Source organism: Lissotriton vulgaris, chromosome 7 (assembly GCF_964263255.1).
Source record: "Lissotriton vulgaris chromosome 7, aLisVul1.2, whole genome shotgun sequence".
NCBI lineage: Eukaryota > Metazoa > Chordata > Amphibia > Caudata > Salamandridae > Lissotriton > Lissotriton vulgaris.
Genome location: NC_141695.1, coordinates 596727321 through 597304036, shown reverse-complemented (window position 1 = coordinate 597304036; position 576716 = coordinate 596727321). Strand labels below are relative to the sequence as shown.

Here is a 576716-nt window from a genome sequence, read left to right as displayed (position 1 = left end):
TCTTATCTGTATTACTCCATCTTATTTCAGGGGACACATATGGTTTAACACATTATTTCAAACTTGATATACAGAGACCATTATACATACAGTCGATCTCGTATGGTTTAACACATTATTTCAAACAAACAAGATATACAGAGACAATTATACATGTAATATGTAAAGAAACAACTATATGGTAACACATGAGTCATCAATGTCAATACAGTACAAGATACAAACATTAAATATCTGGCATGTCATGTGTGGTACTTGGGATATTTGGGGTTCTATTTCATATAAGGAAGATGCCAGATAAGCATTGTACAATTGACCAGAAGTGATTAAACAGAGAAGGCGTTTAGTAGCTGAGTATAGTGGTCAACCATTACGAATTGCCACCATTTGTCTCAGCACTTCCTAGCGATCGTTCAGGCCGCGATTGACAGTGTCCAATAAGTGCATCCAGCGGCATTCTCTAGTATTTAGAAGTTTAGCATAATTGCCACCCCGTGGGTTTTTTGCAACCTTCTCTATTATCCACCATTTGAGACTTTCGGGATGGTGATTGAATTTGAGAAAGTGATCTACCAGTGGGGCCCCTTGTACCTTACAGCGTATTTTGCTACAATGTTGTAAGATACGGGTCTTTGATTTCTGGGTGGTTTGACCGATGTATAAGAAACCACATGGGCACATTATAGCATAGATAGCTCCCATCGTATTGCAATTTGTATGTTGTTGTAACGTGTGGGTGTAATTGTTGTAGGTAAACGTTTTTGTCTCTGATACCATGGTACACGCTTTACAACTGCCACATTTGAAGTGACCCAACACAGGGGGGATGTTCCACAGTGCTGTTTGACTTTCTATATTGTGTTGACTAAGCATGGAATGCACCACAAAGTCCTTCACACTCCTGCCTTTACGGAAGGCGTGCATTGGGGGTTCTGCTATTCCTATTTCCTCTGCTATTAGATGCCAATGTGCATTGATGGTTTGTTTTATTTCCGTGCTACGTGTATTGAAGGTGGTCACACATATAAGTCTGTTTTCTGTGGAATCAGATTTTTGTTTAGGTTCTAGGAGGGACTCCCTATTGCTGAACCATGCCCTTTTGCGTGCTTTCCTAACTAGGCTTCTAGGGTATCCTCGCTCTATGAGTCTTTTAATCAGGATGTCAGATTCGTTAAAATAGCCAGTCTTCTTGGTACAATTGCGTCGCAACCTCAGGAACTGCCCATATGGTAGGTTGTCCCTGAGGTTGCGGGGGTGATGGTTGAATATCTAAGGAGTGTGTTTTTTTCGGTTGGTTTCCTGAAAAGTGTGGTGTATAAAACACCACTTTCTTCTTTGATGGTCAGGTCAAGAATTTATGGCCTTGTTGCTACTCTCAATGGAAAATTGTATATTATTGTCCTTCTCATTTAACCAGGTGTGGAAGGTCATCAATTCCTCATGTGTGCCCCTCCAAATGAGGAGCACGTCGTCGATGTATCGACGCCATTCTGCAATTTTTGTTCTGTGGGGATTGGTGTTGTGTAGGATCCATTTATGTTCAAAGTTATCCATGAAGATAATGGCAAGGTTTGGAGCAAAGCTCGCCCCCATTGCCACTCCGCTTGTTTGTTCATAGAATTGCCCATCAAAGATGAAATAATTTCTTTTCATCGCCAATTCCAAGAGTGATAGGATGAAACTGGTTGGAACCCTGTGTGGGCGTGTTCTATTGTCTAAAACTTTTTCGATCTCAACCATTGCTGTTTGTTGAGGGATACTGGTGTACAAGGACGTAATGTCCAAATCACCAATAGTTCCTTAGTGGGGTCGAATTTACTACCATCCATAAGTTGGATTACCTGCATGGTGTCTCGTAAATAGCAGGTGGTAGTTTCTGCAATAGGCTTTAGGAAGATGTCAATGAACTTGCACAACGGTTCTAAAATAGAACCGCATCCAGAGATGATCGGCCTCCCTGGAGGTGCCGCTAGGCCCCTATGAATTTTAGGTACTGTGTATATCGTTGGAATACGGGGATGGGCGTTGTTTAGATATTCGCTTTCCATCTTGGTGATTATGCCTTCCTGATATGCTGTATCTGTTAACCTTCTAATTTGGGTGGCTATGTCATTGGTGGGCTCTTTGGGTAATTTCCTATAGTTACCCTCTCTGGCTAACCGTGTAAGAATTTCTGCCTTGTATGCCTCTCTACTCTGAATGACTATTGCTCCCCCTTATCGGCAGGTTTGGTGATATTGCCCATTACCATTTGTTCATGGTAATGGGCGATATCACCAAACTACTAACAGATAGAAAGTATGTGAAATATAACATTTCCAAAACTGAACGACAGGCACTACACAATTTAAATACAAACCAAGAGATAGTGATAAAACCTGCCGATAGTGGCAATGGGGGCGAGCTTTGCTCCAAACCTTGCCATTATCTTCATGGATAACTTTGAACATAAATGGATCCTACACAACACCAATCCCCACAGAACAAAAATTGCAGAATGGCGTTGATACATCGACGACGTGCTCCTCATTTGGAGGGGCACACATGAGGAATTGATGACCTTCCACACCTGGTTAAATGAGAAGGACAATAATATACAATTTTCCATTGAGAGTAGCAACAAGGCCATACATTTTCTTGACCTGACCATCAAAGAAGAAAGTGGTGTTTTATACACCACACTTTTCAGGAAACCAACCAAAAAAAACACACTCCTTAGATATTCAAGCCATCACCCCGCAACCTCAGGGACAACCTACCATATGGGCAGTTCCTGAGGTTGCGACGCAATTGTACCAAGAAGACTGACTATTTTAACGAATCTGACATCCTGATTAAAAGACTCATAGAGCGAGGATACCCTAGAAGCCTAGTTAGGAAAGCACGCAAAAGGGCATGGTTCAGCAATAGGGAGTCCCTCCTAGAACCTAAACAAAAATCTGATTCCACAGAAAACAGACTTATATGTGTGACCACCTTCAATACACGTAGCACGGAAATAAAACAAACCATCAATGCACATTGGCATCTAATAGCAGAGGAAATAGGAATAGCAGAACCCCCAATGCACGCCTTCCGTAAAGGCAGGAGTGTGAAGGACTTTGTGTTGCATTCCATGCTTAGTCAACACAATATAGAAAGTCAAACAGCACTGTGGAACATCCCCCCTGTGTTGGGCCACTTCAAATGTGGCAGTTGTAAAGCGTGTACCGTGGTATCAGAGACAAAAACGTTTACCTACAACAATTACACCCACACGTTACAACAACATACAAATTGCAATACGATGGGAGCTATCTATGCTATAATGTGCCCATGTGGTTTCTTATACATCGGTCAAACCACCCAGAAATCAAAGACCCGTATCTTACAACATTGTAGCAAAATACGCTGTAAGGTACAAGGGGCCCCAATGGTAGATCACTTTCTCAAAATCAATCACATCCCGAAAGTCTCAAATGGTGGATAATAGAGAAGGTTGCAAAAAACCCACGGGGTGGCAATTATGCTAAACTTCTAAATACTAGAGAATGCCGCTGGATGCACTTATTGGACACTGTCAATCGCGGCCTGAACGATCGCTAGGAAGTGCTGAGACAAATGGTGGCAATTCGTAATGGTTGACCACTATACTCAGCTACTAAACGCCTTCTCTGTTTAATCACTTCTGGTCAATTGTACAATTCTTATCTGGCATCTTCCTTATATGAAATAGAACCCCAAATATACCAAGTACCACACATGACATGCCAGATATTTAATGTTTGTATCTTGTACTGTATTGACATTGATGACTCATGTGTTACCATATAGTTGTTTCTTTACATATTACATGTATAATTGTCTCTGTATATCTTGTTTGTTTGAAATAATGTGTTAAACCATACGAGATCGACTGTATGTATAATGGTCTCTGTATATCAAGTTTGAAATAATGTGTTAAACCATATGTGTCCCCTGAAATAAGATGGAGTAATACAGATAAGATTCTGCCACCTTTTCTAACTATATTCTCTAATTGAATGGTACAATTACGTATCAACTAACCCTAATTGATACAATCGAAACTAGTTCTCCTCGGTCTAAACAGACAAGTGATTGCCCGGTACTACTTTAAATTTTATGCGTGGTTCTTCTTATTCAATTCGAATGAACCCACTCAAACATGGGAGTATCAACCGATCCTGACTCGAACTCCTTGTAAATTAAAACAAACGAGTCCTTTCACACTGTTTAGCGTTCGACCCGATCATTCCTGATTGGCCGATACGTGGACACGTGACATTCACACACGGAAGTATCCGCACAGCCCGAGCGCGGTGCTCCTTTTCGAACAAACGCCGACAGAAGCTGCCCTGCGGTACAAGCCATCCTGCGGTACCCGGCCCGATCAAACAATTACTTGAGGTGAGAACAGAACATGATTTACCTTCACGGTAGAGGTTCTTAGAACATCATGCCTGTAACTTATCAAAACGGGTTAATGGAGCAATTCTTCACTCCTTCCAATTCTCTTTTCCCACATCAGGTAACTCGAGTACCTGCCAGAGATACTTTACACTCTAACGTCACTGGTATCTCAAGACACCAACAACACCGGAATGCCCGAGGGGGCACCGGTAGGATTGCGCCATAATGTCTTTTTAGCGGTAAGTCTGAAGCACACTTACTTAATAGACAAGGTTAACTCTATATAGAAATGGGATGCTGATTGCCTTTCCATCCTCCACAGGCCCCATTGAGAATGCCAGCCTGATAGAGAGTCAAACTAAATCATCTGACCACCACAAGACACTAGGTGAGTCCAGTCATATGCAGATTTAAGAACCACCTGGAGTCGATTACACTTGGTAGAGGGGTCCTGACCCAGCACTCTTTTTCTGCCTAATAGGTGACCTACCCATTAGAAGCGTGGACGGAGGTCCATACTTGAACAACATCAGTGGTAATGTACCCAATACCCACCATCAACCACACTTGTAAATATGTTGTACATAGTTTCTAATACCTACCTCATTCTTGTACATAGGTGTAAAATCCAGACGAATAGTTGGATAACGGCCAAAGCTACACCGCCCCCCCACCCGAGTCCTGAAGAAGACCCGCAGCCGAGGTCCCAAATATCCCAAGAGCACCAGGGTCGAAACGTCGACGCTTACCAATTGTCTTGCCTGTATCCCTCTCAGTTTAATTGAGGTTTTTCCCCCTAATTGACATTTACGGGGGACAGGCCCATATGATAGCGGAGGCTATCTCGTTTTGTATTGTGTAAATATTACAACAGTTTACCACTATTGTCTTTCCCTTTGTTTTCCTGATCACTTGAGCACCCCTTTCCTTCCTCACTGACTATACTCTTGATAGTCTGTTGCGCCGTTTAGACTACTGTTTTATCAAAATTGTAAATAAATAAGTGAATTTTTGATACAACAAACATCCACAGTGTGGTTAAACTTTGATTGCTTCTTTAACCTTCTTGTTTTTCTAATTTAATTGTGCCAAACTTTTTGGGTATTGTCCACTATTGGATACATCTCTCCCACTGCTTTGATTGAATCAATGTATGCGGATTTAATCGCAACAACCAAAAAACAATTGATATTCATTTGTGTCTATTTAAATCTAAGTCAAGGACCACCATTCTTTATACTATTCATACCCAGGTCCTTTGATTCTGTGGGTGAACCCCATTGATTTAACGTTTTTTTTAGTTTTCAGCAAAGCAGATGCCAAACATGTGAGTTTCCAAGCAGCAATATTTTTAGCAACTGTGCAAGCGCAAGAAATTTCCTCCAAGCGACACCACGTCAATCTACGTAGATACAGTAGACGCATGCGCACTAAAGTTTTTCAGTTAGCGGCCGTTTTAGAATCTCACTCGAATTACTTATTGGTAAAACACATAGACAAGCTTCTTTTTTCTTTAGTGATGGTTGTTGTGCATATTAATTTACACAGTACAAGGTTAATACAAGGATTACAAATTACGTGAGAGGGTTGCGTACAAGCAAGTCTGTTTTCTACGAGTCCTTGCTCCATCAGGTTAATGCAGATTTTCGTGTACTGAAACGCTTTGCGGACCATATCATCAAGTGAGCTGAGTTGAATATTTAAGTGGGAGAATTTCCTTTTCTGCTCAACAGTTAGGGTCCAAGCCATTATCACAGCAAAATGTGGGTCTATAATTACCTGCTGTGCAAAATAGGAAATATATTTTAAATCGCTAATGGTCACAACAAAAGATTCGTCGTGACAAAACAAGGGGCTAAATGTTGCATCGCCATCACATGCTTGAACATGCCCACTCACACAGGAACAATACAATCGCGCAAAGAAAAAATATCGCTCATAGCACACTCCCAAACAGACTGCACAACCACCTGAACCCAAAGTATAACAAAAGAATGTTTTGCCGACCCAGCCATCCAGAAACAAAAACACAGCAAAACAATGTGTGTGAACAAAAGAACAAATCAAGGGGAAGTGTTTATTATTACAAATAAAGGAGCAAAAACTGACAGGAACGTGTTTTTGAATTACACACTGCTGTTAATTAACAAACATTAGAACACTGCAACTTGCGCACTCCATTAAAGACAATGGAGCGGCAGCGGTCTATTTGAACTGGCAAAGGCCCCCTGCTCTCAACAATTCAATGTTCTAATAAACAACATCTGCCTTTCTCTTTCCACCGCCTCTTCAAAATATATGGATTGTGGGTAGAGGAAAACAAAAGGAAGAGGCTGGGCTACAGAACACACTGGATCCTTCTCCCTCCCTCTTGCATTAGCTCACAGATTTACAAGGGTCGAAAGGACGAAGGGGGAATGCTGCTCAGCTCCTGGGTCTCACTGGCTCGACAAGAGGGAATATTGCTCAGCTCCTGGGTCTCCCTGACTTGGTTGGGGGGAATACTGCCCAACTCCTGGGTCTCCCTGGCTTGGCAGGTGGGAATGCTGCTCAGATCCTGGGTCTCCCTGGCTCGGCAGGGGGGAATGCTGCTCCACTCCTGGGTCTCCCTGGCTCAGCAGGTGGGAATGCTGCTCAGCTCCTGGGTCTCCCTGGCTCAGCAGGTGGGAATGCTGCTCAGCTCCTGGGTCTCCCTGGCTCGGCAGGTGGGAATGCTGCTCAGCTCCTGGGTCTCCCTGGCTCAGCAGGGGGGAATACTGCCCAACTCCTGGGTCTCTCTGGCTCGGCAAGGGGGAATGCTGCTCCGCTCCTGGGTCTCCCTGGCTCAGCAGGTGGGAATGCTGCTCCGCTCCTGGGTCTCCCTGGCTCAGCAGGTGGGAATGCTGCTCAGCTCCTGGGTCTCCCTGGCTCAGCAGGGGGGAATGCTGGCCAGCTCCTGGGTCTCCCTGGCTCGGCAATGGGGAATGTTGCTCAGCTCCTGGGTCTCCCTGGCTCGGGAGGAGGGAATGCTGCCCAGCTCCTAGGTATCCCTGGTTCAACAGGGGGGAATGCTGCCCACATCCTGGGTCTTCCTGGGTCAGCAAGGGGGATGCTGGCCAACTCCTGTGTCTTTCTGGCTCGGCAGGGGGGATGCTGCCCACATCCTGGGTCTTCTTGGCTGGGAAGGGGGGGGGGGGGGGGTTGCTGCTCAGCTCCTGGGTCTCCCTGACTGAGCTAAATGAGAAGAAGCAGTTTAGCAGAGCTAAAGGAGAACAGAGGCCACCTTTCACAGTTATTGCTGTGAAGGTTCAGCAGCTTACAGTCTAACTGTCAATCTATTTGATTCTTTGTGCAATGTAAAGTATTATTCTACTAATATTGCATTTTTAGCGCAATTTTCATTACCCGCTGCACTCATTCACTCCTCATTTTATTTGTTTTTTTGCTATTGCCAATATCAATCCTCCTCCACCGTTTCTACAGTCAGAGAGCCACCCACACCCAAGAAGGAATGGTTCAGAGCCCTAATTGCATTTATTGATGGTCGAGAATTTAAAGGAGTCGATAAAATAAATGGCTTCTAGGATATTCACTGGGTCTTGAAGGTCATGAAATATTTGCGCACCTGCATTTATACCAGAGGAGGAAGTAGATGAGTACGGGGCAGCAGTGAAAAGATTGGAAAAGCATTACTGCAAACCTTCCAATCTAGTTGTAAGGCGGCACAAATTGTCCTCAAGAAAGGAATCTTCGAGGGGCGAGGCCAGACCGCTGAAGATGGCAGCTGCACTTCAGTGAAGCTCCGTTCAAAGCCCCTTCAATCCAATACAATCGACCAGCATTGATGATCCTGGTGCTATTGGGAGGACTGTGCACACTGTTACCATGGCAGAGGGAGCACTCTCATATAATGGAGGCTTCAGGGTAGAGTGGTGGCGCCTGTAATCATGGCCCTAGGCCCTCATGCAGTGGCATTAATGGGCACGGACACACAGAGTATCTGGAACTGGTCCGGGGGCACGGGCACCCAGCCTCTTTTATTAGCAGGGCCACCTGACCGGAGACACCTGTGATGGATTGGTGTGGTGTGAGTTTTGAAGCCAGCCTTTGAGGAGTGGCTGGTGGAAGCATATTATTTGGAAACACTAGAACGTGACCAGCCAGTCACTACAACCCTCCCGAATGTTATTAAAAATGGGACAACAAGTTCTACCTGTGTGAGAAAACAAAACGACAAAGCAAAACTACACTGAGTCTACTGAGGTTGCTTGCAGGACAGGATGAGTGGACAGGGTGCATCTGGGAGCACCAGGCTTCCCAGCACGCCTCCATACTTTAACCAGACTACTCTGGGTACGAAAGGCAGTGTGGATGAAGTCCGGATTATTCACTCACTAGTCCAAGTTGTCACAGTCCACCTGGGCACTCTGGGTCCTGTTCCACCTGGTCTCACTGCGTGGAAGTCTATTTACAAAGTTCACTGTGATGGTGTATCTGGAGCAGTGATGGAGTCTGCAGCTGATAGATCTTCAAAGGCGCCCTGGCTCCATGGATAGCATGCCTCCAAAGGCAGATGACGTAAATGCGACTGTTGAAGAGTCTACCTCAGATGCTGCAGTGCTTCCAGCTGCCTGATGGGGGAGCCACTTCAGGCTTCACTCTCTTACCAGGATTCCCCTCTCACAGGAATCCCCTGAGGCCCATTTCACCAGGCTTCCACAGGACTGTGTGGACTGTGCAGCATCCCTCCCATACTCTCCCTCAAGGGTGGTTGTTTCAGGGTCGGTGTACTGGTTCCATCCGCACAGGCATCTACAGGATAGTCTTAGGGGGGCCCAGTCTCCATTCATGTTTTCCGTGCTTCCTGATACCTGTCATGGAGAGGCCCCAGTCACATCTCTCTTGGTGGTTTCTGTGTGGCCAACCTCCCACTGTGCCAAAGATGCTTTGTTGACCTCTTGGTGTTTCATAGGCAAAGGGCTCCACTCTAGATGTCCGATGATCCTTGGATGGTCTTATTCATGCACTTCACAATGATGAAACTCACAGTTAACAGTCTGATCTGCGTTGTGACCGATTTCTACTGCACACCTTTCCCTTCTTCTTTTATCTTCTTCGCACTCTAGTGGTGTGACCTCATGCCACACTCTTCTTCTCCTTTTCCATCTTAACTTCTTCCTTTTGACCAGGCCTCTCCTTTTGACGTGCACTTCACGTGGACATTCATGGTCACGTCCTACCCCCTAGGACTGACTCTCTTCACCTCTGTCTCTTCTGACAGGGCTTTCTCTTTGATCTTCCTTTCACAGGGACTTCCTTGGTAGCAGCCTGTCTTCTCTGTGGGTCTCAAATCTTCTTCTCATGGTGGCCCTCTCACAGGTCTTCTCTTTGTGGACCTCTCACAGGTCTTCTGTCCCTCCTCTGAGGGGTCTTCTTGGTGCACCACTGCCTGGCTGGTGGGTCACCTTTCTTCCTTCGCCTCAACTTCACATGAAGTCGCACTGCTTGCTACTCACTACTGTTCCATCGTGGTACTCTCTCCTGCCTCCACTGAGGCATGCTTCACAGGGTCTGTCACTCCATGTGATGACATTGGTTCTTACCTTTGTAGGGCACTCTCACTCCCAGGCTCCTGCCCGTACTGTACGATCTCCAGACGTAGCCCTCTACACACCTCTGATCCTTCATGATCACAGTCTTCTTCAGGAGCACCCTCTGATGGTGCCCTGCATGCCCTCTTCACTTGGGGTGCGCAGCGCTATCTCCTCTCTTGCAATCGCCTCTGACAACCACTGGGGGGGGCGCATGCAACATGCATTCTTCTGTCCTTCAAGGAGTTGCTGCCTGGAGCTTTGCTGTTTGGCCGTTCTTGGCATCAGTGGATCTAGTTAGCATCCTTGGCTGGCAGCTTAACCCCTTCGCTGCTCATGACGAGCTCAGCTCGTCATGCAGTACACTGGTCGTGTGCTCATGACGAGCTCAGCTCGTCATGAACAATGGGATTTCAAAATGATGAGCACCGGGGGAAAATTCCCTTAGCATTGATGTGGTTAAAGCTTCTTGGGGTTCTCTGCTTTGGGAGTCATAGTCTCTCGCTCCTTCACAGTTCATGGTCCTGGGTGCTGCCATTTCTTCAATTCTGGGTCACAGACACCCTCTCAGGGCAGCAGGCAATCCTCAATAAAGTGCTCTCTTGGTTCAGGTGCAGTGACCAACTACGGACATTAGGGAGCAATGCAACACTATTTAGAGGCCCCAGCAGCTTTTCTCCCGACAGTTCATTCAACGCCCCGTCGCTGAAAGGGAGATGCTGCCCTCCTGTCCAACAGAGCGAAGTGAGAAGAACTTTGCCTGTCCCTTATTCTAGGCAGCTTTGCCATTCACCTTCATGTCCGTCTTGCCGCCTTATATGCCAAAGGTGGTGTCACCATACGGCCGCTAGATGGTGGCGCAGCGCTATTCCCTGCACGGGCCCCAGCAGCTTTCCTGACACTGCTGGTCGTGCGCTATAAGCACCAAGGTGCTTAACACGGTAGCATGGTCGATTAATTAAATCCAGACAAAGTAATGAAAGTGAAGATTAGATTTATTCCATGAACAGAACCCACAAACGCCAGCCACAGCAGCAGACCAATCAATGGATCAAAGTTCCATAACTAAAGAACACTTACACAGCTACATTCTAAATATGACATATACAGATTTAACGTTGGCAATTGCGTGGGAGCGTCCGCACCCCCCTATTCCTACTAGGCGCCTCCAACCAGACCTCCTATTAGACGCGAATTTCCGCGACTCCCTACTCGCACAAGTAGCTCAATACTTTGAGCTCAATGCTGATACGGCGTCCTCCCCCCAGATAGAATGGGATGCATTCAAGGTGGTAACACGGGGACACTGTTTGGGCACACAGGGATACATACGACGACAGTTAGAAGACGACCTGACGCGACTGGAGACCGAACTTCTGGGCGATGAACGGGAAGCAGTGGGGGGTGCGGATGCTCGCCTGGCGGAGACCAGAGCGGAACATGATCGCCTCCTGGAGCGCTTGCGCAACATTAATTTTGCGGCACACTCCGCTCGCACACATCGCCAGGGTGACAGGCCTGGCAAACTGTTGACCTGGCTGGTTGCACGAGAAGACCGCACGACTCCTATATCGGCAATACAGGCGGAGGGGGGCAGACTACTCTACACACAGCGCCAAATACATGAGGCGTTCATAGATCATTATTCGGGGTTATATTGCTTCCGGCTGAGTATCCCACTGCCTAACATTGCCGAGTATCTCTTACCCCTCCATCTGCCCGCCTTAACGACTACGCAGCAGGATGACCTCGGGGCACCACTAGGTCCCGAGGAACTCCGCGACACGATTTTCAACCTTTCGAATGGCAAATCGCCGGGCCCAGATGGCTTGCCAGCCGAATTCTACAAAGCCAGCTCGGACATCCTCATTCCCCAACTGTTAAAAATGTATACTGCAGCCACAGAAGACTTCTCCCTTCCCCCGACGCTTAATGACGCCACCCTCGTATCCTTACTCAAGCCCGACAGAGATGGCACACAACTAGGCTCCTACCGTCCCCTGGCCCTTCTCAATACTGACTATAAAATACTCGCTTCCACACTAGCCCGAAGACTGGCCCCCCTGGTGCCCACCTTAGTACACCATGACCAGAATTCAAATTGGGGGACGACTACGAGACCATGGTTGGATTATTGTACCGCAGGCCCACAGTTCGCGTCCGTACAGGTGCACTGCTCTCTGACCCCATTCGTGTGCGGAGGGGCACCAGGCAGGACTGCCCCCTATCGCCCTTGCTGTTCTCCTTGGCCGTGGAACCCTGGCCGCAATACTCAGGTCCCGAGGCACAGAGTGGGGTATACCGATGGCAGATGGCCTTCACATAGTATCACTGTATGCGGACGATCTCCTCCTCTATATTAAAGATCTGACTAATGTCCCAGCGTCCCTTGCTGACATTTTCCACACCTTTGAAGAGATGTCGGGCTTTAAGGTCAATTGGGCCAAATCAGGGGCCTATTCCTTTGACCCAGATGCGCCCAAGAGTGAGATATACCTGGGTGGTGAAAAACGACAGTGGTATCCCACGACATTCAGGTATCTACATCTACCGTAACCCATCGGATATATTAGAGGGGAATCTGATGCGGGCGATTGCATCCATCCGGTCGCAAATAGGGTTCTGGAAAACTCTGCCGCTAAACGTTCCCAGCCGGGTTGCCTTGGCAAAAATGATAGTCCTACCCAGGCTATTGTATTATTTCGCCAATATCCCATCCTACGTCCCCAACCGGGTGTTCCGGGACCTAGAAGCCTTGCTTCGCGACCTGATCTGGAATAAAGGCCGACCACGCATTGCGCTGACGAAGCTATATATGCCCACAGAGGCGGGAGGACTAGCAGTTCCCAACATGGAACTATATTACCTGGCGGCGCAGATGCAGTGGGTGTCGGGGTGGCTGGGTGGTAGAAACCTGGGAGATACGGCCACGGACGCTATTGTCTGGACTCCGCTGCAGATCCACGTGCTGTTTCACCCACTGACCCGGACTCCTCGTCCCTCGCAGCTGTATCTTGCAGTAGCGCGCAGATGTTTCCAACGCTGCCTGCGTCTCACTCGAACGACGGTACCATATGCTCCGATACTCCCACTATTGGGCACCCCGACAACAACCGGGGCGCTTACGACGGCGGTATTAGACAGCTGGAAACACTAGGGGACCTATACTCAGATGGCGCTCTCCTCCCTTTCGCGAACCTTGCAGAGGATACGTCTCTCCCGGCTGGACAGTTCCTATTGCACGCATCTCTCGTCCGCGCACTGACTGCCGCCTGAGGTGACCTGTCCGAAGAACTGCGCATGCACCACTTTATTCAATACCTACACGTTATGAGCAATGGCTCCCACATAATTCACTGGCTAGCGCAGGCTCTCCTCCTTCACACCCAACCTACCACCGTGCAGCTGAGAGACAAATGGGCGTCAGACCGAGGGAGGGATTGGACGGGCAAGGAGTGGGCGATGATACTAGTTGGACCGGTTAATATCCCACGTAATCCTCGTTTTAAAATTATACAGCTCTACATACTGCACCGCGCATACCTCACCCCGGACAAAATCAACAGATATTTCTCGGTAACGGACACTGCCTGCAAACGTTGCTCCTTGGTTGGGGCATACCTCCTCCATATGCTCTGGTTATGTCCTGACCTCCAGCAGTATTGGGATGGGGTGACTGCGATACTCACACAATGCACTGGTGAACGCGTGCCACGGTCTTGGGAGGCCTGCCTACTGCGCCTCTATAGACGTACGAAACTAAACAAGGTGCAGGCCCGGTACTGGGATCTCGGGCTGATCACGGCTAAGCGGCTGCTTACCAAGCGGTGGAAAGCCTACACACCCCCACATATTCGGCATTGGAGCCTATCTCTCACGAACTGGGCGCGAGCGGAGAGCACAGTCTTACGCCGGGAAGAGACGGCAGGGCTCAGGAAATTCCCGATTACAAAACAATGGGATGATATCCTTCAATCTTTCCAACAAAAATGCCTGGAACAGGGGATCACGTAAAAGAAGCTGTGTCCCGCCCCCGTGCCCCCCTCTACAGGAGACACTTTGGGGCACGCCTGAGCCTACCAGCCCCCCCCACACTCATATAGCTTATTTCCACCCCCTCCGCGCCACGCACCGTTATCGCATGCCACATACCACACTAACCACCACCTATGCTGAACCCATGCTCCGAAAAGCGTACGTTGCTTGTCTGATTGCTTAGCAATGTCGCCTTTGGTGCCCCCCTCCCCCCAGCCCGTGCCTTCGTATATCCAACCCTTAGTATGTACTCTGACCAAAGATCGCCTCACAAACCATATCCTAGGGTCGCATTCGACACGCCCTCATGGTGGAGACCACCCCCCTTATCATGTCGATACACACGGACCGCAGACTGCACCCTCCTACCCGCCCATTGGACTACTACTGACACAACGACACCACGTATCTTTCCTTAAGCACAAGGACACGTCAACCCAGGCTCCCCCTCCCTTTAAGGCATACTCCCCGAGTTATCGTTCTGTTGTTTTACTGTTACACTGGTCCAGTTTTCTTTTTTTTTTCTTGACCAAGCTCCTTGACGTTTGTTCCTCGACACATTACATCATGGGGTTTCTGAGCATGACAATCATGGTCGGGGTGATCCCAACTGGACACCACCACCAACATCCACTTCTCCTGCTAGGATTAATGCGCCAAATAAAACACTCACACATCGACCCACTCATGATGTCGCACAGCCATATCTTCTGACATTAATGCACTGTGCCCACTCATCAGGCGGACTTCGCCGACACATTTACCTATAACACCTATTAGTGAGAAAGGGCCACTATCCGTTTGGCGACATTGAGAAGTATCACCATAGTTTGGTAACCAAGGAAATACGTTAAACATCATAAAAAACAAGAAAATCTACAGGCCTATATATTTATTACACTAACTGATTTGCTTAATGAGAAGTGCTGACATGGAACGACTTGCGCCGCCGTACCTCAGGGTTGTCGGCCTTAAGGCTGTGTTCAACAGATAAAGTTTATACGTTTATTGACTACCGCGGCTGGCCCGGAGGGGTTGTAAGCTAAACGCTGTCTAATGTGCAACTTGAATAATAAAGGTCTTAAAAAAAATGACATATACAGATTTAAAGAAACAACACTTACATTTTAAGTTTAACCCCACATTACAGCCCCCCCTTTTCTAATAAACAGAAGAAAAATCAATAATACCCATGTTCTCTAGAGTGAACAGGAGCTGATCTTACCCTAGAACTACTCCTAAGCAAGTTGTCCTCCATCATCTCCAGAAACAGTATTATTTTTGCTCGATTTGAAGTGGTGGTGGAATTATCACCTCTGTCAAGGCTCGTGCAAGAAGAAGTTACACCACTCATTTGCAGAGTCTCATTACAAGCTGAATAAGTCAACCCATAAAGTTCAAACCAATCACTCATTTCCTTCTGTCTTGTACTGCCAAGTTTCTGTATAATTATTTTAACTTGTTCTTCAGTCACTTTGACCAAAGCATTTCTATTCCACCATCCTTTACTTTGTAATAAATCAGCCATCCTAGTTATTTTCAAACCTTTCACTGGTTCTGAAAATTTTGATTGACCTTTACTGACTTTTATATGTTTTTTGATTAAAACCCAATCACCAACAGTCAAAATACCTTCTTTCACATGCATTCGTTTATCATAATTACGTTTGTACAAGTCTTGTTTCTCTTTGACATGTTCCCGTAAACTCTGTAAGTCAAAATTGTGAAATAGCTCAACTTTATCTAATAACCACGTTGGGCTAAGTACAGAAGTAGGTTTTCTCACTCTCAACAAAACAAAAAGAGCAACATTAGTAGTACTTTGTAGAGTGATGTTATAATTCCACACTTTAAAATGTAAATATTCAGCTACATCTAACTCATTGGCCACAGTGGTTTGCACACCTTCTTTTATTAAACAATTGGCCCTTTCCACCAGACCATTGGAAGCTGGGCTATACAATGCTGAAAGAATATGTTTAACATCATATTTATCCAAACACTTAGCCATCTCTTCAGAAATAAAATGAGATCCATTGTCTAACAATTTCCTTCACCCTACCTTCAATGCAAAACAAATGCTCCAAAAAAGAAAGAACAGAAGCTGTATCAGCACTTTTGACAACTCTGTCGAAAGCAACTATACAAAATCTTTTATCGCCTTTAAAAACATTGAAAGGACCAGTAAAATCAAGACCTATTTTCTCCCATGAACCATTTAGCCACATCACAGGACACAAAGGTGCAGTAGCCGTCTTCCAATGTTTGTCAGAGCATAAACACTCAGCACATGTTTCTACAAATCTTTTAACTTGACCATCTATACCTGGCAACCAATATATTTGTTTGATTTTTTATAGTTGCAGTGGTACCCAAATGTCCCTCATGAGCCAAAGAGATGATTTTACTTCTAAGGCACAAAGGTGGAACAAACAAATCCTGCCTAACTACAATATCATTAACTACAGATAATTCCGAAGCCACCTGGGAAAAAATTCTTACATCAGTTGACATACTCCTGTCACACAGCCAACCTTCAATAAGAAATTTCTTTACCTGAATCAAACAATCATCTTCTGCACAACTTTCAAACCACTCTAAATTGTTTATTTATATCATCCCCTGTAAAAACATATTTGAAATCAGTTTTCTCACTGCTGCTTACGCAGTCACCTTCCACTGGTCACCGTGACAAGCAATCTGCTCTGACATTTTTACCTCCTGGTATGTACTTAATATCAAAATTGAATTCTTGGAGTCTTGCAAGTAATCTAATGAGTCTAGAAGAAGCCTTATTAGAACAACTATTTCCCAACATCTATATCAAAGGCTTATGATCAGTATACAGTGGAAATTTACTTCCCCAAATGTACATTTTAAATTTCTCAGAAGCCCACGAACATGCAAGTTCTTCACGCTCAATGGTACTATAATTCTTTTCCGCTTCATTGAGTGTACGTGAAGTAAATGCTACGGTGCACACTAGGCCATTCACCTTTTGACTTAACACAGCACCCAGACCTTTGGCACTTGCATCAACCGTGATAATGCATTCCTCCCCATGAGTAAAAGGTTTAATAGCAGAAGCAGTTATAATGAGCTTTTTAACTAAAACAAAAGCATTTTGACAATCCTCAGACCAAACATACTTGGTATTTTTCCTTTAAAAGATTTCTTAATGGTTCAACAATAATAGCATAGCCCTGAACAAATCTGTCACAATATTCCCTCAAAGCAGTACAAAAGGGGGTGGTGATGGACGGAGCATTTGAACCAATCAAACACTCACACCCAGTCAACAGATCTGGGTTTAACCCATCACCGTTCTTTAGCCCAGTCTGCCACCCCAGTTCAGACATGGCCATATGCAAATCAGTCTGACCCTGTGCCTCATTGGAACAGTCCAGCCCGAACTGCCAAGCCATGCCTTCCCTAGACTGCAAACAAGCTTCCGAGGACCGGTTTCTGGCATTTCAGCTGTCTTCAGCCCGGCTTGCTTGAATCCAGTGGCAAAGTGAGCAAGTGACTCACGTCTGAGCATACCCTGCCAACTTATGGTGAACAAAGCAGTACAAAAGGGGGTGGTGATGGACGGAGCATTTGAACCAATCAAACATCCACACCCAGTCAACAGATCTGGGTTTGATCCATCACCGTTCTTTAGCCCACTCTGCCACCCCAGTTCAGACATGGCCATATGCAAATCAGTCTGACCCTGTGCCTCATGGGAACAGTCCAGCCCGAACTGCCAAGCCATGCCTTCCCTGGACCGGAAACAAGCTTCCGAGGACCGGCTTCTGGCATTTCAGCCGTCTTCAGCCGGGCTTGCTTGAATCCAGTGGGAAGGGTAGGCCCAGACCTGGGTCCCGTGCTCACTAAGCAACTGGAGTCAAGCTATCCTGGCTGAAAACGGCTGATAGCCAGAAACCGGTTCTAGGATGCTTGATTCTGGTCCAGGGAAGACATGGCTTAGCAGTTCGGGCTGGACTGTTCCCATGAGGCACAGAGTCAAGACTGATTTGCATATGGCCATGTCTGAACTGGGGTGGCTTGGTGAGCAAAATAGCGATGGATTAAACCCAGATCTGTGACTGGGGGTGAATGTTTTGCCATTGTGCAACATTTCGTCCATCATCTTTTGTGTTTTGCTGTTCACCCTATGTGGGAAGGGTATGCCCAGACGTGGGTCCCGTGCTCACTAAGCCACTGGAGTCAAGCTATCCTGGCTGAAGACGGCTGATAGCCAGAAACCGGTCCTAGGATGCTTGATTCTGGTCCAGGGAAGACATGGCTTAGCAGTTCGGGCTGGACTGTTCCCATGAGGTACAGGGTCAAGACTGATTTGCATATGGCCATGTCTGAACTGGGGTGGCTTGGTGAGAAAAATAACGATGAATTAAACCCAGATCTGTGACGGGGGTGAATGTTTTGCCATTGTGCAACATTCACAGTGGTGTGGAGCACCTGGGACTCACGTCTGAGTATACCCAGCACACTCGGGGTGAAAATTGCAAAAAACACAGTTGATGAACAGAATGTAGAACAATGTCATACATTCAGACGTGAGTCCCAGGCTCTCCACACCACTGGAGTCAAGCTATCCAGGCTGATGAAGGCTGATAGCCAGAAACCGGTCCTTGGATGCTTGATTCCGGTCTGGGAAAGACATGGCTTGGTAGTTCGGACTGGACTGTTCCCATGAGGCACAGGGTCAGAGCTGATTTGCATACAGCCAGTGTCTAACCCAGGGTGGTGTGGAGTGCAAAAAAACGATGGATTTAGGCCCAGATCCTTGTACTGGGGTGAATGTATGACATTGTTCTACATTCTGTCCATCAACTGTGTTTTTTGCAATTTTCACCCTGAGTGTGCTGGGTATACTCAGACGTGAGTCCCAGGCTCTCCACACCACTGGAGTCAAGCTATCCAGGCTGATGAAGGCTGATAGCCAGAAACCGGTCCTTGGATGCTTGATTCCGGTCTGGGAAAGACATGGCTTGGTAGTTCGGCCTGGACTGTTCCCATGAGGCACAGGGTCAGAGCTGATTTGCATATAGCCAGTGTCTAACCCAGGGTGGTGTGGAGTGCAAAAAACCGATGGATTTAGGCCCAGATCCTTGTACTGGGGTGAATGTATGACATTGTTCTACATTCTGTCCATCAACTGTGTTTTTTACAAATAACTGCAAAGCATAATGTGAGTCAGTGCAAATGGTAACAGTTTTACCCTTGACTAGTATTCATGCTTTTGTTACAGCATACAGCTCATCTTATTCGGTAGATGCTCCAAGTGGCAGAGCTGCACTTCAGCTATTGCTATAGCATACCCTGCTCTGTAATCAGTGTCTATCAGTCTCCTGGAGGGACGATCAGTGTACCACTGATATAGTCTGCGTTTTCTAATGGTGTCTAATCTTGCCGTGGTGCCTATTTCTACAATCTCAACACCAACTTACTTAGGGGTCTTATCTGTTTCTAAGAGAATGGATCTCATCAGAATAACCGATTGCAGTTAATACTTTTGCCAAATTAACAGGTGGGCCTCTTATTATGACATTACAATTAGACAGCATGGCGCCATCACAACCTGTGTGCCTGCAAGCAGAAAAATGTTGTCAATCCAGACAACAACAACAACCATACCAAATGTGTCCCCTAGACAATACAGATATTTGTCCAACATAATGAGAGCCGTCCTCTCCACCATCACAGCTGCTGACCCCTAAACACTTCAGAAAGCAAAGTCACATAGTTGTGTCCCACAGGCCTTTCTTTTCCAGATGTATCAGCACACCATTGGCAGCATCACTTCATTTGCAATGTTCTTTTGCTCTGTAACAGAGATGGAAAGGCAGTTTGTAGTCAGGCAGTACCCATGATGGCGCAGTACACAAGGTCTCTTTCAATTTCTTGAAACAGTTTGCAAGTTTTGTAGTCATAGCATCTGCATTCATCGACCCATTGGTGGCAGCAGTTCATTATCCCCAGGAAGGACATCATTCCTTTCTTGGTAGGCAGGAGCTGAATGCCCTGAAACAATTTTATCCTGTCAGGTGACAGGCGGTGTGTACCTTGGAATATCACAAAACCCAGGTAAGTCACCTCTTTTTTTTGCAGCACTGGCATTTTGACAATGTGGCGTTGTGTCTTCTCTTCTGGAGGTAGTTTAGCAAAGCTACAGTGTCTTTTTCACAAGCTTACACAGGTCTCAAGTGATGGAGATGTGACAAGTAGGTCATCATCATATTGCAAGACGATGCTACCACCTTACAGGCATAGGTGGTCCAAGTCTCTCTTTACTGCATGCGCATTGACATTGGGACTCGCAGTGAACGAAGTGTACTGGGCATCCCAGCGCGACGGCAAAGAGGCTTTTACTCTGTAGAATGACTTTAATGCTAAAACCCACTGAGGAGAGAAAAATACTCTGCCTGTACAGGTATAAATAATAATATAGTACTGGTGTCAGGCACAACAGGCTCTATGGGAACCACAAGTTCACAAGGTAATCAATTTTTGGGGACAGGATGTTTTCACCACCCTCTCTTTTTTTAAATTGTATTTATTTTAAATATCACTTTATGGTAAGGGCATTTTTCCAAACCTCTCTGTTCCCTAGATCTATAACCTTATTGTTTGTTATGTGTACATCCATCCATTTCCTTTTCATATGTAACAAACTGCAGTCTAACAGCATCATTCATCATCTCTCAACACAACCACATGTGCTCTACAGGAGGTGCGTACAACAAAGAATCCTTACTGAAGCTGCAAGCCGTAAGTGCCCTGCTCTAACTTGTTCTTAGGTATTTGTGAGTAGATTCCATTTATTAATAATATATATATATATATATATATATATATATATATATATATATATATATATATATATATATATATATATATATATATATATATATATATATATATATATATATACTGCTGCAAAAATGATATTTATTTATATTAAAATTGTGAAATGTATCACTTTATCTCCCACGTTCGTGGAAGCATCTTCCACCTTAGTGGAAACATGAGATTCTCCTTGGGCATGTCTGATATCTTCATCCTGAAATACTGTGCAACAATAAAACTGATACCAATACTCTTATCTACTCTCTGGTATCTACGCTGCACCCCTTGAAAATGTTATTCAGTGGGATAAACCCCACCCTGCTTATCTCCTACAAAGGTATTATTTCTCAAGAAAACAGTGATATCCCCATCTGCTCCTAAAAGAATATGCAATATTTCCTTTAGCTAATGGTACCTAAACAGATCTGTTGTGTCCAATCTAGTTCCAGGAAGACTTAATCAAGGCCATAATTTCATTGTAACAACTAGGTGAATTCATTTATTAAATGTAGTTAAATTACTAATGACGATATCCTGAATATTAATAACATGAATTGAGCATTAATTTCACCCTAATTGTCCTAAGCACATGAAAGCCTCAGATGTCATCAGGGTCAAGTTTATTTTAACATTCTCATAAATTAGCAATTTTTTAAAATGGTATTACCTTATTTGTAAATTACCTGTAGTGTTTTATCCCACAATGTTCAGGAAATTTAATTATTACAAAGGAATTAAGTTGTTTAAACTACTCTTCAACATTACAAGCAGGTATTATATTTTTATGTTTTTTTCTATTTAGAACAAGTGGCACTGGAGTGTGCCTTTGCTTAGCACGTGTTATTTGCTGTAGACCAAAATAGAAGCAAATCTGCTGAAAAGAAAATGTTCCCTGTTCAATCAAATACAGCCCTGTTTATTTATTTGTGTTATTACTATAAGGGATATAGACTAAATGTACAACTTGGATTTACATAATTATAAATGTACATGTATACATCAGGAAATGCTGTGATGCTTTCATTGTCTAATGTAGAAATCACACAGTGTCACAGTGGCTAACCTCAGATAAAAAAAAATGCTCCAAAAACTTCATTTGTGGACATTTTCTTTCAGTAGTGGAGGTCAGTTCTAAATACAGAACTGACCCTTAAACCTGTTGTCCCTTGTCCGAGCAACGTTACCCCATCTGGCCATCACATTTGAAAGTATCTCTTGAAGCATGACTGAAAAGCATTCCTGCTCCGTGCCTGTGTGCTGATAATTGAAAGGTATGGTGCACTTTTATTCTTTATTCTTCATTTATTTCTTTTGCTCCGTGCGTTCTATTATGTAAAAAATTGGCTCAAAATTTCAGTTTTCAGAATGTCATAATTTGCTCAGAACTATTGTACATTGAGGCGCGCAGTGTAATTCTGATGTCTGTACAGCTACACTTTGCATAATTTTGTAGATGCATTTCAGACTGCAGCCATTAGGCCATATTAGGAATCATATTTTAAGGTTGTCCCTAAGATTCAGTAATATTGTCATTGTTAGAAAAACTTAATATTCACCCTTTTAATTTGGTGCAACAACATAATTTAACCACTTGGAAATAGAAATCTTAATGTGCACATTGAAATGTGAATATATACTTTGCACAGGGTAATTTTCAACAGTGCTAAATATAAAATTTTCACAATAGTGGTATTAGACATTATATGGATCACAATTATGCAAAAACGATTTTAGTGCAAAAAGTTTGATTTTTTTTTAACATCTAGTCAGTTTTTTGAATAATGATCACTAACCCTTTTTGTGGTTTCTACGTATGAAAATTAAGCCTTATTCCTTTTACTTTAAAATGCATTTATTTATAACACTAAGCACAGAAACTTTACTGAAGTGTGATTATTCTTTGCTTTCAAAATAAAACGTTCACAAAAAATGCATGCAGGAAAAAAAACAATTTGTTAAACTACTGTAATATTTTAGGTACCTTATCTTTGCAGCAGTATTTAGTAACATGTTGATGTATGCTAGTACTCCCCAAACATATTAATAATGGAGAATCGGTTTAACCAGTTTAAATACAATTATAGAAAACAAAATTAAACAAGCATTGGCAAAGCCAGTAGGTCTGAAATTGGAGGTCAGTCTTTTTTTTTTCAATGCCTGACAATTTTAGGAATTGTTTTTGTAAAACCTTATCAGTGTTGGAGCTGCTGGGCCCTCACCATTATAACAAGCATTGGCAAAAGCAAAAATTGTTTTTGTCTCAAAAAGTGCACATTGCCACAGGAGTTCTGGGCACTGTACAAAACTACTTTGTGGGTCAATATGCTCCTTGTTAAAGAGCAGAATACTGTTACTCACAGTGATGCCAGCTGATAGAGAGAGAGAGAGAGAGAGAGTGACAGGCAGAATTTTAATATACACAATAGGTCATGGCTAATGCCAGGCCTAATTAGAGGCCCAATTATTAAAGAAAGTCTCAAAAGTGCATGCATGGTATATATCCCATTTATACGGTTTCCTTGAATTCACAAGAATTTACAGAAGCAGGCCAAGAAATTCTACTACTAGAAAATATGTGTGAACTGCATTTTTCCATGAGCAAATGTGCATGTGTAGATTTGCTCATGTGAAAATCTGAATGTTTCCAGGTTCACTTTTCCTCCAACCACTTTTTTCCTAACCCTGGAAGAAGTTTTACGTCTGCCACTGTCAAGAGTAAATTTCCATCCCCTCTCATTATAAGAAAATATTAGAGAAGAATTGATGAAAACCCTTAAACATGCAAGTAGGTTTGTATAGACTCAAAAGGGCCTTCCAACCCTGGAACTATTGCTTACCACTAACTTCAGCCCCAGTATGTAGACCTGCAGAAACGTGGCAACAAAAGGGAATTGCTAGTATTCGAACCCTATTGTGGTACGAGCCCTGGCATAATCAGAGATGCTATATCAGAACTCTTATATAATGAGATTGCTGCCATAATTTTTCGCATTTCATGGCATAAAAGTGACAAGTGGATTTTGTTACTGGACAAGTAAATATATGAAGTAACCTGCCCCATGGACAAGTAGATATTTTATTAAATTTCACACCCTGTTCATACATCAATTATGTACAGAAACAAACACAAAATATCGTCAATGAAATACAGGACAATGTATGCAAAGTCCATTCTCTTTTATATGGAATGCTAGGCAATTCTGCCTCACGTTTTAATTCAATTCTTTTTAATCATTGTGGCAATGTAATACTTGAAGCTTCACACATCTATACTTTGTTACTGCTTCACTGTCCATAGTAGAGTGCAGCCACTTAACAAATTTTATATAATTCATATTCTTACCTTCATTTGAATTTTTCTCTCCTGACTGTTTTTTAAACAGCTTTCTAGTGAACTTACCATGATTTTCATCTGAGATCCAGTCTTGTGAAATTTGCTTTTTTCTCACAATGTGCGCTTACAGTCACATATCAATCAGTGCATTGATACAGAGAATATTTTTAAAACATTCTCTACAGTCCCCTGTCTATTTTAAATGCCAGTCAATGCCCCTTTTATTAATACTATGTCTTAAATACGCATTAGAAAGACTGAAAGGTCACTTGCAGCAAGGGAACTTAGTTATTTAGCTTATATCTCACTTACCGACTGGTGACATCACAGTCCTCCTATGTACCACTTTCTGACACCATTCTGATGGGGAAATACTGGCACCCTCCCAGGAGCAAATGAATGAAACTCCCCAGACATAGCAGGTTTGCTCAGAAACAGAGTGACATTTATTTATTGGTACCAAAAGCATGCATCATTGCTAATCAGCAAGGAAGAAGTCAGGTGTCCTGCCTTAGGGGCTCTCAGACCGCTTCTTCCCAGAGTGTCTAGTTTCTGGGTGCTATATAGTTTAGTAATGCCATGTCAGCGGAACTAGAATAAGGCATCAAGCCAAATATGGCTCATATGGATGTGCAATGTCTGCACCATGCAAATTATAAACAGCCAGATATGGGCTGACCAGAAAGGCTGGCTCAGCACTGTGTAAGCAACGTGCACAACTAGATTAAGAAATATCATGTAGTCAGGACAGGCAAAGTGACCTCTAAAGGGGTACAGAATAGCTTGTAGAAGCTTGTCCAGTCAAGATCAGATAAGAAGCCCTTTGGAGCTCCAGGCCTCATGTTAATGTGATGTATCTGAGCATGATATCTTTGGAAGTGCATACACATGAACTGATATGGATATTCATATATATTTTGTAACAGAGAGGTCCCCGGCAGCGGTCTTGTCACAAGTGTTCTGTGTGCCCGCACTACCCCCAACCGCGAGGAGAACTTTGACGCCCGAACATTTCCGACAACAATGTCTCTACAAACAGGAAGAACATGGCGGCGGCAAACTAGCTCGCCGCGGTGCTTCAGGTTGATCCCCCGCGGGATTGTCTCCCGCTGAGCTGAAGACTGCACGATTATGGGGGCCTGAGTGAGGCGTGTTTCTCGGTTATGAGCGGCGGCGATTTTTGAGCAAAATCTCTGCTTACTTTTTTTGAAACGGACCCAGTTCTTCCATCTCTTGCTCCGATGGTGGTTGCCTGGCGAAGCGGCTGGTGCAGTGCGGGAGTCCTCTCTCTGTCTCCATGCTCTCCTGCTCTCGATCTCGGTCGGAGTGAGTGCTGTGACGAGGACGGCTGCGGGCGCGGCTGCAGCGGTAGCGGGTGTTGTGGGGGGGACGGTGAGGTCTCATCAGCCACAAGTACGTTGTTTTTTGATGCTTGGAACTTCGAGGTCTGCTGCAGCCAGAGTGGCTTCGATTTTGTTAGAGGAAATTTCGAAGACATTTGCACTCCTCAACAGCCAGGTTTCAGCAACACCTTAATCCCTCCTTCACCTCCTGTTGAGAAGTGTTTAAGTACACCGGACACTTCATTTAGTACGAGGATCTGCGTAGCCGCCCTGGAGCTTAGAAAGGGCAAAAGATTGAGGAATCTTTTTTTTTCTCCCCACAAGGGTACAAAGTCAGTGTCGGAGCCTGATAGACTCACTGTCACAGATGCTGAAGTAAGTGTGGTTTCAGCCTTTAAGGGAGGTATTCACGAAGTGCCCCAATATCCACAAGTTTCCGCTTTTTTTTCAGCAGTGGAGGGGCCTCTTGGGCAGGAATTGGCTAATGTCAGCTCTATAGACCAGGCACTGTTAGATAACACTCCCACTTTGTCTGATTTTGACATTAATCCTGTCAGGGTAGGGGAACACTTACAGGCCCCCCTTGATAAGAATACTTCAGTCACTTTTGGTGCATTTAACGCATCCGACAGCTTACTTAATACTCCCAAAAGCGGGTCTAAATGTGGTCGAGGTCGCCGACAAAAAAAGAAGACAGATTTAAATAAGGTCGGAATCTTAGAAGGGGGGATAGAAACAGGAGAAGTGGCCAATATATCATCCAAGACGAAACCTTCTTCTTATTTAAATACTGAATTCAAGCCCAAAACCCCAAGCGTGAGGACCAAAAATAAAGCAAAGACCAAGACCAAGGACGCTAAAGTATCACTCCCTGCAGGCTCTAAATTAACACCCTCACTCCGCTCCTATTTTAAAGCCATTCCACAGATCCTACATCTTTCTGAAGGCTTAAACAGTCAAGGTATGGCGTCGACATCGGAGGGCAATACTATATCCGTTGGTAAACCAGTCATATCAATGGATACATTGCTATCCGAAGAGTCGGTTCAAGCTGGGAAACTCCCTGGTCAAACAATGGAAATGGTTGTAACTACTGATGTAACCTCTGTTGTAGAGGCCAGTTCGCGAAGATCGCTAGATCCAGGAAGAGAGCCAGGTCAACCACAATCACAGTCGTTATTGGAGCAGCAATTGAGCGAACTTCAAGCTCCCACTACAGTTTATTCTGAAGAGGCTGAAGAATCAGATTCTACCGACTTGGGAGGCGCATCTGGGGGTCCACTTGAGGATGATTCAGTAAATTCGGTTCAACCCGATATTAATTCCCTACAGGTCTCTCCTCTAACCTCTCAAGCCCCGATGACGGCAGCCTCTGTATTAGAGATGTTCTCAGCTCTCACTGTGGAGATAAGGAAAGGATTCGCTGAGTCTTCTGCCAATCAACAAGAGTTCAAAAATTATTGTGAATCCCTTGACAATAAAATCGAAGGTCTCACTATAAGAACAGGAGTATTAGAAGAAACAGTTGGCATTCACTCAGTTTATCTGGATCAGGCAAGGCAGGATATAATCAAACTTACAAAGGAAGATCTGGCTCTTAGTGAGAGGATGGAGACTCTTGAGAATAATGCGAGAAGAGGAAATATCCGCATTTTGAATGTCCCAGAAGGTTCCGAAGGGTCAGACATAAAGCAATACATCGTCTCACTACTGAAGGAAGCATTGTCATTAGAACACACTACCGCAGAGCTGTCAGTTGATATCCAGAGGGTACATAGAGACCCTTTCAAACTTAATCCACAGCGTTCTAAACCGCGAAAGATTTTGGTTAACTTTCACACTTACGTCTTGAAGGAACGTATTTTGAATATGGCCTTGAAACAAAAGTCTTTGTCTAGGAAAGGCTTTACTTTCTTGATAAGATCAGACTTGTCCCAAATAACACTCAAAAAACAATGGGAATTTGGCAAACGCCTGGATACTTTCAGAAGATTGGGGGCAACAGCTCAGCTGATGTTTCCGGCAGCTCTTAAAGTAATGCACAATAATAAGATGTATAACATCAGGTCGGTGCAAGCTGCAGATGAGTTGTTAATGGATCTGGGTAAAACAGCCTGTTAGGTTTAATGTATAATAATGATCCGAATAACCAGTAATGAGCCATAAATGGGTTTGGGTGAAAAGAACCTTAGGCTTTAATTTTAGATAACTTCCTCTTTCCTTTTCACTAAATTGCCTTAGTAAGTTCTGATGTTTATTCTGTCATAAACTTAATTTTGAATATAAATGAGCAGAGGTACATATTCCTAATTGCACTATATACACACTTAATATTCATTAGTCAAAAACCGTATAGCTTTGATTAAATTCTTTTTTTTTTCTCTGTTTGTTTAAAAGGAAGCGGAAAGGAAAAAGAAAAAAAAAAGGAAAAATAATCTCCTCATTCACTTAGGTCTACCTACCTGAATAGTTAGCGGTTAGACTTTTCTGTAGGGGATCAACTGGTGGGGCACTATCTACTGGGACTATGTTCCGGTTAGATAATGCAAGGGTTCTTCACGGGGGGGGGCTCTCACCTTGAGATGGTGAGTGCACAGGGGTGGCAAAAATATAAAATGTCCTCAATAACTAGTATGGAAGTTTTTGGAATGGTAATTCATGTTTTACATATCTCACATATCTTACATATAATTGTTGGATACAAGCATTTAACAGTATTACAAGTATCTCTTTCTGATGTAACACCAATCAAGTTGTCCTATCGATTAAGAGATGAGTAGTATAGGTCTCCTTTCCTGGAACGTCAATGGCCTGCGCACTAAGCCCCGAGCAAACAGAATTCTACAATATCTGAAAGACTCAGATGTGCAAGTCATGGTGTTGCAGGAAACCCATCTTACGCATACTGAAATGTCGGTAATAATTAAAAAGAATAGATGGATCGGTTTTATGGTCTCTACCACACAAACATCCCACACAAGAGGGGTTGCAATTATTTTTAAAAAAGGAGCCAAAGCTAAGCTAATCTCACAGGTCGTAGACTCTTCTGGTAGGTGGACTATAGCGTCAGTTCTTATTGCTGGGATTTCAATTACAATAGTCGGCTATTATGGTCCAAATCAGGACGACCCCGCGACATTAGAAACAATTTTTTTGCAGTTACTATCAATTTCAGGACCTATAATTTTAGCCGGCGACTTTAATATTGTCTTGGACCCCATCTTGGACAAGTCCCCTAATAATCGTTCCAGGGTTTTGTCTAAAACCAGATCCTTTCTATTAGATGCCATGAGACAGCAAGGGTTCGTTGACTTTTGGCGACAAAGGTCAGGAAACCAACAGGGGGTTTCTTACAGGAATTATAAATATCACCATAAGTCAAGGATCGACTATATTTTAATGACCCAAAGACTGGTCGATTCAGTTAAAACAATAGAATATCTCCTGTCACACCTCTCAGATCATTCTGCTGTTAAATTGGTGATGGGACTTGGTAGTAAAGAAACCTCGACTGTTTGGTCCTTTGATCGTTCCCTACTCACTAATGAGGAGGACATTTTGTTCCTAAAGACAGAGACACATAACTTCTTTCTATCTAACGATGGAACAGCCTCTGATAAAATTATCTGGGACTCATTTAAGGCAACATTGAGAGGGTTGATTGTTGCCAAAGTAGCCTTTCGGAGAAAGAGTTACAACAAAACGATTTCTTCTATAGAATCAGATATGGCTTGTGTTCAACATGAAATCAACCTAAATAATAGATCTTTGAGGTCGATATTAGATCCCCTACATAACAAATTGGCGACCTTGAAGGGTACTCTGGCATCGACTCTGAGTTTGAGGGTCCAACAGAGATGGGAAGCCAGCAAGTTGGCCCACTTCGAATATAGTGAAGGTGCAGGCAAACTGCTGGCTTGGAAGACCAAAGTAGATCAGGTCCGGAACAACATTGCATCTATAAAAACAGGTACCACTAATCTCTCTTCAGATGATGATATCAGGAAGGCATTTAGGGAATTCTTCCAGGTTATATATAAAGAAGACAAAGTGATATCGGTCGAGTCTGTCAAGAGCTGGTTGGATAATATTACTCTACCTTCCCTTTCTCTAGAACGATCCCAATACTTGGATAGCCCCATCACAGAGAGTGAGGTGATATCAGCTATTAAGAAATCTAAGAAGGGGAAAGCGTCGGGTCCCGATGGCCTTCCGGCTGAGTTATACCAGTTCTTAGACTCAGAGATTGCTCCTTTCCTTACAAAGTTGTTAACCGAATTCGACAGGGTTAATTGGGTATACCTGTCGGAGGCCCTGGCCAAGTTTGGTGTGGGGGATGGTTTTCGTAGGGCGATCAGTCTCCTGTATAGCAATCCCTCTGCATCTCTTCTCGTTAATGGAGACTTATCAAGCCCTTTTTCTATCACTAGGGGAACCCGACAGGGGTGCCCGCTCTCCCCCTTACTTTTCGATTTTTACATCAAGCCTTTTGCGCAATATCTAAGGGAGGAGGTCTCCATTAAACCTTTTCATTATCAAGGCTGGACGAGGAAGGTGGCCTTATATGCCGACGATGTACTTATCTTAACATCAGAGGCCGCTACGGCTCTCCCGGCCATATTGAAATTGGCTTTTGCTTTTGGACAGGTGTCGGGTATGAGATAAACGCAGCCCAAACCGAAATGCTTATTTGGAATGATGAGAATCCACCTATAGAACCCCATCCCGGCACCTCAATGCGTTATTTAGGTTTAACAATTGTAAAAGATATAAACAAAATAGTCCAAGCTAATTTATCCATAGTACTTAAAGACTGCCGTAAGCTTCTCCAATCCAGGTCACATCTCCCTCTCTCACTAATAGGTAGGGTCAATCTTATCAAAATGTCTATTCTGCCAAAGATTTCTTTTTTATTTAATACCATTCCCTTATATTTTGATCAAAATATCTTAGCTAAATTTCAATCAAACGTTTCATCTTTCATTTGGCACAACCATCTTCCACGTATCGCCTGGAAAAAACTAAGACGGCGACGTGAAAAAGGTGGGTTGGCGGCTCCAGATTTAAAAATCTATGCTTGGGCCTTTCAATTATCCCACTCAAGGATGTTGTTGAAGAATCCCGACGCCTCGGGCGTGGGTATGATGTATGCAGCAATGTTGGAGGGGGAAAATATCAATCATTCTAGTTTTCTTTTTAAGTTTGGAAATCCTAAGTTTAAAAAAAAAATTAAACTGAAGACTCTACAGGGTCTTGCTCGAACATGGGCTGAAATCATGAAAGCTATAAAAGTAAACTACTTTTGCGAAAAAAAAACGTTGTGGGACCTGCCTGAAAGTCCTGTCTGGCTTGATGACATCTTGGCAGTCCCTCTGAGGGAGGCGGGCATGGAGGTTTGGGGGGACCTTTTCTACGAGGGAGATTTATTTTCAGGGGAATATTTGCAAGCCAAGGTTGGCCTTAATTTTTCACGCTTCAAATATATCCAGATTTATAGTTGGACAGCAGCCTATAAAGCATCTCCTGCCAATAAAAATAAGTTCAAACTTGGTGGACATAGCCCTTTTATCTCCGACTTACTAAACAGAGGTCCAGAAAAGAAAGAAATATCTAGATGGTACAACTTTATTATGGAGGAGGCAGATGGAGACTTTGTCTTGCCAGAGTCATTTTGGGGTTCTGTTCTGGTGGATTTGAATTTACAAATGCTTTGGAAGTCTTCTTTCGAGCTCTTGTGGAGCATCGTCAAGCCATCATGGCTTCGCTGAAATCACATCTTTACCCTCTATAGGGCGTATTACTCCCCCTCAAGACTCTCTAAATTTGCAGGAGGTCAGACAGTGTCTTGCACAAAATGTGGTTTGATTGCTGCTTCGGATACTCATATGTTCTTGGAATGCCCGGTACTAACAGTATTTTGGCAGGATATTAGCAATTGCCTCACTGAGTCTCTAGGAAGACCTGTCACAATGGATTTGTCTCTGATTATTTTTGGAGTCCTGGAAGGAGTACAACATCTACCCAGATGTTTAGTTTTTTATTCCATCCTGCTCGCAAGAAGAGAGATCTGCAGGAAATGGAAGGACTCCTTACCTCCCACCTTTAGAGATTGGCAAGACTCTGTATTGCTGACCTCAGTCACAGACTTGGCCAGATCCGGTAATCGCAGAAAAAGGGCATTTTGGCACCTACTAACGTGGCCTCAGTGATGTATTCGGGGTTTTTTTTCCCCCCCCCCGAGTCCAATGATTGATCTCCTAAGGTGCTCTCTTATTCTGCACCATTGGAACAGCTGCTACCCGGTTCATGCCCGGCTCCCATTTGGCTGCTAAAACTACCCCAAGATTTGCTGCGGGTTGGCAAATTAAGGACCTAGTGCCTCTTTGGATTACGGTGGAAGACTGTGGGATAGTCGGCCTTCAAGATATGTGTCCCCTCCAGTTAAACTGAGTCAGTTATTCTCCGTTGAATCCTTTTGGCACTTGGTCTACATGGTGGTTATGAGGACAAAAAAAACAATGTCTCTACAAATGTTTCCATCTTTCCCGTATTCGTGGACTCCAGAATCCCTGTAATGCGCACATTGTTGCGGCATGAGCAGGCTTACAAGTCCTCGTTTTTAGCCTGTCATACAACACACACTTTTGCCATATTAAGGTATTTGGCACTCACGGTGCGGACTTCATCTTCCGCAGAGGAAGTATGTTTTTCGGCTTCATTGAGGCGTGTTGAATGCTTCTCTAGTTTTGTGGTAAGATAATCCCTCTGGCTATTTAAGGTGTCAATTTTCCCATCATTTGACTGCAGACTTTGCTGCATAGACTGTAGGGTTTCCTCCAGTGATGGTGTTTAAGCCAGTGGGGCAGGCACTCCCCTATCCTCCAACAGGGTCCACCTGTTCACCCCATATTTCTTCTCGAAAGTTAGCCTGGGCAGGGTTCTGTCTGCCTTCTCCAGTTTGTTGCTGGTGGCACCACTTATTTGGTATGTCACGTTTTATATCTTGAAGGCCGATCCAATCCACTCTCGAGGATCCCTGCGTGCAACCTTGATTCTCTGTCGCAGGCCGTGCAGGCTGTTCTCCTGCCTTTAGGCCCCTCTCGTCCGTCCGTTACAGCTTTCCCGGGCCTGGGTCATGCTCCAAAGGTAAAGGATCAGTGCAGCCGATCACCCCCTCGGCTGTCCTGCACTATTCTTGTTGCAGTGCACTCTGTGCCCTTGGGATTTCCTACCACATTTATCAACAAGCATTTACAATGCAATGGTTTCGCCTTTGGAAAAGTTAGAGCTATTGGCATTGTAAATGACAAAATTTGTATTTATGTGTTGGTTTTGAAAACAGATAAATAAATGGCATTGTCATTTACAATGCCATTAGCATAATCTCTGCAGTCACTATGCAGTCCCTAGCACTCCATAGCACTCCCTAGTCACTCTGCAGTCCCTAGCACTCCCTAGCCCTCCCTAGTCACTCTGCAGTTCCTAGAACTCCCTAGCCCTCCCTAGTCACTCTGCACTCCCTAGCACTCCCTAGCCCTCCCTAGTCACTCTGCACTCCCTGGCACTCCCTAGTCACTCTGCACTCCCTAGCACTCCCTAGCCCTCCCTAGTTACTCTGCACTCCCTAGCACTCCCTAGTCACTCTGCACTCCCTCGCACTCTGCACTCCCTCGCACTCTGCACTCCCTCGCACTCTGCACTCCCTAGCACTCTGCACTCCCTAGCAGTCCCTAGTCACTCTGCACTCCCTAGTCACTCTGCACTCCCTAGCACTCCTTAGTCACTCTGCACTCCCCAGAACTCTGCACTCCCTAGCCCTCCCTAGCAATCTGCAGTCACTCTGCACTCCCTAGCACGCCCTAGCAGTTGGGTACAGGTGCTTTCAGTTGGCTATGGTGAGGTGTCTGTCAGATTTCACTTGGGATTTTTGCATGCATACACAGACAAAAACACAAATTCTCATCTCAGTTTTGAAAGCCCTAAAATGATTTGGTTATTTTACAAAATAGTATTTCCCCTTACTTAGTCCCCCTACAGACCCGCATCCATCCCTCCTTCCACTGCCCCTAATGCCCCTCTTTGAGTCCTGCCATCATGTAGTATATTTTAACATTATATGCCAGCGTGATTATGGGGGAATCTGAAGCTCACCCACTCCCCCTAATCTTACGAATCAAGCAACGCCTCTGTCAATGAAGGCTAACACGTGGTTCACACAAAAATAACCAAGCGAGAATTACTACTCTGAGGCAGAGCTAAAGTGCGTTCTATATACTTTTGCAATTAACAAGTGTGCAAACTGGTAAAGAATTACCTTACATCCGCAATGATAGATGAGCGCTTAAATCATTTGCTTCACAGTGGATCATTTTAAAGGATAAACACGTTTCAGTTTAAGGTCCAACTTTATTTTGCTTTCTTTTTCGTAAAAGTCCACCTTTTATGATTTTGTTCCTCTGCTCTTTTGTAAATTGGGGTTTATCTGGCCTAAAGGTTTATCATGGTAAAGAGAAACTGATCCACTGAATAGTTCCAATGGACACAAGGTAATATAGAATGATAACAGACTAGTTGAATGCTTATAAACAGAGTACAAAGGTTTTGATAGTTGCAGACATGTGGAAAAGAATCAATAAAATAATTTTTCTGGTAAAAGCCGTTTGTTTCCAACTATAGGTGTTCTATTATAAGTGTTCTATTGTGCCCATATAAGCACATACTAAAACAAATGATTTATATTTTACTGCAGTTTGCAAACACATAGACATTTTGAGTTCTATGCTAATTGAGTTGTGGTTTAAGATTATATTATTGCTACCAAGAATGTCCTTGCTTTACTAAATATCTTAAAGCTACTGAGTAATGCCCCTGAGCTTGTCCATTATTGCCGTTCAGTGACCTCAGCCGGTAGCTACTCTTTTCAGTTGGATCCAGGATGTTGCTAATTGAGAAATCTCAGACTCGCACCCCCCTACACCTTTGACTAAGCTACGCCCCTGCCTCCATCCTACTCTCCCGGACACACATTGGCTTCACCAATGCAGGGCTGCCTACTCTGGACTGCGGCTACACCACTGTAGATTGTGGCAACCGCCGCCCCCCTCACATGGACTGAGGTCAGGGCCCCCTGAGAGCTGCAGTCAGTCCTGGGAGTGTGGCAAGCCTCTCTGTGTGCGGTGCAGTGCTAGTAGCCCCCCTCCCGGAGTTCAGTCAGCCCCCTTGGGGCGCAGTCGAGATTCCCATAATGTAGTCAGGACGACTCGTCTAGAGCAGTCGACCCCTCCCCCGTAGAGTACAGTTAATGCGAGCCCCCAGCAGACAGCAATCAGCACCCCATGAAAAGTGCAGTCAGGACCCCCCAAAAGACAGAAAGTAGACATGAATCCCCAGGCAGCCACTCAGTGCTATGCAGTCAGTCACATTACAGATTGCAAGTCGGGACATCCTGCTGTGAGCAGTCGTAACACCCTGAGGGGTGATGTCGGGACATTGTGGAGTAGTCAGGACATCAGGAACACCCTGCGGAGTACAGCCAGGGCCCCCCGCGGACTGAAGCTACTGCTAGCATCTATGGACTGCAGAGAAGACACACGTGCAGCGCAGCGCCCTCGTCCCAGCCGCCCCCCACGGCCCGGCTGCAGCTCGGATCCTTCCCCGGAGCGGGTCCCGGGTGACTGCGGACTGACGCTGGGTTCATCGGCTACGACCAAGGCGAGGAGGGACTGAGGTAAAGGCCCCCATGGGCCGCAGCAAGGACGACCTGGGAGCTAAAAAGGTCAACCCGTCGGCTCCCCAGGACCCCCCCTCCCCTTGTGCCTTTTGCGAACTGAACGCCCATGGGTGCCCGGGGCAGCTCACCTGGCCGGCGGCGCGAGGGTCGCGGTTCATGCTCCGAACAAACTTCGGTTGGGAGTCCCCTCCTCCCCCGGCTGGACTGGAAGTGTTTACTTCTGAAGGTGTTGTTGTAAATTTCCCTTTTTATGTCTCGAGAGAGATGGTGGATGAGATCTGTTTAGGAGCACAAAGGCAGAGTATGCCAATAATATGGACAAATACCAATTACTTATTTTTATAGTGCTGGATTCCATCCACCATGTTGCAGTTTCGTGTATCACAGGTACTATATTACCCACTTATCTACCTCTGAAGGATAACACGCTGAGTCAGCCCTGCCGTGAGCCAAACCTGCTACCTGGACGTCACAAAGGGTGTGAACCGTGAGCACTTAGCTCACTGAGCTATCTGGCTGAAAAGATAGGTTTGGCTGATGATGTCACATAAGATGGAGTCACTCGGCAGATACCGTCTAACCCCAAGTGAGCGCTGTTTGTGTGAGAGAGAGAGCTCCTGCTGCTTGCTCTTGTTTCCTGTGGGTCATGGTTGTCTGTTTTGCTTGAGCAGTCACAGTTATGGGAATACCTGGGGTTTCCTAGCCTGCTATTCAGAGCCGGCCATACAGAAAGACCTATGTCACTCTCGCAATATTCACAGGTTAGCTCCTAACTGATGGGATCACGGTGGTGTCTAGCCTCTAAACACAAACACCCCTGCACCTCTTCGAGTTCACACGAATCACCCAAAGCTCAGCTTTCTTCACACTGGTACCAAGCTGTTTGTTGGGGGTGGCGGCAAGATGTGAAACGGAGATGGAAGGACAGGGAAGGGGGGGGTCACCTGCTACAGGTTTAGCAAATGATTAAACGCACTTCAAACTGAATCACTGGAGCCTCAGCCAAGTCAGACAGATGCTGCTGATTTCATGGCCACAATTTCGTCCCTAAGTAAGGAGACTAATTTTGCTAAATCGCTGATCGTTTCAGGGCATTCTAAAGTGCTGGAAACGACATCGACGTCATCTATAACAATGCTTAGGGGATGGCCCGCCCTTTGCTCGTCCTGCTGCGGGAACCGGTAGGCGTTTTATGGGGCTGGTGGGCGTGTCGGGGGGGGCCTCAGCGCAGATGATACTTCGCACGGACTCCTGGACACTGGAGTCCCGTGCTTTGCGCTCTACTTGACCCCACAACAGCAGATAATGACACACCCTCGGCAAATGCCCTCTCCGGGATTGCGGGAGTTCTGGTGATGATGAACAATTGCCGCAGCAGCTGATCTGTAATTCGTGATTCCACTGTCTGTTGCTAGGTATGCTGGGACATGTAGTCCTACCCACACTGCGGCCGCTGCCAAATATCCAAAGGCTGCGGCCGCTGCCAAATATCCAAAGGCTGCGGCGGCGGGGGGGACTGCGAAGGAGCAGCGAGCGTAGAAGGCTGCAGAGAATATAATACGGCGGGCAGCGAAAGGGAAAAGGTGAGGAGAAACGGAGTAGCAGCGGTCGTAATTTAATCCCAAAGTCTGACAGATGAAATACCTCTGAGCTTTGTCCGTTGTTCAAACGTATTAACACAAACGGCAAAAGGATCCCGTAGCCGTGCTTACACTTCCTGCCTACAGCGCCGAATCTCAGAGTCTCGAAAGGAACTCAACACACCTTATCAAATGGGTTATTAGATTTTCTGTATTTAATGGCTTCTTTGTAGTTAATTTGCCGCATTTTGTCCACCTCTTAGATCCTTTTGTCAATTGAGTCAACTTGGTTGACCTGAGATTCCTGAGAGCGGGAGGGGGGCGGGCAGGCTCACGTACAGTGGGAGGGGGGCGGGCAGGAAACAAGACGGACAATGAACAAACATCGGTGGTAAAAAAAAAAACAAGCATTTACAAGGGGCCGGAGACACAGACCGCGGGAGGGGGGGCGGGAACGGGCACACCGAGAGGGGGGGGCGGGAACGGACAGCGGAAGAGGGGGCGGGAAAGGGCACACCAACAGCGGGAGAGGGGGGGCGGGAACGGACACACGGGGAGAGGGGGGCGGGAAAGGGTAATCAAAAGGCAGAGCACTCACCTGGACTTCTTGGAGCAACGAGAAGTCGACGGGCCCCGGCGCCATCTTCGGCGCAATTACAAAACTAGGCTTGAATTGTGCCCTCATTTTCTATTGTTGCCTGTTGCTACATGTGTGCTGTGTTTTTGGCCTTCTAAGGTTCCGGTTGCATTCTGGCACTTTCGGCCGGCTCGGGAGGCGGGGATCTGCTGTGGGAGGGGAGGGGGAGGCGGGGATCTGCTGTGGGAGGGGAGGGGGAGAGCGGAGGCCGTGTTACAACGGCATCGGGACCGGCTGCGGCTCGGGAGGCGGGGATCTGCTGTGGGAGGGGAGAGGGAGGCGGGGATCTGCTGTGGGAGGGGAGAGGGAGGCGGGAATCTGCTGTGGGAGGGGAGAGGGAGGCGGGGAGAGCGGGGATCAGCTGCGGCTCGGGAGGCGGGGATCTGCTGTGGGAGGGGAGGGAATGCTGCAAAGACAATGGGACACAAGGGTTGTTTTGCTTCTGTGGGAGGGGAAGGGGACACGGACGGCCGGCGGGAAACGTGCACAGGACAGCGAGGAGGGGGGAGGGGGGAGGGGGGACGGCGGGAGGAGGGACACAGAGTAAGGCAGGACAGCAGCAAGCACGGCCCGGCCGGACCAGATTCGGGGGCGTTCCCGGCTTTTGGCTGACGTATCATGACGTAGCCAAAAGCCAAAGATTCTCGGGAACGCCCCCGAATCTGGTCCAGCCATGACGGACGCCTCTTTGTTCCAATGGCTAGCCTCCATTTATGGAGCTAGCCAATGGGACAGGGGGGCGTATTCCAGAGTCACTACTGAAATCAAGAGATTTCTCTGGAGGCGGAGCTTACAGCTCCGTCCCCCAGCGAAACCTAAAAAAAGGAAGCCCCCCTGATTGCCCAGCCGACCTGCGCTCTGTCCAGCATAGTCCTTCCCTTCACTGTGTATCTGTAGGGAGTGCCCACCTCAGCCCACACCAGAGAAGAGGCATGTTCTATTGCAAGAGCACTATCTTCAGCTTATTATAGCACAACTATCTTCACGGCCCAGAGGCCCCACGCTGCCGCTCCAGCTGAGCTCCTGGCTTACAACTCGCCACTCCCACCTCAGGCCTCGGCTGTCTGTCAGTACCCTAGCAGCAGTGATTCTCTGCAGGCCCCGGCACGCCGCATGTGTATAAACTTCCAGGATTGTCTTCCCGTTGTTCCTTTTACCTTCTCCCCTCTCCAGCAGTTTTACGGCTGCCAGCAATGTCCTCAGGCAAGGCCGCGTCCACTGTGGCTCTGGACTCCGATCCCTTTATCCAGCACTGCGCATCACGCCAGGTGCTCGCAGTCTCCGATAGTCTCCAGCGCCTTCCCGCTCCAGTGAGGTCTGGCACAGCTCCGATATTATCGTCTTCCGCCTATATTTGTTACAGTTTATGTGGCTACAGGGCGAGTCGCTTACTTTCATTGCCCCACTCCACCGTTCGAGGGCCCTCTTCCAGCTCAAGACTGCGCACAGTTTCATCCCTCAGCAGCAGTCACAGCGATTTCCATCGCCTTAGGAGCAAAAAACTGCTTCCTACTTCTTCTGCATATGCCCCTTATCTCGCCACATTTAATTTGGGGCAGAATGAACATCGATAATAAGGATTAATGCTGGATATTTGAACTTGGCTGGTAGAGCAGCACTATAGTGCGGCCACCTTGCTGTGGGCTATTTAGCCCCCGCACTTTATAATTACTTCTTGTGTTTGCGTTTAGTGCCTGATGGGATGGCAGGACATTTTTGATGCGAGCACAGGGCACATTTCCAGTTTATCAGTTCGCATCTACTGCTAATGCCGTTGTAAATTCCTTTTCTCAGTGGATTTTACTTATCTGGTTGCTTCTATTTCACAGTATACTGGACTGTGTCCATTTGAAAGTCTCCTGGATGAAGTTATCCTCTTTTTAAAAATGTTCATTCTTTCGTGCTAAATTTCCTTCCTGCCTTTCTTCTGTCTGCTTTCTTTCTTTCGTTGCTGCTTTTTTGCTCTCTTTCTTGACATCTTTCTTTCTTAAAAAGTAGTTGGCTTTATCATGTCTGTGTTAGCCAAGATCTTTTGTTTTAACTGAAATTATGTGTTTAGCATAGTTACTTGTAGGGGTTTTCAGCCAAACTTCATCCATTAGTCTGTAGTTGTCACAATTTTCTTCCACCGACTCTCCAGCATGCATAAAAAAGAGCAATGGGTCATCCCACTTCAGCCTTTTGCTGACTTCACTACGAGTTCTAGCATGCTGTCCTTTCCCAAGGCACACATCCACCCACAAAGTAGTTCCCTTCTGTGCCAGGGAGTTCTAAGGTAATCTGTGCTTTCTCTGGGACCCAAAAACATGTTTGAATTTAGTGGATTATTTTTTAGGTAACAATGGCAACACTTCCTGGTGGTTAACGTCTCCACAGAGGGCATCAGCAAATGTTAATTGGTTGTCCTAAAATTATGGGCCATAATCAAAGGCAGGGGTGATTTTTTTTTAAAACCAACTTTATTAAAGTTTTACAGCAAGTACATCTGTTTTTAAAAACAGTTAAGGCAGTGCAGTAAAAAGAAATACATTACAGTGATAGTACATAAGAACTCCATTTTCCCCATAGCTTGTCATGTTTGTGGGGCAGCCTCGTGCAGCATAGATGGATTTCAAGTGTAGGACAATGGTTCTGTCTGTCTGGGATGCCTGGATGGTATATGGGTACTGCACTTTTTTTTGTTTGCACTTGAATTGATCACGCTACAAACAGGAGACTTATCTTGTGATTAGAACTGTGTGTGCTTGAGTGCATTTTTGTTTTGGACATTGGGTACACACTCTGGTTTCAAAGTGTGGCCAAAATTGCACCGATGGTGGCTTGGTGCTCAGCTAGATAGCACCACGAAGTGTACAAATCTCATAATTGATGGTTTGACTGTAGCCAATGACTACAGATAGATGTGCAGACATTGGGCCTAGTCGCCAGATGTTGTTCTCTGCTTAATCACATCATGTTCTTTTAACAATGCACTCAAGTCATTGGATTTGACTTCACCAACTTCATTAACACTTCCGTCAGTACATAGAAATTGCTCAGCACTTCCTCGTTTTAAAATAATCCCTAAACACCCTTAGTGGTGCCAGCTGAGAATGTCTGGTCCAGCTCAATAAGCTTAAACTTCATCCTGTCCCTGCCGCCCGTTTAACTATATAATTGTTTTAACAAAACCCTCATAGTAAATTTTTTGACATTGTAACCCTGAGGAGATATTTTTTTCTCTCAAACATGGCCTTTGAAATTATGGTAACTTTAGGCTCAGAATCAGTTAGTAAAGTATATACATTTCCCCAACAACAAAATCCTCAATGCGATCTCAAGGCTGAGGAAAATCATTTTCATGGGTCTTTTAGACCTTGCACCATTGGCGTGGGTCTCCCTTCGATTTTTTTGCTTTTGCCTCCTGTGTTTTTGTTATGTTTTTACTGGTGTAGATGCTTTGGGCACTTTGCAACTGCTAATCAGTGCCAAAGTGCAAGTGCTCCCTAGTGTAAAGTATTATAATGGATTAGTGACTCCATGATTGGCTTATTTGGTTTACTTGTTGGACCCTAGTACATTGCACTGCGTGTGCCCAGGGCCTGTAAATCAGATGCCTGCTGGTGGGCTTGCCGCACTGATTGTGCCACCCACCGAAGCAGCTTGTAAACTATAGCCCTGGCCTGCAATTGCAGAGCCTGTGTGCAGCCTAGGGCTGCCATGTAGACTTGGTAAGTCCCCAAACCTTCCCTTTTCTCCATGTGAGTCACCCCTAAGGTAGGCCCAAGGGCAGGGTGCATTGTATGTGAAAGGTAGGACATGCCTTATGTGTGTAGCATGTCCTGGTAGTGAATTACAGCCAATTTCGTTTCTCACTATTGCAAGGCTACCTGTTCCCATAGGCCAGAATGGGCAGTTTGATTATAATCCTTACTGACTCATGGAACTAGGTAGAAATTCGAGTTTAGTATGCCTGAACTCAGAATGATAAAATACATATTTTAGTAAAGTTGGGTTTAACATTCTGTATTTGAAAATACCACTTTCAGGGATGTGGAATTTAATAAAACATCTACTTGTCCATGTGGCAGGTGCTTCATAAATCTACTTGTCCTGTAACAAAATCCACTTGCCCCTTTGGTGCCATGTAGTGCAGTGGCAAATTATGGCAACAATCTCATTATATAAGAACTCTGATATAGCCTCTCTGATTATGCCAGGGCTCATACCATAGTCAGACCCCCATGATATAGTGGCATGGATTAGCAAATATAGCGGCACAAATATGGAAATTTAGCGGCACAAATATGGAAATTTAGCGGCATTTTTGCGGCACTTTATTTTACTCATAATCATTCATTTTCCGCCTTAAATCAACGGAATCTGTTTTGGCAGAGTATTCCGCTTTGAAATAGGCAACCTAGGATATGGAACAGAGGAAGCGGCCCACAGGTGAAGGCAGTTATCCCTTGGAAATGCAATCCTCCATTTGCTTCAGTAGAGGTTCTGAGAAGCCCATCAAAGATGGCCTGGTAGCATCCCATAGGAAATGGCATTCCAGAACCTACCTTAGTGAAATTAAATATTTGCCTAAGGTCACACAATGTCAGCATGGAAGCCACAATTTTATCCAAATTTTCTGGTTTCACTCTGTACAAATCAGCAAGTAAGTGGGTATCTATTTGTCTTTCCTTATGTTACGACTTTGTTTTTAGTTTTAACCTCCTAGTGCATTCTTCTGTAGTTTTTTAAATTATAGCTCCAACTTGACCTGAAGGTATTGAAGCGCTTCACATGCGCACCAGTCACACTACACAATTACAACACAAACACATCCATTGTTTATAGGCATAGGGAGCTTAAGTGACGTGCCCAGAATCGAAGGATGATGAGCCTCAATTTCCAAGTGTATTAAAGCAAATCTAACTCAGCAACTGTCTAAACTGGTTAACATCCTGAAAGATAAGCTCTCTGTCCTGTCTTCCACACAGGGAGGTCTAATACATCCTCTGACACAAATGCTTCCAGCACACCTGCCCCTATTCTTCCTTGTACCTACATTCCAACCTATGACCTCATTCCGCCACCTGACACCACTCAAAGCACTCAAACTGTCCCAAAGTCCACCCAATGTCTTCTGGTGATCCAATTCCTCCACCTCCTTCAACTATTCACTCCGGTGGTGTGGAGCGCCTGGGACTCACGTCACGTCTGAGTATACCCAGCACACTCGGGGTGAAAATTGCAAAAAAACACAGTTGATGGACAGAATGCAGAACAATGTCATACATTCAGACGTGAGTCCCAGGCGCTCCACACCACTGGAGTCAAGCTATCCAGGCTGATGAAGGCTGATAGCCAGAAACCGGTCATTGGATGCTTGATTCCGATCTGGGAAAGACATGGCTTGGTAGTTCGGACTGGACTGTTCCCATGAGGCACAGGGTCAGAGCTGATTTGCATATAGCCAGTGTCTAACCCAGGGTGGTGTGGAGTGCAAAAAAACGATGGATTTAGGCCCAGATCCTTGTACTGGGGTGAATGTATGACATTGTTCTACATTCTGTCCATCAACTGTGTTTTTTGCAATTTTCACCCCGAGTGTGCTGGGTATACTCAGACGTGAGTCCCAGGCGCTCCACACCACTGGAGTCAAGCTATCCAGGCTGATGAAGGCTGATAGCCAGAAACCGGTCCTTGGATGCTTGATTCCGGTCTGGGAAAGACATGGCTTGGTAGTTCGGACTGGACTGTTCCCATGAGGCACAGGGTCAGAGCTGATTTGCATATAGCCAGTGTCTAACCCAGGGTGGTGTGGAGTGCAAAAAAACGATGGATTTAGGCCCAGATCCTTGTACTGGGGTGAATGTATGACATTGTTCTACATTCTGTCCATCAGCTGTGTTTTTTGCAATTTGCAGGTATTTGTGGCGAGCTGTGGAAGTATCATGGATTCATAACAGAAGCAGGGCGCCTTTTTAAAAATGGTCCTTTAGTAAGGATCTTGTTAAAAGCAATACTATTATACACCACAATAGCGGTAATAAAATGTGAAGCCTATACAGGAGCTAATACTAAATTAGCCAACGGTGATACCATCGCGGACACAACATTAAATGAAAGCATGTTACAGCCAGAGCAGATGGGACCAAAGAACAAAGCATTTCCAAAAAATACAGCTCATTCAGAAAAAATTGTTGCAAGCTAATGTAAAGGAAGCACAATGGTCTGCAACACCAGATAAGCATAGAGGGTGGATTGATGATGGATGTGAGCTGAATATTGAAGAGAGTATGGGCCTACCAGGATGCGATGCCTGTGTTCCCACTCAGTATATTCCTTTCCCTTACAAGACTGGAGCAGGGACCATCGGATATTGTACAAGGGAGGATGAATGCGCAGATGCTTGTTGCTTCCCAGTGAATGGATTTAAATATTTGCTGGTGTGGGTGGATATGTTTTTAAAATTAATGGAGGTGTAACCAACAGGGAGGAATAATGCAGCAACTGGAGTGCAGTACTTCAGGAAAGCCATCTCTCCAAGCCTAGGGTCCACTTAGTGATTACATTTATGCTAAAGAGGTTGTTTTGGGGAATAAGTTATAACATGCATACCCCATACCACCCTCCAACTTGAGGCGAGGAGGAGTAAATGAGCGTCAAAATAAAAATAAAAAATAGATTATTAGTAAGAGCAACTGATGGAACAGGCCTGAAATGGCCTGATACTCTGACTTGAGTACTGCCTGCAATGTGGCAAAGACTACTAAAGCGATTACGGAGACATGGTCATGGTGAGAAAAATAAAAGCGGTTTCTTTCAGTTCTAGGTGGACTGGACCACAGACTGTGAACCAACGGCATGAATAGATTGAGGGGACAAGATGCAGAGCAGCACCCCAAAGCCTGAGAGCATGGTACAAGAAATGGATTACCATCTGTCACCAGAGGACCTGAGTCAAGAAGTGGACAGACCATTTCTACGAACCATGGGGGCCCATCATAAAGTGTCAGAGGGACGTGACATCTACTGAGGCTGTTGAGTGAAGTACACAACGCACTCTCAAAGAAAGGTGATGGTCTGCACCTCCAGAAAAATAGACTGAAGAGGACAACGCAGGGCAGGTCCGTGAAACCGCCCCTGAACAAGACAACTGCAGACCAGGAGGAGAAGCAGATGACTGCTCACTGTGTGCCTTTAAATTACTGACACTTGCAAAAAATGCCCGGGAACTGAGTGACTAAGTGACACTGGAGCCTTATGCATTACATTGAGCAAACAATATTTGTTGGACACCTAATTATAAGTATGCTGACGGTATCACAACAGCCTGCTGATATAAGGATCGCATCAGGATGTATCAATATGACAATATATGCATTTTATGCAAACACTGTGTAATGCCATCCAAAGATATGTAATTAATGTGTCCTTCATATGTACATATATATATTTTGGTTTTACACTAATGTTGGATAGGTCTATCCAAAAAAGAGGTTTGTTGCAAAATATATATGAATATCCATATAAATTCATGTGTATGCACTTCAAAAGATCATGCTTAGATATATCACATTAAATGAGGCCTGGAGCTCCAAAGGGCTTCCTATCTGACCTTGACTGGACAAGCTTCTACAATCTATTCTGTACCCCCTTAGAGGTGACTTTGCCTGTCCTGACTATATGATATTTCTTCATCTGGTTGTGCAAGTTGCTTATACACTGCCAAGCCAGCCTTTCTAGTCTCTCCATATCTGGCGGTTTATAATTTGCATGGTGCAGACATTGCAAATCTATGTTAGCCATATTTGGCTTGGTGCCTTATTCTAGTTCCGCTGACATGGCATTACTAAACTAAACAGCACCCAGAAACCAGACACTCTGGGAAGAAGCGGTCTGAGTGCCCCTATGGCAGGAGACCTGACTTTTTCCTTGCTCATTAGCAATTATGCATGCTTTTGGTACCAATAAATACATTTCCCTCTGTTTCATTTGCTCCTGGGAGGGTGCCAGTATTTCCCCTCACCCTCTTCATCCCACAGTGGCACAATTATTGAATTACAGCGACCGCAATGCAATCCTGAATATTGTCATTGGAAAAACAAAAGCAAATATCAGGGGAACGCCATATTCTTCTTCTCAGATTTTACTGCCAACTTCCAGGTGGAGAGGAACGAGTACCTACCAGTGAAGAAAAAGCTACAACAGGCAAAAACTCAATATGCCATGCTGTATCCGGTCCAGCTGCGCATAGAGCATCGCAGCGCATCTAGGATCTTCATGACTCCTAGGGCAGCAGCTGAATTTGTCAAGAATATAACATTTCGACTGCTGAACCAGATGCACCCGAAAAAGGAGTCCCCTGCAGAATGGAATGATGGCAGTCATTGTGTTTAGGGATAAGGGCTCTAGTTGGCCCTGTGCAACAGACGCAGGCTTGCCTGAACTGCTCACGGGAGCGGTACTTGGGAGCAAGCGGAGGGCCCAGTTGGAGGTTTAATGAGGCCTTCTGCAACAGAGAACACTACAATATTATGGTAAGATTAGCGGGTCTGTAAAAGACTGGGTGTGGCCGCAATCGAAATATAAGCGTGCACAGACTCACGAGCTGACGGAGCCGGGGGTGAGGCTCCTGACCCCCGCCTACAAATCTTTATGAGTCATAGACCATGATAAACATACAAACTCTCTCAGCCACCTTCCCCCCCACACCAACAGCGGGAGGTTTGAATGGGACTCTAGCTACTTCACAACCGGAAATCTTCACCGATTTGTTTGGTTTGGGTGATAACTGGGACCTGGGTCTCTTATAGATAATCATGTTCTTGTTACAGGGACTGTTGATAATGGGGTATGTCGTTAGCATGATTGGGATGCTGAAGTGGGTGGGGGAGGGGAATTGATGTTAATAGGTCTGAGTACTGCACATACAGCGGCACTATATTACACTAGCACCAAAATATTCATGGCACGTCTAAAGGTAACTACATATTTTCATCGAGCCAGCGCAGAGTAGCACATGTAACCAATTGCCGCTTATAACATGGAACGTGATAACCCTCGTGAGACTCACCAAGTGCGGGCCTTTTTAGACAGGTATGCTGTACAGGTAACGCTTTTACAAGAAACACATTTAACTACGCACACTGAGACTATGGTAGGCACGAGATGGGCATTGTTTAGGGTGGCCTATTTGTACTCATCCTACTCTCGAGGAGTGCTATTGTTGATAAAACGGGGTACCCCATTTGTGCTTACCAATTCTGAGGTAGACACGCAGGGTAGGAGCATTATTGTTCTAGACAGATTCAAAGACACTCCATTGACCATAGTCAACACATATGGCCCTAACACAGATGATACTGAATTTTTTACTCAGATGTGGGTCAAATTACATTTACTACCGCCATCGGCCATTATATGGGGAGGGGATTTGAACATCTGCCTAGACTGCACAATGGACACATTGGGAAATTCTAATAGACCCGCGAAACTGGCAGCTTGTAAGGTCCAAGATAGTATGGCTGAGAGCAGATTGCTGGACCTTTGGAGAGTGGGCAACCCTGGGGGAGGGGAAGGAACTTACGCTTCGTCAGTACACAGTATCTGGTCCGGGCTGGACTACAGGCTGGTCACCCCTGAAATCAATGAATAGACAGATGATGTGCACCACATGCTCAAAACACTCTGACTATGCTTCGGTGCAATCAACATTGGCAATCCATGCCTTTTTGCTCCAGAGCTAAGGCTGGAGATTTCCCACAGCCATGTTATTACACCAGGTGCTCAAAGTGGAACTACGCATGGCCATAACAATTCTTTGAATTTAACATGGGCAAGGTGTCAGAAGCAGAGGCCTAGTGGGAGACCTTCATGGTCACCATAAGAGGGATCTGTATTAGCAAGCGGGAGGGGTACTGAAAGATATTTTTACACAGTTAGAGAGGGTGGAGCGGGGTACCCGAAACTTAGAAAGACGCTATGAGGGGGAGCCTGCACAAGAGCTACTGGGTAAAATTGAGGGAAAATGTCAGAATACCAAGAAACAGCAGAGCAGAAAGTTAATTTTCTCATCAGACGTTAGGAGGAGCAAGCCTAGGCAAAGGGTGGCCGACCCAGCCGCAATCTCGCCAATAAACTTAAAATGCCCTGGGCTCATACATATATAGTACAGCTGAGGGATACTCAGGGGTGCCTATGCTTCAACACACCATCTATCATACAAAGTTTCCAGACTTTTTACAAAGACTTGAATGACTCGCGCTCGACAGCAACAGAAGTTGCAGAGTACCTCGATGATGTGGCGCTTGCATGGCTGTCTGAGGGCCAACGAGAATACCTAGTTCAAGTTCAAGTTCGAGCATTTATATAGCGCACTGCTCACCCGGAGGGTCTCAAGGCGCTAGAGGGAGGGGTTCATTATTTGTCGAATAGCCAGGTTTTCAGTTCTTTTCTGAAGGAGATGTGGTTATGAGTGAGGCGGAGGTGGGTGGGGAGTGAGTTCCAGGTCTTGGCAGCCAGGAAGGAGAAGGATCTGCCGCCCATGGTGGATTTTCGGATGCGCGGGACTGCGGCGAGGGCTTGATTGGATGATCTTAGTTGGCGTGTGGGTTTGTAGAAGGACAGTCGAGTGTTGAGGCATTCGGGTCCTAGATTATGAAGGGCCTTGTGTGCGTGGGTGAGAAGGCGGAAAGTAATTCTTTTGTTGACGGGAAGCCAGTGGAGGTCTTTTAGGTGTCCGGTGATGTGATCTTGGCGCGGGATGTCTAATATGAGTCTAGCTGACGCGTTTTGGATGCGCTGGAGTTTTATCTGTAATTTTGTTGTAATTCCGGCGTAAAGTGTGTTGCCGTAATCCAGACGACTAGTGACCAGTGCATGGGTGACAGTCTTTCTTGTCTCGAGGGGGATCCAGCGGAAGATCTTTTTGAGGATGCGAAGGATGTTGAAGCAGGAGGATGAGACGGCGTTGACTTGTCTGGACATTGAGAGGGAGGAGTCTAGAATGAAGCCAAGGTTACGTGCATGGTCTGTGGGTGTGGGTGCTGTGCCCAGAGCGGAAGGCCACCAGGAGTCGTCCCAAGCTGAGGGGGAGGGTCCTAGGATGAGCACCTCCGTTTTGTCTGAGTTGAGTTTTAGGCGGCTCTGTTTCATCCATTCGGCTACTTCTTTCATGCCTTCGTGAAGATTGGTTTTGGCGGTGTTGGGGTCTTTGGTGAGGGAAAGGATTAGCTGGGTGTCGTCGGTGTAAGAGATGATGTTGAGGTTGTGTTGACGCGCGATAGAGGCGAGAGGACTCATGTAGACGTTGAAGAGGGTGGGACTGAGTGAGGATCCTTGAGGTACGCCGCAGATGACTTCGGTGGCCTCTGATTAGAATGGGGGAAGTCGGACTCTCTGAGTTCTCCCAGCTAGGAACGAGATAATCCAGTCCAAGGCTTTTCCTTGTATGCCGATGTCGCTGAGGCGTTGTATAAGGGTGCTGTGGCAGACTGTGTCGAAAGCGGCGGAGAGGTCTAGTAGGATGAGGGCCACTGTTTCTCCGTTATCCAGGAGTGCTCGGATGTCGTCGGTTGCTGTAATGAGGGCGGTTTCGGTGCTGTGTTTGGCTCGAAATCCGGATTGAGAAGGATCAAGGGAGTTGTTGGATTCAAGGAAGGCGGCGAGCTGGCTGTTGACGGCTTTCTCGATGACTTTGGCCGGGAAAGGGAGGAGGGATATGGGTCGGTAGTTTTTTAGTTCTGAGGGGTCTGCTGTGGGTTTCTTCAGAAGGGCGCTGAGTTCGGCGTGTTTCCAGATTTCTGGGAAGGTGGCAGAGTTGAGAGAGCAGTTGATGACATAGCGAAGTTGGGGTGCGATGATGGAGTCATCTTTGTTGAAGATGTGGTGGGGACAGGGGTCGGAAGGCGAGCCAGAGTGGATTGAGTTCATGAGGCGAATGGTGTCTTCAGTGGTGATTGGGTTCCAGGCACTGAGGTTGTTAGTTGGAGGAGTGGGGTCTGAAGGGGGTGGGGCGGGTTGATCACAGGGAGTATTCTTGAAGCTGTTGTGGATGTCGGCAATTTTGTTGTAGAAGAAGGAGGATAGCGCATCGCAGAGGTCTTGGGAGGGAGTGATGTCGTTGGATGCTGCGGTGGGGTTAGTGAATTCTTTGACGATATTGAAGAGTTCTTTGCTGTTGTGAGAATTGTTGTCGAGACGGTCCTTGAATGCTGATTTCTTGGCGGATCGAATCAGTTGGTGGTGTTTGCGGGTGGCTGTCTTGAGGGAGGCCATGTTGTCTGAGGTTGGGTTTTTTCTCCAGTTTTTCTCCATGGTGCGGCATAGCTTCTTGGATTTTTTAAGTTCATCATTAAACCAGGGAGCCTTTTTGCTGGTTGATTTCAACTGGTGCTTTTTCAGGGGTGCTAATTCGTCCGCACTGTGGGTAATCCATTGCTTGAAGTTGGTGGCCGCTTGGTCTGGGTTCATTGAGAGGGTGGGAGGGTTTTGGTTGAGTGATGTGAGGAGTTGGTCGGTGGTGATTTTGTTCCAGTTTCTCCGGGGGATGGGTTGTGGACGGTTGTGAGTCAGGGTGGTTTTGTAGATGAAGTGAACACAGCTGTGATCCGTCCAGTGGAGAGCTGTAGTGCGATCGAAGGAGATGTGCTTGCTGGAGGTGAAGATAGGGTCGAGCGTGTGTCCGGCTGTGTGAGTGGGGGTGTTAACAAGTTGTTTGAGTCCGAGATTGGCCAGGTTGTCCAGAAGGGTGGTGGTGTTGTTGTCGAGTATGTTTTCAAGGTGGTAGTTGAAGTCTCCTAGAAGAATGTAGTTCTCGGAGGCGAGGGCAAGTGGGCTGGCGAAGTCTGTGATGTCGTCGCTGAATTGAGTGCGGGAGCCTGGAGGCCTGTAAATGAGGGTGCCTCTAAGGGTGGTCCTAGGGTCGGTGTGGATCTGGAAGTGGAGGTGTTCGGCGGATGCAAGATTGTCGTCGGAGCTGGTTGTGATTTTGATGGTGTTTCTGTGGACGATGGCGATGCCTCCTCCAGTTTGATTGGTGCGGTCTTTACGAATAATCTTGTAAGCGTCCGGTATGGCTATGGCGATGTCGGGAGCAGAAGATGTGTTCATCCATGTTTCAGTAAGGAAGGCGATGTCAGGTGATGCAGTGTCGATTAGGTCCCAGAGTTCTGTTGCATGTCTGTGGACCGAGCGGGTGTTCAGTAGGATGCATTTCAGGCGGTTGGGATCGGGGATGTCTGTGGAGGAAGTGGGTTTGGTGAGGGTCCTGATGCAGTTGAACTTGCAGGAGAGGCAGGCAAATGGGCCGTGGGTACGTCCTGGGGTAGCTTCGCAGCAATGAGGATTGCGTCCGGGGTTAAGGGCGAGGAGAGTGGCGGCATCATAAGTGGTTTTAGTGGGTTGGGAGTGGCGGTTAAAAATAAATGGCACTGATGTTAAGATTCTTGCAAGTATTCTCGCATCAAGTCTTAGAAGGGTTTTACCATCTTTAATCCACAATTCACAGGTAGGCTTTGTTCCTGGTCGTTCATCTCGCAATCATTTACGTACTCTTTCTCATGCTTTATGGTCAACTAAAAATCTGGATAACGATGCCCTACTCCTTTCTTTGGATGCCGAAAAAGCATTTGACCGTATTGAGTGGGAGTATCTTTTTACCATAATGCAAAGATTTGCTCTAGGCGACCAATTTATAACTAAAGTGCGTCTGTTATATGACAATCCTTCCGCTCAAGTTAACTGCGGCGGTTTCCTTTCTACTCCTTTTCCAATCAGACAGGGTACCCATCAAGGTTGTCCTCTTTCCCCTCTTCTTTTCCTTTTGGCAATGGAACCTCTGGCTGCTGCAATACGTCAATCACCTGCAGTGGTTGGAGTCCCTATTACACTAGGTCATTCAAAAATGTATTTATATGCGGACGATATTCTTCTCACACTCACTGATCTTCCCCGTTCTCTTCCCGCTCTCCTTCGTATCATAAATAATTTCTCTTCTTTTTCCGGCTATAAGATTAACTGGGATAAGAGAGAAGCATTGCCCATGTCCATTGGTACTACAAAAGCTGCAATTTCTGGTTTTCCATTTCACTGGCAACCTTCCCGCCTTAAATATTTAGGAGTATTGATTAACAGAGGATTGGATAGTATAGTTATGGACAATTTAACACCGTTGATTGCACAGATGCAGAGAGATTTCGATAAATGGAATATTCTTGGCTTATCTCTTTGGGGGCGGGTGCAGGCGGTCAAGATGGTCACTCTACCGCGATTTCTTTATATTCTAGGTATGCTCCCTTTAAACATTCCCTTACCTGTTCTTCGGTCCATTGACTCCAAAAAAAAATTTTTTATTTGGGGTACGGTTAAACCATGTCTCACCTTGGCCAAATTAAAATCTCACCAATTACACGGCGGCCTGGGTCTTCCCTCTATTGAACATTACTCACTTGCCCTTCTTCTTTCACAACTTTCCTTCTTTTTGCCTAAGTCTAAAGACATACCTCAATGGGTCCCACTTGAGCGTCACTTATTATCCTCTAGCCTTAGTTTATCCCTTTTATATGGTAAGGGTTCCAGTTCCTCTGATCCTAAAAATCCTATCTTATCTGCTATGTACAAATCCTGGCAAAGAGGTCACCGTTTACTTAAATCTAATTCGCGGCTTCATATCAAAGCTCCTTTATGGTCCAACTCGGCTATTCGTGTTCATGGTCGCATGTTGTCATGGTCTTTGTGGCAGGAAGCTGGTGTTCATTCTCTGGAACAATTGTTTCATGACAACAATTTTAAATCTTTTCTCAAATTAGTGAGGAATTCTGTCTACCATCCACACAATCCCGTCAATAAACTCAACTTCAACAAGCCATCACACAACATTTAGGTTCTCCATCTGAATTATTGACATGTTTCTCCTATTTGTCTTATTTACATTTGTGGGGCAATTTTAAAGGTGTGACTTCTGGTCTTTATAAAACTTTCCTGCATCCTCTTTTTTCACAACCCCTTTCGAACACTCTTCAATTAAAATGGCAGTCTCGCTTGTCAGTTACATATTCCACTACCCAATGGGATCAGATTCTGGAAGGTTTATATAAAGGTGTCCGAGAGGCTCGTCTCAAATTTTGCATTTTCAAAATCCTCCATGAATGGCACTGGTCTCCATCTAAATTGCATTATGCTAAAATGATAACACATTCTCTGTGTTGGAGATGTTCAGCTTCTGGCTGTGATATTACACACATCATTTGTGAATGCCCCTGTACTAGGTCATTTTGGCTTTTTATAAGAAAGACTCTGGCATCTACTATGTCATTACCATTACTCTTTACTTCTGCAAATATTATTTTACATGATTTTCGTGGTCTTCTGACATTGTCTAAACCACAGACTCGTCTTCTTCACACTGCTTTGGCTACGGCCAAAATTTGTATATTACGTCATTGGAAGTCCTCCTTATCTCCTTCTCAGGAAGAGTGGGTGGTGGCTATGGTACAAACAGCCTCTTACGAACGTGTAATTTATAACTTGCAAGATCAGGCATCTGTTTTTCTTCAAACATGGTCCCCATTCCTAGAAGCCACGGTGGATAGTGACTTTGTCTCCACCCCTTCCTCTTCGACATTTTTTATTCCTACCTAATCATTTTTATTTTGCGTTTGTGCACTTTTCCTGGTTTTTTGTCTGCTCCTTTATCCTTTTCATGTGTCTCGGTCTTATCTCTTTTCTCCTTTCTCTTGTTACTCTGGGAATCTTTCTTTGTTCTTTTTCCTTTCCTTTTCTTTGCTCTTTTCCTTTTATTCCTTCTCTTTCTTCTTTTGTGCTATTCTTTGCTTTATAGCTTATAGAATATTTGATATTTCTGCTTTTCCATATACAATATATCCTATATATAACTATATCACTTTCATATCTGTATCATGATTCATTTATCAATATCTTATTTTATTGCCTATGTGTATATGTATGTGTTTCTGTATTTTCATCTAAAATCTTTTCAATAAAAAATTTCAACACAAAAAAAATAAATGGCACAGTGACCACACCATTGTTCATCAGAAAGGGCATGCAGCAAGGCTGCCCTATTTGTTCTGACGATCGAGCTACTCAACGGTTCCCCATAGAGTTTCTCTTGGATTGGAGTATCAGACCGGTAAAATGCCAGAGTATCTTGGTGCATAGGCACCCAGACACAGTTATACGGGAAAACTTTGGAAGGGCAGTAACATGAATGGAGGAGCAGGTTGCCAGATTAATGAAGGTCTCTCTATCGCTGGCTGATAGGATTGCCCTTTTAAAAATTATCGTCCTCCCGAGGCTTTTTTACCTTGTGGTTAATATCCCGATTGTATTGCCATTGCATTTGCTAAATACCATACGCTTGTACATAATCACCCTAGTTTGGGCCAGTAAACAACCTCGGGTCGGGTGGAGGGAGCTAACCCTTTCCTATGCACTGTGAGGGTTTAACGCTCCGGATATTCATCTATACTATTTCTGCGCCCAAGCACATTAAGCACACCATTGGTATCAACCCCGTGAATATATACCACATTTGGAGATAGAGTCAGATGATGCGCCCTCCCCCCCCTTCCTCTAATGGTACTCTTGAACCGGGAGAGGGTGAGAACCCCCTGCTCTGAAATTACTACAGTAAAATGCACTGCAAGGGCCTGGCATACACTTGCCACATGGGCTAAGAAAACGCCACTATATGCACCAGCGCTTCCACTCGTTTATCACCCAGTGCTAACGGTCACGCATGAGGCTGGGCTGCTGGCTCCCATAAGAGGCGCTGGTTACACTACCATGGGGAATTTATTTCCTGATGGGTCCTTTCTCTCTTTACCAGACTTTGTTACACAGCAACCACAGACTTCACTCACGGTGTTTACATATGCTCACCTAGAGGGAGCAGCGAGGCAACTGTATGCATCCTTCCCCGGAGCCTCCCTTCAGGCTCTGCTCATTGCACCAACAAGTAGAAGCCTAAACACTACACTATATAGAGCTGTCCTGCTGGAGGGACGAGGAGTAGGGGAGACGGCATAAGTCAAGTGGAACAGGCGTTTGGATTCCCCATGAACGCCTATAGAATGAGGGTTCTGTTGCAAGTTTACTAGGATGTTTACCCCCAATTGTAACCTTTGCATCATACATTTAGATACCTCCAACAGACATATTACACCCCAGCTAAACTATCTAGATACGGCCTAAGGCCCAATGCAAATTGTGACAGATGTGGAATGGGGGAGGCAGACTTCTTACACCTGGCATGGATTTGTTCTTAAATTAACCAGTACTGTTTGAAGTCACAGGGCTGGAAGAGGTTCCACATAGCCCACGAATATGCCTTCTGGGATATGTTAAGCTGTTGCGGCCAGCTCATAAGTTTGTGGCAGTAGCGTTACTACTCGCCAAACGCAGAGTGTCTATTCACTGGGGAAGGGGCACCCGCCCAAACTGTCGCAATGGTTTAAAGGTATGGCATATTGTAAGGAGCGCCTGGAGTTATATGCCGAGGAATTGCCGGCGGCATCACATACTAGTGACATCTGGGGTCCATTAACAGCCTATTTAATGTCAACTTCTGCTGACACCTGCGTTGACGGTTGAAACTCTGATTACTATGTTGATCCTGGACTTACTGTTAACACGCTGATACCTGAAGGCCATAGAGATACACGGATTGAGTAACTGGTTTCTATGTAAACAATGTGCTGTTGAGAAGAACATAGCGTGCAACACTGCCTTACTTCTGATGCCACTGGATAGCAATGTACTTTGTTTCGATCACTGTTTGGAAGCATTTACTAAAAATGTTATTAACATTTGTTTTTTAAAAAGAAGTAATTATAATTTAAAAACGAAAAAAACTGCCACCGAAGGGAACTAGCTTATGTGAGGATGTGCTTATTGTGATAAACCTTAATGCAGTCACTCAAAGTGAACTAACCCAGTGGCTTAAGTAGGCTTACTCGTTGACCCATGCGGAGTGCTGCAGTGGGCTAAAGCAAAATGTGAATGACACATAACAGACCAATGGATGAAGAGGAAGTGACTGAAAGCTCCTTTAAAGTAAGAGTAGTATACAGACAGTGGTAGACGTGGGCAAGATCAGAAGAGCACGGCGTGCCCCTACTTTTAAAAATTATTTCAGTCCGTTCCCCTGCTTCTTTCTTTCAAAAATCGCCCCTGGACTGCAAGAATAGTCCCACTTTAAAACGATAACTTTTTAATTCAGCTTCCAGGGGCTACTCACACTTCTCTGTTGAACTCCAGAGCCTGCAGCAGCCCATCTCTGAGCTCTCACAGACTGAGAGCAGGCCCATTGTCATTCCGATTGAGGCTGATTATCCCCTTTCGAATGACAATGCGCCTCTGCCGTTAACATATCATGTGCCAGTGAGATTGAAGTTAGTGATTCCAGAGGACCTTTCCCAAACAGAGTACTGTGGGGAACTTGCCCCCTTGTGTAATTTGTCAATGTTGTACACAGAGTGAACTGGGCAGGAGCAGTGACGGGACAGAAGAGGCGACGGGACAGAAGAGGTGACAGGAAAGGAGAGGTAATGGGCAGGAGAGGTGACCGGGCAGAAGTAATGGGCAGGAGAAGTGACAGGGCAGGAGAAGTGACAGCGTAGCAGAAGTGACAGCATAGGAGAGGTGACAGGGCAGGAGAGGTGACGGGGCAGGAGCAGTGACGGGTCAGGAGAAGTGACGGGTCAGAAGAAGTGACGGCGCAGGAGAAGTGACGGCGCAGGAGAAGTGACGGCGCAGGAGAAGTGACGGCGCAGGAGAAGTGACGGCGCAGGAGAAGTGACGGCGCAGGAGAAGTGGCGGCGCAGGAGAAGTGACGGCGCAGGAGAGGTGATGGCGCAGGAGAGGTGACGGTGCACAAGAGGTGACTGGACAGGAGCGGTGACAGTACAGGAGAGGCGACAGGAAAGTAGAGGTGACGGGGCAGGAGGAGTGATGGGGCAGGAGGAGTGATGGGGCAGGAGGAGTGATGGGGCAGGAGCGGTGATTAGGCATGAGCAGGAGCGGTAACCGGGCAGGTGCAGTGAACGGATAGGGGCAGTGAACCGATAGGAGCAGTGAACGGGGCAGGAGAAGTGAACATGGCAGGAGAAGTGAACATGGCAGGAGAAGTGAACGGGGCAGGAGAAGTGAACGGGGCAGGAGAAGTGAATGGGAAAGGAAAAGTGAATGGGAAAGTAAAAGTGAATGGGAAAGTAAAAGTGAATGGGAAAGGAAAAGTGAATGGGAAAGGAAAAGTGAATGGGAAAGGAAAAGTGAACGGGCAGGAGAAGTGAATGGGAAAGGAAAAGTGAATGGGAAAGGAAAAGTGAATGGGAAAGGAAAAGTGAACGGGCAGGAGCAGTGAACGGGCAGGAGCAGGGAACGGGCAGGAGCAGGGAACGGGCAGGAGCAGTGAACGGGCAGGAAAAGTGAACGGGCAGGAAAAGTGACTGGGCAGGAGCAGTGACGGGGCAGAAGCAGTGACGGGGCAGGAGCAGTGACTGGGCAGGAGCAGTGACTGGGCAGGAGCAGTGACTGGGCAGGAGCAGTGACTGGGCAGGAGCAGTGACGGGGCAGGAGCAGTGACGGGGCAGGAGCAGTGACGGGGCAGGAGCGGTGATGGGACAGGAGCAGTGACGGGGCAGGAGTGGTGACCAGGTCGGGCAGGAGTGGTGACCGGGCAGGAGTGGTGACCGGGCAAGATGGTGACCAGGTGACTGGGCAGGAGTGGTGACCGGGCAGGAGTGGTGACGGGGCAGGAGTGGTGACGGGGCAGGAGAGGTGACGGGGCAGGAGAGGTGACGGGGCAGGAGAGGTGACGGGGCAGGAGAGGTGACGGGGCAGGAGAGGTGACGGGGCAAGAGAGGTGACGGGTCAATGTCAATGTCAAATGCTTTTATATAGCGCACTTATCACCAAAAGAGGTCTCAAGGCGCTTTGCAGAAGAAAGGCATCAACCTACCAGAGCAGAGAAACGTCGCAGGGAAGTCTTTATTTGGAAAAGAGCCACGTTTTCAAGCTCTTACGGAACTCCAGATGATTGGAGAGGGGCAGGAGATGTGTTGGCAACTTATTCCAAAGTAGAGGGGCCACATATGAAAAGGACCGACATCCATTCCTGGATGTCCGGACTCTAGGCTGGGACAGCAGGAACTTCGAGCTAGAGCGAAGAGCTCTAGACGGGGTATACCAGACTGGTTTCTTTAGCTAAATAGGAGAGGCCAGTGCCATGAAGGAGCTTATGGGTTAAACTCAAGATTTTAAAATGCCCTCTTTGGCGCACAGCCGTATTCTGGAGGGTTTGCAACTTGGTCAGCAGACTCATTTATGGAGGCAAACATCGCATTTTCATAATCAAGCCTGCTGACTATCAGTCCCTGAACCAAAGGCTTTCTGGTTTCGGGTGGAAGCCATTTAAAGATTTTTCACAATTGCCGTAATATTCCGAAACAAGTTCCGGATACTTGATTGACATGTGCTTTCATAGAGAGAGCACTGTCAAGCATGATGCCTAAATCTCGTACGACTTCTTTCGGTTCCGGGCAAGGCCCTAGATCATGAGGCCACCAATCCTGAGACCAGATGTTATGTTATTTTATGTAAAAGTATTTGTAAAGCGCGACTAACACCTGACGGTTTCTTGGCGCTGTGAACATGTGATGGCAGATCGGAGGGGGACTCAGTTGTGTGCTTGGCCTTACCAAATAACAGAATTTCGGTCTTACTGCAGTTGAGTTGAAGTCTGTTTTCACTCATCCAATTGTTGATATGAACCATGCATTGTTTAAATCTAGTGTAGGTTTCCAGGAATTTGTAACTGCAGGTGATAAGCACCTGCGTATCGTCTGCGTAAGACACCTTGGTAAAGCCGTAGGACTTTATAATGTGGGCCAGGGAGGACAGATAGAAATTAAATAATAAAGGGCTGAGAATCGACCCCTGTGGAACCCCCACAGAAAGAGGGATGTTTACGGATGCATGGGAGTTCATATTGACATAGGAATGACGGTCCTTGAGATAATCCACGAACCAGGCCAGGGCGTTGCCTCTGACACCAGGAGAGGTGACTGATCAGGAGAGGTGACGGGTCAGGAGAGGGGATTAGGCAGGAGCGGTAACCGGGCGGGAGCAGTGAAAAGGCAGGAGTGGTGAACGAGGCAGGAGCGGGACAGGAGCAGTGAACGAGGCAGGAGTGGGGCAGGAGCGGTGAACGGGGCAGGAGAGGCGACGGGGCAGGAGAGGCGAGAGGAGAGCCGACAGGGCAGGAGAGGCGACAGGGCAGGAGAGGCGACAGGGCAGAAGAGGCGACAGGAGAGGCGACAGGGCAGGAGAGGTGATGGACAGGTGACGTGACTGGCAGGAGAGGTGACGAGGCAGGAGAGGTGACGAGGCAGGAGAAAGGACTAAGCAGGAGACGTGATGGGGCAGGAGCGGCGATTAGGCATGAGCAGGAGCGGTAACCGATCAGGAGCGGTGAACAGACAGGAACAGTGAATGGGGCAGGAACAGTGAATGGGGCAGGAGCAGTGAAGGGGGCAGGAGCAGTGAAGGGGCAGGAGCAGTGAAGGGGGCAGGAGCAGTGAAGGGGGCAGGAGCAGTGAACGGGGCAGGAGCAGTGAACGGGGCAGGAGCAGTGAACGGGGCAGGAGCAGTGAACGGGGCAGGAGCAGTGAACGGGGCAGGAGCAGTGAACGGGGCAGGAGTAGTGAACTGGGCAGGAGTAGTGAACTGGGCAGGAGATGCAACTGGGCAGGAGAGGCGACCGGGCAGGAGCGCTGAACAGGGCAGACAAAGTGAACAGGGCAGACAAAGTGAACAGGGTAGACAAAGTGAACAGGGCAGACAAAGTGAACAGGGCAGACAAAGTGAACAGGGCAGGCAAAGTGAACAGGGCAGGCAAAGTGAACAGGGCAGGCAAAGTGAACAGGGCAGGCAAAGTGAACAGGGCAGGCAAAGTGAACAGGGCAGGCAAAGTGAACAGGGCAGGCAAAGTGAACAGAGCAGGCAAAGTGAACAGGGCAGGCAAAGTGAACAGGGCAGGCAAAGTGACCAGGGCAGGCAAAGTGACCAGCGCAGGCAAAGTGACCAGCGCAGGCAAAGTGACCAGGGCAGGCAAAGTGACCAGGACAGGCAAAGTGACCAGGACAGGCAAAGTGACCAGGACAGGCGAAGTGAACAGGGCAGGAGAAGTGAACAGGGCAGAAGCGGTGAACGGGGCAGGAGCGGTGAACGGGGCAGGAGCGGTGAACGGGGCAGGAGCGATGAACGGGGCAGGAGCGGTGAACGGGGCAGGAGCGGTGAACGGGGCAAAAGCGGTGAACCGGCAGGAGCAGTGAACGGGCAGGAGCAGTGAACGAGGCAGGAGCAGTGAACGAGGCAGGAGCAGTGAACGAGGCAGGAGCAGTGAACGAGGCAGGAGCAGTGAACGAGGCAGGAGCGGTCAACGAGGCAGGAGCGGTCAACGAGACAGGAGCGGTCAACGAGGCAGGAGCGGTCAACGAGGCAGGAGCGGTCAACGAAGTAGGAGCGGTGAACGAGGCAGGAGCGGTGAACGGGGCAGGAGCGGTGAACGAGGCAGGAGCGGTGAACGGGGCAGGAGCAGTGAACGGGGCAGGAGCAGTGAACGGGGCAGGAGCAGTGAACGGGGCAGGAGCAGTGAACGGGGCAGGAGCGGTGAACGGGGCAGGAGCCGTGAACGGGGCAGGAGCCGTGAACGGGGCAGGAGCAGTGAACGGGGCATGAGGAGCGACGGAGCAGGAGAACCGATGGGACAGGAGCAGTGACGGGGCAGGAGCAGTGACGGGGCAGGAGCAGTGACAGGGCAGGAGCAGTGACGGGGCAGGAGCAGTGACGGGGCAGGAGCAATTAAGGGGCAGGAGAGGCAGCAGGGCAGGAGAGGTAGCAGGGCAGGAGAGGCAGCAGGGCAGGAGAGGCAGCAGGGCAGGAGAGGCAGCAGGGCAGGAGAGGCAGCAGGGCAGGAGAGGCAGCAGGGCAGGAGAGGCAGCAGGGCAGGAGAGGCAGCAGGGCAGGAGAGGCAACAGGGAAGGAGAGGCGACAGGGAAGGAGAGGCGACAGGGCAGGAGAGACGACAGGGCAGGAGAAGCGTTGGACAGGTGACGTGACGGGCAGGAGAGGTGACGGGGCAGGAGAGGTGACGGGGCAGGAGAAGTGACTAAGCAGGAGAAGTGGCTAAGCAGGAGAAGTGATGAGGCAGGAGCGGCGATAGGCATGAGCAGAAGCGGTAACCGATCAGGAGCGGTGAACAGACAGGAGCAGTGAAGGGGGCAGGAGCAGTGAAGGGGGCAGGAGCAGAGAAGGGGGCAGGAGCAGAGAAGGGGGCAGGAGCAGAGCAGGGGGCAGGAGCAGAGAAGGGGGCAGGAGCAGTGAAGGGGGCAGGAGCAGTGACGGGGGCAGGAGCAGTGACGGGGGCAGGAGCAGTGACGGGGGCAGGAGCAGTGACGGGGGCAGGAGCAGTGAAGGGGGCAGGAGCAGTGAAGGGGAAGGAGCAGTGAAGGGGGCAGGAGCAGTGAAGGGGGCAGGAGCAGTGAAGGGGGCAGGAGCAGTAAAGGGGGCAGGAGCAGTGAATGGGGCAGGAGCAGTGAATGGGGCAGGAGCAGTGAAGGAGGCAGGAGCAGTGAAGGGGGCAGGAGCAGTGAAGGGGCAGGAGCAGTGAAGGGGGCAGGAGCAGTGAAGGGGCAGGAGAAGTGAACTGGGCAGGAGAAGTGAACTGGGCAGGAGAAGTGAACGGGGCAGGAGAAGTGAACGGGGCAGGAGAAGTGAACGGGGCAGGAGAAGTGAACGGGGCAGGAGAAGTGAACGGGGCAGGAAAAGTGAACGGGGCAGGAAAAGTGAACGGGGCAGGAAAAGTGAACGGGGCAGGAGAGGCGACCTGGCAGGAGAGGCGACCGAGGCAGGAGAGGCGACCGGACAGGAGAGGCGACCGGACAGGAGAGGCGACCGGGCAGGAGAGGCGACCGGGCAGGAGAGGCGACCGGGCAGGAGAGGCGACCGGGCAGGAGAGGCGACTGGGCAGAAGCAGTGATTAGGCATGAGCAGGAGCAGTGACCGGGCAAGAGTGGTGACCGGGCAGGAGCGGTGGCCAGGGCAGGAGCGCTGAACAGGGCAGGCAAAGTTAACAGGGCAGGCGAAGTGAACAGGGCAGGCGAAGTGAACAGGGCAGGCGAAGTGAACAGGGCAGGCGAAGTGAACAGGGCAGGCAAAGTGAACAGGGCAGGCAAAGTGAACAGGGCAGGCAAAGTGAACAGGGCAGGCAAAGTGAACAGGGCAGGCAAAGTGAACAGGGCAGGCAAAGTGAACAGGGCAGGCAAAGTGAACAGGGCAGGCAAAGTGAACAGGGCAGGCAAAGTGAACAGGGCAGGCAAAGTGAACAGGGCAGGCAAAGTGAACAGGGCAGGCAAAGTGAACAGGGCAGGCAAAATGAAGAGGGTAGGCATAGTGAACAGGGCAGGCAAAGTGAACAGGGCAGGCAAAGTGAACAGGGCAGGAGAAGTGAACAGGGCAGGAGAAGTGAACAGGGCAGGAGAAGTGAACAGGGCAGGAGAAGTGAACAGGGCAGGAGAAGTGAACAGGGCAGGAGAAGTGAACGGGGCAGGAAAAGTGAACGGGGCAGGAAAAGTGAACGGGGCAGGAGAGGCGACCTGGCAGGAGAGGGGACCGGGGCAGGAGAGGCGACCGGACAGGAGAGGCGACCGGGCAGGAGAGGCGACCGGGCAGGAGAGGCGACCGGGCAGGAGAGGCGACCGGGCAGGAGAGGCGACCGGGCAGGAGAGGCGACTGGGCAGAAGCAGTGATTAGGCATGAGCAGGAGCAGTGACCGGGCAAGAGTGGTGACCGGGCAGGAGCGGTGGCCAGGGCAGGAGCGCTGAACAGGGCAGGCGAAGTGAACAGGGCAGGCGAAGTGAACAGGGCAGGCGAAGTGAACAGGGCAGGCGAAGTGAACAGGGCAGGCGAAGTGAACAGGGCAGGCGAAGTGAACAGGGCAGGCGAAGTGAACAGGGCAGGCGAAGTGAACAGGGCAGGCGAAGTGAACAGGGCAGGCGAAGTGAACAGGGCAGGCGAAGTGAACAGGGCAGACGAAGTGAACAGGGCAGGCAAAGTGAACAGGGCAGGCAAAGTGAACAGGGCAGGCAAAGTGAACAGGGCAGGCAAAGTGAACAGGGCAGGCAAAGTGAACAGGGCAGGCAAAGTGAACAGGGCAGGCAAAGTGAACAGGGTAGGCATAGTGAACAGGGCAGGCAAAGTGAACAGGGCAGGGGAAGTGAACAGGGCAGGAGAAGTGAACAGGGCAGGAGAAGTGAACAGGGCAGGAGAAATGAACAGGGCAGGAGAAGTGAACGGGGCAGGAAAAGTGAACGGGGCAGGAAAAGTGAACGGGGCAGGAGAGGCGACCTGGCAGGAGAGGGGACCGGGGCAGGAGAGGCGACCGGACAGGAGAGGCGACCGGACAGGAGAGGCGACCGGACAGGAGAGGCGACCGGGCAGGAGAGGCGACCGGGCAGGAGAGGCGACCGGGCAGGAGAGGCGACTGGGCAGAAGCAGTGATTAGGCATGAGCAGGAGCAGTGACCGGGCAAGAGTGGTGACCGGGCAGGAGCGGTGGCCAGGGCAGGAGCGCTGAACAGGGCAGGCGAAGTGAACAGGGCAGGCGAAGTGAACAGGGCAGGCGAAGTGAACAGGGCAGGCGAAGTGAACAGGGCAGGCGAAGTGAACAGGGCAGGCGAAGTGAACAGGGCAGGCGAAGTGAACAGGGCAGGCGAAGTGAACAGGGCAGACGAAGTGAACAGGGCAGACGAAGTGAACAGGGCAGACGAAGTGAACAGGGCAGGCAAAGTGAACAGGGCAGGCAAAGTGAACAGGGCAGGCAAAGTGAACAGGGCAGGCAAAGTGAACAGGGCAGGCAAAGTGAACAGGGCAGGCAAAGTGAACAGGGCAGGCATAGTGAACAGGGCAGGCAAAGTGAACAGGGCAGGCAAAGTGAACAGGGCAGGCAAAGTGAACAGGGCAGGAGAAGTGAACAGGGCAGGAGAAGTGAACAGGGCAGGAGAAGTGAACAGGGCAGGAGAAGTGACGGGCTAGGAGAAGTGACGGGCTAGGAGAAGTGACGTGGCAGGAGAAGGGAGGGGCAGGGGAATTGACAAGGCAGGAACATTGATCGTGCATGAGCAGGAGTACTGACTGGACAAGAGCAGTGAAAGGGCAGGAGCAGTGAAAGGGCAGGAGCAGTGACGGGGCAGGAGAAGTGACTGGGCAGGAGAAGTGACTGGGCAGGAGAAGTGACTGGGCAGGAGAAGTGACTGGGCAGGAGAAGTGACTGGGCAGGAGAAGTGACTGGGCAGGAGAAGTGACAGGGCAGGAGAAGTGTCGGGCAGGAGCGGTGAATGGGTATTAGCAGATAACGGGCAGGAGCAGATAACGGGCAGGAGTAGTGAACGAGCAGGAGCAGTGACGGGGCAGGAGCAGTGAACGGGAAGGAGCAGTGACGGGGCAGGGGAAACGACAGGGAAAGAGCGGTGATTGGGTAGAAGTGACCAGGCAGGAGAAAGTGACAGGGCAGGAGAAGTGACTTGTACTTATGTTCCATGCCTATTTATTTATATACTACTGAATGACATCCACTGTTGTGTCTGCAAAGCATACCTGTTACCCTGAATTTTTGTCCTGAATTTTGACCTCCTATCCTGAATTTTTGTTGTGAATTTTGACCCCTTGCCCCGAACTTTTACATCACCATTCTGAATTTGCACCCATGCCAGTTGCCCACCCTACTCTGCAGTGCCCACAACCTCCTCCTCCTTCCCTTCTATCTAGGGGTTTGCAAAGCAACACTGAAAGGGCCATCAGACAACTGTGAATTAACTGGTGACACAACAGAGCAGAGCAGATTGTTGACAATGCAATATCGGCCCTTGATTAGTAGTTGATTCCAGAACAAGGAGTGTAAAATCCTCGGTGTAAAGGATGCTGTGGTGCAGGGAGGCACACAAAGTAGTTTTTTTTTTTTAAAAGAGACTTTATTTCGGTTTTGATTCAAACCATAAAAGTGCATACACAACAAAGCAGTTAAAAAATTCAGTATATAAAAATAGACTGTAAAGTGCAGGAAGTACAAGGGTCAGTTATTCACGTACAATAAATAAGTTCATGAGATATATAAATCATCAAAAGGGACCATCACTGATCCAAATAGTTTCTCAGTTTTATACATAGCTTTAAAGATTCAGTAACTTGAAGAATACTGTCCTTATGCAGAAGTTGTAAGTACATAAGGGCTGGTCTGATCTGATTAAAATTGAGTTTTTTTAAAAGAGCAACCAGATAGCGTTTGCGTGGGTATTCATAAAATCTACATAAAAATATAAAATGCAGCATATCCTGTGGAGACTTTCCGTCGCAGCCACAGAGCGCTGCAGATTTGTTAAAAATGTCACTTTTTGGTCTAATCAGCAGATGATGGTACAGATTTAACCTGAACCTAGTTAACAAGAATTTCTCGTGTGAGGACAGTGAGCCAGTCAAATATGGCTCCATTAATTCACATGCTTTCAGCATAACACATTTTCTTACAGTTGGTTTTTGAAGCTCCACACCTTCCCTTTGCAAACTCCTGTCCATAAGGAAAGCCCGTTTAATCACCTCCACATCCCCTTTAACAATCCTGCTCGGATGTTCAAACAAATCCAAACGTCCAAGCCTGGAGAAACTAGGTTTCAGGTATTTTAACCATGGGGTAACCAGTGCCTTATCCTGCGATAAAAATTCTTTCATGATCAAATGAGTCAGTGGAATGTCCTCATTTGGCCACAGATTTAGCCAACATGTCAGTGGGCGCAAGGAAAAGATGTCACTTAAATATTGTGCCCCCAGCTCTTCATGTACTGCAAAGTTAGAGGTTCCAACTGGGACACACAATAAACGCTTCATGAAGGAATTTTCAACAGTCTGTAACTGCTCCCCCCTGACGTATCCCCACAGTTCACTGCCATAGACAGCAGTAGGCACTGATTTCGCATTATAAAGTTTCATCATGGCACTGGTAGGTTTTTTCCCTAGTTTAGCCGCAAAGTTAAAAATGGAGGCGTTCACCCTAGCCAATTCACCTTTCTTCTTGACAAGATGTGGACCCCAGCAAAGTTTATTATCGAAAATAACCCCAAGATACGATAATGATTTTGATACAGGGATCACTACATCATCTAGCTTAAACAAGAAGTTTCTACTTGGCTGTTGGCCAACTTGCATTATGAATGGTTTAGAGTTGTTGACCAATAAGTATCTGTCTGACATAAACAATTTAAAAGCATTAAGTAAAGTTTGGAGTCCCCTCTCAGTTCTAGAGATTAAAACCGCGTCATCTGCGTATAGAAGAACAGGAATACCCCGCCTGCCAACTCTAGGACAGTCAGCATGAATATTCTGCAAGTCGCTATCTAGGTCATTAATATAAAAGTTAAAAAGAAAGGGGGCAAGGATGCAACCTTGACGCACACCCTTTCTGATATTAAAATTACTAGTTACGCCCAGATCCTGAGAATACCTTACATTGGCACTAGTATTACTGTGTAGATCAGCAAGAAAGTTAACAATCCCGTTATCAACAACCTTTTCCCTCATGGACTGCCAGAGCTTTCCCCTGTTGACACAGTCGAAAGCAGATGACAAGTCCATGAAGGCAAGGTGGATTATACCCCTCTTTGCTACAGTGTACTTACTTAGAATTAAGAAGAGATTAAGGCACTGTGTTATAGTCGAACGTCCACCGCAGAAGCCATACTGAGCGATAGACATGATGTTATTTGTCAGCGCCCAGTCCGACAATCTCTGCAGTAGTATTCTACCTACTATTTTGACCATAGAATCTATTAATGAAATTGGCCTATAGCACAGTGGACTACCCCTGTCCCCTTTCTTAAAGACCGGAACAATTGTGGAGACCCCCCATGATTGTGGACAACCAACTGTTGCAGCCGCATTAAAGACCGCCTCCAGAATGGGTGCCCAGAAGCTAGGATCAGATCTATACAAATCTGGGGGGATCCCATCAGGGCCCGGAGCTTTCCCTGCTGTCAATCCGACTATGCCCTCAAAAATCTCACCTCTTTCAAACCTGATAGTGCTATCACTATTACAAGGGGGAAAATTGGGGTTTTCCATCGATGTGCAACAATATAATCTTTTAAAATGGTTTACCCACTCATCCTTAGTTATGCAACATTCCAGACCATCCCCCGGATCCTGCACCAGGAAAGGTTTCTTTACCAGTGCCCAGAATCTATGTTATGTTATATGTTATGTTATATTTATTTTTGTATAGCGCACGGCTACTCAAAAAGAGTGTCCCGGCGCTTTAATAATAAGACCTGCAGCAGAATAACACAACACTGTGATAAAAGCAAAATAAAAACAGAATCAAAAAGAAAAGAGGAACAGCCTAGAGGGCAAACAGCCAAGTTTTGAGGCCTTTCCTGAATGCAAGTAAACTAGTGGCTCCACGGAGTGTAAGCGGTAAGGTGTTCCACAGCTGTGGCGCCAGCAGTCCAAAGGAGCGGCCTCCAATGCGAGCTCTCTTAACGCGTGGCACAACCGCCAAAAACAGAAATTCTGATCTGAGAGAGCGGGCCGGATGATAAAAGGCAAGTCTTCTTTGAAGATACTTGGCTCCCACCGCGTGGAAAGCCTTGTAGGCCAGGGTAAATGCCTTAAATGCGATCCGTTTGCGGATAGGGAGCCAATGTAAGGTCTGCAGAAGGCCAGCAGCACTGGCTCGCCTGTTAAGGCCATAAATGGCCCTTGCGGCAGCGTTCTGCACCACTTGGAGCCGCTGCAACAGGTACTCTGGCAGGCCCAGGTAGAGGACGTTGGAATAGTCCAACCTAGAACCGATCAGAGCTTGCACAGTCAGCTTCCTATGTTCCTCAGACAGGAGAGGTAAAAACCTCTGCAGCATCTTCAGGAGGCCAAAACATGTACCCGTCACCCCTAGGATCTGAGATCTCAACATCAGACCCTTGTCCATCCTGACCCCTAAGTTCTTAGCTACTTGAGATGAACAGGACGGGGGGGACATGTTAATGGGCCACCAAGCTTGCCAGTCAGGGTCCGACGCACACCCGAAGAAGAGTACCTCCGACTTATCCGGGTTGCACTTGAGGCTGTTCAGCTGGAACCATTTAAAAACAGCCCCAAGGCAATCCCGGATACTCTCTCCATCGAAGTCTCCTCCCTTCTTACAAGAAAAGAGGAGCTGGGTGTCGTCGGCATAAGATACGATCTGGGCCCCAAACGACTCCGCCAACGAAGCCAGAGGGGTCATAAAGATGTTGAAGAGGGTCGGGCTCAATATAGAGCCCTGCGGGACCCCGACTCCCAACGGCGGCATCACGGCAGAGTCTGGGGAGGCCCAGACCGTTTGTCGGCGACCAGCTAGAAAAGATGAAAACCAGCTGAACACCGTCCCCCTTAGGCCAATCTCATAGAGTCTTGCGAGAAGGCCCTCATGGGGGACGGTGTCGAAGGCCGCCGACAGATCCAACATGACCAGCATGGCTTTGCCCCCGGAGTCCAGAACCCCTTTAATGGCTTCTGACACTTCCAGGAGCGCGGTCTCTGTACTGAGGTTTGGACGGAAGCCGGATTGAGTGGCATGCAGAATCTCATGTGTTTCCAGAAAATTGGAGAGCACAGTGTGTACGTGTTTCTCAACAATTTGTGAGAGCCGGCAGAAGAGAAATCGGTCTATAATTGACCGGAGCCTCAGGATCAAGACCAGGCTTCTTCAGCAATGGGATGACCATTGCCTGCTTCCAGACCTGCGGAACCAGTCCCTGGCTCAGCGAAAGATTTAGGAGAGGATTCACCAGCGGATTTATGACTTCCGCCATTTTTGCCAAGAATTTGGCCGGGCAGGGGTCCAAGGGCGACTCAGATTTAAGATTGCCCATAAGCACTAAGGAGGCAGAGGCAGAGATAGATGGAAAAACGGCCAACGTCGGGCCTAGCGGAGCCACGAGGCCCAAATCGTCCTCGGGGTTGATTCGCCCCACGGGCACCCCCAGTGGAAAGGATTCCTGGATAAGCTTAATCTTGCTGGTAAAAAAAATTGCTAGATCAGAGGCCCAGGACTTAGAGGGCATACCTTGGGATGCATTGGAATGAGGGGCCATAAATTCTCTGACTATGGTAAAAATCTCCTTACAGGAGTTGGAGGCGGCTTCTATCCTTCCTGCAAGATAGGCTTTTTTTCCTAGACGAATATCCCGCTGGTAGGCCTTGACCGCTGTCTTGTAGGCTAGCCTTGCCACAGGGTCATATTGTGATCTCCAGGCTCTTTCAGCTGCCTTGCATTGCTGCCGAACGGTCAACAATGCCGCAGTGAACCAGGGAGCTGAGACACGTTTCGGTGTTAATCGGGGGCCATCACCGGGGCAAGATCGCTTAGCCTATCCAAAAGCCATGCCTGCAGAGACTCCAGGTCCTTCTCCAGATCTCCTGTGAGGGGGCATGGGTGGTCCAGAGCGGCCTGAGCCAGCATAGCTGGGGTCACGCGATGATATGCCCTGGGGGCTCGGCCCTGTTGCAGGGACACGGGATTAACAGATTTCACCGTGCCTTTAACCAAAAATTTGGCTAGCCTGTGGTCTGACCAAAGCACCGGGATAATCTCCTTCACCTCCAAAGGGGATGTCGAGAAGACCTGGTCAAGAGTATGTCCCTTGTCGTGCGTTGGCCCCCGAAGATAAGGGGTAAGGCCCAAGGGGGCCGTAGCCTCCAGAAGTTTGATAGTATCCGGGTCCAATGGGTCATCCATATGAAAATTCAAATCCCCGGCTACAATGCAGTGTTCTGCTTTCAAGGCCAGTCCCGATATAACCAACTCGAACTCTTCAAAGAAGGTTCCAGGTGGGCCCGGTGGCCTATAGACCAATAGGCCTTTAAAGGATTGGTGTGGTGCCAGCGTGATGGAGAAGGCAAGGGACTCAGAGCCACAGATATCATCTACTGGCAGAATGGAACATGCCACGCATTTCTTCACCACCAATGCCACTCCCCCACCTCTTCCCTTAAGTCTATCCTTCCTGAAAAGATTGTTCTCAGGGGGAATAGCTATGGCAACATCGGGATTTGAGAATTACCCCAGCCACGTCTCGGTCAAAATGAGACAAAGTGGCTTTTCCGTATCGAGGAGATCATAAATGTCTTGCGCATGTCTGCCCACAGACCTAGTGTTAAGCAGCATGCAAAGATACCCAACATTAGCGATCTTTTTATTGGGAGGGGAAGTCGAACCGCGACTGGGGCGCCATCCGCATCCAGGGCAGCATGACTTACCCCTGTAGCGACCGGGAAAAACTGTGCAGCAGCCACCCGAGAAATTTTGTAGGGAGCGCAGCTCACATGAGGTGTAACTGAGCACGGGGGGCCTGGGAGCGTATACTCCCAATAACAGAGCCATACCCGCCGCCCCGTCCGCCTCCGGGACGCCGACGGGCGCAGACGGGCAGGACTCTGGCACGACTCCGGCACAGCGAGGCACGCCCGCTGCGCAGGTCCGCTGCGCGGAGAAGCGAGCTTTAAGTAGCAGTCCCTCTGGACCTCCGGAGCGCTAGACCGCTCAGTGTAGATGTTCCTCGAGCTGGCACCACTCCAAGAGCACTCTAGAGCTGCACTTCAAGGTATCGGGATAAAGAATCTCAGTCCAAGCCTCTTGTCTTAAAAAGTCCTTGTGTTTGGTAATAACAGATATATAATCTTTCCTACACGCTTGTATTCGATTTAACTATGGGGTTAGTTGCCAGAGCCAGCCTTAAGATGCGCGCTGCTTTAGAGAAATCCTGGTTAAACCATCTTGGTCCCCTGACTTCTATGTTTTTTGCAGGGCCCGTCAACAACTGGGATACTTTATGAGATAAATTTTGGAAAGCACCCAGTACTCTAGTTTGTTCATTCCCACCTGTGGTACAACTCAGGATTTCATCTGTACAGGTATCTGTTATATTTTTGTACAGCAGATCAGCATCAATCATAGACCATCTAAGGCGGCGTCTTCCATCAGTTGTGCTGAGCCTACCAGGGACACAATTCCGGGTTTCCTTAGCTACCCACGGACCTTTCAACTGAACGGTAAGAGGGCTATGATCACTAAATTCATTATTGTCAATAGAGAAAGAGTCCACAAAGGACTGCATTGGCAATGTGAGTAACACATAGTCAATAAAGGTTCCCCGTCCATGCCCTTTAAAAGTAGGGATATCAAAACACTTGGTAGGGTCCCTCATTTCCATAGCTATTATTAGATTTAGATCATTCAATAAATCATTGAGTAGTTCCCCTTCAACTGTGTGTTCCATATGCATGCCCTGGGAACGTACACAATGCACATCCGAAATACATTTCAGCAAGAGATCGCCACATGGATGAACGTTAAAATCACCCAAAATCAAGAGGTTATGAATACATTCTTTCATACAGGAGCGAATAAAATCATTTAGTGCCACTACTTGGCTGAGAGCTGAACATAAATGTATACCATTATAAAAATTGACAAGGCCAGCCGAACATTTATCTCCAGTTAATATTAACCCAATAATACCTGGGTTGTCCGTTAGAACTCTACGTGTATGACAAGGTAAAGCAACAGAGATAAATGTAACTAATCCCCCCTTTGGCCTACCCCTGTTAGATGGAGACGCAGGAACATAGAATGACTTGTAGCCTTCAAGGAAGAAGTCACATTCAACTGACCAGGTCTCCTGAAGACAAATGATCTAATATTGCTTAATGAAGTTGATCCAGTAACAATCTCCCATCTTTGAACCCAAACCCGCAATGTTCCAACAGATTACATTGCTGCCATTCCTTACAGCCGCAAGAGTCCCTTCATGACCTTCTTCTACCACATGTTCCTTTCCTTGCCCCACACTCTCCTTGCGTCAATCACACGCCTCCAGGTCAGAGAGCAAATCATATCTGTTCCGAGTGTCCACATTAAAACCATTCCCACATTGGATACCAGCATTATGTCTATTCAGTGTTTCCACATTAGGGTCATTCCAACGGTGGTCATTAACATTATACAGATATGATGTCTTAAGTGCCGGTGTCAAGGACTGAATCTGTGGTCTGAATTTCCTAGGGTCAGAGGGGGCTACATTCAAATGGGCATAAAAATAGCCAAGTGGGCGGACACAAACACTGTTTGTATTATATACTAGAGAGGCCGCCCTTAGTAGTACTGTTGCCACATGTTGCGGGTGCCTAAAATTTGTGACAATACAATCCCCACTGGTGGTCTTACTAGACGGCCCAATCCAATTCACCCTACGCGTTGATAGGATTTGATCAGAGTATTTAGTAGGAAAACCACAATTTTTACTCAACCACGCAACTGTTTTGTTTTTTACAGAATCGCGAGACTCCCCATGAGACTGAGCGGAAAAGTCATCAATAGGCGGAACATTTGTTAAAACCACCACATAGGGAGCACAATCAGGTGGCAGGTTAATAAAGCGACTTTTCCTTATATGAATAGATTCAGGCCTACCTTCAGACATTACTATGGGTTGTCTATTCTGTTCAACTACTAATGGTTGAGCAGGCGGAGCAGATTCAGTGGCAGATACTTGGTGGCAAATCTGCTGCACATTCTCTCTCCTAGCACTCTGACCCTTATCTACTGCCTTGGTTGGAACCACTGGGGCGGTGGCCAGATATGCTGACACTAGTCCACCCAGTCTATCCACTTCTAGCGACACAATGTCCAACTTAGTGGTCAGGGGTCTCAACATCTCTTCCATTTTAGCCTCTATTTTTGCTACTATAGAGCTCACAAGTAGGGTAAGTTGATCCGAGTGTATGAACGTACCCCCCTCTTTATTTCCATCCACAGGACAGGGACCAGGGATAGGGCCATTACGAACTGATCTTGGAGGATCAACTCTTTTTTTACTTTGCTTCCCCCCACGTTTAGATTGCAGTTTTCTACAGGATCTCACAGGTCTGGTTTCTGGTAGTGCCTGCTCTGATTCCTCCATAGAAGTATCAGGCAGGACATCAGATGTCTCCCCGTGTACCTGTACTACTGTAGTTATAGTGGCCTGGTCACTTGTAACAGCACTATTTTCCAATGCAGTGTCCCCCAGTGGAGGCGAAGCCTCATCATGTAACAGAGGTAAACTTACTCGGCCCAAAGAGGCCCTTCTCTCATTGATTTGGTTCACCTTTTTAACCAAATAGTTATCCATAGTGCCCATACCAGAAGAAGACTTATCTATTTTAGATTTAGACATAACGCAGACTTAACCTTACACAGAGGGAGATATGAGCGATGGGAAGATAAACAGAAAATCCAAAGCACTTTACACAATTAAAAAAATATGTTAAACATAACACCGAAGTCTCACGTGAATCGGACAGATATTACTCAGTTCCAGACAGAATCAGGATCTGTGGCCCAGCCCAGTCTCCTCAGGCCTCTGAGGGCCACAGAGGGCCCGCCCTTTGCCCGGGCTTAGCCCGGCGCTGCCCACGCGCGTCCCGCAGGGCGGGAGGTGCTCCCTGCAGTTATGGCGCCTCCAGGTGCGTCGATGGCATCACTGCTGCTGCACTGCGCAAGACCCCCGGGGCAGCTGGGAGTTGAAGTGCCGTTGCTGCGTGGAGCCGTTTCCCTCACGGCGGAGCAGGCGGTGCGGGCTAGCGGATGAGTGCAGTGATGGCCGTTTCCCTCACGGCTTGATTAGCGGCCCCCAGGAGCGTTCGGCGCTCCCTGCAGTTATGGCACCTCCAGGCATGTCGATGACGTCACTGCCGCTGCGCTGCGCCAGACCACCGGGGCAGCTGGGAGTTGAAGTGCCGTTGCTGCGTGGAGCCGTTTCCCTCACGGCGGAGCAGGAGGTGCGGGCTAGCGGGTGAGTGCAGTGATGGCCGTTTCCCTCACGGCTTGATTACCGGCCCCCACAAACTAGTTTATTTTAACAAACTGACTACACTGAACGGGGTACCTGTGCGCCCTAAACTAGAAACAGTGATCCATGGCGTTTATATCTAATAAGCAAACATATCTGCAGTATTGCATTGAAAAAGGTAACTATGCCGGACTGGCCGTTGCAGGCATCAGGCGTTTCTCAGGGCGACTGAAAGGGTAGGGGCCAGTTTAGTTTGGGGGGCCGGTTTTGTACAAGTGCAGGAGTTTTAAAAACACTGCTAAGTTTTTTGTATATACAGCAGGTTTCGATCTGCCAAGATAACTTTGGTGATCAATGTACTTGCAGGAGAGAGATGGGAGCATGTTCTGTCTAGTGGCTGTTTTACTCACCTAAGGAGCACAGAGGGGTTATATGCCTGCTGTGAAGAACATGTACCATGCATATCAAAGAGCAATATTTTATGTGCATAGTTCAGTGGGTACTGCTTTGTGTTCACTTCCCGAATGAAAGGACACTTGAATACATATGGCATGGCAGTTCGGGCTGGACTGTTCCCATTGGGCGCAGGATCAAGACTGATTTGCATATGGCTGGGTCCAAACTGGAATGGCATGGTGAGCAAAAAAACGATGGATTTAGGCCCAGATCTCTGTATTGGGGTGAATGTATGACATTGTTCTGCATTCTGTCCACCAGTTGTTCTTTTTGCTATATTATGATTGAGCAGGTAGCTTGCGGACATGAATATGAAGGAGCACTTGTGGGTTTCCGATGAGTCTAGATTCTCCTGAAGAGTCCCTTTCTCTTCTGAGCCCTGCTTAACACATGTGTACAGGAGGAGCCCTATATTCATGACCTCAATGTTTGAGACAAAAAATAATCATGGATTTCTGAACAATTAATTGCAAGTTTATATAGCGCTAGGATCGACTCCCGGAGGAGTATCTCCGCGCTTCGACCGCTGCGAAACCCTTCCTGGCTTCCCTGAGAGATGGTCCCTTAATGGGTATCTCCAGGGTGAGACCAGGCATCCCCAGCGGTCTGGTGGGGCCGTTAGTGCAGATGAGGCAAGCTTATGCCCAGAGTTGCTGAGTGTGATCGCTGATCAGAGTGGGCACCAAGGCGAGAGAATTATCGAGTCCGCTGACCCTGGTCCAGAAACCTGCCGCGTCGGGAATCGAACCCTGGTCCCGGGCCGTCCTCTGCTCTCGGGTCTGCCGCCTCTAACCAGTGAGCCACACTACTGCACAATGAGAGTAAAAGCATTAAGGTAACATGTTGTTCCCGCTTATATTTCACACGCTTTACATAAACCTGTATTCCCTATGAGTGTTTGCTTTTTTACTGAATTACACCGCAAATAAACATGTTTATCCATTGTTTGAATTAAATAACGTTATAAGCTGTAACTGGTCAGTGAAATGCTAAAATTACAATAAATGGTATGTTTTGCTATTTCTAGCCACATCCCTGACCCCGCCCCCTGATTCTCCACCCACAGTTCCCCTACTTTTTTCCCATTTTAATAAAATCAAAAGGTTTCGGCTTGCGCTAGGCTTAAAAACTCTAGATTTTCTTGTGAGTTAATCGCGTGTTCTTAGAAAAGGCTGTGCCCTGTAGAAAACGAGTTTGAACACCAGCAAGGCCAGCTCTTCCGTCGGTGGTCGGTAAATTAAGTTCCATCTGATCTACCCGATTAGTAGTAATACCCATCATACCTAGCGCTCAGAGATGGCAGAGTGAACAGATCCAGCCCACCTCAACCATGGCTAATATCTTATTGCGCTTTCCAAGCCTCCGCAGCACCAAGGTCAGCGTCGCTTTTCCACGGCCCTGAACTAATACCCGCTGGTTCAAAGGAGCGTGAGTGGTAATATGCGGCCATTGCCTCGCCTCGCACATTTAGTGACGGCAGACACGGCTCCCGGCTAATGGCCCGCATTGCGGAAGACCAGGGGAGTGCCGGCGCGGCTTTCAGCTCTGAGCTCCAAGGCGAGAGTAATCAGTTTCAGAATCAAAGCAGCCAATAAAGCCAGAGTGGATGCCGGGGGCCACTTCCGTACAAAAGGCGCGTGCGAGGCTCCGTGGGTGTGTTGCCTTGGGCCTCATTAAGGCGGTTTAGGTCTCGCATCAAGCTGGCTGCGCCAGTGTCCGCCTCTGAGTGTTATGTCCATTAGAGCAGGGCGGGTGACCACTGCGCCCAAGTGAGAATATTCGTTCACACCAGTTCATTTTTTTCTCCTCAACCGACCGTTACTTTTTCCTTTTTATTGTCGAATACGATCACCAGCGTTTTCTTGCTGCCTGTTGTCAAACTGTTCTAAGCTTGACACATTGCCTCGCGTTGCCTCGGTAGACACCCCACCACCGTGAACTCAGGATGTATCGGTACTGGTTGGACGAGTCTTGCTAAAGTCATCCATTGTGTCCCACTCACTGTGTGTTCTGCTTTGCCCTTTATTCGTTTTTCCAGTGGCATTGCACATTGAGAGCATCGAAGACGCTCTTTCGTGCGTATTGGTTCCTCCCCAATAGGGTGCTCAACTATGCCGGGCCTGAGATACATCCAGAGGGCACTCTCCCGACTCAGTTCAGGAGACTACTTACTTTTCCAACTTAGAGTACCGAGCATGATAGCTTTCGTCTCATCTGGATATTAGGAGACTGATGGTTGGTTGATTTTGATCAGCATGCAGCGGAAGCAGTTTTTTAGGGTCAAGCCTGCCATAGCATGCGCTAGCTCATGCATATCGCTTGCGAGATGTTGTTAAAAAAAAAGGGCTTAGAGCCCCGCCCTATGCTTACAATTTGATGGCCTGCGTGGCACACTTCTTTACAGCCTAGTGATTGGTTTTGGTCACTGCATGTAGCATCCTGCTACAAATAACCACTGACACCATTACTTATGAATACTAGAGCTTTATTCTGTTGCATCCAGCCTGTCTCCTGTCCCTGCTCTAACTGCCCCTTCCTCTGTCCATCTCCTCCTCTTCCTGTTCCCCCTGGGCTCCACCCACAACCACTAGCCTGCTAACTTCATAACATCTCCCCCTTTTGTAACAAAACAAACAAACATACTGACTTCTCAGTCCATCTCTTCGATAAGTCTTTTGGGTGGACGTATGTCACGATGAGGTCGTGGCGACCTGGCTCTCAGACTAGTATTACTCAGTGTCTCATTGATCGGAGCAGTGCTCTCACGACCAACTGAATGTGGTTCTTCCGAACTGGGAGTGTCCATTTCACTCGTCATGGTTCTGGAGGTATCTCGTGACAATTTATTAAAGTGCGAGATGTTTCTCGTGACTCGCCGCTGCTCGGACTCCGCTGTCAGCATAGTTCCTTTCCTCTTTGTGATCAGCAATGGTTCATCCTTGAACAGACAGTCGGTCTTTCTCTGCTGCTCTTGCTTTTCGAGAACATGGTCCCCTTCATGTAATGATAGTGACCTCGCTCTTCTCCGGTGATCTGCATATGACTTCATTTTATCTTTATTGCGCTTGTTGGTTGCCATCATTTCTTGATGATCTCTTGCGGATGATGATGCTCTCAAGGCTCCATCCCACGTTGGAATGCGATTCCTCATGGGGCGTCCCAGCATGAGTGTCGCTGGGCACTGGCCAGTCGTTGCGTGAGGAGTTGTGCGGTAAGCTCGGAGGACTTCATTGAGTGCCACTTGCAGATCTCTTCTTTCCGCGGTAGCATGTTGAAAGGTCTTCTTGAGCGTGGCCATGAATCTTTCGATTGTCCCGTTTGCCTGTGGCCAGAGGGGTGTAATCCTACGATGATGAAAATCTAGGTGTTTCGCAAATGCTGCAAAGTCTTGCCCATTGAAAGGGGGCCCATTGTCTGTTTTCACTGTCTTGGGAACTCCCCATGTTGCAAAGACTTTGAGAGTACTAGAGGCATTTGTAGACGGTACGAAGCATGCAATGGGATATCGAGAATGCTCATCAATGATGGCCAGCACATATTTGCCCGATGACAGGGGTCCATAGAAATCAATGGCGATCTCTTGCCACACTCCAAGGGGCAGGGTGGTCATGTGCAATGGTGCTGGAGAATCACTTTTGCCGGTGAGCTGACAGAGGTGACAATCCTTCAAGGTGGCTTCCACCAATTGATCGAGATACGTAAACCATACTCGTTCCCTTAGCGCACGTTTGGTTGAGACAATCCCCCCGATGCCCTTCATGTGCAAGAGCAACCACTCCTTGTCTCAGTTGAGTGGGGATCACAATCCTCTGGTCTCGCAGTAGTATGCCGTCAGTGGTGGCTGACAGTTCGCCACATACATGCCGGAAGGCTTGCATTTCACGTTTAACAATGGGATCAGTATCTTCATCCTGAGGGTCGTGTCTCCATCGATTGTTTCGAACCCTGTGAAGGACTTTCTGCAGGATGACGTCTTGGGCCGTACTCTCTCGAATGGTATCCATGGGGATAGCTGGAGGTAGGGCTTGGTCAGTCACGAAGTGTATGTACTCTTCCGCAATGGATGGATTAGAGACTGACGATGGAAGTGGGTGCCGGGACATGTAGTCCGCTGGATTTTCAGACTTCCCCGGTTTGTGGATTATGGTGAATGTATATTCCTGTAACCGTAGGCCCCACCTTTCAATCCTCGGGGGCATCTTGGATCGTGGGTTTCCATAAATGGTGACGAGAGCTTGATGGTCTGTGATTAGGGTGAAGTGTTTGCCGTATATGAAAACATGAAAATGTTCACATGCCCAGACTACGGCTAGGCTCTCTTTTTCGGGCTGCGAGTAGGCCCGTTCCGGGTCAGTCAGACTACGACTCGCATATGCAATGATACGGCGTTGATCTGAGTCATTCTCATATTGTGCTAGGATGGCTCCAAGCCCAACGGGGCTGGCATCCACAGTTATCTCAGTCTTTCGCTTTGGGTTAAAATATGACAGGGGATCTGTAGATTCCACCGCTCTCTTGATCTCCTTGAATGATTGCTCGCATTGGGGAGTCCATTCGAATGGTTGACCTTGTTTGGTTAAGATGCGGAGGGGATGGCTGATTGTTGCGTAGTCCCTGATATAGCGAGCGCAGTAGCTGGCCATTCTGAGGAACGACCTGAGCTCACTGACGTCCTGGGGACTCTTGGTGTTGTTTAAAGTCACAATTTTATCAGGATCAGGGTTCATGCCAGCGCCAGAGAAGATATGGCCAAAGAACTTCAGTGTGGCCTGGTGGAATTCGCACTTCTCTTTGTTTAGAGTCAGGTTCGCCTCCAATAGGGCATGGCAGATGCGATTGAGTGCGATATCGTGCTCTCGTAGATCGGAACCATAGACAAGGATGTCATCGCTATAGTTGAGCGTGTTGGGAATGTTTTGAATGACTTGCTGAATTGCTTCCTGAAATATTTCGGCCGCTGAGGAAACTCCAAAGCTCAGTCTTTTGTATCTGAACAACCCCAGATGGGTTGCAAAGGTGGTGATATATCTTGACCCTACATCCAGTTCTAGCTGATGGTATCCTTTATTTAAGTCCAACTTGGAAAACACTGTGGCCCCATTGAGAGCTGCGATCATATCACTCAGATGTGGTCCCGGGTGTCGTTCTCTTTCGATTGCAGTGTTGGGCAGGCGCATGTCCACACAGAGTCTGACTTTGCTGGCCGTGCCCTTCTTCGGGACAAGAACTACTGGTGATACCCACTGTGTTGGGCCATCAGTGCGCTCGATGATATCTGCAGCTAACAGATCCTGGAGCTCCTCCTCAACAGCGGTCTGTAGATGGAATGGTACCCGTCGAGGGTGTTGAGCGACTGGTCTGACTTGTTCATTAATATGCAATCGCACTTGACAGTCTTTCAATTTGCCTAATCCTTGAAATAATCTGGGAAACTGGCGGGTCACATCTTGGTTGTCGCTGACCTTAAAAAGGATTTCCACTAGGTGAAGACGTTCAGCTGTCGGCAAGCTCAGTAGACAGTCTGCTTCTGGGCCCTTGATAACGTGGATGACTGCTGATATGGTTGTGTTGTCATGTTTAAGGGTCGTCGAGAACTTCCCCAGGCAGGGAAGTGGCTTCTTAGCCATCCACGTGAAGACTCTCACGGGTGCAAATGTCAGAGGAGGCCGTGGACTCATTCTTTCGTATTCGGTGACCGGAATGTAGTTTAGGGATGCGCCGGAGTCTAACACGAACTTTGTGTCATGATTGCCAACTTTGATATCCAGCCGAGGATATTTCTTAAGCTGGTCCGGATATGCCGCTAGGTTCAGGTACTCGATGGTGTTTGCTGAGTCTCGGGACGACGGTCTGGATTCCTTGGAGGGTGACCTACGTTCCCACCTGGACCGACGTGACTCTCTGCTAGAGTGTGACGACCCAGAGGACTGCTCCGTCTGGTCTTGGACAGCTCGCGCACGGGCTCCGGTTCTGGTGCACTTGGCCGCGCTTGACGGCAGCTTCTCGGGGCAGCGTCCTCTACACCAGGGCGCCTCTTCACTCACTGTGGGGCACTGGACAGGGTCGGAGTGGGCTCCCGACTCCTGTTTCTTCACGGCTGCTGGGCGACACACCCCCGGCGGGACTCGCGCTCAAGAGTTTCTTCGACCGAGCGTTTCAGCGCTCCCAGGTCGGGATTTCCTCGGGATTCCCCGGCGTCTTTAAGGCCGCGGTCGCTTGCTCTCGACCTTCCTCACCAGGCCTCAGCTTCATTCGGCAGCGGAGCTCTTCCCTCGACGCTGCAGGGGACAGGGTGTCTTTATCTGATCTTGTGGGCTGCAGTCAGTGATATCCCACCCTCGTCGCCAGTTGTAGCATCCTGCTACAAATAACCACAGACACCATTACTTATGAATACTGGAGATTTATTCTGTTGCATCCAGCCTGTCTCTTGTCCCTGCTCTAACTGCCCCTTCCTCTGTCCATCTCCTCCTCTTCCTGTTCCCCCTGGGCTCCACCCACAACCACTAGCCTGCTAACTTCATAACACTGCAGACCAAGCATCATTTCCCTTCCATTCTGTGGAGCAGGGCCCAAACACGGATACATTCAACTTAATTAGTACCCGTCCACTGCTCCCGACATTGAGGTACTTGTTTTGTTATTTTTAGCTATCAGTGTCAGTAAACAGATGCCGTGCGACTGGCGAAAGCGTGGCCAGCAGGACAAACAAAATTGCAAAGTTTTATTTTCTATTATTAACTTTCTATAATGATGCCAAGTCTTCTTTACTCACTTTACAATCACTCATGTTTAATTTTGTTGTTCCTCGTGGGCGCTGTTCTCAAAAGAGGACTATAATCTTATTCTACATACTCCAAAGTGACATTGTTTCTTTCATAATGATGCTGTACTGTATAATAGTTCAGTACACCTCCATCGGCCCCACGCCAATCCACCCCCACCTCAGACCAAACCACCCCACTCCAATCAAATCAGTTCAGTTCAGTTCATAAAACTTTTATTCGGTTATATCATAGCGAAACCATAAAAAGTACAGAGATAAAATATTACAATACATATAAAAAGTCTCGATGTCTTAATACATTTAAAAACTGCTATCATTTAAAATCATTGTTAAAAATAATTCATTGGGATGCTGAGCAAGAAATCGAGTAAACAGAAGCACAAGGTTTACAGCAAATTTTTAGGCATAATTTTAAAAAACAAGCTACGCACTTAGCAGCGTATTGGGAATCCAGAGACTGCAGGGCCAGATAAGCGGGCCGACATGTTCTCAGGCCCATTTTTCGGAGTAAGGGAGTGATCCAGCGCTTGCGGGGAAGCTCATAATATCTACAGAACAGAGTTACATGCATTGTAGACTGGGATGATGTACCATCACATGGGCATTTCATTAGATTATGTGACCAGTCCTGCTCTTTTGGAAAAGTAACTAAGTGAAAAAAAGAATTAAATCGGAACCTGGTCAAAACATATTTTTAATGATTAGTTAGGTGGAATGTTAGATATGGTTGGATACCCAAAACAGTCTGGACCGATAGGATCTGTACATTTGAGGGTTTGCTTACTTCTTGGGAAAGACGCAGATCTCTAAGATGGGTTAGACATAATTTTTTCAGGTCTTTCCTGGTGGTATCTATAATTGTAGTGGGTTCTAAGAAATAAGTTGTACAGTTCAAGTCCTTAAGGAAATTGGAGACATACAGAAGCCATGGGATTTTGCTCCAATTTGCCAGGGCTAAGCAGTCGTTTATCAATGAGCGGCTTAGATGGCATTGTGTTTTGGTCCAAATACGGTGCCACAAAAAGATCAGCTGGCATCTAATATTATCTGTCAGATAGTCAATACCCAGCTCGATGTGGCAACCGTATGTTGGGGCACTTTGGGGAAGTGCCAGTAAGTATTTTAAGAACCCGTTCTGAACCGTCTGTAGGGTATCTGTGGGAGCGTAACCCCAAATCCCTGCGCCGTAGGTTGCTACGCTATGGCATTTTGCGTGATAGATTTTTAGCAACTCTACTGGGGCAGGTTTACCCACTTTCCTCGAAAAGGAAACTAGAGCTGAGGTTGCTCTCTGAAAAAGTAGCTTTTTACTTATCATGGCTTGTTTCCAGGATAATCTGTCATCCATTAAATTGCTAAGTAGGGATATTCCCTGGTGCGTTCCAGCCTAACTTGATCAATAAAAACTGGTTTAGAATTCTTCGCCCTAGGGCCGATGTGCATAACAAAAGTTTTATTTTTATTCACTTTTAGGCCTAAAGAGAGTAGAAATTGACAGTATTTATCTAGTTGTCTTTGTAGCTGGTTTAAAGTTCTGGCTAAAATTACGGAATCGTCCGCGCATAACAGAGCGGGAATAGGGCGGTGATTAATGGATGGAAGACCCTGACTCCCTTCAAGCATGGCCGCTTCCAGCCCGTTAGTGTATAGATTGAATAAGAAGGGAGCCAGGACACAGCCCTGTCTAACACCTTTGTTGACGGGAAGTGATGGAGATAATTCACCGCCAATCCCGTATCTAACACATGCAACTAAACACCAACAAAACAGAAGTACTCATCATGGGCCCAAATCCCGACGCCTGGAGCGACACCTGGTGGCCCACCGCCCTCGGAAACCCGCCAACCCCGACAGACCACGCACGCAACCCGGTAATCATCCTGGACTCCGAACTCAAAATGGACCGCCAGATCAACTCTGTCTCATCTTCCTGCTTCCACACCCTCCGCCTCCTTCGTAAGACCTTCAAATGGATCCCCCTCGAACACCGAAAGACAGTCACCCACGCCCTGGTCACCAGCAGACTCGACTGCGGCAACGCACTCTACGCCGGAATAAACAAAAACCTCATCCGCAAGCTACAGAACATCCAGAACGCCGCCGCAAGACTGGTCCTCAAACTGCCAAAACACTGCCACATCTCCCAGCACCTGTGCACACTCCACTGGCTCCCCGTCGAGGCGAGAATCACCTTTAAGATGCTCACCCACGTACACAAGGCCCTCCGCGGCACCGGACCAGCATACCTGAACAGCCGACTCAAATTCCACGCACCCCAAAGGACCCTACGATCAGCCCAGCTTTCCTACGCCGTGGTCCCCTGCACCAGAAAGACCAGATCGGGATACCGCTCCATCTCCTTCCTCGCGGCCAAAGCATGGAACGCCCTTCCGCTCCACCTCAGACAGACAACATCGCTCCCCATCTTCGCAAGAAACCTCAAAACCTGGCTCTTCGACAGACCCCCTCCTTGATGGAATGGAACCTGCACACCCCCCGCCCCACCCCTAGCGCCTTGAGACCATTACGGGTGAGTAGTCGCGCTTTAACAAACTCCTGATTGATTGATTGATAGCGTCTGAGTAGAGTTCACAAAGAAATTGGATAAGAGGGGGATCTACCCCCAGTTCACCGAGAATGGACCACAGCCTTGAGTGAAGGACACAGTCAAATGCTGCGCTAAGATCGACATAGACTAGATACAGGTTACCACTTTTAGCCCCCACGTATTTACCAATCAGAAGGGCTAGGTTCAATGCTTGCTCAACAGTACCAAGTCCCTCCTGGAAGCCATACTGGAGATCTGTCAAGATGTTATTCATAGACGCCCAACCCTGGAGGCGTTCCAAGATCAGCCGGCCGGCGACTTTCCCCAAGGAGTCCAGGAGGGAGATGGGCCTGTAACATGCTGGATTGTTACGTTCGCCCTTCTTAAAAATTGGGAGCAAGATGGAAGTGGACCAAGAGTCTATTAGGCCTATTTTTGTGACTGCTGCCATGACCTGAGTGACGAGAGGTGACCAGAGTTCCAGACTATGCCCAAAGATATCTAGTGGAACCCCATCCGGGCCAGGGGCCCTACCGGTTTTAGAAGATGACAGCGCATTAATGACCTCCTTGTGATCACAGAGAAGGTCAATGGGAAATATCTGGTCCACGGGACGGTCACCTGCCGCGTGAACCTCATTTATGATATCCTCGGGGGGACCACCAAATATCTTTGAGAAGTGGGCTACCCACTCGTCAGCCGTCACTGCCACATGAAGATGTTGAGAAGATGCGACATCTGCCAGAAAGGGTGATTTTACCGTACGCCAGAACAGAGAACTGTCTTTGCGTAGGCAGCTCTCATGTAGTTGGGCCCATAAGTTCTTCTTAATTTAATTTCTGCGGTTGTGCTGTGCCAATTTATAAGCCTTTCTAAGTTTAACGATTTCAGCACGATCTCTGACTTGGTTATGAAGGGCTCTTTTTAAGTCAGTTAAGGCTTTACGGCAGGTTGAATTAAACCAGCCTTTGGAATCCGATTTTCTGGATTTTTGATTACGAAACAATTCTGCCCGCATAATTCTGATAATTTCCAGGAAGCTGGATATAATCAACTGAGGTGAGGAGTCTAATGCTAAGCAGTTATTCATCCATGGAAGGGCTCTGGATACCACTTTACCAGTAATTGCTACTGGGTCAATTTTAGACCATTTTACAGAAAAGCCATTTACTTTGTCCATGGACAATGTTTGTTGATTTAGTAAGCTGACCCTGGTTAATTGGGGTAGAGCATTTTTAATTGACAGGCTAACACTATTAGGAAAGTGGTCACTACTGATATCTGAGCCTGTTATAAAAGTTTTCAGTTGATCCTTTATTATCTGGGAACATAGAATGTAATCGATGACACTTGATAGACCCCTTCCATGAAATGTTGGCAGGAAATCAGCGGGTGGATCCACAAGGTCATTCGCATATTCCAACTCTAGTGAGAATAGACACTCATTTAGGCAGTTACCTAGCTTCGTGTGTGTGAAGTGTGTCAGGGAGCATGCGTTTTCATCCTGAAGACCACAGGTACCATTCTTGTAGTTATTACACAATGAAACATTAAAGTCCCCCCCAAAATCACATAGGAAGTAAAGGAAGTGTATTTGTTCCGCTGTTCAATTAGAAAAGATGTAATTTCAGTTAAAATTTTTGCACATTCAGTTAACTGAAGGTTATTATAAAAGTTAACCAGAAAGTACAACATACACTTATTAAATGAGACCTTTAAGATTTGAAAATTCTCACCGGACAGAAGAACAGTTAAATCCATAGATGGTAAGTTATTTGCTGTATATACTGCGAGACCTCCCTTAGGTCTACCAAAAGTTTTTGAGCTAGCTGGGACATGATATGTTTTATAGCCCAGAATGTGTATAGGCTCAATGGCCCAGGTTTCCTGCAGGCATACTATTTGGTGTACACTAACTGTGTCTAGCCATGGTTTGTGATTTATCTTGGAGCGGAGCCCGGCAACGTTCCAAAATAGAACAGAAAGGGTCAAAGTTAAGTTTGTCAGGTCGCTGATATCAGGGAGAACGTTGGAAGCTATTGTACCTGACAGTGGATACAGATCTGGCACCGGGACAATGGATTGTAATTTAGAGGATTCGTCAGGGATGATAGAGTTCTCTTGGAGTAAACCTGCTTCTGCTGATCTTGGGATAACTACCTTCCCCACATTACCAGATGGCTCATTAATTTCATTTATAGCGACTTGAGACTCTGGTAGATCAGAAGTTATTTCTGTGGGGGAAATAGGTATTATTAATTTTGATTCCATCATCATATCGGAGATTACGTTTATAGAGCAGGATCTAGGGGAGCTTAAAGATGTTTGTAAGGGTTTAGACCCCGAAAACAAAGGACCCGTGCTTCCCTGACCAGTACACGATGGTGGTCAATCTACCATTTCTAGACAATTAAATCTGTTTGCGACTGGTATGCCTCTCCAACCTACAGAAGGAGCGACATCTCTACCTCCATATCCTGACCAGTCGACTCAATCCCTTCTCCTGTCCCAGTTTCCTACTTGGGTCCAGTTCCATTCTGGGCCTTCATTATAGCGAGGTGTTGGCGGGTAGAAGTAGGAGAGTCTTTTTGTATCTATCCCATCATTTGTTACTGGCATACCCCAGGAGCAAATGTGCTCAACTGTGAGTGGGTCAACAAAGTTGACTATAACGCAGTCTCCCAGGATTCTTTTCGGCTCCTTACCTATCCATGGGACCCTGCGGACCATTGAGACTCTGCTAGCAGAGTACGGTGGTAAAGGTCTATTGGTAGACAACCAGTGCAGTACCTTATTTTTTAAAGACCAGCCTGGTTCCTCCACGTTAGTACTCAGCTCAGGAACCCCAGTCATAATCACCACATAGGGACTTGCTTCTGGTGGTAAATGTATTGGATGCCCACCCCTCCCCCTGGACCTGATGTTAGTATTTTGTGCCCCTGGGGGCTTAACTTGGTCAGACTTCAGGGTATTAGGGGGGGCTGGAGTTTTTGTTGTCTCAGGGATCTACTTCACCCCTACTGGAGGGGGCTTCGGTTTTACAGTTGTCGCTTCAGTAGCGGCTTTTGTGGCTTGCGCCCCTGCCTTAGGGGTTGTTGTTGTTCACTTTTTGCACCCCTGTTTGTACAGGTCACAACCCCTTTTGGATATTTGAAGTTGCATTCAGAGCAGCTATCTGTTTTTCAATCTTAAAGAGGGTCAGTTCAATGGGTTGCATATAGGTTTTAATTAATTCCCCTAATCTAATTAGCAGTTGGTTATTTATCCCGCAAACTTTGCACCCTCCACCCGTGTTACTGTTTACACTGAGGTTAGCTGTGTTCGGGGAGAGATTAATGGTTTCTGTTGGTGTAGTGGTTAACTCTCTCTGTGTTAGACTAACTTGTCCTGCTGCCTGAATAGTGGGTAAATCTTTGTGGTGAATATGTTTCTTGGGGTGATTCGCTTTAAGCGATTTCTTTAGTTTCTTTTGTTTAGGTATAGCGCCCTCCCTTAATCCCCTGTTTGGGGCTATGATGGGGTCCTCCCGGTTCGGGCTCGCAAAAAGAACAGGGTTATTTCTAGCATCATGGATGATTGCGAGTCCGAGAACTCTAGGGGTGATGACAGGTCGACCATACTTGGCACAGTGTGAGTTTCTACGTGTACTTCCAATAGTGGCCCGGTTTCCCGTAGGTGTGTGGATGTCTTGGCTGCGGCTAGGGAACCCAACGAAGACCATTTGGCCAGGGCCAAATCCTGCGATACCCTTTGTTCAAGTAGGATTATGCCCTGGTCAATTGCCTAGTTGTAAACTGGTCGATTGGGCCAGTTATCTATGTAGCACCATGTGCTGTTTTGCTCCTATTACCTATAGTAGTCATAGTGTAGTTTAACAGTTATCAAAGTTTTGACAATATAAGAGGAGATGGAGAATAGTATATGTCCAGTGAGGATCAATCAAATCAAATCTACCCCAGACCAATCCAACCCAATCTATCTCCAGTCCAATCCAATCCAAACCACTCCCCCAATCCAACTGGCCCCACCGTGCACCAATCCAATCTGCCCAACTCCAATCCACTCACCCCAATCCAATCCACTCAGACTAAAGCCATCAACCCCAGACCATCCCACTCCAATTCAGTTCAAACCACTCACCCCAGTTCGCTGTTCACTAATCCTCCCAATCCACCTCACACCAATCCACCCCAATCTAATTGCCCCAATCCATCCCACTCTGATCCAATCCATCCCACTCCGATCCAATCCATCCCACTCCGATCCAATCCACCCTACTCGAAATCTGACCCATAAAACTCAATCCAATTCACCCCACACCAATCCAATCCACTCCCCAATTAACCCCTATCCAATTTCCCCTTCCAATACACCTCACCTCAACCCAATAAACCCACTCGTCCCCAAAGCAATCAAATCCACCACATTCCACCCCAATTCACCCCACAGCAATACAATCCACCCCACTCTAGTCCAAACCACGATTCTCCAATCCACCCCACTCTAATCTTATCCACCAACTCAAATCCACCCAATCCAACCCACCCCACCCAACTCACCATATCTAATACAATCCCCTACAATCCAATCCATCCCTTTCCACTCCACTCCATTCTACTCCACCCCACTCTAGCCCAATCCAATCCACCAACATTCTCCCCAATTTACCCCACTCCGATCTACCCCACCCCAGTTAAATCACTCCAATCCATCCCACCCTATCACTCCAATCCAAACCCACCCACCTCTATGCAATCTAATCCATTCCATTCCAGTCCAATCCAATCCACCCAACTACAATTCAGTCCACCCACTCTAGTCCTCTCCACCCCACTCCAATCCACCACAATTAATTCCAATCCAATCAAAACCATCCCACCCTACTCCAACCCACACCACTCCAATCCAATCCTCCCCAATTCCCTCCAAAACAATCCACCTCACTCCAACCCGATACAATCCACTCCTCTTCAATCTAATCCACCGCAACCCAATCCACCCACTCTAATCCATCCCTTTTCAATCCATGCCAATTTAATCTACCCACCCACTCCAATCCACCCCAATCCAAACTATCCACCCCATGCCAATCCAACTCCCGACTCCAATCCATTTTAATCTACACACTCCAATCCACACCACTCGTCCACCCCAATCTAACACACTCCAATTCAGTCCAATCCACCCCACCCCAATCCACCAACCCTCTCCAATCCACCGTCTACAATCCAACCAACTCCACCCCACTCTATTTCAATCCACCAAAATCTACCCAGTTCCAACTCAATCCACCCCACCCCACTTCAATCCACCCAACCCCAATACACTCCACCCCAATTCACCAAATCAAACCCCCTCCAATCCAGTTCTCTTCCCTCTAATCCACTCCACTCCTTTCCAATCTACTCCACCCCACTGTAGTTCAATCCAGTCCACCACAATTCCCTTCACTCCACCCCAATCCAATTCATCCCTCTCCACTTCAAACCACCCCAATACAATCCACCCCACTCCAGTTCAATCACTCCATTCCATCCGAGTCCACCCTATCAATCCAACCCACCCACTCAATCCACCCCACCCCAGTTCAATCCACACCACTACAATCCAAACCACCCTGCTCTTCTCCAATCCACCCCGCTCTTCTCCAATCCACCCCGCTCTACTCCAATCCACCCCGCTCTACTCCAATCCACCCCGCTCTACTCCAATCCACCCATCTCTACTCCAATCCACCTATCTCTACTCCAATCCACCTATCTCTACTCCAATCCACCCATCTCTACTCCAATCCACCCATCTCTACTCCAATCCACCCATCTCCACTCCAATCCAGTTCACTCCACTACCTCAATGCACTCCAACCCACCCGACCATACTCCACTATACACCACTGAACTTTACAACACTCTGTCACTGAACTCTACTCCTCTCTACTCCACTCTGTGACACTATACACCCCCTACTCCACTAACCTTTAGCCATGCTTAACAGCAGCCACACTAGTGCACAACATGGCTAAAACACATTTGCAAAGCCAATAGCTCTTGCATAGGTGAGACCAATTGGCTTTGCCAATGTTTGTTTTTGTTGGAGACTGCAGCACCCTCATTTTTAATGCATCCAATATATATGGAAAGGTGTGAAAGGGGGTTTAACTTAAATGTTTTTGCGCAATAGATTATATAAAACACGAAGGGAAAAAGGTGTAGCAAATTGCGTGATTTAACTAGTACAGAGAAGATAAAAGGTCGGAAACAAAGAGAGAAATGCTTGCATGCAGCTTAGAGCAGAGGTAGAGTTTTAGGGTACTCTCTTTATGGAAGGACTGATTTTATAAACCTTTCCATTTGAGGCAACTCTATGCTAGTTCATCCTTTTCTTTTATAGCTTTCATTTCATTTGAACTTCATATTGATTGATGCATTCATGTATCAACCATTGCTCGACACTAACTTAATGATTGTGCCTTTTGTAAACACTTTAACCATTAATAAACCTTTATGATCTGAAAACGTGATCATTCTGGGTCTTCTGTGTGGAGTCTTCACAATATTTAGCTGTATTGAATTGTCGACCAGCCTCAGTTGGGAACTTCAATTAATCAGAGAGCAATTTATGGGCAATACAATTTGCCACAAAAAGCACTGACAGGTGTTCATTAAGATCCAACCAAAGGAATAGTTTGAAAAGTTTTTATTTCTAGGTTAAAGGGAGATTACCACAATCTCTTTCCAACACAGAAATAATAGCTTCATGATTTTCCTGAATAGGTGGATCACTACCCCAGAAGCATTTTATTTATTTGTTTATAAAGTTTTATATAGCGCAAACATGACCCCTGAAAGTATCAGAGCGCTTTAGAAGTGATGCGAAATAAGCCACAGTAAGAAACACTAGAATAGCCATATACATTCGAAAGCAATAACCTGTGTAAAGTATCAAATGGAGGAAGTAACCTCCATAGGACAATGCAATGGGTAACATTGATACCTGTTATGAATTATTCTGGTTATAAAACGATTGCAGAGCAGGTATCCCTCTAAATGCCACTTTAAGACCAATTCTTTACTTTTGCTTTTCATCTCTAGCCCTGAAATAGGAGTCTACATATTTTCTCGATTAAATCTGTGAGGCTCCCATAACTGGCATACTTCATCTTTCCTGTGCCTGTGTTGTGGGATTGTGTTTACTATTTTTAGTATTAACGGTGTCCTCAGCAGAAGCAGTTTCAGTGCACCACAAAAGGGTGGTTCCCTACGTGAGAGTGGAGCCCATTCTTGCTTCCAGGTCTGAAGAACAGTCACTGCTGCCAGAGACGATTTAAAGCTTGTGCAAAGTGGGCAATTGCCCAAGACCCTCACCTTCCAAGGAGCTCTTGGTAAATTCATGCCATAATAATGCTGAACTTCAAAACCAGTGCATAATTTGAGCCGGTGGTTTCCAGTGTTCGGCTCCATCACTTTATTGTTGGCATAGACACTTGTACGACAAATCTGATTAGTTCCAGATACTACCCCCTCCTACATTCAAGACGTATTCCAGTGTCGGTTCTACCTCCTAACTTTAAACAAGCATTTACAATACAATAGGTCTCGCAATGACATTGTTTTGAGCTATTGACATTGAAAATGTTATTGTATTTCATTTTTCCCTTCGTGAAGCATCAAATGGTGTAATAGAAAATGGCAATAGCTCACTTTGTTGTAATTGTGAAATCTATTGCATTGCATTTGTACTATAGTACATTCTAGTACATTCTCTCTCAAAACCCCATATTCTTTTACAACACATCAGCAAACATACCAATATACCTATACAGACATACTAAATCCTGCGTCCTGACAAAAACAATCAAATTCCCGACATCCCCTCACCACAATACACACAAAAAAAAGCAAGCATAATTCTGGGAGTGTGCGCATACACTAGTCTATGCGCTGTTCCAACACCTCATTGCCTGTTCTTGTGCCCCCCTCAAATACACCTGAATCCCCAACATGAAGTCCACCCAATAAAAAAAGCTTATGCATGGTGGGGGCGAGAGAGGGTGTGAAAACCTACCTAGCCCCGACCTAGCACCGAATCATCTCTGCCTGTGGGAAGGCAGGGGGACTTTTCCGTGCATTTCTAAGAGGATACCCAAAATTGAATGCTCAAGCAGTGCTCAGATGCCACCCGAACTTTCTACCCCGAAAAATTCACCCCTAACTTAACAAATTTCCAGAATATATGCTGTGAGCGCAGGTCACTTCCATGCACCCATGGAAAGGGCGCCCGGTGTCTCGCAGGCAAAAGGGCACGAGGCAATGGACTCCCTTTCCTTACCCGCCCCCTCTCCTAAGTGCGGGCACCCTTAAAAATGCACCCATAAACTCACTCGGAGAAAGCGGACTACCCACCCCCTCTCCTAAGTGCTGACACCCTGAAAAATGCACCCATAAACTCACTCAGTGAGAGCAGACTACCCGCCCCCTCTCGTAAGTGCTGGCACCCCGAAAAATGCACCCATAAACTCAGAGAAAGCAGACTACCCGCCCCCTCTCCTAAGTGCTGACACCCCAAAAAATACACCCATAAACTCACACAGTGAGAGCTGACTACCCGCCCTGTGGAACAGGAGCCCATATTACCATCGATGCCCAGGCTGCTGGTGCAAGACGCCTCTTAGTTCCCATTCTGAATAGTTACCAAACAAAGAGACGGGCGCTGGGAGCAGGAATCACAAGAACAGGATTTATTACTCATGAGGAGAGCCTGTCATTTCAGACACGAAACAAGGTGCCATCGGGAGGTGCTCTAACAAGTGAGCTGAGACTCCGTCTTTTATACTTTACAAAACACTTGGCATTACAATCACGATATTGTGAAACAAGGAAAAGACATCCCCATAATCCTCGTGTCAATCCTACCCCACATGTGTTCACAATAGGGACCCTTGACCTGCTGATAAGAGGGGAGGGCAATCACGCAGCTGAGTGTTCCGTCAACTGTTTAGGATGTGTGCGCCTGATCATAGCCCAGGGGGTGGGGTGGCCAGGATCAATAGTGGGTCCTTTGAAGAGGAGTGACTCCATACAATAAGCAGTAAACAGCATCTCCTGGCTTAGGCGATGACCTCAGACATGTGTGGACAGTCAATCGCGGAGGGAGGGTTTACTAACAGAGGGGTTATTCATGAAAGGAGAGGAGGTGTTGGTCAGGCGCGGCCGTGACTCCCAAGGACAGGGTCTTGCAGAAGAAGAAGGTTTATGACTTGCCCATGTGAGGAGAAGGGAGGGGGAGCCAGGGTGGACACAGGGACAGAGTCGCATAGAGAGAGAGAGATCTTATGACCCGTACATGAGAGAGCGGGGGCAGTCAGGTGCAGCTGGGGAGGGCTATGTCAGCTAAGGCGAAGGATGCCTCTTCAAGAGGGAATGGGGGGGTTTGCGTGGGTCAAGCAGAAGGGCTGCCTTTCAGGGCAGGGTCGCGCAGAGGGAGAGGGTTTCATGGTTTATGCATGTGAGAGAGAGGGGGGGGTTTCAAATACGCGCAGAAGGGAAGCCGGTGATTCTAATCTTAGGCGGGCAAAAGGCCAGGGTGCCTAAAATGGCTGTCATGTACACATGGGTACAGGCCTTTGCTGGCAGAGGGATGCAGTCAATGCTTTACGGTATTCATGGTGCGTGCAGGGAGAGGAGTGGGAAAAGGGAAATGAACGTTGCTTATGTACATCAATATTTCTAATTTTCTACAGTCGCCCCTTTTTACATAGCAAAGTTCATTTTCGTAATCGATGAGGGTACATATAAACAGGTGCGGTCGAAGAATTAGCATTTGTCAATACTAACATATGGCATATAATCATGGACAGTTGATGTGTTTTGCAGAATGCAGCACATAGGAGATTGCATTTGTCGAGTTCCTATCATTTCAAAGCACTACATAGCATAAATGTTTCTGACTTAAAAATGTTACCAATGAACATTTTGACCAAGTAGTTGAGGGCGGAATTCAGTTCAATACACAAGATCTCTTCGTCACAGTGTCTTTTTAGCAGTGAGCCATCACTGGTAGGCTCTAGTCCGTGTCCTTTCGTTGGCGCTGTTGAGCACCGGCGGTGGAGCTATAGGTCCAGCTCGGGTCTATCCTTACGCGTTGCAGGGTGCAGTCAGTCCTCTGCTGTTAGACCACAGTCCTGTTCCCTAAACAATCCGTTTAGCGGCACCTTATGCTCGGCACCTATATTTCCGTGGCAACACCCTATTCCCACTTGAATGCAGTTCTTCCTCTCGGCAATAAGTCACGTGGAAAAGAGGGTGTGTGGTTCAAATAGTCGATAGGAGAGAGGGCGGAGTTGGGTCAGAGTTCCTGGGACACACAAAAGGGACCAAGGGAGCAAAGGATAACAAGCAGGCAGGCCCATCAATCGGGCCCAAAGAAGGGGGACGGAGACTCCAGGCACACGTGGGTTAGCAGACGGAGGGCTTCAGGGCGGCCCGTCATTTCTCATTTTCCACGTTGAAATTGCTGTCTCGTCCCGTATCTTGTTGCTCTGCAGCTCCACCTTTGGTCGAGGTCACATGTGTCTCAAGATCTGCAGCCAGGCTGTACGTCACGTCCGACCTTTCTCCTCCGGTGATCGTGAATCTTTGAATAGGTACAAAACAATCTTTTAGAGAACTGGTAGACGAAGACATCTATGCATGTGAATTCCTCCCTTAATCCTACTCATTTGGGAGATACGCTCATCGGTCACAGTCAGAGGTCTATTACCAAGCAGTGCATATGTCGGCATTCCTACTGAGTTCATGCCAAGTTTATTCATCGTCCTATTTATAACTCAAGTGAGGATAAATAAGATTCCCATCAACTGTGCATTTCATCATATTCAACATTTCGGAACATTTCCCTTCAAGGCTGGCTAACCTTTTCAAACAGGGCGGGGGCGCTATCATCGAGAGTCAGGTAAAACAGGGTTTTCTCGAGGGACGACAGTTACTCATGGTCATCATGTTTATATCCGGGACAGCAGCTGGGGTCTATCAAATGGGGCGGGGATGCTTCGGGCGCTCGCGCTTGGGTGCAAAAGGGGGTGGGGCAATCTGGGCATTGGGGGTCAATCTAGACGTTGGCGTTCGTCTCTGATGAACAGAAATAAGGTGCCATTGACATACAGTTCCCCTATAAATGGCCAGATTGGGGGACCTTAGTCGTCTTACCTGTCCTTTCCTTCTCAGCCAATTCGAGTTCATTCATTTTGCAGAAAGGAGAGGTAGTAATATGGCGAGATACGATCATTTTAGTTTCGGTCAATTTCGCTGAACACCTTCGCGTTCAATAAGTATCCAATCAGACTGGTGCCGGTGGGGCACAATTTTACCACAAGGAGGGAGAGGAAATAGGGAGACTCTCATAGAGAGTGAGAGTCGTCCGCAATCTAAACGAGCCATTCGGTACACGTATGACATGTAGAGAGAGGGAGAGAGAGAGAGAGAGAGACAGATAAGGGGGTGGGGAGAGAGAGAGAGAGAGAGAGAGAGACGTGTACGAAAATAGGTCATTTAGTGCACTCACAACACAGAACAGCAGGGGGGGGGGTCAGGTAACGGAGAGACGCAAACAGAGGGAGGACATAAATCCCTACAGTACACACACACAAACTCAGACGAAGGAAGACAGTACATGTATTACATATATATAAGACATTCACGACAAAACAGAAAACAATAGTTGGCCAACAAAATCCATATTATTTTGTTTTTTTATATCCTTCCTATCTTTACTATCCTATTTATCTACGTGCTTAGTTCTTTTTACCTTTCCCTCCTTTTCCCTCTTGCTTGTTATCTCTTCGAGCGTTCTCAATTGCCAATACTTACACCTCGGTTAGTCGATCAGAAATTAACCTGGTCGTGCTTTTTACCCATGGTTCGATCTTAAACCATTTTTCAGTTTTCTTCCTTTGGTGGGAAGTTCTCCAGGCTGAGGCAACGGCAAGTATTGATCGGGAGAACAGTCGGACAGCTTGGCTAGATCTATAAGAGTGTGAGAAGGGGGCAGTACATTTTGAACATCAGCAACATTTCTAACTTCCCAGACGGGTGGTGCCTTGGTAACCCTTACCCGTGCACCTTTCTTTTGTCCTTTCCCTACCTAGTCAAACGTTTAGTTACATTCTCTAACGTGTTATTTCGAGTCAATTTTCGTCATACAGTACCCGTCAAGTCTCTATGTCAGTCCATCCTCCCAGTCGCTATGTTCTAAGGAGGAACAGTCATGTTTAAGTCTACGTCTCTTTTTTTAAAACTTATCGTCATAAGGACTATGCACATATTTCCTTTTTCCCTTTTCCGTCGGTGGTTCGATCATCGCTCTCCCATACTTCAGCCGACGTTCCGACGTGACCTGCAGAAGGGAGGAGAAAGAAGGGGTGGGGGGGGCAGCATTCAAACCACATCAGCATGCAGTAATCCGAAAATGTTTTTACCTACCACATACTCGACCTATCTCCATGTAGTGCATTTCTTTACCATCTCGGCGTTTAAGCCCAGAGGGACCAGTAATGTCAGATAGATAATCATTGACGATCTGCGTATCTACATGAGTTACTTGGTCGCGACCCCTTTTGTTGGGTGCAAGGGTGGCGGTCAGGTGGCATTTCTGTGGTGTCGTTTTAAGGGCGTCTAAAACACTTTTCCGGCTGCCTGTGACACATAATGTAGCTGCTAAATATCTGGTCCTTTTTAACCTTCAGCTTTCATCATACTTATTCTTCGCTCACAGTAGCAAAACATCCAAAACTCATTAATGCAACCGCTACAACTATGCTTTCTTTTTCAAAATACTTTTAATAAAAAGTGTTGGTGTATAAATACAGGCCTACAACCCAGTGGACCGGCCACGGAGCAGATTGAAACTGTACATAAGAAGAACGAAGTTGGTGGCAGTTCATTGCATAAAGTGCAGCAGTGCAATAAAATCGTATCAAACTTTCCTACAGAGCAAGCATGATGCATGTCAAGAATTCAGTTTTTCAATTAATTCATTAATTCATTATCCAAATGCTCATTCACTGTCTAAATTACACCAATTCATTTTCCAAATCATAATTAGTACCCACCCTAAGTCAGTTCATTGTCCAAACATATGATCAATATCTGTATTGCTTTCTTCTCTAAGCACATAATCACTATCCATCTTATCGACTTTCATTGTCAAAAATGCACACGTATCTCAGAGCATCAGGATTCGAGCAATCCGGGTGAACAGGGAGTTTGAAAGTTTTGTTTCGTGTATCGGCGCCATTTTGGGCGAGGTCAGGCAGGCTCCAGCATAGTCAGAATGTCCCCAATGACTCGTGGTTGGACCAGAACCTTCCGTTGGTAGTTCAAAAAGTTTTGCGCAATGTGGTAACAGTCTAACAATATGGACCATCAGTCAAAGAGTGGGGAGGGCTGCAACAATTTTCCTACCGGGTCACTCTGGTGTTCCACCGGAACTGAACAAGTCTGTACCTTGGCTGTGTTTTAGCCATTTCCAAACTGAGGCTGGCGCCGGCAGGAGTGCGTCGATGTCGCAGATCCCAGTGAGGGGGACGGGGGCGCCCATGCGGAGGGGTCGGGGGGCCCCCCGGCTCTCATAGAATCTTCAAAGTTGAGGAGAGAATGCATGGGACGTGTGCCCGTCCCGGGCAAAAGACCGCTTTTCGATGTGGACCCTCTTTAAGCAAGAGCGTTGGGGTGTCGCTGGAAGCCTCCACCTGGAGGGAGGTGGGGGAGGCTCGTTTGCGCCGCCTCCCCCTTCCAGCGACCCCGCGCCGTTCCTCGGCTCCACCGCTTCGGTATTGGCCGTGCCGGCTATTGAAGATGGGGGGGGGGGGGTCGGTGGCTGAGGCAAGACATCCCCCCCTTGACATGTGGCGGGACTACCTGCAACTGTCCAGGCGTTGCCGTGTGGCTGGACTACCTGTCACTCTCAGGCGCTGACATGTGGGGGGACTACCTGTAATTTTCAGGCGTGGTCATGTGGCGGGACCACCTGCAACTCTCAGGGTTGTCCGACCTTGTCTTGGCTCCGGTCCTCGTCGATGGCCAGATCAGGCAAGAGAGGGGGTGGGGGGTGGTCGGTGGCTGAGGCAAGACAGCTCCCCCCCCCCCCGTGGCCTGCAGGGCAGCAGAAGAGGGGAGAAGGAGAGGTCATTACGATTCTTTGGGCCGTCCGCCCAGCAGCCTCCCCTTCCGACTGCGGCCAGGCGAGCCCCGCACGCATCGAGGCCTCGCCTTCCGGATGGGCGTAACCGCGGACCTGTTGCACTTCGGGAGCTTCCGGAATGGGGGTAGGTACCTATTGATTTTGTATCTATTTCATGTGACCGTTATTTGGGCGTGGTGGGCAATGAGGCAGACATGTTTGGGGCAGGAATAGGCAACGGAACCTAGCTACCTCGTGGCTGCCTTGGTGTCAAGCTTGTCTTCCCTCGCCATTTTTATGTTTCTTATTGCAGGTTATTTCTAACGTTTCTTATTTTATTTTTAGCGAAGTTGATGACTCATCAGTGGCCTACTGATTTCGCTCAACTCTTTTTCTTGTATTTTTATGCCATAACCTATTATAAGCTATAGCGACTAGTCCACACTTAATGAACATGTACTTATTAGGTGTGCCCGCCAGTGGAGCTGGATGGTTCATCTCTAATAAGCGGTCCGGGCTAAACAGGCTACCAATCAGTGGGGAGAAGATAGGCATGACGGATTACAACGGGGACAAAAGTCTGCACTACCTATCTTATCACGGCGGGCAAAGACTAGACAGAATATTTCTATTCTCCGTTGTTTGCAGGCGGTGAATACCTCAAAAGAACCAATACCGAACAATCAATGTTCGGTCAATCAAACAATCAGTGGGGAGAATAAGTGGGTGCGAAAAGGTTTGCGTTACCCACTCTTTCTCTACCTGCAAAGAGAGACCTTGTTCTTCCCTGTTTGCAGACAAAGAATCTCCAGACAATAATCCACGAACGACAGTTCGGGAAAACAGTGGGGGAGGAAGATAGGCACGACGGATTACAACGGGGACAAAAGTCTGCGTTACCTATCCTTCACTGCTTGCAAAGGGAGAGCCTGTTGTTTCTCCGTTTGCAGACGGTGAATCTCCAGAGGTTTCAACAAAGCGTAATACTAGTATTATCCAAATCAAACAATTATTTCACAATTTGTCGCATTTACGCGACCTTACCCGGACAGGACCGTGTGGGCAGTTCTTCGCCTTCCTCCTTCCAGCGCCCGATCGTTCTCTTACTCCATGATTTTACTGCAGCAGTCCTGTGGGATTCCAGTCAGGACAGTAGGTCACTCGAGAGAGGTCCGTTCAGAATCGGTGAAGTTCATTCAATCGGCAGCCGGACGAGGGCCCTCTCAAGGCAGGTATACTCCGATCATTTAGATGTTCACCTCATCGTCTGGATCTCTCTTACTGGACCTTATGTCACTGATGGACCCCGCGTTGGGACGCCAATTGTGGAACAGGAGCCCATATTACCATCGATGCCCAGGCTGCTGGTGCAAGACGCCTCTTAGTTCCCATTCTGAATAGTTACCAAACAAAGAGACGGGCGCTGGAAGCAGGAATCACAAGAACAGGATTTATTACTCATGAGGAGAGCCTGTCATTTCAGACACGAAACAAGGTGCCATCGGGAGGTGCTCTAACAAGTGAGCTGAGACTCCGTCTTTTATACTTTACAAAACACTTGGCATTACAATCACGATATTGTGAAACAAGGAAAAGACATCCCCATAATCCTCGTGTCAATCCTACCCCACATGTGTTCACAATAGGGACCCTTGACCTGCTGATAAGAGGGGAGGGCAATCACGCAGCTGAGTGTTCCGTCAACTGTTTAGGATGTGTGCGCCTGATCATAGCCCAGGGGGTGGGGTGGCCAGGATCAATAGTGGGTCCTTTGAAGAGGAGTGACTCCATACAATAAGCAGTAAACAGCATCTCCTGGCTTAGGCGATGACCTCAGACATGTGTGGACAGTCAATCGCGGAGGGAGGGTTTACTAACAGAGGGGTTATTCATGAAAGGAGAGGAGGTGCTGGTCAGGCGCGGCCGTGACTCCCAAGGACAGGGTCTTGCAGAAGAAGAAGGTTTATGACTTGCCCATGTGAGGAGAAGGGAGGGGGAGCCAGGGTGGACACAGGGACAGAGTCGCATAGAGAGAGAGAGATCTTATGACCCGTACATGAGAGAGCGGGGGCAGTCAGGTGCAGCTGGGGAGGGCTATGTCAGCTAAGGCGAAGGATGCCTCTTCAAGAGGGAATGGGGGGGTTTGCGTGGGTCAAGCAGAAGGGCTGCCTTTCAGGGCAGGGTCGCGCAGAGGGAGAGGGTTTCATGGTTTATGCATGTGAGAGAGAGGGGGGGGGTTTCAAATACGCGCAGAAGGGAAGCCGGTGATTCTAATCTTAGGCGGGCAAAAGGCCAGGGTGCCTAAAATGGCTGTCATGTACACATGGGTACAGGCCTTTGCTGGCAGAGGGATGCAGTCAATGCTTTACGGTATTCATGGTGCGTGCAGGGAGAGGAGTGGGAAAAGGGAAATGAACGTTGCTTATGTACATCAATATTTCTAATTTTCTACAGCCCCCTCTCCTAAGTGCTGGCTGCAATTGAAGCTGTGCTTTGTTTCACATCTGATTAGGTAAAGCAACTAGCTCACCTATCCACAGGGAGATAGATAAACATGTGTCTTCCGGAAGCAGTTCTTGCGTGCCTTTCCTGCGCGTCACTCAGAACAAGGTTTTAAATTCCGGCTCGCGAGCTAAGCAACTTTCAGCGAAAGTGGTGGGGAAAACTGCACCATTTCAGTGATCTTTGGGGTACGCAAACAGCACCCCAAGAGAAGCAGCGAAATGATTGAGGCAAGTCCGAGAGAGGTCCTGGGGACTGTACAACGGGAAGGACAGTCGCTCCGAAGGGAGGTGGGTGGGACACAACTCACCATTCTGCTGCCTGTGTGAGATCAGAGTGAGTCGCTCCGGTCGCGCGCGCTGACAGTTAAAATCGTCCCTTGACTCGTGGCCCTCTCCCCTGCCCAGTGCCCGCGCTGAACACCCCTCCTCCTCCACCGGTGGGCGCTGAAGTTCAGAATGAAATGCGTCACATTAATAAAGACCCAATCTTGGTTGACAGGCCTTAACCGGGCAGTCCGGAGTCATCAGGCCCGGCTCCTGAACACTGCGTGTGAATCTATTGCCCGGTGCTCCCGCTCCCTGACTGACCCTGGAGGTGTCTCCGTTGCAGAGAGCCATGGCAGTGGCTGCTGGTGCTACCTGACTGAGTTCTGGTCCGCGAATATCTCACACAGTGGCAAGCGTGGGGATTTTGGCGCGGGAGATAAACTTGCGGTGTGTGTCTAACCTCTCTCTGGGCAGCACCTCCCTCTCCCCCCCCCCCCCCCCCCCCTGCCTCCTCCTCCCCCTTTCTGTCACGGGCCGCCGGGAGGGGGGCGCAGGAGAGCAACGGCCTTGTGAGAGGGCACGAGGCGGTGGTAGTGAACCAATTTGAAACATGAAGGGTTATTTTAGATGTTCTCCCGAAGGGCATAGTGGTTCATCAAGGGAGAGGGGGTGGGATGCGACTCACATTTGACCAGAGTGGATAGTTTCGCGGGGAGTGGTGGGCTATCCCCTGTGAAGGGCAAACTCTTTTATGCTCTTTAAATCTAACTCGGCAGCCTGCAGCGTTTTAAAATCTACATGGGGGGACGGGCAGTTGTTGCACACATGAACTCCTAGATACTAAAAGAGAAGACATGTTTATCGTTGGCACTAGACACATTCACAGAGGCTTTTGCCACCTTAGCTGTCCAGCCAGCAGTGAACAAAAACACGTGGTTTGAGATTGGCCCACTAGATGGAATAAAGCACGCATTTTAACTAGATTGAAGAGCTGAAATCCCCGGGAGGGTGTACGGGCATGGTGCGTCCTGGCACTAGAAATATATTGTTTATAGAGACGTGTAAAAAAAAAAAACAAGCGCTCGCCATTGCGGGAAGGCAGCCACTTGTTTATATTTGCATCGCGCTATGTAAAAAGAAACACGCGGCTGAGTGAAAACAGACGGCCCCCTAAAGATAATCAATTAATTGCTTTCTGCTTCACGACAGCCGTGAAGCAGACAATCCAGTCCGGATGGGCCGGACGAAAAGGGGAAAGGGCGGCAACAAAAAAGGCTCAGTTCAAATCCGAGGCCAGCGTTTTAAATAAAGGATGACGCCAGCCAATGAAATTGAGTGGCAGGGCTTTAAGCCCCCTTCTCAAATCTCTCAATATGTCTCGCCGAGCGAGCATGGCATGCGCTGCAACGCGAGACCTAAAATGGATATTTGATATATGACTCTCAGTGGTCAGTCCTAGTATTTCTACAACACAAATTCTCACCAGTACTATTATGCCTTTTAGCCTGGACTAGTCATAGTCTTTCTTAAATTTTAACTTCGCTGACATTCTCTCGAATCTCTTCAATCTACTTTTAAATCCTCTCTTCCTTCTTTTCCACCAGCATCCAGTTGGGTCTATTTCAGCCTGTGGTTTACTTCCTCTAGCTTCATTTTTATCTTCTGTCCATTTTCGCTTTCTTTCTGTTTCCTTTAATTGTATCCATGGTCTTGCACTTTCCTATTGTTTACGTCAAAGTCCCTAGCCACAATCATCCTTCTTCCTCATAGTTCTTGCTTGCCTCTCTAAGTCATCCATTTGCCCAACCATGTTTTCACTCCTTCAATCTTCTTGGCCTCCAAAAATTGGAACGCCTTGCGATTCCTCATTTATTGTGACACAAATCTGTGTTTATTCATCCTTTTCTCTTCTCCTTGTCTTTAGTCATTGACTCCACTTTGTTTTGCATTATTTTGTGCTATCTGTTTTTTCAACTTTGTTGAGCAATTTGGCTAAAATGCAAAAGACATTCAATAATTGCACCTCTCCAATATAATATTATAAATGGGATTAAAATGAATGTAGCAGACACAAGGAGATGATGGACGGAGCTCTGAAACTTTTCAAACACTCACCCCCAGTCACAGATCTGGGTTGAATCCATCATCGTTCTTTAGCTCACTTTGCCACCCCAGTTCAGACACATACATTAAAATGAATGTCACATTTCTTCATACTTAATTCTACTTTATCAATGATTTCCCAATTCCAATTATGTCACTCAATTTGCCCTCAAACACTACAGTAAGAGCTTTTTTGTTTCTGAAGTCAAAATTGGGAATACGCATAGCTCAAATACAATTTAGTAAACACTTTCCAGAGTTCATACTACAATACATGCTTTCCTAGGCTAGAGAGAAAACTGGCAGTGGGCTATGCTGCATACCACTATTCATCTTGCATACCAAACCCCCAAAATACGCAAACCGTGACCATCTTTCTTTTCTCTTCTCCACTTCTCACCAGTACCCATCGGAGAATAGTATGTAGATATACATAGTGGATTCATTTATCAACTTCCTAAAGCTTTCGTGCTCAAAAGAGCACAGCTCTAGCTCACTGTTCGCATATGTGTACCTCACTTGTAGCCACCGCTTTCACTGCAGATGGGCAATGCTGAAACAGTGCACAGCTGATGTTTAGGACCAGAGAGCCAACCAACAAAGCAGTAACTGACTATCTTACCTCCCTCAATCCATCTCCCCAAACCCAAACGTCAAAGCAGACCACACCAATCTCATCCTATGTGGTCGGGTTTGGCAGGTTACTGTCTTCCAGGTAATTCCCTTTAACAGACTTCCTTGTAACAGTATTTTAACATTATGACGATATAGGTAAAAAAACGCAAACAAACATTAATATTTGTTAAAAAACTTTATAATATTTTAATTCTTTGGCGGGGATTGAAGCCCACCTTTGTTACTCTATGCACAGTAGATGAGGGCTTAGGGGAGTTGGCCGCAGGGTGGCTAGGAAGTGCTGCTATCCATCCAGCAGTGAGCTCCAGTTCAGGCTGATGTGTCGAACAGCTTCTCGATCATCTCACCCACCTGCTCCACGCTGTATTTGATGTACTTCTCGTAGTTCTTGGTAAAGTGCACATTCTCGTATCTGTTATTTAAAGAAAGGACACCGAGTCTTAACTGACGCATGCAAAACCCAATTAAAACTCTTCATCACTTCCCCTAACTAGATCTTTAACGTTTCAAACGTGAAAAGGAGGGCATATACACCTCATAAGAATGCGAACTAAAAGCGGATTAGCCACAGGTAGAAGGCAAGAGAATGAGGCACTTGATAGCCTAGGAAAGATCAAGCCTGAGAGAATGGGATTAACAGCAGCAAATGAGGGTAGAGGGTGTGCAAAAGGACATGGAAGGTGGGAATAAAAGCTAGTAAAATGATGTGATGTTTGCTAAAGGGAATAGCATGCTGGATGGGAAAATAGTGCTTAAAAGCTAGCAGGAGGCTATATGATTGGAGGTAAAGGCAGCCATGTGGTTGTACGGGCATTAAGGGAAGAGATGTTGTGAAAATGAGAAATAAAGTCTTCCTGTAGACTGTGTTGAGATTTGCGAATGTATGGGCATAAAGTCAGAGATGCTGTGAAAATTGGAATTAAAGCCTCCGTGTAGACTGTGGAATGAGATTTAAAGGCTGCGGGGAGGCTAAAAACTGCAACAAAGGGCTTCACAATGGTTAAAAATGTGAGTTCAATGCTAGCTGCCAGGTGTTAATAAAATGGGTTGAAGGGTTCTAGAGAGCATGTAAACTTAAGAGTCTAAAGACCAGCAGTTTACAGACTGTTGAGACTTTGAAAATTAGAATTATAGAGGGTAAAATAGTGCAAATGAAAGAAGGCTGATGGAATAGAAAGTACAATTAGGAGGATGTAAGCAGGTTGGCTGAAGGGAGAGTGACAGAAACAATGAATATTGACTTTAGAGGGGACTGTGGAAATTCTAGTGCAGATTAGTATTGAAGGTTGTAAGAAATGTGATAACAGCCTAAAATAAAACTGAGAATGGTACAGGATGTCAGAAAGCTGCAATAATAAGGATCTCAGGATGGGCCATAGGTTTCACTAGGTGTTCAGCCTGTGAGACTGAAAATGAACACAGAACAGGAAGCAATCAGAGGGGCAGGTTGGAAGTGTGACTCAAGGGGAAGCGGTTGAGAGCTGTTTTAAAAGACAAGTTACAAATAGAAAATGCAGAGGCAGGTAAGAAGTGCATGCCAATGTGTAGTTGTGTGCCACACTGTAGTTTGAATGAGACCGGTTTTGGGAGGGATTCAGTTCTGTGACAGTCGTACCCTACAGAATATGGCCTCTCACAGATCTACTAGGGATTTAGGAAGGGGCTGCAGAGGTCTGTGTTAATCGTTTGGCATGGTTCTAGAGGAGAGGCAGTCGGGTCACCAATACGTAACCTTTCCTTCATCAGGAGATCTTCAATAAAACTTAAAACATTGAACAGAACAGTAAACTCATTCAGAAAGAAACAATGTCACAGAGAAATGCCTGACCCAAGCCTCTGTTCCAAAATCGGGGTGAAAACAGTAGTGTTATGGCGAAGGTATTGAGTGATGTCCATGTTACCATTTGGCAAATCTCTCAAATGGGATTACTTCCAGTCACAATCTTTCTGGTGGTTACTCTATCTACCAGTACATTCCTCACCTGTAGAACAATCCCCAGGAGTGAGCGTGACTAGATCTGGAAAACTGAAAAGTTGCGTTTCCACCAGTAGAGGGCACTGGACCCAGTCGATGCCAGAAGTGATGCCAGGCAACCTCCCAGAGTCCATAAAGTGCCTACCTCAGCGCATCAGTGTAATTTTTCCTCCAAGCAATCGAAGAGAGGGGGAGTGAAAATGTGTGAGTTTGCAGTAACAAAATATAGATATAGTATTGAATCTCATTACCTTTCCCTATGATTCATCCATCCAAACGGGTCAGTGAAGAATCTGCAGGTAGATCGAGTAGCCACTAGAAAAATTGTCACCACAGGTAGGCAACCGCGGACCGTGCAGATAAGAGCGGTGGGGCCGGGTGAGGGGGATTTCGACAGACGATGAGGGAAAATTAAATAAAAAAATAATTTTCCCTGGTCATCGTCTGCCGAAATCTTCCTCCCACCCAGCCCCATCACCCCACCACTCTTACCTGCACAGGCCACCGCTGCAGATAAGTAAACTTGTCTTTTGATGGATACTTCTACTTGCAAATTCTTCACCTGTAGAACAGATTTCACAGCAATAGCCTGACCACGAGGAGGGTTGATGGATGTTTCAGACCAGGAAATCCTGCAAGATGGATCTAGCAAATTGCAGGAGCGTCGCCCCACTGCCTTAAAGCATGCCAAAAAAGGAAAAATAAAATGATAATAACACCATGTTATTAACATTTTATTTTTCTGTGCTAGGGCAGTTTTGTGGGGCTGGGCTAGGCAGCGCAGGGGGAAGAAGCTGTGGCACCCTCCTAAGCGCGCATGAATGTTTGGCCGGCCCTCAGGGGCTGGCCAAACATTCATGTGCACTTCGCATGTTCTGAGAACATGCCCAGGCATCTATTCCCCATCTAGGCGCCGAACCACGGTGCTCAGACCAATCACAACGCTGCAGTGCAGCATTGTGATTGGCTTAGGGGAGCCTATCCTGATTCCTGCTCTACAGAAGCCTGGAAGAGAGGCGGTGTCCGGACAGCCTGCAGCTGGCATGTGAGTATTTTATTTTTGTTTGTATTTTATCCCCTCTTCCCCCCCATGCCCCTCCTCCCTGACTCACTACAAATTTGTGGTAACAGCAACTGGCCAGGTGCCCGTCCTATTGTTCTTACGTATCAAAAGGCAGTAAAGCTTAATATAACTCTGCAAGGAAGCCCATGTCGCTGCTTTACATATTTCCGCGACGGGACACCCTGAGCAAGTGCCGAAGTAGTGGACTTAGAGCTGGTGGAATGGACTCAGATTGCTTCAGGCTCCTTCTTGGTGAGGATCTTAATGCAGAGGATGATCTAATCGGATTGAGTCCTCTTCTGTATCTCCTTCCCATTCTTGGCTCAATAATAGTCCACAAAAAGCTAGCCATCTAAGCGATATTCTTTGATGCGCTGTAGGTAGTAATTAACCGCCCACCTAGGATCCAACCAATGCAACCTTTGCTCCTCCTTCGAATTATGAGGTGGAGGGTAGAAGGTTGGAAGGGTACTGGGATTGGGCCAGGTGAAAAGGAGTGATCACCTTGGGAAGGAAAGCAGCCCTGATTTGCAACACCAACTTGTCTGAGAAGAAGGTAGTGAACAAGGCACAGCTCAGGGTCTGCCCCTCACTGGCCTACCTAACACACGTGATGCCTCTCAAGACAATGTTTTAGTTGTCAACATGCGGAGGGTACAAATGTGTAGGGGTTGAAACAGAGTCCCCATCAAGAACATAAGAAACAAATTCAAGTCCCACTGAGGAACTACAAATGGAGTGGGATGGAAAAGGCTAGTCAGGCCTTTAAGAAAATGTAAGACAATAGGGGACTTAAACAGGGATGGCTGATCCTGCAGATGGAGGAAAGCAGACCAGGCAGATAAATAGCCCTTCATGTTGTCAATGCCACATCCCCTTTGAGCTAGAGAAGTTGCAAACTACAGTATTCCTAAAGATCGGCACAACGGACCGTCTGACACACGTTTCCACCACTGCCATCATCTTGGTGAAGACTCGAGGTGCCAATGTCAATCCAAAGGGTAGCACTGCAAACTGGTAGTGTGCAGAACACACAACAAATCGCGAGTACCTTCAATGGAATCGCAGGATAGGGTGTGGAAGTAAATATCCTGCAAATCAGGTCAGTATAACTTGAGCTACGGTCAGCATCATGAACATTTCCTTTTTGAATCAGTAGTTCAGGCTCCTGGGATATAAAATGCGACACAGGCCACGGTCTTTCTTGAGCACCAGGAAGTAAAGTGTGTAGCAACCATGGCCTATTTCCTGTCTGGCACTAACTCCATCGCTTCCTTCTGAAGGAGAGCTGCCACTTCTTGCTGCAAAATAGCCAAATGATCTGGCGAGGTGAAGAGGTGAGATGGAGGGCAAAACCTGAAGGAAGGTAAGGGCGTAGCCCTTTTCCATAATTTCAAGGACCCAGTGGTTCGAAGGAATGGCCTTCCAGACAGGAAGTAAATGGGACACTCAGCTTTCCACAGGCTCCCTTTGGGGCTGGAGCGACAAAAGGGACCTGCTTTCTTTGAGGAGCAGGGGAGGAAGAGGAGGACGTGGAGTATTGCAAGATGGATCCACAGTTCCATTCTCTGGAACGACATCTGAATTGGTGAACGAGGGGGTTTGGTTGCTGCTGGAGTGGCTTGAATTGTCTAGGCAGAAGGAGGAACCTCTCCCATAGCCACAAAAATCAAGAAAGGATCGAAAGTCCTTGTCTGATGTAGGAAGCTGAAGTTCCAGTGAATGCGTTATGGCAGTCAATGTCTTGAATCTGTCCAGGGCTGAATCCTCCTTATCACCGAAAGGGCCAGAGCAACAAACTGGACCTGCTTTCTTTGAGGCGCAGCGGAGGAAGAGAAGAGTTGCAAGGTGGATCCACAATTCCATGCTCTGGAACAACCCCTGAATTGGTGGAGTGGGTTTGGTTGCTGCTGGAGTGGCTGGTATAGTCTAGACCGAAGGAGGAACCTCTCCCCCATAGCCGCAAAAATCAAGAAAGGATTGAAAGTCCTTGTCAGATTCAGGAAGCTGAAGTCCCAGTGAATGTGCCATGGCCTTCAATATCTTGAATCTGTCCAGGGCCGAATCCGCCTTATCACCGAAAGGGCACAAAGGTAAAATCCATCAAGTTGGACTGGACATCCAAAGTAATGTTAGATGTCAGGAGCCAAGCGTGGCAATGGATTGAGACAGCGGTACAAATAGCCCAGACGAAGTCAGTCGTCTCTAGGCCCCGCTTAAGCATATAATGGGAAGCATTTTTTCCATCGGCGATGACCTTGTGAGAATATTACTTCATGTCTGCAGGAATATGTGGTAGCATCATCTGGGCCATATCCCACAAAGTACACCAGGCCAGAAGACATTTGACATTTAACGACTTCAAAGCCATGCTTCTGGCTGAAAAAGCTTTCTTGCCCAAAGCCTCTAGTCTTTTGTAGACTCTATCCAATGGCACCATGGCATGGAAAATGTGTTACCCAAATGTGTACTTTAGCAGGATGCCTGTATAACAAGGCTCTGAGGAGGAGGATGAGTGGAAAGGAATGGCGGGTCACCTGGCGTTGAATGGTATTGTCGGGCTACGAGCTTATCAACTGCTGGTGTAGAGGACGGCTTCCCAAGCCACCAGAACAGGGCCCAGCAAAGCCTTACTGAAAGGCAACAAGGGTTCCAACGTGGCTGAGGAAGGAACCAGGTCTTTAGTGAGGACATTGATTTTGTTTTCTGCTGATGGAAAGTGCAAATTCAAGGCCCCTGCAGGCTTGAACATGATTTTATAGAGCCATCATCTCAAGTGTGGGTGGTCCAGCAGGAAACTCCATGGTCAGTTCAGGTGAAGTATCCAGGCTACTAGCTTTTATAGGCCCTGAACATCTTGCAGGGGATCCTGCCCTTGGTCTTCATTAGGAAGATCTTCCACAAGGTCCGAGTCCATACCAAAGATTTCATGAGGATGTGCCCAGTAAGCCTCCTCTTCCAGTGGTCTCTGTGCCTCTCTACAGGAGTGAAGCAGGGATTTTACGTGGATCTGTGGGGCCAATGACGCCGGTGGTGGCAGTGGCGGTGCTAGCCATGAAGGTAGAAGGTAGTTGTGACGGCAAGAACATGAGTGCTGGGTCAAAGCAGGGCAGCAAAGGTGCCGGATCCGAAGGTGAGACGTCAAATGGCATCAGTTGACACAGCATGAACAGTGAGAGCCTTCCAGCCCTTAGGGGGCTCCGTAATGCGTTGACACCTTCGTGAATATGTTGTACACAGTGCTGAGGAACGCTGCTAGATCTGATCCTCGACCTATCAGCCCAATGTAGGCCTTACTGCCCATATAGCAGGGTGCGTGGTATTTAAAATTATAACATATATGAATTTATTGTTAAACATATCTTTACAGTGAAAATACCTCAAAACATGTTTTCACTGTAGCAGACGAAGTTGACTAGTGTATTCAACCCATACTCTATTGTGGTCGGCATCAAATTACACCTAGGTCTCAATGAACTGGAAATACTGATGATCATTGGCACTTTTTGCTTCTTAGCTCTAGCCCCACTTAAATGGATACCCCCGATTCACCTTATTGGATTTTTGTCGGACGCTCCCCACGACCCCTGGTCCCACCTGGGTATCGTATCTCACTGCACTCTGCTGCCGATTTACCCTGCTTATTACTATTTTCACTGGTGCCTGCGCTGCACGCTGCACTCTGCTGCCGATTTATTTATTCCTGTAACTTACTATAATTTCTCCTGGAGCCTGCGCTGCTCGCATTTCCTCCTCAGCTGCATCCGCCATAACTTAGTAAACTCTCAGCTGCTGTGGTGTGGTGCTCGCTTTGTGTGCCCTCATTGACTCGCATTGCCTCCGCATTAATTAATATCGTGTACAGCCTGTCCCGGTTTCGAATCGCCAGCCATTTTTGTTGTTGTTGTGAATAGGAGCCCGGCCCCTCCACCACGATCCCGCCTCCCAGCTGATCCCCCCTCGCCTCTCCCCCTCCACTATCCTCATATGACCGATGCATTGACGCGCAGCGGTCACGCCCCATGCGTGCCGAAGGTGTGCCAAAGGTAAGCCCGTCAACGCCCGTCCGCGCCTGGACCGCGCCCAGCGCCAGACCCCCTGGCCCCCGCAACCCGCACTCCACCCTCATAATGTATGACGCCGCCACTCTCCTAGCCCTTAACCCCGGACGCACACCACAATGCTTCGAAGCTGCCCCAGGACGTACCCACGGTCCCTTCGCCTGCCACTCCTGCAAGTTCGCCTGCATCAAGACCCACACCAAATCCACGACCTCCAAACACAGCTCCGACTCTAACCACCTGAAATGCATCCTGCTAAACACCCGCTCGATCCACAAACACGCCACAGAACTCTGGGACCTACTCGACACTGCGTCACCGGACATCGCCTTCCTTACAGAAACCTGGATGAACGCATCATCAGCACCCGACATCGCCATAGCCATCCCGGACGCGTACAAGATCATCCGAAAAGACCGCACCAACCAAACAGGAGGCGGCATCGCCATCGTTCATAAGAACACCACCAGAATAACAACCAGCTTCGACGACTACCTTGCAACCGCCGAACACCTCCACTTCCAGATCCACACCGACCCCAGGACCACACTTAGAGGTACCCTCATCTACAGACCACCAGGAACCCGTAAACAATTCTGCGAAGACATCACTGACTTCATCAGCCCGCATGCCCTCCACTCCGAGAACTACATTCTACTGGGAGACTTCAACTTCCACCTGGAAAAGAAAAACGACTGCAACACCACCACCCTTCTGGACAACCTGGCCAATCTCGGACTCAAACAACTTGTTGACACCCCCACCCACTTAGCCGGACACACGCTCGACCCTATCTTCACCTCCAGCAAACACATCTCCTTCAATCATACCACAGCTCTCCATTGGACGGACCACAGCTGTGTTCACTTCAGCTACAAAACTACCACGACTCACAACCCCCCACAACCTGCCACCAAACTCAAACAATGGATCACTCAAGGAGCTGACGAATTAGCACCTCTGAAAAACCACCAGATCAAACAAGGTAGCAAAAAGGCCCCCTGGTTCAACGATGACCTTAAGAATTCCAAGAAACTATGCCGTACTCTCGAAAAAACATGGAGAAAAAACCCAACCACTGACAACCTGACCACCTTCAAGGCAGCCACCCGCAAACACCACCAAGAAATCAGCATTCAAGGATCGACTAAACAACAACGCCCACAACAGCAAGGAACTATTCAACATCGTCAAAGAATTTACTAACCCCACCGCAGCCTCAAACGACATCACTCCATCCCAAGACCTCTGCGACTCATTATCCTCATTCTTCTACAAAAAATCGCCGACATACACAACAGCTTTAAGAACATTTCGAAAGAACAGCCCACCCCACCCACTTCCAAAACCAAACCGCTCTCTAACAACCTTAACGCCTGGAACCCAATCACCCCTGAAGACACCATCCGCCTAATGAACTCCATCCATTCAGGTCCGCCAACCGACCCCTGTCCCCACCACATCTTCAACAAAGCAGACTCCATCATCGCACCCCATCTCCCTGATGTCATCAACTGCTCCTTCAACTCCGCTACCTTCCCGGAAATCTGGAAACACGCCAAACTCACTGCCCTCCTGAAGAAGCCCACAGCTGACCCCTCTGAACTTAAGAACTACCGCCCCATTTCCCTCCTCCCTTTCCCAGCCAAAGTCATTAAGAAAGCCGTCAATAGCCAGCTCGCCGCCTTCCTTGAATCCAACAACTCCCTCGACCCCTCACAGTCCGGCTTTCGAGCCAAACACAGCACCGAAACCGCCCTCATTGCAGCAACAGATGACATCCGAATGCTACTGGACAATGGAGAAACAGCTGCCCTCATCCTACTCGACCTCTCCGCCGCCTTCGACACAGTCTGTCATAGCACCCTCATACAACGCCTCAGCAACGTCGGAATACAAGGAAAAGCATTAGATTGGATCATCTCGTTCCTTGCCGGGAGAACCCAGAGAGTCCGACTCCCCCCTTTCAAATCAGAGGCCTCCGAAGTCATCTGCGGAGTCCCACAAGGATCATCACTCAGTCCCACCCTCTTCAACGTGTACATGAGCCCCCTAGCATCCATCGCGCGACAACACAACCTCAACATCATCTCCTACTCTGACGACACCCAGCTGATCCTTTCCCTCACCAAAGACCCTAACACCGCCAAAACCAATCTTCATGAAGGCATGAAAGAAGTAGCCGAATGGATGAAAAACAGCCGCCTAAAACTCAACTCAGACAAAACGGAAGTCCTCATCTTAGGATCATCCCCCTCTGCCTGGGACGACTCTTGGTGGCCATCGGCCCTGGGCACAGCACCCATACCCACAGACCACGCACGCAACCTGGGCTTCATCCTAGACTCCTCCCTCTCGATGACCAGACAAGTTAACGCCGTCTCATCCTCTTGCTTCAACGTACTCCGTATGCTCAAAAAAATCTTCCGTTGGATCCCCACCGAAACAAGAAAGACGGTCACCCACGCACTGGTCACTAGCCGGCTGGACTATGGAAACAACCTCTACGCCGGAACCACAGCCAAATTACAGAAAAAACTCCAACGCATCCAAAATGCATCGGCCAGACTCATATTGGACCTCCACTGGCTTCCCGTCAACAAGAGAATAACGTTCTGTCTCCTCACCCACGATCACAAGGCCCTCTACAAACTAGGACCCGAATGCCTCAACACACGACTGTCCTTCTACACACCCACCCGCCAACTAAGATCCCCCAACCAAGCGCTTGCCGCAGTTCCGCGCATCCACAGATCCACCACGGGAGGCAGATCCTTCTCCTACCTGGCGGCCAAGACCTGGAACTCTCTCCCCACTCACCTCCGCCTCACACAGAACCACATTTCCTTCAGAAAGGAACTTAAAACCTGGCTATTCGATAAATAATGCTCCCCCTCCCACAAGCGCCTTGAGACCCTATGGGTGAGTAGTGCGCTATACAAATTTCTGAACTTGAACTATTTTATTACATTTCACTCTATTTATCTAATTTGGCCTCGAATTTTTAATGCTGAGCAGTTCAACTTTATTACTGTTTTGGTATGGCATACATACTTTACACATTGCCTGAAGTTAAGCCTGAAGTTAACCCTGTGTGCGATTTGTGCCATAGCTACCAGGGGTTTGAACTCTGATTAATATAGTGCCCTGGACGAGTCACCTTGACACTGGTTGTGATTATTCCTTGAGGTGGGTAGTCACTCCCCAGATAATAATCCAATTTCTTAGTATGCTGTTACATTTTATTAAACTATCGATATTTCAATTACATACCAGCTTAACAACTGAAGCCTTAGTATTTTTACATAGTTACACACATTTTACATTTACTAGATATCTTTATCTCCATTTTGTATGCTTCATCTTTTGGGTGAGCCTCATTCTGACCTTGGCACTGTGAATTGAGTTTTTTTTAGAAAGTAATAGTGTTAGATCCTGTTAATGTTAACCATATTTTTCTCCTAAGAACTTCTCACATTCTTTTCTACAAGAAGATCCTCACACCTGGGTATTAGCTGCCATCACGTATTCTACCTCCTGTAACATATTCTTGTTTCAATTAACTTATGTTGAGAAAAACTGTGCAGCAATGATGGACACATGTATGGATTTTGGCATTATATGCTCCAACTGATCAAGGGCGAAGCTCTGGTCCATTTCAGTGCAATTGCCTTGCTTTATTTTTGAATTCTCACTGGCTAGATTTTATTAAAATAAATGTTAGTATCTATGTGCTCTCGAAAGTGTTGTACTTCTACATAGGTAATGGTCATGACCCTTAGCAGTTTTATTTTATTAAAGTAAGAATGCTAAGCAGTATAAGGGAATTATTATGTATCCTATGTAAACTAAAATTGACTGCGCGACCACTGAGGGTTATATTAGAATGGGCCAGTACAGTTATATATTGTACTGTATTGCAATTGCAAGTATATAGTGCTTACTACCCTTGGATCATTGAAGCGCATTACATCAGGCAGCATACTACCTTGGAACCCAAGGGTACTGATTTTTTCAGTGGTTATTGTTGGTTATTGGGATTGGTTTTATGCTTTTACGAAAAACATTCCACGCATGTACTCCAGTTTCAATGTGGTCGATTAAAATAACAGGAGCTAGGTGTGATCTTTAGTGGGAGAGGGGTTTGTGAATTCATACAAATAGTAAGCAACAGGATCACCCACAGGAGGTTCGATATTATTAGGGTACAGGGGTATGATTTTCAAAGGAGAGGTGACGTATGAAATGAGGTGTCAGCAGTTTGCAGACATACAATAATAAGGGTTAAGGCAAACATGCACGTGACTTGAAATAGACTACGATTTTATAGAGGCATGCATGCCGATACTGGTCGCGGGGTGCTAAGGCCGAACACTTGCGGTTGAGCTACACACAGCCTAACAAGGCGCCATATGGAGTGATCGTCTTTCCATCAATAGTGGAATAGAGCCTTGTTCATCAACATACCATTAACTGAGGGAATTTCGAGCCAACTGTGGCTAGAAGCCTTTGTGGAATGCTGGTGCATTATTTGTGACGACATATCTACTTTTAACCCTGTGTCTGGCTAGACACATAGTTTTGCCCTGAAGAAGCCTATAACTGGGAGAAACATTTTATGACTATTCACTTTGAAGCCCAATATGTTTCTGAAGGAATGAAGCTAATTTATGAGGGACGGATTAGAGGATTGGGCTCGTGTCCGGCTGATCATGACATCGTTGGCATAGAGGGCTATTTTATGGCCCTAGCCACCGAAGGGGATATCTCTAATCTCTGCATCTATTCTGATCTTCTCTGCAAACGGTTCCATGTACCTTCGCAAAGAAGACGGGAGATAAGGGGTATCCTTGATGGGTGCCCCTTGTTATTGCGAATGGCTTGGATGTGAAGCCGTTAACTCACACTTCCGCTGCAGGGTTTGCATAGCCGCTCCATAACCATTTCAGGCCCTTCCATCACCCACCTAAGAAAAGGCCAGTGTGCACAGTCGAATGCATTCTTGGATTTTTAAGGAATCGCTATTTGAGAATTGCAAAATGGGATGAATGTAGAAATTTGCTATTTTTTAGTGATTTCTTAAAATTCCTTCATTGCGATTAGCAAATTGCTAATCGCAATTAAGGAATAATTCACCATTCATTTCTATGGGCCATGTGAAATTATTCTCAATTTGCGATTCGCAATTTGCTATTCGCAAATTGAGAATAATTTCAAGGGTGCAGGGGTGTCCAAAGGACACCCTGTTGCATCCCTGAAATAAGCATGGGTGCACATGTGGTGCACATACATGCCCTAAGGGCATGTATGTGCATCACATGGCACTTTGAAAAATGCAAAAATGGGCATTTTTCAAGAAATTCGCAAGTTACCACCAACTTGAAGTTGGTGGTAATTTGCGATTCCTTAAGGACAATTAGCAAATTTCTTTTGCTTCATACATTGCATTTAAGAAATCGCAAATTTTGAGATTCCTTAAATGCAATCGCAAAACAAGGAATCTCAAATTTGCGATTCCTTATTTTGCACTGAACTTTGCTACATACATACCATTTTGCTCAAATGAGTTCGCAAACGCCGAAATTTGGCGAATTTCGGCGTTTGCGAACCCATTTGAGCTTCATACATCTGGCCCTAATGAGCTGTGAGAGTCCTTTATGTCTATTAATAGGGGGTAAATTTTGATGTATATTTATGATTGCTTGGACTATATGTCTTCTATAGTAACAAAGGAACATCTTGATTTCGGACAATCGTGTATATAATTCCTACATTGTCAACAGCCCTCAAAGTCACTTACCCAATGTAAGCTATATTGTTGTTGCATAAGCGAGGTACCCAACTAATGTATAATGTAATGCTGTATGTTTTATGAATGCAGCAATATTAAGGATTGACGCAACATCATACTAGCTTGTTATGTTGTTGGAATGTTTTGTATCTTAACAAAATGCTAATAAAAAAATAAATAAATATGAGGTGGAGCAGGCGTTTTGTGTTATTTCTGCAACCACTTTTCAGGGATAAAACTGGCTTGATCAGGAGCTAACAACCATTGAATATGTGGGTTTGAGCGCGTTGCCAGAATGCTTGTGCAGATCTTGGTGTCAACATTTAGTAATGAGATGGGGTGGTAGGAGGGGGAATAATGTGGGGTCCTTTCCGGGCTTAGGATTGACAGTGATCACAGGTTTCCTCATTGTGGTGGGGCGTGCACCAATCTCACTGAACGAGTTATACAGGTGTGCAGAATGTTAGCGAGCTGGGGTCCGAATAATTTATAAAAACCTGGAATGATGCCGTCTGCTCCTGGGGCTTTGCCTAGCTGTATCTTTGATATGGCAGCCAAAGCCACCTTCATAAGGGTGCCCTTTCCAAAGGGAAAGAGTGTTTATCTCAGGAAGCTGTGTAAAGGGCGTTGTGGAGAGGAGCCCTTGAGTCTCCCCAGAGTCTCTTTCTTCCGCTGTGTACTGTGCAGCATAGAATTGTGCGAATGTCTGGGCAACTATATCATCGCCATGCAATTGATGGCTATCGGCATTTTGGATCTTAGAGACCTGCCTCTATGTGCTTAAGCTCGTAATCTGAGTGCGAGCATGCAACCTGCCTTTTTGCCACCAGCATAATATATTTGGTGGTTGCATATTCAGCCATGTCCCAATCTAGGGCTTTAAGCTGCTACCTTGCTAGTGTCAGTGGCCTATATACAGTGTGAGCATGTGCACATTGATGGAGCACCTCTGGAGCTTTTGCTTGCCACTCTTTGTTAGGTTGCACAGAGATTGCTAAGAACATCCAACCTAAGACTGCTTTCAACATCTCCCATATCAGAGCGATCAGGGTAGCTGGTGTCATTAATTTCCAGAAAGTGTTGAATGGCCTCCTGGATCTCTTTCTTGTAGTCATATGTGAGTCATTTATCATTAAGTTGCCAATGATGAAGGGAGGTGGCATGACTCGGTATGTGATAAGGGAGTGATCGGGCAGAGCTGCCACCTCTATATCCACCAAACCTTTAGTTAAGAGTATGGGGGGAGGCTATAGACAATCGGGCCATAAGTTTAGGGGGAGGGCGGGGAAAAAGGTGTAGGCCCTAGATGATGAGTATTTAAACCGCCAAGCATCAAGTAATCCTAAATCCATCAGCTATCGCTATCCTGAGTCTGAAAAGGCTCAGGACTGATTTAGCCCCTGGGTCGATATATCCTTGGAGTTATTCAGAAAAAGGCTGAAATCACTCCCTACCACTGAGTCGGTGTCTGGGGAAGCGGCTACCAGGCCCGGAGCATGAAGTAGAAAGCGTCCCTGGCAATCATCTTGAGCATACAATGTCGGAACGTTGAAGCTTTAAGTGTTCACTGCAACTCCCAAAAGAGAGCCTCCCATGGATTCCTGCCTGTGTTCGTACAATTTGGCCAAGGAATGTATTGGTTAACAATATCACTACTCCAGCTTTCTTGCTGGGCCCTGAGGAGAAGAACTTCCTCTTGAACCAGCAGCACCAGAGCCTTTTCCAGTCTTTTTTAAGATTTGTATCGTGTTGAAGAGCTATATCACAGTTGGGAGTCTCTCAAGAGGGATTGATTGATTTGATTTGATTTTGGGTTTTGTAGAGCGCACAGCTACCCTAGGGCATCCCGGCGCTAGTGACCGCAGTCCTGGAGGGTGGGAAGTCATGGGGGGAATGCTCAGGGGAAGAGAAGAGTCTTCAGTCTTTTCCTAAATCTGAGGTGGTTTTGTTCTTGCCTCAGAGAGAGTGGGAGGGCATTCCACAGTCTGGGGGCATTGTATGAAAACAGGCGACCGCCTGTTCTGGCCTTACTAATTCTGGGGACTTTTGCAAGGGAGAGGGAGTTGGATCTGAGTTGTCTGATTGATTGTTGATGGGACACAAGAGGCCTGAGGATGGGAGGGTCTTCATTGTGCAGAATTCTATGTGCAATGCACAGGGTCTTGAAGTTGATCCGTTCCTTAACTGGCAGCCAATGCAGACTTCTAAGGGCTGGCTTGGCCGAGTTCCTCGCTGCGGTTCCTGTGAGTATTCTTGCCGCCGCATTTTGTGCACATTGAAGTCTGTGTACTACAGAGACTGGGGCCCCCATTCCCATAGTCCAATCTGGAGTTCACCAGCCCCTGCATCAAGAGCTTCCTGGATTGAAGGGGGAGTAGATGGAGGATCTTTCGTGCCATCTTCATAAGGCCGAAGCACGTTCCCGCAGTTTTCCTCGCTTGTGTTTTAAAACTGAGATCCTGGTCCAACCATATCCCTAGGCTTTTTACCTCGGATTTTGGGGATGGTGGAGATCCCATGCATGGTGGCCAGGGAAGGGGTGTGGGGATTTTATTTGGGTTTCCCAGAAGGAGTATTTCTGATTTTTCCCCATTCAGTTTTAACCGGGACTCACACATCCATTGGTGCACTTTTTACAGACAGCTGAATAGATTGGAGAGGGCGTTGTCTGGTTGGTTGAGGGAAACGACAAGCTGAGTGTCATCGGCATACATTATTGATTTAATCCCAAAAGGTTTAACAATATCCTCGAGGGGTGCCATGTACACATTAAAAAGTGTGGGGCTCAGGGAGGATCCCCGAGGCACCCCACACTTGAGTGCCTGAGCCTTGGAGATGGAGTGTCCATCTGTCACTTGAAAAGACCTGTCTTCAAGGAAGGATGAGATCCAAGCTAAAGCGGAATCCGCCACTCCTATCAGTCCCAGACGGTGAACAAGGGTTGCGTGGTCCACCGTGTCGAAGGCGGCACTCAGGTCGAGGAGGATCACTGCCACTGATCCTCCTACGTCCAGTATGCCCCTAGCTTCTTCGACCACGGCTAACAGTGCGGTATCCGTCCCTTGTCCTGGTCTGAAACCTGTCTGGGTTTGGCGGAGGAGGTGATTGGTCTCTAGGAACTCAGAAAGGTATTGATTTGCTACTCTCTCGGCGATTTCGGGATAGAAGGGCTAACCGTTTTGCGGGGGCATTAAGGTCTCCAACACTGAAGCTCAGCACCTTAACCATCTGGGGAGATAGAAGCGGTTAACGCTTTGGACAGATGCAAGTGGTTGACGCTTTGGACAGATGCAGGAAATCAGGAGAGTGACGGGCAGGAGAAAAGTATGAATGCTCCTGGGTGTCGTAATTGGCTTGCACTGTGATCCTGAAGATGCTGAAGGAGCGCTGTACGTTCCCGGTGGCTTTCATCTTGTGTAGGCCTGAGTGTGCCCCTCCTAGGGATACGAAGACGGCCTTTGCTGGGTGTCTTACAAAGCATGGTGCCTCAAGGCAGGGTCCCACGGTCTAAAATGTGCGATTAGGGAGGCAGTCCCAAGCTGGAGCTAGCCACCTCCATGGTTCGTATGATGTGTTTCTTTTTCCCAAACTAATATCAGATGAAAGGGGTGAGCACATCTGTATTTAATCTGTTTCTCACACAGGAAGCTGGTTGCCACTTTGAGGGCACAGTGCAGTTAAGGGTATCTTGAGGCAGGCCTAGGTGCGGCAGAGGGGTGGCTGGCTCTGTGCAATCAGTCCAGAGTAATCTCTTTGTCGGCCAGGTCGGGAAGTATGTGGTGGAAGAGGAGAATGAAGTAGCTCTCCAAGGCTCCAGCATCCACCGGGAGAGGAACTCCTTTGGTCCGGATATTGGAGCAGTGGGATCGGTTTTCCAATTCTTCAAGGTGGATCGGTAATTCTTCATCCCATTCCTGCAGCTCTATCAGTTTGCGTTTAGGAGTCTCCAGTTCCTTCTCTCTGACATCCCTGTTAGTCTCTAGGGTTGCCATTCATTGTCCAAGATCCGCCACATCTTTTTGACTACCTTATGATCTGTGGCAACGTCTTCCCAGAGTGCAGCTATATCCCCTCTAAGTTTGACAAAGAGTGCCTTATGATGAGAGCCAGTGGCGTGTCTTGTTCAGGTATTCAGTCTAGAGCAGGTGAGGCTGAGAGCTCTGTGGTGGTTATATCTTTAAGGGAGGTTTTCCCCCAGTAGTTTGCTAAATTGGGCTCTCAGCGGAGGGATAGGCCAGCTACTGCTACCACTCCAGCCCCTGCCAGGGGAACTGCGGCAAAGTCAAGTCAGATGAATGACCAGGAGTCCCCAAGCTGTCCCGGGGCAGTGGAGACAAGCTCTTAAGATCCAATCTTAAGGCACACAGGCATGGCCCCTCCTCTAATGGGGATCCACCTTCCAGTCCACAGTTTGGGGTTCCCCATCCCCTAAGGGGGCTCTGCCTGGGTCTGCCAGGTATCAATGAGGACGCCAGGCCACTTTGGTCATCAAGTGGGGCGGGCGGGCGAGGGTGTCAGTGCCCTGGTCTTGATAACTATAATATAGGTGTAATCCTCCCCACGCTCACTGCTCTGCTGCTGGGAAAGAGGGCCCCCACTGGGGGGCTCCTCCTCCTGCAGTCATGGCCTTGGCCCCGTGCAGCTCCTCTGTCAGACGGCATGTAAGTCAGCCCCGGCTAGTTGCCTGCAGTAGACACCCCCGCTTGTCTGTCTGCAAGTTCATTGGATTAGCTTACGGTGACAGGACGCCTCCAGAACGAGGTTGGAGGAGTGGGTTACAGTGAAGCAGTTCGGCAGTCGATCCGCCCCCATTGGTCGGGTATTTCATCTATGCGATCTCTTCGTGGACCGCCACTGCAGACCACAGCTCCGTCTACCACGATTTGCTGCGCTGTGTGGCCTACAGAACTCAATGACCGGCCCCTCGGCTGTAGCTTTAACATGTGGGGGTTGTTTCCAAGACAGCGGTTTCGGCAGCTAATATCCTCGGTGGAGGAGCTCCTCTAAAACACTCCTCTTGAGCCGCCATCTTGGCCATGCCCCCAAATGGAATGCTTATGCTATGTAGTTTTGGCATTCGTGCCAGGAAACCCTTCCTTTAGGCAAAAGTGTCTATTGAGTAATGCTGGGATGATATTCTTTCCTTTTCACATTATAAAACGAATAGTTTCTTACCTGTCGGTGTAGTTTTGCAGCTTGAAGATCTTTCTGGATATACTATGCTGTGCATTATTCCGCGGTCTGGTGGTTGGGTCCGGAATCGTAGTCTTTTCTTTTTTTTTTTTTCGTAGCCCAGGTGGGCTTCAACGTCCCACCTTTTGGTGTATTTCCGGTGACGTCGGCACGCTTCCTGCGGAAGCTCCCACTCTTGGGCGCCATCTTCGGATACTTTTTTCTCAGGTTCGTTCGGTTTCCGAAGGTATGGCAATGTTCAACTAAGTCATTCACCTCTTTAGCCACTAAGGCTTCTTTTCCAAGTATTGTCTCTGTTTCAACCACCTTTTCCTCTCGTTCGTGGCTGAGCTTTGGTGTACCCTTAGACTTCGGATGTTTCCGGCTTGCGTTTGAACTGCCCTAAGGGGCCCCTGTCAAATACATACGATCGACTCGTTTTTCTGACGTTAGATCAACTCGTTTTTCTGATAATGCTGCAATATTGGCGTAGTATGTTATGAATCATCCTTGAAACTCCAGCGGTAGACGCTCTATCTATGCTCCATAAGTAGAGGCAATTACAACTGTTGCTTAAACTTGATAAAGGCCAGTGACAGATAGCGGAACACCCCTTAGAGTTGTGTATGAGATAGATCCACTCTGTTTGCCTAATAAATAAATATTAGTGACGTATCCCATTCATCCTTTATCCATTTTGAACTGGACAGCACCAGTTATCGGAGTAGGTGCATGAGTGTCGTACAGAAATGATCCATTCTGCCTATAACAGAATCCTAAATTAGTGGCGACGAAACATACCACCGCTAAGGATCTTGGTCTCCATTGACAAGAAGCTTTGAGGAACTTCAGAACCTTTAGGAGGTTGCCCACCCACAATTCTTTGTCCTGAAGAAGACCCGCCCTGTAAGGACTACTTTCCTACCTAGAATTCGTGTCGAAACGTTGACTACACAATTGCGACCAATCTCCTACCCCAAGCGAGACCTTAACGGCTAAAGCAGAGTTTGGTTTTGTGCATCAGTTATATGTTGGACTCTTTTAGGAGCCTTATGGTGTGGCCTTTTGCCAAAAGGACCACATGTACCTATACTATAAATTGTGATTAATACTTGCCACTGAATGAATCTGACTATTCCTTGACCCTACCCTGTCCTTGACACTTCCTTCACTCCCCCCTCCCCTTTGTGTATGTGGGCACGTACATTTAATACGAATTTGTCATGTATATAATCAAATGGATTATGAACTCTAACCAGTAAAAGGTAATCATGCAAATTTGAATAAAACTTCTTTGCATTCACTAGCGTTGCACCCTGAATTAATTATGCATTAATGATATAAGTTTGCAATATATTGTTTTTTTGTCTGGGACCCCTTCCCTTTGTACCATTAATTACCCAGGTCCCTTTGACTTTAGTGGGTTTAACCCTGTTTTCCATAACCTTTTCCTCTCCAGCCTCATTTTTCTGGCCGAGGTGGGTGGGTTCGCTAATGAATCCAGAAAGATCTTCAAGCTGCAAAACTACACCGACAGGTAAGAAACTATTCGTTTTGACGCGTGAATCTTTCTGGATTCACTATGCTGTGCATAGACTTTGTAACGGTTTCTCATGTTTGTGGCGGCTGTGTGGAAGATGAGTGTTGGTTATTGAATATGTGTTGAAGCACCTTTTGTCCGACTTGTGCTCCCTTGTTCATCTGTATATCCACACAGTAGTGCTTCGTGAACGTGTGTACCGAAACCCATGTTGACGCCAGGCATATGTCTTGAATGGGTGTGTTAGCTAGGAAAGCTATTGTCGCTCCCTTTTTCCTGGTAGTGTGGGCACACGACCCTCTGCTAGTTCCTGTCCTGCCCGTTCGTGGCAGAACTGTATTGTTTGGGCGATCCATCGCGCAATTGTTCCTTTAGTTACTGGTTTCCCCATGAAACTGTTAGCGAAGGACACAAAGTATTGCTTTGTTTTCCTGTGTTCCTTCGTTCTCTCAATGTAGTGCATGACTGCCCTTCTGGCGTCTAGGGTGTGCAGTGCCCTTTCAGCGCTTGTGGCTTCTGGCTGGTTTCTGGAAGAAACTTGGTATTTGTATAGTCTGGTTCATGTGGAACCTAGACACCACCTTTGGCATGAAGTGTGGGTCCGTCTTCATCACCAACCTATCATTGTGTATCTGGATGTAGGGTTCTTGTAGCGTTAGCGCCTGTAGTTCGCTCACTCTGCGCAGTGAGGTGATTGCTACTAGGAAAGCTGTTTTCATGGTCAGCATTTGTAGGGAGGCCTTGTGGATTGGCTCGAAAAACTCTTTCATGAGTTCCGTTAGGACTAGGTTAAGGTTCCATGCAGGTGGCAGCACCCTCTTTGGTGGTGCGATCCTCTTTGCTCCTTCAAGGAACCTCTTAAAGATCTGTGACGTGAAGAAACTCTTGCATGTTTCTCCTCTTGTGTAAGCAACTATCGCTGCCAAGTGAATGAGGATGAGCTCAGATTCTTGTCGAGCAGGTGCGTGAGGTACTTTAGCACCGTTGAGTCCTTCTGCATCTTATTGTGCAGCTTTTCCCTCCTGCCCCACAGTGTGAATCTCTTCCATTTTGATACTTAGTACTTCCGTGTGCTGGGCTTTCATGCCTCCCGAAGAACCCTCAGGGTGCTTTCTGGCAGTCTCAGATGTGCAAACTCTATGTCCTCAGGAGCCACGCTACTAGGCTCAGGCTCTCTGTCTCCGGGTGCAGCACCTCTCCGTTTTGCATTTTCCCGAATCTGTGGGGTGCACTCTGTGTCATCTCCATGATCTGTGAGTACCATGTCTGCCTGGCCCACTGCGGTGAGACCAGTATCAGCATCATGTTGCTCGTTCTGCACTTGCTGAGTACCCTGTGCATCAGCGGTATAGGGGGAGAAGCGTAAGCAAATGTCCTGGACCAGTCTATCCATAGGGCATTCCCCAGGGACCCCTCCCCGAGCTCCCTGGATGCGAAGTTTCGGCATTTTGCATTCTGGCGTGTTGCAAATAGGTCCACCGACGGTGTCCCCCACCTGTCGAACAGTCTCCTTGTCTCTTGTGCATTGAGCTCCCACTCGTGGGATGCCGATGTCTGCCTGCTGAGCCAATCTGCTTCTACATTGTCCTTCCCTGGTAGATGTATGGCTAGCAGGTCGATCTTTAGTGTGATGGCCCATCTCCATATTTCCTGCGCTATCTTCGAAAGCGGGGCGGATTGTGTCCCACCCTGCTTGTTGATGTAGAACATCGCTGTCGAGTTGTCTGTCTGGATCAACACTCTCTGGTTGTACAGTTTCGTCTGGAATCCCTTTATCGTGAGGAAAACTGTCTTCAACTCCAGGTAATTTATGTGTTTGACCGCACCTGCTGGTGCCCACAGACCACTCACTCTGAGTTTCTCCATGTGAGCGCCCCAACCCTTCTGGGATGCGTCTGTGGTGATGGTCACTGTTGGCGTTGGTGGCGTCAGAGGCTTCCCCCTTGTTATATTCCCCATGTTCCACAATGCCATCCCTTTCTGCACTGAGTGCGTTACAACCACTAGATCCTCCCAACGACCTGTAGCTTGTGACCATTGCTCTTGTAGCCATTCCTGTAAAGGTCTCATCTGTAGCCGTACATTTGGCACTAGGTGTATGCATGATGCCATCATGCCCATGATTTTGCTCGCCGTCCTCACTGTCCGAGCTCCTTCTGGTAGAGCTGCGTCTCCTTCACCAGCGCTATCGTTCTCTTCTAGCTGGGGAACACCTTGCTTTGTAAGGTGTCGATCTGTGCTCGCAGGAATTTTTTCATTTGTTCTGGTTCCATTGAGGATTTCCCCCAGTGGATGGAGAATCCCAGGTTCATCAGCGTGCTTGTCACTCTCTGTGCGTGCTGCTTGCATGGTCTGTATGAACTTGCTTTTATTTGCCAGTCGTCCAGGTAAGGGTATACGTGTATTCCTTCCCTTCGTAGGTGTGCTGCGACTGTAGCGAGGCACTTTGTGAAGACCCTTGGTGCCGATTTGAGGCCGAACGCCAGGGTTGTGACCTGGTAGTGGTCTTTGTCGATGACGAATCTGCTTGTGCCCTCTGTTCATTGGGATGTGCAGGTAGGCATCCTTGAGGTCAATGGTGACCATGAAGTCCTCACCTTGCAATTGGGGAAGTACCTCTTGCAGGGAGGTCACCTTGAACTTTTGCGTCCTTATGAATTTGTTTAAAGAACTTAGGTCCAGGATGGGTCTCATTGTTTCGTCTACCTTTGGTACCAGGAAGTATGTTGAGTACACGCCGCTGTTCCTTTCTCTGTAAGGTACTGGTTCTATGGCCTTCTTTTGCAGGAGCTCTCTTGCTTCCTCTTGGAGGAGCTCTAGCTCTTTCTGTGCTAGCGCCCTTCTTTTTGGCTTTCTGTTCGTTGGTTTCCCTTCCAACTCTATGCAGTACCCGAACTGTATGCTATTAAGTACCCATTTGTCTGAGGTTATTCTCTTCCACTCCTGGAAGAAGTGCTTTAGTCTTCCTACCACTAGTCTTACATGCTCGCAGGTGTTTACTTCGCGTAACTCCCGTCTGTTGTATTTGTGCTCCACCCTGGGAGTTTTTGCTTGGGTAGGCACATGGAGCTTGCTTGAGTCACTTAGAGGGGGGTTTTTGTCCTCCTCTCTTATTCGGACCACGTCCATTCCCTCTCCCGCGAAAGGACTGGCCTCTTGGCTGGTACTGCCAGGACTGCTTCTGTTGCCCCTGCTGTGTATGTGTGTCGGCCTGGTGGGCTTGTTGGAACGCCTGGTGCGAAGACCCTGGCTGGTTTCCTCCCCTTCCATTAGGCCTCCATGACGGGGTGCCTCTCTTAGAACCTCTGAACTGCAATGCCCCCATGGATCTTGCAGTCTCGTTATCCTTCTTCAGCTGGCTGAGCTTCTCATCCACTGGAGCCCCAAACAATGTCTCTCCGTTGAATGGGGTGTTCAGGATACTGTGTTGCACTTCCGGCTTGAAGCCTGAAACCCTGAGCCAGGCTTGCCTTCTTTCCGTGATGCCCATCATCATGATTCTGCTGGAGGTGTCTGCTCCGTCCAGGGCGGTTTTGAGGCAAGAATTTGCCACATTCTTACCCTCCTCGACAAGGTGTTCAGCTCTTTGCTTGAATTCCTGAGGCATGTTCTTTATTAACTGTCCCAGTTCTTCCAGGATCTGGTACTGGTGCCTGTTGAGCAGTGCGTTGGAATTTGCCATGCGCCAGTGCATTGCCGCATTCCGTTCAATTTTCCTCCCAACCAGGTCCACCCTTCTGCTTTCTTTGTCTGGGGTGGCCCAGAAGTAGTTGGCACATTGGCCCTCTTCCTTGCCGAGGCTGCGATGATGGAGTCTGCTGAGACCGAGCCCTGTATGTAGGGTGGGTCCTTGGAGGAGTGCTTATACTTTTTCCCCGTCCAAGGGTGTGACGGCTTTGCAGGTTGCAGGCTCCTTGAAAGCCCCTCTCCCCTGTGCCATGACGCTTTCTAGCATGGGCAGGTACTGGTTCCTGGTTTGTGTGGGGAGCAGTGTCTCTAGAAGGAAATCTGCATTCTGCTTCTCTTCGTCGAGTTTTACTTTGAAAACTGCAGCTGCATTCCTGATGACTTTGTTGTAAACCCCAATGTCTTCAGGTGGCGAAGGCCTCGAAGGATACGTGTCGACGCTCTCCTCCAGGCTCTCGGTGTCGACGTCTTGCCAATCTATATCTTGATTCTCCGAGGATGCAGACCCGAGGAGCGTCCTGCGGTCGTCGTCCCCTTCATATTCGTAGTAGGAGGCCTCTTCTCCTTCTGGTTCGTTGAACCCCTCGGCGCTCCCTGACTGTCCTTCGACGTCGTAGTCCTCCTCCTCCGTTATCGACAACCTGTGGCTTGGGTTTCGTCAGGATCATGAAGTCTTTCATCCTGGCGTCAAATTCTTTCTTCCGCTGCAGGTTGTTCTCCATCTCGGCCTCAAGCCGTCTCTTCTTTTTTTCCATTTCGGCAGCGTGGTCTGTATCGAATGGTTTGGCCGGCCTTCAGCGTCGAAGGTTTCGGTGCCGAGCTGGCTTTCGGGTCCTTTGTCGGCGCCGAAGTGATCTTTGGGTCTTTTTCCCTCTGAGTCGAACGTTCCTTTTCAGGGACGTTTTCTACGTCTTTTGCTGTTCTCCAGCTCTCGGTGCCGGGGAGTCCTTCTCAGAGGATCCGCTGCGCCTGAGTGTAGCTGCGGACGCCGAAGCTTTCGAGGATTTGCCCTCGTTTTTTTGATAGTCCGGGTCTCTCTAGGTTTTAGGGGCCGTAGAGTCTCCTACCTTCTTAGGAGTCTTCGTGTTATCTGTCTCTACGACCGTGTAGCCGTCGTCTTCACCGGCGACGTTGTCCTCTTCGTCTGATGAGAGCCCCAGGTCTCGAAGGGACGGTGGCTGGCCCTTGCCCTGCATGCTGGCGTTGGCTATCCTCTGCCTCGCTCGAACTCGAAGAGTCTTCGGCGTGAAGGCGGAGTAGGCGTTGCAGTCCTTGCTCTCGTGGTCGACCGGTAGGCAAAGGTTGCAAACCGGGTGCTGGTCCTTCTGCGCATACTTGTGGTGGCAGTTAAGGCAGAATTTGAAAGGAGTGTTGTCCATCTCTTGCGGTCAGGGGGCCCCCTGAGCGTGCATTCTCCGATGGACGTCGAAGTTCTTGAAGTTCTTCTTCTCCTTCGTCGTCCTTTTCGATGATGTAGTCTCCTGTAGTCTTTCCAATATCTTTTCGTCCAAAATGTGTATCTTTCTTCTTCTTTCTCCAAAAATGTCTGGAGCCCTTTCGGGAACGATCCAGACCCAACCTCGGAAAAAATTATCTGAAGATGGTGCCCAAGAGTGGGAGCTTCCTCAGGAAGCGTGCCGACGTCACCGGAAATACACCAAAAGGTGGGACGTTGACACCCACCTGGGCTACGAAAAAAAAAATTTATTACTACGATTCCGGACCCAACCACCAGACCGCGGAATAATGCACAGTATAGTGAATCCAGAAAGATTCACGCTGCAAAACTGGTTACTTACCTTCGGCAACAATGTATCTGGTGGAGACACAGTCTAGCCACAGATTCCTTAACTTGTGAATTCTTCCCAGGCATACGACTGGATCCGGAAACGTTTTCCTGCAGCACCTCTGTACGCTAAGGGGTGGCGCCGCATGACTCCGTAACGACGTCGGCTCTCAACATAACGTCAGAGGAGCCATAAAAGTCCCTCCTGGCACACTGACGTCGGTTTCTTCTGTGAAATTTCGGCGCTGAATGCGGAGTTGCCATACAAACTGGCTGTTGAAACAGTGTGCCAATAAAAATTAAAACATCTTTACAACAACAAGAAAATAGGAATAAAGGCATGATAGGACCAGATACAGTCTTTGGTAAAGGGTCAAGAAATCAAAGAAACACAAGCCATGTTGATCACTGCACAGAGATAATAATTCAGCGTGGAAGATTAGATCTCACACTCCACAGAACATATATCAATAGAAAATGGATGGCATAGCAACCCCAAAAAGACAAATGAGACAAGACTAGAGGTCTGGAGAGTCCCCTAATAATAGAAAGTAGAGATAGGAGGAGTAGAAAAAAACGTGTTGAAAGGGAGGACCATTCCCACATCGAAGGTCACTCAACAAGGGAAATAAGTGAATTGGTAACACCAAGACCAGACCTCAAAGAGCATTCGCAGAGTGAGGAGGATGGGCAGGACGTTAAGGACTCTCCTGCTGGCCTGTGTCTCTACCAGGTACATCGTTACCGAAGGTAAGTAATGATCGAGACATCTAACTGCAGAGGGCGTGGCCAGGCCGGCGACCAAGATGGCCATCTGACATGAAGCTCTGGAGCCACCATTATAAATAGACAGCCTCACAGCGCTCCACTGCCTTCCTGGAGGCACTCGTGGTAGGCATCGATCTCCTAGATGCAGGTGTGTGAACTGGGACCCTCTGGAGCAGACTTGACCTGACAGATCGGCCGCAACGATCCGTTCAGCTCCGGGCCTGACGCGGCCCTTGGAGGACCAAGACGATAGGGGTCTCCGGTGAGCCTGAGGGCAGTGTGCCGGACGTGCGAGCTACGGCGCGGGGCTACTCAAGCCCTGTGATGGTTAGAGGCTGAGGGGCCTAGACGGGGCCGGGTCGCCACCTCACATGTGACAAACATATGTGACCCACAGAACGCACAGGGGCCGAGAGTATGATGGGCTACGGCGGTGAATGCCTGCATAACGAAGGGCGCTGTGCCTCAGCTACGCATGAGATAAGATCGAGGGGATGATACAGAGCTGGCAGCATGTGCGTGACATCGCCGACATTAGATGCGCTGGTGGGCATCGGGGGAGGGGGGAAGAGACTTCCTTGCCCCACCTCTTTCCCCTTTTTTGGGATGAAGAGAACATGGGCCGCAGAGATGGACATCGGAAATAAAAACGAGATGGAAGCCTAACGAAGTGCATGTGAAAGAGGCCTTGTGCAGATGAATATAGGAAGGCCTGCCGCCTATGGGGCAAATACATTGGTGAATGTAGCGGTATTGAATGCTGCTGCCAAGTCAGTCGGACCTGCGATGCACCTTGGGTAAACCAGCTGGCAGGTAGGTATCGGTCTTCTGTCGGTTCTTCTGGTGAAATTTCTTTTAAGTGCCAACTTCTAGGGTTAGGCTGGAGCAGCACTTCTAACATCACTGCCAAAGGTAAAGGACCTGGGCACCTATTCGGGGTTAGAACTCACTCCAGCAGAGGCCAGGTGCAGGGTTCAAGGTCTCTGGAGCTTGTGATGTCTCTGTGGCTCACACAGGTCCAAGGAGATGGTCCAATTCTCCTTCAAACAGCAATGCAAGCCTTCAAGCAGCAGGGCAGTCCTCCGGTAGCAGCTGCACATCCTCTCAGGGCCCAGGCAGTCCTTCAGAAGTCTTCCACAGGTGCAGGAGCGTACTGAAATGGTATTCTGAGGGTCCAATATTTATACCCAGTACAAGTCTGAAGTGGGGGACATCCTGAGCAACTCCAACATCTGATTCTGGAAATTCCTTCCCTTCTCCTGAAAAGGTTCCAAGAAGTCTGGGGTGACTAAGGACTAATGTCAGGTTCGTCTGTGTATGCTGGAGACCCTTTGAAATGTAAGTGGTGCAGGAACATCTCCGCACACATCAATCCTGGAAGGATGGCCTATTCTGCCAACACTCAGTCCCCTTTGTCTCATTATCTGGCAGGAATACCCTAACAGCAGAGCCATTCAGTCATGTGACCCAGTGGCTATAGGCACCAAATGGTTTGGGCAAGAAAGTGTCAAACTTTCTAAAAGTGGCATTTGCAGAATTGTGACATAAAATCCGACTTTCCTATGAAAGAGGATTTTAAATTACAGGTTGTCCTTTCTGGTCCGGCGGACCGGCCATTGGTTAGAGGAAAAGTTAGACTTAAAGACGCACATAAAAAGACATTGGAGATTCAAATTGTTGATGCAGGCATTAGATTAGAAGATAACTAGTCTAAGTAGAACACAGGGTTTCCCCTCTGGCCCGGGGGACCTGTGATTGGCTGGAAGATGTGTTAGAGATCATGGGGCAGGATATCCTACGAAGGGCTCCGCCTTTAAGCGACTTAAAGACACACACAATAAAATACACTTGAGGTTCAAATTGTTTATGTCGGCATCGGATTGTAGGATAGCTAGTCCTATAGTATAATGCAGGGTTTCCTCTCTGGTGGCGTGGCAGTGATTGGCCAGAATGAAGATCTGAGCACAAATATGGGCGGTCAACACTCTTTAATTTATGCATGGATTTTGGCTTCAATGAAACAAGTGATGTGATTGGTACATTATTATAATGGATCAGAGAGGGAACAGGTTTCTCAGAAGGCTGTGATTTGATGAGAAATGGGTATAAATAAGGTGGCTTAGATAACCTGTAAGCTAGGCATGAATTCGTAAGACACTTGAATCAGGAAGCAGAAAGGATGAAGGTCAGTACTGGGAAGGATATCGGACTGGGTAGATTGCCTAGACTGTTGACTGGAGGATACTTTAGTGGTGTTCTTAAACCTATAGTTTAGTGAAAGTGAGGTCCAATAGTACTTGGGTGTCAATTGTAATGTGGCTATTTTTTTTTCTCCTGAAATCGAGGGTTGGTTAGAAAGGTATGGGGGTCTTTGAATCAATATATTTGTTTGATGAAGAGGATTTTGTTATTGAGGGTATTAAATAGGATACTGAACTAAATCCTTTTGCTAGAGATAACATGGAGGCGCAACACGCATAGTGGTACACAATTCGATCTATAAGGATTTATGAGATAACAGGAGCCAAGACTGGGTGGAAGACAACACTGGGCTATTTATTGATCATGTGAGTGATACAATTTTCGGGGCTGGGATTTTTACCTGTGAAGGAGGAGGACAATATACATTAGGTTTATCCTTAAAAAAATGTATTTAAACAGTGTGTTCTGGAATGGGGAGAGATGGGTTTGCAAGTATATCATGTTATTACCCAATCTCAATACACAGGCCAAATGTCTCCTAATAATGGGGACTTTATGGGATGTAAGGCCACTGTCACCTGATCTCCATACACAGGTCAAATGTCTCCTAATGATGGGAACTTTGTGGGATGTTAGGCCACTGATGGAATTATCTAAAAAATGTGTGAATTTAATTATTTCGAGATGGTTACCTGGTCTTTATACAGAAAGCAAATGTCTGGAATAATAGATCACTGGGGGAGGTTAGACCATTGTTACAACCTGGGTGATGAATTCAAGATCTGAATGGTTCTAAGAATGTATTAATTTTGATCGTATATGGACTATGACTCACAGTGGAATGGTGGAAACACCTAGTGAATGGATTAAATTAGTATGTATATAGGTAGGGTGTGTTTTAATGTTTTTGTGGGAAAATGTTTAACAGGTGAATAGGTAGTGGAGTACAATTTGTACGTATAAAACATCACTGGTGATATATGTTTTAAATTTACATATCACCAATCCGGAATGGATTGCTTCTCTCAAATTGGCATTTTTTAATAAAATTGGAATCAAAACAACTCGCAAGACTCCTGAATAACTTTTATTCATCACACCAAGACTACTTGAGCTATTGTGGAGAACAGTTTAACCATTTGTTGATTTTGTAATAGGTAATCCTGCAAAGAATTAAACACTCATTTTCATTTGTTATTTCTTAACCTTGTGTTTGGGTGGCCTCTTGGCAATGGGGTCACAAAAGGAGAGCGTTGGAGGAAAAAGAATTAGTATGAATTACACACCAGTGCGCCGTTTGGAGCCCAGAGTGACAGTGTGCTTTTTTTTAGTACAATTTATTTGAGTCCAAGCATATTTCTAACACCTCCCAATCAAAAGTCAGCATTTATTTAATGTAACAAGGTAACTCAAAGTTATTCAATGGGAGAGCTAGGCCTTGTAGTAGTGAAAAACGATTGTAGGAGTTTTTCACTTCTAGGACATGTAAAACTTTAACCAACATGTTCTACTTTTAAAATACATTGCATCCTGCCCTAGGGGCCTATAGAGCCTCCTTTATGGGTGACCTATAAGTATTAAAAAGGAAGGTTTAGGCCTGGCAGAAAATTGACTTCACCAGGACGAAATGGCAGTTAAAACATAGAACTACCAGCTGCAGTGGCAGGCCTGAGATGTTTTAAAGTGCTACTTCGTCGGGTGGCACAATGAGTGCTTCACGCCCACTAGTAGCATTTCATTTACTGACCATGGGCTCATGTTGTACCACTTTACTACGAACGTACAAGTAAATTAAATATGCCTATCAAGTTTAGGCCTATTTTACCACTTTAGCACAGGCCTATTTTACCACTTTAGCACAGGTTAGCAGTCGTAAAGTACTAATGTCAACAAAAATGAAATCAGCAAAGCGAAGTGGGGGATGTGTGAAGGAAAAAGTTTGGCGGTAACATTGCAGAGAGGGGGGGCAGAGCTTGCCAGTGTCGATGGTGGACGCTTGAGCGCCGAGCTCTGCAAAATCACCCATAATATCCGACAATTATCCTCCTACAACGGTGCCCGTGAACCCTAAACGACGACACACGACCCCTGCGAACTGCTGGCACCATCGGCGGTTGGTGCGGGAAAGTTCCGAACGCCTGAGCCTGAGCTGCGGGAAGTTAAACATTCTGCAGCATAGGCCGCAAAGCCCCGTACTGGAGTGGTGAGTTACCCGGCTTGCATCGCATGTTCGATTTGCTTGTAACTTGCTTCAAAAAGCTCTAAAACTAAAATAAAAAAACACTGCAGAGAGGGCCAAGCCCAACAACAACCTTTAAAAAAAATAAGTGAGATTTATATAGCGCGAACTCGACCTGAAAATATCAGGTATCAGAGCGCTTTACATAAGCACCATTTTCGTTACAGACGGACACATTCATTTTTGTTAGGCACAGGGAGATTAAGTGATTTGCCCAGAATCACAGGTTGCTGAACGTCATTGCAGAGACTTGAACCCGGTTCCCCAGCGTCAAGGGAGGACGACTGCTCTAGCCATTAGGCTACATCCTCTACCCTTCAAATACTGCAATGCTAACAAGCCCTCTGGGAGCTCGCAGCATCTTGAAACACAGCGTGCAACAGAGCACCAATTAACATCCTAGCACAAAGTTCTGGAGTTAGGGGTTGTGGTTCTGGTCCTAGACTAGCTCTCCTCAAACTTCTCTGAAAAACACCGGTATATTCATGTAAATTGCTCCACATTGTTCCCCTTCATGGTACCAGTGGAGTCTTCTAAAAAAACATACCTTTAGCCATATTCTTAACCTACTTATGGAGCCACTGGGTGTGCTACTAGGTAACAGATTAGTCTCCATATGTTGATGACATCCAATTATTCCTAACGTTCCATCCACCTCAAGTCATTCACTGGCTAAATCCTGTTCGCTTACCACCAGTCTTCTTCAAAGGTTTTGTAAATTACTTCCACACCTCCGCAGTAAAGAGATGGACATTTCTTTCCTACTGAAGTATCTTAAACCCTCACCTTTGCAGGAATGCGGCATAATCATTCTGTATGATTTTCTTCTGTGCTTGTCTAATTTTGTCCCTCTGCTCCTGGTCTGGGATCGCCCAGGCTTTCTGGATTTTACACAGCTCCTCCAGGCCATCATTAAAACCCTGGAGCCAAAAGAAGAGACAAAAAAGACAGTGATAAATGCACTAAGGTAACTTCAGAAACATGGATTGTTTACAAATCGTAAGTGAAGAACACTATTCTCCTAATGGAAATATAAAGAATGAGCCTAGGTAACCTACTTCTGAGAAATCACAGACAGACAACTTGGTTGCACAGTCTTATGTCACTATGTTTTTATTGTTGATATTCTAACAAATAAGCACAGAGTTTGGATTGCAGTGTTGAATGCATCTTTGCAAATGATAGTTCGCTATATATTTTTTAATAATCTTTTTATTAACCAGAAAAAAAACATTTGCCTCACAAATCAATACAGCTTACTTAGTGTAGAGTCCGGCATACACAATGCAGAGAGCGTAAAGCAATTCAAATCCCCCACTGTCTCACCCTCCCACCCGGCAAACAAAGATTAGTTATACTCCATGTATCTAAAAGTGTCAAAGATATTCTAATTATGGTGTAAACTGATCAGTTCCATAGGTTATCCAGGCTCCCCATATCTTCTCCCATTTACGCGGGGATCCCCTGCTTTGGTATACCATCGGCTCAGCCCGCTGGCACCAGTTTAAATCGTTCTCCCAGGCTTGCAATGTTGGGGCTACATTGGCGCACCACACTCGGGCAATAATTTGCTTCGCCACCGCCCCCGCAAGGGCTAGCCACGTGGTGCCCCATTTAGGCCACACTGTGTCTCCCGCCACACACATGATGTGCCATCTCGCCCCTACCGGGACCTGCTCCTCCACTACTTCTTCCATTACATGAGCCACCTGCCTCCAGATTGTCTGAATCTTGGGACAGTCCCACAATATATGAAAGAACGTTCTTATCTCCCTGCAACCCCGTACACACTGCGCTGACATACAATGACCCATGCGGTACCGCACTGATTGTGAGAATTTGGATCTGTGTAGAATATGGAGCTGGATCAGCCTGAACGTAGCCCGTAAAGCAATCTCTCTAGGGCTCTGCATGACCTCCCCAATCCTCATCTTCCATGAGACTCACGTCTGATTCCCATGCCACTCGCAGGAGTCCCATACAGTCAGGGGTATTATTTATGAGTTTTTGCATGTAAGGGATTTTGCATTGTCAATCATAGGATCAAGGAGGAGTGTGTCTTCAAGTAGTGTGTACTCCGGCAGCGAAACGCCTTCTTTTAAATGGCAATGGAGTGTGTGCCGCAACTGTAAGAACCAAAAACGCTCAATCGGTTTCATTTGGAATTCTACACTCAGACTATCAAACTAAATAATTTTCCCCTTCTTCCAGATTTCTCCCAGGAGATCAATGCCAATGCTGCTCCAGCCATGGAACATCCGCAGGCGGCTAACCTTGCGCAAAAAATCTCCCTCCCAGAGGGGGGTCTGCTCAGTCATTTTAGTCGCCTTCTGCCAGGCCATAATCACGGTCTGTGTGTGGGGCGGGAGGGAGGGAGATGACCTTTCTACCCCCATATAATATTGAAAGAAAGCTACCCCTGTCCATAGCATAACGGTCAACTCGATTTGCTGGTTGGTCAAGTGGTGAGAAAACCCATCTGTTGACGTTAACCAGCTGCAACGCCTAATAATACTTCCTTATATCTGGTACTACTAGTCCGCCTTCGCAAACCCCCCTCTGCAGTTTCTTCAGCGCGATCCTAGGGCAGCCGCCCCCCCATAGTAGTGTCCCCTGTTCAGACTCAACTACTTGGAAGAAAACTTCTGAAATTTGGAATGGGGTGATTAGTATAGCATACAAACGAAGCATCATTTTGAATAAAACCGTTCTCCCCATAAGGGAGACCGGTAAGCGCCGCCAGTGGACAACATCCGCTTTCAATTGTTGTAGCTGTGAGTATACATTCAGGCGAATAAACTCCTCTTTCGTGTTAGTAATCCATATGCCCAAGTATTTAAATAGGTCTCTATGCACCAGCTCCGTGCATGACGACGTCAGCACCGGTGGCTCCCACGCCAAGATGAATACCAAAGACTTAGCCCAGTTGATGCCGTAACCGGAATATTGCCCAAACAAACCTATATTATGGATAAGTCTATGGAAGGTCTGTCTAGGACTGTGAGCATACAATAGGACATCGCCCGCGAGCAGGGAGATATGCTCTTCCCCCCCCCGCATATCAATTTAATGCCACCGCTATCGGATCTGCTCGCACCCATCTATGAGGCATGAACCCGGGCGGTCCGGGTGAATCAATGACTGTATTATGGGATTCAATCTGTTTGCAATCGCTTTGGCGAGTACTTTGGCCTCGAAGTTCAGGAGCGTGATCGGTCGATATGAGCTACAGAGATCCTGCGGCTTACTCTGCTTAGGGATGACGACAATAGTAGCCGTTCTCAAGTCGGGAGGCAACTGTCCCTCAGTCAGTGCCTCGCAAAACATATTAAGCACATACGGCGCCAGGTAACTTACCACACATTTGTACAATGCCGCGGGGAACGCCACAGGACCAGCAGCTTTCCCTGACAGGAGATCTCGCATGGCGCCCTCAATTTCTTCTATTGTAAAGTCTGAGTCCGCCGCCTCCCGGTCCCCATCAGTCAGTCGGCAAGGCAATGTCCTTCAAGAATTCCACGCACTTGGTAGATCCCTTCGTCGTATGTGGCAAACACCTCAGCTTTAGCTGTACCCGTTCCCCGAACCACACCCTCCGAAGTCCGAAGCTCAGAGACCCATTTGCAACCTCTGTCCCTCCTTTCCAATCACGCAATGAGCTTATTTGCCTTATCGCCAAGGTCATAAATACATAGTTGCGTGGCTATTGCGTAGGTACAGGATGTATTCTCTTCTAAATCCCCAAGTTCTTTCTGTTGGAGTCTGAGTATATGCAGGCTTCAGTCCCGCCCTCCTGAGTCAATCCCATCGTTGAGTCAAGTAGTGTTCTCTCCTGTTCCAAACTATCGCAAGCCAACCGCCTGTACATGGTGTCCCTGGCCACCGTCTTGTATGCCTCTCATAATATGCACAGATACCTTGATTTCAATGAAATAAGTTCTGTATGTTCCTCAAACTGCTCCCTAAACTCCTGATCTTTAAATAAATAGGGGTCTAAACATGGGGATAGATTCCAGTCCCTCATCTGGCCCTGTTTAAGTACCCCCACTGGGGAATGGTCAAAGATTCCATGGGCCCTACGACAGCATGCCTGAAAGAGGCCAGTCGAAGCAGCCTGAGTGAAGAAAAAGTCCAGGCCTGACATGCTACTGTGCACCGCGGAGATATGAGTATATTGCCTGGCTGCGGAATTATGTAGTCTCCAGAGGTCCACCAGCCCCATTGCAGTCGTAAATCACTTTAACGGTTGTGGCCCCCCTGCCCTGTGGGAGCGTGTGTCACAGTCAAGAGCCACTTCAATAGTCTTGCTCATGTCCCCACCCAAGAGGAAAGTGCCCACTGGTAAATCCAGGAGGAGGTTGCTAAGATCTGGGAATGTTATCCCTTGCAATCTAGGGAGGATATACACTGAGCAAATATTAAGGGTGAGACCCTCCCATGTTCTTGACAGTGCAGCGTAGCGCCCCATTTGATCAGTCCATGAGCGAACAATCACCAAAGGCATCATGTTCATAAGCAAGATCGCAGTCCCTCTGGAACCCGTGGTAAACCCTGCATGGACTGCAAGCGTGTACCCAAACCTGTTAAGGGCAAAATAGTTACTCTGCTTCAGGAGAATGTCTGCGAAGGTACTGGCGCACCATGGTCCATTTAATTTTATCACCCAGGCCGTTCACATTCCATGATAGCACCTTCAGGTGTTTACTATGCTGCGAAGCCATCAGAGAGAAACAACTGTCGAATCACCTCCCCATGCCCACCTCGCATACAGCCACCCCCCACACCCATGTATCTATGTATTGTGGTTGCACAGTCTTAAACTTTAGTGCACTGCAGTAAAATAGAAGTCCCCACAATTAAATGAGATGCATAGCCTGAAAAGAGAGAAGTCTGAATTGGTTTACCTTATTTTGCAAAGAAAGGGTAAACATCTCCTTTTATGTAAATAAAGTGAATGTGGACTTTAGACAGCTCTATCAAACACCTCAACTGCCATTATGAAAACAAGTTACTTACTTGTAACTGTAGTTCTCCAGTATTGGAAGCTTTCATAGATTCACATACCTGAATCATTTCCCCGTCGTCGAGACGGGAGTCTCCGGTATGTAAAAAGCAATGGTTAGCGGTATATCAAATTGAAAAAAAGGCCTTAAGCCCATTCCTTTTTGTAACCCATAACCTTTGTTATGTAAAAAAGGACCAAACTTTTCCCTTAGCCAATCAGAGTCACTCACCCTCTAGAACCCTCCTGAGAGAACCTCAGGAGGGAACTTGTGCTATAATACCTTTCGTGCCAAATCCGAGTTGAGCCTCTCAGGGGAGGAGGGTGGGCGTAAGTGAATCTATGAAAGCTTCCAATACTGGAGAACTACAGTTACAGGTAAGTAACTTGTTTTCTTACTCAGTATTGGAGCTTTCATAATTCACATACCTGAATCAGAATAGCGAGCAGTAAATTATAGTACATTTTGTTTTTGTCACCTGCTTTTCACAGACATTTCGCCCATAAATGACATATCCAATATCATACAACAATAAAATGTGCTTTTCTTACCAACCAAAGGAAGGAGGGTTGAGAAAGGAGGCCCACCGTTATTGGAAAAGGTTCCTCAGCACAGCTTGTCCCACTGCTACATCGCTTCTTGCATGCGCATCCAGGAAGTAATGCCTGGTGAAGGTATGCATACTCCTCCAGGTAGCTGATCTGCAGATGTCCTGAATAGAGACGTCTGAAAATAGAGCAGTAGAGGTTGATACCTCTCTTGTGGAATGTGCACAAACACATGTTGGTAATGGCTTCCCCGCCGCCTGATGACCGAATTGAATGGCATTTGAGATCCATCGTGCAATTCCCCGTTTTGTTAACGGGAAACCTTTCCTGGGGGCAATAAAAGCCACAGACAATTGTGTAGAGTTTCTGAAAGGTCTTGTCCTTTGCAAAAAAAATTTCAGGCAATGCTGGACATCCAGAGTGTGGAGAGTCCTCTCCACTGCCGTAGATGGTTGAGGAAAGAATCTTTTCAGGATTAATGGCTCATTTAAGTGGAAATCCGTTGGTACTTTTGGAATAAACTTGGGATTCGTTCTGAGCACCAATCTGTCTTCCCTGAATTGCAGAAAAGGTTCTTGCGTCGTAAGGGCTTGTATTTCTCCCACCCTTCCGGCTGATGTTAGAGCTATTAATAGAGCCACCTTCCAGGATAGGAATTTTAGATCAGTTTTGTGAATTGGCTCAAATGGTGGTTTCATCAGTTGTGATAAGACAATGTTCAGTTGCAATAGAGGCGGTGGAGGCCTAATGGGTGGATAAACTCGAAACAACCCCTTCATGAATTGTATCACAATTCTTTCCAACCACAGAGATGGACCTACTGAGCTTCTCCTGTATCTAGAAATCGCCGCCAAATGCACTTTAATTGAGGCATGGGCTAATCCAGATTTTGCCAGCTTTAGTAAATATGGGATGATGTGATGCGCCTCTGCTCCCAGAGGATACAATGCATTCTCCTGACACCATAAGCAGAATCTTTTCCATTTCATCCTCTACGTCCTATTAGTGCCTTCAGCTTTTGCTTTTGCCAGGATTTCTCTGCATTCTGCCGGAATGTTTAAGCTATGAAATTCTCCGTAGTCAGGAGCCAGGCCGCTAATTGCAGTGATGTCGGGTCTGGATGCCGCACTTGACCCTTCTCCATGGTCAAAAGTGCTGGTATTGGCTGTAGACTTATTGGCTCGATCTCTGACAAAAGGAGCAGCTCTGTGAACCAATGCTGCCTGGCCCACCAAGGGGCTATTAGTAGTATCCTGCACGGTTCCTTTTCATCTTTATGAGCACTCGTGGCAGGAGGGGAATCAGCAGAAAGGCGTAGGCAAAGACGCCTGACCATGCCATGGAAAACGCATTCCCCCATGATCCCCTTTGGTGACACCAGCTTGCAAAAAACTGGCATTTCTTGTTCTGGGCTGTGGCAAACTGATCCACCGTTGGTATCCCCCACTTGGCAAAGATGGTCCTCAGCGTGTCCTGATCCAGCTCCCACTCGTGACAGGTCGTTTTTTGCCTGCTGAGGGTGTCCGCTGTCGTGTTTTGATCTCCTGGAAGATATTTGGCCGTCAGAGTCACTCGGTGATCTATTGACCATTTCCAAATTTTTTGAGCTTCCTTTGACAGAGAGAGAGAGATCTTGTGCGCCCCTGTTTGTTTATGTCGTGAATTGCCGTTGTGTTGTCCATTCGCACTAGCACTGATCTCCCTTCTATTCTTGGTAGGAAGGCCAACAATACCAATCCTATTGTCCTTAATTCCAATAGGTTTATGTGAAGGTGTTGTTCTTGTTTGTTCCATCGGCCGCTGACTTGTAACTCCTGTAGGACTGCTCCCCATCCTTCGAGAGAAGCATCCGTGGTAACTGCTAACGGAGCTGGTTCGGTCAGGAAGGACAGACCCACCGAGATATTGTTCCTGCGAGACCACCACTTTACCGCCCACAAAATTGGTTGCGCGACTTTGATTTTGTCCTCGAAGGATCCCTTTGCTTGGCACCACTGAAGGTCTAACTCTTCTTGTAACGGCCGCATTCTCAAACGACATAGGGGAATGACTGGAATGCATGAAGACATTGTCCCCAGAAGCGATTTGTATTTTTGGACTGAAAGAGACTTTCTTCTCCTGAATTCTTCGGCTAGAGATACTAGTCCCAATTGCCTCTCTATGGATGGGAATGCCTTGTTTTGAGATGTATCTAGGATCGCACCTAGAAACTTGATCGTTCTGGATGGTCTCAGAGATGATGTTTCCACATTTAAGGTCAGGCCCAGATTCGCAAACAACTCCATGCAAGCCGAAGTCGAAGCGTGAGCTGCCTCCTGCGATGGTGCCTTTACCAACCAGTCGTCCAGGTTTGGGAATTTTTGATGTTTCTGTCTTCTTAGGCTGCCACTGGCACCAGACATTTTGTAAATATTCTCAGTGCAGATTTGAGGCCGAATGGCAGCACTTTGAATTGGTTATGGTCTTTGGACACTGTAAAACTAAGGAACTTTCTGTGGGACGGATGGATGGGGATATGAAAATATGCATCCTGTAAATCTAGGGAGGTCATCTGATCTCCTGGGTTTAAGAGCAACAGAATATCTCTGAGGGTCACCATTCTGAATGACTGTTTCTTGAGATAGGCATGTAGGGACCATAGGTCCAAGATTGGACGCCACCTGAGAGCATCCTTTCTGATCAAGAAGAATCGGAAATAAGATCCTGGTCCTTTTTGGGAGTTCGGCACCGGTTCCATTGCTCCCTTTCGGAGCATTGCCCGAATCTCCCGACGCATCGGAGTCAGGTGTTTTACTTCCTGATATGTAGGTGGCGTGGGGGGAGGGAAGTGAAGGAATTCCAGAGTATGTCCGAATTTTATTATGTGGAGGACCCATTTGTCCGATGTTATTTTCTGCCACTGCTGTTAATAAGTTACTCTTCCACCCAGGGGAACATTTGACAGAGTAGGAGGATAAGCACCTGGAACTTGTAGGTTGTCAGTCTTTTATTGTTATCCTTCCCAGAACGAACTCCTCGTCCTCTGGGCGTGGACTTAAGAGTAGCCCCCAGAATGCTTCTGGCCATATTGCTGCTGGTAGGGCTGCGAAGAGGAAGAATAAGATGTGTATCTTCCTTGCTGGTAACCACCTCTATACGAAGGTTATCCTCTTACACGGGCGCCTTGAAAGGGCCCCTTTCTGTACTATACCGTACCCAAGGCTTTCGCCGTATCCGTTTCCTTCTTAATACTTTGAAGGGTCTCATCCACTAGACATCCAAACAGATCTTCCCCATCAAAAGGTAAGTCCAAACTCTTATTTTGGACCTCCGGTCTAAAGGCGGTGGCCCTCAGCCAACCCTGGCACCTTCAAACTGCTGCTCCTCCTAGGGAACGAAAGGCTGTGGTAGCTATGTCCATAGCACACTCAATAACTTCAGCTGAAGTTCTCGCCCCTTCCTGCAGAACTTTCTTCGCTTGCTGTCTTCCGGAAGGAAGTCGACATACGGAGCTATATCGCACCACTGCGGTCGGTCATATCTGCCCAGGATGGCAAGGGCATTAGCTACTCTGACCAGGAGAGCTGACATCGTGGAGAATAGTTTACCTGTGTTATCAAAACGCCGTCTCTTTCTATCCGGAGGTGCAGAAATAGGTGCTGATGGATTTTTTGACTTTTGTTGCGCTGCCTGCGAAATGATGGAGTCCGGTTTAGGATGGCCCCATTAAACACGCCGGAGCGTCCGCAGGCACCTTATATTTCTTGTCTAGCCTCGCTAGTATCGGTGTAACCATTCTGGAGTCGTCATTACTTGTAATCCTTCCTTCCATACGTGGTCAATGATTGGTATGGACTCGATTGACTTTTGATAGGGCTCTTCAAAGTCATAAAGAAAACATTCTGCTTGAGTTGTTTTCATTGGTAGCTGAAATCTCTTTGCAGCTCTCTCCATTAAGCTGTGGAATCCACCAATATCCACAGGTGGAGAATCTGCTGGTACTTGGGTGGGTGATGTGGAGAGGGAATTAGATAGTCATTCCATTCTCTGTGGGGCTCCGTTAGCTCCCCTTCTTCGTGGTCATCTTCGTCTGTTGTCACAGGATCCTGCTGCTGTTGGACCGGAGAGGTCTGCGGAGCAGTGTCTAGTAGGCTTTCCCTACTGCGGACTGGAGTGTCTGGAATAGAACGAGGACGTGAAGGTGGAACGTCCTGAGGGAGCCCTGATGGAGGAAACCTCTTCTTATAATCCGCCAACATGAATTGCAAATCCATCATCATTGAAGATGGCATCGCGACCATCTTTTCCTGAGGCTCTTGTAGGTAGCGATGGTGTGAGATGACGTGGTTTTCTTCATATCCCTCTTCATCGTCATCTTCTTGACATTTTAAGTGGAGTTCAGATGGGCTTGTGGCATACCCGAAGGGTCCATCATCCTCATCCGACTCTTCCTCCTCTAATAGGTGCGACGGGACCAGAGGAGTAATCTTGCTCGGGGAAGTCACTGCTGGCATGCTTTTCTTCTTCTGCTTTTCTGGAGTTTGTCTCGTCGACGAGCCCGTTGACGAGATCATCGTCGATACTACCGTCGACGAAGCTGTTGTCGTCGACAGTGCTGAAGAACCACTCCCCGCCGTCGACTTAGTAATCGTCGTCCACCCGTTATCATCGTCGACGAAGATCCCGTCGTCGACATTACCGTCGTCATCACCACCGTCTATGTTACCGGCGTCCCGTCGACGCTCTCGTAGACGCTGACTCTAATGCAATCAAAGGTAGCTTCTGTACCACCGTGGTCGTCGCTGTAGACGATGACTTCTTCAACGACGATCCCGATTTTTTCACTTTCTCCTTAGGATTACTAGAGGATGGCTTCTTGAAAGATCCTCGAGCCAAAGGTGGTGTCTTTGAAGGCTTAGAAGAGGCTCTTTTGGATTCTTTTTCTCTCAAAGTGTGTCCTTTGCTCTCCTTTGGTTTTGGTTGAGGTGATTTTGAAGGACTACGCCCTGAAGACCCTTGAGTGGTCTTTTTTAGGGCCTTCTCAGGATGGTCCCCTGAGGCATGAGCCTGAGGAGATCTTGATCTTTTCTGAGATCTCCTTGACGAAGAGGAGGATTCATGGTCACTATCACTAGAAACCACCTCCTTTCTGGCCTTGATCTTCTGAAGCCAAATCAAAAGGCGTCCCTCACGATCTCTAAAGGTCTTGCTAGAGAAAGTGCGACATACCTTGCAATCCTTTGCTTGGCGGTCCGGATAAAGATAGTAAATGCAGTCTTCATGTGGGTCATCAGTGAATAGTCTCTTTTTAGAGCAGGTGGCACAGGCTCTAAAAAGACCCTTTTTCTCCTTTCCAGACATTCTCAAGGATGTAGATGAGAAACAGATTATAAAATTCTCAAATCCACAAGAAATAGAATGAAAATTAAGCTTCTACAAAGTTGGAAATCCAGAGTTTGAGCAGAGCTCAAAGGAAACTCCCTAGCACAACGTGCCGGTAGACAATCCTAGGGGCAGAGGGTTCTAGAGGGTGAGTGACTCCGATTGGCTAAGGGAAAAGTTTGGTCCTTTTTTACATAACAAAGGTTATGGGTTGCAAAAGGGAATGGGCCTAAGGCCTTTTTTTCAGTTAGCTATACTGCTAACCATTGCTTTTTATATACCGGAGATTCCCGTCTCGATGACGGGGAAATGATTCAGGTATGTGAATCTATGAAAGCTCCAATACTGGAGTAAGTGGGACTGCCTTCATGAATTCGTGTTGGTCTACATTTTTGGATCCATATATAGTCTGAGGTAGGGGAAAATATTCACTAAGATGAAAGATGCTTTACTGTTACAGAATAAAATACCCTTTTCTCCACTAAATAGGGAAGACCCCAGTTAGGAGAGTAGCACTATGCAAAGGGCATGAAATAGCACTAGAGTAGAAACTGCCCGAAGATTGCATGGACATACTGAAGGAGTCTAAGAGACCTTCCACTCAGACTTCCTATGCTTACAAGTGGAAGAGGTTCTGTATCTGGTGCAAGTCCAAGAACTATGACCCGACGACGTGCAAGGAAGACGACATCCTTCCTTACCTTCTACATTTGGCGCAGTCTGGACTTAATGTTCATTCCATTAAGGTTCATCTCGCTGCATAGACTGCCTACAGGAAATGCCCTTCACAGACTTCCTTCTTCCAGATCCCTGTGATCAAAGATTTTTTGGAAGGCTTGAAGAAAGTGTTCCCTCCTGTCCGGCTTCCTTCGCGTTCATGGGAATTGAATGTGGTGCTGTCCAGATTGATGAAGGAGCCTTTTGAACCTATTCATAAGGCTTCGTTGCAGCACCTGTCGTGGAAGGCGGCGTTCCTTGTGGCCATTACATCGGCCCGCATGGTGAGTGAAATTCAGGCGTTGTGTTGCCAAGAACCTTATACTGTATTTCATGCTGCTAAGGTTGTTATGCGTACTCACCCTAAATTTCTTCCCAAGGTTATTTCTGATTTTCATGTCAACCAGACCTTAACTTTGCCTACGTTTTTTCATAATCCTTCATCTCCAGCAGAAAGGTCTCTACATTCCCTGGATGTTAGGAGGGTGCTGAAATTTTATCTGGATAAAACCAAAGATACTTAAACAACAAAAGAGAAAGGGTAAAAAGGGTTACTCTCATACCCCAAAGAATACAGCTACAAAACAACAAAAGAGTACCTTGCGACAACTCAAAATGGGCAAAATGGGAGATCTAAGTTATTAATAGACCACCACCACCACCCATGAGTATTAAATACAAAAGAGGAGGGGGAGGTGTGTATAACCTGCAGAGCACATGCAGTGAGGAAAAAAGAAGAACCTCAGGCACCCGCACTAGGCAGGCAGCCGGTCATCTTCATCGGGTTCCTTTTGTTAGTGCGTGACTAGTACTAAACAAATAGTGCTAATTAAAATGAGTCATGACTACTCACCTGAAAAAAGATTTTTTAATAAAGGGGCAGTACTGACCCAGTTAAAACCAAGTGAAAAGTCGGACATATAAAAGGTTGTGTAAATTTGAACCTAATGTCCTAGAAAGGTCGACATGTTTCAGCTAACGAACCAAAAGTTAGTTCAGCATTCCTTAGGACCAATAAACGTTCTTACCTGTGGTGAGGTGCACCCTAAGGCACCTACTGCCAACCAGGTAAATAGACTGATAAACATTTTTTTAATACAAACTTGTAAATGGAGGCCTGTAAATTCCCAGGTACAAACACTCCCATGTCAGGGTGTTCACAATTCTAAAAAGAGAGATAACGGGCTTCCTGGGCGCGTGGCAGGGGTGAACCTTCACGCCAGCGTTTCCATGCTGGCGACTCCCCACGTCCACACCTATTTCAGCCACATCCACGGCCCGTATACCAAAGATATTCGTTGGTCAGACCAATTATTTATCAATTATGGATCGGTCAGGACGGGTCTTGCTACCTCTAAGCAGTCCATCTCTAGGTGGATTGTGTCCTGCACACAGTTGTGTTACCAAAAAACTAATAAGACCATAGGGGGTAAACCCAAGGCTCATTCCACCAGGGGAAAAGCTGCCACGACAGCTTTGCTCTGTAATGTTCCGATTGCAGAAATCTGCAAGGAGCCACTTGGAAGTCGGTTCATACCTTTGCTAAGCTCAGGTTGGACAGGATTCGCTGCGAAATTTGTTCGTACAATAGTGGTGTTAATTATCTTCTCTCCACCGCCGCTTTGGTGTGGGGTTGGGCTTGCCATTCTATTCACTAGATTATGACTATACACAGAGATCCCCTACTACAGAAGGAGTAGTTTCTGTCCCGTAACTCCAGTTATGTGGTAGGGGTATCTCTGTTATAGTCCAAGCGCCCGCCCTCTTCCACGGTGGAGAAAGATATTCATGTAAGGAATGCTACAGGTCTGGCGTGCTACGCCTTCAAAAAGAACTGAAAGTAAAAGGGACCTGCTGTGCATTCTGGGATACTGGGAGAAGTTCTGGAAAGTTCTCTTAAAGGCACAGTATCCTATTTAAGCCACATAATGGCAGCCTATGGGGCTTGTCTGTCCATGCCTTCCTTTCTATCATTCAGAGTCTTTTACTGGTAGAGGCAAGTTTCTCTATGGAAGAAACTGGGCAGGCTGTGTAGTGTGTGGTTTTTTTGGTGGAATTTCTAGTTGAAGTACTGGACAGTGTAGCCTGTGGATATAGGCTGCATTATTTGTCTTTAAATTCTCTCTTAAGTGTCTTTGCAGTTCTGCATTTTTTGACAACTTAAGAGATTATTTTTGATTGCCGGGGTCCACGCACATGGGCGGGACTATTCACTAGATTATGACTATACACAGAGATCCCCTACTACAGAAATGTCTTACTTCGTTTATCTTTATCAAACTAATGGGATTAGAGTTTTCAGTATTACGGGACAATCACCCTAAAGCACAAGTTACTACTTGTGTAACGATATATCTGTAAGAGGCATTAGTTAGTGATAGATTCCTTACCTTAGAATATCCCCAGGCGTCAGACTGGATCCGGAAAAGTTTGCGTAGCAGTACCCCTGCGCGACGGTAGGCATCGTCTGCGGCTCCGCGTCTGTCGTCGGCGCCGTGATGACGTCGTCTGAGTATTTAGACGCCGCCTCCTCGTGCTAACGTCAGTTCTTAGACAGCTTTTCCGCGCCAGAAACGCAGAGCTATGCTAAAAACCAACACTGGTGCCATTGAAACTAGGGCCCTGAAAGGGGATGACCTTAACCCTAGATATCGGTTCGCAGAACGGGGAGGATGGGTGGGTCGGTAAGGAATCTATCACTAACTAATGTCTCTTACAGATATATCGTTACACAAGTATTAACTTGTGCATCTGAAAGAGACACGTTAGTGATAGATTCCTTACCTTAGAATAGATACCCCAGTAATACCAACCCCGGTGGCGGGTCTGCGAACCAATAATCACACCAGAAAGTCCTCGACGACAGAACGGCCAAAGAAGCCATCCCTCCGGACTTGGCTGTCCAGGCAATAGTGTCTTGCAAACGTGTGCAGCGAGGCCCATGTAGCTGCCTGGCAAATGTCCTGCAAGGGCACTCCTCGGCCCAGGGCAGTTGTAGTCGCCGTGACCCGAGTGGAATGAGCCCTTAGTCCCGCAGGGGGTTACTTCTTAGCCAAGGAGTAACACGCCTGGATACACAAGATGATCCACCGCGAGAACTTGCGTGTGCGATCCAGATAGTAAGAGAGCGCACGTTTTGGGTCCAGACGGTGGAGCCTCTCTTCCTCTTTCGAGGGGTGCGAAGGCGGAAAGAAGGTGGGCAAGGTGATGGACTGCCCGATGTGGAAGGCTGTGACTACCTTGGGCAGGAAAGAGGGCCTTGTCCGCAACACAACCTTGTCCGGATGGACCAAAAGGAAAGGAGGTTTAGAGGATAGAGCCTGGAGCTCACTCACTCTCCTGGCAGAGGTGATGGCACCCAGGAAGGCAGTATTCAAGGTAAGAAGGTGGATAGGACAGCTGTGAAGTGGCTCAAAGGGAGCGCAAATCAGAAAAGTAAGAACCAGGTTCAAGTCCCACTGAGGCATCATGAAGGGAACAGGTGGAAACGTATGTGTGATGCCTTACAGGAATCGATTAACAACAGGGGACTTGAACAAAGAAGGTTGATCAGGCAGCCTTGGAAAGGCTGAAATGGCAGAAAGGTAGCCCTTGATAGTGCCCAGAGCAGAGCCCTGCTGGGCAAGAGAAAGAAGGAAGATAAGAACCTCAGAAAGAGGGGCAGAGAGAGGATCCACAGCCTTTGCTGTGCACCATGCCACAAATCTGTTCCACCTGCAGGCGTATACCGACTTTGTGGAGGGACGCCTGGCTGCCAGAATGATGATACATACTTCAGGAGGCAAGTCAAATGGCCTCAACTATCGCCGCTCAAACTCCAAGCATGGAGGTGGAGACTGGACAGGTTCGGTGGAGGACCGTCCCCTGCTGCTGCGACAGAATGTCCTCCTGAAGAGGCAGACGAACCGGGGGATCGACTGACATACTGAGTAGCTCGGGATACCAGTACCTTCGTTCCCAGTCCGGAGCCACAAGGATGACTTGTGCCCGGTCGCGCTTGATCTTCTTCAGTACTCTGGGCAGAAGTTGTATAGGCGGAAAGGCGTGCAACAGACCGCAACTCCACTCGCGATGAAAAGCGCCTCAGAGCGAGTGCCGCCTTGGAAATTCCAACGCACAGAACTGATGACATTGCACGTTCTCTTCGGTGGCGAATAGATCTAACCAAGTTTCTCCCCACTGCTGAAAGAGGCCTTGCGCCACGTCAGAGTTCAGACGCCATTCGCGATCCATCATGCACCGGCGGCTGAGTTCGTCCGCCCTGGCGTTCAGAGAACCTGCCAGGTGTTGAACCACCAGGGTCACACCCGGATGTTTCAGCCACTGCCAAAGGCGCAGAGCCTCCTGGCAGAGGGTCCACGACCCCACCCCACCCTGTTTGGTGCAGTACCACATGGCGGTGGTGTGGTCCGTGAACACCTGAACTACACTCCCCCCGGACAGAGGGGAGGAATGCCTTCAGTGCTAGACGAATCGCCCGCAGCTCCAAAAGGTTGATATGGAGCCAGGACTCGGCCGGAGACCAGAGGCCTCTGATCTCCGCCTCTCAGATGTGGCCTCCCCAGCCCTGGAGGGACGCATCAGTCACAACTACGTGCTCCGGTTGGGGAAGCGAGAGGGATCTGCCGCTGACCCAATCGCAGTCTGTGAGCCACTACTGCAGCTGTCTCGCAGTGCCCTCCGAGATCAGGAAATGGTCGGACAGGTTGCCCTGATGCTGGGCCCATTAAAACTTTAGGTCCACTGCAGAGCCTGCATCCGCCAACGGGCGTAATGCACCATAAGGATGCAGGAAGCGATCAGCCACAGAAGCCGCAGCGTCAACCTGACTGAGACTCGGGATAAAGGCTGAAAGATTGGAATCAGAGCCTGTATATCCTGAACCCGCTGTTCAGGAGGATAAACTCGAATCTACGCAGAGTCGAGAACCGCTCCGATGAAGAGGAGCTTCTGAGAGGGACACAGGTGTGACTTCGGCACATTGATGGAAAACCCCAGCTGGTGCAGGAGGTCTGCCGTTGTCTGGAGGTGGCTGACGACTGTCTGGGGCGAGCCCGCCTTCAACAACCAGTCGTCGAGGTAGGGGAAGACTGAAACCCCTAACCTGCGCAGATGAGCTGCGACCACCGCCATCATCTTCATGAACACCCGTGGGGCGCTGGTAAGGCCGAAGGGGAGCACGGTAAACTGAAAGTGCTTGTGACCTACCGTGAACCGCAGGTAGCGCCGGTGGGCCGGCAGGACGGGGATGTGGAAATAAGCGTCCTGCAAGTCCCAACGCTACTATCCAGTCTCCTTGGTCCAGGGCAGCTAAGACCTGAGCCAGAGTCAGCATTTTGAACTTCTCCTTCCGGAGGAAGCCGTTGACGTTCCGTAGGTCCAAGATAGGGCGTAGGCCCCCTTTGCCCTTCTTGGGTACCAGAAAGTAGTGGGAGTAGCAACCACATCCTACTTCTGGCTCAGGAACGCGCTCGATGGCCCCCTTGGCCAAGAGGGCCATAACTTCCTCCTGCAGAAGCCGCAAATGATCCCCCGATATGCGGTGGTGTTGCGGTGGCATGGCTTGAGGGGTCGTCTCGAAGCGGAGGGAGTACTCCTTCGGACGATTTGCAGCACCCACCTGTCCGACATAACGGGGCGCCAGTGAGAGTGGTGATGGCAAACCCTGCCCCCCACTGGCGTCACATGGGCCGAAAAGCACAGACTAGGAGGGTTTTGAGGTGGATGCTGCGGGGGAGGGTGTGGACTGGCCTCGCCGTTGTCCCCGACCGCCTCCACAGCGATTTCCACGGCCGCCACCACGCTCGATGTTAGTCTGTGGTGCGTGGCTGGCAGCACATGTGGGGGCGCCCCGTCCTTGTCCACGAAAAGAGCGAAAGGCACCCGTTTGCTGGCGCGGGGCCGAGAGGCCCAAGGACTTGGCCGTAGCCCTGGAGTCCTTAAAGCGCTCAAGCGCATGGTCTGCCTTGTCGCCAAAAAGACGACGGCCATCAAACGGCATGTCCATCAGTGTATTCTGGACATCGGCCGAAAAGTTGGCGGACTCAACCAGGCGTGGAGACAAATGGCCACTGTCGTTGCATCGCTCTACCTAGTGAGTCGGTGGTATCCAGCCCACACCGGATAGAATATTTTGCTGCATCCTGGCCTTCCACAAGAACTTAGCCGAGTTTGGCCCGTACCTCCAACAGACACTCTGGCAGGAAGTCCGCGACCGTATCCCACAGAGAGTGGGTGTAGCGGCCCAAGAGGCATGCAGTGTTGGAAGACCGCAGTCCCAGACTAAGGGAGGAGAATACCTTTTTGCCGTACTGCTCATACCTCTTGGATTCCCTGTCCGGCGGAGCCGACGGGAATGCGGTCTGGGAATTTGATACCTGGATGACCAGGCTCTCGGGGGTGGGGTGGGTGGACAGGAAACATGGGTCGCCCGGGGCCGGGCGGTGGTGTCTGGACACGTTCCTATCTACGGGCGAACCCGTAGCGGGCCTGGACCAAGTGCCCAAAAGAACGTCAGTCAAGGCCTCATTAAACGGCAGCAGAGGCTCGGCCGAGCTTGACTGCGGTTTAAGGACCTCATTGAGGAGGTTAGTCCTCACGGCCGCGACGGGGAGCTTAAGGCCCAAGGCCTTGGCTGCCCTCATCAACACCACACTGTAGGTTGCCCCCTCCTCCGCAGCCACGGTAGGAGGTGAGACAAAACCAGTGTCTGGTAATGTGTCCAGACCACTGGCATCCCCAAGTCCACCTGTCCAGTCATCTTGAGACTGACACTCTCAGGTCAGAGGGTGCTCAGACCCCTCCCAATACTCCTCTTCACCCATCCCCTGATAGTCAGGGTTGTCAAACGATGAGGCCGGTTCATAGAAGCTAAACTCCCAAAGCGGCATCGAAAGCGGCGCCCAGCAGCGCTGTTCCGATGCCGGAACCGGAGCGAGGGAGGCATCGGGGACGGCGCCGCCCGAGGACGGCGCCAGAGGTGACACCTGAGGGACCGGTGCCGGTGAGGTCGTTAGGTCAACCGGCGACGACCCGGATCCCGAAGCAGATCCTGTGGGGCCCTGCGGTGCCGGGCTTGAAGGCACCGGCGGTGTCGGGACCGAAGCACCCGACGGCGTCGGGGCCGAAGCCCGCGACCCGCTAGGGGCCCCAGACGGGTCTGCTGGGCCTGAAGGCGCCACGGAACCCATCGGGTTCATGCAGGTTCTTCTTCTCCGAGGTGTTTTTCCTATTGTATCCTCGAGGGCTGTGCAGAAAGAAGCTACAATCTCTTATTGGTGCAGAGCGATCCCAAGTACAGTTAGCACTACTGGACCGCCAGTCCCTTTAAGCATGTTCTGTTGCACTTCAGTGACATTCACTGGAGACCAGGGATTCTCCTCCAGTAATAGTATTATTCATGTGCCATATCACTAAGATAACAAACATCACACCAGGGGTGGGCGGAACTGGCGGAGTTTCATTCCACAGAATTATATTATAATTCTGCTCAATTCCACAGAATTCTGTGAAGGCCCAGAGTGGGCACTGCAATGTGCAGTGCATACACCTGGGTGCTCTTACATAAGTATGTATGGGCACAAGGGGTATCCACTTCAGTGAATACTCCTCGTGGCCTTACATACTTGTGTAAGGGAACCGAGGGGTATGCAGTGTTCTTACTTAAGTATGTAAGGGCATCAAGAGGTATCCAATCAATGTGCATACTACTCACTGCCCTTACATACTTATGTACGGGTGCAGAGGGGCGTGTACCGCAGGTCAGTGGTGCTTTACAGGGCTGGAAGAGGGAGCAGTACCTCTATGTTTAAAAATCTTGGGAAATTAACGTTTAATCTGAGGTGGTGTTTTATTTTTATAAATAGAGGGACTGCTCCCTCTACCAGCCCTGTTTAAAACCATTACAGTGCTGACTGAATTCCACCGGCGGAACAGTGGAATTAATTAGTAATTCCAGGTTACAAGAGTAAAACAAAATTACTAAATTACTCCAATTTCAACCGGCAGAGCTGAAAGTTCCGCCCACCCCTACATCATACAGTGATGGATGATGGAATGTTTACATTAATCTGAAGCCCTGGTAATTACTCTGTGAAGTAATGCAGTTTTTTTTGTAATTACTGTTACACTCTCAATAGGGACCTATGTCAGGCAAAACTATTGTTAGCCCTGCTTCAAGGGGGAGGTCTAGCCTGAACTGGCACATCAGGCCCTGACTGAACACTGCAGGGCCTCAAGAGTGATATGCTGCTTGCTTGAGGCCAATGGTATAGTAGGCACCTAGACACATAACTGGGCACAATCATCCTACTTAGGGCAACTCCAAAAAACAAAACGTTATACCGTGGGCCTGTGATCAAGTAGTGTGGACTGCCCTGTCCTTTTTAGGATTTGCATATGGATGGTTGTTGTATGTAGTGACAAAGTGAGCAATAGAAAGATGGACCTGATTGTGGCAGAGAGTAATCACTAGTTGATCTTATTTAATTCAAGTGTCCCATCCATGTTATTTACTCTGCCACTTTGTGCTGGCAATCGAATCGAAGACCTTGAGTCTAGGAAAATGTGCTGAAGGCAAGAGTACCGTCCCTCTATTTTATTTCCAGGTTGTTTGATATCACAGCTTGAATATATTTTTCCTAACCATCTCTAAAAAAACAATTTTAGTGGCCACTCGAATCAAAGGACTTCCAATTATAAGCAACAGGGGCTATGCAATCCATAATTGGGCGGAGGGTAAAAAGTCCACCCTTACTTCAAGCAAAGACATGAATTGAAAAACAGAAAGGTTTGCTTAAATTGACACAAGAATGTCAAAGGAATTGAATCCTTTGGCATAAACGTCCAATAACCATTGGGTGATGTTTCTATACCCTGGTAGACTGTCCTCATTTCATTCCATGCTTGATCTACAGCTACACAAGAGCCAACATTTCCTCTGAAAGATGAACGAGTCTGTCAATATTCACATAGATAATGCTGGTGAATTCAAGTACATCAGGTTCCTCTTCTCTCTCTCTTACTTCCCTTGTGAATGCTTGCGTATGACAGATCTGTTTTAACAGTAACACCTTATCAATAACATATTTTTGCACACCAATTTGCCCAAAACTGTAGACTTTTCCTGAGACTGCATTATGTAAATCTCTCTGAAATGTATGCGCACCCAACCACAGTCCATGGCTAGCATCTACTAGTTTGAGTTGGCAGTCACACCTTCTCCCTTTACACATTTGGCCATGGCAAACAATAGTTTCGAGGAGAGTCTAATTACAAAAGTACAGGAGTAGTTACTTGTCTGCCTGGAGTGCCTTCTTCCCATTGGGTAGCTACAGCTTCCCAAAGTCCCTGTGACTGCGGGTACATGGGGGTCTGGTGCAACCATCACATGTGCTATAAATCTTAGACAATCCTACCTGTCTATATCAAGGCTTGTGCACCTCACTTATAAAGGAGACACACTCTTGCTGAAAAAAACACACAATTCTATAAGGGATAAAAAGCTCTTAGGGTCAATGCCTGAGGGACTCTGGTCTAGGGAAGTGCACGAATAGTTAAGAGGGAAACAGGAGAGAGGGAGAGAAGGCACATAAGTAAAGAGACGTAGAGGTGCATGAGGAAAGTGAGAGAAAGAGAGCAGTGGAACAGATAAAGTAATGGCAAGAAAGACAGGATGCTGCAGTGAATGTAGGAACAGAGGGCCTCATTATAGCTTGAGAAAAGTGTAGGAGATGCAGGTGAGAGAAAGAGACAAAGGAAAATAAGGGATAGGTGTGGACAAAATGGATGAAAGGCCAAAGGAAAAGTCACATATGACATAGCCTCTCAATACTGAAGTGGCTGGAAATAAAACAAGAGCATTTTCCAATGCAAGCTTCCTTCGTCCTCTTACTACACAAAGTATGTGTGTAAACATTAAGCCATGAAGAATGTTATCAGAGTTTGCTTAGCCTAGAGAAAACAAAGTTCATATCTACAAACGTTGAGTAAACTAGTATAAAACATAGAAAGAGGCCAGGTTTAAGAGAAAAGAGGATTGCTGTGGAAAGTAAGCACCATCAAAAGCAGCCCAAGGCAGGGATTCTCTCATGGTGAGTGCATAATATAATTAAGAATTTTGAACTGTTGCACGGCCTTGTGAGAGCTCACTGAACTGTAAGTTATGTTTATTAAGTTTACTTATTAATTTTGCATTCAGAACCGGTTTGATCTATGGGAATACACTAACAATATTTTAGAGAAAACAAAGAGAGAACGAGGGAGCTGCTAGGAACTTAGGGAGGGGCAGAATCAACAAGTTAAGGTCATGGCTCACCTACACAGCAGCAGCATCCTCTCACCCAATCGGGATATTTTACCATTTTGAACTTGAAGCTTACTCCCATTTAGAACAAGAACTTTCTTTAGTTTTATGTTCTTGTATAGTGAATTTTGTCCCCTAGTAGGGTTCAGATGTCATAACAAGAAGATAGTAAAACATATCAGAGGAAGTAAGAAGGAGGGGAAGAGTAACAAGCCAGAAAGGAAGGGAGAATAGAGAGAGTTACATTTGGAAAGAAAGGATCAAAGAGAGCTACGGAGGAGAAGAGAGGGTTAAGATTATAAAGGATGACAAAGGGATATAAAAGGAAAAGGGGAAAAGGAAAAAAAGGTGAGAGTGGCTCGAAAAGGTGGCGGAGAAAGGTTGGTTCATAAAACTCTCTCTTTGGAACAGATCGCTACTCTTTACAAAAGGGTTTTTATAAAATTCCATGTTATTTTCAGCTAAATCGTCTGTAGGGTATACGTTTTCACTACCCATTTCCTATTGTAATATAGCACCAGCCATTTCCTCTGCAGCAACTTTACAGAGTCCATCCAGAAAAGAAGGAGTAGTAGAGAAAGTAGAGAGGAGAAAGCAGTGTGGCAGAGTAAGATGAACACGAGAGAAAAGAGCACTGAAAAGACAGAGAGGTAAAAGTAGAGAAAAACAAACAGAAGAAAACAAGTATAATAGCATGAGAAAACTGCAGGAAAATAGCAGGTGAGGGACAAGAGATCATATCTGTCTTACCTTAAATCGTTCCTTTATCATCTGTCTCTCTTTATCTTTGAGCTGCACATAAAGGAGGGAGAGCAGAAAAGCATTAATGTTTTATGCTGTGAGGGAAATATGATTTTTATTTCAAAACAGAAATTTACCTTTAGAAAATTCTACATCTAGAAAATATTGCTACTCCACTCCACTTATGCCATCCCTCACCCACTGTCTCCACCAAAGCATGAGCAGTTATGCTTGGTAAGCCCTTAATTTAAACTTGATGTCCCTTTACACACAACAGCGATGAGTCCCCTTTGTCAAGTCTTTGGCAGGTGTGCTCTGGCATCCCATTTGTCATTTGGATACAACCAATCTACGGACAAAGATAGAACTGCCCCCACAAGTCTGATGTAGATTACCGGCTTATGCTCGCACTCCCAATAATAGTCTGTCATGGGAACTACTAGGATCTAGGATAGGGCTGGTGCTCAGCCACAAATGTGTGGTTGATGTAATTGCCTGATTCCTCTTAGTCTGTGACCTGGATGGCTGGATAGACACAGCATGTACCAGGTCTGAGAGTTACTCATGATGTTTGCCTGCAATCATACTGTCACTAAAAGTGAAACAACAAATGTTGCATTCTCTCCAATGCTCTGTCTCACTACAGCAGATTTGAACCGAAACAACGTGGAATACTTCTACAGGCAATACCCAATCCTTACAACTCCAATAAAACCTCCAGTTTAAATTTCAAGCACATACAATATTACAATACCCCGCCACACACACACACACACACATATACATCTGTATGCACAAATATGCATGGGACCTCACAAACATTAGGCATATTGCTACAAATCCACAGACGAGATCGAATATACTAGCCCAATATTGCAATATGTAGTCCTACAGTGAAAACCTTTATTTGTTTTGCCTTTCTGTTTGCCATTCATAGCCACTCTTTGGCTGATGCTGCTGGAACCAACCAATAGCAGAGTAACAAATAAACATGAGTAGCTTACTTTGATAAATCGAAAACAACTACTACTAAGTTCTTTGTGAAACTGTTTTGTGCACAGTCAATACCAAAGGAGTGTACCTTTTTTCCCATAGTGAACCCCTTCAGGCCAGGGTGTAGGGACATGTGGAAAACAGAATCTAATCTGGAGAGATAAAACCACCATGCACTACTGCATGCTTTCTGATCTAACCCTCGCTCTATTTTAAAGTACAAGAAATGTGTGGGGAACATTAAAACTGATGAAAAAGCAAGGCGATGGACAGGATTGTGCACTGCCTTTCAAGTTAAAGGGATGCCTTCCTCTATGAGGACAGAGTCAAAACAATCCTTTCCCATATGCTAGAGAGGAATCCCTAACGGTAGAGAGGGAAGGAAAAAAATTGAGCAGGATAAATCCATACTCTGGACACATTTCACATGACAGATGAATCACAAACTTGAAAAAAATCACATCTTATGTTCTTCTGTTGTTGCTGTTTACAGGTCAAGGGGTGTAGTCACAGTGTTTGCTTTACTGATATGTGAACCTTTGCAGTAGAAATAGTTTTGTAATGCTGGTGAATTTTGAACAATGAGACACTGCTGCAGCAATTAATACCCTTTTCTATCGCATCTTGCACTTTTTCTAAGAGTTTTTTTTATAGGTCTTTCAACCTGGATGCTTCCTTCAAAGAACAAATTTAGTACATTTGCAGAAACTTCGAGTCTGAAGTCTGGCATATGAACTAAAGAGCATCTTCCATGAATGAGTGTCAAGCGTCTATCAGCTATCAAAGAGGGCTTGCCATATTGCTTAATTTTAAAAGTGTTTGCCTTTCGCTTCAATGTCTTGAGCCACCTGCAATTCTTTAGCTCGAGTCAGATGGCAGATTCGGGTAGGTATAATGTCCCACATCCTTCAGTAATACCATGGCATGAGTATGTTGGCTTTTGCAATTCGAAAGGTAAGGCAGATCACAATTTGGGAATTAACGACTCTCAGCGCTATGCAATATTTACATAGTCTTACCTCAGGTAAGTTGCCACATGTGTTTGACAAACTGATGCTACTCAATATACACTCTATAGATTATGTTCAATAGGGACAAACTGCAACTGAAAAGAGACAAATATTCTTAGTCTGTTTACCAAAAACGACAAAGGTGTGCAATCCAGACAAATGCTATGTGTGGCATTAGGGCCTTGACAAGTTATCTCTTACTCATTTTTTTCTATTGCATATTACATTTCAAAAGAAAGAGAGAGTCTTAATAGGGAACATTCTTGAATGGCAACAGATTTCCATAGCCTCTACAGTCAAAACTGGGATCTACTCCTAAATCAAATACAAGGGAATTCCAGTTCAGGAAAAACCTGGCTTGGCAGTTCGGGCTGGACTGTTACCATGAATGAGGTAAACGAACATGGCTGATTTGCATATATCTGGTTCTGAACTGAGGTGGCGAATTGAGCTAAGGAATGATGATTGATTCAACCCAGATCTGTGACTGGGGGTGAGTGTCTGAAAAGTTTGAGTGCTCCGTCCATCATCCCTTGCTTTGTTCACCCTAAGCTGGCAGGGTATGCCCACACGTGGGTCCCTTGCTCACTTTGCCACTGGATTCAAGCTAGCCTGGCTGATGATGGGTGTTACCCAGAAACCGGTCCCAGGATGCTGGTTTCCGGTTCAGTAAAGACCTTGCTTGACAGTTCTGACTGGACTGTTCCCATGAGGCACAGGGTAAAGACTGATTTGCATATAGCTGGGTCTCAACTGAGGTGGCGAAGTGAGCTAAATAATGATGATGGATTCAACCCAGATCTGTAACTGGGGCGAGTGTCTGAAAAGTTTCAGTGCTCCGTCCATCATAACTAGTGTTTGCTTTGTTCGCCCTTAGTTGGCAGGGTATGTCCAGACATGGGTCCCTTGCTCACTTTGCCACTGGATTTAAGCTAGCCTGGCTGATGAAGGGTGTTACCCCAAAAACCAGTCCCAGGATGCTTGTTTCCGGTTCAGGAAAGACCTGGCTTGGTAGTTCGGGCTGGACTGTTCCCATGAGGCACAGGGTCAAGACTGGTTTGAATAAGGCTGGGTCTGGCTTGAGGTGGCGAAGTGAGCTAAAGAATGATGATGAATTCAACCCAGATCTGTGACAGAGGGTGAGTGTCTGAAAAGTTTCAGCGCTCCGTCTCCTTGTTTTTCCTTTGATCTATCTACTCCTTAATGCCATTCAAGACATGTCACAATCTCAGACAGCTGCAATTCAAAAATAGGAAGTTGTCTTAACGTCATGGAGCATACAGCCTTAAAACAGATCGTGACAACACAACTGCCCATGAAGCTTGCTTTTTCTCTAAATTATTTGACCCCGTCGCTTTTTTCATGGGAGGAGTCCCTTAAATGTCAACCTTTTTATGCTACTTTGTGTTAATTCTGACCATGTTGATTTCGAGGCACTGCTATTAATTCAAAGTTGACAAGCTAAAAGTCTGGCATGTGTTCTATAGTAAAAAGTCACCCAAGGTATAGTGTTCTTCACAGCTGTGATTTATGGTTCAGCATTATTTTCTTCTGAGGAGTCTGATATCAAGGACTGCATGATGAGGCCCAGCCTCTTGAGGGGATCATTTAAGAAGGGGAGAGTTAAGGTGAAAAAGTATTTCATTTTCACACTTCAAAGGCTTCTTAAGAGCGCTCTCTTTTCCTAAAGAGATCCTTCCCATAAATACTAGTATTGTGTGCAGTCCATCAGAAAAGCATACTTGAATCTTTTATAGTTTGGGCTCCATTTGATGATCTGGCACACAACTTTATTAAAAACATAAATGATATCTACATTTGATAATAGAAATTACAATATGTGATTAATGGTGAAAAAGAGCAAAGTTATAGGGAGTGGGGCTCTCTAAATGAGCATTTTCTATTTCAATTCTCAGAGAGAATTTCTGAGAAGCAAAAACATATAAACCATTCCATGAAAGGCATACTGTGGTGGTATTGCAGGCCATATAGTGCAGTTACTCCAGACAAGAGTATATGGCGCTAGAAATATAGCAATGTGCTGCACCCAGTACCCAGGTACTATTGTTACAGAAAACTGGGATACCTACATTCAAGTCCACTGGGTCCTTCTCTGAACTAAGAGTCTGGAGGGTATGTTCAAAGATCCTTACCTGTTGGTACTACTGCTGGGTGCAGGGAAAAGCCAAAAGCAGTCAGTGCTCCCATGACGTAGTGCAAGCCTTTCATTTCCCCTCAGTTCATCAAACAAATCGGCACATGCATTTGCATGCATTCGCACACACACAAACACATACTATGTCGTGAATTCAAGGACATGCCAAACGACACACATGGACCAGGCCTACACACATTTGAACATGAGCAAGTGAGTATGATCATCATTACTTCAGTTGTAAAATGCTTACTGCACTGAGACAACCAAATGCTCAGTCAACTAAAACACATAATGATCCACATAAATATAAACAACCTAAACCAAACAGTCATTCATGCCTGCAGACAGACTGCCACAACATTCATGCAAAATGTTAACATTAAAAAAAAAGACACCCCCCCACCCCCACACCTGTACCCATGGCATCCAATTCTACTAGGGAGAGGTGTGGCACAGCGGCCAGAGCGGCTGACTGGAGCGCAGGGGTCAATAGCTCACTTTATCTCCCCAACAGCCCCCAGCGCCTTGAAACCTTAACGGGGTGATATGTTTGCGCTTTACAAAAATATGGATGGATCTACTCTTATGGTTGCAGACCACCCCTCTCACACTATTCACCTTAGCACCTTGAAACACAAGGAGATTCTTCTCAGAGACGTAATCTGTGACCTTCAACCAGCTGCAGGGAAGACAGCAAAACAAGAACAAAACAACAACTGAGTAGCAATAATAACCATGGAAAAATTAAGAAGCAAAATAGGTCATTAATTATACAGGGTAAAGGAGATTTCATAAGGCCGCCAGTATCTCATGACTGCATGAACAGTAGGCATCCGACAGGGGAAACAAGATAGGAATATTAACATTAATGATCAGTGCAGCCATCAATGATGCCATTTAACATGTCATGAGTGATGCAATATGTAAGTTCATAAGCAGTGCATAACAGGGGCGGAAGTTGTAGTTAGTTCAGTACTTTATACATGGTGAATTATAGTTTTCGGGGGTTTCAAAATTAGTTTTTATTTTATTTCAACACCTAACTATATTGTCACTCTAACCTTTGGCAAATTGAAAAGCACGAAAAGTGCTATTGTTGACATAGAAATCACTGTAACCTATCACCAGTCAATTTACAAAATGGAATTTTTTTTCACACTGCATTGATTTACATTAGAAGAAGGAAATATTACTCCTAGAAAATAAGAGAAAAATTCTTTGCAAAAGAACTTTTAGGGCTGCCCTAACATATCGGAAAATAAGAAGAAATGTAATTAAGAGCAGCCAGATAAGCAGCGGTGAATACTTAAGGAATATGGAGACTGTCCCTTTAAGAATCCAGCAATCTTTCCTCTCCCATCATGCCTTGTACTGGCAGTTGCAGGAGAGAAACATTTATTTTTTTCGGTGTGTGCTGAGAGGATCTCAGAATGCTTCTGGGAGTTTCTAAACATTGTTTTTCTTTAGAAAATAAACTTTGTCTCTACCTTTAAGATTTCGCTCAACCGCTTTGGATTTTTTAAGTGTTTAACAGGTATTTTGTTTCTCTACTTTATTTGTTTGGCAGGTGCACAATGTACAGGAGAAAAAAAGGCTGTAAATGAACCACATGCTCTGTGTATCATTTATCTCTTGAACTCTCATGCTGGGGCAGAATACCCCTTCTGCCAAAAGATGCCTAGGAAGACCCTAAAAGATCATGAGGGCATCTGTCTCAGGGGCAGGCTGGAGGATGACATCAAGAGGCAGAAGATCAGCAAGGTGCAGGAGCGTGCAAAAAAGCACCCAACAAAGTGATACTTTCTACAGCACCTACATTCTCAGCCCCTAATGATTCTCGAATTGAGAGATCCAAGGAATGGAGTAGGCACAAGAAGGACTGCCCCTCCTAATAAGGGCATCGTGCTCATCTGACATTGAGGTTACCAGCATCAAAGTGTGAGTTTGTTCAATACTGTTAGCCATAAAAGACAGGCTTGATGCAGACACCATAGACTGCCGCATTATCACTGTCATGGACACTTGCAATGTTGACATGTGGATTTTCACTACTCAATACATCGATGACATCCACTGACGTAGAAGATCTCACCATCAAGGGACTCGCTGTCAAAGAATTCAGTGTCAACCCACACATACACATTGAAAGGGGGAGCTACCTGGAGAATTTATTCTACCTCAGAATATCCTGAGAGAAGAAGAATTCCGACATTTATTATTCCTCCAGAAGATCTTGTGAAGAATTTGCTGAAGCCTCTACCTCTACCACTGATGCCCAAGGTTTCTAATCCGGTACCTTCTCCAACAAAGATTCTAGTGACTCCGGATAAGGCTACCATAACATCTTTGTCTCTTTCAGATGTGCCAGTGTCGCCACAAAAAATTAAAAGACTTCTGTCCTACTTTTCATAATTTTATTCAAGGCGCTTTTTGGACACAGACTCTACAGTGTAACCTCAGACATCACCACCTGGCTTCCCACTTAAAGCCTTATCAATGGATGATATTTGCACCATTCAAGAGGTATTGCTCGGGGGAGTGGCAAAGTTGAATATTACTGTGGAAACATTTCAGTCTCAGTTATTGTTGACAGCCTGCGGTAAAGGGCTCAATAAAGCCCTTTACTCTCTTGGGTGCCTGGCTTTGGGTACATTGCTTATGAAAATGTCTTGTCTCCAGCAAATGCTATAGTGGCTCTAAGCATGCAAAAGAAATATAAGCTGTAGATTGCATTTCAGTCCTCAAACCAACTATGCCTCTGAGTAGGTAGAGCAAAACACAACACATTGGACAGAAAAATATACAGTGCAGCTGCATGGGCTTAAAATGTGGGTGCAAAGGGCTTGCTATTTTTTATTTTTTATTTTTATTTTTATTTTATTTGAAAAGTTTTATAGAGCGCGAACAAGATCCTAGCGGATATCAGAGCGCTATATAAACAGTAAAAAGTTACATATACAAACAATAAGATTAAATTAACACAGAGGTACAGAGAAAATATTAAAGGGAAAAAACAAAAACAAAAAAACAATATAGTTATATTTGGCATCGTTAACTGTCTTGTGGTTGAGAATATAGCTGCCTTTCGCCACATTGATTCAGCAGACCATAGTCATGTGTGTTTAGCCATGAGGATGGCTTTAACTTCCTTTTTAAAAGCAGTAGTGGAAGGGTTAAGTCTGATTTCAGGGGGTAAGGCATTCCAAATTCTAGGTGCCATCCCAGAGAAGCATCCGTTATAGGTTTTTTTCTTATGGAATTTTTGTGGTTTCAATAGTAATTTTTCTGCATTTCTTGAGGATCTAGTACCACCGGAGATCGTCAGTTTCTGTGCCAAGTAACTGGGGGTCTTTTGATGTAAGGTTCTGTGCGTCATGCATGCAATTTACAGTTGAATTCTCGCATCTTGGGGTAGCCAATTCAGGGATTGAAGATCCGGGGAGATGTGGGAGCTACGTTTAGATCCAGTTACGAGTCTTGCTGCAGCGTTGATTGAAGTTCTAAGGGGTGCAGTTGATGCTTTGGGCAGGCCACAAAGGGTGACGCAACTGTATTCCACTCTGGGTATAACCAGAGCTTGTACTGCCTGCTTAGTCATTGTGCGATAGGAAGGGTTTTAGTTTCCTCAATGTGTTTATCTGACGGTTGGCTCCCTTTGTAGCATTGCTAATATGTTTTTGCATGTTGAGGTTACTGTCTAAAGTTATTCCAAGTGACTTTGCTGAATCCACAATGGTCGGTTGCACGTTGAACGCCGTAATAGGGTTGATCCAATCTTGCAATTTCGGGATTTGAGCCGGTGGGGCTATTAGCAGGAATTCAGTCTTTAGGGAGTTCAATTTAAGATGATTTTCAGCTATCCAAGTTTGAGTGTTCCTAAGAGCTGTGTTGAGTAATTTGATATCATCTAAGGACTGTATCTTGAGGTATAGCTGTGTATCATCTGCATACATGTGGTATTGTACGTTAGAGGTTTGTAGAATTTCCGTTAGAGGTTCCAGGAAGAGATTAAACAGTGTTGGAGATAGTGCTGATCCTTGCGGTACCTCCAGGGTCACTGGGACGGGCTTGGACAGGGTGTTCTTGATTTTTAATTGTGGTGTCCAATTTTGGAGAAATGAGGTGAACCAGCTTAGGACTGCCCCAGATAAGCCCATTCTATGTTTCAGGAGGTCTAACGGGTTCTCATGTTTAACCGTATCAAAGGCTGAAGATAGGTCAAGTAGGATGAGTAAACAGGATCCATTATGGTCAAGTATTTGCAGCGCGTCATCAATGATGTGTGTCATGGCTGATTCTGTGCCGTGGCCAGCACGGAAACCTGATTGGTGTTGGTGGAGTAGGTCAAAGTGATCAATATGTTTTGTTAGCTGTAGATGTACACATTTTTCCAGTACCTTGGCTAGGGTGTGGATGTTGGAGATTGGGCGATAGTTGTTTAGGTCCGCGGGGTCTGCCGTGGACTTATTTAGGATGGGTGAAACCTGGCCTACCTTGAGGGTGTCTGGAATGCATCCTTGTTGGAGGGAACTGCTCATGATCTTGGACCAGAGAGGTAGATGCAGTGGAGTAAGGTATTTGACTGCGTTTGCCGGAAGTGGATCAGCGGAGTGGTTGGCTGGGTTCAATGCACTGAGAATTTTGCCTAGGGCGACTTCGGAATAGGAGGAAAATGATGACCAGCTTGCATTATTTTTAGGCATAGACTTTGATGGGGATTGGCATGGCGTGGAGCTGGGAATAGGAGAGGTTAGTGTATTCGGGCTCGCGTAGAAGTTTAGGTCCTTTAGGAGGTCTCTTTTGATGGAGTCGGTCTTCAGGGAGAAGAATGTGGAGAATTCTTCACAATTTGGCTGCGAGCATTCAGTATCTTGTGGGTGATGAGATGCCTCCATAGATTGAGTTTTTATCAGCTCAAAGAGTTTTTTGGGACGGTTTCTTGCTTGGTCAAGTTGGAGGCTGAAATAATCGGCTTTGGTGCGCTTGACCTTGCGAAAATATGCGTTTCTCTTTGACCTGAGGATCATAAGGTGGTTGGAAGATGGTGTTGACCTCCAGACCCGTTCTGCAGTTCTGAGGGAGCGCCTATCATCATTGAGTATACCGTTATACCAAGGTTTAGTGTCTTACAGCGAGACTCTTTTTAGTTGCAGAAGTGCTACCTCGTCTATTATTGATGTCATGGTCGAGAGGTAATGGTTGGTGAGCTCGTGTACTGTAGTAAATCCTGCAGGAGGCACCAATAAGTTAGTACAGGAGGACGGTAAGGTGTTGGGTGTCAGTTTTTTTAGGTCTCTTTTTCACACTTTTGGTCTTGTGGGTTGGGCTGAGCTCATTTTCACCGTTTCCTTAATGGTGAACGTGATGATGTGATGATCTGACCAGTCGCAGGGTAAGATCAACTCTAGCTGAATGTGGCCTGTTTTAGAGATTAGCAAGTCCAGGATCGATCCTTTGTCGTGTGTTGGGATGTTGCAGAACTGTGTTAGGTCTAGGTCAGCCAGGAAGTTCTTAAGACTGTTCACTGCTGAGTCATTAGGATCATTCCAATGGAGATTGAAATCTCTGAGGAATATTTGGGTATTTTGTCGACCCATCTATGAGGACACCATATCCATGAAGTGTTCGGTGAAGGTGAGGTTCTCGCCTGGTGGGTGATAGATGATATGCAGAGAACAGACCGGTGTACCCTTGCTAGAGATATTAAGGCACAGGTATTCACAAGACTGGAAAGAAGGGGAGATGGCTCTGCTTACCGAGATATTGCTGCGATGTTTGCAGGCTATGCCACCCCGGACTTGTCGGCACTAGCTCTGTCTAGTCTGATGATGTTGTAGTAGGGTGGAACTAGAATGTCAATGATGTGTATTGAAAAATATTGATCTGCTATGGGTGTTTCTGGATGTTGTTTTATAAGATTGTGTTTGAAGCGTTTGGCTGCGCTATTAGAGAGTGTGGGGGCAGGTGATGGTGTAAGTGTGTGTGCCTAGGAGCTCCAACATAATTGTGGGGGATTTAGTGAGATGTTGCACGTGTGACTTTCTGTAATCAGTCCGTGTAATATTGTCTGGGGATGGGTTAGGGAGGAGGAAAACTGCCGGGCGAAGACTAGTGTGGGCAGAAATAGGAGAACGATGACCAGAGAGATGTGACGATTATTTATTTATTGCAATGACTATTGAGATTTAATAAAAGATGAAAAGGTCTATTGGTGAAAAGTTATCAGACCGACTACTATTGTGAAGTGTATATTATACTATTATGTATCTACTGAGGTGACTATTGAGATACAATAATAGATGAAGATGGCTAATGGTGTGGAGTTAGCGGCATAGCATGCATATTCCGACCTGTTTTCACTGGATCTTGTGATCGGCTGGCGCAGGAAATAGGAAATTTTGTTGCATTATTGCTTGTCCAATATGGCTGCCTTATTTGTACCAGGCTTCCTATTCACAGTGTGGGCCTGTTTCTATTTCCTTGATCGAGGACTGCATGTTGTAGTCTTCTTTTTAGTTCTAGTAATAGCCTGTTTTAGTTTCAGTGGTTAGTGTTTGGCCAAGGAGGGATGTGGTCTGTGTTTATCCCAAAATGGGGTAAGCGCCTCTCATCCTCTTTGTTGTTGCTTTCAATTGCTTTACCGATATCATTTCCGCCAGTTTGATGCGACTCCCCAATGGGTTATTAGAAGAAAGTATGAAGGAATAAAATAAAAGTTGCACTATTCTCCGATGTCAGCGCTCCCCAGGGGGGGGTAGGTCCAATGGCCGTCTTCACCGATCCTGTTTCGAATTGCCACAATGCTCCCCTCTGCCACTACGCTCGCGGTCCCCCGCAATGCCTCAGCGCCACTCCACTTACATCGGCACAGGCGAGGGGGACCGGCGAGAGAGACGCAGCGAGAAAGGGGCAGACGCGAGCAATGTGATCTCCTCACAGCGGAGGTCGCTCCCAGCGTCTTTTTCTGCTGCCTGTCTCCTGTGCCTCTTCGACGTGCGGCTGGGGCTAGGCGTGCGGCTGCCAGGTCAGAGCGGGTTGGCGAGGCCTGCAACACTTGTTTCCTGCGGGATCCCCCGTGAGCCAATTGGAGCAAGCCTGCATCCCCCACCGATCCGCAATCCCTCTCGAGCTGGGAACGGGGGCCACGCTCCCATAGGCAACCGACTGTGCCAATACTCTCCGAATAACGCCCCGCTTCACCGACGCATCTCAACTGCTGGACGTGGAGGTAAGTTCTGTCTGTGGTGATCTGTAATCTCCTGGTGATCGACGTCTTCTGTGTTCAGATCCTCAAAGTCCGCTCATAATGATCCTGCCACACTTTTCTTAATATTCATCCAGTTACTCTTGATATTAGGTGCTGTTCTGTTCCTTATCCATAATGTTCGTGGCTAGCACTATGTGGGATATTCCTCACAAAGGATCCCAAGTGCGTGGAGCTCTTTCCCGAGCTCCTACCAGTCGGCCATCTTAGTCCGCAATGACAGAGCCTGGTCATAGTTGATAAAGATGTATGTAATCTGCCAAATGAAGAGAAAGACTTACTACAAACCCCTTATAAGTGTGTCTCCTGATGCACAAAAAACATCTTAAATGTTCCATTCTCTGTACCGGTCCTTCAGTCTGCACATAGCCTAAGGGCTATAGAGGATTAAGGCAGACACAGAGACCTTAAAGGCCTGTGGTGTGGAAGAATAGAATTGATTTTCAGATTTCAATACAGGCGATAGTATCCAAACCAGCTTCAGAGGGCTCAAATCACTTTCTAGCAGCTACAAGGCCAGCAGCAGCACCAAGAGCCCCAGCAGCAACAGCCCTACCACCAAAGAAAGTAATATGGTTTTGTGTTGATCACAGCATCAACCAGATACTGTTAACAAGTCCCAGAAAAACAGAAAATGACTTCATCTTCCCCCTACTCTGTACACCGTTCCAGTTTAGAGAGTATTATCACGTTTCCACTTTCACTTACATCTACCGAACAACAAAACACCAGTTCTACTACAAACAACAGCCACAGATCAAGTCCTTACACCCCCCAAATGGGAAAAGACATCTACTAGATGTATTTCCTCATTCAAAAGAAAGGTCCCAGAACACTGAACAAACCAAATTCGGATCTACAAAAGGCAAACAAGTGCATTAAGAAAAGAGAAGTTGCAGATGCTGGTTCATCATTAAATCAATCATAGTTATCCTTCAGGAAAGCCTACTTTCACAACCCGGTAGCACTGAAACACAGAACATTTCAGAGATTCCTGGTAGGAAAAGTTATTTACCTGCAATCCTAGTTTTCGGGCATGGTGGGAATTCTCCCTGAATCCAAAACCAGTAAAACGTTTTCACTCACATGCTGGATCCCTGCAAAACCATTTAAAAGAGGTTTTCCCCCCAAAGAAAACATGCATACAAGGGAAACAAGTGAAAATTTGTTGTTCCAGGCCAATAGTGATCTGGCCATATATTATAACTAAAAACGTTTCACTATCCAATTTGAACAGTAATTTCTTTAACATGTTTTGAAACTTGTAATTTGTACTTATTTATCAGTGATTGGAAAATAATGAGTATCAGGAAATGTTGAACTTGACTATTAGTAATTAATAGCCTATAGGTCCTGGTGTACTTAAGAGGTAAAGGTGTAAAAAACAATACTATGGATTTGTACTCAGAATTATTTATACACTGCAAGGTGGACCTATATGTATTTAAAGTGTTAAAAATGATAGCTCCCCTCTTTGTACGTATCCTATGAAAAGGGTAATGGGGATGATCTAGGCTCTGGAAACCTGAATGCGAAAATATGGCATTTCACAGTTTTGTCTTGTGGTGTGTAAATCGCTTTTAGGTGTGCCCCAGTCCTGAAATAAGTTTCTAAGTATGACATTGTCTTGCCCTTATGTGTGTTATTATAAAATAAACCTGCTAAGCTTGTTACCTCTCTCCTGCTTTGTAAGCCTGCAAAATGACAGAGATATGTCCTTCACTAATTCCCAGTGTCAGATCAGCCGTGCTTCCTTTGACCAGGATCTTGTATTTGGTCCCATGTGCTTGTTGATACAGTGCATGGTAGTTAACTTGTCTGTTTGATGAGTGCCATATTTGGCGATATGGACAAGAGGAAAAACTTCAGAGCTAAATTATATTGCACTGTAAATTTTGCGCTTACTAACGCCAAGTGGGGCACTGAAGTGTAAATGTTGTGGTTGGAAGAGTGTTGTTCTAGTTTTAATCCATATTGTGTGCAATGACCACCGAGCTGCAGTTATTATGTTAAAAGATGCAGAGCTTAGCAGTGTGATTGATTAACAGATGTGAGATATAGGCACTCAATTTATAGTTTGTAGCATGCTGACAGCCTTGATAGGATTTGCAGGTCTCTTTATGGTGTCCTTACATGTTACAAGCCACCTTGATGTTCCTGCCCATGGTAGGCCATTCAAGAGTTCTAATGGACCCACGCAGGCATGGGTGAGAGTGGGGAAGCTGAGAGATTTTCCAGGACAGACACTTATCCTTTCTGTAAATGTCATTGAATTATGTCAAGGAACTGTCATTTGGATATCTGGGATCTGCGGGGAAGGGGTATTTTAGTGTCCCCCTGTAGAAATCAGTGAGCAGCATGTTTCTTTAGAAAGGTACGCCAAGCCTATCTAGAAAGTGGATGAGTGGTTAGATTGCACAGACTGAAAAGGGTACTGCATCATAGGAGAGGCCTGAATATTTGGGGTAAGAGATCCATGTGGTAAAATGCATTTTTAAGCAGCCTGTATTGCTTTATAATTGACCGCAGCTCCTCTGAGTGTTGGATATTAGTCATGATAGAAGGGGGTAGTGAATCGGAAGGGTGACAGACATTTGTTGGGACACTGATCTATCTCGTCAGGCTGGTAGTGGGATGCTTTTGATACCATTCATATCTGAAGGCTTTGATGGAGTCACAATGTTGTCGTATTTGCAACTGGTGAGTGAGACCAAGTCTCAAGTTGTTGTCTTCACCCTGTGGACCTAAACTGGATAGAACCTTGAGGTGGCTTGGCTGTCACACCCTGTCAAGAGGCTGAAAGTTAAGCCCAGAGGTGACTATCCAAGCTTACTCAAGGGGGGATGAATATCCTGTACTACACTGTCTTGTGTGGTGGATGTAAGCTATGTGCAGAATTGACTTCCACATTTACTAGTGTGACTATCAGCTATATCTAGGGGCAATAGTCTTGTCTTATAGTGGTAATGCGTTATATTCAGGAGAAGTTATCTTCACCTTCTTCGGTAATTGTGGACTACATCTTACAATAATCACTACGTCTACCCTGTAGAAAGGCTGCAAACTGTACCAAAGAGCGACCATACACAGCTCCACAGTGGCCGTGGGCTATACCCAGTAGCAGATATATCCCCCTCCCTTTAGGGATGCTTGAAAGGTAAACTGAAAAATTAATATTCCCACCTTCTAGAGTTATAAGGTAGGCCCAGGAGTAACTCTCACCCAGGAAGCAATTACTCTTACCCTGTTTAGGCAGTGAGTTATACACAGGAGAGATTATTCCCACCCTGTACAGAGGTTGGGAGCTATAAGGTGGCAAGCTGCTATTTATAATCCAATTAGGTTATCCGCACCTAATAGAATGGTTGTGGGCTAAACCCCGTATTAACTAGTATCTCCATCACAAGAATGCCTATGGTTGGTATCATTTTCCTGTAATGTGCATCAAAACCTAAAAGGGCTCCTACGTTTGATCCAAGCATACATGTGCTGTTCAACTAAAATTAACTTGCATCTTAAGAACATGGCCGCCACACCTAAGTGGGATGTTCTTTTTATTGACCCCCCCCATACTCCATTTTTGTGGCATGTGTTTGCAACAGAAAACAAAGCAAATGTAACTATTGCACCTCCTGCTAAGGCCCGAATCCCAGTCTCAGCCAATGCGTGTTTTATATAGGTCTTTGATCCTTTTCAGACCACAACTGTGCAAATAACAGGTGTTTTCCTATCACTTGCTCTCTGTTGCTGATCCAATTAGGGAGCCTGAGATACCCATAGAGCTCATGCTGTTTAGGGGTGCTTCCTGCCCTAAGGGGAAGGGGGGGGGGGATTTGGGGGAGTCGCAACCAGGAGCGAAGGAAGATTTTGGGCTACCCTGGTATTTAAAAAAAAAAGTATTCATCTCAAGACCAACTGCCCGTCCATAAAGCCTTGCAGTGTCCCTCTTTAGTTTCCATATTTACCTTGGCAACACCAAGCTCCCAGTTTCTTTCTGTGACAGAGTCTTTTGAAAACGGGTTTCTCTACTGCACTGACTTATGAACATATAACATTTTCTCGACAAACTCCAATTTGAAATATTGCCCCCTTTTGAACGGGGAAGTCAAGTTATGGGCAGGTGACCTCTTTCGGTCTCTTACCTTATAGATCTCACTTGTGGGTACCCTAGCATTCTAGTGACGCATCCACGAGTACAGAGATGGAAGTAGGAGGTTTGTGGAATGGGACTCCCTTCAGCATGTTAATTATTTTGCACCATCACTCGAGAGACTAAAATACCTGAGATGTTCAAGGTTGTTGTCTCTTTCCAGCCTCCGCTCTCTGACACCAATGAAATTCTTGGCATTTCTATAAAAGCTGTGTATGTAGTCTGGTATTGATCACTAGATAGATGCTTGAGCCTGAGGTAGAGGATGGATAATAACTGTATGACTGCTGGAGCTGCTGTTGCTATCAGAGAAACAATCTTAATCAGCAAAGGTGACAGTTTCTTATGAAAGAGACACGTTTGCATTAAGTGTGCCTGTTGTGTCTCCCAGGTATAGGATTGTCTGCACTGGTTGAAGAAAGGATTCCGAAGCGATGATCTGAAGACCCAGGTCACAGAGGTGGGCTAGGAAAGCCTCCATGTCTTGTAGTTTTGGTGCTGAACTAGCTTTTAAGAGCTAGCCATCCAAAGTTGGCTTAGCAAATTATTCCCCTTTACCAGGCCTGCTGCTACTATTGTTATATATGTGGCTAAAACCCTCGGAGTGGACATGAGACCGAAAGGGAGGGAACAAAAACGATAGTGTGAGTGTCCTACTCAGTATCAAAGGTACAATGCATCATGCAGAATGGGATGTGCTTGCATCCTATAGGTCTCTTGATGCCACCCAATCTCCTCTGCTAAAACTGGGAAAAACTGATGGGGAGAAAACAGTTGAAATTACTCCTTTTTGACCCATTTGTTGGAATATTTGAGATGCAGGAAGAAATGAAACTCTACATTCTGACTTTTCTTTTGAATCAAGAAATAACAGCAGAAAATTCACTTGTTTTTTCCAAATTGTGGAGTGTCTCTATATTTCTATTCAAAGGAATCTTTATTTTAAGTCGTTTCAATTGTAGAGGTTTGGACACCTTCGGTGAAATAGAAGGTGGGAAAAAAAGAGAATCTAATTCATTAACCATTTTTCACAATATTTTGCACCCAGCAGTTTTATGTTTTCTTCTGTCAAAAGGGATACAAGTTGAAAACGCTCCCTCCCTCAAACAAGTTTGTGGCAGAGTGAGAGTCCCTGTTCTGCTCAAGGGGTCTTTACCCAGAGCCACAGGAGGTTGTTGAGAGCTCCGCTTTTGAGAGATGTTCGTCTCTGAAAAAAATCATTTTGCAACTGCTGCTCTTAAAGTTGCAGTTGTTGCTGCTATTTGGAAATGGGGGATATGGGTAAGTCTTAGCCTCTTAAACTGAACCGCCTTTCTCTTTTCAAAACTGACAGATTGTACGGTTTCAGAAGATTCTTTTACAGTGTGTTCGAGTTCGTCATCAATGTGAAAACCAAAAAGAGCAGACCCAGAAAGGCACATTATGAGTTTTTGTTGAGTACAAGGAATCAAAGATGTGATGCCATGATAGATGTTGACTTCAGCTAAATTCTTGGCTTCTATGATGGTCAGGTCAGAGGTAATCCTCAGGATCCTCTTCAGGAACAAGATCCATTAAATGGACAACAGAGTTCCGCAGCTCCCTGTTATAACGCCCTTCAGTGCAATGGAACTTGCATTCCTAGGACTATCTATGTTGTACAAAGTGTTTCCTACCCGAGTCCATTCTTTTACTTTCAGTTTTGTGTGAAGTCGAGGATGGTGGTCAGGAGGCATTGAAGTATCTGGCAGTGGACACCACAATTGAATCAGGTGGTGGTGGTTCTCTAGAAAATAGGATCTGTTTTTAACTTGACATTGGTAAATACATTTTGTAGATGCTGCATCGGAAAGGTATGTAAACGTGGGTCCTAGACTTCCTCTGGTTCTGGGTCTTCTGTGCAGCATGGCTAAAGAAGTTTAGTTTTCTAAACAAAAAAAACAACAACAAAAGGCTTTGGCCGTGACATTTTGTCAACGCACGCACCATCCATGCTTGCACATACAAAATGATGTAGGGCTTTTCAAAGCACTTTTTTAAGGTGGGGGTTCGTGGGAAAGCTATACGGTGGGCATGGGTGGGGAGGAAAGCAATGTGAGGGACTAAAAGGGGGTGTGAAATAAACACAAAGGGCACAGATGAGGCAAATAACACAACAGCAAGAGAAAGCAACATGGAGCACGGGGAGAAGAGAAACAAACAGCAAGCAAGAGAGCAACATGGAGCTGGGGGAAGAAGCACACAGGCTAGACAGCAAAGTAGAGGAGAAGCACACTGGGGAGAAGCATTTGGGGGACAGAAAGCAACACTCAGCGCTGCGCAGCAGAGGGGGCGGAAGACAAGTAAACTAGGGAGACTGCTGGAAAACACTCTTATGGGGTGCTTAATGAGGAGGAAAAAGTTGCACTTGAAAATTAGGCAGTGGAAGGACATACATAAAGTGTCCAGTAGAAGGAAAACACAAGAAGAGGAAAGAAATCCCACACAAGGTACCAAATAAAAAGCTAGCCAATAAGAGCGACAATAAAGCCAACCAACACTTAGCCTACTGTAAGCTGCCAATAGGTCTTTTCGCAAGCAGACAGCTTTCGGTGTCTGGAAGGCAAGCACTAAAAGGAACCCTTTTTCCTGAATACTTTGCATGGTCCTCTGAATCCTGCTTAACGTTTCTGCATCTGTTTCCAGTTTCTGACACAATGTTCCAACAGTAAAGATCTCAAAAGAAGCGCAGAGACATGAAAAAACACAAGAGGCTTTATAACCATCCCAACGATTACCATTATCTGTTGACACTCGTGTGTGATCGTGGTCTTTCACCAATGTTACCCAATAAACCCTTTTATGATGCTGGTAATTCTTTTCGCCATATCCTGGAAACTTTCATTTTTCTTTCTTCCTCTCATTTCTTCTAAGCTTCAGTTGTTCAGAATAGGCAAAGTTGTTGCCATCTTTCACCAAAACTAATCCGAAAAAAATGCACTTCTCAAACAAATCTGGATCAGAATGCTTAGGTGTTCTTGGTAAGTTAAATGCTTCTACATATTTCTCTTCCTCCTTATGCTCTTTTTTCTTTTTGTGCAATTTCTGCTTCTGTCTGTACTCATCTCTCCTGATAGTTACATCTTTTAGAGCTGTTTTTCCTCTGGCTTGTCTAGATGTTGACATCGGTATCTATATCACTTGTTACATTTATAGCATATATGTTCTCAATGTCCATCGAAAGAACAGCAAATTAGACTTTGGTGACAACATTGACGTTTTCAACAAGACAAGTGCCATCAATCTTGTGATCAGGAGTACTAGAGTCCTATATGGACAATGATGGTAATAGAGAAATGTGGCCTATACCACAAAACAAATTACCTTTCATGTAAATCCTTCCAGCATGTAGTTTGACATCTGAAGTCTGGTTGCGATTTCCCAAGAGGCCTTTCTCTATTTTAAGGGGAGGAGTGTGTGTACATTTGTGTCTGTCATCTAGACATGAAGGGCAAAAGAGGGGCATCTCTGGACATTAAGAGGTACAAAAGGGCATTTTATCAGAGCACAAAAGGGGTATCGCTTTAGGACAGGAGAAAAGAGTGGATGCACGTCTTACATTCTTCCATCTACAACCTATCAGGCCTCTGCCTGTCCCATCCGATTTACTTGCAGAAACAAGTGCTCACTAGGTCAAAGCACCAGTATAGCAAAACAGGTATGAGCCTATCTACAGCACGATTGCCATCAGCTATGGTTTTAAAAAGAGAAGCATGATTAGAAGCTATGGGTCTATAGCTGAGAGGGGCCAGAATTTGATTCTGGAAAAAGTGTAATGTATAGAACATTCAAATCACTCCGTATGAGAACCATACGATCTTGAATCCTAGGATGTTAATCATGTCCCGCCATCACTTGTCCAAGGACATCACAGGTTTATCTCTGTGTGATTTATAAATGGTGAATTATCAAAAGACTGATGCACATTTTCCTCTGCTCACAAACACCCGCGTCTAATTCTAAATCATGGAGCAATTACCAAAATAACAAGTTTGATTAAAGCTCGGAGATACACTGAGTGGCATGAATTACTTCAATACCACCGTCTGATGGATGATTTTTTCCAGCCTTCAACCCTTGATTGACGTAGACGAGGTTATGACCATTTGCTCACCTGTTCTGATACAACTTGATTTGCTCTTCAATGTGTCCCCTATAATGCTTCTCTGCATTCTTCAGTGTTATTGACACCAGTTGAATCAGCTCAGACCTGTGAGAAGAAAATTCAAACACTGTATTCATCGGTTTCAACCACATCCTACCACAACAAATATGTGGTTTCACCGGTACAGTACGGGAATATCGTCGCAAAAATATCGACTTACCTAAATATCGCAGCAAAAATATCTACAGGAAGAAATATCGATGACAAAAATATAGTCTGACCAGAATATCGACAGACAGGTAATTAATATCGTTAACATTAATATAGTTGTAATAAATATCGCTTACAAAAACATAGTTTACAATAATATCGTTTTTTAAATAATTATAAGTAATGTAGTGTTTTTAATGAGTATTTGTAGATAAAGTAGTATTTTTAGTACTATTTTATTAGTTAATAATGTATTTTATGTTGAATTTAGTATTAATAGTTCCGTAGCGGGTTGTGGGTTTATAGAGGAGTAGGGTGGGAAGTAATTTAAATATAATGAAATAATAGATTAATTAATGTTTTAAATGAATATAAATAGTGTAATAAATAATAGTCAATTAATTTCAATTAGTTAATTGATTATTAATTATGTAATTAATTATGTTAATTTATTAATTAATTTTAGGTGTGTGTACAGGAATTTTTTAGTGAAAATGTAGTAAATTAATTACAATGTAATTGATTAATTATTTAATTAATGATTAAAAAAAAATAATTGTTATTTTATAAATGATTAAATACATTTAGTAATTTTTACCCCTACGCTATCCAACGCTTTCCCTTCTGTTGCACCCTCTGGAGTGGGAATAGTAATTTTGCTTCTACGCTATCCAACGCTTTCCCTACTGTTGCACCCCCTGGAGTGGGAATAGTAATTTTTACCCCTACGCTATCCAACGCTTTCCCTACTGTTGCACCCCCTGGAGTGAGAATAGTAATTTTTACCCCTACGCTATCCAACGCTTTCCCTACTGTTGCACCCTCTGGAGTGGGAATAGTAATTTTTACTCCTACGCTATCAAATGTTTTAATTAGTAATATATTGTATATTTTAATTATATGTATGTATTATTTTTGTTATATGAAGTAATGTGTTAAATATATGTATATGTCCACATTTATTAAGTTTATAATTAAAAAGTGTAGTAAAATTGTTTTAAATAGTTTAAAAATAAAAGTAATGTAATGTATTTTGTTAATAGTACTTATATTTATTTATTATTTAATGTAATTTTAATTATTTTAAAAAGTCGATATTTTTTACATCTATATTAATTACAAAGATATTTTGGAGTCGATATTTATGTACTTACCTGTTTAAGTATAGGGAGTCGATATTTATGTAAACGATATTTATACAACTATATTTATGTCAGCTATATTTTTGTAATCGATATTTTAACACCCTACCGTTTCACCACAGGCACTGGAGGAAAATCAAGCCAAAATATAGTGCCTTCATTAATTCAGATGCTTTGAACAATATAGACAACACCTCTAACAGGAAAGAGAACAGATTAAAGTGCACTGGACAAAAGGCTATTTTGTAGCCTTTACGTAAGTAGGGGACAGATGTTCTAAGACAGGGTTCGCAAGACGTGATCGCAATATGAGCATCCAACATTTTGTGAATCCTGTGGTATTTTTCCAAACCAACCTTTGTACTAATAGGTCGATGCACGAAATATCGAATCACAGTGGGTTAGCCTCTATACTGTCAACTGATGTGGGGTATGACCACAGCCAAAACCCGGTTTACCATCTCCAACTTAGAATTGAGAATGGTCACAAACATTATATTTCAATGCCTGAGAATTTTTCTCATATTCTTCATGTTGAAGACCTTTGCTTAACTGTTTTGAAGGATGTGCTATGTATGTGTTAGAGAGACTAGTATGTATTTCTTCTTTTTGAGCAACTATATGATGATGATGCTATATTTGGTTAGCAATGGTATATCAGTGCCAATGTTTTGATATTATTTTTTATATACTTTCCAGATGTGTCTTATATTGTGGGAATTTTAAAATTTCATCCTGATGAAGGTGTTGGCTTGGAAATTTAATTTTCCAAAACCAAAACACGTCGATGCCCTTGTGTATTGGGATACACTAAATCATTAGATTGTACAACTTTTCCAATTGGATAGATATACATCACAAAATTGAATATGATTTACTGAAATTATATCATAGTATCCCTGTTTTATCTTTTAACTATTGTGTTGTTTTTGTTCCCACTGTGTGATCATTATCTGCATATACTGTATCAGGATATATGGTTTATCCTTTTTTAATGTAATTGTTTATTAAATTGTGTACTTTTTATGATTTCTGACACTTTTTTGCATCATCTTTTAGTATTGCTCAAATTTGGAAAAATGTACCAATTAGTAAGGCGCTATGTGTAAGTGTGTTTGACTGCTTATAATTGTTCCGAAGGGGACTATATTTTGTGACAGATTGTCTTTTGGTACCCTACCCCTTTGGTGTTTTGGGTCCCTCTCTTTAATTAGAGAGACAGATGTTCTAAGACAGGGTTCGCAAGACGTGGTCGCAATATGAGCATCCAACATTTTGTGAATCCTGTGGTATTTTCCAAACCAACCTTTGTACTAATAGGTCGATTCACGAAATATCGAATCACAGTGGGTTGCAATTAGACCTACACAATGAATATTAATGAGGTAGGTCGCAAACTGTGAACTACTAAGAATAACTGCCATAACAGGGATGGTGGCCTGCTAGGGTAAGCAAACACGGGGGTCTGTGATTGCTTATAAATAAAGCAATTTGTTTTCTTAAATGTAGCCCATGTTCGTTAAAGGAAAATGGGATGAGCTTAAAAACAGAATTTTTTTTTAAGCTATTTGTAAGAGTAGGCAGTGGTGCCATGGAACATTGCCGATTCAAAAAAAAAAAAGGTTTTTCTTTACCTTTACCTTTCACAAGCAACCATTCATTTGCAAGCAGTTTACTACTACCTTCCAGTAGTCTGTAAAATATTAATGGTTTGTGAACGGATGTCAGTAGCAAAACATTAATACATATCACAAGAAATCGCTACTAGAAAGGAATGCCCTTTCTTAACAGTGATTCCTAACGGTTTCCTAAAGCCATGTACCGATTTGATAATATGTTACCGAATCACTAAACGGGTTTAATGCTTTCGAAAAACACACTGTCGCAAAGCCTGCAATTTACCATTCTTGATGACCAGAAAATGTGTTAGTAGATCTGACCCTAAATGAAATTAAAAGGTGCAATGACGATAGCGCAAGATGAGGTTTATCTCCCTTTGGCAACAGACTGTGCTGTGCCACAGCTGAGCACACTTTCATTACACGCCCAGAGTGGGCACAAAAGTGGCAGCAGCAGAATTACAAGCGTCACTCACTCACATGGAGCAGGTACAGTGTTATATATATATATATATATATATATATATCCCACACACAAAAAACGCTCAACACTCCTCGCTCTCAACGGTGCAGGTGCAGCAGCTCGCGTAAGCGGTTCCGCGACAATACTTTACACCAGGATGTCTCCACACGAGAAACAAAAGGCTGCGCACTCAGACTCGATGTAATAAATTCAGTTTATTACAATTCTAGGAATCAGAAGGGTAACACACGTGTTCCGGCCACCTAGTCTTCGTCAGTGTTAGTGAACCCATAAAACAAAACCTTTAAATAACGGATTGTTTCATTCGTTAAAAGAAATTCATAAAGATAAATAAAGGACTTTCAGAAAATAGAGATCGCTTATATGTACTTCCATGGTGGCCATCTTAGCCAGGCTAGCGTAGTAATCTTATGTTATAATAAACAAAGATTTGCAGTTTTACAAATGTGTCTTAAACCTCATATTTGACACATTGATTTAGAATCTTAGTGTTAGAAATGGGATCCCTGGCTGGCCAGGGCTTGCGCCAAACTCAATCAGAGACCACCACTCCTAAGTCAGGGCAAGGGAGTTACACGCCATGATAACCCCTGCTCACCCTCTAGGTAACGTGGCGCGAGCAGCAAGGCTAAACTTGGAGGCTATGTGAGTTAAGAATTTGCGTACGCACCCCAACAACAACAACCAAGGCCAACCACAAAGGAAACTCCACACAAGGTTATATATAAAAATAGCCTTTGTATTATACCAAAATACATTAGATAAATACACACACTTTACAATGTGCCAACAGGCACGGGCAGAATTTACAGCACACGTACAGCCATGTCTAGAAGTGGCACTTCCCCACTAGACACATACACGCCGCACATACCATTGCGCAGCATTCACTCTCACGAGTTGGTACATACCAAACTTGAGCATGCACGCCTCACGCATCAGGAACTACCAGGGACACAGACATTCCCCATGCATTCCTATGGGAGGGCAGGCCAACCTCACTCCACGCACTCAGAGTGCGCACGCACTTTCCACTGGGACACAGTGAAAGTGCGCAGAAACCAAAAATCACAACCACTGGGTCACAAACACAAAGCAAAAAGTTTAGGGGTGAACCTGCCAGAAGGGCCAAGTCCAACACTTAGCATATTGCTTTTCACAATTAACAGCTAAACAGTCCTTCATCGGCCCATGTATTTTATATTTCATTACGGGGCGTTCATAGAGCAATTCGAGAACAGTAATCCAAACTCATCCAAAGCAAAATTATGTCATGCAGTTCAAAATTGAGCCCTTGATGGGCAAGTCCCCCAAGAGTGACATTTAAAATACTAAGACACTGTCCATGGCGCAATTCATTAATCACAATTTGTCTAATATCCAACTTTGGAGAATTTTTCGAATTAAACCCCTCCAACTGGACAAACTTAAGGATTTCAAAAAATCATAAGAGTACTATTATTATCACAGCCCAGAGTCAATAAGCCAACTCTATTTAAATCATAGCTTGCGATCAAACATTTCATTTTTCAACTTTCAAAACAAGTGGGTGGTACTTTCAAAATAAACAAAAAATTACATTTTCATTCTCACAAATCTGGCAATCCTACATTCCCTAATAATTCTCCCATGATTCTGATAGAGGAAAGTCAAGGGAGAAGAAAAGAGAATAGAGAAAAAGAGAGAAAGAGACAAGAAAGAGAACTTAAGGCGGCCATCTTAGGGTTGCTTTTTATCACCGTTACCCTTAATACATTGGTAATTGCCACTGCATCTTAACCTACAAATGATCAAAGTTCCTCTTCACTATTAAGTCCGCAGGGTGCGCGCGTTTGTAGTTCTATAATATACCTAGTTTCTAACTGGCGCAGCAACTTTACCCTGTCTCCTCCCCTTTCAGCTACCAGGACATGATTCAGGGAAAAATAACACAATTTATCACTGCGTGACTCATGGACTTCTGCAAAGTGCTGTAGTAAGACTTATAGGTCCATTGTTGACAATTGCTAAGTTAGCATGAGCTTTGCTGTCATGAGGCTGCTTTTGCGCACAACACTGCTTGTATATATTTCTCAAAACCCTGTTTGTGCTCCTTTCACATGAAAACTGTCTGCCTTGCAAGTTCTTTGCTGTGCTCTGAGGTTTAGTCTGCACAAGATGTTCAAGGTTAAACAACAATGGCCCTTGTTTTTCTGTTCTGATCAGTCCCTCGCACTTAGACATAACATGCTACACACAGCTGCACTTCTGGAAATTGCGTACTTTAATATTGCAGCCACAAACAAGTTTTTGCACATTGGGAGATGCACCATTCCAGAGAGAAGACCTATGTTTTTCCTGCGATGCGAACATTGCATCTAGGCCTTGAGGTATGGGGGTCTGCTGACAAAGCCCAGAGGTCGTCCGTTTTATAATAAACTATCTCTTGTCACAAGAGGGTGGTTTGGTCGTTTAGTCCTTTTCCACAGTTTATTATGACATGACATGCCCGTTTGTATTCCCTGGGTTTTGTAACAATGCTGACTATGTTGTGTTTATGCATTCTGCTGCTAGTATTGGCTTGTGTACTGCCCCATAGATTACGTTAGTTGAAATAAACATTTTAAACCATACTGCGTCTCTGATTTCTCACATTGTGGACACGTATGATTGGCTTAGCGAAAGAGTGTCTGGCTCCCGCGATTTCCCAAGATAGTGTGTGTGTTCTGGGTTTTAAAATCATTGGTAGCTTCGCTGTAGACGGAGAACGAATGCAACACTATAGCTAATCTGTTTGGGAGTTTGGGTACGGATGTGGTAGGTCGGTACACCACCTATTCACTGAGGTCCTGTTTTCCTGTGCATAGTTCTGTATATGTGCAGAATCCCCACAACAAGGCCTAGCCACAGGGTAAACACTATCATGATTGGTTATTGCCTGTGTGTGCTCCTGTATCCTCTTCTTGGCTGATGGATTGTACTTCCAATATACTGAAGACCACACAGGCACACCAAACAATTCAGCACAAAACTAGCGTTGCAATTCATTAATCTGTCAATTGAATGCTTTGCTTTCCTGCCAGGGATTGAATACTCCTTGACTTTTGCACTATTCCTGCATGCCTTGCAAGAAGTTTTTCTGAAAGTCCTTTATTTGTCTTTATGAATTACTTTTAACGAATGAAACAATCTGTTATTTAAAGGTATGTTTTATGGGTTCACTAACACGGACAAAGGCCAGGTGGCCAAAACGCGTGTGTTAGCCTTCTGATTCCTGAAATCGTAATAAACTGAATTTATTGCATGAAGCCTGAGCACGCAGCCTTTTGTTTCTCGTGTGGAGACATCGTGGTGTAAAGTACAGTCACGGAACCGCCTACGCGAGCTGCTGCACCCGCACCGTTGAGAGCGAGGAGTGTTGGGCGTTTTTCATGTGTGGACTATTATTAAATCGACTCGCTCCGCCGCCACCAGTAATTTGCAGTTCGACAAGGGACTGTGAGGAGATGCAGTAGGAGCGGAGGCAGATGTCTTGACATCATACCGGCTTGACAACTGCCCCGGTGAGTGCCTCTCATCGCGGCATCTTGAGTCAAAACTTTGGTATTCGGTGGCAAGTGCGTGGAGGCTCTAACAATCAAAACTTATATCAAGAATTTATTATTGACAATTACAATTTCCAGGATAAGAAATGTTCATTGATGCCAAGAGACAAGAAGCGGCAGATCTGGTGTTTAAAGGTGACCTGTTTGAACAGCAAACTGACGTAGGCGCAAGTATGAGCAAAGGACTGGATCATTTGAAAGGGTATTTACAAAATAGGAATGCACCTATGAAAAGGAAATCAGAAAGTGGTGGGAGATCACTTTCTTACAGAGGTACTTGGATGTTGGACGCATACCCAGGGGCTTAAAATCTATACTATTCCCTCATACGAGAACCCAGACCCTAATCTATTGAAAGACTGGGCAGACCATACAGTGGCATCATCCAAAGATATGGTGGAAATTTTGATTAGATATGATAAAAGCGATAGAGCTAAGCTGCTGAGTGAGATAAATGATATCAAAGGGCAGATTCCAACCTTAGACAATAAAACTCTGATGGAGAGTCTCAGGGCAAAAATGAAGACCAGACTCATCACATATGAAAACGATATTAAACGTCGCAAACAAAATAAGTTTGTGAGAGACCAACAGAAATATGAATCTGTCAGGGTGCTGACTTACGCGGAAAAATACGATGCACAGCGAAAAGCACTGCAAACAACAGCATCTAATGCAAAGGCACGTGACCCTAGACACACATCAGAATCGGAAGAGGAAACCGATCTGTCTGAGGCCGAGAATCTTGGAAGAGATGCAGATACCAGTGCAAGCTGTGAACCAAATTTTCCAAAGGAATATCCATTAATGAAAGAATCGTGGAGAAGGTATCCCCAGAGAACACGCCCACCAGAGAAAACACCAAAAAAACAGGCGAGGGGGGAAAAACAGGAAGAGGTGGCTTTACCCCCCGCGTGACAAGGAGCAAGAGGGGAGTCAACAAAAAGTAAACCAGCTGGCAGTAATCAATATGTCATCAAAAACGCTGTCTGACATAGAAATTCAAGTCCTTCAAATGGGACTCACATTCTGTCCAACTGCTGAATGGGACTATGTACAGACGCGCATTGATCTCTATCACTTCATACGTAAATTGAAATTAAAATTAAAAAAAACTTTTATCCTACATCCAAGGCAACCTGATCCTAGAGCCACAACATCGGGGGTCGCTACTGACATTCACATTCTTACAGGACATGATCTAGATGATCTAGAAGCACTTTAAACTCTACATGTGATGCACATGAATATTCATGAAGATGGACGAAATGAGGAGGGTGATGTGGCTAACAAAATTGAGAACCTAGGCATTGATCAGGGCAGTGTGAAAAGCAAGTTTAAGTCCAAGTTCATTCCAAAAAGGCCTTTCGATGCCATTGACTGTTTCCATGAAACTATGATTAAGGATCTCAATGCCTTGTGAACAGCTAGTCCACAATCAAATGGGAAACGGAAATTCAATCTTACAAAATCTTAGTGGCTAGCAGTGAAAGCTTTAAAGGATGATACTTCTATTACAATAAAACAGTCTGATAAAGGTGCCAATGGTGTAGTAATGTCGAAGTAAAATGTACAAGGAGGAAGCTTTGCACCTTTTGGGAGACAGGGCTACCTACATGAAAGTGAAGAGAGACACGTACAATGCGAGTGTTCTATCATTTTATGATTTCCTCGAAAAATGGAAAGTGAGTGGTATCCAGGAAGATGATGAGTTCCAGTTCATAAAAGTGGACTATCCAGTACTGCCCACATTTTACCACTTACCAGGACATCCAATTGTTTTGAGTAAGGAAAGCCTGCAGGAAAAAGTGTCTATCTATGTGGACCGTTTTCTTTTCCCGCTAGTGAAAGATCTAAGCTCATTTATACAGGATACGACCGATTTCAAATGACGGTTACAAGATATCCAATGAGAGCCAGGTTTTCTCCTCATTACTATGGACATCACCAGTTTGTACACGTGCATAGCACATGACCAGGGTTTAATGTCTCGGAGATATTTGTTTAGAACTAGGACCCTAAAATTTCAGACAGACAGCAATATGGTACTAGAGATTGCAGAATTCTGTTTGCACAATAATATATTTGTCTTTGGAGGCAGCTCTACCTACAGACACAGGGAACCGCGAATGGGCACGTGCTTCGCCCCCAGGTATGCAAATCTTTTCGTAGGCTGGTGGGAGAAGCACGTGGCCTGGGCGGAGGACAATGAGAGGTGGGTAGGTAAAAAATGGCCCTTTGGGCAAGATATATAGACGACCTCCTCATTGTCTGGAGGGGCACCAGTGAAGAAGCAGAGGAATATATCAGAATTCCTAAAAACAACACACTCAATCTCAGGTTTACTAGTTTCATCAGTAAAGTAGAAGTACCCTTTTTGGATCTCTCAGTGTTTGTTGCAGAAGGCAAGATATGCACGAAACTGTACAGAAAGCCTACAGCTGGCAATACTGTTCTGCACTTCAAAAGTCAGCACCCTCGAAGTCTAATTTGCCGTATTCCCTATGGGGAGTTGTTGCGTTTAAAAAGGAACTGCACACTCCCGGAAGGTTATACTAAAGCTGCAAGTGAATCTTTGAGCAGATTTAGACATAGGGGATATCAGAATCGCTTCTTACATGACACAGCGATGAGGGTGTAATCCACACCCACTTGTTTTGAAAGTTGAAAAATGAAATGTTTGATCGCAAGCTATGATTTAAATAGAGTTGGCTTATTGACTCTAGGCTGTGATAATAATAGTACTCTTATGATTTTTTGAAATACTTCGTTTGCCCAGTAGGAGGGGTTAAATTCAATAAATTGTCCAAAGTTGGATATTGTATTGTATTGTATTGTATTGTATTGCAAAGTTGGATATTAGACAAATTGTGATTAATGAATTGCGCCATGGACAGTGTCATGCAATTTTAAGTGTTAATGTTGGCGGGCTTGCCCATCAAGGCCTCAATGTTTAACTGCATGACACAATTTTGCTTTGGATGAATTTGGATTACTGTTCTTGAGTTGCTTTATGAATAATGTCCCGTAAGGAAATATAAAATACATGGGCTGACGATGTACTGTTTAGTTGTTAATTGTGGGAAGCAATATGCTAAGATTCTAAATCAATGTGTCAAATATGAGGTTTTAGACACATTTGTAAAGCTGCAAATAATTGTTTATTATAACATAAGATTACTACGCTAGCCTGTCTAAAATGGCTGCCATGGAAGTACATATAAGCAATCTCGATTTTCTTAAAGTCCTTTACTTTTCTTTATGAATTTCTTTTAACAAATTAACAATCTGTTATTTAAAGGTTTTGTTTTATGAGTTCACTAACACCGACGAAGGCCAGGTGGCAAGAACGCGGTTTAGCCTGAGTGCGCAGCCTTTTTCTTTCTCGTGTCGAGACATTGTGGTGTAAAAGATATATATATATATATTTTGAGTCAACAGTGCAAGATTGCTTCACCAACACAAACATAGTCATATACTTACTTCTCAAGAGACTTTAGGATATAATTGTAGTTGTTATGAAGGAAGATGGCACTCAGAGCCATATCTTCATATACCTTGGATTTACTCAGGAGGTTAAGCTGCAGGTTGCCAAGCACTTTGCCTACAATACACAAAGTAAACTTTTATCAGCGAGGATTTTTGCTACTGTACAGGCGCTGGAATGTCACACACCACCTACAGCAGTCTCTCTAAATATGTGATTTTCAAATAATCAGTGCCTGCCCCTACCAGCTATTTCCACCCACTTCTAAAGCCTATGAGCCACCTGATGTCTGTAGAACATGAGACCACAACAAAAGCGACTAGTTCACTGTCAGTAGAGTGAGGCTCAGTATGTTCCACAATACGTTGTGCCACGTCCTTAGACAGAGTAAGTGTGCCTACAAAAAGGGCTTGCTCTAAAAGAGAGCACAATACATTATGTTGTGTTAAAGATCACTTGTTTAGCACACGTTCTCCAAAAAGGGCTCTTGGCACTGGGGTAGAAAGAGGTTACTTCTGTCATAGATATTTATTCATAAGCTTGTCTGAACAGCCAAGTTTTCCGATTTTTTATGAATCCCACATACTTCACAGATCTTATTTCAAGGGGGAAAGTGCTCCAAGTGAGGGACAGGTGATTTTATAAAAAAAGAAGTTGTGCACTCCAGCACCTACTAATTTATTACCATCTCCATAAACTGGCACGAAGGGGGGGTTGGTTTCAAGCAGCAATATCTTTCTTCTTTTCAGGTTTCCAGGTAGATAATACAGTGTCCAGAATGTGATTGTTAGTAGTCACAGCTAGAGATCCCTGAAAGTGGTGGTGTGTAATACTTGCCACGGGTTCACCTCATTGTTTTCAAAATGTGCTTTGGGTTTCATCAAATGCACCAAATACACTCACAGTTTTTCGTGTACATGTTTTCTCTCTCTCTCTTTCTCTAAACTGCTGGTGTGTAGGGGATCGGTTTTGAACTCATGGGGGACAGGTGTTCTGCGTTAAGATTTTATCAGGTGCAGTTACACCATGGCCTCTGTGCCCTGGTGCAACTGCACTTGTTGCACTATGGATACAGACACCCCTGACTCACTCCAACTTCCTCTCACGAACTCCTCCTCATTCACTCTAAATTACACTGCTTTACTCATTCCCTTGCATCCACTTATTCATATTCACTCTCACTCACTGATTCTCATTCTTTCATTCTCATTGACACTCTCAAACACATTAAACTAGAACACACACTCACTCAATCTCTCTCTCAATCACTCACAAGCAAACTTTTACTCACATACGCACAGAGAAACCACACTTTTTTTTAAACTTACCTTTCTTCCTTTTATGGCACCTCAGAGGCTCCATGGCAACAGCAGAGCAGGAATCAGGTGCTGGACATAGGAACTAGCAAGCCATGATTCCTAACTAGGAGCCAGACAGAACAGAAAGGCCAGGTTTCGGAGGAGGACCCACCTCAAGCCTTCTTCTAGCTTCTTGTCAGTACTGGAAGCACAGTCCTATCAGAAGATGGGACAGTGCTGGGGGTCTTACCCCTGCTGCTTTGGGCAGCTTCTCGTTGGCCTCAGGGATACACTAATGTGCGCCTGAAAGACATATTTGAGCAGACATACTGTGCTGTCTGAGGCATGCACAGTATGTCTGCTAAATAAAATGGATTGTGCTGTGTGAGGTGATTGTAGTTGAACTACACCCCTCAGAGACATGCTCAATCCAGGCATCTACATGCAGTGTTGTGTTTTCAAACAACGCTCTGTAGCAGGATCGTCGCGCAGCCCCCTCCTCCCCTTCTTGTCACCAGGAACCGGGTTATAGGCTGAGAGGGTTGACATGCCCACTGCAGAGTTCATGTAACACAAATGTCTTGTCTGCATGAACACTGCTAAATGTAATTATTACAAGTGTAATATTTAATCTAGCAGTGTCTCTTTGGGCAGGTGGCAGAGCTACACCCTGGAGCTCCTGAAGAGGAACCGCCCCTAAATGATAGGCATCAAAGAAATATATATATATATATATTTAGTACTTACACATGTAGTTGCTTAGAAGCCGTCGGTTGAATTCAGAGCTATAACTCGTGGCTGATGAGCTCGTCTCTAGAAGTAAAGACACTTTATAAAAATTACGCAGAAAACAGGGTGTCAAGACTACTGTTTCGCACACTTAGCCTTACATAGGGCTTCACTAGCACACCTCAATCCTCCAGCCAGAAAGAACGTGTTGATATGGTTTTATAAGACCCCAGAATACACTAAGTGCTCCCCCCCCATACCCAATCTTGGACAGGCTTGTGAACTGTGACTACAAGAGGAATATTGAATCATGTTTAACAGACATTCTGGGCTACAATTTCCAATAGAACACCAAATATCACAGAACTGAGATTTAGCATAACAAAACATAACATGTGTATTTGTAAAGCGCACGTATCACCCAAAGGTCTCAAGGCGCTGAATAACAGATGTATATTGTTACCCAACACAATGGTACTCATTTTATCGACCTTAGATGGATGAAAGGCTGAGTGAACCCACCGGGATTAGAACCTGTGACCATGAGGTCGAACACAGGCCCCTACAGTGGATGCATTTAGTCCACTGCCCCACCAGACCCGGCTGGTGGCGGAAAGTCTATCTCAAATCAAATTGGGGTGGAAGCCACTTTTCTATGTCATATGATACTTGTGAATTTATCAGTTAGCAGTAGTGGGCATAGGCGAAGGGGCTACTGATAGCATAGCACTATTATGCACGCATAATTATGGTGGAGAACCACAAACATGTCCCAAGCTTTCAGGAACCTTACACCCCCACCTGAATATATCCACTTCACTCACACACAGTGGTGACAGCCTCCTGGACATGCATCACCCCCTTCTAGCTCCCTGGTAGGACTCGCACATCGCTGCACCTTACTATTTGATCGTCAAAAGAATCACCAGGAGAACCTGCCTTTTTCCCTATAATTGTTCACTCTGCAAACATTCTTCTAAAGAGGAGTCACTTGAGTGCTTTTCAAAATGATTTGCAGAACTTTATAGCTCAGCTGAGCTAGTGGAATATGATCCGATGTGTTTTATACTTTACTACAAAGAGTCACCAGAAACATACAAGTCTACTCCTCGCACTAAACATGTCAATGTGGCACATATCTTATTTGCTTCTAAACTGCTTTGACATATAGCATAACTGAGCAACACGGATCTCGATTTAAAAGCCTTTCAATACTTCTCATTTAATGTCTGTCCTCATAGCCTGTTTTCTACTAGAGCCTCCTCAGGGACCAATCGCATCTATTCTAACTGACTTCAAATAACACTGGTTTCTGAAAAGATAGGTAGGAGATTGTCTTTAATATAGGAGCTATATCTGGAAGAACTATTTAGGACCCCCAACCTGTACTAATAAAAACTATCACAGCTATAATTAAAACGGTTCCTACTCAAACACCCAAAGGTACTTTCCATGAGCCTCTCATGAGCCAACAAAGAAAGAAACAGTCCACACAGGTGCCCAGAGCATGCAAACGGCAGACACTCCACTGGGCCGCATCAGTTGGGTGAGACGCACTGGTTAATTATGCTTACCTCGAAAGTCTATAGGAATATTGTAAGTGTCGCCAAGAACTAAAGCATTCAATCAAAACAGAAAAAAGAGGCAAGGAGAGAGAAAAATAAGACGAGAGGGGAGATAAGAGAACACATTTTGGGTAAGGGGCAGATAGACAAAGGAAAACAATGGAGAAAAGAAGCATTATGGGATAGAGGCAGGGAACAGGAATTGATAAGAGGCATGAGAAGAGAGAAATTGGAAAAGAAAAGGGGGAAGAGAGAACAGAAGTAGAATAGAAAGGAGAAAAGAAGCCAGTGAAGAGGTGGAGTGAAAACGAGATAGGGCAAAGAAAGTATGGGTGGGAAACAATGGTAGATAATAATAAAAGAAAACGAAAGAGAGAGAAGATGGTGGAAAGTAAAGGAGAAAATAGGGGATAGAAAAGTCAGAGGCGAGAGGAGAATGAGAAGAGGAAAAGCAAATATAGATAAAGGCAGGGAGTGAAAGCAATGGAAGTTACGGATTAGAAGAGTGAGTATGAGAAAAAAATGAGACGTTTGAGAACAATGAACAAAAAAGGAAAAAACATAAGGTGAGTAATGGAGAAAAGTGGAAGGCAGGGAGAAATAGGTTTAGTGCAAAAAAGAGAAACAAACAGGTTAGAATATCCAATCTCTCTGAAAAACGAAAGTAGGTTAATACAGGACAAGTGAAAAGTTGAGAGTAAACAAGGTAAGGTAACCACTTCAATACCAGAGAGGGGACTTCAGCAAGAAAAATTGGGAAGAGAACAATATCATCATAAGACAGCAGCGTTTCGAGCAAAGTATTGGTCTGTCAGACAAGATCATGGACTCCTAGATTGACTAGCAATGTGGCAAATCACTTCTTGTATTTAGTTTATAGGGAATCAAATCGCTGGCATAGAGAGAAATGTAACTATTGTACAACTTAAGTGCATGAACTCCATTTACACCGGTCTGACATTTCCACAGTCTATCATGCACAGTATCACTTCTTATTAAAGGCAAACATTTTACACCAAAAAATGTGAATGTATTGTGGAACAGAAATTATTTTAAAGAATCACAAAGGGAGCAAGTCAATTTATTTTTTCCCAATACTGTGATAAGTATGCCATGCTGGTACAAATTTGCATGCTGTGTTAAATCTATCCCTGATGTACAGGTTTATTGAAGATCATTTATTGCCAATGTCCTCTCTTTGATCTTTAAAGGGTTACTAGAGCAGTCGTAGATTAGCAAATGAAGAAGAGATGGAAAGAAGATGGAAGAAAAGATACAGGCGGAATGCAGAACACAATAACTGTGAGGTTAGAATTCATGTGTATGAATCAACAGTACCTGAAAGCCTCTGTATACATATCAGAGGGAATAGATAACCAACAAGGGGTGAAGCAATGCCACTTTACTAGGTGATGTTACTGGTCACAAAGAGGCAGAAGGGTGGCACGTGTAGGATGAGGAGTGTCACTGGGTAGGAACATGAATTGATAGGGTGCCACAGTGTTTTAAGGATAAAAGGCACTGAACAGCCACCTAAGCACTGGACACTGTTGTCTCCAGTAGAGTATCAGAAGGTCTCTAACCAAAACGTGCTCTTCACTTTCCAATTCTTGGTCACTAAAAATATGGTTTTGTGATGCACGCAACCTTTGCACTGAGGCATTTAAGAGCAGTTTAGTTGGTTCAATTTAGTTACTGTTCTGTAACTATCTATCCTGACTCCCCAAATATAGGGGAGACAAACATGTTACTTACCTTTGGTAACGTCGTATCTAGTAGAGACTATCTAGCCACAGATTCCTTACCGTAGAATATTCCCCAGGCATCAGTCTGAATTCAGAAAATCTTGAGCAGTACCTCTGCACGCCGGTAGGTGGCAGCAATCGGGTCCACTTCGGCTGCGACAGAAGTGACATGCATGATGCCTATCTAGGCGCCACACCAACGCGCTGACATCAGTTTCTTTTGTAATTTCTGTGCTGGAAGAACAGAGCCATTGCTAAACGTTGATGGACCTGGGTGTAAGGACCTATGGGAACCTTTCTAGTCAGAAAAGCTGGTGGCAGAAGCGGGGAAGGTCAGTAAGCACTCTGCGGCTAGAGTCCCTACCAGATAAGGCTTTACCGAAGGCAAGTAACTTGTTCATCTGATAGAGACTTGTAACTACAGATTCCTTACCTAAGATTAGATACCCAAGCAATACCTCCCCCGGAGGAGGATCTGCAACCTGGCTTAGACCAAAATGTCCTGGAGGACCAAACAGCCAAAGTGCTTGTTGTCACAAATCTGACTGTACAGGCAGCAGTAGTTGGTAAACATGTGCAGAAATGCCCACATAGCAACCTGACAGATATCCAGGACAGGGAATCCACCCACTAACTCAGTGGTCTCAGTCTTGGCTCTGCTGGAGTGAACTTGCAAGTCTTCAGGGTGCTGCTTTTTGGCAAGTCCATTGCATACCTTAATACAAAGTACAACTTATCTGGAGATGGTCTGTTTCTTCACTGCTTTCACTTTCTTCGCCCAAGCGAACCCAATGAAGAGATGATCATACATCTGGTGTTCTCTAGTGCGACTGATGCAGAACAACAACACACTTTTTTAGCAGGCAATGGAGTCTCTCCTCTTCTTTAGAAGGTTGTGGTAGCGTGAAGGAAGTCAGTAGCATGATGCTTTGGCCGACGTGGAGAGGTGTTATCACTGTGGGAGAAAAGAGGCACGAGTGAGGAGACCTAGTTTGTCTGGGAAGAAGTTGGTGTATTGATGGTGTACAAAGAGTGCCTGTAGCTCGCTAAACCTCCTGGCTGATGTAGAACTGTTTTGATCGTTAGGAGACATAGAGGACAGCTATGGAAGGGCTCGAATGATAAACAGATCAAAAAGGTTAAGACCAAGTTCAGGTCCCATTGGAGCGTCATGAAAGGTTTAGGTGGGAACATGTATTAAAATCCTTTCAGGAAACACGTCACAACAGGTGACTTGAACAAAGAGGGCTCATGGGGCAACTATAAGACAGCCGAAAGGGCCAGAAGGTACCCGTTAACTGTGCCCAAAAGGAAGCCTTCGGGCCAAAGAAAGGTGTAGAAAGAAGATCAACATATTTTTCTGCACAAAAAGCCCCACACCTGTACCAAAAGCAGCTGCATGTGGTCTTTCTGAAGTTATATTGGCAGCCAGACTTCCAACAACAGTCTTCCACAGGCATGCATGTAAGTGGAGCATGCACAGGTTTAGGTGGAAAACTCTGCCCTGTTGTTGCAAATGAGATCTGCCTGTGGGGGCAGCCTGATCGGAGGACCAATGCTTATGCCCAGGACTATGGGATATCATACTCTCTGTGCCCAATCCAGAGCCACACAAATGTCTTGGGCCAAATCATTCCTGATCTTGAGAATTCTGGGCAGGAGTGGAAAAGCAGGCATATTAAGAGTCTTGAGCTCCACTCAAGATGACATGCATATCCGAGCTAAAGAAGCCTTGGAAACTCCGATGCGCAGAGGTGCTGAAGTGTGTCTTCTACGTGGCGAATAGATCTAACTAAGATTCTCCTCAACTGCAGAAGAGACCTTGCACCACCTCTGATCTTGATGCCATTTGGGATCTGTCAGACATTGATGGCAGAGTTTGCCCGCTTTGACCATCCTGCCAGGTGTTGCACAACCAGGAAAATGTGTTGCACTAACAGGAAAATGTCTTGACGTTCTAACCATGTCCAGAAATGCGGGGTCTCTTGGCAGAGGGCTCACAATTTCACCCAGCCCTGCTTCCACAAGGGGATGGTGTTGTCCATTGGCACCTGAACCAGCATCCCCTTGATGGAAGGAAGCATTTCAATGCCAAGTTAATCACTCTTAAATCCAATAGGTTTATGTGGAGTTGGGACTCTGGTGGAGACCATAGTTCTCTGATCAGCACCTCTCCCAAGGGGCAGCACCAACTCAGTAAGGATGCATCTGTCACCACTGTGAGGTCTGGGTGCGAAAGGAAGCAATCTGCTGCTGATGATCTAATTATGGTTCTTCAGCCACCACTTCAGATGTTTTGCTGCTCCCTGCAATACCTGGACACCAGGTCACAGATATTCCCCTGATGCTGCACCCACTGTGGTCTCAGGTTCCAATGTAGAGCCTGCATACGCTGTTGGGCATGTTTTACCAGTAGGATGCAGGAGGACACGAGACTCTGCAGTCTCTGAGCCGTCTCATTTAATTGCAAGGTAGGGGTTGAAACATCAGAAACCTGAATACCCTGGACTCGCCACTTCTGAGGGTAGGATCTGAACTGCACTGTGTCTAGAATGGTTCTGCTAAAAAGGGGTGTCTGGGAGGGAGTCAGGCATAAAGTCATGGTGGACGGGTGGAAAAGGATGCAGCTGGTAGCCCCTACCGCAGTCACAGATAGTGCAAAAAGCAGAGTGGGGCTGTCATGTGGTTGTGGGGAGTCCCAGGGAACGGGCGGTGGCTCTGCAGTACTTAAAGTGCACAAGTGCAAAATCTGCTTTATTGCAAAATAGGCGAGAGACAATTAAGGGCATGTCCATATGGCATGCCTGATCATTCCTGCGAAGCCAAGTGATCTTAGCCAAGCATACTGTGAACTTTGCTGCGTCCCTGCAATCAGCAATAGCCTGGGACAGGATGTTTCAGGCCTCTTCTGAGACCGTGGGCAGCACTTGCACAACCGAGTTCCAAACAGTGTGGAAATTCCGTCCCATGAGAAACAAGGTGATCACGAACCACACTGCAAGGTTGATGGAAGAGAAAAAAATAGAAAAGTTGTCCTGCCTCTTAGATTCCCCATCTGCTGGTGTAATAGGGATCGTGGCAGGGAGGTGGAGGCCTGGACGACCAGTCAGTACAGGGTAGGATGTTGAGCAAGGAAACCAGAGTCCCCCAGGAGCAGGTCGATGGAGGCAGGCAATGGTCCGGTGCACACAAGCATCTGTGCCAGGCCTGTCACAGTCCCAAAGAAGGAGATTTGTGAGGGCTTCATCAAAGGGGAGAAGCTGCATAGGGGCTACCCCAGGTTAAAACGCCTCTGTTAAGACGTTAGCCTTGACTGCCACCAAAGGCAGTGTAAGGTCCAGGACCTTAGAAGTTCTCCTCACTATCATGGCAAAGGATGTCCCTTCCTCCGTAGCCACAGTAAGAGGAGAGACTAGGCCAGTGTCAAGTGTCCACATCACTGTCATCTACTAGTTCCTCATGCCAGTTATCCACGGCCAAGGGTTCTTCAAGGGGGTTGGGATAACCATGAGGGTCCTTAGCTCCGCTCCAATCTTTTTCCCCACAGGGCCCATCAGTAAAAGGAGGCGCTATTTCTCTCCCGGATGGTCTTGGTCCGGGTGGCGCAGGAGTCGGCGTCGGTCGATGCCGGTCAAGCTCCGTATCAGAGTTGGGTATGACGGTGGGGTTGGTGGCACCGGGAACAACGAAAATGGAAGGGAGTCATGGGAAGGAGCCAGCTCATGACCGGCGCCTATCTGGATCCAGGAATGGATCTAAAGGATTTGAATGGCATTAAGGGTGAACACACTGGTGGGAATCAAATTGAGGCACCATCTGAACCTGTGGAGCCCAAAGGGCACCCGAGAGGGGTTGCCCGCCCAAAAAGGTACATGGGCTCATTAAATTCCATACGTTGGTTGGGGATCGCTCTGGGAATCTCTGGGCGGTGCAGAGCAGAGTGTACCGAGGCTCTGCAATGGACGTGTGGGAGCAGGGCCTAGATTTGTGGTATTTCCATGTCTCATCAGATAACTTGCAGCATGACTAAGAATGGCAGGAACGACTCCGACAGCGGGCCCAGGACCTTCGTCTCGGCTGAGACCTGGAGGGGTGCAGAGTTGTTCACTGTCACCCCAGACTGTTGAGTGATACATCTGAGGGTAGCCTGGGCCAGCCTTGGTGTTGTGGCCTGGCTCCAGGCACTACAAACCAGGTGGGGGTCTGTCACAGACATCTGCCAAGTGACAGGATCCACAAGGTTTAAACCCCACAGGCTTTATGGGGACATCCACAGTGCACAGTGAAGTTTAGCTCAAAAAGAATCTCAACAGAAAGTTGAAAAGGTAGTCTAGAAAAGAATTCTCTCCGGACTTACACAGATGGCGTGGAAAGAACTAATCCAAGAAGCGGCACTTCCCTCAGGAGTGACGTCCCTTTGAAGCACTCATGAATGATTGTTCATAGCATTTGTACAATAAAGGTCATTACAAATTGTCATTGATGCTTCAATTTTGTTTATTTCTTGCGTTCTTTTGATTCGTGTTATTCTTTCATAATACGTTTCAAAGATTTTCATTACGATTGTGCCCAATGCATTTCGGGCATGTGCCCTTCATCAGGGGACTTGAGAGTCCTGTGATATACGGGGTCTCCGTGCGCTGTGTAGAGCGTTAGTGCCGTGAAGGCTGGCGTGTATCCGGAACTTCGTAGAGGAACTTCCCACCTCGACGAAGTTCCGGCGACGAAGCTCTACCCCAGCTTAAGTGGGTTGCTCATCTTTGAGGAAATATCAGTAGTGGGCACAGCTAAACCTTAACTGATTAAAAGAATTGTTAAAATTTCAGCAGCAAAAATAGATCAACATGTGGATAACGCTCAATTAGAATTGTTAAAGATGGACATCATTTCCATTTTACTGGCCTTCAAAAAAAGCAGCAGTTGTCGGTTTTTTGAAACTGTCTTACTGCAATGTGGGCAATCACATTATTGCTGAACCAATAACTATCAATATAACAATAACACACATGATGGCTGAAACAAATGTCTAAGAACTGCAGAACACCATTGTTTCTGCCGCTGTCATCCACAATTTCACTTGGCAAACTTAAACCCATTGGAAAAGAGATTACTTTCACTCCATTCCAATGGCGAGTACAGTATCAAATTGAAACCTAACATTAAACACATTCAAATGATTGCCAGAATGAAAGGAGGATAAGCTGTACATGCCATGTGCATAAGACACAAACGTGTCAGAATTACTGTCCCTTTTACAGAAAAAAATGATGACTTTAGTGGAAGACAAAGTGAAACATATGACAAAGGTCACAGTCCGTTTTATTTTGGAGGCCTTGTTTCCCGAAGGATCCAGGATGTACAACTGGGCAGGACCAAGCCTTGAAAGTGGGTGATTAACAACACAATCACTTAAACCCCCTGAAAGAAAAAGCAACAAGCATTTACAATGCAATAGGTCTCGCCTTCGCAAAAGTTAGAGCTACTGGCATTGTAAATGACAAACTTTTTATTTATGTGTTGGTTTTACAAACAGATATATAAATGGCATTGTCATTTACAATGCCAATAGCTTAATCGCTAGCAAACGCAAGACCTATTGCATTTGCAATTCAATAGGTCTCGTATTTACGCGACTTTGAGCTATTGACATTGCAAATAACAATGTGTTTTATTTATGTTTCAAAAACCAAAACATAAATAAAAGGTCTCTCACACTGCTGTCTCTCACACACTGCTGTCTCTCTCACACTGCTGTCTCTCTCACACACCATGCTCTCCCTAGAACACACACTGATGTCTATCACACTGCTGTCTCTCTCACACACACTGCTGTCTCTTTCACGCACACTGCTGTCTCTCTCACAGACACTGCTGTCTCTCACACACACACTGCTGTTTCTCACACACTGCTGTCTTTCTTACACACAATGCTGTCTCTCACACTGCTGTCTCTCAGACACTGCAGGTTTGGGTTGTGGGTTTCCAGTTCATATCTGGAAGGTGGGCGCTGCTGCGTTTCATGGGTATTTTTTTTTTTTTACAAACAAAGCTTCTGGTAGCTTCAGAAGCTTTTGTTTTGGGCGGAGGGATGTTGGTGGTCAGATCTCAGCCCAAAGCCTCAACACCTCTTCATGACCTTGGCCCTCAAATCTCGCGAGCGAGACTGCGCATGTGTGCAGCCTACGCTAGCGAGACCTAAAAAATAACTGCCAGGGCCCTCTTCAGGGGCCACTGCAGCTTGCCCCACCCATTGCTCATGCCAGCGCTGCCAATGATGGTAGCAACATAATTAATAACCACCACACTCGTGTGACAATTCAGACTATTCCAAGCCCCTAAAGCTTTAAGAAAGGCTTGGGTGGCAGGTTATAGTAATTTGAAATGCATATTCAATAAATTAATAAATGTTTTGGTACTCATCTCTAAATTAAATTAAATGCGCCACCAGGTAGCAAACTGTAATAAGTGTCGGTGGTGACAAGTAAGTGCGGGTGCCGAACACCAGAAACCACCGGCACAAGTTAAGCCCTGGGCAACTTGATTGTTTATGCCCTGATGGTGGGGCAGCAGGAGGCACAGAAGGAAATTACAAAGCAAACTAAGTCTTGGAAGACCCGCAAAGCGGTTCTCACCCACCCACAGTCAGAAAGTGTTCAAAAGCTTTTGATTGTAAAACCACCCAGCGAGATGTGTTCCAGCTGGCAATCTGCAAAATGTAGAGTATTTATAGGCGACAATCTGCTTTTGCCAGGGGCTGGTAAGGAGGACTGATACGAGACAGGTAGGTCTTGGTTGTTCGGCACTGCTGCTCACCTGCACACTTGGGGCAGACCGGCCAACCCCGGAACAAGGATAGGCCCAGCCTCAACTTATCTAAAGCAGCTTTGTATGGGCTGGCTCCAAATCCCCAACGGGGGTGGTGGAAGCGGTAGCCGGAGAGAACGTTAGGAGGCCGCAGGTGAGAGGTTGTGTTTGAATTTAGGGCGTAGCTGCTGGTGCAGAGGAGGTTTCAGTTACAGTTGGATGGGGAGGGTGACAAACATCTAGCAATAGAAGACATGGAGCGCATCCACCCGGCAAGCAACGGGATGGAGCGAGGTTCCGTTAGATTCAGGGAAGAGAAGAGCGAACCGGGGCAGATGGATATACCGACCCATCAAAATATGTTACCAACGTTCTTTGTATTGATCACTATACCGCAAAAATTACTACCACATTTCCAAAAGAACAAACCCCTTGAACTCTTCACATCCTGTCACCCCCGAATAACTACTAGAAGGATGAATACCTTCATCGCCGCTTTACACCAGTATTACCTCTCCGGATGCTGTACCCTCTCCGCCACCAAAAGTACCATTTAAATTAATGCTTTAATACATTTTCCAACCCTGGAAGCTTTTCTCACCTTAGATATATTCCAGCTATGTCGCCTCCCTACCCCAGCCTTCCCTGGAGCTCTGAGCGCGCTCTCTGAGGGAGTCCACATGCCAACCTGCCGGCGCTACTGTACCCTCTGCAACCACAGGGCGTCCGGACAGGAGGGCCGGGTTAGAGTCTACCCGATGGAAAACTGTTGCGCGCAAAAGAAGCGGCCTCTGGGGAGAATAGACCTCCACGTCGCCTAATCCAGTCAGGGTGAGGGAGCCCGGGGGCACAGCGAGAACTAGCGGGTCTCCAGAGCAGGTCTGCCTGGCTCTCCGCGCCCCCCCAGGCCTTCCACCTGCAGCCTCCAGCCCTAGCGTGCACACACACCTTGTCCCTGTAGCACTTGTAGTACCTATGCAACTCCCCCGCTTTTTTTTTTTCATTTCAAAAGAATTTTATTGTTATAAAGAAGCAAATGAAGATACAGAATACAAATATAAGTGATACAATTGATAACAGAGAAGAGGTAATCAGAAGCTGAAATTCAAAAATGAGTCGTAGCAAATACATCCATAAACAAAAGAAGTCTGCCAAAAACAGAAAAATGAATTAATTAAGATAAAGTAAGTAGCTTAGGCAGAGTCTACAATCAAGAGTATCACTATCAGCTGGTATAATCAGGGGAAGAAAGGAAAAGAAAGAAGAAAGAAGAAAGAAAGAGAAAAAGAGGGAAAAGATGGAAAAAGGAGAGAAGACAGAGAAGGAGGAGAAGAAAGAAAGGAGAGAAGGATTTCCAACGAACTAACCCGACAAACAAGACGCCATTCAACCAGACAAATCGAAGGGATATTGGTCAACCAACCCCTTTGATGACAAATCCATATAGTTATCCAGAGCATTCCAAACTCCACTAGCAATAGATGGAGAAAGGTGAACATGATCGACCGAGGTAGGAGCACTTCGTAAAAAGGAAACCCAAGCCCACCAAGTAGGATAAGAAACAGAGGAAAAGGATTTCCATTCCATAAGAATTACTTTCACTGCAATAGTCAATAGGAGATCCAACAGCTGTAATTCCATGGGATCCAAGGGGAGAGGGACTGGGGCAGCTAATGGACCTAATAGAATTAATGGGAAAGAGAGTTGGAACTTAATACCAAAGATGAGCATAAGGTGTTTGGGAATGAGGTCCCAAAAGGGTTGGAGGAAGGAGCATTCAAAAAACATATGCGGAAAGTCACCTTTCAATAAGCCACAGCTCCAACATAGGCTATCTTCTTTGAGATTGAGCGAATGTAAACGAACAGGAGTCCAATGAAGAAGGTTGACGGAGAAAAATTTAGATTGCATTAACGATGGGGCGATTTTATTACGAAGAGAAAGTTTACCAATCATCTGCGAGGTGTCTGAAGAAATATGGTCAGTAACACCATGATCAAAATGGTGCAACCATTTTTGTTGAGCAACCGTATGAGTAGGTAATGAGACAGTTGATAAAAATTTATAGATTTTAGAGGCTACGTGACCAGATTTAGTCCATATTTGAAAGAGATTAATCCTAGGTGAAGTAGGTGAAGTAGGATGAAGACGCACCTTAGCAAGTGCTACTTTGATTTTGAGAAAAGTATAAAAATCCAAATTAGTTAAAGAATGTTGTTGAGCTAAGGAGGAAAAAGGTAGTGGCTCATTATTAGAACCATACAGATGTTTAACAAGCGAGATCCCCTTAGCAGCCCAATAAGATATCAGAGAAGGATCAATATTGAGTTTAATTTTAGAATTCCGCCAAATAGACGACCACCTAGATTTGTGAAGTGGAATCGCCACTTTCTTGTCTACCTTCCGGACTGCAGCAAGAGTATCTAGAATAATAGAGCGGGAGAACAGGATGGACAAGGTAGACGCAGTGCAAAAGGAGGCAGTCGGTAATGGAGAAGCCAATTCCTGCTCTATTAACAACCAGGAAGGAACATGAATTGGGGGATAAGAGAACCATAGAGCACCTTGAGACGCCAAAAAGGCAGTTTGGTATTTTTCCCAATCAGGAAGATTGCATCCGCCCATATCATAAGGCTTCCGCAAGAATTTATAGGCAATTCTAGCCCGTTTATCATTCCATAAAAATTTAGATGTCAGCACATCAATTTCATGAAAGAAGGAATCCGATAACTTTACCGGGAGCATAGAGGATACAAAATTAATAATAGGTGTAATCATCATTTTGAGGGTTTGAAGGCGACCCCACCAGGAAATGTGTTTCGGAGACCAAGTGTCCAAAAGGCGCCGTACTTTAAGAATAGTTTGGGTTTCATTATAGGCAATTGTAGCATATAAGGTAGAGCAAAAATAGATACCCAAGTATTTTAATTGCTTAGACTGCCATTTAAAACCAGCAGAGCCCATATGCGTAGAGAAACAGTAGGCATTCAAGGGGAACATCTCAGTCTTATCCTTATTTAAGGTGTACCCTGAAACCTTCGAAAAAAGGGAAATCGTATCCGAAATAGCAGGGATAGCCAAGGCAATATCATCTGAGAAAATAAGGACATCATCCGCGTACGCAGCAGTTTTTATACGATGAGGACCAAAAGAAAAACCTATAATGTCTGGGTGTAACTCAATCAATCTGACGAGAGGATCAATGGATAATAAAAACAAAAGTGGAGATAAAGGACAACCCTGTCTGGTACCCTGGCGAAGATTAAAAAAGGACGACGTAGCACCGTTGACTCTTATGTTAGCTCTAGGTTGAGAGTATAGGGACATGACCATATTAATAAAGGAGTCACCAAGATTATGTGCACACTAGACAGCACGAAGAAAAGGCCAAGAAACCTTGTCAAAGGCCTTTTCAGCATCAAGAGCCAAGGCCGCGGCTGGGAGATGAGAACGTTTAGCTGCTCCGAGAATATGGCAAAATGTACGTATATTATCACGCGCAAGACGGCCCTTTACAAAACCCGTTTGAGAGGGATGTACCAATTTAGGAATGAAGGATTCTAATCTCTTGGCTAAGATTTTAGCAAAAATTTTATTTAGCCTTCATGTTAAGAAGGGAAATAGGACGGAGGTTTTTGGGATCTGAATGATCTTTTACCTCTTTTGGAATCACTACAATGGTAGCATCAGCCGCCGTGCTAGAAACAGATCCATCCTTAATAAAAGCGTCAAAGACAGATAGCAGCTTGGGAACAATCACAGGAAGAAAAGTTTTATAAAACAGAATAGGGTAGCCATCAGGCCCTGGAGCTTTTCCAGAACGAGTGGCTTTAATTGCGGCAATAATTTCTTCCGGAGTAATCGGACCATTTAAAAAATTGATATCTTCCACAGATACCGACTTCACCGGGACAGATTTCAAGAAGTCCTGACACTGCTCAAAAGAGGCCTGATTAGAAGGGGTATATAAGTTATTGTAGAAATCACGAAAGACTTCGAGAATTTCCCCAGTCTGAAATTTTTTAGAACCAAGGTGATCATTAACAGAAGAGATTTGAGAAGACTTAAAGGAGGAATCCTGAAATTTTAATGTAGCCGCGAGAATCTTCCCAGCTCGATTTTTTAACAATAGCCTTTTGGATTTCTGAGCCTGAACCCCAATATGGGCTCTTTTGTTAACTATAGTATTATATGTGTACTTTAATTGCTTGATTAACTGTAGGCAAGATTTATCCTTAGAATGTCTAAAGGTAGATTCCAGATTTTTTATTTCAGTTGCTAGATCTGTAAGTTCTTTTTTAATAGCAGCATTCCTTTTTGACATACATTTAATAACCTGGCCACGGAAAGTACATTTAAATGAATCCCAGAGAACAATTGGGGAAGAAACTGAGCCTTCATTCTCAAGGAAAAAGGTTTCGATTGCACTAGAGAACCCACCAATCTGGGCATTATCATGCAAAATTTCTGTATTTAATCTCCTGGAGCGAGCTCTTGATTTAGGAGCAAAGGACAACAATGTAAAAATGACCGCGGCATGATCAGAAATCAGAATAGGATGAATAAGCGGAGAGGAGGAAGACGAAACAAGAGAGGAGTGAACCAATAAATAGTCAATACGAGAAAAGGTAGAATGAGGTGAAGAAAAGAAGGAAAAATCAAAGATGAGTTAGGGAACACATGTTAAGCATTTGTTTATGGGATTTTGGAGGGCGAAATTGAAAAGCTGAATTCCTATCTAGAATGGGATCCATTGGTAAATTAAAATCCCCACCAACGATAAGATTCCCAGAATGAGGTGTGTCATTCAATTTTTTGGTAACCGTTTTCCAAAAGGACGGATCATCCTTGTTAGGGGCGTAAATATTCATAACATAAAGATCAGCATTACCATCAGACAACTTAGTTAATAACCAACGACCCTCAGTATCGTGATCAGAAGAGAGTATGGATAAACCTGAATTTTTTTAAATTAAAGAAATGACCCCATTTTTTTTGCCACAAGCTTCAGAACAGACAACATCTGAAACCCATTCTTTCTTCAGGAATAACGCCTCTCTGGTAGAGACCTTTGTTTCCTGAAAAAGGACTAGATCTGAAGAGAGGGATTTGCAATAATCTAAGATTTTTGATCTTTTCACTGGATGATTTAAACCCTTAACATTAAGGGACAACACATTCAAACCCGGCATTGACATACATAGAAAAAGGTAACATAATCCATAGATGAAAAACAGAAAACAACCAACACGAATACAAGCATCCAAATATCAAACAGTAACGTCTAAGAGGGAGAATCCATGGGGAAAATCCGAAAAAAGAAAAGAGAGAAGAGAGGAGAAAAAAGAAGATCGAGAAGAACCAGCAGGGGAGGTCTGAAAAAGACCAAATTCATACTAGGGGGAACGTGGGAAGGCGAGCAAGGGGACCGTCACGAGGAGTAATTACAATCGATATCAACAGCCCCAATACAGTACATAACTGATTATACTTAATTAGGAGAAAGAAACATCTGAAATATGAACTAATACTATTAGAGTATTACAAAAACAATTCATTATGTAAGTCTATAAAGTCAACATGCATATACCAAGTTAATACACAGGTAGCATATAAAGTATACCATAAAAGAGTGGAATAGGTAGAAGAGAGAGAGACATCTAATAGAATAAATGCAATAGCAATTCTAAGTTATATATATCTTATTATAAACAAAGAAAACACCCAAAACATCATAAAAGTAGATGAAGATTAAATAGAACGAAGTCGAGGCAATCATCATCAATATCAGGAAAGAATAAGTAGAAGAAAATATACTTCTCAAGAAGACTGTAGGGTGCAGTATAAAGAAAATAAATGAGACATAATAGAGAAAGGCACCAAAAAGCTGGTCAATATAACAATCAATGAAGCACCATGCTAGATAAATACAAGAAACCACTATATCATGAAGATAAATATGCAAAAGCTAAAGATAAGCAATTAATTAACTGTCCTTAAATATGTAGAACTTGTTATATTTAATTTGATTTGAAAATGCAGGAACATGTCAAATATATATTAATAGAAAGTAAGATAACAGGAGACTATAAAGTGCAAAATAAATAGAATAGCTTAGACCTAGTAGAGAGAGGCAATTGATAATAATAATAGGTAAGCAACCAATCAATGAAAATATCATGAAATAGATATATAATTTAATTATACAATAATTAGAATTTAACACTAGATATATAGGTGTAATTAATAAGTACCCATGAACAATTTATATAACCAATCTATAAAATACAGTTAATAATCAATGGTGTAGACACTGAAGACCAAACAACATGAAAGAAGCGTCAGGCGAAAGGACCACATAAACAAACGACAATAGAAGTAACATTAATTGGGGTTAAAGGAAAAAGAAGATCAAAAGAGGGAAATAAGACCAAGTCTCACACACAAAAGAGAAGGCAATAGAAGAAGCCATAAAATGAGATAATAGAAGGACGGAAACCTGACACGGGCAAAAATCATACAAAGAGAAAAAAAACCAGGTAAACACTAAAAGAACAATAAGGATTAAGGGCAACATTGAAAAAAGCAATAACACAAAAAGGTTAGAAGAGACATAAAGAAGATATACCAAAGACAGTGGTAGACTACATCATAGAGATATAAAAAGAGAACAGATAAGGAAAAGAAGAAAACACACCGTATAACTTAGCTGATAACTCCACACACAAAATAGGAAAAGAACACCAACAACAGTGGACAATAAAACCACTACGCAGATCTAAAAAAGATAATCTTAATAGATCTGGAAAAGAGAAAACTCATTGCAGATATATGGGACCACCTCAGGTGCCAGAGGAGCCAGGATTAAGCGAAGCCTCCAATTGAAGTTCCATCTGCAGCTCCATCTGATTGTCTAAAAAAGAGGCCAAGTCAGCAGGTTCATCGAAGATTCTGGAACAACCTTTGAAGGTAATGCGGAATTTTGAAGGGCCAGAGAAGGAAAAGGGGATATTAATCTCAGAGAGACGTTTCCGGAGATTAAGAAAGCCTTTCCTCCTTATTACTGTGTCTCTGGCAAAGTCCTGAGAAATTGAAATGCGATGGCCTTTCCAGGAAACAGCTTTAACCTTCCGCATATGAACCAAAATGTGTTCCGTATGTTGGTGACGCAGTGGCTTAAAAACTATCGCTCTTGGTTGCGTGGCAGATTTAGAACGAAAGGTGGGGACACGATGTGCCTGTTCCAGCTCAAAGTCTTTTTGGAAAGAAATTTGCAGCGTAGAAGGAATCCATTGGTATAAAAAAATCAATCATAGAAAGTGCTTCTTTCTCAACTTCTTCAGGAAGGCCAAAAATGTGCAGGTTGGATCTGCGGTTACGATCCTCTTGCTCAGTGAGATCCCTCCGCAATGCCGCCATTGAGCGCTCTAATTGGCAAAGAGATCTAGATTGCTTTTGCATAGTATCTTCTGCATCACTAATACGTGTTTCCGTGGCTGAAACACAAAGGGAGAGAGCCTTAAGGTCATTTCTGATGGCTGGCACCTCCACTTGCAACAAATCTGTGTTAGTCTTGGTAGACTGCGCAATGTCATGAACCTCATTCAGACGTGTCAGAATAGTCTCCAGAGTGGAATTGGTGTCCTTTTGAGAAGACTCAGGTGTAGGAGATAATTGTTTGAACCTCTTAAGAGAGGTTTTGGAGTCCTTTGCGTCTTTTGCATTCGGTGACAAGCCTATATTCGCAGCCATAAAGCTCACAGTCACAGAAGAGAAAAAATAAAATCACATCAGGTAGGTGAGGCCAGCAAAAGACCAGAGGAATTAGGAGGTGCTCACACGAAATGTGAGTAAATAACTGGGCAAAAATAACAGAGCGCACTCTCATCAAGCAAAGCAGAGCAATATATAATGGCGGACTTACATGGGAAAAAAGAGGAAATTCAACACACCTATGATATGCTCCTGCATATAATGGTAGAACTCTTTCAGAAATCAGAAGCCGAGAGGTAATGTAGCACTGAGCAGCTGAAGCACATCGCAAAAGCAGTGAAAGCCCACAGTATCAGCTTACATGCATACCTGGCAAGTTTGTAGCAGTAGCGCTGCCGCCTGAGGAGAAATTCCGATCTCCGCCATCAAAGGAATTCAAAATGGCGGCCGCTCGTGAAAATACCGAGCGTCACATAAAAACGCTAAAATGCAGAGAGCAGCAGCTCGAAGAGGAAGGAAAATGCCCTCAAACAGCACACGGCGACTTCATAAACCTGGGAGCGTCTTTCCACGAAGATGGGGCACCTGGAAACCGCCGAAAACCTCTGACGGACCCTGTTCGCCTTAGAGCTCAAGCGCAACCCGCCATCTCAGAGCGGCGCGCAAGCCACGCCCCCGCACCTCCCCCGCTTTTATGTAAAAATTAAAAGTTTGAAACTGTGATTCAATCAAATCACAAGTGTGAAAGACATTCGATGTGTGTGTTACATTATATTGTTTTGAAGATACAATAAGGTCTTAGACCCCCAGAATTGGAATTGGATTTCATATTAAGTTTATCTTGCACATAGAAATAAATTAAACTCCATCCATCAAATAGCTTTGGTTTTCAAGTTGCCCACCCACAACAAAAACTCTTTAACCTGCATACTCGCTTGGTTTCAGATTTATTTTCACCAAAATGTTACCGTGAGAAGTTATTCTTAGACAAGGTGAGTTCCGTTTTCAAAACTTTTTTACTGGGTGTCATATTCCGTCTAACCACTTTGCTGCTCTCCCCTGCAGACTTCGCTCTGATGCCCCCAGTTAAACAGAGGCAGTGCCGGTTACTCACCAGGTACATAGTTGTCCCCCCGTTGTTTATCGGGCAGTTCGTGCCAGCTACGGCGGAGGGCTGCGAGCTACACCGCTTCACCATGAAGGTTCTGGGCATCACTGGGCCGCCAGGCTGGTAACGGGTAAGCGGACCAATAGTTCGCTTTCCACCTGGCGGCGCCTCACTTCCCCGCCTCACCGGTGAAAAGCAAATGACTATAACTTAATCCAAGGCGAGAATATTGCATTTTCAATGCTTGTTATTACTTTCAACCATGCTGCACAGTAGCAACGCCGTTGTAGTACATTCCAAAAAAAGACACATTGACAAAGCGGAATAGCTCTGGAATTTTGCATCGACAAAGGTTTTTTTGCCATGTTCTACAGCAGCCATTCTGCTATACAACATGCCTTAATTTATTTATTTATTTATTTATTTATTAGTCTTGTAGAGCGCAAACAGCTACCCGTGAGGGTTTCCCGGCGCTAATTGACATTATAGCATAAAATCCAGAGGGAACTAAAGCACAACAGACCAGATCTTAAAGGTTAACAGCTTTCTGAAGAATTATTGGGCAAAAAGCCAGGTCTTAACGGCTTAATGTCTAACCCTATAGTTCTTGCATAGGCAGGACCTACTCTCTTTGCCAATGCTTGTTTCAGTTTGTTCTGAAATTGCAGATTGTTCCCCTCAAGCACCTCACAGAACTATAGAGGGTGTTGATTCTATCTGCAGCTGAGCATTACACGTCTCACGCACTGATGTGAACATATGTGACTTTCTAACAGTACCCACATTTTTTTTTTTAAATACACGCACTTGCCTAAAAAATGGCTCTTTTTGTCGAGTCAGCTGAGCTGCCGCTATCATTATTAAAATAGCTTACCCAGACTCTCCTTAATTGTGCATTGTTTTGCAGAAGGGCTTTTTTTGTCAACCTGTGAAATAAGTGTGTGTATTCACCGAATACAAAGCTCTGATTTAGTGCCTCTGAGAATGAAAAATAAAGCATTAAGCTGTGATGTACAATGGGAGGAAGAAAGAGATAACCATATAGTGGCTAAACTGCACAATGTAAAACTTGGAAACCTTGCAACAGTCCCGATTGCCAGTTGACCACAATGTGTGATCGTAGGCAATGACTGTTTTCATAGTGCCTTCTTTTCCTTCATCACAAAAGAGCATTTTGAAATACCTCAGCTCACGGTGTAAGCATGTATAAGGAGGGGGCTTGCCTTTAGGTTCACAAACAGCATGTTCGTCACGGCAGAGGGTGCAGCATACACGGTTCTATGCGCGTGTTTGGAATCGGTCACTTGTAATATCCACCTCGGTACAATGATGTTATGTAATACACTAAAATTAAATGCCTCGCGTTGTAAAGGATTGCACACCAAATAACAAGAGCCAAGATGCAACTGGTGCAAGGTGCAACTGGACTCTCAGCTGTAGTTGCACAGTGACAGGCCTCTTATAACTAGTGTACAGGAAATTTCACCAACCTAAAGGCAAAGTTATTTGTGTGTGTGTGTGTGTGTGTGTGTGTGTGTGTGTGTGTGTGTGTGTGTGTGTGTGTGTGTGTGTGTACGAGTGTGTGTGTATGCTGTTTTATATAGTGCAAACTTAACCTGAAGGTATCTGAGAGCTTTACATGACCACCAGTTGCATTTCAGTCGGCCACATTCATTTACTAAATATTTTTTTTAGGCACAGAGAGATTTAGAGTGATTTCAACAGAATTATAAAATGCTTGAGCCTCCTATCAGACTCGAACCCGGTTCCCCTAATTCAAAATCGGCGACTCCGACTGTTAAGCCACACCCTCTCTAATGATGGATCACCTTGTGTAAACCTGGCGCACCCCTAATGGTGTCAAGCGAGCGATGAAGTACCACCCCCATGTCGTGTTCCCATGCTTGGGGTGTGGAGGTGGCCGGTGTTGTGGTGGAATGCCCCGTGCAGCAGCGCCCATGCTGCGAGCGCGCAGTCCAAACACCGCACCGTCCGCAAGAAGGATCTGGGCCCCCTGACTGATGTTTGAATTCTAAATGACAGCAACACCCAGAGTTCAGTGGACACCTCAAGTCTGTGGGCCCCGGTGCCACTGCGCCGGATGCACCAGTCGCCTCTGGAAACATCTGTATATTTGCGGCTCATTGAAGCTTTGCAGTGCTGACCCTGTGCAGTGCGACCACACAAGCTGCAGTGGGAGTGGACGCAGCGCTAACACTCACCTGGGCCCCGCGCACACCTCCCGTCCCAGGCATGTTTGCAGCACAGGTAGGCTGTAGGGGCAGACCCCACGCCACGGTCACCAATCCAGCCGTTATAAGTAACACTGGACGGTGGAGTCAAAGGTTGGGCTTAGTCTGCCAGCAGGCTATCATAGGTGGTGGTTCATTCATTACAGGGTCCCTGCCATCAGTAAGCCGGGGAAATTTGCCCAATTTTAGGTGGGTTTCCTGATGCAGACTCCTGTCATGATATACATCGGGCCCACTCATTGTTCACTTTTGACAAAAGTGCATTCACTGCTCCTTCTCGTTTTCGTTTTAAAACATTAGACAATGCAGTATTTCAAAAGCAGATGCAACTACAAAGAGCACATTTTGATAATACATTTTTATTAGTAGACAATAGCAATCATAAGAGGCATTGCACAGCTTCATACACACTGTGACCCCAATTCCATCACAGTCTCTCTCTCTCTCTCTGTCTCTCTCTCTCTCTCTCTCTCTCTCTCGTCAGTCTCTCTCTCTCTTAGTCAGTCAGTCTCTCTCTGTCATTCAGTTTCTCTCAGTCAATAAGTCTCTCTCAGTCAGTCAGTCGGTCTCTCTCTCAGTCAGTCTCTCTCTCAGTCAGTCTCTCTCTCTCTCCTAGTCAGTCTCTCGGTCAGTCAGTATTCAGTCTCTGAGTCAGTCAGTCTCTACTCTCTCTCCTCTCTCTCTCTCTCTCTCCATTCTCTCTCTCAACTCTGTCCACTCTCTCTCCACTGTCTCTCTCTCCACTGTCTCTCTCTCCATTCCCTCTCCACTGTCTCTCTCCACTGTCTCTCTCTCTACTCTCTCTCCACTCTCTCCCCACTCTCTCCCCACCCTCTCTCTCTACTCTCTCTTCTCTTCAATCTCGCCACTCTCACCACTCTCTCTCTCCACTGTCTATCCACGCTCTCTCCAATCTCTCTCTCTCTACTCTCTCTCCACTCTCTCGCTCCTCTCTCTCTCTCTCGACTCTCTCCACTGTCTCTCGCTCCACTGTCTCTCTCTCCACTGTCCCTCTCTCCACTGTCCCTCTCTCCACTGTCCCTCTCTCCACTGTCCCTCTCTCCACTGTCTCTCTCTCCACTGTCTCTCTCTCCACTGTCTCTCTCTCCATTCCCTCTCCACTGTCTCTCTCCAGTGTCTCTCTCTCTACTCTCTCCACTCTCTCTCTCCACTCTCTCCCTCCACTCTCTCTCCACTCTCTCTCCTCTCTCTCTCCTCTCTCTCTCCCTCCACTTGCTCTCTCTCCACTCTCTCTCTCTCTCTCCTCTATCTCTCCACTCTCTCTCTCTCTCTCTCTCTCTCTCTCTCTCTCTCCACTCTCTCTCTCTTTCCACTCTCTCTCTCTTTCCACTCTCTCTCTCTCTCGCTCTCTCTCTCTCTCTCTCCCCACCCACTCTCTCTCTCTCCACTCTCTCTCTCTCCACTCTCTCTCTCTCTCTCCACTGTCTCTACTTTTTTCTCCACTCTTTTTCTCCCCTCTCTCTCTCTCTCTCGCTCTCACTCCGCTCTCACTCCGCTCTCTAAAAAGTAGTGTGTGTTGCCATGGGCGTCCGCAGAAATGTTTTCAGGGGGGGGGGGGGGGGGGGGGGGGTGTTTTAATTTCATCAAAATTCCCCTAGCACCCTTCTCCCCTCTGCCTTTCGCCCTTCTCACCCTCCCCATTGCACCCTTCTCCCCCTCCGCCTTGCACCCTTTTCTACCATGCACCATTCTCCCCTCTGCCTTGCACCCTTCTCCCCTCTGCCTTGCACCCTTCTCCCCTCTGCCTTGCACCCTTTACCCCTCTGCCTTGCACCCTTCTCCCCTCTGCCTTGCACCCTTCTCCCCTCCACATTGCACCCTTCTTCTCTCTGCCTTGCACCCTTCTCCTCTCCACCTTGCACCCTTCTCCTCTCTACCTTACACCCTTCTCCCCTCTGCCTTGCACCCTTCTCCCCCTTGCACCCTTCTCCTCTCTGCCTCGCACCCTTCTCCCCTCTGCCTCGCACCCTTCTCCCCTCTGCCTCGCACCCTTCTCCTCTCTACCTTGCACCCTTCTCCCCTCTGCCTTGCACCCTTCTCCCCTCTGCCTTGCACCCTTCTCCCCTCTGCCTTGCACCCTTCTCCCCTCCGCCTTGTACCCTTCTCCCCTATCCCTTGCACTCTTCTACCCCACCCTGTTGCACCCTTCTTCCCTCTGCCTTGTTCCCTTCCCCCCTCCGCCTTGCGCCCTTCTCCTCTCTGCCTTGCACCCTTCTCCTCTCTGCCTTGCACCCTTCTCCTCTCTGCCTTGCACCCTTCTCCTCTCTGTCTTGCACCCTTCTGCTCTATGTCTTGCACCCTTCTCCCCTCTTCCTTGCAGCCTTCTCCCCTCTTCCTTGCAGCCTTCTCCCCTCTTCCTTGCAGCCTTCTCCCCTCTTCCTTGCAGCCTTCTCCCCTCCACCTTGCACCCTTCTCCCCTCCACCTTGCACCCTTCTCCCCTCCACCTTGCACCCTTCTCCCCTCCACCTTGCACCCTTCTCCCCTCCACCTTGCACCCTTCTCCCCTCCCCCTTGCACCCTTCTCCTCTCTGCCTTGCACCCTTCTCCTCTCTGCCTTGCACCCTTCTCCCCTCTGCCTTGCACCCTTCACCCCTCTGCCTTGTGCCCTTCTCCCCTCTGCCTTGCACCCTTCTCCCCTCTGCCTTGCACCCTTCTACCCTCTGCCTTGCACCTTTCTCCCCTCTGCCTTGCACCCTTCTCCCTCTCCCCGTTGTACCCTTCTCCCCTCTGCCTTGCACCCTTCTCCCCTCCGCCTTGCACCCATCTCTGCCTTGCACCCTTCTACCCTCCAATTTGCACCCCTCTCTACCTTGCACCCTTCTCCCCTCTGCCTTGCACCTTTCTCCTCTCTGCCTTGCACCCTTCTCCCCTCCAATTTGCACCCCTCTCTACCTTGCACCCTTCTCCCCTCTTCCTTCCACGCTTCTCCTCTCTGCCTTGCACCCTTCGCCCCTCTGCCTTGCACCCTTCTCCCCTCCAATTTGCACCCCTCTCTACCTTGCACCCTTCTCCCCTCTTCCTTATTTATTTTATTTATTTATTTGGCACATTTGTAGAGCGCTCTGTTACCCGGAGGTGTCCTGGCGCTGGTGTGATAGAGCTAGCGTGAGTGAGCAGGCTTACTGAGTGAAGAGCCAAGTCTTGAGTCCTTTTCTAAAGGCCATCAGATCCTGAGTTTGTCTGAGCACAAGTGGGAGTTTGTTCCAGGCCTCTGCCGCCCTAAGGGAGAAGCTCCTACCTCCCCAGCGAGCTCTTTCGATTCTGGGGACCGTGACCAGGGCCAATTCTCCTGACCTCAGGGTTCGTGCTGGTTTATGCCAGCGAAAAAGCAATTTCATGTGTCTGGGGCCCATATCATGAAGGGCTTTGAAGACCATGCATAGTGCCTTGAATGCAATTCTCTTACGAATTGGCAGCCAGTGTAGTGCCACCAGGTCCTGAGTTACCGAAGCAAATTTGGGAGTGTCGGTGATCAGGCGGGCGGCTGCATTTTGCAACAGTTGGAGTTTGTTGAGTACACTCTGCTGGGCGTTTACCATCAGGCTGTTACAGTAGTCCAGGCGTGAGAGCACTAGACCAGTAACAATCGTTTTCCTGTGTTTCTTCTCCAGATACAGGAGAATTTTTCTGATGGTTTTAAGGGTATAATGGAGGGAGGAAGAGAGTGCGTTAATTTGGGGTTTAAAGGACAGTGAGCTGTCCACTAGTATGCCCAGGTTTTTTACTTTGTCAACCGGCACGGGGAGTGGTCCCATTTCGCCTGGCCACCACCTCGGGGACCAAAAGTTCTCCCTAGCTCCAAAGAGCAGGACCTCTGTCTTCGGGGAGTTCAGTTTGCACCCTTCTCCCCTCAGCATTGCACCGTTCTCTACATTGTACCCTTCTCCTCTCTGTCTTGTGCCCTTCTCCTCTCTGCCTTGCACCCTTCTCCCCTCTGACTTGCACCCTTCTCCCCCTCCCCGTTGCACCCTTCTCCCCTCTGCCTTGCACCCTTCTCCCCTCTTCCCTTTGCACCCTTCTCCCTCTTCGCTTTGCACCCTTCTCCCTCTTCGCCTTGCACCCTTCTCTACCCTGCACCCTTCTCCCCTCTGCCTTGCACCCTTTTACCCTCTGCCTTGCACCCTTCTACCCTCCGCCATGCACCCTTCTCCCCTGCGCCATGCACCCTTCTCCCCTCCGCCATGCACCCTTCTCCCCTCCGCCTTGCACCCTTCTCCCCTCTGCCTTGCACCCTTCCCCCCTCCACCTTGCACCCTTCCCCCCCTCCCCCTTGCACCCTTCTCCTCTCCGCCTTGCACCCATCTCCTCCATGCCTTGCACCCATCTCCTCTCTCCCTTGCACCCTTTTTCTCTTTACCTTGCACCCTTTTCCTCTCTACCTTGCACCCTTCTCCCATCTGCCTTGCGCCCTGATGGAGACCTGAGAGTTGGAAAAGGGCAGAAAACTCCAGTTGTTAGAAAGGGGGTGAACAGTGGGGTCGCCACAGGCACGAGAAGAGAAGACAATGAATGGCCAAAGGAGAAAAGGGGTTTGAGGTGGGTGTGCCTTGCTTGGAAATAATATTGGCCTTTGTTCACTAAGGTTTGCGCCGTGGGTCACGCAGCGGTGCACACATTTGCTCTGCATTAACCTGCTTGTTCTTAATTGCGGCCATGAGAATTAATTTTTATTTTACTGAGTTTTATTTAGCGCCAACTTGACCCGAATCGGGTATCAGAGCGCTTTACATAGTACCAGGGTTGCATTCTCGGCCATGGATGAAGGGTTGAATACTCACCCCAGAATGAATGACTACGTGTTCATCCATGGTTGAAGGACTGAATGAATACTCCCCGCAGAAATAAATGAATGAGTGCTCGTTCATGGATGTAGGGTTGAATACTCACCCCAGAAGGAAGGACCGAGTTCTCGTTCATGGATGATGGGCTGATTACTGGTCCGTGGGTGAAGCTTGCACATTCACCCCAGGCCACTGACATTGCTTTGCCCTGTGCCCCCACCTTCCTGTGATCACTGTAAAGCCCCCTCTCGCCCCCCCCCCCCCCCAACTCCGCCTCTTCCCTAGATCCTGCTCAAAATGCTCCATCATTTCTTAAATGAAAAAACTGAAAATGTGTCTGGGAAGATTGGAGTCGGCGGCAGCTCCCGGGGGAGCCGCAGATGTAAGGTCTGCAGAAAAGAGGCTTCCATTGGGGGGGGGGGGGGGGGTCCGGACTGCATCAGATAACACGTGTCGTGCGGTGTGTGTTCAAGAGCCGACTTCTTAACGAGGTAGGCCTGGGGGGGAGGCTGCTGGTAGCATCAGTATGCAGTATTAGGCCTGTATCGTGAGCAACAGTCTGCAATGGCAAAGCATGCCATTGTGCTGCTGCTGCTTTTTATAGCGCTTTATTCCACTGGCGAGGCAGCGAGGCACGTTAGTGGACTGCGCTGTGTGCGCCACACCTGTATTGATTGCAACAATATACATACATGGCAAAGCGCTGCACTGCAATATAGCTGCATCTATATAGTGCTTCATATCAGTGTTTGATAGCCGAAGAGCTAGTCTAGAACGGCTTCTTCTGTCCGGCGGGAGTCTGTGCGATTTCACTCTCATGAAGCATTGGCCCTTGCCAGGAATAGTTCTGGGTGAAATGCCGAGTACCTTTAAGCCGCAGCGCCTGGTTATAGTGCGCAGCTTCAAGCGCTGGAATTTGTACAGGGGCGAAGAGTTTATATGGGCACTGTGTCTTCGATCATTTGCCCTTTTCGGGTTAGGGAGAGCACTTCTGAGGAGCACGGGGCAAAGGGTTACCTATATATTTCTGTTATTTTATGTAGCGCAAACATGTTCCAGAGGCATCGGGCGCTTCACAATAAAGCCAGAACACTCCAATAACAAATACACAATATAGTGTGTAAAGCATCTTTCTAGACTGCCCCAGCCCAATCCCTGCCCTCCCCTTTACAGTCTGTAGCTCTGACGCTCCACCCCTAAAGGTGGTGCGCCCTCACCCTGTGCTTTAGACCCTGATGTCTGGACTGAGGCCCCAGCCTGGGGAGTCTTTTTTTCAAGACAGCAGAAGGACAGCCGTTTTCAGAGACGAGTCTTTCGGAGAGCTGGGACAGCCTGTAGCTGCTAAGGCTTAAACTCCTGTGACTCGGAGGAGTGAAAAAGGGGCTGCGTGTTCTTTCATCCTGCCGGTGACGCGACGATACACGCAGTTCAACCAGCCAACTATATTAACCTGTGTTCGCAATCTCTCCGGCGAACCACTCATTAAAAAGCCTTTCATCCAAATGTTTTTATGTGCAAAAACGTTGGCGACACAGCGAACTGGCAGCTGTGTTAGAACGTTGTCGCCTGAGATGCGTAGCCGTAGTCAATTGGGAGCCTTAAACAGCGGAAAGTCAAAGGGAACGGGGGTGCCAAAGCGACAACAATTGGGTGGGGTAACTCTCTCTTCTTGGGGGAGGAGGGTACTCTTAGAGCAGCCCTGAGAACAGAAATATTTTGCACTCTAAAAGAACTATCAATGTTTTTTAGGTCTTTTTTATGAGCAAATGATACTTTCGGTCTTAGTTTAACTCCCGCTTCTTCTATGCCTAAATCTGGTTTGAAACAGTTCTTAAAGAAATTTAGCTCCCCTATCAGTTTGGCGAGAGACGCTGCTTTAAGCAAATCCAGGCCCAGTAACGTGGCTGTCAGTGGGAGCGCTTTGGGGAATAAACCACAGCCTTATTTAACTTAGAATATACCTCACGGGATTAGAAGGCTGATACTCCTACTGATAATCAATTTTCTGCCCTTAAGAGACGTTACTGGCATCTGAGATAAAACACCTTGAGAGAAGAGAATTTGTGAATTGTGCCAGTTGCAAATCCAAGATGTAAATCATGTCCTATTTGTATGTTCAAAGCTGCAAAGTGCTAGGCAAGTGTTTTTAAAACCAGTATTTATCAGATGTAATATTCACTCAGCTCAGGAAGCACGTTCTTTAGTCTTGCCCCTCCGAATGATATGGTTTGTTTTAAGACATACCAAACTTTTAGAACATTTTTGCCTATTTATTAGAACATTGTCCAACAGTAGTACTCTGGTTACAATTTAATACTAATTGGTTGGCTATCTAATTGTTTCATGTATTCATAGCACTATTTGCACATTTCTTAGTATGTTTGATATAAGAATTTATCGGTCGGTTATGTGATTGTTTTATGTATTATAGCATTAATTGCACATTTTTCAGTATGTCTGATATAATTTTATAGTAATGTATAAGAAAGGAATTTTGTATTGTATGTAATGTTTGTCCTTTTAAATGTTTTTGTGGACCTCCGTAGGAGTTTTAAAACAAAATAAATAAATAAAATTGTAAATTGACAACAATTGTCAATGTGAGCAGAGCCGCAGCAAAGTAGACTGCTAGTCACTCACTGCTCCCGGGGACAGCAAGTCAGGCTTCAAAGTTTTATTAAAAGCGCTATGATACAGCCTGACCAGGCCACATCTTAGCACTTTTCTTTTTGATAACTGTCGGGATACATAAACAAGCTTTGTGTTGCACCACTTCAATCCCTTCGACATGCCTCCTGCCTCACCACCCCACCTCACCCCACCCGCAATTAAGAGAATGCAGTATGACACGGCCCGCGCTGGCCACATTTTTATTCATACTGCACAACAACTCCATACTTTGCAACATAGCTAACAAGCTGTTGCGTCACTTTTAAAGCTAACTAGAATTTAGTGTGTGCGGACTAATGTTTAACTAGAATAAGCAAGCTTTGATTCTTACCGAGTTATAGTTACTGCATTTGTAAAGTCAACATATTTAAATAACCAGGGTCCGTAACTATATTATTAAAGTAGGAAAAAGAGGGAAAAAACACGGAACGAAAAATAAAGAAGAGATATATGGAGAACAAGCAACGGTTTATTGTTGCAACCTCTTCTTGTATCTGGTTTGCTTTTATTTCATGCACAATTGTCACTTTTGCCTCATGTAACGTAACGTTTGCTTTTGTAACATGCCCACTTGTAATTTTCTCCACATGTAATGTTACTATTGTGAAGCACTCTGGCACCTTCGGTTAAAGTCTGTGCTATATAAAAACACATAAACTAAATAAATAAAGATCCCTCCCTTTCATTTTACTGACAGTGCTGACTGACATGGGGGACTGCTCCCCAACTTGGCGCTGCCACTAGAGCGAATAAACAATTATTATAATTTTTTTACATTTTCCAAATACCTTTATTGAGAAAAATCAAGGCAGACACAGTACATCGTGCGGTATTGCAATGCATATATGCAAAAAAAAAACAGAAAGCAGGTCAATCCTCGTATTACAAATATATGTCAACTTTTGTCACTTGTAAGCATACATGAGAGTAGTATCACTGCTCCACTTCGCCGAGGAACCCTCCATCGTGGGGAAACAGCACGGGACAGTAACAGCAGGGAGGGGCAGAGGAAAGGAGGGTGGGAGCACACACGGCGGGGGGGGGGGGGGGGGGGGGGGGCAGTCACTGACCATCGCCGGCGTGGACCTAGGGCCGGTGGGGGAAGCAGCGCCACTAGAACGGGGACGGGAGAGAAGGTAGGTGACCAGAAGGCCCAAGATGTCAACAGGACATTAATCCCAGAACTCTGAGAGGGGAGTCTGGCACCGAGAGGTGTCCCCAGCCAATCCTCAACCTTGGGAGCAGGGCAGCGACCCTAGCACATTGCCACTCTACGCCTAGCAAGGATCAGCAGCATCAAGATCAGAAGGCGAGAGGCGTCAGGGTAGAATTTGACGAAACCCTGCAGGCACAGAGGAGGATCCGGGCTCACCGTTGCGCCAGTAATGTCAGAAATTGCAGAACATTCCGCCTGCCAGAACTCCGAAACCTGGGGACCAAGCCAAGCAAGATGAGCAAAATTTGCCGCTGGGGCAGCACAACGCACGCAATGGTCTCCAGGGGTAAGCCCAAGCCTATGGAGCTGCACCGGGGTGCGGTACAGCCTATGCAAATATTTCAAATGGATCAACCAGAGACGGTAGTTTGGCGACAGCCTCTTTGTCAGATTACAACAGTAAAGCCAGTCAGCCGGCGAAATTTCGATACCAAGATCGGTATCCCATGTCTCCCGAGCACGATCAGAGGAGATGAGGCCGGACACCAGAGTAGGAGCATATATTTTGGTAGCTAATTTGTGCGGGGTCGAGGAGGTGTATATGAAATCCAGAACCGGCATGGTGGGTGGGGACTCAGGGAAGGTGGGGTGCAGCTTCCGGTACGTGGCACGCAGCTGATAGAATAAAAGGGTATCCAGTGGCCCTGAGGCGTCAGGGAGCGTATAGAAGGCGTTCTCCGGGTTGAGATCCGCAACCGTCGCCAGGCCCAAACGCTCCGCACTCCTGGACATGCTAGAGGCCTGAAGTGAAGGAAAATCAGAGAGGTTCACTATGGGAATGGAGTTGGCAGAGAGCAGGGGAACGCCAGATAACAGGCACAGGCCTGACCAGGCCCATTGCAGCGTCTCAACTGTGTCGACCTCAGCCCGAGGGCGCACTGCGGGTGTGAACAAAGCTGTGGGCAGGGGTAAGGAGACGCCACATCAGCCTCTACTGGGACATGAGGCTGGTAAGGGGAGGGGTGGATCCAGAAGTGCAGGAAGCTGGCCTGAGCGCACAGGGCATAACGCCTGAAGACAGGCTCGCCCATCCCACCTGCAGACATGGGTAGGGTAAGGATGTCATAGGCCACTCTTGGGTGTTTACCAGCCCAGACTAGTGAAATGATTAGGGAGCGTAGTTAATGAAAGAAGTGGGAGGTAAGGGGGATAGGGATATTTAGAAACAAATAGAGAAATTTAGGAAGTATCACAATTTTAGCGATGCGGCCCGCCAAGGACAGTGGAAGCCGGCTCCACGATGGAATCCTGCATTCCAGCAAGTCCACTGCACACCCAAAGTTTGCTCTCCACAGTTCATTCAGATCCCTACTCAGCCAGATGCCCAAATAGCGCATGGGGCCAGAGGCCCACACAAAAGGAAAATCGGGTGGTAATGGCACTGTGGCGTCAGTCAAAGGGGAGAGGACCGACTTGTTCCAGTTCACCTGGATGCCCGACAGCCCACCAAAGCGAATGATCTCCCAGACCAGAGGGCTAAGGTTCTCTTGGGGATGGCGGACATACAGCGTGACTTTGTCCGCATACATTGAAACTAGCAGAAGCCGATACCCCTATGAGTGTTGTGCTGTCGCAATCTGGCGGCCAGGGGCTCCATCGCTATAGCAACAAGCATTTGCAATGCAATAGGTCTCCCATTATTAAAGTTAGAGCTATTGGCATTGTAAATGCCAATGCCTTTTATTTATGTTTTTGTTTTTAAAACATAAATAAAAGGCATTGTCATTTACAATGCTAATAGCTTAAACTCTCGCAAAAGTGAGACCTATTGCATTGCAAATAAACTCACAGAGGCACCCAATGCCGGTCAGGTGGCATGCTGCGTAAAGCACAAGATTTCAGTGTGCATGTTTAAGCCACGCTCTCAAATACAAAGCCCATACCTCTTTGAAGAAATTGCTAGTTACACTTCTTTTGCCATGCCCCTTTTAGAGTCCCTTTTTCATCCTATCTGAAGCCCTAGGTCTAACCTAAATCGAAATATATGAATTAATTAATCCAACAACGTACAGTTTCAGCCTTCATTGATAAATGCAGCAAGATAAACTCACTTACTGTGATGTCATCAGGTTTATTGTTGTGTGACAGGACCTTCTTGCAAAATTCTGGGTCATTGGTCATGTGATGTCACACCTGTGATGTCATTAAGGTCAAACGGCGTATGATGTCCCTTCTGCTACCCCTAGCATTTTGGTGAATCACATGCATGGAGCAAAGTAAAATGAACATGACCTCAAATTAAATGTAACCTCCGTGCATGTTAACAACCCCAACCTGAAATCCTGCACCTACTTAAATGACATTGATAAATCAACGTTTTCAAACAATCCTACACACCATTACAGATCGTGTATGTCTAGGTGAAAAAGACTTGCTCTCAGCTCTCAGACTAGCACCTTACATGTTGCATTTAAATTTTAGGTATGTTCTTAATAAACGTATCAGATTCGGACAGTGCTAGAAATAAAATATAAAAGAGCAGGTACTCACTATCCCTTAGCATCTGTTTTCTACTGAGAAGTGCCAGTATGCTGCCGTTAAAAAGTATTGCACCCCTGCTGAGAAGTGCCTTGCAAATTATATAGTGCAGGTACCCCGTGCCCGCCCACTATAAGCACTGGATTCCGGGAATTCTTTCACCAAGCTCCGCAATCCTCACACTCACTATATAGACAGTTACAGTTCTCCACACTTGGGCACACTGAAGAGCTGGGGGGATTACAACCCATTAAAAATACTAATGAGTTCCCTGCAAACTTATTCGCGACTCTGCAGAGTCGATCTACGAAACAGAGACACATGCATCGAGTGAGTGCTCCTGCCAGAGTCTTGGTGCAGGGCCATGCTGCCTGCACTCCCAGCAGCTGATCTGCCATGGAAATAGTTGCGGTTATTTATAGCACAACCAGCACTTTATTTCCCCAGCACTATATACATAAGGCGCCTTTATGGAGCAAGGCAGAGCAGAGCCTGCCTCAGGGGAATACACACAGGTAACTTCCCACCGCCCTCCTACCTGCAAGCGCAGCTGACAGGAGAGGAGAGGAGGCTGCTAGGCGCCAGAGAAACGGAGGCAAATCTTATGAAAGTCTACATAACTCCCGGCTTCCTTTGCTCGCCGAGGGTCCGAGAGATTGCCCCTTCCCTAGGGATCTGCTTCACCTTCCGGCTGCCATCCCTGTTCCCACCCTGACCCACAGCTGGTGCCCCACCCACTGCTGGGTGCCCCTCCACGCACGGAGCACCCTGCGTCAGAAACCCCCTCTCATGGGTAACAAAGTAACTTTAAAGAATGCCAACATCAACATGGCCGTCTCGGACATCCGCGCCTGGTGCCATGTTGGAGTTGGCAACTCGTGTGCATAGATTTATATGCCCTTTCATGTGCCGAAGTAATGATAAATACGTTGAATAGGGTTACTCCGTTTTACAGAGAGCAAACCAACTGTCCCTTGTTTGCGGGCGTTTCTCGCTTCTAGCATTACATACAAGCAAGATCATGTTTGTTCAGGCACTGGAGAAGAAATAATGTCCACGGTCATAGCTACTGATCACAAAAACGATTGCTCCTTGCTGGAAGAGAACACTCCTTTAAAGGACAATGCGTTGGCATCTTCGAGCATTTGCGTTAGTATAACTCTAAACAATGATCTGCCAACATGGTGGCCTCACCTAATGGGGTGGTCGATAAAAAAAAAGCAGCGCATCTCGAAGTGGGTGGGACACCTTCAGAAAACCATTAACTTTCCCCTAAAATGCCCTGAGGGTGCCAGACAAAACTAAGCATGTTTTTGGTCACAGATGATAGTTTGCTAAGTGTGTTCAGAACGTTGCTGCCCACTGCCAGTATGTTCTACATAAATTATCTCATACCGTTGTAATTAACGTTAATTACAGGGTGCTTTAAAAAATACTCATTTATCTGGGTAGACATGTGCTAGTCATTTGTTAAATGTATTGAATCTCTTGGATACCATTTAAAAACAAGTTGACAACAAGGCGTCACTGAAGATATGTGCTGGTTTTCATTGTACAATACTGCGCTGCGGACATTAGTTAATTCTTCAGTGCTTTAAAAACCAGCAGTGAATACCGCCGCACCGGAAGTCAGGCAAGGTCGCCTTGTGACGGGGGCGTGGCCGCGTTCGGACCAGAAGAGGAGGCAGGAGGCGTAAATCCGTCTTGCGGCCCGGGGCTCCTGTGAGCGGTGGAGAGCCCCGGGGCCGCCAGCAGGAGGTTGCGGAAGTGTTGCGGGGCTCCCTTGACCAAGTGGGAGCCCCGGGAAAGGAGCGTGCTGCGAGTGGAGTCCCCCGAGATTGGCCCGGTAAGTTCCAAAGGGCTGGGGGGGGCCTCAGTGCTCTTGTGTGTGTATGTGTGCGGGTGGTGTCTCTGCATGTATGTATGTGCGTGCGTGCATGGGCGCTCGTGTGTGTGTGTGTATGCATTGTGCCTGCGTGGGTGTATGTGTGTGTGCGCGCACGCGTGAGTGTGGCTGTGTGTGATTAAGAGTGAATGGCAGGCAGGGGATGTGCACGGGGACGTGCGCGCCCTCGAGGAGGAATCTGAGACAGCGAGGCGCGTGGGCGATCGCGGTCTCACATTCCCCCTAACCCGCCAACAAAAGATGTCGAGCAGACAAAGCATGCTTCGCATGCTTTTTAGGTCTGCTCGACCTAAAAAGCATAGGCGATAGCGGACAACCCTGTGCTGTGCCTCGGGCGATGGGGACGGGGTCCGACACCTGGCTGTTTATGCGGAGACGTGCCATGGGGCTGGGGTAGATGCGTCGGACCTTGCGCGGAAAGATGTCACTGAAGCCCATACGCGGTAAAATGTAAAATAAGAAAGGCCACTCCAGCGTATCGAACGCCTTTGTGGTGTCCAGCAAGGCAGCGACAGGCCGTAGTTTGGAATTCATTTGGTGTAGAACCAAAAATATCGTGTGGAGGTTGTGCGAGGTAGCCCTACCGGGAATAAAACCTGATTGATCATGAAGGGCAATGGTGGGCATGAGTAATAGGAGGCGGGAGCCAATCAATTTGGCAAAGATTTTGTTGTCTAAGGAGAGGGGGCGGTATGAATCACGACGGTCAGCGGGCTTATCGGGTTTAAGAAGCAGGGTAATCAGCACCTTGCGGAGAGAAGGTGGGAAGGAGCCATTGTCAAACGAGTCGTTATACATTGCAGCCAGATGTGGCTCCAAGATATCGGCGTATGTTTTGTAAAACGAGGCATGCAGGCCGTCAAGTCCAGGGGCCTTTTTGCCGGGTAGACTACTAATGGGAGCCAATATTTCCTCCCTAGAGAACGGTTCATCAAGGAGTTTACGGTGGTAGTCTTCCAACCAGACCAGCGCGATAGAGTCAAAATATTGATTAAAATCTTCCTGCGGCGGGGGAGTGCCAGCGGAGTAGAGCTGAGAGTAGAAGTCGAGAAAGTGAGATTGTATGTCCACCGGGGAGGTAGTCCTGTCAGGGCCACCATCACTCAATGCCTTGACATAGGAAGCAGCACGCGGGGGACGTAGAAGATTAGCGAGAGTGCAACCTGGGCGATCTCCCTCTCCAAAGCAACGCGCCCGACCCTCCCTGCCCAGGAAGGAGAGTTCGTATCCAGCCTCATCAGAAAATTCTGTGTGTTTTTGACAGAGAAGTGCCAGCGATTCAGGACTGGGGTGTGCCGCCTGGGCGGCATCGAGATCTTGGATTTACTCTTCAAGATTAGCCAAACTGGCACGAATAGATCGGAGGACGCCGGCCTGCTTAGAGATGCATTCGCCACGAATAACGGCCTTAAACCCCTCCTAAAGGGTAGAAGCAGAGTCAACGGAGCCCGCATTAAGATCGAAATAATTAGTGATCGCGGTCTGGATGTCCGCACAGAAAACAGAGTCCCGGAGGGCATTAGGGGGGAGGCGCCAAGTAAAGGCCCGGCGAGGGGAGTGAGGAGGGAGTAGACGAAGATGAACCGGCGCGTGGTCCGAAAAGGTTCGAGCCATGTGCGTCACGTTGGCGATCCAGGACAGGGCGTCAGGCGAGGTCAGCCAGAAGTCTATACACGACCAACAGTCCGTGAAGCAGGTGCCCTCCCGCACCTCGGGATGAGAGTGACGCCAGGCGTCGTAAAGAGCATTGTCAGTTAGGATAGATAAAAGAGCCGCAGCAGCTCGCAGGTGAGACGAGTAAGAGCCCGATCGATCCAAGGTCGAGGATAGAGCACCATTAAAGTCACCCCCCCAAAGGATAGCAGGAGGACCACAGGAGGAGATTAAATTCGGCGTCATCGCAGTTGGGGCCGTAAACCGCAACAATAGTAACAGGTTGTGCAAATAGTGAGCCATGAAAAATCACATACCTGCCTTCCGGATCTAAGATCACCCGGGCAGTCTGCCACGGGAGGCCCCGCCGTAACAGAATGGAAACACCCCGGGCGTACGATGAGTAATTGGCAGAGTGGGATTCCCCCCGATATCGAAAGTGATGTTTGGACATAGTCCCCGGCAGCAAATGTGTCTCCTGCAAGAGACATATATCCACTTTGTGCCGTTGTAAATGGGAATGAATCAGTCGGGCTTTACGGTGGTCTTTCATGCCCTGGATATTTCAGGACAAGCAAACTACATCAGCCATGGGGGAGCAATGTTAAGGACAGTATCAAGCGGCACTGGTGAGGGAGCTCGCAAAGGGGCGAGGCGCACATAGGGAGCAGAAAGGGGGAGGGTGGTGACCTGCCGTCAAGGCGGGTGGGGGAGCAGGCACCCCAGGTCGGACCACGGGGGAGGGCCACAGCCCGGGTAGTGAAAGAAAAGCTCGCAAGCGGCTTACGATCAGACAGGGCCCGGAGCGGGGGGTTCCACTATAGGCAATACAGGCGCGACATGGGATAAACCGCAAGAAATGCAGCATATTTGAGGGGGAAGGGAACAATGGAGCGACAAGTTGACCCACAAATCAATGACCCGCGGGCAGGAGCAGAGCAAGCCAAAAACACAGAGGAGCATATCTTGCATGATTGAACACAATTAACCAAAGCAAGAAGCACAGTACAGTGGAAAAACATGGAAGAGCAAAATAAACAACAAAAGGACGGCAAACTGAAGCCGCCACCTCAGTAGAGGAGCAGAGTACCCCACAATCCCCCCACCTCCCCCACCCCATCCCCGCACAGCAACCCCAAAACAAACAACTCCAACCACCCCACACCCACTCCAACCCCCCAAACAGGCTGAGTTATCCTCCCACACCATCCCAGGGACCCACAACTGGGAAAGGGAAGAACCTTGAGAGAAAAGGGAATCATCCCGTGGGGGCATGGCAGGGCTAGGCATACACCCCTGCAGAGAAGCAGGGTGGACAAGCAGTGGAGTAGTCGAACCTTATTCAGTTACCAAGGAAAGTCTCATAGTCCAAAAATGTTTGCACTTCTTAGTCATTGTCACTCGGGCGGCCGGACCAGTCAGGCTGAGCGGTGGAAGGAGAGGAGGGACACCTTTGTCCAACTTCTTAGTAAACGCCAGGGCCTCTCTGGGATCAGGGAAGACTAATGTTTTTGTGCCCTGGCGAACCCTCAGCTTCGCCGTGTGAGAAGTTGGCCTGGTATATGATGTTCAGTATTCTAGTGAACACCTTGCACCAGTCCAAACAACCCTTATGGTGATGGTTTAAAGCCAACCTCATAGACCAGCTATCCTAGAGGTAGAGTGGACAGAACAGTCTTAGGCCAAAAGACTCTTGAGGGCGTGTAAAGCCAGCTGTTTTACCATATGTAACCCCTTGAATATCAAATGAAAGGACACGACACAGGATATATATAAAATATATATGTATTTATTAAATAGCACAATTCACAGTTAGGTAAAACCATATACTAAGTAAGTGGTATAAGAACCGCGACTTGTGAAAGGAGAAGGCCTAGGGCCTAGGGAATCGCTAGGGCTACACTATCTGACCCTCAGGTTAGGAGTAGGAGGCCCACAGGCGGCGCGTGCAGAGTCAGCACTCTCACGCGAGAGTCAATAGGAAGTCAATAGGAACGTAAAAGGTAAGTAAATGAAGATTTAGGACACTTCCGGTTTAGCTAGAAGGTTACAACTAAAAACCTAGACACTTGGATAGTTAATACCCTTGAGAGGACCGGAGTACTCACGTTACCTCACCCACAGGAAGCGGGTGCATAGGTGTGAAGATGTGTCGGGTTTCGCCGTTAAAGTCTATGGAGCCTGTGAAGAAAGATGCTGCAGGCGACCAGGAGGAAGATGTCCGGGTGGATCCAAGGGTGGATCGAGGATGAAGAGGAGCTCAAAGCAGAGGGGACAGAGTCTAGGTCACTAGCCAGTGACCGGGTGGAACCAGGAAGGAACCAGACGTCGTCGAGGAGCAATCAGGTCTGGGGTGAAACTTGTAGTTGCAGCCACGCGGACCAGGAGGCGTCGAGGACGACCAGGTGCTGGAGAGGAGCTGTCCCACGAAGGTTCTCGCAGATGGAGGGGTCGGTTTCAAGATCGGAGCCAACAAGCCTAAGCGAAGGCAACCCACGCAGGATACACAAAGAGCTTCTGGTGCAGACCAGGAGGGTCTGAGGTACTTCACTTTTGCAGGGAAGCAAGGGTCAGTCTGGAGCAACCAGACCAGCGATGGAGGTTCAAAAAGGATCGTCGCCAGGGGCTACTAACCAACGGGCCAGCAACCGGACAACGCGTCGAGCAGAACACAAGCAGAAGGGCCCCACGCAGATCTCGTGGAGTGTGGACTGCTGGTCTTCGGTGCAGGTGGAGCTCGGTGTCAGGGTGTCTCTTTCCCCAGGGCACAGCTTCGAGGAGGCCTCAGGAGCTGCGCTGTTAGCAAGTTGCAGACTTTCCAAGTTACCTGCTTCCACGGGTCCAGACGCCTTCCACGGGGCTCAGCTGTGCCGGAGTCGTGCAGTGGGGTCAGAGGGATCCAGGAGGCGAGGTCTTGTCGGGCTCTGTGCTCGGGTTCCGGCGGGAACAGGGACAAAGCAAGCCGTCGAGTTGCTGGATGGTGCCTGGTTTCCCAGGGTGATCACTCCTTGGCCACAAGGGAGATTCTTCAGTCTTCAGCTTGGATGAATGTCGAAGGGTCCAGAGTTTCGTCTTCAGTTGATTCCAGGATTAATCTGCAGTCTCCTGGGCCAGCTCCTATCTTTATACAACTAAAGGGGGCTGGTTTGCTCACTAGGTCCCTCCTATGGGTGGGACCAGGAAGGGGGGTGGTTACACCCCCTTTCCTTTGTCCAGTTTCGCGCCAGAGCTGGGGCTGGAGGGCCCCAGCAACCAGTTTGAACTTGGCTATGCATGAAGCATCTAGTGTGCCTCAGGCAGTGTCTCAATCTATTCAGCCCTCCCTATCCCAATTCACATCCTCCCGTCTGGGGTGGTGCTCGCACCTCTCCAAGCAGGAAACCTATTGTCCAAACCTCTGTGACTGGAAGGACTCCCAGCAGCAGGAGGTCAGACTTGTGTCTGTGGCAGCAGCATCCATTTTGTGATGCTGGGGCTCTGGTTAACTTTAACCGGGATAGTCAGAACTAACATGTCTTCTCCTCTAGAAGGGTTGAATGCTACCCCCGTCGCCAGAATTGGCGAGGGGGTAGTATTCCAAAGTGTATGACACCTTACATGACATGTTTTGATAAAGCCAAACCAAAGTTAGCATTAACCGCGAGGATTATAATGCACTTAAGAGTATATGGTATGGCAATTTCATAGAACAGCTATAAGGACATGGTTCCGAAAGCCGCAGACAGGCTCAGCTCATGCTAGAGAACCATCTCACAAATAACCAAGCCTGCCATAGGAGTGACTTATATGTTACTATGTGTCTATATGTAAGTAGGTATAGGAATACTACACCTAAGCAAGGGGTGATTACACGACCTTGCCCCAGCAAAATGATCAGACAGTTTTGTCTATTTGAGTGGCCAGCCAGGGGTGGCACAATACATGCTACAGCCCCAGGTAGGCCTTGGTTACACCTATGCCCTGAGTACCTATGGTACACTTCTACAGGGGCTGACAAGGTGAACCAATTCCCAATTGTGGATGTACCTAGAGTACATGGTGAATTTAGAGAGAGTGCATCTGGGCTGTGGGTCTGATTAGTAGGCCCACAGCCACGTCTAAGTCGAAAACCAGTAAACCAAAAGCAAAAAGTGGGGGGTGACCATAGGAAGCAGACCCTACTCCCCTACACGCTGGATAGGCCAAAGAGTACGGCACTTCGTGATTTAGGAGCAGGAAGAAATTTTCTCCGTGCAGCTTGGACAGCAAGGGTGTAGTCTGGGTAAAAGCAGAGTGCATTACCCTGATGGCTGATGGAGCCCCTGTCGCGTGCAGCCCTGAGAATGGCGTCCCAGTCCCAGTAGTTCAAAATCTTAGCAATGATGGGACGTGGGGGCAGACCAGGGCCAGGACGTGGACCGAGAGAGCGATGGGCGCGCTCTACGATGAAAACCGGGGATAGGACGTCGCCGAATAGTTACCTAAGCAACTTTTCCAGAAAGTCATCTTAGTGATGTTTGTGGATTCCGGAAGGCCCGTGACGCAGAGGCTGCTCCGCCGGGAACGGGCCTCCAGGTCTTCGTTCTTATCCCGGATTACGGCCAGGATCTTGTCCATCTGCAGTAGTTTTTGTCGGTCCTGGGTGGCAGCATCCTCCGCGTCCGAGACCCTGGTTTCGGCGTGAAGGAGCCGGTTATCATGGGAGTCGACGCGGGTCTTCACTGTGTCCAATCAGGCTGAGAGCTCGTCCAACTGGGTGGCGATCTCCGTAACCGTAACATCCCTCAATGTCAGGCATTACAGGCATTGTTTCACATATCAGGGAAACAGTGTCAAACTAAAGGACCTGACGAACTGTCGTAGCTAGAATATTATTTATAGTTTGACCTGCCTGTGTAATCTGGTTTACATTGGCGAGACATCTCGTGAATTCGGGGTAAGATTTAGCGAGCATAAATCGGCGCTACGTGATGGCAGGATTAAAGACCCTCTTGTCCAACACTGTACCACTAAACAACATTCTGAAAAGGACATTATGTGGTGTACACTGGAAAAGGTGAAGGGACAGGTAGGGACGCCTATGGAAATAGTTCGAAAGAGAAGAGAATGTCGCTGGATTTTTACTATGGATAGTGTAAGAAATGGGCTTATTGAAGAAATCCAGTGGAATATTACAAAACCCTGGTAGTTGCATTTATTTCAATTGATGAGTGGTATACAACTTTGCAGTTAGGAGTAGACGGCTGCCGTCTCCTGAAGTTTTCGTGTCAAGTATGTGGATATATATCTGATATACATGGCTCTGTAGGTTGGATCTCCAGTTACTGCTACTTTTCTTTAATATTTTGTAACATACTGTTCTCTACTTGTCAGGAATGACACTGACTCTGTGATAGAATGGCGTCATAGTCCTGTCCCTATAGACCAATCTGGAGAATAATGGAATATTCAGGTTTAATGCAGTTTTGATTTGTACTGATCTGTCTGTCGGATTATTCTGTTACATTGGTGTTCATGTAGGATCTTTTACCGAACAGGTTAATTCGAAATTGTGAACTAAAAATCTTAACAGGGTTCACATTGTCTTTCATGTAGGAGTTTGTGTTGTATTAAGTAAATTCGTAATTGCACACAAAAATGTCTAAACATGGTGCACAGATGACAGTATTGTAACAAAAGCGTTATCCAATAAGAGCCCAAGGATGCTCCAATGTCAATCCTTTGTAAGTGGCAGATGTGATATGTTCCCCCAATACGAGAACCATGGCAGTTTTATTTTCAAGATACTCACAAGCAATGGATAGTATAAGGGCTAACTATAAAAAATCTAATATGTTGAAAGTACTCTGTTCCCCGTACTCTCTCAATATTGCGCAGCCATAGTTGATGAGAAAGGGAAACATCATTTTCAACGAAGGCTTTTCTACGCGTGACGTTTACTACGAGGCACTTACCTCGCAAACGTCTTTTCCACGCGTATGCCTTCAACGACAGTCTTTACCACGCATATACGTTCTGGCTAGGGGGAGGCGTGGAATTCCTTCCAGTCGTTCAGCGTGGGATTGGGGGGTTGGCGGGGTCGGCTGGGGGAGGGGCTGGGGGGGTCTCCCCCCCAAAAATAAACAAAGGAGCGGGTTAAAAAAAAAAACGCACTTCAGTACCACCGAGGTAAAAGGAAAGTGCCTCCCCCAAAGACGTGCCGTTACGTCAAAATAGCAGTCCTTTTTTAATTTTGGCAGACGTGTTTTGACGCTTGTTTCGATGGTGGATGGAAGTACGGGCTGCTGGTGAAAGACAGGAAGGTGTCAGGTAAGAAAATAATCTTTATTATTTGTTTTTAAAGGACGTTAAAATGCGTGGTATAATCCTTCGTTGCAAATTCCAGCGTGGTAAAGCCACTTGCGAACTAAAATTCGCGTGGTATTGCCATGCGTGGAACTTGTATTCGTGGTAAAATCATATATTCGATGAAAAATGGTCCCTTTTTTATTTCCTAGGACTAATGACGTGACGGAACAACAAGCGTAAACAGATAAAGGAAAACATGGATACGATCGAAATGTGAAGGTAGTCCTCTGTCTGTCTCTGACAAAATCCAGGTGTCAGAAATCACGGTGGTTACGTTGCAGGGAAATGGTTATTTGATCGCAATAAAAAGCGAACCTTTGAGAGCTGGCATTTATCCGAAGGAGACGTGTGCGGAATTTTGATGGACGGCCAAGCCAACCAATTTAGGTAAGCGACTTTATGGCACAGAAATAGGACATGGGAGGCTTAGATGCAGCGTAAGTTAGGTAGGGTACAGTAGGCACGCAAGGAAACTTGGTCAATCCTTACTACAGAGCCAGAGTGTTTGTAAGGGATGAAGGGAGAAGGAGTCCAGGGAGGTTATATCTCGTATCAGTCGCGTTATTGCTTCTTTATTTTTAAATGAGAAGTATGAAGAGTTAGTCTCTTGCATGTTGTTTCACATGCTTTTTGGGTGAGTCATTTCGAGATCGCTGCTGTGCTATCTTCATCTTCAGTGCACGTCGGGTTAGGGCAGCAGTCTGTCTCTAAAAGTTAGATCAGTATTTTAAATAGGGAATATTGTCATGAGGGGATCTGATATCTCTTGTATATTGAGATGCAAATTGGAGGTAGCAACATATTACTTCATGAATGACCGTGGCCCTTTTTTTATTTCGGCAGGATCTATTCTTTGAAGATAGCAATTCCTATGATCATTTTAATTATTCCGGGAAATCCAATGAGATTCATTCTGCAGATTGATTAACCACCACTGTCGATCCTTACTGATAACTCGCAGGTATGCGTGATAATAATGAAAGTTGAGTTTTTTCTCAATTATTTCAGTCGATCAATTTAGTGATACTGTGCCTTTTTACCATATAGGAGAGACTGCATTTTTGAAGTGAGAAAAAGCAATAGAAAAATAGACTCATACTCACGGAATCAAGATAACAAACGTTTCCCAGAGAATAAAACACCTAAGGTAATTAAGTTTAAGAACAGTTGGTCATGAATGCAAATATTGATGGAGAGAGAGAGACAATGTTTTTTCTCTCTTTTCCCAGTGGAAATGAAGTTTATGCTGCCCAAAATGGAATTATGAGAGATTTTACACTCAACCCACTTTAGGAATATCCAAGGTAAATTAGGTTGATAGATTTTAACTTGCAGATACCTTTCGTAATGAAGGGGCAATAGCAATACCTATACCTGATCGTTTTTTTTTTTTACTTAGCCAAAAGAGTACCCTGTGGGATAAGTAACCATCGTTCCAAAGAAGGCCGTCTATGTGAAAACTCCGATAGGCTACAGCATTGGTTCTACTTAAGTCAGTATCAACTAGGGCTTGGCCTTAACTAACATGGAAGGGAGATGTTAGGGATGTTCAGGTTTGTTTCCTATTAGCAGTGAATGCATATGCCAGGCATACCCGGTCTAAATAGAACTTATAAGTCACTGTGAAAGGCAGAACAGATTACATCATTGTCCCGAGTTAGTGAGGGCAACAATAGATTACATCATTGCCCCGAGTGAGTGGGGGCAATAAAGAGAGAAAAAGGATAAAAGGATAGGTGTATTAATATAATCTAAATGCACCCATCTCGGTCACAAGGTGGCACTGGTGGTTCTCTGTATGTATTATTAAAACAATTTTTTTTGTAAATAAACTCTGTCTGATCCAATTAATGTCCTAATAATGTACTGGTCATGGGCATAGAAACTCATTGTGGGTCTCTTTGTATATATCTTTACAGGAAGTACCAGGGTGTTGAGAACACTGATAATCTGGCGGGTCCGGAGGAAGGTGGCTCTTACTGCTATCTATTGCCACCGAAACGCGTCAACCAGGTCTATATAAAATCCTACATTTTGTAGTGACCCTGTCCTTGGGCGTTAGACTAGAACCAACGAAACGCAACAACTTGCACAGATAATTTGTGGTGTGAATGTGTGTGAAGTATGCATGTGTGGTTTGATTGTTGTTTGTTCTCTACCTGGTCATAATGTGTTCATTATATGAAATTGTGAATTATTTCTCATGTTGCCAAATTGTGTATACAAGAAAGGTCTTTTTGTACTTTTTAATGATAATAATGTTTAAACAAGCATTGGAAATGCAATAGGGCTCGCATTAGGAAAGTTTGAGCTATTGGTGTTATAAATGAATTTTTTTTAATTTATGTGGTTTTTTTTAATAGCTAAATTAATAGCTTTGTCACTTACAATGCCAATAGTTATAACTTTCGCAAATGTGACCTCTAAAGCATTTGTAATGCAACATGTTTTGTATTTACGTGACTTAGATGTATTGATATTACAAATAACAATGGCTTTTAATTTTTTTAAATAATTAATACTTAAATAATTTATTAAATTTGTAATGGCAATAGCTTAAACTTTTGTAAATAACTTTGTGAAGATTATGTTCAGTGTTTTTTATTGTGACGAAAATCCAAGAACAGAAGTGAAATATTAACATCTTTTTGTGATTTGTAATAAAGCGTGAAAGCTTGAAAGCTTGAAAACAGCTTGAAACATTGAAAGAACATATTTGAACCAGTGATGCTGTGGTTGCGCTGAGTGATGCTGTGGTGGTGCTGAGTGATGCTGTGGTTGCGCTGAGTGATGCTGTGGTTGCGCTGAGTGGTGTGTGCATCGGTGGAGCTGTTTGGTGGGTGCATTGGTGGAGCTTAGTTGGAGCATCGGTGGAGCTGTGTGGTGGGTGCATCGGTGGAGCTGTGTGGTGGGTGCCTCGTCGGAGCTGTGTGGTGGGTGCCTCGGCGGAGCTGTGTGGTGGGTGCCTCGGCGGAGCTGTGTGGTGGGTGCCTCGGTGGAGCTGTGTGGTGGGTGCCTCGGTGGAGCTGTGTGGTGGGTGCCTCGGTGGAGCTGGGTGGTGGGTGCATCAGTGGAGCTGGGTGGTGGGTGCATCAGTGGAGCTGGGTGGTGGGTGCATCAGTGGAGGTGTGTGGTGGGTGCATCGGTGGAGCTGTGTGGTGGGTGCATCGGTGGAGCTTAGTGGGTGCATTGGTGGAGCTGTGTGGTGGGTGCATCGGTGGAGCTTAGTTGGTGCATCGGTGGAGCTGTATGGTGGGTGCATCGGTGGAGCTGTGTGGTGGGTGCATCGGTGGAGCTGTGTAGTGGGTGCCTCGGCGGAGGTGTGTGGTGGGTGCCTTGGCGGAGGTGTGTGGTGGGTGCCTCGGCGGAGCTGTGTGGTGGGTGCATCCGCGGAGCTGTGTGGTGGGTGCATCTGTGGAGCTGTGTGGTGGGTGCATCTGTGGAGCTGTGTGGTGGGTGCATCTGTGGAGCTGTGTGGTGGGTGTATCTGTGGAGCTGTGTGGTGGGTGTATCGGTGGAGCTGTGTGGTGGGTGCATCGGTGGAGCTGTATGGTGGGTGCCTCGGTGGAGCTGTGTGGAGGGTGCCTCGGTGGAGCTGTGTGGTGGGTGCATCGGTGGAGCTGTGTGGTGGGTGCATCGGTGGAGCTGTGTGGTGGGTGCATCGGTGGAGCTGTGTGGTGGGTGCCTCGGTGGAGCTGTGTGGTGGGTGCCTCGGTGGAGCTGTGTGGTGGGTGCCTCGGTGGAGCTGTGTGGTGGGTGCATCTGTGGAGCTGTGTGGTGGGTGCATCGGTGAAGCTCTGTGGTGGGTGCATCGGTGGAGCTGTGTAGGTGGATCTGTGTGGTGGGTGCATCGATGGAGCTGTGTCGGTGGAGCTGTGTGGTGGGTGCATCAGTGGAGCTGGGTGCATCGGTGGAGCTGTGTGGTGGCTGCATCGGTGGAGCTGTGTGGTGGCTGCATCGGTGGAGCTGTGTGGTGGGTGCATCGGTGGAGCTGTGTGGTGGGTGCATTGGTGGAGCTGTGTCGGTGGAGCTGTGTGGTGGCTGCATCGCCTGAGCTGTGTGGTGGGTGCATCTATGGAGCTGTGTGGTGGGTGCATCTATGGAGCTGTGTGGTGGGTGCATCGGTGGAGCTGTGTGGTGGGTGCCTCTGTGGAGCTGTGTGGTGGGTGCATCGGTGGTGGTGGGTGCATCTGTGGAGCTGTGTGGTGGGTGCATCTGTGGAGCTGTGTGGTGGGTGCATCTGTGGAGCTGTGTGGTGGGTGCATCTGTGGAGCTGTGTGGTGGGTGCATCGGTGGAGCTGTTTAGTGGGTGCATCGGTGGAGCTGTGTGGTGGGTGCATCGGTGGAGCAGTGTGGTGGGTGCATCGGTGGAGCTGTGTGGTGGGTGCATCGGTGGAGCTGGGTGGTGGGTGCCTCGGTGGAGCTGGGTGGTGGGTGCCTCGGTGGAGCTGTGTAGGTGGAGTTGTGTGGTGGGTGCACCGGTGGAGCTGTGAGGTGGGTGCATCAGTGGAGCTGTGTGGTGGGTGCATCAGTGAAACTGTGTGGTGGGTGCATCAATGGAGCTGTGTGGTGAGTGCATCGATGGAGCTTAGTGGGTGCATTGGTGGAGCTGTGTGGTGGGTGCATCGGTGGAGCTTAGTTGGTGCATCGGTGGAGCTGTGTGGTGGGTGCATCGGTGTAGCTGTGTGGTGGGTGCCTCGGCGGTGCTGTGTGGTGGGTGTCTCGGCGGAGCTGTGTGGTGGGTGCCTCGGCGGATCTGTGTGGTGGGTGCATCGGCGGAGCTGTGTGGTGGGTGCATCTGTGGAGCTGTGTGGTGTGTGCATCTGTGGAGCTGTGTGGTGGGTGCATCTGTGTAACTGTGTGGTGGCTGTATCTGTGGAGCTGTGTGGTGGGTGCCTAGGTGGAGCTGTGTGGTGGGCGCATCGGTGGAGCTGCGTGGTGGGTGCCTCGGTGGAGCTGTATGGTGGGTGCATCGATGGAGCTGTGTGGTGAGTGCATCGATGGAGCTTAGTGGGTGCATTGGTGGAGCTGTGTGGTGGGTGCATCGGTGGAGCTTAGTTGGTGCATCGGTGGAGCTGTGTGGTGGGTGCATCAGTGGAGCTGTGTGGTGGGTGCATCGGTGGAGCTGTGTGGTGGGTGCATCGGTGGAGCTGTGTGGCGAGTGCCTCGGTGGAGCTGTGTGGCGGGTGCATCGGTGGAGCTGTGTGGTGGGTGCATCGGTGGAGCTGTGTGGTGGGTGCATCGGTGGAGCTGTGTAGGTGGAGCTGTGTGGTGGGTGCATCGGTGGAGATGTGTCGGTGGAGCTGTGTGGTGGGTGCATCGGTGGAGCTGGGTGGTGGGTGCATCGGTGGAGCTGTGTAGGTGGAGCTGTGTGGTGGGTGCATCGGTGGAGCTGTGTGGTGGGTGCATCGGTGGAGCTGTGTGGTGGGTGCCTCGGTGTAGCTGTATGGTGGCTGCATCGCTGGAGCTGTTTGGTGGGTGCATCGGTGGAGCTGTGTGGTGACTTCATCGCTGGAGCTGTGTGGTGGGTGCATCGGTGGAGCTGTGTGGTGGGTGCATTGGTGGAGCTGTGTGGTGGGTGCCTCGGTGGAGCTGTGTGGTGGGTGCATCGGTGGAGCTGTGTGGTGGGTGCTTCGGTGGAGCTGTGTGGTGGGTGCTTCTGTGGAGCTGTGTGGTGGGTGCCTCTGTGGAGCTGTGTGGTGGGTGCCTCTGTGGAGCTGTGTGGTGGGTGCCTCGGTGGAGCTGTAGGGTGGGTGCATCGGTGGAGCTGTGTGGTGGGTGCGTCGGTGGAGCTGTGCGGTGGGTGAATCGGTGGAGCTGTGCGGTGGGGGCATCTGTGGAGCTCTGTGGTGGGTGCATCGGTGGAGCTGTGTGGTGGTTGCATCTGTGGATCTGTGTGGTGGGTGCATCTTTGGAGCTGTGTGGTGGGTGCCTCGGTGGAGCTGTGTGGTGGGTGCATCGGTGGAGCTGTGTGGTGGGTGCATCGGTGGAGCTGTGTGATGGGTGCCTCGGTGGAGCTGTGTGATGGGTGCATTGGTGGAGCTGTGTGGTGGGTGCATTGGTGGAGCTGTGTCGGTGGAGCTGTGTGGTGGCTGCATCGCTTGAGCTGTGTGGTGGGTGCATCTGTGGAGCTGTGTGGTGGGTGCATCGGTGGAGCTGTGTGGTGGGTGCCTCTGTGGAGCTGTGTGGTGGGTGCATCGGTGGAGCTGTGTAGGTGGAGCTTTGTGGTGGTTGCATCAGTGGAGCTGTGTGGTGGGTGCATCTTTGGAGCTGTGTGGTGGGTGCCTCGGTGGAGCTGTGTGGTGGGTGCATCGGTGGAGCTGTGTGGTGGGTGCATCGGTGGAGCTGTGTGGTGGGTGCATCGGTGGAGCTGTGTGGTGGGTGCATCGGTGGAGCTGTGTGGTGGGTGCATCGGTGGAGCTGTATGGTGGGTGCCTCGGTGGAGCTGTGTGATGGGTGCATAGGTGGAGCTGTGTGGTGGGTGCATTGGTGGAGCTGTGTCGGTGGAGCTGTGTGGTGGCTGCATCGCTTGAGCTGTGTGGTGGGTGCATCTGTGGAGCTGTGTGGTGGGTGCATCTGTGGAGCTGTGTGGTGGGTGCATCGGTGCAGCTGTGTGGTGGGTGCCTCTGTGGAGCTGTGTGGTGGGTGCATCGGTGGAGCTGTGTAGGTGGAGCTATGTGGCACTTTTTATAAATCATTAGTAAAAGAGATCAATGAAATTCAACTAAAACCCATATATAGCAGAAGAGGAGAAAGCTCTAGTAACGGGTTGCAGGATGAATGTATTCCTTTGAAGCAAATCGCCAGCATGTGAAAGGTGTAAAATAGCAATCAGCATAAAACGAAAATGCCAGCAAAAGACTTTATAAAATTCTGTGTGGCCCTGATAAAATAATTAGAGCGTTTAATTATATCATGACCAACATTGTTTTTAAGAGCAGCGTGTGAGATGGTTAGGCTGCAATATAAACAATCCCTCGGCATTGCTGTGGTGGGAAGGGGGGGGGGGGCGGGGAGAGGCAAGAAGGGAAGAATAGGGGCCGGGAGCAGCAGCCTTTGATGTCCTGGCCGGCCGGCCGGCCTTGCAGTGAATAATTAAGGGAGGAGAAATGCCGATGGGGGAGGCTTGAGATGCCTGAGGAGGCTGGTGGCTTTGATGTGCACGCGCTTCGGGCACTGCAACAAATCGCCGAGTTAGGTAAACTCTCTTTAAGCTGCAATATAGCTCGCCAGCTATGCGCATCAGCAGACGAGCCCTAAAAATATAACAAAGAAAACAAGTATTCAAATGACAAATAGAAAAGTGAATGGAAATAAGTAACAGTAAAACTTGTGTTTTGTTATGCCTATGATAGAATTTAAGAGGCTAAAACCCTCAAATAAATAGAGAGGTCATGAGAGAGTTTGTGCTTTGAGTAGTTGCTACATTATAATCCTTTCCCCTCTTCTCCCTGACCTGTGAATTAGTACCTAAGAGGGGGTCCCATTACTTTCATAGCGTAACCGTGGATTTGACATCCATCATAATCGCCTTGAGGTCATCTCACGATTGGGGGGGCCTCCGTGGTGACGACAGAGTCGGCAACATCAGTGCCCACACCGTCCTGATGAGAAGACTTCCGAAGTTCGAATGCTATCTTGGACTGCTTGGGATCATTTTTCCCCATGGTGGGAGGCCCTAGCTGCTGGATCCCCCGCAGTCTGCGGGACCGATCAGAGCAGGTAGCCAACACTTGCCCACCAGCCCAGGGCAAGTGAGTCAAGTGGAGGCATCACCGAATCCAGGAATCACGGAGCCCCAAGGAGGAACAGAGACGGCGGCAGCCCGCTCCCCCAGCTACCCGGCAAGGCCTCCACACTACGAAAACGAAGATACCACCAGGGTGCGTCCAGTTAGGCGAGGTCGGGACAGCGCGGCACGACCAGGCAGGTAGCGGAGCGGAATAAAGGCAGCCCCAGTGAGCCCACCGAGGCAAAAACGGCAGGTAGCCGGGGCGCTGAAGGAGCAACCATGATGATGGTCCAGCAACGGCGGCAGGCAGAAGAGAGCAGACAGGGGGCCAGTAGGCCACAGCAGGCTTAAGATCCGATCCAGGCGTCGCAGTGCCCGGGCGGGGCGCAGATCCAATAGCGGAGGCAGACAGGGCACAAAGAGCAGAGGACAGCTCCCACGTGGCTCTGGAAGCGGATAATGTTCAAAAGGGGGGGGGCACAAATGTCTGCGGCAAGAGTGGATGGGGAGTCACAGGGGGGCCCGCCAGTCGCGGCCCGAGCCTGGGCACTCGCGCGGGCCGCACAGGACGGCCGGGAGACGGCTAAATGACTTATGTTTAGCCGGCAGAGCCCACTCAACGTGCGGCCATCTTGCAGCCAGCCAAGCCACGCCTCCGCACTAGAGCGAATAAACTATGCATTAATAGAGGGTGCATCTTTCCTGGACTCGGAAGGTGCAGACCTAAATACCCATCCGTCTTTCAGTGGTTGAGTACATCCCTTTCCTGTTTCTGAGAGGTTCTATAGTTAGCCTGTTAGCGCCAGGCACCACATACTCATGTAGTCAGGAATGACGGACCTAGCAATGGCCGCCATGCCAGGAAGGAAGAGGACGGGGTCTAGCGTTGTTTTGTCCTCGCCCATGCTGCCTGTGCAGCAATCAGTACTGAACCCGCCTGAAGGCAACCAAATTAAACAGAGAAGCCCTTAGATTCGGTGTGGACATAGAGAGCGTGTGTGGAAAATACCCCCATGCTTAAATACATGCGTTTTGTCCTCGGAATGGGGACTAACATGCGGACCGGATTTACCACCTCATAGACAGGTAGTAAAGAGAAAGGGTGGAGGCGGTGCAGAGCCGGTGTCTGCTTGCTTCCTGGTCCCCCATGTCAAACAAACGCTCGCAGCTATGTGCTCAGGGCAGTGCTGAAAATGGCAGCACGGCTGCTTGCACCGCGGTAAATGATGCCGCGCCCAGACCCGACTCCACTAGCGCTCTACACTTGTAGAGGGCCTTTTGCTTAGGCGTTTTCTTTCAGTTCACACTAGTAAAATGTTCATTTTGATGACAGATACAATGGCTTAATAGAACATTAGAACAGCTGATATCTCGAATTCACCATATAAGCGGTAATGCTAATTATTCAAGCAAGTTCTGCTGCAGTACCAATGAAAACATACAGAATCTGTGTCCCAGCAAGGACCCTGTTGGTGTGCAATGGGCACTGCAATTACTGAGCACACCAATTCAGGGAGAATATGCCACCTTTGATATCACATTTTTTGATGTTCAGTGATCTGCTGGAATACGAGTGAATTTTTGAAAATGTATCCTTATTTGTTACACACTGACATCAGCCAATGGAGAGGCCTCCTGGCTATATTATGTTTACATGAGCTCTTACCTTTAGCCGCAAGGCCAACTGAGACACTTCATTTTGAGCTCCAGGAAATGGACTAGGCCCCCTTTAGTGATGTGCTGCAGGAGCCAATTTCAATAATGCATTTAAAAATTCACCAAGGCCCCAATAACAGTGGGCCACAGATTTGTAGGTGTAAATATTTTTCATAAGGGCAAGAGATTAAGCAAGATTTTGTAATTTATTCAAAATCTTAAGTGTAAAAACAGGCTCCAGGTTCGTTATCTTATTTGTCTTCATTTATTTTATTATTTGTAAAGAGCACCGACATCAAATGGTTTCCTTGTGCTAAATTAGCAGCAAAGAAACACACAGGAGAGACAAAGTCAGCATGCTATAAAGGTTTTCAAAGCTTACAAAAAGGTCAAACTATTATCCAATATCCTGGGCTGCAATGGAAGGGTGTTTAAGAGTTAGGGCGTGAGGTGAACTTGTTCTAATGGTAGGGCTGGGACCATGGACGGCAGAGAAAGGCAAGGAGGACGAGCTCTGTCCTGTCCCCGTTTAGCTGTCACTCGCTCTCCTCCAGCCAGGATTTAATTACAAAGGCACCTACACAAATTACTAACATAAGGTTTGATTTTACCGATAATAATCAAGCGTCGCACGTCACCCGATGCTACAGGTGTAATTAAAAAATGGTCACAAGAGGTTACATAAAGATACAAAAAATACACGAGAATACAGCCAAAGCCTGGGGGAAGCCACGAGGTAGCCCTGGAACAGGTAAGAGGCGCGGCCTGGGTTCATCTGTTAGCTCAGAAAAACCACAGACCAGTTCTACCGGGAGCACTCTCTGTCTGCTTTCTTCAGTGTCAAGAAGACATGGTAGAGGTCTACGAAGGACACAAACGGCATGGCAAGCTGGTTTAAATTTTTTTTAAATGACAACACAATGAATACCATTTAAATACCCTTTCAAGCACTCCTCGGGGGTCCTGCATTTACGCCAACCCTACCTGCACCAGTCTCCTGCATTACTTTATTCATCATCTTCAGCATTATATACTAATCTTCCTGCTTGTCCTTATTATAACTTGAAGGTACCAAGAGGCTACTGTGCAAGAGGCGACAACAGAGCATCTTTACGAAGAAGCCTTTATTACATGACTGGTGTTTTCGTTTTGTGTACTGAGAGGAATACAATTAAAAACAATATGAACTAATAGATTAGAGTAAATAAAGTAGTGGATTGGTTGCTCGCCGAAGAGTTTTGGGGCAAATTACAAGTGTAAGGTATGAATTCTAGCAGGGCAGCCTCAGATTGTTATCCTTCAGTGCTGATAAACGATGTACGGTGGTAAAACGTATCTTATTTGCAGTTCAACATCGCTTTGACTCCCGGACAATTGCAGCCTGCAACTTTTTAATGCCAAGAGACTGCTTCGTGGTGTAGGTCGTGCTTTGGGAATCCTGCTACCGAATGTAACGTTATTGTGTGTAATTTAAAGGGCTGTGGAATGCATTAGTTCTGCAGCAAGCTTTGGTTTAAACGTATTTTCCAGGACTCATTTTTCTGCAGTAAAAGAGAATCACAAACTGACATTTTCCACAACACTGCACGGGACCCCCATCCTGTCCGCAGCTGCAGCTGTGACTCTCTGGTCCCAGCCCTGGACTTGCAGTGACTCAGCCGTGAACATCCGGTCCTCTGGCAGGCTCGGAGTGAAGTTTAGTTTTATCAGCATGTCTTCTGTAAGCTCCACATGACCCCTTGGGGAAGCCTGTCTAGCTGGATTGTGTTTTCCTTCAACTTTAAATGACTGAATGCTCTTTCATCGCACAAGTTTTCCATCCGCCTATCGTTTTCCTGTACACACCCAGCATATCACCAATTGCCCGGCCAAGAAGGAATGTAAAAATAAAACAAGTAACCTGAGACTGGAGCATTTTTTTTTTGCATCTCGCTTTCACTACAAAGTGAAAGCCAGATACAAAAATAAACATGCCACGGAGCATGTCTTTATGGGGCCCTCTGTTTGAAACACATAGCCCCATAAAGATAAGAATCCTTTTGCGATCAACATAAATCAGACGAGTCCAAGTGGGCCATCTGTAAAAGAGAAAAGTGTACATCAGGAACACCTGTTTCCCAATGGCTGGCCACCGTTTAGCCTAAATGGTGACTCCAGCCAATACGAAAGAGGGGCGGGGCTTAAAGCCAGCTAGTGAAAGCTACACAAAATCATAAAATCTCGCAAGCGAGACTGCGCATGCGCAGCCTACGCTAGCCGAGACCTAAAAGGGGGGCAGGAAAGATCACAAGATTAAAAAAAATGGCACTGCACATTTTACATAGTAAAACAAAGATGGAGGTAGAGGAATTTCTTCGGGAGAGGCAGACTGAACATCCTCTCCAAATTAAACTGTCTTAACAAAAGTATAGTTTTTCTTGAGTGTTATTTTAATGTTTTTTACTGCGGTCAGAGAATCACTTTATGAACAAGTCTGGGATAACGTTTCTTAGCATGATGCTAAACCCTCACCCATTTATTGTTTCATACTTTATCATTGGGTCGCCTAGCTTGGCCTAGGAGTTACAGAATCTTTGATTTCTCTGCCGCAACATCTTTTGGTGTGGGTTTGTTTCTTTGTCAACATGCCCTCATTTTGTGCAGTATAGGTCTGCAAGACTGCAATATTTCGGTTTGTGCATTTAGATTTTCCTGTCTCTCTGCATCAGTTTTTATTCCCTAAAGTTTCAGCGTTTCATTTACGGCAATTAATTCTCTATTCAGAATAGGGGCTAGTCTAGCCGCACTTGCATGCCTCAGTCCTGGGGGCGCTAGAGAGCCCACAGCAAGATCGCCGCACATTACAGCAGCTCCCCAGGCTGGCTTCTGAAAATCCGTAATTGATCCTACCATCTGTCTCGCTCTGAGCTGAAATATACTCCCCAAGCTGCCTAGTGCACTCTGCGTGGGGGTAAAATCGCAGGACAGTGCAACATAATACAGAGAGGTGGCAGGGAGAATAGGGCGGCCGGGCCATGGGTTTGGTGCTGTAGTAGGCTTCAGATCGCTGCATCAGTGCGGAGACCTTTGGTCAAAGAATTTATGCATCGGCTGCTGGGGACACAGGGGAGGCTGAGGCGACCCCGCGAGAAGCTGCGCAGAGGATCAAGTTTAAGCAGGCATAATCTTACCCGGCAACTCAGCACATGAAGGTGAGACCTTGTGGGCCGCGCTTGCAAGTCGAGACTGCGGCGCCAGCCTAATGATAGTGGATGCAGCAGCAGCAACTGCAGGCCGGAAAAGCGCTGGGAAGTACGACACATAGTGAATAGGCAAAAATGAGGCAAGACCGGGCTGGGAGCTGAAGGCTGGAGTATATGTCGCAGTTGCCTTTAGATTGCTGCACCAGGGCCGAGGATCCAGCCAAAGTAACAGAGTGTTGTCTGCCCGGGGCACAACTAGGTGGAGAAGGCAACACGACTGAGGAGAGTGACGGTGGGACCCTGCGGGATGTGCTTGAGGGTCGGGGCAGCAGCACTAGCCTGACTGGAGTAGACGCAGCCGTTAATGCAAGCACGAAAAAGAGGCACCGGTTAGTGGTACAATGAGTTGTGGAATCAGATTGCGTGAGGCAGTCGATAGTGACATTCATATAGTGGCAGCTATTGAGCAATATGCGACTAGCTGAACAAGCAAGTAATAAATTGTGATAACACCTGCTCTAGGTGTTAGGCCTACAGATTACATGTCCAAGCCCCCTTTTACGGATACAACACTGTGCTGCAGGACGTTATCCACTGTGTGGTACTGGGGTTCTGAGAACATTAGCATCAAAGACTGTTGCCATTGAGACTTGCAAGCACCATTATTACTGGTGGATTATACTTGCATAGTGGAGTGAGGGAGCCACAGTGTAGCAAAAAATACCACTGACTAGCATATCAGTGCCGGTTGACACTTACCCCGACAGCTAGTATTTTTACCTAGTCAGGATGAGAATGAAAAGTACCAGACAATAGACCTCACGTATACCCCACCGCTGCTGTGGATTGAGCGAGAATTGGGGGTAGCAATTGCAAAAAGATTAGATAGAGATGTATTGTGGCTCCACTGCTAAAGCTCATCATGGGGAAGGCGGATAAGACGCAAGCAAGGCTCACCTTTGAAATGAGAGGCTCAGCCAAACACCCCCAGACACTAGAGCGGAGGGGGAGAGCCCACTGGGACGATGGAGGTGAGTACCCTAGAAACAACACTCCTGGCCATGCAGAATAGCTTGCAATCTATAGACGGAAAGATTGATACACTAAATATACCTATTGATAACATGGCAGCAAAAATCAACAAGCAGTCTACACGGATTGTAGAGACTGAACAGAGTATTGAAGGCGGAGGACGAGATGCAACCTGTAAATTCAAAAAGCTTGAACATGGAGCGCATCCTGGCAGTCATTCAAGCAAAAAATGAAGATTTGGATGCTCGCTCTCGCCACAGTAACTTACGTATATTTGGGGTGCTGGACTCCACAAACACCGGTAAAATGGAAACCAATATTGAGAGCATGCTGGTGACAGTATTTGGAGCAGAGAACTTGCCCCAACTGCTGGTGGTGGAGCGTGCGCACCATGCACTCATGGGGAGACCCCAGCGTCCCATCAACATAAAACTCTTGAATTATAGGGATAGAGGTGCAGTGCGCCGGCTGGCCAGAGAAAAAGGAGAAGTCTAATATCAGGCAAACCAGATCACCTTCTACCTCGATTTCACAGCTGCAGTACAGTCGACTAAGAGAGAGTTCCTGCCGGTCAAGTGCCAGCTACAAAAAGCGAATATTCCATATGCCATGCTATACCCAGCATGCCTTTGTGTGGAACATCGAGGCCAACAGAAGATCTACACAACGCCTAAAGCGGCTAAAGAATACCTAAAAATACTATCGCCTGATAGTCAAGCTCAAAGCACAAAGATATAGACGATGAAGACGTTTAACCACTTAGACTGAACGCTGTGTCCCGTGTGCAGCTGTGTGGGTGCATTGGGAGGACATCTGAGAGCATGGCGGCGATCGTGCCGTCATGGAGGGCGGCAGATAACTCAGAGTCGGGTTGACTGGAGATGGTTAATTTTTGCGGCTGAGAATCCGGCCACCACCTTACACATGGTGGAAGACTGGGAACCTGGTGTACCCCCGTGAAGGAGCACCCCAGATGAGTCTAGCACATTGTGCTACAAATTCTTTTTTTGTGTGTATTGCTAAAGCTGCAATGAGTATGTTTATTATTAACCAGGGATATCTTTGGCCAGTTGGGGCTGCTGAAGTGGGGGGAGAATGTTGCGTTGTTTATATGTGGTATACTCACACAAAACATACCAAAACCCACACATTATATATATAGTTTCCCGGAAAATACACTCACAGCAACATAAAGTACATTCAGTATTCCCACGGGAACGAGATGACAAGCCAAGGAGATAGCAATAAATGAATCACATGGAATGTATGAGGTCTTAATAATCCTCGTAAAGTGAGGTTGGTGCTCAGATTTTTAGATAGACATACTATACACATGGCAATATACAAGAAATACACTGGGACAGACACTCTGATTGCACTGTGGGCTCACATTGGTCGCTGTGTCAGTTAGCCTCCTCCTACTCCACGTACTCGCAGGGGTACTATCATTACTCAAACAGGGGGTCCCTTTTGCGCTTGTGACTCACTTTGCAGATGATCAGGGCAGGCTTATATTTGTATGAAGAATGCTGTCGGGCACTGCTGTTACATTAGTTAATACTTATGCACCAAATACCGATGACCTTGCCTTGAGACAGATACTCTCCGCCTTGTCAACAAATGTCATTTGGTGAGGGGATCTCAATACATATTTCAACCCGGGGGAGGATCGCTCTGCCGATACAGAGTGGCATCGGAAGTAGGCAGCCAAGGTGATCCGGGATGGGATGGAGAAGTATGGCCTAGTCGATGCTTGGCGACAGACACCCTACGCAGAAGGAGGACACATTAGTGTCCTCTGTCCACGGCACGTGGTCCAGATTGGCATACTGGCTCACATCTATTGAAGTATGCCAATGGATAGAAGAGGTACGGCATCTGCACAAAACATTATCAGAACATATGCCGTTTCTTTTGCGGCTGAAGTTGCCGAATGTTGTCAGGGCTGGACTGGCCGTAGCTGGCATGGGGCGTTTCCCAGGGCAGGGGGCACGGTTTTGGACCCCTGGCGGCCAGTTTTGTTACAGGGGGACAGTTTTGCAGCACATAACGGCCCCCTGTAACAAAAGCAACTGCAGTGCTTTACACACGCACCCGCACATCTCACCCCCATATGCTCGCGACCGGCCCAACTCGATTGCCAGTATGCATTCCCAGTCCTGCCCTGAATGTAGCCCTGCATCATTCACTTGGCGTTTTCACCTGGCAGCACTCCTAGATGCAGCCTTCAAAGAGGACTTAAGGAGAGTGATGGTTGAATACTTATCATTAAATATAGGTTTTGTCGCTAGTAGAAGCTCTCTGCGGGAAGCTTTCAAAGTGACAATACGCAGTACATGCACTGGCACACAGGTAGGGGTACTAAAAACCATAAGGACACAGTTAAAAAATACTGAGGATAAACTTAATTCCCTGGAGATAGGATATGAACATCAACCGACAGAAGGGATATTGGCATCTATTAGGAAACATCTGACAAAATTTGAGATGCTGGCAGATCAAGAGACACAATACAAGGCTAAGCGACATATTGCAAGGGCATAAGGTGAGGGTGGGAGACCTGGAAACAGCCTCGCTCGAAAACTGAAATTACATAGGGGCGAGGACTCCGTGGTCCATTTAGTTGACGATGAAGGCACCTCCACTACTCTAACTCAGATATGCGAGATTATATAAGTCACGGCCCTCTACATCGCCGACCGAATTAGGTCAATACTTGGAGTAGGTGGCACTGGCGTGGTTTTCGCCAGGACAGAGAGAATACTTAGTTCAGGAAGTGGCAGTTGAAGAGGTTAAGGAGGCTATCCGCACCCTACCGAATGGTAAGGCACCCGCTATAGATGGAATTACTGGGAAATTCGATAAGGAGTATATTGAACTGCTAGCCCCACAGCTACATGTGGTGTATGAGGACGCCCACCTCAGCCACACACTACAGCCATCCCTGAGAGAGGCACTGATCATGGCAGTGCTGAAACCAGATAAGGCCCCGGTAAGGTGCGAGTCCTATAGGCCACTTTCTCTTATTAATATAGATGCCAAGATCCTAGCCAAAGTACTTAACAGTCCTGATATCCCACTTAGTGTTGCCGGACCAGTCAGGTTTATACCTACACATAACCTGCACACAATAATCGCGCTGTTACAACAGCCTGAGCCCACTTGTTCGATGTGGCTAAAATCTTTGACTATCGCGTGGACACACGTTTGTAGTGCTAGGGATGCCGGAGTCGTTTTTAAAATGGGTTTGTATCTTATACGAATGCCCTACAGCAAGAGTACGCGTCATGGGCACACATTAGGTGTTATCAAAATTGGTGTGGGGAGGCGGCATGGTTTCCCCCTGTCACCACTCCTATTTGCGCTAATACGTGAGCCACATGCCTGCATTAACCAACAGAAACATGCTGCTGCTACCCTTAGATTCCACCGTTGAGCATTTCACTATATGCAGACAACATGGAGTTATACATAAGAGAACCATCATCCTATCTGGACCGTTATTAGAGAATATGTAAGATTCGAGTACTACTCCGGTTGTGTATTAGTTGAATGAAATCCATCATTTTACAACCAACACCGAAAACACAGTGCTGCGAGATTGAATATCTACTGCAGTGGGCAACAGCTCCTGTTAAATACTTAGAGGCATGGGTGCATAGGGACCCTACCGTTGTGATACGTGAAAACTATGGCAAGGCGATGTCTAGACTGGAGGATCAAGTGGCACGATGGAGGACACTCCCACTCTCTTTGGCAGATAGACTATCATTAAAATGGTGGTACTACCACAATTCTTATATCTATTTATTAACATTCCAGTAGTACTCTCCGATTCTTGCTTCAAGCAACTGCGATCTCTGTTAATCACACTATTATGGGCAAGTAAGAGGCTGAGGGTCAGCTGTTAGGTTCTCTCTCTATGGTACAGAGACGGGGGGTTTGCGTCCCAGATTTTAAACAGTACTATCTGTGCGCGCAGGCACACTTTGCGCACTTCTGGTACACAATGCATGATTTCATGCTTAATGTTGCGGTCGAGCATGAGGACGCTGCCCCAGTCTCACTCAGAGCTATTCTACCGCACAAGCGTAGTGAGATTCCAGGCACCAAGATAAACAATTTGCACACCACATTGACTGTATGGCGTGTGCTGGTTAGGCGAGCAGGGAAGGCAATGCCTCTAGTACATAACCCAGACATAACGATGACACAGGAAAGTAGATTGCTCCAGCTGCTACGGGAGTTGAGGCTACATACTATGGGCGATTTATACAAGAATGGCAGCTATTTGATATTGTCGGATGCACCGGCGCTGCGAGATAACACCCCACTATTCACCTTTCTTTACTACCAACTACGAGCAGCAGTGCAGATGCACAACCCACAATTTCCCAGAGAACCATCTACCCTCATGGCACTACATGTGCTGCTCACCAGTACGACACGCCAACACCTTATCACCAAATTATATGCTGCAGCACAGAAGGATGGGGCACGGGGAGGTGGGAAGGCATTGGTGAAATGGGACGCAGAGTTGGTAAAGCCCATGGGGGGGGGGGGAGAAGATTTGAGATACCTTTGTGAACAAATAGCCACACTAACATCGAATCGTAACTTATGAATAACATTGTTTAAATTCCTCCACTAAATGTATTAAACCCCTATGCAATTATAGAAATATGGGTAAAGGGTGACTCCAACTGTGTCCGTTGTAGGGTCGAAGAGGCAGACTTTATACATCTGGCATGGTGCGGCCAGCGAGTAAGGCAATTTTGAGGGCACGCCAGACCTGAAATGGTAGGAAAGCGAGCGGTGTGTGAGCCAGCCGTTTCTCTTCCGGGATTACTAAAGGACTTAAGGTCACTAAATAAGAAACTACTGCCTGTAAGCTTACTGTTAGCAAAACGCAGAGTGGCACTGCATTTGGGGAGTAAATCTCATCCTACAAAGACGGTGTACAGAGTGGCTGGCTGACATGGCACATTGTAAGAAACAACTTGAACTATAAGCTGAGGCGCAACCAATTACATCCAGGCCAAAAGATTATTGGGGACACTGGAGGCTTATTTGCAATTAAACATTAAGAATGGTGCGTTAGGCGTTGAACAGAAAACACTAAAGTGCTATCATTCAAGATATATACAATATATGATATCCCTAAATTGCACTAAATATGAATGTGCTGACAATTGCAAGACCTGTATCTGTTGTAAAACAAAATAAAATGGGGAGTGAATGCAGACATGATTTGTAATAGTAATGGTAATGTGTGGGGTACTGTTGGTATATGACATATGTTGATTCTATTTTATGTGTATCATGATAAACTGAATATAAAATAAAAATAAAAAGAGTACTCCCTTCAAGGGAATCTGTCTCAATTCCAGTCTAACTTAATTCTCTGGTTGCGATTTATTGCATGTTGCTCGCCCAGCTGTCTTCGTGTATTAAATGAAGCAGATTCCACAGTTCATGCTCAATGCTTGTTTGTGCATCTTCTCCAGCACAGTGGGTGGTGGGCATTGTGGCTTTGTCGTGGACAGCTTCAACCTTTGAATGCACAGCATCACCTAGCACTTTCATTTGTTCACTGCTGTGTGCAGCACAGCTTCAAGGCATTTCTTCTGGTTGACAGTCATGTGTTTTGGAGCAATGCCTGGGCCCTTAGTGGCAACTCCAAGCTCTTCCCAAGTACCAGGAGGTGTTTTAGCTTCCCGGGGCTTACGAACAACTGTACAAAAAACCGGGAGAGGAAAACTCAAAGCAGGCATCTATTCCATTCTCGCCCCAGCCATCAAGAATGTACTTTGTGAAGTTCCTAAATGCAGAACCACCTCCACTCTAAAACAGTCTTTCACTAGGGCTTCCACTACTGGATGAAACCTTCTGTTTTTTGGAATTAAAAAACACAGATATTGCTGTCTATAATTGCTTAACTAGCTTGCATCAATTTACCTAGCAATAGCTCAGCACCCAACATGTTATGTATTTCCTATCTTCAATACTTCTTTTACACATATTAATCTCACCTCTCCTTGGGCAACCTACTGGTATTTTTTCGTTTGGGGGCACTGCATTATCTTTCAGTCCAGGTGCACAACTAAAGAATATCACATAAATAACAAGCATGGCAGCAGAGATAATGGCCTAGGAGCACAGTTTTGCAGCTAAAAAGGACCAAAAAAGGTGGATGAGGAAATGTTTTTTGTTGTCTTAGTTTATTGTAAAAAGATCAGAGATGCCAGCCTCATGATGGAGAATATTTACATGTAAAACAGGAAGAAAACTGCATGCCTGAAAAGCATGCATACACTAGCTATAAAGCTTTATTACAACTGAGGAGAGAAGTGCGCTTCTGCCTGACCTCACCTTTCAGCCCAAGAGCAGCGTCATACTTAGGATGGAAAGGACAGCGTCACACAAAGGATGGAAAGGGCAGCATACTAATATGTAAGATGGTGTATGCATGACTGAGATGGAATATGCAACAAGAGGTGGTGCTCAGAAAGGTGCAAGTACCTTGGGAGGCCAGCATGGCACCAGCTGTTTCTTGGAAATCCAGGAGCTGCTGGAGGAATAGGATTGCCTACAAACAAGACCAAAAACAAAGAAGACACGATATTTAAGTGTGCAATGCAATGCCTTGCTCTTGTGCAGAGGCAGAGACAAATGTACTACTGCATAATTACATTTCTTTTCTCCCCAGAAAAATGTAATCAAGAGGAAAAGAATATAAAAATCAAACCACACCACACCCAAACAAACCTATATTCTATGCCATGAAACACATGCACAACAATCCTTGATGGTAAGCTTTTTTCTGTGTATAATTGTTCTCTCAAACCCCTGCCCATTAAGAAAACTGCATACTTTGTATTTGATTAGAAGCAGGGATGCCAAAATTATCGGGTCAAGCAACACAATCCTGCTGGTAAGTACATCCCTGTACCACGCAAGTACAAGTTTTTGCCCCCAGAATAGGGGAATAACCATGCTGACCCAGAGTTACTGAATCCCAATCTGTATGGTTATCCCCAATTTCAGGGATAATTGCACTTCCATTAACCACCTGGCCTGAGCAGCTGGTGAATAGGAGCTGTGGGGGTGAAGGGAGTTGTGGTGTAGGGGTTGGAGTTATGTGGAGGGAGTATGTGGGCTTTCTGGGGCAGCATTGTATGCACCTCTTGTCTTGCGGTGGGGGGTCAGTGGCAACCTGAACTGTGCTTTTGCCAGCAGCCTCTGTCTGACCCACTTTTAATTTATCAGATGGTGTTTCCACCCGTCTAAGACTGGCCCAGTCTTCAAGCACCTGGTAATCTTAGGTCAGGAACAGTGAGGCAGATGTGATTAGGGAGACCAGTATCCCATGCAGAGGTATTGCTTTCTCCGACCTGCAATAAGGCCCCAAGTCTTTTCATTGGCTACTAAAACAGGAAGATGCATGTTTATCTGAAGACTTCTTTCCACAGGGGGAGACTCAGAGTGACATTTCCAATGTTACACTATTTGAAGGCCAGTTGAAAAACACTTTTATTTAGATGCCTTGTTTTTTTCATGTTAAACATGCACATGGGTATTTCAAGACTGCAGTTTGCTTAAAAGATAGTGCGGCTGAAAGAGGGGGTATAATTGAATTGCCCCCAAAAGGAAAGATAGACATTTTATCCTGCAGATTTAGGTCCAATAGAATAGAAGGCATTTCTAGAAAGCCATGTTTACAGCTGCAAAGTCTATGGGTTTAAGAAAACCAAGAATGACCAATAATGGCATTTGTGTGATGGTACATTACTGTATAACCATTTAAAGCAATGCAATGTCCATGCACTGTGAGAGGGGACCGAGGGAGGCAAACACAGAGGTATGATCCACACGGAGTACAGCAAAAAAGAGAGCTCAGAGACGGAAGAGAGCAGGGCCGAGACCCATACTAGGAGCTACAATGCTTCATGGGGTCTGGAAAGAGACCTTCAGACAGCTACTACAGCCTTTACATTGATCTTAGAAAGCCACATTTAAATGGCAATTTGGTAAGAGAGCAGATAGAGACCGCCTACAAGAGAGGTCCAGAGTATGTTACCAGGCTTTATGATGGCCATGCCAAGTACAGAAAATTAGATCCGACCCAGACAACCATACCACCTAAACCTTCCAGGGGTGAACTGAAGGATATAGATTTTAATGTGATTAGTGGCAATGTATGGGAGTAAAAATGTTTTCAAAAGCAGAGTTAAGAACTTCAGAGTCATAGAGATGAGAAACTGGAGTTGAACATCGCAGGCAGCAGAGTGGTATTAGGATAGAGACAAGTTTGTTAAAACAGGTTGACTACAAGCTACAAAAGCCACCAAAACCCTGTGCCAAGAACAGCCTTTCCAATGGGAAGAACTGAATACTTAGAGAACCATGAAAACTCCTATTACAGTGGTGTGAAAAGGAGGTTAGGAACCATCAGGGAGAGTATGTGGAATGCCAAAAAGCAATGCCTGGAGCTACAGAGCACAAGTGGTGAGTGGAGACCGATGGGGTGGAGAATGGCTACCTAGTTTAAAGCTGCCATACCAAGAAGGTGAGTAGGAAGAGAGCAGAGTAAGGAGTTGCAAAATTCAATGAATAACAGGAAGCTTAACAATTTACAAGAGTATTTTAATCACCCCAGTGCCTGGGAGAAAAGAAGATCCAAGGCAATGCAAAGAGATGTGATACCCCTGAAGTTATCAAGAGTTCTGAGTCATGACCAGAATTGATCTTTTATTGGGAATACTATTACTTACGTTACTCGTGAGTTCATGCACTGTGCCATCCTTAGGCATATTATACTCCTTGTCTGGATCATTCTGCAAAGAAAGCAAATATTTGGGAGGTGACTGCATGTACACAAAAGAATCATGCACATGCATAAGCTCAGTGAGATGAACGGGGGGGGGATTAGCCAAAAAATCATCTAACGCACAAAGATTCTCTGTAGAATACCCAAGGATAAAAGCATGGATAAACAGAAATGGTGCAAAGATAAAAAAAAATCAGGAAGGTAGACATGGAGAGACACACAAAGACCAAATGAATACCAGTAAACAAAAATATCAGTTTCAACTGGCAGATGAGGTGAGAGTTGGGAAGATGTAAATGTGTACAGACATGAAAGAGTAGATACAAAAGTTAGGGTACGGAGAGGAGACCAGGCAGGAAGAAAACACACAAAACGGCACACTGGTGAGGAAATGTGGATATATGGACAAATGTCTCAGAACTATTTTTAGGCAGTATTATTCAACAATGTGAAGAGTTACATTTCCTTCTTGAAAAAGAGAACAAGAGATTACTTGAGAAGTGAAATTCCCAGCATTTCGATGAACACATTTTTCATCTACATATAGGAGTGTAGGAGTGACTTTCAAATGTTGACATTATGCATATATATCAAAGTAGAAATAAAGTGAGAACTACTACAGAGGTTTTTTAGAAAGAGGTAAATACATCTTTGGAGCATTTTTCATCTTTCTAACACTTTCAATTTTAACAAACAGTCAGAGATGGTTAAAGACACACCAGAAGCACTGTGCATAGTACTCCCCATTTGCGCATGCTACACTGGTTGCCTGTGGCAAGTCGCATAAAATTCAAGGCGCTCACCTTGGCCTACAGAGCCCTTCATGGGACCTGCCCAAATTACTTAAAAAAACGACTGCCTAGATATTCTCAGGCCAGACTCCTAAGGTCTAGCTATAAGGTCCATCTCCACGTTCCTCGAGTGAAAAGAGCGCGCTTAGGTGGAAGAACTTTTTCCGTAAGTACGGCACGGCTTTGGAACACCTTGCCACGGGAAATCCAACAAGCACCCTCCGAACCCTGCTTCAGAAGCCTACTGAAAACATGGCTTTTCACGCAATAAATCTCTTCTCTCTTGCATTATGACTCTCACTGCCCATGCCAGCGCCGGGACACTTCCTACGGAGGTAGCTGCTGCGCTCTATAAAACTCAGTATTATTATTATTATTATTACTAAGTGGAAGTTAATGGAATGATTTGCTGTAGCTGAAAAAACGTCAGCAATGATCGCCTTGATCAAATGTTTCAATGTGTACATTTTATATGCATATTTTTCATCGGGAAGTAAGGTCAGGGCATTTCAGCACAGTACAGAAAACAATATTATATTGCATGAACACATTTGTTTACACACGCTATCAATAAAGATGGTATACACTAAAATCAGTTAAATATCAAAAAGCCAAAAAAATCTGTTCAATACTAGTTTAAAGGAAACAACTAAACATTCAATATCCTCCTATAGTTCAACTAACTGGACATAGTAGTGAGATTCATTGGTTGCTAATTTCAAATGATTGTGATCAACCAAAACACTTATTTCATCACATGTTCGAAGACAGAGAATAGATACAGTACAGATAGCCTCCACAGCCACAAACACACAGAACACCATAAACTCACAATCAAACTCTGGACAACTGCATCACAATAAATATAAAAAGCAAATAAGGGAGAAAAGGATGTCCTAATCAGGCATCCATTCCTGTGGTTTTAACCATGTCTTTATCCTTTAGCAGAAATCGTATGAACAATATCTAATGTCACATTGTTAAAGTGGTGAAATGAATTGATTACCAACAGCTTTTTCAGTAAATTTGACTTAATGAGGGAAAGCAATTAAGATATGATGACTTGGCGACTTACTTGGCATGTATTTTTTGTAAGGTGAAGAAAGTCAAACAGGAAGGTTCAGATCTAAGGGATCTCCGAAGATTGGTCCACAACAGGGGACCTTGTACTGAGAAGCACCTCTTTCCAAAGTAGAATTTATAATAGGCTTGGGACACTAAAATGCCTGATATGCCTGATAGCCTCACAGTCTGTCCGCTTCTCTAACTCTTCATAGCATGTAGAGAAACTTGCCCTCTAGGGGATTTCCATTACGAAACTGTTGGTGCGTGGAGAGCCTGGTCCTGCGCATCCCAGCACACCATGTCCATACTGGCCAATATGCCACTGCCTTTTTTCAGTACTGCAGGCTTTCACACCAGCTGATGTAAATGGATGTCATAACCTCAAAGAAAATGTCATGTATAGATATATTTGGTGACTTTAGCCAGACTGAAAATGGCAAAATTATCCAAAGTGACATGCATTTCAATGCTTTTGCGCTTTCATCATGGAGAAAAGACTCTTTTACTTTGGCAGTGCCGTCTGCTGAAATGCGGAATGGCTTCAGAGCCGAAGAGGAAGGCACGGAGTCATTAGATTCTGGCAAACCTCTGAAGGCTTTGATCACAAAATGCAACTATTAGTTATCTCCTAGATGAAAGTGGGTGTGCAACCATAAGAAGCACAATTCTTTCTCACTTGTGATGAAAATACACTCACACACCCCTGACACACTTTCTAGTGCTCTTTTTTTTTTTGCTTGTGCTGGCCCTGCAGTTATATGTACTTTAGTTCTACTAAAAATCTCCCCTAAGAACAAATGCTATTAATTCTCCATGTTTTGCTCTAAAAATAAGGAACCAATTCACAAACTAGATTCTGAAGTACATTTTGGCTATTCACCATTTACAAGAGTAGATTTACTACTAAGTGTAGACTTAAATATCTGAGTACATGGTATAGAGCCCAACTAATAAGGTAAAGTTACTTCTCACATGTAGGCTATTAACCCTTTGTGTGTGTCGGATGGCCAAGAGCCGTCGGACGCCACAGTGCTCATGTACATAGGACAGCCCCTGGTCGTACTTGCACATGGCCCAGGAAATTCCTCTGGTGAGGGAATGTATTACTTCGCACTCACAGACAATAGAGGATACCACCCTCACACACAGAGACTCAAACACAACGAAGCAATACAGACAACACCACCTGGAAAGGGATTTCGCTTTATAAAATAAAGTGCATCAAAGACTGTTCTCAGAATAAGGCTTGGGGTTTTATTTATGTAATGCTCTCTAACAGAAAGGCTTTCCCAGATGTCAAATGAACATAAAAAATAAAATAATTATATATATATATATATATATATATATATATATATATATATATATATATATATATATATATATACATACATACATATATATATATTTTTTTTTTTTGTTCATTTGACATCTGGGAAAGCCTTTCTGTTTGAGATCATTACATAAATAAAACCCCAAGCCTTATTCATTTCATATTTTTATCCAATCCATGCATTCAACAGTTGCATAGAGAGAGAGAGAGAGAGAGAGAGAGAGAGAGAGGGAGAGAGAGAGAATATATTATATATACATATACATATATATATATACACACACATACTTACAAGCAGTAATACAACACTTGGCTAATGCAACTGTTAAATGCATAGATATTAATATGAAATAAAACGCAAGCAGGTAATAATATGGAATGAAACGCAAGCAGATAACACTGGACTTCCTGCAAGAAATCAGAAAGCTATATACACTTAATAAATCGGATGATTAACTTGGATGTGCACACAAAGTCACTCACACATCACAAAGGCAATACTCAAGAACAAATCAAGTCACCGGCTGCAACACTGAATCTCAGCCCACCCTAGACTGGGGGATTCTCAGCAGGGGTTAAGAGCTTCAACAAACCGGGGTTCTGACGAAGTTGACAAATTCGTCCCCATTCGGATTCCAATCCCAGTGTCTAAGTCAACAAACCCCTCCTTTATAATCTCAAAACACAACAGAAGGTTCTGAGAGGCCTTCCTCCACGCCAAAGAAACTTACTGGAATTGGCCACCTTTCATGCAAGCATTCCAAAGGCAAAGGATTCCTCACATTCCTTCTGCATTCTCATGTATGTATGTATGTATAACACACTTGTAGAGTGCTTCTGTCACCCAACGGGCATCCTGGCGCTGTGATCTAACAGATCCTGAAACACAGTCAATGCGGTGTCAACAAACTACCCTGACCTAGGGAACAGGTGTGTTTTTAGTTCTTTTTAAAAGAAAGAAGGTCTCCTAAGCATCTGAGCGACAGTGGCAGATCATTCCACAACTTAGATGCCGTGAAGCCAAAAGAGCGGCCACCCATTCGCTTTCTCCGAATCTTGGGAACAACAGCCAAATAGGCAGAGGCAGATCGGAGAGATCTAGTGGGGATGTACCAGGAGAACATCTCCTGTATGGGCAGCGGTCCCGATCCATGCAAGGCCCGGAAAACCAGGCATAAAGCTTTAAACTCAATCCGCTGAGGGATGGGAAGCCAATGCAAGTCTCTAAGTGCTGCTGAAGACGAGTCAAGACGTCGACGGGAAAGTGCTAACTTGGGCGCGAAATTCTGCACTCGTTGTAGCTTGCCTATCGCTGTGACAGGTGCCCCCAGAAGCAGTGCATTGCAGTAATCGAGTCTGCTTAAAATGATACTGCGCACTACTTCTGGTCTAGCATGGGCGGGGAGCAGAGGAAGAATCTTCCCTAGGGAACGCAACAAACCCATACAGGTAGACACTGTTTTGTCAATGAAACCATCCAGTTGAACATTAGGTTCCATTGTCACTCCCAGGTTCCGAACCGAGGTAGCTGCTGCTGCCGTGCCCTGAAAGGAGGGGGGCCAGAAGTCCTGTGGTAGAGGTCGAGAGACACGGTCCGCTGAGCAATGCAGCACCTCCGTCTTGGAGCTGTTGAATTGCAGCGAGTTGTTACTCAGCCATGTTGCAGTGGTGACCATACAGTGGTGAAAGGTCTCCTGAGACACTGCATTCTCCCCTTCGAAGGAGAAAATGAGTTGGGTGTCATCAGCGTAGTTTGTGACTGAGATGCCAAAAGATTTAATTAGCTTGACCAGGGGGTGGAGGTAGAGATTAAAAAGAATGGGGCTAATGGCCGAGCCCTGGGGTACTCCCTGACCAACCCTTTTGATGGTAGACTTAAAGGGGGGCAGGGCAACCACCTGATGTCTATTGGCCAAGTATGAAACAAGCCAATCCCGGGCCAGGCCTATCACACCAGCCTCCTCTAATCTCCTGGTCAAGATAGGCATGACTGACCGTATCGAACGCTGCCGACATGTCGAGCAGCACTAGAAAGGCTGCTCGTCCATAGACGGCACGTGAACGAAGGTCACTCAGGACAGTCACCATAGCTGATTCGGTTCCATGCGCTGGTCTGAAACCAAACTGCGCCGCATCCAGACAGTCATTAACTTCCAAAAAACTGGACAGGTGTTTCGTGACCAGTTTTTCCAGAATCTTAATCGGGAAGGGAAGTAATGAAATGGGTCTGTAGTTAGCGGGGCATAAGGGGTCCAGTGATTCTTTCTTCAGCAGTGGAGAAACTACTGCTAGTTTCCAGCTATCTGGGACCTGGGCGGAGCCAAGAGTTTGGCAGCAAATTGCGTGGAGAGGAGGGAACAGCTCTTCCCTAAAAACTTTCCAGAGTTTGTGCGGAAGTACATCGAGGGGAGTACCAGAGGATACACTATCCGCTAGAACACCAAACTCTGCGAAGGAAGGAAGAGGAAAGCTGTCCAGCCTGGCTTTCCCAGCCTCCATCTCAGATGTAGATAAGTGAACAGCCCCTGGTGTCATGGGACTCAAGTTACTCAAGATGGTCGCGATCTTGTCTTCGAAGGCCTTGGCCAGCGAATCGCATAGTAATTGAGAGGCTGGGATAGCTGTAGTAGCACAGGCCGGTCGTGACAGCTCGTTGACAATTTTAAACAAAGCCTGTGCTTTGTTTGAGGCTGACAGTAAAGTCTCCTCCAAAAACCTCGCTTTTGCACACTTAATCTGTGTCTTATAGGCTGCCAACTCCTGTTTGAAGAGAACCTTATCCGATACCAGATAATGTCTCCTCCATCTTCGCTCTGCTCGTTTGTACTGATGTTTAAGTTGGAGGAGTTCCCTCGAGAACCATGGCATGGCAGTTTTTGTTCTATTTCGCGTTTTTCTTTGCGGAGCCAACATATCCAGAGAGGTTGTAATTTGCTGGATAAGGGCATTATAGCTTTCATCCACATTGTCTGCCAGCTGAAAGGATTCAGAGAGCAGATTTGGGAGAGTTGCGCCTCTCAAAAGCCTGGACGATTGTCTCCCAGTCCTAGCCGTTCCTGTGCTACTGGTCTTAGAGTAGCCCACCGGGAGAGCTACAGAGAAGAGGACTAGGGCGTGGTCCGTCCAGCATTGCGAAAGGATGTTTCTGACCCTTACCTGACTAGAGTCAGCAAAGATCAAATCCAAAACATGTCCCCTCTGGTGAGTCTTGGAGAGAACCAGCTGCTCCAGATTAATGCTGCAACAAGCCTGAGTGAGGTATGCAAAGGCTGAGTCTGTTGGCCCATCTGGCCACAGATTAAAATCCCCCAATACCATCAGTCTGGCGTGGGAGTTGGATAGATCAAAAATCAGGTCGGTGAGGTCGGACACAGCAGATGTGCTGCCAGCCGGGGGTCTATAACACAAAAGACCAGTGAATAGTACCCCCCCTGTCCCTTCAGAGATAAACCCATCAGTTTGTATACCATGATTCTCTTAATTTCTAGCTGGGAAAAATCCAGCGAGTCCCTGTAAATCAACCCTACACCTCCTCCTCTAGCCCCAACACGAGGATTATGTCTAATCCTGTATCCTGGGGGGCAAGCTTGTCCCAATTCTATACCGCTATCTGTCCTCGTCCATGTTTCTGTCATGAATAAGGCGTCTAACTCATGTTGTTCTATGAGTAGTGCTATCTCTGTGTGATGCCTGCACAAGGATCTCACATTTAGCAGACCACAAACCAGAGAATTATGGCTTTTAACAGTAGTAGAGGGCTGATGTTCTCCCGAGACAACAGGGATCAGGACTAGAAGTTCTTCTTTCGTATAAGTTAAGGGCGTAAGGGAGACAGGAGCGGCAGGTCCAGGCGCCAGCGTGTCCTGTGCGCGAACGGGCGCAAACGGGCTTACCTCTGGCGCACCTCCGGCACGCCTACGACGCGCCCGCTGCGCGCCAACGCTGCGCGCTGGGCCCTCCATAACTATTTATCACCGTAAAGCGCGGGAGATCGCCTATGCGATCGTCTAGCCCGCCAACCAAGATGGCGCCTAGTCACCGGCCCGCTTTCCCAACCACTCACCCAAGATGGCGGCTAGCGCTGCGATGTAAGCCTCCCAGGTAGCCCTACTCACTAAATCCCACAAATGCGGGTGAGTTTTCCAAAAATTAAACTGCAGGTAAGACTCGCTAATTCACCCCCCCAAATACAGGCGCGACTGCGCAAATTACAGCACGAGCGCGAACAGGAGCGAAAGCCAAGCTATGGCGATTTAAAATTAGAATTCGAATTAAAAGAGCTGGCAGAAGCAGTAACACGCGTGCAGGTTCGAAGAGATCTACCTGCTGATGTAAGGGATCGCCTTAAATGCAGGATGCGAGGGCAGAGCGCGGGAGACCGCCTATGCGATCGTCTAGCCCGCCAACCAAGATGGCGCCTAGTCACCGGCCCGCTTTCCCAAGCACTCACCCAAGATGGCGGCTAGCGCCGCGATGTAAGCCTCCCAGGTAGCCCTACTCACTAAATCCCACAAATGCGGGTGAGTTTTCAAAAATTAAAGTGCAGGTAAGACTCGCTAATTCACCCCCCCAAATACAGGCGCGACTGCGCAAATTACAGCACGAGTGCGAAACAGGAGCGAAAGCCAAGCTATGGCGATTTAAAATTAGGATTCGAATTAAAAGTGCTGGCAGAAGCAGTAACACGCGTGCAGGTTCTAAGAGATCTACCTGCTGATGTAAGGGATCGCCTTAAATGCAGGTGCGAGGGCAGAGCGCGGGAGACCGCCTATGCGATCGTCTAGCCCGCCAACCAAGATGGCGCCTAGTCACCGGCCCGCTTTCCCAAGCACTCACCCAAGATGGCGGCTAGCGCCGCGATGTAAGCCTCCCAGGTAGCCCTACTCACTAAATCCCACAAATGCGGGTGAGTTTTCCAAAAATTAAAGTGCAGGTAAGACTCGCTAATTCACCCCCCAAATACAGGCGCGACTGCTCAAATTACAGCACGAGCGCGAAACAGGAGCGAAAGCCAAGCTATGGCGATTTAAAATTAGGATTCGAATTAAAAGTGCTGGCAGAAGCAGTAACACGCGTGCAGGTTCTAAGAGATCCCGTCTTTATCTTAACGAAGCTCACAAAAGTCTCCGGCAGTACTCTCAACAATCTCCAAAAGCACAGAAAACAAAGCGACCTTGAATGTGAATAACCTAAATAACTTGAGTAATCTGGGGGCCTGCCTGTGCGTGCAAAAAGCACAAGCAAGACAGAGTCCGAATTTAAGATGATATGAGCCAACTTCATAATGCTTCCCAATGTACAACAAAATGCACAACATAATGCATATTTGAGTACCACTGCTTATAACACTGCACTTCGAGACCAAGAAGTACACTCCACACCTTTATCTCTCTCTCATGCTTTCAAAATGCACATACCACACATTCTGTTCCTCGGTGACAGCTTCCACTCTGCTAAAACTACAAAGAGATGCAAAAGAAATCTTCAAGGCAAGAAAGGCACATGCAGGGAATTATTATGTAAAACACCAAAAGTCAATTAAAATCATGGTAGTCAAAGGTCATCACATGGGTTCAAACCATAGGAGTGCCTCTAGCACTGCAGGGCACCCGAGGGATGTCCTTTCAATCAAAACAGCCTCTAGAGCTTCCCCAGGTCCTGAGGCTGTTCCGATTGTTTCTCTGAAACGACGACCAGCGCGCACGTCGCTTTGACGTCATTTCAGAGAAACCGAAACTTTAAATGAGCCAATCAGCACATTTCAGTTTCATTACCTCGGTGCTCAGGGTGCCATCTCAGCACCCTGAGCACCAAGGCAGACAGGAGAGGTATCACTAGAAGGGGAGAATCCCCTTAAAACCTCAAATGTGAGGAAAATGTGTTTTTATTTTACAAAGTTTGAGGTTTGCAAGGGATTCTTGGCAACATAACCTGGTGAGAGCCACACAAGTCACCCCATCCTGGATTCCCCTGGGTGTCTTGTTTTAAAAAATGTACACGCTTGCTAGGTGTTCCTTGGTGCCAGCTGAGCGAAGATCCAAAACCCACAGCTAGGCACATAGCGAAAAAAGGTCAGTCTTCACTGCAAAAATTAGATGTGCCCACGTGTTTTTGGCAGTTTCCCTTCACTGGCACTAGGCCTACCCACACAAGTGAGGTACAACTTTAATCGGACTTCTTGGGCGATGCTGGGTGGGTGGAAGTTTGGGCTCCTTGCAGATTCCAGAACTTTATATCACAGAAAAGTGAGGAAAATTTGTTTTTTTGACAGTTTGAGGTTTGCAAGGCATTCCGGGTGACAACCTGGTGAGAGCAACACAAGCTACCCCATCCTGGAATCCCCTGCGTGTGTTTTGTTTCAAAGAAATGTACAGGTTTGCTAGGTTTCCCTAGGTGCCGGCTAAGTAAGGGTCCAAAATCCATACCTAGGCACATTGTGAAAAAAGGGTCAGTTTTCACTGGAAAAATGTGATGTGCCCACGTTGCGCTTTGAGCCGTTTCCGGTCACAGGCACTAGGCCTACCCACACAAGTGCGGTACCATTTTTATTGTAAGACTTGGGGGAATGCTGGGTGGGTGGAAGTTTGTGGCTCGCCGCAGATTCCAGAACTTTCCATCTCAGAAATGTGAGGAAGATGTGCTTTTTGACATAGTTTAAGGTTTGCAAGGGATTCTTGGTATCAGAACCTGATGGAAGCCACACAAGTTACCCTATACTGGATTCCCCAGGATGTCCAGTTTTTACAAATGTACACGTTTGCTAGGTTTCTCCAGGTGCTGGCTGTGCTAGGGTCCAAAATCCACAGCTAAACCCATTGAGAAAAAGGTTCAGTTTCCATTGGAAAAATATGATGTATTCACTTTGCGTTTTTGGCAGTTTCCCGTCGCAGGCCTTAGGCCTTCCCACACAAGTGAGGTACCATTTTTATCTGGAGACTTAGAGGGAACACAGAATTGTAGAAGAAGTGTTATTACCGATTGACTTTCTATGCATTTCTGCCTTCCAAAAGTAAGACAATGTAAAAAAAGAAGTCACTTTGAAAAATGTCCTCTAATTAATATGCTAGTATGGGTACCCACAATTTGCCCTTGATACCTATTTTTCACTCTTTATACTTTACCAAATGAAATGCTATGTACTCGGTACACAATGAAAACCCATTGCAATGTGCACTCAGTTATTGGCTCTGGTTACCTTGGGTTCTAGGTTAACCTACAAGTCCTATATATCACCACAACCAGACTGGTCCAGTGGACATAATAGTATATTGCTTTCAAACATCTGCCATAATTAAAAAAAGTTACAGGCAAATACGTTGGCACAAACGGCTGATTTTTTCAACTCAATTTCAATATGTTGTTATTTCAACTGTTAGTTTCTATAGGAAAACCTTGAAGGACCTCTTGCTAAATTCAGAATGTTGTCTACTTTTCTGAAATGTATAGCTTTACTGCTTTCACACTCACTTCTACCACTAACTATAAGGAGGGTGAAAGCACCAAAAATAGTAACAAGCATTTGCAATGCAATAGGTCTCGCATTTGGAAGGTTTGAGCTATTGGTATTGTAAATGACACATTTTGTATTTATGTGTTGGTTTTGAAAATAGCAAAATTAATAGCTTTGTCATTTACAATTCCGATAGAGTGAGTGAGGGCGATAGAGTGAGTGAGGGCGATAGAGTGAGTGAGGGCGATAGAGTGAGTGAGGGCGATAGAGTGAGTGCAGTAGAGTGGTAGAGTGAGGGTGGTAGAGTGAGGGTGGTAGCGTGAGGGCGGTAGAGTGGAACATAGGGATAAAAAAGTTACTTATTATGTAAAAATGGCAAGCCTGGTGGAAAGATACAAAAACTTTTACAGAATTGAGAATTTGGCCTTAAAGTGATCATGGGATGGTACTTTACACCAGATAAGGTCCATTGAATATACTGACACACCACTAAGTTGTTGGAGCAGCTGCGGGGAGACGGGACACTAATACATACTTGGTGGGCATGTCCCAGAATTAAATATTTATTGAAGGAGGTTCTCGCAGTCTTCAAGGACTTGGTGTGGGTTTCTATACCAGACAGTCCTAGATATGTGACCTCCGGAGAGGGGGGGCAGATTGGGAGAGGAGCCTGCTGGAAAATTGGGTGGTTGGTGGGAAACTGGAAGCTAACATATCAACTATTAGCACGCATGATAATCTCCACAAAAATGGAAACAAACAGCAGCTTCGACCAAGCACATGTGAGCTAGAGATTCTTGGAAAGAATTGTAATGTATCAGCTGGTAGCCCATGTTGCCAAAGACAGGGACAGATTAAAGACATGACAGCCCATGTTGTCCTTCATAGAGGGAGTTCATTGAGAAGTAATGAGCTTCCCTTAAACAAGAGTCAAATAGGTTACTGCATTTCATCAAATGTATTCATCAACAACCACTGCTCAACGCAAACAAATTAACAAATGAAATCAACTTAGTACAATTTGTCAATGTCGAGTGAATCACACTTTTGTAATGACCCCATGACCACAGTGCATTTCGGATAAGACCATTCTTCGGGGGGAATAATACACTGAAAATCTAATCTTCGGTGGCCTCCTGCCAGAACAGAAAAAACAGACTAAATGTCTTAAATTACAATCCACGCTCCATTTTATACAAATGAAATGACATCACTTTTCGTAGGCATATTCAACTAGCCAAACACCGAGACGTGTGTGTCTAAGAAAAAAGTATATGAACAGAAGTGCCCTGCGCGTGGTGCCATGAGTTCAACACAGCTGCAGCCGTGACGCATGTAACACAGTCTAAAGTCTCGTAACCATGCTTGTTATGAAAGTGTTTTAACCCGTGCAGCGATGTGTGGGAAATGACATCTCTTTTCACAGGCATATTCAACTAGCCAAACACCGAGACGTGTGTGAAAGAAAAAAGTATATGAACAGAAGTGCCCTGCGCGTGGTGCCATGAGTTCAACACAGCTGCAGCCGTGACGCGTGTAACACAGTCGAAAGTCTCGTAACCATGCATGTTATGAAAGTGTATTAACTTGTGCGGCGCACAAATGCCCCACATGAAGTACGTGAAGACGAATCATGGTGCTTTTTGCCCGGCCATGCTGCCCACGCCACCCTTGCATGCACTAATTTACTAGTTGAGAAGTAAAAATACAAGACGTGCAGGGCGAGTGACGGTCCGGTGAGAAGGGGCGGGAATGCCAGAGCCGATTCCGATGTGCGCCTTCGGATTGGGCCGCGGGACGTCACGTGAGCTGTCTACGGTAGAAGCTCACGCGCGAGATCCGATCCGAAGGCGAGCGTTGGAATCTGCCGCCATAGGGAATGCTGGGCGCGCGGCCAGCTCGTCTCCCCTCGTCGTTTTTCTCGGCTGAGACGCCATCTATAGTTCTCGCTACGAGAACGCGCTTAGCACGTTCGTCCTAGCAAGACCTAAAAATAGGCTACTTCCCAGTAATATGCCAAAACTCTGAAGAAAATTTTGATTTTCTGAGAAAAGTCTGCCTGTCCGTAAAAGCTGGGAAGATGGGAATTTCAGCGCCACAAACCCTTTGTTGATAACATTTGCAGGGAAAAAACACAATTTCTTCTGCAGCACTTTTCCCCCATTTTTCCAAAAAAACAACAAAATGTTGCTGTATTTTGGCTAAATTCTAGGCCTCCTCCAGGGGAATCCACAAATGCTGGGAACCATTAAAATCCTCAGGATGTTGGAAATAAAGGATGCAATTTTTGTGTGAATACATTAAGTGGAAAAAAAGCTACATGGCCCTAAGCGTGAACTATCACAAATAGCAACAAAAAAGGCTTAGCATGGGCCCTAAATGCAGGTATCATCTGCACAAAAGAATATGAATTCTTGAATGTCATCAATTTGCAGATGACAAGTATCCATGGAGTCCCTAAGAGCCATAAAGACCAAAAAGATCCTCCATATAGACCCATAGTCACCACAATAGGGTCTATCACTGAGCCACTATCCAAGTATGTTGATTCTTTTTTGCGCCCAGTAGCTCCTCTCATTAAGTCATACATAAAAGATAGAGGCATATTATCACATCTACAGAAGAGGTGAACTTTAATGAACATACAGACATTTTGGTTACCCAAGATATAAAGGCATTATATAGCAACATCTCACAAGATGAAGCTATCAATGCAGTATATCTGTTTATGCAGGAGCACTTGAAAGATGCTCCAGGGGCTTTTAATACAGAACGCCTGAAAACTGTCCTCCAAGAAAACACATTCAAATTCGGGGGTACACTTTACCAATGGACAAAGGGAGTTAGTATGTGTGCTTCTTGTGTGCCCAGTATAGCAAACATCTTCATGAGCAATTTTGAAGGTAAAGATATTCACAATGAACTAGCTCCCTTTTTAGACTCGGTCAAAACGTGGTCCTGATACACAGATGATAATTTTTCCATCTGGGCAGGAGAACATAAGGATTTTAAAGAATTCATTGAATGGCTGTAATCAGAATTTGAGATTTAGAGCCAATATCAGTAAGCAACAGGTTGAATTCCTGACATGGATTTGCCAGAAATCAGGCAAACTGGAAGTGGACTAATTTGTCAAGACAAAGGCACGTAACACTTTCCTCTACTTCAACAGCTTCCATCCTAGGAACCAAAAACATAGAATTTCCTTTTGCCAGTTCCTAAAATTAAGGTACAATTGTATGAATCCTAGGGACAATTATAAACAAGCATTTACAATGCAATGGTTTCGCCTTTTGAAAAGTTTGAGCTATTGGCATTGTAAATGACAACATTTGTATTTATGTGTTGGTTTTGAAAACAGATAAATAAATGGCATTGTCATTTACAATGCTAATAGTTTAATCTTGGCAAATGCCACACAAAAACACACAGACCCACACACACACACACACCCACACACACCAACAGAGCCCCACACACACAGACCCACACACACACACAGAGCCACACACACACAGAGAGCCACACACAGAGCCACACCTAGAGCCACACACACACACCCAGAGCCACACCCACCCACCCAGAGCCACACACACCCACCCACCCTGAGCCACACACACACACCCAGAGCCACACACACCCACCCAGAGCCACACACACCCACCCAGAGCCACACACACCCACCCAGAGCCACACACACACTCAGGAGAGCAAGCACAGCGAGGGGGCAGGGAAGCAAGCACAGCCAGGGGGCAGGGAAGCAAGCACAGCCAGGGGGCAGGGAAGCAAGCATAGCCAGGATGCAGGGAAGCAAGCACAGCCAGGGGGCAAGGAAGCAAGCAGCCAGGGGGCAAGGAAGCAAGCACAGCCAGGTGGCAGGGGAGGAAGCACAGGGGAACCAGGGGGCGGGGGAGCAATCACAGCCAGGGGGCAGGGAAGCAAGCATAGCCAGGGGGCAGGGAAGCAAGCATAGCCAGGGGGCAGGGAAGCAAGCACAGCCAGGGGGCAGGGAAGCAAGCACAGCCAGGGGGCAGGGAAGCAAGCACAGCCAGGGGGCAGGGAAACAAGCACAGCCATGTTTCCAGTGCTTGGCTATTCTGAACAAACCATTGGTATCCGGCCTGCCACTCAAATGAAAATAACTCCCAGAATATCTTCTATGAGCATTGGTACCCAGAAACCTGCACTAGCCTAACTGACTTGATAAAGTAACAGTGACCAAGTGGTCTCACTAGTGGTGTGACACCTTGAGCCGGGCTCTACACTTCTCAAAGAGGCGCCGCTTGCGTGTTCCCCTGCAGAGCTCGGCTCTCCCATACTTGGGGGGCAGGGGCGAGGGCAGAGCACAACAGCTAGATCAACAAAATGGCAGCAGCCGGAGCTGGCCAGAGTCATGTTCCGGAGCCAGGTGCGTCCCCCACGGACAGAATGCGCCTTTAGGTAAAGCAGAGAGCCTAGGAAGACCCGCTCCCTGGTCCTGTGGTACGGCTCGCGCGCCTGACGTCTCTGTTTACCAGCGAACACAGAGTAGAAAATGGCGGCTCGTTTTGGGTGAGGCCAGTTGCCGTGACACACCAGAGGCTTGTAGATGCCCATCCTAACCCCGTCCACCAGGCGGAAGAGGCCACAGCTGGCAAAACCTGAAGGGAGCGCAGCTTATTGTACGTAACAGTCTCCTCGGATCGTTTTAAGAACTGGACTATTGCCACCAGATCGCAAGCAGGAGCCTCCCCTCCTTTGGCACGGGGTGTCTGTCCGGGCGCACGGACAGCAGGAGGGGGGACTGGCTCACGGACAGCGGGAGGGGGGGACGGGCACACGGACAGCGGGAGGGGGGGACGGGCACACGGACAGCGGGAGGGGGGACGGGCACACAGACAGCGGGAGGGGGGACGGGCTCACGGTTAGCCGGAGGGGGGACGGGCACACGGACAGCGGGAGGGGGGACAGGCACACGGACAGCGGGAGGGGGGATGGGAACACGGACAGCGGGAGGGGGGACGGGCACACGGACAGCGGGTGGGGGACGGGCACATGGACAATGAAACCAACATGCCGATACGAAAAAAAACAACAACCGCCCACTGCCGCATGACGCACGAAAATGGGCGGGATGAATAAAAATCGCCGGAGCGCCCACGAATCTGCTCAGGCAATGACGGACAGATCTCTCTTCCAATGGCTAGCCTCCATTTATGGAGCTAGACAATGTAAGAGACGCCAGGCGAAACCTAAAAATAGTGCACATTAGAAAAAGCGCTAAGCAGTATGAAAAACACATTATTGCATTTAAAAAAGACTAACTGTGAATAGATCTTGCTTTATATAGTGTGTATCTGCTTTGCATGGTAAACAACTAATGGCAGAACCTCCCTTAAAGGCACTAGTACTATCCATACCGCAATGTCCAAAAGGGTGTTCCATGAGATCAAAGTGAGGAGTACCCCAATCAGGACAGGGGCGTGCGTGCCGTGCACTTCCCAGCTGCAAGAGCATTAACCCTTACCCGCTGAGTTATTTTATGCTATTTGTTCGCAACCCTGCCGACGGGGTTCGAAAATGTTACCAACAGGTCTCTCGCTGAAGCTCTCTATTTCTAATTGACACCCTCCCCCCCTACTCAACCACCTACTCAATAGATCTTGCACACGAATATGAAGTCTGTGACCACAAATTCTGCACAGATCAGCATAAGTGATCATAAAAACAGAAGGCAAATTTGAGGCGACGAGTGGATATAAAAGATTCTTTCAATGGAGGCATACCAAAGTAAGCACGGAATTCTACATTGGCGCAGGTTAAAAGGGTATCCTGCAGGTTACATACCAACGTTCAACCGAATATGCAAATTTATCTACGGCCTTTAAAGTAAAACCAGACAATCTCTACATTCTTTCACAATAAAAACAAATGTTACTTCCATGCTCAAGAGGTGGAATAATCTGCAACAATGTTACAGGCGTAATTGAAACGTTTGTGTTCCCAAGAGGAGCCCATTTTAGGTATTTTGATGCATTATGGACCTAGCTCCAAGAAGGAGCCCCGGATAGCTACTCAGTGAATGTATATCGCAACAGAAGCGTGCCAAATATGAGCTGTGTGCACAGAATAGCATGGTGTGTGTGTCGTGAGATCAGCCTTCACACTCCAGCATGCAACAGGGATGAGCATGTAATTGTCACAGCAGAATGCACACTGCTGTTTTTGAAAGGACATACATTTACAATTTCAGGCAAAACAAGATACTGACTTCATTTTTGGTGATTTTCCAACCTCGTGGTCCTGATGTCTAAATTCAGCAGATTGGTCCCTAACCCGCAGTTATGACATATTTTATATGTTCCCCAACAAATCAACTGAAAAGCAGACTCGTTATTGGCAAAGCAAGCCGGGGATCTGTCGTGGCTAGAGTAACATATAGTACATCTCTGGCACTTTGTATTCGGAGGGGACCATGGGAATGCGTTAACAGTGTCACGTTTTTAGAGACACCAGTGCTGTTGTCAAGACATCATATGCCAGAGTATTGCATTATGCAGTCCTGTCAATACTTATGTTCCAAGAAACGTCCTTGTGATAAGTATTTCATGTAGTGCCAACATGCCACCCGAAGACCTTCGCAGCGCTCAAGGCAACACAGTGCTGTAAAACCAGACAGAAAGATCAGCGTATGAAAACAGCAGCAGTAAACTCACTGTGTGCTGAAAAGTAAACTGTCACCTTCAGTACTGCGCTACCATGCAAAGCAACAATACCACTGGTAACAATGTCACATATAGAGCCTCCGAATCGAAAATACGTCTTGAGTGACATGGAGTAACTGTAGTTAAGCCAATGTTTTTATCAACGTTGGAAGGGTGATTTTAATCAACCTAGGAAGGCTGAAAGCCCGAGGCAGTTCTTCAGGCAACACAAATCTCAGCAGTAGGCGATCGTCCCTCTGAGGTATGTTAAGAATTACAACCTCAAGTGCATTCTCGCCGTGGGACTCCACCAGCACTTACAGGCATTTTATGATGCTGCTAAATCCGAAGCAATGATTAAGAGACAGGAAATGAGAATCGCTTGTTACCCTTTAATCCTTGGCTGCCCGGGGGCTTCCGGTTGCATGGGTCACCCTCCGATGTTCGACGCCCCCGGTTAATCCTCACATTCTGGCGATTAGTATGTGGAGCGATCCCTGCAGACACTGCGCAGCCATAACTGGGACTCCATACTAGGTGCGCGAGCCTGCCTGCTGTCAACACAGTGCAACCCTGGCGAACCGGACTCCGCGGGGTCCTAACGCCGGCGCCTTGCTACCCAGCCAGCCCTTGGGGGTCTGAAACTTTCCCACGCTCGGGGGCGTAGCTAGCAACAGTGCAGCAGGCGCAATGGCACCTAGGGCCACGGGTGTCAGGGGCCCAATATACCCAAATCAGCTGCTGGTGTTGTCTTCTTACTATGAAACTAGGAGACAGTGAGATGGGGGCGGGTACTTTTCTTGCTTGGATTAGGGCCCGGCACACCCTTGATACGCGTAACACCGCTACCCACGGCCAGCTTCCATTCCACCGGTGTTTCTGCTCTCTTCTTGGCCATTAATTGTTTTAATTATGCGGTTAGCAATGCGGTAACTCAGCAACCCGATGAACTGCTGCAGAGAACATTTTATTTGTTTTATGGTTTCAAGCGCGCAGCTATCATTAGTTGGCAGTGGCACCAGTGCTTTAAATGGGTGGACGGGCACACGGACAGCGGGAGGGGGGACAGGCTCACGGACAGCGGGAGGGGGGACGGGCACACGGACAGCGGGAGGGGGGACGGGCACACGGACAGCGGGAGGGGGGACGGGCACACGGACAGCGGGAGGGGGGGACGGGCACACGGACAATGAAATGACGCACGAAAATGGGCAGGATGAGTACAAATTGCCGGAACGCCGGAACGCCCACGAATCTGCTCCGGCAATGACGGATAGATCTCTCTTCCAATGGCTAGCCTCCATTTATGGAGCTAGCCAATGGAAGTGAAAGCGGGACAAAGCCAGTACTGTTCTAACATTAGATTTCGCCTGCGCCAACGCTGCTGCGCAGCGGACGCCAGGCGAAACCTAAAAAGCAGTGCCTATGAAAAAAAAAATTTATCAAACGGGTTTATCCAGAAGAGTGGTTAGAGGGGCATACAAAAGAGCACGATCCGATGACAGAGAACACTTACTGTGGAAAAACAATCAACAAAGTGACTCCAAATTGGTATGCGTTACTAGACATTTGGTATTGAATAAAAGGGTACAGCAAATTAAAAATTTGAACTGGCATATCCTCAATAGTGATTTGAAGAATGTCAACATTCACAAAACCATGTTTGTACACCGCAGATATCCAAATTTTAAGGATAACGTTGTAACGTCGCGGCTTCCTAAGGAGCATACGTTTATTCAGAAAACCATTAATGGCAAATATCCTGTAAACGGGAATCATAAGTGTGGCCAGTGCATAGCTTGCAACAGTGACATTGAGACTGGGAGCTATACACAAAGAATGTCAAATATTTCCTCATATCTCCATGTGTGTATGGCGATGTAAATGAAACAGGACACAGTCTCTCTACTCTTCCTACAGATCTGCAGTCAAGACACAAATCAAATGCACCAATGGTAAAATAATATATAGAGAAGGGACTATAATCTGAGGAAATCAAGTGGCTCATTATGGAGAATGTCATTGTTTAGGAAAGGAGGGATCAAGCAGAAGAAACCTTTGAGAGGTCCTTCGTATCTTTACATTAGACATTCATATTTGAGGTTTGAACAGTGAAATCCCTAGGGAGAACGTGATTGGCAAGCGTCGCTTAATGATGGGTTTTTTTCATTTAACATCTGGAAATATGTTTGTAGATCGACTTGTGCCCATTTCAAGATGGCAGTGAGAGAACTAGTCAATAAGGAGCTACTTAGGCTCCAGTACAATATAATATTGTGGGCACTGAAATATGTAAGATTATATGGACCATCTATTATACAATCCAGGTGTGCTTAGGTGCTCAATATGTCCCTTGCCCCAAGATTTTAAGTCGGAAACATTGTTAAAATTATTGTTTCATATATTCTGGTCTGGCCACTGTAGAGATGAAACATAAGGATAAAGGCGAATTCCAGCACAATAGTCAGTTCTGGGTATTTAAGACGCATGGTTTTTGGCATTTAAGAAGAGGGTACAAACACTGGCCGCTGCTGGTGGCTTGAAAGAGGCTGTGACTCATTATAGTGGAGGTAAAGAGACTAATTTCTCAGGATGTGTAATGTCTTGAACCTTAGACATGAGGACTTATTTTAATTCCCTGTTCTATGTATGGAAAAGTTTCAAGGCAACAAGGATTGGAGAGTGTTAGATATTGATGTCCATATAACATTTTGGCCGAAACACGGTTGGAGTTTGGAATGGGTTAAAGTTAGCCTAAGTAACAATTCAGAGGTCAGGGAGGGATATGGAGCATTATCCTGGTCAGAGACAGAATTCTTCTGTCATAAAATAGATAGGATAGTAACTAAACACTGAATGTAGAAAGGTTCAGGATAGGATTCTAATGCCATCATCTATTTGTATTTTGCAGGATGTAATGTGAACACATATAAATTACCTCTGTATCTATAAGAAGGTGTTCTCTGCATACAAAGAGGCCTTAGAAGAATGCATTGTGCTGCTTTTGACAAACTGCACAGGTAGAGTACTATCCTCCCTAACAATTTTTTTCTGTCGAAAACATGAGCGTAGGGGCCCTATTCACTTGCTTGTTTTGCTTTGTTCCACAGTAAGGACTTTACCCGGTCCCCCTTGGCTATTTTGCTGTAAATTGTTTCTCGAGGGCCTGTTGTACTGCATCCTCCTCGAGGATGGTAGGCAATAGAATTGTGTATGAAGTAAATAGACAACACATAGGGTGTGATTAGTCACTGTAGAGTATGTTTGCCATGGAGGTGACAATTGGTGTTCTTTGGGATGTAAGGTTGATTTATCTATTTTTTTCCAGTATGTTTTCAATTGTTTTTCAGTATTGGTGAAGGTGAACAGTCTGGTGAAGGTTTTGTGGTAGGTGGCGGTTCTCCATTATATAACATAGGTATTGTCAAATGTGTCGATATAAAAGGGGTGTGCGGCTCAGTAGGGTATTATGTTGACTTTTGCAGGTTTCTGGAAACAGAGTGGGGTCTTGATTGGTGGTATTCCTAAAGAAGGTGTTTCACGCCTAAATGCACATCGAAGATATTAAACTCAAGTCACAGTAGAGTGTGAAAACTCAACTGGGGTAATCATACTTTGAGATATATATATATATATATATATATATATATAGATAGAAGGAGAACATTTATAAAGGAAAATTGTAGAAAGTTAAAGCATGGAATAAAATAAAATAAATACACAATAGCAATGTTGATATTGACATAGGAAACTGTTTTAGTATATGTGTGTGGATGCATGAAAAGTTTCTGGATGTATGAGGTATGAATGTTTATAGAATAAAGTGTTTTTAAGATTGAAAAATTGTGTTTTTAAGCAGACCAGTATTGAGAACAACCAGAACAGAAAGCCTAGATATATGAAACCAGTGTGAATATATTGAAAAGCAATTGATGAAATTGTAGATATGTTAGTGAAAATAAGAATAAAATGTATGAACAAAAGACCGTAACCCTCTGGGCCATACAGTGTGTAGGGAGATTGATACATCCATTGGAAAAGAAAGGTTGCCAGGGAATTTTGTTTCCATTAATAGTTTTTCCCGGCATTAGGAACCTTAATGGAAGCAGGGTGTCCTTTTTTGGGTATTGATACTGGAGATCACAGGGCAGTTAGCATGGCAGTGAGCGACAAAGAAGTCCACCTGAGGCGTTCCTTAAGGGCAAAAAAAATCCCTCTGGATGAAGACACAATTTATAATCGGCTTGTTGGCGTAGACTGAGGTGGTTGGTCAAATGATAGGATACTAGCCACATTCCTTGCTGGTATGCCTTGGTGCAGAGCCTCAACGCATCATGACAGTGAAGGTGAGACCCCACTCCTATCAAATGGTTAATGTACCACATCTCAGTCATATTACAATTCAAGTTCTGAATGGATTAGCCGGGAAGGGAGGAAGGGCAGCAGAACTTCCCTCAGTTCGCGCAGGTTGATATGAAGTGTGTTCCTCACATCTCTAGGCCCCACAGATACTACTCAGTAGGATTGAAACTGTCAGGAACCAAACCCCTATCCAAAATATCAGAATCATATCGCAAATGTCACGGATTCGCTGCAGAAGATGGAAGCAATGTTGCATTGCATTGTAGCAATGTTGCATTTAGTACTATTCCATGAACAGGAGGCACTGAGAGGATTCAAGGCGAGACTTGGGCATGTTGATGGAAGATCCCAAGAAGAATATCAGGGCTGATGTTGCCTGCAAGTGGTGTAACACCAGCTGTGGTTACCGGGCTTTGAGCATTCAAATGTTGAAATATGGGAAGAGAGGGATTCCCCAACCTATTGCGAAGGGCAACAACTACTGCCATCAGCTTCAAAAACATTCAAGGTGCTCATGTCAGTTCAAAAAGGGATGGTCCATAAATAGATAATTAATGTACCCTACCATGAACAACAGGTATCTCCTGTGCAACAACAGGATAAGTATGGGGAAGTAAGTGTCCTGCAAGTGGAGGAACGCAATCCAGTCACTGGCTACAAGCGCCAGAAGAAAGTGAGCCAGAAACAGCATCTTCAATTCTCTCTGCATAGGTAAAAGCTCAGACGTCTGAAGGTCTATCACTGGACATAGTACTTCCTGGTTCCCATGAAGGACGGCGCTCCGAGTCTAGAAATCCCGTCTCAATTTTCTACACAGCAACCAATTACACCACTCTTATATGGAGCAGGGCTGTCGGGTCCTGCTGCAGTATCTGCAGATGATCTGACTGAAGGGACTGTTCAAGAGGGATATAAGGGGTTTGCTTCAGGCAGTATAAGGAATACCCTCTTCTACAATATGATGGATGTATTGGTTCAAAGTCAACTCCTTACAGGTAAGAAGAAAAGTGGATACCTCCTCTTCCTCCAATGGGCCATGCATGCTCCTTCAGGGACGAGCTAAAGCAGCCTCCCTGGTGGTGCTAAGGAGGCAGGGGAAAGTGAAGTCTGGCTACCACTTCCCTTGCCTCCTCCTTTGTATTGTAGCACAAAGGAATTCTGCTGATGTTTGGTAGCCAGCGAGGGCTGGCACTGCCTGCAATGGAATCCCGCATAGAAACCCTAAAATTTCTGAAACCTGCTGAAGTCCTTTGCTAGATACTGAAGCCCCAGAGACCGCATAACGCCTCTCGAAGCATTAAAGCGCCTCAAAGGCTGAATCTGCCTTGCACCTGAAGAGATATTTGCCAAAAATGGAATGCCAATCAGTGTAGCCTGGACACCCCCAAAGAAAAATGTAAATCTGAGCCAGCATGATGGCACAGAGATACTGAGCACCCCATAGCTCTGGCCACTGAATCGAATATGCTACTTACCAGTATGCATCTGTTCTTGGCATGTAGGGCTGCTGACATTCATATCTGTGCATAGATCACCGCCTAGTGTTGGGTCCGGATGATCGCACATTGTTGTCCTGGAAGAGTCTTCGAAGTATCACGAGATAGGTGGCTCCTCCCCTGGACTACAGTGCGCATGGGCATCGACTCCATCCTCAGATTGTTTTTAGCCATTGTGGCCAAGATGGAGTGAAACTAAGTGAATGATGACCATGCTAGAAGTAGATGTGAATTCTGCAGCTGCTAAAGGCGCCGGGGAGGAGGGCGGGCGATATGAATGTCAGCAGCCCTACATGCCAAGAACAGATGCACACTGGTAAGTAGCATATTCGGTTCGAGGCATGTGGGCTGCTGAATTCATATCTGTGCATAGAATACATAGCAGTTCCTCCATTAACGGCGGCCGCCCGTGCCAGCTGCAGCAGTTTGGAAAAGTGTTTTTAGAACAGCCTGCCCTACAGCTGCCTGCTGTTTAGAGTGCACATCAACACAATAATGTTTTGTAAATGTGTGTGTGGTAGACCATGTGGCTGCTCTACATATGTCTTCCAAAGGAATATTTCCAAGGAAAGCCATGGAGGCCCCCAACTTTCTGGTGGAGTGGGCCCGCGGTGGAATGGTGAGAGTACGCTTGGCTTTCAGATAGCAGATCTGAATACATCTAACGATCCACCTAGCTATACCAGCTTTGGAAATGGGGACCTTTGTGTTGTGGCGCAAAGGCAACAAAGAGTTGTTTAATTTTTCCAAAATCCTTGGTCCTATCAATGTAATACACCAGGGCCCTTTTGACGTCGAGCGTGTGGAGCATTTTCTCCGCCAATGACTCAGGATTTTGGAAGAACACAGGTAGTTCAATAGTCTGGTTAATATGGAATTGAGACACTACCTTAGGAAGGAATTTAGGGTTAGTGCGAAGCACCACCCTGTTAGAATGAATTTGAATAAATGGCTCTTGGATAGTTAGTGCCTGGAGTTCACTAACTCGTCGCAGCGACATAATCGCTATAAGGAAAGCCACTTTCCATGTCAAGAATTGAATCTCGCAGGAATGCAGTGGTTCAAAGGGGGGACTCATCAGCCGGGTGAGGACCACATTGAGGTTCCACTCAGGAGCTGGTAGAGTCCGCGGAGGAATGACTCGTTTGAGTCCTTCCAGAAAGGCTTTAATGGCAGGCACCCTGAAGAGTGAGAGGTGCTGCCTGTTTTGGAGATAAGCAGCCATTGCGGATAAATGTATGCGAATGGAAGCATAGGCCAGATTACATTTGTACAGATGTAAAAGATAACAAATGATGTTCTGAATAGATGCATCTAGCGGGTTAATGTTGTGGTCTGCACAATAAATGACAAACCGCTTCCACTTTGCCGCATAGCATGCTCTTGTGGTGGGCTTCCTTGCCTCCCGGATGATGTCCATACAGTCAGGAGGTAAGTTGAGGTAGCCAAACTCTAAGACCTCAGGAGCCAGATCGCCAGGTTGAGCTGTTGCGGATCTGGATGCTGAATGTCGCCATGGCTCTGCGTCAGAAGGCTGGGTGTGAGGCACAGCCTCTGATGCGGTACCACGGACAGTTCCAGAAACGTGGTGTACCATGGTTGGCGAGCCCACGTTGAAGCAACCAGGATGAGAGTCATCTAGTGCTGCTTGAGCTGCGTGCCACCAGCGGTATCAGAGGTGCTGGGGGAAAAGCGTACGCAAATTTGCCTGACCAGTTCATCCATATCGCATTGCCTTGCGACTGTGGATGTGGAAACCTGGCGGCGAAGCTTTGGCATTTTGCGTTTTCCTTTGTGGCGAACAGGTCTATCTCTGGATGACCCCACCTTTGGAAGTACGGGTGGAGTACTGATGGATGTATCTCCCACTCATGCATTTGGTGGCTGTACCTGCTGAGCAGGTCCGCCATCTGATTGTCCTTGCCTGGGAGGTGTTCTGCCATGAGGAAGATGTTTCTCTGAATGGCCCACTTCCACATGCTCTGAGCAGATGAGACAGCTGTGGAGAGTGTGTTCCTCCCTGCTTCTGAATGTAGTACATGGCTGTCATGTTGTCCGTCCGGATTAACACGACCTTGTTGCACAGATGTACTTTGAAGGCCTTTAGTGCCATGAAGATTGCCATCAGTTCCAGAAAATTGATGTGCATCTTCCGTTGCTGTTGTGTCCATAGTCCCTGCACAGTGTAATGGATACATGAGCTCCCCATCCCTGGAGAGAAGCGTCCGTCGTCAGGATGATCTGTGGCACAGGCTCTTGGAACGGTCGTCCCTTGCAAAGGTTTTGTGGATTCCACCAATGCAGAGAGTTGTATGCCCGACCGCTCACCAACACTAGGTCTTTCAACTGTCCGTGTGCCTGAGTCTAAGCACTCCTGAAGCGGACCCATATGTAGTCTCGCGTGCGGGACTATGGAGATGCAGGAGGCCATCATGCCTATCAACTGCATGAACACTTGCGCTGGAAGCGAGTGTTGGGGTTTGAATCGTTGTATCAGCGATTGAATGCTGTTGACCCTCACTGAATTCGGCGGTGCTGTGGCTGCCAGAGTGTTTATCGTCGCACCCAGATACTGCCGTATATGTGGGCGGGTTGGAGTAGGGACTTTGGGTAATTCAGTGAGAATCCCAGATCGTGAAGAAGTTGAATGGTGTGGGACATGTGAGCGGCACACTGCTGGGCTGACTTTGCCTGGATGAGCCAGTCGTCCAGATAAGGGTAGACGTGAATGTTCTGTCTCCTTAGGTGCGCTGCCACTGTCGCCAGGCACTTTGTAAACACCCTGGGTGCCGTGGTGACTCCGAAAGGCAAAACCTTGAATTGGTAATGTTGGTTTTGGATGGTGAACCGGAGATATTTTCTGTGTGACGGATGCAGCGGAATGTGAAAATACGCATCCTTTAGGTCTAAAGTTGTGAGGAAATCCCCTTGACTGAGCAACGGGAGTACTTGCTGCAGGGTCAACATATGAAAGTGTTCCGATAGAATGTACTGATTGAGGGGTCTGAGGTCCAGTATGGGTCTGAGGGACCCGTCCTTCTTTGTTATCAAGAAGTACAGTGAGTAAACTCCTGTGCCTCTTTCTTCCACAGGCACGAGCTTGATTGCCCTTTTTTGCAGCATGACGATGACCTCCTGCTGCAATAAGTGCAAGTGCTCGTTGGACATAGGACGGTGTCTTGGGGGCAAGTTGGGTGGAGTGGATGTTAACTCCAGACAATAGCCGTACTGTATGAGCTGTGTGACCCACCTGTCTGTGGTGATGGTTTTCCAGACCGGCAGGAACTGCTGAAGTCTCCCCCCGACCGGTGTTGTGTGGTCGGGGGGCAGTGACAAGGCGTCACTGTTTGCTGGTGGCAGAGGATCTGGAGTTGTTGTTTCCACGACCCCTGCCCTTGGCGCTGTTACCACGATATCCACCTCAACTTTGTTTGTTGTATGTGGACTGCGTGTTGCCTTTGTAGTACTGCGTGGTTTGAGAGAGCTGGGCTCTGAAAACGCCTCTAGTGCTTGAGCGACGAAAAGACCCACCCCTGAATTGCTGGGACTGTAAGGCCCCCATGGACTTAGCAGTTTCAGTGTCCTTCTTAATCTTTTCCAAGGTGGTGTCAACCTCTGGGCCAAACAGATGATCTGGATTTATTGTTTGATTAAGAATGGTGGTCTGTATCTCTGGCTTAAACCCCGAGATTCTGAGCCAGGCATGTCGTCTCAGCATGACACTAGTGTTGACAGCCCTGGCTGCGGTGTCAGCCATGTCTAGTGCACATTTAATTGAAGCATTAGATATTAGCTTCCCCTCTTGAATAAGCATCTCAGCTGCCTCCTTGTATTCGTCTGGCAGGTGCTGCAACAGGGTCTCCAGTGTGTCATAGTGTGCCCTGTCATACCTCGCTAGAAGCGCTTGTGTATTGGAAATGCGCCAGATATTGGCCGCTTGTGCTGCCACCCTTTTCCCTGATGCCTCAAACACCTTAGATTCTTTGTCTGGGGGAGGAGCATCACCCGTTGTCTGAGAATTAGCCCTCTTCCGGGCATTTGAAACGACAAGAGAGTCCAAAGGCAACTGTCCTTTAATGTAAGTAGGATCAGTAGGCGCTGGTTTATACTTCTTCTCAATCCTAGGGTTTATCACCCTGGCTCTGGTAGGCTCCTTAAAGATTTCCCCAGCATGTTTTAAGACACCTTTTAAAATAGGCAGAGTCTTGACAGTTCTCTCTGAGACTGAAAAGGTATCAAAAAGAAAATCCACGTCAATGGGGTCAGCATGGAGCTGGACGTCATGGTTTTTAGCCGCCTGTTCAATGAGGGCATTGAACGCCGCTGAATCCTCTGTAGGTGATGTCTTTTACAGAATAAAGTTGAGTGTCTGGGGCAGAATGAGGATCACCTGGGTCAGCACCAGCAGCCCAGGGTTCATTGGTATCATCAGGCTCTGTGTAGACAGGATAGCTGTACTCATCCTCATCATCGCCCTCCCCAGCGTCCACGTCAGAGTAAGTGGGCGAGACATTATGGGCATGTGGAGAAAGTGGTTCCACAAGGACAGGAGTCGAAGCAGAGTCCTTCTTTTTCTTTAAAGGAATCTTGTAGGACTCCATTGGCTGTTCCGGGGCAATTTTCCGCTTGTGGAGGGAAAGTCTGCCCGTTTGGGCATCAATAAAGCGTTCTTGTTGGTCTTCTAATGAAGATTGTTGATGCTTCAAGGTGGGAACCACCGTCGTCGACTTCGGCACCGAGGACACCTTCTCGGGCACGCTGGCGACCATTCTAGGGGTGAAAGCCTTCGGCGCTACCTTCGGCGGCAACGTGAAGTGAATGGGCGTCAACGTTTTGTGAGGTTTCTCGACCGGCTTCGAAGGTGGAGGATCTCTTGTTCCGACAGCCGAGGCCTTCTCCTTGATGCGCTGTAGGGAGGCCGTCACTTGCTTGGTGAAAGCGGCGGATGGTTGCGTCGATCCGACGGGATCCTTTGAGCCAGCCCCAGGCGTGGACTCGCGGGCTGCGCCGCTTCAGGCCTTGTCTTGTTGACGCGGAGTATCGAGAACTTTCGGATCACCGAGTCCTTTGTCGGTGTCGACCGTCTTCGGCGCCGATTTACTCGGCTCGGCCACCTTGACCTTTGTCTTCGGCGTGGCAGACTTCGTCTCGACGCCCTTGACGTGAGCCTTCGGATCGACAACATCCTTCTGCTTCTTCGGCTCCGAGGCCTTGGATCCGACCAAAGTAATGCGCACTTTCGGTTTCGAGGGGGGCACCAGTGCTGTTGCTTGTGTCGAGACCGTTGGTTTCACTTTCGGTTTTGCAGGGTGCGGCTCAATAGTAATGTCCGTGGCCGAGCCCGAAGGCGGGGCCGTAGAACCCATTGTAAGATCTTGGGTAAGGCATAGTGGCGATCCCTCGACCTGAGCCTTATGAAACGGTACGGCCCCAGTGTCAGTGTGAGGTAGCTCATCGCTCGAGCTATCTTCCAAGGCCCCAAAGGCCCCGTCGTCGTCCCCTACCTCATCGACGACTTCTTCAGCTTTGAACATTTCGGCGTCCGCGTCGTAGTTGTATTCGACCTCTGACGCGGGATTCGACAGGTTGTCAGCGATTTCCCGGTCCGCTTCCTCTTCGACATCCCCGGCATCGAAAATGTCCACAGGCGCTCGTGCAGTGTGCTGGGCCTCCTGGCGCGCAGCGCGTCGATGCTTAAGCGTCTTCTTGGACCTGAAACGGGAACAAGCCTTGCAACTGGCTTCATCATGGTCCGGCGACAGACACTTGTTGCACATCGGGTGGACGTCGATGTGGGGATACTTTGAGTTGCAGACGGGACATCTCTTGAACGGACTTCGGTCCATGATGAATAGTCGATAGGGTCTGTGGCGTCGACTGGGCCCTCCGCCTTGAAAGCACGCAGGTGTATGGAATCCGGCTCGGAACCGAGCTGGAAGAGTTAGGCACCGAACGCAAGACTATACCGACGAAGACCTTTTGTCCTTAAGAAAGTTTTTTATCGATTCCGACTAGAGGGAACCAATATACATCCGAACCCAATGGCGGAAAAAAACAATCTGAGGATGGAGTTGATGCCCATGCGCACTGTAGTCCAGGGGAGGAGCCACCTATCTCGTGATACTTCGAAGACTCTTCCAGGACAACAATGTGCGATCATCCGGACCCAACACTAGGCGGCAATCTATGCACAGATATGAATTCAGCAGCCCACATGCCTCGAACCTGTGGTGTTCACAGCCACTTAGATAATATGCCTGGATGCGCCCTGACCGTCATAGGCGACCTCCGCAAAATGATCCTTCATAAGGTCATGAAGGTCTGGAACAACCATTGCTGCCATATAAAACAAGGCATAGGTATAGTGGCCAAGAAGGCAGCCAACCTTGCATGAATGTAATGTCAGGCTGCCCATAGCAAATACCTTCTTCAACACCCCTTCCAGTATTTTGCAATCTGCAGGTGAATAGGAAAGAATCCCGGGATGAATGTAGTGGAGGAGGAAGCCTACACCACAAGCCTCTACAGCAAAAGGTGGACTGAAAGAAATTCCAGGTCTCCAGGGCTGGGCTGTAATGCAAAGCCACTTTTCTGTTTACCACCAGAGCTGTGGCCAGTTTTGCCAAGGCATTCTTCACAGAAAGGAAATCAAGGTAGCCCAGCAACACCGAAGGAGGAAAGAATCTTCACTAGTTCTAGTTCAGGACAAGATGGTGCTATGGGAGAAGATCGTGGTGGTGACTTACCATGCAATCGCCTCGTGGATGACTTGGAGGCAGGTGAAGAGCAGGAAACCAACCTGGATTTTGACCAATCTCGACATTCATCTGCTGGAGCGCAGGGCATATTGAGATTAGCCTCCCTTTCCTTGATTGTCTTAGGGTTCATATTAAGATCTTGGTTGCTCGATCTAGAATTGTGCGTAGAACCCAGGCACCAAAGACTGTCGCCATGGAGGTTAATAATTGACATTTGGCTGTTGTGACAGACCTTCATCACTGATTCTCTGGGGGAGACATGTTCCCAACACCCTGCACTTTTTTGTATTTTTAGTGACTATTTTGAGAGAAAGGTTTGTCTGAAACCTAGGGGGAGAATGTCGGAATTCACGTTTAAAGGTGTTGAAAAGAAAGAAATTTACATCGGTGTACTATGGTGGGTGCTATAAGGTTCCCTTGATGTCACCACAACCCTGCTTCTAGTGTTGATACAGAGCCAGAACCCCATGGTAGAGCTGGAGAGCTATGTCAGAAGTTTCTGGATCCAATCTGGTGTCTGGGATATGCAGAAGGTGACAAATGTATTCAAAAGTGAGAACTTTGCAAGTAGAAGTATCCATCAGAATGTATTTTTATTCAAGTCCTAAAAAGTCAAAACTTGACAAATTGAAAATAGAAAATAATGTGAGGGGAAAAAAGGTCACCTAGTATTGACTGTGAAAAGAGGGCAGGTCTTGCTCAAAATCGTTTTAAATAGTGATAAAGAAGCAGGCAACCCTACAGAATGATTGAAAAGTCTATAATCTTGCCAGCTTACCAACACTTTGATGAGCATGCAGCTTGATATATCACCATATACTACTCAAATTCCATTCATATAAACAAGCCTACCAACTAGAGTAAAGAAATTGCAAGTACTGTTTCTACATTTGTAGCCCCATTACACATTATTCTACAAGTAAAAAGTCTATGTTTCATTCATTCAGCTCCCACTTCACAGGGAAAGGATTTTCCTCTCACCCAACTATTTCCCTAAAGAAAACTGTGCCCTAATTCCCTTGCCCAATGCAAAAACCACAGTTGATGGACAGAATGCAGAACAATGTCATACATTCACCCCAGTACAGAGATCTGGGCCTAAATCCATTGTTTTTTTGCACTCCACACCAGCCCAGTTCAGACATGGCCATATGCAAATCAGTCTGACCCTGTGCCTCATGGGAACAGTCCAGCCCGAACTGCCAAGCCATGCCTTCCCTGGACCGGAAACAAGCTTCCGAGGACCGGTTCCAGGCATTCCAGCCGTCTTCAGCCCGGCTTGCTTGAATCCAGTGGTGTGGAGTGCATGGGACTCACGTCTGAGCATACCCATCCCACTCAGGGTGACAAATGCAAAAATTCCCTTGCCCAACCTCGCTCAACTCCACACCCTCACACGAAAGTTGTACCTACCTCAATCCTAAACCTCTACTCAAGGGATTTTTGTCACATGCTGTGAAGTCTGCTCAATATCACTGGAGTGTTCCCACGGACCTTTCCAAAAGACGATGCAATGCTATATAAATGTTGATTACTTACCTAGATAGTGAGGTTTACAAATCACTCAAATGGTATAGGTTTAGGCCACACCTTTTCAGGTGCTGTATTCTACCTCTGTTTTTCTCAGATGGCAGGGTTTCTTCCACACCACAACTAGTGGAAGTTATCCCTGTTCTTAGATGGCTGCTTGGCCTTTTCACCTACCAGATGGTATTTTGTTCCCAAACCTGAATATGCAGTGGAAATTGCCTTTCAACTTCCACATATTGGAGTTAGTCAGACTCACATTCGTTTGATGCTAATTTTCTCCAAATTGCTATACAAATTATGGTTTGACAACCAGATATTTTTGTTTGCTGCGGACATCTCATAAAACAGGACTAGCCCTTTCTCTTCCTGACAGTAACATTTGGTGGCCATCCTCCTATAAAAGCTGCATGCTAGTCAGAGTTCCCATTGCATGGATCTGCAACTCAATCCCCTTGCTGGGATCTGGAACATACCTTGATACTGTCAGCAAAATCGTCCAGAGCTTTGGCTCCAGTAGTTTCCATGGAGTTGATAAGATTTGGTAGTTTGTTCTTGGTGCTCGCTGCAGTCCCCTAAAATTAAATACAAAGTTTATAGAAAATAACTCACGACATCATTAGGCCTATTATGTCTTTTATATCATTGTCTCATTTAAATGCTACAACACCCACTCACTTTTCCCCTCTAGAGTACACATATTCCTGTTTTTTCTTTTTAAACTCTTTGCAACCAAATTTAAAGAAGACATTTCACTCATTGCACGGTTGGGCCACAAACAGATCAGTAATGAGGAACACAATGGATTAAAATAGTTCAATGTCATAAATCTTTACATAAATGCACCTGCAGGCAACATTTCATTCTGCCGGCCACAGTCATGGGCACTACCCTCAGGAATATCCTCCACTAGGCTCCTCAAACCTAGATAAATCCCCCACAGAATCCCACAAGACCATCATGACGGCGTAATGATTCTTGGTGTCTACTGAGAGGGCATGAAAGTCTGCAATGTTTTAAACTATTTTTATCATTTTATTGCCACAGAAAACATACAATGCACACAACAGTGGTATGGGGAAATGATTGCCTCAGCATCGAAACACCTCATTTGCCACAATCTTGTCTTCTTCATTAGTGCAAAAAGGTGCTCAGTCCCATGGTTCTATGCTTTCCCACTGCTTCGCTGGTGTCTCTTGTGGGATATTTAGCTGGGGGTACTTAAGAACACGGAGCCATCACGTACTCATACAATCCGTAATATATCCGCCATTTCACCCACACCTTGTCGAATATTCAGTGGCACCCTTCTGTTCATTAACAATCTTTCTGCCTCCATGTATCTATTCGTTCCTGCTTGCCAAAAGTTTCGTTGGCGCATTTGCCTCCCTCCAAAGTTTTGCCACATCTCTTTTTTCGACTAAGAAAAACAGCATACAAAACAATACTTGTGCCCTGGGGATGTCCACGTCATTTGGGAGTCACAATAAAACCAGTGGGGCCATCTAGTGTCTGTCTACTTCCAAGATGTCTTCCATTTCCTAAATGATTCCCCCCAGTATCTGCTCACCTTGGAGCAGCTCCAGAGCAGGTTTATGAGTGTGCCTTCTTCTATTAAGCATTTTAAACAGTAGGGGTCCACAGCTCTCCCCATTTTAAATAGTATGGAACGATTTATATTATGACCTATGCAGCATGTTAAATTGGGTCTATCTCAGTCTTGCCTCTTCTTTAGGGTGCATTAGGGCTGCCTCCCAGTCAATCTTTTTTAAGACCTGTAAATCTACCTCACATCTCGAGCGTAGATTTCGGAGGTTGTTTGGGGTGCTACGGATGATGAAGATGCAGTACAGCTGGGAAACCAGTTTCTTAGTAATTGCCCCTCTCAGTACCTAGCTTTTTAATGGACTTTGCTCGCTCTGGGAGATCTAACCCCAGGATTCCCTCTGCCGGCATGGTGCGCACCAGCCTGAGGTACTAGATTCTATGTGAGGATGCTAGTTTGAATTCATGCTGTAGGGCGTCAAACGATTTCACTTCCCCTCCTTCCAAGTACATCTCCCAGAGATTCTGTTCCAAAAGATTCCTAGTGTTTAAACCATGCGAGTTTACTAATCTCCTTTAGCAGGCTCCCTTTCCATAGTGGTGTAGCCATGGTGATCTTACCCTGTCAGCTTAAAGCTTTGGAGGTATCGTTCCACACTCTCAGAGATGCCCGTGTCGGCTGAGGCAGGCATCTATGATTGCTTTTTCCCATAGACAAAGTACAAGTATGTGGGCTTCCTCATTTCTGCTCTACGAGCCATTTCTGTTTGCGAGGTGAACCCCCATTCATTGACAACTTGAGGTTGGGTGGCCCTATAGCAGACATCTCTCACAGTTTCTTTAATAAGAGCTAATTATGTTAAATGAAACTCATCAAGAACTACTAATATTATTTGTATTGCTAACAGTGTTCACGTTAGGTAATATTACAACAGTGGGGACCATATGCAAGATTTTTACCAGCGATCACATTAGTGCATCAGGCATGGTTGCCAGCAGTAATGTAAAAAAGCCTTTGTCAATAGGGAATGCCTCTACATGGGTAGTAAATAGCAACCCTAGCAATAATGTCCCTGGTACCAAAGTAATAACGTTTGTAAAACATCTTACTGCACATGATTTTTCATTCAAATATCAACTTTAAGTTAATTAGGAAATTCTGCAATTTTCTTTAAATATTAGATCATGAGTTCGGAGAACAAACACATTTTCATCTTGAATACACAAACTCAATTTTCCTATATGTATATTAATTCAACCCAGAAAAGCTTCTAATTTAGTAGGCTGGGCTGTACACAGGAGAGCAACTTACAGGTAGCTGGAGAGCTACCAGCAGCTCATAAGCTACTCGTTGGAGAGGCATGCCCTATAGTATGCCCTCATGTCTGACAGTGTTAGCTGCAGCTGTAGACTGAGCAGTACATGGTCAGCAAGGCCACCCACGGGGTGCGCCTGTCCCAAAGCAGAGTACGTTACTGCATCCATTTCATCAAAATAAGAGTCTGGTATTGGAAAGAGTATTTTGCAGAATATATAGTAATTTGGGTCATATGATCATCTTGATGATGGACAATCTACCCGTTAAGGTGAGTGGAAACTTTGCCCAACGTTCTCCGTATTCCCAGAACTCCCTCAGGAACCTGTCTAGATTCACTTACATGAATCAGACCCTCCCCTGCCATTATTACAATTTCCAAATATTTGAAATGCTTGATACAGTACAGCAAATAAGTCTCAAGTTTTCTGAACACTAATAGTTGCTGTAGGTGCTCTGTATAGTAGGTCTACCCAGGTACAGAATTTAGGCCCAAAGCCTAACCTCTTCGGAGACAGCTGCATATAGCTCCAATCAATGGAGTAAAACGCCTTCTCAGAGTCTAGGGACAATATGGCTCATGGTTCCTTTTGACTCATAAGTATGTCCAACCATATGAACAATTGTTACTTACCTGTAAACAGGTGGTTCTTCAGTATTGGTGTCTTTCATAGATTCACATGCTTGAATATTCCCCGTCCACGGAGTGGGAGTCCCACGGTAAATAAAATAGCAATAAATACTAAATATATATATATATATATATATATATATATATATATATATACACATATATATATATATATATATATATATATATATATATATATATATATATATATATATATATATATATATATATATATATATATATATATTCACTGGTACATTTCCCCATTTGGAAAAAACGTCGCCAACACACAAGAAGTTGCTGTGCACGGTAAATTTAATGGTTTTCCTGCCATTAAATTTACCGTGCACAGCAACTTCTTGTGTGTTGGCGACGTTTTTTCCAAATGGGGAAATGTACCAGTGAATGGATTGGGTGACCGGTAGCCCTACGCCGACCCACCCGCGAACGAGATTGAGCATTAACCGGAACCTGCTGTTCTTCGATATATATATATATATATATATATATAAATAAAATCGGGAGGAAAAACCTGAAATACATATTAGAGAAGGAATAAGCTGCCTAGCCAAAATTCTACATAGGAATGCATGGGGAAGAAAAAACCATATGCAGCCTATCCTTGTCATTATGTTGGTCCAAACTGCAGCCAATCAGCCGACAGCAGCCCTCTAGAACCTTCTCCTCAGAGCTCAGCACCTCAGATTTTCAAACAGCCACTAATCATATGAAAACTAATAGGAGGAGGGTAGAACAGAAGCTCACCTTATTGAAAAAGATTACGAAGCGCAGCTTGTCCTACTGCGGTATCTCCTTCATTCATGGCACCCAGACAGTAGTGTTTCGTGAACGTGTGCCTGCAGGACCACGTGGCTGCTCTGCAAATCTGATGCAGCGCGACACCGGCAAAAAGTGCAGTAGAGAACGCCATGGATCTGGTGGAATGGGCCCTTACTGAAGACTGTAAAGGTGTGCCTGCTTTTTGATGGCAGAAAGCAATAGCCTAAGACACCCAGCGGGCTATTGTAGGTTTGGTGACTGGACGTCCCTTGTGAAAACGGCCATAGGCTACAAAAAGCTGATCCGATTTGCGGAACTGGGCTGTTCTGTTGATGCAGAACTTTAAGCACCGCTTAATGTCTAAGGAATGCAAGCGTTGATCCGCAGGAGACTGCGGGTTAGCAAAGAAAGACTTCAGAATAACAGGCTCATTGATATGGAAATCTGAAGGTACTTTAGGAAGAAAAGTAGGATTAGTGTATAGTAGCACACAATCCGGTTAAAACTGAAGAAACGGTGGTTTGATCGTGAATGCATGAATGTCACTCACTCGACACGAAGACGTCAAAGCAAGAAGAAGCGCGACCTTCCAGGTGATGTATTTGAGGTCCGCTCCATGTATTGGTTCAAATGGTGCAGTCATTAATTGTGCTAAGACAATGTTGAGGCGCCACGCAGGAGGAGGACGCCGAACTGGTGGAAATTTACGAAAGAGTCCCTTGAAAAATTGGCGTATAATCCTAGAGGAACATAGGGAGGCGGAGCCATCGTGGCGGAAGCGTGAAATTGCCGCCAGAAAAACTCTTAAAGTAGCATGAGACAATCCTGACTGAGCTAGTTGAAAAAAGAAAGGGAGGAGCTGAGCGGGCGTTGCACACAAGGGATGCACACCGGCCGCAGCACACCAATGGCAGAACCGTTTCCATTTTAACTTGTAAGTCTTTATCGTTGAAGGAGCCCTGGCCTGAGCAAGGATGTCTCGACATTCTTGAAGAATGGCTAGATGTGCAAATTCATAGTGTTCAGGTTCCAGGCTGACAAGCTCAGAGAAGAGGGGTCCGAATGGTAGATGAGGCCCCTGTCCATGGAAAGAAGATCCATCCGAGGATGAAGAGGGATGGGCTCGCATTGGGACAGAAGGAGCAGCTCCGAGAACCACGCCTGCCGTGGCCACCTGGGAGCAATGAGAAGGATGTGGCAGGGTTCTCTCCGTATCTTCCAAAGCACTCGCGGCACCAGAGGGATTGGAGGAAAGGCGTAAGCAAACAGACTCAACCAATTCATCAAAAGGGCATTGCCCTGTGACCCTTTGTGGGGATGCCAACTTGCGTAAGCTGGGCATTTGTGGTTCTCTGGCGTTGCAAAGAGATCCAGCGCTGGGCGAGCCCAGCGACGAAAGATCATGTTGAGTGTTGGTTGATGTAGTTCCCACTCGTGGGTTGATGATCGGGATCTGCTTAGGGAATCCGCTAGGAGGTTGGACAACCCCGGGAGATGAATTGCAGTGATCGTGATTTGGTGATTGAGTGACCAGTCCCAAATAGCCTGTGCCAGGCGAGACAGCACCGGAGACTTCGTTCCGCCCTGCTTGTTTATGTAGTGCATGCAGGTTGTGTTGTCTGTTTGTGTGAGGGAAGACTCCCCTTGCAGCACGGGTTGAAACGACTTCAGCGCTAGGAAAATAGCCATGAGCTCCAATTTGTTGATGTGCCAGGCCTTCTGATGTAGAGTCCATTTTCCTTTTATAGACATGTCTTGGAGGTGCGCCCCCCCCCATCCCTCTAGAGATGCGTCCGTGGTTAGTGTCAGGTATGGGGTGTTTGATAGGAACAACATCCCTGCTGCAAGATGCAAAGGCTGTGTCCACCATTTGAGCGCTGCTCTCATTTGAGTCGTGACACAAACCAGATCGTTGAAGGATCCTGTGACTTGACGCCACTGTCCGTCTAGTTCCTCTTGAATAGGACGTGCTCGTAGTCTGCAATGTGGGATGAGAGCAATGCACGACAAAGCCATCCCCAGAAAGGACTTCAACAGTCGAACTGAAATGCACCGTTTTGACAGTAGAAGAAACACTAGGCGTAGAATTCTCTGTTGACGTTCCATGGAGACAAACGCCTTTGCCAGCGTGGTGTCTAGTGTGGCCCCTAGAAAATCCTTGCAAGTTGCCGGGTGCAATTGGGACTTTTCCAGGTTGATTGACAGACCCAAGGAACCAAACACCCTCTGACAAATGGAGGTATGGTGCAACAGTTGTGAGCGGGACTGCGACTTCAGGAGGCAATCGTCGAGATATGGAAATATCTGGACACCTTGGAGGCGAAGGGGCGGAACGGAGGCCAAATTGCAGGACTTTGAACTGGAAATGCAGGTGCCCCACCTTGAATCTTAGGAACTTCCGATGACCTGGGAGTATTGGGACATGGAAGTAGGCGTCTCGGAGGTCGATGGTTGCCATAAAATCTCCGACCAAGAGCAAACGCAAGATTTCTGCAAGCGTTAGCATACGGAAGGATTGATTCTTGAGATATTGATTGAGCGCTCTCAAATCCAAAATGGGTCTCCATTCCCCATTCTTCTTGACGATTAGGAAAAATCGGGAATAGAACCCTTTTCCTCTCTGAGACCTTGGCACCACTTCTACCGCACCCTTCTGAATCAGAAGGCGAACCTGATGGAATAGTTCCTTGAGGTGCGGAGGTGGCGGTCCGGAAGGTGGTGTCGGAGGAGGTACTTCAACGAATTCCAATGCATGACCTTTGTCCACAATATCGAGTACCCAACGGTCCGTGGTGATGGAGGACCATTGAGAACCAAACAGAGAGATTCGACCTCCAATTTGCAGATTTAAAGGCAAGTCATTGACGCTTGTTGGAAGCTCCCCTGTAAGTGGACTTTCCTCTATAGGTTTTGGGAGGCTGCTGACGAGAAGACTGTTGATGGTTTCCAGAGAAACGCTGGTTGCCTTGGTTATAAGATCGATATTGATTGTTTCCTCCTCGAAAATTGGAAGTAGTGCCTCGTCCTCGAGCAGCCCGAAAGGGCCGTTTCTTAAATTGAAGAGTACCTAAGGCACGTGCAGTGTCTGTGTCCTTCTTTATGGATTGCAACGCTTCGTCAATGTGCGCTCCAAAGAGTGATTCTCCATCATATGGCATATCAAGAATTTTTGCTTGAACTTCCTGACGAAAAGAAGTCAACGTTGCCGACGTAAGACTGCGCTCCAGCGAGTTGTCGAAAACCAGTGCAGGCCACATCCACTGCACAATCAATCAATTCTTCGGATGTTCTTTCACCTTCCTGAAGAAGCTGTTGCGCTTCCGCTTTGGAAGCATCCGGAAGTAACGCCACATAGGCGGACATATCTGCCCAAACTTGACGGTCATATCGACCCAAAATGGCCATAGCATTAGCCACTCGCACAGTAGTAGAAGACATTGAGGAAAATTTGCGACCTATAGCATCCATGCGCCGGCTCTCACGGTCCGGAGGAGCGGTGATGGTAGATGCAGGATTCCGCGATCCTCTTTGAGCTGCCTGACAGAATCAGGCTTCGGCTGGCCTGTAAGGCATGCCGGAGATCCCACTGGCGCCTTATATTTCTTCTCTAACCTCGGCAATTGTGCTGGTAAGGAGTTTGGAGTCTTCATGAGTTTCACACCTTCAGCCCAGATGAAATCTATAATTGGGACCGTGTGCATCTGTTTAAATGGTTGGTTCTTGAAGTCATACAGGAAACAATTTTCCTCTCTTTGGACTCGTGGTAACTTGAAACGCTGTCCTGCCCTGTCCATCCATTGATGGAAGCTTGCAATATCCACTGGAGGAGAATCCCCTGGCGTCACCTGAGATGGGGATGGTGTCTATGCCCGATAGTCATCCCACTCCGCCATCTGATCATCATCACCATCCACATCTGTAACTTCACCATCCTCTCGCTCTGGAGGGTTCTCGTTGTCATCATCAGGATACAGAGTTGCATGAACCTGAATTGATGTGCTTCTTTGAATGGAAGCAGGCGGTGTAGGAGCTGAATGAGCGGTTGACGGCTCTGTAATCGGGGTCGAAACAGATGGGACATTAGACACCTGTGGTGATGGCGGGAAACGCCGATTATAGTCATCCAACATGTTTTGGAGGGTTCAAACTGAAAGACTCATCACCTTCGAAGAGTCAGAAGTGAGAAATTAAGGACTAAGCAACAATGCTATGGAGTTAATTCCTCTTGAAACCCAAATAACAGTTCGTCCTGATACACCTGTCTACACCAACGTAGCACGTGATCAACAGGTTCCAGCGATTTCAACGAATCCCGATGCAATTCCGACCATTGACAGAACTGCCTCTGGCTATTTCATTAACTTTTGATACGTTTTCTGAGGATCCCAGCGAACCTGAAACAATGCCATCACAAAGAACTTTCAAAGAACAAGCAACATACTTTTTACATCTCCTGAAAAAGACTTATCGGGTGTCACCATGGATTGAACTGTGGATTGTTTCTGGAATATTTTTCTTTCTGCTTTGGCTAGCTTTAGAAATGACTAGGAGTATGCTGATAAATGGAAGATATATTCAAATGAATACAACAAGTAAAAAAGTGAACTTACTTCTGAACCCACACAAATCAACCCATTGGGAAGCAAGAGACTTGTCAAAAGTGAACATCACAGCCGTTCCTATACAAGATGGTATAGTTTGGGACAAAACTGAATATGACATATTCGGCCCGTCTGAACTTTAAAAATTCCACCTATTTAAAATTTCATTAAGTGACTTTATTACGTCTAGTACCCTTTCTGATGATTTGGACTTCGAGACTGTTAATAACATGATGTCTGATCTAGAAAAATCAGCTGCATTCTATAATCATGATTATTTAGAGGGTTCATCAGACTATGAACAGCTTTATTGATATAACCACTATGGTGATCATTTCTTGCATAAATCTGCAACACCTAGAAATGTATTTAGGTACAAACAATGGAAACATTGTCCTACACCACCAAACGGTAGCTCAAAAACATTTGCAATGAAGTTTCCATATTTTTCAGAGTTCACCATATCCAACCCAGAAACGTTTTATTTAAAAAATGTGAACAAAACAGGAATGAAAAATATTTTAACCAATACAAAACAGATTTATTCTACAGCCTTTATTACCCAACTGTCTAGCCGGGGTTTCGACTTTTGGAAAGGCACAATTGACACAAAATCTGTCTGGGGTACAAAAGATTGGCAAGTGCAGAGGATAGAAGCTTTGTTTAGAGCCTGTATCATCCCACAGCAAATAATGTTTTTTTATGACACTGTCCAACAAACGTCATGCTTTGGTTTAGCCAAGATCAAAGACGTGAACACTCTATCCTTACCTTCACCTGCAAGTAATAGCACTACACAGGGGGGAGGTCGAAGTACATACTATTTTACAAAACAACAGATCAGATCCTGAATGGGAAAAATGGTTGCTCTGGCCCACAGACACAAACATTTGTCAAGAACGATTCCTGAACAAAATACAGGGTTTCACTATCAATAGGCCAGACCCATGCTATGTTCAAAGACAGCATCCAGGGGTAGTAACAACATACAGTGTAGGAAAATTATGCCTTGATTGGCTCCAGAAATCTACACTAGAGGATGTGAAACAACACTTATCTTTACATAAAGAAGGCCTTAGGGATTTCTTGCTAGGTCAAAGAAAACCGTGTCAAAAACGTTTCATATATGCCTGTATCTACGCTGCTTATAATGAAATATGGAAGGTTACTCAAGCCGACGCTGCAGAGAGAATACAAGAAATTGATTGTATTCATTTAGAGAAATCTCTCGCTGTGGTTGACAATGGATTAACGACTGTTAACGACTGTTATCCAGGATATATTGATTGGGCAACATTGTATCCTCTGCCATAGACATTATGGAACAAGACTTGGACATGCTGCGACTAGGCGAGTCTCAACTGCGGTTTAATTTGCTATTAGGCTGGACGCTACAAAACTTGCGTGGACTATGTGCCTTGGCGTTTTATCAACATAAAGTCTCTATTTTCAGAATTCAATCTCACTGATTAACAGGCCGAACTGGCACAGAGGGGAGCAAAGTATACAGTGCTGAGCATTGAAAATTGCCATTTACGGTAGCAGAAAAACTAGCTACTCAATGGCTCTGCCTGTTACAACTTTCCACTTTCAGTATTGCCTAAAAAATATACCAGCAGGCAAATATGAAAGGTTGGGTAAAGAATACGTTAAGACATCCTGGGATTTATCTTACACACACAGATGTGAGGGCGCGTGAAGTGCTTCTTAGCGGTACACACTGTGAAAATGCACTAAGCAGTTCTCTCCTATGTCAGGGTATTAAATTACACAAGGCTTGTAACGGTTCCACTGCAAATTTGTCCTGTCACATGCAAGGTTCACCAGCCGCAGTGATTAATCCAATTTTTAATCAACTTTCAAATAGAAGTTACATTATGTTGAATGATCACAGCTGCTGTGGCATGTTGCCAGGCATTCCGTATCTAGTAACGGTTACTTCCAGGGTCACTTGCTGTATGCACGTCTTGTTCCCCAAAATAGACACAGTCAGGGACTCGTCTTTATGGCCTTCACTGAACATCTCTTCTATACAAATTGATACTTTAAGCAGAATGAAAGCCATTCTTTTACAACAAACCGTGCCTTTGACCTCGGCCTAAGAAACCAATGATCTACAAATTGCAAGGACTTCAGCGGAGATACAGGCTCTGTTAAGTGCAAACTGCCCTACACATTTCACCGAAATGTTAGGACGCATCTTAAACATGTCTGATTCAAGTGGTATTGTGCATGTATTTACGAACGTATGTTCAGGACTGTTAACACCTTTTCAAGCACTCCTCGGAATCATTCCAAACTTCGTGCACTCGGTGTTTGGTGATCTGCCGCTAATTCTAGCACTTGTTGTAGGAATCCTGTTTTTATTCCTACTGATACGCTATGGCAAGCCAAACCACCGGCGTCACTCCCAGCACAGTGGAGAAAGTTCTCCTGGAAAGGAAGTGTTGTGAGGCCATAGTACAACTTTTGGGTTTACCTTGTCTATGAGAATTAAATACCACATGGTTTCTGTCATTCAGACCAATCTGGCAAGATTGCATCTTACCTCTTCTACGCTGCCTGCTTTGCGGTGAAGAACGCGTGCTACACATCTGTCTAACACTCCCATCAGTCATGCTAACTGATATCGATACTCTGCTGGACCCGATAATGGCTCATGCTCTGTGTTGTCCCCAGAGGCTACGAATCCGGATGACGGCATTCATTGAGATCTCACAGACGCAAATTGCTCCTGCTGAGGTACGAGAGGAAACAACGGGCACAAAGGTAACATGGGAAACGAACACTGCTGATGCTTCCAATGCGGAAGTCGATGCTTCGCATCTGTGTGAGGTTAATCTTCTAAACGAGGTATTCCAACTTTCACCTACAACGGTAAACAATTTTTTGCATACAGGAATAGAGGATTTCATATTTTCTCCATCCCCATACACTGACTTTTCATTCAGTACACAGTGTACCAGGAAGACTCTGAATTTGGCCTTCATTTTTTAAAAACAAAAGACAAACCTTGGAAATTTTTCCTATTATTTTCTTTTTCCAAATTTTTATTTTTTTGGGGGGGCAAAGTAATCTGCTTACAGTAGAACTATTCTTATATAAAAGAATTCTGTGAACACTTCCAGAGACAAATGGTCATCTTGTCAAACAATTTCATTTATGTAACCTGACATGAAATGGTTTCAAACTTTTTTCTTCTGTAATTACGAACCATTTCATGATGAGTATATATGTTTATTCAATTAGCATTCACTGTAAACATATGCTTAGAATGGAACATTGCTTTGTACAGCACCATTGCATTTCATGCATAGCAACAGTTTTTAAGCATTTTTAAAATGTTTTAGACATGTTTTTAGCAATTTATGTGTTACTCTATTTTAGCATGTTTAGCATTTAGTAATGTAGATTATTCGAAATTGGAGTGGGTGTTGTGTTTCGATTTAGATACCCGTACATAGGTTTCCCGACTCATGTCCTTACATAGGCACAATTCACAATGCCCTTATTTAGGCTTAGAATCCCAGTCCTTATTTAGACATCAGCCATGCTATCCAAATACAGGCATTGTCACCTACATCCGTACATCCCACGTCAAAACGAGTTCTTAGAAACCAGACCCTTAAACCATTGGGACTTTACCTGCTTGGATTATTGATTTCTCTAAGAACTCATTTATTATGCATGAACCGCGATACCCTAAGGGTTCATTCATGACGTCTTCCTCTGCCCGACTTTACGTCAATGCTAGCATTCCGAATTACCTTCCAGGTATAAATATACCTTCACTTACCATGGCAAACCACAGCTGCATACATGCAGCTGTTGCGGTACATGCTTTCACGGCAAGTTCGGAAGGAATTTTAGGCCCGGCTGATGCACTGACCAGACGCTGTCATCCTGCTCGCAGAGAATCCAGCTTCCAGTGCCCTGACTCCCTTCGTGGATGTTAGGGACTGAGATCCGGAAAGAGATTCCCACCTCTCTCATTCTAAGTTATGGAGCAGACTAGAATGTAGAGGGACACTTGGCATACAAACTTAGTATATATCATACTATAGAAAACAGCACCTACTTCTTACCTCGTACTACACTTAGGTTAGATACACTGGGGTAGAACTATTTAGAAGCACCAGACGAGTATTCACATTTTAGCCGGTTTTCTTTATGTATGTTGATATAAATATATGTCATAGGTAATAGACCATGCTATTGCAGTATTATTTCTTCTTACTGCTCATGTTGTACATATTATATTTCGCATTCTGTCTTGCGATTGTAACAGCTCATATCTCTTGCACGAGAAATAAGACTGTTCAATAAATCCTTTTATTGAAACTCCTGTCTATTCTTTCTGTGCAATTCTGCAGAAACTAAGCATGCACGATTGACTGAATGAAACTGTTCTCTATTGTTTCCACGATTCTGAGAACGGTTCCGATTCTAAAGGGAAACAAAAGTTGTCATGTTTATGCGGTTGTCAGAAAGGAATCCCTTCTTGTTTATTTGAGAAGTTTCTAGTGACTTCTGAGTTAGCTGGCACGCAAAGTAATTAAGTTTAATATACTCGATAGCGCCATACTGACCTCCGTCCTATGCTAAAACTATAGTGTATATTATTCCAATGCGCAGAGCCTATAAAGGAAATAGGAACTACACTACAGTTAGACAGATTTAAAATTGAAGAAACTGAATATCCAGCCTTTATATTGGACTGCTGGGCCCAAATCTAGTTTGGGAAGTTGGGATTTGGAATCTCAAAGTGTTCCAAGTCACAAGAAAATCTGAGTATATTGATATTGGTGAGATTGTGGCCTCAGAAGAGGCCTACCAAAGTTAGTCAATATCCTGTTTGATTCATGCAAAAGTCAACAGACAAGACTTTATTTTGCCGAAGTATACCACCTGGACATTTAAGAAAAGTTTACTGTATTAGCCATAATTGATTCCTTGACTTGTGGGTGATCTAAAGAAGTTCAGCTTACTGTGCAGTACTAAACACAGCACTGGGTGATTTGTGCAACTCACATATGACCCCATGGTAAAGGTACAAGAAAGGGAGCATTCCTTCACACTGCTTCAGTCCATAACAGAATTAATGAAGGGAGAGGCTGTATTTAGGAAGAGAGTACACTAATCTCAAACTCATTAGAGATGTGATCATTATTAGTTCATTCATTCATCAGCTTTATTTGGGTTCTAGGAATATTTAAAGCATAGCAACACCGTAAAATACAGAACAGAATTATCAATAAAGAGAGCAGCATATGGCGCAATACAAATACTATAAAGCCCAGCAGGTCAACAACACACATAAAAAACAACCACAAATATAAAGTGTGTAAGAAGGTTAAAAACACAAGTGTCAATAAAGGGATAAAAACTGAGTAAAAAAACAGGAACATATTAAACAAGACATAATAAAGTCAATTAAAACAATAGGGATTGCCTAAAATGTAGAGCATGTTTAAGAAAGGTGGTCACGCCAAAACAGACCTTGGGGGTCGGGAAAGAGTAAATACAAGGGGTCCAGGATATAAATGTCATAAGTGAGGAGTGTGAGAAGCTGGGTTTCTGTTGCTGTAACCCCCCCACACTTTGCCAGACTACTGATGCACTTTTGACTTGATGTGCCCTGGGTCCCTGCCAATCAAGTTCCCAGGACCTGTGTTCTTTCCCCAAAACTAATCCAAACCCAACTGGCATCTCTGGCCACAGATCAGCCCCTGGTAAATGGTACTACAGGTATTCAGGGCACTGTGACCGGGGAAGACTTCGAAGGCTGCAGCACTTATTGTGCCACTCTTAGAGGCCCTTTACACAAACACAAGGCATTTGCAGACTGCGTGTCTTGGTGCAGAACAAAGTGAAGAGTCGACATGGCACACATCCCTGTGTGCCATGCCTACAACAAACTGCTCTGGCATAGCTCAGTCACCCCTCTAGCTGGGTGCAGTAGGCCAGTGGTGAGGGTACAGGTGCATGAGCCCTGTACCCCTACAGGGTTAAGTTCATTCTTCGACATTGTAAGTGCAGTGCTACCATTAAGAGTATATGCTGCAGGGAGTTTGTCATCACGAACTCCACAGAAACATAATGGCTACACTGAAAACTGAGAAGTTTGGTATCAAACTTCTCCGCACATTAAATCCCTACTGATGACAGTGTGGGATTTAATGACAAATGCACTCAGAGGGCATCTTAGAGATGCCCCCTGAAAAACAACCAGCCTCTGGTGGGTTCCCTGACTGGTACACACCAGCCTGCCAACACAAGACATGTTTGTGGATCCCAAGGGTGGGAGCCTTCACACCCTGAGCCCAGAAACCAAGCCTTTCCTGGGCAGAGGTGTTCACACCTCCCCCACGCCAGGAAGAGCCATCTGTGGCAGAGGAGCTTCATAGGCCTGGCAGCCTTTGCAATGCGATCCCCAACCTCTCCTGCTATCAGGAGTAGGCCCCCTTCCTGTCTCCTCTCCTTTTTAGCGGGAAGACAGGTGGGAAAAACAAGCCAAACCAGAAAAGGTGGCCACCTCTGCCAACTCCACCCCTCAGGTGGGGGAGGCGAGGTGAAGCCCACTCTTCAGTGCCCGCCATCTTGCAGATGGCAGGCACTTTCCAATCAGGATTAGGGATTGTGCTCAATCCCCCACGTGGAGCAAGCACACCAACGGTGTATTCACCCTAAGGTCAATTGCCCATTGGCTACTGACTTCGAGACCCCTAAAACGCCCCCTAAATACAGTATTTAGGGGGTAGCCCTGAACCAAGAAAGCAGACCAGAAGAAACTAAAAGAAAAGAAGAAGGATTGAACAGCTGTGCCGAAGCTAACAAGAGGAAGACGCTCACTGACTTGGCCCCAGCCCTACCGGCCTGTCTTGACCTCCTGCAAAATCCCAGTGTGTCCTGCGGCCAGCAACCTCAAAAACCCCGGAGGACCTGCCTGCCTGCAACCACACAGACTGTCTCCCGTGAACACCGGATTTGTTCATCTGCAAACTCTGACTCCGGCCGGACACGCATATCCGCACCACTCTGCACCCGCTGTCCACGGCCAAAGCTCGAGTGGGCAAACACTACGAGGAGGTCTCCCCAGTGATCCTAACCTAAGATCCGGTGATCCCGGACCTGCCTCAAACCTTCAGCCAACGCTGGCAGCCTAAATCCGGAAGGTCCCCCCCCCATCCGCGACCAGGATCTGGTAAGTAGATCCGACCCCAAAAGGCACCCCTGCACCTGATGCCCCACGGCCTTCAGTGGCCAAACAGATGGTGCCTAACCAACCCCCAACTAGCCAACATACCTCTCGAAGTGGTGGTCCCACCCTTCAACCCCAAGCTTTCAGTGCCTTTGCAAACCGGAGGTTCCCCATTGCAAACAACAGGGCGCCTGACGTCGAAACAGCACCCTGCATCCAGCCGCCCTACTGCCAATGAGGGTGCACCTGTGTTGCTACTTTGTTTCCCTTGAGCTAAAGTCCAGGAGCTTTGCTCCCACAGCCAAGTGACCTGCTCGCCAGCAGCTACCAATCAGAGGCCCCCTATCCCCAATTGGATAACATTGGGGCTCAGCACTCTGCACCCAGCAGCCCCAGTGCCGCTGAGGGTGTAACAAGAGTGCATCCCTGACCGTGGGAGACCCCTGAGTCTACCCCCAGAACCTCAACTCCCACTACCAAATACTTACCTTAAAACTGATAACACTATTTTCCTCCAAAGGATAACGTTGACTGTTTTTCTTGGAAACGTTTAAAAGTGTGGAGTTTGAAAATCTACAGAAATTCTTTAAAATTGCACCATTTAACAACAACGATTTTACTTACCTGTTTACAGGAAATGTCCCAGAGTAGTATCCAGGTACAATACTCTCTGTAAGAAAAGTAATCTAAAAAGTAACTTACCTGGTATTTTACTGAAAAGCCCATTCAAGTCTATGTATTGTACTTACAAAGCATTGCATTTCTCTGTAACAATACTGTAAGTCAAAACAAAGTGCATATACAATTACAATTGAAACTTGCTTACAAACTGCAATACTACTGTAAATTATTTTTTGCTTACCTGTGCCAGGCTTGCTTGGTTCTAGAAAATAAAATATCTAAAATTTGTATACAAAAACAATTGGTCTGAAGTTCAGTCTTTGAGTGTGTGAATTAATTTGCTGCCTGAGTGTTTCCAACAAATGCTTAAACTGTCCTCTGATAAAGCATTACTGCTCGAACACACTACCACAAATAGAGAGTGAGTTGCTATCAACTTTACCTCTGCCTATCTTTAGGGTTCCACTGAACTCTGTGCACATTATACCTCACTTTGGTATAGTATATACAGAGCCAGCTTCCTACAAGCAGTGACCCTCAACAGTGGAATTAGGAACATCCTGGCGTAACTATTATCCAACCTACAAAAAAAAAGGTGAAATAAGCTAGAGTTTTCAAGGAGCGCTCATCCCAAGGGTGTGGTTCCGAAAATCTGGACTCTGCCATAATATGGTACCGAGGCCCAACACTCGTGTCACAAAATATCATCGTACCCTGACGAATTTGATATCGGCAGACCGGTAATGATTAGGACATTATCCCTATGCATTTGCATCGTGATTGAGTGATGCTATCACCCTTAAATCATGGTTTCCGTCTCGAACCCTCGGGTTCCATTTTGTGAACGGCATCCATCTTGTGGCTTGCCCTCATATAGTCAATTGATTAAGGCTGCGTTTGATCTGAAAGGACACGTCCACCTTAGCTGACTTCCCCATGACCTGGCCGAGCTGACTCCACTGCCTCCAGCCAAACCTGTTCGGGCAGTTCCTCGCCCAATGGCAGAGTAAGATAGCATCAAGGCACAACATGCCATAAACCATTCACTACATACAAACCATGTTATCCACAGACATACACCTGTCCATGTTTCTTGTTTATGGCCGGTTTTACGATGAGGAGGTGCCTTGATTTTATTGGGGTTTCATCGATATCTGATGGAAGTTCTGGGCCGAGCTGGGTCATCTATCACAAACTGGACATCGAAAATGTGGGTTTACCATCATGACTTTGCCTTTTTAGTGTTTTGGAAATATGTATATGACCGTATTGTAAACTAAAGAATTCTTGCCTGCAGCTGTGATTTTTGTATAAAAGGAGAAGGCTGGTTCTGTAAAAACGAACAGTCTCCTGAGAATCTACGACCCGTGCTGTTGTACTTCTAGGACGCTTGTTACTTGGTTGCAGCCAATAAAACTCGATCCTTGACTTCACCTAGAAGACTCTGTGTTTCTGTGGTCCGGAACAGGGAGAACTCAGAGGTCTTCGGGTGTTTTACCCTGGCACCACCGGGTTCCTAAAAACCCGGCACCTCAGTTGGCGCCCAACTCGGGGTGGTATCAAGTGGTGACGGTCCAATCCAGATGTTCGTGAGGAGCTTAGTGTGAAAATTCCAGAGGACGGCCAGCCACTTCAGCGACCCCTGTATGTCGACGTGGTTCCGAAGGTCTTTGCTGCGAGGTTCCCCGCGTCCCGACGGCTACGAAGGAATGCTGCCCTGACTATCGCCCTGTTTTGGACCCGGTAATCCTTGGTAGAGCGAAACGATAGACGAGTCTTCTAGTGATGTCATCGGTCTTCGATACTTCAGTTAAGTATAAGTGGAGCGTCTCCCAGTCCTTAGTTTGATTCTTAGTTTTGATATCCTTGAGATACACCTTGTTTGGAACTTGCAAGCGCCAAAACCAAGGGATTCGTGTATTCACGAAAATATCATATTCGATAATCCTTTGAAGTTTGAAGCTAGACTAGTGAGCAAAGATGCCTGGTCTTAGCAGACTTGGAAACTTGTTTTGTCTTGGTTGTAGTAAGGACTCCCGATTAGAGGATTCGTGTCCGGTTCCTCCGATCGGAACTCCAACATATGAACTATATGTTAAGCACGGGTAGGCCCTATCACGTATAATGAAGTGTGGATAAAATACACCAGAAAAGATGGAGTTTTAAAATGGCCCCAATATGGTAGCTTTGACGCAGAAATTTTAGATAATCTTGAGGTCAAACTCTTTAAGAAGAAAGCCCGGCCGGCGATGTTTGACTCTTTTCGCCTATGGCGCAAAGAAGCCAAACAGAAAGAAATGAAATTAGCGAAGAAAAATAAAAGAGGTATGTCAATGGTACAAACTGCCATTGCATACAGGGATAATGAGGAAGAGCAGGAGAGTGAAAAAACGCTCAGAAGCAAGAAGTTAGCAATAGATAAATGCTACCCAATGTTGCCACATGAAGGACAAGGTTCAAAAGGGACATCAGAGAAGGATCCATTAATGTCCCATTTACTGAGTTCACCACCCCCATATGCACTAAATGCTACTGCACCCCCGAAGCGCTTTGTTATACCGCGCCCCGGTGCACGAACTCCAGTTCTTACACAAGCACCAGCTCCTCTTCAGCTGGTTCCTACTTCTCCGGCGCAGCCCTCTCAAGGGCCGCCGCCTTTGCTACATACTCCGTCTGCTTTTTCTGCGACTTTGCCTACTGCTCCAACTGTTTATCATGATACTACTTCTGCCACTGCTTCGATTTCCTCTGCCACTGCCTCGACTTCCTCTTTACATCAGCCTGTCTTTTCTGGCGCATCTGCCTCTCCGCAAGCTTCTCCTTCTGTTCGACAGAGAGTGGCAAGTACTGTCACTGGTCTGTTCTCACCTTTCTTTGGGTCGCCTAAGACGACCCCTAAAACAGGAGGTAGACAGTTGCGTAGTCAACTGCCTGATTATCAGGAAAGAGAAGTGCTGAATGAGTTAGCACAGAAATGGGTTACTGACACTGTTAGGTATGATGTTCAGTCCGTTATGGAAGTTTTCAGTCAGTGGGACGCACCCACTCAGAGATATGTATTCGAAGAGATATGTGTATATCTTTGCGAAGATTTGGAGACGAATTATCCAAAACGCAAAATGAAGGAATTGTTCTGTATGCGTTTCAAGTTTTATGAAGGCATGATTGTAGGTGCCGATGTTGAACGAGCAATAGATTTGTTGTTATCTTATAGGAGTAAGGGAAACGTCTCTAGATCACTGTATGAGGATGACATGTCAGCTAGGAAAAAGGCGCGACAGTACCCCATGAGAGAAGTTCCTCCAGTTTGGAGGGAAGGTGATGCAAATGCGAATCCAGCAATTCTGCCACATTTCCAGCGTGTATGGGTACATGTCCCCTGGAAAAGATCTCAAGTTTTAGCTCTAAAACAGACATTGCCTGATCCTCGCAAAAATCCTGCAGGGTATTATAAGGAGCTATCACAGACTGCCAGCTCATGTATAATGAATTTAGTAGATGTAGACATGTTGTTTGGGAATTTTGTTCCACCGCCCTTATGGAGAAAGATTCGTCATGCAGATCATGACCAAGAATTAGGTGACACGTGGGCTAATATTACTGCTGCTGATGCTAGACAAGTTGGTGGCGCTAAACCTGAGCCTTTAGTAGCTGAACTTCCTGGTAGAATTATCACGTATATGAAAACTTTAATGCCTGAATTACGCGTGAATTGGGACAAGTTGTCTGCGTGCAAGCAGAAGAAAGATGAGAATGTGTCTGACTTTTTCACGAGATTTGAAGAGACTTTCGTCGATCATAGTGGTCAGGATATGGCTACCGAAGGTGGCCAAAGATTGTTTGTAGACAAGTTCGTGCATAATCTGATCCCTGAACTATGTAATAAATTGAAAGATTCAGAGAGTGCTTGGGCTGTTTCCACGTCAGCACAGATTTTAGCCACAGCCCAGTACTACGAAAATAGGTGCAAAGACGAGCTAGATAAGGCAGATAAAAAGACTAAAGATTTGAAAACTAAAGTCCTTCTCCAGCAAGCCTATCCACCTCGCACTACTAGTCAGCCTGATTATCAGCAACCACAGCAGTATTCGAGAAACCCACAACGAAATGAGTCTTCTCAACAGCGTTTACCGTATGGTCCCAATCAGTGTGCGTATTGCAAGGAAGAGGGTCATTTCAAGAACAGTTGTCCAGCTTTATCGCGCCGTTTGAATGGTGTTTCTGGTGCAAGAGTAGAGGCGTTCAACAGGCTCCTAGGGGTAGGGGCCGTGGAAATTTGCCCCAGAATACTACTTCTTTTCCGCCTCAGAATTGCATGAACAGCTTCGACCAACAAAATAATGCGTCTTTTAGGTCAACTCAGTACTATGCTGATGATTACTATGCAGAAAACGAGAATGAGGGTAATGACTGCTAGGACAGCCATGGACAAAGAGAGGGAGTTGTTTCAGTTCCAGTAGATCAGAATGGACCTTATGTTGAGGTGATTACATCAGGAGTGTCAGAACCTTTTCTGCTGGATACTGGTGCTACAAAAAGTTCTATTATGCACTCAAAACTTCCTGGCGCACCTTTGTCTGGCGAAATGAATGTTTCAGTAGGTTTTTCTGGCGCCCCGGTTAGAAACCCGATTTCTAGTCCTATGCCCCTTTCTGTTGGCCCATATGAATTAGAAGCACCCCTCATTCTTACAGCAGGTTGTGGCGAAAATTTGTTAGGTTTGGATTTGTTAAAGAGATTATATGTGACTTTGTACTGTTCTCCTTCGGGAGTACAACTTACCCTAGGTAAGAAAGTGATTTCCCCAATGTATTTGTCAAAGGAGAATATTCCAACCGAATTGTCATCTCTTCCAGATACACTTTGGGCTACTGGCTCTAACGATGTAGGCCTTTTGGAGATAGTGCCATATGTCCTAACATTGCGGGCCAATGTTAGGTTGCCACGTATTCCCCAATACAAGATCTCTAGCGAATGTGAAAAGGCGTTGTTAGCGATCATTTATGATCTAATTGAGAAAGATGTCATTGAAGAGACAACAGGCAACATTTGTAACAGTCCTATTTTGCCTGTTTTAAAGTGTACTGATCCTTCACAGCCACCTGTGTACAGATTTGTAATTGATCTTAGAGAAGTGAATAAGATTGTTGTCCCATAGTTTCCAGTCGTTCCCGACATTACTGCCTTATTGACTATGGTTCCAGCTTCAGCCACTTGGTTCTCGGTGATTGATTTGAAGAACGCTTTCTTCAGCATCCAGATTGCTGAGGAAAGCAGGGATATTTTTGGCTTCAATTTAGGAGGTCGAAGCTTCCGCTTCAAACGCGCTCCTCAGGGCTACTGTGAAAGTCCATCTATATTCAGTCAGGCTCTGAAATCACAACTTGACACGATTGTTCTACCTGATGGTGCGAATCTCATTCAGTACGTAGACGATTTGCTGGTCGCTGCAGATACTGAAGAGATTTGCAAGGAAGCCACATTGTCGTTGTTGCGTCATCTATGTGACATGAAGCACAAAGTCTCTCTTTCGAAATTGCAATTTTGTCGACAAGAAGTGACCTACTTAGGTCACATCTTATCGAAGGAGGGAAGGAGACTGACCCCAGAGAGAATACAGGCAATTGCAGAATTGAATATCCCAAGGACACAAAGAGAAGTGCGTGCTTTCTTGGGCATTACATCATATTGCAGGCAATGGATTCCAAATTTCTCATTGTTGGCCAAACCTTTGCTGGCACTAATCTGTAAAGATACACCCAATCCTGTGCCTTGTTCTGAAGATTGTCAGAAGAGTTTTCACGAGTTGCGTGATGCATTGTGTTCGGCTCCTGTGTTGGGCAACCCCGACTACAGTAAGCCTTTTACATTATACGTCCATGAGAAGGAAGGTTGCGCATTATCAGCCCTGACACAATCCTTTGGGGACAAACAGCTACAGGATCTAGAGTCGCGGAAAAGGACGCTAAGGCATTACCAAGTTGCTTGAGGGCCACTGCTGCAGCAGCTGTCTGTATTCGGCAGTCTGCTGGATTAGTAATGAATAATACACTGATCGTTAGGGTCCCACATGCAGTAGACATTTTGCTAAACAGAACGAGGACACAGCACTTAACTAGTGCTCGACTGTCAAGTTGTGAGCTGACACTATTAGCGAGTCATATACACATAAAGAGGTGCGATACGCTCAACCCAGCCACATTATTGCCCATTACAACAGAGACAGATGAGGTCGAAAAACATGATTGCTGTTTTAGGACAGAAGAAGAGACAAGAGGGAGAGTAGACTTACAGGACACTCCCCTTCCTGAATGTAATGATGCTTTATGGGTTGATGGTTCATGCTTCAAGTTGCCAAATGGTGATACAACTGCAGCATATGCTGTGACAACATTGCACACGATTGTAGAAACTGCACGTATCCCGCACAATTCTGCGCAAGCAGCAGAGTTAATTGCACTTACAAGAGCGTGTGTGTTGGCAAAAGGAAAACGAGTGAATGTGTATACAGACAGCCAGTACGCCTTTGGCGTGGCTCACAGTTTTGGACGATTGTGGCGTGAACGTGGGTTCCTGACGTCGCATGGTGCAAAGATACAGCATGGTCAGCTAGTTAACGAGCTTCTCGAGTCACTGACCTTGCCACTACAAGTTGCGATTGTGAAATGCAGGGCACACAAAAAGATTCAAGATGATGTTGGTCGTGGGAATGCATTTGCAGATGAAGTTGCGAAAGAGACTGCAAGGAACGCAATGAGTAGAATGTATGTTGTAGGTCCTGAGAGATGGATCGCTGATGTGGGTATGTGTGAGGACACTATTGAAAGTGTGAAGTCTATACAGTCCGAGGCCACTGAGAAAGAGGTGAATGAATGGAGAGAAAGCAAGGGTAGATTGGATGCGAATGGTTGTTGGGTCGAATTGTCAGAGCATCAAAGATGGCTGTTACCCGACGCGTATGTACTTGCAGTGGTGACAATGGCTCATGGGATGGCTCACATCAGTGCGAAAGGAATCTGTAAGTTGTTGGCCCCAGTATGGCAGAATAGTGGCATCCCAAAGTGTGCAGAGAACTTGGTTAAGAACTGTATGGTGTGTTTGAGGCACAATCCCGGTAGGGGAACCCCAACTCCAGCTGGTCATTTTGCGCCTCCAACGTATCTGTTCGAGGTTTTGCAGCTCGATTTCATCCACATGGAGAGGTGCAACAATCTGAAGTACGTGCTTGTTGTTGTTTGCGCCTTCTCCAGGTGGGTGGAAGCGTATCCCCTTAAGGACAACACTGCCTTGTCCACAGCCAAAGCCCTTGTCAAAGAATTCTTCCCTAGATTCGGTATGCCTAGAATTGTCTGGAGTGATAAAGGAAGTGAATTTGTGGGACGAGTGATGAAGAGAGTGTGTGAGTGTCTAGGCATACACCAGAAGTTCCATGCTGCAAACTACCCCCAATCAGCTGGATTAGTAGAATGCTACAACGGCACATTAAAATTGAAGTTGGCCAAGATCCAAGCCAGCACAGGTCTTAAATGGCCTGACGCCCTGCCTTTGGCACTCCTATCTACCAGAATGACTGTCCATTCTAGACTGGGACTTAGCCCGCACAAAATCGTGTTCGGTCGCACAGCTAATATATAACCAAGGCCCAAGAAACTCAGCGAGATAGAGCACCCTGTACTGCTTGACTATTTGCACGAATTGATATCTAAATTGCGTGTTTTACACCAACAGGTTCACAGTTCCTCTCCGCCAGCGTCTGATGATCCAGGCTACACGATCGAACCTGGCTCCTGGGTACTAGTGCGGAATTTCAAGCGAACCAAGAACGAGGAGCCTCGTTGGTCCGGACCCTTTCAAGTCCTACTTGCTACCTGCTCTGCAGTACGTGTCCACGGCAAGCGAAATTGGGTGCACGCGCCCATTGCAAACGGGTCTCGCTGCCCCTTCCATATGACCGATGGGTCCAGGAGGGAATTGCAGACTCAGAAACTGAATCCATACCTCGTTTCGTGCCCTTCAGTGATGCACGATTGAAAGGAACTGGTACAGAAAAGGAGAGTGATCGTGTTCTGCAAGGATTTGTGCCACCGTCAATGCAGTTGGACACTACAGAACCTGAAATATTGTTTGAAGACAACACCGTACCTGAGAAACAACGGTATAATCTGAGGCCAAGAAAAACGAACTAATAAAAGTAAACTAATGAGATTTTCTTTCCCCCAAGAACTATATTTTTGATTGCGCAGCTCTCTCGCCCAGGGAACTTGCTCATTTTTGATTTTCGAACCGCCATCCGGTTCTGCTGCTAGGGTCGCGGTTGCCACAGTCTAGGGAGAGAGCTGAAGACGTTTAGGTCAACGGTTCTGGTTGGTCCAAGGGAATTACCCTGGACTGAGCAGAAGCACTCCTTAGCAGAATCAATCTCCCACCGCGGGCAGCAACTAGAGGATGGAGTTTTCGAGGGTAGAGAGACCTGCTAGATCTACGAACGTTGAAAGGAAAATATGCACTGTAATGGCAAGAAAACAATTTTTAGTAATATGCATTTTAATGTTGTGTAGCATAGTGATGTTTTTGGTGGGCTATGCTCTGTTCATTTTTCGAGTTCCATTCATACGCAACACTCAGCCCACACCTCCTCCTACTATTTCCCCACACTCCTTTCACCCTCTACCTGAACACGAGTCTGCCAGAAGATTAGAATTTGTAAATAATTCATTCGTCCAACTCCTACACCAGCACCAATCTGTAATGAACACCACGAACTGTTGGGTATGTGGACTTATGCTACACACAACAGATCAGGGTATTCCGTATTTTGTCCTGCCATTTGGCTACCATGGTTCTCTGTGGGCATTTCGAGCAATGTTCCTGTTTGCCCTCGAACCATATGTTCCGGGGAAAAACTCAAGCAACAAGGCACTAGTGGTGGGAATTAGAAATATGAGTAGGGATGTCGACACATACAGAACGATCCCCAGAGATGAGTTGACGCCTTATAGTCGATGGAATGTAACTCAGTATGGGATTTCCTTAGCTGAGAGTCAGAAATCAAAGAAATCCTCCCCCATCTGGATAGTACCCCACCAAGGTCACCTGTGACTGCAGGGAAATGGCAAAAACCCTAGAGCTCAGTTGGGGAAGAGTGTCTGCACTGAGACTTACATTTTCTCGTCTCAGACCTCCCCCTCATCTTAGCGGATAAGGGTACCTACTTCGTCTGCCACGACAGAGCGTATACATGGTTGCCCCCTGACTTCTCGGGCACATGTTTTGTCTCGTTTCTGCTGCCACCCACCTACACGGCCGAGGCAGATTACCACCGGACAAGGACAATTAGGGGTGTCGTGAGTAAAGACGACACTGCGGAGCAGGAGTTTGGAGACTTCGCAAAGGGTTTTCTGCCGTTTTGGGGGCCTATGGTGAACAGCAGGAACATTCGCCAATTGACGAGGATAGTTGAATCCGCCGTGACCGAAACGGCCGGTGCCCTTAGTAACTTGACTGCTGAGCTCCAGTCGTACCGACTTATGACTCTTCAAAATAGAGTTGCCCCAGATGTCATACTTGCAGACCGTGGTGGGGTATGTAGAGTGATCCAATCCAGTTGCTGCATTTTCATCCCTGATAATGCTCCGACAGTGTACCAGGCCATCTCCAAACTACACAAGATCTCTGATTCCATTCACATGGATAAAGGGGACTGGTCCTTGCTAGGGTGGTTCTGGGAACTGATATCTGCCTGGGGATGGAAAATTCTGATATTCATTGGGATGATCTTAGCCATTCTGTTCCTGTTCTGCCTGTGTGTGCAGTGCGCTCCTGCAATATTGTAGTGTAGTTCCTAGTTTCCCACTAGGCCCTGCGCATTGGAATAACATAAACAGTAGTATCGACGTGGAACTGCTTATATTCCAGGCCTCCACTGACTATGCTAAACTTAATTGGGTTGTGTTACCAACTAGCTCAGAGGTCACTGGGAACTTTCTTCTCTGCATAGGAAGTGATCAGCTTCCTTGGCACAGACAAGAAGGGATTCAGTTTTCCAACAACCGTGCAACATGACAACTTTGCTCCTCAGATCAAGAGTCGATCTCTAGGGTCGTGTGAAACAATAGACATAAATTTCACTCAGTCAGTCTAGTGCAGTTTACTTTCACAGTATGTAGAGAATAGAGAGACGGGCGTTTATCAATAAAGGGTTAACATTTATTGAACAGTCTTTCTTCTCGTACAAGAGAAATGTATTGCCACAATTGCAATAACTTATTATAAAAAGTACGTACAGTAAGATAAGTATTGCGAAATAGAACTGTAAAAGCATTGATATGGTTTCTTAGCCATACAATGGTTTAAAAGTAATAAAACATATATACAGTCATATATACATAAGGCTAACATACTCAACTGGTGCTTCTAACTAAGCCTACCCCAGTGTGCCTGACCTAAGCCTAACACGTGAAAGGGGGAGTAAGTAAGTAGCTTAAGTTAAGTTGGTTTTGCCAAGGTTTGTTTCAAGAATTCTCGTCTAAGGGTTTAGTCAACACCATACCTCTGAATAGAATGATGGAGGATTGGTATCTCCTTCAGGGGTCTCTCTCGATATCCCAGTCACCCGCGAGGGTAAACCGGAAGCGCCGTGGCTGGATTTCTCTGCACGAGAAATGCAGCGGCTTCTCTCTTCAGCGCGTCGAGGAAGGAGGGGTGACAGCGTCCGCGGGCTGCTGGAATCGGCTGGATGTCTTCGCAGAGGACGGCTGCTCGGCTCCTCAAGCGTACTGCACCATAGGTCGCGCTGTAGCGGCGATAATGGAAATCAGCAGCTTCACCACCACAGGATAGCAGGCTGCAGCGACAGAGTGCTAGTTTTTACCAACACAGGGTCATGCAGGCAGCTGGCATCAGCAACAGGCAACGAACTCACAGCTCGTATCCCACTCATTGCTTAAGGCAACGTTGGTAATATTTATACCTGACAGGTGCCGGGTTTGACGCAAGTTTGCTGGACATAAGACGTCAATTAAAGATGTCACTAGGAAGTGACAGTTATCAGTTGCTCATTAGAGTTCCATTACTAATCAAAACATAGCAAGCGGGGATTTCCAGGTTTGCTAAGTTTTTATCTTGTTGAAGAACTCGGAGTGTTATCTAGGAATATCAGATAGTGACTGCTGCACTGTCATTGCACTAATTGGTCGCAAAGGAAGTAGCAGAGAGTCATGCTGGAATGTGGCTCTGTTCGTGTGAGGCCAGAGATGACTTTTCAGAAAATCGCACTTGAACGGTTATGCCAATATAGGGAATAAATGGAGTTATAGCCGAATAGGGGCATAAGGTCACAGTATCGATCAGGAACCTAGATAAGCACGCAACACCCACTCCACGTTTTCATGTCCATCAAAATTACTAAAACTAAGCAATTAGATGCATGTGTAACATTGCCCACCCCAAAATACATAAATGCATTCGAAATAGGCGTACTTGTAATACATGGAATTTAGGTACTGTACGTTTTTTAAAGCATAGTAATCATTCAAAAAATTATTGCATATGAAATCAATGAACGATTATGCATAAAGAATTACACATGAAGTATCTCTGACAGAAGAAATGCGAGATAAATCATCACATCAAAATGTATTGTAATAACATGTGTGCTAGAGGCTGGTGTTATGTTGTTATGTCTCTAGATGTGTTTAGAAATAGAAGTGTGAAGCTTCTGTTCTCTAAGAATAGTTTTTACGTTAAGCAAAGAATTGTTTGTGCCAAAAAAGGTGAATTATTAAAAATGTCCAATTAAAAAAATAAAACAATTTTTAATGCTTGAACGGGGAAACATAGAGTTCCAAAGCTTATTGCAGTCTTTGTTGATCAAAACCGAAGGCCGAATTCAGAGTTCATGGGAACGCTGTGTGTCGGAAAAGCTTCTTAAAAAGTTATTGTTTCTCTATGGGTGAGAACATCGTATCAGACAGGCTAGCAAAGAATTGGTCTACAAAATCAGGTGATAGTTCAACCAAATTAGATAGCGCTGTAACTTGGCAGGTGTGAGAATGATTGCTGTCATCGAAGGCAGGACCAGCAATGCTCACAGAACGTTGTACCTGGATGATGTTGCTTTTGTCACTCGCTCCACTGTTACCACTTGGCTGTAGTACAGGAGTCTCCACGAATGCCGTCATCAGGATTGGTAGCCGCTGGGGACAACACAATGCGTGAGCCGTTATTGGACTGAGCAAAGTATCGACGTCCATTGGTACTGCTGATGGAAGTGAAAGACAGATGTCCAACACGCATTCATCGCCGCAAAGCATACACCGTAGCACAGGTAAAATGCAATTTTGCCATATCGGTCTGAATGAAAGGAACCAGGTCATGTTTAGATCTCTCAGCCTGGCCAATCCGAGGACGTTAGTTATCCTGTCCCTGTAGCGCATTGCTAGGATTGTCTCTTCCATTCCCATGGGAGCTATGTCTGAGCCGAGGCTTGCCATATCGTAGCAGGAGGGTCAAAAATAGAATCCCTGCGATGAGTCCCAAAAATAGTGGTATGCCGCCAAAGATGGAGTGTACAAAATTAGGAAAGATTCCCAAAATTGCCTGGAAGGGTGTTAGCAGTCCCGTAAAGACTGTCTTAAATATGCCTGGGATGCTTGTAGCACTAGACATGTTAAGGAGTTGGCTGAACATTTCTACGAAATGCACGGGGCAATTTGTTGATAAAAGGTCATGGACTTCAGTAGCCGTCCTTGCGACTAGAAGATCATACGTCTCTTTAGATGACGTTATAGGCACTGTTGTCTGTAAAAGCACAGATTTCATTTTGCTTAATGTATCAATTCGTATAGAATAGAGATTCAGACGAGGCCAGAGGGGAGTCACTATGTCTGGAGGCCCGCTCGGAAACAATGCTTGCATACAACATTTGACCATGGACGTTACTTGTATTAGATAACTTTTCCCTGGCGTCAGGCCACAACATCTGTGATCCGTTCTAAGAATGTAACTCCCGTTCGCGAGTTACATAAAGAAGGGCTCTATCTGAGTTGCAGGTGTGACTAGCTGGTGGCATGAAAGGTTGTTTGAATTTCCATCACATGCTCCGTGTAAATTAATACCCTGACACAAAAGTATACCGCTTAGTGAGTGTTTACAGTTGTCACCACTAAGAAATACATTTTTGTCACTGTCACTATAGCAAGAATGAGTGTATGGTAATTTCCATTCGGATTTTACATATCCCTTACCCAATTGTTCATATTGGCCAGCAGGTATGTACTCAAGGCACTTTTTAAATCGGAAAGTTGTAATCGGAATTGTGATAATTCCGTGTATTATCCATTCAATGACAGGACTCTCTGACATTGTCAATGGTAATCTCTCGAGTTTTTCGATGCTCAGGATTGTATAGTCTGCTCCTTTCTGTGCCAAACTGATCTGTTTATCAGTAAGGTTAAAACTGGAAAATAATGACGTTGTGTTGATTAAACGCCAAGGCACATAGCCTGAACGAAGATTTTGCAGCGTCCAGCCTAGTTCTATAATAGAGCGTAATTGAGACTGGCCATGTTGTAACATTAGCAAATCTCTGTCTATCACATCAAAGGCAGAGGATACAATATTGTCCAAAGAATATATTCTGGAAGACAGAGTCATTAACCCATTGTCTACCACAGAAAGTGATTTCTCCAAATTAATACGATCAATTTCTCGTATTTTTTCAGCAGTTTCAATTTGCTTTACTTTCCAAGCCTCGTTGTAAGCAGCATAGATACTGGTCGCTATGAAACGCTTTTGACGCTGTTTGCGTGGTCCAAGAATGAAATCGCGCAAATCAGCACCATCTTTTAATAAAGACAAGTGTTGCTTAATTTCAGCCAGTGTGGATGTAGTCAGCCATTCTAGGCAGAGTTTCCCTACACTGTATGTTGTTATAATCCCTGGATGTTGTCTCTGGGAGTATCTAGGGTCTAATCTGGTCATTTTTAAACCCTGTGTTTTATTCAGGAATCTATCTTGACAGCTATTTGTGTCCTTAGGCCAGATTAACCACTTTTTCCAATCAGGATGTGTTCTGTTGAAATGTAAAATGTTTGACACGTCTAACTCAATATCAGCTGTTGCATTTTCAGGTATTGGCTTTGGTATAGACGGTGTTTTAAGGTCTTTGATCTTAGCTAGGCCAAGACAAGATGTTTGGTGTACAGTGTCATTTAAAAATAACATTTGTTCTGGTATCATGCAGGTTCTAAATAGTGCTTCTATGCCTTGCACCTGCCAATCTTTTGTACCCCAAATTGTTTTCGTTTCAATATTATTTTTCCAATAATCAAAACCAAATGTCATCATTTTGTCATAAAATGCTTCTGAATATATCAATTTAGAATTTGTCAGCATTGTTTTCATTCCTGTTTTATCTAACAGTTTATAATAAAACGTTTCTGCATTACTTGTGTTAAACCCTGAGAAGTATTTGAATTTCTCAAAAAATGCTTTAGAACTGCTCTTAGGTGGTGTAGAACAATGTTCCCATTGATTATACATAAAAACATTTCTAGGCTGTGCAGATTTATGCAAGTAATGATCCCCATAATGGGTGTAACAGAATAACTGCTCATAACTAGATGAACCTTGTAAATAATCATGATCTGTGAATCTAGCTGACATTACTAAATCAGACATCATGTCATTAATACTGTTAAAGTCCCAATCATCAGAGAATGTACTAGGTGTCACAAAGTCACTTAAGGAAACCTTTAGTTGATGAGGATACTTCAGGATTTCGACCGGACCATAGATCTCATAGTCTGTTTTCTCCCATACTACCCCACCAGGTATTGGAATTGCTGTGACATTTACTGTTGACAGTTCTCTTTTCTTCACGTGGGATGATCTGTGCGGTTTCAGGACTAGGTTGATGTTCTGACTTGCTGTGTCCATTCAATTGTAATGAACTTCCCTAAAATTAAAACTAAAATTAGGCATAGTAGGAGTATGAATACCCCTGAGATAATCCAATGCTCAATCAACGGTGAATCCAGATATAGTTCTTTGATTTGTTGAAGGAGTCCTGTTGTATTTTCTTTAGAATACTTTTTTGTTTCTGGCATCACTTCGGGGTCATTTAAATCTTCAGAGAAGTTGTCGAAGTTGATGAAATAACCAGAGGCAGTTCTGTCAATTGATGGGATTGTTTTTTCAATCTGTCTTTCGGTAGCACTTTCTGATGCCACATTAGTGTAGACTGGTGTTATTTCTTGACGAACTGTTTCAATCTGTGTTTCAAGAGGCACGAGTTCCATGGCATTATTGCATAGACCTTCATTGTGCACTGCAGGCTGATCGAATGTGATTAGTCTTTCAGTTTGAACCTCTTGGATTGTTGCAAGTTTGGGTATTCTGTTGTTTCTTGGGAGTCCACTGGGCCTACTGTTGATTATAGGCCACATGCTTGTGGTTTTACCAGATCGATGGACACGACTCTGTTCTCCTTTTTACCAGCAAGGGGCGGTAGCACAACTGATCTTGTTCCGGTGACTGCTAAGACAGGTACTGCTTTTCTGTAAGAAGGCCCAAATTCCTTCTTCACCGCGATCTTTGCTCTTTTTACCAGCAAGGGGCGGTAGCACAACTGATCTTGTTCCGGTGACTGCTAAGACAGGTACTGCTTTTCTGTAAGAAGGCCCAAATTCCTTCTTCACCGCGATCTTTTCTCTGACTAGATCCCCAATCTTCGGAATCCAGACAGGCCTTGCTGGGGCTGGTGCCTCGTCAGTGGTACTTGGCTGTTGCTTTAACTTTATGTTGCTTAATGATTTTCTTGTTTCATTCAGTTCCTGTAAAACAGCCAAACGGTCTTTTACATCAAACTGCCTTTTTTCTTCTTGTACCACTGACATCTGACTATCGAGGTCCTGAACGTTCATTCTAATTCCGAACAATAGTTCGTATGGGCTGAAACCTTTTAGAGAATTTCTTGGCATGTTGTTAAGACTAGTCTGGACACTTATTAAATGTTTGACCCACCCAGCGCCTGAACCTAATACCTTCGCTGTTATAGATTGCTTTATGTCACGGTTTTTTCTTTCTACCACACTATTCCCTTCGGGGTGCGACGGACAAGAATACCGCAACCCAATTCCCATGCTAGCCATGGCCTCCTTATAAGCTCGAGAGCTGAAAGCAGGACCCTGGTCAGAATGGAACGTGGTAATTGCGTATGTGCCGATAAAGACTCGCAAATCTTTTATAACCGTTCTAGCGTCAGCCGAGCGCTGGAGGCCTCATTTTTTAAGTGCTTTTCGTCTTAATGGTGTACACTGGGACGCGCTTCTCTTCTTTGATTGCGCAGATAGACCGCCTTATGCTGTCTAGAAGGGATCCTGAAACTACACTGACCTGTTCATTACTGCGATCTCTATTGCAGTCTTCACAATTTTGAGCAAAACATTGAATATCTATACTCATCCCTGGCCACCAGTACTCTGATTGTAATTCTTTTAGAGTCTGTTTAATTGTTTGGTGTCTCAGACCCAACCCCATGTGTGCTTCCAGTAAGAGGAAGCCCCTCCTGCTCCTGTTTGGAATTACTCTGTCCCCCACTCCAGGGATTCGAGCAAAAGGAACGGAGTTTGCATCGATTATGTATGCATAATTGAGTGGATAGTTTACGGGTAGTGCTGCACAGTCGCCTTTTACGGTTGTTTTTACTGCCAGCATGGTTTCCCCGTCTATGTACTTATCTGTACGCTTTTTTGTGGCTACGGAAGCCGGTTTAGTTACTTCCGCGGTGGCTGTATTAGCCAATGAATTCCCTGCAACGTGAACGCCATCACGTTGAAGACTCTGTGCGTGAATCACGTGAGTCTTTTGTAGTTCTTTACTTAAAAGAGCTACCTCGTTCCAGAGCAATTTATACTTAATTGTGGCACCTGTGTCATCTTTGTAGTCGTTTTCGATCCAACTCTGCAGTTTATTGTTGTAAGAGTTGACGCAAAAATGAGAATCGCACACTATAAGTGTGGGGAATTCGCGTTCTGCATTTTCGAGCGCCATCTTTAAAGATCTGATTTCAGTTCTCTGAACCGAACAGTTTCTTACAGATTCAGTTTTTGTTACTTTCGGTCTGAATTTACCGCACAGCCAACGACCTTTAATGATCGCACATGCTGCATTGTAGGATTTACTCTCTACATTAAAATGCTGTACAAATCTATCTGTATAGATTATACAGGCGTATTGTGGGAGAGGCAGGATTTCGATTGGCAGAGGATATTCTTCTTCATATTCTAAATCATTCAGTTCTTCAAATTGCGGGGCGAAATAGTATTTCACGTCTTCCGCTCCTAGAGAATCTATGTACTGTATCCATTTCGGATCCAGTGACACTGTGGGCAGGTTTACTGGGCTGAATAGCGCCTCGAAGGCGGATTCCGCTGTAAGGATATTAATCCGTTTACCGTGTGCTAGTTCTCTTTCATTTGCTAATGCGATTTGCACTGCGTGCACAGTTCTTTCTGTGCGACTGAATGCTTTTTCTGCTTGTGTGTACAAGTGAGATTTAATTGAAATTGGTACCTTTTCTCCCTCATTAGAGGTTAGGTACGTGAATCCGCATCTTCCTGGGATGACTCGGATTACAAGATCGATCGTGTTGTCACGTGTATCTAATTTTGTTTTTGCTAACATGTCTGTTTGCAGTGATCTCAAAATTTCTGTGTGTTTTTGAGTCCAATTGATTTGTTTTAAATCAGGTTTTATTAGTTCGTAGAGAGGTTTAACCCTCTCTGCGTAATTTAGGATGTAAGTTCTTCCGAAATTCAGAAAACCTAGAATAGATTGTAAATTCTTCAGCGTTTTTGGAGCTTGGAGTACAGCGCACTTCTCTAAGAAGTTGTCCGCTAGGCTTTTCCCTTCACTTGATAATTCGTACCCTAAGAACAGTACTGTCAGATGGGCAATTCGGGACTTTTTAAAGTTGAATTTGTAACCCTCTGCTGCGAACCCAAGTATAATGGTGTTCACTCTTTTTAAGTGAGTATCCAAGTCGTCGTCTGTGAGATAAATATCATCTACGTAAGACAATGCTTCATCATCATAGATTTGTAGTAACTCTGTTACCCTAGCTGAGAATAGTCCTGGGCTGTTCTTGAACCCCTGTGGGAGTCGACAGAATTTTTTCTGTGACCCAAATGCGGAGAAAGCGGTTAAATATCTGCTTTCTGGTGCAATGTTTTGACAAAAGAAACCATTAGAAATGTCTAATGTCGTTTTATATTTTTTCCTAACTATGTTATTCATTAGGGCTGCACTATGCGAGTTTTGTACTGCAAAAGTTTTGCAACATGTATTAAGATATCTGTAGTCCAAAACTAGACGATATGAATTGTCTGGCTTGGAGACAGGAAACAAAGGATTGTTCATTTGAGAGGTGCATGTTTCAATCACCCCCTGGTATTCAAGTTGATCTAAGATCTCCCTGACCTGTTCTTTAGCTTCTTGCTTTATGGGATACTGCCGTTGGGCAGTTGGTTCACTTTTTAGTTGGATTTTGTGAGGAGGTGAATCCTCATCCCATCCTACATGATTTTTATACAATGCAGGTGCCTGGGCCACTGCCCATTTCCTTGCATATGTGTATTTTTTGTGAATCGGTATGTGATTCGAGAAGGCAGGCATAATCACTTCTTCGCCACGAGGGCACTCCTTGACAAACTCTGGGGGCCAATCTTTTTCAGCTAACAGAATATCATAGCCTTTTGAGAGCTTATCCCAAAATAGACCCTTAATTTTCCTAGTCTTATCACCCTCTATACGCAATGTTATTTCGTATATTTTATGGGGCTCGCTAAGTCTGGCGTCGGCAGTTTCAACCTGAATGTATTCATTCGTGTCCACTGTCTCCAGATGACTCATCAAGATCTTGCGCGCTATACTGATCTCTGCTGCACTGTCCAACATTGTCAATGCCCACTCCCCGTTTTTCAACTGTGTCCTCAGTATTCTCGGCATGGTTGATTACTCTAATACTGGCTACCTTCTTTGTCTGAAATTGAGATTTCTTATTTTGAGCAGGTTCCTTGTCTTTGGACTTGGTGTGCTCTCCTGGGTCTGACCGTCCTCTTCTTTCCGAATTCTGTGGAGAAGATCGAGAGGGACGTGTATCAATACTTTGATATCTATCAGGTTTTTTCAGATTATCCCTATTTCTAAGGTTATATCTTTTCTCAGAGGGCTCCCTCTGGGGAGACTGGCGTTCTCGAGTCGGAGTTCTTTCCCTCCGTCGAGGAGACCTTCCTCTGGACTGGAAAACTTTTTCCTTGGGAGTGGATTGTTTATTTCCATCCCAGCTCTTTTTAGGAGTATTTAAATTATTTTTAATAAATAATTTTTCAGGATTTTCGAGCAGTTGGGGCTTAACTGGTTTTCCACCCAAGCTGTCTCTACCTAATTCTTCATAGGATTTTTCTATGATTTTTGCAAGCTCAACAGGATCTTTTATATCTGTTTCCCTCAACTTCTGGCGAATCGCCACAGATGCTGCTTCTCCCTTTATGTTGGCTAATAATATAGCCGTGACCTGCTTGAAGTCTTTCAGTAATTTCATACCTAGATTTAAAGCGGGCTCTGAACCGAATTCATTTTGAATCTGTTTTAGCACTTCTGGTATTACCGCCATAGACGGAACACCGTGTGTTTTTGTGTAAATGGAAGCAAAGACTGTACCCCAAGTGTCGCAGTCCTCCACGTGTGGTGCGATTCCCATAGGAAGGCAGATGGTCAAGATTCTGTGTTTCTCAATAGGGGTAGTATCAGGAAATACTGCCTCTATTTGAGTGATTTTCTGGGCTAACCAGAAAGGAATTTGTTCCCGTTTTACGGGTGTTTTACCAAGACATGACTGTATGTTCTGTGGTGTAATTTTATTTGTGTTCCCCTGATGAGGGGTCAGCTGTGGTGTATTAACAGCTGGCTGGACTGTTGCAGTCCGTATTACATATTGGACTAATTGCCTATGTATTTTTATTAATGTGTTTAGCTGTTCTAACAGCTCTTCTCTAGACATTCTTGCAATGTCAGGATGTGGTGTGTAGCTGGCTAGAACCGGCCACGTGGCTCCTGGTCTACCTAGTGGACCGAGCCTAGTTATGTGATCATTGTGTTTTAGGGCGCCATTAAACCAGAGCAGGTGCTCTTGAAATTTAAGTGGAATTTCAATCTCCTCGAAAGGAGCGTACTCTTCCGGAGGTTCCTCTATTTTGTAATAGTGAAACTCTTGTGTTATAGCGTTTACCGCTGGAAAGTTTATCCATGAATAGAATACCTCTGTCTGCCGATACTCGTGAGCCTCTATCACGAAAATTACTGTACCACCTTGAGGTGTCAGTCCGTGTTCTATAAGTTTTAAAGTTATAGATCTTCTTAACTGGACCGGGATGATAATAGCATCCGGGTCTGCCTGTAGGAGACTCGTGTCTTCCTCTATTAGTATGGAAGCCAGCCTAGCTGCTTCTTCATTATCTGACATTTTTTTAAAAATGCAGTTTTTGCAGAGTAGGTCTCCAAGGAGACAAAGATTAGGTGCACAATATTTTGGAACACTGTATCCTTCAACGTTGAATAAACCAGAGCTTTACATAGGAATCTCTTCCTACTAAGGTCGGGCGGATTTTAACCTTTCACCCACTCCAGACGTCTATTGGAGTATTTACGGGAGAAAGGGGTGTGAAATATGCACGACTGAGTTACTCTACAAGTCTTGCGTTAGTTTATCGCCTTACCAAACGGTTGGGGCGCCATGTAGTGTAGTTCCTAGTTTCCCACTAGGCCCTGCGCATTGGAATAACATAAACAGTAGTATCGACGTGGAACTGCTTATATTCCAGGCCTCCACTGACTATGCTAAACTTAATTGGGTTGTGTTACCAACTAGCTCAGAGATCACTGGGAACTTTCTTCTCTGCATAGGAAGTGATCAGCTTCCTTGGCACAGACAAGAAGGGATTCAGTTTTCCAACAACCGTGCAACATGACAACTTTGCTCCTCAGATCAAGAGTCGATCTCTAGGGTCGTGTGAAACAATAGACATAGATTTCACTCAGTCAGTCTAGTGCAGTTTACTTTCACAGTATGTAGAGAATAGAGAGACGGGCGTTTATCAATAAAGGGTTAACATTTATTGAACAGTCTTTCTTCTCGTACAAGAGAAATGTATTGCCACAATTGCAATAACTGTTATTATAAAAAGTACGTACAGTAAGATAAGTATTGCGAAATAGAACTGTAAAAGCATTGATATGGTTTCTTAGCCATACAATGGTTTAAAAGTAATAAAACATATATACAGTCATATATACATTAGGCTAACATACTCAACTGGTGCTTCTAACTAAGCCTACCCCAGTGTGCCTGACCTAAGCCTAACACGTGAAAGGGGGAGTAAGTAAGTAGCTTAAGTTAAGTTGGTTTTGCCAAGGTTTGTTTCAAGAATTCTCGTCTAAGGGTTTAGTCAACACCATACCTCTGAATAGAATGATGGAGGATTGGTATCTCCTTCAGGGGTCTCTCTCGATATCCCAGTCACCCGCGAGGGTAAACCGGAAGCGCCGTGGCTGGATTTCTCTGCACGAGAAATGCAGCGGCTTCTCTCTTCAGCGCGTCGAGGTAGGAGGGGTGACAGCGTCCGCGGGCTGCTGGAATCGGCTGGATGTCTTCACAGAGGACGGCTGCTCGGCTCCTCAAGCGTACTGCACCATAGGTCGCGCTGTAGCGGCGATAATGGTAATCAGCAGCTTCACCACCACAGGATAGCAGGCTGCAGCGACAGAGTGCTAGTTTTTACCAACACAGGGTCATGCAGGCAGCTGGCATCAGCAACAGGCAACGAACTCACAGCTCGTATCTCACTCATTGCTTAAGGCAACGTTGGTAATATTTATACCTGACAGGTGCCGGGTTTGACGCAAGTTTGCTGGACATAAGACGTCAATTAAAGATGTCAGTAAAGTGACAGTTATCAGTTGCTCATTAGAGTTCCATTACTAATCAAAACATAGCAAGCGGGGATTTCCAGGTTTGCTAAGTTTTTATCTTGTTGAAGAACTCGGAGTGTTATCTAGGAATATCAGATAGTGACTGCTGCACTGTCATTGCACTAATTGGTCGCAAAGGAAGTAGCAGAGAGTCATGCTGGAATGTGGCTCTGTTCGTGTGAGGCCAGAGATGACTTTTCAGAAAATCGCACTTGAACGGTTATGCCAATATAGGGAATAAATGGAGTTATAGCCGAATAGGGGCATAAGGTCACAGTATCGATCAGGAACCTAGATAAGCACGCAACAATATGTGGCCTCTGTGCTACATCATGTGTAAGGAAGCCTGTGTCAAGGGACGAATTGAGCAACAGGATGATGCTACAACAGCATCTCCATGACTTCATGAATACAGATTTGGACTCAGATTAGCATGAGTCATTGCCTATATAAGGGCAAAAGGAGGGTCTGTGGTTCCGAAAATCTGGACCCTGCCATAATATGGTACCGAGGCGCAACACTCGTGTCACAAAATATCATCGTACCCTGACAAATTTGGTATCGGCAGACCGGTAATGATTAGGACATTATCCCTATGCATTTGCGTCATGATTGAGTGATGCTATCACCCTTAAATCATGGTTTCCGTCTCGAACCCTCGGGTTCCATTTTGTGAACGGCATCCATCTTGTGGCTTGCCTTCATATAGTCAATTGATTAAGGCCGAGTTTGATCTGAAAGGACACGTCCACCTTAGCGGACTTCCCCATGACCTGGCCGAGCTGACTCCACTGCCTCCAGCCAAACCTGTTCGGGCAGTTCCTCGCCCAGTGGCCCAGTAAGATAGCATCAAGGCACAACATGCCATAAACCATTCACTACATACAAACCATGTTATCCACACACATACACCTGTCCATGTTTCTTGTTTATGGCCAGTTTTACGATGAGGAGGTGCCCGATTTTATTGGGGTTTCATCGATATCTGATGGAAGTTCTGGGCCGAGCTGGGTAATCTATCACAAACTGGACATCGAAAATGTGGGTTTACCATCATGACTTTGCCTTTTTAGTGTTTTGGAAATATGTATATGACCGTATTGTAAACTAAAGAATTCTTGCCTGCAGCTGTGATTTTTGTATAAAAGGAGAAGGCTGGTTCTGTAAAAACGAACAATCTCCTGAGAATCTACGACCCGTGCTGTTGTACTTCTAGGACTCTTGTTACTTGGTTGCAGCCAGGAACAGGGAGAACTCAGAGGTCTTCGGGTGTTACCCTGGCACCACGGGTTCCTAAAAACCCGGCACCTCAAGGGCAGACCAGAATTTCTTTTGGATTAAGACACAATGGGAAAGAAAGTTGACATCTTATCCATCCCAGCCTAAACCTGGCAAGGAAAACCCTGTCGCTTCCACTTGGCACCACAGTCAGATAAGGTTTCATGCAAAGGGTGGTTTGTACGAGCAGGTAATCTCTGTTGACAGGTTTCCGTAGTTTGCACTCATCCCTGCCCTTAGTTAAGTGGTCCTTAAAAGTGACTTTTAACCAATTTTTATCCTTCGCACTGAAATGACCAGGCGAGGCAAAGATGACTGGTCTGCCCACTTTATTAAACAAGTCTTTGACATACCTGAGCCACAAAATACGAAGACCCATGTGCAACCTAGACAGTCAGGATAATGTCCCTATTCAAAGAGGCCTCCTGGCTGCGCAGATGGAGCACCATAGCATCAGGGGGGCTAGGCTAATGGTATCTGCAACCAACAGCAGGCCCTTATGGATGGCATAGCTGGGTGACCATGGCGGTACCCTGACTATGCGTCTGCAAATCCTTTTTTCCTCAGCCTGTAGACACTTAAATGCTTTGTACCCCCACAAACAGATGCCATAAGCAAGGGTTAGGACACATTTCTTCAAATAAATCTCAGCCAGAGGCATCACTGACTTATTTCCTGTATTGGACACCAAGCTAAAGAGGAACCCTGCAGAGGTACAGAACTTCTGGGATCCCTGCTCAAGAAAGGGCCCCCATGACCCACATGAGTCGAAGGTAACTCCCAAATACGGGAAATCACGAGTTTGGCCCAAGGGGGTACCCTGAAGTGTAACACAGCGCAATCAAACGCTTTTTCTGCCACCAAGACATCACAGATGTTTTGGTGAGGTTCAAGCGCAACCCCAAAGTAGACATAAAATCAATGAAGGCGTTCAATAGAGCATTATTAGTTTTGCTTTTACTACTCACTGATTCAACATTGTTTTGAGATTCTAGGGTTCATAAAAATGCTACTGACTCCCGGTCTACTTGGGTGTAGTGTTGTATATGCAGTACAACACTTGAAATGTCCTGCATATGCATCTTGCATAACACACTGAAAAGACATGGCTGTCTGGATTCTCTGTGGGTCTGGTGATATATGTTTAGATCCCTGCTTGCCCTTTTTGATTTCTTTAAATTTTGCACAGGCATCTTTTTAGGCAAGCGAGAGACAGTCCTGCGCTGGGTAAGAGGTCTGACTCTGCCAAAAGACTACAGAGAATGGTTTGATTCACAGTATCATCATTCTCTATACTGTCCTTCCTGCAGTCTTTTGCACAATAATCCGATTCCACCTTTCTTCTTATCCTAGTAACAGGTGTCTCTGGTGCTTATCAAGACATTTGAGCTTTTAAAGCCAGGTTTGCTGCTTTAACCATTCAGATTCGATGCCTGCTGGATTCTGTGAAAAGATTATGGAGGCTATCTTCAGTCAAGAGACACAGGCTCACCACTTGTGAGGAGGAAAATGCTCAGCATGTCTTTGAGGAGCCTTGCTGCCCCATCTTTATACATTGTTGCATGATAGCACTGTGTGTTTTCCCCGCATCCTATCTGAGCTAGACCAAACAAATATCAGGAGGAACAAAAGGGCTGAATGACTTGGTCATGGAGGTACTTATGCCAGAGTTATCTCCATGATTAGGGAAGTCTCTGCAGAACACTTTGATGGAAGAGGACCGGCCTGCTTCCCAACCCACTAAAGTTAGACTATTTAAACGACCTGCAGAGGATATTCTTCATAGACAGCTTTTGAGGCTGCAACATCATACATGAGGATGTGTAGTTTTACGAGCGGCTCCACCTGCTTGAGCTACCAATAAAGGTGAGCATGCTCCATCTTCGACCCTCCCAGTACTCCTGGCATGCCGTGTTTTCCCCTCTAGCTGTCTTGTGGAATCATGATGAGTCTAGCTTGACTGAGTTCATAGGCTGGGTGAGTTCACACGGATGTCGACACTGTTGTAATGGTTCCTAATCATTAGCGTTCCATAGATATTGCTGGGTGAAGCTGTGGTTGAGAGTCCTTGGTAATGGTCATTAGTCAGCTAGCAATTGAACTCACCGGTGATCACTGCGGGTGTCTGCCACTGCAAGATCTCTAACATTAAAGGGCAGGTTTCTTACCTTCAGTAACGCCTTATCTGGAAAAGACATGATTTAGCTGCAGATTCCTCACCTTTGAATTTCCAAGGCGTCAGACGGGATCCAGAAGATTTTTCTTCGAGAAACACTTCTGCTTGTCAGTAGGTAGAGTCAATCGGCTCCGCGTGACATCGTCGGCGCTGGGAGTGACTTTTCACAACTTTACACGCCAGAACCGCAGAGCCATGACGAATGCCATGAAGAATACTGACATTAGTGTGCTTTAAAAAACTAGGGCCCTGAAAGGGAACAACCTTGACCCTAGAAACTTGTCCGCAGTGAGGGGAGGATGGGTAGGTAAGAAATCTGAGGCTAGATCATATGTCTATCAGATAAGGCGCTACTGAAGGTTCCTTACATTTGAATAGATACCCACGCAATACGATCCCCGGAGGGGGGACTGTGGACAATTTTCAGACTAAGAAGTCCTTCAAGACCGAAAGGGAAAAGCGGCCATCCCTGTGGACTGGACTGTCTAGGCAGTAATGCTTGTTAAACATGTGTAGGAGTGGCCACGTTGCTGCCTGGCAAGTTTCCAGAACTGGGACTCCGCATGCTAGGGCGGTGGTAGCAGCTTTAGCTCTGGTGGAATGAGCTCTTGAGCCTTCAGGAGGCGGCTTCTTTGCCAAAGCGTAGCACATCTTGATGCAGAGAACGACGTATCGTGGGATAGTCCTTTACTGCACCGCCTGACCTTTCTTCGAACCTACATACACCATGAAGAGTTGGGTGTCCAACTGCAATCTTTTGAGCGGTCAGGATAGAACGCCCACGTTCTTTTTAGGTCCAGACGGTGGAGTTGCTCCACTTCCTTACAGGGATGAGGAAGAGCATAGAAAGTGAGCAAGGTGACAGATTGCCTCACATGCAAGGGTGTTACCACTTTCAGCAGGAAAGAGGCCCTATTGCGAATCACCAATTTATCAGGGCATATAATCAGAAAGGGAGGTTTGGACGATAGAGCCTGCAGCTCACTCACCCTCCTGGTAGATGTAAATGCCACTAAAAGGGCTGTTATTATTGTGAGCAGCTGGAAGGAGCAATTATGCAGAGGCTCGAAAGGAGCACACATAAGAAACGTGAGAATCAAATTAAGGTCCCACTGAGGCATAACAAAGGGGGGAGGTGGAAACATATGCACAAGGCCTTTGAGGAATATTTGTACAATGGGTGACTTAACCCCTTTACTGCGGCGGCTATTCCGCCGCAGTGCTAAGGGGGCGGGGCGGGGCGGCCGCACAGCGGCCGCATGCTGGTGATGGAACCGCTCCGTCACCAGCGTCGGAGGCGCTGTGCTTATGACGGAGCGGTTCCGTCATGGCCCGCCCCGCTCAATAGAACGCTCAGCGCAGGCGCGGAATTCGCGCCGCGCAGGAGCGCCGAGCGGGCCATGACGGAACCGCTCCGTCATCAGCACAGCGCCACCGCAGCTGATGACGGAGCGGTTCCGTCATCAGCAGGCAAAGGGTTAAATAAAGAGGGTTGGTCTGAAAGACTGAGAAAAGTAGACAAATGCCCCGAGTAGAACCCTGCTGTGAAAGGGTCAAAATAAAACAAAACATTAGAAATGGAAGCAGAGACTTCTCTGTACAATAAATGACAAATTTCTTCCACCGGCAGGCATTTACAGCCGTAGTGGAGGGCTGACAAAATAAAATTACAAACTTCAGGAGGAAAGTCGAAAGAGGTCAACAGCTGCCGCTAATTTTCATGCAATAAGGCAGAGACTTGACAGGTTCAGTGGGGTATACTTCCTGCTGCAACAGAAGATCTCCCAAAGGGGCAGCCATATTGGAGGATCGATGCTCATTTGCAGAAGTTCGGGATACTAGACTCTCCGTGCCCAGTCCGGAGCAACAAGGATGACTTGGGCCCAGTCGTCACTGATCTTCTTGATAACTGTAGGCAGAAGTGGTATAGGTAGAAAGGCGTACAGGAGACCTGAGCTTCACTTGAGACAAAAAGCATCTCAGCAGTTTTGTCCACTGGAGTTTACAAGGGGGCTCTCTGTCTGCCATAGCGCATTCTCTGTGAAGGCGAACAGAACTAACCAAGGCTCTCCGAACTGCTGTGCCACCTCTGGATGGAGAAGCCACTTGTGATCCGCTAGGCATCAATGGCTGAGTTGATCGTCCCTGGCGTTCAGGGAACCTGCCAGGTGTTGAACCACCAGGGAGAGGCCTTGCTGTTCCAGCCATGTCCAGAGATGCAGGGCCTCTTGATAAAGACTCCACAACCCCACACCACCCAGTTTGTTGCAGTACCACATTGCGGTGGTGTTGGCCATAAACACTTGAACTAGCCTTGGAGGGTACAAAAGGTTTTCAATGGCAATCAGATCGCTCGAAGCTCCAGCATGTTGAGTTGAAGTCTGGATTCCGCCGGAGACCAGAGTCTTACGTTCTCCACCGACCCCAGATGGCTGCCCCATCCCAGAATTGATGCATCTGTCACTACTGTGAGATCTGGTTGGGAGTCAGCCACCAATGCAGATCTCAAGCAGGTTTCTGGTTGATTCGTCAGCCACCAATGCAGATCTCAAGCAGGTTTCCCCTGAGATCCGGACCATGTTGGAGAGATTCCCCTCCATGCCCACTCGAACCGTTATATTAATCTGCCATGTGTAACTAGCAGAACGCAGGGGGCCATGAGGACCAGCAGCTTCAGTCTCATTCTCACCGAAATCCAGGATAGAGGCTGAAACATCAGAATCATAGCCTGAATAGCCTGGATCGCCACTTGGGAGGATAGGCCCAAAACTGCACTGTGTCCAGAACAGGGAACATCTGAGAGGGAGTCAGGTGTGACTTAGGCACATTGATAGTGAACCCCAGTGGATTTAGGAGGTCTACCGTAGTCTAGAGTTGGGAGACGCCAGCCTGTGGCGAGCCCGCCTTCAACAGTCAGTCGTCGAGATAGGGGGAAGACCCCTGATCTCAACAGATGAGCTGCGACCACCTCCATCACCTTTGCAAACACTGGAGGTGCGCTGGTAAGGTCAAAGGGGAGCATCGTCAACGGAAAGTGCTCACAGCTCAAAGTGAGGCGCAAGTGCACAAGTTACTTCTTGTGTAACGATATATCTGTAAAAGACATTAGTTATTGATAGATTCCTTACCTAAGAATATCCCCAGGCGTCAGACTGGATCTGGAAATTTTTGCGTAGCAGTACCCTTGCGCGTCGGTAGGCGTCGTCAGCGGCTCCGCGTCCGTCGTCGGCGTCGCGGGCGCCGTGATGATGTCGTCGGAGTACTTAGACGCCGCCTTCGCGTGCTGACGTCAGTTCTTAGGCACAGCTTTACCGTGCCAGAAACGCAGAGCTATGCTAAAAACCAACACTGGTGCCATTGAAACTAGGGCCCTGAAAGGGGATGACCTTAACCCTAGATATCGGTTCGCAGAACGGGGAGGATGGGTGAACGGTAAGGAATCTATCACTACCTAATGTCTCTTACAGATATATCGTTACACAAGTAGTAACTTGTGCATCTGAAAGAGACACGTTAGTGATAGATTCCTTACCTTGGAATAGATACCCCAGCAATACCAACCCCGGTGGTGGGTCTGCGAACCAATAATCACACCAGAAAGTCCTGGAGGACAGAACGGCCAAAGAAGCCATCCCTCCGGACTTGGCTGTCCAGGCAATAGTGTCTTGCAAACGTGTGCAGCGAGGCCCACGTAACTTCAATTTCAAACTTTTCTAATGGAATTAATGATATTTACGCTTTACCAAAGCTATTTCAGATACAAAGAAAGCTGGTACCAACAACTAGTGGGAATGGCGATGGGCAACTCAGCAGCACCGGCATACGCCAACATCTTCATGCGAGATTATGAGAAAGCTCACATTTTTTCAAAAACCACATGGCAGAAAAATCTTAAACGGTTTATCAGGTATATAGATGACATATTCATCATATGGAAAAGTTCACAAGAAGAATTACATACTGCTCTCAAAGAATTTCACAACACAGATGACCGCATTCAACTAACATGGGATATTTCAAACACCTCGGTCACCTTTCTAGATGTAAAAGTATCCATCACTAACACAGGATTTGAAACAGATCTACACATCAAAAGCACTGATCGTAATAACATGTTACATTTCTCCAGTTTTCATGAACCTAATTTAAAAAAATATTTACCATACTCCCAAATGGCAAGAGTAAAATGTATAGTGTCAGAAGAAACAAATCTACAAAAGAGACTGAATGAAATGTCAAATAGATTCAAGACAAGATGTTATTCTGATAAAGTCATTGAAGAATCTAGGAAGAAAATTGATTCTATACAAAGACAAGAACTTCTAAAAACAACAAATAAAAAGGAACAAACCAGGATGGTAGCAGTCTCAACATTTTCTACAGCCAGCACGAAATTCAAAAAAATAATTTTAAAACATTGGCATATATTGAACTTAGAACCGGACTTCAACAGCATTTTTGAAGAACCACCATTGTTCGCCTACACTAGAGCTCAAAATCTAGGAGAAATACTACACCAGAAAACACCTAAAATGGAAACATTCAAAGGAACAAAACCCTGTCTAAACTGTGGAAACTGTAACAGTATAATCAAAGGGAATAAAATCAATCATCCTATGAAAGGATTTGAAATAAAACTAAAAGTTAATGCCACCTGCGATACGACCAATGTTATCTATGCTCTTAAATGTCCATGCGGAAAATTATACAATGGAAAAACTGAGAGACGCATGAAAACTAGACTTACCGAGCACAAATCCAACATACGAACAAAAAACATGAAATCTTCCATAGCTGTCCATTTTTTGGAAGAAAAACACAACATATCCCAATTGAAATTCATTATATTGGAAACTGTTGATAAAGTTGAAGGACGACACAACACCAAGCATCTCCTCAAAACGGAGAATTACTGGATACAAAAACTATCATCACGGATTCCACATGGTCTCAATGACCGAATTGAATTATTGTGTTACTTATGATATTTGATGAATTGTTCTTTGATCGACATGGTAGCAATTGCGAATCATTGAATTTAATTTAATTCATTTATGTATATTTTCATTTTAATTGTCTTGTGATACTAAACGATGATTCATGATAATTATGCATGAATTTTGTCCAGTACTTCATCTCTCATCATAGCTCTACGCATTAAGACATTAACACAATCAATATCATCTCAAATACCATGGGTTCGAGTTTAACATTTAACCGATACATTCTGTTACACAACTTTTTACTCTAATACTTTCCCCATTTTTAGTTTTTTAGTCTACATTATACCGCTATTACTAGTACCCGGTTAAATTAGAACCGCATTTAACCTTATTAAAGATATACAAATAAGAACTCCAGGTTGTTCGGTCAGTCACGTGACCGGGACTCTTTTTGAATGCGCAATAAAAGAGCTTATAGTAGATCCGGTAGATGCCAACGGAGTTGCCAACCCGATGGATATACGAGAGTAGGATCCTGCACGAACAAGGTTAGTCCCCATGAGTCTTGTGAAATACTCACCACACATAGTTATTTGTTAACCGCCATTTGACCACGCACTATCTGCACTTTTTACTTTTAGTTTATTCAGTGGACATGAACATTCGTTGAAAATGTACAGACATGTAAGTGAGGCGATAATCGCTACGTTCTTATGTGATAGAAGACTGCTGTATTATGAATGTCACGCTATAATTCCATGTACTGATCTAGTATCAGAATGTATGATCACTATTGCATATTATCGAACGGTATCAAACGTATGTTGTAACAACTTTAACAGGACATGCACAGTAATTTATTCATTTTATTTTTCATTTTTAGTGTTATTCCCTGATGAAGGGCTTAATATAAGGCCCGAAATGCATTGGATATATCATATAACAATGTTGAAGGTTGTACATACAATATGAAATGATTGAAGATGAAAACTAAAAATAACGAGTAAAAAGGAAAACAAGTATGAATAAACAATACTGAAGTATATGAACTGAAATTGTGTTGGAACCCTCATTTCGCACTGGGGGAAACAAAAGGTGTGCCCATAGGGATGGATCTAGTGATTCGCTAGAAACACAACTTTTTAGTAAATGTCCTGCAAGGGCACTCCTCGGCCCAGGGCAGTTGTTGTCGCCCTGGCCCGAGTGGAATGAGCCCTTAGCCCAACAGGGGGTTCCTTCTTAGCCAAAGAGTAACACGCCTGGATACACAAGATGATCCACCGCAAGATGGTCCGCTTGTGCACCGCTTTTCCCTTCTTAGCGCCCACGTAACCAACGAAGAGTTGGTCATCCACCCGATACTGGCGTGTGCGATCCAGATAGTAAGAGAGCGCACGTTTTGGGTCCAGACGGTGGAGCCTCTCTTCTTCTTTCGAGGGATGCGGAGGCGGAAAGAAGGTGGGCAAGGTGATGGACTGCCCGATGTGGAAGGCTGTGACTACCTTGGGCAGGAAAGAGGGCCTTGTCCGCAACACAACCTTGTCCGGATGGACCGAAAGGAAAGGAGAAGCTCACTCACTCTCCTGGCAGAGGTGATGGCAACCAGGAAGGCAGTCTTCAAGGTAAGAAGGCAGATAGGACAGTTGTGAAGTGGCTCAAAGGGAGCGCACATCAGAAAAGTAAGAACCCTCCAGCTCGACTCTGCTGCCTGCCCAGAAGCTCCCCGTGTCGCTGCTGGGCCGGGCGGTGCTATTTAAGATGATGGCACTGCCGCGATTTCTCTACGCCCTACAGAACTACCCAGACCTTGTCCCACCCACCTACTTCACTGCGGTGGAGGCGGCTCAGTGAACCTTCCTGTGGTCTGGGGCGCCTCGGATAGCGCTACAGAAATTGACACTGGGCTGGTACGACGGGGGTATAGCCTTGCCTGACATCCGTAGGTACTACTGGGCGGCGCACCTCTCGGCGATCAACCAGGGCACCTATAGTGATGGTAATGACCCGGGTTATGGGATGGATAGGTGGCTACTACCGGGGAGAACTATGAAGAGGCGCTTTACTCCCGAGCAGGCAGGCACGCTCTGACGGGGCCCACACTTCACTCGGTGCAACTGTGGCACAGGGTCCAACGGAACATGGGATGGCACAACACACTCACCATGGCCACCCCGCTTCGGGACTCTGAACGACTCGGCCTCCTAGGTCGCTCTAAAGGGTTTAGAAACTGGGACCTGATCGGCATTTACCGGATGGGGGACCTTTGGTACTCTGGAGGGATCAGATCCTTTTCCTACCTACAGACCACTTACGAGCTTGCGGACACGGAATACTTCAGGTACCTTCAAATACGTCACGCCCTGCAACAGAATATCCCGCAGGGTACAGTGCCCCCCCAGGCCTCCTCCCTCGAAGACAGATTGTTGGATGGCCTAATACCAGAACACGCCATCTCGCTCACATATAAGAAGTTGATAAATAACCTTCCCGACTTGCTCGTGGGCCTTAAAGGGAGATGGGAGGCAGACGGCCTGGATTAGACGAGGAGGAGTGGAGGAGCGCGTTAGCCTCCCCTAAGGAGGTGGCCATCTCGTCGCGGTTGCGACTCGTTCAACTCAAAATCCTCCACCGGGTGTATATATTGTGTACCAGGCTCCAGAGCATTGGTAGAAGTGATAACGACCAGTGTAGGAAGGGGTATGGCTCAGCTGGCACCTTCTTCCACATGCTGTGGGAGTGCCCACGGTTGCAAACATTCTGGGTGAGGGTGACCCGCTATATGCAAGAGGTGTGGGAGGTTGAGATACGCCCAGAGGCGAAGCGCTGTCTCCTCAACATTTGGGAGCCGACGGATTTACCGGCAAGGAGCATGATCTGGGCAACGCTAGGCCAAGTGGTGGCTAAATGCAACATAGCAAGACTCTGGGGGGCTGCCACACCACCGCACCTCACCGAGTGGAAACGTGACATGGACTGGTGCATGCTGCATGAGAAGAGTGTGTATGTGGCCCGGGGATGCCCCAATAAATGGGGAGAGATCTGGAACAATTGGAACGAGTACAGAAGAGGTATTTGTGAACCACCCCATCCCAGACACCCCACACCTGAGACAGAAAAATAATGTTCTTGAACACAGCTGCCATACTTCCTGTGCTGGTGCCGAACCGCAACTCCTTAGTTTGATCTACGGCGTGCTCCATGTGCCTGATGTGACCTGCGTATGCATTGTTTTGGTTTATTTACTGATAAATAAAAAAGTAAAGACCTGGGTTTACCCAGAACACTCGCTAATAATCGTATAATTCTGTTGTACACTGCATGTAAATACACTACCTCATAAACGCCACCGGACTGGTGAGGGTGTCGGTAACTGGCCGTGTTAAATGATACCTGCTCTAATGAAGACGCTGCCGGCCTCCGGGTTGTAGGCATCATGCCGTGTACTTAATCATGTGTAAATAAAGGTCTTTAAAAAAAGAAAAAGAAAAGTAAGAACCAGGTTCAAGTCCCACTGAGGCATCACGAAGGGAACAGGTGGAAACGTGTGTGTGATGCCCTTCAGAAATCGATTTACAATAGGGGACTTGAACAAAGATGGTTGATCAGGCAGCCTTAGGAAGGCTGAAAGGGCAGAAAGGTAGCCCTTGATAGTGAACAGAGCAGAGCCCTGCTGGGCAAGAGAAAGAAGGAAGAGAAGAACCTCAGAAAGAGGGGCAGAGAGAGGATCCACAGCCTTTGCTGTGCACCATGCCACAAATCTGTTCCACCTGCAGGCGTTTACAGACTTTGTGGAGGGACGCCTGGCTGCCAGAATGATGTTACAGACTTCAGGAGGCAAGTCAAATGGCCTCAACTGTCGCCGCTCAATCTCCAAGCATGGAGGTGGAGACTGGACAGGTTCGGGTGGAGGACCGTCCCCTGCTGCTGCGACAGAAGGTCCTCCTGAAGAGGCAGACGAACCGGGGGATCGACTGACATACTGAGTAGCTCGGGATACCAGTACCTTCGTGCCCAGTCCGGAACCAAGAGGATGATTTGTGCCCGGTCGCGATTGATCTTCTTCAGCACTCTGGGCAGAAGTGGTATAGGCGGAAAGGTGGAAAGGCGTACAACAGACCGCAACTCCACTCGCGACGAAAAGCGTCTCCGAGCGAGTGCCGCCTAGGAAATTCCAACGTGCAGAACTGATGACATTGAGCGTTCTCTTCGGTGGCGAATAGATCTAACCAAGGCTCTCCCCACTGCTGAAAGAGGCCTTGTGCCACGTCCGAGTTCAGACGCCATCATGCACCGGCGGCGGAGTTCGTCCGCCCTGGCGTTCAGAGAACCTGCCAGGTGTTGAACCACCAGGGTCACACCTGGATGTTCCAGTCACTGCCAAAGGCGCAGAGCCTCCTGGCAGAGGGTCCACGACCTCACCCCGCCCTGTTTGTTGCAATACCACATGGCGGTGGTGTTGTCTGTGAACACCTGCACTACACTCCCCCGGACAGAGGGGAGGAATGCCTCGAGTGCTAGACGAATCTCCCGCAGCTCCAAAAGGTTGATATGGAGCCGGGACTCCGCCGGAGACCAGAGTCCTCTGATCTCCGCCTCTCCCATGTGGCCTCCCCAGCCCTTGAGGGACGCGTCCGTCACAACTACGTGCTCCTGTTGGGGAAGGGAGAGGGATCTGTCGCTGACTCAATCGCAGTCCGTGAGCCACCACTGCAGCTGTCTCGCAGTGCCCTCCGAGATCAGGACATGGTCGGACAGGTTGCCCTGATGCTGGGCCCACTGAAACTTCAGGTCCCACTGCAGAGCCCGCATCCGCCAACGGGCGTGATGCACCAGAAGGATGCAGGAAGCCATCAGCCCCAGAAGCCGCAGCGCCAACCTGACCGAAATTCGGGATTAAGGCTGAAAGATTGGAATCTGAGCCTGTATATCCCAAACCCGCTGCTCGGGTGGATAAACCCGAAACTGCGCCGAGTCGAGAACCGCTCCGATGAAAAGGAGCTTCTGAGAGGGACACAGGTGGGACTTCGGCACATTGATGGAAAACCCCAGCAAGTGCAGGAGGTCGGCGTAGTCTGGAGGTGGGTGACGACTACCTGGGGCGAGCCCGCCTTCAACAACCAGTCGTCGAGGTAGGGGAAGACTGACACCCCCTGCCTGCGCAGATGAGCTGCGACCACCGCCATCACCTTCGTGAACACCCGTGGGGCGCTGGTAAGGCCGAAGTGGAGCACGGTAAACTGAAAGTGCTCTTGGCCTACCGTGAACCGCAGGTAACGCCGGTGGGCCAGCAGGACGGGGATGTGGAAATAAGCGTCCTGCTGGTCCAACGCTACCATCCAGTCTTCCGGGTCCAGGGCAGCCAGGACCTGAGCCAAAGTGAGCATCTTGAACTTCTCCTTCCGGAGGAAGCCGTTGACGTTCCGTAGGTCCAAGATCGGGCGTAGGCCCCCTTTGCCCTTCTTGGGCACAAGAAAGTAGTGTGAGTAACATCCACACCCTACTTCTGGCCCAGGATCGCGCTCGATGGCCCTCTTGGCCAAGAGGGCAGTGACTTCCTCTTGCAGAAGTTGCAAGTGATCCCCCGACACGCAGTGGCATGGATGAGGGGATGCCTCGAAGGGGAAGGAGTAGCCCCTTCGGACAATCTGCAGCACCCACCTGTCCGACGTGACAGTGCGCCAGTGGGAGTGGTGATGGCGAACCCTGCCCCCCACTGGCGTAACATGGGCCGAAAAGCACAGTCTAGGAGGGTTTTGAGGCGGATGCTGCGGGGGAGGGTGTGGACTGGCCTCGCCGTTGTTCCCGACCGCCTCCACAGCGATTTCCACGGCCGCCACCGCGCTGGATGTTAGTCTGCGGTGCGTGGCTTGCAGCACGTGTGGGGGCGCCCCTTCCTTGGCCACAAAAGGAGCGAAAGGCGCCCGTTTCTGGCGCGGGACCGAGAGGCCCAAGGACTTGGCCGTAGCCCTGGAGTCCTTAAAGCGCTCAAGCGCATGGTCTGCCTTGTCGCCAAAAAGGTGACGGCCAACAAACGGCATGTCCATCAGTGTGTTCTGGACATCGGCCGAAAAGTTGGCGGACCTCAACCAGGCGTGGCGACGAATCGCCACTGTCGTTGCCATAGCTCTACCTAGTGAGTCGGTGGTATCCAGCCCACACTGGATAGAATATTTTGCTGCATCCCGGCCTTCCACAAGGGCTTGGCCGAGTTTGGCCCGTACCTCTAATGGACACTCTGGCAGCAATTCCGCGACAGTATCCCACAGTGAGTGGGTGTAGCGGCCCAAGAGGCTTGCGGTGTTGGAAGCCCGCAGTCCCAGACTAAGGGAGGAGAATACCTTTTTGCCGTACAGCTCATACCTCTTGGATTCCCTGTCCGGCGGAGCAGACGGGAATGCGGTCTGGGAATTTAATGCCTGGATGACCAGGCTCTCGGGGTTGGGGTGGGTGGACAGGAAACATGGGTCGCCCGGGGCCGGGCGGTGGCGTCTGGCCACGTTCCTATCTACGGGCGAACCCGTAGCGGGCCTGGACCAAATGCCTAAAAGGACGTCGGTCAAGGCCTCATTAAACGGCAGCAGAGGCTCGGCCGAGCTTGACTGCTGTTTAAGGACCTCAGTAAGAAGGTTAGTCCTCACGGCCGTGACGGGGAGCTCAAGGCCTTGGCTGCCCTCATCAACACCACACTGTAGGTTGCCCCCTCCTCCGTAGCCACGGTAGGAGGTGAGACAAAGCCAGTGTCTGGTGACGTGTCCAGACCACTGGCATCCCCAAGTCCACCTGTCCAGTCCTCTTGAGCCTGACACTGTCGGGTCAGAGGGTCCTCAGACCCCTCCCAATACTCCTCTTCACCCATCCCGATAGTCAGGGTTGTCAAATGATGAGGCCGGTTCATAGAAGCTAAAATCCCCAAGCGGCGTCGAAAGCGGCGCCGTTCCGACGCCGGAACCGGAGCGAGGGAGGCATCGGGGACGGCACCGGAGGGGACACCTGAGAGACCGGCGCCAGTGAGGTCGTTAGGTCAACCGGCGACGACCCGGATCCCGAAGCGGATCCAAAGGGGTCCTGCGGCGCCGGGCCGAAGCCCCCGACCTGCCAGGGGCCCAAGACGGGTCCGCTGGGCCCGAAGGCGCCGAGGAACCCGTCGGGGAAGAGAGGTTCCTCATGGCCATGAGAAAGCGCTCGATCTCCCGCTGCGTCGCGTCCTGCCCAGGGACCGGAGGGTGTGGAGCAGGTCGCGACTCCGACGGAGCCGCGTGGGCGGTGTCACCCGAACCCTCGGCCACGTCGCGCGAAGAGCGATGACGTCGCTTCGACTTCTTGTGCTTACCTGACGACGACTTCGACCCGGAGAAGTGATGCCGACTGTCGGAGCTGTGAAGGCTCCAACCCCGCGACCTGTTCCTCGACCTCCTGTGGGACCGGGACCTCTCGCAGCGCGGGCTGACTGCCGGAGTTCAAGTCGCTTGCTGGACTGCTCCCGCCTAGCTTTCGAAGTCAGGGCCCGGCAGTCGGGGCAGGTCTTGTCGTCGTGGTCGACGCAGAGACAGTGGAGACACCGACGGTGAGGGTCAGTGACCGACATCTGTCGGTCGCAATCCTCACAAGGCTTGAAACCAGGCATCCCTAGGCACCGTCCGGAGTCGCAAGACTCAAGAAAAAATTATCAAAAGTGATCAAAAAAGACTAGTCAAAAAGTGACTAAAGTACTGCTTTTTCCAGATCTGCGCTTGCTGGCGCGGAAAAAAAAAAAGAACTGATGTCAGCACGCGGAGGCGGCGTCTAAGTACTCCAACGACGTCATCACAGCGCCGACGACGGACGCGGAGCCGCAGACGACGCCTTCCGACGCGCAAGGGTACTGCTACGCAAAAATTTCCGGATCCAGTCTGATGCCTGGGGATATTCTAAGGTAAGGAATCTATCACTAACGTGTCTCTTTCAGATAACACCTGTGGACAGGCTGACAGGGATGTGAAAATGTGAGTCCACTAAGTCCAATGCTACCATCCAGTCTCCAGAGTTCAGGGTAGATAAGACTTGAGCCAACGTGAGCATCTTGAATTTCTCCATGTTGAGCAAGTACCGGAGGGCTCGTGGGACAAAGGCCCTTGTACTTTTTTGGGACAAGAAAGTAGCTGGAATGCAACCACAGCCTACTTCTAGCATCATTACCCTCTCTATTGCTCCCTTGGCCAAGAGAGTCATGACTTCCTCCTGGAGCACAAGTCAGCCGGTGGGAGGATGGAGGGAGGAGTGGTCTCAGAGAGGAGGAAGCAGCCCGTTCGGATAATCTGGAGAACCCACCGGTCAGAAGTGATGTTTTAGAATAATTTATCGGCACATTAAATTCATTAAGACTACATTCTTTTTCTTTAATTGGCATCAGCTTTTTTTGGGGAAGGGAATGTATTCTTCAGTTCTTCTAGAAAGGAATGCATCACTACTACCCTGCACATTGGGGCCCTACCCAGATCTTTCTGTACACCACCAATAAGGACAAGTGGACTAGGAGACAGTGAAAACAGGACATGAACTCCCAATTGGGCACCACAACCTTCTTTTGTAAACAGGTGTCATGTTTTATTGTCAATTTCAGCACAACTCCGGCGCTATACAATGATTGCATAACTATGATGCAATCCCATGCCAGAAAAGCAGTGGTGCCACAGAATGCCAGCATTGCTAACTCCGCAACTTTCCAAAACTATTCTCTCTGTCTCTAACAGCAAAATATTCTACATGCCAAACCATTACCAAAAAAAAAATAAGTGTAACAGATCTCAGGCTTAACCCTAAGATAGCCCTAGTAACAGTATTCCAGCATATTTTCTTAGTTCTACTACATGAAAGAATAACACAGCCATTTAGCATATCCTTGACACCATAACTTGGATCCCCCACTCCTTTCACCACATCCATGCTTGGTCTCCTGCTATTGTGCATCTGCTTCCACTACATGCCACCAAAGACCTACCTCCACTACATGTCACCATACACTTGATTTCACCTCATGTATTTTCACTCCTTTGGGTGACCTCAATGTGCAGAATTAAATCAGGCCTTTCATCAAAATGCACATCAATGTCATATCCTAATGCCAGTTCTAAAACCCACATACATTTAAAAAAAGCACAACCCTATCCAAATAGTAGTGATCCCTGGTAGCGCAAATGAAAACAGAGAGCTCCATTTCCTCATTCACCCATTTCTAGCCATTTAATTATTTGGAAGTCTCAATCACACAAAGAAAAGAGGCTTATCATTTGTAGGGTTTGCCAAATACAATCAAACACTATAGCATTCCATCCCTCGTAGATCTGTAGCAGGGTTTCTCAAGCCCATAAATTGGAACCTCAGTTTTGTTAACAGATGGTTGTGAGTCTGTTGCATGTAAGGGTTAGATTGACCACAAAGAAATGAATCCTCTTTAGTAATACTGAAATGGCGGTACCCAGCCACAGTGCAGCTGAAGTTGGATGTCTGAAGCAAGTATATATTAAAGCAGATTGATAGGATGGGTTCTGGTTTCCTCAAGAACAAACCTTTTATTAAGCAGGAAGTTGTGAAGCTCCAGCCCTGCACTCACTTCTTTAACAGCATCTTTTCACTCATCGGTGCTGAAAACTAAAGGCAGTTCAAATACATTAGACATACCTGTAAAACCTTATCGAATTCTGGCTTCATCTGCTTTAGGTGCCGCAGAATGGGGAAGATAGTCAGCACAGCTGAATAGTCATGCCGGACAATGGCTTTGCGAGCCGCTTGTACGATGTTCTCTCCCTCAATCATTAGATTATCCAAGGCTTCCTGCAATACAACATCCATCACACAATCAACTTAGAAGTCTTTCAAAGAAAAGATAGTGTGGGACTGGAGGAGAAACTAAAGTTACATTTATGGGTAAATTGCTAAATGTAATATTATCTGACACACAACTTGGAGAAGGATCTGGAGCTGGTGTTTCTTACACTATGTAATAGTAAAGACTAGCGTACTTTACAATGAATTTAAAGCTGGTAACGTAGGCAAGTAGTAGGAAGTTCCAGGTTTATTCGAATTGTATTTACAGTTGAGGCAAAAAGGTTGTGAAAGTAAGACATGAAATGGGTTTGAACTCGTTGGACACAAATAATAAAGTATCTACAGATTTGTTGAATACTAAACACCCACATTCAATGCACATAGTCACACCAAAGTAAAAGGGTTTTTCAGGTAAACATATCTCTATTCAAAGAAAATAACTGAGGCAGTCGTGTGTACTACTGTAGGCTTGCACAGTTTGAAAATATATAGAGGGAACATGGGGCGCACCCGGGTATCTTTTCACAGGACTCGCACATTCTCCTCGGCAGCACTGCTTATTGCCAATCATTGTTCACATTGCTTTTGCAGTGATTCCACCAGACTGTCTCCTCTAGTTGTTTCTATTGAAGCATGCTTTGCTCCCCAATATACTTCGGTTCTCAGCACCAGTGGCACAAGCTACACGTGTTTATCTCTGCACTATCTACATTCATCACTATCATTTATTGGTACTATTGGGCTCCTCTTTCATGAATTTCTTCTCCTACCACAGGCCACACCCCACCATTCTTCATCAGCCTTCTCACTATATTTCCTACATATGCCATGAATCCTTCGCGCACAGGTGAACTTGCAATCATTTCCAAGGGCCTATGTACATATTTGTATATATTGTCACTTGTATTGCTTCTCTTGTTTATTTCCTTCTCCTCACTTTGTGTTTTCTTATTATTCTAGCTCGCCTCAGGCTCCCTAAATTAAGAGTCCTGATGATAATATAATTTATACAGGATTGAAACTTTGACCTAAAAATACAGACCCCATACACGTTGTTTCATTGATCCTAACGGGCTGTGGTTTACCTGTTAAAAACACACTGATCAGTGCAGTCACACATGTGTATTGCACTGCAAAGAGCCCCAAGCATCTTTGTTTCCCACTTATTCCTCACTGGCACCCATCATTTGTTATTATGTAAAATATTTTCATTCAATGAGAAATTGTGCACTAATAAACATGGTTCTTGGATTTTAAGGGCTGCTGTTTTTGTTTGAAAATGTGAGTTTTTGCAAGGTCTGTAAAATGTGACTAGGAACACTGGTAAATAAGGATAGGAACATGGAGATAAAATAGAGTGTAAGGTTGGTATATTACCTGTATCAGGGAGTCAAAGGTTTTTTTCTGATGGTGCTCTGGGATGATCCTGCCCAACAGCTGGTATTCGCTTTGTGCTAGCTTCACAAAGGCACTGATGCCATGGATGTATGCGTCGAGTTCAATATCCAACACGTCCTCCTTTCCTGGACACACAACAGAAAGTCAATATACCAGGCCAGAGGAATTTAAAGGAAACAGACGGTAGAGACAGATTCATTACTATACACCTTCCTCTTGCACCTAAGGAACATGTTTTGTTCTAAGTCACTGATTTCGGGAACAAATCGGGCCACAACTCCACTCAAAAATATAAGCTACATAGCACTCTCCTCTTGCAGCACAGTGTGCATATATGAGCACTGCACTCTCACTAAACACTTCACCCACACTATGCTCACAATCTTCAGTAGGTAAGCACACACACCATTGGGTCACAGCTCAGCAGGCACACATGGGCACTATGCTGATACAGCAAAGTGGCGAAACAGTGGTAGCATGGTATCACATTATAACAGCCAGACTGATTATGAAACTCTCACAGAAATGGGCCATATGCTATCACAGCACAACAGAGTAATAGAGGCAATATACTAACAGGATACTGGAAAGGCAACACATATTCTCACAAAGCATGCTCTCCACTTGGTTCATTGTTCTAAAGCGTATGCTATGCCTATATGGCACCTCTTCTTCTCTGGGCCATAAGCACAATCACTGTGGTCTGTAACCACAGTGTATACAATCTTGGTATATATAAAGCAGCAACTTAATTGGGTGACCAGAGCTACATTAACCCATGGTAGTCAACTGCAGCACCTCGGTGTGGAGAGGCAAGCTGATGAACGGACTCATTACCCTTATCTGCAACTGGGACAGTCCGAGAGTACCATAGACACTGGACACCAGTGAACCTTTTTCTCCGTAGTTTTTAATGTACATTGAGGTCTCTGGGAGAGGAATGGTACAGAATCTTGTCCTGTACATAAAGAAAGTCTCCATATCAAGGGTAAGTAGTTTTGGTTATGGTGCTCTCATTTGACAGACGGAACTGAAGTCAGCCTTAGAAGCAGTACCACCAGCAACCCCAGAAAATCATCTACTACATTACCCAGTCTGGAAAGAGCAATGGCTAAAAATGTTTGATGTTTCTCACATTTGAGCACGACTTGCACTGCGAGTGCCTTAAAAATTGGAGCTAAAGAAGTTGAACTGCCCACTTGAAAGCAGTCAACCTGCACAGGAAGATTATTAAATATTCCCCATGCATTTTAAATCAGGAATGTTGATCGACTATTATCAATAAAGGGTCTGCAACATGGGGACCCACAAGTTACAGCTTGCAAAACAGTCAAAAACAGCACAGCCGTAGAAGTTTTCAAATTAAGAAAAATGACCATCAGATATTTGAAAATCCCATCTAGATTCGTATCAAAGATACAGTCTACTTCATAATAATAATGCAGGTAAAGTAGTCTTACAACTTGTTTATTGTTATTTTGTATTCCCTTTATTTGATCACAGTCCTTCAAACTTCCACCTGCAATAAAATTAATTTCTTAAAGCAAATCATGTCTTGTTGGCTCCGTCCGTGTAACAAATGGGATGACAAAGGTCTTGGGTGCGGCAACTGGAAAACAGTAACTAAACTTCAACTAACATGGACACCTACTGACTAACAGATGCAATGACTCCTGGGAGCTCTTGATGTAAGAGATACAAAGGCTTCGCTCCAGAGAGCTCCTGCCTTGTAATACATACAAAGGATCAGCTGGCAGGATCTTGTGCCGTATAATAGATACAAACAGCCTGCTGGTGGAAGGTCCTGCTTTATAATATGTACAAGAATTTAGCTCCTGGGAATACCTGTAAAAATAAGTGCATTGGCACTCATGTTCTACAAGTTACAGTGCAAATCTTGCTGAATAATAAAGCTGGCTTCCCCACTTTAGGCAGCCATTTCAAAATAAAAAGAGCTGCATTAGTTTGTCTGCACTATAAAAAGTAAATTAACTCTGGTCTTGGATTCAAAACTTTCAAACAAGCTTTAACACAAGAGTAAAAAAAACATCAGTCTGTACAAGAAAAGAAAAAGTGTTGTGCAAAAGGGCTTCCTAAATGCCCTATTACCTCTCCCCCACACATTCTCTTCACACACCAGAAAAATACTGCCTCTGCAAACCTATCTCTCTATTAATTTCTGAAAGCATTAACAAAGCTAACTCTCAGAGGTACTCACCACTACTTGGCCCGTGCTTCTCAGTCAGGGCGTCCCCCATGTGTTTAGCGCGTGAATCGTGCTCATGACCTAGTGAGATGCCAGGCAGCACAAACAGAATGAGGGGTTTATCTGAGGGATGGACAGAGCAGGGATGGCAGACGTGAAGCCCCCCCAGTCTTTGGTCTGGTCTTTGAGGAGCAAAATGCATGGTGCAGAGAACCCAGGCTGAGCAACAACACCAACTCCTTCAAGCATGAGAATCAGAGCAGATATACAATATCCTCACTGCTATCCATTCCCTACCTTTTTTCCTTTTAAAACGGAACGAATATATATCAAAACTGCTTTCATATTGCTGACTAATTTTGAGTCAGTACTGTACAGGTCTCGCTTTTACTCTCCTGCCATCTGTACGCGGCCTCTCACCCCTCTTCTAACTACTCATCTTTTTGCAGCATCAGTACTGATGTATGAACCATGGTCTTCCTACTTCTGTCAACTCGCAGCACCCTTCCTCCCAGTCTTTTATTCTCTCATCCATTAATTTCCTTTCATCTGCATCCGCCTCCTCTAACCCAAAGGCCTCCTCATTATCCTAATACCAAAAGTTCCAATTTATGTGCCACGCTGAATTGGCCAATACTTTCTTCTCTCTCCAGTAGATTCCTCTGCTTTATTTCCTCACATTACCTTTTTATTCCCCTCTGTTCTCATTTATTGCTGCCTTTTACATGGTTTGAAGGCTGCCAAGTTAATTCCTGTTGACATCAATACTCTCAACCTACCCATCTCTCGCTCCTGTCCCTTTCAACAATGCCCTTTCCTTCCATTCGGCTTTGTACATCTGATCCTAACCATACCGCCATTTCTCACCCCATGTTTAGCTCTGCCCTTCCTGTAGCCATTCATTCCTCCCGCTGCTGCATCCATTTCTAGATCTCTAGAACTGATGTGAGATAGCACTAGGGGTGAAACCTTTGCAGATATGAAACAGAGGCTGTATACCACAGGCAAGAAGGGTAACTGGGTGCACGAGGGAGAGGCCTGCTCATACTCTTAGGCTTGAAGAGAGAGATCTGCCACTTATTTCCAGGAGTGTAAGGATGTGTCACAGATGTGAAAGCAGCATTCTTCAATCAGCATACATGCAGAGCAGAGCAAGTTTCTGTTAGCCAATGGAAACTCTATAGTGGTTGGATCCCAGAGTAGCCCAGATTCACCCTTGGCAGCTCCCCCTCCCTTCGCCACACCTCTATCAGGAAAGCACTTTATTATCTGTCTGCTTACTCACTACAAGACAGGTATCTGTTCAAACACAAACAGACCACTCATGCCGCGGCTGAGCTGTTTTATAGGCTGATCTTTATGTGCCTAAAAACAAACGAAACAGATTCTAGCATAATCTTAATGTCAATCCTATGTATCATTCCTTCTGTGATTATGCTCCAGTTTTGGAAATATCTTAAAGCTTCTACTCTGTTACATTTTGGGGGAGCTCAAGTGCTTATATGGCATCAAAGGTAGAAATAACATCAGTGAGGCAGCCTTTCTGAGCGAATGGCCAGATACGAATGCAAAGCCAGGAATGGTCTGAACGAGTCTCCACACCTGCAAATGGTGCGTTTAAAGCAGGGTGAGCGGTTTTAATAAAACAGAAGAGGAATGAATGTAGTGGAAAAAGAGAAGGATAGCAAAAGAATATTGATATAACGACATTTTGTAGGAAGGAAGAAGGGATGGTTTGCGAAGGAAGAATGATCGAAGGAAGCGTGAAAAAGGAAGCCTAAAAGGTCAACAGAAAAGCAAGATGAGTAGAAATAAAAAAGGAGTCGCTGGGAAAGAGATTGGTGGGGCTGGAAAAGGGGTGGGTATACCTGGAAGGGGCATTCTACAGTTCTAAAGTGATACTACAATATAAATCACAATCTGTGGAGGAAGTCGTCATCACCACAAAGGTTAGTAGTGATCTGAAATGGCTGAATCTACATCAAAGATAATAAACAATAAAAAAAAGAGACTCTGCCCCATATAGGAGTGTGCCACATGAGGCAAATATTTAGAGTTTGGCAGACGGAATACTCGGTCACAAACACGGCAGATTTCGTGTCAGCTGCATAACAAGTGCATTATAGCCAATGATACAAAACGGCGAATCTGATATCCACAACATTTTGACGGAGCATCCCAGCCCTCAAAATGTATAAAAAAATACATTAAAAACACCCTTAGTCTTTTAACTTCCGTCAATTCACAAGGCATGGTATCAGAACCACCTTGTGTCAGTACTGAAAAAAGTAGCAAATGTTGATCCAGAAGTGCCTTAGCACTACACAATATGCGTAATGCTTCATCTTTCGCTTGTTTATAGGCAGCAACAACTACTGCAATGGAAAACCTGGCCAAATCCAAGAGATGAAAGATCAAGAATGGCAAAGACAAGAAAGCGAGAAGTTCAAAACATGGATCTGCCGCCAGAATATCCTGCTTCAGCCGCTAATAGAACCCTCTTCCTCTTGAAGTTTGTTCTACTCTAATCAGACTTTCAAGGTAAAAAAAAAACTATTGGGTAGCTGTGGTAAAGCAATCGCCCATCCTTAAGCATACAATTATGGGGTCTGGTAACAGAACTGGTGCATAGTGTGTAATGGTGCTCACATGGTATCTACTCCCTGCCACCATAGGGTGACATGAGTCATGAACCAGAGGGTTTATGATTTCTGAATTATAAATATGGATAACGAAGCACTCTTCACAATGGCCAACAAACAAAAAGTCCACCAACTGAATCGTGCCAAAAGAGTTCAGTAGTGTTTATTCCAAATAAGGTCCAAACTTCAGTCCAAAATTTCAGACAGTATTTGCAAAAAACACTTCGTGAAGAGTGCTTCGGTATTCATATTCATAAGACTTCCAAGGTTGTTGAAGCGCCAACATAAAGCAGGAGCTGGTAATGGATATCCAAACTGGACTCCTGGGTATTCAGGTCGACAACTGCCTCTCCTTCAGGGGCCAGGTGTCGGGCCTGGCTGGCAGATGCTTTGCGATCCTGAAGATGCTGAGGAAGTTCTTGCCGCTCCTATCCGTAGAGCACAGAAAGACCACGGTGCAGGCTTTGATTGGCTCGCGCCTTGACTACGCCAACGTTCTGTACCTAGGTCTGCCGGACTACCTCTTATCGCGTCTCCAGGTTGTGCAGAACTCTGCGGCCCGTGCCATCTTCGGCCTCACTAGGAGAGCCAGGGCCACTCAGCTCCTCAGAACTCTTCATTGGCTGCCCATAAAGAAGCGGATCGCTTTCAAGGCCCTGACCATCGCTTTTAAAGCCCTTTATGGTATTGGTGCCCGCTATCTCCAGAAATGGATCCCTTTCTATCTCCCTTCTAGATCCCTGCGCTCCTCGACTCAGGCCAGGGCAGTCACTCCTAGGATCTATCGTGCTCGCTGTGGGGGGCATTCTTTCAAACATCTTGTCCCCCGGCTGTGGAACGATCTTCCTCTTTCTCTCAGATCCAGCTCCAATCTGCTGGCATTCAGGAAAGATCCGAAGACCTTGTTTTTCATGCAATAATTCCGCCCCTTCTATGCTATGCTCTTTTCGCTCGTCCCTTTTTTTCCCACTCTGGACCGGTGAGGCTCGGACAGCGCCGGGACACTCCTCGGAGTAGCCGTGCGCTATAAAAGCACCCCGATTTAACATAACATAACATGACATAACTCCACTTTCCTATAAATTGGAGCTTCAGAAACATACCTTTTCCAACTGAAACAGCAGATGTGTCACATGTGGTGTTAAGTATACTCCAGTTTACAATCTTGCTGATGATTTCTGCACTACTCAATACATCTAACAAAGGTATCAAGGGCAGACTTTTCTTACCCGTCCACTTGAATAGTTGCACCAGAGTGCTAAGTTTGATCATGCCTTTTCCATTTCTAATTTGATAGTGAATACCCCTAATCAGCCTGAACAGAAATTATTTATGACTGCTCAAAAGGCGGAAAGACGATATAGCAGACTCATCTTCAATGTGATTTGTTACTGCTGGTCTGGTTGAAAGGCTATGGATGGATGGGCTTAAATACTTCCTGCACAGTAGGAGGTCTGCAGGGGATTTCCAGGTCCAATCTTAGAGTGTTTAGCCTCATTCATTGATGTTAAAGATTGGCAAATCATGTTCAGCTCTAGGCCAAAAGCCATACATAGGTACCTAAAAAGGGCAATTTTATAGCTTTAACTATTTCATCTGTGTACAGAGACAAATGCACTGGGAAAGCTTCAGTGTGCCCTTGCACATTTATACACCACTAAGGTAATTGACCAATGTCACTCTAGATCTTCAGGGGCATTCTCTAGACGATATCACATGGCTGGATGGCTACCTCAGAGACACTGCAAATGGGGTTGCCAAACCCTACTTTAAACCAAATGTTCAAAAGATATTTGGGACATCTCCCACATAGTCTTCATTAATCTCATGCAGGAATGATTCATAAAACTTTCAGTAATTTGGACTACTCCTGGAGTATGTTGCCCGTCTTCCAATTCCAACTTTCCGAACTTTCCAGAAGTTCCGAATAGACAGTGGTTCCAACAGAGCTGTGCTGCCTCTGCTACTCCTATGGTGGTGTGGGTCTGAACTATACAACATAATAAACTAATTCTTTAATCACTACACCGTCTTTCCATTGTGCTCAGATCTTAGTTATAAACAGTTTGTCACATAAAGAGACTAATTTGCAGGACCCTAGACAAAAAATAACAAACATTCTGGTGGAATGTGAATATTAAGAGCCAAAGACTTTTACATCTGGAAGTCCCCAAATTCGGGAAACAAAAAAGTATCATATACTGGGATTGCCACCATAGTCTGGAATTCTACCTCTATGGTAGTTACTGGGATTTAGTCCTTTGTCTGAAATTCAACCCTTATGATAGTAAGAACAAGTTCTAACTATTGTTTCTCAGGCAGAAGTATATACAAGTTGACAACATTCTACCATATTTGGGATTTGTATAGTAATGCACAAGTTACTACTTGTGTAACAATATATCTGTAAGAGACATTAGTTAGTGATAGATTCCTTACCTTAGAATTCCTTACCTTAGAATATCCCCAGGCGTCAGACTGGATCCGGAAGATTTTTGCGTAGCAATATCCCTGCGCGTCGGTAGGCGTTGTCTGCGGCTCCGCGTCCGTCGTCGGCGTCGTGAGCGCCGGAATGACGTCAGAGTACTTAGACGCCGCCCATGCGCGCTGACGTCAGTTCTGATAACACGGCTTTTCCGCGCCAGATACGCAGAGCCACTATAGAACCAACACTGGTGCCATGAAACTAGGGCCCTGAAAGGGGATACCCTAACCCTAGATATCGGTCCGCAGAAAGGGGAGGATGGGTGGGTCGGTAAGAAATCTATCACTAACTAATGTCTCTTACAGATATATCGTTAAACAAGTAGTAACTTGTGCATCTGAAAGAGACACGTTAGTGATAGATTTCTTACCTTAGAATAGATACCCCAGCAATACCAACCCCGGTGGTGGGTCTGCGAACCAATATCACACCAGAAAGTCCTGGAGGACGGAACGGCCAAAGAAGCCATCCCTCTGGACTGTCCAGGCAGTAGTGTCTTGCGAACGTGTGCAGCGAGGCCCACGTCGCTGCCTGGCAAATGTCCTGTAAGGGGACTCCTCGGCCCAGGGCAGTTGCTGTTGCCGTGGCACGAGTGGAATAAGCCCGCAATCCAGCAGGGGGCTCCTTTTTCGCCATGGAGTAACATGCCTGAATACACAAGATTATCCACCGCGAAATGGTCCTCTTGTGTACCGCCTTTCCCTTCTTCGCGCCCACGTAACCAACAAAGAGTTGGTCATCCACCCGGAATTGGCGTGTGCGATCTAGGTAATAGGAGAGCGCACGTTTTGGATCCAGACGGTGGAGCCTCTCTTCCTCTTTCGAGGGATGCGGAGGCTGAAAGATGGTGGGCAAAGTAACGGACTGCCCGATGTAGAAGGCCGTGACAACCTTGGGCAGAAAGGAATTGTGTGTACCCAACACCACCTTGTCAGGATGAACAGATAGGAAAGGTGGAGTAGAAGAAAGAGCCTGGAGCTCACTCACCCTCCTGGCAGAGGTGATGGCGACCAGGAAAGCAGTCTTCAAAGTGAGAAGACGGAGAGGACAGTTATGGAGCGGCTCAAATGGAGCACACATGAGATAAGTGAGAACAAGATTCAAGTCCCACTGGGGCATCACAAAGGGAACAGGCGGAAACATGTGTGTGATGCCCTTTAGAAATCTATTTACAATGGGGGACTTGAATAAAGAAAGCTGATCAGGGAGCCTTAAGAAGGCGGGAAGAGCAGAAAGGTACCCTTTAAGAGTGCCCAGAGTAGAGCCCTGCTGGGCAAGGGAAAGAAGAAAAAGCAGCACTTCCGAAAGGGGTGCAGAGAGAGGATCCACAGTCTTTGCTGTGCACCATGCCACAAATCTGTTCTACCTGCAGGCGTATAACGGATTTGTGGAGGGACGCCTGGCTGCCAGAATGATATCACAGACTTCAGGAGGCAAGTCAAATGGCCTCAACTGTCGCCCCTCAATATCCAAGCATGAGGAGGAGACTGAACAGGTTCGGGTGCAGCATCGTCCCCTGCTGCTGCGACAGAAGGTCCTCCCGAAGAGGCAGACGAATCGGGGGATCGACTGACATGCTGAGTAGCTCGGGATACCAGTATCTTCGTGCCCAGTCCGGAGCCACAAGGATCACTTGGGCCCGGTCGCGCCTGATCTTCTTCAGCACTCTGGGCAGAAGTGGTATAGGCGGAAAGGCGTACAACAGACCGCAACTCCACTCGCGACGAAAAGCGTCTCCGAGCGAGTGCCGCCTTGGAAATTCCAACGCGCAGAACTGATGACATTGCGCTTCTGTGGCGAATAGATCTAACCAAGGCTCTCCCCATCGCTGAAAGAGACCTTGCGCCACGTCCGAGTTCAGACGCCATTCGTGATCCATCATGCACCGACGGCTGAGTTTGTCTGCCCTGGCATTCAGAGAGCCTGCCAGGTGTTGAACCACCAGGGTCACGCCCTGACGTTCCAGCCATTGCCATAGGCGCAGAGCCTCCTGGCATAGGGTCCACGACCCCACTCCGCCTTGTTTGTTGCAGTATCACATGGCGGTGGTGTTGTCGGTGAACACTTGCACTACACTCCCCCGAACAGAGGGGAGGAATGCCTTCAGTGCTAGACGAATCGCCCGCAGCTCCAACATGTTGATATGGAGCCGGGACTCCGCCGGAGACCAGAGGCCTCTGATCTCCGCCTCTCCCATATGGCCCCCCCCCAGCCCTGGAGGGACGCGTCCGTCACAACTACGTGCTCCGGGTGGGGTTGGGAGAGGGATCTGCCACTGACCCAGTCGCGGTCCGTGAGCCACCACTGCAGTTGTTTCGCAGTGCCCTCCGAGATCAAGACATGATCGGACAGGTTGCCCTGATGCTGGGCCCACTGAAACTTCAGGTCCCACTGCAGAGCCCGCATCCGCCACCTGGCGTGATGCACCAGAAGGATGCAGGAGGCCATCAGCCCCAGAAGCCGCAGCGTCAACCTGACCGAGACTCGGGATAACGGCTGGAAGATGGGAATCAGAGCCTGAATATCCCGAACCCGCTGTTCGGGTGGGTAAACCCGAAACTGCGCCGAGTCGAGAACCGCTCCGATGAAGAGGAGCTTCTGAGAGGGGCACAGGTGTGACTTCGGCACATTGATGGAAAACCCCAGCAAGTGCAGGAGGTCGGCGTAGTCTGGAGGTGGGTGACGACTACCTGGGCGAGCCCGCCTTCAACAACCAGTCGTCGAGGTAGGGGAAGACTGACACCCCCTGCCTGCGCAGATGAGCTGCGACCACCGCCATCACCTTCGTGAACACCCGTGGGGCGCTCGTAAGGCCGAAGTGGAGCACGGTAAACTGAAAGTGCTCTTGGCCTACCGTGAACCGCAGGTAAAGCCGGTGGGCCAGCAGGACGGGGATGAGAAAATAAGCGTCCTGCAGGTCCAACGCTACCATCCAGTCTTCCGGGTCCAGGGCAGCCAGGACCTGAGCCAAAGTGAGCACCTTGAACTTCTCCTTCCGGAGGAAGCCGTTGACGTTCCGTAGGTCCAAGATCGGGCGTAGGCCCCCTTTGCCCTTCTTGGGCACCAGAAAGTAGTGGGAGTAACATCCACACCCTACTTCTGGCCCAGGATCGCGCTCGATGGCCCTCTTGGCCAAGAGGGCAGTGACTTCCTCTTGCAGAAGTTGCAAGTGATCCCCCGACACGCAGTGGCATGGATGAGGGGATGCCTCGAAGGGGAAGGAGTAGCCCCTTCGGACAATCTGCAGCACCCACCTGTCCAAAGTGACTGTGCGCCAGTGGGAGAGGTGATGGCGCACAGGCATCACATGGGCCTGAAATCTCGGACTAGGAAGGTTTAGAGGCAGGCGCTGCTGCGGGGGGTGTGGACTGTCCTCGCCTTGGTCCCCGACCGCCGCCACGGCGGTTTCCACGTCCGCCACCGCGCTGTTGGACATTCTGCGGCACGTGGTTGGCAGTATGTGTGGGGGCGCCCCTTCCGTGGCCACGAAAGGAGCGAAAGGCACCCGATTGCTGGCGTGGGGCAGTGAGGCCCAAGGACTTGGCCGTAGCCCTGGAGTCCTTGAAACGTTCCAGCGCATGGTCTGCCTTGTCGCCGAAGAGGCGACGGCCATCAAACAGCATGTCCAGTAGTGTGGCCTGGACATCGGCCGAGAAGTTGGAAGACCTCAACCAGGCGTGACGTCGAACCGCCACTGTAGTTGCCATCGCCCTGCCCAGTGAGTCCGTGGTATCCAGCCCACACCGGATAGAAAAGCGTGCTGCGTCTCGGCCTTCTGCAAGGGCTTGGCCGAGTTTAGCCTGGACCTCCTCCGGGCATTGTGGCAGCACTTCCGCAACCGTGTCCCACAGACTGTGGTTGTAGCGGCCCAAGAGACAGGCGGTATTCACAGACCGCAGCCTTAAGTTAACAGACGAGAAAACCTTCTTCCCGAACTGTTCGTATCTCTTGGATTCCCTGTCGGGCGGGGCCGACGGGAATGCGGTCTGGGAGTTTGAGGCCTGGATGACCGACTCTCGGGGGTGGGGTGGGTGGACAAAAAGCATGGGTCGCCCGGGGCCGGGCGGTAGCGTCTGGCCACGTTCCTATCCACAGGCGGACCTGTGGCGGGCTTGGACCAAGTGCCCACAAGAACATCACACAAGGCCTCATTGAACGGCAGCAGAGGTTCACTGGAGCTTGACTGCGGTTTGAGGACCTCTGTGAGGAGGTTAGTCCTCACGGCCGCGACGGGGGGCTTAAGGTTTAAGGCCTTAGCTGCCTTCGTCAACACTACACTATATGTAGAGCCCGCCTCCGAAGCCACAGTCGGAGGTGAGCTAAATCCAGTGTCTGGCGAAGTGTCAAGACCACTGGCCTTCCCAAGCTCATATGTCCAGTCCTGTTGAGACTGGCAATCTAGTGCCAGAGGGTCCTCGGACCCCTCCCAATCTTCCTCGTCACCTGTGCCCTGTAAACCAGGATTAGCAGACAGGGCCTCCTCGTGGAGATAAAAATCCCCAAAGGCCGACGGAATCGGCGCCCAGCGGCACCCTTCCGGCGCCTGAGTCGGACCGTAGGAAACATTGGGGGCGGCAACCACAGTGGGCGCCGGGGGCGACACCCTTGAGGACGGCGCCGGCGAGGTCGTAAGGTCGACCGGCGACGTCCCGGATCCGGAGAGGTCCTGGGGCGCCGAAGCACCCGACGGCGTCTGGTCCGAAGCACCTGACGGCGTCGGGGCCGAAGCACCCGACGGCGTCGGGCCGAAGCGCCCGACCCGTTAGAACCTTCAGACGGAACCGTTGGGCCCGAAGGCGCCAAGGGAACCGACTGAGGAGGGAGGGCCCTCATGGCCATGAGGTACCTCTCGACCTCCTCCAGCGTCGCGCCGTGCCCAGGGACCCGAAGGTGTGGGGCAGGCGGCGACGCTAGCGACTCCCGCGGAGCCGCATGGGCGGTGTCGCCCGAGCCCCCGGCCGCATCGTGCGAGCGTCGGGGTGGGTCGGAGGATCGATGATGTCGTTCCGACCTCTCATGCCTCTTACCTGAGGACTTGGAACCAGACGATCTGTGTCCACTCCCGGAGCTTCGATGACTCCGACCTCGCGACCTGTCCCTCGACCTTCCGTGGGACCGGGACCTGGAGCGGCGCGGGGCCAACTGCCTCAGCTAGAGTCGCTTGCGGGACCGCTCCCGCCTAGCCTTCGACGTCAGGGCCCGGCAGTCGAAGCAGGTTCGATCATCATGGTCGAGGCCTAAGCACTTCAGGCACTGGCGATGGGGGTCCGTGACCGACATGAGTCGGTCGCACTTCGAGCAAGTCTTGAACGCGGGCATCCCTGGCACCGATGGAGTCAAAGACTCGACAAGAAAGAGCAATCAAAAAGATCAAAAAGTTCAGTCAAAAATTGACTGGGGGTAGAGCTTCTTCCGGATCTGCGCTAGCTGGCGCGGAAAAAAGAAGAACTGACGTCAGCGCGCATGGGCGGCGTCTAAGTACTCCGACGTCGTCATTCCGGCGCTTGCGACGCCGACGACGGACGCGGAGCCGCAGAAGACGCCTACCGACGCGCAGGGGTATTGCTACGCAAAAAATTTCCGGATCCAGTCTGACGCCTGGGGATATTCTAAGGTAAGGAATTCTAAGGTAAGGAATCTATCACTAACGTGTCTCTTTCAGATATTGTAGTTATTCTGATGTTGTAACCATAACTAGTTAAATCTCGTGATCTAAAAGCCAGGATCACAGTGGACTGAGGCACAAAGTGGGACAGCAACCAAAACTAAACTGAGACACATCATTTCTTTAGTGGGGGTCTGTTTTGACTTAATTTTAAGTGTCTTCACTGTCTTAGTGCACTATTGCATGGGAGGGTGTGCGTCTGGGGAATACTCCCTCCACCACATTTGTTGTATATTATGAAAGCCTCACCACTGTGCAGTGTGTCCATTCCTGTTCCTCTGAGTGGAGCATAGGAAAAGAAAGGAGACCGTCTCAGAGCCACCGTCTATTCCTGTTACATTACAGATTACCACCATTGAGGTTTTTTTACCCCGGCCGTGGGGGCTGTACCGAAGGAGATAGAGTTGGCAGAAAGAAGGCTATCTCTAATTATGGATGTCCTTCCCCTCATCTCCACCCCCCAAGTGTCTCCAGTCTCTTTGATGTGCCTACTGTGTTCTCGGAGCCTCATAGCACAAGCATAACGGAGCCTGTCGGTGAGACTTGGATGGAATCTCAGTGGTTATAGACTCGGCTCAGAGAATTGATGCCTCAGATGGATACACCCAGGAACTTACGCAATTAAGCCCTACTATAAGCCCTAGGTGTAAGCCCAGGAGACGGTGGCTGCCCCAAAACAGAGATGCACCTTAGTTAATGTGGGCATGCAGACTTAACAAATGTCATGTTTCTCTCAGCGATTAGACCATTTGCCTGATGCTTACTTAAGCAAGTTTAATGCGGTCGTGAACGCCAAAGTGGACCCATCATGTCAAGGCTAGCATTGATCAAATCTAGATTATCGCAGATTTTGGTCCATATGAGGAATTTCGTAGACCCACAATAGGGACCGAGCACCTCATCTTTTGGGCTGCTAAATAAGGAAAATGTTACTTACCAGTATGCATCTGTTCTTGGCATGTAGAGCTGCAGATCCACACACTTGCATTAGATCGCCATCTGGTGTTGGGTTTGGATGCTTGCACCTTGTTGTTGTCTTGGAAGAAGTCTTTGTAGTCACGAGATAGGTGACTCCTCCCTTGGACAATAGTGCACATGGGCATCCACTCCATCCTTAGATTGTTTTTTGCCATGATAGGAAATGATGGAGTAAGTAGTAAAGAAAAAGATGTCCATGTATGTATATCTAAGTAAGATAGAACTGGAACAGATACAGGCCTCGGGGAGGTGGGTGGGCGTGTGTGGATCTGCAGCTCTACATGCCAAGAACAGATGCATACTGGTAAGTAGCATTTCCGTTCGAGGCATATGAGCTGCAGATCACACACTTGCATAGACTGTACAGCAGTGTCTCCTTTAGCGGTGGTCCTCAGTATCGGTTGCAGTTGTTTGAAAGAGAGTTTTAAGAACAGCCTGGCCCACAGCAGCTTGTTGCTTGGCTTGCACATCAACACAATAGTGTTTAGTGAAGGTGTGTGTTGTAGACCATGTTGCTGCCCTACAAATGTCTTCTAGGGGAACATTCCCTAAGAATGGCATGGACGCTCCTAGTTTGCGTGTGGAATGCTCTCTAGGGGGAATTGTTAATATGCGTTTAGCTTTTTGGTAGAATATTTGGATACATTTAACGATCCACCTTTCAATTCCAGCTTTGAAGATGGGATTACCTTTATGCGGTGGGGAGAAAGAGACTAACAATTGTTTTGTTTTTCAAAATGATTTAGTTCTGTCAATTAAATAAAGTAGGGCTCTTTTGACGTCTAGCGTGTGAAGAGCTCTTTCTGCTAGAGTCTGGGATTTGGAAAAACACCGGTAGTTCCACCGATTGGTTAAAGTGAAAAGCAGAGATGACTTTAGGAAGGAATTTTGGATTTGTTCTGAGAACCACCTAGTTACGATGTATTTGTAAGAAGGGTTCTTGTATGGTTAAAGCCTGGATCTTACTTACCCTTCTGAGAGAGGTAATTGCAATAAGGAAAGCTACTTTCCATGTGAGGAACTGAAGTTCACATTTACGTAGAGGTTCAAATGGGGGTCCCAGGATCCTAGTAAATACAATGTTGAGATTCCATACCAGAGAGGGTGGTAATCTAGGAGGAATGATCCTTTTAACACCCTTCATAAAGGCTTTAATTGCTAATATCCTAAAAAGTGACAAGTGTTGTCAGTTTTGTAAATAGGCGGCAAGTGCTACTAGATGTAAACGTATGGATGAGTACGCTAGATTACATCTTTACAAATGTAGTAAAAAGCTAATTATGTTTTGGATGGAGGCATCCAGTGGATTGATATGATTGTTAGTGGAGTAAATGGCAAATCTATTCCATTTTGCTGCAAAGCAAGCTCTGGTGGTAGGGTGCCTGGCCTCTTTAATGATGTTCATACAGTCTGGTGGAAGGTTAAGGTAACCGAACTCTAGGACTTCAGGAGCCAAAGCGCTAGATTGAGTTGAGTTGGATCGTGGTGCCTTTTCTCTCCATGGTTCTGCGTTAGCAGTGATGGGAAGAGGCATCATTTTTGGTGTGGGACTACTGAGAGTTCCAACAGTGCTGTGAACCATGGTTGCTGTGCCCATGTGGGAGCCACTAGGATAATTTTTAGAGACTGTTGCCGGAGCTTGCGTACACCTAGTGGAATCAGTGGGAGTGGCGGAAAAGCGTACGCAAATCTGCCTGACCAGTTCATCCATATCGCATTGCCCTTGGACCGCGGACGTGGAAACCTGGCAGCGAAGATTCAGCATTTTGTGTTTTCGTGTGTAGCAAACAGGTCTATGACTGGTTGACTAAACATCTTGAAAAATGGTAGAAGAACTTGTGGATGTAGCTCCCATTCATGAATCTGTTGTGTCTGTCGACTTAACAGATCCGCAATCTGATTTTGAACTCCTGGAAGGTGCTCTGCTAACAGATATATGTTTTGTGGAATGGCCCACCTCCAAATATTTTGTGCGAGCTGGGACAGCTGCAGAGAATGTGTGCCTCCTTGTTATTGTATGTAACACATGGCTGTCCTGTTGTCCGTGCGGATGAGGACAGCTTTGTTTTGTACATGAAGTTGGAATGATTTCAGAGCTAGGAATATTGCTAGCAGTTCCAGATGATTGATATGGAGCACTTTCTCTTGAGTGGTCCAGTTACGTTGTGGTGTGTGATTGAGGAGATGTGCATGTGCTCCCCATCCTGTGAGTGATGCACTCGGTTAGTACTATCTGTGGAACAGGCTCGAGGAACGGCCGCCCTTTGGATACGTTTTTTGTGTTCCACCACTGCAGAGAGCAATGTGTGTGGCTGTCCACCAACACCAGTTCTGTAAGTTGTCGCTGAGCTTGATTCCACAGATGTGCTAGATATTCCTGTAAGGGACGCATTTGAAGTTTTGCATAAGGTACAATGAATATGCAAGATGTCATCATGCCTATGAGTTGCATGAATACTCTGGCTGGGAGAGCGTGTTGTGTTTGAAATTTGTTGATGAGAGCTTGTATACTGGCTATCCTGACAGGGCTGGGATATGCTAGAGCTGTGGAAGTATTTATTGTGGCTCCCAGGTATTGAAGTTACAGAGAGGGTTTGAGGTGCGACTTTGTATAGTTGATTGTGAACCCCAAGTTGTGCAGTGTTTGAATGGTTTGTTGAGTGGATTGAATGACTTGGCTTTTATTATCCAGTCGTCCAGATATGGGAAGACGTGGATTTGTTGTCTCCTTAAGTGTGCTGCTACCACTGCCAGGCATTTGGTAAATACTCTGTGAGCAGTGGGGACTCCGAACGGAAGGACTTTGAACTGATAGTGATGTCCGTCCACTACGAACCTTAGATACTTCCCGTGAGCAGGATGTATGGGAATGTGGAAGTAGGCGTCCTTGAGATTTAGTGTGGCAAGGACGTCTCCTTGTTGGAATAGAGGAAGCACTTGTTGGAAAGTGATCATGTGAAAATGATCTGAGTGTATATACAGATCGAGGGGTCTGAGGTAGAGTACTGGCCTTAGGGGCCCGTCCTTTTTGGGGATTAAGAAATACAGGGAGTAAATTCCTGTTTCCTGATGTAGTAAAGGGACTTGCTCTATGGCATGCTTTTAAAGCAGTGAAAGAACTCCTTATTTTAAAAGTGTAAGATGTTCTGTGGACATTGGACGCTGTTTGGGTGGTATGTTTGGGGGGGTAGCTAAGTTCCAGGCACTAACATATTGGATAATTTGTATTACCCACTTGTCTGTTGTGATGGATTGCCAGCCAGGTAGGAACTGTGATAATCTACCCCCGACTGGAGTGGAATGGTCTGGGGGGACTGGAGGGAAGTCACTGTTTAGCAGCAGGGGAGGTGCAAGTGTTGTTGTTACCTCAGCATCTCCCTCTGCTGTTATTGTTTCTGTATCCTCCTCTAAAATATCCTCTATTGGGGGATGTTTGGGTAGTGTTTTTAAAAGAAGAGGAGGTGTCTGTGCCCATGTTCTTGTAAGCTCCTCTGTAAAAGGAGAAACAAAAGGAGCCACATGTTTGTGAAGACTGTAACACTCCCATGGACTAAGCAGTCTCTGTGTCTTTTTTCATGTTTCAGTGTCCACAGCCGGTCCAAAAAGTTGTTGCTGATTAAACAGCAGATTTAAAATAGTTGTTTGGACTTCTGGTTTAAAGCCTGAAATGCAGAGCCAAGCATGTCGTCTGAGCAGTATACTGGTATTGATGGACCTAGAGGCAGTGTCGGCTGCGTCAAGGGCACATTTAATTGAGGTGCTTGTTATTAGTTGCCCTCTTGAATGAGATCATTTGCTTGAGTTTTATATTGGTCAGGCAAATGCTGTAATAAGGTTTCCAGCTGATCATAGTGGGCCCTATCATATCTAGCTAGCAGTGCTTGAGTATTAGCTATGCACCATTGATTGTCCGCCTGCGCAGCTACCCTTTTGCCAGATGCATCTATTAATTTTGATTTTTTATCCGGGGGTGGCGCATCCCCGGAAGTTTGTGAGTTTGCGAACTTCCTAGCATTGGAAACTACTAGAGAATCCAAAGGCAGTTGTCCCTTGATGTACGCAGGGTCGTCAGGGGCAGGTCTATATTTTCTATCGATCTTTGGATTAAGAATTTTGTCTCGTACAGGATCTTTAAATATATCAGGAGCATGTTTAATGACCCCTTTAATCATTGTTAATATTTGTAGTTTTTTGGGACTTGTCAAATGTATCTAAAATGCAATCCTCTTCTGCTTTGTCTGAGTGCATTGTGACGCAGCGAAAAACGGCAGCCCTACTGATTAGCTGTCCAAAACCAATATCATCGCCTGAGGGAGATGGTTTTGGTGGGTATGGTTGGGGGCTTGAGAGGTCTGAAAGATCTATTTGTAATCCCAATCGTCTTGAGGTAGGTCGTTTGGATCTGTGAACGGATCATTGGGTTCTCCCCCATCCCTAGGTTATCATCATCATCATCATCATCATATGGTGGTGGTGTATGTGGTGTGGAAGTTATAGGTAGAGGTGGTGTAACAGGTTTGGGGAGAGGAAGAGGATTAGAAGGAGGTACAGTGGAAGAAGGGGGCATAGGTGATGTAGCAGAGTCCTTCTTCACAGTGTAGGAAGGTGGATACCTGACTATGGTTGCCCCCAACTTTTTGCCTGGTGTTTTGCTGGTTTTCCGACTAAGGGGCTGATTATGATGGCGGATTTCCCGCATCCACCGGGCCGGCGGAAGCCACCGCCGGTCCGGAGGATGCGGGAAATCAGCCGCGGAGGCTACAAAGACCCACCGCCAAATTAGGATGGCTGGTGGGTCTGAGAATCTGTCCTCCGCTTTTCCGCCGCGGTCGCCTTCCGACCGCGGCGGAAAAGCATTAACATGGCTGGTGGTGTCTATCAGACACCGCCAGCCACATTAGGATGGAGTAAAAAGTATGCTTTACCAAGGTGGCTTTTCCGCCGTGGAAAAGCATACGGACCTTCACTTCGGGGGCCCGTTGCGGGCCCCCTGGGTGAAGGAGGGGTGGTGGTTGCACATGGGGGGTACCTATGGTACCCCCCTGCATTTGCGTGGACAAAGCGGCAGGCACCGCGCGGTGCCTGCTGCTTTGTGCACGCAAATGCTGTGCATGCATTTTTAACATTGCGGCGGGTGCTGCTTGAAGCTGCACCTGCCGCAATGTTAAAGATTGAGGATGTGACCGCCACCCTGGCGGTCACATCCTAATCTGCACGGAGGGACCGCCGCAGCCCCTGCGGACGGTCCCTCCTACTCTATGGTGGCAGACGGACTCAGGTCCGTCCGCCATCATAATCAGCCCCTTAGTTGGCCTGGGACCCTGCCAATCAGGACCCCAGGCCTACTGCTCTCTGTAAAATGGATTCCATGTACCTTAGGTACATATCCAATTGCTACTGGGCCACCTTATCAGACCCTGTAACTCAGGGCATAGGTGTACCCAGGGCCTACCAGGGGCTGCAGCATGTATTATGCCACCCCTGGCTGGCCATCTAAATCTGACACAACTGGCTGCACGACAGCTGGGTCAAGGTGGTGTAATCACCCTTTGCTTTAGATATTGTATACCTATATCTAACCCTAAAATGGACACACAGATTCCTATCAGTCACTCCTATGGCAGGCCTTGACAATCCTGAAGGCAGAGTGCTTGGAATCGTGTGAGATGGTGCTCTGGCATGAGCTGAGCCCGTTTGCAGCTTGCGGAACCAAGTCCTAATAGCTGTTCCATGATAACGCATACCATATACTCTTAAGTGCATTATAATCCTCGGGGTTATATGCTATCTCTGGTATCACTTTATCAAAACATGTCGAGTAAGGTGTCATACGAATTGGAATACTAACCCCTCGCCACTTCTGGCGATGGGGTTAGCATTCCACCCTTCTAGAGGGACACGACATGTATGTAACTGGGAACCCCGGTTAAAGTTAACTCAAGCCTCAGCATCACAAAATGGATGCTGCCACCACAGACACAACTCTGACCTCCTGCTGCTGGGAGTCCTTCCAGCGAGGGAGGCTTGGACAAAGGGTTTCCTGTCAGGGGCGGTGCTAGCACCATCCCAGACAGGGTTTTGTGTATCCTGGGTAGGCAGGGCTTTAGAGGAAGGTGACTGCAAGTGGCACCCAGGTGCTCACTATGCATCTGCCGGCTAGAAACAGTTCCAGGGGCACACCAGCCCCTGAGCTGGGGAAAGTCCGGCATGGGAGAGGGGTGTAACCACCCCCCTTCATGGTCCCACCCATGGGCAGGAACTAGTCGCGTGCCAGCCCCTTTTCCTAGTATAAAGATAGGAGCGGGCCCCCTTCCAAATGTGATCATCTTTGAATCCTGAAACTACTTTCTACGAAAGGAACTCTCGACTTCTTCTCAAGATTTCTCCCTTGTGACTAAGGAGTAGTCACCCTGCACCCGCAGGCACCATCCAAGAACACTGCGGTTTGCTGCACGTCCTTCCTCCGGAATCCGACTGACCAGCACGACGAGACCCGGCTTCCCTGGCACCTCTGACCTCTACCCACATTGTCAGCTCAGCTGAAATCCGTGGGTGCGACGAGACCTCGAGGGACCGGCCATCTTCAAGACTGCACAACGCTTGCCCAGCACAACCGCCGAGGGATCCTCGAGTGAGTGCTTTGGGGTTTGAGAAGCCCCAACCCTGAGCAGCTCCAGCACGGAAGTTCAGCCTCCCAGCCTCCACGAGATCTGCGTGGGGCCCTTCTGCTCTTTGCTGCTCACCGCGTTGTCTGGCTACTAGCCCGCTCGCTTGTGGCCTTACCGACGACGAAATCAACACTGCTGGTCTGGTTGCTCCAGACTGGCCCTTGCTCCCCTCCAAAAGAGGAGCACCCCGGACCCTCCTGGTCCACTCCAGACGCCATTTTGAGTCCAACGCGTGGGCTTGCATTTGCCAAGACTTGTTGCCCCAATCCTGGGTCCAGCGACGTCGACAGCAGATACCATTGTGGGACAGCTCGCACCTCCATCCTGGTCGCCGACAACGCCTCCTGGTCCGTGAGACTGCAGAGCCCAGCGTCGCCCACTCACCTGGTCGAGGTGACTCCATCCGGTGCCATCCTGGTGCCCATCTAATCACTGGCTAGTGATTCAGAACTTGGTCCCCTCTGCTTACAGGTGTCTTCCATCTCCGATCCAGGCTTGGATCCATCCGAATCTCTTCACTGGTCGCCTGCCAGCAACTTCTTCTTTCAGGCTCCTGGTTCGTCAACGAGGGTTTCCGACGACACTTGAACCCTATGCAGCCGCAGCCCCTGGGCTAGGTAAACCGAGTACCCCGGTGCTCCAGCGTAGAACAACTCTCTAAGTGCCTAGATCCACTTTCGTTTTTGACCTACCTAGTCGGGTTCGCCCGAGAACACTAACTTTTGCATTTACTAGTATCCATAGACTTTGTCCCGCATCCCGCGTGAGAGTGCACACTCTGCACCCGAGTCCCCTAGGCCTCCTGCTAGTAATCTGAAGGTTCAGTAGTCCAGTCCTAGCAATTCCAAACCCTATGAGATTAGTACTTACCTGCTAGTAATTTCGCATTCCACTTTTAGATATGGTTTTTCGTGCCCCTCGAGCATTTGTGTAAATTGTGCAACTTAAAGTATTTTCGTAAGAGTTTTGTTGTGTGCTTAGTACCCTGTCCTCAAAGAGTACAGGGCTGTTGTGATCTAAATAAATACACTGTTTATTTTCATAACACTTGTGTGGTGTCCTTTCACTTGGTGTTCAAGGGGTATATGTGATGGTATAACAGCTGGCTTAACACGCCCTCTAGAGTCTAGCCTAAAGACTGCTCTTGTCCATGCTACTAGGATAGCTGGTCTACGGTTGACTTACAACCAATCATCAATGAGGGTCGTTTGGACTGATATATAATGTTCACTATTCTAGTGAGCACTTTGTATCAGGCCAACTTCTCACATTGGTGAGCAGCGGTTGGGATTTGTGCTTGCTGTTGTTTTACCACACGTATCCTAAGAATATCATTGTGAAAGATCACATAAGTACTTAGGTACATATAACTTAGCTTAGAATACTCTGAGTTCTACTGAACCAGCTGTTGTAGTTCGACAGGGCCTAGCACACCCTGACTACAACTCTTAGCAAGGGATCAGTAGGCAAACAAATAGTGTAGGTAGGTGCATCACTTACACCACACTAGAAAAGCATGTCAGACAAAGGAGGAAACTCTGAGTCTCCCCATGTGTCAGTTGACCCTCCACAGGTCATGTCCAGATATGCAGCTCTTAGCTTCCAGGAGATGAGACAATTGTGTACCTCCAGGAAGCTAAAACAGGGTTCTAACCCTACCATTCCCTTTCTGATTGGCCTCTTAGAGACTTATGATGCCAGGAGAACTGCTAACACAGATTCTTCTAATCCAGATGGGAATATGCCCCCCTTAGAGGTAACCACTGGTGACCCTGACCACCACCTCCAGGCAACAGATGATGCAGAGGAGGAGGAGGAAGAGGAGTTATCAGAGGATGAGGCAGACAAAGGTCAGGTAGAAGTCAGTAGACTCACTAGGACCAACTTAAGTAGGCATGAGAATGGATTTGGGGGACCCCCAGGGCCACTCTCAGGCAGACTTAACATTGGGATTGGACGAGTTAGGTCTCTATCCAGAGGCTCTAACAGATCCATTCGAACCAATGGCTCTCGGACCTCTTCTCACAGAGGGATAACATCCCCTCAGAGGAGAGAGCATGAAGCAAAAATGAAGGAAGTCAATCTGAGGATTGAAAGGGAAGAACTTGCCCTGGCCAAAAAGAGACTTGCCTTTGCTAGAGAGCAGAAATTGTGTGGGGCAGACCCCACTGGTGGCAGCATTCTCCCAAGAGAAAAAGACAGGAGTTTAGACACTAGACACCTGAGTAAGATAGTGCCCTCCTTTAAACAAGGGGATGACATCCACAAATGGATGACTGCTTTGGAGAGGGCCTGCACTGTACAGTGTGTCCCCCAGAGTCAGTGGGCAGCTATCTTGTGGCTATCCTTTGAAGGCAAAGGTAGAGATAAGCTCCTCACTACTAGAGCTGAGGATGCTAACAATTACCAAGTCCTGAAGAATACACTGGTTGATGGGTTTGGTTTAACCACTGAACAGTACAGGTTGATGTTCAGAGACACCCAGAAAACTCAGTCTCAGGATTGGGCTGACTTTGTTGATTGTGCCACTAAGGCTTTTGAAGGCTGGCTACTGGGAAGTAAGGTTACTGATTTTAAAGGATTGTACAATCTAATTATAAGAGAGCAAATCTTAAGTAATTGTCAGAACCAGTTATTACACCAGCACCTGGTAGACTCTGATCTGACCTCTCCACAAGAATTGGGTAAGAGGGCAGACAAATGGGTCAGAACCAGGATTAGGCCCAAGAACCAGGGTGGTGACCAAAAGAAGGAATCAACCAAGCCTCAAGAGAAGGGTGGGAATAAATCTTCTGATCAAACCACAGGGCCCCAAAATCCCTCTGAAAGGGTGGGTCCCAAACTTCTCCCAAAACCCAAAAGAAACCTTATTGTCATACCTGCAAACAGGTAGGCCATTATAAAAGTGACAGCAGTTTCCCAAAGGCCAACAACAATAAGGAGAACATACCCCCAGGTAATACTCCCAGACCTCCTGTTACCACTAGTAGTAATCCCCCAGGTGGTGGGAGTGCCCCCAAGAATGTAGTGGGCATTACTCTGGGAAACCAGGTGGACTATGGCCTAGCCAGGTCCCCTAACACCACTCTCGTCTGTGAGACTGGCATGGGGTTTGCCAACTTCACTACTGGTTCCCACATTTTGGGAAAGCATAGACAAGAGCCCTTTATCAATGGTCAGAAAGTTGAGGCATACAGAGACACAGGGGCCAGCATCACCATGGTGATTGACCATCTGGTCCCCTCTGCTCAACTGACCCCTGGTTTCATTTATCAGGTGACAGACGTTCATGGAGTGAAAAGAAGGCATCCCATGGCAGTAGTCGAGCTCAGCTGAGGTAATGTCACAGGGCCCATGAGAGTGGCAGTGACAGACACCCTACCTGTAGATTGCTTACTGGGGAATGACCTGGAACTCTCAGCATGGGCTGAGGTGGAGCAAGAAACCCACTCCAGGATGATAGGCCTACCCAGAAAGGTTAGTGGGGCAGTAATAGCTACAGCCCCAGTCCAAGCACCATTCCTCCCTGAAAAGGTTGGAAGAGCAGTGGTAGCCACTGCCCAGGCTCAGACAGACTTTCCTGAACAGGATAGGAGGGCTGTGACAGTCACAGCCCAAACACAAACTGAGTGCCTTCCTGAAAAGGTTGGTAAGGCTGTAATGGTCTCAGCCTCTACTCAAACAGATAGTGGGGTTGTGAAGCCTGAAACAATGGATCACTCCACCCAAACTGAGAGCATTGAGGAGGAAGAAAAGTCTTCCCCCTCCCAGACACTAGGTGAGAGCCAGCCTCCTCAGGGAACTGACTCTACCCCTGGTGAAGGAACTGCCCCAGAGGTAGTCCGGCCTAGCCTGGCAGAGCCCCTGATGGCAGTGGACCCTTCCCAGGTGGGACCCAGTCTGGAGCAGGTAGCCTGCACCTCTCTACCTTGCCTCAGTCAGCCCAGGGTTGTAGAGGTCAGGGAGGCCAGTGGTGGACCCCAAAGGGCCCCCTGTCCAAAAGAACTCCCCAATCAACAGATTAGGATCACTGAAGCTAGTAGACCTAGCAAAGTGAAAATAAAACAGACTCCTGAGGGATCCCCCTTAAAAGTAGTTAGGGACCTCCCACAGCTGGACACTGTTGGGCACAGCCAAACCTGGGGCCTAAAAACCCCAAACCTGACCTGTCCCTCCAGTAAGCCAAACGGAGGGGCTCAGCCTCCAGCTTTAGGTAGCCAGAGGTTGACCCTGAGAGCTCATAGCAACTCAGTCATGGAAAGAAAGGCAGATTTGGTGAGTAGTGATTGGAGGAAGTTGAGCCCAAAAGTAGTGGAGCCTCACTTCAGCACTCCATCCCAGCACCAGCCTTTTTCTTTGCCAAAACACTCTACAGGTAGTGATTCCCTATGGTGGAGACCCTCAGATACCCTTAGGGTGAAGGATTGCTTAGTGGACCATGATACAGGGGGTAACCATGCCAGTGCATGTACCACCTCATATGGCCACTCAGGCAATATAGGCTTACCTGGTCAAGGATAGCCTTATCCCCTTTCGTTTGGGGGGGGGGGGGGGTGTGTAGGAAGGTGGATACCTGACTATGGTTGCCCCCAACTTTTTGCCTGGTGTTTTGCTGGTTTTCCGACTTAGTTGGCCTGGGACCATGCCAATCAGGACCCCAGGCCTACTGCTCTCTCTGTAAAATGGATTCCATGTACCTTAGGTACATATCCAATTGGTACTGGGCCACCTTATCAGACCCTGTAACTGAGGGCATAGGTGTACCCAGGGCCTACCAGGGGCTCCAGCATGTATTATGCCACCCCTGGCTGGCCATCTAAATCTGACACAACTGGCTGCACGACAGCTGGGGCAAGGTGGTGTAATCACCCTTTGCTTTAGATATAGTATACCTATATCTAACCCTAAAATGGACACACAGATTCCTATCAGTCACTCCTATGGCAGGCCTTGACAATCCTGAAAGCAGAGTGCTTGGAATCGTGTGAGATGGTGCTCTGGCATGAGCTGAGCCCGCTTGCAGCTTGCGGAACCAAGTCCTAATAGCTGTTCCATGATAACGCATACCATATATGCATTATAATCCTCGCGGTTATGTGCTATCTTTGGTATCGCTTTATCAAAACATGTCGAGTAAGGTGTCATACGAATTGGAATACTAACCCCTTGCCAATTCTGGCGACGGGGTTAGCATTCCACCCTTCTAGAGGGACACGACATGTATGTAACTGTGAACCCCGGTTAAAGTTAACTCAAGCCTCAGCATCACAAAATGGATGCTGCCACCACAGACACAAGTCTGACCTCCTGCTGCTGGGAGTCCTTCCAGCGAGTGAGGCTTGGACAAAGATTTTCCTGTCAGGGGCGGTGCTAGCACCATCCCAGACAGGGTTTTGTGTATCCTGGGTAGGCAGGGCTTTAGAGGAAGGTGACTGCAAGTGGCACCCCGGTGCTCACTATGCATCTGCCGGCTAGAACCAGTTCCAGGGGCACACCATCCCCTGAGCTGGGGAAAGTCTGGCATGGGAGAGGGGTGTAACCACCCCCCTTCCTGGTCCCACCCATGGGCAGGACCTAGTCGCTTGCCAGCCCCTTTTCCTAGTATAAAGATAGGAGCGGGCCCCCTTCCAAATTAGATCATCTTTGAATCCTGAAACTACTTTCTACGAAAGGAACTCTCAACTTCTTCTCAAGATTTCTCCCTTGTGACTAAGGAGTAGTCACCCTGCGCCCGCAGGCACCATCCAAGAACACTGCGGTTTGCTGCACGTCCTTCCTCCGGAATCCGACTGACCAGCACGACGAGACCCGGCTTCCCTGGCACCTCTGACCTCTACCCAAATCGTCAGCTCAGCTGAGATCCGTGGGTGCGACGAGACCTCGAGGGACCGGCCATCTTCAAGACTGCACGACGCTTGCCCAGCACAACCGCCGAGGGATCCTCGAGTGAGTGCTTTGGGGTTTGAGAAGCCCCAACCCTGAGCAGCTCCAGCACCGAAGTTCAGCCTCCCAGCCTCCACGAGATCTGCGTGGGGCCCTTCTGCTCTTTGCTGCTCACCGCGTTGTCTGGCTACTAGCCCGCTGTCTTGTGGCATTCCCAACGACGAACGACAACATCAACACTGCTGGTCTGGTTGCTCCAGACTGGCCCTTGCTCCCCTCCAAAAGAGGAGCACCCCGGACCCTCCTGGTCCACTCCTAACCCCATTTTGAGTCCACTACGTGGGCTTGCATTTGCCAAGACTTGTTGCCCCAATCCTGGGTCCAGCGACGTCGACAGCAGATACTATCGTGGGACAGCTCGCACCTCCATCCTGGTCGCCGACAACGCCTCCTGGTCCGTGAGACTGCAGAGCCCAGCGTCGCCCACTCACCTGGTCGAGGTGACTCCATCCGGTGCCATCCTGGTGCCCATCTAAACACTGGCTAGTGATTCAGAACTTGGTCCCCTCTGCTTACAGGTGTCTTCCATCTCCGATCCAGGCTTGGATCCAACCGAATCTCTTCACTGGTCGCCTGCCAGCAACTTCTTCTTTCAGGCTCCTGGTTCGTCAACGAGGGTTTCCGACGACACTTGAACCCTATGCAGCCGCAGCCCCTGGGCTAGGTAAACCGAGTGCCCAGGTGCTCCAGCGTAGAACAACTCTCTAAGTGCCTAGATACACTTTCGTTTTTGACCTACCTAGTCGGGTTCGCCCGAGAACACTAACTTTTGCATTTACTAGTATCCATAGACTTTGTCCCGCATCCCGCGTGAGAGTGCACACTCTGCACCCGAGTCCCCTAGGCCTCCTGCTAGTAATCTGAAGGTTCAGTAGTCCAGTCCTAGCGATTCCAAACCCTATGAGATTAGTACTTACCTGCTAGTAATTTCGCATTCCACTTTTAGAGTATATGGTTTTTCGTGCCCCTCGGGCATTTGTGTAAATTGTGCAACTTAAAGTATTTTCGTAAGAGTTTTGTTGTGTGCTTAGTACCCTATCCTCATAAAGAGTACAGGGCTGTTGTGATCTAAATAAATACACTGTTTATTTTCATAACACTTGTGTGGTGTCCTTTCACTTGGTTTTCAAGGGGTATATGTGATGGTATAACAGCTGGCTTAACACGCCTTCTAGAGTCTAGCCTAAAGACTGCTCTTGTCCATGCTACTAGGATAGCTGGTCTACGGTTGACTTACAACCAATCATCAATGAGGGTCGTTTGGACTGATACAAAGTGCTCACTAGAATAGTGAACATTATATATCAGGCCAACTTCTCACACACAGGCACAGGCTTTTTGGTTTTGGTTGGCACAGCTGTGACATGCCCTATTTTAGGGTTAATATAGATTTTTTTCTGCCTGGGATCGACAGGATCCGGATGAAAAAGTTCCTCTTCCTCGATAACTGCTTTCCGCGTCGATTTTTTCGATTCAGAGCGGGACTATTGCTGATTTTGTGTTCTTTGGCATTAGGAGGCGTGGTAGAATCCTTAGGCTTGTTTTTTGGTTCCGAAGGTTTTGGTTTCGGAGCCGAGGGGTGATCCTTGGGCTTAGAAATGTTCGAAGCCGGTTTACCTCAGGTCCTGGAGGTGTTCGAGGCCGGTTTGTCTTTCGGCACCGAAGGAATTGGAAGCGATTTCAGAGCCGAGTGTTCCTTTGGTTTTGGTGCCGACGGTGCTGGTGGGACTATTATATGGGGTTTGCTCGGTCTCGAGCTACCAGAAGGCCTGACTTTCTTCTTCGGAGCAGGGCACGGAGGCGGGGATTCTGAAGTGTGCTTTCGGTCGTGACTGGGGCCAACAGGCGAAGTCTTGACCAGTGCCTTCTGTTTTGATGGGTGAGTTGGGGTAGGGGCAGTAGTATTCAATCTCATTGACCAGGAGTGATGGGGTCATCGGAGTCTTCTGCCTCCGACACGATTTTGAGTTCTCCTGAATCTTCTTCGGGGACATCTGGGCCTTCATCTAAGATATCCTCTGGTTCCGGAGATGATATCTGCGCCATGAGGTGTCCTCGAGCCCGACAATCTCGAATGGTCTTTTTCAATTGAAATGAGGCGCAGGCTGGACAGCTGGACTCATAATGTTCTGGCGAGAGACACGGGTTGTAGACCTTATGATGGTCACTGTGTGGGAACTTCGTTCTACACTGGGGGCATTTTTTGAACGGCGTCCTTTCCATGAGTCGTAGGCCTTACGGGGTCAATAGGCCCAGCGGCCCGCGTCGACGACTGGAATCTGGCCGATGAAAATTGATTAGAAGAAATCGATGTCTGAAATGAATTCGAAGAGTTTTAGAAAGTTTTGCACGTCTAAAAAGTTTCGAACCGGAGCGCAAAATTTGCATTCGAACCCAATGGCGGAAAAAAACAATCTAAGGATGGAGTCAATGCCAATGCGGACTATTGTCCAAGGGAGGAGTCACCTATCTTGTGACTACAAAGACTTCTTCCAAGACAACAACAAGAAGAAAGCATCCGAGCCCAACACCAGATGGCGATCTAATACAAGTGTGTGATCTGCAGCTCATATGCCTCAAACCACCCATTTAGCACAGCCACAGGGTTCGTTAGAGCACTCCATGAACCAGTTTTTTTTTACCCAATGCTCCCCAGCCTGTTAGGGTCTCAAATGTGTATTTTCTGCATCTTCAGGTCCCTCAGCACCCATCACAGGGTCCCGACTCTCTGTAGTGGCCCGTCCCTTATCCCCCAAGACAGGGGTGGTGATTACCCCATCACCTGAAGTGTTCCCGTAAGTAGTAGTCTTAGGAAATGTACCCCCTTGACTAAGCCGACACCTGAATCCTTTGAGGAGCTGAAAGACAAAGTGGTACACTGGTTTCACTTGTATTCTAACATAGGTACCGCGATTTACAGCTCCATTAATATGGTGCGGCGGGTAAATTGGGTGGCCTCTAATATTAAGAGATAGGTGGGGTACGGCGTTCTGATTAATTTCAATAACCCCCCCTCCCCATGGCTGCACGGGTTTTGACCACCTTAGGCACACTCAGATCCTCCTGATCAACCAACATCCAGGCCCTTCCTCTTTGGTTCTTCTATGAGCCAGAATTGGTCGGTCAATCTTTGTGGAAACAGGTTTGGCAGGGGCACCCATCTGTCCCGCCAGTGTTCCCAGTCCTGTGTCAAGCGAACAAATTTAAGCCCCAGGGTAGCCTTGATTCCTGTGATTGACTCGCCTCTCCAAATACATCTCTTGCCTCTACTACAGATATTTTGACTATAAATCATGATGATTTGATATTATCTTGGAATATTGTGGGTTTGTCCGTTCAGTTTAAGGACTGTAAGCGGTTGCATTTCATCAGGACATCTGTCAGCAAGAAACCTGGGAAGAGAAAAATCATTTTTTTTTTTAGATGGATACAAAACTTATTTTTTCCCAGCAGTGGCCTCAGTGGCAGGGAGGATTAAAGAGGGTCTGATCATCTTTTTTTCAGTGGAATGAGGGAACAACAAGGATCTTGCATGGGACTCACATCTGTTGCAGGTGTTGAAGTTCTCTTTCACAGGCTCTAGTCTACATTGATAGTACTAATTGACTTTTTTAAAGGGAAAGCTTGGTTGGAGGAGGTACCCAACCTCTTCAGCTTACGCTCTGCCATTCATACTCTAGCGGGGCATGGTCTTGAGATGGGGGATCAGATTGTCTCCAGTTGGAGGGAATACAAGGCTCTAGCAAACTGCAAACCTATCTTACACAAGAGTGTGTGGGTTGAATTAGCTCAAACTAGTGAGACCAGAGATAGCTCTCTGTCTTAGAGGGTGTTAAACAAGCCATAATTTTCTGATGTAACCGGCCAAGTTATATGCCATCACATTTCTGAGCAACAGTTAATGGAACATTTTTGAGGGTTTATATAATTTTAGTCTCAGTGGAGATTAGGAGGACTGGGGTAGATTAGCGAGGAGAAGATCCAATGTGGTTTTCACGCTAGATGAAGTATCCCTGGGCATTATCATGCAATAAGGCCCAGGACCTGACTTGATAACCCCAGTCTGTTTTTGGACAACGTTGAGATCTGGGGTCCAGTCTGAACATTGGTCTTCAATGCTGCATTGAGGGAGGAGGCAACACCTTCATGGTCCACCGCCCTAATTGTACCAGTTTTAAAAAAGGAGGACAAGGATAATCCCCAGTGCTGTCGGCCAATATCATTGATTGCTTCAGCGGTAAAGGTCATGGGGAGGGTAATTTTCAACAGGCTGATGTTGTGGGCAGATGAGAAAAATATTTTGTCTGAAGTACAATCCAGCTTCAGGTCAGGCCGATTAACATTAGGTCGCTGTCTGAATCTGAATCTAACTATAAATAAGAATTCTACTGCCAGGTTTGCATCACTTCAGTTGGAATAAATGGACATCACATCTTCCTTTGACAGGATCATCCGGAGGACGTTGTGGGGTTTGCTTCTTGCGACAAGGATGGACCTGGACATTGTGCTTCTATTATCTGCTTTACGCGCCTACAGCTTGGTGAGGTATTCCCAGGGCATGGATTCCACCCAATCCTTTGGTACTTGAGGGGAGTCCACCAGGGTGTATTCCTGCCTCTTTCTTTTTCACCCTATATATTAATGGTCTGGAACAAGCCCTCCTATTAGAGCAGGCAGATTAAATGAAAGATGGAAACTAGATCGCTTCTGGTTTTATTGTATGCCGATGATGCAGTTCTCATGGCACGGTCCGCTGTAGGACTGCAGTCTTTATTGAATTTGTTCATTGCCTTTATGGTCAGTTTGGATCTTACAGTAAACTTTACAAAATCTTACATCATGGTAGTCAGGCCGCAATCCACAAGCTTAAAAACATTTAAAGTGGAAAATAATATCTTGGCCAAAGTCCCAGTTTTCTCATACCTCAGGGTGCTATTCGATGTGAACAATAATTGGAAGCCCCTGACTGAAGGGAAGAAGTGTGAGCTGAAGGCTAGTTTCGCCCAGAGGCTGAGCTCTAGGCCCCCAGTACATTAAGATTTACTAGGCCAAACGTGTTTTTAAGGCTTTATATGGCAGTGAGGTTTGGGAGATATACAAAGGTTTATGGCATTTAGACTTCAGAAAATATGTTTTTAAGATGCATATTGCAGGTCTCCAAAAATACACCTGCTTTCTCTGTCCATGATGAGCTTGGAATACAATATATAGGAGACATACTTGCTCTTATACCACTGCTATGCTGGATTAAGATATGGACATCACCCCCACCTCCGTAGCCTGCACTGGCTCCCCATCAAGAAGAGATGCCACTTCAAGCTGCTCAAGCATGCCTACAAAGCCCTCCACAACATGGGACCAGAACACCTGAACAACCGCCTGACCTTCCACCAGTCACCCTTGCCACTGCACCTCCCCTGCCTCAACCATCATACCTGAGTGGAGGATGCGCCTTCTCCCACCTGGCAGCCAAAGCCTGAAATGACCTAACTATCCACTTTCGAACCTCTATCTCCCTCGATGAATTCAAAGGGTGGATTAAAGACCTGGCTGTTTGAGTAGCTCCTCCTCACGCAGTGCCGGGATAACCCTCGGCGTGATTAAGGCGATTTACAAATACCAATTGATTGATTGATTGATTGATTGATGGCAGAGGTAGCTCAGCTGAATAGGCCAATCTTACAGACTGTTTATCCCTTGAACATGTGCAAAATAATTACTTGGATTGACTATGTTAAGGCAGCTTTTAGCATATTGGTCAGAGAGGATATATTTCATAACCCAAAATTCCTGTAACCTCTGGAATTGAAAAGGGTGAGGGATCAGTTCTTAGAACGCATTACCTTACAAAGATAACAGACAGAGCCGATTAAACCTATGGTGCAGGGGCACATGCTCCTAAAAACAGTTCAGGCTATGGAGACATACTCATCCATTGTTACCAATGAGAGGGATAGATTTGTTCTGGTCACATTCAGGCTTAACCTGTTGCATCATCTTCTGGCTTCCTCCACTGGTTGGAGTCGAACAGGCACCTTGGAGCTGCGACAATATGTCTCTGCAGAATACCCTACATTTTGTGACGTTTTGTAAATATTTTAGTGTGTCTAGAAAATGGTTTCTCATCCCCTTACTTAGACCCCTGAATTTTGAGCAAACTAGTCAGGCTTTTATGTTTTTGCATCTTTTTTCCAACAAACATGTTATATTTGCTGTTTCCCGCTTTTTAAGAGCAGATTTGAGGCTGAGGCATTTGTTACTGGATTAATTTTGTTGCTGTTATAGGGGGAATTCTAAAATCAATGTAATACCTGTATTGTCTCTCCTCTTTCGTTTTAAGGGACTTTATCTGTTAGATTTCCCATCTGCCTTGTTTCAAGTGCGAAAGGATGTAATGCACCTGTAGTAAGGCGAACAGGACATTGTTCACGTTTGTGATGGAGCAACCAATCCACCACTAAAATAGGCCCTTGATTGCCTACACCTTAAATTTCAATGATTTTTTATTTTTCCATGCAGAGTTCACCTTGGTTGGGTCAAGAAGGATACACTATGTCACTTTTCCCTGCATTCTCCATTGTCCAACAGACTCATAAACAAATAAGAATAAAAATAAAGCCTTGAAGTCCTGTTTTGTACCTACATGACCCTTGAAAAAGGACCCAAAGTGAGAGTTTCTTTGGGATACAATTCTAATATTTCAGCTACCCAGCAAGGAAACACCTAGAAGGCACAAGTATGCCCTCTTACTTTTCAAATCTATCTTTATAAAGGCGAGTAACCAGGCAGGCTTAATATGCTCAAAGGTCAGGGTCGCAAAGCAGTTCACTAATGATGGCAGTGGGGAAAACTACAATAACACCAAAGTAGCTACCAGTGAGGAAGTACATCTTTAGTAGAAGGATGCTCTTGCTTATTCACTCAAGAAGTCGGACATACAGGACGCCTGGAAAGAATGAATCATCCAAGGTGAAGGCAGGAACATAAGGGAAGCAAGAGGAAATAAAAGAGTCGGTTTATCATGCAAGGTTGGTGAAGAAAGAATAAGGTAAGGAAGAGTGACACGCAGCATTACAGCCACAGGCTGCGAGGGCGAAGACCGCCATTATTAAAATTATGATAAGATGAAAGCAGCAGTATTGTTATTGTGATAAGGGAGAAAAATAGCATGATCAGGACAAATAGAACAGTGGTATGACCGGCCATATGGGACGATGGAGTTTCAACTATAACAGTATCATAGTGAGAGGAGATGTAAGCACTGACATGCACAGCAATAGCAGATAAGGAATAGTTATTTAACGGGTCTATTTGCAAAATTAGTTTTTTGAAAAGCGATATTGGGCACACAGAAATCAATGCATTCAAATTAATGTAAAATATGGACCAATAATAGGACATTGTTACGTTTTTCGTCTGCACAGGTCATTGGAAAGATCAGGCTTCAGTGGCCAAAGTGTACATGAGGCAGGCATTGGATAATCCAGATCCTACATATAACGTCAGTTAAGATTTCGGTAGTGGCACATAGTGGTGTTATTTCCACAACTTGGGATTTGAAGAACGTGTACATGACAACAAAAGGTGTACATTTAATGTTGCATAAATCAAGAATGGCTTCTGTTGGTCTCTTGGAACCTCTTGTGATTATACCACTAAACACAGCAGTGGTGATCCATGAGAAGAGTGACAGGAGGGGAGGATGGAATCCTGGGATTGCTGTTGAGGAGGACTAGTCAACAGCCAAGTTCAACAGACGTTAAGAGCAGCCAATCCAGTGAACTTTAAACCCAAACAGCAGCCATACACAGATTTCCCAGGTACACTTCAAACACCAAAACAAACACCCATTCTTGTAGTATGATGATTGCGGACATGCATCTCTACTTCCGACCTCTCCTTCAAACACAACCCTTGTCCTTCCCATAGGCTAACAGAAACTTTGCTGCCGCCCTAGAACACAATAAGCTAATCATCAGGAAAAAGATTAGTGTAATTTACCTTCCGTAGGCGTGAGAGCTGAGCCCCCCTTTTTGCCGTCCAGCCCATGCTGGGAGTACTGTTTCAGAAGGTTCTGTGCCTTACGGATTGTACCTGTCACCAAGAAACCAAGACAGAAAAAGAAAGAAACAAAAGACTTGGAAGAGTAAGTGAAAAGCACCAGCAGCCCCAGTATTCCACCATGACAATGAGCATGCTTAGCAGGGACAATCATGTGGCCTCACCCAAACTCTAAAGAAATCCTGTGACATACACAACATTGCTCCATGGTAGATAACAACCCAAACAGATACCTGGCCTCACTATTGTGTCCATTTAGAAATAATCATCAAGATTCTGTTGGCTAACGTGAGTCTGCAAAGCATGTGGCAGAATTCAAGTTGTTCCATTTACAAAGATTCTATTTCATGAATGATTTCGACATCCAAGATGAAATCATGGGACTGTTACAGGTTTATTTAATTACTTTGAAGACAATCATTTAAAACAAAATCTCAGCCCGTCTATGGAATAAGAGCAAAGAGGAAGAGTGGATCAGGTCAGATTGAGATAGCTTTACAGGCTTTTTTTTGTTTCTCACACCATTTGATATACCTATTCTTGAATAACAAATATTTCCCGACAATCAAACTATATATTTAAAGCACATGAAAAAAATAATGCTAACTGACAAACAGTATTAAACCATGGGTAGGGGAAAGTACTGCATGTTCCAACTGAGGTTGAAGTATGCTTTTATTTATAACTTAACAAGTGATTTATGGGCCGATTAGCAAATGAAATAAAGCAAATGAAATAAATGAACACTTTGATGATGATACTCCTTCCCATAAGTAGACCTTTCCCTTTGTCTAGTCTGCCCTACTCCTATGGAATACTTGACACAAAATTTGCCCTTTGTGATCTCTAGATCCCTTATTACCTGTCAAGGGAACCCTGACACGAGCTGCAAAATTGAGTCTAAAACTCTTGATCAGAACCACGTACGCCACCCCAAAACTGGATTTTCACCCTGTTTTTATGTTAAAAAGGAGGTAAAAATATTCTCAGCCATCGAAGGCTGCTCAATATCGACTAAATGTGTCGCTACATAAACCTTTAACCCACTGCAGAACTTTTGCTAAATCTACAACAGAATGCACCTCTTAACAGATGCAGATTCTCGTGTCTGCATTAGAGGGTAAAATGGTCTGGAATACTCAGTCCACATGTGAATAACTGTAACTAGCAGCTCTATTCAGTGAGGGTGCCAACAAGCTTTAGAACCACTAAGGAAGCTTCTTATGTTCTTATATGAAGAATAACGCTGTGTAAAATGTTCTCTTGCCCTCCCACATTTTGAAACCCCACCCTGCTGAACATGCTCAGAGCAACAAAAGTAGCATTGGCCAATAGTAAATAAGTAAAATGGTTTAGGATCACCTCAAGTGCAAAACACTAGAAGGGGTGGGTTACAGAATCGCTCATTTGTGGTCATCCGCATGCATCAATTTAATTAGTGAATCTGAAAAAGAGGGTCATCCCACATAAGGACAGTAGTTATTAGTAGGCACAAATACAAGCTCTTAGGAGTGGAGTCCCCAAAAGGTCTTGTGGTCCTTATTGGATACAGAGTATAAAATTCCGAAACTGAAGTCACTGCCAACCACCAGAAGGAGTGGATTACAAGATGAAAAATTGGAGATTACCCAAGTACCCGAGATATTAGTGGGACAAGATCACAGAAATAGAAAAAAACAATTACACTCCTGCAAGCCTCGCATCATCCCAACCCTCCCACAAACCAGCCCGATTATTCTTCTGTCGTCCCCAAACTTGAGGGGCTTCAGTCAGCTGCCAGTATCCTGCTTTTAAAGGAAATGCAAACAAACAAGTGTAACATAATGCACCATTTTATTCAATGAAAATAGACATACAAGCAAGGCAAAGAAAAGTTGGAGTTGCAGAATGCGGTCTTTAGCAAACCTTAGGTGGGGGAGGGACAATTAGAGATTACGGTAGCTGAGGGTAGAGGCTAACTGGTGAAGGGAGAATGGCGGGGGAGGGTCACAGGTAAAATGAATGGAGAAAAGGAACACAGACTTTCATATGGGAGAAAAGAAAGTAGAGTAAATTAAAATGGAGAACCTGGAAGAAAAGAATGCAGGACAGAGGTTTGAGAAGCAAAGAAGACTGGGACAAAGTGAGAAGTAAAATATGAGAACATGAGAAGGGAATAGAAGAAAAGGGAGAAAGTTGGAACGAAATGCGAAAGAGGCACACAAAAAAGAGGAGGGACTGGGAAATAGAGAGCAGAAAAAAATTAAAAACAAATCTGAGAGAAGGGAGTGGGGAGGCAGAAAAGGGGAATGAAAGGAAAAAACGAGAAGGAAAAAAGAAAAGGAAATGAAGGGGGTAAGAGAAACAGCATAAGAGGAATCAAGTCAACAAAAGGTAATTTAATCATACAAGAATTATTACAACATTGTTAAAGCAAGCATGGATGAGAAGCAAATAAAATAGTTCATAAACATTTTTTAGATTACCCTAAATACACACAAAGCAGGAAGGGTGCGCTATTTATTAGTAAAAAGGAGTGCATCAGAAAATGCCCAAAGGAATTCTGTGCACAGTTAAAAAGATACTCCAGTCTCCATCTAGACATTCACTCTAATGCCCGAAATTTTCTAAACACTTATGACTGTGAATCAAGTTCTAGCTATTAAAACTAAAAGTCTCCTTCTCAAAGCTGTATGTATTAAATCCTGCCATCATACGTAACAAGTGAAAGTCATGGTATGTTTTCCTGCATTATTGAAGAGTAGCACTGTTTAGAATGTTCTGGCATGTGATTTTCACTGCATTAAACCTGTGATGAAGGAAACCAATAGTGACAGTTCATCAGACCACCGTCCAATCTAGAATGTTAAACAAGAGTAACACTCTCCCACCTATCTTTGGCTCACAAGGCATGTTTGGATTTTCGCAGATTTTAATATGCTAGTGTCTGAAGGAAACCTATGAAAGCGAAAAATATTACTTTAAGTACAGGGAAAAATTTTATGTAATCAGCCGTCCGAAGCTTGCATTTGCTTTTAAACATTAAGGGGAAATTAAAAGTGATCTGCAAATGTTCCTGGAAAGATAACAAAAGTAGTAAGAGCTCCACTCAGATCAACATAGCTTCTGACGGACTTGTCCACCAATGGATGAATAGTTTTCCCAGAAGACATTCTCCTATAAGTATGCTAGTGTGTGAGCCATGGCCTGTGGTGTGCAACTTTTGAAAGTGGTGGCTTTGAATCTCCTTATATTTAGGCTACCATGGACGCTAGCCAACAACTGACCAAACCTAGAGATCTTTTATTATGATTATAGTGGTTGAACCGGGATGTGATGGGAAAAACACTTAAACTCGTGCAAGAGTATTTACAAGATTTCTTCCCTCTAGTATGTGCTACCTACATAGCTTCTACACAAAATAAATATTTCACCTATTTTAAGGACACAGAATGTATGTGGAGTTTTATTTTCAAATGGAGGAGTAGTAATATATGTACCATTCAAGCCTGCTCCACCCCCCGCCCTCCACGCACACTTCAAATGGCCTTCTGCTTTGGTAGCGTTTGTGGAGTTGCTCCATATCAATCAATCTTTAAGCTGCAGCTGTTTTGGTTTGAACTGCAGAAACAAGAGGCTTGAGTGACGTAAGGTCCAGATATGTGCTACTCGATGATGTAAAATGAAATGTTGTAATTTTAGCAACTCCTATGATATACTTCTCATATTGCCAAAGCAGGATTTAACCGTTTTTAACCAGTGCTTCGCTGTCCCAGAAATAGCTGCTGCTCTGTTCTGGGGAGTCAGGATGAGAAGGCCCGACAGATATCAGCCTGAGTGACTCTGGGCGAGCAAAATTAAGATATTTCCTGAATATCTGATGGATTCCTCCCAACAAAAGTATGTACGGGGGGCATGTGCCAGGTAGGCAACCAGAAACGGTTGTCACACCTTGCTGAAGACGTGGCACCTGAACAAGAACATTAATCATTGACCAAGTGTCCTGTGTTGCTACTTCACAAGTATCTTTAGCCAGGATTCCCTTATTGGCCAGACAGAAATGTTAGCAGTTTACTTCATTTGGCATGCACAATCGGAGGTGATTAATAACAATTTGACAATGTTGGCAAAGGTGCCCAATCTCCCTTTGTTATCATTCAGCTGCTGCACATAAGATTGTTCTAAAGAGGATGTGTGAACTAATATAAAACAGAACACCTCTACAGGTTCTTGCTAAATCTTGCCTATACTGCACATCACAGTCTGCAAGTCAGTTCTCACTTGCAAGCTAAGTGATGCACTTCAAAGCACCAAACACACAGGAGGTTTTCAAACGAGCTCCTAATTCTACCTCAATGCTCATCTTTTCACTCTCAGATAGTTAGTTCAGGCAAAAAGATAGGAATCTGTGCAATACAGATTTGGTTTGGTTAGTAGGCGAGAACAAAGCAGCGTGGTTGCAATAGAGGTCTTGTTATATGTGAGACATTCAGGAATGGACAAGATCCACATCAATTGTGGTGTACATAAGAGTGGGGGTCCTTAAATGATGATGTGATTAATGTGCGAACAGACAACATGAAGCAGGAAAGCATCACAGGGAACCAGGTTTACCTGGAATGTAGACTGCGGGTCACATGGATTCACACCAGGATTATAAAACAGAAAGACAAAAAATACAGAATGAAACATTATTCTTGGGCCAAGCTTGAAACTTTTCCTAGCTAAACAAGCTCCTTACTGGATAACTGAATGAACACTTCAGAGGAGAGCAATACCACTAAACGTGTCACATGAGCAAAACATACCAGATTCACTTGTAATCTCTCCGTAGCTGTTCTTCTTAAGCAATACCACTAAACGTGTCACATGAGCAAAACATACCAGATTTACTTGTAATTTCTCCGTAGCTATCCTTCTTAAGGCAACTTGTTTTGATAATCACATTCCCCTTGGTTTACTGTCAATAGGTTAATGTATGCTGCTCTGTCCTCAACCAGGGAATGAAGACTCAAACTGCTTCAAAGAAAACCACTGCAGATTGATGGATTCAATTAAATAACACACTTGTGAATGGGATGACCACAGCAATAGGAAGTCCAAAATTGCTGATAGGATCTGATAATTCTCCATGAGTGAAAGGACATCTTAGATTGAAGATAGTCTACAGCCTTGGTAAAAAAAGAAGTACACATGCAGGTTATAAGCTATTTTCTTCTGGGGTAATCTTGGCTCACACTAGCTGGAGGACATCTTTAAAACCTGAAAATGTGCATTAGATGGGCACAGAAAGGGCAGCATAAATGCTAAAGTTGAGTGAAAATTATGAAGGCATACATTTTGTTATGCATATATTGCACATACATGGGAAATCACTTTGGAATTTGAAACAGAACTGAGGCACAAGGAGACAGCAAATGAGGAAATACCAATCTAGAAATGTTCTATTTTGCATAACAAAGCTACTTTAAAAGACTACATACTAATGGCAGTAGCTGAATAATTTCTGCCCCAATTCCCCAAGTGATGCCAAAACGTATTTGTTATTTGTACAGAGGTTTTCTGAACACTTAGGGTCAGCTGCCCTTCAGTAGTTGCTCCAAACTGGAAATACTACGTTTCCCAAAAATAACATTAGCACATCTGCCCGTGGTTTCCATAAAACAGGCTTCATTGAATAACAGCCAGATCAACATTCTGGAGTGCAAAATTCAGCCACATGCACGTGGCTGGTCCAAGAGAGACAGGGTATGAAAGAATATGGGAAACACTGTCTTGGAAATGTGAAACGTCTATGAGGAAAAAAGCTGTTAAATACAAAACGCAACCTTGGCAATTAAACAAAGCGGCCAATGTCCTCACAAAAGATCAAATAAAAAAAACAATCATCAGCTATTAACACCTTGGAAATTGTTAGATTAAAATCAAACGGGGAAATATCAGTGTGGAAGAAAGCACAAAAATAGCATTACAGAACTAATCAATCATCATCTTCAATAAAAACTGGATATCTTCGCTGCAACATAAAATGGAAATGCGGTATAGAGGGACACGTTAAATAGGTCAATGTAAAAGAAAATGTAAAACATCCACATAAGCAAATAAGGACTGAAACATCAGCAGCTAAGAAAAGCCGAAACACTAACATCTATGAGGCAGACGTTTATGCATTGCTCACCTGGTCGTTTAATAGGCTTTTTAGTTGGTGTGTCCTTCCGCTTGTTCTGTACGGCTGGGGAATATGGAACACCAAAGGAGGAGCTGTTCTTACGGAAATGTTCTTTCAGGCCCTTTATTGAGCGGTCCAACTGGCTGGAGCGGATTTGATAGTACACGTTCATGAAATCTGAGGGACAACATAAGGCAGCGTGAAAATCAGATCCTTTCCTCATTGAACAGTACAGAAATAAAGGGAGGTGGGTGGAGGGATTAAAAATTAGGATTACTGCTCTAAATCCTCCTTCATCGGTTTTAAAAATGCAACAATTGGATAGGAATGCCAGATACCCACCAGTGGTGGCCTTTTATAAATAAAAGATGCGCTAAAATAGAAGGAATCATGGAACTCAATATAGCTCTGCACTGCTGTGTCTCCAGGGCAGAGAGGGAAGAGGAATTCATCCTTCTTCTATTGCCCAACACAGATGTATGGTCCCAATGGAGAACCTAAAATTGGTTAGGTTTCACATCGACTAGTCACCACACAGAGGAAATTGTGAAACTTCCTTTCATTCAGTACCTCTGCCACTAGGGATAGTCAGATCCTCTTTGTCAGCCTTGTAAACATAATCATGCGATTAGCGCTCCACAAGTTAACCTTTCAATTCCCTGAATCAACACCAAATTTTTATCAATGAAAAAAAAAATGTTTACTGAAAATGTTTTTTTTCCATTGACGCACATGTTACTACTTGTGTAACGATATATCTGTAAGAGACATTAGTTAGTGATAGATTCCTTACCTTAAAATATCCCCAGGCGTCAGACTGGATCCGGAAAATCTTTGCGTAGCAATACCCCTGCGCGTCGGTAGGCGTCGTCTGCGGCTCCGTGTCCGTCGTCGGCGTCGTGAGCGCCGGAATGACGTCGTCGGTGTACTTAGACGCCGCCCGTGCGCGCTGACGTCAGTTCTGATACACAGCTTTTCCGCGCCAGATACGCAGAGCCATGATAGAACCAACACTGGTGCCATGAAACTAGGGCCCTGAAAGGGGATAACCCTAACCCTAGATATCGGTTCACAGAACGGGGAGGATGGGTGGGTCGGTAAGGAATCTATCACTAACTAATGTCTCTTACAGATATATCGTTACACAAGTAGTAACTTGTGCATCTGAAAGAGACACGTTAGTGATAGATTCCTTACCTTAGAATAGATACCCCAGCAATACCAACCCCAGTGGAGAGTCTGCGAACCAATATCACACCAGAAAGTCCTGGAGGACGGAACGGCCAAAGAAGCCATCCCTCCGGACTTGACTGTCCAGGCAGTAGTGTCTTGCGAACGTGTGCAGCGAGGCCCACATCGCTGCCTGGCAAATGTCCTGTAAGGGGACTCCTCGGCCCAGGGCAGTTGCTGTTGCCGTGGCACGAGTGGAATGAGCCCGCAATCCAGCCATGGAGTAACATGCCTGAATACACAAGATGATCCACTGCGAAATGGTCCTCCTGTGTACCGCCTTTCCCTTCTTCGCGCCCACGTAACCAACAAAGAGTTGGTCATCCACCCGGAATTGGCGTGTGCGATCTAGGTAATAGGAGAGCGCAAGTTTTGGATCCAGACGGTGGAGCCTCTCTTCCTCTTTCGAGGGATGCGGAGGCGGAAAGTAGGTGGGCAAAGTAATGGACTGCCCGATGTGGAAGGCCGTGACAACCTTGGGCAGAAAGGAAGGTCGTGTACACAACACCACCTTGTCGGGATGAACAGATAGGAAAGGTGGAGTAGAAGAAAGAGCCTGGAGCTCACTCACCGTCCTGGCAGAGGTGATGGCGACCAGGAAATCAGTCTTCAAAGTGAGAAGACGGAGAGGACAGTTATGGAGCGGCTCAAAGGGAGCACACATGAGATAAGTGAGAACAAGATTCAAGTCCCACTGGGGCATCACAAAGGGAACAGGCGGAAACATGTGTGTGATGCCCTTTAGAAATCTATTTACAATGGGGGACTTGAATAAAGAAGGCTGATCAGGGAGCATTAAGAAGGCAGAAAGAGCAGAAAGGTACCCTTTAAGAGTGCCCAGAGCAGAGCCCTGCTGGGCAAGGGAAAGAAGAAAAAGCAGCACTTCCGAAAGGGGCGCAGAGAGAGGATCCACAACCTTTGCTGTGCACCATGCCACAAATCTGTTCCACCTGCAGGCGTATACCGACTTTGTGGAGGGACGCCTGGCTGCCAGAATGATATCACAGACTTCAGGAGGCAAGTCAAATGGCCTCAACTGTCGCGCTCAATATCCAAGCATGGAGGTGGAGACTGGACAGGTTCGGGTGCAGCACCGTCCCCTGCTGCTGCGACAGAAGGTCCTCCCGAAGAGGTAGATGAATCGAGGGATCGACTGACATGCTGAGTAGCTCGGGATACCAGTATCTTCGTGCCCAGTCCGGAGCCACAAGGATCACTTGGGCCCGGTGGCGCCTGATCTTCTTCAGCACTCTGGGCAGAAGTGATATAGGCGGAAAGGCGTACAACAGACCGCAACTCCACTCGCGACGAAAAGCGTCTCCGAGCGAGTGCCGCCTTGGAAATTCCAACGAGCAGAACTGATGACATTGCGCGTTCTCTTCTGTGGCGAATAGATCTAACCAAGGCTCTCCCCATCGCTGAAAGAGACCTTGCGCCACGTCCGAGTTCAGACGCCATTCGTGATACATCATGCACCGACGGCCGAGTTCGTCTGCCCTGGCATTCAGAGAGCCTGCCAGGTGTTGAACCACCAGGGTCACGCCCTGACGTTCCAGCCATTGCCATAGGCGCAGAGCCTCCTAGCATAGGGCCCACGACCCCACTCCGCCTTGTTTGTTGCAGTACCACATGGCGGTGGTGTTGTCGGTGAACACTTGCACTACACTCCCCCGAACAGAGGGGAGGAATGCCTTCAGTGCTAGACGAATCGCCCGTAGCTCCAACATGTTGATATGGAGCCGGGACTCCGCCGGGGACCAGAGGCCTCTGATATCCGCCTCTCCCATATGGCCCCCCCAGCCCTGGAGGGACGCGTCCGTCACAACTACGTGCTCCGGGTGGGGTTGGGAGAGGGATCTGCCACTGACCCAGTCGCGGTCCGTGAGCCACCACTGCAGTTGTTTCGCAGTGCCCTCCGAGATCAAGACATGATCGGACAGGTTGCCCTGATGCTGGGCCCACTGAAACTTCAGGTCACACTGCAGAGCCCGCATCCGCCACCTGGCGTGATGCACCAGAAGGATGCAGGAGGCCATCAGCCCCAGAAGCCGCAGTGTCAACCTGACCGAGACTCGGGATAACGGCTGGAAGATGGGAATCAGAGCCTGAATATCCCAAACCCGCTGTTCGGGTGGGTAAACCCGAAACTGCGCCGAGTCGAGAACCGCTCCGATAAAGAGGAGCTTCTGAGAGGGGCACAGGTGTGACTTCGGCACATTGATGGAAAACCCCAGCAAGTGCAGGAGGTCGGCCGTAGTCTCGAGGTGGGTGACGACTACCTGGGGCGAGCCCGCCTTCAACAACCAGTTGTCGAGGTAGGGGAAGACTAACACCCCCCGCCTGCGCAGATGAGCTGCGACCACTGCCATCACCTTCGTGAACACCCGTGGGGCGCTGGTAAGGCTGAAGGGGAGCACGGTAAACCGAAAGTGCTCTTGGCCTACCGTGAACCGCAGGTAACGCCGGTGGGCCGGCAGGACGGGGATGTGGAAATAAGCGTCCTGCAGGTCCACCGCTACCATCCAGTCTTCCGGGTCCAGGGCAGCCAGGACCTGAGCCAAAGCGAGTATCTTGAACTTCTCCTTCCGGAGGAAGCCGTTGACGTTCCGTAGGTCCAAGATCGGGCGTAGGCCCCCTTTGCCCTTCTTGGGCACCAGAAAGTAGTGGGAGTAACATCCACACCCTACTTCTGGCCCAGGAACGCGCTCGATGGCCCTCTTGGCGAAGAGGGCTGTGACTTCCTCTTGCAGAAGTTGCAAGTGATCCCCCGACACGCGGTGGCATTGCGGTGGCATGGATGGAGGGGATGCCTCGAAGGGGAGGGAGTAGCCCCTTCGGACAATCTGCAGCACCCACCTGTCCGAAGTGACTGTGCGCCAGTGGGAGAGGTGATGGCGAACCCTGCCTCCCACAGGCGTCACATGGGCCTGAAAACTCGGACTAGGAAGGTTTAGAGGCAGGCGCTGCTGCGGGGGGTGTGGACTGACCTCGCCGTGGTCCCCGACCGCCGTCACGGCGGTTTCCACGTCCGCCACCGCGCTGTTGGGACATTCTGCGGCGCGTGGCTGGCAGTACGTGTGGGGGCGCCCCTTCCGTGGCCACGAAAGGAGCGAAAGGCACCCGATAGCTGGCGTGGGGCCGTGAGGCCCAAGGACTTGGCCGTAGCCCTGGAGTCCTTGAAACGTTCCAGCGCGGACCTGTGGCGGGCTTGGACCAAGTGCCCACAAGAACGTCACACAAGGCCTCATTGAAAGGCAGCAGAGGCTCACTGGAGCTTGACTGCGGTTTGAGGACCTCTGTGAGGAGGTTTGTCCTCACTGCCGCGACGGGGAGAGGCCTTAGCTGCCTTCGTCAACACTACACTATATGTAGAGCCCACCTCTGAAGCCACAGTCGGAAGTGAGCTAAATCCAGTGTCTGGCGAAGTGTCAAGACCACTGGCCTCCCCAAGCTCATATGTCCAGTCCTGTTGAGACTGGCAATCTTCCTCGTCACCTGTGTCCTGTAAACCAGGATTAGCAGACAGGGCCTCCTCGTGGAGATAAAAACCCCCAAAGGCCGACGGAATCGGCGCCCAGCGGCGCCCTTCCGGCGCCTGAGTCGGACCGTAGGAAACATTGGGGGCGGTAACCACAGTGGGCGCCGGGGGCGACACCCTTGAGGACGGCGCCGGCGAGGTCATAAGGTCGACCGGCGACGTCCCGGATCCGGATCCGGGGAGGTCCTGCGGCGCCGAGACCGAAGTCGCCGGTGGCGTCGGGCCGAAGCACCCGACGGCGTCGGGGCCGAAGCGCCTGACCCGTTAGAACCTTAAGACGGAACCGTTGGGCCCGAAGGCGCCACGGGAACCGACTGAGGAGGGAGGGCCCTCATGGCCATGAGGTACCTCTCGACCTCCTCCGGCGTCGCGCCGTGCCCAGGGACCCGAAGGTGTGGGGCAGGCGGCGACGCTAGCGACTCCCGCGGAGCTGCGTGGGCGGTGTCGCCCGAGCCCCCGGCCGCATCGTGCGAGCGTCGGGGTGGGTCGGAGGATCGATGACGTCGCTCCAACCTCTCATGCCTCTTACCTGAGGACTTGGAACCAGACGATCGGTGTCCACTCCCGGAGCTTCGATGACTCCGACCTCGCGACCTGTCCCTCGACCTCCCGTGGGACCGGGACCTGGAGCGGCGCGGGGCCGACTGCCTCAGCTCGAGTCGCTTGCGGGACCGCTCCCGCCTAGCCTTCAACGTCAGGGCCCGGCAGTCGGAGCAGGTTTGATCTTCATGGTCGAGGCCTAAGTACTTCAGGCACCGGCGATGGGGGTCCGTGACCGACATGAGTCGGTCGCACTTCGAGCAAGGCTTGAACCCGGGCATCCCTGGCACCGATTGAGTCAAAGACTCGACAAGAAAGAGCGATCAATAAGATCAAAAAGTTCAGTCAAAAATTGACTGGGGGTAGAGCTTCTTCCGGATCTGCGCTAGCTGGCGCAGAAAAAAGAAGAACTGACGTCAGCGCGCATGGGCGGCGTCTAAGTACTCCGACGACGTCATACCGGCGCTCACGACGCCGACGACGGACACGGAGCCGCAGACGACGCCTACCCACGCGCAGGGGTATTGCTACGCAAAAATGTTCCGGATCCAGTCTGACGCCTGGGGATATTCTAAGGTAAGGAATCTATCACTAACGTGTCTCTTTCAGATAAATATTGTAATATCTCATTTTAAAAGTAGTTGATCTTCATTGACTTCTGTGTTAAGATATGTCATTTTGCAACACCTGATGACCATGAAAGCTATGAAATGTTGTGGTGCAATGATTTTGATGTAGTTTGCTGTTGTTTTGGTGTTGAGTGAAGTCCTCAGGATAGTTTACAAGTTGTACTGCTCAATTTATAATGCTGAGCTACAGGCTGCCAAAGCAGCCCACTGCCTAAAGCAAATCTAGTTTCAACATTCAAGAAGACAGAACACCTAACTATACAAGAACTCAAGAGAAGGAAAAAGTAGAGACAATGCTCATAGTGCAGATCTGGAGCCGATTTAAGTAGCATCTTCAAGGATTCACCTATGGCCTTTTCCTTTTGAACATGTTTGAAAAGCCATCCAAGAATCTCTCCCCGTCCCAAAAAAAGATCTACAGCATTACAAAACAGATGAAGCACAGACAGCAGGGTTGCTGAACAATGTAAAAACATATATTGGATTTTAGCAGGTAGCAGAAGAACTAAATGAAAAAGAGCATTAGACCTTTCACTGCTCAGATCAAAACAGCCTCTTGAGCATTTACATAATGGGTCACTACTAATGAACACAGTCATCTCAGCCTCTGAACATTCACAGACCATAATCTCCGCAGTCACACTGCTCACAGAGGTTGTACAGCACTCTTTAATGGAGTACCCTTTGCTTTGCACTTTCTTGTCCCATTGACACTTCAGATCTGCAATACCTATATAACAGTAAGAGCTCTGTGGTGGCATTCCGGCATCCACAGTGCACAGGGGAGATATCTGCTGTATGGACCAGGCAAAATCTGGATTGAAAGTTCAAAACCAGACAAAGAATGCTAGATTGGAGTGGGGAGCCAAGGAGGGTGAACAATATTGTGCTCCTATAATGCAGAACACTCAACTTCTACATCCACAGCACCTATTCATATTTTACAGGTTATTCACCGATCAGAGATTCAAACTACAACTTCCAGGAAACAAGAACTTTATGTCAAAAGAGTTAGACCTGGCATCATTGGCATGGTTTCTTCTGACTTTTTGCCTCTGACCTCCTGCTTTTGACTGTTTTGCTGAACTTCGTTTTTGCTGGTTGTAGAACTCAGAGCACTTCTTCACTGCTGACCAGTGCATGCGCCCTGTATCTAAAATATGATAACAATTGGTTTATCCCAGATTGGCATATTTGATTCACCAACAAGTCCCTAGGCCAGTGCACCACGTGTGCCCAGGGCCTGTTAATCATATGCTACTGGTGAGCCTGCAGCATTGAATATGCCTTCCAGATCAGTAGCCCTTAAAACAGATCTCAGGCCTGCCACTTCAGAACCTTTATGTGCAGTTTTAAACATGTCGACCTGGCAAATTAACCTACTTGCCATGCCAAAACCTTCCTTTTTCTTCCACATAAGTCACCCCTAGAGTAGGCCATGGACAGGGTGCAGTGTACTTAGTAGGTAGGACACGGTCATTTAAGTTTTACATGTCCTGGCAGTGACACACACTTACATAGGATAATACTGGAGCTGACTTGAAACATTTGATAAGTGTAGCTTCCAATTGAGAAAAGATAGGAAAACCACACCTTTTCCCACCTTGTCTGCACCGCAGCTCGCGTAGCGCTTCTCCGGGGCAGACCCGGCAGGGTCCAGGCCCGACTCCGGCCACACCGCCTTGCTTCTCTGCGAAACCGATCCGGCGAGGAGGCCGCGCCATCCACCGCAGCCGGGCAGACCGCAACACTCTACTCCGCCCCCACCAAAGCCAGGGGCCACAGGGGGTACTAGGCGGGCCGCTGAAGAAGGTAACGGAGGGCTCCAAGAGGCAATAGCCCATGCTAATGAAGGCCGGCGGCGGGAGCTCGGGAAGACACGTTCACTCACACCGCCATCTTGGCCACGCCCCCTCAACGCTTTTTAATGTGTAGGTCACCCCTCTGGCTGACCTGATAAAATTCTTTGGTTTCTCCTTTACATCCTACGCAGACAACACCCAAATTGTCATCACCCTGGCCAACGACAAAGCCATCACAGAGCTTAGATTTTACGTGCAGCAATCAACACATGGATGAATAAGAACCACTTAAAACTCAATTTAGGAACAGGGTTTACCACTTGGGGCTCCAGGGGGCTAGCCATACTGCTGCATAAATCCTTTCCATTGTCGGTTACAGTGCAACATACAGACACTCCGGGCTGCTATGTGTGCCTTGAGGGCCAACTGGAAGTGAGGCATTACAAGTTTATATCCTGTCACGTCCCGCTGCCCCTGCTGGAGTCCTCCCTGCAGACGCTAAGATCCTTTCTCTTGACCTTCCCTCATGGTGTTACAATTGTTGAACGCGCTCCTTGATCCAAAACTGGATCCCTCCTCTGCCCCAAACCCTACCAGGCGCTCCAGTCAGGTTGTTTGACTTCCTGGACGGACTCAATGGGCTTCTGCGTTGCTTAGCACTCCTGGCATCCTGGGCAAAGGGCCTATAACCAACAATCCAAGGGGTATGCAGTAGATTCTCACATAGATTTTATGTGTTTTCCAGCAGCGGATCTCCTTTTGGTTCAGTTGGTGGGTATTCTTCTGCGTGGCATCTCTGATCATGCTCCGTTGTTATTGTGGTGGGGAACTCTGCCCCATGCTCTATGGAAGTTTTGGAGGTTTAACGCATTGAACCTGCAGAGTTCTGAGTGCGAGGCTTTTGTGGAGGAGAAATTGCATCAATTTGAGCTCAATGGAGGATCGGTGGGTATAGCGGTGACGCTATGGGCAGCCAGTAAGCATTCCCTGAGAGGCCATATTAAGGGCTACGTTCGTCAGGCGAATGAGCGCCTAGTGGAGCGCCTGACCGATTTAGAAGCTTAGAACCTAAGGGTGGAAACTGCTCTCAGACGTCGCGACACTGAGCACTCCAGTCGTCTCCTAGGCGTGGCTCGCGCGGAGCTGTGGCAAGTCTCTTTAGCAAAGGCCAGGCAGTGTTGTAGGGTCTCGACAGACAAGTTGTATGCCTTAGGAGGCAAATCCGGTAAATAACTGTATTGGCTGGCGACCCGTGGAGTCTCCGACTGTGTGGTCCCAGTGATTCGGGACTCGTCGGACCGGCCTCAGGGGAGATCTCCATCATAGCGCAGACCTTTGCGGGTTTCTACTGGGAGTTATACTCGCTGTGTCCCTCACCGCCAGGGAAAGTTGTGAACCCCCTTCTGGACAGCTTACAATTGTCGACAATACCCAATGTTTTGGCCCAGGAATTGGACCAAGCTTTGATGCTGGAGGAGGTGAACGAAGTGGTGTCGGGGTTGCAAGCTGGAAATACAGATGGCCCAGATGGGTACCTCATTGTATATTACAAGTGCTTCCGTGAGATCCTATACCATCTCCTGAACTTTAATGCAGCGGCTCTGCAGCAGGGGTTGTACACACCAGACTTAGATTGCGCTATGATTGTGGTTCTTCCCAAAGATGGTCTTCCTAAGGATCGCTACTCCTCTTATCGGCTAATCGAGCTGATTAACACTGACATTAAAGGTTTTGTGGAAATATCGGCCGAGAGATTGAGCAGCGCCTTACCTCACTTGGTCCACCCAGATCAAGGTGGATTTATATCGGGCTGCAATGCACACCACTGCATTAGAAGAGTACAGGTGGCGCTGACCCGGTCGAGGGTCCTAAATGGCGCACTGGCCCTCTTGCTAATACATTCTCTAAATCGTTTCACATGGTGTTGTGGGCTTTTTATGGATGAGGTTCTCCATCGGGTTGGCCTGGGACAAGGGTTCCGTCGTATAGTTCAGCTTCTTTATCACTCCCGACTGCTAAAGTTCGGGTGAATGGGGTCTTGAACCCTGCACTTCCTATGAAGAGTGGTACGCACCGGGGTACCCACAGTCCCCATGGCTCTTTGCCTTGGTGATAGAGTCCCTGGCATAACTTATACATTGTGATGCCCGGGTAGAGGGATGGCAGTACATAGTAGGTCTTGAAGACTGCATAACACTATACGTGGATTATATGCACTTGCTCCTTGTGTTTGCCTGGGCCTTGAAAGAGTCACAGCGCTCCAGGCCATGTTGCCCAAAACTCCTCTGGCTGTACTGTGAGGTGTCCGGACTTTAGATCAACAAAGGCAAGTTTTGTTTAGTGGAGGTTAAAGGAGACGCTTTGGGGCGGGTATGGTGTTCTAACATTCTTATTGCACCCAAGATACTTAAAGGAATTGTGTCTCTGTGTCTACCCTTCCGGATTTGGCCTGGGTCCTTAATTTTGGGGGTCTAGACCTGCTGCCTGACTGTGATCTTGGCCGCTGGGCTACACTCCTCCTAAACCCAATGGGGCGGACTGCCCTTTTTAAAATGGTGTGCTTACTGCGATACTTGTATGTGCCAAGTAATTGCCCCATCTCAGCCCCCATAAATGGTTACACTCTTTGACCGCAAAGATTATCAACTTTGTGGGTGTGGCATATCAGTCGCTCTGTAAGTCTTCTTAGCATAGCAGCCTGGGTTTATTGGATATCTACCTCTTCTATCTGGAAGCTAGCTGGGTGCTCCTTAACGACTGGTTCAGAGGGGTGGGATGACCCGGCATACCGCATGGAAAAACACTCACTGATCTTTTATATGGAGCACGATTACCGGGTACCTTACCTTCTTGTACAAATGTGTCTCTTACCTGTTGGAACTGCCGCCTAACCGGGATGAGCCCACTATAGCGAGTAACGTGGCTACGTCATCTATTGGCTCTCGAGGGGTTCGTGCTATGGGATCGTCTTGGGATCTCCTACCTAGGAGACATGTTTAAGGGGGGGAATATTAGGTCATTCCATTCAAATACTCCTTGAGTTCCTCGCAATTCGTTCGGTATTGCTAATTGCGCCACGCCTTGCTGGCCCACAAGTTACCAGAGAGCCCTTTGCTTGAGTACTGTCTGCTGGTGGCGAAGATTTTCCAGGGGAAGCTAGATAAAGGGCTACATCAGCGTTTTAGAAGACACTGGTGATCCAGGCCCGACAGAGGTGGGCATCCTGTGTGGGGGACTTGGATAAAGATGATTGGAGGGAGGCTTGTATGGCACGGAGGGAGCTGGCGATCTCGACAAGGCTGCATATCATACAGTTAAATTACTTGCACACGACCTATCTCACTCGGAGGCCCTTACACCATTTGGTCTCTGATGCACAAGCAGCATTTGCATGATGTTTGCTCCCCACAGGGAACTTTTGTCATATAGCCTGGGATTGGCTGGTGCCGAAACACTCCAGAGGGGAGCAGGGGGAGATTGGCTGCATATTTTCAGCTGTCTTGACCGCCCGTTGGAGTTAATGCTGTGCATTGCCCTGCTTTGGCTGTTGGATGAGGTGGGGGGCCTCAGAGCTCAGTGTGTCTTTTTGGGGATGGCTTGCCTAGTTGCTAAGCGGGACGTAGTCAGTGCATGGAAACAACAGAGGTTTCTGACTGTTAGGAGGTGGCGTGGAGTGGACTGGTGCGCCCATCAAGAGAACTCAGTTTTTGAGGCTCGTGGCTACCCTAAGAAACAAGAGCGTATATGGGGGAAACGGTGCAGCTACTACGAGCTGTTGATTTGATATTGTAATGTGGCATATTTCTAATGTTTGGACTTGTTGCTATGTCATACGTGTATTATGTGTACATTTTGTAATGTGTGGTACTGTGCCGTAAAACTCTCAAAATTGGTTATAAAAAAAAATCTGTTCATTAAGACCTACGTTTTACTGTTCGGAACCCAAACCTCCTTTTGGACCCCAACTTGGTGGCTGCAAGAAATGGGCTCTCTTCCTATACCAGTTAGTAAAACCCGTAATCTCAAGAGTTTTACAATAGACTGAGCTATAACTACCAAGTCAATGCGGTGACCTCTTCCGCATTTTGTTTAACAATCAGGACAATAAAAAAAGATGTTACCTCACATCCAGCGAACCTCCAGAAAACACTGGTAATGGCAAAATTAGACTACTGCAATGGTCTCACCGCATACCTATACCTATGAACAAATTGCACTCTGCACAACGTTGCAGCCAGACTTCTACTGAAGATTCCAAAATATCAATGTGTTCAGATTTATTTAAAAAACTGCATTGGCTCCCCTTTAGACAGAGAAAAACCTTTAAACCACTGGGCATCACCTATAAAGCACTACATGACTTATGCCCAGATTTTTTTACAACACTGCTTTAAAATGGTACACTCCAGGCAGGACTCTATGCTCTGCTTCAACCAAATTTGCAGTTGTTCCCAGGTTCAGACGGGCTGCTTGGGGAGGAAGAAATGTTGTGCCGGGGCAACTAAAGCTTGGAATGCTCTGCTATTGTACATAAAGGAGTCACCCAATCTTCAAGCATTCAGAAAAGCTCGGAGAACCTGGTTGCTCAATACTATGTAGCCGCTTATTTTCCTGTCCCCAGGTTCTTCTGCACTGCCATTAAAGCTAGAGCCTAGACATCCTTGGTTAATCAAGCGCATTAGAAAACTAATTTTAAAAAAATGTGGGTGTCCTTGGCCAGCATGAGTGTATTGTCTTCCAACACTGGCACAAGTATGGCACCTCTTTCTGTTTCCTTAGACACCTCTGGGCATGATGGCCATGTGCATCTTATTGTGAAGGTGCTAAGCTCTTTATTAAGGTGGGCACTGACACCTGCAGGATCCCCTGGGATACTTTAAGAATCTTCCTTATGTATCCTCGCACGTTCCCCGATTATTGGAATTCCTCCCCCTTTTTTTGTTCCTCCTCCCACTTGCCAACTGTTCCAATGCTGTTTTATCGTCTTATTTGTCTCACATGCTGTTTGTACTGTACTCGTCAGCCTTGAAAAATCCCTCTGCCAATGAGCCACCGGGCGAAACACGTGTCAGCTGCTTTACTCTCTTCTTTGAATTGCACTTCTGAATTAAAACGGCACACCATAAAAAAAAGTTTGAACTTTGGGAATTATTCTCCAGAATACCACTGAACATTTGGCATAATCCTCCTCCCGAGCCTATTTCCATATTTCTATTTTGGTGGCTCGTGGGCGTAGCTATCTGGGAGAAGTTTGCCTACAAAATAAAATGGGTCCTGACTCTTTGGTGTGAACCCTAGCACCCCTTAATCCACCCAGTTCCTAACCAGCTTCTCATTACATATAGGCAAGATGTTGGGACTTAATTATATTTGGGCTTACCAGAATACCTTACTCACTGCTTGATAGGGATTCAAAATGCAGTTCCCTAAATGATCCGTATGCTGACCCCATGTCAGGCAGTATACACTTTTTTGAAAGACCTGCACTGGCTTCTTGTACATAAATGGTTAACCCATTTCGTGCTCATGATGAGCTCAGCTCGCTTTTGCAAGAAACACACCTAAGTAAAATTACGGAAGATAAGGTGGCGAAGAGATGGGCATCCTATAGATTAGCGTCCTCTACCTCTTCATATGCGAGGGGTGTCCTAATCCTGATTAAAAGGGGTGTTTGGTTTACAGCTCTACAATCCTGCACAGATCATGAAGGTAGATGGGCCTTGGTATTGGGGAAATGAGGTCACGTCTTGGTGACGATTGTCAATCTGTATGGCCCAGTGGTGGACGACAAGACTACATACATGCACATGTTCGGGCCAATACGCAACTGAATCGGCAATTCTCTGGGGTGGGGACCTTAACACGCACCTAGATCCCAGGGTGGATAAATCCAATCCACAAGGGGCACGAATGGTGAAGGTTGCACGCTGCGTAAAAGATGGCATGCTAGAATTTAGTTTGGTGGATACATGGCGACAACGAAATGAGGGGGTATTGGCAGGCACACATATCACACCAGCAAATAATAGTTGGTCAAGATTAGATTATTGGCTGCTCAGTGAGGGAGCTAATGACTGGGTCACTGCGATCCGTCCTCTCCCGGGAATACGGTCTGACCCTCACCCAGTGCTACTCAACATCACCGTTCCACACAATCCTCATAAACCATTCACGTGGAGATTCCGGGTGGAGTCCTTGCTGGATCCGACATATGCCGACACCATCAGGACCGCTATTGTAGGGTATTTTGAGCTAAAGGCGGGGTTAGTGGAGAGTCAGGAAATACTGTGGGAAGCTTTTAAAGTTACAATTAGAGGGACATGTATTAGCACGTCAGATGGGATCTTGAGGGACATACGAGGGAGGCTCACTACCCTAGAACGACAGTTAGCTGTGCTGGAAGCCCAATATGATCAACTGCCTTCTGCAGATACCCTAGCTAGTATTCATCAGCATATTAAAGAATACAATACGGGAGGATGAGCCAAGATGGCGATCGGGATGATCGCATAGCCGCTCGGCTCCGTGAGCCTTTTTGCCCCGCACATATATCCTGGCACTTCTCCTGAGCCGCAACGGCATATCTGAGTATGCAATGGAAAACTTTCACTAACCGTTTGCTCCTGAGGCTTCTGTGTGCGACACTCCCGTGGTATTGTCCCCGATTGTTCTGCGGCCTTCGTAGAGCTGGGACCGGGGTGTCGAGTGAGCAGGGCAGCCGGCCTCAAGTGCGACAACAGCGGCCACTGGTTGTGACGAGGAGTCGGCCGGAGAGCACCGGCGGTCCGATGGGCCGATGGCGACGGTGATAACCCAGTCCATCTGACGAAGTGCCTCGTGGGGTGTGCGGTGAAGTAGGATCGAGAGGAGTGCCCGATATTTGGAGGCCCCCTTTCCAGAATTGTGTCCGGACATAACAAATGGTCCTGCCTGAAATCGGCGGGCGGCTCCCAGGGAGCGGCGGAGATTTTGTTTAGCCCTTTGGTGGCCCCTCCCTGGGACGCCTGCCTTGACTCCTTGGGACCCTGTGCTAGTTCCTGCTGCGCCTTGGTGTGGGGCCTAATCCCTTGGTGCGGTCGAAAAGGGCTAGGCCGTGTTAACTAAGATGGCGGCGGGCACCCCCCTACGCAGGCCACCTCCGGACAGAGAAGCCGCTGTACGTGAGAATCCTGGGGCCTGTTGGCACGAGAAAGGACCCACGTCCAAGGATATATTGGCTGCGTTAACAAATCTGCATTCGACCCTGATCTGTAATGCCTGGGATCTGGGAAGAAGGATGGCCGCCATTTTGTCCCATCGTCCCGTGCGGACATGGTTCGATCTCCGCGACGAGCCGAGGAGTCCGTCTCCGCGTCAGTGATGAGTGTTGCGGCTCTGCATATGTTCATAGAGACGCTTGGAGACCCGGTCCGTGGCCTCGCTGTCGACCAGATTGTTGCACAAGTGGGCGACTCGTCGGGGCACATATCTCATCAGCTGTTGAAGAAACAACACAGATTTATGGTTCGTGCTGCCCCGGCGAGGTTTCAGTGCTTGACGGATGGTATGACTTTCTTTCCCTGGCCGGTAAGACTATGTTCGGGCTGGAGGCTGTTTCCGGATTTGATACTGCCGAGGGCGGGCTTCCGCTTTACTTTTTCGGCTGGGTTATGGTGGCTGAAGTCCCATGGAGTAACAATACTGCCCGGTCCGCCCGGATTATTGGACCTCTCTATGTTGCTTTGTCCGTTGCTTGATGGATGGACATATGTTGGTATAACTGCCCGAAGAGGCCAGGGGTGAGACTGCCTAGGACTCAGTGGACTGATTGTTGGCTGACGGTGATTTGGGGGACACTCGTCGGGATGTCATTGATGGTGCTATTGGTGTTTAATGTTTTCCATGACTACACTGATTCCGATTTATGATGTTCATTCTGTGCGGTGGTGGGGGCGGGGCCGGGTGGCCAGATTGATGGCCCTCCTCCATACTCTTCTATTTTTCTTCTTTTATTCCTTTCTCTTTCCCTTCTTCTACATTTCGGGTTTCTTCTTTAGGGCGACAGGCACGCTGCTGGGGGGGGGGGGGGGGGGGGGGGGATAGGCCGTAGCCTTCTGCAGGGGTGCAGGGGTGCAGGGTGGGGGTAGGGGGTTGGGGTTTGTTGATTTGTCCTTTCTTTGTTTCTATGGCCCTTTGTATTTCTTTCCTTTTGGTGTCGTCAAGCTTCGTGTCTCCTACAGTATGTTTGGTGTCGAGGGGTGGGATGCAGCTTTGCCACGGCAAGTGTTTGTTCATACGTTTATCCTGACTCGTATGCCTTACCCCAGTATCTCGAATGTATTTGTATTTCGTGCGGATCTTTGCTTCTGGCTTGCTATTGTAGGACCATGTATGACTGTACGGCACTGATTTTTGAGTCTCTCTTTATTGGAAAATGAACCTGCTTTCATCCTGTCTTTCGACCGCTCTGCTTGAAATACAAGTTATAACCTGGACACTTCTACGTCCCCAGCTTGGCTGCTGTATCTCCTTATATTGATTTGCTGCATTTATGATTTGATTAGCGGCCGGCCGGGATGGTTGTAGGCCCGTGCTTGTATTTACTTGAAGTATCAATAAAGGTTTAAAAAAAAAAAGAATACAATACTCTTGCAGAGACGGAGGTGAAATATCTGTATAAGCGCCATGTTGCCAGGTGCTATGGCGAAGGGGGGCGGCCGGGCAGATCACTGGCCGGTAGATTACATAACAGGGCCACTTACCCTCCGATTGACCACATACTCGACATAGTTGGGCAGTCTCACTACTCCTCAGATGCTGTAGTGGATCAATTCCGACAATACTATGCCACTCTTTACTCCTCCAGGGGCGGTATGGAGGAAAAGGCCATGAATGACTACCTGAATGATATTGCCTGTGCGTGGCTTTCTGATGTCCACCGAAAATACCTTAGTCTTCCCATAGACGTGGAAGATGTGGTAGAGGCCATTAAGTATCTCCCCAACGGGAAAGCCCCTGTGCCAGACGGGCTCACAGCAGAATTTTACAAGTTGCACACTGATATACTGGCCCCTCACCTACTGGCGATGTACGCGGAGGCACATGACTCTGGTCGGCTGCCCCCTTCTCTAAGACAGGCCCTGATTATTACCCTATTGAAGAAAGGCAAACCCCCTGAGCGCTACGAATCATACTGGCCCTTGTCTTTGATAAACTTGGATGCCAAGATATTGGCAAAAATTCTCGCGATTAAGCTTCAGCCACTCATGCTTCTGCTGGTGCTCCCAGATCAGGCGGGTTTTTTTTCCCAGGCTGCGCTACCTCCCTTAATTTTCGCACTATTTTTGAAATGCTACACATCCTGAACCCTGACCTACCAGCAGTTGCAGTACTACTCGATGCCGCGAAGGCATTCGATTCTATCGAATGGCGATACATGCTGCACATTTAGCGCAGGATGGGCTTCCCCCCAATCTTTACACGCTGGATTCAAATACTGTATACTGAACCATCTGTGAGGGGCCGTGTGGGTGGTACTACATCTGAGCCATTCGACATAGACCGGGGCACGCGCCAGGTCTGCCCCCTCTCCTTTTTGCCATTGTGCTCTAACCCCTGGCGTGCAAGATTCGACAAGTGCACAGAGCGGCGGCTCTTAACTTTCACAACAGACCGGTGGGGATATCAATGTATGCGGACGACTTTGGTCCTCTATGTTCGAGAACCGCAGCAATATCTCTCCCCGATACTTCGTGAATATGTGATATTTGGCCACTTTTCCGGTCTCAATATAAATTGGGACAAATCTATTATTATCCCACTGACGTCGGCCACTATGTCCCCTGTGGTTGAATACCCACTGGTTTGGTCTGCAGACCCCGTCAAATATTTAGGAGTATGGATCCATAGAGACCCCGGGGTGGTGACTAGTGAGAACTATGGCGCAGCTTACACTTCGCTGGTTAATCAGGTCGACAAGTGGCTTAGCCATCCACTGTCTCTGGTGGACCGGATATCGGTGATAAAGATGGTAATACTGCCCAAATTCTTGTATCTGTTTTGCAATGTTCCGATCCTCCTGACCACGCAGTTCTTTAAAACTATTCAAACTCAACTACTACGGCTTGTATGGGGCACCAAGCAATCGAGATTCAGCTGGCGAACACTGTCTTTGTCCTATCAGAAAGGGTGTTTTAATGCCCCTGACTTTTATGCATACTACTTGTGCTGTCAAGCCCAATATGCATTCTACTGGTACAAGCCACATGACTTTATTACACATGTTGCGGTGGAAGAGGGCGACGCTCACCCCATCCTTCTACATAGTATAATCATGCATGTTCACCGGCATACACCTAGGTGGAGATCAATAACATAGATCTCACGACAGCGGCTTGGCAAGTCATTGGGCGACGTTCACACAAACTTCCCTTATATGCACCGGCAATGCCCATTGATCTCCTTGCTGCTCTATCCGTTGCTCAAGACAGGAGTTCTGTCATAGCACTTCGGAACGCAGGCATTACACACGAGTGATTTGCTTCCAGGGTGATCGTACATAACCGGGGATGCCCTGTCCTATATAAGTAATCCCACAATTCACCTGTTATAGGTTACGGCGGGCGGTGATGGTACATTACCCCAGCTCTCCGGAGGAGCCGGCGACACTGGCAGCTCTACAATTGGTAATCACTACTGCGACGAGAAAGAAGCTGGTCACTAAGTTATATAGGGCAATACAAGATAACACTCCACATGACACTGCTGCCAGTTTGGCTCAATGGAATACTGGATTGGACCCTCCTCTCATGGAAAGAGATTGGGTGCACATATGCTCGATGACAGGACGACTGAGGCCCAATAGTAACCTTTGCATCATTCATCTCAAATTTTTGCATCAGACATATCATACACCTCACAAACTGTGGAAGATAGGGCTCAGAGCGTCAGACAGGTGCAAGCGGTGAGGTTCCGAAGGGGCTGACTTTTTACACTTAGCGTGGAAATGTTGACAGGTCCTTTGTTACTGGGAGAGGGTGCTGGCTATGCTCGCAAGTATGACTATAGCCTATATTTTTAAACACTTAAGATATTTTTCACTTTTTGTTATTTACACAAAACTTTAAACTAACTAGTGAAACGTGAGTAAGGTGGGGAAGTTGTGCCCCCGTCCTGAAAAAGGAGCACATGCTCTGAAACATGTTGACGCACACATGAGGTACTGTCCATAAACACGACAGATAATAACCTCGAACTTCACTTCTTTTAGTAGTACCAGCCCGGGGTTGTGAATAAAGTTTTTTCCCTATACACCCACGAGCCAGGTACTTTTTAACCCTTCACTAAATCCCACCACTCACATGAATATCCCTATCACTTACACCACACATAGTCATTACTATCAGTGCTCCCGCGTAGTCGTAGGTCGCAGCACGCCGCATCCCATTAGAGGGGTGCGAAGACCCCTATGATGAAGCATGACACCAAGGAGCCTTTTGGTGTGTGAGGGGTATTTTAAAAAACACTAAGTGCTCCCACACTCTTGTGGGTAACACTTTTCTCAGTCATTATAAGTAGGATTCCTCTGGTTTATGTATCTATGCCCGTGGAGTAAGAATCCTAACTCTTTACTCTACCTCCCTCCCTGGTTAACTTCGCATATGCTCACAAGTATGACAGGCCTAGAGTTCCATAACACTCCATCTCTGTGTCTCTTGGGACATGCTCCTCGGCTTAAAGGGGAGGTGGAGAAATTTGTACAGGTGGCATTGCTCCTAGCCAAGAGACGGACTCTGTTCACATGGGACAGCCGATTGAGCCCCAAAGCGGACGCCTGGTTGAAAGACATGATGTATTGCAGGGAGCAGCTGGAGACGTATGCTGAGGAACTCCCAAGTTCATCTCGGCCTAAGGACATTTGGGCCCCTCTGTGAGAATACTTGTTGACTTGCAGCGAAACGAGCTCTGACTGAGAAGCATTGCTGGGAAACCGGTCGTTACGTCTCCAATATGGAGCCTGGCTGTTTGTTGGGATATCATTGCGTGCCTGGTAGGGGAGGGTCCTTCAACATGGAATATCCCACTGTGTTACTTTATATGTAATGTGCCTGCAATTGCTGACTGATTGATGAGACCTTTGGCTTTGTTATGTTCAGATTCATTGAGCGTTGATCTGCTACCTCTTAACTATCTGCTATGAACATGCTGTATGTTTCTGTTTGTCGCTCAATAAAGTTTGATAAATAAAAAAATAAAAAAGGTTTACGGTGAGGTCACAGCTATACCCAGGCGGTCTTACCGCCATCTACTAGCCTTAACGGTTTCATCGACTACTTTGGAATCTGTTGTTTTTCTGTGCACGGAGCAACACATTTTGACCCAATAGCATTCAGCTCCCACAACCAGGTACCCTTACCCTTACCCTCTAGCAGCATATAAAGTGCAATCACAGCACAACAAAGGACAAACGCAACCACATTTTTTTTAAACTATTTAATAATTAATTTATTTTTTATTGCCCCATGCCGCACTTACACTTTAATGTCAGCTGTGCCCCTTACCTTAAACAAGCCCTGTCTAAGGAAAGGGCGGCCGGCCGACATTAAAGAGAAAGCGCAACATGGGGCACTTTTACCAAAAAAAAGCATTTGTCTGTCAACAAATGCTCTTTTTTTGTAAAAATGCTCAATACCGTGCTTTTACTTTAATGGCGGCCACACACCTTTCTTTAGACGCACCTAATCTATAGAAAGGGGCGTGGTCGAAATGAAAGTTAAAGCGCCACATGGGCGTTTTACAAACATTTGCAATGCAATATGTGTTGCATTTACGAGTTTCGTAAATGCGACACCAATTGCATTGCAAATGCGGTTTCAAGAAAGAGATAAAGATCTGTCTTTTCCAGCAAAGATAGTATTTCTTTCCAGATGTTAAAAAACTACGGTGACAGGACTTCCAACGGGGTAACAGTCTGCTCTACAAATGTCATTAATTCATACAGGATAATATAAATAAAACAATATTTAATTGAAACTGTTTCGTTTACAGAGGGAAACAAAAATGTGGCGTGGAAAGCATTCATTACTCTCAGTCACTGGGAAATACTTGTGACCACATTCCAGTCAGTCCAATCCAAAGAACCATATGCAAATTAGTTTCGTCATGATCAAATAAACAGTCCAACCCAAACTGCCAGGCAAAGTCACCCCTGAACAGGAACACAAGCAACTGAGGCAGGTGTTGGATTATTAAGATCTGGTCAGTGAGGTATAGATCGAGTCGAACGGCACAGGAAGCACTTAACCTACTGTCTGGGCATACCTGCTGCACCAAGGGAATCACATTGAATAAAACAAAAAAAGTAAGTAATAGGTGAAATGCCTGAATTAATCTCTGCCACTGGTAATTACTTGGTCTGCATTCCTGTCGATTGCTCTTTCGCCCAACAAGCCACCTCGGACAGGCAGCAGCCATAAGCAAATCAACCTTGGTCCAGCTCCAGCAGAACAGTCCAGCCCAAACTGCCAGGCAGAGTGCACAGGAACGGAAGCATCCCTAGACCATTTTGGTTTACATCAAAATCTAGGTGTGCTCAAAGATAACTTATTGTTATGAAACACACTATAAGACAAAGAGGAACATGGGTCTGAAATCTCTTTCCCCCTGGGCAAAGCACTGGCCATCAAGAATGCTACCTTCAAGGAAAGGTTTAAAGGTCAGATTTGAGCATAAGGCACTACAGGGGCATCAATTTGAGAGAACTATATTTAAATACCATAAAAGGACAATCCACTCAAACCCCATTTAAAACAAGCATTTGAAATGCAATCTGCCTCGTATTAGAGAAAATTAGAGCTACAGGCAATGCAAATGACACTGTTTATTAGATATGTTTTTTAGGGCGTTCCGGCCTCGCTTTTGTGTATTTTATAAAACATATTAGCAGAGCTTTTTATTAAGATGGCATTACGAGTAGTCCACAGAATTAGGAGGTTCATGGACCTTGCAGCACTGTGCCAGGGCTCTAGAAATTATTAGGTTTTTTACATGGCACATTAAAGTAAATGAACCTGTAAACCACAAGCCGCCGGTGAGCGACGGAGGGATAATGGGCTGCAACAACAGCTCGCTATATAAGATTCCAGAAGTCCAATGCATCAAGAACTCTCCATATGACCACTGTAGGTTCTTGATGAAAAGTAACAGCTGTCCGGTGAACCACAAAAGATTAAAAATATCAACCAGATACCAAATACAGTACTTTCTTCCTCTTAAGGTACAGTCTTGTAATGAACACAGCCTCTGTAAAAATGCTTAAAGATGTATCAAGATCTATCAAAGTTTGATCCCTACATTGATATTTCTAGCTGGTCCAGAGTTAAGTGCCCACGTTAAATGGGTTGAGGAGCTAAAAATGCAGTTTTTTGCTAAGCCAATAACCAAAAATATTATCTGTTGGACTTGGCCCTTTTTGCAGGGTCATCCCTGAACTTTTTGTCTTCCTCGTGTATTTTTTTCTGACCTTTTGTTGACTCTGGGTACTTTACCACTGCTGATCAGTGCTAAAGTGCATATGCAAATGGATGTATGGATTAGTGACACCATGATTGGCTGGTTTGGTTTACCGGTCAGACCCTAGTACAGTGCACTGCGTGTGCCCAATGCTTGTAAACCAAATGCTGGTGGTGGGCTTGCAGCAATGGTTGTGCACCCACAGAAGCAGCCTGTAAAATGTGTCTAAGGCTTGCCATTGCAGAGCCTATATGCAGTCTGGTACTTCCATGTTGACTTGGCAAGTGCATCCACTTGCCAGTCCCTAAACCTTCCCTTTCCTGCATATTAGTCACCCCTATGGTAGGCCCAAGGGAAGGGTGCCTTGTAGGTAAAAGGTAGGAAAAGCCCTGATGTGTGTGGCATGTCCTAATAGTGAATTACAGCCATTTTCGTTTTTCATTATTGCAAGGCTACCTGTTCCCTATAGGTCAGAATGGGCAGCTTGATTATTACATCTTATAATCCTAACGGACTCAGGGAACTAGGTAGAAATTCGAGTTTAGTATGCCTGAACTCAGAATGATAAAATGCATCTTTTAGTTAAATTGGTTTTAACATTCTGTGTTTGAAAATACCACTTTTAGAAAGTAGGCATTTTCTTGCCTAATTATTCACGCCTGCCTCTGCTAGGTTGTGTATTCCTTGTCTGGAGTTTGAGTGACAGGGGCTGGGGGATTCCAGGAGACAGGGTGCATCAGTACAGGGCTGAATAGAGAGATCTGCATGTAGATGGGTGGGAGGAGTTGCACCTGGGACCTGAATAGGGCTGTGCCTTCCCCCCACCATGCTGGCTCCACCTCCTGTGGAGTGTCTGATGTCTCTGCCCTGTGAAAGGAAAGAAGGAGACAAGTACACAAAGTGCTCCAGGACTGACCATAAATGGTTTGGACTAGGCAAAGGCCTCTTTGCCTTCAGAGAACAAAGAGAAAGTGTGTATAAAAAGGAAGACCCAGGGGGCATGGCTTGAGGCGTCAAGATGGCGGTCGCACTCTAAGAGTGCTCCGGATCCCCTCCGTCATCCGCCTTGCATCGGCCCACTGTTAATGACCATAGACGTCCCACAGTCTCTGGGACGACTCCATTATCCTGCCTGCTTCGCCCTGACCCCCTTGAGGGGCCTGCCTGGTGCCCGGGCTGCCCGTGCTGTCCTCTGCTCCGAGCGGCTTTCACTTAACAAAGTGGCGGCCCCCGCGCGGCCCGCTCCGGAGACCTGATTCCTCGCCGGATGCCCCGGCTGCCTCCCTTCCCGCCCTTCTGGCCTGTACTCTTTGCCGGCGGCGGCTGCTGCCTGAGGCGGAGGGCTGAGCTGCGGCCCGGGACTGTGAAGCGGCCTCCAGCTCCGGTGCCCGCGATATTGGAGGGCGGACTCCGAGGCGCTTGGTGGGAGCTCGAGGAGTGGAGCGGTGCCTGAGGTTCCCCCGGTTGAGGCGGGGACCGGAGGAGATGGTCGTTAGAGGCGCGGGGCAGCGCTTCCTCTTGTCGTGCCGCCTCTGCTCCTGCCGGCGGCCTGAGGGGACGGATCCGGGCCTGGACGCCCGGTGGAGTGGTGGGCTCTTGGGCCCGGTGTGCCGGAGTAGCTGGAGTGCCGCCTGGAGCGGCCGGCGGCCTACGTTGCAGTCCAGGCGAGTTGAGGAGGCGGGGGGTTCGCTGTGTGCGCCCTCTCTCTCCCAACGCCGCACCCTTCGGCGGCCGAGTCGGGCGGCGAAGAGGAGGAGCTCGGGACTGGAGAAGCTGCGGGCCTGTGCGCTGTGGTGCGCAGGCCCAGCTGTGGATTTGCCCTGATACCTGGTGGGCCCTCCTAAGCCTCCGACTGCGTCCCCCGCTGGGGTGCCCCCCACTCTGCCCAGCTGTGGATTTTGGGCCAACTAAGGTCGCCATGAGGGCCGCCATTGTCTTGTGGGGCGTGCTACCCTGGTGAATGGACACCTCCCTCCATCATGGGGACCGGGAGAGGGATCGGCCGCCATACCGGGTGGCGGGGCGATGGCATAAGCGCTGCTGCATGCGTGCCCTCCTCCCCCCCCCAGACGAGCACCTCCACTTGCCTCCTGGGAACATGGGCAGGAACTGCGCTTCTCAGGCCACTGGCCCCTCAACTCAAACGAAAATTGACCAATTCACCAAGCCTGATCGCGATACAGCGGCTGGGGCTGTCGCGGCATCTGGGGCGACCGGAGGGTAACTCTCCACTATCCTGCAGGCGATCAGTGCGTCGCAGACCTCGGTGGAAGCCAAGATTGGTTAAGTGCGGGTTGATGTGGCATGATCCGGCAAGACCTCCGTAATGCCACGGCCCATATTACAGAGGCGGAGTCCCGTCTTTCCACAGTGGAGGACGATGTGGGCACTCTTAAATCCCAGATGGGACGCCTGCAGGCCCAGATCACGGAGTTACATCGCAGGGCCGAGGACGCCAAAAATAGGGCCCGGAGAACAACCTACGCCTCCTGGGTTTTCCGGAGGGAGTGGAGAAGAGACGCACTGACATTTTCATCGAGACATGGATCCGGTCCTGAATCCCCAAAGAAATGCTCTCCCCCTGGTTTGCAGTGGAGCGAGCTCACCACTACCTTGCTCCTAAACCCCCTCCTCGGGTTCCCGCCTGCCCCATTATCCTTCGAGTTTTCAATTTCCGGGACAGGGACGAGATTCTGAAGGCCGCCAGGGTGCAAGGTCCATGTTTTTTCCGGACTATTCGAGGGAGGTGCAGACACAACGCCGGTCTTATGATGAGGTCAAGCAGAAACTCAGGGCCATGGGCCTCCACTATGGGCTTCTCTTCCCGGCCCACCTTAAGGTGTTTTTTTCAGGAAAAAACCTTCGACACTCCACAGGCGGCATGGACCTGGCTTAAGGAAGAGTGGCCCCTTCTACCTGGTACGGCCCCCCCTGTCCCGAAGGCAACGGACTGGGGGGGGCGGTAGCTCTCTGTTGCCAGGGGCACGATCCCGGCGCTCCCCTATTCAAACCTTAGGCCAGAGTGCCTTTCCCCCACCCTGGTGTCCTCCCTTATCGACATGGTTAGCGTCCCAAGATCAGACCTTACCCGGCGGAGGGCCATGTCGGACTCAGACCGGTCGGGCAGCCCCGTGATCCGTGGCTCTGGTGGGGAGGAGGGGGAGTGATCAGGGTTACATGTTGTATGCCTGCATTCTACCCTTCAGGACCGAAAATGATGAACCTATCTCTGGCCCCGCGCTGGGGGCTCTCTCTTGGCTCCGCTAGAAGATCCAGCCAAGGTTTACCTTCTTACTGCCATACTGAACTTGCGCTATTTTGCGACTTTTGGTTATTCACTCCATGCTTATTCATTGTGGGAAAGAATCCGTATATATGGAGGGAAGTCCGACTCAGCCATGCTCCTGACTGATTGTTTGCTAACCGTTTTAGAGTAGCGAATCACCTTTTGTGGTGTAATTTGTAGTTGGGGTCTTGGGCGACAGATGCTTCCGCTTCAGAAGTGTAGGGTGGGGGGAGTTGGGAGAGACTGGGGACCGTTGTTCCTCGACTGTTTGTTTTGGTTCGCCACATACGGGCCGCTGGTTGCAGTTCTTCTTGGTACCCATGTTTCTCTGACTGATGCACAGTTGACACGCAGATCACATCTTCCATCAGTTTGTTATTTTTGGTCGCCCACGGGCCGCCATCGGGGGCTCCCTTCAGTAGTTTAGTTTCCTCCTTCTTTGATTTCTACAATTAAAGAGCAGATCATCACCTTCCATGGCCCGCTTCTGGGCACGGGCTCGGATGGGTGTTCCCCTCCGGGGGGGAAGGGTCCCAAATAGCTATCCGCCCCTCCTCAGTCCATTCCTTAGATGACTTACACCCTCACTAGATCTATGCACATCCTCTCATGGAACTTCAATGGCCTTTTGGACCTGAATTAAGCGCACAGCTGTCCTCCGCGCTGCTCACCGCCATGTGCCGGACATCCTTTTTCTCCAAGATAGACGCACCTCCTGGGTACACAGTGTAACTTCCTAGCTCGCTATGGATTTGACAGGGTCTGGCACACTTGTTTTACAGGGGGATGCAGAGGGCTGGCTATTTTACTTAGGAAGGGGCTTCCCTTTACCCTGGCTAAAGACGAGACTGACGCACAGGGCCGCTATGTGGCAGTCTCAGGAACCATCGAGGAGCGCCCCTTGAGCCTCCTGTGTCTTTACATTCCCCCCCCACACCCGCCTTCAACACTTCGCCACCTATTACAAGTGATCTCCTCCCTTCTGCAGGGTCTTATGGTGGTAGGGGGGACTTTAACGCCGTTCTGCAGCCCTGGTGCGATACAACGGGGACCCCGTCCGGAGCCCGTCTCGACTCTGCGATGCTCCTCTCCAGCTGGTCCTCGGCCTTTGGCCTCTGTGACATCTGGCGGGTCTGGAACCCCCGTGGGGAACAGTACACCCACACGCTGGCAACCCATCATACTCACTCCCGAATCGACCTCCTCCTGATGCAGGCCACAGACTGCCAGCTAGTTTCTGGGGCTGCGATACTGCCCAGGGGGATCTCGGACCACTCTCCCCTCTCCCTCCATATTGGATTTTCTCCATCGGGCCCCCGAGCGATTTGGGGGCTGAATGCCTAGTTCTTGCAGGACTCTGCGATGGTGGAGTCCCTTGGTCAGGAACTGCGTTGCTTTTTTTCCACCAACATAGGCTCGGTTTCCTCGCCGGGGATGCTGTGGGAGGCGGGCAAGGCCGTTATCTGGGGGGTGCCCAGGGGACTGGTCCACGCGAAGCGATCAGAACAGACAGCTCATTTGTTGAGCTGGAATCCCGGGCGGCACAGCCTGAAGCAGCTCAATTCACTGATGACGCGATGGATTCCTCTCGACAACTAGCGGTGGTACGTGAGGAGTTCAGTCAGATCTTGTTGGAATCTGCTAAGATGCTTTGGCGTTCATCGGTTGCCAGTATTTATGGGTGGGGTGATAAGAATCGCAAGCTCCTCCACAACCTTGTATCTTATCCCAAATTAACCGTATAATTCCGGAGATTCGTTCGAGCACCGGGACCCTCCAAGTCCTCAGCCACCGCACAAACCTTTGCTGCTTACTATGCGACCCTCTATACCGCTCGTTCCCCGGAGGCCTCTCTGGCCGACTTATTGGACAGACTGGTACCCGACTGCCGTGTCTTTCTCCAGAGACTGCGGAAGCCTTGGACCGCCCCTTCACCCTGGAAGAAGTCCAAGACGCCGTCTCGGTATTACACCCTGGTAAAACGCCAGGTCCAGATGGGTACCCTCAGGAATACTATGCGGCTTTTCGAGATATTTTGGACCCCGATTTTGTGGATCTTTTCCGCCATGTGGCAGAGACAGGGTCATTCCCGCCCGAGTCGGATGTCGCCACGATCGTGGTTATTCCGAAGACGCAGCCACCCTCCCTGAACACTGCGGATTACCGCCCGATCTCACTGATCAATACGGAGATCAAGATATTCGCCACGGTCTTGGCGCAGAGACTTTGTCCCCTCCTGCAGGACCTTGTCCACCCAGACCAATGCGGGTTCATGCCTCCCAGGGGCATGCGTCAATGCATTCATCGGCTCCACCTGGCTCTGGCCCACTGGGAGCGCCTAAACCCGTGTACTTGGCACTGCTGTTCTTAGACTTTGAGAAGGCCTTCGATACGGTGAATTGGGAGTATCTGCAAGATGTGCTGGACAGGATGGGTTTCGGTCCCTCGTTCCGCCATCTAATCAAGAGTCTTATACACCAATCCTAGAGCCAGAGTACTCATTGATGGGGAGCTTTCGGAGGTATTCCCGATCTGACTGGGTACGCGTCAGGGGTGTCCGCTCTCGCCACTCTTATTTGCGTTGGCGATGGAACCCCTGGAGACCTTATCCAACAAGATCCACTTATTCGACGCTGGACCTGGGACTCGAGCCAGGTGGATAAGATAGCCCTATTTGCAGAGGATGTTCTGCTTTACTTGGCAGACCCAGATAGCTCAGGCCCCAGATGCCTGGCAGCTTTGGTCGCTTTTGAGCGGGTCTCCGGACTCAGTCTTAATCCGACGAAGTCAACTTTGGTCCCCCTGCATCCCTCCAGGGACTGCTTTGACTGGCAGTCGGACATCCCTCTTAGAAGACACTCGGTCAAATATCTTGGCGTTTGGATAGCTCTTCTGCCTGAACTCGAATGGGCTTTAAACGTTACGCCTTTGGTCGTCCGGATGAAGGCGGATCTTAAGAAGTGGCAGAACCGTCCCCTTAACCCCCTGGGCAGGAGTGCCCTCTTCAAAATGATGATACTCCCCCGCTTTCTTTATATATTGCAAAACAGTACTATCCATCTCCCGGGTAGTTGGTTCCTGGAGCTGGATGTTGTCCTCACCCGGTTTCTCTGGGGAGGGGCGAGACCACATCTATCTCTGGCGCACTGTCGTATTCTCCCCTTTGATGAAGGTATGGGGGTAACCAATCTCCACCTCTACTACCTGGCCACAAAACTTATTGTCATCCATGATTGGTATGCAAGCGGCTGGTCTGACGCTGCATACCGCGTGGAACTCAGTACGTCGGACTTCGCACGGATCCAGGCGTTTTTATATGGTAGCCCGGTGCCACAGGCCCTGAACTCGGTCACCAGGACGGTGTTTCTGGCCTGGCGTACGGCTCTCCGCCACGTGCGGTGGGACCGGAAACTCACTCGGCAGACGCCACTTTGGCACGGGTCCTGGATGCAGGAGGTCTCGTCCCTGCAAGGGTTCCGACGTTGGGACCTTATTGGAGTTTCAGTGCTCAGAGATGTCTGGGTGGGAGACCACATTCGCTCCTTTGCAGACCTACAGCAGCACCATGCGCTTCCACACTCCCAACACTATAAATACCTACAACTCAGACACGCCCTTCATACACATGTCTCACCACCTGTCTCCCTTCCAGAGTTCAGCCCGCTGGAGGCTCAGGTGATGATGGGAAATCTGGGAAGGGGGGGAGGGGGGCTTGGGAGGGGAGGGAGTGTCCCGTATCTACTAGTCCCTGGTGAACAATGGTCCCGCTTCCCTAGATCGGCTCAGGGCTCACTGGGAGGGATGGTTGGGCCCCCTCGAAGAGGGGGACTGGAGGGATGCCCTTATGGCGCCCAAAACCCTGACCACATCCTCCAAGTTGCGCCTAGTCCAACTTAATTACCTCCACGCGGCATACCTCACCCCGACACGTCTATTCCAGGCCCGGTTGCAATCCTCCCCAGCATGTGCGCGCTGTGCCTCTGCCCCTGCCGATTTTTATCACATGGTATGGTGCTGTCCAGAGTTGGAACAGTTTTGGGGGGGGGGGGGGGGGGGGGGGGGTGAAGCGTGAACTCACGCAGGCCCTGGGATGGGAGGTTCCCCATGATCCGTGGCGTATGCTGTTGGGGTTTTTGATGGCTTAGATGGCTCTAGGGCGGACAAGCGCCTTCTGGGGACGGCTGTGGCGGTTGCCAAGAGAGATCTAGCGGCGCACTGGTCCCAGGCTAAGGTGCCCTCTGTCAAAGGTTGGAGGAGAGGGGTGGACTGGTGCAGAATCCAGGAGGAGGCCCTATTCGAAGCCCGGGGGTGCCCTAACTTATTCAGTAAAGTGTGGGGTAAATGTCAATATGCTTCCACCCTGATGATCTGCCTTTATTTGATTGTATTCTGTGTATAACTGTATCTACCGTATGGACTGCCGGGTTAATCCCTGATGGAACGCCCTTTTCTCTATCACCTGTATGTACTGTCATGCTTATCCTGATGATTAGTGAACTGCAACCAATGAATTTGTATGTTGTGATAAAAATGTCAATACAAAAAATTGATTATCAAAAAAAGAGGGGGACCCAGACCCTAGAGAATCAGATCACTTTTGGGAAACAAGAAGAAACCTTTGCCAGGGAGACTGAGGACAACCTATCCCTAAGCTGAAGTGCTGCTTAGGGGATTGTCCTGCAGTGGTTGTCCTGACTGCCAAAGAAAGGAGAGGGGAACTTTGTGGGTACTTTCCTTAACTTGCGAAGGATCTCCAAGAGCTTGAGATAGAGCGTACCTCCTGCTGAAGTCTCAGGGACAACCCACATTACCCACCAGCTCCCCAAGAGTTCTTTGGAAGTGCCTGCAGTTGTGAAAGTATTTCTGAGGGACTTCGTGTCGCAACGAGCTGGAAGTGCGACTCATGAAAAAGTAGTGTGTCGCCGCATCGCTGGAGAAGAGGATCGACGTCGTCTCAGAGGCCGCTGCATCAACGGAGAAGCTTTTCACCACCGTTGCAGCTGTTGCATCATCGCCAAAGTGCCTCACATCGCCAGAGAAGAGGATCAACGTCGCACCAGATGCCGCCACATCACTGTGAAGCGTGTCGCAGGGCCTGTCGCGGCTCAGAAGAATCATTGAGTCGCCGCATGGCCATCGGGCGTGCACGCATCGAGTCGCACCCAAGAGAAGACGCCATTTTTGTTCTTTGCACTGGATCTTCCGCGCATCACGGCGCTGCTGGTCGCATCGCCACAGAAGAGCAGTAAGAAACCGAAACATCACTTTCCCTCGCAGAGAAGGACCGACGCATCCCCTACACATCAGTAGGGACCCGATGCATCACCGTTCCTGCGTGTAAGGAACCGACGCATCACCTTCCCTGCAACACTTTCCTTGTATAGCGTTACGCATCTTAAGGTACACTGAACTCAAAGTGTTGCCTTTTTACATCTTAAGAGAACTGAGCTATTTCTACCATTTTTAAGTACAGTATTGTGGAGTTTTTGTTGTTTGTGGTCTTGTGTTAAATCTAAATAAAAATACTTATTTTTATACTACAACTTGTGTGGTGTCCATCTGTAGTGTTGTCACTGGGTTACTGTATGTGTTCACAAATGCTTTACATACTGCCTCTGAGATAAACCTGTCTGCTCATGCCAAGCTACTAAGGGGGTGAGCAGGGGTTATTTTAGGAGTGTACCCCTTTACCCGGACTAGACGAAGGGTCCCGATTTGTCAAAGGTACCTACCTCTGCCAACTAAAGACCCCTAAATCTAACATTACCTCTAAATCTATAGACACCACATAGTATAATAAAGAATGTAGAGTGGCAAAATCCATTCTGCTTGGTGCCCTTAAGGGGGGGCTCTTATCACAAGGTTAAGATCGCCAGATCATATTACAAGCAAAGCCAAAACATTGCAAAAAATGTATTGAGACACAGCAATTTTGAGTAACCCACTATCAGCTGTGCTAAAGGGGAATTAAATGAACTTCTTGCATGTAATAGCTCATGGTGCTAAGTCAGCCAATATGAAACCAGAATCCCATATTCTTCAACATGATTGGGCGACTCATTTCAAAACCTTTATAGTTGCCCTCTCCCTTCTCCAAACGGTAAGTCCCTAAACAGGTCAGGACAACCACAAACCACTAAAGTGAGCCTACCCCCTCCCGAAACAGAATCCTCCTATGAGGGAGAGTTTTCCTTTAGTAACTCAGAGGTCAAATGTGCCATAATCTCAGATGGCCCCACCCAACGAAGTTCTACTAATAAAATACTTAGGCGGAACTATAAGGCTATTACTAATGACTCTCTGGCCCCCCTCATAGTGCAGGCTCCTATTTCCCCCTCGAAGGACGCTAGTAATGCTGCACTGGATTTTGCTAATTCTATTTCCAGAGCAGTTGATCTATTAGCCCCTGCCTCCCTACGTTATTCAGCCAGACGGAAACCTTCTGCTCCCTCGGTTCACGGAGCATCTTAGACTGCTGAGGCAGGGATGCAGGAGGCAGGAAAGGCAATGGCGAAAAACCTGGAACCCCACAGATCGAGAAAAACACAAGCTGTTACTTGGAGAATAAAAGTCCAAGGTCATCATAGAAAAGCAGGACTACTTCTCCAGGCTTACATCGTCCCTCACGTCCCCTAGGGAATTATTCAAGATTGTGGATTCCCTGTGTTCGCTACAAACGCCTGATCCCATCATAGGTTCCCAAGAGCTGTGTGACAATATTGCTCACTTCTTTCACGCTAAAATCACTGACATCTCTCTCACTCTGGAAGCACAGAGAGACCTTATGGCTTCCCGTCCTCCCCAGTTTCAACCAGTTTTAGAATCTTGGGCCAAGGACCCCTCTAAAATTCTGACCAACTTCCCGCCCCTTACTCTCAATCAACTAGACTTCCTGCTAAACAGGACAAAGTCAGGTTCTCCTATGGACCCCTGTCCGTTGAAGGTTCTGAAAGATTGCAGGGAAACCTTGTTGCCCCCGCTTCTTGAGGTAATGAACCAGGCTATGGCCCAGGGCATTTTCCCTGCTTCCTGGAAACAAGCCATAGTCAAGCCATTGCTTAAAAAACCCACCCTGGACCCGGACACCCTTAAGAACTTCCGGCCGATTTCCTTACTGCCTGCTCCAGCCAAAATGTTGGAATCACATCTCAATCATCATCTAACTGCTTTCCTTGATGCCTCTGGGTTCCTGGACCAGTCTCAACATGGCTTTCGAAAATTCCACAGCACTGAGTCGGCCCTCACAGTAGTGACAGACAATATACGATCAAAGGTCGACCAAGGCCAGACCACTTTCCTGGTCCTCTTAGACCTGACTGCCGCCTTTGATACCCTATCTCCCTCGACTAACTGCTCGTCTGAGGGAGATAGGGGTGGAGGGTCCTGCACTGAGCTTGCTGTCCTCTTTCCTTGATCAGAGAGAACAGAGGGGCAAGCTAGGAGAGTTCCTCTCCCCTGTTAAGCCTGTGCAATGTGGGGTTCCACAGGGGTGAGCCTTGAGTCCGACCCTCTTTAACATTTATGTGGCCCCACTTACTAGACTAGTAAAAGCTCAGGGGATGGAGGTGGTGTCATACGCCGATGACACCCAGATCATGGTGTTCCTCTCCCACTCGGTGAGTACCTCAGCGCTCAGCTTCAGGAATTGCATGCAAGCTGTCTCTGACTGGATGATTTTAAATGCCCTGAAGCTGAACGGAGAGAAAACAGAGGTCTTGATCTTCGGAAAAGATCAAAACAGCTGGTCCAATGAATGGTGGCCTCCCTCTCTCGGAGCCTGTCCCGTACCGTCAAATTCCGCTCGGAATCTTGGCGTGATTTTTGACACCTCTCTAGACATGTCACTACAGGTCAATAGAACTGGTTCTACCTGTTGGGGAGTGATCAAAGTACTTAGAAAAATCGCTCACTATTTTTCCCCTCAAGCTCACAAACAGACCGTGGTGGCCTTAGTTACATCACGGCTGGACTATTGTAACGCCCTTTATGCAGGCATCAATAAAGGCCTCATCCAACGCCTCCAGTCCATCCAGAACGCGGCTGCCAGATTTGTTCCTGACCTCCCTAACACCGCTTCTGTTTCTCTTGCAAGGAAGAGTCTTCACTGGCTCCCGATTCAGTCTAGAGTCTCTTTTAAAGTCCTATGCCTAGTTTTCAGTGCCCTATCCGGCGGCAGCTCTGAGGCCATAAGTTCCCTTCTGAGTCCCTACACCCCTAGCAGAAACCTTCGCTCTGCCAATAAGAACCTTCTCACCGTCCCTCGGACAAACAAGGTCAGATGGGGCGGAAGAGCTTTTTCATTTGTGGCCCCTAATTTATGGAATGCCCACCCCTCTGAGATCAAATCCCAACCCACCATGGTTCTCTTTAAGAAGGCTTTAAAGACGTGGTGTTTCATCAAGGCCTACCATTAATCATGCTCTATGACCGTATCATTTTATTTGGTTAGGCGCCTTGATGCCCTCTGGGGCTAAGTTGCGCGATATAAATCTCGTTTCATTCATTCATTCATTCAGGGTTGGACCAAATCACAGTGGATCTCTTTATCTCTGAACAAGCCATTTGGGTTCCATAGCTCACCTGCATCTTTAATGCTATACTTGCACAAGTCATGAAAGGGGGTGAGATTATCCCTATCCACAAAAAAGGGGAAAAACTGGACCCTGCAAACTACTGGCCAATCAGTCTCATAGACTCTAGCCCACAATATTTTTTTTTTTTTAAGATGGTCCTTGATCGGTTGCTGTCCTGGATTGGAGAGTAAGGGCCACATGTACTACTGGTTTTTATGCAGACTCAGAGGGTCATTCTGCCCTTTTGCGACACAAAAAATGGTAGCATAATCTACCAACCCTAATAGTGACTTCGAAAAAAAAGGGTTAGAGACTCGCTATTAGAAAGGGGCATTCCAAGCTAGTCCCTTCCCAATAGCAACTCTGAAACCTATGTAAGAATGTTTTGCGACCACATTTGCGGTCTCAAAATACTTGCAATTTACCACCCTCTGCAAAAGGGTGGCAAACCTTTCGCAAACGGGAAGGGGTCCCTTTGTGAATGTGTGCGCAAACATTTTGTAAGAGCAGGCAGTAGTCCCAGGGACTACTACCTGCCCTTAAAAAATTAAACAAAAATGTTTCATTTCATTTTTTAGGTCGAGCCTAGACGTGCAAGCAATGCAAAGCATTGCTTGCTGTCTGCTTGACAACTATTGTTGCCCGTTTCTGGGAATGTAGACACGAGTTGGACGCGCTTTTCCAGGGTCAGTTTTGTCCGCGGGAGTGAGCTGCTGGCTGCTTGCAACTATTGTTGCCCGTTTCTGGGAATGTAGACACGAGTTGGACGCGCTTTTCCAGGGTCAGTTTTGTCCGCGGGAGTGAGCTGCTGGCTGCTTGCTGTGTGTGCGGTGTCAGTTTCGCTGTGGAGCCTGGGCTTTCGCTGTCGAGCTTGAGGCGTGCTCTTGCAAAGGCGTGCTCTTGTAAAGTTGGTATGATTGAAAACATAATACAACATAATAAATATGCCATGTGTAATAGGCTTTAGACATTCACGTACACCTTAAAAATAAATTCGGCATTTTATGGAGCTTGAGCGCATTTGTGGCTTTCAATTAACACGGCCGACTATGCTCAGCTACAATCATTATTTCGAGGGCTGCCTTTGAATTAACACGCTCACTTTCAATTATTTTAAAAACTACGTTTAAAGTAAAAGTCGACAACACCCGCAAATGAAGTCGGCATTTTCTGAAGCTAGAATGTGTTTGTTGTTTTCAATTACCACGCACTACTATGCCTAGCTGTCCTTGTACATTTGCCATGTGTAATAGATTTTGGGCCATCACGTACAACTTAATAAAAAATAAAGTCGGCATTTTATGGAGCTTGAGCGCGTTTGTGGCTTTCAATTAACACAACTATGCTCAGCTACAATAATTATTTCGAGGGCTGCCTTTCAATTAACACGCTCACTTATTTGCTGACATGCCCTTACGCACGCACAATTAGTTATTTGCTAACACGCCCCAACTGCGCCTATCAAGAGTAATTATTTTAAGAAGTACGTTTGCATTAAACATCAACAACAGCCGCAAACAACGTCTTCTCGATGATTAATAAAAACGCAGTTCCTTGAACTATACGATCACTAATACTGTCACTAATAATTTCATGCACGATAAATACCATACTAACTTCATTTATAGTACAAGTAGTTAAGATCCAAATTAAAATGCGTTTCTTTGATGACTGCCTTTCAATTAACACGCTTACGTTAGTTCGAGGGCTGCTTTTCAATTGCCCTGACTGCGCGTATCAAAAACAAGCATTTTTAGAAATACGTTTCAATTCTTATTTTTCTAATGTAACTACATTTGTGTTAAGAGTAAGCAACATTACAAAACAAATGAGTTTCTATTTTTTGCTAAAATGCTGCTTTTTCGTACTTTTACTGTTAACTCCATGCGCCAACATTCACGCACAACTTAACTTAAAGCCGCCATTTTAGGTAAGCTTCGTACAATCGGCAAACACAAAACAAACACACATTCAAACATTCGCACTGCTGTTCGCTGCGTTTTCGTGTTTAGAACTTCTTTAAAACGTCAGTTTGCGCTTCAGACATACAGCATTCTACGCCCTTCACACAAACAGCATGCCACGCGCTTCACACATACAGCATGTCACACACTTCACACATACAGCATAACAAGTGCTTTACACATACAGCATAGCACGCGCTCCATACATACAGCATGCCCCACTTACCAGTCAGTGTAGACTTCTGTAGAAAGCGTCTGCAAGTTCTGGTCCTTCATACAGGTTGCAACAGGCGAAGCTCCGTCAGCTCACAATAACTTAGACACTGCCACGCGCTCTATCCCCCGCCCATGTCTTTATGCTACCAAGAGACATCACGTACGCAGCTTCTTCACAGTTGAGTTTTAGAGCTGCGCCACCTTTTGAAAGCAATTATTCGGCGCATGTTTCTTTTGCTTTGTCATATTTTTGATCTACTGTGAAGAGATTGCTTTAGTGCTCTCTGCCACCTCCACTTGCCTACGTTTATTATTTTAGCTTGTAAAGCGCTTGTAGAGCGCTTCGCTACTTTCAAGCAGAAGTGTCTGCCGCTAGTAGCATAAGTCAGAGTAAGGCAGATTATCTAGCCTTTTGAAAGCATTTATCGGGCGCATGTTTCTTTTGCTTTGTCATATTTTTAATCTCCTATGAAGAGATTGCTTTAGTGCTCTCTGCCACCTCTTCTTGCCTACGTTTATTATTGTAGCTTGTAGAGCGCTTCGCTACTGTCAAGCAGAGGTGTCTGCCGCTAGTAGCATAAATCAGAGTAAGGCAGATTATCTAGCGCTAGAGAAGGCTGACAAGCTAGATACAAAAAGGAATTGCTTACAGACATTTTAGTGTATCTGCCACAGCACAGAAGAGTTTCTATGGCCCACATTCAAATAGCAAGTGTCACTTTTAAAGTACCCACTAGAGCATTCAACCTTCCACATATTACAATGACACAGCATGTACAAGTGTTTAGCGCTTGCATACAAACTCTTACTCAACATTAATCAGTTGCTTAATTCCTATTCAAGTCTCTATATATTTTATTTCAGAGGTGTACAAGTCACTTTTAGTTACAGTTATTATTTACTATTAGAGATGATTAACATTTTAACTACTTTGCAGCTTTCTTGAAAAGGCCCATACCTCTAGCTTCTCTAACTCTACTCTGTTCAGCTTTTAATCTTGGCTGCAGTCTGTGCTTACAGCAATAGAACACCTTTATTGTAAGTGTGTGTGTGTGTGTACACCGTTAACTATCAATACTTCCTATGTGTAGAACTAATGCGCTCCACTGCCTGCTGAGCTCTGCATGATCCTTTAATAGCTGTCTTGGTGCCAGTAAGCAAAATGATTTTGCACCTTACATTTCAACAATTCTTTTGCATCGAGCAGAATGCGTGTTTCAAATAACAAATGAAAACGTGCCTTACTTTACTAGTAAATACAAAGTGTCAGTTTTAAAGCAGCCACTGCAGCATTCAATCTCCCACATATTACAGTAACATAACATGCACAAGTATTTAGCGCTCACACACAGAGTTTTATACCATTAATAAGTTGCCTATTTCATATTCAGCTGCCCATATATTTTTATTAAAGAGATGCACAAGTCGCTTTTACTTTAAAATAAGATTTTTCATCAAAAATATATATACATTTGAACTACTTCATTGCTTTATAGCAAAGGCCCATAGTTTGGCTTCTATAACGCTACTCTGCATAATCTTTTAATAGCTGTCTCAGTGCTAGTACGCAAACCCCTCGTAGCCCTTTCATGTATTACACTACAATGTTTTTGCACCCAGCACTAACACATTATCACTCACACCACCACAGCACCACTCAATACCGCTACATTATCACGCAGCCTTACTACATTATCACTCAGCCCCAACTCAGCACCACTACAACATTACTTAGCAGCACCACTGAACACCAGTCAGCACCACCACATTACCACTCAGTAACACTACATTATCACTCAGTACCACCAGAGCAACACTCTGCACCACAACAGCACCATTCAGTACAACAACAGCACCACATAGCACCACCACAGCAACACTCATTACCATCACAGCAACACTCATTACTACCACAGCAACACTCAGTACCACCACAGAAACACCCCAACACCACCACACTATCTGTCAACACCACCATTGCACCAACACAACACCACTCTGCACCACCAATGCACCACCTCAGCACCATCACAGTACTACCACAGTACCAACACAGCACCACCACAACATGACTCAGCATCACTACAACACCACTCAGCACCACCGCAGCACCACTCAGCACAACTACAACATCACTCAGCACCACAACATCATCACTAGTTCAAATATATTGCCTCAATGTTACAAAAAGCTACATTACAAATGCTATAAGTGTAACATTTGCCAAAATTATAACTATTGCAGTTGTAAATGACGAAGCTATTAACTTACCTATTTCTGAACAACAAAAACATAGATAGAAATATTGTTATTTACAAGACCAATTGCTCAAAACTTCCTAATGCGAGACCTATTGCATTGCAAATGCTGTTTTCTAAATGCATCCCGTTTTCCTTACAGGAAAAAACTGGGCTACATTTAAAAAAAACACTGCCTTAGTGACAAAACAGTCCCAGACATGGTGGTCTGCTGACCCCAACAGGCAACCATACCTGGGAATGCCAACTATTCCCAATGGGGTCGCAAACTGAGACAGCCTCATTAATATGCATGAAGCACGCAATGTGTGACCCCATTGGAATCGCAAACAGTGTCTGAGACAATGTTGTACATTTATTTTTGCGAGTCGCAAAAATGAATGGTCGTACATCTGGTCCTAAAATCCTGACCTAATTCCAGGCCGCTTTACACACCAAGACCAGCACAGTTGACCAGGTCTTCAGGTTCATGTTGGTAAGGTCGAAAGGGGTGGATTTGGGTAATGGTAGTCTATATGCTGCTTTTGTAGAACGTAAAGCCGCATTCGAAATGGTCCACAGGGATATATTGTGGAGAACCCTTAGTGATATGGGGATCCTGGACCCCCTCCTTATCGTCATTACAGCTCTCTACTATGATAATGTTTGTTCAGTTCAGATGGGGACCAAATAGGGAATCAACTGGCCCATTTGGGGTCGAAAAAGGAGTTTGGCAGGGTTGTGCACCCACACTATTCCTGTTGTTCATAAATGGATGCATGGACTACTTAAAGGCCTGCAGTAATGACTCCCCGACTCTTGGGAAGACCAAGATTCCAGCTCTGTTATTCGCAGACGACATGCTACTAATATAAAAGACCCCTACGGGCGTAGAAACTTTTTTGAGCAAGTTTAGTTTCTTCTGCTCAGATCATGGTCTAGTGATAAACAAAACCAAATTCATGGCTATACACCTGCATAGAGGTTTCAAAGAAACAATATTACTTGAGTGGAAACAGAGCTAGTGAATGAATGTGACTATCTCAGAATACGTCTGTTCAGTTCCAACTCCTGGGCAAATCAAGTCACAAAAAGCGCCCTTATTTAAAAAAACTGGTCAGCAGCACTATTAAAATTCACAAATAATTCCCCCATCCATCCAGTCTCTCTGATCCTTGAAGCGTGGAGGGCCCAAGCTGGAGCTACCGGTATCTATGGTGCGGAATTGTGGGGTCACGTTAACCTTATGTAATGGAAGTGAATGAGATTAACTTCTTGTGAAACGGTCTTAAAATCCCCCAATGCACTACTCTAGTATTTAAATTTGATCTAGGCATCTGGGCCATTGTCTGCCTAATACAACTCATGCCAATTTCATACTGGTTTTGAGTCTGGACGACTCCTGAATTGGAAAGCTACGGAGAGGGCCACCACTACATGGTAGCCATGAGGTTCTGTGAAGCAGATACGTCCCCAGCCATAGTTGTTATACCCGCTACATTTTTTGAGATTATTTGGCCAATTTGGTGCAAAGTTTTAACATCTACTCAGCACACAATATAATCCAATGCATCCACAGAGGCTACCTTATTGCATCTCTAGAACAATGCTGTATGATTTTGATTTTATAGTCTAGACCAATGTTTTACTTTTACTATGCTCCTTTTATGTATTGTTTTTAGACAGGATTGAAGTAATTAATTTGTACTGTATCTTTATGGATATTGCTTTTATGGTTTATGACTGAAATAAAGTTGACAAACGATAACGAGTGCTTATACAATCGAGAGGTTAAAAAAATACTGCTGTTGGTGAGGAGTCTGGAAGTCATGTTCAAGTATAGTAGGCTGCAGTAGACTATCTTGGCAAAAGCTCTGGACAGGAGACCCTGTTGGCAATAAAATCCAATAGGGTCACCTCCAGCGGCATAGCAGGTAATCCTTATAATACACTGCTAGACCTTGAGAAACACTTTCGTAATTAGAAGACTTAAAGAAAGACATAAAAGAATGTAACAATATTAATAAAAGGGAATTCCAGCTTGAGTTTGATTATGGATACTTAAATTTGAGATCTAGCAATTGGCATTTTTCCCAAAAGTGAAAAGATCCACTTAGAAGCATTACGTTCTGATTGAGACATCGGGAAGTACATCATCATTTATAACTCCCTTAGGTTAGTCTAAGAGGGATCTGCTGAGCTTGTCTGTCTTCAAGTTATCTCCATCAGGAAGGTGGACTGCTGTGATGTGTAGGTTCCTTGGTATCAGCGACTGCTAAATCAACATATTTCCTTCAGAGCATCCTCAATCTAAACTACCTTTCTTTGTTCAAATCTTGCATCACCAGTATGTTGACTGAGAGGGAAGTCTCAGATTATGATCTTTGCCCTCAAGATGATATATGTGAGAGTCCCAGCCAGTCATGAAAACTGAAAAATGATTCTAGAATAGAACCAGTGTTATATTTGTCTACTGGTGACACAATGGCAAATCATGCACAGCTGTGGTACTTAGCCTGTTCTCTCTAATCATTGCATCCCTGTATAATGGAATATGCAAAAAGTTATTGAGCCTTGTAGTGACAAATATGGTGTGGATGTGGGATGAGGATTTGTCTAGAGTGAAAGAAACTTCTGGTGTAATCCAACTTTGTGAGATTTGCTTTCATAATAGCACCCAGGAATTGAATTGACTGTAGTGGGATGACATGTAGAAACCTAGAAATTGATGGGTTCACTTTAATGAAACAGTCGGAGATATAACTGGAGAAATACTTCTCTTTTCGGAGGTGAGTTGCTAATACTGATATGAATTTGCAACAAGTTCACAAAGTTACTTTCATGGTGACTGCAAGTACTCCCAATTGGTAACAGTGGCTGCGATTTTGACACTCAAGAAAACCCTTTGTTTCTCCATGATGGGAATGTGGAAAAATCCACCTTGTAAGTCAACATCACACATCTAGTCTCACTGCTGTTGTGGAGGGAAAGAGAAGTGGAAGGTCAGCAAATTGATTATGCTCTTCTTTACTTACTTGTGCATGGTTTTAATTTGGAGTGTGGCAATGAATTCATCCTTTAGCCTTTTTCTTCAAACCAGAAAAGTGCAGAATTAACTACCTTTATGATCTTAAAGCTGGCTTCACAGTGTTTTTTCCTAGCATGTGGTTTACTTCTTGAACCAGAAGGGTCTAGCATTGAGGTCTGGACTTTACACATTATGTATGATGTAGAACAGTCACTTATCTGTTATATGCTGTACACACAGAAATGGTACAAAATGTTCCCTTCATCTAGGGTGCTTGCCAGTGAGGTCAGACAGAAACAGGTTTAAGTTTAAGGGAAGCGTAACAAAAGCAGCTAATTGTGTAGGCCTCTTCTAACAGTGGGGTACTGTACTATTTTTGGTGGAAAAAGGAACTCATTTTTAGGTCTCATGTCTAGCGGGAAACACTGCGCAGCGAGAGTCCCTTTCTCCGGGTTTTCAAAATGGACCTGGAAATTCCACACGGTCGCGTAGTTCTGCTTATGGCCTATTGGTGTCTGTTACGCGCACCAAAGCCCATATGTTTTAAATTATCGTGCCCAGACACGGGCACGATAATTGAAAACATATGCTTGCAGTGGTGCGAGCGCGCGCGCACCACTTGCGAGCATGTTTTTTTTTTTGCAATAGCGAGCGCCCGCCAGCCACCAGACAGCGGATGAACATCAACAGTGGGATGCAGCACTGAACGCTGCACGAGCCATTCCAGAGGACCGGCGTATTCCTCAAATCTCACACATCTTATCAAGCGCCTTCACAGAAAATACCATATGAACATCACAAAGAAGCCATCAGACAGACAGTGCACGTATAGGTAACACTAGCAATCACAATGAAACCATCAGTGTCCTCAACCCACCACATGAACCCATTAATTAATGTAAAACAATCTTAATTAACGGAAAAAGAAACACTGCGTCGTTTGTATACCTAGTAATTTGGGGCATCAGAGATTTGAAGAGCTACATAAATGCTACAAGATAACACAATGTGTGCGCATCCTGCTGTGCTCTGAAATGCAAGGCTTTGACAGAGCTCTGGTCACGTGCTTCTGGTGCCCAGGCTTGTGTCATGCGAGCCACGCTTGCTGTCACACAAGAGAACAATGAAGGCGCCGGGGGCGTGCCTGCTGTGGACAGAGTGTGTACAGAGGGGCAGTGGTGCGGGACGGTGGGCGGTACAGCTCTACAGATATAACAATGGCAGTACACAGGGGCAGTGCCGGGGCAATGGCAGTACAAGGCTAGCAGTCACGGGCAGAGTTTGGCACTGGACTAGCAAAAGAAGACGATTAGAGAGGGCAGGGGCCACGACAGGGCAGCAGAGCGGCGACAGGGCAGTAAAGCAGTAGCAGGACAGTTTGAGTAGTAGGAGAGGTGACGGGACTGACTAGAAGTGACAAGGCAGCAGGAGAACAGTGACCGGGCACAGAGCAGTGACGGGACAGGAGAGCAGGGACAGGGCAAGTAGCAGGGGTAGGACAGGAGAACAGTGACAGAGCGAGTAGCAGGGGCAGGACGGGAGAAAAGTGACAGAGCGAGTAGCAGGGGCAGGACGGGAGAAAAGTGACAGAGCGGTTAGCAGGGGCAGGGCATGAGTAGATTGCAGGGCAAGGGGTCGGTGGTAAGGCTGTGAGAGTCTAAGGGCAGTGACAAAACAAGAAACCAGTGGCAGGGCAGGAGAGTATTCATAGCACTGCAGGCTGTGACAGGGCCGGGTGCTGTGACTGCAAAAGAGAGACGTCATATGGCAGTAGAGTGCAGACAGGGCAGTTGATGGAGCGATAGACCATTGAAAGGGAAGCAAGCGGAGCTGGCAGTGACAGGGCAGGAGAGAAACCATAGCGCACAAGGCAGTAGAGTGGAGTAGCACTGCGACTAGGCAGTAGAGTAGCAGGGACAAACGTGCAGAGACAGGGCAGCGCTCCGCCCGGGAGCTGGTTCACAAACACTAATCCGGATGCTCCACGGAGCTCTACAAGTCCGGACAGGAGGCTCCTGCCCGTGCTTCTCACCTGCTCCAGCTGCATTTTTCACATTTCACGCTGTTTGGGATACAAAACAAACCGAAGCAAAACAAAAAGCCTCAGCCATTTTTAGGTTTCGCGCCTAGCGAGATACACTGCGCACAATCACACAACCACACAAACACACACACACACACACCACGCACAAACACACACACAACCACGCACACACACACAACCACACACACAAGCACAAGCACAAGCACACACACACCCACACACAACCACAAACAATCAATCTATCAGTCATTTGTTAAGCGCACTACATACCCGCGAGGGTCTCAAGGCGCTGGGGGGGAGGGGGGGTGTCGCTACTAATCGAACAGCCAGGTCTTTAGTATCCTCCTGAAGGTCAGCAGATCTTGGGTCTGTCGTAGACTCAGTGGGAGGGTGTTCCATGTCTTGGCGGCGAGGTAAGAGAAGGATCTCCATGGTTGTTCTTCGGATGTGCAGGACGTGGCGAGTGAGAGGTCGGCGGAGCGTAGCTGGTGGTTGGGGGTGTAGAAGGAGAGCTGTCTGTTGAGGTAGGCTGGGCCAGTCTTGTGGAGTGTCTTGTGTGCGTGGATGAGAAGCTTGAAGGATATCCTCTTATTGACGGGGAACCAGTGCAGGGTACTCAGGTGGGGGATGATGTGGCCGTGTCGTGGTAAATCGAGGATCACTCGAGCTGAGGCGTTTTGGATGCATTGTAGTCGATTGATGAGCTTGGTCGGGGCTCCCGCATAGAGGGCGTTTCCGTAGTCAAGTCTGCTGCTGACGAGGACCTGGGTGACTGTCTTTCTTGTATCTGTCGGGAAACAACCTTTACAACGCAACTTTTACAACGCACTACCATTACAACGAAACATTTACTACGCAACATCCATTACAACGCATGCCATTACAACGCAACCATTACAACGCATACCATTACAACGCATACCATTACAACGCATAGTACCCTTACACTATCTAATACTTACCCTACTGTTGCGCCCCCCTGGAGTTAGAATAGAAATTTTTCCCCCTACACTATCCAACACTTACCCTACTGTTGCACCCCCTGGAGTTAGAATAGTAATTTTTACCCCTACACTATCCAACACTTACCCTACTGTTGGGCCCCCTGGAGTTAGAATAGTAATTTTTACCCCTACACTATCCACTACTTACCATACATACAATGTAATGGTATGCAATGTAATGGTATGCGTTGTAAAGGTAGTATGCGTTGTAAAGGTAGTATGCGTTGTAATGGAATGCGTTGTAATGGTAGTTTTTAAAAATGTGTTGTAATGGCATGCGTTGTAATGGAATGCGTTGTAATGGATGTTGCGTTGTAAAAAATGTGTTGTGATGGTATGTGTTGTAAAAGTATGCGTTGTAACGTCATACATCCGTATCAGTCGGGATCCATCTGTAGATCTTGCGGAGCATGCAGAGGGTGTTGAAGCAGGAGGAGTAGACGGCGTTGACTTGCTAGGTCATTGAGAGCGTTGAGTCGCGGATGATTCCCAGGTTGTGTGCGTGGTCGTGGGGGTCGGGGCTGTCCCCAGTGCCGTTGGCCACCAGAAGTCGTCCCAGGCGGAAGGGTTGGAGCGGAGGATGAGGACCTCCGTCTTGTCCGAGTTCAACTTCAGACAGATGAATTTCATCCAGTCGGCGACGGCCTTCATTCCTTCATGTAGGTTGGCTTTGGCGGTGATGGGGACCTTGGTGAGGGAGAGGATCAGTTGAGCGGCATAGGAGATTATGTTGAGGTTGTGCTGTTGGACGATGTGTGTGAGTGAGGCCATGTAAATGTTGAACAGTGTCGGGTTGAGGGAGGATCGCTGGGGTACGTCGCAGATCTCGGAGGCTTCGGAACGGGGGGAGGCGGACGCTCTGGGTTCTGCCGGAGAGGAAGGAGGTGGTCCATTCCAGAGCCTTGTCTCGGATTCCTGCGGCGTGGAGGCGTGCACGCAGTGTGCGGTAGCAGACGGTGTCGAAGGCGGCGGAGCGGTCTAGGAGGATGAGTGCTGCAGTCTCCCTGTTGTCTAGCAGGGTCCGGATGTCGTTAGTTGCGGCGATGAGGGCGGTCTCGGTGCTGTGGTTGCTGAGGAACCCTGACTGGGAAGGGTCCAGGATTCTGTTCTCTTCGAGGTATCAGGGTAGCTGTCTGTTAAAGATTTTCTTGATGACCTTGGCCGGGAAGGGGAGCAGAGAGATGGGTCGGAAGTTCTTGAGGTCTCGTGGGTCTGCCTTGGGTTTTTTGAGTAGGGCGTTGATCTCGGCGTGTTTCCAGCTCTCTGGGAAGATCGCGGTCTCAAGGGAGAGATTGATGACGTTGCGTAGGTGGGGTGCGATTAGCTGCTTGCTTTGTTGAAGATGTGGTGTGGGAATGGGTCTGACGGAGAGCTGGAGTGGATTGTGCTAATGGTCCTGAGGGTCTGTTGTGTTGCTGTCTGTTGGGGCTGTCTGGGTGTTGAAGCTGTCATGGATGTCTGCTATTTTGTGATGGAAGAAGGTGGCGAGGGAGTCGCACAGGGCTTGCGACGGCTGGATGTCGTTGGTGTTGGAGCTGGGGTTGGAGAGTTCCTTCACGATGTTGAAGAGCTCCTTGCTGTCGTGTGCGTTGTTGTCGAGGCGGTCTTTGAAGGAGGTCTTTTTGGCAGCCCTGATGAGGTGGTGGTGGTTGCGGACGGCGTCCTTGTATGCTGTGTGGCTGTCCGGAGTTTTTTCACTGTGCCATTTCTCCTCTAGTTTCCGGCAGGCTTGCTTGGAATCTAGGAGTTCTGGGGTGAACGAGCTGGGTCTCTCGCTGGAGTCTCTGTGGGGGGGGGGTTTCTTGATAAAACCACACACACACAACCACGCACACACAACCACAACCACACACACACACAACCACAACCACACACACAACCACACACACACACAACCACGCACACACACAACCATGCACACACACACAACCATGCGCACACACACACACAACCATGCACACACACACACACACAACCATGCACACACACACAACCATAACCATGCATGCACACACAACCATGCACGCACACACAACCGTGCACGCACGCACAACCATGCACGCACACACAACCATGCACACACACACACACAACCATGCACACGCACACACCCACAACCAAGCATGAACACACAACCATGCACGCACACACACACAACCATGCACGCGCACACACACAACCACGCACACACCACACACAAAAAGACACATCCAAACACACCACACACAAAACCACACACACACAAGCATACACACACAACCCCACACACAAAACCACACACACACAAGCATACACACACAACCCCACACACAACCCCACACACACAACCACACACAAAACACACATAACCACACACAACCACCCACACACAACCACATCCACACAACCACACACACAACCACACCCACACACACAACCACACAACCACACACAACCACACAACCACACACAAACACACACCCACACACAAACACACACCCACAACCACACACCCACAACCACACACCCACAACCACACACCCACACACCCACAACCACACACCCACAACCACACACACCCACAACCACACACACAACAACACACAACCACACACACACAACCACACACACACAACCACACACACAACCACACACACAACCACACACACAACCACACCACACCACACAACCAACCACACACACAACCAACAACACACACAACCAACCACACACACAACCAACAACACACAAAACCAACAACACGCACAACCAACCACACACACAACCACACACACACACACACAACCACACACACACAACCACACACACAACCACACACCCACACAGACAACCACACACCCACACAGACAACCACACACCCACACAGACAACCACACACACACACACAACCACACACAGACACACACACAACCACACACAGACACACACACAACCACACACAGACACACACACAACCACACACACACATCCACACACACACATCCACACACACACATCCACACACACACATTCACACACACACATTCACACACACACACACACACACATCCACACACAAGCACACACACAGGCACACACAACATCACACATACACCACACACACCCATACACACCCATACACACAAGCACACACACAACCACAGGCACACACACAACCACAAGCACACACACAACCACAAGCACACACACAACCACAAGCACACACACAACCACAAGCACACAACCACACACACACACCACCACACACAACCAGACAAACAGAACCACAAGGACACACACAACCACAAACAAACACACACACCACCACACACACACAACCACACAGCATCAGTGCACAATGTCTACAGGCACACACACCACCAGCCATTAGTGCACACATCAATTGTTAATGCATCCACAATTAACTATTGTAGCAATTGCAGTATGGCACACTTTACTTTTAAACATATTCATTTAAAGGACAGCATGCCACCATTGCTACAAAAATAAATACACATTTTTTTGGCCTACAATTTATAGACATTTGTTGCAATTGATGTTGCAATGCCAATAACTCAAACTTAATTAATGCAAGACCTATTGCATTGTAAATGCGTGTTCCTAAATTGCCATCTTTGCCAGGAAGTTGTTCTGAGTAAACTGCTGAAAAACCAATCTTGGGTACTGGGGCTATTTTGAAGCTCTTTCTTTTATATAAGCAACTACCTTAACACCTTCAATGCTACAGCAATTCATCCCGGATGCTGCACTTTCTTGAATCCCATTGTTCATGACGAGCTCAGCTCGTCATGAGCACACGAGCAGTGTACTGCATGACGAGCTCAGCTCGTCATGAGCATGGAAGGTGTTAAGGATGCCTGCTTCAGTCTTAATTTTGCAGATCTCATACTTCATATCTATGCTGAAAAGCGAAGTTATGTACTTTCTGTAGGGGGGTATGGAAAAATCCCAGTAAGTGAAGCCATGATAAATGGTGTATGGAGATAACATATCAGTATTCAGATAGAAAGGTCTGCAATATTCTTGGCCATACTGATGAGGATGTCATCAGAGATCAGCATATCAATATTTTGTCTTGTGTTTTGCTTCTCAGACGAAATTCAGTGACTCAATCTGGTGAACTGTCACAGGATCCTACTAACGACATAGAATAAGCAGCTCCAAGAGTGGTGGTAGTGGTCTGGCACATTGTCTTTCCTTGGCTCCAGGAGCAGGAAGAGGATGGGAACATTTTATGGACAGCCAGTGGGTTGAGAGTACCAGTTGTTCTTCAGGAAAAGAGATGTTTGCTCAGGGGTTCTGCATTTCTTTGACAGACAAGGTTTAGTTGAACTGACACAGAGAGAGAGGGGGAGAGAGAGCGCGAGATAGAGAGAGAAAGAGAACCCTCAATAGACCATTGTAGTAATGCCAGTACAATTGATATCAAGGTTTCTAAACAGGATTTAGAGAAAAATATTTTTTTTAATTTTATTGATTTATTTATATAGCGCCTGAATCGACCCCCAAAGGAGTATCTCTGCGCTTCGGAAAGGCGACAAAAAGAAAATAAGGCGCAAGAACATAATCAGAAGCAAAAAAGGATGGTCCTAAGGTACTTTCTGAATTGAAGGTGGTCGGGGCATTGCCTCAAATGCAAGGGGAGCTGATTCCAATAAAGAGGGCTAAGGTGGGAGAGTGCCTTCCCGCCCAGCCTGGCTTTCCTAACTCGGGGGACCACAAGAAGGGATTTGGGTCCAGAGCGAAGGGACCTAGAGGGCATGTATGGCGTAGATTTCTCTGTAAGATAGGCGGGCTGAGGTTGTAATAACAGATGTTTTGATAAGGGGCAGCTATGATCGTCTCACTTTAGTTCTTCAGCTCTTTAGAGCACTTCACACCATCTCCACCAAACACTTTCTTTTACTAGGAGATTTTAATATACATAGTGAAATGATCTCCAATATGGATGCCTCTCTGTTCTTTGACGATCTAGCTATCATAGGACTGAATAAGATTAACGAGGGTCCAACCCATTCAGCAGGACACACACTAGATCTTATCCTGTCTAACTCTCTGCGCATTTATATTGAGGCACCCTGCCCTCTCATATGGTCAGATCACTCACCGATTCACTCTCAAATTCTAGGAGTCAAGGTGGAGTTCACCCCCTCCAATATTTCCTATAGGTATAGGAGATTGTGGTGTAGAATTACCCTAGATGCATTTATGACTCAATGTTAGGTAAATATGAATTGAGAGTCAAGGAATTTCAACAAATGCCTAGCGGACTACCACAATGCGTTAAAATCGGCTATAGATAGGTTGGCCCTTTTGAAACAGCAACTTAATGATGCGCAACGGCAACATGTAGTATGGTACTCTCCGAAACTTCGTAAGGAGAAATCTCTTCTCAAAAATAGAGAAACTGTGTCCCCATTCTCACGAACAGAATGATAAGGACATCTATAAAGCAGCCTTAGCTCTTTATCATCAGAATTTAACAAGCATTGGCATAGCCAATAGATCTCGCCTTTGGTCCTTATAAGTGCTTAGCTAGAGTTATTTGCTTAGCCAATGTGATTAAACTATGATGTAGAGCAGTGTGGCTGCTGGCGATTATGTCAGTTTCGTTTGAAACGAGAAAGAGTAAAAAAAGAAATTGCGTGTGTGTTGTTGATATCTAGATGGAAGTTGAGGTCCCTCAAGTAAGGAACTGCGAGAATTAGTGAAATTGAAAGAGGGGAAATAGATAGTGTGTGGGTAAATGTGAGCTAAACACAGCCACCACTGGATTAGAAGGACTAAAACCCGAAACACACCAATTCTAATCTGGACTTTCTAAAAAGACACTCAAAAATAATGCAGAGTTAATCGCAAAGGCAACGTGACTTGCTGGACTGTTGCGCAGCACAAATGCGGTCTCTAGTGTGATGTACATGTGTTTCTTGTTCACAAACAGCAGCGTATTCCATAACTTGCTACATGGGGAACAACAACCGATCTTCCTCATCACACTGGGTGTTCAATATCTAGCAGTTTTGTGGCCATACCTTGGTGCGCTTTTGTTTGATTACGTGAGGCTCATGAACTTTACAAAAGGAAACGCACACAACAACACCGAAGATTGTTCTCCGAGTAAACAGAGCCACGAAGGGAGCAGGCCCGTCACTGGGCAGCTGAAAGGCAGTGGAAACAGCCTGAAAACATACCTGTTGTATTATGAATAGGCAAGTGCGCTGTAAATAAAAGACACCTTCCTCTACTGTTGTACAACCTGTACAGAACCTTTCTGTATTCGGTCAAAACCTGCTGTACAACATCACTGCGTTTCAGCAAAGAATAAACTGTTAAGGGCACAGATATCAGCGGATAGTTATGACTTTTGATTACAAAACGAATGAACGAACAGTTTTTCTGTCACCTCCGCGAAGGGCTGACGAGAAAATGTCACAAATTAGTGAAACGCAGTGCACTCACTTGTTTTTGCGGGAGAAGTGGTGACTGCATTGGTCAGTGAGCAGCACGGCGTGCCCGAGCAGGCAGCAGCCAGACCTCGGTCCTTCTGTCTGATTTGAGGGACAGCACAGCCCTTTTATGTTGCCTCTTTGTAAGTCCACTGTGCCTAGGTGTGTCTTGCACAGGTTTATGACATGGGTGGAACAGGGATGCCAGTCTTAGTTCTGAAATACTTATAAAAACCTTGTGCAAAATATGCATCCTCTCGTTTACTTAATGACGTGTTTAATGGTTTGTAGTCTCACGCAGCTTGTACGATCATCTGTCACAGAGGCACATTCTGATCAGAGAGTCTCGCTTCAGCCCCCAGGGCGAGCAGGAGGAACCCACGCAAATGCTGTTGTTGAATCAAAATAAGCAATTAGAAGCGCAGCGTTTTGTAGCCCGGTTTTAGTGTCAGCAAGCTGCGCCTATGGAAAGAAATGTGCAAAGTCGCCATTGTTGATTATAAAGGGAGGCGTGTCATGCTGCTTAATAAAAAAAGAGAATATATTTTTTTTAAAAAGACAGAAACAACTTATGAATGGCACAGAACCCTTCGCTCTGGTCACCAGCACCACTCGCTGCACCAGATGCTAAAAACTGCCCTTCCGCTTTGCAAACACCGGGGGAGAGACACTCTGCCACCAAAGAGATCCCGGGAAGCGCTGGGCAGTCTCTTCATGCCCGCCTGGGAGCCACCATCTTGTGCGTTTGTTACGGCAACCTCCACCCACCCTTGAAACAAGCCCGCGAGAGAGGAGCGGGGCGAGCGATCGCGACAGGGAAGCGAACGCGCTAATTATAAACAAATGGTCAAAGTGAGAAACAGATGCCGCTGCTGAGCGTAACCGCAAGCAATAGGCCATGGGTGGTTATATTTGTTTGGAAAGGCAGGACATGCACCTGTTTTACCCAATTGCGCGCTGTCTTTCTTAGAAAGACGCACGCAAAGGCCAATAGCCTATTACCAACAAAAAAAAAAACACGCGCACGAGCGTGTGGTCAGATTTTGAAACCCCTTACAAAAAGTCTCCCAGAGCAGCGCATGCAAGCTGGCTCAGGCAAGACCTAAAAAAGGTCCGCAGAGATTTCGTTGCCTTACAACGTAATCAGTCAGGGAATTCTACTACAGAATTATATTGAATACTAAAATCTTTCACTAATCCGAGAGCTTCCTAGAATGAAATCCCTCCGTCTCAAGAACTTTGCACTGAGATTGTCAATAATTTAAACACAAAATCAATCTAATTTATGACAAATTCAAGGAAGTTAGGGACGCTCCGAGTGAAATAATAAATTTCACTCTACCTACCTTGGACAATGTCCATTTGCTAGATAGTTTTACTCTGCTCACAGTAGACACTGTTGAGGCAATGTTGAAGGCAGTCAAATCTGTGTCACCTATGAATTTAATTCCAGACAGAATTTCCTCCCTGCTGCATAAACAGCTGGCTCCCTCCATCTGCCCAATACTGAAGCTCTCCATGAGGGAAGGCCAACTTCCACCAGAGTGGAAAGTTGCACAGATAATAATCCCCATTCAGAAAAAAGCAAAAGCTCCTGTAGAGGATTTATCTAACTACCGCCAACTACCGCTCCATCTACTCCTGCCTCTTCTGAGTAAACATCTGGAAAAATACATCAATAAATTACTCTTGGAACATATGGATTCCACGGAATGCCTTGATCCTTCACAATCTGGCTTCAGACCAAGACACAGCACAGAATCAGCACTCATTAATGTTACAGACAATATAAGATACTTCCTTGATAATAGTCAGGCGGTTCTGCTGTTGCTGTTAGATTTATCGGCAGCCTTTGATACTGTATCCCATATCATTTTGCTCCGAAGATTTAATGAGATTGAGATCTGTGGACAAGCTTTGTCTTTGTTCTCAAACTTCCTATCCCATCGTACACAGACTATTAATCTTGGATTTGTTCGCTCTGGAACAATAGCGCTTAACAAGGGAGTGTCACAGCGCTCCTGTCTTAGCCCCACTCAATTTAACATGAATGTGGCCCCCCTTGCTAAAACACTCTGAGAATTCAGCTTTATTCCGATCTCACATACCGATGATACTCAGCTCCTATTTTCATTTGACAGAAACACCCTGAACACCCAGTCTTGTTTCTCAGACAGATTGACAGCAATCGCTTCTTGGATGACTGCAAACTTTCTCCAGCTGAATACTGGGAACTCAGAGATTATGCTCTTCAGGGATGCCCTTTCGCTCTCGTCTCCAGAATGGTGCCTCCCTCCCCCGCCCGCCGCGTTGGGCATTACTCCCATCCCTAAGACAGTAGTTAAGAACTTGGGCGTCCGTCTAGAGTAGACCAGAAACTTACCATGAAAGATCAGGTGTTGCCCACCGCTGGTTCCATATTCCATATGTTGAACCTTTTACGCAGAGTTGTTCCACTCCTTCCACTCTCTCTACGAAAAACATTTGTTCAGGCACTAGTGATGAGCCGTCTGGACTAATGTAATGCCCCCCTGATTGTAGCTAGCAACTCTTCTCTAAAAAGACTCCAGGTGGTACAAAATACTGCTGCCCGTCTTGTTTGGAACATACCTGTTTGAACAGCTTTCCTCCCCCTCTTGTGAAAACACCATTGGCTACCTATTTGCAAGAGAGTCAAATTCAAGATATGTTGCATTGTACACAAAGCTTTGAATGGCAGAGGACCCGGTTATTTGAAAAAAAAAAACATATTCCATACCAGCCAAATAGATCCCTTCATTCAGGGGGAAAATCTCTGCTTGTGGCTCTGTTTTAGGAAAGCCCATACAGGTGGCAAAGCTTCTTCGATTTAACCCCCCCATTACTGGAACAAACTCCCAATCCATCCTGAAAAATGTTCAGAATATCTTCTTTTTAGAAAACTTCTTAACACAGAGCTCTTCGGAGTCCTGATCTTCTGGTCTGTACCGTCTGCTATGTTCCTCAAAGCACAGAGATACCCCTTGGGGGGGTTTTAGGCGCTTTATAACAAAATAAAATAAGTGAAAGTACAAGAATAACTTTAAAGACTACGGTGGTGGACTGTTATTCTTATATGTTGGTGAGGCCAATGTAGCCTTGAAGAGACAATTTTAGTGCATGTTCTACCTGAAGACAGTTTGCTTCGAGAGGAAACGGCACAGACTCTACACGGTCCAGCGTTGCAGATACAATGACCTCATTCCGAACACTTTATTATAAAAATGGAAAGTAGATTATGGAGAATTAAGGGGTCAAGTCGGCCAACATGATAAGAAGACCTTAATTAGGTGGCGCCCACCACAGTGGTATAGATTTATGAAATTAAACAGTTTTTAGGCACACTTTTGCAATAAATCTAGGCAAGTAGTCTGCAAGTATATGATCTCTCTCAAAAGACCAGGATGGCGAAAGACACTTTTTGCTGACAGTGACTTAAGGTGATCACAATTCACTCTAACCCCTTTAAAACAAGCATTTGCAAGGTCTCATTAGTGAAAGTTAGAGCTACTGGCACTGCAAATGAGAATGCTTATTAGTTATGTTTTTTGGGGGGGTTCCGGCCTCGCTTTTGTGTTTCTTATTAGAACATATATTACCAGAAAGTTTTATGAACGCGATATTACGAGTAGTCCGCTGCATTAGGAGGTTCATGCACCTTGCTGCCATGTGCCAGGGCTCTAGAAATCATTAGTTTTTTTTACATTGCACATTAAAGTAAATGAAGCTGTAAACCAAGTGCTGCCATTGAGCAATGGAAGAATGATTCGTTTTTTTTACATGGCACATTAAAGTAAATGAAGCTGTAAACCAAGTGCTGCCATTGAGCAATGGAAGAATAACGGGCAGCAAGAACATTTTGCTGTATCAGACTCCAGAAGTCCAATGCATGAAAAAGTCTCCATTTGACCATTATAGATTCTACTTGAACGTTTACATAACCACCGAACATTTTCCTTTCAAATTAGGAGGGAAGCTAACCTAGCATAAGTAAGCATTTTATAAAGGATGCCGGGCAAATATTTCCTATTGTATGATAAAACCTCTCACCCATTAGCATACCTCTGTGAACAACAGTAAATATTATGTTACCTCAGGAACTAGTGTACATTAAAGCTGCGCAGAACTGTGAATACGTGAATTACTCAATTCTCATATTTGGATTAAAGTAAAATTAATTTCATAACACCTCTTCATACGTCTCAAAACATAAAGGCATTCACAGCAGGACTAATAATAAGCTGTCCAGTGCCTATCGTACAAACATGCAAAGCTGGCTGTATTTCCCTGACAAGTAATGACACAGCACCTACCTGGACATAAATCCAAACTGGTAGCATTGTTGGCGGAAAAGCATAATCTCATTTAGATGAGAAGTGTGTCACTCGTCCTGTTAAGAGTACTATACAAGTGAGCCAAATGAGGTTATATTGGTGTGGTATAACAAATGGGAAGATATCATTTGTTCAAGTTCGGAGTCTCTGGAATACTAATTTAAAATCTTAACTCATGGTGAAACTGAATTTTAAATTACAATTCTGAAAATGCCAATTTTTGAAAGTTGGCAATTTCTTGCCTTAGCCATTTGGTGCTGCAGCCGGGCCCAGGTCACATGACTGGGTGTAGTTGGCAGTTGGGATTTATGTATCCCTCTTAAGCACCCACACACAATGGGAGGTTAGGAGTGACTGAATGGGCCATCACTAGCAGGCTGGGAGGGAGGAGCTGGGCGCAGCCTCCCTTACACCTGAATAGGCTGTGCCCCATCTCCACACAATGGGCTGCACACACCCTTTAGTTAGTCTGGAGTCAGGGCAGAGATGGCAGGGCATCTGTTCACTTCAAAGGCATGTGTCTCGAAGCTTCTCCCCACTTCAAAGTCCCAACTGTGTATAAAAGAAGGACCTCAGCCACCTCCACTTCAGTACACTTCTGGACCTGTAGATACTCTGCCAGGAAGAAGCACTGCTGTGCTGCTGAAGGACTGCCACACTGTTGTACTACTACTATGCCGCACTCCTTCTGAACTGGCCTACTGCCTGCTGCCCTCTTGCCTGGATGAGGAGGACTGGACCTGCATCTCTTGAAACCAGAACCCAGACTGACTCCATGATTCCCCCAAGAAACACACCAGAACAATTCACTTTCACTCATTCAATGCAATAGTAGAATCTAGTGTCAAGCTACGTCGTACAACAGAACTAACTCATGGGCTTTTCAACAGAAAGAACAATCTACTTACTTCAACTACATTGTTCAGAAGTACTATATCCTATAGCTATTGCACAGAATGTCTAATACAGATGTTCTAGTCCTGAAAATAAATACATATTATACTACATCACTTCCACGTTCACCTCTTTCAGTACAATGGACAAGTCTGTGTTTCCGTAGAATGTTATTTTCCAATAAGGCCCAAGTGAGACAGATCTACTATTCACCTTGATTCCGTCCAAAATCCACCAGCCAGAGAGAGATGCAGATGACGTCCTGCAGTACACTTTCAGGAAGGTGCTCTAGCGTCAGCTCCTCTTCTCCATCATCCTCAACGCTGATAAGGTCAAGGATCATGATTGGTGGCACAGCTTTGCTATTTCTGGTCATCAGACTCCGGAACTCTGTCTCTAGGGACTCCTTTCCACGTTCAAACAAGGACTTCTGCATAAAATAGAAAAACAAGTTATATTAGAAGACGTGAAAAAGCATATAAGCAGAGAATTGGCTAAAATTGAGTGAATATAAAAATTATGCAAGAGAGAAACAAGTTATCGAAGGTTGTTATAACAGACATGAATAGGTGCACGAGCTGTAACCAATCATACATGTGAATAACAGGCAATCAGTAAAGGAAGGGGCTACAATACTTAACATTGCTCCCTCCCAGAAAGAATGAAAATGAAGCTGGTTTCCCAGTACTCAGTCGAGAATTAGGCTTATTACCACCATGCTACATTGTGAAGCTGGCTCTCTTTGTCTCTAGGTGAAATTTAAGCTACCTCCTCAGAAATACAAACCACACGATTCAGTTCTGGGCTGTCTGGATTGTTGTCCTGGAAATACTCCACTGCTCGTTGGATCCGTTCAATACAGCCTAAGTACTCCTCCAGCCTCCCTGTAGGCCTGCAGGGGAAGGAACACAACAGTAAGCACCAGGGTCACAGGGAAATGAAAAACGTTGAATACCTTATTAGTGTTTGTTACAGATATCTGGATCAGGCGATAAACAAAGCCATCCTAATGGCAAAAACTAATCATTCCTATTCAGTGCACCGTGTGACAAAAGCAGAGCAGGGGTCATGATTAGTGGTATGCCAACAGGCTATAAATAAATAAGAAAGATATTAAAATTCATCCAGAAATATATACAGCTCTCTCCTCTACCTCTTCTTCACACTATATTGCTTTAAGTTCTCGCTTTACAGACAAGCACCATCATAAATTCATTAAAGTCTCAAAGGATTTGTGGTGCAAACTAAGCACCAGTTCATTGGGGAGCTGGTAGCTCTCCAATGGACTTGGTCAAATCTGTCATTTTTATGGGGTCAAGGCTTCTCAAACAGGAGACTATGCTCTAAATGTGGCCTCCAGAACTATAACACAACATCCTCTAGAATTTTACAACAATAATCAGCTGGCTCTGACCACGGTCTTCCTACACTGTTCAGAAGTTTGGGGTAACTGGGTAAGGTACACCAACAGCCCTCCTTTGTGCTATTGACTCCAGTACACAATTCCGGTCTTGTGCTGTTGTACTGAATTTCTTATCGCCAGTGACTTTACATTACGCAGCACTGAATCTTAGATACAATTCTTTAATTTTCCTTCAATTCTTCTAGAAAATATTGATTATAAACATTCTACTCTTAAGGCATTGGGGGTTACTTACCCTTCCTTAATGATCCTCTCTGTGTCATTAGCCACATGATAATAGCTAATTACATGGTCCAAGCACAACAGTGTCTTGTCCACATTCTCCTGAAGCCGTTGCAGGTTCTCTGTCTGCTTGTGCACCGGGATGATGGAGTTCTCCAGCTTCATAAGGCGACTTTCAAAGGAGGACAGGATTGAGACCTTGGAGTAAGAGATTTGAAGAAAAAAAAGGTAACTTAACTACAGCAGAGGGAAGATGTCAGGAAGTGTGAATGAGGCATGCAGGGCAAGACCTGAGGGCAGCATAACTTTTTGCTTTAGCCTAGGACACAAAAATCAAATAATCATTATCTCATGGTGAAGAAAAGGAGGGAAAACCGACAGGAAAATCGGCTCCAACACTGTAAATAACACAAAAACATTGATAAAGCGACCAGTGCATATCTAAAGCGTCAGTAAAAGTTCTTCGATGAGGACAAACAAAACTACCTAGCACAGGACCAATGCATCTCGCTTTGACAGCAGAAAATCAGGTCCCTATTATTTTAAGTGAGGGGACTAAGTAATTTCTATGCTTCTCATTATCAAGTTACAGGGTTACAGATCATTAAAGGGCACAATTAGGCACAAGTAGAAACAACATGTATGTAAACATGATTAAACAAGCCATTTTCTATAACCCATTAAATGCATTCTAAGAAGGTGGATGGTGGAAGTATCACAGCTCTCCTTGACGTCACTGGGTTCAAGTCCAAATTGGCAGGATTTTGAAAACTGGTTGTGGGCAAAAAAAGGTGGGTCATTGTAAGTGCAATAAAGTCAACAAACAGCATTTGCCTTCTTGAGGATGTGTGTGGGATGCAGCCATAGCTCTACAAGAGTGTAATGATACTCCTCTCAACAGCACTAACGTTGGAAGAGCCAACTGCAGCACAATAAAGGACCATTGCTTTTTGTAAGCTTGGCTAGAACATTGGAAGCACTGTGATATTGCAGTCCAGGATGAGTTACTCTGCACTGTATCTGCTGCTTGTGTCTTGTGCTCAGAGACGCTGATAGCGTTTGGGGGTGAACTTTAGAACAGGTGCTGCATGACATGCCAAAAAGGAGGATTTTAAGGTGGGCCTGTTCTAGGATTTGTATCCTGGTGTTTTATTTCTGGAATTTTGTCAATTTCTTGTAAGGTAAAATGGGGGATAGTGGTAACAGAGCATAGAGTGTGAAAGTAATGTATAGTGAAGCATTTCAAGGAAATGTAAAAGAGAGGGAAAAGACTTCTTGTCAATGCAAATTAATGTACAGTGGATGGGGGGATTAAAATAGTTCAAGGGAATGTAAACAAATGGAACAGACATCTAGTCAAGGGCAAACGAGAAAGAAAGTGGAGGAATATATGAAAAGAAACTCTGGCGTTTTACCCTTTTGGCCATGCCAGTCACATGTAAGTGACTGATACTTTACATAATATGTGGAAAGGTCATTTACGCTCAGATTTCTTAAGAAAGAAGAGAGTATTAGTAATGTGGAACAAAGTATGGTTGAAAGTAGTATTGCAATAACAGTTCAACTGTGGCAGGCAGTGTTCGAGATCTCATAAGTTAGATGTTCACCTAAGAGAAGATTACTGGGTGACTCTGGGTCACTGTATACCATTATTCAACTCAATTGCTATGCAAGGTAGTGAAAGAAAAAACATTAAAGAGTTGAAGTCATCAGATGTCCGGTCTGATGCCAAAGACCAGAAATTAAACATCCCTTTCAATATATACGCGCAACCCACCTGACATTCCAAGGCTTGATAATTGCTTTCACCGTCACTGCTTGGAGAATTGCCATCATCTTAAAGTTCAATAGTTTCATGTCTCATTCTCATGTACTAATATTATGGCTGTAATCTTAATGTGCTCCAAATAAAAGTGCGCTGTGGTGACTAACCGATGCATGCCACGTTTTAAACCTTTATTAAAAAATAAAATAAACACGGTACTACTGAAAATAGTGGGTTGTTTGTAACAATGATAGGTATTTTGAATAGAGAACTTAGTTCAAAACGAGATGCAAGGGAGTAGAAAAAGCAGTGTATCTATTTTGAGGTGGGAACTGTAGGCCTTACTTATGGTGGAAATAAGACTGGCGATTCTGACAAAATATTGCTATGGGCAAGTGATCAGTTTGCAAGTCGTAGAGATAATATATCAAAGGAATTTGCACAAAACTTTTCAGCATGCAAATATTTTTCTGGTAAATTGAATTTAGGAGGGGTGCTGTACCAAACTGTTTGAAAGTAAAGGCTGTTTGTATATGTGAGCACAATGGAACAGTTCGAGGTAGATTTAGACAGACTGTGTGAGCAGAATACCACTGAACTTTGAGGTCCTGCTAGTCTTCTAATGAGGCTCTGAATTGCTTATAGCAGACTTGCGCAATTAGATGTGGAACGTTGCAGGTGGACCTTTGCATTAGCAAAGGCTACCAGCAATTCAATAATAGGGTGTGGCATGCAGCATGTGGAGCAGCTCACTAAGCAAGCCAGTTGCAGCTACTGAGGACTGTGAGGCTGCATCTGAAGGTGTTGCGAGCTTGATGCGATAAGCACTGCCAGGGAAGAGTTGAGTGGTGCATGTGGTCGCAGAAGTGCCCTGCTTAGTGGCCACTGCGGCTTGGTACCTGCCTTGCTCTCCGAACGAACCACACGCTACCCTCCACTCGCACTCCGTAGCTTATGGTCCCCTGATTGGTCCAGCCTCTCCCCACCATTCATGACAGGCTCTGCTGCAGGCCAACAAGGATAATAAGGTTACCAGAAGCGGATGCTGCTGTGTGCATGTCCTTCTGAGTCGGAGGGGCCCGTCAACTCTCTTGGGCGCTAGCTTGCTGCCCCCCCCGTCTTCTCCCCCCCCTCCGCAAGTTCCTAATTAGATGGGACCTGCAATAGTAAGGGCCACATGGCCTACCCAGCACCGTTCCCTAAAGACACTTTCATTCCAAAAGGAAAGTCAGACCAGCGAATTACCAGTTTTAACATTGGCCAATTGTGCATTTAGATATTTAATCACTTTTCATGAAATAGCAGCCACAATGTAATCAGTGCAGATAAGAATGGCCCCAAAAAAAGGAGGAAGCAAAAAGATCTGAAATAAGATGAAACGCCTCTCGGGGAATAACCAGACCGAGGGGGGGTAATGGAGTTATGACGTGAGATGAGTTGGTCACCATCTTAAAGTCAGTGAAAACAAATTATATATATATATATATATATATATATATATATATATATATATATATATATTATACAGTTGATCCCAATTTATTAGACTGAGCTAGGAAAAAAGAGTGAAACAAAAACCGTTGTGTATTTTAGTGAATTACAATTCTTTTGATTACAGAAAGGTTTGCATAAAGAAGGACTATATCTTCAGAATGTAGACATCAAGTGATGTACCTTCACCATCCAGAATGCTAGAATGCGTAGTTTTGGGGGAGGTGCTCATTGAAATACAGCAAAGATAGTCGATCATTATATTCTTTTCTGGAAAAGGATGGAGGTTAAGGAGAGCATGACCTTGGGAAGTGGCTGTAACAAGTGATTGTGGTGTCTAATTTAAGACAGTGTGGAACTAGAGAAGGTGGGGCAGCAAACAGAAATCTGTGAAGGGTTAGAAATAGTCTCCAAAGATGCGGTTAAAGAGTATCTTAGAAGGAGTAGAGTTTCAAGAACTATCAAATCGTTAGTGCAGAACTATAAGCAAGTCAGTTTAACGTGGTCAGAGATGAGAGCTTAGTGACTCCTGAAAGCACAAATGGAAGCTAGAATACCAAAAGGAGGTTTTTCTAGCTCCAAGAGAAAATGTGCAAGCATAAAAACAATCTTGCAGAGCAAGTGTCTCTTAACGTGATCTCAATGTGCTTGCAAAAATGAGAGAATATTTGAAGGAGCGAGCTGATGACTGCTATGCAAGATTGCAAAGAAACTTGTGAAATAAATTAACATGAAGATAAATGACTGTAGAGAGCAATATGTCCTGGTGGGGGAAGTGGATGCTAAGCTCTGGCCTTCTAAAATAATAATTCAGCCATATTCACTAAAGTACAGCAAGATAAGAAAATCTAAAGTTAATCTGGACTGCTTGACACTAAATGGTAGGGTAAAAATTGACAATGAAGAGAAAAAAATGTTGTAATAGTAATTGTATTTATATAGTGCTTGCTACCCGTGATGAGGCGCTGAAGTGCTTTTCGGCGAGTAGCACGTTACTCTGCAACCCAGAGTAGATTAGTGATGGGTTAATTTAGGGAAATCTAAATTGTTAATTCGAGAAAAGGACATAGGAGTTTGTTAGTTGGATTGAATGAGATAAAGGAGGGATAGGATAAAGGAAGAGAAGTGTATTGCAGATGAGCAAAGAATGTATAAAGGGTATTATGACGATGAAATGCATTTCTAGGGTGTTTTCTTTGAGGTAGGAGAGAGAGTTAAGAGGTAAATGGTGGGATGTCAATTATTTTTCTGAGTTAGATGGTTGGTTGCCGAGCTTGACTATTTGTTAGGTGCCCATCTGTTTATTATGAAACTAAAGGAATAAAATGTCATTGTAAACACAAAGAAACATTTCTGTGAGTTTAATCTGAAAAGTCATCACATTCAATATGAATATTTTGTTATGGGATAATTCTGCTGTGCTGTATTTCAGAACCATAATCCGGACTGTTTTGAACATGATGGAGTTTTAGGTATGTGAGGAAAACTTCAAGTTAATGAATTAGACAAGTATACAGAGAAAATGTGGCATAACAAAAATCTACCCCCAAAATATTTAAAATGGGTTTGGGCTAACAGTCCTGTAAGGTACTAAAGTATGTATGATCTCTTTTATTTCCAAGTTTATGTTCTTTGATGTGTGTATAAGAACTAAGAATTGCGGTTAAGCACTTCCTTAGCTAGTGATACCACAGCTTGCTCAATCATGTCAGTGGGTCCATTTTGTATTGGTTAGGGAATTGCAGGCTCGTTGGGGCCTGATTTAATTATTTTGTGGTTTGATATAGTGGTACCAGGTCCAAAATGGATAGCGGAATGCTTTACAGAGCAACATGTTTATTGCTTTGACATCGGATGCAGAAAATACGCATTCACCAAATGCACTCAGTAACCAGAAGTAAAAACAATTTTCATTTGAACTTACCGGAATAACACAAAGGGTTATATAAATATGCACATGTAAAAAAATAGTAACAGTTGTCAGGTTTTTACCCATCATCAGCTGGATGATTTAATCATCAAACAAAAGTCATGTGAAGTAAAAACAATTCAAGTTTTACTGTTGTTGAATTAGCAGATATTTTAAATGCCCCATCGAAAGGATTAGTGTCAACTGCAGGGAAGGTGTTGTTAGGTGGAAACAAGTTCCATATCCTTCATGCACACCTTAAGAAGCCTTAAGTGTTCTTTACGGTTGAAGACAAGGGATTCCACAGGAGTGAGATCTCCAAAGGAAGGAGCTTCCAATTGATACAATCACCTTATAAGTCATGTATTGAGGTATTCTGTAATTTAATATTTTGAACTGTACTGTGTTATATTGCAGCATTTATATAGCATGTACTACCCCTATGTAGGGCGCTGAAGCGCTTGCCTACAAGCCTATTTTGTTAAGGTCATCCCATATTTCATGGTCATTGTGAGATTTCAATAAGCAGTGGTGAACTATATTAAAATTCTCTAATGGACAGTGGCATGTGGCAGACCTCTTCAGTCATTCCATGCTTGCTCTGTTGGTGATGGGTGGTTTATTTGCTGTGGACTGGTACAGTACTAGGTGACGAACATGACCCTTAGCAGCTGTGTCTAATATAAGAGTGTTAAGCTCTTTATTATACCGCCTGTATGAACTATAAATCGACAGTCAACAGCTGAGTGTTATGGTATGAGTATGGATTATATATTGTACTGTAATTGCATAATTCATATAGCACTTACTAACCACGAGGAGGTGTTGTAGCACTTTATGACAGGCAGCACGCTACTCAAAAACCCATGGTTAGCATTTTATTTTCATTATTGTTGGTTACTGGGATTAGTCTTGCTCTCTAAATCCCTTCGCTGCTCGGCACATTCCCCTGCTGTGCTGGGGATAGGGGGGGCGCGCACAGCGCTCCCATGCTCATGACTAGCTCAGCTCGTCATGAGCTACAGTGCTCCTGTGCTCATGACGAGCTGAGCTCGTCACGGCAGCACCCGTTCCTTTAGAACGCTCAGCACAGCAGGGGAATTAGCCCAGCGTGCGAGCGTTCTAAAGGCCATGACGAGCTCGTCATGAGCACCGGAGCACTGTAGCTCATGACGAGCTGAGCTCGTCATGAGCATGCAAGGTGTTAAGGAAACCATGCCAGTTTCTATGTGATAAAATCACACCCAACAAGAGTTGTGTGTGATTTCAGCAGGAGAGGAGTATATGTGACTTCATGCACTGGCTGCAGGAGATCAGATATTGTTGGGTTGCTGGGGTATAACTTTTAAAGGGGAGACTGTGATCTTTAAAACGAGGTGTGGGTAATTAGTGGAGATAAAATAATAGGGATTAAGGCAAACATACATGTGACTGCGTATGCGGTGCACAAAGAGTGTTAGGCATACAGAGGAAAGGAAGGAGAAAGTCATTCAAAAGAAAAGGAGAGTCAACAACCAGACGTTTTAAATGGAAGTCTGTTTTCATGCAAGGTTTTTAGGACTTATGTGGAGGATGTTTGAGACTGCATGCACACTGTAGGAATGAACATTATTTGCCTGGGATGCCATATCATGGTCGGCCATGAGAACATCACCACCCATGGGTTAATGGACTTAAACTATATAGTTTCATTTTCCCATAAAATCTAATGAACGAACACCGCAAAACAGGAATGATGTATTTTAAATGTTTGTGCTAGAGAAACTGCTCCCCTTTCCCTCTGATGATCAGGGCAGAATGAAGGAAAACACATATTTTAACAGTGTTTAAAACAGAGTTGTACAGCTGGGTATGCTACAGTCTGACATCTTGGGGTTTACACTTTCAAGATATAATACAGAAACTAAGTGGCCAATAGCAATGTAAAAGTAATTTTCCCTACTGCTAGCAAAAAGCCAACTATTATTGAGTTCAGATATAGAGCACGCAGTTGTCCAGTACAAGCACTGAACAAGGCACCAAGTATGAGGGGAATCAAAATATATTCACTGAAAAAAACATAGGTTTCAGGCCTTATATAGTTAGGAATTAGCATTTAAAAAACCTTTGAAATTCACTCAAAAAACTATAAGTTTTAGGGGTGTTCTAGTTAGCTGGACATTTCACTCATACAAAACCATTGAAATTGGTCCTATATAGTTAGTTGTACTAACTATATTTCGGGCACCCGCAATCCACTGCTGATGATGTCACATATTACATCATTCATGACATGTTCAGTGATATCAATGATGACATCTCAAATGACATCACTGATGACATCATCCAGTGAATGCGGTTTGCTTCGTTATTTAAATATGCATTATATATATAGCAATTTGCATTGAAGAATGAGTGGATATATAAAAATAAATATTTGGATGGAGGATTTAGTAGCAGTGTAATTGACTGTTTACTTTACCAATTTATAGTGTCTCACTGAATATAGTGGATAGTGACTAAACTGTGTGACTATCTGTATCACTTTGTCAGTTGTTTTGTAAACTGGTTCTCCAGTTGGTTACAAGTTATGTGAAAGTCTATATTAGTTATTGATTAGTTAACTGAGTATTTATATGGGAGAGTGAATGTGTGTGTGGTTCGGTGGGGGGTGTGTGACTGCCCAAAGATGTGTGAATAGTTGATTTAGTAGATATATGAAGTTAAAACTACATGTTCTAACCGTTGTTTGGGTCAGTGAATATCTTTATGGGTGTGGTGATGAGCAAATATATTGCTCATTGGTACATGTCCAACAAACTAGAAAAATAAAAGGCAGTGTATTTGTCAGTTGTTGTATATAAATCAGTATACATAAGACTCAATGATGGTGTGAGTGACTGTATGGTTAACTGTATACTTGTAATAATGATTGTATAATACACTAAGTATGACTTCCTATCTTAATGAATAGATGAAGTGGTTTTGTATAAGTGTGTAGCTAAGTAAGTATGTAAGTATGATCCATTGTTTGCATAAGTGAGTAGGATAACTTCATATGTGAATAGGATGTGTGCTGGTGTGTAATGTCGATATAGGTGTATAAGTATTTTTGATAGTGTTCTATTGTTCATTGACAGCATGTATGAGTGAATCTACAGGTAAGTGATTAGATGTGTGTATACATCTAGGAATCACTGAGTGGGTTTTTAGGTACTTGTATTGCTGTGTCAATGGATTCAAATATGATACTCTGTATTTTACAATGAGTGATGAAAGATTTTACTAGTGTATGAAAAGGTGTATGTGATTGTCACGTGGATGATGTCATCAGTGATATCATTTGAGATGTCATCAGTGATGTCACTGACCAGGTCATGAATGATGTAATAGGTGACATCATCAGCAGTGGATTGCGGGTGCGCAAAATATAGTTATAGGAGCAATTTCAATGGTTTTGTATGAGTGAAATGTCCAGCTAACTACCTACTAAAACTTATAGTTTTTTGAGTGAATTTCAAAGGTTTTTTAAATGCTAATTCCTAACTATATAATCCCAAAAAACCTATGGTTTTTTCAGTGAATTTCAAAGGTTTTTTTAAATGCTAATTCCTAACTATATAAGGCCTGAAACCTATGGTTTTTTCAGTGAATTTCAAAGGTTTTTTAAATGCTAATTCCTAACTATATCAGGCCTGAAATCTATGGTTTTTTCATTGAATTTCGAAGGTTTTTTAAATGACAATTTTTAAATGTATTAATTGTTATTTTTTTTATACTGATTTACTACATTTTTGCAGGCAGGTGTTCAGAGGGCACTCCCCCTTTTTACAACACTGTGCAGTGCAGCTCCATGGCACTTACTGGAGATACCTGTTGGACGAGTTCCCTCTAGCGGACCTCTGGATTGAACAGGAATTAATTCCCCAACTTAAACTGTGCAAACGCGCCCTGTAGAGTGTTCTAAATTGGAGGGATTAAGTTCCCTTGCATACTGGGGGCCCCTGGGGGCCAACTAGCCCACCTTTATCCTCTATTATGCGCCACAGGGCTGCGTTGCTTTTCCCATGGGGCGGCCATCCTCGGGGCAGTGTAGAGGGGATTGGGGCCCCCCCAACACTTCTTTATTACTATGCCCCTGCGATTTTGTTCCCCAGGGGGTAGTTTGAGAAAAAAAATTGGGGCCTTGGGGGTCCTTGTGGGACCACCTGGACAGGCCTAGGGGGTCAGGGTGTTTCTACCATGCCCCCTTTTTGTGTTCTACATGTTTGTTTTTCTGCTTTCTTGTGCCTCAGTCTACCGAGGCACAAGATGGCTGCCATCAATTTCTGTTTTGGAGTGTTGACAGACAGTGGCAGCCAATCAGCATGCAGCTCGTGCACGGGAAGGTACGCGTACGGTATTCTTACGGTGCGCGCACGGTGCGCTTATAGATATATATATTTTTTCTCCTTTGATTTTCTCAGGAACTACTGGAGGGATTTACACAATTTAAGCAAAAGGGTGATCTGCGAATCAGACTCCACCATTTTGCCAAATTTGGTGTAATTCGGTTCAGCGGTTCGGGCTGTAGCAGTGTCTAAACGTCCTATGGAAATTAACATGGCGAAAACACGTTTAGGGACCCCCTTTTTTCTCGGCCCCCGCTTGACGAATCTACCCGAGACTTTCAGGGAAGGCGCGGAACGGACCATCTTCTTTGAGAAATTCGCGGAGATTAATCAACCGGCGTAAAAGTTATTCCCAATAGAATGTTGCGGATTTCCTATGGAAACTAGGTCCTAACTATATATACCTACTGGCAATATGAAATGGGAATTCTGGCTGGCTAAGGATTGCGCCAAAGTCAGACAGAAACCACCCCTCTAATCAGGGCAAGGGAGTCACACGCCAAGATAACCCCTGCTCACCTCCTTGGTAGCTTGGCACGAGCAGACAGGCTTACTCAGTGAAGTAGTGTGGCTCACTGGTTAGAGGCGGCAGACCCGCGAGCAGAGGACGGCCCGGGACCAGGGTTCGATTCCCGGCGCGGCAGGTTTCTGGACCAGGGTCAGCGGACTCGATAATTCTCTCGCCTCGGTGCCCACTCTGATCAGCGATCACACTCGGCAACTCTGGGCATTAGCTTGCCTCATCTTCACTAACGGCCCCACCAGACCGCCGGGGATGCCTGGTCTCACCCTGGAGATACCCATTAAGGGTCCATCTCTCAGGGAAGCCAGGAAGGGTTTCGCAGCGGTCGAAGCGCCTTGGGACCCTCCGGGTAAGTAGTGCGCTATATAAATGCCTATATATTTATCCCGGAGGCAATGTGTAAAGCGTTTGCGAGCGCACCCAGCAACAACACCAGAGGCCCACCACAAAGGAAACTCCACCGAAAGGTATATATAAAAAAATAATCTTTGTATTATACCACAAACGTTAGATAATAAACATATACCTTACAAGGTGCCATGGGCACGGGCAGAATTTACAGGGGATATAGGTACAGGACAGGGCCACATGGACCACTGTCAGGAATAATCGGTTTTAGAATTAGCACGTAGAACATAATCATACTGTAGTACCAAAACAGCACATATAGCACACAACCAGTACTCACCGGTATCAGGTATGTACCACCTACGCAACCCTAACCACCTTAGGAGAATGCCACGCAGGGAACCAGGACTCTCTAGTAACGCCTGTACTAAAAAGAACAACCACCTTAGTATCACAATACATTTAGGGGTAGAGGCCTGAACACATAACGCATAAACGTACATTCAGCGGTGTAGGAAAAAGCACATGACACATAAAAACACATTCAGAGGTGCAGCACAGAACAATTGCGCAGCATCACATAGGCCACAACCTGTGGCTGTTCCCAGGCCAACTGACCTCTCATGGGGCTAGGACGACCCGTGTCCCAAATGTCAGGGCAGGCTGCGCAGGCAGCCAAAGAGATTGCGCAAAACCTAAACGTGGCAGCTGCCCACTAAGTGCTGGGCAGCTGTAGACCTCCTCTGGGCTTCCACAGGGAAAAGGGGCCCAAAACAACGTGGGAACCTGGAGCCTCTTGTGGGCTCTTGCAACCAATGTGGCCCCATCGTTGGAGTCCCCCCTCTAGGGACTCGAAATCAATAAATGTCCCCTGAGCCTCGCGTGGGCTCCAATTAATAATGCCCGTCTTTGCAGTCCGTCCCCGGGGGACTCGAAATGACAGAAATGCCCCCAAGAGCCTTTGTGGGCTCTGCACCAAGATGGCCCCTTCGTCGGAGTCCCGCTCGGGGGACTCAAGAGACACAAATGCCCCCGAAGCTGCTGGGGCTAAAGGGGGAGCGGCCTACTGCCTTCCCGGGCTGCTCCAGGAATAAGCTCAGCTCCAACAGGGCCTTTAAAGAACAATGGTGCCCCCTTGGAGCCTCCGTTCAACAAAATGCCCCCTTGACCACTGGTGCGGCCCTCTGTCAACCGGAGCCGCTCTAGGAACCAAAGGAAACTGCCCCTTCACTCACCGGTCTGCTCCTGGGGCAGCGGCTGCATGCGGGGGCTCTCTGCTCCTCACACCGGAGCCCCGCCTGTTCCTCCAGGCGGCAGCTCCTCTCCTGCGGCTGCGGGTGCTCTTCTTGCTTCTGGGATGTCCTGGGAGGCGGGGTAGGCTCCCGTGCTCCCTCTCACCGACACTTCCTGCTTCCTCCGGGGCTTTCTCTTCGTCCCGCAGCTGTGGGGCTTCCGGATCTTCTCGGGCCGGAAGCCAATCACAGCCGCCGGCGGTGAAATCTTCGGGGAAAATACAGGGTAGGGTCCCGTTCTATAGGTTATGGAGCGTGGGGAAAATGCAGGGTGGGCTCCTGCTCCTTAAATAAATAAAGGGATGGGCATAATAGCGGCAGTCAATGCGAGGTGGGCACCCGCGTCGCTAATCAGCATACAAAGCGGGATTCCCACGCCGAAGAATCCCTCAAGAAAGGCAGCTCAGCGCTACAAGGGGAAACAGCAGAGCTGCTTCTCTCAGGCTGCCCCCAGGCGCTACAAAAAGGCCAGAGTTGCAAGTCCAGGACAAGTTCTGTAGGAAGGTAGGCAGGGGGGCAAGGCTGGGCCCAGGGGCCAGCTCACTGGGCCCTCCAGGCAGGAAGGCAGTCCTAGTGGCGGTCCTCCTGGCGCCCAGCAGCAGCAGGCCCCCCTTTTCTGATCAGGAACAAGATAACCTCTTGTAAGGGGACACAGCCCACTTTTATACAGTGAAAACCTTTGTCTGGGTGTAGGGTGGGAGAGAAACCAGTTGCAGCTGGTTTTGGAGCAATCTTGATGTGCTCAGCCACCCTTCCTATTCACTAGTTAGGCTAGGGTCATCAGTCGCACCACAGGGGGCGGAGACAGCATTGTGTGGGGAAAGCCCAGCCCTATTCAGGTCCCAGGTGCACCCCTCCCTCACATCAGCATGCTAATCTCTCCACTCACCACCGGGGTAGACCCATCCAGACTCCTGGAGCCAGGCTCACCAGCCAACTCCAGCCAATCACATGCCAGCACCCTTACTGCACACGCACACCTATGTCTAGAAGTGGCACTTCCACACTAGACACATTCACGCCGCACACATCATTGCGCAGCATTCAATCTCACGAGTTCGCACATACCAAACTCGAGCCTGCACTCCCCACGCATCAGGAACTAACATGGTCACATACATTCCCCATGCATTCCTATGGGAAGGCAGGCCTACCTCACTACACGCACGCACTTTACCCTGGGACACAGGGAAAAAGTGCGCCAAGCCAGAAATCACGAATGCCAGGTCGCCATCAAAAGCAAAAAGTTCAGGGGTGAACCAGCCAAAAAGGCCCGGGTCCATCTGATGCAAAATGTAAGACTCTAGTCTAAGGACATCTAAAGCTCAGCGACTACCCCAAATATTTCATCTTTGCAGTGAAATCAGCAGCCCCAAGATGCTCCTTGGAGTGTATGCGCGCTATACAAAAACCAACAAACATCAAACATCAAACATCCAACAATATACATGCATTTTGTTCACTTATTGAGACTTTAGGATAAGTTTGAATTTTGAGCACAATTAGAAACTAAGTAATAATGCTCAAGGGCACCAGCTAAACAACAGAATATAATGTACAAACATTCCTCAGATATTTTACACCAAGACAAAAGTAGAAGTATGAAAACAATTTATTGTGATTCCTTCATGGGGTCCAGGTGCAATTGCTCTAGTTCTTGCCCGTCTGACTAAAGCCAACAGAAATTGCCTTGAAACTTCAGCTTTACTTCTGAGCAGACAATGACTATAGAAAGCCCCAACCGGAGTATTTCTACATCTCATATCTCTGACTTGTCAAATATTATGCTCAGTCCCAGTGAATAGGTATTTTTCCTTCTAGGCTGTATCCACTATTAACTGCACATTGAGCTATGTATGGTGTGGGCCCAGGATGAACATTAGCTCATGAAATATGCCATATCCACTTATTTATTTATGTAATTGTGCATCTTAAGAACAAGGCCGAAATAAGCACTGGGACACTTTCTAGAGGTAACATGAAGCCCAAAGTATACTACAGAAAATTAATTACAAAAGATAATTAAAAAACAAAATACAAATAAAGAGAAGTAAAAGGGAAATGTAAATATTGAGCTGTTGGGTGGGAGAGGGCAGCAGATGAAACTTCTATCTGATCAGCCATACAAGTGGGCGCCAAGATGCTCCTTGGAGCGATAGTTGCGCGGTACAAATAACTCCTTACATTACATTACATTAGTACAGAGAAGCTAAAATCAGAACATGTCACGTTTTTACACATTTAGCTGGTGGCCTTTACTGAACCTAGACTTAAAATTTCAACACATGAAAAGTGATGGGAAGAAAAGAAGAAAAGAAACTATGCAACTCCTCCACAATATTTTTCATAAGGCAATAAGGGGGTGAGCAGAAACCAGGGAGTTGAAGGGACACTTGGTTAAGGAATTTATATGCACATGGAGAGTCAGTCGGGTGTTTCGAAGAAATTCCAGTGATGTGGCACAACAAGTGATGGATTTCCTGCAACAGAGCACGCAGAGTGCGTAGAACAACTTTTTCACAGAGTAGTAATAGGATCCAATTTAAGATGTGGGCCAGACTTCAAAGTGTGCTTACGGGGGAGTGTCTGGGCAGAAACAGCAATAACTTTCAGGAAGGAATGGAATGATATTTGAAAGCTTCAGCAGTGCATCTACTGGCTCTATAAACAGGGTGCAGAGGGTGGGAACAGAAAAGCTAGCTAGATCGGACGCTAGAGGATAATCTTCAGCTTTGTGAGGGGCGTCATATCTACAATAAAACTTTAGTGATATGAGGTATTTGTCTCATCACAAATGCACCTTTCAAATAACAGAAACAAGTGATGAGGTATATTTGAATGACAACAAAAACAATGAAGGGTAAATCTTTTGATGACCATGGAAACACATTATTCCCCTCTCTCTCATTTTTTATGCTAAGGGTTTGTTTTTGCTTTGCCTTCCACTTTTTAACGCCTATGGGCTATATTCAACTCCTTTGTACCGCTCACCTTAAACTAAATTTGTCTCTGTGTTTCACTGGGATACATCAATCGAGGTTTTTCAATCAACGCTTATTAAAAAAAAAAAAATTATTATTAAAGCAAGGCTTTCCTCTTGGATTTCAAAATGACGCACAAATGTTCAATGGAATCAGACTCGTTAAAAATCAGCATTTTCACTTGTTTTTCGTGGATTTAAGTATATTATTCCAGATCATCTTGGCTGCACAAGAGTACATTAAGAATGCTCAAGCATCAGCCTGCTGGACAAGGGCCAGGCTGCTACAGAGCAGGACGTCTGCACGCTAACAATAATTTTTCTGCCTGGTCACATCCCCGTAACCTTATAGGAAGTAATAAGACCATTATTAGGGGCCAGGCAATCTCCTTAGCAACAGCTAAAGAACAGCACTGCTTCGCCTGGACAGGTTGAGGTGGACATCATCAATTTAGAATGCAGATTTGCAACTAATCAAGACACACAAACTGAATATGCCCTCTAACTGAAAGGGAATTCCAAGCCCCCATGCATAATCAGATCAGGTTCTAGCTGTTCAAAGACGTCTTTATGATGTCGGTGACAAAGCGGGTAAGTTACTGGCATGGTTGGCGAGATGAGATATGGCATTAATTGGATAGTGTTTCTCATGGGGACGAACGGGGACCTTGTAGCAACAAGATTGCTACAATGTTCGCAGACTATTACAAAGTGCTCTATCGATCAAAGACACATAGGGGAGGACAATATGTGGGGCTTCCTGCTAGATAGCCAGGTCCTTTAGCCTTCCCATGAGGACAGGTTGTTTGAGGCAAATCTTACTAAATAGTAAATTGGAGATTTTAAGCATTGCCAGGCCCAACAGGCTACAGGTGGAATTCTATAAAGGCATGGCTCCTCGCTGGCAACTCACTTCCTCACCATAGTTGAGGGAGCGCAAAAGGTGGGGGTACTGCGATACAACCTCCGCATGGCAACGATTGTAGCTATACCCAAAAAAGGCTTAAATGTGGATGAGTGTGGCTCCTTACCGGCCAATATCGCTGCTCAACATTGAGAAACAAATTCTATCTAAAATATTGGCCCTGCTCCTTTGAAGGGTCATCTCAACATTAATAGACCCAGACCAAATTGGCTTCATGCTTGACCAGACTACCCGTCAATCTTAGATGCCTTTCCGGCTGTATAGAATATACCAAAGAGGAGCCTGCATCATCAGTGGTGTTGTCTTTCGGAGACTGCCAAGTATTTGACAAGCAGGAATCAGCATATGTGGGTGGTCTTGACACATATGTACTTTGGTCCCAACTACTTGTCTGGATGGGTCTGCTTTACAATGCACCTCTGGCCAGAGTTAGGGTAAATGGAACACTATTAAAGCAGTTTGACCTGGAAAGAGGGATCAGGCAAAGGAGTCAGTTGTCTCTGATGATTTTTGCCCTTGCACACAAACCCTTCGCCTGCTGGATTCGTAGTGCCAACCTCATGTGTGAGCTTAACTGAGAAGTCACATGGGAGGAATGAATATCCTTATATGAGGACAACATCCTACTTTATCTGGCAGAACTTAATCATACAGATATAACTGGCATCCAGGTCCCTCTCGAAGTAAAAATGGTGATCCTCGAAGTTTGGGGGAGAGGTAGCCATGCGGTACCACACAAAAACATTCTGTAGAGTGGGACTCATGGTTGCTAGGTGAAATGTGGTCAAGCGATGGGGGTCACCGAACCCACCAGACTTAGAACAATAAAAAAGGACATGGACTTGTGTTCTATGATTGAAAAGCACATTTATAGAAGTAGACGCTGCCCGAAAAAATGGGAACGGATCTGGCTACCCTGGATGCGGGATGCGCCTCAAAGCTGCTGGACCCACGAGATATGATGTAAAAGCGATGAGGAGGGGAAGGCTTCTGTTAGATTAGGACAATGCCTAATGCTATATACACGGTGGAACATATGTGCTACATTACAGGCTTACAGATTTGCTCTATATTACTGCATGTGTTTTGTTTCTGTGTTGTACATCTTTAATAAAAAGATTACATTAAATAAAAAAGAAATTCTGGTGATTCAATGTAGGGTGGTTGCTAAGACACTAGTCTTTATTCACAATACGGTTGCAGTGTTACTCTCTTGTCTTAAGAATTCCGCCCATTCCCCTGAAAAACATCTATAACAAGTTAAGCAGATGGCCCCATTTCATACACAAAACTGCTGTTCATTCATAAACATACAAGAGTGAGAAAGTGACAGCAAAAGATGGTACAAGTCTAAGCGAGAGATAGAGAATCAGAAATCTACTGTTGAACGTTGATATTTGCATTAGTGAATAAGGAGGGGTTGTCAGGCAATCAGGTAACAAAGTTAAATATGTTAACAGCTGTGTTAAGCCTCATCCTCTCCAGTTCATCCCCAGCTCTTCCCTACTACATGAGTTTATATAGTCCAGCCTCTACACCTCACACAGGTTACAAAGTATGAGGCAACTATAATGGTCAGCAAACAGAAGAAAGCTAACATTAGCCGTGCTTACCATATTTTTAGTCAACTGGTCACTTTTTTCCATACTGTCTTTGATGAAGGACAAGGTCTCCTCCTCCTACAGGTGTACAAAGAAAACACTGAGATAAGAATAGGATTAGGCAATGGAACAGTCACCTCACCACCCCATGATCCAAGCCTATCAGCACACCATCATAGCCCACCCAGATGTATCATAGTTTTCTAGTACCCTCAATACTTTTCACAGGACTTCTGTCTTACCAAATGCTTTACAATTCACCACTCTCTTGTGATATTCTGTCATTGGCTGGTCTCTTTTTATAATATGAAACACACTAAAGGTGATGGGAGGAATCCTTGCAATTTGTCTAACCGCTGGCAATCATTCATGATAGCATCCCAACCCATCATTCTTTTGCTCACCATGCTACCTCAGTTTGGACCCAGCCATATGCAAATCAGTGTTGACCCTGTTTCTCATGGGAACAGTCCAGCCTGGCAAGGTTCTCCCTGAATAGATACACAAGCAAACCAAGTCCAGTTGGACAGTCCGGGATGGACTGTTCCCAGGAAGAGCGGGGTCAAGACCGATTTGCATATGGCTGGGTCTGAAATTAGGTGGCATGGTGGGTAAAGGAGTAGGTTGGGATGCTACCCTGAGTGATTGCCAGTGGTTGCATAAAGTGCAAGTATTCCTCCCATCCCCTTTTGTGTATTTGATGTACCACCCTTAATGGCTTGGTTATGTCCAGACATGGGTCCTGTGCTCACCGAGTCACTGGTACAAAGCTGTACCAAGCTGATGAGCCCATAACTAGAGCTAAACTGATCCCGTGTTGCTAGTGTTCCAGTTCAGGGAGGACCTGGTCTGGCACTTCGGGCTTGACTGTTTCAATGAGTAGGATCAAGACTGGTCTGTATATGGCTGGGTCCAAAATGAGGTTTCACAGTGAGAACGATGGGTTGGAATGCTACCCAGAGCGATTGCCTGTGGTTAGACAAATTGCAAGCATTCGTCCCATCATCTTTTGTGTGATTCTCCTACCACAGCCTGTACCAACTAATTCCAGTCTTTCCCCAGCACCATTTTATATATTATTGCAGCTCACTTTTAAGGATCTTCCCCTTGAGCCATGGAGTGGTATGGTCTTAGGATTTCTCAGTGCCTGAGCTTAATACATTTCCTGAACTTGCTATTTACTGCTTTTTTTAACATATTTTTTATTATATGGTGCATCACAGTACATTACAGGGTAAAGCATCATATACATCCTGAACTTATCAGCATGAGACACATTCTTCATAATAATACAGATCATATGTTAATCCGCCGTGTATTACATTTATCCCAATATGAGTTTTGTGTGCCGTACAGCTGTTCAAATAGTACTGCACCAGAATGCAACCCTACATTAGAGTTTTAGAAAAATCCAAAAAAAGGCAACAACTTCCCCTCCCGTTCCCTCCCCCTTAGGCTCAGCGAGTAAAATGTGTGCAGCTCTGTACATATTCCAGATCAGCATATTATCATGTTGTTATATACAGGTAGTAATACATTGACTTACAGCAACCATCCCTTTCCTTTTGTATTTTGTGATATTCTTAGAGTCCCAGTTTTCCTGTAGCATCGCAAAGTCTATGTTCCAGCATATCTAATTTTAGGGGAAATACTCGAGTATGTCCATAACGCTAAGCTCTTCCAACAATAAATTCATTCTATAGATATAGGCTTCTTACGCAGTCCCCTCTGTTCCTCCCTCTTTAATTCCGCACTCTCCGCTCTACCCCATCGCAACAGCTCATCATACCAATCCTTCAACGCTGGTGGTCTAGCAGCCTTCCATTTCATTGTGATATTACGTTTGGCCAGAATGAGCGCCAGGTTGTTAAATTTAGTAATCGGGCTACCTTTCTTTCCCTTGGGGCACAGCCCCAACAAACAGTATTCCAGTCTGTCATTAGCCCTTACCGGAGCAATAGTTGTTAGGATTCTGCAGACTGCCGTCCAATACTGTCGGAGCTGCGGACAACTCCACAGCATGTGTATCAAGTCTGCTGCCTGCAGTTGACATCATGGGCATACATCCGAGACATCTGGGAACATGGCCCGTAGTCTTCTCGGTGTCAAATATGCCCTATGTAAAAGCATGAGTTGTAGGAGTTTGAATTTTGGGTTCCTTGATACTCTCCTCAGGTACTCCAACAACACACTCCATTCCTTATTGCTAAGTGCCCTTCCTATATCCTCCTCCCATTTGCCCCTGAGAGTCTGGAGAGACACCGCTGCTATTGAGCGTATTCCCCTGTATAGCCATCTTGTAAGGTGTCTACCGTTGCCCGTCAGATGTTGCATCGTGATCAGTGTGTGTGTGGCTGGCCCTACACTCCCAGGTGCCCAGGTAGTGCGGATGTTTGCTATTTACTACTTTATATGCCTGCAGTAGCTTGGCTTCTAATCTGCCAGTATTGAGGACTTATAAAATGAATTTGTACCTGGTTTTCTGTAAACTGTTTGCTTCAAACCACCAGGGCAATTTCCAAGGTTTTAAATATGTGTTTTGCTGTCTCATAAGCACTTTTTAGAACTCCCAAATTGACCTGACCAAATTCCAGGGAAGAGGTATAAAAGATTGCACACCTTTTCTCCAGAGTTACTATGCCAGCGATAGTGCTGAGTTGGTACTTTTAACCGTGAAATGTTCATCTGTGTTCCCTTCCACAAGCACACACGCTTATTTTTTGTTTTCCTACCTATAGGTACATAGCAATTACTTACTCACACTTTAAAATGCTCCTATGGTCCTTCCTCCAGGTAAGCCTGCTATACTGTTATCCATCACATATAAACCACATTGCTTTGAACTGTCTGGCTCTGCACTCACTCACATTCTCCTTTGTAGCATTAGATCCAGAAACCCTAGAGCTATATGAACCCTGGTCGTCAAACTGTTCCTTCCCAATCCCCGTGACACACTATACTGCTGTTCAGTCACTCAGCTACACTCCTCTATCAGTCCAAAATACTGAAATTCTATATGAACATTGAGAGAGGTTTGCACCCTGTAACCTTCTTCCCACTTATCCACTGCACACACTCACTCACTCACTCTAAAACTGCCCCGCAGTCCAAGAACCTGAAACAAACGTGAAAAATGAACAGGGGTTTGTGTTCTGCATCCTTCCTCCCCGAACAGCCTCACTTCACAACACAGCACAGCTCTGCACTGCAACACGCTCACTCAGTGTCCCCTGGAAGTCCAAGATCCATAAATCTTTGAGTGAGAAGGAAGGCACTGACATTCTGTCTCTCCACAACCAATGACACAACAATTTTACGCCACACCTCTACAGTGCACTTAATTGGGAACTCTCCCCTAAGTACACATGCAAAGGTCTTTCCATCACATTCTTCATGAATTCACAAGTTAACCAATGCCCTTATCAAACTTAGAGAATAAGGCTTTACAAGAACCTCAGAGTGAGGCCATAAACTTTGGTAGCCTGGCCCAGGCCCACTAAATGTAGGTAAATGCAGGAGCATGGCCTTCAGCATCATGAAGAGAAATCCTCCTTGCGCAAGGAGGACACACTAGCAGGTAGTTGGTAAACCATCCTGGCTGATTTCCAAGCTATACTGGTGCCTGCCAATACATTGCCTGTGGATTCCTTATCTCCAGTGTCTGCAGCAACCCCCTCGGACACTAATCGCTCAATCGTTATGATCATCGCTCACCCCTATATGTTCCCCCCTCAATACGGCAACTGATGTCACCCTCCTCATTTAAAAAGCCTCTCTGTAATTTTGCTACTTAGTCCTTTCCATCTGTTCGAGAATAGCGCGGACCCTAATGTTGTTGTACCTTGCTTATGGAAGAAAATTTCATGTTTGCCTCATGTAAAATTTACTAAATCCTTTGCCTACTGTACTGATGCTACTAGCAGTTTAATCTGTGTATTGTATGTGACATGCATCTGTTGCATATGACTGTAATAAAGAGATTGTTTTTTAAAGGGAGGATTAATTGTCCCTGAACACCTCCAGGGTCAGCATTTTGCCAAAGATGCCCATTTGCCAAGAATTACCTTATGTGCCAACCTCGTGTGTCAACACCAGTATTTGGTCAAGAGCCCCTTTTATGCCTAGAATTTTCACCAGCATGCCGGCATTTTGGCATGGTAACCCCTTAAAATAAGAATTACTTTGTTACTTTCGCTATGCAAGTGCCGGCATTTTGCCATGGGTACTCCTTATGCCAAGAATTACTCCCAGAATGCTAGTACCACCATTTTTCTACAGGTGTCCGATATGCCAAGGATTACATTCAGTATGCCAATGCCAGCATTGTGACATGTCCTATATGCCAAGAGTTACCTCCAATATGGATGCTTACTTACATGCCCAAACTTATTCTCACTCACTGTCATTCTCGCTCACAGTTCCATTGTTACTCCCTTTTACTTATTCTCCCTCATCACCCGTCATGCATTCACTCTCGCACTCTCTCTTTTACACACACACAATCACACATAATGAACAGATTTTTAAAAACATATCTTCAGCTGCTTGCATGAGATTTCTTTCAGCTGTCAATGCTGGTTAGAGAAAGCACACAGCTGTGTCCTGCCTCGGTTACTGAAGGTGGAAACTCACAGCAAGAGAGTCTGCATGCTTCAGCCATCATCAATACCCAGGAAATATTGTTTGAGGTCAAAGGCAACAGGTGTTAATGTGTAATTTGTCCTTGGGACATATAGGCCCAACCCTCTAAAGAACAAACCCTTTGGCTGCCACTTTACAGTAACACATTATGGATCAGAGAAGGGCATTGTCTGCAGTTAAGGTAAGATTTGTGTCTAAGTGTTAATGCTGTTGAAACCTGTATGTATGGTTCATTAATGCAAAACCTGTATTATTAGGGTGAGTGCTTTAAGTAAATGTAAGCTCAGACTGCACTACTGACAGTGGTCCAGTATCCAGTTAAAAATGTGCACACGCGTTTCCAAAGTTTAGCAATATGAAGCTATTTATAATGCTCCCAGAATTCACTCCAATTGGATGCTAATATTTGCAGAAGCTTGAAAGCAAGATTGAGGAGTTTTGCTTTAAAAATATTTGTTCACAAAAAATGCAAGTAGGAAAAAAACATTTAGCTAAACTACTCTATACCTTTAGGTACCATTTCTTTACAGCTTCAATTAATAAAATGTGTTTATGTATGCTAGTATTACTCAAAGAAGATTCATAATGGAAAATCAGTGTAGCCAGTTACAATAAGATTATTGGAAACATGAAAATGAACACGCAAAGGCTAAGCCAGAAAGTCTTAAATTGGTGATCAGCCTTTTGGTTTTGTCAATGTGTGACTTGTTTTGGCATGGTTTTTGTAAAACCTTATTGGCGTGGGAGCTGCTGGGCCCTCACCATTATAATAAACATTGGCAAAAGCAAAAATTGTTTTGGTCTCAAAAAGCACACTTTTCCATAGTAGTTCAATGCACTGAACAAAACGACATTGGTTGCCGATATGCTCCTTGTTAAAGAGCAGAATTATGTCATTCACAGTGAAGACAGCCGATACAGAGAGAGAGAGACAGAACGTACACAAAGGGTAATGGTTAAAGCCAGACCTAAAATGGGCCAAATTATTAACGAAAGTCTCAAGAGGGCACCCGTGGTATATGTCGTGAATTAACAAGAGTTTACAGAAGTAGGCTAAGAAATAGTACTCCCAGAAAATATTTGTGAACTGTTTTTTAGCATGAGCAAATATGCATGTCTAGATTTGCTCACACGAAAATCTGAGTTTTTACAAGTTCACTTTCCTTCCAACCACTTTTTTCCCCAACCCTGGAAGAAGTTTCACATCTGCCATAGTCAGGAGTAAAGTTCCAACCTTTCTCGGTATGGGAAAAGACTAGAGAAGAGTAAAAACCTTTAAAACATGCAAGTTAGTAGGTTTGCAAAGAACCTGGAACTATTGCTAACCACTACCTTCAGCCCAAGAAGCAGATCTGTGGAAATGTGGCAAAATAAGGGAATGGCTCGTATTCAAACTCTATTATGGAAGGAGCCATGGCATAATCAGAGAGGGTATTCCAGAGCTATTTTATAATGAGATTGCTGCCATAATTTGTCACCGCATTGCATAGAACAAAAGGGACAAGTGGATTCTGTGACAGCACAAGTAGATTTATGAATCAACCTGCCCAATGGACAAGTAGATATTTTATTAAATTCCACACCCCTGTTAATGGACAATGCTTGTCGAAACACTGGTAGAAATTTACAGTTACTTACTGACCGTAAATAGAACCTTCTGTCCCTTACCAAAACGTGGCTACATCTATCAACTGTCTCGGACATCTACCTTACCACATTACTATAACATTCTATAACAACCCAGGGAAGGGCAAAGAGGTGGAAGTAGCCATGCTTAAATAAGGAACAGTAGGTCCCCGAGATCGCCAACGCCTTACCAGATGACTATAAAATTCTATCACCTTGGGGGCAGGCAAAGAGGTGGATGAGTAGCTATGGTCTGCTAAGATAACCTCATCATCACTAGGCTTTCAGTCTGGAGTCATAACTGGCCTGACATACTGCTTTACAGAAGTGAGTCGGCACCAGATGTCAAATTAACAATTATGGTGGTATATTGTACTCCAGAAGTTGAGCAAGTATAATGAGACATACTAGCTCGTTCCATAGGCCAGATTATCTTACGGCAACCAAAGACGATGATTCTGGAGGACTTTAATTTGCACACTGAAGAAGCCAATACCTCACTTGCTTAGAACCTCCTAAATGCGATGACCTTTTGTGCTTTATCTCAGAAAATCAATGTGCCTATCCATGAAGCAGGGCACCACCTGTACTTCGTCTTAGTATCAAAAATAAAGGTCGAACTAAGAGACTGTGCTCTGTTAGGATGCATGAATCATTCCTTAATATTATTAAAGATCTTTTGTATTCTTCAAAAGACAGCAATTGTAAAATTACCAAAAATGCCATTTAACTCAGCTTTATTTAACCTTGAGGATTGCACTTAAGGTGCCAGCGTCTAAGGGACCCTGGTAAATCTACAAGAGCAAAAACGACCTCCCAATAGAAAGACTGGTTTATGAAGGAAGCCAAAAAGAAGACGTTCCACACTAAGCAAGCAGAAAGGAAGCAAAGGAGTAAATGCTCTGCCTCCAATCTCCAGCACTTTAAGCTTCAGCTAAAAGCTTACAGTGTCTCATTCCAGCTAGAAGCCAGTTCCTGAATAACCAAGGACTCTTTTTCGTAATTATTTACCATGATTAAAAAAATTCTTAACCCTCTATTATCTTGGGAGCTATGCCTTTCACGTGGAAGCTCTTTAATTAGCTAGCAACCATTTTCTCATAGAAAATTTAAATAATTTATGAACAAATAAAAAAAACTGTCACTTAACAGCAAGAAATATTTACCCCACATTGCAGAAGGATAACCATTGAGTGGTCTCATTTTATACTGCTTAGGGCATAAGAGGTGTGCCCACTCCTATCCACAATAAAATTGTGTTCCCCAATGATCCTCACTCCCTTTCAGTTCTTCAAGAACTACCTCCAGGCAGTTCAAGCAAAATCATCGACCTATTCAACAGCCCTCTTTTCTTCGGCATAGTTACAGGTTCCTGGAATTAAGAGGTGGTGTCCTTCCTACTTAAAAAAAATGTGGATGCTTCTGATGATAAAAACTATCAACCAATAATCTAGTAGAGATTGTACCTCATCAGTAAAACTGTGCGTTTGAAGGACAACATAAACGTCAGGATTCACTAGATAGCTCATATTCCAGGAATAGGACATTGACAATGATATGATTTTTTAAAGTTGAATTTGTAGCCCATGTAAGCAAATATCAGAACTTTGCAATCTAATCTTGTCAGGTGTGTAGAAAGGTCAGCATCTCTCAAATAAATGTCGTCAACACAGGACACTGCCTGGTCATCAAATTGTTGTAGAAGTTCTGTAACCCGGGCTGAAAACAACCCAGGGCTGTTCTATACCCTTGGGGTAAACAACAGAACAGTGTTTGAGAATCAAGAGCGCTGGAGTTTGTCAAATGCCTGCTTTCAGGCACTATATTTTGGCAGAAAAATCCATTCAAGATATCTAGTGTAGTTTTGTAAATTTTACGCACCATATTGCTCATTAGTGCTGCGCTATGCGCATTTTGTACTGGGAATGTTCGAGTAGCTGAGTTCAAATGTCTTTAATCTAATACTAGACTATATAAATTATCTGGGGTAATTACTGGAAACAAGGAGAGGTACAACTTTCTATTGCACCTTGGTATTCAAGTTGTGCGAGAATCTCTCTAACTTGTTTTTAGCCGCTTTTTAATGGGGTATTGTCTTTGAGGTTGTGGGGTCAACCTCATTGGTATTCCATGAGAAGGGGAACTGTCATCCCACCCTACATGGCTACAGTGTAACACAGGAGCTAACACCCATTCCTTGGCATACAAATGTTTAACTGATTCCAGAATGAGGTCGGAAAAAGCAGGTAAAATTACCGTCCCTTCCTCAGGGCAATCCACCCCGAATTCAGGTGACAAATTCTTTTTAGCCAAGACAATATCATAGCCGAATGACAGGTTCTACCGAAAGAGAACATTAATGTATCTAGGTATGGCCCCCTCTAATTGAAGTTTCATCTCGTAGAAACGAGTATGGGCGCTCACCCTAGTATACAGAGTTTCCAGCTGGATCTAGTCACTCAACGCTTCGGTCACCAGACAATCCATCAGGTTACGGTAAACTATCGTGACTTTTGCTGCACTGTCCAGCATGGCCAGAGCACACTCACTGCTCAGAAGCAGCATTCTCAATATCTGCTGCATGCTTAACTTTCATTCCAGCTACCTTCTTCTTTTTGAATTGAGCTCTGACTGTGTAGGTTTGTACAAGAAGAACATGTATCAGTCAAGTGTTTTAATATTACGGTTACGCAGATTTAAGTGCTTTTCAATTGCCTTTTGTTGAAGAGATCTGCCCTGTGACTTCATCTTTTCTTGACGTTTCTTTTTGTTCCACACCTTCTTTGAAGATTTAGGTGCTTGAGTTATTCTTTTCAGATTTACTCTTAATTTGTGGTATACCAGGTCTGGCTCCAAAATGATCTCTACCCAGTGTTGCCTAGGTTTCTTGGATAATTTTAGGTAATTTGTGCTCCTGTTCTCCTGGAGTCAAATCCCTAAGGCACTGGCATACAGCCAAGGCTGCTGCCTCCAATCTTACATTACTCAACTTAATGGTGGATACTGCGGCAAAATTGCCCATCAGTATCATCCCCAATGCAGGGACTGACCCCTACTCCTTTTAAATCTGTTTAAGCACATCTGGCAAAAGAGCTAATGAAGAGGTACCATGAGTCCTGGCATATACTGCACTACCTTTCTCCACAGGGGGAGCCATCCCCATCGGCAAGCATATTGTAACAATTCTGTGTTTTTCCTGGGGTCCTGTATGGGAAAACAATGCTTCAAGCTGAATTATTTGTGCAATCCAGAACGGAATCTCCTCCGGTCTGGTGGGAATTTTACCTATAACAGCATTGATAGCCTGTGGAATAATTACTGTGGTAGCCAATTGTGGTTGTGCAGCTTGAACAGTCCTCACAGGATTTACTGTCATTGTTCGCATAACAAACTGTGCCAGAGTTGTACATATTCTAATTAGACTAATATGTTGTCTGCATAATTGTGGTGCTGTCACATTTGCTATATTTTGATGTGCTGTGAAACCAGCAAACACTGGCCATCTTGCTCCCTCATTGCTAAAGGGAACTAGTCTAATTTCCTCAATTGTGTGTGGTAGGGCACCTCCAACCCCATTTTGATGTTCTCTGTATGTTAATGGTATTTCTAATGCTTCATAAGTTTTATAGTTATTTGGAATGTCAGTTGCAGTGTAAGTGTGAAAGAACCTTGTGCTGTTGTTTGCTGCTGGGAATGTAACCCATAAATAGAATAACTCTGTCCTGACTTTGAATCCTACGGCGGCACAAGAGACCAGGCGTTATCACAGGCGCAGCAGCAGCACTAAGCGGAGACACCAACTTATTGCCGCACCCGCTCCGCGGGTGCCGCTTCGCCTGGAGTTTTGGGGAATTCTACATGAAGGCGGAGGAACAGCTAAGCGGACAGGGCGAGAGGCTCGGCGGGGCTGCGAGCGTGCGGGGACTCCAGCAACCAGGAGTCCCTGCGAGACCAGGAAGACCAGCATCCGGTCCGCTCTCCCTGCCGGCCCGCCCCCCGCCCAGCTGCGGCGTGTAAAAGCTCCATTCCCCCTCACCTGTTGGGATACTGACTTTGAATCCTACGGCGGCACAAGAGACCAGGCGTTATCACAGGCGCAGCAGCAGCACTAAGCGGAGACACCAACTTCTTGCCGAACCCGCTCCGCGGGTGCCGCTTCGCCTGGACTGTTGGGGCATTCTACCTGAAGGCGGAGGAACAGCTAAGCGGACAGGGCGAGAGGCTCGGCAGGGCTGCGAGCGTGCGGGGACACCAGCTGCTCCGCACCCTGACCAGGTGCCGTGAGCGTGAGGGGTAGGTGTTCCGCCGTTCCAGTGTCTACGCCAAGGTGTATCCAACCTTATAACGCTGGCCTCACGGGAGCATGCTGCGGGGCCCAGTCTTAATCCCCTTAGGGTCGCCTAAATAGAGCAGGACCCCTTGGCCCTCTTGTCCTCCGACCCAGCGAGGTTGTATTTGCTTTCTTTATATAGATTGAGCATTGAGTCTACATTTGTTTCTTTGTGTAGTACTTTATTTTAGGTCCTGACGAATCGCCTTTTGGCGAGAAACATGTTGACCACACTAGGGGGTAGAGTTATTGTTCTGTACACCTTTACGGTCTCTAAACTCCCCTCCCACCCCTTTTAACTAAGGAATCAGCCACGTTATTAAAGTTGGAAGTGGACTGATTACCTTTTTTATCGCCTTCACTCACCATTGCACTGACTACACCTTCCTTCATCCTCACCCACATCCACCATCGGCAAGGAACTAAAAGAACCCCGTCAAAAGAGTACCTCTGGGGACTCCGTCAGACATTGCAGCGCCGGTCTGACGAGGGGCAGTGAGCCGATGATGACACCGGACACCCTCTAGTAAGGGTGTGTTTCACGCTTATTACTTTGGGTGTGTGAGGCTCTCTAAGTTCCGACTAGGGAACCCTTTCTTTGCAGCCACGGTATTTATAATACCAACTCCTTGCTCCACATTGTTAAACGCCCCCTGGGGAACTTTGTACTCTGCTGCTAGCTTTGAATCCTACGGCGGCACAAGAGACCAGGCGTTATCACAGGCGCAGCAGCAGCACTAAGCGGAGACACCAACTTATTGCCGCACCCGCTCTGCGGGTGCCGCTTCGCCTGGAGTTTTGGGGAATTCTACATGAAGGCGGAGGAACAGCTAAGCGGACAGGGCGAGAGGCTCGGCGGGGCTGCGAGCGTGCGGGGACTCCAGCAACCAGGAGTCCCTGCGAGACCAGGAAGACCAGCATCCGGTCCGCTCTCCCTGCCGGCCCGCCCCCCGCCCAGCTGCGGCGTGTAAAAGCTCCATTCCCCCTCACCTGTTGGGATACTGACTTTGAATCCTACGGCGGCACAAGAGACCAGGCGTTATCACAGGCGCAGCAGCAGCACTAAGCGGAGACACCAACTTCTTGCCGAACCCGCTCCGCGGGTGCCGCTTCGCCTGGACTGTTGGGGCATTCTACCTGAAGGCGGAGGAACAGCTAAGCGGACAGGGCGAGAGGCTCGGCAGGGCTGCGAGCGTGCGGGGACTCCAGCAACCAGGAGTCCCTGCGAGACCAGGAAGACCAGCATGCGGTCCGCTCTCCCTGCCGGCCCGCCCTCCGCCCATTACGCCCACTATATCACACCCCCTAACTCCCGCAGCGCGGGACGCAGCTCGGGGCGAAGACCGGGCTAAGAGCGGGCCGTTCGAGGTCTGCGAGGACTGGACTGGGCCACCCTCTTTCACCCTTTTCCCCACATTTTATTGACCGAGTCTAAATAGGCAAACCATTCCATCACCTTATCTCCACTGCTAAGCTAGGGGGTTGCCCTTGTTGTTGCTAAGTTATGAGCACCAGGTTAACACGGAGTAAGGCCGCCAAGGGCGGCCCACTAATTAATGGTCCCATGGATGATTTCATTACCCGTACCAATCTAGCCATAGACCAAGAAATTTCTAAACTTCAGACTCGTGTCTCCCTGGAACTGGCAGCCGCCAGAAGATTGTCCCAGGTCATTGAACTCTCAAAAAAAATCCTCCCTGGGCCACATAGCCACCGCGGTTACCCCGGAGCGTCCAGCCCTTCCCCATTGTATAGTCACGCAGGTTGATGTTCACCACATCCCGATTCCTCCCCCCCTTTCCCCGGCCTTAGAGCCACCAACCCAGACAGGCGAAGTGAACCTACCTACCCTTTCTCTCAAGCAGGTTGCTAGTTCTAATTCCCCCACCCCTGTACTTTTTTCACCTAGGTGTAATGCAATTAATGACAAACAACTTAAAAGAAAACGCAATTCTCGGTCTGCTTACTCTCGTAAGAAGGCTAAAATTGCGGTAGCACAACAGCTGAAATTGACTAGTGTTCCGGTATCCAACGCATTAGGAGGGTGTATTCCCAGGGAACAGCCACAACTTGAGGGAGCCAAAGAGGGGACAGCCACTGCTTCTTCCACTATCACGGCAGAGGATGAGGGCTTACATGTAGAGGGTCTGGAAAGGAATGACGGGGAATTCATAGGTTTAGTTTGGGAAACTCTTAAGAAACTTCTTTCCCCCCTTGATCTCAGACTCTCACGCATTGAGAATAACTTGCTTGAGATGGAAAAGAGCATTATTGCCCTGGCCACTCTAGGCCTGAGAAGTCTAGAAAATCAGGGCCTTCCTGTAGTTGACCCACCACCACAAGTCCCATTATCACAAGCCTCGCAACCTCCCCCTCCAGTACCAGCTTTAGTACGGCTGGTTCCCAAACCGCGGACCGTGGGTGTGGATCAAATTTCCACCGCCCCCAAACCTAAGGCTCCCAAACGCCCCATCTCTCAACCATCAGTAAATCCTAATGCAGGCGTCCCTCTTAGACCCCCTCCCAGTAAAGCGGCTTACCAACCAACCCAGGGCCCTCCTGTTAAGAATAATTTTAGAGGGGGCTACATCGATCTTCCTCCAGAGGCCAATGATTATGTGGTTGTGTTGACGGGCGTCCCCCAGATTGGAAATGGTCAATACGAGAACCACTGGTCTCTGAAGAATAAGATAATGCATTGGCTTAATGTGAATAGACCAATTCCCAATGGCCGAAGAAGCAGAGTTCTGATGGTACGTAGAATTCCCTGGGTGGGCCCCACAAGGAAAACCAGTTCCGGGGACTGTATAGTGGTGACCTTTGAGGACCCACACACGGCACACCACATTTGCTCTTGGCCCATCGGTGAAGGTTCTCTTGTTATACCTATTAAAGATTGTAAGCTGGAATGTGGCAGGGCTTGCCCGTAACCTTGATATCCCTGAATGGAATGCCTTTTTGGACCCTTACAACATCTGCCTCTTGCACGAAACCTGGTGCCTAGAACCCAGGCACAGAGTAGGCTTCACAACCTACTTCGTCCCAGCTTCCCAACAACATGGATGCAAAGGTCGCCCGTCTGGCGGCCTTCTTATATGGGTCAACATCGCACTAGGTTTAAGTGTAAGCCAAAAGACCACTCAATCTCCTGACCTTCAGAGGATAACTATACACTGCCCAGGGGGAAGGAAGTTAGAAGTCTTTAATCTTTATCTAAGGGGGGCTAGGGGTGGGGGATCATCACTATCCTCTACAGGATTAAACAGTGATCTAGCCGCCTGCAGTATTGATTCTTATGTTCTCCTTGCAGGCGATTTCAACTGCTGCTTTGAGCCATTGGCTAGGGAGGACATCCTGGACACTTGGGACGAGGATACAAGGAGAGGTATCCCCACCCTGACCCTAGATCCGATTCTCAAATGGACTCAGAGTGCGATAGACATCAATGCACTCTGCATGGAACACGACCTGAGACCAACTAATGGACGATCCAATTCGGATTCTATGGGTGCGCATACTTATAATAGGATGGGACACACCTCCAGAATAGACTACATCATGTTGAATTATAATCTTTGGTCATTCCATCAAGACATGGAGGTCATAGAGTCTTGTGATAGTGACCACAATCCTCTTTCATTAACCCTCACTCCGCCTTGGCAGGTTGGGAACCTAGCCAAGTCTGCCCACAAGTGGAAAACCTCCCATGAACTTGTTCCCTCAAACTGTGGCAGGCGCCTAAAGTGGGCAAAAGCAGCAGCGGATGAGGAAAGGATGGCTCAAGCAGGGACCATCATGTCAGCGGTGGGGCCGCGTCTCGATGCCCTAAGTGTCACCAGCCAAGTTGTTTTACCGATATTCACAGAAACTATTGTGGCATTAAGTGATCTGTTTACCATTCCCCAATCCAGTGCGAGGGTTGTAGTGAAAGGTGCTTCTAAGGCAAAAGATAAGTGGTATTCCTCCAAATGGCGGGTTGCTACGGGGGAACTTATTTCCGCAGTGAAGAACAAGGACCCAGGCAATATCAGACTTGCGAGGAAACTCTACAAAAAAACTGTGGCTGAGGCTAAGGAGGCTCATGAATACAGTTTTTGGCGGGAGTTAGTGGAGGCAAGTACTAGGAAAGATTCCAAGGGGTTTTGGGATCTGCTGAGAGCCAGGGACATACCTCTTGATCTACAGTTTACCTGTAATATCCCTGGTGATGTCTGGTTTGCCCACTTTTCCAAGCTGTATTCTGTTCCACTGGGGGCACCTCAACCAAGCATGGGTCTTCTGGCCAGTTCCCCAGCTGATACTACATTTAATGACTGCCCCTTCAGCAGTGTGGAAGTTGAAAGGGCAATCAGCTGTATTGTAACCAATAAGGCTGCAGGCCCTGATGGAATTCCGGGTGACCTGTTGAAGAAATACCCATCATTGTGGAGCAGATTAATTGCCTCACTCTTGAATGAGGCTTTGCTGCGGGGTTCTCTCCCAGACTCATGGAGGGGCGCTGAGGTCGTCCCTATTTTTAAGAAAGGCTGCCGGGACGACCCAGCCAACTATCGCCCTATCAGTCTGCTTGACTCAACACAAAAGGTTGCGGGCAAAGTGGTACTAGGTAGGATCTTGCAGTGGGCCGAAGAAAACCAGGTTCTGTCAGATTTCCAAGCAGGTTTTAGAACAGGGACAGGCACCATCGAGCAGACATTTCGCCTCGTAAAGATATATTGGAAAGTGGTTGTGCTGGGTGGGGGCAGTTTGTATTTAGTCTTTATTAACTTGCGAACTGCCTTCGACCTGGTCCCACTAACCCAATTGTGGAATGTCCTCGACGGGTTGGGTATACCCCCTTACTTGTTGGCTTTGCTTATAAAGTTTCATGAAAGCAACTTTGCCCAGATTAGATGGGGTGCCCAGGGGGAAAAAACATCTCGTATCCCTGTAGATAGGGGCGTCCGCCAGGGGTGTGTGCTTGCCCCCACTCTGTTCTCTCTTTACGTTAACGGAGTGGTGGAGCATCTTCTTCAACATCCATTAGATGCACCTTCCCTGGCTGGCAGGAAAGTTCCGACGCTCCTATTTGCGGATGACACCCTCCTAATCTCAAAATCACCAGCAGGTATCCAAAAGTTGCTTTCTAACTTTAAGGCCTTCTGTGACACCAAGGGCCTGTCTATAAATATAAGCAAAACCAAATTCTTTGTCCTTAACCCTCCCAGGAAATCTGTTGTCCCTCCTGCTCTAGACTCTGTTCCACTCGAAAGAGTCAAAGAATTTGACTACCTGGGCATTCGACTCTGTGACACTATGAGTTGGAAGGCACACCACCAAAAGGTGTTTCTGACCCATAAGAGGGTTGCAGGGGCCCTGCTCAAAGAACAACGTGCCTCATCTCTAAAACCTATTGGGGTACTATTGGACATCTACAGGGCAAGGGTGGTGAGTGCAGCATTGTATGGTGCGGAACTGTGGGGCGTACAGAGAGTTGACACCTTATCCCACCTCGAAAACAACTTCCATTAAGATCTTATGAAGTTACCCCACAGTACCCCTACAATCCCCCTCTTGCTCGATGCAGGCACACGCTCAATATGCGAGCAAGCTAGGCTACGCCCCCTTTTACTATGGGCCAGGATATGGATCGTCCCAGAACTGTGCAGCTATGCAGATGCCCTAAGTGAACTCTTATCCTTATCGGGCTGGCATAAGGTAACCTGGCTCAGGGAGGTTAAGCGGCTTCTTTTTGAGTTGGGTTTAGGAGACGCTTGGGTCAACAGAACAGCACCTTCTAAACAAATGCTAAAGAAGGCCTATTGGTTATGGGTGGACAACGAGAGACTGTGCAATCCTAAGCATTGTAAACCTGTTGCTCAGTTCCTGCTAGTTAAGGAGCTTCCCTATAGAGAACCTTATCTGGACCTAATTCACAACTCGGGCGACAGATCATTGTACTTCAAATTTAGGGTGGGAGTACTTCCCTTAGGGTTGTTAACTTCCACCTGGAAACCACCATTTCAAACTACACCATATTGCCCCTTCTGTGACTCAAGGGCTGAGTCCATTGCTCATCTGTTGTTTGAGTGCAATGCTTATGCTGTGCCCAGGTTGAGATGGTTGAAGCCTTTATGTAGGAGCTGGGCACTAGATCACATTTGGAAGCCTTACGCATATTGCGTTCAGATGCCTGTCCCTTCTTTGCCTGCTGTATGGCAAAATTTCTGGGCTGGGCTTGGCGGATAAGAACTGCAAAGAAACTGTTGACACATTAATGTGCTTTTCCCTGTACCGGGTCTTAAATTTGGCTAATAATTCACTTTTTTTAATACCACTGTTGATTCTGTAGGCTTTTTTATACTGTGTATTTTCAAACTGTTTTTACTATTTGATGTAATGTATTGCTTTTATGATATGTTTTTATATCGAAATAAAGCTTTCAATTACAAAAAAATTATAACTCTGTCCTAAATGCTTCGTGCCGCAACCACGAAGGTAACATCCCCACTCAGAAGTGTGAGATCAGGTTGTAGCAGCTTCTGAGTAACCGCATGTCTACAGTTCAGTTATGTTTAAAGCTGCTGGTTCAGCCAAAAGAATGAGTTGTAAATTCAGAGAGGGTATCTTGAACAACCTACAGCCAATACACAGGGTTAGCCTACTCAGCAGAGGATGGGTCTTCCCTAATACCAAGGACGTCTTTTAATAAGAGGTGAATAGGGGTCTTGGGTATACAAAAGAAAATTACTCAGGCGATCCATTAAGTAAGAACCCGACCTATTACGTTGGTGTCCTCATCTGTAAAACTGTGCATTTGTCTGACAATATAAACGTCAGGATTGTGTCAGACTGATTCAAAGCACACCTTTAGGATATGTTGGCCCTGTTCCTTCCTAGCCCACAGAGCACCATCTGCACCCCTAACTTTACATGGTAACAAATGTATGTGCAACCTCAGAACATGCAAAAAGAACAATGTCATACATTCACCCAAGTAAAGGGATCTGGGCCTAATTCCATCGTTTTTTTGCTCAACATGCCATTCCAGTTTGGACCCAGCCATATGTAAATCAGTCTTGACCCTGCGCCCAATGGGAACAGTACAGCCCGAACTGCCAGGCCAGGTCCTCCCATGACTGGAAACAAGTATCCTAGGACCGGTTTCGGCTTTTAGCCCTCATCAGCCAGGATAGCTTGACTCCAGTGGCATGGAGAGCAAGGTACCCACGTTTGGGCATACCCTTCCCACTCGGGGTGACAAATGCAAAAAGAACAATTTATGGACAGAATGCAGAACAATGTCAATTGAACATAACACAATTTCCTCGGGGGATCTCGTTGTCAACAGATCTAGAACCCATTTGTTCGGATTCTCATGCATACCTAAAGAAATACCCAGCAAGGTGTTTTAATATTTATTGAAGCACTGTGATTCTTGTTTAAAATATGTGGGCTGCGATAATCAATAGAATGAAACAGGTCAATTAGCGTTACAAGAATAGTAAAAAAAAATTACCATTTCCACCATTGTGCTAAGACAGTGCATATATGTGAGCATGTAAGTACTGTGTAAAGTGTGCTTCTACCTAGCGCTCCCTAACCCATTCTTGCCAAGGGTGGTTGATCTGCCATATCCCTGACCGGGTGGTCTAACTCCCCATTACCTGTGGGTGTCATCAGGATGCCTGTCTTGCTGCAGAGCTGGACATCTTTAGTGTTGGTATGCAAAATCAGCTGAGCTGGTATTCCAGCATGTAGTGACCCCGTACTGTCAGCTGAGTGCTTCTCTGCCTAAACAAGGAAGGAGGTTCTGTGTATATATAATAACAGCACTCGCATGGTCATGTCGCAACCGCTGCCAGGTCGCAATAGTTTATTCCAGCTGGACAGCATCATCGTCTACCAGACAATAACATAAATACCCTTTGCGTAGTGAACCTTTGGAGCTCCTAGAATTGGACAGAGAAAAACAGGAGAACATATCTGTCGGGTGCTTCCATGGGAAATCCATCAATCAATTCTGCCCATGAATGTGACCTGGACTTCAATCACCATGTAACTTTTGTGTTAATACTGCTTTTGTGTTTGCCTGCTGAAAGTGCTGAGAAAAATGCAAACTTTTCTCTGTAGAAAATCTCGGCCACCCACAGTAAATGTATTCATCCTAACCAAACTGAACTACAGTAAAGTACCATTATCCCAAAAGGCCAGGCTGCACACATTCAGAACTTTGTGGTGAAACTGCTTTGTAATTTGAGGCCCCATGTGGGAGGAAGTCCATATTGGTGGTATATGGAACTAAGGATCAGATGTAAGGTCCTTTGCTTTGACGCATAAAACCCATTTTAATTAAACCACTTTGGGCGCCTATCTCCACCTGAAGCACTACGGTCCTCAAACGCACCCCAAGATCCACAGACCAAGCACTGTTGCAGATTCCGAGAATCAGGTATTGTGGGTTGGGGGGAGGGTGTTTTTTTCCTTTCATTTCTAAGCCTCTAAGCTTTGGAATGACCACCCTTTGTTCTTAAGATAAAACCCCAGTCACATGATCTTTAGGACAGCAAATAAGATGCTCCTGTTTAAATAACTGAGGTCTGGTCGCTGCTCCCTCCCCCAGCAATCACCTGCTTCAGCACTTTGGCTTTGGCTTTGCGGCAAAGAAACCACTTGATCGTGTATGTTGCACTTTTAAAACAATTTGGTCAATCCGGGAGAGGAGGAGCCAAGCAGGCGACCAAGATGGTTGTGTGAAGGCTCGACTCTGCTGATCTTCGCTCCTAACAACGATATCCTGTAATTTATCCTGTTTTAAAATGCCACCTCCGGACCGATGCAGTTGAGAGACGAATATACCTTCTTCTCCTGATCCCTCTACACGCCCGGAATCCGAAGTTATCTCGCCCGGACGATTGGGGCCTGGTCGAGCCTGAAGCTGGGACCTCACGTAAATGTGGAGACCAGACCCAAAGTGAACAACACTGGGGTCGAGTGGGGTGACGTCCCGGTCCGGAACTCAAATACGATCGTCGACGTGTGATGATGAACTTGATGTACTTGAAGCTTCCAAGGAGAAATATACCTTGCATAAGGTGACGAATGGTGGAATTCACCTAATTTTTCATCCTGATGGTCATGTGCATGTTCAACATTGAATACTTCGCCCTGGGTGCGATCCAGCCGGTGGAGCCGCACTAATTTATTGTCACTCACGGACGCCCGGACAACGAAGTGGCAGAGGATCTAGTGTGGGTTTCATCTCTGCTACCGATCGAATGAGGAGGTGTCATGGCGGTGCGACCGGAGCAGGAAATGCCAGCCTCACGATCTACCAGGGGGCCCAAAACCGTACAAGTAAATAGCTATACTGTCCTCAAAGAATCCCCCGGTGAGACTAAAAAGAAGCCTTCGGTGAGCCAAGAGGACCCAACTGAACCCACACTAGCGGATTTAATGGCGGCCATTACTGGCGTACGAACATCGCTTGGCCAGAAGATGGAGGCGCTGGATGCTAAATTGGACACTGTCACCATTGAAATAGGGCTGATTCGCACGGACCTTTCCAAAATTAATGAGAAGGTCAAATCACTTGAAATCAAAACGAACGCACAAACGGATGACATCAGCCAGTTGCAGCAAGAGGTGAAGAACCTCAAGAAATCAAGAACTTTTATGGACCGTAAGCTGGATGAGTATGAAGGAAGAGTTTGGCGTAATAATATTCGTATTCTTGGACTTCCAGAAAATTCAGAGGGGCAGACACCAGATTTGTTTATCGAGACTCTGGTTCTTACTCATCTTGCCCCTAAAGGTCTTAGCAACATGTTCACAGTTGAGCGTGCACACAGAGTCCCAGGAGGAAGGTCGAAACCCGGTGCACCCCCTCGTCCCATGATTGCACGGATGCTGACCTTTTGAGATCGTGATACAATCCTACAAGCTGCACGTAATGGTCCCCCATTGAAATATGAAAATGTGTCCCTTTCCTTTTTTCCGGACTTTACTCAGATGGTCCAGAGACAACATCCGAGTTTTCTTGCAGTGAAGAGAAGATTGAGGGACAAAGTATTGAAATATGCAATGCTGTTCCCGGCCTGGCTACGAAGTGAATTCAATGGAAAGACCTGGTTTTTTGATAACCCTGAGATGGCGTCAGACTGGTTGGCCAGTGTGATGGCCTCTGAGGCAGAGGGCCGGGGAGAGGTGGAGGACCAGGAGTAATGTATAAAGACTGTGGGGTGTGGATCCATGGGGGGAAAAGGGGGAAAATGCAATTCATCCTTTGCTGATTAGATAAGTTCTACCATATGTTGTATATATTTATTTGGAATCGGTACGGAGGGTTGGTATCCGTGGGAGTGGTGAAACGGCTGGCGGGTCTGTGCCCTCCTTCAATTTTCTACCTCTTTTAGTTGTAGATTAGTATAGAGAGTTTGGGGCGACAGGCACACTGCTAGTTGGGGATGCGCGTAAGCGATATGCAGGGGTGCAGGGTGGCGGTGGGAAGAGGGGGGACAAAATTTATCCTGGAAAGTGGAATGACAATCTTTCAGTCTTTGGTTTCATTTTTGTATCATCGATTGTCATAATATTGGCGATTCATTTTTGCTTTTTTTGGTTTAAGTTGATGGTTAACGGCATCAATGTCATGTACCTGATAAGCATGCAGTCAACACATGAGGAACATTTGTCTTTTTCTTATGATGATGGGGGGTAGTGAACTCAGGATTTTAAGCTGGAACGTTAATGGGTTGGGGACAAAATAAAACGCAGTGTGGTGCTTCAATATCTTAAACGTCGAGCACCGGATATGGTCTTGCTGCAAGAAATACACTTATTTGGAAACTCCTGTATGGCAATGCACAGAATGGGCTATAAGATGGTGGCGCATGCAGGCTTCACTTCCGGCTCCAGAGGGGTGGGTATTCCGGTCCGGCGGGCACTCCCATTGGTCATTGACACTGTGGGAGGACGAAAAGGGTAGATACATTGGGGTTTCGGGTCGCTGGGAGGGGTGTGTGCTCACTCTGGTTTCGGCTTATATCCCCCCTGGGCTGCAGTCTACTTCCTTTTTTGATCTGGGGAAAATGCTGATGGAATTGTCAGAGGGGCTTCTGTTCCTGGGTGGTGATTTTAACGCTGTTGTTTCTGGGCTCTTAGATAGATACCCCCCCAAGAGATATAGGACGTGCCCAGAGGTGGATGCCGGACTTCCTGGATGCTATGGGTTTTGTAGATGGTTGGGGACTGTTTCACCCAGAGACAAAGCAGTATACATTTCATTCGGGGTACACAGCAGCCTCTCTAGGCTGGATTATTGCTTGCTCTCTGCGGTTCAGGCGTCTTATATAGTTGAGGCAATTCACCTTGCTAGGGGTATCTCCGATCACTCTCCTCTATGGATCAGGTTTTCTTTTGCCCCGAACTCTGCCGGTAGGATGGCGCCTATTAACCCCTGGTACATGCGTAACCCCAAAATACGAAAAGATCTTATAGAAGCACTTGATGAATACTTTACAGATAATGTGGGATTGGTATCGATAGCTCTCTGGGAAGCCTTTAAAACGGTTATCAGGGGACAAGCCTTGTCATTGATAGCAGGAGTTAACAAGCATTAACAATGCAAAAGGTCTCGCAGCATTAAAGTTTGAGTTACTGGCATTATAAATGTCAATGCTTTGCATTAATTATTTTTCTTTACTTTGCAATTGGTATATAAGCATTGTTTGTGAATGGTTAGCTGTTGCTTATGCTAAGCTAAGTTGGCAGTAATATAGAGTGCTAGTCTTGCTTGTTAAAAGCATGCTGATTTAAAGCTCTCGGATACCTGCGGGTAAAGTTTGCGCTATATAAAAGTGAAAACTAATAAATACAGTTAAAAAAGCCTACCTGTACCACGTCCATTCTTATTCTGCGAAGCCACATATCTTTGGGTCCCTGTACTTATTAACTGCACCAGGCTGTGGGAAACCTCCATGGCAGGAACACTGTGTTGCGGGGCAGACACGGGCAATGTAGCCACTGTCCTGTCGCTGCGCCACGGGGTAACAGTGTAGGGGCAGGAAGGCAGGCCGTTGGTAGTGCTGTGCCATAGCGGTGTAGTTCTCTGTGTATGCTGGGCATTGGGGTTGCTATTGGCTGACAAGAAGTGGTGAGGAGGTGCCGGTTCGGTGTGCCTGCTTCCTGATCTTGGGCAGGCGACAGGTAAAACAAGCAAGGACAGTGCTGTTGTGGTGCTGACTGATGCTGTTGTGGTGCTGACTGATGCTGTTGTTGGTGGTGGTGTTGTGAGGCGTGCTGCAGTGTGAGGCGTGCAGCAGTGTGAGGCGTGCAGCAGTGTGAGGCGTGCAGCAGTGGGAGGCGTGCAGCAGTTTATTGTTTGTTTATTGTTTATTCAAACTTTTATAGCGCGCTCTGTTACCACGGGGTATCCTGGCGCGGTGAGTGGATTGAGAACATAAGTGCTGGAGCAAAACCTGGATGAACTATAAGAGAGGGGCATTGAACAAATGGGTCTTGAGATCTTTCTTAAACACAGAAATGGTTGGCGAGGCTCTGAGGGAAAAGGGGAGAGCATTCCAGGCAGAGGCTGCTTTAACTGAAATGGATTGACCTCCCAGACGTGCATATTTGAATTTAGGGGTGGTTAGTAAACATAGATTGGCCGATCGAAGGGCACGGTTGGGAGTGTAGAATGAAAACCTTTTCTGCAGATATGTTGGTCCCTGGCCATGAACTGCTCTGAATGCCAACACAAGAATTTTAAACAGAATTCGATGTGGTACTGGTAGCCAGTGCAAACTGCGTAAGTGGCTACGCACGCTTGACCTCCTAGGGAGAGAGAAAAGCAGACGTACTGCAGCGTTTTGTATCACCTGCAGGCGGTGAACCATGTACGCAGGTAGACCACTGAATAAGGCATTGGCGTAGTCGAGCCGGGATAAAATCAGAGCTCGAAGGACAGACTCCTTGGCTGCCCTAGGCAGAAGAGGAAAAAATTTCCTCAGGGCACGCAAGGTGCCAAAGCAAATGCCGGTCAATTTTTTTATGTGATCCGCAAACTTTAGATCCTGACCGAACCAGACCCCCAGGTTCTTAGCTGGGCCTCCCGTCGCACTGGGACAGGGCAGGTCCGGGGGCCAAATCTGGTCCTTAAAATTGTCAGGGAAGGAGCCGAAGAATAAGACCTCGGACTTGTCTTCGTTGCACTTAAGTTGGACTTGTGCAAGCCACCTGAAAACTTCCGACAGACAATGCTGGACTGCTGATGGATCGGACACACCCTTAGGCCATGTGAATAGCAGCTGAGTGTCGTCAGCATAGGCTATTATCTTGGCTCCCAGATGTTCAGCAGTGGGAGGCGTGCAGCAGTGGGAGGCGTGCAGCAGTGGGAGGCGTGCAGCAGTGGGAGGCGTGCAGCAGTGGGAGGCGTGCAGCAGTGGGAGGCGTGCAGCAGTGGGAGGCGTGCAGCAGTGGAAGGCGTGCAGCAGTGTGTGGCGTGCAGCAGTGTGTGGCGTGGCCTGTGTGAAAGGGGGGCAGTGTGTGTGGTCTGTGTGAAAGGGGGGCAGTGTGTGTGGTCTGTGTGAAAGGGGGGCAGTGTGTGTGGTCTGTGTGAAAAGGGGGCAGTGTGTCTGGTCTGTGTGAAAGGGGTGTAAGCAGGTAAAGACAGCCAGAGGCGAGACTTGATGAAAGTGCTGTTTGTGGAGAAAGTGTTTTTGTTTTGCATACAAAATATAAGAAGGAAAGGATAGGTGGAGGTAGATACGGCGGAGGTAGATACGAGTGGGAGACGAAAACAGGGCTTTGGAAAAGGAGAAGTGCAGCTTATGACAGAGAAAGAAAGAGGATAAAAGAACGGTGCGAATCAAGAGGAAGAGATAGGAAGAGACAGGGTGAGAGGATGAGGAATGTTAGAAACAGAAGAAATGGGTACATAAAATGAAAAAAATGTGAGGTGATAATTGAAAAAAAGAGGAAGCCACGTGCAATGAAGCGGGAAAAGATGTAATGGAAAGGAAGAAAAACATGGGGATGGGTAAATAAAATAACAATCTCTTGTCATTGCTGTGGCGGGGGAGCGCATTCCTTTGAAGTCAGCAATTACACAATTTATTGACCTTTGTGGGCCAGGTATGTGGCTGCTGCACAGGGACGGCTGGGGAGGGCCTAGACACGGTTTGGGAGGAGGGGGCTGGAGACGCGAGACGCGGCCAGACCAACGCGAGAACAGGGAAAGACAATGTATAGGGAGAGAAGCGAGGCAAGATTATAGAAAAGGCTGTAGAGGAAGGAAGAGAAAGATAGCCGGAGCTGGAGCGCATTCCTTTGAAGTCTGATGCGGCTGTCGGGGGAGCGGCAGCCTTTGAAGTCTGATGCGAGGCACAGACAAATGATGGTGTCACGTGGCTGGTTTGTGCACGCGCATGTCTCACATGAACTGTGTCTAATCTGCAGTTTTGGTAGAGTTTTCGTACTGCTTACTAGAATCTCGACAAACAAGCATTGCTAAAGCAATGCTTTAGGTCGAGACCTAAAATCAAAGAAGCAGGAAGGAGCAACACAGATATCGCTGGTGCTGAATTTGAAGGGTGAAGGACAGTGCAGGAAAAAAGGAAAGTCATCGAATTAAAATCAAATGAGATAGACAAGAAAGCCAACAATAGTCATTTTTGAGCTGACTAAGTCCCTATAAGTATTGGTATTGTTCTCAGTAGGTCTACGTCAACACAGCTAAAAGCTGTCTGCAGGCAAGGCCTAAAAATTTACCCTAGCCTGTTTAAAAGGGTGATTAGTTAATTATGCATGTGACTTTAGCTTTTTCCCAATCCATGACCGTTGGCTTACCGATTTTTCCTTCTTTAACCATGTGTGTTCCACCTGCTCACTCATCCTCCCTTATTTTGGTGTGGCGGTTGCCAGGCTTTCTTTTTTATGACTGCTTTCTGGTTTTAGAGATGTAATTATCTGAGTTTTGTTGTGGTGAGCTAGCCTTTCACACTGCCTCTGCCATTTCTCCATTGAGTGCCTGAATGCTAGTTTATTTCAACCTGCCATAACAAGCACATGTTCTATGGTTTCTTTGCTTATGCTGTGTTAGGAATGCCACACCATGGACACTGAATAGGAGTTACATTTTTAGAAAGAATTTGTTTAATGCATTTTCATTTCACTAAAGGCAAAAATATCGTCTCTGAAATGTTAAGAGAAAATTACTTCTCCCCACCCCCTTATTTTTAGAAAAACTGCCAAGCCTGTTTAGGAACAATGGCCAATTAACCTTGACTCCATCTGTTATATGTAGATGTAATTGTTTACAGATATTTATTCTGTGATCCAAACTGGAACCATGTGAGTCTTAGTTTACAAGTACTGGGGTTGGAAGGCTGATTAGCTAGTGACGTTAATCAGTGAGAGTTTTGTAGAGGACTGAGACTTCCTCTAGTGAGAGGGAATAGTTTGACTTATGGCGTCTACCAAGTTTTTAAGAGCTGCTTTGATGCTCCCCTGTCGGCTTCAGCTCTGAATCATACAAACTGTATCTGACATGCTGTACTGTGTCCTGCTCAACACTGCTTGGTTGACGAGTGCAGACCAGGAAAGCAACCGAGAAAAATAATCTCAAAGTTTCTCCTGCAATAACAAGAGTATTTGATGTCTTACCGCAGGCTTTCCACTGCCCGACCAGTAGAACAGTTACAATAAAGAAATAGGACAATAGACTCAACAGGTGTTCATACAGTTACCCAATCAACAATTCAGAAAGAACAATTGACAATTTAAATAATAAAACAATGGCAGAGTCAAAATATATAAGGACAACTGAAGTGAACAATTGCAAACACAAATGGCAATAGATGCTTCCTCTTCATTGTATGCGAAAGATGAGCATCAAAGGCGTTTCAACCAAAACAACTAGTATGGTCATAATCGGGAGAGGCAAGACAAAGTTCAGAGCATCCAATATAAAATTTTCTCCCGATGTCAGAAGTAAATCAAGACCTTCATTATGACTTGGAAGGACCCACGCAAGGCCAACTCAACAAGATTAAATTGAGATTCCGCCTAACAATGTGGTGGGAGACTGTAAGCAAATCAGATGCGGACCGGTACAAGTTTAATGGCCGTATACTTTTGGTGATTCTAGAGGTCGGGTGCCAGAATTGTTGAGCACGGTTACAGAAAATGTTTCCAGTACTCACTTCGGACCTGCCATTAAGCTTGTACTGTTCTGCATCTGACTTGCTTACAGTCTCCCATCACATTGTAGAGCGTATTTCATTTTTTTCTTCTTTCTTTCCCATTGATTAAGTTTTGGAGCAATTGATTCTCTCTCTGCACTGTAATATTTAATAAGTGGTAAAGCAATTCTGTACCTGACAGAAGCAACATTACTTTATATTCTACTGTTTCTGAGGCTCTCATTTGTTCATGGTCTAGTCCTATTTCAGTAGCTGTGATTGCATGTATAATAAGCTGATGCAGCAAGACGATGCTCATAGGAACAGGGTGACCTCTATATGCGAGGGGAAACATGTATTGTTACACTTGTATGAGAGAATCAAGCAGGTTTCTTAGCACACAGCCACGGTGTTGTCACATTGTTTTTAAGGGTTTTTTTATACACAATTGAATATATTGATTATTTGATGCATGTGTACAGTTATTGTGATATCTATAGTCTTGGCACCACTGTTCTTTATGCAAAGCTTACCCAAGGTCCTCATTGCAAATAATCTATTTTTAAACTATTATTTAGGAATAGTGAAGATAGCTGAAAAACATGTTTTCTAGTTATTCCATATTAGATTAGCTATTTTCAGTTTATAGTTCAAAGGTGAAAAAAAATACCAGCTTTTCTGATGTTCTCATTTTTTCTTTTTACCAACCATACATATTGTTATTATACCAGCCATGTCAGTAAAATACTGGCTAGGTCCAGTCATTAAAAATAAGGCGTTTTCACATAGTACCTCACAAGCATTCCTGATATGCCAGCTATACTCCTAGCCCATGGTATCTCGCTCTCCTGCATCATTCATCATCCTCGTCAAAGATCCCACATTATCCCAAGTGCTCTCAGACATGTCCAATACTACCTTCCTTGTCCACGTAGGCCAGCTTCCAGCCCTACAGACGCCTGCCATAATTCTGGTCCCCACTGCCAAATGGTTCCTTACCATAAGACGACTGACAATGAAAGTAATCTCACTAATACATATCTATTTTATTAAATTCAAGTGTCCAATGTTGTATTCTTTTATGGGTGCAGTTGGGGCTGGTTCACTTATATCAAACCACACCAGCACCAACCTATTCTTTTGGTGACCCAGCGCATGGCATACTGGACCATTAAGTCTTCTGTGGTCCGAATGTTTGAAATATTAAACACCCTAATTTAGAAACTAACAGTACTGTGCTAGTACTTATGTGTCTCATAGAAATGTATTTTCCCCAAATCAATGAAATCCATTAAGTCTACTCCAGGAAAATAACATATTTAATCTTCTTTCTATTTGCAATGCAACTCTATTTCAAAACCTCATTCCGCACATCCCCAAAGCATTTTATGCAGAACGCCATTCTTCAGGGTACTTATGTTATCCATTCGATACAATATTGCCTGAAGAAAACATGAAACAAAACGAACACAAGACAACTGCTAGTCCTACACTAAATTAAACAAGCATTTGCAATGCAATAGGTCTCGCATTTGCAATAGTTGGAGCTATTGGCATTGTAAATTACAATGCCTTTTATTCTTTTGTTTTGAAAACCTACAAGCCATGCATAAACATGCACTTTGTACGTATAGACCTTGCTTACGAGAAGCAAGGCTGTCAGTAAAAGAGACTGCCAGCTTTGCTTCTCATAAGCAAGGACTACAATTACAAAGTGCTCTTTACGCACAGCTTGCAGGTTTTCAAACGCTTTTAATAAAAGGCATTGCCATTTACAATGCCAATAGCTCAAACTCTCGCAAATGCAAGACCTATTGCATTGCAAATGCTTGTTTTAATGAACTGTGAAACTACAGATTTTACTCTAGTGAGTCCCCGCCTGTGGCGGCGCAGAGTACTGTGAGCCACAGCATCCCAATGCTAGCCGTGCCAGGGGAAGGCCAGATTCCGACAGACGGTATCCCTGAGACAACATAGAAGAAACAGTTCCACAGTGTCAGGAAGCCACCAGAGCCCTGCGAGCCACGGTTTCTCAAGTCACCAGCGCCTGTGGCCGGGCAGAGAAAAGCAGTGAGCCATGGTGGCACAGAGCCTTAGACCGTGGCAGGGCATCCTTTTAAGATGAAGTTTCGTGCAGCTCTGTCTTATATGCACCAAAATGATTACAAACACAAATTTTTTTTTTTTCCCCAAGGACTTGCGAGTCTAATAGGCACCAGAGAGGCACCAGTGCCACCGCATTCACACTTATAAACATTTGCATAGCTCCCAGGCGGCTGTCTCTTGAGAGGCGCTGTATCAGCTGTGCGTTTTCCTGCAGAACCCGGCCAGTATGCACTAGCTGTAGTGCAGTGTGAGGGCAGCGGCAGCCCAGACCCCTCTGCGGAGGACGCCCCCTGACCTGCTGTGCGGGGCTAACAGAATGCAGGTGGGATATTAAGCCGGCCTTTGATGAGTAATTACAGTTATATAGGAATCCTAGCATATGACATGATAATCCAGATTTGTAAAGCGGCACAATCACCCGTAAGGGTCTCTAGGCACTGGGGGCCGTCGGAAGATTAAGCAAGCTATTGCCCAGTCATGATGGTAATTTGGAAACGTACTATTGATGCCAAGCCCCTCCTGAGATCAGCCCCAGCCCGCTTTGAGAAGGTTGCAAAAGTCCCTCTGAAGCCCCCTCAAAGGGATTCCTCAGATCTTGCGGTTGTCGAAGTGCACATAAATCTGAAAGGCGCTGCTTCTGAGCGCTCCATAAAATCATAGCTCCCCGCCCCTTTCTCCGGGAGAGCCCCCTCTCCTGACCATTCACCCACTCCCCACCTCGTGTTCATTTCTAGGCAGATGCATTCAGGGTCCGGCGGCGCTCAATGGGGCTGTATGGCAGCCGCCCCTAATTGGCGTTAAAGCACTCAGTACTTGGGAGCATATGTGGGGAGGGGGCTCCCAAGTCCCATCGAGCAGCGCACACACCCGCAGGACCCTCAACCCGGAGGGGAAAGGCAGAGCAGAAGCTGAAAGTGTCAGGGTGTGAGGGAGCGGGAACTGGTGCAGACCGAGGGACATTACCCCTTGCATTCCGCAGGTGTGGGAGCAGGAAGGGGGTTAATGGAGACCTGCCTTCTACAGGCAGAGAAATCTCGCTATAAGCCCCACAGGCCAGGCCACGAGGAAGGGCCAGTTGTTTTGCACTCTGGCTCTGCTGTACAAATGGGAAAGGGTTAGGGGGATGCGCACCCCATGGGGGGCATCGATGGAAGGACATTACCCCTGCATTCCACAGACGGGGCCCAGTGAGGGGGGTTCATGCACAGGTGCCCTCTACAGGCAGAGACATCGCGCTATAAGCCCCACAGGCCAAGCCAAGAGGAAGGGACAGTGGCTCTGCACTCTGCAGTACAAATAGGAATGGGGGATGCGCACCCCATGGGGGTCCTCGATGGAGGGACAGTGGTTTGGCTCCCCTCAGGCAAAAAACCCGGAGGGCATCTTGGCGAGCTGTACTGTACAGGCAGGGCCTAGAATGAGGGCTGCGGGCATCGGACTGAGCGCCACACAGGCAAAGCCCCAGAGAGGGTGCTTCAAGGCTTTGCGCCCGCATGCAGGGGCCCAATGGGGTGTGAGGGGGCTCAATACCTCAGAGAAGAGGTCTGCTTGAATCTCACAGAAAGGGCCATGAGAGGCTGGGAGAGAGTCCCAGAGGATAAAGGCGGTGGTCTCACCCGGCATAAAGAGGCCACTAAACAGGGTGCATCCAGCTCAGAGAGCCTGCAGTGAAGTCTGCCCAACAGGTGGATCCAAGGAAGACAGGATCTCGCACAGCTGAGGCAATCTTTTTTCCTCCTAAAACAGTCTATAAATGGTAACGTTTGTCTAAGGCTATAAGAGTAAATAAATTTGCCATTCAGGTCAGAGTGAGCGTTGGAACTTCAGACTGCGGTGAGCTGGGGCAGAGCAGAAAGGGTGTCTCTCTCGAAGAAGGAACCTAGGTTGGGATACCGGCTCCCCACTTCATCAGCTTGTGTGATTCTTGGCCTATCGCGCCTCCTTGTATACAGCAACATTCGCAGCTCTTTAAAATGTAAATATTCTTATCTAGCTAATTGAAAGCTTAGAGCGCATCAAACAAAGTTGGTAGACACTACTGAGAAACGCTGCAAGCAAATGCCGACCACAACAAGCAACGTACCTTTCTTGGATTGAGTGTTTCGGGTCCTTCTGCACGGGCGAGACACAGGAAGCCAGGCTGGACTGCCCGGGACTGCCTGCTTGAGGGCGGGGACACCAACACAGACAGGAAGCGGACGGGAGTCTACCCCGCGCTCCTGTGAAGGGAAGGGAGCTAGCCGCCTACGAATCCCGTGCAGCGCCACTACCACGGGACAGGACGAGAGGAGTATGAGAGACCCGGTGAGTGGGGGCGTCGGGGCACATTGACGGCTAGACTGATAGACGGAAGTCATTAGGCGCGGTCATTAGGCACGTTCAAAACACCAGAGCTGCAGCGCCCAGGAGAGTCTGAACACGTGATGCGAGCCCGCCAGCTGAAGCGCGTCCTCGAGATGAAATCGCCGAGGTGAAGCGCGTAACCACCCCCTGTGCCCCATTCCCGGCAAACCCACAACAATAGGTCTATCGCTGGAGCAGCGTTTCGCGCTGCTAACACCAGCGAGACCTAAAAATATATATGTACACACACACACATATATGCACACACACACTGATATATATATATATATATATATATATATATATACACACACACACACACACACACACCCACACACACATTACAATAACAGTTGTGACAGTTGTGAACAATGTAAACAAACTGAAAGAGCATCTCCTCATGCCATTTCTATGTGTGTAACCAGACGAAACGTGTCATGTCTGTCTGATGGGAGAATAAAGCACCTTAATTTTGAAACTTGCCGTGTGGTCCGTGTCCTGGTTGTTATCCGTCTCCACGGTGTAGTTGGGAACTGATTATATATATATATATATATATATATATATATCCAGAAGTGTGTCCCGTGCTCACTAAGCCACTGAAGTCAAGCTATCCTGGCTGAAGACGGCTGATAGCCAGAAACCGGTCCTAGGATGCTTGATTCCGGTCCAGGGAAGACATGGCTTGGCAGTTTGGGCTGGACTGTTCCCATGAGGCACAGGGTCAAGACTGATTTGCATATGGCCATGTCTGAACTGGGGTGGCTTGGTGAGCAAAAGAACGATGGATTAAACCTAGATCTGTGACTGGGGGTGAATGTTTTGCCTTTGTGCAACATTCCGTCAATCATCTTGTGTGTTTTGCTGTTCATACCTATTAGTAAACATTTTACTCCATACTAAAGTTCTGAAATTGTTAAATGCCCATGCACGCGCTCAAGTTAAATATTTGAATATTTTACTTCAGTGGAAGAAAAAGATAGAGGCATAGTCTAAGATAGATTCTATACCATCTTTGTCAACTTGGGTTAGAACAGCCCACAAATATTTGTTGCTGGCACCCATGGTAATAATACAATGTGCATCATGGTTTTCAATACATTTTTCAACGCTTTGAAACTCCAATCCACAATCAGTCCACCGGAATTTACTGTTATTCTTAATAAGCTGTAAGTTTTCTCTGTTAAGTTAGAAATGTATTTCAAACACTATTTGGCTAATGCAACAAAGAATCTAACTACGTCCTTATTTCAAGGTGCTAGGAATCATTGAATAGCATTAATCAAAGCAGGGTTGTGTTTAATACCACTGCACTAATGAAGTGGCCCAAACACACAACAATGCTTTCAGCAAACGCACATTTAGAAAATTCAATCATCAACCCATTAGACTCAAATGTGCCTAGACCCTTCCTACATCTAGCATCATGTTCTGACTTTGTACTATCAAAAATAAGGATGTAATCCTGAAAAAAACTTGACTTCCACTTCTTTAAAGAGTACTGTTTACAAGCTCTTATCCATAGAGCGTCTACAAGGGAAACAGCAAAGTTGAGATGTTTCCTGAAAACGGTTTCGTTGGGTAGAATTCTTATTTTATATGGGAGGGCATTCCACATCTTTGGTACCAGGTGGGCAAATGATCTGCCTGCCCACTTGGCTCTTTTCGCTCTCTTTGCCTAAGAAGCTGTTGCTGGGCTGATCTTAGATGCATGGTCGGGATAAACCTGGAAATCATTTATCTCAGTTTTATTGGACAATTTTTGTTAACAGCCCTCTATGCCAGGCATAGGGACTTAAACTTTATTCTAAGGATATAAAATAAAAGCCGCCAGAGGTGGCCAGTTATGTGACACCAGGGCCCCTTGTGTTCTCCATCCAGGGTCTGACTGTGAAAACAAATCTGCCCAGGCACCAAGGCCGGGCTGGTGTCACATAGGGCCATGTCTGAACTTGGGTGGCAGAGTGGGCTAAAGAATGGTGATGGATTAAACCCAGATCTGTTGACTGGGTGTGAGTGTTTTATTGGTTTCAGATGCTCCGTCCATCACCACCCCCTTTTGTACCGCTTTGTTCGCCATAAGTTGACAGGGTATGCTCAGACGTGAGTCCCTTGCTCACTTTGCCACTAGGTTCAAGCAATCCTGGCTGAAGACGGCTGGAATGCCAGAAACCAGTCCTAGGAAGCTTGTTTCCGGTCCAGGGAAGGCATGGCTTGGCAGTTTGGGCTGGGCTGTTCCCATGAGGCACAGGGTCAGACTGATTTGCATATGGCAATGTCTGAACTGGGGTGGCAGAGTGGGCTAAAGAACGGTGATGGATTAAACCCAGATCTGTTGACTGGGTGTGAGTGTTTGATTGGTTCAGATGCTCCGTCCATCACCACCCCCTTTTGTATCGAGGTGGTGTACTGGGCATCGGACGGAGGCTGGAGGGGTGGGAGGTTGTATTTGTTAGTGGAGGCTGCAAAACAGTCTCCCAAGTAACAAAACCTGCAGGGCTGTCTAGCACAATGACTCACTTCTCACTCTAAAAAACGCAAAAATCACTGCGGAATTCCTTGTAAGCCCCGCAGATTTCAGACAATTAAAGAGTCAAGATTTATATCTCTGGTGGTTTATCTTACTGTCAGAGAGAGATTGGAGTATTGTCTATTGACAGTTTTGACTCATCCATTGTAGCGCCGAGGGTTAAGATGCCTGCTGCAAAGAACCTCTACCATACAGATCACAGAACTATATTTAATGGGCATAGCTCAGTGGGTTACTGCTTTTGTCACAGAGATCCTTTAGTTACTTGCAGGGCAAAACTTACAATCAGAATAAACCTAGCACCTGCAATCAAAGACCTACATGCAAACTGCATGGTGCAGGTTTGGAAGTTATGTTTTTTCCCCCCAGTCATTCATTGTGATAGGTTGGCCTGGCATATGCTGTCCACTATTCTAGTGGGCACCTTGCACCAGTCCAAACTACCATTATTGAGGGTAGGTTTAAAGACAACCGATATAGAAAGCTATCCTAGTGGTAGCTGTGGAGAGCAGCCTTCAGCCTTCAGGCTAACTCTTGAAGGAATGTAAAGCAGCTTGTTTTACCAGTCTATAATCTCATGAATGACCAAATGAAAGCAGAACCACACCAGGTATAGATATATAAAATATATGTATTTCCCCTAAACACATTCCTCTAATCTCTTTATAAGGCTAGAGGCAAAAGTACGTCAAGTAAACTTATTTAGCACACAGTAAATTAGCACAATATATGATTAGCCCTAAGAAAGTGGTATAAGAACCACGACTGACATAGATACAAGGCCGAGAGCCTTTAGAACCAATGGGGCCACAAGGAACCACACAAGGCAGTGACACAGGGGACCCACGGGGGATGCGTGCAGTGTCTAAACACAGCCGCGAATCACCATTAACTTCTATGGGGAAAGTCACGGTTGAAAAATTAAAGATAAAGGACACTTAGAAGAGGACTTGTAGCAAACCCCTTTAGAACTAGGCAGTTCTAGAGTCAATACCCACGGGAGCACCCGAGTACTCGAGTTACCTCACCCAGGGAAGCCGGGTGCATAGGTGTCTTTTGATGTTGGGTTTCGTTGTCGTTTTCAACGGCAATGTGCTGCTGGCGACCAAGTCGAAAGTGTCCGGGTGGATCCAAGAGTGGATTGAAGATCTGAAGAACCTGAAAGCAGAGGGGACAGAAAGGCGAGGAAAAAATGCCAACCGATGTCGGGTGATTTCAGGTGAAGAAGGTGAAGCTTGACTCTTCAGCCAGGAGGACCAGGAAGAATGTCGAGTGCTTCAGTGTCGGTTTCCGGATTGGACCCAACAAGCCTTGGCAACAGCAACCCATGCAGAAAGCAAAGATTAGCTTCTGTGCAGACCAGCAAGGTCTGAGGGACTCACCCTTTGGAGGGGAGTCAGGGCACGTCTGGAGCAGCCAGGAAAGCCCAAGAAACAGAAGAGTTACCTTTGTGGGGACCCACCAGTCGACGAACCAGGGATCGCGAAGGAGCCTCGAGCGGAAATGCTAGAAGGGGCCCCATGGAACACTCGTGGAGTGTAGGACAACAATCTTCTCTGCAAATGGCGCTCGGGGCTTGGACTACAAGTAGCCCAATACACAACTTCGGGAAAACTCGGGAAGTCGATGCACTTGCAAATGTGCACGGTGTCCAGGACTTCCGGTCCCACATCACGCGTGAGGGCAGCGGGTCTCAGCTTTGCTGGGATCTCGTGTCGGCCTCTGAGAAGTCTGGAAGTCCATGTCTTGAGTCGCAAATCCGTCGGGATCTGGCGGGAGCCTTGGAAATGCAGACCAGCAAGATGCTACTTTGGTGCCTGTTTGAACAGGGGAGTCACTCCTTGACCCCAAGGGAGATTCTTCCATCTTCTAGTCGAAATAGAATGTTGAAGTTCCAGGACATATGTTGCAGAGTTTCGTCCAGGATAATCTAAAGTGCTAAGGACTGGGTTCCTATACTTATACTGAATTTTGGGGTTGGACTTACTCTAGGGACCCACCTATGGGTGGATCCAGAGAGGGGGGTGGTTGCACTCCTTTACCTTTGTCCAGTTTCGCGCCAAAGCAGGGGCTGAGTTTCCCTGCAACCATTTTGAACTGGGGTATGCACAGGGACAACAAGTGTGCCCCCAGCACTGTCTGAAAAGCATTCTCTGAATGCACCCACCCAGCCCCAATACACTAAAGCCTGTCTGGGAGGTGGTTACACCTCCCTGTGACAGGAAACCTATTACCCAGGCCTCCCCTGCCAGAGTTTCGTCCAGCAGAAGGAGTTCAGACTTGTGTCTGTAGCTGCAGCATCCATTTTGTGATGCTTGGGCTCTTTTAAACTATTACCGGTTAGGTAAGTGTGTACATGTCTTATACCTCTAGAACTGGCGTGGGGGTAGGATTTCAAAGAGTTTGTGTTATAAGTGACTTGCTCCTGATGTGGCAAGAGCCTGAGAATGCCTGATGACCTCATGGAATGTTTGGTGCCTGGCTTGAGTGTTGAGTGTCAGTTGAAGGAAGGCAGGCTGAGCGACAGAGAGTCCGCTCCTGGTGGGGTTGTTTTTATTCCATCTACCTTGCTTTACCTTATCAACTCATCTTGGAACTAAGCATAATAAACCCAACCTATTTTGTACACCTGGCTCAAGGACTTTTATTTACTGCAGTTTGACACCAAACAACATGTTTCCATGCAGCCATTCCAAAGTTAGCATTAACCGCTAGGTTATAATGCACTTAAGAGTATATGGGCTGGCTGCATCACAGAACAGCTACAGAGAACAGATTCCGAAAGCTGCAGAGGGGTCCTCAGGGGTGGGAAATTCCCATCTCCGGACGCCCGAGACATCTAGATTTCTTAGGAGGGCAAGAGGTTTTAATTTTTAATTTGTCCAAAGGACAAGCAGACAGTTTTATGGTAATCCGACACACAGCATTTCAACCCTGTAGGTCACATGGGTGGGTGGGTGAGTGAGATAGATGCATGGATGAATGAGTGAAAGGGTGAATGGATAGATGCATGCGTGAATAGGTGCAAGGGTGGATGAATAAGTGCATGGATGAATACGTGCAAGAGTGGATGATAGATGAATAAATTAATTAGCAAAAGGGTGAATGGATAGATGCATGGATGAATGAGTGAAAAGCTGGATGGATGGATGGATGAGTGAAGTGTAAGGGTGGATGTTTAGATCCTTGAATGAATGGGTGAAAGGGTAGATGGAATAGGTGCATTGATGAATGAGTGGATGGATAGGTGCATGTATGAATAAGTGAAAGGGTAGATGTATAGATGCATGGATGAATATGTGCAAGAGTGGACGATAGATGCATACATTAATGAGTAAAAGGGTGAATCGATGGATGAATGGATGAATGAATGAAAGGCTGGATGGATAGATAGATGGATGAATGAGTGGAGTGAAAGGGTGAATGGATAGATGCATGGATGAATGAGTGGATGGATGTAAGGTTGGATGTGTGAAAGAATGAGAGGATAAGTGCAAGGGTGAATGAAGGGATGCGTGAGTAGATGGATAGGTTGAAAGTTAATTGAGTGAAAGGATGGACGGCTTATTAAAAGGGTGGATTAATGAGTGAGAAAGTAAATGAATAGATGGCTGACTGGGTGGGGAATGGATGGGTGGGTGGAAGGGTGGATGGATGGGTGGGTGGACAGTTGAGTGTAAAGGTGGATGGAAGGATTAGTGAAAGGGTGGATGGATATATGAGCGAAACGGAAGATGGATGGGTGAAAGGGTGGATGGATGAGCGAAAGCATAAATGGATCAAGTGAAAGGGTAGGTGGATAGATGAGTGAAAAGGAGGATGGATAGGGTGGATGGATAGATGAGTAAAAGGATGGATGGAGAGATGAGTGAAAGGGTGGAGGAATAGTAGTGAAAAGGAGGATGTGTGGGGTGAAAGGATGGATGGATGGATGAGCAAAAGGATGGACGAGTGAAAGGAAGGTGGGATGGATCTGTTGTATCAATAGGTTTGGAGATGGCATGTTAGGCTTTAGCAGATACAGTAGAGGTGGAGCTCTTGATGGGCCTCTTCTGTTTGCAGCTCGGCAGACAAAGACTCGTAATTAATTTGAAAGGATGAATGGAGGTGTGGGTGAAAGGATGAGTGAATAGAAGTGTGGCTGGCTAGATGGAAGGATGGATGAATGAGTGACCGGGATGGTTGAGTGGCGGGGATGGTGGATGGACAAAGGATGTTATAATGAAGGACAGTATGAATGAGTAGATGGGTTACAGGGTGTTAGGATTAGAGAGCGAAAGGAGGGATGAATGTAAAAGATAAATGGATGGATGAGTGGAAGGATGGATTGATGGATGGGTCGATGGATGGGTCGAAGGGTGGGTAGAAGGATGAGTGAAAGGGAGTGTAGATAGATGGAGCGAATGGAAGGGTATATAGATGGAGTGAAAGGGAGGGTGTATGGATGAGCGAAAGGATGGACGGAAGGTTGAAATGGATAGGTTTGGAGATGGAGGGGTAGGTTTGGAGATGGACGAGTGGATGGACTGACGGATGAAGAGATAGACGGATAGATTGGTGAAAGGCTATGGATAAAAGAATGAATGGGTGCCAATGTAAAGGTGAAATGCTAGATATCAGTGGTTTAAAGGATGAATAGATAGATGCTTAGATGGAAGAGACAAGAGAGCAATTCTGGAGGGGATTCCAATGACTTTTTTCACTTGCTTGGTGTCATAAGAACTTTGAATCAATCAACGTGGGAGGTATTTAAATTTTCTGGTTACTCACTTGGCCTACACTATGCTCCTTTCCCTACCTTGGGAATTATCAGGTAGGTGTGGTGCCGTTTGCCAGCGCGTTCCTACTAGACAGCTAGTATTTGGTCTCATAAAGGTCACATTGCCATAGAAATTCTTGGCACTGAACAAAACTACTTTGTAAAAGAGCAGAATGCTGTCACACACAATGAAGCCAGCTCACAGACAGGAAGAGATAGCTTTTTAATAAAAACAAAAGGTCATGGTTAACTCAAATTTAATTAGGGGCTCAAATGTTAGTCACGAAAGAGCACCTATGATATATATCCTTGAATTAATGCAGATTCTGCCTTTCGTTGGTTGGCAAGTTTTCGTTCTGGGCGGACTACAGCGGTCACTCTAGGCGCGTATCGTTCTGCACCCATGGGACTTACCAAGGGAGTTCCACAGGGCTCCTGCCTGAGCCCGACTTTATTCAACATCTATATGGCGCCCTTGGCTAATGTTTTAAGAAAATATGGGTTTGTTCCAATATCATACGCAGACGATACGCAGCTGCTTTTCCCCTTCAATGAACTCACCCCTACCATCCAAGAGACGTTCTCTCTGGGCATGAATGCTATTTTACAGTGGATGAGGAGTAATTTCCTCCAATGTAACGTCAGGAAAACCAAGCACCTACTTTTTGGAGAGGCCCCTATATTATGGTCCCCAAAATGGTGGCCCATCAATCTTGGAAAGCCCCCTGCCCCTAAAACTGTTGTTAAAAACGTGGGTGTTTGGTTAGACCAAGCTCTATCTTTTAAAGATCATGTTGGCCAGACAGTGGGTATATGCTTTCACACCTTGGGCCTACTCCGACGAGTCTTTCCTTTACTTCCAGACTCTGTTCGAAAGACTCTGACCCTTCCCGCCCTCTTTTCCTAAAACTCCATTGGCTTCCAATACGCCAACGAAGAAAGTTTAAGGTTTGATGTACTATTCACAAAGGTCCTAAGCTAAAAGGAATAAAGAACAATGACTATATAGACCACAATAGGCTGCTATATATTTTTCCTGCCCAGCCGGACAAGGAATTTATTATAGAACAATTCAAGTGTTTAGGAGTTTTAGATACATTTAGTAACAAACAATTTTTGCAGTAAGGCACAGTTCTGCACCGTACTGGAGAGGTAAGAATAGAGATACTGCTGACCATTGTACACTATTGTTTGTATGTGCTACTCTGGGAAACACTGATAATATTGATTCTAAACAGTGCCCAGATCGCTCACTCCGTTTGCCTGAAGAACCTTTACTTTCTTTTTTCTTTCCTCTCTATTCTTACCTCTCCAGTACGGTGCAGGACTGTGCCTTACTGCAAAAATTGTTTGTTGCTAAATGTATCTAAAACTTCTAAACACTTGAATTGTTCTATAATAAATTTCTTGTCCTGCAGGGCAGGAAAAATATATAGCAGCCTATTGTGGGCTATATAGTCATTGTTCATTATTCCTTTTAGCTTAGGACCTTTGTTTCTCTTAATAACTGATACCCATGGTCCATAGCTACCAATTGGGTCCCCTTGTTCCTTTAAAAAAAAGTACTATTCACAAGGCACTACACAATCTTGGCCCCAGCTATCTGTCTGAAAAGTTTATTCCCTATCTTCCATCAAGAGCTTTGCGCTCTAACACTCAACATCTGCTAATAGTTCCCAGAATCCGGAGAGCGAGATTGGGGGGTAAATCCCCCTCATACCTTGGCCCCAAGCACTGGAATGACCTTCCTCTTCCATTAAAAGAATGTTCGAACCCTCTTGTTTTTAGAAAATTACTCAAAACCACTCTTTTCTGTTTTTAAACAAGCTACAGTTTCCCCTTAAACAACTGATACGTACCCACATAAGAGCAGAGATACTCCTTGGAGTCGATTCAGGCGCTATATAAACCTCTAAATAAAATAAAATTAAATAAATATAATTTACGTTTTTCATGAATTCACATGAATTTCCTTAAGTAGACCAGGAAACTGTAGACCTAAAAAATATTTGTGAATTGCATCTTAGCATGAGCAAATATGAATATGCCCCAGCGGAAATCTGTTGAGTGTTTACAAGTTCGCTTTTTCTCCAACCACATTTTTCCCAGCCCTGGAAGAAACTTTACTTCTGCCGTTGTCGGGGTAAATTTCCGACCTTTCTCAGTATGGGAAAAGATTAGAGAAGAGCTAGTGAAAACCTCAAAAATTCAAATCCTTCTATAGTATTAGCCTGACATAACCAGAGAAGCTATTATCAGAGCTCTTCTATACAGAGATTGCAACCATTATTTGACGGCGCACTACATGGCACCAAAAGGACAAGTGGATTTAGTTACAGGACAAGTAGATTTATGAAGCTACTTGTCCCATGGACAAGTAGATATTTAATTAACCCCTTCGCTGCTCATGACGAGCTCAGCTCGTCATGAGGCACGGTTGAGCTGTGCTTATGACAAGCTGAGCTCGTCATGAATAAAGGCAACTCTGTGATTCCAGCACTGGGGGGGGAAACCCCTAGCAGCCAAGGTGTTAAATTCCACACCCCTGGGTCCTTCTCATGCATGGGCACCCTCTCACACAAAACCAAGCACTCTGCCTTCAGGATTGTTAAGGGCTGCCATAGGAGTGACTTATAGGTTTATATGTGTCAGTGATTTAGGTAGATATAGGTAACCTATATCTTAGAAAGGGGTACATTCACCACCTTACCCAGGCTGCAGTAGCAGACCTGTGGTGCCATTTTGGAAGGCTTCCTAGGGGTGGCATAATGCATGCTTCAGCCCAGGGTAGGCCTCTGGGGTACCTATGCCCTTAGCACCTAAGGTACCATATACTAGAGACTCACAAGGGTAACCCAGTAACCAATCTGGAGTGTACCTAATGTACATGCAATCAATTTAGAGAGGAAGCCGCTAGGCTGGGGTCCTGGTTAGCAGGGCCCCAGCCAGACTAAAGTCGAAAAACAGTGAAACACCAGCCAAAAGTGAGGGTAACCATAGTAAGCAGATCCTACTCTCCTACATTCATTGTCCTAATACTGCTAACATGGGTTTGTTTAGGTAGAAATACAGAAATACGTGTGTTACGTTTTGAGTCCTCAGGTTGTGCTTCTCCAGATGTTAAAAAACGCCAACCAGAATTGATGGCAAGTGAATCCTAACACCTTGAAGCCCCTTTTGTCTTGTAAACATTTTCTAGACATTGATTTACACACATACGATTCATTGTCTCTGTGTGCATGATGTAAAGTGCTCCAAGTCCCTTACTGGTATGAGAAGCGCCTTAAACCAGTTTAAATACATGTGAGAGAGGGGCTATGGAGAGATGGGGGGCTGTGTTGGAGGGTGATAGTAAGGGAATCCTTGTAGGGCCCCAAGAAGATTGTCGTATCCTGGTGCACCGTAAGGTCATCATTTAATGTGCTCTAAAAGCTAATACAATGGAATATATAATACAATGTGTTGTAGAATGCACCATTTATATAATTTTTTCCAAAATGTTCTAAAGAGAAAACACCCTCTCCCGGTATCCCCTTTGCAGTCATCAGGCTCGCTTGCTGCGTCCACTCGCATCACACCGTGCATGGGATGACACAAATTTGCCAGGTCTGCTTTGAGTTCCCAGTTCGGCCCTGTCTGGCACCAAATTAAAAGTGCCCCATTTAGCAAATGAGATATCTAAACAAGCATTGGCAAAGCCAATAGGTCTTGCCTTTGGAAACTCTTAGGTTTGTGATTTATTTTTAGTGACGCTTTACAGAGTAACTAATGTACTTTTGTGACACCACAAAAATTAAGTTGAATGCATCCTTCACTTCCCGAATGAAAATATAATTTTGCCTATTAATCTCAAGAGCTCTCTCAAGTTTTTTGTCAGCAGGAGAGTTAGCAAGCCAGACCGTTCAAAAGGTATCGTTAGCAGCAGACAAATACATAATGTCGATGTTTGAGTAGCTGGCTGGCTGACATGAATGTGGAGGAGCTCTCATGGGATTCTGTGAGTCAGATCAGAATTTCCTGAAGAATCCCTTAATCTTCTGAGCCCTGCTTATCCCCTTCCTTGCTTTCCACGAGTACACCAAAGACACACCTGTGTAGAAGAGGAGCACTGGTTTCATGTCCTCAACGTTTGAGGCAAAAAACACTCACTGATTTCCAAACAAGGAGTGTAAAAGCTAAGGTAGCCCTGTCTTTCCTTCTTATATTTTGCATGCTTTACATAATCTTGAATTGCTTAGGAGTGTTTGCTTTTTCCAGGATGTTGTTACTGTTTTTTCAAGCAGTGCATAATTTGAATTGAAACACATCAAGGTGTTTATAAAGGGGCACAATTGAGTTACAGCTGAAGGCAGTGCAAGTGTCTCTCAGTGGGGTAGAAAGGTGCTCATGGAGGGAGAGGATGTGGCACCATGGCCAGAGCTACCAAACCTGGAACTGCGGAATCAGGCTTCATGAACAGCCCACAAGACCACTCTCCTGAGGGAGAACATTCCCCCGCTAGACCACAGAAGCCCTAGTCTCTTAGCACAAGCAGGTGGACCCAAGCGGAGGCCAGTGTGTGTTAACCTTGAAGCCCTGTCCACCACAATCCATACTGAAGTTCACCCCCAGTCTTGCGGGCAGGCCTACAAAGCAGCACACCCTAGATCAGCAGAGACTTTGTCACTGAGGTCACAGGACCCTTGAGGTCAGTCCGCCTCACCCATGAATGTCTCATTGGCCTTGTTCCAGCAGTAGTAGTGCAACTCACCAGGGATCGGGATTGGTACCCACCAAACTAAGGGGCATATTTATGAGGGCCTGCGTCATGCTTGCACCAGGGAAAGTGGTAAATGCACAACACAAATCTGCAAGTCATATTTATGATGCCACGCAAAGCCACTGTGCATGGCTTTAAAGGTTTCATAAATATGGAGAAATGCAACATAGAGCAAATTGCTGCTTTGCCTTACCCTGCAAAAGGGAGACGTTGCAGTGGGTGTTCCCACTCAACTCACTAGTAAACCTGGGACTGCATCAAAATCTAATGCCTCCCCAAGGGAGGGCCAACAAGGAGAAATATATTTATTTCTCCTTGTTTTTCCTCTAGCTATACGTGCAGCACACATAGAAAGAGGTAAACTCCTCTCAGGATTGTTCAAAAACAATCCTGCATGCAACTGAGGCACATATCACCAGCACAAAATACCTGGCAGCTTCCAGAGTGTTTGCGCCCAATGAAGAGGAGGCCGCGACGTGTCCCGAAGGATCCGCGGTGCAGACCGGAATGCGCGCATGCGCAGAGGAGCCTAGAGCATTCCAGGATCCGCAAAGTCAACGCGGACACAGACAAATCAAACGGCAGGCAGCTCGAGTGAACTCAAGTGGGGACAGACAATAAACAAGCTGCAATGTCACCATATGCCACAACAGAGACACGAACAGAGAGCAGATAAGCACAATACAACAAGCACAAGCCAATACAACCAATTTGGAGAGAAAACAGCAACAACCACTGGCAAAACCACCAGACGAAAAAAAAAACGCAATCAAAAGGGGACAAAATCAAAGACACCACACCAACAAGAGTGACAAAGGCCGTTAATCCAGTGCCCAATTAGCAAACAAGAGCAAGAGAGAAGAGTCAAAGACGTCAGAACAAAGGCTAGCAGTGCAAGATAACACACCATGTCAAATCAGCCAGCCCCAGCAGCCCAGCAACAAGCCGCACAACCTACGCAACTGCCACCACCTCCAGAACACTCTCATATTCACGCACTTCCACCGTTTAGTGATCTAAATGATCCATCTGCTGCTTCACTGAGGTGGACGGTGTGGGTTGGTCGCCTCAACAACTACTTCCTGGCAACGCGAGAAACAGTCGGGGCAGTCAAAAGATAGCTACTCCTGCACTTCGCAGTGGATGATATCTATAAGCTATTTGTACACCTCCCGAACACTGGCGCACCCAACGACTATGACGCCGCAGTGAAGGCGTTAAATGATCATTTTGACCCCCAGCCTAACCCTCACTACGAGCGCTTCAAGTTCAGGCAGGCCAGACAAAGAGAAAGAGAGTCAATGGGCGCATTCCACGCGCGCCTCAGAGAGCTAGTGAGCATGTGCACCTAAGATGATCAGACCATGGAAGTAACGGCTCAACTCATCCAAGGCTGCCGCAACAAAACACTGCGGACACTCTACTTCGACAGCCACGAATAACCTTAAAGAAGATCCTGATACTCGCTCGATCGTATGAACTATCCGATATTCGAGCGACCGCAATGGAAGCCGCGCTTAACCAACAAACTGACCCAGTCGTCAGCGTAAAGACAGAGCGGGTTGACGCCATCCGCACACCTACCCGGAGTGGGCGAGGAAGGTGACCCACTAGAACGACGCGATGCCCGCCATGTGGATATGCGGGAGAGAAGAATACAATCCAGATGGCTGCCCGGCGAGAGGAAAGACGTGTACCAAGTGTGGCATTCCTAACCACTTCGCGAGCGTATGTCAAGGAGGCTCCCGAGGCAGAAGCAACCCAGGAAAGAGACCAATAACAGGGGCAGTAAGACACCTATCATTGGAAGAGCCGACAACGTTGCGTCCAATGAAGACACATTCTCGCCACCATCCACGCTTAAATGACTCTTCAACAGAAGACGACGAGAAGTGTTATTTTGTGTCGTTTGCGGGTGACCTATAGAAAAGAGAGACCGCAGCCGAAGTGCAACATCAAAATTGATTGGTCCTCAGTAACTGGCCTGATCGACACGGGAGCAACTGTCAACGTAATGGGCCTACAACACAATAAGAGCCTAAACCAAAGGCAGCAACTCACCCCACCCAAAATCAGAATCCTAACGTACGGAAGTCAAAAACCACTTCCAACCACTTACTCTCAAAGGCAAAATGGTGGTTCAGGTGAAATCAGAGGACCAAGAAGTCACAACGACATTTGACGTCGTCGATAGAGAAGCGGACATACTTGTCGGGAGCCACACCGCGGAAGACCTTAACCTAATTGCGTTTGCCAACACAGTGAAAGTACTCAAAACAGATGACATCTTAGAGCTGTTCCCACAACTCTTTAAAGGACTAGGAACTATGAAGAGACAACCAGTAAAGCTGCACATTGACAAAGCAGCACAACGAGTCGCATTAAGGCACCGACGAATCCCGTTTCACCTCCGACCGTTGGTCGAGCAAGAACTTCTAAAACTAGAGCAACAGGGGGTGATTGAAAAAGTTACAGGTCCTACTCCGTGGGTGTCGCCCATGGTCATAGCCGAAAAACCAAAGCAACCAGGAAAAATTGATTTGCTTCGACATGAGAATACCCTAACTGGCCATAAAAACGGGAAAGGCATCTCACGCCAACAGTAGACGACATACTAGCCGACCTTAGCGGCTCGCAATGGTTCTCAAAGTTGGATCTAAATGCTGGTTATCACCAGTTGAGGCTAGCTGAGGAAAGTAGATACATTACAACGTTCTCGACCCATCTTGGACGCCGCAGATATAAGAGACTACATTTTGGAATATCATCTGCAGCCGAGATATTTCAGAACGCGGTGAGGGAGATCTTATCAGGCCTTCAAGGCGTCCTTAATGTAAGCGACAATATCTTGATTCACTCCAAAACAATCGAAGAGCACCACCGACAGCTTAAAGCTACCCTGCAACGGTTAGCAGAGCACGGCGTGACGCTTCATAAAGAAAAGTGCCAATTCTTTCGGAAAACAATTGACTTTTTCGCATGTGTGTTTAGCTCAGAAGGTGTCAAGGTAGACCCCAAGAAGTCCCAAGCTATTCAGCTTGCCCCTGCTCCAACCAGTGTGTCTGAAGTGAGAAGCTTCCTAGGGATAGCAACTTACTGTGCAAGATTCATCCCGTACCTAGCCACCAGTGCAGAGCCTTTACGGAACCTCACAAAGAAAGAAACACAGTGGCAATGAACATCCGATGAAGACAGAGCATTCAACCAAATAAAAATCGGCTCTGTTGGACAGTACCACAATGGCCTACTTTGACACCACTCGGCCCACGGAGGTGCTGGTCGATGCCAGCCCGGTTGGTTTAGAGGCACTACTTACCCAGGAGACAGACCCAGGAACCTGGGTCCCGCAAGCATTTGCGAGCAAGGCACTCACCGCAACAGAAGCTCAATACTCGCAAATAGAGCGCGAAGCCCTAGCCGTCAAGTGGGCATGCAATCACTTTCACTTATATGTGAGCAGTAACCCGTTTCGAGTGGTGACAGACCACCAACCGCTTCTGCCTTTTTTCAAAGGGACGGCTCCTTACCCACCTCGCAGGATTGAAAGGTGGGCGATACAGTTGCAACATTATCAGATGGAGCGGATATACAGACCGGGGGCAAAAAACCCTGCTGATTTTCTTTCTCGTCACCCCGCGCTTAAAGCTGAATCGGATGGGGACCAAGAATCGAAGAACGAAGAGTTTGTCCACATAGCCTCCCAATGGTTGTGCCCTCGTGCAATGTCGATTGACGTGATCAAAACACACATAGAGTAACCGAGGCACTGAAGAGCGGATCTTGGGAAGGTTTTCTCAAAAATGTCCAAGGGTGGAATGAAGCCGACAGAACTCGCCTAGGACAATTCTGGAGAGTCCATGATGAACTCAGTGCGGCAAGCAATGGCCTCATCCTGAGAGGATCACGGATAGTGATACCAAAGGACCTGCAAGTACAGGATACAATCCTTGCACATGAAGGCCACCACAGCACTGGGAGGATGAAATCAAGGATGAGGGAAACGGTGTGGTTCCCCAACTTAGAAGAAAGTGTTGACACAGTAGTTCGCAACTGCAGAGCCTGCCAGCAACTCTGAAGCCCCCGCTCCAATAATTATGGAAGTTCCAGCTCCCTCGCCATGGTCATGGCTCAGCCTTGATTTCGGGAGTTTACCCGATGGAAGAATCAACGTGGTCCTAGTCGACAGTTACACCAAGTATCCTATAGTGGAAGTGGCACCATCCACAAGCTTCGCAAACATCCAACCGATCCTGAACAAATCATTTGCTCTATTCGGCCTGCCTCAAATCATCAAGACAGACAACAGGCCTCCATTCCAAGGCAGTGATTTCAAAATCTTTCTGAAAGAACTCGGAATAAAACACCATCGGATTACTCCGCAATGGCCACAAGCCAACGGAGAAGTTGAGCGATTTATGCGCACCATCAACAAAGTTCTACGCATAGCGACAGCTGAGGAGAAGGGCCCGGAAGTAGCTCTTCAACAATTCTTGAGAGAATACAGAAGCACACCACATTGCACAACACAACAATCCCCCTGGTCACTCATGCTAACTGGCACTCAGCGTGATCTGCTGCCCATGGGGGACAACTGGAGTCCTGAACCGTACGATTCAGTGGATACGCAAGAAAGGAGACGCAGTACCAACGACAAGGCCAACTGGCGACTGAGGGCACGTACCCGGTTGCTAATCCCAGGGGACTCCGTGTTAATACGGACCAGGCGGCCTCGTGGAAAGTTCCGTACCCCCTATGAACCAGGGCCGTGGGTTGTGAAGTCAACGAAGGGAACGGCCATCACCGTAGAACGAGATGGGGAAAAGATAACGAGAAACGTATCCTGGTTCAAATAGATCCCGCCATTGACCGGAACACTTCAAGCTACTGAAATGTCACCAAGTGTGGAACCTCCGGCGGGCAATTCTAGAAGTGATCCTAGTGACTCACTAGCAGCAAGTCCCACAAGACCATTGCCATCCAGGGTTGCCAGCACCGATGAGGTGATGAGTGACTGGCGGCTGGTGAACCATGGACAAGATCAGGGAGTCCGCCAGCGGCCATATAATCTTTGGCCGAATCCTCAGCCCAATCAGAGACTAGCAGATTTCGCATGTTAATGTTTTTATTTTGTTAAAAGACCAATTTGGGATGGGATGTAACGGTCTAGTAGTTATGCCTCAATGGGGCAGAGCCCCGGAAGCACCACCCAACAATGTAGCACTCTCTGGCCAGGCGTGGCCAGAGGGCTTAAAAAAGGGACCGAGGTCGCTCGGGACTTCCGGTCCATGCCAGCCAACTAGAGTGTGGTCGTCATTATTAAGGCGTAACCTGTAGCAATATCTGTTAATCCCCACACCGCACCAGGCGGGTGCTTACCCGCCTTATACAAGGGTGCCAGCGTTGGCGCTAGGCTGACGAAATGGCACCAGTGCACTTGGATAAAGGTGTATCTATTGGTTGCATTGCATAACGTTATAAGCTGTGACTTATCAGTGGAATGCCAAACATAGTAAAAATGAGGATGTTTTGCTCTTTCTAGCCACACCTCTGTCTCCGCCCACTGACCCAATCCTCAGATTATTCCTGCCCCCTGATGCCCCGCCCACAGATCCTCTACTTTTCCCCCCACTTCGACCACTGGACCCAGGCTACAATTAATTACATGCACTTCATTGCAACCACGGGTTCCTACCCTTAATTTATGTTCTCTGTTTTTCCCCATCATAGCGCGTATCTAGGACTCCAGAGGGTCCTTTTGCACCCCTGCATGTCCTGCTCCATTTGCTTGTTATGCGTGTGTAGCAGCATCACAGTTCCCGCTTTTCTATTATGGCACCCTCTCCCTGCCTTTACCTGCTTCAATCGTTCTTCGATGTTTCTCTTGCGACCCGAACATTCTTCTGAAGGACTCATGGTGTCACTGGGGCACCGGGGGCCCTTTCTTACCGGCCAGAATTATCTCTAGTCCCCTGGACCCACACTTCCGCTCAACACATCCCAGCTGCAGCTGTCAACATTGACACTTCCGCTTTACGCAAGATTGTGCTGGACGTCAATTCAATCACGCTGTGGCCGCCATGTTAGTAGGGGCAAATCCCGGAATAACGGTCTCGAACAGAGAAACAGAAAGAAGTCACACATTCAGCTCGAATTAACTTCGCAGGCATGACAACCTATTCAGGCGTTGACAAGGTAGTTAATGCAGCAAGAGCTATTACAAATTGGGAATACAACTTGCTTGGTGTACGTTTATACATGTACATACTGATTGACAGACGTGTTAACATACACATATTTGCGTAGGCATACTTATAACTGCCTTATCCAGCTTGCAAACTTGTAGAGTTACCACCTTTCCTAGAGAAGAAGAATACCGGGCATCTGTTCGCGTTTTAAGATTCTGCAAAGGCCCGGACATGGTTCTTAAGTATTCTTTTTTTGTATTCGTTTTTGACATTACCTTTCAGTCTTTGTTGTAAACACATTTTAAAGTATTTTCTTCTAATATTTGCTAGTTAAAGGTTAAAATATGTACTGATGCGGGAGAAAAATGTCTGCTACTGGTGTTTTTCTAATTTTTTTTACCGGTAGGCACATTAAATGCTGGTCATTTCGTGATAAAAGCGGCCAGATGGCAACCTTACATGTTTTTATTTTTGTTGCATTTATATGGCGACCACTAGCCCGGACGATGAGTTGAAGTTCTTTACGTTGGGCAGTACTCCGCTCTGGAACCCAAGGTTACTGGTTAATCCAGGGGTTATTGCTTAGTTTTATTTATTATGAATAATTGGCATACATGCCAACATTTTAGGACTGGGACGTGGGAGATTTAAAGTAAAAAATCGGGAGACCCGGAAGAATGAAAATTCCCCATTGACTTCTATAGGAGAAAATGCAATTTCAGGCGGGAGATAGCTAAAATAAAGCCATTTTTAGCTTGAAAAATCGGCAGTCTCCCGCCTGATTCGGGTCGTTTAGCATGTATTGACTCTGGTTCTCTCAAGTAGGCCATTCAATGCATTACTCCACTATCTTTGTGCATACCTGTCTTCAGATTGTTTGTGTGACATTTCTAGGATCTTTGTGTGCTTGTAGGGGACAATCTACTCCCAAATGTGTGAAATTTTGAGTGACACCTTCTCATAAGTTAATTAAAACAGTGACCAGTATTTAGTGCTAAAAGTGTAGGAGAATTTACTGACAGTACTCCATTTACTGTACTATGGCAATGGTCAAGGAAATTCCACTGGTGGATTCCTCCTGGTTTAGCACTGCTTCCAGAAAACCGAATGTTCTCAATTAAAGCCCATCCCAGAATCAAGCCCTTAATCGCATATGATCTAATTTAGTGCCGCAGTGACAAATCCACGTTTTTTCCTTATTATTAGAGACCAGGAAACTCCAGGCACACTTTCTCCTCTCGTTACCATCCACCTCTTTTTCTCTTAAGGTCTGATTTTGGGTTCGGCTGGTGGGTTACTTCGTCACAAACGTGACAGATATTTCGTCTCCCGTATTACAAGTGCATTAAATCCAATGGCACTTGGGATACAACAGATGGGAAATCTGTCACGTTTGTGACGGAGTAATCCTTCCCTTCTTTCTTTTATCTCTCGCAATTTTTTTAACCTTGACATCTCTTCTCATTCTAACTTTCCTCTCTTAATGATCTCCCTCTCAATTCTACTTCTTCTCTTCCTACATCTCTCTGTTTCTCCAGGTCTCTGTTAATCCCTGTATCTTTCCCTTCCCTCCCACATCCCCATTCTTTTGTCATTCTTTTTGTATTTGTGCACCAGTCTCCTCTTCTTTGTTTGCCCCTCTCACTGTTCCTGTTGCCTCCCTTCATTCCTCTGTCTCCTTTTTTGTCCCCAACTTGTGGTCAATAAATGATAGTCAGTGAAGTTATATACCAGGGGTGCTAAGTATATGGTAATTAAATCTGTGTGAGGAAGTATGTCAGGCACAGTGAAGGTGCGGCCTATCTGGGTCCAACACTGAAACGCACGTCGGTGTGATTCTTATGGATGGCAGCATTTTAGTCCACGAGGACAACGTTTTTCCATCTAATCTGCCCCCATAATTTGCACTTTTGTCCATGCAACCATAATTCCATCGTTTTGTTGCAGGCCTTGCTGTACATCTTTGACTGATGTGCATGAATGAATGTGAATTTGACTGATCCCCTGAATACATGTTTGTATGTTTAAAAAAAATGTTTGTTTTTTGTGTGTAAGGGAGTGTTTTGGAACACTGAAGTATGCTGTATTTCTTCCCTAAAAACATCACTTGGAATATTTGTCCCCTACTATTTTTATTAATAGAATCCCTATTTATATTATATATTGAATGTATCAAATTTGAAAAAATGTCTGATCTAATAAAAATAAAAAAATGCATATAAATAAATAATGGACTGACCTCAATATTCTTGATGTTATTGGCTCTGATGCGTAGCTGATGTTACCCCATCTTTAATTGTGTGGATCCCCTAGGGGACCTTTTTGATCTATTCTGGCAGGGTTTTTTTGCCTTTTCTATTTATATTGTGCTAACCCCCATTTTCACCTGCCTATATCAGTAATTCCCTTGGGGAACCCCCTTCTATTGCTTATTGATAACTGACTCCTGAACACACAGCAATTGAGTTTTAAATCTAAACATTCTAGAGTGCATAAAGGTTCTGCTAGGAACCAGCTGACTGACGTAACACAGCATGTCCGGCAATTACCATACACCTTCCCCCAAAACATAAAACAAGAACAATCAACTTATTGGAATAACAGAATACAAAAGAATAATCAGTTTAGAAGAAAATCACGTAAAGCCTCAGGGGCCTTGCACATGCGAGGGCTTTTGCGTAAGGGAGGGACAACTTCAGAGGGAACATTAGGGGCGTCCAGTTTGGACGACGTATCAGAACGCATGAGGGCAATCCTACCCAAATTCCATATGCCCCCATCGTCAAGTTTCACAGCATTACGAAACAGTTTGATCACTTTAAAAGGCAGAGAGATCCTCTCACCAGCAGCCCTCTGAGGATAACGGACTTTCACACGGTCTCCCACGCAAACCTCTGTGTGAGAGACCAGATGTCTGGTGTTAAAGTTCACTTTTCTCTTGGCTAATTTCAGATCCTGAACTGATTTCCACTGGGCCCAAAAGTGTTTATCAATGCCCCTGTGATTTTCAATGTCGACATCCCCCTCATCCAGGATTGGAACATATAAGTGTTGGGAGCATGACCCCTAAATAATTCAAAAGGAATTTTCCCTGTGGTCGAGTGGGGGGTCAAGCGGTAGACCACTGTTTCAAAGATGCCAGATCTCCAGTCTTTGCCGTGTTACTAAGCTAGTTGAATTGACTCCTTTAACAAGCGGTTGAACATCTCTACCATTCTTTTACATTCGGGATGGTAGAGGGAACAATGCTTGTGCTTAATCCCTTTTTTGTAAAAAATTCTTCAATTTCTTTTGACACGAACTGGACACCATTGTCAGCCAATAGGGATTCAGGAAGGCCTTCTCTGCAATAGGTAGCCTCAAAGAATCAAGTAACAGCCCTAGTTTCTATACTCTGTGTTACGTTTATTTCAGGCCACCTGGAGTACATGTCCACCAACACGAGGACGTAGGATCGGCCCGCCTTACTGATGATAGGTCCTAAAAGATCCAAGGCTATGTGCTGCCAACATCTTGTGGGTGCTTCACGTATAACCATTGGTTGTACTCTAGTTTTGTAAGTCTTGTCACAGGCATTGCACTCCGTACAGTTTCTTATCATTTGTTCCACGAGGATTTCGATGCCTGGCCACCATAAGTGCAAACAAACCCTCTCCTTAGTTTTAGAGATTCCTTTGTGTCCCCGATGGGCCAAGTGGATCATTTTCATTCTGACATGAAATGGAGGAATGAGTCTAGTACCTCTTCAAAGCTAGCCACCACTCACAGAGATTTTATATCGGAAATTCCAGTACGTCTGCACGCTTTCGCTCTAGGTTCTGATGCCGGTCCAACCTTCAGTTACCAGCTTACACACCTTATTCATGACTACGTCATTCTTCATGGCATCCTTCCACTCCAGTTCGGAAATCACTCCTTCTACAACTTCACACACCTTGCAGTCATCATCTACCCATGCATCCTCGGGATCAACTGGGACACCCAAACTCTGTTTGGTGACTAAGCGAGAGAGGCAGTCAGCAACTTTGTTCTCTGCACCGGGTATGTAATTTACAGTGAAGTCATATTCTTGCAGAGCAACACCCACCTACATATTCTAGAGGAGACAGCATTTAGGCACTGTTTGCAGAACACATCCATTAACAGTTTATGATCAGAACGGACATCCTAAGAAGTGCCCCAAAGGAATTTTTAAAACTTTTTTGATGGCCCAGAAAATACAGAGAATAGTGCTTCTTTCTCAATCAAAGAGTACTGTACTTCAGGGCCAACGAGTGCTCGTGAAAGAAACATGAAGCTTGTTTCTTCACTGCCTCTTACTTGCTTAAGGACAGCGCCTAACCCCTTTGAACTTGCATCAGTAATTAAAATCGAGCTCAAAGAGGTCTTGAAGCTCCGAAGAGTGGGAGCAGAACTTAGGGCCTGCTTGACGTCCTCAAATTCTAATTGCCACTGAGGAGACCAGGAAAACTTCACACCCTTTTTCAGGAGGACCTCATTGCAAAGGTGCGACCCGCAATCTGGGGAATAAATTTATTATAGTACTCTGCCAGCCCCAAAAAGGTGATTAGATCACCTCTGAATTGTGGGACAGGGAGTTCCTCAATGGTTTTCTCAAGGCGGTCTCTAGGTCTAACTCCTCCTTCAGTTAATTTGTGGCCCAAATAGTCAATTTCCGAGAGATTAAACCTGCATTTGTTCTCCCGCAAGGTTAAGCCTCTTGCTCTAAATCTCCAGAGAACAGTCCTAAGCCTTCCATCATGTTCCAGTTGTGACAGGGGTGTGGAATTTAATAAAATATCTACTTGTCCATGGGACAGGTAGCTTCATAAATCTACTTGCCCTGTAGAAAAATCCACTTGCCCCTTTGGTGCCATGTAGTGCAGTGACAAATAGCGGCAATCTCATTTTATAAGAGCTCTGATAATAGCCTCTCTGATTATGCCAGGGTTCATACTATATAAGGGTTTGAATACTAGCAATTTCCTTATTTTGCCATCTTTCTGCAGATTGGGGCTAAAGGTAGTGGTAAGCAATGGTTCAAAGGTTGGAATGCCTTTTAGAGTCCGTGCAAACCTAATAACTTGCACATTTAAGTGGTTTTCACCAGCTCTTCTCTAATCTTTTCGGACACTGACAAAGGTTAGAAATGTACTACTGACAATGGCAGAAGGAAAATTTCTTCCTGGGCTGGGAAAAATGTGGTTGGAGGAAAAGTGAACTTGTAAATGCTCAACAGATTTTCGCAGGAGCAAAACTATGCAATCATATTTGGTAGTGCTAAAATGCAGTTCATAAATATTTTCTAGGAGTACGATTTCCTGGCCTTCATGTGAACACATAAAAGCTGTGAATCTGCACCAATGCAAGAAAATTTACCTTGGGTGAACTTTCGTGACTTTCTTTAATAACGGAGCTCCTAATTGGGTCTGGTGTTAAGCAGGACCTTTCGTTTTTATGAAAATTCTATCTATTGACTGGCTTCACTGTGAGAGTCAACATTCGGCTCTTTTACAAGCAGCATATCAGAACTCATAGTCATTTTGCTCAGTGCTAGGAAATACTATGGCAATGTGTACTTTGAGACTAACAACTATTTTCCAATAGTTGTTGTAATGGTTAGGACCCAGCAGCTCCAGCAACAATAAAGTTTTACATAAACCATGTCAAAACAAGACACGCTTTGACATAACCAAAAGGTTGACCACCAAAGTCAGACCTATTGGAGTTGCCAGTGCTTGCTTATTTTTATGTTTCCCATTATCTTGTTGAAACTGTTAACACTGATTTTCCATTATGAATATTGTTTGGAAAAGCTAGCATGCATCCACTCATTTTAATAAATGATGATTCACATAAATGGTACCTAACATTTCGCAGTAGTTTAGCAAAAACAGAGGTAAGGGTTTTAGCAGTGGTTTGAGATGGGTACTGTCTTAACGAGAGTTTCTATAATGGGTACCTTTGTGATTTCTGCCATAAAGAACAAAGCATCCATACAATTTCACATTGTTTTACTGTCTCTCCTGAGAAGTTTGCACTATTAGCTGTTTCTGGCTTTAGTACCTTCTTCTGCCTGGCTTCTGCATGTGATTTCTTTCCAGCAGAAAAAAAACTGTCTTCCTCACTGCCTAGTGGTAAGAGTATCAGCAATGTGCTTTGATGTAACGTTCAACCCAATTGCAAGGTGTAGCTGTTATAGATAATCCGAAGCTCCGGGAAGAGAAAACAAATATAACACAAAAGACAGACTCATGGGCCTCTGCAAATATGTGGACCCTAAAAACAATACATCATATTGAAGTCAAGGAGTGAGAAGCCCCCTCAGTCTATCCATCCCAAACAGTAGGAGGAGAATTTCTTTAGACCAGTTTATCCTAGGATCTCAACATTTTCACTTTCCTGGGTCAATTGTTAAGGTGCCTATTTGTATACATTGCATATACACACATGCACGTCTACCCATATTAGCTCCTCTAACTAGACATCTATGCCAGTGTATTGTAGGTAACCATTCCATATTTTGCCTAGTACCAGCACACTATTCTCCTAGCTCTAGAGGAAATGTGGTGCAAATATGATCGGCCAAACGAGGGCACCGAACCTTCAACCCTGACTCACTTTCAACCCTGACTCACTTTCAGTTAACCTCAATGTGTTATCCTGGGCAAGTGTTTTGTTTACTTGGTTCTCTGGTTCTTAATCTACTAAAATTGATGGTACTTGGATAAAGGTTAACCCGTTACTAAACGCTACCTAAAACAAGTGTGTATTGCTAAACAGTGCAGAGGCGCTGGGTTTAACCAAAACTTTAATAGTGTTTGCAGGGGTGATGAAGAGTTTAAGGCTTAATTATTGCTATAAATTAGATAAAGGTGCAGCATATTGAGAAACTCATGGTTGTTTCGTGTGTGAGTTCGAGGGTATGTCCTTATTCAATGAGAACTGAGCTGACCTATCTGTAGCCATTTTGTAGGCCTCAAGTCACCTATCCTATTGCAGATATTGTCTTGTGCCCTGGCACTTGAAGAGGTCACCCTCCATTTAGCACACCATGTTTCCTTAAAGCCATGCTTATTAGTTCACAGAAAAGCATATAAATTCCCTCAGTTCAAAAACAAGGCTTTGGTAACATCAGGTAATTGAAATTAAGATTTACATTGAATGTCTTTCGTACACACATCACAGCACAAGTCGGGAGTGGAAAAGGGTGGACTGTGTCCCCTCATTAATCAGAGGGGACACAGTCGTGTTTTGCCCAAGGCAGAAGGAAGATCAGGTATGTCCCTTTTTCAACTGTATGAATACCCATGCAGTTACCTAGCATTTTCATTACTGTTTCCAATGGCAAACATATGCCTTTGTGTTTACTTGCAATGTGGCTCACAGTATTTTTGTGTCAATAGACATCTTCCCCCTCCTCCAGAGGAGCCCATGATGGGGGTAAACTGTCCAGCACTGACATTAATTTCTTAATAATGTTGGGAGTGTGGTGTTTTGCAATTTTATGGTGTTACGAATTACAGCATACTCGAAACAGAGCACCTAACAATTTGCTCTTTGCAAGATATCCATGAAACGTACTCACTAAAAACTGTCGTTTTTGACTGTAACTAAGAAGGCTCTTTAAAAATGTCAATACGTACCCCTTTGTGTTTGGGAAAACACATGATTTACAAGAAGTAAAACGAATATAACCTAGTTCAGCATCTCACTGCATAAATATATTTGTTATGTAAAGCAAGTATACAATTAGGGGATCAATTCTAGCCTAACAATATAAACATTTTTGTGTGCAAAATGCTACATATTTAATGCATCGCACAAGACAGTACCATTACTTGCTGTGACATCACTTCATGTGATTGTCTCTGTGCTTTGCCTATGCTAATTAGTCCACTAGCGATTTTCTCTAGAACTTGTGCCCTGCATATCATCACAAACCTGTCTACAAAAGCAGACTGGGGTGTCCCTTTGGTTTTCATTTCCCCTCTTCCCATTCCTGGTGCTGGTGAAGAGACAAATGCAGAGCACCTGGAAGAACGAGCTGGCAAACAGCACTGCGCCCACTAAATAAACATGAGGCACGAGGGGCCAAGTGAAAGGACAGAAATGGGGGTGGGCCAGAGGCCTATATGAAGGTGAAAGTTACATGGGCAAAGTAAGGAGGTTTATTGAAAGCCCTCAATAAGATAAGAGGTGCACAGGGAAGGCAAAGCATGAAGGGAGGGAGGGGCACAAGCTGTATGAAAAGGGAAAGCAGGGCACTTTAATGTAGGCCCAGGAGGCGAGGGTGACAAGGCATCCTGGGGCCGTATGAGGCACAAGGGTGGAACAAAGAATAAAAGACCCAGATGGCAGGGGCTTAGAAGCAGATAAACCAGCCTCGTGCAGGTCAGTGCTGTAAGTGTTCTTGAGCTGCAGTGCTCGAAGTGAATGAAAGCGCCTTGAGGAGAAAGTAAAATGCCTGTTACGTGGTAATGTTGTGGGTGTACCACAAGGAGCTGCAACTACGAGCTCCCCTCCAACATGTTGGTCTTATGTTCCGGGGAAATGAAAGCGCAGACCCAAACGTTTGAACTGACCCTTTCACTGCCAATAAACTGCTCAAAGCCCAGCCCTGACCAGGAGGCACTGACACAAAAGAACAGTGTCCCAGTGGGGCGAGCTAAGCCCCCCTCTCATCCAAAGCCAGTCGTGACTTTACTGCATGCCATCAGTGCAATCACAGGCCCCAACATTTCAGCACGAAGTGGCATGTACTTAATTTAGACTTATTGTCTGGCTTTCACCATCAGGTTTGAAGAGCTGTGTATCGCATTACAGCAAGTCTTTGTCTACTTGTCCTTGGGACAAAATAGATATTAAAACTTCTTGCCCTTGGGAGAAATCTAGATGTCTCGGGCGTCGGGAGATACAAATTCCCCACCCCTGCTGTGACAAGCCATGAACCAGAACATCATCATAGTAGATCATAACCCCCTCCACACCATTCAACACGTCTTCCATGACTCTTTTGAATACAGAGGCAGCAGAGTTTAAGCAAAAACGAAGACAAGTGAACTTGTAAGTTCCGAAAGGGGTTATAAAGGCCGTCAAGTTCATGGACTCAGTGTCAATCTTGTCCTGATGGTAGGCCGCCTTGAGATCTAGAGTGGAGAAAACTCTGGCATCTTTTAATTGAGCCAGCATCTCTGTGATGTTGGGATGGGGGTACCTGTCTGAGACAACTGCCCGGTTGAGGGCATGGAGGTCCACACACAGTCTCACCTCTCTAGATGCCTTGCGAGCAAGGACGACAGGGGCTAACTACTCACTTGCCTCTGTCTCAAAAATGATTCCTTCTCTCTTTAATTACTCAAACTCAGAGCACATAGCTTCTCTCATGGTCAAAGGTACGCTGCGCACTTTACAGGTTACTGGAACAGCATCAGGTTTGAGCGTGATTTTGTGTGTGTGTCCCGAGAGGCATCCTAACCTCATGAAAAACGTTCTTGAATTCAGTATGCAAGTCACATTTTGAATTTACTTCCATTAAACCACATGACACAACATTCAAAGGTACTGGATGTGTAGGGATGTCCCTGAGAATGATGCAGGGATCACCGCCGGGAACGAGTGATACAGCCAGATCAGCCTGGTGGAACCAGCTAATTATACTGTTGCCTCTGCAAGAGATGTATATCTTCCCTGCAGTTAGTCTGCCTTTTATTCAATATTGCCCATGAAGTAACCATACAACTTTATGGGTTGACCACCATAGGCTAACTGCTTGATGTCAGGTTTGAAGACTTTCACCTCCCCGTCCAACTTTCTGTCAAATAACTCTTTGGGGATGAGGGAAATCTATTCACCTGAGTCGAAAAGCATTTTAATGTTGCAATCATTCACCTGTACCACATCCACGGGCCCCTTAGCCTTATTCTGTCTGTTCTATACTAAAACCTCCCCACAGCGTAACTCATCGTAATCAGAATCACTCTCATTTTCAAAGGAAACTTCTTTGACACGTCTGCCCTTCTTGTTCTTTTGAGTTCTACAAGCTTTGGCTAGGGACCAATTTTCCCGCAATTGCGACACTTAGAAGAGAGAGGAGGACACGATTTTTCGTTAGCAAGATGACCAATCATGTCATATCGGTTCTACTTCACCTTGAAACCTCCCTTGGCTTTGAGGACCGAAGAGAAGTGATCGGGTTCACGCTGTTTCAAAGTAGGTTTTAAGGGGTTCTTTGTCACAGAGTGAACCTTTTCCTCTAAAACACCATTTTCTTTCTTAATAACTTTCACACAGGCAAGGGAGTGGGCTATCCTCTTAGCTATTGAAACAACTTCATCACCTTATCTTTTTGCCATAGTTCATCTTTGATTTTCTCAACATTGCATCCTAGCATGAACTGATCACAAATGTGTCCTTCAGGGACCCATCAAACTTGCAGGTGGCACCCAACTTACGAAGGGCAGTAATGTATGTCTCAACAGGTTCTTCAGGCTTTTGCACTCGCCTTCCAAAATGGTACCGCTCTATAATAGTGCTAACTTTTGGAAGGCAGTGCTTATCAAGTTTTTTTAAGACAAATCTTGCATTAATTGAGGCTATCAGATTCGCTCCACACAAATCAGGAAGATGTTCAAACACTTCCTGTCCCTCGGAACCCAGACAGTGCAAAAGTAAAGCCGATTTTCTCTATTCACTAAGTGATACCCCGCAAACTTGTGCGTAATTAAGGAAAACATTTTTCCATTTTGACCATCGTATAACAGGATCACCAGGGTTAGAGAGAAAAAATGGTGGTGGAGTAACATTTAGAATTTTGTAATTAACAAACTTCATTTGAATGCTGCAGAAATAATAAAACTATGTGTAATAACACTTAACAACAAAGCAGTCTGATAAGTAACGAGTAGTGCGACAAGGAGGTGTGCTTGTCACCGAAGAAGTGATCTGACAAGTAGGTGTGCTTGTCACCGAAGAATCCGTATGGCAAGAAGGTGTGCTTGTCACCATAGAAGTAAGATGAGAGTTTTCATATGTCTTCAGCTGAAATGCCAACTCTATATGTAGAGGCAAAGTACATGTAGGAAGTAGCTGACAAGCAGGTGTACTTGTCACCGTAGAAGTAAGCTGAGAGTTGATGTACAAATGTCAACTTTATTTGTAGAGGCAAAGTACATGTATGAAGTAGCTCATTTTCCTCTTAAAAGAAGAGACCATAGCACCATAGCGTGGATTCCGAAGACAGCCAAAAGAAAGAAAAGAAATCACGGAAATGTAGCATCCGGAAAGGCTGATTAGCGAAGACAAGCGAGTCGTCAGGGAAACAAGGGTCTCTGTGAACAGAGCTGGTTGCTAAGTAACGGCAACACAGCTCCCAAGTCAATACGATGGTGAGGAACGTCACGCATCAGGAACTTGGTGAGACTCAAAGAGATGACGTCGGTGAAGAATGGAGGCGCTCATAGGAACAAAGTCAACAGTCAGCATGTGTAGGTAACGGAGCACATTTGAAATATGCTTCAAGACTGAGGCTCAAACGCAAATGACAATGAAAAACGTTTTAAGAGAGTGTAATCCCAAAACAAAGGAGTGAACACCTCTCTGAGGGATTAGTAGACGCGCTGGTTTTTCCGTGTCTCAGAACAGTAAAATAAACATAGATTGCTTTGTTTTCTCTTGGCGCGCTGTGGGTAATGACGAGATGCAAGGTGATTAAAGGGTGCCAGATAGAGATGTGAGACGTTGGGGAAAACGAATGGGGTTAGGGAGCACTGGGACACTAGGCAGTGAGGTAAGGAACGGCTTACAAGAAAGTCAGTTCAGCTGCCAGTGACAGGGCAGAACAAAGCGTGCACAGCACCTTGCCTTTCAGGAAGAAACTTAGCTGTGTTAGGACGTTTGCTTGAAATCACTGTTGATAAAATAGAAGTCTTTATCTTGCTTGGGTTCATTGTTTTCAGCTTGTCGCCAGTGTGAGGAAGTAGGTCGGCACAGTGAAGGTGGAGGATTTCTTCTTTATTGTCGGCTTCAAGTGTAACAATGTCCTATCCACAGGGCACCCTGGTAATAACTGACTCCTGAGCACACAGCAATAGAGTCTTAAAGATAAACATTCTAGAGTCCATAAAGGTTCTGTTAGGAACCAGAGTTAGGAACCAGATGACTGACGTAACACAGTATGTTAGGCAATTACCACAACCTGTCAATTAATCAAAAAGAGACTAGCTAAGAATGGGGTTGGCATGATATTTATATTATAAGGATCATGGTGACTCAGTTTTGTTTTGTCAATTGGTGGTGGCACCTACTGGGTGTCTTTTAAAAGCCCTCACCCACCAACCTAGTTGGTGGCATGCTTCATCATCGGGCCCACCCAGTGACACCTAGCGTGTCCCGGGTGTGCTACGACGCCTGATTACAGCGGAGCAGGTATGTAACTGTGTGTGCGGTGAAGGGTGATAAGTTTGTGAGTTTAAAACGGCTTGGGGGGTCCCAGTACCCGAAGGGTAAAGACACTTTATTATCTGGGCCTCCGTCAGCGGTTAAAAATAAGGCTGTGGGACGTTAGAGGCGAGTTACGACCTCCCACGTCCTTTAGAGTGTCAACATGTTTCAGCCAGTGCCTTATCAATATACTGGCTTTCTTCAGGACTGGTAAAAAGGTGTGTGTAATTAAAACTAGTGGGTGTGTAGTGCAGGCTATGTGTCTACACGCCCTAAAGTGTATCTAACTGTGAGAGGGGGGATTCCCTTCTTAAGATCACCTATACATATAACATAAAAAGACAAAGACAAAACATACAGAGGAAAAAGAGTCACTAGGAGATATTTATCATAGGTTATGACAGCCGGCTTAATAGCGATGGGGTGCAGGCTATAAGCGGCTCAAGTGTAATGGTACTGGTGGTACTGATGGAGCAAGGATTCGCACGTAAAGCGACTTGCTCTCACTCATGAACCTCGCCTAACGTATAATCATATTAATCCCACTGTCCGTCATTTATTTAGCATTTTTTCCCAACACGCGGGTGTCCCCGAGAGGCTTGCCTGTGTGTCTTTTCATCCTCACAATGCTTGCACTAAGGAAATGGCTGCTTTGCAGAAATCCAGTCTGCGCATGCGTCGGTCATACCCATGTGATGTGACGCACTCGCATTTTGGAGGGATTGTATTGCTCATGCGCACTGATGCAAAAATGGCCGCTTGTCTCTCACCACGCTCTCTGCTTGCTACCGCTGCTTTCGCCTATCTGTCTTTTCGCACTAAACTTTAATATTATAGATGTAATAAAATAAGGGGTGTGTTAAAATCTATCACGGTATACAGTGTGATAATTTTTATGTATGATTCTAATTTGTTCTCGCTTACTTTTCATGTATCGCGTCTCTGGGGGCCGGGGAGTGCATGGGCTACGCCATATTGAAGCTCCTCTGAACCCTGCCATGTGACCTAGGGGAAAACCTCACTGCGCAGAAGCTAAAACAAGCCAGCTGGCTCCTGAAGCCTGATGCGCCTGAGAACACTCTCCAGGAGGATGAATTCCACCTTGAACGAAGCTACACTGTTGCTATATGCTATGCACTTGTATTGTTTGCTGTATTCCTATGCCTGGGAAACGTGAACCCAAGGGGCGGGTATGAAAAATTATTATTTATGATGGGAACACTGAAGTCTAGGAGGTGACAAGGACCAAATCACCTCTCCTGACCAATCATAATGTGGGAAATTGTCACTTGCAACATTAGTGGGTGGTCTAAGGGTCCCCAAACAGTATAATTGTCCTAGAGTAGCATAGAGAAATTGTCCGACTTGTCCGAGTAGCAGACCTGTCACTGACCCTACGAACTCTATAGGTGTTTACTTGCAGAGAGGGGTAACGCAGGCGTTGCATCCGAAGCTGTGGGTGTTGGTCGTACCTTGGTGAGCCCAGTCTTGACCCAAAACCTGAGGGGTATCCTGTCCTGACTGTCCGTGAGCTGTACCTGCTCGCATTCTGGTATTCCATTCCTTGAGGGTCCTTGCCCCGTCCTCCCGTACTGACCCGTGGCCAGGGTTAGTCCTCATTCCTATCTAGGTAATTATAATCTGTGGGTTTACATCTTCCTATTCTCTCTCTCTCTCTCTCTCTCTCATCCTCTTAATAAAGCACTTTTGCCTGTGATATTGCTCTGTCACCTTCGAATGCGAAATATATGCAATTGTTTATTTAGAATTGCTCCACTTCTCTCCCCACCTGTAGGGTATTATCAAATTGTCGTATTATATCAGTGTGTTTCATTTTTCCCTTCCCTTTAGCATGATTGCAGTGAACTTAGTAAGAATAGCCTAAGCAGTTTTAGTTTGAATATACGTTCTAGATCCGGTCCCAGTTCTTTGCCCTAGTATAAATTTCTGTGGATAGTTTTGATTTTAGTGTGCCTTACCCCATAGTGTTCCCACTTACTCTAATGATCCTTGCCCTAATCCATAGTTATATTGTGGCTTTGGTTCTACTGATAGATGTGTTACTTTGTATTTGGCTTGTCATTTTGGCATATTCATTCTGAAATCTTTTGATAAACTTTAAAAACTCATCAGGTGTCTGTGGTCATTTACAATAAAAGTGTGGATAAACGTACTTGGTATATGTAAAGTTTTACTCCCTTTAGGAAACTTGTCACCTATCCACTGCTATCTCCTGATCCGTCAGGAGTAATGTGCCTGTGGTAAGACAGGTACATGAATAGTAAGTGGTGTAAGAGTCACCCCCGAATTACTCATAGTGGCGTGCAAGAAATCACCCGGTTCACGCAAACTCAGTCCTCGTACTCACGTCAGGGCCCAGTACGTGGGGAAAATTGGTAAATTTGTGACCCGGGTGACCTGCGCGCTCTATCAGTACCATTATGGTGAAAGATCGCACTAGAACTTCGAAAGTGAAGTGGTTTAAAAAAACGATATTTACAACAGTGGTGAGAGAGAGAGGAAAAATGGGGCAAAAATGATATGGATATCCAATTAAGTCTGTGAATTATTCTAGAACTCACAAAGACTGGGCTAAACGTGAGAACATCTTTGGATGTTATACTGAAATGCTTTCTCCGAGCCAGTCACTTTATAAATCAGCTTTACTTTGCATTGCATAGCATGAAAATCCTTGAACCATGTCCAGTTGGAGGCACTTTAAAAAATACTAGACTATTTCCTCTGATTCCAGTGGGGTTACCAATGCACCCCAGAAGTTCTAAGCAAGAGTCAACTCTTTCAGCTATAAACTGAGAGCACTGCTGGTATCTCTGAAAAAGATCCCAATTGTGTGATAGTGAATGTTGCCAATTCCCACCTCTCCTCCTGCTACCATCTGAATTTTTTTCTGTGACCTTGTTCTAAAAAGAGTAGCCATTTTTTGACTGGTCCGAGCCTTGACACTTGGGGAGGCCCTTGAGAGAATCCAGCCCTGGGGGCTAGATAAGGCAAACAAAAATGCACCATGGATAAGTTTATAATTAAGAAAGGAAAAGCTGATGAAGGTGATGTTTGCGATGAACAAAATGTAGCAGCTATAGAGGAAACTACTCAAGAATCAAGTGAACGGTCTGTCTCAGCACGTAGGAAGTGTAAAGGAAAAATCTCCAATTCTCGTTTATACAATAAAGCTTATATGAAAATGGGGTCCATGTTTTCTGGTAATGAAAACAATCCTTGTCTCTAGTGTTTAGTTTGTTGGCATATACTTTCAAATGAAAGTAAGGTACCAAATAAACTAAAACTCAATTTTACTTCAAAACAGTCATTTGTCAGAAAAAACTGTAGAATACTTTATTGAGCTTTCAAAATCTATAAAGAAGCAGTCGGCATCATTCACAAAGAGAATGAAGACATCAGAGAAAGCTCAAAAAGCAAGTTACTTGATTGCTCAAATAATTGCCAAGAACAAGGAATCGCACACTATTGCAGAAACCACCATTAAGGACTCTTGCTGTGCTATTGTTTGAATAATGTTGGGGCCAGAATTTGAGATAGAAGTTAATAAAATCCCTTTGGCATTTAACACGATTGGAAGATGTGTTCAAAACATGTCTGATAACATTAAGCTGCAAATGAAGGATAACTTTCAAGACGATAATATGATCTTTATATTGCAATTAGACAAATCAACAGATGTCAGTGGGTTAGCACAATTAATGTTTTTTATACGTTTCATTCATACTGACATCATTATTGAGCAATTCTTGTGTTGCCTAGAATTTTCAATGAGAACTAGAGGTGAAGATATATTTAAAACTTTAGATGCACCCTCAATGGTGGCTCAACAAAAGGTATTATAGCTTTAGGAAAGAAAGAGATTGACAATATTATAATTACTCATTGCTTTTTACATCATCGCGAAGCACTAGTCGCGTAAACCATAGTGTTGTAAATTAGCATCCATAGGGTTAGCATTCGCTGAAGCTATGAGTGTTTCAGCGTTATGTTGACTGGTTTTCGGAGGCCATTTTATATTCACGGACTCCATTTTGAGTAACTGAACTACCTCCTGGTCACCATGCTCTTTGTCCTACCTCTTCACCAGTTGACCACATGGTCTGCCCAGCAACAGGCTATATTTAGCCCGTGATCAAGGTCCGCGCATGCGCCATCGAACCACATCTGTTATTAATCGATCACCATTGAAAGATGTTTTTCCAAACTGGTCAAGTTGTTAAACTCCTCCCACATACTGGATGTGTCCAACAAATGTCCTTATATGTACATAAAACCGTCTTATGTGTGTGCCACCCATTTTCCACATTAGTAGATGTGCATAAAAGAACCATGTGCCTTCTGTTCAGGGTGATACTTCTTGCATTACCAAAGGGTGCTGTTTGAATGTACCACCACCCCATGTGGTCCTAATAAACATGTCTTTTGTGTTCCAGATTCCGTGCCAACTTCTATCCTATGACAATAAGAGTTACTTTTGGCATATGTAGGCTCACTGAAACTCAACACGACAAATTGGCGCCCAAATAGGGACTCGTCGGCGACTCGGATGCCTTAAGGACTGGCTGAGACGAAGGATTGGAAACTCGCCCCGGACGCGATCTCTGCCAGAAGAGACCCTAGTCTTGGCATCTGCGGCGTTTTCCTCTTCTTTCTGATCTGGCCTTCCTGGTGGCGCCGGTCCTCGACTGAGATCTCGATCGTTGGGTTGCTGTGCAGTGACCGTTTGGTCAATTCGGGAACTTGGCAGTTGGAATCTGGACGGTTGAAATGATCAGTAAGCTTTTGATTGGTAAGTAGTCTATTGACACTTACTGTGGCTTTTTGAATCTGTATGCGTTAGCTAACATTTGGATCTATGTGTTGTATCATATGTGGAGTGCATCTCACATAGGCAGGTAATGTGGAGATATTTCTCTGATCTTATATTTATTTGAACGGCACAACGTATGTGAAATACTTTAAGTGCTACTTTTGTATATTATTGCATATTTTGCAATATTTCTGACATGCCTGTCCTTAGCACACTTCGGAAGATGAGTTGCGTTTGTAGTGGTACCAGTTTACGATTAAATGAATCACAGCCGGCTCCCCCAGAGGGGACACCTAATAAGGAAATGTATTTTACATTTGGACTTCCTCCCATAATGTATAGCACGTTATGGCACCGATATACTAGAAAGGATCCTGAGTTACGTTGGCCAATGCATGGGTCATTTGATTTACGAAAGGTTCAGTACGTGGAGCAGTGTTTGTTTGAGTGTCGGTCTAGACAAGATATGTTTGATTGTGTGCGTATGTGGGAGAAAGCGGTGCGTGAGCGAATGAAGCGTGAGCAAGCCTTAGCTGATAAAGAGCAACGGAAGGCTGCCCATGTCAAAGCTTTACAGCTACAGGAGAAAGAAATAAGTGAGCAACAAGAGAGGGAGAAAAGGGAGCATAATTTGCAGAGTAATGGTCAATTCCCTGTTCAAAGCCCTCTTTACCCTGTCCTTAATAATATACCCGATGATTTTTCATTATTAGATCGTTCTCCACCACCGTATGTGATGCCTTCGGACGCGGACGCTGGAGAATCCTCTGAAGATCGGGACTAGGCACGGGACACTCGTTCCATGCTTTCTGCCTCCCATGCTTCTGAGTTACGATCCATCGCTCGTAAAATTAGCCTTAATACTGCTTCTGCACCTGATGTTTTAGCGGGTATGAAAGGGTGGTCAAAAAAGGAGCGTAGTATTGTATGGATCATTTGGCTGAAGAGGTTATTGAACGATTTAGGAAATATTCGCTTGTGTTGGAATCTAAAGATGTAGCAGATGACTATCAGAAATTGCGTAATGCTGTTTTTGTTCTCTCAGAGACACCCGATTTTGTCCGTCGTCTGATTAAGGTACGGGACTCCGCAACGCAACTACGGTAGGAGAAGAAGACGGCGGATCCTGCTGCGCTTCAGTCGTCAACCGAGGAAGTGGAAGCTTCTATCTCTGAATCAGATAAGAGTCACGTAATACATGCAAAACCAATGCGGGAAGCCGCACCTTTGTATATTCCTCCTAAAGGCAATGGGACAGACGATAATAAACTGTCTGCTGATGCAAAGGGTTATTTTATTGTGTGCTAAGGAGTATTGCAGTTTGAAGGCAGTAGCCGTTTTTTGGGGGGATAAAAGTGGTTCCTTCCACCTTTTAGCACCGTCGAATAGTTCATTAGCAAAAATATTGTGACACCTTCTAAGTGGCGCCAAGCAAACCTATATTAAACCACTATCAGTCCATTTAAATTTGGGGGGAGATTGGAATGATCTGGAACAAGCGGATAGAGATAGGGAGCCTGCACGTAAACCGTGTAAAGTAATTCTAGATCTTCCAGCAGCTATTTTGACTAAATTGAAATTACTCATCCCACCTAAAAAGATTGATTGGACTATGTTAGCTTCGTATAAACAGAAGGCAGATGAATCAGTGTCGGATTTCTTTACGCGATTCGAGGAAGCTTTTCATAATTTTAGTGGACAGTCATTAACAGATGATACGGGTAGACATCTATTTGTTGATAAATATGTAGCGAACCTTTTACCGGAAATTGCTAAGCGATTGAAAGCTAGTGAAAGTTTGTGGACCACCACGTCTCCCGCTTCCCTTTTAACTATGGCTCAGTATTATGAGCGGCAGGAGCTAGAGTCCAAAGAAAATGAAGATAAAAAGACCAAAGATCTAAAGACAAAGGTCATGATGGCTCAGCTTTATACCCCACCTACTAGAGGAAATTATAGGGGCAGACGGGGGTCTTGTAGCCCGCCTTATTCTCGTCCTGGTTTATCTGCAGATCAGTGTGCGTAATGCAAACAGTTTGGGCATTGGATCTCAGATTGTCCTGTGTTGTGTGCCCAGCAAAACCAAAATGGCCGAGGCCAATCTAGGAACAGAGTGGGATATTCTGGCCTAGAGGGAGTACGAATGATCGTGCTAGGTTTGAATCCAGTGGGCGCAGACAAGATGGGTATAATACCTTTGATAGGCGGAACCAGTATCAAATATCTGATTGTGTGCCTCCTGAATTTCAAGATGCTGCTTATGCACAGGATTGCCTAGGATGGGGTATGGAATCGGTTGAAGTTCCAGTAGATCAGAAAGGTCCATATATTACAGCGCATGTTTTGGGTTCTACTGATCGGTTTCTGGTTGATACAGGAGCTACTCGTAGCTCCTTGTCTAAACCATTGGTTACGAGGGCTCCCCTGTCTGGCACAACGATTACATCGATAGGGTTCGATGGAACACCTTCCCTTAGCCCATTGTCACAACCACTTCCATTCCACGTTGATAAGTTTACAGCTCCCTGTCCGTTCTTGTTGTCTCCAAATACACCAGACAATATTGTGGGTCTTGATGCTCCTGAAGTGGTGCGCATAATTTTGAATGAGAATCAGCCTATGGCTGAGAGATCGTGTCTTGTTAAGGAAGATGCTGCATTAGCTTCACTCCCAAGTGTTTTGTGGGCCACTTCTGATACTGATGTCGGGCAGATGGTTATTCCCCCGGTGCACATTAGTGTCAAGGAGGGCGCTTCGTTGCCCAGGGTGCCACAATATAAGATTTCACGAGGAAAAGAAGCATTGACACACATTATTAGAGATGTGATTGAGGTTGGAGTTGTGAAAGAAGTACCATACAATGTCTGCAATAGCCCCATTCTTCCTATATTAATGAAAGACACTGATACTAGGACTTATCGTTTTATCATTGATTTAAGGGAGGTAAATAAAATTGTGGTGCCCCAATATCCTGTGGTTTCTGATATAACTACACTGCTTACTTTGGTTCCACCCACAGCAACTATGTTTTCCGTTATAGACCTGAAAAACGCTTTCTTTTCGATCCCTATTCATCCTGATAGCCGATATTTATTTGGTTTCACCTTGAATAATCGATCGTATAGATTTTGTGGAGTTCCTCAAGGTTATATGGAGAGCCCAAGTATTTATAGTCGGGCATTGAAAAGGCAGCTGGACTCGTTCGAGCTACCGACAGGAGTGGCTCTCATTCAATATGTCGATTACATATTTTTGGCAGCCAATACGCCTGAACAATGTGAGGAGAGTACTTTATCCTTGCTCTCCTTCCTTGCCACACACCACCATAAAGTGTCACGGAAGAAATTGCAATATTGTAGACTGAAGGTGACCTACTTAGGTCATCTTCTGTCTAAGGACTGGCGTGACACTCGTCGAACAGGATATGAGTTAACGTTACTGGCGCCTCATATTACCTTGAAGAGTTGCGCGACTTTAAATCCAGCTACTTTGCTGCCATATCCTGCAACTGTATCTCAGTCGAAAGAATCGCATGATTGTATTTTTCTTACTGAGGAACAAACAAAGAGTCGCATCGACTTGCAAGATACGCCCCTTCCAGGTGTTGATGGGGAACTGTGGGTTGATGGGTCATGTTTGAAGCTGTCAAATAGTACGACTTCCGCAGCCTACGCGATCACGACACTTGAAACAGTAGTAGAAACAGCTCGCATACCACAGAAGTCGGCTCACGCAGCTGAGCTAATAGCACTGACAAGAGCATGCGAGCTTAGCGCTGGGTTGTGTGTAAACATTTATACAGATAGCCGCTATGCCTTCGGAGTAGTGCACAATTTCGGTCTGCTCTGGCGGGAGAGGGGATTTTTAACATCACATGGAATACGAATAATGCACAGAGAATTGGTGCACAACCTTTTAACTGCATTAACGTATCCAAAGGAGATAGCAATTGTGAAATGCAGTGCACATAAAAAGGTGACTGATAAAATAGGGCAAGGTAATGCTCTTGCTGACCAAACAGCTCGTGAAACTGCAAGGCGACAAAATGGTACCCCCATGTACGTAGTAAAATCTCAAGCTGATCGATGGCATGATGCTAGAGAGGAAGTGTTAGACATACAGAAATCTGCTTCTGAAGCAGAACTCGAGCAGTGGAAGAAGGGGTACTGGATGATGAAGGTTGTTGGCTCAGCAAGGATATGGAGACTACCTGGCAGGCTTAACAGATAATTTGCGTTGTATTCATCAGCAGGTTCGAGAAGCACTTCCAGACAGATCTAAGGGTGAGGCTCATGATCTTTGACCTGGCGACCACGTGATGATCCGGTCATTTGAAATGTGAGCACTCTAGAGCCGAGGTGGAGTGGACCGGAACAGGTCCTTCTGGCAACAAGAACATCAGTGCGAGTGACCAACCCGAAAAGGTGGATACATACCACCCACTGCCGCCGTGTTTCCCCCGACTTGGTGAAGCCTACTGCGTTGACCGATTACTGAGACATCTTGGATACGGAGAAGAGTCCAGCCATCACGACCGACGAATCTGAGGAAGTCTTCCCGGACCACACTACTCCTGGAACATCGAGATATCATCTGAGACCAAGAAAAGAATCTGCTGTGAAAAAGACTGGTTGAGCTACCGCCCGGGGTTACACTACACTAGGCAAGGCTTATTCCCCCCCACCCCCTTGCCACTTGAAAGATGTTTTTCCAAACTGGTCAAGTTGTTAAACTCCTCCCACATACTGGATGTGTCCAATAAATGTCCTTATATGTACATAAAACCGTCTTATGTGTGTGCCGCCCATTTTCCACATTAGTGGATGTGTATAAAAGAACCACGTGCCTTCTGTTCGGGGTGATACTTCTTGCATTACCAAAGGTTGCTGTTTGAATGTACCACCACCCCATGGGGTCCTAATAAACATGTCTTTTGTATTCCAGTTCCCATGCCAACTTCTATCCTATGACAATAAGAGTTACTTGCGGCATATGTAGGCTCACTGAAACTCAATACGACAATAGGAAATAAACTAAGAAAAGGTATGGACAACGTGTTTCAAATCGTCATTTACATTAAAAGCAGACATCTTAAATCCAGACTATTTGCTCATATTTGTGAACAAATGGGTGCAATATTTAAAAAGCTTCTACTGCACACAGACATTTGTTGGCTCTAAAGAGGTCTTGTGTTTTGTCGTGAATATGAATTGTGGGAAAAGATGCTTAAACCTTTTGAAGAAAATCAGCTACATGACGTCTGGGATTGAATTCAAAACAAACGTTGGTGAACAAAATTGGAACATCTTGCTGACATATTTGAACATTTTAATAAAATTAACATCAGTATGCAAGGAAAAGGAGAAAGTATATTAATAGCAGTAGATAACATTTGTTTTTGAGAGACAAAATAGCAATTAGGAAAAGGAAAGTGAAACAAGGCAAATTGGAAATGTTTTCCAAAATTGCTGAGTGTGAGCTGAAATGAGATGTCAGCTCGCTGATTGTTGACCATTTATCATTGCTCATCAGAAAATTCATAATTACTGCCCAAATGTTGAAATCCAAGACTATGATTGGTTCAGAAATCCATTTCTTTTAACTGCAACTGGGACCTTTTCACTTATTGAAGAAGAAGAATTAGCTGAAATAAAAAATTATTGAATTCTGTTAATGATGCATGAAAAGAGTAACTTAGACAGCTTTTGGCTTCGTGTTTCAAAAATGCATCCAAATGTAGGTAAAAAGCGTAAAAAATTCTTCTGCACTTTTCTACTACATACATTTGTGAAGTGTACTTTTTAACTATGACAAACTTAAATACACTGAAACATGGAAGCTTGAAAATGCTTGATGACAAAATGCGTGTCTTTATCTAATATTCTACCACATATTGAGCAGTTGGGTTCATCCTATCAACTTCATACATCTCATTAAAATAGTAAGTGGTGTTGGTTTTATTCAACTTTTTTAAATTCTTGCACATATTTATATATTGTTACTCATAAATTACAACAGTCTTGGAAATGTGTGCATGTTATTATCTTACAAATCATATATTTTAAAAAATATACATGAAAGGTTTTCGTGAGATATGTTGCGTCCCCATAAATTTTGTTATTACAATTTATATGACATATATTTTATTGTCTGTATTTCTTATATGCGGTTAGTTTAACCTCCACTTTGCTAGTAAAACAGAATTACTGTGTCATGAAATGATGCGTGTCTAAAAAGTGTGTCACCAACATGAAAAGTTTGGAAAGCTCAGGTGTAAATGTTATTTAATTCAATGCTCCTAAACTCGATTCCTGCCTTCTGAAGAACAGAGAATCTTTTAAAATCCAATTTAATTCCATCGGTTTTCCAACTGCCTCACTTCAGTCCTGTTTGTAGTAAGAAAAGGTGGACCAACCACTGAAAGCTGAGGCCAAATGCCTGGCTCTGCTCAATGTCCATTTTTAACCTCAAGCACAAAATGAGCCGAGCCTTCAGGAGAGTCCTAGTGGCTACAGCTACCAGCCATGTAACATGGAGAACTAGGTTTGAATCACAGCCTCAGTTTAGCATCCTGTAAATCACAGACACATCGCCTTATGTTTAAAAATAAATGTGAAATGCAGTCTCTGTGCTTGTGCAAGGTTAACTCTCTGTAAAACTGCCAAAAATAAAATGTGTGATTATGCCTGTTTCACAAATTCTAATTTCACCTACCAGGAATAAAGTACAGATCATTAATATTTTATCTGATAAAGAGATACCGATCTGGGGGCTGAAATGCACTGTGTGAAACTGGAAAAATCTGGGATCAATCCCTTTTTCCCTCTTTAAACAAATTGTGTGATTCTAGGCAAACATTTTATTTCACTGAGCCTCCTTTTTAGGTCTCGGACCGGAAATGCTGGCTTGCCAGCTTCCGGGAGGAGATCTTATGTTTCTTAGTAGGGTTGTTTAACCCTACTCTCTCCTCCATTGACTGGCTTCCTAAATGGAGGCCAGCCATTGGAGGAGAGAGCCGTCCCTCCAAAGAAGCTCCGTCTTTTTCGGATTTGGGGGCGTTAAGTTTTGCTGTTCTTTAGACAGTGACGTTGTCGGTCACTCAAAAAGGCAAAACACGCCCCCAAATCCGAAAATTACCATGCTTTCTCCGAGGCATTTCAGCTTTGCCTCGGAGAAAGACTGTGGTGGTTCGTCCTGCTCTGCCCCCCCCCCTCCCTCCGCCCGCAGCTCCTTCGTCCTGCTCTGCCCCCCCTCCCGCAGCTCCTTCGTCCAGCTCTGCCCCCCCACTTCCCTCCGCCCGCAGCTCCTTCGTTAGGCCACATCCTCTCCACTTTTGCGAATGTTATCATTATCAAACAACATTCTTAACAGCCAGACCAAAAGTCATTGCCATTGCTTTTCCGTGCTTATACTGGTATTACAAAACACTTTCTGTGGAACAGTCAACACCATGTGGTACAATTCACGCGTTCTACTACTACTTTTACTAAAATTTCTCCTACTTTCCATATTTATTTAGCTGGTGTACCGCCCCCATTTAAGTCTTTCGTCTCATTGGTTATCTTAGTTCCGGCACAGTCGCCGAGCCAATGAGGACCAAATACAATTAAGATGGGGGAAATTTTACCGGACTTTCTAGCTGTGACTGGGGTGCTTGGGTGGAGAGTTGCTGCCCGTTTCCTCCCATCAGCTGGGGTCGCCGCCTGCCTCCCGCTGCCAGCTCCCGCTTCCACCTCGGGAAGCGCAGTCAGCCGTGCAGAGTGCAGGTTAGAGGACTGCAATCACCAGCAGCCCACGGAGCCCACGGGAACCACGTGACAATAATACAGCGCCAGGAGGTGCATAAAATTACCATCAGCCCTGCCGAGCGGGGGGAAATTTTACCGGACTTTCTAGCTGTGACTGGGGTGCTTGGGTGGAGAGTTGCTGCCCGTTTCCTCCCATCAGCTGGGGTCGCCGCCTGCCTCCCGCTGCCAGCTCCCGCTTCCACCTCGGGAAGCGCAGTCAGCCGTGCAGAGTGCAGGTTAGAGGACTGCAATCACCAGCAGCCCACGGAGCCCACGGGAACCACGTGACAATAATACAGCGCCAGGAGGCGCATAAAATTACCGTCAGCCCTGCCGAGCGGGGGGAAATTTTACCGGACTTTCTAGCTGTGACTGGGGTGCTTGGGTGGAGAGTTGCTGCCCGTTTCCTCCCATCAGCTGGGGTCGCCGCCTGCCTCCCGCTGCCAGCTCCCGCTTCCACCTCGGGAAGCGCAGTCAGCCGTGCAGAGTGCAGGTTAGAGGACTGCAATCACCAGCAGCCCACGGAGCCCACGGGAACCACGTGACAATAATACAGCGCCAGGAGGCGCATAAAATTACCGTCAGCCCTCCCTCGCGGGACGCGAGCGGGACGCCGGGCTAAGCCCGGGCAAAGGGCGGGCCCTCCACGGCCCTCATCGGACAGAGGAGGACGGGACGGGCCACCCCCTTTGTCTCTTTCGAGGTAATTTACCAGATTGTACTTTGTTTAACCATGCCTAAGCCCACAACAGGGGTTATGCCCGAGGAAATCACGGTTGACATATTTGCACTTTCTCCACCTAGTTTGCCATGGTTGGAAGACTTAAACAGCTTGTGCAAGGTTAAGTATGTTCCAGCAGCACTTTCCCCCACGTCAAAACGCCGCAGCTCATTACTTCGTTCAAGGGAGCTGCAATCACTGCCTAATACCAATAATATACCTCCCAGGGTTACACCTGCCAAAAGGAAGATTGATGGGGACAAAGACAACGGGAGTCCTCCTAAATCTCAAACACCTGACAAACCTTCTCTAAGTCCAATCCCACCTTTAATTAAATCACCCTTTATTTTGCCACCTGTTGTTAACCTGGACGATTTATCGCCATCCTCCCATCAGGCCCTTCTGACAATGATTGAGCATTTGTTCAAATCTTTAATACACCCCTTGATGGACAAAATCACTACGCTTGGGGATAAGCTCACGGGGCTGGAGAATTCCATTGAATCCCTCCTGAAACCTACAGCCCACGCTGTAACAACTCAATGCTCGCCGACTACCGCCCTTTCAGACCTACCTCATCTGACTACTCCTCATGAAGTGATGCCCACTCAAATGCCAACCCCCACCTCCTTGTTGCCTGTCAATCCCAAAGCCCCCCTGAAATTGTCAACACTACGTCACATTCCACCTAAACATGTGCGCACCACCCATATAAACTTACCTCCAGAAGCTGCGCCTTTTGTAATTGTTCTTTCCGGAGTCCCTGAATTAACAAAAGGCAAAGCCGAGAGACAACACGAACTTATGAACAAGGTCAAGTTCTGGCTTTCTAAAAACAGACCCCTGCCTTACCATCTTGATGGCCGAATAATAAGTGTCCGGAGGGTGGGATGGCTGGACCCCTTAAAAAAGACATCTCGGGGGACTTGATCCTAATTCGATTTAGGAGTAGACACATTGTGCCTTACATGCAGACATGGCTACCTCAAAACGGAGACGGACTTATTTCTATCTGGAATCTACATGACTTTTACCCTAATGTGTCCTATATGTTTTCCCCTAGTCTCTGGGGCATCGATAATAACTCAGTGGGCAGAAGAACCCTTTTAAGTAATCTCAATAGTTTTCCAGTGGCTTTTAATTGTCCCAAACCAGCGTACATCAACTTTTAGTATTGTAACTACTAAATCTTTCAGAACACTGTGACCTTCCACGTTGCCTAAAGGTTGTGTAAAGAATGTTTATTCCTTTCAACTATGCAATCTAAAGCTATTATGAGTTGTATTTTATGATGGTTTTTAATTTGTATTGCAGTATTTGTCTGTTTGCTTTTATGATTTTAAAACCTAAAATCGAATAAAGCTTTCTTCATTCATTCATTCACAATTAAGATGGAGGTGCTGTGCCGAATATATGCGTCCGTTTTTACTTTCTAAAGTCCCAGCTCTTCTGTTCCGGTGATATTGTACTTCCGGGGCAGCAGGTTCTGTGGGCGGTTCACCAGCCGGCACCATGAGTACGATGTTCGCAGACACTGTGTTAATAGTCTTCATCTCCATTTGTACGGCTCTGCTTGCTTAGGGTAAGAAGGGTGAATGGCTTAGGGCTACTGCCTTGTAGTGTACGAGGGGAAAAGGGGAGGGGCTTAGGTTTATGCTTTGAGTGTCAAGTGGACGAAGGGCTGTAGAGATTACGTGAGGCGGTGTTTGTCCTTTCATATAGATCAATACCAGGACTAGTGCACCCACTATTGTCGAGGATTTTTTTCCCTTTTGGAGTCCACTCGCTCAAGATTTATGTACTGTAACCGCTTAATACACGCATCGTAGTTTTGCATAGGCACACAACCTATACGGTATACGGAACTTGTATGGACCTGGTAGCAACAGTGACTTGCTAATGCTTACATGTTTGCACTGCAACATTTAGCCAGTCTTGTTTATTTTGATTTTCGTGGTAGATGTTTTTCTTATAGAATAAATGTCCTATGTTGTAATGTCAGTCGACATTTGTTTTGTTATTGTTGCAAGTAGATACACTAAGTTCTTCACCCAGGCCTATGAGCTTGCTGTTTCCGCTTCAAGATAAGGCTAATCAATAGCATTTTGGAATTGTATACAAAAGTGACAGAGTAATACGCTTACTGGTTCAGTTGTTTAACAATTTATTCCCACGTGTAACACGTGTAACGTCCTGCTCTGCCCCCCTTCCCTCCGCCCGCAGCTCCTTCGTCCTGCTTTGCCCCCCTTCCCTCCGCCCGCAGCTCCTTCGTCCTGCTCTGCCCCCCCTCCCTCTGCAGCTCCTTCGTCCTGCTCTCCCTCCCCCCTCCCTCCGCCCGCAGCTCCTTCGTCCTGCTCTGGCCCCCCCTTCCCTCCGCCCACAGCTCCTTTGTCCTGCTCTGGCCCCCCCCTAGCAAAGAAAGTATCTTGTACAGGACTGAATTTCAGGATACCCTTACCATATTCTGACCAGGAGGATTCAAGATTTATTTGTACCTCTTGAACTGACCTCTCTGCAGATTAAAAACTCCCTGATCAATATTTTCTTGTACTGATGATGACCTGCTAACTTACTAAAGTTTGAAACCTTGTTAACTGCTACCCGGCTGGAAAAGATGTATCTTTGATTGAACTTGGTGCACGAATAATCCTGTACTTTTAGCAACTTGGAAACCAATATCTGCACATATTGTGAAAATCTGTTCCTTTCTTCGTTTATCTTCTGAGTGTGTTTTTCGTTTTTTTAAGATTTTTAGTTTTATGGCATATGTTTGTTGTAAAAACGAATTAACCTATTATTGCAGCTGTTTGCAATATCCAGCCCTATTGGCTTTGCTAATACTTGATTTTTTTTATTTGGTCCGTATCTCCTCTAGTGTCTTTCAGAAACCTGTTATGCTTCCCTCTCCTCGCAAAAACCCAGACTATCATTGTGTATTGCCCTTTTCGACTCCATCATGTGATTTCACAAAGCCTTCTGCAGCTGAAGCCCTTGTCTACATATTCTTAACATTAGAGCCGCACTCTCCTGCTGTCGGAGGGCCCAGTTCATGGCCTACATTTGGCTGAAGTTTGGGCTAATTTAACCACGAAAGTTTGCACAACATTCTCAGATCTGTCCTACGTGTGGCGGGATATAGCTAAGAGTCTGAGTATTGCCCACAGTAGAAGAACCAGTGGTTACTAATAGTGGGTTATAAACTGCAGAAGTCTCTGATATGATAATAGTTGTTAAACATTATGTATGTGTTTATGGTATTCATACTTCTGTCATCACGTTATTAGGACCTCTTTTATACAAGACAGGTGTAAGACTGGAGTAGATGGGACCATGAGGAAACATTAAAACATGCAAGAGATCATTTTATTGTTATCTAAGAATGTTAAGCTATGGTAGAAAGATGCTGGTATGGCCCAGAAAATTCAACCCTCTCGTCTCGATTCCTGCCGCCAGAATGTTACAAATGCAAAAAAAAAGCACACACCATGGATTTAAACCTAGTCAGAGATCTGGGCCTACCTAAATCCATAGTTTTTTGCTGGACAATGCAAACATTCACCTCAGTCACAAGGATCTGGGTTTAATCCATCATTCTTTTGCTCACCACACCACCCCAGTTTGGACCCAGCCATATTCAAATCAGTCTTGACCCTGTTCCTCATGGGAACAGTCCAGCCCGAACTGCCAGGCCATGTCCTCCCTGGACCTGAAACAAGCATCCTTGCTGTTCTTTTTTCATTTGTCACCCTGAGTGGGACTGCTTTGCCCAGATGTGGGTACCGTGCTCGCCATGCCACTGGATTCAAATTCAAGCTATCCTGGCTGATTAGGGGTGATACCCCGAAACCTCTCCTAGGATGCCTGTTTCCGGTCCAGGGAGACCCGGAAATTCCTTCAAGGAAAAGTGATTTCCACAGACACGCAAACCTGTATTTGAGGTGTCAAGTTAGGAAAAAGATCACTCTGGCAAAGCAAACGCTTACTTTTCTAATCCAAAGTCAACAGGCAAACATGGAGGCGAGCAGTGAGAGGGCGGGCAAGGGCCAGAGCGGTCACATGTGTGTGGGTGGCTCTGTCTGTGTGAGGGTGGCTCTGTGTAGGTGGCTCTATGTGAATGACTGTGTGGGTGGCTTTGTGTGGGTGGCTCTGTATGTGTGTGTGGGTGGCTTTGTGTGTGTGGCTCTGTGTGGGTGTAAATGCAATAGGTCATGCATTTGCGAGCGATTAAGCTATTGGCATTGTAAATGACAATGCCATTTATTTAACGATTAAGCTATTGGCATTGTAAATGACAATGCCATTTATTTCTGATTTAAAAAAAAAATCATGAGCAATGCCAATAGCTCTACCTTTAATAATGCCGAGACCATTGCATTGTAAATGCTTGTTGTTCATTATCACTTATAGACGAACCTTCAAATAGTTGAGTTTAGTGTGTGTGCTCTACTAAAATCCTCTTGTGATGATTTAATAGACTGAAATGTTGCTCCATGTACAATAAGAATAAAACCTGTGTATTGCATGTTTCAAGCAATAAAACATTAAACGTTTCGGATATATGAAAAAGCATGTAATAATAGCGTCTTACTTTCTGTAATAATGGCATCTTCCTCTCTGTAATCATGACTTCTTACTCTTTGTGGGTCTGTATATATAGTGGAGACTTGGGTAGATAAAAACACCCCTCCCCTTTCACTGCAGTGGAATATATATATATATATATATGTGTGTGTTTGTGTGTGTGTGTGTGTGTGTGTGTGTGTGTGTGTGTGTGTGTGTGTGTGTGTCTGGGTGTGTGTGTGTGTCTGTGTGTGCGTGTGTGGGTCGTGACTGTATAGCAGTTAAACGTAGGTATTACACAGACACAACGGGTTAAATCTGTGTTGTAGGATCACATTTCATTAAATAGGCCTTGTAGGTGTGCGTGTGTGGGTCGTGACTGTATAGCAGTTAAACGTAGGTATTACACAGACACAACGGGTTAAATCTGTGTTGTAGGATCACATTTCATTAAATAGGCCTTGTAGGTGCGGTTCTGGTTGTTTTCCACTATGAAGTCTTTGTAACTTGCAACCTATGTGGCAGAGTGCATTTTTTCACATTATACAGTCTGCACATTACTACATTTGCGCACACACACTGCGAGAGGGTTCATTTTTCAAAACAGAAACACGTCTTCCATATGGCTGAGATACCCGCCACCCCCTCTCAACACAATCCCCAAGGATGGGAAACCGGAAACGGTTCTGAACTTTTGGAAGGCGGGAGGGAGTGACCCTCCCGGCCGTATTTATTAAAATATGAAACAAAATCAAAACATAAAATAACAGTTTCATATTATGTACAATTTCATTTCCACATTACGATGTTTGGCTAACCTTAACAGATCTCTAATACAAAGGTTCTCCTAGCCGAACTAACATCCTACAAAACATTTGACTTGAAATTGTACATCCTAACGTTAAGGGCCAACGGCAAGGTCGTAACCGGTGTCAGATCCCTAAACCAGAAATACCACCCTCACTTGTGAGGGGACCGACCGCACCGAGGCGTACCTCAAGTGCATCTACCAATTTCCCTTGGACTTGACGGGGGCCCCAATGAACTCGACGCCATTTAACGGTCGTCCGAGGACTCGTGTGAGGTGTCTAAAAGGTAGCGTAAACCCCCTCCCGAACCCCACACAACTTACCCATCTGCCGTAGCAGATGTCCTGGCCCCGGGAAATTCCCCAGGAGGGCCCGTAGCCCCTCCTATCCAGGAAGGGGCCTTGACCACCTTTCCTTTCCTTCCGGCGGCCTATCCTTAGACGGGACCGCCTCCCCGTTGAGGGGCCAATGGCCACCTCCCCCGAGCGCTCCCATCCGTAATGGGTGACGCCCCCCCATAGGGATCTTCCAATTACTGCTCACCGATCATGACCTTACCGCCCGACCAAAATAAATACGACAATTCTACCTAAATTACTAGATCACAAACAATCATAATTTATTACAAGCATGATTACTGATCAACACTAGTGCAAAATTACTTTAATTGCAAAACATACTGAAAATGACCATTCTTTATTGCATATTCAAAAATTAACACGACAATTGTCACAGCCTGCAAGAAATAGAGTTACCACATCAAAACTTTATTCAAAACAACTTGCTGTCCTCAGGGGCTGGTGGGTGGGTCAAAATTGGCTCTTCGTTCCGTCTCGAGCTCACGTGCAGCGGGGAGGTGCAGCTTCAGAGCACAGGAACAAGAGGATGCTTTCTTGCCTTGTTGCTCCTTTTATCCGTCTTCAGGGCGGGCGTAAAACCCGCCCCGCCTGCCTCCGTGGGCGTGGCCGGCCGCGTCAGTGTCTAGGACAACCCACTCCAGGGCGGGAAAAGGCGCGCCCCGGCTACGCCGCTTCGGGCATACCAGCCGAGACTCGCCTCCCGCCCAAGATGGCTTCCCGGGGGGATCGTGGTACTCCACCATACGTTCGGGGGGACCGAATGGTCGCCCCTTTCCATATGGCTGAGATACCCGCCACCCCCTCTCAACACAATCCCCAAGGATGGGAAACCGGAAACGGTTCTGAACTTTTGGAAGGCGGGAGGGAGTGACCCCCCCGGCCGTATTTATTAAAATATGAAACAAAATCAAAACATAAAATAACAGTTTCATATTATGTACAATTTCATTTCCACATTACGATGTTTGGCTAACCTTAACAGATCTCTAATACAAAGGTTCTCCTAGCCGAACTAACATCCTACAAAACATTTGACTTGAAATTGTACATCCTAACGTTAAGGGCCAACGGCAAGGTCGTAACCGGTGTCAGATCCCTAAACCAGAAATACCACCCTCACTTGTGAGGGGACCGACCGCACCGAGGCGTACCTCAAGTGCATCTACCAATTTCCCTTGGACTTGACGGGGGCCCCAATGAACTCGACGCCATTTAACGGTCGTCCGAGGACTCGTGTGAGGTGTCTAAAAGGTAGCGTAAACCCCCTCCCGAACCCCACACAACTTACCCATCTGCCGTCGCAGATGTCCTGGCCCCGGGAAATTCCCCAGGAGGGCCCGTAGCCCCTCCTATCCAGGAAGGGGCCTTGACCACCTTTCCTTTCCTTCCGGCGGCCTATCCTTAGACGGGACCGCCTCCCCGTTGAGGGGCCAATGGCCACCTCCCCCGAGCGCTCCCATCCGTAATGGGTGACGCCCCCCCATAGGGATCTTCCAATTACTGCTCACCGATCATGACCTTACCGCCACAGGCCGGATAGTTGACCGGCTATCCGGACCCCCCACAACCACTCCTGCCTAAAGGTCATGTTTTAAACTCTTTAACCAAGCTATGAGGTCTCCTATGAGTAACTCATTCCCCACCCGGGACAAATGAACCCCATCCCCCAAATACATACTGTCCCCTTTGATACAACTATGCGAAACAGAATGCAGTGTACTTGAACGAAACAATCTACTCACTTTGTTATTTATTTTCCTTACTGAATGATTCAGAGCAGAAACCGAAATGGCCCCCCGCCACACTTTCCGTGGGATCATATGGGACCATGCAATTGTGCACCCTGGAACTCTTCTTGCCAACCAACTTACTGTGGAAAGCATTGCCTCAAGAAGAAGTCGTCTACCAGTGGCCACCAAATCGTTGCCCCCAAGATGGACTATGATTATAGACGGCGGTGACCTTGTCCGCCCTAACAAACCCTCGAAAAAGGATTGAAACTGGTCAATACAGAGCCCGCCCTTTCCGTAGAAGGACACCCTGTACCCGTATTCCCCAGCCACGTGAATCATGTCACCTGCTTTGAATACGTCCGCGGCACGCCTCACGTATGAGTGGCCCACGACCCACACCTCCTTTTTCACAGCCGGTGATGTCTGACCGCTGGTCCCCAGGTGTCGGGTCGACTGCACAGTCCGCCCCGCCTCGTAGGCTTGCGCAACTGAAAACCAAACAAAAACAAGAAGCGTGAGTACATCATTACAGCTTCACAACATGTGCAACCGCACATACCTTTTATAACAGTTCGAGGACCAACGCCCCACACGTTTTACTTCTTCTACACTCAGACCCCTGGCTGTAGCCTCAGTAGCAGCCCCTATCCGAAAGGAATGGGTCCCGAACTCGCCGGGGTTCAAACCCGCGGCCGAAATCGACATCGCAAGCACCCGCTGGAACTGAAACCTCGTCAGTGGGGTGGCGTCAGCGTGTCTCAACAAGGTCCCCCCCCATGATGCCACCCTCTGCGCTAAATATTTCTCTACGCAAACAACAGGGCACATGGAAGACCCGGGATTCCTCTGTATGATTATGCAGTCCCCAATCGCACCCTGATCGGTTTTGGACTTGACAAACGAGACAGTCAGCGTCTCCCCTTGACCTGAATGTGCTCTCGGCACAGTCCCCCCATCGTATCCTGCTTGTTCTTCGCCACTAGTTCGCTTACCCGCATAGCACCATGGAATGCTAGCGCAAAAGCGGCTCGGAATAACACCGTTTCATACTGGGATGAACACGTTGCAGGGAGTACGGATAATAACAGGGCCAACCTATCCAGACCTATCGGGTGCCTCTCATCTGCTCTGCGACCCTCTAGGCGTTGCCACCCACGTAGCGCTTTCTGTACCACGAAAGACGCTGTCGGGTCCTGGATCCCATGAGCCTTTGCCATAAAGGAAATGGCGGCCCGATGCCTCTGGGCCGTAGCTACTGATTTGCCTGCCTGATGTAAAGACAGCACCAATTTTACGACAAGCTCTTCCTGGCCCCATAACTCCCCCCTAGCAGAACCCAAAAAGGACCAACAGGAACGGAACGCCCCTTCATATGCTTTCCTTGTCCTGGGTGCTAAACTCTCTCCCACGAGGTTTTGTAGTTCGGGGCACCGAGAGACCAGAGAGCTTCGGGAAAGGGTGCCGCCACCGGGTCCGCTGTGGGCAGAAAACCCCAGAAGGCCTGCATACGGAAACGAGAAAGCGCATCAGCCGCTTGGTTCAGTACCCCCGGGACATGTCTTGCCCTAAAGAGCACATTCAACTGCATGCACAATAACACAATTTCTTTAAGCAGTCTCAGCATCCATTTGCAACGTGCTGCCTGACTATTGATACACTCAACCACGGTCATGTTGTCAGACCAAAACACCACAGAGTGATCCCGGAACCCCTCGGGCCAAGTTTTCAGGGCCACCAAAATAGGGAAAAGTTCGAGAAAAGCAATGTTACTCGTCAGTCCGCACTCGTGCCACCATGACGGCCATTTTTGAGCCGACCATTGTGTGCCGAATATGGCACCAAAACCTATACTCCCCGCCGAATCTGTCCACAGCCCCAGCTCCTCAGAGGACACCGCCGGTTTGTTCCAGACAATTCGACCATTGAAATCCGCCAGGAATGCCAACCAAATGCGCATGTCCTGGCGAACCTCTGCCGAGAGCCTCGTGCGGTGATGACCCTCCTTCAGGCCGACCATGGCTTGTGCAATCGAGCGGGAAAAGGGGCGGGCCATCGGCATTACTCTCAGGGCAAAATTTAACTGGCCCACCGTTTGTTGCAATTGATGCAGTTTTACCTTAGTCTCACTAATACATGTTTCAAGGGATGCCCTGAATTTTAACACTTTTTCTCTTGGTAATCGAAAACAACCTTCTACCGAGTCGAGCTCGATCCCCAGAAACTCGAGGGAAGTCGAGGGACCCACGGTCTTACCTGGCGCCAATGGCACACCAAAATGGTTCATTAAGACACAAAATTCATTTAAAGCCTGTCCACATTCCGGATCCCCGGCTGCCCCCAGGAACAGAAAGTCATCGAGATAATGCATAACATGTTGAAAACCCGTCTTCTTTGTGAAGACCCATTGCAGAAAACAACTGAACCTTTCAAAATAGGCACAAGATATAGAGCATCCCATTGGCATACATCTATCCATGTAATAGCGACCCTGAAACATGAAACCAAGGAGACGCTGATCGTCTGGGTGTACCGGGAGCAACCGGAACGCTGACTCGATGTCTGATTTTGCCATCAGCGCCCCGGGCCCCAGGCGATTCAACATGGCGACGGCCTCATCGAAAGATGCGTACCGCACCGAACACACTTCCGGGTCTATCGCATCATTCACGGAAAGACCACGTGGGGCTGACAAGTTATGTATCAGCCGAAACTCACCCGGGTCCTTCTTGGGGACCACCCCTAGAGGGGAACAAACAAAGTTAGCAACCGGTGGCAAATCAAATGGACCGGCGACACGACCCGAGTCACCTCCTTCCCAATCTTTACCTGTACCACGGTCGTATGCTGCAAAACCGATAGTTGATTCTTACAGTTTGCTACACCCTGAAAATCCCCCACTGGGATGCGGAAACCATATGAAAACCCGTTTCGCAACACCCCAGCGGAAGCATGATCCGGGTATTCGTTGAGCCAAGGAATCATTGCCATGGTATCAATCGGAGTAGGTAAAGGCGCCCCTCGGACTATTTCAGACCTGTTTGGCGCTTCCCCTACCACCGTTATCACCCGTTTTGGCTCTGCACATGGACTCAGGGTGGGATGGCTGCCCACACCCCCCACATTCATGTCTGAACTTGCATGACCCCTGGGGCCTCGTACATTTCCCTCTGTTAAAATTCCAACAAATCCCCCTTTTACCTGCGTTGCCACTCGGCTTCGAGTGATACTCGTTACCTGCACCCGTCCGAAAGGGTGTCCCCGAGTATTGGCGGGAAGATTCACCCCCGTTACTCCCTGACAATGGTACTTTCAACATTCCTGAACTCTCCATTTTTTGCCATGAGACGGAGTCGTAACAATCCCAAGTCAGAATTGGGTCGTGTTCCTTAGCTTTTCTAAAAATATTGTCATAGCAGAACCACTGATTGCCCCCGTATGCTACAGAATACTCCATGATTCGTGACTGATAAATAGGCAACTCGGTCAGCAACTCGGGCCTGCGCTCCCCCATGATGGAGGTAAAAATGCCCCATGCTCTGCCCCAAGTACCAATGTTTTCGTCGACCTTAAAGGCGGCCATTTTTGCGCGCCAAACACTCGGATGCATGAGCTCCTTTTGGCTCTTAACATGCTCCATCTCGTAATGATCGATAAGCAAAGAAAAAATGTTCACATACTTATTTGCCCAAATCTTTTCCTTAATTTCCAGTGGAACATGCTGAGCCACCTTTTCCCTTCGTGAAGGTACAGACCCCTCCCCCGCGATCGGCAATGGCCGCTTACCTGAACCAGATACTGCATTTGCCGCCGAACTTGGGCCTGTTGTATTTTCCGCCGCCGGAACTGGCGGGGTAACGGAAGATTGGTGCCTTCGCAGCCTCTCTAGATTCCCGCAGTTGTCTCATTACTGCCCGGGCGTCGTCAGCCGTGGTGCCCTCGCTATCTTTTCCCAACCACGCTGCCAATTGCGCCGCTAACTCGGGAGGCATATCTTCCCCGGTCACGGGGGTGACCACTACGGGGATCGGATGCCCCTCCTTCGGAACCGGGGTTGGCTCCTCAAGTGGTGTATCGGGAACCGGGGTTTCCCCCCCCCAGTGCCCCCCTTCTGGACCTCTTGCCTCTCCCACCAGGGACGACTCCTGGTAAAGGTCGCTTCGGTCCTTCCTCCCCGTCCTTAGCCGCCATCTGCTTCTTCAAGTCGGCTACCTCCTTAATGAGCATGCGGAGCATCTGATCGGTACCGACCCGCTTTCCGACCTTCTTGCCTGGCATTCTCAACGAAGATATCTGTAAGACAAAAAGAAAGATTACAACGCTCAAAATTGGCTCTTCGTTCCGTCTCGAGCTCACGTGCAGCGGGGAGGTGCAGCTTCAGAGCACAGGAACAAGAGGATGCTTTCTTGCCTTGTTGCTCCTTTTATCCGTCTTCAGGGCGGGCGTAAAACCCGCCCCCGCCTGCCTCCGTGGGCGTGGCCGGCCGCGTCAGTGTCTAGGACAACCCACTCCAGGGCGGGAAAAGGCGCGCCCCGGCTACGCCGCTTCGGGCATACCAGCCGAGACTCGCCTCCCGCCCAAGATGGCTTCCCGGGGGGATCGTGGTACTCCACCATACGTTCGGGGGGACCGAATGGTCGCCCCTTTCCAAATGGGACGTAAAGCTTGTTTCTCATCACACCCCACAGTGTTCCCCCAGAATGCCCTTTGGTTTGATTTACATGGTGTTCAAGCATACATTGAAGCGGAAGTAAAATAGTCTTCATTCCGCCTTGTAAACAACTTAGGGAGAGATCTTGATTACGGGAAGTAGATGATTTTCTCTTCATGCCCATGACATTCCTGTGGCAATATATTGAATCTTGACAGAACGTGAAGTCAGAGATAAAAGTTCTCTTTCCGCCCGAACGCCGTTGAGATGAGTCAGATTTCCCTTGGTGACTTAGCCTATATGTTGGGGAATCTTCAGAAGGAAACCCAGGCCCTGTCAGCACGGGTGGATTCCATGCAGCCTAGTATGAGGTCTGAATCAGGTGTAGGGACTCCAGGTCCTAGTGCTAGCGTCCCAGTTATACAAGGCACTGCACCACCATCCATACCTCTGGCTCCCCCTGAGTGTTTTTTGGGTGACCCTACTTAGTTTGCAGCCTTTATCAGTCACTGCCAGCATCACTTCATGTGTAAGGCTGCTTGCTTTCAAACGGCTCAAGCCAAAGTGGCATTCGTCATTTTGTATTTCGGAAGTTCTGCTGCTAATTGGACTATACCTCTAATAGAAAGAAACAATCCACTACTACAGTATTGTAATTGTACTTGTAATTGATTTTTGTATAGTGCTAATCACCGGCGGGTCTCTAAGCGCTCTAGGGGGAATAGGCAAAGGTCGTGGGCAAATGTATGGCCCCACATTGTGGTGAGTTTATACAGGGCCCAGTTCCTCCCTAAACAGGAGCATTTTAAGTTTTTTCCTGAATGGGAGAAGAGCTGGTTCTTTACGTAGGTGGTCGGGCAGCTGGTTCCAGAGTTGTGGGAGCAGTACAGAAAAGACTACTCCCTTTAGATGCAATATTGCATCTTTGGGTGGCCAGGTGGCAGGCTTCAGAGGACGCAGTGTGCTTCCCGGAACATAGTTCTTCAAAGGTTCCTTAATATAGGCCGGGGCTTTGCCATAGATCACTTTATGGCCAATGCAGAGACCTTTAAACTACTCTCTGCTTGATGGGGAGCCAGTGCAGTTTGCACAGCAGAGGGGAGGCATGGGCCTATCTTGGTAACCTAAAGATCAGCCTGGATGCGTTGTTAAGTACCACTTGTAGTTTATTACTAAGCTTTTGAGGGAGGCCTATATACAAGGCATTTCCGTAGTCCAGTCTGGAGACAATTGTGGCTGACACAATCACTTGTAAGGAGGCAGTTGAGAGGAGGGGGACACGTTTTCGTAGCTGTCTCAGAATCCCTATGCAGGTAACGACCACTGAAGTGACTTGGTTAGCCATGGAGAGCTCTGAGTCAAGTTTAATGCCGAGGCTTTTCACGGCGATTGCTGGGGTGGGGGTGGCACCCAGCTCCTGAGGCCAAAAGCGATCACTCCACAGGTTGCCTTTTGTAGGGATGACAAGAACTTCCATTTTCTCAGGGTTGATTTTTAATGAGTTTGCGTTCATCCAGTTTACTTTAAATGTAAGGATATTTTGTGCCGCTTCCTGGGCATGGATGGAGTTATCAATCCAGAAGATGAGATGTGTGTCATTTGCATAATTGAAAACACGGCAATCCATATGGGCTAGGGCTGTCACCAGGGGCTGTAATTAGATTTTAAAGAGGAGCGGAGCCCTGGGGGACACCACATTATGAGGACGCCACTGTCTGATACCTGTTCCCCCAACTGAATCCTCTGGGACCGCCCTTTTAGGAAGGATTCTAGCCACCGGTGTGCCGGCCCCTGAATACCTAGGGCTGTCATTCGATCCAGTAGCCAGGTATGGTTGACCATATAGAACGCCGCTGATAGGTCTAATAGGATCAGTGTGCTTGGTTGTTTATTATCAGCCATGGTTCTGAGGTCTTCAAGTACAGAAAGCATTGCTAGCTCTGTGCTGTGCCCTAAAACCTGCTTGTTGCTTTTGAAGTAGTTGGTGTTCTTCCAGGAAAAGTGAGAGAGTGTTGAGAACATGTTGTTCTACCACTTTCGCCAGGAAGGGAATCTGGGAAATCGGCCTATAGTTCTTGAGAATTGCCGCATCAGCTCCCGGTTTCTTTAGGAGGGGAATTACTCTTGCTTCCTTCAGGTTGGAGGGTAAGTAGCCGTTCTCCAGGGACTTGTTCAATAGTGAGAGGAACTGTTTTTCTAGGCCAGGAAAAGCCATTCGGAAAATCCTCGGAGGACAGGGGTCGTCAGCGGAACCTGATTTGATGCGATTAATTAATTGTGTCAGTGATGTGGGATCCAGTAGAGGAAAGGCAGTGAGTTGGTTACCAAGGGGAAAGGGGGCCTGGTGTTGGGCTGTGAAGGATTATAATGCTTTTATGAGAGAACTTAGGAAGTTATTCGATAGGCATTCCTTTATGCAGTCGGTAGGCACTGAGCTCTTCAATCTGAAACAGGGAACCAAAGACCTAACCACATATATTTCCACCTTTAAGAGATTGGTAGCAGAAGCTGAGTGGCCTGAGGAGAAGCGTAGTGCTTTGTTTACAGAGGGTTGAGAGATTGTTTAAAGGACTTGTTAGCTCAAGTGGTTGACCCTCCTGAGTCTTGCACTGCCCTAATAGATCTAGTGGTCAAATTAGACCATAGAACCAATGAAAGGGAGAGTGAAAGAGGCAGGACATAAGGGCAAGTTTGTTTGAGAAAGCCTGACCCCGAAAAAACATCTGAAGATCCAGAACCCATGCAAATAGGAAGTCTGAGAGGCCCTCTGAGCGAAGAAGAGAGACAGAGGAGACGAGATAAGAATCTGTGCATGTACTGTGGTAAACAGGGTCATATTTTAGAAGAGATTGTCCTGTAAAGCCAAAATTGACTAAGCGTTCGGAAAACTAGTGAGCCCGAAGTCTCAGGAGACAAGGACTTCGGGTAACTCAGGATTGATTGTCTCCAAAACAGAGGTACCTGCATTTCTGTCACACCATTTTCTTCTCTCCTCGCGTCTTATATGGGGAGGGGACCAGGTTGCGGAAGGGCAAATAATGGTTGATACTGGAGCTTCAGGTAATTTCATGGATTCACAGTGGGCATTTAGCAACACGATCCCTTGGTGTCTAAATCTTCCTGGGAAGAAGTTACTACAATTTATGGTAGCAGCTTAAAATCTGGTCCTATCACTCACGCAACTATTGAGTTAACCTTATTCATCGAGGAGAAACACCGTGAACTCATCACATTTGATCTTATTCAGTCCCCTCAGTTTCTAGCTATTTTAGGGATACCCTGGCTATGTCAACCAAGTCCCTTTATAGATTGGAAGACAAGGATGTTAACTTTAAGCCACGATTATTGTAAGGAACATGTTCTTCATGACTTGGGTAGTCCTGAGAAAGCTATTGCCCTCACCGGTACATTTGAATGTTCGTTACCTTCCTCTTATTAAGATCTTAAAGAGATTTTTGACTTGGAAAAGGCTGCTAGCCTTCCACCACATAGGTCCTATGACTGCCGGATAGATCTGTTGCCTGGGGCTCGCATTCCTGTAGGGGGGTTTACTCCTTAACAGAAACTTATATTTGCGAGAGTACCTGGACGAGATGTTGAGGATTGGCTTTATTCGTCCTTCCAGTTCACCAGCATCATCATCTATCTTTTTTATACCGAAGAGAGAGGGGGGCCTTAGATGCTGTATAGATTATAGGGCATTGAATACCATCACCATCATGAATAGGTATCCTAGGGGCGTGGCTAAGGCGCCGATGTAGGTGGAAGCGGGACTCCGGAGCTCCTCCGTGCCCGCCTCGCACCACCGCATATCCTGAACCCCGGCTCGCACCCAGACCCCTCAAAAATACATAGGAGGGCAACGGGGGCACGCAGGGTGAGTTTGGAGGACTGGGGGCCCCTGTGTACACCCCCACTGGACTTAACAATTCGAGCGCGGCTCCCGGAGAGGAGAGCGCCCAAAATGGCGGCCGCCGTCCTGCCCTGATGTGCCTGGCGGCTGACTCCAGGAGGCGAGGAAGGACCCCCTGACGCGGTGACGACTGACCGCTGGCCGGCGGAGAACCCCCGGAGACCGGACAAAGGTGAGGGGACCTGGCTGGCGCACTCGCGGGTGACGCTGGAGGACGGGAGTCGGCGGCCATGCCTGACCCTAAAATGGCGCCGGCGGAGACCGAGTGACCGCGTTGGCGGCCGGCGACAGAGCCCCTGGAGCTGCGTGGACCGCTGGACCAGCGCACAACACACGACCCGACCTCCTGGTGGTGGCGTTGGGGGGTGCGCGAGGACACTGGCCGTCAGGGAGAGCGGGGTTTGAGGGACTGACTGCCCTTCCCCCCCCCACCACGAGGCGCCTACCTGGGCTGGGTGGCTGTCTGCGTAGCTGTGGGGGCCGAGTGGAGGCCTGGACCTACGAGGGGCACCTGTCCTGATATCCCGGTGACGGTCTTGCCAGGGAGCCTGTACCACTGTGGATTGGCAGCACGCGCACAAGGGGGACGAAGAGGGGAACAGGAGATGAGGTGCTGACTCCCCACCCCTATGAGTCCCTGAAGCTCCGGGCGGGAAGAGGTGCCTGCCTGACCGGGGGCGTCCGAGCACAGCGGACCAGGTACTCATCGGTGACTACCCTGCCTTAGCCTTCTAGGTGCCCGGACCAGGGGCACTGGTGCCACACGACGCCGGCGGAGACTGGCCCTTGAACTGGACCCCACGAGGCGCAGGCCCAGTGGTCGGAAGGCACGGCGGGCCTGAGGCGGACCAAGGACGGAGAGGGGGAACATCGGTGGCCACCGCAGGGGCGCTTGACGATCACTGCCCGCCAGGATGGTGCGGGGCAACAGCAGGAAGAAAGGCTTCGAGGCCCTGAGACAGGACGACCCGGGGCACCTCGTCGAGGACGACCCGCCGGGGGAAGGGGCCGGGAGCTCGACCCGCCCACGGGATCCCTCTCTGGGGGACATAATGCAGGCGATTGTGGCGTCGCGGGAGGCACTTGAGAAGCGCATGGACACCATAGGGTCGGACCTAGTCCTGTTGAAGGACGACCACAGGAAACTGAAGGAGCGGGTGACGACCTCAGAGGTGGCCCTGAAAAACTTGCCAGGGGACGTGGCGGAGCTCAAAACGTCATTGGCGGAAATGGCCCAGAAGGTGCGGGTCCTGGAGCTCCGAGCAGAGGACAGTGAAGGACGCTCTCGGCGCAATAACCTCCGCCTGGTGGGGGTCCCTGAGAACGCAGAGGGGCGGGATGCGGTCACCTACCTGGAGGGCTGGCTACGATCCGAGGTGGCCCCGGAGGGACTCTCGCCGTTCTTTGCCATTGAGCGCGCACACAGGGTCCCTGCGCGTCCCCCCAAACCGGGGGTGCCTCCGCGCCCGATTGTGCTGCGGCTGCTGCACTTCAGAGACAGAGACCATATACTGCGGAGGGTGAGGGAAATCCCGGACCTGAGAATAGACAACAGCAGGGTCATGGTCTTTCCGGACTTCACCAGAGATGTGCAGAAGCAGCGAGCCTCCTTCCTGGTGGTCAAACGAAAATTGAGATCACTGCACCTGCCCTACGCTATGCTGTTCCCGGCGCGGCTGCGGGTGGTCGATGGGGAACGCACTCACTTTTTCCTGACGCCGCAAGAAGCTTGGAGTTGGTTGGACGCGAGAGGGGAGCCGGGCACGGGCCCCACGCCGCAGACCCCCCCCAGGAGACACTCCGCGGAAGGGACACCGACGCGACGATCTGGCTCCCCAACGGGCTGGCAGCAGGAGCGAGCCAAGGCGGTGCAAGCGGTGGCGGCCATCAGCCAGGGGGACGCCAGCCCCTCCAGCAGCGCATCTGAGCAGTCGAAGGACAGCACTCCCAGCCCTGGCTCCAGCAGTGGGCATGAACATTCTGAGACGGACCTGCCGGTGGTGACTCCCCAGACAGCGGAAGGTATCCTTGGCTGAGACGGTTCGTGAGACCTTGGCCACACAAGTAAGATAATGGGACATGCAGGTGGGGGGGGGGGACCGCTTCTGGACGCTCTGCAGTGGGATGCGGATGCCCCCCCGGGACTTCGCACTGGCACCGTGGGGGACGGGAAGAGTCGGGGGGTCTCTCCTGATTGTTGTTAGGGGTAGTGGGGCGGGGGCGGGGGGCTTCGGACCTGTCTGGAGCCGGCATCGCTGCCACTCCAGCCCTACTATGTAGTGACACGCTCTTTGATTCTTGAGTTTGGATGGGGTTTCCACGTTGTTTGTCTGTCCGGGGGTGTGGGAGTTGGGGTAGTTTGATTGTGCAGGTTGGGGGGGGGACGGGGGGGGGACCTAGGCGTGCTGGGGGGGTTGCCGGGAGAGTGAGTGGAGTGGATGGGGCTTGGCAGACTTCGCCATGGGATCCGACTTAGGCTATAGATGTCTCACATGGAACGTAAGGGGGATGCACTCGATGCACAGGCGTCATAGGATCCACTCCTATCTGGTCAGGCGGGGCATACACATTGCCTTCCTTCAGGAAACCCATCTGCTGGACAAAGAAGGGAGGGCACTGCAGCGGCGCTGGAGGGGGCAGGTCTTTCACACCGGCTACTCTGCTTATGCTAGGGGGGTGGCCATCTGGGTGCGGGCGGGGATTCCCTACCAATGCACACAACAGGTGATTGACCCAGAGGGGAGATACATAATGGTGCGTGGCAAGCTGGACGGGAGGGACCTTAACCTGGGTTGCATATACGCCCCAAATGTGGACCAACCTGCATTCCTCGCACAACTGTCCAATAAACTAGCTCAGTTTCTGGTGGAACCCTTGCTCCTGGGCGGCGACTTTAACAGCGTGGCAGACGTTAACCTGGATAGATCCCACCCTCCCCTTCCGAATGCACCAGCTGGTAAACTTGCACTCGCGCGCTCGGCCTGGCAGCGCCGGTGGGGACTGGTTGACTCCTGGAGGGCTAACCACCCGTCGGACAGGGACTACTCCTTCTTCTCCGCTCTCCACGAACTACATGTCCGCATTGACGCCTTCCTATGCTCGCAAGACGTGCACGCGGAGGTGTGCCACAGTGAGTATCTCACGCGCTCGATCTCGGACCACAACCCGCTCCTCGTGCGGCTGCGCTGGTCGCAGCTCCGCCCGAGGATTCCGGCTTGGAAGCTCCGCCCTGAGGCACTGGACGATCAGCTCTTCCGTGCCACGATTGCCTCGGGCATTGAGGCATATTTCCAGGAGAACGCGGGTACGGCGGGGTCAGCCGCGACGGAATGGGACGCCTTCAAATCGGTACTTCGGGGCCAGTGCATTGCAACGGCTTCGGGAGTGCGGAGAACGCTACTGGAAGACATCGAGAAAGAGGACGAGACCCTGCGGAGACTAGAGAGGGCGAGACCTGAGCGGCCGGACACTCACGAGGCCCTGCTAGGGGCGCGAGAGGCGGTGGCGGCGACAGTGGAGCGTCTCCGATGCTTTGACTACAAGGCCTACCTCACGCGAGCGCACTCGGAACGCGACAAATCGGGGGCTCTCCTGGCCTGGCTGGCCAACCCGTCCCGCCGAAGCTCGGTCATTCTTGAGCTCCGAGACCAGGCGGGGGCGGCGAGGTTTGATCAACAGGGAATTAACGCATTGTTTTATGACTACTACACAGAGCTCTACCGCAGCAGGGTCCTCCCGTCGGCGGAGGAGTTTAGGGCCTTTCTGGAGGGTCTTGACCTACCGGTGCTGGAGGAGGGGATCGCAAAGCGACTTGGGGACAAGATTGAGGAGAGGGAGGTACGGGTTGCCATCAAGAGCATGGCAAGAAATAAGACGCCGGGCACCGATGGATTCCCGACGGAATTCTATCTCACCTACACGGATCTCCTAGCGCCCCGGCTGACATGGGTTTACAACGAGTCGAGGCGGCTGGGCTGCCTCCCTGCGACCACGAGAGAGGCGCTGATAGTCCCCCTACTGAAGCCGGGTAAGCAGCCATGGGACAGGTCAGCGTATCGCCCACTGTCCATGCTCAACCTGGACTATAAGATTCTGAGCAAGATCTTGGCGACGCGTTTGCTCCCTCACATGCCCATGCTGGTACATGCGGACCAATCGGGCTTCATCCCGGCCCGCAATACAGCGCTTAACGTGCGGCGACTCTTGCACATACTAGAGGCCGACACTTACGACGGGGATGAGGCAGTGGTGTTTGCTGTCGACATGGAGAAGGCCTTCGACAGCCTGGAATGGCCGTATCTCTTCCATGTGTTGCGAGCGCTGGGCCTTGGCGAAGGCTTCGTAGATTGGACGAGGCTGCTCTATACGAACGCGACGGCAAGGGTCAGGACGGGGAGGATCATCTCTGAGATGTGCGGAGTGGGCAGGGGCACCCGTCAGGGTTGCCCTCTTTCCCCCCTGCTGTTTGCCTTGGCCGTCGAGCCGCTTGCGGCTCGGGCCCGGCTGGGGCAGGCGTATCGGGCCTGGACGTCTATGGTCAAGACCACCACATCGCACTATACGCAGATGATCTGCTGATGTTCCTGGCGGATTCGACGGACTCCCTGCGAGGAGCTAAGGCCCTCCTGCAATCGCTGGGTAGAATCTCGGGCCTCCGAGTGAACTGGGAGAAGTCCCACCTATTCCCGGCCCGCCCACGGAGGGCATGCCCGCAAACTACAGAGGGAGTGACCTGGGAAGAGAGGAGCCTGCGATACCTTGGCACCTCGATCTTCCATGACAGAGCCGATATCCTTGAGGGTAATATTGGTACGGCGATACGGCACACTAGAGAGAATTTCGACTTTTGGGGCACGCTCCCATTGTCACTCATGGGCAGGGTGGCGTTGCTCAAGATGGTAACCCTCCCGCGGCTGCTTTACTTCTTCGGGACCCTCCCGATCTGGATCCCGGCGAGCTACTTTCGGCGGCTGCGATCGATGGTCATCGGCTTCCTGTGGGGGACGGGAAGGCGCAGGGTGGCCCATGCCACGCTTCTCCGCCCTAGGGCGGACGGAGGTCTAGCGGTGCCGGACTACGAGCTCTACTACTTAGCGGCGCAGCTGCAATGGCTGACACAATGGGTGGCTCGGGCCAGGAGGGGGGAGGATGGAGCAGGAGAACCGGCGGGTCCGGTCCAGGTGTTGTCCCGGATTGTCCTGGGACTTCCGATGGGGGATTTCCACCTCACCCAGGAGTTTGCGACGGCCCGGAAATGCTGGAACAGATATCGCCGGAGATGCGGTGTTACGGTTCCTTACGCACCAGAGATCCCGCTTAGACTCTGCGGGGCGCTTCCGCACGGAGGCTCGTGGCGCGGGCTGAACGGCTGGGACCAGCAGGGGCTGTCATCCATAGGTGACCTGTACGAAAATGGAGTGATGTTGCCCTTCGACCTCCTGCAGGACCGCTTCGAACTGGCGGGTGGGGACTTCCTTCTTCATGCGGCTTTAACGGCGGCGATCCGCAAACACTGGGGGGCGGGCATTTCGGAGCCACCATTGTCCCTGGGATGTCAGTACGTCGTGATGATGGCAGGGACGGTCAAAGCGGTCACGTGCCTGACTCGACGCATGGTCTCGGAATCCACCGCTCCGCTGCTGACCCTGAAGACGAAATGGGAGGCCGACCTGGCGACTGAGATCCCCGAAGAGGCCTGGAATGGTATACTGGAGGGGGCCCGGAACGGCACGCGCAACGCAAGGTTCCAGCTGGTGCACTTTTATGTCCTACATAGGGCGTATCTGACCCCTGATAAATTACATAAGTACTTCCCGGCTCACCCAGCGTCCTGTCCGCGCTGCCCGGCGGATCCCGCAGACTTCCGACACATGTTCTGGTCCTGTCCCGAGCTGGGGCCCTTCTGGGAGGAGGTGGTGGAGGTTCTGAGGGAGGTGACGGAGAGGGACCTGCAACTCACCATGGCACATTGCATACTACATTGGTTCCCACACACATCAAAGAACAAAGTCACTAGCAAGTTCCTGGACTTGGGGCTTCTCCTGGCGAAGCGGGCCATTACGTCCCAGTGGAAGGCGTCCCGGGGCCCCGTAGTAGAGCGCTGGAAGGCTGAACTGCTTAAATGGGCTAGATGTGAGGGTGAGCTTCGCCTGCGAGCTGCGCTCAGGATAGACAATGACTTGGCACTGGAGAGAGCCAGGGCGTGGGAGGGGCTGGTCCTAGATCTCACGCTCCTGGACGTGGAGGAGGAGGAATCCCCAGTACATAGCCCGGCTCCAGAGGGACGCCCGCCTGACGGGGGGGCGGCATAGACCCGCTCGGCTATTGCACTGCCCTTGCGTTCCATCGAGATGATTTACGGATGATTGCAGACGAATCCTGGTACCATGCTTCGGGTCTGATCTTGGTGACAAGGTTGAGAGTTCAATTAGGTGATACTCTGGCACGCCTGGGGGTGTGGGGGGGCTGGGTAGGGGGCAGGGAGAGTTGGGGGGGGAATCCTGGACGGGGAAGGCGGGGTAGGAAAAGTTGAGGGGGTTTAGGGGAAGGGGAGGGGGGTATGTTCACGGGAGTTGCACAGAAACTCTTGGCTTCAACTGGACTTGGGACAGGGGAGAGGGAGTGTTAGGTCCGAAAAGCAGCGCTGCCGTTTCCCATCCACTTGTTGGCTGTAGCCACGCACAGAATGCTCCAGCGCAGTTTCCTATGTACCTGCGACTTTGCCGCTCGACCTCCGGGGTGCGAGCTGAATGGCTGTGTGATACTGGGGAGTGGGAGCGGAGCTCACACTGAGCATCAAGGGGAATGGCATAAATTGTACTGTATACTTATCTATCATTGCTGCAATAAAAAGATATTTACAAAAAAAAATGAATAGGTATCCTTTGCCTCTGATGTCCTCCCTACTTGATCAAATAAAAGACGCTCAAGTATTCACTAAGTTAGATTTACGAGGGGCATATCATCTGGTGAGAATCAAGGAGGGAGATGAGTGGAAAACTGCCTTCTGTACTGAGTATGGTTTATACAAATACTTAATTATGCCCTTTGAGCTTTGTAATCCCCTCTGGCTGTTCAGTTTTTTATTAATGAAGTTTTTAAAGACCTGCTGGACCTGCTTGTGATTGTTTATATCGATAACCTCCTGATTTATTCCCCATCTAGACAAGAATACGAAATCCACGTCAGAAAGGTCCTCGAACGTTTGTGAGACAACCATCTGTATTGTAAGTTAGAGAAATGTAATTTCCATATGCAATCAGTCAGTTTCCTCAGATTTTTTATTTATTGAGGTTTTGTATAGCACTAGCTAGACCCGAGGGAATCAGAGCGCTTCACAGTATGTACAGTTATGAAAAAGAACTGGGCGGCAGACAAGAACACAAAAACAGTAAGAGAAATAAAAGTCTGCAGATTGATCACTTGAGAGCAATGCGGGGCATAGTTCCAGTGCGCCCCGGTTCGGGAGAGGAGGGTATCTGACCTGCCCCCATATAGAAGTGAGAATGTCATTATGCCAGCGAACGTTCTAGGAAGAGAGCTTTAAGTAGTTTCTTAAATTTCAGGAAGGAGGGGGTCATTCTGATATGGGGGGATGGAGTTCCAGATCTTGGGAGCATTTCCCGAAAAGGATTTGTTTGCAGTTTTGTGCTTCCGTGATTTGAGTGGGATGAGAAGAAGCGTGTTGGAGCTTCTGAGGTTCCTGGCCTGGCCGGCCCTCTTGAGTTTTGCGGCCAGGTATTCTGGTTTGCTTGGGTGTAGGGCTTTGTGCGTGAGGCACGCTGTACAGAAGCTGGCTCGCTGGTGGATAGGGAGCCATTTCAGCTCTTTGAGTGCCGGAGAGATGTGCTCGTATTTCTTCGTTCCTGTGACCATTCTTGCTGTGGCGTTGAGGGTAGTGGAGAGAGGACCTAGGTGTGATGTTACTGACCCGGTCAGTGCTGCGATGCCGTAGTCCATTCTGAAGAGCACCAGTGCCTGGGTGGCCTGTTTAAGATCTTTCGGGGGCAGGAAGGGTTTAATTTTGTAGAGTAGTTTCAAATTTAGGAACGCACTTTTGGCAGTCATTGAGATGTTTTTGTAAATCCAGTTTGGGGTCTAGGGTAATCCCTAAGGATTTCACTGAGTCATATGTCGTAAGGGCGCCGTTGAGGGCGTTTAGCGCTTTGAGCCATTCGACGATTTGGGGGTTTTCATCCCTATTGGAGATGAGGAGCACTTCGGTTTTCTCTTGGTTAAGTTTGAGGTGGTTAGTTGAGAGCCAATGTTGGACCTCAATGAGCGTGGCATTAAGTCTGTGAATGTCTGCGATCGAGGAGATTTCCAGGTAGAGTTGTGTGTCATCTGCGTAGAGGTGGAAGGGGGTGTTGGAGTTTCTTAGCAGTGTGGTCAGGGGTTCCATGTAAATATTGAAAAGTTGTGGGGAGAGAACTGACCCTTGGGGAACTCCTCGGCTAACTGGGAGGGTGTCTGACTCAAAGTTGTTAATTTTTATTCTTTGTGTACGGTTGTGGAAAAAGGAGGAAAAACATTTTAGAACCGTCTTTTCAATGCCTGCTCTCTCTTGGAGGACTTTGAGGAGCAGGGTGTGGTCAACAGTATCTAACGCGGCCGATAGGTCTAGGAGGATGAGAAGACTACATTGATCAGAGTCAAGTGACATGTGGAGATCGTCTGAGATATTTAGGATTGCTGTTTCGGTGCTGCAGCCCTTTCTGAATCCTGATTGGTGTGGGTCTAGAAGTTTGATGTTCTCCAGGTGTTGGGTTAGCTGTGGAAGAACACACCTTTCTAGAATTTTGGAAAGGAGAGGAAGATTCAAAACTGGTCTAAAGTTGTTCATGTCCTTTGGGTCGAGGCCCGGTTTTTTAAATATGGATCAGCAGAAGGTAGAAGCCATAACTCGCTGGCAAGCTCCGCAAACTGTTAAGGAGATCCAGAGCTTTCTTGGCTTTGCCAATTTCTATATGCGTTTTATCAGTAATTTTCCGATTTGACTTCTCCAATAACTAAACTGTTAAAAAAAGGGGTTACGTTTCAATTGACCCCCGAGGCAGATGAGTCCTTTGGTAAATTGAAAGTAGCCTTCACACAAGCGCCCATACTAAGGCATCTAGATCATTTGCAGCTCTTTGTGGTAGAGGCAGATGCGTCTCAAGTGGCAGTTGGAGGGGTCCTTTCGCAAGCAGATCCAACTAATGGACATCTCCATCCTGTAGCATATTATTCACTAAAGCGAACACCTGCTGAAATGAATTATACAATAGGTGACAAGGAACTATCGGTCATAAAGAGGGTGTTTGAAGAGTGGAGGCAGTATCTGTTAGGAGCCAATCACAGAATAACAGTTCTCACAGATCATCGTAATTTACAGTTCCTAAAATCAGCAAGGGCTCTATCCATGCAACAATTACGTTGGACCCAGTTTTTTAGGGATTATGATTTTGTTAAACAGTTCCAGGCTGGGACAAAGAACGGGAAAGCAGATGCCTTATCCCGCTTAGGTTACAAAACCACAGAACCACCATCTGAGCTGCCCCCTATAATAGCCAGAGAGCGCATAATTTGCACCTTGTGTTCTGAGGTCAGTTTTTTTCAGACAGTTAAAGAAGCGCAAGCATCAGCAGCCATGAAAGATACAGTTGGTTCCCAAGAAGTCACTAAGAGACAGGAGTTGTCATATGTTCAGGGACGTTTGGTGCTTCCCACCCATGATCTAAGGTTACAAGCTATAGAGGGATGCCACACACACACACCCTTGCTGGACACCCGGGGTATAAGAAAACACTTGATTTACTAAAGAGACACTTTTGGTGGCCTGGTATGGGGAGGGACACAAAACACTATATCCAGACTTCTCATGTTTGTGCCCAAGGGAAGGCATCTCATCAAACCCATGTGGGGTTGTTACAACCATTACCCACTCCACCTCATCCTTGACATACAGTGTCTTTGGACTTCATAACAGAGTTACTGAGAACCACCCAAGGGAATACTACACTCCTTGTTGTTGTGGACATATTGACCAAAATAACCCACTTCATACCATTGAAAGCTCTCCCCACAGCTAGAGGATTAGCTTCTGTGTTTGTTCAGCATGTTGTACGTCTACATGGACTTCCCTCCATTCTGGTGTCTGACAGGGGAGCTCAATTCATTTCCAGGTTCTGGAAGGGGTTGGGAGCCTTATTGCAGATAGATGTCAGATTGTCCTCAAGCCACCACCCCAGTCAGATGGTCAAACTGAGAGAGTAAATCAAAGTTTTGAACAGTTTATCAGGTGCCAGGTTTTACACTCTCTCTCTGATTGGGAGGAGATGGTGTGGATTACTAAATTTTCATATAACAATAGTTGTCAAACTTTCACTGCTTTCTCCCCTTTTTATTGTACTTACGTTTTTTACCCACAAACTATGCTGTCCCCACTTCCTTCTTCTGGTTCTGTCCCTGCAGGTGAGACCTTTGTGAAGGCGATACACGACATTCACAAGACTGCACAATTGAATCTAGACAAGGCTAAAGCAAAATATAAAGAAGTAGCGGATGTCCACAGACGAATTGAGCCTGGATATAGCCAAGGAGACGAAGTATGGCTGTCAACAAAAAATCTTGCACTACGAGGGTTTTGCAAATTCAAACCTGGGTATATTGGCCCATACAAGAAGTGGTGAACCCTGTTGCTATGAAACTGGATCTTCCGGTTACCTTAAAGATACATCCAGTATTTCATGTGTCTTTTTTAAAATCGGTAGTACCTGGCATGCTTCTCCCTACAGTCCCAGCCCCTGTGTTGGTGGATAACGAACAAGAATATGAGGTAGGGGCTATCATAGATTCACGTAGAGTACCACATAAGCTTCAGTGCTTGGTACATTGGAAAGGCTACGGCATTGAGGAACGTACTTGGGAACTGGCTAGTCAGATACACGCTCCTTGTTTAGAGCATATGTTCCATTGGCAGCATCTAGAGAAACCTAAACTCGTCGGGGGGGGGTGCTGTATGGGGGGTGTACTGTCATGCCTGCGGGTCCCGGTCACTTTACGGACTACTAAGATGGCCGCCATACGGCCATCTTAGTAGTTTAAGCTGCTCTTAAAGCCAAACGCTTTGCATACTTGCTCGCTGGAGTACACACTTGCCTTCTGGTTCCTGTGCGTCCTCCTGAAGCATCGGGTCTTCCTTCTGTGTTCGGCTTTGTCCCGGCGTCTCTGTTGCTTGATTCCCTGATGACATCGCTCCAGAGTGCAACCCCTACTGGCGTTCCTCCACTGGTGAATTTCCTGGCGTCACTCAGCTGTTCTTTCATCTGCTGACGTCGTCTTTGTTTCTCCGGATCCTTGCCTGGTGCACTCCACTTCGGGTTACTCCTCCTTCACTGACTTTTGTGTTCCCTCCTGACTATACCTGCAAATGAAGAAAAGACAAGAAAGGCTACAGACTGTATACCGGTTACAGCGCTCTGTGCTGCCTGATATTATTTCTTTTCCCTGGTCTTTGTAAACAATACTTATCTGATCCTGTGCTGTTGTCTCTGTGGACTTCCCTCCTTCAACCTGCTAGACATGTTTTCTGCTTTACTTTCATTAAGACAAAAGAAGAAACGTATGCCTGAGTTAAGGTTATAATTTTTATTTGAGACATAACAGAACATTTATTTGGGAATTTTCAAATGTATAGAAGTTTAGCACAAAGGTGGGTGTATTAGCACAGTATGGTTATATATATTTTTGTAATCTTTGTTAGTAATGTTTTCCTTAAAGTAGTCGATTATCTTTCCTTCAGGCCGGATTACACACTTAGAACCCAGTAAGTGGTATATAGAAGAAGGGAAATTAAGGTAGGAATTAGCGCATTTAAGGCTAGACAAACCTTAGTTTACTCCCTTACCAGACTTACCAGTTTTTAGGTCCAGCAGACCTACCCTCAATGCGTGAGCATTGAAGGTGTCTGTTTCAGACCTAATGTGGCCCGTATTTGGGAATGTGGACACGAGAGGGTGCACGAGCGCAGATTTGCTCAGATTTGACCTCGTGAGCGCGCACGTCGCCGTGCCCCTCTCGTGCCCTACATTCCCGTGCTCACACAGTCAGCCCCCACACCCCTGCACACAGGCACACGTACACACAGGCAGGCACATTCACAGGTACAACACACGCAGGCACATACAAGCGCGCACCCCCCGCCGCCCCCCGCTTACATACACACACCAACGCGCACACACACACTCCCAACCCCGCTTACCGGGCACACGCATGGCTTCCATCACTGGGGGGGGGGCGGGCACCGGCAATGTGGCCCGAGGCCCCCCCTCACCGGGTCTGCTATACTCTTCCCCGTCCCACAGCCTCACAGCACTCCAAGACTGCAGGCGCCGCCACTGTCACGAGCCGCAGGGAACGCCTACATGCACGCTCACGGCGTCACGCTCCTACCCTCTCGCGTCTCTTCTGCGCTCCAGGCCGACGTGCACACGCTTTTGTTTCCAGCTTTCCGGAGCTGTTGTGTGGGCGTGCTTTCGCTTGTTTTCAGAGCGCGTGGAGTGCTGTCTGCTGTCGTTCTGCTTGTGGTTTGCTACTATCACTGCGTGCATGCACAAGACAAGTAGGGGAGTCGGAAGGTCTGCGTGCATGCACAAGACAAGTAGGGAGTCGGAAGGTGCAAGAGTGCATGCGGAGATCTGTCTTACCTTTCTGTGGGGTCCGGGCAGGGCTAGACGGTTTCGGGCTTGTCACCCCAGGATCTCTGCTCCCCGCCTCATTCTGCATGCTGAGTCCCCGGGGAGGAAGCACTGGTAGGCGGGCACTGAGGAATCGGGAACGTCCTTGGGGGGGGGGGGGGTTCCTACTAGCACAGTTATCTAATGCAATTGCCACAGCGCCACTGCCGCTCGCCTGATCCTGTTGCGCTGGTGACCCCGCCTCGCAGGAGGAGGGGCCACTCTTAGCATCAGCAGTTCTAGGGGAGAGTCACCGGGAACGCGGCGCGCGCTCCTCGGATGGCTACGAGCCCAAGCACAGCTCCAGTGACGTCGGAAACCTGCTAACTGAACCTGCAGGTATTGGTGTTTTCTGAATATCTTTATTCATGCAGATGTTGTTGTATAGAGGTGTAATGTGAAGGAAACGGATGTAGAGGCATATACGGCTGCCAGTGATTAATATCATGAAGCTCCTCATAGATGGCTGTATTGGCTAGAACGTTGTCAGTTTGTCTATACGTTCGTCTGGGAAAGCACACTAAAGAATATGCAGGTGCAGATGACCACTAAGCTCACCACCCCAGGCACAGAGTAGCTTCAGCAGAGTCAAATGGACTGCAAGGCTTTCCCCCCTCCACTCACGATGAACGTGCCTATTTACAGCCTCTGCCACGTAGCTGGGTTTTTCATAAACTAAGCCTGCCAGTGTCTGCCACACTGCTTGTTTCCCAAGACAGCCCTTTTTAAAAAGAAAATGCAAACATTACCACAGCGCCACTGCCGCTCGCCTGATCCTGTTGTGCTGGTGACCCCGCCTCGCAGGAGGAGGGGCCACTCTTAGCATCAGCAGTTCTAGGGGAGAGTCACCGGGGACGCGGCACGCGCTCCTCGGACGGCTACTAGCCCAAGCACAGCTCCAGTGACGTCGGAAACCTGCTAACTGAACCTGCAGGTATTGGTGTTTGCGGAATATCTTTATTCATGCAGATGTTGTTGTATAGAGGTGTAATGTGAAGGAAACGGATGTAGAGGCATGTACGGCTGCCAGTGAATAATATCATGAAGCTCCTCATAGATGGCTGTATTGGCTAGAACGTTGTCAGTTTGTCTATACGTTCGTCTGGGAAAGCACACTAAAGAATATGCAGGTGCAGATGACCACTAAGCTCACCACCCCAGGCACAGAGTAGCTTCAGCAGAGTCAAATGGACTGCAAGGCTTTCCCCCCTCCACTCACGATGAACGTGCCTATATACAGCCTCTCACAAAAAATCACAATGGGGAAGGTAGAGTACCGATCCGTTCAGTCTCCTAGGATTATCGAATTATCAATGGGGAAGGATCACTGGTCCTGCATAACCAGGGTATGCAGGTCGGTTCGTTGTGTCTCACAAAAGTAAAAGACCCTCATGCACGTGTTTTTTTGTGTTGGAGATTCGTAGCGGTATATGTTGTTTCCCCGCTTTTTTGGCACGTGTGTGCATAATCCTTGGGTCAGTTATTATGCAACCTCCACCCGGAGGATTTACCCATGGTTAAAAACAGTAGTGATCGTGAATAGGTGACGTGAAGGGAAGTTAAAATTAAAAATACCCGTACAGCCAGCAGTAGAAATTTTATTAGCTCTGGATTCGGGTAATAATAAACTTAAAATAGGCGTGTTGCTCTAGAATATTAAGGAATTCGGGCACACTGGTAAGTGCATTTTAGAAAATGGTCGACATGTTTCAGCCTTAGTTGCCTCTATAGGTCGGTCGGCTTTCTTCAGGACCAATGTGGGGTGAACAAGTGAAGAGAATTTTTTTTTTTTGGTACCTAACCTTATTTAGGCAGTCCACGGTAACTTTGTACCTGTTGGAGGAAGGTTAAGATGAACATGGTAGGGTAGGGTGGGGTAAGGGTCAGGGACACAAAAAGACAAAACAGAAATAGACATATAGTTAGAAGATTCTAAGTTCTAAACATCTCTAAAATGGCAATACTTTAGCTCAGATACATGCTCCATTAAAGGTGTCAACTCACACAGTCCCATGCCGTGAGTGAGAATATCATGCACGACTGTGTGCCAGTGGTGAGGTAAAGTTTGTACAAATATGGCGAAGTAAACTCATTAGGGTTCGAGATTGAACTATGGAGAGCCGTGACTAATAGCAATTACTAGTAAGGTCTATAGAGAAGCAAAGCGCTGGGTGGTGCTTTCATCGTTACAGAATTTAAACAGTGCCTCGTGACGTTTTATGGCTTGATACAGGCTGGTATAGTCTGACCTCATAGAAATACTAAGAGCACTTGGTTAGAAAAAGTTGTGAATCGGCTGCAGTGTTTAACTATAGTGTTCTATCTTGTGGTAATTGTCACGTGTTACATGCCGATATGATCAGACCAAAGTGATAGGGCGGTGTGAGAGAGGTTTTATTAGGTAAATGCGGACATACCTGATAGAGTGCAAATATGCATTTCTTCAGATATAGGGGCTTAGGAAGAGCGCCTCTCTAAGGGGAGAATTAAAATATCAATGTTGCGATGATAGCGTTACCTTATTTTTCGATGGAGGGCAAAGCAGGATACTTCCGATATTACCTGTGGCGTTTTCTCTTCTTACGCAGCTTGTGCTGTCGCTGCCACCTTCTATCCGGAAACGGAGGTTACTGTTTCCCGGAGTAGAAGTAGTGCAGCGTAGACATGGAAGAAATACTTCCGTGATTGTTGTACTCTTCACCAAATGGTTTTTTACACTTCATCAAACATTTAGTTCATTAAATAGGTTTGAGAAGTATTAACAGGGAAATATTAATAAAAATGTTGATGAACCAGTGATTTATTTAAAACGGGTTATTGGTATTATCATCTGTATTAGTATTGGGTCTCACCAGGCTAGATAAAGTTGGTCAAGCAGGATGAAAAGGGGAGTTCATTATTTATAGAAACGCTATTAGTGAACAGCTTGTTTTTTTTAAACGAAACTTTGGCACTGCATTCTGTGTTGATATTAAGTTTCACTGGCAGTAAATAAGACAGTTACTTCTATATTTAATAGTCCAAACAAAGCTACTTGTCATTTAGATTTTTCGGTTCAGGCAGCAATATTGGTGGGTGATTTCAGTTCTTGAAAGGCTCGCTGGTTCATAGAGAGGCTTAGTTAAATGTGATGACGAGTTATCTGTTTAGGCTAAGCCAAGGGATATTGTCATTGAGGCCGTTAGAATCCGTGCCCAGTCTGTGTATCCAGCGTTGTTCCTTTTTGAAAAGGATTTTTTCTGCGTTCCTGTCTTTAAAATCCAGAGTTTCTAGGATGACCCATTGGAGGTCAGTTACAGTGTGGCCTGCTTCTAAGTAGTGGGTAGCCATTTTCGTTGTACTTTTCTTGCAGTGAACATTACTCCTGTGTTCACAAAGTCTTTGTCTAGCCTTTCTGCAGGTCATGCCTATGTATCGCATATTGCATGGACAGGTGATCATGTAGATCACATGGCTAGTTTGGCAATTGGTATGTTTTCTCATAGTCCATTTTAAATCAGGGAGTAATTGGATGTCCTTCGTGGGTTTTGTCAAATGACACACCGAACAAGTTCCACAAGGGTAGTGTCCAGTTATTGGAGGATTGTCCCATAGGCCAGTTCTGTCTCTTGGTTTTTTGGGCGGTGGTCTGGTATGAACCAGTAGGTCTTTCAAATTGCGGCTCCTTTTATTAGCAAACCTGGGTTTTTGCCAGGTGAGAGTGTTAGATGTTAGAATTCTCCAGTTCTTTTGGACGATTTTCTTAATCTGGTTACTCACGGGACTGTAAGTTGTGACACAAGTGATGGTGTCATCTTTTGGTTTATGTGAGGTTTCCAAAAGGGCTTCTCTGGGTTGGTTTTGGGCCCTTTTTTTACATTTGTTAATCACTGCGGTTGGATAGTCTCGTACTTTCAGTTTTTCGCAAAGATCGTTGGCCTGCTTCTTGTAGTCCTTAGTTTTACTACAGTTCCTCCTCAGTCTGAGGAACTGACTATAGGGAAGGTTTTCGCGAAGTGGCCGTGGATGAAAACTGTTAAAGGAGAGTAAGCTGTTTTTTGCCGTGGGTTTGAAAAAAGTTCGAGTTTGGAGGGTATTGTTCTCAACGAAAAGGTTGATGTCTAGGAAGTCTAGACTATGTTTGTCTGCAGTGTATGTGAATCTCAAGCAGGTGTCCAGTGAGTTCATCCACTCATGGAATTCTTGCAGGTTGATGTCATCACCCTTCCATATCAGGAGGACATCATCAATATACCTTTTCCAAAAAAGGATATGACTCAGGTAGGGATTACTTTCATTGAGGATGTGATTGCTCTCAAGGGTGCTAACGTAGAGACCGGCCACACTAGGGGCGAATGTACTCCCCATAGACGTTCCATGGCACTGTAGATAAAGTGTGTCCTTGTATTGAAAATAGTTTTCTGTAAGGGCTAGTCTACAGCACTCAAGGACAAAGTGTCTGGGTTTTCTATGTGGCCAATCTGTGTTGTACAGTATGGTCTCCAGGGTATACAAAGTTTTTTGTTGGGGTAAGCTTGTGTAAAGACTCTCGACGTCTAACCCAACTAGTAGCATTGTTTCTGGGGAGTACTCGAAGTCTTGTAATTTTATCAGGAGATCCCTTCTATCTTTCAAGTATGTTTGTGTTTGTTGTACCAGAGGTCTTAGGTATTGGTCTGCGAATTGAGAAAGGGGTTCCAACACAGAGTCGATCCCAGAAACGATTGATCTTCCTGGTGGTGGTATCCTCCCCTTGTGAATTTTGGGGAGTGAGTAGAAATATGGAATCTTAGGAGATCTTCTTTCTAAGTATTCTGCTTCTTTTTTGGATATCCATCTGTTGGTCTATGCTTCCTCAATCATCATTGAGATGGTTCTTTGCAGTCGTATTGTGGGGTCTGTAGAAAGAACCTGATAGAACTTAGTGTCAGCCAGGAGATCCATACATTGTTTATCATAGCCGTTAGATGTTAGTATGACTATTCCTCCGCCTTTGTCGGCTGGTTTTATGACGATGTTTTCATCATTCTTCAGCTCTGTCAGGGCTTGTTGTTCAACTTTTGTAATGTTGTGGAACACTCTACGTGGTTGTTGGTTAAGTGCATCTACTTCCTTCATAATGGCCTGTTCGAAAGTTGTAATTTCAATGGGAACTTTCGAATTCAGAGGGCAAAAAGTGGATTTATTCTTTAAGGATGTGTCACCTTCCATTGGAGGTGATGGTTGGTCTTTAAAGAATGCTTTAAGTTTGAGTGTTCGGCAGAACTCAGCGAGTTCGCATTTAGTTCTGAAAATGTCCAGTTTAGGGGTAGGTACATATCCTAGGCCTTTGTTGAGTACACGTTCTTGTTCTGCTGTCAACATTTTATCTGAGAGATTCACGACGAGGTTGTTGGCCCCGATCCTGTTTTGGCTCGTGTCACGCTCCTTGTCTGTACTTGTCTGGACTGGTCGGACCAGGTCACTCCTCTTTTTCCTGTTCTTTGTCTCGACTGGCCATTCCCTAAAAAAGGAATACCTTGTTGGTAGTTCTGGCCTGTCTGTTGTTGCATCTGATGAGTCATCTGTGGAGGCATCTGGAAGTAGGGGTTCGGCCACCCTTGGAAATGTGGATTGTAAGGGGGGAACTGCATTCCTTGTGTATTGGGATGGAAAAATGGGGGGCGCCAGAAATTGCGGCCCCGTCGGTATCCTCTTCTGTTCTGGTATTTGCCTCTTCCACGATTGGAGAATTCATCTCCACTTTGGTCAGAACTTTCATTAGATGAGACACTGGTAGAGTCGTTATTTGATGAATTGTCGTGCCACCAGATATCCTATTGACCCTGCAGAGGCTGCACCACAATAATTATGCCCAGGTGAGGTGTGGGAGGTCGGGGGAGCTGACCGATAGATTCCCCGTGGGCAGAGGGGTGAGACAGGGATGTGTGCTGGCGCCGACCCTGTTTTGCCTCTTTGTTAACGGGGTAATCGCCCATCTAAACGCCACCGACTACACAGATGCCCCCAAACTGAATGGCAACAGTGTACCCGCAATAATGTTCGCGGACGATACACTGTTGCTATCTAAAACACCCATGGGCATTCAAAAGATACTTGATGCTTTTGTAATCTTCTGCCAGGATAGAGGGTTGGAAATCAATGCCTCAAAAACAAAATATATGGTATTGAACCCAAACACCAAACAGCGCCCAAACCCCCTACTGGGAGTAGCACGACTGGAAAGAGTAGACACGTTCGAATATCTCGGCGTGACACTCAATGAAAATATGACCTGGGAGAGCCATCAAACTAGGGCTAACCTTAAGTTAATACAAACTACCGGGGGTATTTCCCGGATGATGACCGGTTCGACCTACCGCCCTCTGGGGGCCCTAATTCAGATATATAAGGCACAGGCAAGGGGGGCTATTTTGTATGGGGCTGAATTGTGGGGGCACATCCCATGTCGGAATTTGTCACATACAGAAAATAGGTTTTTAAGGCAAATTACCGCACTCCCCCCCAGCACACCCCTTCTCCCCCTGAGGCTTGACTTAGGGCTACGACCACTGGCCGACGAGATAAGCCTAAGACCCATTGCCTTCTGGCGCAGGCTATGGAGCAGCAATAATCTCGCCGACTATAGGGCGGAATTGGTCGAATTATTAAAACATCCTAAGGTGCTCAGTATCCCCTGGGTCCAAAACATCCAGTCAGTTTGCATTGATATGGGGCTTCCCGAACTGTGGTCTGAACCAGCATATACAGCACCAAGAATCTCCAGGACACAATTGGCGAAGCTGTACCACGAGCACAAGAGGGTAAGGGCTATAGCTACTCAGACGGAGGGGTCCCTATCCTCTATATTCCTGCAAACCAAGGATCTTTATGCATTTGAGAAAGCTTTGGACCCTGTCCACCCCATACTTTCTAGAAAGCTATTTCTCCAGTGGAGATACAGCACACTCCCATTACGGTCCTTTTGCAGTACCTGGTCAAAAGTCCCGTCCACCAAGTTCTGCCCTCTTTGTGGTGACAAAGAGGAGAACGATTTACACGTGATCTTCTTCTGCCCAGCATACAAGGCAGCAAGAAAATACTGGCTACTGCCCTTGATCAAGAATCTGGGTGGCAGGGAATACGGACCGATGTACAGGATTTTGAAAAGTGATGCTTCCGGCCCAATTGTCTTTGCACTCTCCAAATTCTTTACGAATGTTTGGCACACGCGTAGTCGTCTTTTAAAAATTGCTGGGTAGACTGTAGAATTGTTACTTTCTCTTTTAATAATCATTTGCATTGTCTGGCTCTGATTTTAAATGTATGTAATGATGTTTTTATGACGGTGTCGGAATCTATGTGATTGTATTGTACATGTTTCTTTTATGACCAAACGGTCGAAATAAAGATTTCTAAAGAAAGAAAAAGTATATATAAAGAAAGAATTGTCGTGTGGTTTATAATCTTTGCTGCTATAAGGATGTATGCGTTCTAAGGAGAACCTTTTAAGTTCCTTGGCTAACTTCTGCAATTTAGTTTGGGTTAGGTATTCTTGGCTCTCCTTCATTTCCTTATTGATTTCGTCTAGCCTCGTCTTGTAGATAGTAATGTTGACGGTGTTGTTAAGTTTCGTCTCCAAAATATCAATTCTGATAGTTAATTCGCTTGTGAGTCTTGTTGCAGTTTTTATTATGAGGACTAGGTAATCTCTGGTACACTTCCAGCTGATTGCTGACCAGTCTTTTCTAAAGGCCAGGTCTTTGAGGAAAATCGTTGGGGCATTTGTGACCCAAAGGCCTCTTGGTGCGGCATTGACCCTGAGATACTCCGTCATTATAATCCCGTGTACGGCCGTTCTGACTTGTTCTCTTTTTGCCTCTGTGAGTTCATCCCACTCTGTGGTGGCAGTTAGAGTCTGCGTGAGGTCACCCTCTAGGAGCAATGGGGGTTTGGCTAGTATTGCGTCGATTTCTTCAGTCGTGTAGCTAAGACCGAAGTTTTCTGCCATGGTGGAATTCTATGGTAGAAGTATGTAGGTGAGGAAAACTCACTCTTGAATTTCAACTGAAATTCTCCCACAGCTGTGCGCTGCTTAATCACAAAAAATCACAATGGGGGAGGTAGAGTACTGATCCGTTCAGTCTCCTAGGATTATCGAATTATCAATGGGGAAGGATCACTGGTCCTGCATAACCAGGGTATGCAGGTCGGTTCGTTGTGTCTCACAAAAGTAAAAGACCCTCATGCACGTGTTTTTTTGTGTTGGAGATTCGTAGCGGTATATGTTGTTTCCCCGCTTTTTTGACACGTGTGTGCATAATCCTTGGGTCAGTTATTATGCAACCTCCACCCGGAGGATTTACCCATGGTTAAAAACAGTAGTGATCGTGAATAGGTGACGTGAAGGGAAGTTAAAATTAAAAATACCCGTACAGCCAGCAGTAGAAATTTTATTAGCTCTGGATTCGGGTAATAATAAACTTAAAATAGGCGTGTTGCTCTAGAATATTAAGGAATTCGGGCACACTGGTAAGTGCATTTTAGAAAATGGTCGACATGTTTCAGCCTTAGTTGCCTCTATAGGTCGGTCGGCTTTCTTCAGGACCAATGTGGGGTGAACAAGTGAAGAGAAAAAATGTTTTGGTACCTAACCTTATTTAGGCAGTCCACGGTAACTTTGTACCTGTCGGAGGAAGGTTAAGATGAACATGGTAGGGTAGGGTGGGGTAAGGGTCAGGGACACAAAAAGACATAACAGAAATAGACATATAGTTAGAAGATTCTAAGTTCTAAACATCTCTAAAATGGCAATACTTTAGCTCAGATACATGCTCCATTAAAGGTGTCAACTCACACAGTCCCATGCCGTGAGTGAGAATATCATGCACGACTGTGTGCCAGTGGTGAGGTAAAGTTTGTACAAATATGGCGAAGTAAACTCATTAAGGTTCGAGATTGAACTATGGAGAGCCGTGACTAATAGCAATTACTAGTAAGGTCTATAGAGAAGCAAAGCGCTGGGTGGTGCTTTCATCGTTACAGAATTTAAACAGTGCCTCGTGACGTTTTATGGCTTGATACAGGCTGGTATAGTCTGACCTCACAGAAATACTAAGAGCACTTGGTTAGAAAAAGTTGTGAATCGGCTGCAGTGTTTAACTATAGTGTTCTATCTTGTGGTAATTGTCACGTGTTACATGCCGATATGATCAGACCAAAGTGATAGGGCGGTGTGAGAGAGGTTTTATAAGGTAAATGCGGACATACCTGATAGAGTGCAAATATGCTTTTCTTCAGATATAGGGGCTTAGGAAGAGCGCCTCTCTAAGGGGAGAATTAAAATATCAATGTTGCGATGATAGCGTTACCTTATTTTTCGATGGAGGGCGAAGCAGGATACTTCCGATATTACCTGTGGCGTTTTCTCTTCTTACGCAGCTTGTGCTGTCGCTGCCACCTTCTATCCGGAAACGGAGGTTACTGTTTCCCGGAGTAGAAGTAGTGCAGCGTAGACATGGAAGAAATACTTCCGTGATTGTTGTACTCTTCACCAAATGGTTTTTTACACTTCATCAAACATTTAGTTCATTAAATAGGTTTGAAAAGTATTAACAGGGAAATATTAATAAAAATGTTGATGAACCAGTGATTTATTTAAAACGGGTTATTGGTATTATCATCTGTATTAGTATTGGGTCTCACCAGGCTAGATAAAGTTGGTCAAGCAGGATGAAAAGGGGAGTTCATTATTTAAAGAATCGCTATTAGTGAACAGCTTGTTTTTGCATACCCGCCCCTTGGGTTCACGTTCCCAGGCATAGGAATACAGAAGACAATACAAGTGCATAGCATATAGCAACAGTGTTGCTTCTGTCAGGACTGTGCCGACCCCCAGCAAGAGACCCCTGTCAGTCCCGGCAGTTAGGAGAAGATTTCCTGTTGGGTGGCTGTTCCCGCTTTGGGGTTCCTTGCAGAAATTGGCTCATGATCACGGCTGGTCGGAGGAGTAGCTCGCCTCCGGTTTGTGCCGCCATTTCGATGCAGTTAGCGTTCTAGTCTTTTTCTGCAGTCGGCCATTTCCTAACGCCGCACGTTCTATGTGGCGCACTTCAACTGTCCCTTTCCAGCAGTTAGACGCCCTGAATTAGACTCCTGTCAATTCACCGCGTTCTGTCATAGTTTTCCCGCTATTTCCAGTCAGCTTTCACAGAGACTCTGTCCCGATACCCCAGGAAGCGTTTCATGCTTCGTTCCTGAGGATTCCTGCTTTTCCGGTTGTGTGCCTCTGACTTGACGCGGCCAGTGTCTGGCCGTGCGGACTCTGTCAGTCAAGCACTCCTTGTCGGAGTTTCGTTCCAGTGGGCAAGTACCTTCCGCATTGTCTCAGAACCCCGGTAAGAACTTTCATTCTTCAGCCTTGCCGGTTCTGTCGTAGCCCAGTGCTTGCCCGTCATCTACTCAGAGCCTTCAGCGAATGTTTCCAGAACTGTTCTGAACATCCAGTTGTGTCCAGACTTTGAGTGTCTCTTCTTGATTTCGAAATTCGTCAAGTAAATGAGAGTATATATTATATGCATATGGTAATACTGTTGTCTACCACCTCTAACCTTCACATCATCTTCGCTACATCTCTACACAAGCAACAAGAGTACCAACCCTCACCTCACCTTTGGGACTCACTAAGAGAGAAGCTAACTCCACACAATAACCAGGTATGATTGAGGAGAGTCGAGAGTGAGTGAGTGTGTCGTCCATGATTTATTAGAACGTTAGTAATGTTCTGCTCCCTGTTGCAGGTGTTCCCCAGCCACTCCTTCCAGAGGTAGTACGAGGCACCAGTGTGGAAGACTCTCTTTGTTGTTTGTTATCCACTTCCCCTTTCCCTTCCATTCCTGGGCTTGGAGCAATCCGGGTGCAGGGGTGTTTGGGAATTCGGAAATTAGCATCACTGAAGATAGCCGCTCGCTCCCACGGAGATCTGGATATTTCAGGTACTGCTTCTGACAGATTGAAGTGCCTCAATTATCTTCCGTCTGAGCGAGATGGCCGAGGGTTTGGATGTCAAGGCTTTGGCTTCGGTGTTAGAGGGACTTCAGAAACAGTTGAGTGAGACTAGGGAGGAAGTTAGGAAATCCAACCAGGAGGCTAGTTATTTTAGACAGAGATTAGATGAACTAGCAGAGAGCCCGCGCCCCAACTTCGGTGGTATAAAATCATCTATCTTTGGTTCCGCTCCCTCCTCATCCTCTTCTACGGAGTTTACCACACAGGTGGTGCACGCAATGTCCCCTACCATTCCGTTGGCCCCGCCTGAGAGATTTCAGGGAGATCCCCACAAGGCCCAAATTTTTCTGACCCAGTGTTCCCTGCATTTCTTGTGTAAGCCCATTCTGTTTAAAGAGGATCAGTCGAAAGTGGCTTTTGTCCTGTCTTACCTGAGCGGAGATGCCGCCGCGTGGTCTTTGCCTTTGGTGGCAAGCAACGATCCAGTGTTGTATAAATTCGAAGAATTCAAAGCTGAGTTTTTGCGTATTTTTGACCGAAGAAATGTGTCACAGACCACCGACAATGAACTATTGGAATTGAAACAAGGGAATCGTGATTTGGTGGCTTACCTGGCACAATTCAATAAATTGATCGTCGAAACGAGTTGGCCAGAGGCTAAGCGGGCGGCCATTTTCTACCGAGGCCTCAAGGATGAGCTGAAGGACGGTTTGGCGCAGATTCCCAAACGACCCACAGATGTGTCAGAGCTCATCGACCTTGTATTACAGATTGATCAGAGACTTGCAGAAAGGCGAAGTGAACGACGAAAGGATATCCGTACTCTCCCGCCACGATTCGATCGGTCTCGACCGGAGGTTGTGAAAAACCCAGAAGGCCAAAGCCAGGAAGAGCCGATGCAGGTGGGAACCATTCGAGGCCCTCTTACGCAGGAGGAACGAGAAAAGAGGCGCCAAGGTCGATTATGTATGTATTGTGGGCAATCGGGCCATTTTGTCAAGGAATGTCCGAAGAGATCAAAGGCTAGCTCGTGGGTAAAAGATCGGCTCCACCAGTAGACGGAGTTGCACTGGTGGGAGCGAGTGATGAGCCAACTCCCAAGCCACAACTGTTAGCCAACACCCTGCAATCCGCAGCCCGCATCTGAATTTACTGTGTAGGATCGAGTTTGGAAAAGCTCAGAAGGAGGAGGTTTCGGTGATGGTAGATTCGGGGGCTACAGGGAACTTCTGCGACATCCAGTTTGCCAAGACCTGGGGAATACAGTTTGAGAAGAAACCCAGACCGGAACCAGTGCGAGCAGTGGATGGCACCCAGTTGTCGTCGGGACCCATCGCTTATGATACTGAGTTGATGACAGTGGTGGGCCCCGGAGAGCACCGAAGCTTCATTCGATTTAGTCTCATAGATGCCCCCCAGTTCCAACTCATACTGGGGTTACCCTGGCTCACCGAGCATAACCCGCAGATTGATTGGTCACAGCGTTCTGTAACGATGAGTTCCGAGTTTTGCTCTGAGCATTGTTTCCCGTTGGCTCCGGAGAGCCCAAGTTCCACGTTGTCCCAAAACCTGGCCAATCAGGTTCAAATGGTGTGTGCTCTGGAGGCCCCAGAGATCCCCGAGGAATACCAGGATCTGAAAGAAGTGTTCAATGAGAAGGAGGCTAAGAAGTTGCCACCCCACCGAGAATATGATTGTCGGATCAAGTTGGAACCAGGGGTGTCCTTGCCATGCAGTAGAATCTATGCGTTGTCGGAACCGGAGAATCTCCATTTGAAGGACTATATTGAACAAAATCTAGCCAATGGATTCATCCGCCCCTCTCAGTCTCCGGTGTCTTCGCCCCTCTTCTTCATTCCGAAGAAGGATGGGACCTTGAGGACTTGCATTGATTATCGGGCATTGAACCTGGCCACCAAGAAGAACCGTTATCCTCTGCCCCTGATTGCAGAACTCTTGGATCAAGTCAAAGATGCCAGTGTGTATACAAAATTGGATTTACGGGGGGCCTATCATTTGGTGCGCATGGCCGAAGGAGAGGAGTGGAAAACTGCCTTTCGAACCAGGTTTGGTTTGTATGAATATCAAGTGATGCCCTTCGGGCTCTGCAATGCCCCCGCAGCGTTCCAGCATTTTGTCAACGATGTGCTTCGGGAGTGTCTGGACCGTTTCGCAGTGGTCTACATCGATGACATCCTTATTTACTCCAACAGCTTAGAGGAACACGTTCATCATGTGCGAGCCATCTTGAAACGCCTACTGGAAAACCATCTATTTGTCAAACTGGAGAAGTGTGTCTTTCACTCTTCCCGAGTGGAGTTTTTGGACTTTGTTTTGTCTCCGGAAGGAGTTGCCATGGACGACTCTAAGTTGCAAGCGATCAAGTCTTGGCCGGCGCCCAGATCTGTGAAGGAGATCCAAAGTTTCCTGGGATTCGCCAATTTCTATAGACGCTTCATCTTGAACTTCTCCGAGAAGGTGAGCCCCATCACTAGGCTGCTAAAGAAAAATGTGCGATTCGTCTGGGAACGAGAATCGGAGGAGGCGTTTCAGCAATTAAAAGAAGCGTTCGTGACAGCCCCAATACTGCAACACCCCAGTTCGAGTGAGCCCTTTTTCATTGAGGCTGATGCATCCAATTTGGCCATAGGAGGAATCCTGTCGCAGCGCCAGAAGAACACCGGGCAGCTTCATCCAGTGGCGTACCATTCCCGCAAGCTTACCCCAGCGGAGATAAACTACTCCATTGCTGACAAGGAGCTTTTGGCCGTCAAAGAAGCATTCAAAGTGTGGAGACATTATTTGTTGGGAGCGAAACATGTAGTCACGGTTTTCACAGATCATAGGAATCTACAGTTCCTCAAGTCAGCGCGCACGCTCACCCCCAGGCAATTGCGTTGGTCGCTCTTCTTTGCAGATTATGATTTTGTCCTCACGTACAAGCCTGGCTCCTCCAATGGGAAGGCGGATGCTCTGTCCCGTCTGAGTATGGGAGAGGAAATCAAAACCAAGATGGAAGGATTCATTATTCCGGAGGAGAAGATAGTGGCCATAGCTGTCGAGGACGATTTGGAGGCCCGAATCAAGGAAGAGTTTTCCAAGGCCGAATATTCAGATTGGGAATCAGGTGGTCCAGACCGCAGTGTGAGAAACCAAAGTCCCTTTTGGCAAGAAAAGATGTTTGTCCCCAGTGAGAAATTGCAAGGTGAAGTCATTCAACACTTTCACGACCACCCGCTAGCAGGCCATAGAGGAGCGAAGAAGACCCTGGAATTAATCAAGAGAACCTTCAGTTGGCCCGGCATGGATGCTCAGGTGAGACAGT

The 576716-nt window shown here is 46.6% G+C and overlaps 2 protein-coding genes across 6 annotated transcripts; both read right to left on the bottom strand.

Moving 5' to 3' along the window:
* Positions 1–71437: 71437 nt before the first annotated feature.
* LOC147702083 (uncharacterized) lies at positions 71438–72793 on the bottom strand. Its single transcript, XM_086929401.1, has one exon. The coding sequence runs from the start codon at positions 72791–72793 to the stop codon at positions 71438–71440; it is 1356 nt and encodes a 451-aa protein (XP_086785527.1).
* A 30253-nt stretch (positions 72794–103046) lies between these two features.
* Positions 103047–507759, bottom strand: EXOC7 (exocyst complex component 7). 5 transcript variants are annotated; one of them, XM_086930707.1, is made up of 20 exons: positions 507577–507759; positions 458482–458547; positions 441279–441463; positions 440407–440512; positions 439834–440050; positions 383357–383524; positions 381793–381804; positions 377140–377232; positions 342531–342676; positions 341007–341159; positions 284706–284804; positions 252709–252771; positions 250457–250523; positions 188111–188176; positions 186062–186182; positions 175549–175644; positions 160621–160681; positions 155851–155892; positions 133955–134088; positions 103047–103296 (listed from the first exon to the last, which is right to left on the bottom strand). In XM_086930707.1, exons 1-20 carry the CDS (start codon positions 507634–507636, stop codon positions 103194–103196), a joined length of 2058 nt encoding a protein of 685 aa, XP_086786833.1. In that variant the 5' UTR covers positions 507637–507759; the 3' UTR covers positions 103047–103193. The 5 variants fall into 5 exon arrangements, with proteins under 5 accessions (XP_086786833.1, XP_086786835.1, XP_086786837.1 ...); XM_086930709.1 differs by lacking the exon at positions 377140–377232 and adding an exon at positions 344770–344838; XM_086930711.1 differs by lacking the exon at positions 381793–381804 and adding an exon at positions 344770–344838.
* Between the last annotated feature and the right edge of the window lie 68957 nt (positions 507760–576716).

Excerpts from the sequence above, each read along its gene's own strand:
- LOC147702083 (XM_086929401.1), bottom strand. The coding sequence starts at position 72,793 with ATGTCTAAATCTAAAATAGATAAGTCTTCTTCTGGTATGGGCACTATG.
- EXOC7 (XM_086930711.1), bottom strand. The coding sequence starts at position 507,636 with ATGAGTCCTTCAGAAGAATGTTCGGGTCGCAAGAGAAACATCGAAGAA. Across the intron at positions 252,772-284,705 it reads ATTTTGCTGACAGTATCAAG|AATGATCCAGACAAGGAGTA; the intron begins GTATGTTCCAGA and ends CTTTCTTTGCAG. Across the intron at positions 160,682-175,548 it reads ATCAAGTTGTATCAGAACAG|CTGGTTGAAGGTCACAGATT; the intron begins GTGAGCAAATGG and ends TCTTCCCTGCAG.